Below are 520,568 nucleotides of genomic sequence, written 5' to 3'. Positions count from 1 at the left end.
TTAATACCACCCTTAGTATTCCACACTCTGCGCAGTATCTTACATTTACAGTAAGTACAGCAAACAGCAATTAAGAAAATTATTGACATTTTAAACATAACTATAAGCCTCTGTAGCAATACAAAAAGGCTGAACGTGTGTATTTATTATAGTACTGGACAGCCAAGCAACATTGAATCCAATTATCAAATAATGCGATGGAACTTTGCTCGGCTGTTAAACACTTTACACAATCCAATTCTTTATAAAAATGCGGATTTTATAGATATAACGTGATACAACAACATACAAACAACAGCCTCCGTGGTCTAGTAGTTAGAGCGTTAGGGTCACGATCTGAAGGTCCGAGTTCGATTCTCGATGGGGACATGGTCGAAATCACTTTGTGAGACTGTCCTTTGTTTGGTAAGGACTTTTCAGGCTTGAATCACCTGATTATCTGAAATAGTAAGAAAAAAAAAAGAATAGTATGTTTCCGTGCTTCGAAGGGCACGTGAAACTGTCACCTCCACCAACCCGCAGTCGAACTGCGTGATGGAGTATGCTCCATCCAGTAGGTTGATTGAAGGGGAGGCCTGTGCCCAGCAGTAGGACGTATATAGGCTGTTTATGATAACGTGATAGATCGTGAACCGTATCGCTGTCTATAATGATTGCGATTGATCGTCTCGTGTAAAACGATCGTTGGTGGCAGCTCTAACGTTGTTGACACGGTTATAATCCACTTACTAAATCACAGGAATTCCAACCGTCACATGCAAGAGAGAGAATCGGCATTTGGTTCCGGCTGGGCAAAGTGCTGTTATGTATTCAGACAATCCAGTTGGAAATAATAAGTGACGGAATCGAAGAAATAAATGAGATCTTAGAAAGAGACAAGAGTACCAAACAAATTTAACCGCAGAGGGTACAAATCTCTGTGTAATAAGTAAAGACCAAAGACCAATTCTTAAAAGAGCTATTTCTCAAAACGCCCAAGTTTCATTATACAACAGGTTAAAAAAGTTGGCAAAATGATTAGATGAAGACAACATTTTCTTGCTTTTGGCTCATACATAAAAAGCATATAATACACGTCCCACTAATGGACACAAGCTTCACCAAACAACCGGAGGGGGCTATCGGCTCTATAAACTGATTTTTACAACTATTAGCATGATTTGGTACAAATATACCGTTGTAGTTAAGGGTAAGATAGGCTGCGTTAGGCGTTTTGATATATGAAGGTATAAGACTACGGTTTATGGGTCATGACATGCCCTATTATGGGAAGGGTTCTCATTATAATGGCTTTTCTGACATTTTATACATATAGAAATAGTCGACGAGACGCATTAAGTATATATTTTTAGGCCTATGCAAAAATGGTTCCTACATCTACCCTACCCTAGTACCTTAGTAAAAACTGATTGTGACAAAAATTGCTTGATACTTTTACTTTTCTTGATACTCTTACTTTTTAATGCGTACAGCGAATGTCTGTGTTCAAAACATAATCTTAGAATTTCGAAACAGGCGCTTCTAAAAACCAGACCTGTCATACTTTCAGGTTAAGCGAACCACGTCAAAAACGGGGTAACGCTAAGGAGATAATGAATCAAGAATTTTCATTAGTCAACTGAATAATATGTATTTCTTTAGATAAGCGTGTCTCAACGTCATTTAATTTTATTTAAAAAAAACTCTCTCAGAGTAAAAACGTGATAAAAAGCACTAACGTTACTACAGACAAGTCGTATTTCTTTCGTTTTTGTTTAACAATGCACTCAACAGAACTTTACTTAGTAAATCCTATAGCAGCCAACACAATAATCCGGTTAAATGGAAAAGTTACCGCTTGACAACAAGATCCTGAAGTGAAAAACTGCTTTAACGTCACAGCCAGGGCACCTACTGTAATTTATAGTGTAAAACGAACAACGGTATATAAAGTGGACATTCCCGTTCGTGTACAACCGAATGGGGGACTTTTTGAAATAGCTCGAACATAAACAATAGAAATAGAAGCGGTCTGTAGCCATAGAGGCGTCTCTAGCCATAGAGGCGTGTCTAGCCATAGAAACGTCTTTAGCCACAGAGGCGTCTCTAGCCATAGAGGCGTGTCTAGCCATAGAAACGTCTTTAGCCACAGAGGCGTCTCTAGCCATAGAAGCGTCTCAATCCATAAAGGCGGCCAATTAAGTCGCGACAAGAAATACTTCAAGACCCCGATACTGACCCCGCCGGCGTGGTCGTCGATCTCCCTTATCCAGCGCTTATCGCTATGCGCCCGCTATTAATATAATCTCCTCCCTGATCCGAGGTTCGGGCTGAATTGTGCACCCTCAATATTTGTATCCAACAAAACTTATTTACCTCCATTTCTAAACGAATTACGTGAGGGTAGGAATCATCACAAGAAAGTCATCAATATCTTGTCAATCCTCTAACTCCCTAATTAGAACAAGGAAGGTATTACGTGCTCAATCATTCTTTATTTATTGTGTAAGCCGGTCGTACCTATTTACAGACATCCGTCAAACATTTCGCCGCCAAAGACAAACCGATGAAAATACAATCTCCTACTTACCGGCATAATTGAGGAAGTCAATATATAACGTATTGACCATAACCGAAACATATTTTTTTGATAATAGCCGTTATTATAATAGGATTATTTTTGATGTACTTAACCAATATATATGTACATGTTACGGATATATACCTGTAGTATTATACCTTATTTCTTATCATCATCCTCGTCCCGCCCTTATCCCACTTTAAGGCCAGGCGCGCACTACAAGGTTTTCTCCGCGCGGCAGAAAAAAGCAGCGGCATAATGTCGCACTGTAATTCAGTACCAAACAGTTTTAAATTGTATTGCGCGCACTTGACGGCAGAGCCGCCTCAGCAGCGCAGTATTACAGTGCGACATTATGCCGCTGCTCTTTTCTGCCGCGCGGTGAAAAACTAGTAATGCGCGCCTGGCCTAAGGCTTGTTTCTAATCAGAAAGATAATTAATATCAGAATCACAGGATCTTTATTAACAAGAAAACCCGCCGGTAAAAGCTAATAAAATGTACATACGGGTGTTAGGGACATCGTAACGAAAAAAAAAATGGAACGCCTATTTGATTGTACTAAAAACGATGGTGGGTGTTTTTCTTGTCGCAAATGTTTAATTAAGATTTTGAATTTTTACTGTGCCGCAATGTAAGTCGAACAACGCGGCACACAGACGTTAAACCTACGCACGGCTACGTTACGCGTGCGTGCGTGATGTTGTATCTAGGTAGGAGTTTTCATTCTCTTGTATTTAGATGCTTAGTGGTGCAACGTTTAAAAATGTTGAGTTTGTTGAAGTAGAACACCTACTGCCACGATTTTTCACGCACGGTACCTACCTACCAGTTATTAAAACGTTCCTAACTTATTAACAATAAAAACCCTACTCTTGCCTTACCTTAATTGTTATTCCTTCGGATGAAGTACCTAGGTAGGTACCCTAGAACATGTCACGTCACGTAGGTATGCAACAACGCGTTTCCTCCGCGGTAGGTAGGTATCACACGCACTCACAAACACAACACCTTGCTCTTTAATAAACATCAACAATCTTCCATACTTTTGTGCAGTAAATGGTCTATGATCTATCATCATAGTCGACACTACTCATTTACAGAATAAAACAAACACAAAACACTCACAAACACGAAAAAAATATCCTCGAAAAACATCACGCGATTCGGGTCAAGCTTAGTATTCGACTGAGCGGAAGCGCGCGGCGGCGTTAGCGCAAAGCATCAAAGGCGCGCCGACGACGCGCCGGCCGCGGCCGAGTCGAGCCGACAACTAGACAGAGAGAGAGAAGTATGTTTATGGTGCAAGTGACAGAGAAAGAAATAGTATCTGTTCGTATGCCTACTTTATTGGCGAGCGTTGCCCTTGACCCGTGCGCCGGCTATTCACCTGCGCATAGCTGAAGTTGTAGATACGTTATTATTATTATTGATGACATTGATAAAATTTAATAATTAGTAATTTTTATTTGTTTATTTTAAATGTGCGTTCTATGCAGCTTAAAACACAATATGGGACTGAAAAAAAATCTAATTTTTTTATGAATTTTGCGACAGGAAACTTCACTTGATACCTATCAACTCAAAGAAATACCTAGTATCTGTTCGTAATGCCTACTTTATTGGCGCGCGTTGCCCTTGATCCGTGAGGCTATTCACGTCCGAGTATCCATCAAGACAGATCAAACAAGCCCTAACTCGGAGGTCTTGCGTCCCAGGATCCTTTAATTATGTCTTAGAACCTTCTTGGCCTATGTGGTCCAGTGGTTGAGCGATGGGATGCGGAGGGTCCGGGTTCGTATTCCGGTGGGGAGATATCACAAAAATCTGTTTAAAAGGCCTTTGGTTGGGGCGTTACAGGCTGATCACCTGATTGTCCGAAAGTAAAATGATCCGTGCTTCGGAAGGTACGTTAAGTCGTTGCTCCCGTCTACTAGGTACTTATGTAAGCACGTAGCCGTTACATGAATATTGTACACAGAACAGGATAGGTTTAATTAGTTCTTTACTGATGATTTAACAATGAGATTTAAAACACGAATAACTTAGTATGTACTTAGTACCTCGGTACCAACATGTAACAAGAAAAATAAGATCACTCCTCTCGGACAATTTTTTTCTTTGAACATGCCGACATTGCCTACGCGGCGGAGTTGCCGAACTATCGATAGGTAGATTATCAATTGTTAAACTTGAAAATTGTCTAAACTATCGAAAGTAGTGATAGTACATTTAGATCGATACTAGCGATAGTACCGATAGGTCTTGCTTTGTAACAATAATGGGGATTGATCTAAAAGATCTATCGATAGGTACCTACTATTGGTTTTTTTTTAACTAGGTATCGATAGAATATCGATAGGCAACACTCTGGCGCGGCGGAGTGTCCGCCCAATTCTAGACGCGATCTCGCTCGATTTTTGTGTAGCGAGGTTTTGCGTAGGTACTTACATACTAAGTTGGTGGGTGGTTGACATAGTAGGTAACTAATTACCTAATCTGTGGTGGTTGTGTTAGTTGGTTGTTAGTTATTCTAATGACAACAAAGAATACAATTATTTACTGTTTCAACTGTTTTAGGTAGATAATGGCCCCGATTCCTATGAGTAAATGAATGAATAACCCGGTCGAATCAAAAAGGTATCTCGCTGGTATGCAAACCGTTTGACGTGTGCTGTCAACTTAATTCTGTCGGTTGTTTTAGATTTCTGCTTAAAATTGACGTGTATTCCATAAATTTTATGCCTGTTGATTATCCGTCCATTTAAGAATAAGAATAAAATAAATTTATAATTTACGATAGACAGAGAAAGAAATAGGATCGGTTCGTAGTGCCTACTTTGTACTACTTTGTAGGCCGCGCCGCGCCGCCGCCGCGCCGCCGCCGGCGTGCGGCGCGGGGCGTGTGGAGCGGGGCGCGCGGCGCGCGGTGCGTGTGGCCGTTGACCCGTTCGAGCAGCTGTTGTCTCCATTACATCGAAAATTTTCGATAATTTGTCATTATTGTTTTTTTTATTGAAATTTGGGTTCTATGCAGCTAAAAGCATAATATGGAATTGAAAATAATTAAAAACAAAAATCAAAATTTCATGAATTTTGCGACGGAAAATTCCACTAGATATTAACTCAGAATCATGGTCTGAATCATCCCTCTCAGTATTCGTTACGATGTCACTAACACCCAGTATTTGAAATGTGCAAATTAAGCGCTGTCATTTGATATCAAACATGGGATTTTTTTGTCGTCCTCAGTTTCTGTTCTTTAGAGGGCGCCACATTGATTTTTACGCAACGTCACATAGTCTATAACCACCGGACGATTAAGACGCTTCCAGTGACATCTCATATTTTAAACTCTTGACAGGTGGTTTAGAATTTAGGTGGTAATAAACAGGCATACACGAATACATACAAACATAAGATAAATATATACAAACATAGCGGTCAAACACATAACCCTCCTTTCTGCTTCGTCACAGTCGGATAAAAATACCTTCGATCTACCTACTGTACTAATCTGCTTCTTGTTATAAAAATGGTTTATTTTTAATTTAGAATTATCAAAGAATACTGATTGAAAGTCAAAATTTTATTTCAGTTCTATCCGTGAGATTTAAAGACAGAAACATTTGTTATGTAGGTAGGTACTTATATTATGCAACGATGATACCAATGTGATAGATGAATGATTAATAATAATATTTATCATTAGCAGTTAGCACCATTTCAAGACGCGTTAACATCTGAGCTCAACAACACGGTTTTTTAAACAGTTCTCAAGTTACTATACTAAAATATAATTATATACATCATTATATTCAGTAAGTACTAAATACATCATTATATTCAGTAAGTACTTACTGATGTAAGTACTCGTTACATGAGTCATGTCAAGGGCCTTTGGCGGCTCAATAGTAACCCTGACACCAGGAGGTGATGGGGTTGATAATCCACCTCAGAACCCGCACGAGAGAAGAAGATTATAATAATTCAGTTAGTGCAGTTTTCACCAAGACAGTTGGCTCGACCATTATAGACGGCGATACGGCTCACTGCCTATCACGTAGATCTTATAGAAAGCTCGGTGAGGTGTGGGTGTCTGGTACCTCTGACTACCCCAATTGGTATATAGTTGTAAGCTTATGTTATGTTATCATTACCGTGAGCTGAAACTTTACAACAGCAACATTAGTACCCTAGTTTACCTAGTACAGGTCTCTCGTTACTTGTAGTTTTATACGAAACTAGCTTTTGCCCGCGACTTCGTCCGCGTGGCGTGTTATAAAAGAAAGATTTTTGTGTGTGTGGGAGAGTATATCAAATTTCAAGCATCTAACTTATGCAGTTTAGATTTTTCATATTTTTCAAAATACACTCATAACTAAACTTTATATTTACTAAGGTATGCATGCATGCTACATAGAAAACATCTATCTTACGCGGTTTCGATTTTTTTCATACAAATGTTTTTTCCCGCTAACTCCCGTTTCCGTAGGAATTTTGCAATATCCTGTTGCAACTAAGCTTTAAGTTAACTAAGGTACCAGCATGCCACATTTCAAGCGTATATCTTAAGTGGTTTAGATTTTTCATACAAAAGGATTTTCCCGCTAATTTCCGTTCCCGTGGGAATTTCGGGAATTCCTTTCTTAGTGCACCTCTACGGTACCTAAGCTACGTCCCTTCCAAATTTCAAGTGCCTACGTTTAGCCCTTTAGGCTGTGCGTTGATGTGTCAGTCAGTCAGTTTCTCCTTTTATATATTTAAAAGATCAGCTACCTATTTCTGTTGTAAGATTAATTTACCTTGTTCAAATTTAAGAAAGATGACAAATAAAAAGTACAATTTTATATTTGATTATAACTTAATATTGGAGTACACTATACTCATCTACAGTGAAAAAGTTACCTGCCTATAAAAAGTCAAGTAAATTATTGATTCATCTAGGTACCTACCACCTAAATGAATCAATTATTTTGAATGAAAGAAAAATGATCGCACGTTTTAACCGCGTCCATAAAAAATATTATAAGAAATGTACAATAAGATAAAAAATACATAACTTACCTGTTAAAGGAAATGAGCGCCTTAAAGTCTGGTAATTTTGAAGATTAATTTATTTGCGTCCTAAAACTTTACGGTCTTTTTATCAAGTAAGAAATTTAACACCACAATTTTATAAGTTCTAAACTTTTACATTATCACACATACATTTACCTATATACAATATTCTGTACAACTTTTTACAAAACGACTTCGAGTATTTGTCAAGCACACACGCAAAACATCACAACTTTAATCGAAAACCAATTCTCGATTTGAGTTTCTACACTCGAAAACTTAGTACGGGACAGGAACGCGAAATCCTACCGCTTGCACCGACGCTCAAGGTGGCACTAAGGCATAACTCCAGTCTGTAAAACAACCCCACAAACGCTTTCGTGTGCCTTTCCTTGCGCAAACCTGCGGGAAAGCCTTTTCCACGTGGCTTGCTACGTTTGTTTGGGCCCCGCGCCATCTAGTGAGTGGTAGTAAAAGTTTTATTATAGTGTAGTGTCATCTATCGACAAAGTTTCGTACTACTTTTAAGCATTGCCATCTCTTGCGTAAGAATGGTACTAAATTGTACGTTGACAAAAAAAGTGTAGAACTGTCAACAAATGGCAGTGTACTTTCTTTTTAAATGGCAACACTTATTTGGCTGTCTGGCAGATGTTGATCATTGCTTAGTCATTGAAATCACAGAAACGAAACATAATGTCACTGTCAAATAGTCAATTTTCTGGAAAATTGACCACGACTATTGACACGCTTGCGTGCTATTTTTACAAGAAACTCTAGATTTAACGGACCTCTTAAGCTGCTTATATAATAAAATTGTTGTGAGAAACTACCTGAGAAAAGAAAAACTGCGAAAATGAGTACTATTTTGGAAAAAATCGCCGCTATAGAGGCCGAGGTTTGTAGTATAGGTTATAACGTAAAATTGTATATTTCACACAGAAATGCTATTAAAATCCTTACAAAAGTGTTTTCTTTCTCACATTTGCATTAGGGTATAACATAAAAACACAATAGCCGTCGTTGTTTGTCACATAAATTCAAGTATTTTAATGATATATTACAGATGGCCCGAACGCAAAAAAATAAAGCTACAGCGCTTCATTTAGGTATATTAAAAGCTCGGTTAGCTAAATTGAGACGAGAACTTATCACTCCTAAAGGTGGCGGCGGCGCTACTGGCGAAGGTAAGACATTAGCAATGGCTAATAAATATATTTATCTTAAGCATTCACTGCTTATAAAATGTTCTCCACATTACTGCTGAAGGATTAATACCGAGATGTTTCCCAGCTGTACAAATACATTATAAATAATAAAGTTCTGTGAGAAATAAGTCTTGAATGATTCCTTAAATTAATGTTATCAGCGGTGATAACTTATTATGAATTTTAAATGAAAATCTGAACATTTAATAGAAATTTAGGCACATTTTGCTATAGCTAGAAGAATAGTTTTAGACTTACCATTATAGACGGTGATACCACCTATCACATTAGTCTAACAGAAAGCTTGGTAAATTGTGAGTACTCAGTACTTGTTCCAATAGATGTATATACCTCTGACTAACCCATTTAGGAATATAGTTGTGTACTGAGCTTCTATTACAAGAATACAGTCCATAACATTAGTGCCATTTTATAGCCAACATAAAATAATATATATATTTTTTTTAAAAAAACTTTTTTGTTTAGTTTATTTGTAATATTTTCTTTTTAAATAAACTGTTTCTAGTCTATTCTATTCTAATTTTATTTTAAATTTCACTCTTCAGGTTTCGACGTTGCCAAAACTGGTGATGCCCGCATTGGGTTTGTGGGTTTCCCATCAGTGGGCAAGTCGACCCTGCTCTCGAACCTGGCTGGGGTGTACTCTGAAGTGGCCGCATATGAGTTCACAACCCTCACAACTGTGCCGGGTTGTATCAAATATAAGGGGGCTAAAATTCAGGTTAGTATGACTAGAGATGTGCCGAATAATGATTTAATTGAAGACCAAATATTATTTGGTCAGGCAGTCATTTCTGTAAAAAACTGGACCTGTCAAATCTTCAGGTTAGGTAAGCAAACCCTGTGAAAATGGGATAATGTCAGGGAGTTAATGATGACCGAATATTATTTGGTTTAAGAAAGTAAGAGGCGCCCACCCCCGCGGCAAGTACGCGCCGAACAGGAATTTTCCCAGTGGAGGGCAGAGAGAATGGTCTTGTATGGAACCAAGACCAAAGGCAACCGATTGTAATGAAAATAAAATGTTTCTCCTGACAGGTGTTGCTACTGTTGAGTGTTCTTAAATTTTGACAGTTCCCCATACTATTTGAGTATACAAACATTGTTTTGGTTAGAATAAAACTTAGAAAAACTTATTCTCAATCAAAACTGTCTTTTTCCAACTGGCTGCCTTTCTTTTCGTAACTCATCCTTCACATTTATTAACATTCTGTCACTAATTAGAGGGTAATTTGTTACTGTCTATGATCTCACATAATATACATGTTGAATTCATAATTTTGAGTATTTATTTGATAAGCATAGCGATGCCCAAAGTTATCTTAATTTCGAAACACTAGTGTCTGGAAATAGATCCGCAGGAAGTAGTGTTTCATTTTTTAAAAGGGACTTAAATTGAAATGTTAGTGAAGGTAGCCCACTAAGGAGTCCACCTACCCCTGTCCTACATGCTACTAAAAACCAAGTCATATTAACTGCATCATAAAGTCCCAACAAATAAGTTTTATCACTTAATGGGTATTAAACCTTCACCTCTGTGCCATGTCTGTCATAAGATCCATGACCTTTACCATATATTGTTGGAATGTGCCCGAAATTTAAACGTGAGAAGAAAGGTTTTTCGCTCTCATGGTGTGATTTCTCTTGGCAATGGCCTATGTGTCAACAATTTAAGTTATGCGGATGATATGGTGCTTCTCAGCCCCTCTATCAGCGCACTGAGAAAGCTGCTGGCGATCTGTGAGGGATATGCAATCTCTCACGGGCTGAAGTACAACGTGGCTAAAACGGAGATGATGGTGTTTTCAGCTGGGAGAGGTCCGGCGAGGGTGCCTGAAGTATTGTTAAATGGTTCAGCGGTTAAGGTTGTGAAGCAATTTAAATACCTTGGTCATATTCTGACCGATAATAGAAAGGACGACTTAGATATCGAGCGTGAGAGGAGGGCACTGTCGATCCGGTGCAACATGCTCGCGCGCAGATTTGGCAGGTGTAGTGGCGCTGTCAAGTTAACGCTTTTCCAAGCGTACTGTCAGTGTTTCTATACCTGTCAACTATGGACCAACTACTTAAAAAAGACCTATAGCAACATGAGGGTACAGTACAATGATGCGTTTCGTATCCTCATGCGTTTGCCACGTTGGTGCAGCGCGTCGAGCATGTTCGCCGATGCGCGTGTGCCGGACTTTTTTGCTGTCGTACGTAAACGTGTGGCGGGATTTTGGACGAGGCTTAGGGCTTCAAACAACATCATTTTGCAGAAAGTGTGCGAAGGGGTCGCCAGTCCTATTTTTAAACACTGGTGGTCTTTGCACCGGGACGCAAATAGGAAATAGGTATTTTATTTTATTTTAATTTATATTGTATGTTCATTTTAATTCAATTTATGTATTATGTAATGTGTGTGAGTCCTATTGACTTTTAATAAAGAATTATTATTATTAATGGAGAAGTCAATTGCTGGTTGGCAGAGCCACTATCAAGGAAGGCTTTTAGTTTATACTATCTGGTTGACCAATCCTTTGCGTAAGGGATAGGTACACGAAAGCACCTATGTGGCTGGCATAATCACCCAGGGTGTTCAAAGCGTCGTTAAAAATAAGAATAAAAAAAATATATATTAACTGCATCGTAAAGTCGACTACATTGCATGTTTGGGCACAATAATAAAAAGTAAAACCAAAATTTAAGGAAATAAGTACCATATTGTATTTTAAACAAGGCTTTCCTTTCCAGTTACTTGACTTGCCTGGTATTATTGAAGGAGCTAAAGACGGCAAGGGTCGAGGTCGTCAAGTGATAGCAGTCGCTCGAACCTGCAGTCTGATATTCATCGTATTGGACGTGCTGAAACCGTTACAACACAAGAAACTTCTGGAACACGAGCTGGAAGGCTTCGGGTTGCGGTTAAACAAACAACCACCTAACATACACTTCAGGAAAAAAGACAAGGGTGGCATCAATTTAAATACTACAGTGAGTTGAGATTTTTACTTACTAATACTACCTATATCTATTGAGTCTAGTCTAATAAATTACATACATAAACTCACGCCCATGTTTCCCGAAGGGGTGAGCAGAGCCACAAATAATCAGAAGACTATTTGCAGCCACTTTTGATACATAGCTCTAAGATGGATAATGATGAACCGTATGGCGATAGGGGATCAGCCCATCGCCCATATAGATTCATCATTTTTGGTAGAACGCTTTCCCTTTGTCGGCTTTTACGATATGCACGAGAGGAGAGGCAGCAGAACACATTCTATGTTTTTTCTTTACTCCCAGTTCAGCAGAGGAGCTAATATTATGTATATAGCTAATATCTAATAAAATACAACACAGTAAAATAGTATCTTTATATTACTATCCTTGAGTTAAAACTTTGCAAAGCTTCTCTAATAAAGTCACCTCTGCCCATTACTCTAACGGTAGGCAATGAAATGAAATGGTTTTGCACGGCAACCCTGCTGCCCGCGGCCTGAATGATTTCGAACAATAGACGCAGTGAAAGCTATCTACTTGGACAGACATATTGATCAACGTTCTCTGATAATTTCTCTTCCCTTAACAGTGTCCGCAATCCGAGTTAGACTTGGAGGCAGTGAAGACGATCCTGTCGGAGTACAAGATCCACAACGCGGACATCACGCTGCGGTACGACGCGACCAGCGACGACCTCATCGACGTCATCGAGGGCAACAGGATATACGTACCGTGCATCTACCTGCTCAATAAGATTGGTTAGTTCCACATAACATAAGCTCACGACTATATCCTAATAGGCCAATTTCCGACTAGTCAAATCAGTTACTTTTTAGTAAACGTCAAAACGCGAAGTTACTATGGAGTTTGTATGAAAAAGCACACTGTGACGTCATAAAAATCGTGATAAAATGTCGGACTTATTATTACGTGTTTCGTAATTAAAATTCATAAGTAAGTTAAATAGAAAAGAAAATGTTTTTCTTCAGTTTCAGATCTGTCTTTATTTAGTAATCAGAATTTCATCTTTGACCTAGGAAACTATCCTCTTGTGTAGTAATTAGAGGTCTGTGTTAGAGGTACATCCATCGCAACTAATCGCAAGATGAACTAAGTACAGTCACCTCCCCAAGCTTTCTGTTAAACTGTTCTGTTTCATTAAATAAATAAATGAACTCTTTATTTTTTTTTTTTTTTATTTATTTATTGTTGAAAACATTTTACATAAGGATACAATTGAATCGCATTGCTAAACCTTGCAGGTTTGTCTCAATGCAATATTCCGGTATTGTTACAGTTTGTACTTCAGAAGTATACCATTAATTAATAACACTATTCAACAAATAAAGTACACATGTCAAACGCCAAACGCATACATGGACGAAAGAACCGGTAGGATAGGTAATTCGCCACAAGTGAGGCGCATCATACCTACGTATGAGCGGGCGATTCCGAGAAACTGGCAAGCAGCAAACAAGTAAACAAGATAGTAAACAGGGTGCTCCAAATTCACACATCAAGTCACATACTTTGTAGGTTTTCAAACATGTACCTTTTTAATATATTGTTGAGGTTTTTTGGTGTGATTTTATGCCTAATTTCAATTGGTATCTGATTTATTAAGTCAGGTACGATGTAATTAGACACTCGTTTACCGTAAAAATTGTTAAATTTGGGCTTATTTAATATATGATTTGTTACCTGCCTAGTTATTTTGAAGTGTGATATTGGATCCTGTATTTCAGTTCTAAAGTATTGTTCCTTTAGCATCTGGAGTTTAAATTTAACATGGACCGGTAGTATTTTACAGAAATAGAAAAGATCATAGTCGTTATTAAATTTATTTTTTATATTATAGGGTATTATCATTTTCAGTAGTCTTACTTGTAGTTTGTATATCCGGTCTAGATAAGATTTAAATGTACGACCGTAGCTGCTAAGCCCGTAAGCCCGTATTACACACATCTACTTAAATTTAAGCGTAAAGCTATGCTTAAGTACACGTGTTCACTACACATTTTTTATACTGCATATTTCTATCTCTATTTTGTGATAAATACTATAAGTAGATGTTCTAAACCTAACTTACATTGTTCCCAGATCAAATCAGCATAGAAGAATTGGACGTGATCTACAAGATTCCCCACTGCGTTCCAATCTCGGCCCATCACAAGTGGAACTTCGATGACTTGTTGGAGAAGATGTGGGAATACCTCAAACTGATCAGGATATACACCAAGCCTAAGGGCCAGCTACCTGATTACAATTCCCCGGTGGTCTTGCATGCGGACAGAACTAGTCTTGAAGACTTCTGCAACAAACTGCATCGGTCTATCGTTAAAGAGTTTAAATAGTAAGTATTTTTTACTTGTTTCACTTATCACGTAGAAGAAGCGAAAGGGTGTGTCAGAAACGTAGAATTCGTCTCTGTCTACCCCAAAGGGAAATAAGCGTGGTCTTACGTATGTATGTATGTCATTTCGCTCCTAGTTTGGAAGTACATACATACATACATTGGCCTTATACGTCTGTTTCAGACGATTTATGACGTCATTGCCTCGAAGAAATGCACTTTCTTTCATGGCTGTGCAAGCCAATCCTAGAGCGGCAAACTCTACCGCACATACATATAGCCTATTTCTCACTGGGGTAAGCAGGACGTACTTTGACCAAAAAATGTCCTTAGATAAGGTTCAGTAAGATATACTCTGAACCGGCGTGCGTGTATGAAACGATTGATGAATGTGGAGGAAGCAAAAGAAGTGTGTCAAGATCGAAGCGAATGGAATTCCATAGTCTCTGCTTACCCCGGTAGATTGTTTATCATCCTGGGCATATACTTTGACCAAAAAATGTCCTTAGATAAGGTTCAGTAAGATATACTCTGAACCGGCGTGCGTGTATGAAACGATTGATGAATGTGGAGGAAGCAAAAGAAGTGTGTCAAGACCGAAGCAAATGGAATTCCATAGTCTCTGCTTACCCCGGTAGATTGTTTATATAATAATAATAATAATAATGTTTATTTCCAAAAAATAATTGTTACAATGAAAATTACAATGGTTGTACTTAAAATACAAGGATGTGATTCGCTGTCCCCTAAACTAGGTAAAAACCTGTATCTTAGGGGTCAGTGAGTCTGGCAAAGCATTGGAGTAATGTACAGACCAGAGTTATGTTAATCCATATGCGCAGTGGAAAAACAGTAAATAATAATAATAAAAAAGAAATAATAAAAGAAAAGGTGTGTGTGTATGTGTATCTGTGTGTGTGTGTAAGTGTGTATGTGTATGTGTGTGTGTGTGTGTGTGTGTGTGTGTGTGTGTTGAGTGTATGTGCAAAAATTTATCATCCTGGGCATATCGTAAAACTCGACGAGTCGTGTTGGACAGACCTTTACGCGTTTTTTGACGTTACGTGGTCCGCATTAATTGTTGTCTAGTAGATACGAGGCCTTACAACGTCACGTCAAGTAATGTACCAATATTTAGCTTCGTACCTTGAAAACTGCGAAAAGTCCCCTAGAAATACAAATATACTGTATTGCACCAAAATGAAAAGAAATAATTACATACTCTTAAATAGGTACAAAAAAACCCATATAAAAAAAAAACAACACAAAATTGCATCCCCTCTTTGAAGGGGTTGAGGGCAAATTTCCACAAAAAATATGCACGATTTTTTTGTTAGTCACAAATAGTTCGCATACCAATTTTTAGCTTTCTACCTTGAAAATTGAGGAATGCTCCATACAAACTCCTACCTCCCATTTTATAGGGAATTGGGGAATTAGAAAGAGACAAAAAGTAGCCCGTGTCACTCTCCATCCCTTCAACTATCTCCACTTAAAAATCACGTCAATTCTTCGCTCCATTTTGCCGTGAAAGACGGACAAACAGGACTGTGTGTACCTATCTTTCCAATCTATAATATTAGCATGGATTACTGAATCATAATAATTTTGTTTTACAGTGCTCTAGTTTGGGGATCTTCTGTGAAACATCAGCCACAGAAAGTGGGCATAGAACACGTTTTGGCTGACGAGGACGTCGTGCAAATCGTTAAAAAGGTCTAGGGTACGACGACGAACAGAAAACTATATTTTTGCATCGAAATATAACATCTCTGAATATAAACAAGGATTATAATGAATAAGCTTATAATACACATTGCAATACAACACATATTTACGATATACTAAATTAAATAAAATAGTAGGCACGTCTAAACCAGCACAACGTCTTCAATGGTATTAAAAAAAATATTGGGTTGATCTTCAAACACCGGAAGTCAATTTCAGTACCGTAAGTTGGCTACAAACTAACGTATTTAAGTTCTAACTGGATAACAGCCTCTGTGGTCCAGTGGTTGAGCCTTGGGCTCACAATCCAGACCCAGGTTCGAATACCGGTGGGGACATATCACAAAAACCAATTTGTGATTCCTAGCTTGGTTAGGACATTACAGGCTGATCACATGATTGTCTGAAAGTAAGATGATCCGTGCTTCGGAAGGCACGTCAAGCCGTTGGTCCCGGTTACTATTTACTGATGTAAGTGAGAAGAAGTGAGAAGTGTAAGTGAGTCTTTGGCGGCTCAATAATAACCCTGACACTAGGGTTGATGAGGTTGGTAATTCACCTCACAATCCACACGATAGAACAACTAGATATTTGCAAAAAGACAACATTCTGCGATATCGCGTTCACGGTACTTCTTGTCTACCGGTATTCGTAGACCCACCCACTCACATGTTTATGGGACAACAATTTATTATAATCCTTGTTATTATGAGAAAAGTGTTAAGAGCATCTGAAAAACAACTTTCAATTATACAAAAACTAAAAAATAAAAACCTATTGTTTATTCAAAAATATATAGGCAATTATTTTTCTCAAATTATTCAGATGCTCGAAAGATTGTTGTTATTGTTGGAATAATACTTTATTGAAATTTGGTAAATATTTCATTTCATTTTTATCCAGTTTTATTTGTCAGTGATTTGCATTTAATAATTAAGTCTAACATGTATGTTTGCCCTTCTCTTGTGAAAATCATAATAATTTCAATAAAAACAACTACTCAAGCTTATTTATTAAGAACTTATGTATTTTATTTTTACATTTGTGATGCGACAGGTTTATAATTTTTTATTAATTTTGAAGCAAGACTTTTCATAGTCATGAACAAACTTAAATTATATTTTTTGGTTGCCAGCTCGATCATGGACTGTGTGAAATATAATAATGTTTAGTAGTATGTTTGGTCTTGCTTTAATTGTTAAAAATAATTCATGGGGTGAAAATATTACCAATATTTTCATCGTACTGTACAGAATACTATAATAAAAACTTTAAAAATATTTTGTTTTGTGTTTATTGCCCTCTTTGTGACGGAAATTGGGACCCAACAGGACCTTACTGAATAAACGATTTAACTTGATGGCTGCATATTGAGGCCTCCTAGAATGACGCGCACACATCGCTATGCCATTCCGTATGGCTTATAATATAATGTGCAAAAGTTACCCTCATGCATGGTGCACAAATTATACTAGGTACTCAGACGTTGATAATTTGTCGCTAAAACACCCTTTGAAGTGTAAATGGAAAACATAGCACGAAGGGATCTCGAAAAAGTGTTGATGGGGTTTCTCCAGATATAATCAAGTAAAATTAAACCTTCATCCGCCTGCAAATGTAGAATGTTTAAATAGGCAATTTTCTGGGTAAGCTCGTTCCAACGTCGATCTCTTCTTCTTGTGGAAGAACGAAGTCAAGAGCAAACCCATCTTAATTAAAAAAAAAATGTTTATTTTTGCATAAGTAGTGGATATATTATCTCAAGTTTACTCGAAGAAACATCAAATGATTGATATGAATCACTCGATTCAATCAGTATACTGTGAGACCAAAAACGCAATATAGCCAGCCCGTAAAACGCGTAAAACTCATTAAAAAAAAATTACAGCTGTTTGCCTGTTTGACATTGACAGCTCAAAATTGCGGTTATGTTGTCGGTTTCTTGTATTGTATTATTTTTGTTTTAAGTTGAAACGTAATGTACAATTAATGATTCTTGTAAAAAATATACATTATTATTATTGTTAAAGACTAAATTGTATCAAACTTAAAAGTACAGGATGACAAACTTTGAAAAGTTAACAAACCCGCAGGTTAGTACGTACACTTACAGGGCTATTATTAGTAGAATAAGCTTCAATTTGATTATGTAAGTATATATTTTTATGGTTTCTATAATAACAGTACCTACCTATTTGTTAATTATTTTGATATAATCTTGTTATAAACAAACTTTCTCCGTACAGCGCCATCTGTTATAATCATTCATAACGACTGGAACAACTAAGTACGAGCTTTCAGAAGCGTTTAAAAGTACCAGTGATCCGTAATAGGTGGCGCTGATAAATACTGGTTCATATAAAGGCTCTTAGCTTCGGTTTTATATTGTTAGATAGCGCTAATTCGAAAATTTAATTTCAGAAAGTTCGCGCGGCCTTGCATCGTGATGTTCGGGCGATTGCTTCAGAGACTTGCCATTTCTTAGGACTTGAAGTCACTAAACCAGCGATGGAAATAATAGCAGAACTTGTTTATAAGAAGATATCAGTGTATGCTACAGATATAGAAGCATTTGCAAAGTTTGTATCAAACGGGAGCAGTATTAAAATTGAAGTTGTTATTATAAAATATGAGACTAGTCGTAAGTTAATCTTTTGCCCTTATTTCAGACATGCGAAACGAACAACTATTAATGCGGAGGATGTAAAATTATTGGCACGAAGAAATCCTTCTTTGGTAAGTAAAATATTTATTAACTAGGTGTAATGACTTCATTCCTCCTATCCTACAAGTCACGTCTAAAAGCCCAGTGGAGAGGCAACCTTACAGCTGACGACTCGGCAGCATTTTGGGCATCTTCCAATCTCAGTGAGAACATAAGTAACAAGTAAAATATGTCCGACGTACCTATACCTACTTACCTCCCCATAAGTATTCTGTATAAATGCCTCCATACCCAAGTGCTTAGCGGTGAGAAAAGTAGGAAACTTGATTAACCTCAGACCTACTTGGTAACTTCATATGAAACCCCACCCCAAACATTTTAATAATAATGCATTCACAAATGCCAAATATCAAAAAGCTATATTTAACAGCAATTTTAATTTAAATTCGATTGTGAATGTTTAAACACCTCGCGCGATGGAAGCTTTCATTATGCAAAATATAGTTTTCCCATTGATGGATATTACAATATGTAAATAGGGAACTTAAAAGCATAATGGTATGTTACCATCAAGATTTTATGTCGTGTAGCAGTTTAACATCTCTATTAATATGTAATAATTTTTCTGTATTGAATTGAAAAAATATATATAATGTGGGTCTGTGTGTCAGCCTCCTTGAAATAGAGGAGCCCTCGAATCGCGGTAACGGACTTCCACCAACGCAATTTTCACTAACACAATTGGCTCGACCATTATAGGTACGGCGATACAACACCTATCACGTTGTTCTAACAGAAAACCTTCGTAAAGCGTGGGTACGGTCACGAGTACTAATATGAAACCACTTTGAAACCATGTCAAATTAACTTTTTTGTGAGAATCAACCGTAAGTCTCATTAAATGACAAATATGATAGTGCGACAGGGTTCTAAAATGGGTACATGATATTGCTCATGACTGTACTAACATCCGTATAAGATGTTGACTCCAACCTCCCTCGCTCCGTTCTCAGTTGAGGCGACCTCAAACTTCTTCTTATTGTGTGAGTTGTGAGGTGGAATACCAAACTCGTCAAACCTGGTGTCAGGGTTATTATTGAGCCGCCACAGGCCCCTGACATGGCTCATATAACGATTACATACATACATTAGTAAGTAGTAACTGGGACCAACGGCTTAACGTGCCTTCCGAAGCACGGATCATCTTACTTTCGGACAAACAGGTAATCAGACTATAATGTCCTAACCAAACTAGGGGCCACAAAGGAATTTTTGTGATATATCCCCACCGGGAACCAAACCTGGGGCTTCCGGATCGTGACCCCAACGCTCAACCACTGGACCAAAGAGGTCGTTGGCGACCTCAATGCCTTCCTCGAACACAGCTCAAAATCGGTATTCTTCAGCGACTCAACCTTAACTCAAGTTTACTCTAGTATGACTTGACGTCATCATTTTCGCATTATTATGTTGGCAGATATGATATGCTTGACTCCAGTGAGTAAATAGTTGACGTACCTAAATCTCAATTTAAAATGCCGGCAGGCGAGTACCTCTACGTCGTATTCTCTCTCAATACAATGACTCATTTCATTTTATAGACATATTCAATTTATCTAGTTCTAAATTTAAAAAATCTATTATTCAAGCCCTGAGCTGATTTGTTTTTTGTTTAATTTATAACATAACCTTTTTCAACTCACTAGACGACATTGTAAACTAGTACGTGGATAATGTGGTTGATTATACATGTACTTATGTGAAAATATCCTATACCTATTGTTAATATATCATGTATAATTGTTTATTATCCCATGAAAATAAATAAATAAAATGCTCAGCTGAGGCTGACCGAGTAGAGTCAACTTAATAGGTGTTAGATCTGATGAGCGAAAACAAAAGTTAGAACGGTCGGGAAGTTTGAAAGTGGTTCTAGAACGGTTATCAGGAAGACAGCCTGCCAGAACGTAAAAGTGGTGGAAACGAGCTATGGCAGTGGTTGACAGTTGACATCGTTACACCCTGATATTCACCGTTATTTCTCTCAATCAACCTCAAAAGGGTTATGACGAGATAATGGCCCCGATTCCTGCAGACACCGCTTAATTTTATTTTAAGTTATATCCGTCATTTTCATAACCGTCGAAAAGGAAAGGGACGGATGATTCACAGCTCTTAATTTTAGGAAGAATGAGTAAATGAATGAATAACCCGGGCGAATCAAAAAGGTATGTCGCTGGTATGCAATCCGTTTGACGTGCTGTCTACTTACCTGTGTCGGGTTATTGACTGATGTAAAATTTTTAGACGGTTGGTTTAGATTTGTGCTTAAAATTGACGTGTGTTCCATAAATTTTATGCTTGTCGATTACCCGTCCCTTTCCTTTTCGGCGGATAAGAAAATGACAGATATAACTTAAAATAAAATTAGATGGTATTTACAGGAATTAGCACCAATACTTACGTAGGTCCATATTTGTTGTAGGTGGTGTGTTGACCATTATAATATATGTATTTTTTAATATAGTTAATTTAAAATGTCTAAAATATCTACTTATTCTTATTTACTACGTTCAAGCCTAAAACATATGAAACTGGTGCTAATTCCTGTACACACCATCTAATATTATTTTAAGTTATACCTCTCATTTTCTTATCCGTTGAAACAGAAAGGGACGCGTAATCGACAGGCATAAAATTTATAAAACACGTAAATTTTAGGCAGAAATGTAAAACTACTCTTTAAAAAATTTACATCAACCTTACATTAACAGTACACGTCAAACGGGTTGCATACCAGCGAGATACATTTTTGATTCGCTCGTGTTATTCATTCAACTCATTCGTTCCAAAATTAACAATTGTCAATCATCCCTCCCATTCCTTTTCGGCGGATAAGAAAATGACGGGTATAATAATGATATTTATAGAAATATCATATTATACCCGTAGAAGTTATACCGTGTTTATATTGATAGCAATATAAACACGGTATAACTTCTCCATCATTGACATGTTGTAACCTACCAGTGATACGTGACAAGGTTTTGATCCTAATCTACCATTTATGACGTCATTTGCATCCACAAGCTCCTAGCTAGATTTACAGCTCATAAGATCATACGACTCAACGTCTCAAGTGAAACAATTTCAATTAATTTTGATTATGGTACACTGCATAGAGCTTGGGTACAACAACATTGTATATTAATGTACTACTGGACGCAATCCTTTGTCCGGCCAAGTAGTGTATGTCAAAACCATGTCTGTGTCCCCGAAGGGGTAGGCAGAGGTGTAGTATAGTGTATATGCTTAGTCCTCGCCAGCTGTGTTTAAGACCCACATGTAACAGCCTATTGCTTTTAACCGAGCACAAATCGTGAAAACCACGTGATATCAGTTATATGATGCAAACATGAATTTAAACTCATAAAGTTGACATACATAAATTCACGCCTATCTCCCACCGGGGTAAGCAGAGACTACAGAGGTTAGTACGATCTACTCTAAACCGGCGTGCGTGTATGAAACGATTGATGAATGTGGAGGAAGCAAGAGAAGTATGTCAGGATCGAAGCAAATGGAAATCCATAGTCTCTGCTTACCCCGGTGGGAAATAGGCTTAAGTTTATGTATGTATGAGTTCCTGTTACCCTTTCTTACAGCTGGCCCATCTAAACACGACAGCACCAACCAACCCAGTAGCACCAAAACGAAGGAAAACAGCAGTGAAACCTCAAGAAACCCCGGCTAAGAACAAAGATGATTCCGATAAAAATAAAGAAACTACAAGAATATCTGATAATAAAGAAGTGGAACAACACAAAAAGAAAGTTCATCAAGAAAATAAAATAGATGACTTTGTTGATAACATGATTTTGGATACTACTATTGATTTAACATTTGATTGAAGAAAACGATTGACTGATTGTAATATTGTCGTAAGTAAAAACAGTTTTTTTTTATGGACAAGATATTGTGATTTTTATTTTATCTGTGGAAAGTGAAGATGAAAGTATAGATGAACAGTGGGGTTAAAAGGCATTAAAGCAATCACCTAAAAAGCAATATTGCTATTGGACATTTGTTGACACTTTCTTTTATATGCGCAAATGTCACATTGCAATATTGCTTTATAGATAGATGAATTGCATTGATGTGGCCTTTTGCTGCAGTGAGAAAATATTGGCTAGGAAGATTAGGCGTTTTATCTAAGTTATATTAGTATTAAAAATTGTCGAAGGACGCTTTAATTGTGTTTTTAAAATAAGAAAAAGCTTAGACCGAAAGAGTATAGTACTTAGGACTTTGGCAACCACATTAAAGGATCATAAAATCCATAATGTTCATTTTAGATGAGGTGTTGCGTAAGGATTCCTATGAAAACCGTTATCGCCACAAGTTTAACGTCTGTGAAAAACTATAGAATTTACGAGGAACTTACATTGATTCATTACATGAACTGACATTTGTATGGTAAAATTTCGACGACGCGCGGCGCAAAGTTTATCCCGTCTCATAGCCGTTCTACCGCAAAGATAAATCGACCTATTCTATTCTGTGTTGACAAATGATAATACTTATATATATTTTATATTGTATATTTTTATCTATCTATTTATCTAACTGGCGTAAAATAGCACCGTTGCAGATAAAAAAGCACAGAATGAGCAGCGTTGCGGGCTGACCGCGGCGACACCAAAAAACTCGTTATAACCAAACACAATTACCGCGGACAGGACCCTATATTGAGTCGCCTTGATGCTTCAATTATTTTTGTTGGAACAGCAACTGTTAGATAGATACCTACATGCAATTTATAAGTAGGTACTTACGTAATCTAACACAGCCGTTTCCTACTCGTGCTTCCCTTTCCGGTGTCAAAAAAGAAACCCTTTCTCACTATGAACGATGGCACTCCATCGTTGATACTCTATTGGTGGACAAAACCAAAGAACCGCGGAGATTGGGTTTAGTCAGTGTGCGAACATTGCAAAGAAAATGCAACCTTCAACTGGTAAGGTTCTCAAGGCCCCAATAGGTACGTCAAAAATGAACTGTCGTCGTACGCAGCCTACCGCGCGCAAAATAAAATAATGTGCCAAAGAAGGAGCGTAGGTAAAAAAATATATTCATGGTTTGCTAGTTGTACTACACCGGCACACTAGTGCCGATCTACAGTATCTACACTAGTCTTATTATTATAGTGTAAATAGTGTGTATCCTTACCCTAAATGACGTACATATCTGACATAGAATGTTCCAGCGACCTCTCTTCCTCAAATTATAAGGTACCGTGGGCCGCCTTTTGCTAGTAATTATGTCATACTTCATCTTTAAATTACACAATTTTAATCAGCTTTTTTTGTAGGTCGGAACCTATTTTAGGCCTTATTAGATCATCTCCACTTTTAAATTACCTACTTGGGTATATACTTGTCAACTTAATTTAACGTGTCACGCCGCTATATACCATACCTAATAGTTTTATACAGCCCTAACATATTTTTTCTGGGAGCTCCACTTTTTCTCGGAAAATCGAACGCGCGTAACACGATTGTAGCGTACCTACAAAAAGCATTGAGTTCGTCGTATCCATAGAATAAAGAATAATTACTACGCGTATAATGATCACTCTCCGTCCCGCACCGTAGCTAGATTTACCTCACCCCCCGGGTTAATGGCTGAAGAGTAAAGGGGTACGCGCTCTCGCTTCCATTTACGCATTAGACGACTCACGACAAGACTGATTTTTTCTATGGATTGTCCTGAGTGCTTCCTATCCAGTGATGTGCCGTATTCGGAAATTTTCCCACTTTGGGAACGTTCCTGGCAGTAAGAAGGCGCAAAACTTATGTAAAAAGAGTTTTATTACCTAACCTTTAGGCAGATAAGACCAGGGTACACGAAAGAACAATTTGTAAAAGAAAATCAGCCAGTATCCTTACTATTGAAGAGTTTATATAACGAGAACATTCCCACTTTGGGAACATTCTCGGGAATGGCACAACACTGGTCCTAACTCCTTACTCATAAAAATATACCAAAAATCTACTCTACATTTTCTTTGTCTGTGGTAGTTAATTACTCTTATAACGACAGTTAGAGCATAATGAGATTTTTGCAATTCAACAGTAGCACATTACAGGGTGCTGTTTGTCAACCCCCTACGCCCTCTGCTGACCCCTGTGGTCAGGGGGAAGTTATTAGGCTGCTTTGGTAATGAATTTCACGTAAGCATGCGGATATGTTCGTTGATGGATAACCTTTTGTGTGTTCAGGAGTGTGCAATGTTGTATTTGATTTGTCTGCGTTGGGTGATTATAATTGGTTTTCATACATACAATAGGTACATACGTAAATTCACGTACTTAATCCCTTCTGACATCGTAGTGTCACAGGGTTTGAATCCCGGCTCGGGATTCAAATTCATTGGAATTCATGTTTTGGATCATAGATTATCACGTGGTTTCCAGGATTTGTGCCTGGTTAATAGGAATATGTAGTCTCGCCCCTTTTACACGGAATTGAAACATATGTGGCAGGGAGTGGGTGTATACATACACCTCTGCCTACCCCTTTGGGGCGTGATGCTATGTTATGTAAAATTTAAACAAAAAACTCGCACACTAAACAAAAGAAAAACAATCGAATCATCCACAAAATATGAAGTCTGATTAAGTAGTTTTTTAGGTTAGGTCAGGTTTTGTTAGGTTAGGTCAGGTTTTTTAGGTTAAAAAACCAAAATGGCTGCGGATTAAGCCGCTGTGAAGTTCAACCATTCGAGTAGATCCATAAGCACCGTCGCTTTGTGTCGAAGGCAGACATCGACTGGCTTGCATATTCATTGATGTCTGCTAGGACACAGAGTAATTAGAGGATCCTAATTGATGGTAAGACTTCACCCGGCGCAAGGAATCAAGCTGCCTTTAGATTAATGTAGTATAAAGTGATGCTGTTACGTTGACGATTCTATTAAGTATAGCACACATGTACACAACATACATAAACAGTCTATACCTATGTCCAATGCTGGGCACAGGCCTCCCCTCAATCAACCGGAGCGGGTATGGAACTCCACTGCGGGTTGGTGGAGGTGTTTTACGGCTGCTAGCCGGGACCAATGGCTTAACGTGCCACCCAAAGCATGGCTTTCACGGATTTTTTAATGTGGTACATATTGCTATTTTATTCTAAGAGCCACTATTCCAAAGCTAATTCTTTGACTTCTTTAAAGACACAACGTTCACTTTCTTTTACTTAGATTTTGTTACCTACTACCTACCTAACAAAATATATAAGATTTAGGTATGTAATATAATTTTTTCAGACTAATGAAGACGTTCACGTAACATCTAGCTCAAATGTTTGGACCGAAATTGTAAAAGTTTAAAGAAATACTTGATTTATATAAAATATCACGATTATTTGATTTGCGAAAGATTCAAATACAGCGCTGTAAGCCTTTCAGTCCAAAAGGTCTACTTCCCAAAACGGCAACTCAAGTACCTAATCGGGGAAAAAGCATTTTACCAGATTGCCAAACTCATAATTCTTTTTATAAAAAATGGGTTGATGACACCCCCGACGTACGAAAATTCATTGTCAATGAGAATAAAAACTACCTATTTCTCCCATCAGGTGTCGCCACTGTTGAGTGTTCTTAAATTTTGACAGTTCCCCATACTATTTGAGAAAACTAACATATTGTTTTGGTTATATTTTTACACTATAACCCTTTGCGCAGCGTTTAACTTCAAAATCCTAGTGTTATATTTAAGTATTCCCTAACGATAAGAGAAGAAAACTTATTTTCAACCAAAACTGTCTTTTTCCAACTAGCTGCTTTTCTTATTCGTAACTCATCTGTCATATTATGAGATACACTCTACGTTGATCCACATTTTATCACGAATTTTCGCTGGACAGTATGGAGAACTGTCAAAATGTAGGAACACTCAAGTACTCAACAGTGCTGCCGCTTATACTTGCGCCTTTAGTTTGGTAGGCTACAGATTATCATCACATCTGTAAACCTAGGTACCTGAAGGCCAATATTCGACAAACATTTCTCAAACACACTACTGGAACGTAACAAAATCGTCTAACTTTCTAGCCGCTCTATACATAGCCATAGAAAACATCCATCAAAGGAATCGCAGTGCGGTGAGAGCCAGATGTAAACCTTACCTACCTTACCGTGGCTAGCGTAGAGATAGGCTTGCAGTGCTCATTAAAATATGTAAATCCCGGCCGAGACATTACGCAGATAGGTGCTTCTGACTTATTGACTGGTCCGGCTTAAACCGCATGCTCTAAATGGCTTAAAACACCAGTCTTTAAAGTAGCAACCTACATTCGAGATTAACATGTATAATTCTTAATTTGCATTTAAAATAGTTTAATGGTTTAATGTTTATGGAAGGTTTAAATTGTAATGTTGTGGTAGTTTAGAATGAACAACATACCATAACTACATAGCATCACGCCTGTATCCCTAAAGGGGTGGGCAGAGCCACAAGCAGTCAATGACAACTTGCAGCCACCATCGGTAGGCAGTGCATTACTTACACGTATCATGACATGCCTCATTTATTTATTGACTGCCAGTACTATTCAGAGGCGGAGGACAGGAGTCCGGCTTTGAAATAGACTACTCTGGGCGCCGTCCACTCGCGTCAGACAGAGTACTGCAGGGCGGAAAGCAAGAGGGAAACCACTGTCATATTTTTCCCTATATAAGTAGCATGGAGAATGCTACGCCGACAAGAGTGTGACTCTTAAGTTAATGATGATGATGATATATTGAATTAAATTAATTTAAATATTTAAAATATTAGCACCGATTCTTGTTCACGACATCTAATTTTATTTTAAGTTATACCTGTCGTTTTCTTATCTACTGAAAAAGAAAGGAACAGGTAATCGACGGGCATAAAATTTATGAAACATACTTTTATATTGGCCTAAAACCCGACAGAATTAAGTTCACAGCTCACGTTAACGAGTTGCATATGAGCGAGATGCCTATTTTATTCGCCCGGGTTATTCGTTCATTTTAAAATTACTTAACAGTTGTCAATTATCCGTCCGTTTCCTTTTCGGCGGATAAAAAAATGGCAGGTATAACTTAAAATAAAATTAGGTTGTGTTTGCAGGAATCGGGGCCAATATTGCATAGTGCCGTCCCGGTCGCGGGCACCTACCGCGCGCAACTATTTAGTATCATTACAAATGTCCCCGTGTCCGTCTACCGCTACCGTTCCTTATTAATAAGGAGTATTCGATGCTAGAATAGCGCGGAGAAAGCCCTACTTTACATTATTAAACATGTAATAGTATAACGTCGCCTTATAGTCGTAAGACCGAATGTCCTTTTAAAATCCAAACTCCATTGTTTAACTATTGTGTCTGGCAATCTCGGCCTCAGGAGGTTATAGTGAAGAATATGTATAAGTTTAAAAACTAAAACCCGACTACGGAAAATAACGGTTTTTAGACCTACACTACTACACTACACTTATACTTTTTAAACTACACACTAACAACTATACTTTATACACTTATACTTTTTTATACCTTTTAAAGTATGTATATTTGATGTATGTCTTCTCTTGAGCGATTGTGCTTCTCTTGTTACTTTTGTAATTGTTTTTAGCGTTATGTTCATATGTGTAATAAACCGTTTTTGTATTGTATTGTATGTCTGTTATCTATTGTATTGTATTGTATGTCTGGTACTTTGTGGTCCCTAGTTTGGTTAGGACATTACAGGCGATGATCCGTGCTTCGGAAGGCACGTTAAGCCGTTGGTCCCGGTTACTACTTACTGATGCAAGTAAGTAGTCGTTACATGAGCCATGTCAGGGGCCTTTGGCAGCTCAATAGTAACCCTGACACCAGGGTTGATGAGGTTGGTACTCCACCTCACAACCCACATGATAGAAGAAAAAGAAGAATCTTTGTTCGTAGGAACGGTCACGAGTACTAATATGTATACACTTTGAAACCATGTCACATTAACTTTTTTGACATATAAAACCGTGAGTCTCGAGTGCGACAGGGTTCTAAGCTCATGGCTGTACGACAGAAATGTCCACGTTTGGTTTCCACAAACGCAAGCCGCCTCCACACAACTGGCTCGTTACAACCCCGAGTTTAGCAAGTGTTGTTTTGTTCTGTCCCCATCATTACGTACATTCACCTTATTACTGCCACGGATCACTCGCTTAATTCCATTTCCGATCTACCGATATTCAAATTGAAACCCTAATGATCCAGGGAAATGTTAATAAAATGTTAATGCAGCGAAAGCGGGGACAAGCCAAGCAATAAGTGACAGATTTGCTTGACAGACATTGCTCGTTTGTGTCCGTATGAATAAGTCACGATTGGTTTTTTGTTGGTCTGTGCAAAGGATTTCTATTTTGTTTTTTCCGCTTGTTTGTAATGGAGAAACTATGGGAAAGGATAAAGCTAAATGGAAGCCATTGTGCAAAAATAATGCAGGATTAAGTACTTAATAAGATAAGATAAATACTTTATTAAGCTCAAAGAATAAAAGTACAGAAAATAAGAAAAAATATAAGAAATGCACAACAGGCTGCCACTACTACTTACTTTAGGTATTTAGCAATGTTTCAGTCAAATGAATAAACTGCTTTCGCCACTAGTAGTTCGAGTGTTGGGCTCACGATCTGGAGGTCCGGATTCAATTCCCGGTATACATTCATGAGCAATATCATGTACCCATTTTAGAACCCTGTCGCACTATCATATTTGACATTTAATGAGACCTACGGTTTAATTTGTTAAAAAAGTTAATGTGACATGGTACTAAAGTGTATACATATTAATGCTCGTGAGCGTACACTGTATACCCGGTATATACGATAACTACACTGTTCCACTGTTAGTACTTATGGGTTATCTAACCTTATCCAGAGTCGTAGTCAACCTATATCACCCACAACTTACCAACACATGTATCAGCTAACAATGAAGGTATAAAGAAGGCTAATTAATGATAGTTGCTAATGAATTCGCGAAGATAAGTATAAGCTTGATCTGAATAAGCGTGCCCACGCAATATCCGCGGCCCGGAGGTACCTACTTGCTTTCTGAATTATTCATTATAATTAGTGCATTTGACGAAGAAGTAAAGATGGAGATGTGTCTTTATAATAACACAGCATCACGCTAGTATCTCCGAAAGGGTAGGCAGAGGTGTATAGTATACAGGATGTTAGGGAACATTGTAACGAATACTCAGGAGGAAGATTCAGACCATGATTCTGAGTTAATATTAAGTGGAATTCCGTCGCAAAATTCATAAAAAAATTATTCCACTTGATATTTACTCAGGATCTTGGTCTGTCTGTCTGGTCGTTACGATGCCACCAACACCTTGTATATTATGTATGTGGTACCTATGTGTAACAGAAGGGAAGCTTTTAATCATGCTGTTATTTCGTTTCATTTTCGTGTGTGTCGATGATTCCATACTTCGGATGGCACGTTAAGCCCGTTGGTCCTGGCTATTAGCCGTAAAAACACCTCCATTAACCCGCATTGTAGCAGCATGGTGGAGTCTGCTCCGTACCCTCTCCGGTTGATTGTGAGGAAGCCTGTGCCCTGCAGTGGGACATAATTCTTCTTCTTTGCGATCGATATTAAATTTTTGCTGACCAGTAATTGGCCACGCTTACGGCATTGTCAATGGCTTCGTGAAGGTCTTTAATAGTGCAGTTGTTAGGGCATTTAGTACAGCATAAAAGTTGAGCCATACTTTTTGGTGATACTCCACACTCGCACTCATCGCAACCATCAACCAGGTATCCCCACCTGCAGAGATTATCCTTACAGCGGCCAAGCTGTGTCCGAGACATAATTATATAGGCTATTTATGTTCATCGTTAATTTAAGAGCCACGCTCTTATCGGTGTAGCATTCTCCATTCTTGTCTATCAAAGGCCAATTCTTTCACTTCCTTATAAGACACGACGTTCATCTTCTCTTTAATCTGTTCCATATAAGCTCTTCTTGGTCTTCCTTTTCCTCTCTTTTCTTGTAGCGTCCCTTCTATGATGTTTTTAATAAATTATTCGTGTCTTATTTAGTGTCCAATCATCTTTCCTCTTCTGTCCTCAATAACTCTCTTTCTCTCTTTTCCCTTACTCTTACTAGCACTTCCTTATTAGTAACCTGTCCAACTTATTCTTTCCACCCTCTTCCAACACCACATTTCAAAAGCCTCGAGACAGAGAGAGCTCTGTCTTTTTGTGTCAGTGTCCATGTTTCACATCCATAGAGGGGTTTATGTTATATTATTTCGTAATCACCGCGCGACCTACTAAACTATACCTAATATAAGAATCACATGAAAATGTTCCATTATTTTAGCCGTTCCATCGTTTTAACTCCTTGTCTCTTTACTCCGTTTTATCCTACTTAACCTAACTAAATATATACTCAAAGTAATGCTACGTTATAAGTTGCAATTAGATACGAACCAGTGTCTCCGCTTATTAAGTAACTTTCTATACCCAGTGGAGTAGGCTTCGTATGTTTAGCATACCGGGGTTTTGCATTTAAGAGCATGGGAAATTTGATATTAACTTAGGTTCCGTTTAATAAGAATTGGGTCGGTTGATAGCAATGGGATTTTTTTTTCAGATTTAGGTACATTACATAAACATAACTTAAATAGCCTATATATTATGTGCCGAGGTTTTTCTTGCAGCTTCTTTTCCCCGGCTATATAGGTTGTGAGGAGCTGCAGTAGTTTTAAGCGGATGAGACGTTCGTTATGTAAAAATTGACGATTCAAAGTGTAACTATGTTACCTATTGTAAAAAGCTATTTTTGAATTTGAATTTGTCCCACTGCCCGAGTATATTCCACCATGCTGCTCCTCTGCAGGATGGTGGAGGTGTTTTTACTGCTTGTCGCTGGGACCAACGGTTCAACCTGTTCGGAAAATTTATAAATATGGTAAATACATAACATACACACATAATGTAGGAGTGGAATTCTCTGTCATATTCTGTTTTTTCAAATGCATATAACCCGGGAGCTTTCAAGGCCAGATTGAAGAGGCATCTTCTGGGCGAGCTAGCTCCATCTTAGGCCTCGTCAATACCTTCGGGCAAGTAAACCCTACAAAGGTAAAAAAAATAAAAAAAATACATAAACAGCCCATAAACGTTCCACTGCTGGGCACGGGCTTGCCCTCAATCAACCGGAGGGGGTATGGGGAGCATACTCCACCATGCTGCGCCACTGCAGGTTGGTGGAGGTGTTTTTACGGCTGATAGCCGGGACCAACGGCTTAACGGGTTTAATGTGGTAAATAAATAATTAAAAAAAGAGGAATGAAATTGTCCCCTTACCGCCGTAATGTTAAGTATAAACGATCAATCGCCCACTGTGCGTCCGCTGCGATTGACAGATGGTTTCATACTTAATTATTAACAAAATAGTGAAAAACTACAATTGGGTGCTGTTCAGTTGTTGTGGAACTTTATGGGAGGTTGCAGCTCGATTACTGGGTGAGCTAGAATGGTTTTGAGGAGGATTTTTTCCTTGCTGTTTTTCAAATTTTGACACATACATAAACTCACGTCCGCAATGCCTAATAGGGGTATGAGTAAATACAGTTTTGCTTTTTTTTCAGTATGACAAATAACAATAAAAAATAAAATCTGTCGACCATTCCCGCTTATTACCCGACTGCGACGAAGCAAAAAGGAGGGGCAATAATTTAAAAAATAGGTACAGGAAGTTTGTTTGGAAGTCACGTAAAATAATCAGACTTGTTTTTTTGACCCAATGGGTTATTTTATAAACCAAGAATGATTTGACATTTACACTTCTTAAAAGTATACTGCGTCTACTCGTACATAAGTTATTCTTCATCTTCTTCTCTCGTCCTCATCATCCCTGGTGTCAGGGTTACTATTGACCCGCCAAAGGCCTCTGACATGGCTCATGTAACGACTACGTATTTACATCAGTAAGTAGTAACCGGGACCAACGGCGCCGTCACGATTCTTCATCTATTGACTAAGAACTCACTAACACAAAATATTTTTAATTTCTATGGATAACATAATAATCGATAATTTACAAAAGCGAAATTGTTTCGATCTTTAAAACGTTACTATAGTAACGTTATAACATAAGCTCACGGCTATATCCCAATTGGGGTAGTCATCCATCATCATCAATACTTCCGTCGCAAGATGAACTAAGTTTCTGTTTACAGAGAGCTTTCTGTTAGACCAATGTGATAGGTAGTAAGCCGTATCGCCGTCTACAATGGTCGAGCCAACTGTGTTATTGAACACTGCACTTAAAATAATAACTTTAACATATAAATAATATAATACGATATTGGCCCCATACCCCCTCCGGTTGATTGAGGGGAGGCCTGTGCCCAGCAGTGGGACGTATATAGGCAGTTTATGTATGTTTTATGTTATTGGCCCCGATTCCTACAGACACCTCCTAATTTTATTTTAAGTTATACCCGTCATTTTCTTATCCGCCGAAAGGAAAAGGGACGGGTAATCGACAAGCATAAAATTTATGGAATACACGTCAATTTTAAGCAGAAATCTAAAACAACCGTCTAAAAATTCTGCGCGCCTGCAGGAATTACCGCCAATGTACCTACATCAATGTTTAAAACCAACTGAGTATCATAATGCGACTTCTCCGCTTAATTTAACGCAAACTGAGTGAAGCTACCCCATCCGTAAACATGATCGGATGCAAATGAATAATAGTTATTTTATTTTTCGATTTTCCGTGGTCCGGCCCGCCTGTCCAAGAATTAATAACTTTCGTACAGGCAAAACCGCAGCAATCTACGCTCTTTTTGACTGTTAACAAATTTTTTTTTCATTCATTTTTTTTCTATTCAGCGCCGATAGTTTTTTGCGGTCGATGACCGTTGTTGCTTTTATTATTTCATTCGTATTTTTAATGGTCTTCGACATTTTCATTTTGTATGTGATGACGCGGTAACCATTTAAGGGGCGTTTTTGCTTTTTGGTGTATTTTAAGGAAAAATATTATTTTCCGAATAAGAAACAAGCAATTTTATTTTTATGTTTTTCATTTAACTAAATCGAATGCCGTGGTAGCCCAGTAGAATGCTTGCCTCTCACTTTGAGGTCGCAGGTTCGAATCCAGCACAAGCCTAAACCAATGATTATCGAATTTGTTTTCGAATTCATGAATAAATGATTATCACGTTCTCAGAGGTGATGGAAAACATCGTGAGGAAACCCACATTCCCGATAAATGCATTTTCGTAGTTATGTGTCCTAACCTGTATTGGGCTGGTTTTCCCTTCGCGGGTTGGAAGACAAGCAGTCGGTTCTGTAAAAAAACCCGACCTGTTAAATCTTCAGGTTAGGTAAGCGGACCCCGTGAAAAACGGAGATGATTGAATAGGGAGTTGATTTAACTACATCGATCTTTACTTCGCTGTCGTACTTTGTCCGGCCAAGTAGTTAATGCTATCCGAGGCAAACATACAATAAGACACGACATATCTGTCTAAAACTTACGTGTATTCCATACATTTTTAGGCTTTCGATTTCCCGTCCTTTTTCTTTTTGACGCATAAGAAAATGACAGGTATAATTTAAAATAAAATTAAGAGGTGTCCGCTGGAATGAACACTACTAGTAAGTACTATTAAGTACAAATAATGCAACTACACCATTAGGCATGTTTATAATAAATTAAAACATTTAATAATTAATGAAAAATAATCGAAAAAATATATTATACTTTTATGAGGAATCAATTATCTACAGAAAAATAAAAAATGTATTGAAATATATTTTAAGGAAGACAGTTTTCGACAATGCAATAGGAACCGCTAAGTGACAAACATTGAAATCCCATCACCATGCATTGACACGCACACTGCACTCAGACAGAGATACTAGAGATATCTATCTTTACTGATACTATTCTGAAGATATTTTTGACTCATTTGCATATTCGATTCCATTCAAAAGCTCATAGTGAATATTTTATGCCATCATCACATGATGATCATTTAAACATCAAAACCCTGGTCATTTAAACATTTAAATGACCAGGGTTGATGAGGTTGGTACTCCACCTCACAACCCATACGATGGAAGACGAAGTTCATAATTTAATTTGAAATTCAGACACTTGACCAATTAGTACTTTTTATTGACTCTTCTATTCTTCTTTTATTGACTTGATAGGTTGAACAGAAGAGGCTTTGACAAATAGAAACAGAAGGAAAACTTGACTAATTAATAAGTACTTTTGCATTGACTGACCAATCAGAACTATAACCAGTTGATCCTTTCGAATTTTATCACTTTCATAATTTCGTTTTCTTACTCATCAAGTAAATATTAACTTCAAAACGGAAAGTTCTATGAGCTTGAAAATATCATGTTTCAATTCACATGATCCACACAGCGGGAATATTGGCGTACATTTTGATGTTCAATTTATTTCTGGCCACCATTCGTGCTTGAGGTGTATTAATACGGCATAACGTTTAATTTTTAATGGATATCCGATAGTTGTTATTGGCTTCTACAGACAATTTGATCTGACAACGTTTCCAACCGAAGTTTTGCTTTCAGACTGGCCAGTGTTGTCATTTGAGTGTATTTTTAAAGTTCGTTTTATTACTATTCATTGGTTTGAAATGTATGACTTTTGAGGGGATTTTATAATTTGTTTGCAGAGATTCGGTATGAGAGAATATTTTGCGATTCTATTCTTGCTCCGGAATATTTTGTCCGGGGAAATATATATATATTTTTTTTTATAAAATCATAACTGTACGATGCGAATCGTACTTTAAGAGTTGCTCGATTAGAAGCTATTTGCAACATTTCTATTTCTTCACCGCATTATTTTTCATCAAAAATGAATACTTAAGTGAAAACCTATCGTTCTACCAATTGTCTAAGTAAGTAGGTAGCAGGTACTTACCTAAGTTGGTTTGAGTTCAATCTGCACTGGGATAAATATTTATGTAAGAAAAGAATAAGACAAAACCCGTATTAAGCTGTGATTACTCGTACTATATAATCTGTAATAGCCCTGTTCTGAGAACGATTGACTTACATAATAGGGTCTCGGGTTTGAAGCCTGTCTCGGCCTCGAAACCACTGAATTTGATTTTATGAGTTTGAATTTATATTTGGATCACAGATAAGTGATATCACATGGTTTTCAGTTCCAGGATTTGTGCCCGATTAATGGCAGTATGCAAACCCCCTATGGGGACTTAAACCTAGCAGGCGAAGAGTGGATAGGCACATGACAATATTATGCACCTCTGCCTACCCCATCGGGATACAGGCGTGATTCTTTGTTATGTTATACTCGTACACTGGTAGCTTCGAACCTTGTCCTATTCAGCGAGATCGAGACACTATAAACTGGTCTACAATTGCTTAACGACGAGGTAATCATCCTCAGTTCCAAACAGATACAATGGACTCCCTGCATTGGACGTGAAATGCACCCAATTTCGATTACCACTTAGGCAATAGTCCTGCTTATACGAGTATTAGCTCTAAGAGCTCAAACCCAAGATATGCATTATGTAGAATTGTACATCCTTACTACGAGAAATGGATTTACTAGTTCACAGAAGATATTGGAGGAATCATTAGTCAAATGTGTTTCACCAGAAAATGTGAGACTGTCCCTGGTTTAATCATGACATTGCAGACTGCAATCACCTGATTGTCCGCAAAATAAGATGATTCGGAGTTCTTCGGACGGCACGCTAAGCAGTCGGTCTTGACTAATATTTACTTAAGCAGTTTGTAGTCGTTACGACAGTAGAATTGATGATCACGCTCATTGATCTTACAATACACACGATAAGTGTCGAACATAACACCTTCTATGCTGGACGTAATCATGGAATTGCTTTCATATTAGACAACGAACGCACATACGCGTCTGGCCTATTTTCCCGGGCATTTAGTAAAAACTGACAAAGGAGTGGTTTTGTTTCTGATTAGTGGAGTCAATGAAGGGTTTCACTTCTAACTTGCCAGGTCAGTTTTCACAGGGCCGCTTACCTAACCTGAAGATTTGACAGGTTCGGTTTATTACAGAAGCGACTGCCCGTCTGACCTTCCAACCCGCGAAGGAATAAGTGAGTTTCATAAACAAAAGGACATCAAAACCAGCTCTCATTTCTTCTATCTGATATATTATAAGATATAATACAAGCCTTCCGCTAATTAACGCTAATTAAAACGCTGCAGGCACATTCCTGTGTTTATTTGCGATAATCAGAGCCAACAAATCCTCAATATCTATGCGGCTGAGGTTTTGTTTTAATCGTATTGATAACATAATGCTAAGGGTGCCCGCTGCATATCTCGGTGGAACTTCCACGCGGGACGTTTACACTGGTCGATTCGATGCTTATACGATTTGATCAGTTTATCGATGTATCATCATCATCATCAGCCCATTAACGTCCCCACTGCTGGGGCACGGGCCTTCCCTGTGGATGGATAGGGAGATCGGGCCGAATTGGTGCGGGGCGGAGAGTTTAAATATGTATATGGCTTATTGTAGATTTTCCGCAGGTGGTATTAATTACTTGGCCGGACAAATGGGGAGCGGTACAACGCAACGTTTAAGACAACAGGCCTGAGGGCGCCCAGTTGGGCTCGAACCTCGGCTCAGGGCGTCGTCTGAGAGGAAAAATATTTGAAAGAATTAATCGACCCTAGTGGGTCCATAGCGATAAGCACTGATTGAGGGAAGTCGTCGACCACAGCGGCGGGGTCGGTATCGGGGTCCTGAAGTGTTTGGTGTCGCGTGCTGATTGGCTGCCTCTATGGCTAGAGTAATCGGGTCGTCGGGATCGTATATTAACATCCTTCGAGACGCGGGGCGGATGCATCGAGGAGCTCGGTGGTGCTTCGGAAGGCACGTTAAGCACGTTAAGCACGTTAATAACCATCAATCCGCACTGGGCCCGCGTGATGGTTTAAGGCCCGATCTCCCTATCCATCCATAGGGAAGGCCCGTGCCCCAGCAGTGGGGACGTTAATGGGCTGATGATGATGATGATGACTTTATTGTGACTTATTTGTCGCCAGACAAATCAACTCTCGAGTGGGTTGTGAGGTGGATGACCAACCCCAGCATGGTTGGTGTGGCCAGAGAAATGGGGACCGCTGACGGCATTTTGCCGACCCATCCGACGTTTAGCCGCATCGAATCGTCTCATATTAAACCATCAGGTAAGTTCTTGATTAGCATACATAATTACCGCACCTTATCGACGCTTAATTGCGCTGTAATGAACCAACGGGACTGTATTGACGCGTTGTTTATTGCATACTTGTCGGTTCACTAGTTGTAGACATTATTTTGCATGTAAATTACACTCTAATTATATTTGCACATGCGAGCTTAAAAAGTGGTTCGCGCAGCTCATTGTTTTGATGTTTAGTTTGTTTTTTAAAAACAGTTAAGAAAACGAAAGTTAAGTACAATAAAAGTTAGTTAATAGGTTCGCCCCCTGTTACAAGGCACTTGAACTTAGCTGGCGAAGAGTGGGTGTACTTACTATACATCTATACATCCCTTAGAGGATACAGAACAGGTATGATACTTAGTAATATAAATTCCATTAGTCACTCAGTTTTCTGAAAGCACTGAAGGCAAAAATATTCCTACCTAAAGATAGGTAGGTACCTACATCAGAGACTTTTTGTATGTAAACAACTTACCTATTCACGCAAATAGGAACTTGCGACTTTTATATTCGAACCTCACTAAACTAACTTAAAAACATAGATACGCCTACACAGAAGCTGACGTTCCGATAAGATGTTAAAAGATAAACTTTAAAGCTACTACCTACCTAGTAAGAGTAGACCCATTCTACCACATCGTATACAATAGGCAATATACTTAAACCGAAAGCACTAATTCTTATACTTTTTCTTATTGTAATTAACAACATCTGCAGTTAATTGAATAAAATAATGAACAAATTAAAATTCACGATAACTCGTGCGCAGTCGAAGCCTTCTTTATGAACTAAGCCGTGCATAGTTACACACTGACTTTGTACGAACGACTATTCATAAATAAATCACTATGGTATCCACGAGCGCGTATAATGAATGTGTCACAGCAGTCATTCAACAAAACATTTTAATTCAATAAAATAATAATCACACAACAAGTCCACAGACAAAATGACAGGCTTACATGGAGGTCAAATCCGAGCGCAGTAACTTTGTCGCGACGTCCAATCAATTAAATATTCAATTTCAATAAAATAATTATCGCATTAATTCGCGTTTAAGCCACTGTTCGCGTGGACGTCAGCGTCGGGAGCGAGCGCAGTAACTTTGTCGCAGCGTCCATTGGTTAATTTATTTAATTTGCTGCGAGTGTATGCGGTGTTCTAATTGCGCGGGCGCCAGTCGCCCACTTATCATAATGTCTCGCAAATCACGACGCCAGGAGAATAAATCTAGTGTCGATAGAAGTTCGAAACCGCAGGGCTGCAGTATCTGCGATAACGATAGGATATCTGATATCGTTTAACGTACGTAGGTATCTATGCCTATTGGTGGTAGACGTTATAAACCTGTTTCCGTATTGCATGTCAGCCTTTACATCTCTTACAGGCGATTGATGCAATACAGAATAGATAGACAATTCTTCTGTTCAAATTTCGAATTCAGAACGAAATAGCAGCATGTGAAGTAAAACCGATCCGCGGAGGTCCGTGTAGCTCTATGAGTAAAACAGACGACTTTTCATCAACCAAAAAGTGATGTCATTATCAAAGGATTATGGGCATAAAAGAAACGAATAATATGGATACACTTGGATTTTTTCGGGAGCGAGCAAAGACGCAACAAAGCAAAGGCGCGTCCATGAAACGTCAGAAGTGTGTGTGTGAGAGAGAAAGAGAGAGAGCAATACATTTTTCGTTTACAAATAGGCTAGTTTCCAAATAGCTAAATCAGTTACTTTTTACTAAACGTCAAAACACGGAAATAATATGGAATGTGTATGAAAAGCAACCTGTGAAGTCATAGAAAAACGTGACAAAACGTCGTACTATTACATTTTTCTTAATTAAAATCATAAATAAGTTAAAAAATAAGATATTGCGCACTTAACAGCTGGTTATTTCAAGTCTAATAAAAGTGTTTTAAATTTTGTTTTCATTCGATTTCACGTAAAACGTAAGACTATTTATAAATAGTCTTCTTGAACAGCAGTAGATTCATTTATTTGAATTAAGATAACAAAAGTATCCAGTATAAAAATTTACAACGTAGATAAATGACTTAACAGTGACTTACTCTTAAAATCAAAGAACTTTCTAGTCAGCCCTAGAAAAGCCAGTTAGGTTCAAAAATGGAGTTGAGTGCACGCGAATTTCCAGTATAAATCCGCACGACACCCGCCCTGCGCAGACGCCGCGTGTATACCTCTTTGCTTTATTAGGTACTAACACGGAATTATCGTAACCTACTCAGATATAATCAAGATTAATTTCTGTTTACTCTGGAAACTATTTTCCTTGTTTACGTTGTTTTTAATACGACAATAATATAGGTAAGTACCTATCTACTTAGGTACTTCCAATGTATAGTTTTACAATCATAATATTATAGACCTTGGTCATTATAAAAAAAAAATTGAAGGTAATGTTTTGTAATAAGGATCTATTTTATGACATCATCACCTTAGTTGGCAAAGATCAGAAAGCGCTGTGACAAGAAATGTGACATTGACAGAAAATATTATGTCACATTTTTTTGTTAGTTTGGTTTTTAGGTACAAAAGGGAGCCACAATCACAGCCCGGAATCTCCATACAAAAGTCTCTTTCTTACGCCGTACGTGTAAGCGAGATAGACAGGTCAGTCAGTCCGCGCGCGTTCCCTTACTCCTTAACAGCTTAAATAGACTAAAGTGTCTACATCCGGGGGTGAGGTAAATCAAGCTCGGTCCAAGCTCGTATTGGTGGGGGGCGGAGAGTGTCCCTTCTGTACGTAGTACCTATTATTTATTCTGTGCCCCAACACAACACTGGGGGGTTAAAATGGCCGAAATCCAAGCAATTCATCTAAGAAAGTAATATTGCAATTTGACATTTGCGTATATAAAAGTAAGTGCGCAATGCAAAGAAATGTCAAATAGCAATATTGCTTTCTTAGATAAATTGCTTCGAAGTGGCCATTTTAACCCCCCAGTTCTTCATGGAACCTATTTGATCCAGCCATATTCTGTCAAACTGACACGATATACAGTGTTCATGTATTTAGCTAAACATCATTTCTATCTACAGCTCAAACACCTACAAAGGTACGTAGGCCTACCCTGAGACTGAAATCTATGCCTACAGAGAGGCTAGACCGAAAATTATTGGGGGGCGGGGGGCACTGACCACCCGGGGAGGGGGAATAGGGGTGTCCAGAGTAGGTCTTAGGGTAGGCGCATTTCTATGAGATTTTTGGTTGATCGATTATTGCCTCTATGCTGGACGGAGAACGAACAATAAAAATCTGTTTTTTCAACTCGCTATGATCTGGGAGTCTTTGAGGCTAGAGTGAATAGGCATTTGCTAAGTAGGCGTGATCCACCCTTACCATCAGGTAAGATTGTGGTCAAACGCGAGCTTATAATATTATTAAAAAAAAAAAAATGGAATGCGTTCTGCTGCTATTCGAATGCTTTACTTTTTTGATTTGTCTTACCTGTTATTGTAAATGTCTGATGACATTCACAACTTGGCCGGACAAATGAGAAGCGCTGAGGGCTCCCGGCAATCACCACCAATCTCGAGGAGGCGAAAAAAATCAACAGATTTCTTAAGTTTCGCCTATCGTTTTTATCCGTAGACATAATGTGAACATGCATTATTTATAACCATCTGTAGTTAATTTTATGTAAGTATTTCATGCGTGTCTCTGTCTTGGGATGTGATGTTATTGTAATGTAACAGCCTCCGTGGTGCAGTGTTTGAGCGTTAGGCTCACGATCCGGATGTCCCGAGTTCGAATCCCGGTGTGAAAATATCACAAAAAATACTTTTTAATCCCTAGTTTGGTTAGGACATTACAGGCTGATTACCTGATTGTCTAAAAGTAAGCTGATCCATGTGATACGTTAAGCCTTTGGTCCCGGTTAATACTTACTGATGTAAATAAGTTGTCGTTACATGAGTCAGGGGCTTTTGGCGGCTCAATAGTAACCCTGACACCAGGGTTGATGAGGTTGGTAATCCACGTCACAACCCACAGGAGAGAAGAAGATGATTGTATCTGTAATCCATGTCTGTGGTGTCCGAAAGTAATAAATGCTTCTTTGTTTCATTAAAATAATAATTTAGGAAAACTAGACAGAGGGTATAGTTATAGGATAAAGTTACATAGAGGTCCATTAACCTTCACCGGCCTGAGTCCGTCTCTGGGAGGGGGCCGTCGCCGGCTGATATGTGACCGGAGAGTCTTGTTCAACAAACGATGACGATGATTTAAGCTCAGCCGTTTTAAGTGTATTACGGAGGTAGAAGTCAGGCTTTTGGCTTAGGCATAGATTTGAGAGCAGCCATTATGGGCCTTCCCGATTTATGTATGCCAGTCTCGCTGTCCATTTGAGCCGGCGCTAGTCAAGCAAGAGGGTTGTTTAGTATCCTTCATTTTGTGCTGGTGCGTATTGACGTATTGCGAACATTTGTATGTCGCGAGTGGTTTATATTTACGCGAGCTTTAAATATCCAGTGGCGAGGTTTCTATTTGGTACCGGTAGACTGTAACAACAAAGCATCACGCCTATATAATGGCCTCCGTGGTCCAGTGGTTGAGCGTTGGGCTCACGATCCGGAAGTCCTGGGTTCGATTCCCGGTGGAGACATATCACAACAATTACTTTGTGGCCCCTAGTTTGGTTAGGACATTACAGGCTGATCACCTGATTGTCCGAAAGTAAGACGATCCGTGCTTCGGAAGGCACGTTAAGCCGCTGGTCCCGGTTACTACTTACTGATGTGAGTACGTAGTCGTTATATGAGTCATGTCAGGGGCCTTTGGCGGCTCAATAGTAACCCTGACACCAGGGTTGATGAGGTTGGTAATTCGACCTCACAACCCACGCGATAGAAGATCACGCCTATATTCCTGAAAGAGTAGGCAGAGGTGTTTAAATACATTTATACAGCTTTTAGCCAGCTATGTTTATGTTGCATGTAACGCGGGGTGACCCTATTGTCATTTATCTATAATCCAAACATGAATGCAGGCTCATAAAGTCGAATTCATCGGTCTAGCTAGAGCCTGAGCCAGCATTCAAACCTTTGACACTACGATGTAAGACACGCGTTATCCGAACAGGGCTATCACGGATTACAAGAAGAATAAGTATAACAACTACTAATATATTAGGTGCTTACTTTATCGTGGAAAATGCTACACCGACAAGAGCGTGGCTCTTAAATTGATTGATGATGACTTTGTCATGATTAGATTAGATTAGATTAGATTCATTTATTTCACATTTAGTTATACAACACATTTTAGACACAATATAAAACGGTAACAACATAAATATGATCGTCGAAAATGATAATAAAAGAGTGTCAACAAAGAAGATAAGTAATAAATTAAATCAAAATGTCAAAAGATAATAAATCAATTACAATGTCATGGCTAATAATAATTATAAATTAATTATGTATAAAATAAAATTACATTCAAGTAATTACAATAAAATACAATGTAAATTTTTAATAAAATCGTCTACAGAATATACCTCCATATCCAACAAAAGGTTTTTTAGACGGTGACCATGATGTAATGCCTTCCATAAAATCAAAATCAAAACAAATATACTTTATTGCACAGAACTAAATTTCAACAATCAGACATAACACATGAATACAGTACAATTTGGGCGGCCTTATTGCTCTAGAGCAATTTATTCCAGGCAACCACCAAAAGGAAACAAACATTTACAAACTTGGATTGCTTGGAGCTTGGATCTTCTTCATTTCCCGGAAATATCGCATAAACCAACAGAAGAATGTGTTCTTTCTATTTCATTGGGCCATTTTCGTCATCTCCAGCTTAGCTAGGATTAAAAGTGGCTACAAATTGACTTCCGATTAATAGGGTAGATTCCAACTAGTCAAATCAGTTACTTTTTACTAAACGTCAAGACACGAAATTACTATGGAATTTGTGTGAAAAAGCAACCTGTTACGCCGTAGAAAAACGTGACAAAATGTCTTACTTATTATTACATTTTTCTTTATTATAAGTCATAAATGAGTTAAATAAAAAAAAGAATACGTTTTTTGACACTTTTAGATCAGTCTTTATTAAGTAATCAGAATTTTATAGTTTATCTTTGACCTTGGAAACTACCTACTTATGCCTATGTTTAGTCCGTTAGAGTCATAGCGTCGCGTCGCCTGGTAGTGAATATCTCGTATTTTTTTGAAAAAATCAAAGTATGTGTAGACCTTTTTTTTTGTCTACAGATAATCCTTTCGCGTAAAACATAACACCTAAACATATCTTATCTGATATTGGATTTTTCTCGAGCTAATCTCGTATTCAAATTTTAATTATATCATTCTGGCGTTTGAATAAAAACGAATTCATTTCGAGCCGTCGGTGAATAATAATGTGTTCGGATGAGCTGACTCTCGAATTATTGCGAACGACAATCACACCGTAGTATTGTTATATATAGGTTCCATGGTATAAGAAAATCAGGTATGCCCAAAAGTGACAGCTAACATTTCAAGGTTAGGCCAGCTGACGTAATCCCGCCCTGGGTTGCTATTTCGTAAAAAAAAAAATTACCTACAATCAATGTTTTTTATATGACGTATACTTTGCAATGTTTTGAACTTTTAGTACAAGATTTACTTACAGTTTAAATGATTTTTATCATGTGACAACTAATAGTAATTATAATGTACAATAAAGAGTTTAGTAAAGCACACTTATTTTTACGTAACATAAACAGCCTATATACGTCCCACTGCTGGGCACAGGCCTCCCCTCAATCAACCGGAGGGGATATGGAGCATACTCCACCACGCTGCTCCAATGCGGGTTCCGAAAAAGTAAGTATTTTTACGTATTTTTTTTTATTTACTTTCTTTGTATTGCTCTATTTATAACATTATTAATGACCGTATTCCTGGAGGTGGAGGCCTGGAGACCTATAGCACAGGGTACCCTAGTTTAGGCTCCAGCCTCTACAAATATTATTAATGTTCATGTTATAAAATGATTGTAAACTAGTATAAGAACAATGTTATTTGTAGAGGAAATAAATATATTACTTACTAAAATATATTACTTACTTACACTTACGTCAGCAATGAGCCAGCAATGGCGGCTTGTCATAGGATTAAGCATAGCTAGTTTTCTTATATCGTGATATAATATAATACTTTTTTTTATAAACAGTTGGCTTGGCCGGGTAATATCTACTGTTCTGAACAGTCTGTTCATCGTATACGTCATAATTGGGTCGCGTACTAGGTTCAAGATGAAATTATGAAATTCTGATTAAAGGCACATATAAAAGTAACGAAAAACATTTTCTTATTTCTATTTAACTTATTTATGAATTTTAACCATACAAAAAGTACATGGTTTTAAGTTTAAGTTTAGATTCAGTCATCCCGTGATCATGGCACTTGCAGCAGTGTCGAAATATCGGGAGTCTCATATCCCTACTTTAAATGCGGTAAGAACCCGTTATTATTATGTGTTTTAATTATTATACAAAACGTAATAAAAAAAAATAAAAAAAAAATCATTTATTTGCAGACAAAAAAGTCCATAGATGGTTAGTACAAAAGAAAATCTTACACACTATGTTAGATATATGATAATAGGAGGTAAGAATAATATTGAAAAAAATAAAATAAAATACTTAAAATAAAATAAAATGTGAGTACACCCCAGTTAGACACCGGGAAAACGAGAAGCCACTCACCGGCAGCTCACCGGCCCGCACAATAAATATGTAGGTCCGTGAAGCGCCTGAAAACGGCCGCGTCCATCCTGTCCGCGATCATCTTCAGTAATAATAAGTCTGACATTTCATTGTTTTTCTATGACGTCATAGTGTGCGTTTTCAAACAAATTCCATAGTAATTTCGTGTTTTGACGTTTTTTAAAAAGTAACTTATTTGACTAGTTGGAAACTAGCCTATTACGTAATACCTACAATGCATGTTTTATACCTAACTGCAATTCTGCACCCCGACGCTATTTACATGCGTGGGTCGTATCTAGGGACGTGCTGTACCCGGCAGTAAATACCTACTTAGGCGCTAAACTTATGTAAAAAACAGCTTTATTATCTAACCTTGGGCTGATACGTACAACATACATACATACATAGATATACTCACGCCCGTAATCCCTAATGGGGTGGGCAGAGCCACAAGTAATCAAAAACAACTTGCAGCCACTGTTGATACGATGTCGTAAGCTGGATATGATGAACCTTATGGTGATAAGGGATCAGCCTATCGCCCATAACATTAGTCTATCATGTTAGAGGACACAATCCCTCTGTCGGTTTTTACGACATGCCCGGGAAGACAAGCAGCTGAACGTTTTCTATGTTTTTTATTTGCTCCCAGAACAGAATAGAAGTATAGATACGTACAAGAAAGAACAATTTGAAAAAAAAAACAGCCAGTGTCTAATGTGTATGTGGGGAAGACCGCCAAACTGTTCTAGAATTTGAGTTTGATTGGATTTATTGTAAACGATATTATGTAGAGCAAGTCATGTGATCGGCTATGATAGATAATTTACTTAGTTATATTTGAAAGGCCAAAAATGTGAGAAAGTCCCATAATCTTTTAATAGACGGTTTTTTGCACATTAAGCCGTTGGTCCCGGTTACTACTTACTGATGTAAGTGAGATTTTGAGCTTTTGGCGGCTCAGTAAAAACCCTGACACCAGGGTTGCTGAGGTTGGTAATCCACCTCACAACCCACACGAAGAAGACGGTTTTTTAGCCCCGACGTTCTTCTACACATTACACATTGACTTTATTACATAAACTCACGACTAGATCTCCAATTGGGGTACAATGGTACATCCATCGCAAAATGAACCATTCATTTCATTCATATCTCATTTATCAACATTTATCTCAGCTCCTTTTTTTTGACTTGACTTATTGTAGATTTGCCGCAAATGGCATTAACTACTTGGTCGGACAAATGGGGAGCGCTGAAGGCTCTCACCCGGTACAACGTTTAAGACAACAGGCCCGAGGGTGCCCAGTCTGAGAGGAAAAATATTTGAAGGAATTAATCGACTCTAGTGGGTGGATAGCGATAAGCGCTGAATGAGGGAAAATCTCAGCTCCAATGACTATATATTACGCTACGGTGTAATAAGCATCTGTGGTTATGGAGATCAACAATTAATTCCTATCTCTGTATCCGGAAAAGCACTTTTCACAAGCTGATATGCATATTGAAATTATGCCGAATGATTGTGTTGCTTAGGTCATTGTGCATAAAACATTAGTCAAACCTTTGCTGGCATTAAAATAAATGTGGCATAAATTATTTTACCCTACAACTAATATACCTATTGGAAAACTATAATGCGGCCAATGTGCTTGTAACTACAATACTATAAGTAGTAACGACCCCCGTGGTCCAGTAGTTCACCGTTGGGCTCACGATCCGGAGGTTCCGGGTTCGCATCCCGATGGGAACTATCACAAAAATCACTTTGTGATCCCTAGTTTGGTTAGGACATTCACACACAGGCTGATCACGCGATTATCCGAAAGTAAGATGTCATGTATTACTTACTAATGTAAATATTTAAACGTACGTAGGGTTAATAATAACCCTGACACCACGGTTGCAGAGGTTGGTCATCCACCTAACAACCCACACTATAGAAGGGGGGAAATATAAGTAATTATTGCAAGATTGCAACTAAAGTTGCATCTGTTTTTCAACGACTTGTATCTGCCAAACCCGATACATGAGATTTTTTCTCCTAAAATATAAGTATCAACTCAACGTGACAATACTTAAAGACTCAACTCAATAAAACTCTCCTTTAGGCCCCGCTATGTAGCCGAGAGAGCATTACGAACGCAATCTCGACAAAGGGTGCCATTTATATAATACTCGTCAATAATAATTTCATTAAAATGTAGATCTAGTTAAAAGCATTTTTTCTGATTAATTTTCAGTCGCGGGTCCGCTCTTCTTTTTTTAATTGAATATCAGGCCACTTTGATGGCGACGAGAGAAAGGGGTTGAAAAAAGTTCGTCCTCATTTGAATAAAATAACAGCACTCACACTTTGCATTTACGGAGATATTTCAAATTATATCTGGACTTTTTTGTTTTAATTTTTTTTGTTCGTCGTATTTATTTTATTTTTCCATCAGCGCTCCCATCTAATTGAGTTAGGCCTCCAAATCGAAAATGTCGATCGAGTTGTAATTCAATTTATTTTTGTTTCTAATGGAGTTGGGGTTTTTTTTTCTGTAATTCTAAATCATTCGTCTGCCGAAGGGGTCGGGGTACTTGCTACTTGGTGAGCGGATCGAACTTTGGTTACTTCGTACATACCTAAGTACATATTTCTATTCACCTGTCCGTTGTACGCTTTGCTGGGTTACGAACGAAGTTCTGGCGAATTGCTTTCTCGATTTTCGAAGTCAAATGGCGGTCTTAACAGAAACCTGAAGTTTAAAAGGGTCCTGTCACTATGACACCATAGTTGCGCCACCAGCGATAAATTGGTTGCGGAATCAGGTGATAGGTAGCCTTTATACAATGATGAACTTTTTTTGTTATGTTGGTATCATTATATGTTTATTGCACCAGCCCGTGCTCCAATAAATAATCTTCTTTCACCCTAAGGTTGCCTGGCAGAAATTGCTGTTTAGCAATAAGGCCGCCTATTGTGCTTATGTTTTATTCGTATGTTTATGTCCTTTATATATGTTGTTGTGCAATAAAGTATTATTGATTGATTGAACTTTCTAGGCTACGTTTCCCAAAAACAATATAAATAAATGCGCTGTACAGATTTGCCTACGTTTGACCTTCTAATTTCATGGATAACAAACATATGCAACTTTTTTTTTTTGGGTATAAATGATGACTCTTGTTATTACACCCAAGCACAACACATCTTCCACCCATTATTATCGTGATCAAAATAAAAAGAAGCAACATATTATGTAGCAACATAATTCTATACGTATCTGATCCAAATATCAAGCGACAATTATTTTAATGCTTCTGCTATTACATTGTATTTTGGAATAATTATGTACCCGAGTAATGAGAAAATAGGTAATTATTACGTTAAACCTGAACAATGCCATCTATATTGTAGCCTGAAAAGACCCTCTTTGCATAGACTTTGTTGGTGGCGCAACCGTAGTGGCCCTTAGTGGATAAAGTTTTATTTAGCGGCGGTATTCGGTCGGGATAACACTAGGCATAAGAGAAGTCATACCTACATTTTACTTTGAATACTTCGAGTGTACGTTTTATATAATTAGTTAGGTATGTAAATCTTTACATTATTGTTTTGTAAAAACGTTATTTCGCCTGTAAGTAGGATAGCCATTCTTCCTCTATTGTGTGGGTTGTGAGGTGGATTACCAATGTCATCAAACCCGGTGTAAGGGTTATTATTGAGCTGCCAAAAGCCCCTGGCTCATGTAACGACTACCCACGACTACGACCTTGACTAGTGTAGCCTTTAGTTTTGGTATACACCCTGTGAAGAGTGAAGTGTATGTTTTTCATAAAAGAGAAATAGGCACGTCATCAATTTAAACATAAACTTTTAGAATGAAGCGCCTGCCAGCCAGGATGATGTGCCTAGAAGAAGTCACATCATTGCAGTAGAGATAGATAATGTCTTATTGTATCCAAAAAGTTGAAGTGGGGTCCCAAATTCTCTTTTGCGTTTGCTACAGCATGAAACAGGAGAACAGGACGAGATGGCTCCATCCATGTCTCAGCGCCTCCTAGGGTGATATTAATAAACTAATCTCAGCTGAGACTGCCCTCAAGATCACGCTCAAGTCCCTGTTTTTATATAAGAACTGTCACATTGACATGATCTTGCTCGCAGTCTCGAAGCTGAGATTAGTTTATTAATACCACCGGTGGGCATTGTATAAATCATCAGAAAAATATGTACGAGCACTAAGGATTATATCTAACCATTAACCTATCCTTGACTTCCGCATTATGTCTTCGGCTATCGTATAACGTGCACTACGACCCACTTATCGCCAAAAAACTAAAAGCTGCGTATTTATAAAAATATATTGTTTAGCTTACCTCACCTTGAAGGTGACAAAGAAAGGTAGCAGATTGTGAAGGATGTGTATATAGCCATTATTGTATTATTAGCGATACACCGCAACAATGCCGAGCCACGGTCGCACTCCAGCCGCACTTGTAGGCGACGACGTCGTTACACTAGTCTTGATACTTGCATAAAACAATATAATATTCATCATCATCATCAATTTAAGAGCTACGCTTTTGTCGGTGCAGCATTTTCCATGCTGCTTTTTTAGGAAAAAGTAGGTCAGTGGTTTCCCTCTTGCCTTCCGCCCCGCAGTACTCTGAAGCAAGTGAGATGGCGCCCAGAGTAGTTTATTAGAAAGCCATACTAGGACTCCTGTCCTCTGTCTTTGAATAGTACTGACAGTTACTGCTGCCCTCTGTCAGGTTCCAGGTTACAGACCCTGTGACTTGCCCCTTCCGCCCTGCATTGCCGTACCGATGCTCCCATCTTCGCCTCTGCAACCGTTGAGGTCTTCACCCGTATCCCTGGGCAAGGGTTCTACGGATAATATAAATTTATTTATTAACAAAAATATATTTTTCCTTTTATTTATCGAATCATAAATTAAGATTTGACAGGTCCGCTTTTTACAAAGCGGTCTGTGTTACCTTCCGTCTCGAAGAGAAAACCGGCCCAATTACAGATTAGGTTAGGTTAGGTACAAAACCACATTTCTCGGGTATATTTCCTGTCCCTCACGACATATTGCTTCACCGCTGAGCACATGATAATCACAATACAATAACAATTAACATACATTACCTACAATCTAAATTCTTGATGTTGAAGATGATTATGGATTATGGAGCTTTTATGCTGGTTTAAAAAACCAATACTTAAAAAACAGAACGCGATCAGCTGTTTATCACACAGACACTTGGCATAGAGATTGCTATTGACATAACAAAAGCTTACAATTATATCCCAATTGGGGTAGTCAGAGGTATATCCATAACAAGATGAACTAAGTACCCACACCTCACCGAGCTTTCTGTGCATCACCGAACGTGATACGTAACGTATTGGAGCATTAATTATAGGCGATTTGTGATGGTTCATTATATCCATTTTAGGACTTCATATCAAAAGTGACTGCTTCCGAATGGAACCCTTTTTTTTCGCATAATGTTGTTTTGTTGTCCTATTTTAATTAGGCATAATAAGGCCGCCAACATGTTTATTTAAATAGGTATGAATTTAAGCTTAAAGTGTTTATGCTTTATCATATTATGTGTAAATAGTTATGCCTAATGCCTTTTATGCGTAACGATTATTAGGAATAGTAAATATATGCCATGCAAATTTATGACATAAAATTTTATGCAACAAAATAGGAAACCCTTCCGAATGCTTGTGCCCATTTTTGTTTATTAGTGTTAAATTATGTGCGAAAGAAGGAAGAATTACCTTACCTTTATTTTTTTCAAGTATCAAACCTTTACCGTCGGCGTGTAACAAGCGAGAGCGTTTAAGAGAGTGAGAAAAGCTTGCCGCCCGGCCTATTCGTTTCACGAGTCGAGGGACGCCTACTTTTGTCTCGTCCCGTCCTGGGGTAAACCCCAGTAACTTCATTATTTGCCCATTACTAGGATACATTTTATGACGTCATGTATTATCCGTTTTCTGTAAAAGAAACATATGAGTAAAAGTAGTGTATATTATGCTAATTATTAAATTACCTTAAAATCTCAATTTATTGTTAAACTATATACGAGAGAGTTTCGAAGTTTGTTTCGTGCAAAGTTAAGTCTTTTTTCTTCTAAGATTTCAAAGAGCTAAGCAGGGTCTTTTGTCTCTTTTTACCCTGTTCTTTAATAGTCCCTCTCCACCGAGCGAGCTTATCTGGAAGACGTCTCCAGTAAAGATGAGTCCAGTGAGTCCACCAACCGACGTCTTCTCAAAGAATTCAAAATTTCGAATAATTTGACCAGTAACACACATCACACTAATGTACAAAAGATAGACAAATAAATTCATTTTTCTTCTTATAAATCTTTTAAATTTTAAGATATACACTTCTGTCCTGGTCCAGAAATCTCAGAAGAATGTCGGGGGTGAAGAAGTGAGTGGCCCTACAGCCACGGGGGGAGAGGGGCGACTTGACACTCATTTAAGTAGCATATAATTCAGTTTGTTTAGTCGAATTGAATCAGGGAAGGGTTAGAAAAAAATAAAAATGTAAATTACATACCAAATAGGTACGACATGTCTTACTGTAACAGAACGGCACCCTATACTATTACATTGTTGGTATTGGAATCTGATCCTTTTCCTGTGTTCCTAGATCTTTTACAATAATAAAACCTAATCCCTAAACATATTTTAAATAACTAAATTATTTCTTACCTTCTTGTAAGTCTCACTTGTTTAATTATAAGCTTTAATCAGTGTCATTAAGTTTAGGTTTGCTTGGCGTTGACCTGACTGTTTTTAAATTATAAATATTTATAATATCTTTCATTCCATTGCCCTATTACTGAGATACTTACTTGACTTTCTCATTTACAATAGTGACATAATTATAATCTATTTGTATTGTTATTAAGTATATATGTAGTATATTAAGTTAGTATTATTCTTTATTTACATGCCCTCAATAACATGCATTCATATCCGACTCAGCTACCTTCATATAAAAGAATTTGAGTTACTGCAAAACACAACATAAGGTCCTACCTTTATACTAGACGATCACAACAATAATATTGGCCATTTTAATCACTTAGTTTGACTATAACCCAGGGTCGAATCCTGGTCAGTTTAGTCGTGGATTGAGTGTGTGGGTTTAATTATTTATTAGTATATATGTAAGGGGGGGGTGTTACATTACGCCTGGCAGCCTTACAACACGAAGTCCTAGGATGGGTATTATAAGTTTCTTCTCTTGTGTGTTGCCACATATATCAGTTTAAAGAAATATTTATTTGTGAAATTTACATTTCACTTCATGAGAACTTATAAACTAACTTAATGTAAACAAAATATAAACGGTGAGCGTGCATGAGTTGTAATAGGCTACTTGACACTCAGTGAAGCAATAAAAACACCTTGATTAATTTAAATAAACTTTTTTCGTAAATAAGTGGTCTCAATATATGACCTCATCAACCTTGATGAGAGGGTTACTATTGACCCGTCAAAGACGCTTGGCATGGCTCATGGAACGATTACACTTTTACTTCCTGAAATAGCAACTGGGACCGACTGCTTCACATGTCCCCGAACCATGGATTATGTTACTTTCGGAAAATCGGGTGATTAGCCTACGATGTCCTAACCGAACTAGGGATCACGAAATGTTTTTTTTAATATATCCATTGACCTCATAAGATATTAATGCATCTCTCTCTCTCTCTCCCTTTATTTAAGAGCTGCGCTCTTGTCGGTGGAGTAATCGCCTTCATTACTCCATAGATAGGGTGTGTAGAACGGTGGTTGCCCCAATCGCCTTCCGTTCCGCAGTACACCGACCAATTTCTCAATCGGTGATGTTCTAGCCCTACCAGAATCCATTTCCTCGGCCTTCGACCAGTACTGATACCGCTGCTGCCCGGCATCAGGGGTGCGCTTTTGAAGTAGCGGCACCTACTCGCTACGTCACAAAATCGTCATAGAACCTAAGTAGAATTTTATAGGTTAGCCCGTCCCAGTGAGCTACCCACTACGTTCTGCTAATCCTATCGCTGTTTGGTCGGGGACTGCTTATTTTTATATTCGCAGCTAACCATCATATATAATAGCCGTTCCACTATCCACCACCTGTAGACCCCGTAGAATACATCATGAGATGTTATTAATGCTAAAGTTGTTTTTTTTACCACACTTATCAAGAGTAGGACCTACTTATTGCGAATTTTCCAACTATTGTTTAAGTGTGGCATAACTTTCACGACTTCCTCGACTATAACTAGGCAGGGCTATAAAGATAACACTCGCACAATGGGACAATTATTATACTGATTTCGTCTAAAGTATGCTGTTTACTGCTTATTATGCTCATAGATTCTTATAAAAATTCTAGTGCATTTCATATCGACACATATACGTAGGTATACATAATACAGGCGGTTTACGTTTTATTATATAGTTAGTTAAAATATAATATGGTCACGCAGCGTCGGTAATTTCAATAACATTCCCTTGCAGACCTAACGTCTAATTAAAAAGGCCACAGTAAAGCAATTCCCTAAGAAAACAAAAATGTCAAATAGCAATATTGCTTTCTTAGATGAATTGCGACAATGTGGCCTTTTTAATCCCCCTGTAGTAACTTCGTTATATGATGAAGCCTTATAGTTACAAAGTGGTCAGACACGAAACTATTTAAAAAAATGTATGGATTTTTTGAAATTTAGGTTTTCTTCAGTCCTAGCATGAAATCAATATGCCAGATAGCGGCTTGAGGTATATTATTGCCAGACAGTAGTCAGAAAAGCGGGAAAAGGGGTGCTATACGTTTTTATCAGAATTAATTAGCTGAATTGTACTCAAAGTTGGTACTAATGAATGTCTCTTTGTAACGTGGAAACAGATTCCGCTTTGATTAATTGATTTCATTACAATTTTGACATTAATTCGGATTCACTTTAATGTTGCTTTAGGCAGGGTTCAATTCATATTAATGAAGCAGTAGAAAAAGGAAAGTTACTATTTTTGATGGCGGCCTCTAAGTAACATAAGCTCACGACTATATCCCAATTGGGGTAATCAGAGGTACCTACATCCATCGCAAGATGAACTAAGTACCCACACCTCATCGAGCTTTCTGTTAGGCCAACGTGATAGGTAGTAATCACACCGCCTCCAAAATAATACCTCCTCCATATTTTTATAGATAATTGATATCATTTTTTTCCATATTTTTATAGATAGGTAATTGATATGAGTTTTCAGGATTTTGTGCCCGGTTAATAGCCATAGGCTCGCCCCTATGGGACTTAAACATAGCTGGCAAGAAGTTGTGCATACAATTCACCACTGCCTACCCCTTTGGGGGTGCAGGTGTGATGTAATGTTGTTATGTACCGCTATACAAACCTTGCCATTGGACTTTTAAAGGTCGCGTAATACAGGCGTAATACCTACTTAACACTTATGATATTTTTACGAAAATGGAGTAACAATATCTGCTTCGGTCGGTTTTCGCTGGGAAGAGTACACAGGCGAATAAGCTTATATGTATTTTGTCAAAGATTTCGTCAACTTGTCGTTCGCGCGCCAAATCATTGAATAATGATAATCCTTAACTTTTTGGCGTTACCATAATCGGGCGAAAAGGCTTTCAAAATTAAATATTGGGAATATGTCCAGCTGACACTCTCAAATCATACTCTTCCTACTGTTAAAAAACTTACTACACACCCATTGGAAGTTTCCCAATTGTCACCATCAACTGAAAGAACTTTTATGCTACCCGCGCGGTGTTTCAAATGGTCTTAATTTAGTAATAGATTTATTTTATTTTTTGTTTTTATATTTTGCGATCAGTAACAAGATAGGCGGATGTTGTCAAAAATTACCTGTGGTCATGCAATGTCTCCGAGAACGACACGTCCGATAGAGCGAAGTGGAAGAGAAATACGAAGAAAACCATCAGATGGGAATAATAAATAAATGCCAACAAGAGGGAGAGAGAGAGAGAGAGAGAGAGGGAGAGAGAGAGAGATATGTATATTTTGCGATCAGTCTTATGAGTTGGGTTTTATGACATGGAGGACGCTACTCCCAGCGGAGTCAGTTCTTCCTTTCAAGTACCTAGTAATTCAGTTGAACTGTCCTGAACGAAGACTAAAAAGAATAATTTAATATTCTAAGCCTTCAAAGATCCGCACTAAACTCCCAACTGTAGACGCACCGAAACCACATACGCCTGTAGATATTTTATCTCAGCAACAATCAAAACGAACGGCGTAACTTTAATTATGCAAACATCACGCCGCTGCCAGATTTCTCATTAGGACCAAGATAATGACAGTACACACTGTCGCAAAATTAGATACCAAGCACGCACCCAAACAGATATACGCGCACATTAACATAAACCGAATTTGCATGTAAATTACATTTTACAGCATCTTAATTAAAACATTTTGGCATTATAAATGATCGAGGGTGGCGGGTGTGCGCCTGACCTTAGAGGGGGGCGTTAATTCGATAGTTTGCGCGGTTGTGGTGATATCGATTTTTGTGCGATTTACGATTTTGTTTGTAAGTAATTATTTGTGTTCCTAATTTGGATATAATTTTCAGGTAAAAAATATAAATAATATAAAAGTACAACAATTACAATTACTCTTTCTCGATTCTTAATAATTATGGTTTTCTTCCTATGGGGTTGTGAGGTGGAGTACCAACCTCATCAACCTTAGTGTCAGGATTACTATTGAGCCGCCAAAGGCCTTTGACATGGCTCATGTAACGACTACTTACTTACATCAGTAAGTAATACTTACATCAGTTCCTAAGTAGGTAATACTTACATCAGTATGTAATACTTACATCAGTAACCAAGACCAACAGCTTAACGTGCCTTCCGGAGCACGGATTATCTTACTTTCGGACAATCAGGTGATTATGTAATGTCCTAACCAAACTAGGGACCAAAAAGTATTTTTTGTGATATGTCCCCACCGGGAATCGAACCCAGGATGTCCGGATCGTGAGCCCAAAGCTCAACTACTGGACCACGGAGGTCGTTCATTTATGGTTTTGAGCGTGTGAAATTAAAATACCTAAATTGATATATAAATGCAGTAATCGTGAAGTCTAAGTGCAGTTTTCACGAACACAGATGGCTCGACCATTATAGACGGCAATAGGACTTACCACCTATCACGTTGGTTTAACAGAAAGCTCGGTGAGTAGGTACTTAGTTTATCTTGCGAAGGATGTACCTATGACTACCCCAATTGTGTGCAGGAAGAAGCGTTCTAGCATAAAGCTCTGTCAGAAAGGTAGGCTGTAGTCTAATGTGAATAAATATAGAGTACACTATATACAGAATACACACTATATAAAGGAAACTTTGAGGGATGATTCAGGCCATGATTCTGAGTTAATATCAAGTGGAATTTTCTGTCGCAAAAGTATGGAACTGAAAATAATTAAAAAATACATACATTTTCATGAATTTTCCGACAGGAAATTCCACTTGATATCAACTCAGAATCATGGTCTGAATCATTCCTTTCAGTATTCGTTACGGTGTCACTAACACCCGTACCTACTTGTATGACTATCTGTATGTACTTGCACAGGGTGTGAGATAACGTAACGAATATTGAGAGGGATAATCAGCTCATTATTCTGAGTTAATATCAAGTGGAATTTTCCACCCCAAAAGTATAAAATTAAAAAAAAAACGAAAAAGTTTTGCGATGGAAAATTCTACTTCATATTTACTCTGAAGCATGGTCTGAACAATCCCCCTTAATATTTGTTACAATGTCACTAACCCCCTGTATGGTATTTTCATACACTAGTATGTGTTACAGTATGTGTGCTAGAGCGCAAAATAGCATAAGTAGGTAGAGCTCAAGAGGTCTGTTACGGCCACATTGAATTAATGATTGCAATGTAACATTTGAATACAAAAGTAAGTGCGCAATGTCAAATAGCAATATTTATTTTTACATGAATTGCTTCAATTCATGTAAACTCTAGATATAATAAACTCGAAGATTTCGGAGAAGAAACCCGAAAAAAAGGACAGTGGAAACAAAAAAAAAACTCATTTTGTTTAACATTCAACTTAATTAGAATTTTTATAGCCCCTAACCCCATCGATGATATTCTTAGGTAACAGCATTTACATGTAATTTCGAGAGAGAAAATCTTTTCTTTGGATCCTCCCTCCCTCAAGGAGGGAAATTAACAGGCCTCTTTAAATAAGTTTGCAATTAGGGGTAACATAAAATCTACATAATTGTGTAAATTGTGCACTGTTTATGTTTTCACAATGGGATTTATCTGGTGACTGCGTCTAATAGCGATGGTAATTCTGAAAAAGTTTCGCAATGTTACCGTTTATACTGTGTTACGCTGTTAGAATGTTTTGTGTAATTACCTATATACTTATTTATTTTCGTCGTATAAATGTATTTTATTATTAGATTAGATGCACAAATTTCAATCATTTCAGCGCTCCCCATTTGTCCCGTCAAAAAGTAAACGCTATCAGTGATAAACTCAAACTGTTGCGCCAAAAATAACTTAATGCGCGTAATTTACACCATCAAAAGTTCAATTAAGTTTTTTTATACATTTCTGCCTACCCCTTCGGGAATGCAAGCGTTATTAATGAAAATAGGTGCATCTTTGATTACAATATCACCTGATGGTGTTACCTACCACCTCATCAGCAGCCGTAACATGGGAACAGCATACCGCGCGCGACACGATAAGATACTTTAGCCAAGAATTCGTTTAGGTATTTATCATATCGCGCGCGGTTTACGTGCAGCATGCTGCGGAGGCAGGATGGAAGGCAAAATGTGGCCTAAAATGGAGAATGGACACCTAGTAAGCAGATACATACTTACTTATTTTCCACATGTCACCAAATCCCCTCCCCAGTTGTCTTTTTTCATTTTTTTACTTTATGTGACTTATTGTACTGCAAATGGAATAACTGCAATGACTACTTGACCAGACAAATTGGGTCTCATCTCACCCGGTACAAAATTTCACACAACAGACCTGAGGATGCCCATACTTGGGCGCGAGTCTCGGACAAGTTATGTCAAACTTTATAAAAAAAGTTCAGTGCTAGAAAACGACTAGAATAAGTCATGAGGCCGTAAAGACCCACTCTGGACGTCTTTCAGCTTTACAGCTCAACATATAAGTGTTATAGCCCGTAGGCATCACTTCTTAGTTCTACAACACATTGTTCCATTTGACCTATTTAGACGAAGTTTGACTGGACTCCATTGAAAAAAGGAAAAATAGTGTTTTGTTTTCAGCCAGTATTGTTTTTAATTAGTTTTTGACCTTCTACGAGTGACATGTACACATACATAAATAAGATTATCTTGTATTTTTTATTGAGGTAGGAAGAGGCCACGGTCAGGATCGTATGACATATGATTGGCTTTCCTACATGATCGTCAAAGTTTGGATAAGTAGGCACATGTTCCCAGGCTATTTTTTTTTTAAAAACCTGAATTTAATCGCGATATGCCTACGCCTTTCTTATTCGACTCTGCCACTTAGGTAAGTGGTAGACACACATTTACATTTACAACATTACACACACACAAAACACACATTCACAAACTCACAATACATTTATGTATCGGATTTAGGTAAATATTATATTTCGTTACTCTACTTTTACACTTCACATTATTCTTGTCTAGCTCATAAGATCTAAGAGATGTACAAATGCAACCCTAAAACACTACAAATGAAAAAGAAATAACGAACAAAGCTCTTTTATTTCACACAATTACTACAATGTATGAGAGATGAGTCGTCCGGATCGTTCGCATTGGGGTACGTATTTACCCGTCAACTCCACAGCGTAAGGAAATGTTAAAAGTGAGACACCCACAAATGCCAGAGGAGAACAATAATGAGAGTAAAAATGTTGCATGTGGCGACTTGTAAAAGTAAGCAGACGTAATAGAGACGACGTCTGTGCAGCCGCGCCGGAGGAAAGTAGTGAAAAACAGGTGCCTAGTGTCAAGTGTAAATCGCCTTGTTAATTTCGCTGGGCCTGCGGCGAATTTCGCTGAGGACGCATTGTGTAGCCGGCTTTATGTCGCGTCTTCCGTTGTCTGTACACGGCTTTAATTGCGCGCGTCATTGGCGCGCTTTTTGAAAAAAGAATGACGTGTAATTAACGCGCGAATATGGAACGTGACAACGCGCGTTCTGAGGGAGCTTTTTTTAATTTTTTTAATTAGGCAACGGTAGGGTTTTGGTTCGTGTTTTGTTTTAGTTTTCTTTTATCTTTGTTTAGATTCGTGGATAGAATTTATGAGATATTTGTGTGAAAGTCACGCTGAGCAAAATATATAGAGTAGGGATAAGTCTATAAAACCGAGTGACAGGTCAAGTGTAAAAACAACAGAAAACAAAACAAAAAAGAAGGTATCACAAACTACTTAACATTCAGGCTGATCTAACTGAACATAATTTAGAGGGTAATTAATTTGAAATATACTTTCGTTTTCCCGTTACGAACCTACGGTAAATAAATAAAACAAAATATTTTTTAGGACAATGACTGGCCGAAAACCGCGATGATACATGATCCTCGTTTGGCTGGCTCGTGTATTTTTTTTATTAAAAAATCACATTAACGGCCTTCATTGGGGCGGGTATAAATAATGCCCTCCTTATTCAAATTTTTGTTTTTGTTCGCCCCCGCGCGTTATAAATGAGCTTATTTGAAAACGCGCGCGAAATGATAGGGTGCGATAAAAACGGTCAATTATAAATGCGATACGTACACAGATGAGCCGCGGCGAGGTGTAAACATACAATCAACACACATGGACATCTATACGTAATGTGGCCATAATCCGAAAATGTTTGAATGATGAATAAATAACCAGGCCGTAATTATCAAACACAACATTCCAAATTCAAGATTCTAATCATAAATCTTTTTTTATAGATACCTACTTAATAAAATGAAATTCCAAGTAATGTACTTCACCGAATATACAACACATAGATACGTATTTATATGTATTGTATGGGATGTATTGTATACAACACAGCGAACAAATATTACGGTTATTGTGTTTGTTTGTTTTAATTACGCTGTTTCCAGATAAAAAATACGTATAATACATTCAGGCATTAATGACAGGGCGAGTTTAAAATTCTAATTTTAAAACGGACAAAAGTTACTGTATTTTTAGCCTTTGAATTTCGAATATTGGGTAAATAGAGTCGTACTGCCTACGGTTTTTAACGACTAGTCTAATAGTTGTCCCGCTCAGAAATCACAGGCGTGAGCTTGTATGTCATGTTTGTTTCTTCATGGTCCGTGAAGAAGTAAAAATAATTAAAATAATAAGATGATTCCGTGCTTCGGAGGGCACGTTAAGCCGTTGGTCCCGACTATTATCCGTAAAAAAACACTTCCACCAACCCGAATTAGAGCAGCGTGGTGGAGTATGCTCCATATCCCCTCCGGTTGATTGAGGGGAGGCCTGTGCCCAGCAGTGGGACGTATATAGGCTGTTTAAGTTAAGTAAGTAAGTCATTCAACATGTACATAACACCCTTAGTGCCTAAAGGGGTCGACAGTGCCACAAGAAAATACACAATGCAGTCTAAGAAGTCGCGTTTTAGCTGCGTAAGTACCAGGAGTGCATGTCCTGAAGTAGTTTAAATCATAATCACAGTGACTGACGAAGGTCGCTGGTTCGACCTTGCAGACGGGATGCAGATCGCATATAGCTCCTTCTCTTTCTTATGTCTATCTAATTGATGGTGTGCTCCCGTTTCCACAACTCTCAGTAACGCCCTTAGAAAAAAAATTGATTCATGTGAAGTGATGTAAGAAATATTTTTTTCAGTTGTATCTTCCGGGATACAGGCATGATGTTATGTTGCGTTGTTTCATCGTAAAATGTACTTAGTGGAGTCAGGCAGAAATCATTATTAACTTTATTAAAGGAATGTTCATAATATAATGTTATAGGTACTTAATATGTATCAAACATGAACTGTTGACAATAATGCCGCAATTGTTAAAAATACACCTTCACTCACTAATATAAGAGCCACGCTCTTGTCGGTGTAGCATTCTCCACGCTACTTTTCTAGGGAAAAATAGGGCAGTGGTTTCCCTTCTGCCTTCCGCCTCGCAGTACTCTGTTTGATGCGAGTGAGATGGCGCCCAGAGTAGTCTATTTCAAAGCCGTACTAGGACTCCTGTCCTCCGCCTCTGAATAGTACTGACAGTTACTGCTGCCCTCGGTCAAGTTCCAGGTCCCTGTGACTTGCCTCTTCCGTCCTGAATTACCGTACCGATGGCTCCCATCTCGCCTCTGCAACCGTTGAGTTATTCACCAGTATCCCTGGCAAGGGTTCTACGTTACACCCCGTAGGTCTGGGTCCCTATTCGAACTCAACCACCATCTCACTTTGGCCTACTGAAGTAAGAGGCGCCCACCCCCGCTGCAAGGACGCGCCGAACAGGAATTGCCCAGTGGCCAGGACAGAGGAGATGACTCTGTCCCTTCTGTCTTGTATGAAAGCAAAATCTCATTAATATCAAATGTGTGTTCTTTTTATACTTTGTATATTTTGCTTTGCATTCAACAAAGATTTGTTTTCGTATTGAAGTTTGTCACATAAGGTGTACCCAATATATCAACATACTATAATTATATGAGGAGCTCGGTGGCGCAGCGGTAAACGCGCTCGGTCTGCGATTGTTGCAGTTAAGCAACTTTCGCAAAGGCCGGTCATAGGATGGGTGACCATAAAAAAAAAGTTTTCATCTCGAGCTCCTCCGTGCTTCGGAAGGCACGTTAAGCCGTTGGTCCCGGCTGCATTAGCAGTCGTTAATAACCGTCAATCCGCATTGGGCCCGCGTGATGGTTTAAGGCCCGATCTCCCTATCCATCCATAGGGAAGGCCCGTGCCCCAGCAGTGGGGACGTTAATGGGCTGATGATGATTATAATTATCGTTTACATTTTATCCATCTTTGGACTTCGTATCAAAGGTGGCTGCAATTTATTGATTCATTACTTGTAAGGCTGCCCAATCTATTAGCGATTACGGGCGTGTGTTTATATAAGTAGGTATGTAATTAAAAACCTATGTACATTACCCTCAGCATAAAAACTACACGTGTTTCTTATTTCGTTATACTTAGGTACCTTGTTGACGCATATTAAAATTACTGTTTCGCTTCTTGGTATTGTAATTTGCATAAATTATGAGTTTAATTATAATTCTATGGAGTATTACAAACTACTGTACATGTAATATTTTGTTGTGTTTACTGTGTTATTAAATAAAGTGACTAATTATGTGTAATTATCGTACGCGTTTTCTTGACATATGTCACGGCCTTGATGTAATTTGTATTGTTTTTTGCGGTTTCAATAGTTTGCACGGAGGTAGGAAAATGTGTTTATTATCTACGTAACGTACACACATATAAAAACAGCCTATATCTATGCGAAGAGAGAATTAAATGCGCTGTACGAACGGGGATAATTATGGCAAATTACTGTTTACACACATTTTTTGATACCGTCATTTAAATAATGTAATAGTAAGATATACATACATATAAACTTACTCGGGTTTAACGATTCTCGTTAATAGATGTATATTTTTTAACAAAGTATGAAATAAATATATAAAAAAGGAAGATGAGAACTTATTAATGAATTCCTTCTCTTTTTGTTGGTTTTCACTAACACAGTTGGCTTGGCTTATTATAGACGGCGATAATTCAAATTCAAATTCAAAAATATCTTTATTCAGTAGGTAACATAGTTACACTTTGAATCGTCAATTTTACATAACGAACGTCTCATCCGCCTAAAACTACTGCAGCTTCTCACAACCTGTATAGCCGGGGAAAAGAAGCTGCAAGAAAAACCTCGGCACAGGGCCCTAGACGTTCTTTAAAAAAATAAAAATAAACATAAAACATAAAATATTGGTATACAATTGAGTAATTTAGCTGCCTAATATCAGTTCTCAGACAGTTAATCCCATGCATTCATATCTTCTAAATAATCACTAACTTTATAATAACCTTTTTTGTAAAGTTTTTGTTTAACTACTGTCTTAAAACAGTTGAAAGGCAAATTCTGAATGTCAATGGGAATCTTATTGTAAAAACGTATACATTGCCCCTTAAAAGATTTAGTAATCTTATGTAATCGACTGACTTGTAAAGCAAGTTTATTTTTGTTCCTGGTATTAACAATGTGCCGATCGCTATTTTTTGCAAATAATCCTATATGTTTTTTTACATATATTAAGTTTTCAAAGATATATTGTGATGCCAAAGTTAAAATATTAATTTCTTTAAATTTATTTCTAAGTGACATCTTGGGTCCCAATTTGTAAATCGCCCGAATGGCTCGCTTTTGCAGAACAAAAATGCTGTTCATATCTGCAGCATGACCCCACAGCAAGATGCCGTACGACATTAGACTGTGGAAGTAGGCAAAATAAACTAATCGCGCGGTTTCTACATCGGTTATTAAACGAATTTTTTTGACCGCGAATGCTGCTGAGCTGAGCCTTTTGGACAACTTATCAATATGAGGACTCCATTGCAACTTAGCGTCCAAAGTAATTCCCAAAAATACAGCAGTATCCGTGAGGTCCAATTCCTTATTTTTTACAATAATAGAATCGAGGGGCCTACTAACATTCGATAACGTAAAATAAACATATTTTGTTTTATTTTCATTAAGTAGCAGGTTGTTTACAGTAAACCAATCCACTACCTCTGAAATGGCGTTGTTTACATCGTCAAAGGAATCTTGTCGTCTCTTTACTTTAAAAAGTAAGGAGGTATCATCTGCAAACAGCACCACCCCATGTTTTACAAGACTAGGTAGGTCGTTTATGTAAACTAGGAATAGAAATGGACCTAGAATTGAGCCCTGCGGGACGCCTATAGTGACGTTAGATCCACACGATCTCGAGCCATGCACATCAACCCTCTGAACGCGGCCACTAAGGTATGACTCCAAAAGAGCGATGGCATTATCAGTTATTCCATAGTGACGAAGTTTCGCGATCAAGATATCATGACAAACGCAATCGAAGGCTTTGGAAAGGTCGCAAAAGACACCAATAGCATCTTTGGACTCCTCCCAAGCCTGAAAAACATGATTTATTAACTCAACACCAGCATCGGTTGTTGAGCGACCCTTTGTGAAACCAAATTGTTTATTAGACATTAAATTGTTTAAATTGAAATGTTGAAGTAATTGCAGTAATAAAATTTTTTCAAATATTTTACTAAGCGTGGGTAGTATAGATATTGGTCTAAAATTAGTAGGGTCAGAAGTACTACCAGCTTTAAACAATGGAATGACTTTACTGTGCTTCATTAAATCTGGAAACACTCCATTGTCTACACATTTATTAAATATACATGATAGATAGGGAGCTATGCAATCAATCACGGAGTTAATGACTTTAACAGAGAGACCATGAAGATCTGCAGTCTTTTTGATTTCTAAAGATTTAAAAGCTCTTAAGACGTCCCTAGGACTCACGTGTGTAAATGTTAGTTTATCTACTTTGGACGTATCTATGTGCTCCCTTACTAGTGATTGAGCGAGTGCAGGAGATGACTTCAAGTCCTTGGTAGTCGAAAATGGAATGTCAGTAAAGAATTTTTCAAAAGCTTCAGCAACTTGCTTATCATTTGTGAGTAGTTTACCGTCAATTTGTAATTGATACTCGAGATCACGTGCTTTGACTTTCCCAGTTTCGCTATTAATAACTTTCCAAGTCATTTTAATAATATCTGAGCTACCTTTAATTTTACTGCTAACAAACATTGCCTTCGCGGTAACGCAAACACGTTTGAAAACTTTTGAATACTGTTTTACATAGTCGTGAAAAGCTACGCTATGATTGTATGTTCTTTCTTCGTAAAGTTCATACAACCTGTTTCTACTCACTCGATACAGCTTACCACCTATCAAGTTGGTCTAACAGAAAGCTCGATTAGGCGTGGGTATTTAGTTAAAAAAAGTAAGATGATTCAATGTTTCTTTAAGGCACGCTAAGCCGTTGGTCCCGGGCTATTAGCCCAAATACCTCCACCAACCCGCAGTGGAGCAGCGTGGTGGAGTATGCTCGGTAACCTCTCCGGTTGATTGAGGGGAGGCCTGTGCCCAGAAGTGGGACGTTTATGTTATGTGATGGATGTACCTTTGACTACCTCGATTAGGATATACAGGATGTTAATGACATCGTAACGAATATTGAGGGGAATGATTCAGACCATGATTCTGAGTTAATATCAAGTAGATATTTCCGTCGCAAAAGTATGGAACTGAAAATAATGTGGAAATAATAGAATGTTAACAGCCTCCATGGTCTAGTGGTAAGAGCGTTAGGCTCACGATCTGGAGGTCCGGGTCCGATTCCCGATGGGAACATTGTCGAAATCACTCTGTGAGACTGTCCTTTGTTTTGTAAGGACTTTTCATCTTGTAAGGACTTTTCAGGCTTCAATCATCTGATTGTCCGAAAAAAAATAAGATGATTCCGTGCTTCAGAGGGCACGTTAAGCCGTTGGTCCTAATAATTAGCCGTAAGAACTCCTCCACCAACCCGCAGTGGAGCAGCGTGGTGGAGTATGCTCTATACCCCCTCCGGTTGATTTAGGGGAGGCCTGTGCCCAGCAGTGGGACGTATATAGGCTGTTTATATATGTATGTAGTGTTATATAGTCGTGAGCGTAATGTTATGTTATGATTTCTTTTCCCAACTGCGTCTGTCCCGGATTGACAACAACCCGGGTGCTCCCATACATAATGTATGAAACTTAAAGAAATGCAATGAAATGATAAAATGATCGTCCTATTGTAGATAAACGGGATATTTCCACTGGTACAATTGAATGATCGCGATCCATTGTGACTATGTTTAGAGATCCGTATATAATGTCGCATAGAGGTGCTCTACGTCCCATTTGAACCACTTATGCGACGTATTATTTGCGCTTTATTGGGTCATACGCGAATGTTGATATGATAAGTGGTTTATTAGTTCAAGATTCGTCTCCTCTTCAGGATGTTCTAGACCGGTACTTATCTATGTACGTGCATCCTTTGCAACGGCGTGTGAACTAAAGTAACGTTTCCTTTCATTTGCCTAGGCGATATCCATAAAATTAATAACGCTATAACGGCCTCCGTGGTCCAGTGATTGAGCGTTGGGCTCACGATCTGGAGGCTCGAATGGTGGGGATATATCACAAAAAACACTTTGTGATCCCTAGTTTGGTTAGTACATTACCGGCTGATCACCTGATTGTCTAAAAAGTTAGATGATCCCTTCGGAAGGCACGTTAAGCCGTTGGTTCCAGTTATTACTTAGTGATGTAAGTAAGTAGTCGATACTTGAGCCAGCGGGAAGCCGCTGGATGCGGGCAGCGCAGGACCGATCGTCGTGGAGATCCTTGGGGGAGGCCTATGCCCAGCAGTGGGCGTCGTACGGCTGATGGTGATGATGATGACTTGAGCCATGTCAGGGACCTCTGACCCTGACACCAGGGTTGATGAGGTTGGTAATTCACGTCACAACGAAGAAGAAGAATAACGTTATAAACTTTACCAAAAAATACAGCGTTCAGCACACAGATTATTTTAAAGTCTTTTTGTTCAGTGGTTCAGCTGCATTTTCGCATGCAATTTATTATTTAGATGTAATCCTCTTGACAATATCCGGAGCTGAAGTTCGCATCAATCTGAGCACCTTCGGATTTTATTTTGTTTTTTTTTTTTCTCCTCTAAGAGTGAGAGTCAGAATAAGTTAGTAAATATAGTTTGCAGCAAACCCTTCAACAAAACAGAAAAAACATAGATTGTCTAACACAACACAACAACGTTTAAATGGTATGAAAAAAATAAAACGAAAACTAAAACTATTTCAGAATAAAACTTAGAGATAGGTGGTTAAGTACATAAAATTACATAAAATTATTAGTGGTGTGGTGGTGTTCATTTTTCTTCGTTTAACCTTCTAATTTAATGGATAACAGCAATATGCATCTTTTATCTTTGTTTTTGGGTATAAAGGATGATCCTTTTTATTACACCCAGACATAATTACGTCTTCCACCCATTATTATTATGCAACGTATTTCTATACATAATGTGATCCAAATATCTCTCTCTCTCTCTCTCGGGCCTTTGCATCCTTATCAGATGATTCAAACAACGTTCCAAATATCAAGCAACAATTATTTTAATATATGCTTCTGCCATTACTTTGTATTTTGGAATAATTATGTACCCGATTAATCAGAAAATAACTAAATTATCATGTTAAATCTGTACAACGCCATCTATACTGTTTTTGGTGAACGTAGCCTGGAAAGTACTTCATTGTTTTAAAATAAAATTAAGAATATTAAAACTATGTAAGTGTCTGGCCACTTATAGGTATGCATTAGATTTGAATAAAAGAGTAATAACTTTATGAAGTTAGCCATTTTAACCCCCCAGATACTTAAATAATAAATATCTTATCTTATCTTATTTAGCCTATACGATCCCACTGCTGGGCAAAGGCCTCCCCTTGATTTCCGCCAAACTGAAGTGGGACTGGGCCGGACACGTTTGTCGGATGCATCCGGAGCGGTGGGCACGAGTCGTTACTCACTGGATACCTCAGGGCGGGCTTAGAAGTCGAGGCAGACCGCGTAAAAGATTGTGTGACGACCTCAATGCTTATCGCAAGGATTGGCCGGAGATCGCGCAAAGTCGAGAGGAGTGGAAATAATAAATATATGTATTTATTATTTAGGTATCTGGGGGGTTAAAATGGCCACATCGAAGCAATTCATCTACGAAAGCAATATTTTTATTTGACATTTGTTCGCATTACGCACTTACTTTTATATGCGATGTCAAATTGCAATATTGCTTTCTTAGATGAATTGCTTCGATGTGGCCATTTTAAGTCCCCTGTTTAACCTAAGACAGTCAATTTGATTTGAGATACAAAGGAAAACAGACATCTATTGTATCTACATTCAGTTCTTAGGCAGAAAACAAACCACTTAATGAATTCAAAGTCATTCAGTAGTTTAAATCCCGAGCCGGGATTCGAGCGGGAAAAGTGAACAAAAGAAATACAAAATCAACTATTGACCCCATGGTCAACAGTTGATTTATACCATTATAAGAAGACCAGGTATGCTCAGACCTATGACAAGCCGCCATTGCTAGCCCTTGATGACGTAAGTGTTACCATTAAATTGGTATCTCCAACATTCCAAGGACGTAAATATTATTATTGAAAATGGAGTGAATTACTGACTAATGTATTTAATTACTATTACTTGTCACATTAATGAAAATCATCAAAACTGTACGTAAATCTTTACTCATCATCATCATCATCAGTCCATTAACGTCCCCACTGCTTGGGCACGGGCCTTCCCTATGGATGGATAGGGAGATCTGGCCGTAAACCATCACGCGGGCCCAGTGCGGATTGATGGTTATTAACGACTGCTAATGCAGCCGGGACCAACGGCTTAACGTGCCTTCCGAAGCACGGAGGAGCTCGAGATGAAAACTTTTTTTTTTGTGGTCACCCATCCTATGACCGGCCTTTGCGAAAGTTGCTTAACTTCAACGATCGCAGACCGAGCGCGTTTACCGCTGCGCCACCGAGCTCCTCAAATCTTTACTAAAAGTTCAAAATTTTCTTGCAAAGTAATTTTAAAACATTGGACGTAACGTCGGATGACGTCAGCTGGGCTAACCTTGAAATGCTAGCTGTCACATTTGAGCATACCTGGGGCCTGTTTAATAAAACTTACAATAGTAAATTACAATGACAATTTGATGTACATTGCGGAGTGTGTGATCACGAATATTTTGCAGTTTCATATTAGCTACGTAATGAGCACCAAATTGACGTTGTAATTTACAATTGTAAGTTTTATTAAACAGGCCCCTGGTCTTCTTATACCATGCTGTTGACAAGCTAATAATCAGGATTAACAAATCATGTTATAGACATTTCCAGCAGTAAACAACAGGCACAAAAACCAACAAGTCGATTATTATGCATAAATCAGATAATTTATGGCGTCGAGTCTTTACTATAAGTTATCGATGGCCACTACAACATTACATGCAAATTGTACGAGAATTAGCTGTGGTGTGTTTATTTTTTTGATTAAGTAGGAGTGGTTCGCTTGAAGGTAAGATCAGTTTGTAATCATTGTGGTTTTTCGATTTCGGCTTTCAAATAAAATATTCTTCATTTATTTATTTATTTATTTGTACACGATAAAACAGACACAAGAAACATACAAAGAAAACAAATAGTACAGGCAAGCTTATCTCTAAACAAAGAGATTTCTTCCAGCTGATCTACGTGACAAGAGAGACTTTCAACGTATAATATTGTATAGATAGACATACATACGCGTACAAATTATTTAGAAATTACTTAATTACTTATACTAATATAAAACAAAATATTAACCTAAACCTACAAACCACATTTAAATTTGTTATATATAATAATAATATTATATAACCCCATTTGCCATGTACTTAATTAAGAGACTTTTTGTAATTATTTATTTTTAGTTTGGTGCAATAAAGTGTATTTGTATTGTATTGTATATATATATATATATATATATTTCATGAATATTTCATTGCACATAAAACAATTTTAATATACCTACAAAAAGTAATAATAAATAGACGGCGTTTTCTTCCAGGCAACCAGTGCTTATTGGTGCTGATTCCACTACATCATCATCATCAATTTAAGAGCCACGCTCTTGTCGGTGCAGCATTATCTATGCTATTCCACTACACACCATCCAATTTTATTTTAATTTATACCTATCCTTTCTTATCCGAAAAGGAAAGGGAATGGACAGGCATAAAAGTTAAGGAACACACGTCAATTTTAGGCAGAAATTTAAAAAAAACCCTCCCAAAATTTTATATTGGCCAATAACCCGGTTGCATATAAGCGAGATGCCTATTTTATTCGCCCGGGTTATTCGTACATTCATAATTAAAAATTTTTAACAAAAAAAAACCGACTTCAAACGCAAAACTAAAAAGCAATAAATAAATTTACTTCGCACAAAGTAATTAGTACGTATTTTCAATTAGTTAATTATTTTATAAATCTGAAGCCGGTGCCAAGGAAATGCTACAACGAAGTACCGATTCATATATTTTTCAATACTGATTGTTTTGTAATTTTTTGTTTGACATTGTTTTGTAATTGCTTTGATATAGGTATTAAACAATATTGTGTGTACATAGTAATTTGATATTGTAGTAGGGTTGTTGTAGCATTTACTTGGCACCGACTTCAGAATTATAAAATAATTAACTAATTGAAAATACGTACTAATTACTTTGTGCGAAGTAAATTTATTTATTGCTTTTTAGTTTTGCGTTTGAAGTCGGTTTTTTTTTGTTAAAAATTTTATTTTATTTTACGATTTTAAGTGATGGTTAGACCGAGCAAGGATGCAGACAGACAGATTTTCTGATTTATATTCATATATAATAATATAATATATTATTAGTAGTGATCACAATTATTATTGATGAACATGTTTACACACACACACTCACACACGCGCTAACGCACACGAGCACACGCGCACGTACACACGCACACACACAGACACACGCACACACACACACACACACGCGCGCGCGCACACACACGCACACACACACACATGTGTATGTGTACATACACACATGTGGTTGTCAGTGGAAGCTGCTATCATACACACTCACGCATGCATATAGATACAGTAGATTTCGCGTGGTTCGCTCGCACACACACACACACACACACACGCGCGCGCACACACACGCACACACACACACATGTGTATGTGTACATACACACATGTGGTTGTCAGTGGAAGCTGCTATCATACACACTCACGCATACATATAGATACAGTAGATTTCGCGTGGTTCGCTCGCTGCTAAAGCAGCTCGCGTGTCCTGTTTATTCGAAACTGTCCCTCTTCGTATGGCGGCCATCTTGTTTTTCCGCCACTTTGTTCTTTTTCACCGGCGACAGAATTTGACCAAGATTTAAATGGGTGTCGTGGAAACAAACAAAATCCAGGTGCAATAGGTTTGCCAGGCCGTAGGATGTCTCCCTGATTGGGAGCAGTTTTCAAAGATGACGTTCCGATCACACGCCTATACATCATTTTTACCCCCAAGACATTTTCTGGAAAAACAAAATTTTGTATGGCGGCCATCTTGTTTTTTCGCCATTTTGTATTTTTTTCACCGGCCATTAAATTCGACCAAGATTTAAATAGGTTTCGTGAAAGAAAAATTGGTTCAGGTGTGATAGTTTCGCCAGGCCGTAGGGTGTTACCCTGATGCGGAGCAGTTTTCGAAAATCGGGAAGTATTTCCATACTTAACATGACGATCCGACCACAACCCCGATATATATTTTATATCCCGAGACATTTTCTGAAAAAACAACATTGTGTATGGCGGCCATCTTGTTTTTCCGCCATTTTGTTTTTTTTACGCGCTATGGAATTTGACCAAGATTTAAATAAGTGCTCTCAAAGAAATATTGGTTCACGTGCGATAGTTTTGCCAGGCCGTAGAGTATCTCTCTGATGCGGAGCAGTTTTTGGTGATCAGAAAGTATTTCCGTACTCTACATGACGTTTTGAGTAAGCGCCCCATACATTATTTTTACCCAAACGGGCTTCTTCCAAAATCGACAAAATTTTGTATGGCGGCCATCTTTTTTTTCCGCCATTTTGTTTTTTTGCACCGGCGATTGGATTTGATCAAGATTTAAATACGTTTCGTGAAAGAAAAATTGCTCCAGGTTGTATAGTTTTGCCAGGCCATAGGGTATCTCGCTGATGCTGACCAGTTTTCGAAGGCCGGGAAGTTTTCCCGAAGCCTAAAGATCGATCCGATCAATATGACTTTACAAACGCACTAGTCGCTCCTACGATTTTTGAAAATTCCCCTCGATTTCTCTGGTCTTCCATCATCAGATCCTGACTTCCTTGACATGGGACCCCCTTGGGTATATCTCCTTTCAAACAAAAAAAGTATTATCAAAATCGGTTCATATACGACGAAATATACGGTCGAATTGAGAACCTCCTCCTTTTTTGAAGTCGGTAAAAATTAACATTTGTCGATCATGCGTTTCTTTCTTGCTTACTATTTACAATAAATTAAAAGAATCGGGGTCATTTTTAAATCAAAGCAAAAGAAGAGTATGATGGATACTGTCTCTGATTGATAGTAAGATAGAGCTCAATTAATAGGTCCAAAAGTTTATGATGTTTTAGTAAAAAGTTAGCCGATTTACGGATGACGTCTTCTATGACCCCTCGTATCACAGAATGTAAGTTGAAACACTATCGTGATCATTCTACAGTCATGAGCAATATCATGTACCCACTTTAGAACCCTGTCGCACTATCATATTTGACATTTAGTGAGACTAACGGATTAATTTGTCAAAAAAGTTAATGTGACATGGTTTCAAAGTATATACATATTAGTACTCGTGACCGTACACGTACTACTATCTCCTCAAAGCTAGTTTAGCTTATCCAGCATTGGAACAGGTACACAAAGGATGCAGCACAAATTCACAACTTTCTTTGCCATTTTAGCTTAAATATTTCCCTGTAAATGTTCTGTAAACGTGTGTGCGATAAAGTGTTCATTCATTCATCGACAGCCACTTAAAATTTCGACTTTAAAAACAAAAAGCCAACCATTTCCCAACCACAAATAAGGCCTCATTTATTTCCGGACACAAATTCCCTTCCTCAAGCCCATTCCGGCAAACTTATATGAATTTTGAGTCCAATATTAATTTTGAGCAACGGTTATCGACATCGCGAACGACACTTAATTTACGGGCGGCCCATTTTTATCAGTTTTTTTACCGGCGAGCGCAGAGGGTGGCGAGTTTTTTTTTCTATTTCCCACCCCGGATGGTCCATGCACCGACGCATGGTAGAGGGGTTAAAACGATCGATCCCACTGGTTCTGATAAGTGGGCCTTTGAATCAGGGTTAATGTTGCAACTGCGAATTCCTAGGTTCGAAGCGAACGACGTAATTTCAGTGGATTCGAATTTCAAAGTGTTTAAAAAAATGAAAAGGGTTTTCGGATATTGTTTTTTAAGTATTGCAGCGTGGTGGAGTAAGCTTTCGTTGATTGAGAAGTGTTTTTCTGTTGATAAGTGTATGCTAAGGTACATTATAAACTGTCTATGTTAGTGAAAAGCTAATACGGAGAAGAAATTTAGGATTTATTGTTATTAATCATTTAAAAACAAGGGTTATAATCACGGAATAGAAGAAAGAGGTCGGAAAGACCCTAACGCGCATTTTATATACCCCATCCCACTCTCTTTTACCTCTTTTACTACCACTCCTGCAAACAGATAACTACGATAGCTCTACTGCTTCTCTACTTCCATAGCCACTTCATCGGCAATGTGTATTTTATGTGATAGACTGCAATTTTATCATTACTTTTCGTAAAACACTGCATACATAAATATGTTTTTCATAAATAGCCGATCATAAGGTTTTTAGCATTCCTGTGATGAGGAGGGGTCTCCTTGCCTGATAGTCGATATTTGTTTTTTTGATCTGCAGGTTATAATGCACAAGAAGACTTTTTTATATACTATCGCGGAGCTCTGTGCGTCGTAAAGTTCTTAGGACGAGTGGAGTTCAAAGTTGAAGCGACTGCCTGTCTGACCTTCTAACCCGCGAAGCGAAAATCAGCTCAATACAGGTTAAGTCACATACCTCCGAAAATTGCATTTCTCGGGAATTTGGGTTTCCTGAGGATGTTTTTAAAATATAAGTGATCATGACAATAAATTGTCAGTCTCTCTGTAGCAAATTACAATAAATGTCTCATTAGGATACTTACCATCGTTCTTGAATCGAGATAAATTTTCAATAAACCCCGGAAGCCTTACGACAACGCAACTATAGTTCTAGTTTGGTGGTTATAACGTTAGGGCCAATCAAAACGCGTACATTTAACACGCAGTAGCACCGCATGCAATCTAAGCGCACACAATCTAACCCAACGGCTTTGTGAGACTTTCATATTCGCTGCATTGACAGCTGAGGAGCTAGGGTTGGGCAGGCTTAAAAATGAAGACTGGCATTAGTGTATTCCACGAGAAAACAAACCGGTTCATAGAATAGCCCACGGAAAAGAAGAAAAACGTTGGAACGGCCAAGAGAGCGCGAAACGCGCGCCCTAAAAGTATGAGCAAATAGTTCACACTTCAACTCTGCACTCCACTCGTCCGCAAACTTTACGACACACGGAGCTCCGTGAAACCATACTAAAAGGTCGTCTTGTGTATTATAACCTACACGGCAATAAGTCAAATATCGATTATCATGCTAGGAGATTTTTTTTCTCCTTATCACAGGAAAGCTAAAACTTTAGTACGATCGGCTATTTATCAAATAAATACTTCTGTATGCAGTATCTTACGAAAAGTAATGATAAAATTGCAGCCTATCACATAAAATATACATTGCCGGTAAAGTAGCTTTGGAATTTGAGAAGTAGTAGAGCTATCGTAATTATCTGTTTGCGGTAGTAAAAGAGAGTGAGGTCACACATATAAGGATAATATTTAATGACGGGATAATGTATGTGCAGATTACTTCCTTCAATAAGAGAATAAGAAACAACGTATAGAAACCCAATCGACACTTGCAAGCTAAAAAACAGAAAGCTCGGCTAAAGAACCAGCCCTACTTGCAACGAACACATGCACAGTAGCAGGCTATCGACTCGCCTTATTAATAAACATACGCTAACAATAAATAATTGTTTATAATGAACTTTATAATATATTAGTGCAGATACTTCATTATCTCGCGTCGCACGCACACCGATGTAACGTTCACGCAAGCTCTGACGACGGCCTAGAGCTTAGTTTTATCGATATCGATAATAAAATTGGATTATTTTGAGAGTGAGAGTGAGAGACTAGAATTCGTATTTTTATACAAATATTCTACATGATTACCAAATTGGCATTTGATATTCCAATTGATTCCTACCAACAGTTGAGGTTACATACCTAACTTTAATCAAGTTGCCAAACGTCTATGACAATCGACAGTAACAGTGTTAAAATTATATGGGACCTCCTGATGTAGCATCATCTCCCCAGCATTGTCTCATTTTTACGGAGTTTACTTACCTAACCTGAATATTCGACAGGTCCGTTTTTTACAGACTGCAGACTGCCTGACATTCCATTGCAAAAAGTAATGCATACTTTGATTTTCTATGAAGACGTCACTTTCTTGTGTAATTAACTATAATCACTGAATCCTAACGATCTAAATCTATAGTAAAATAAGACAAAAAAATAAACCAAGCTTTTTAAATGTATAAACCAAGCGTTACAATGAACAGGCAGAGAGAAGGCAGTTAGGAAAGTGTGACATTTTAAAAGTTTGGCATCTTGAAACGACTTTTCGTCGATATTAAGTCAGTCGACAACACCCCCTCCCTAGTCTGCGCAGAAGCATCGCCGCACGCATTTTCTTTTATCGACGCATTGATTAATGCTGCTTGATTTGAATAATAATTTTCAGATACAAACGTTATTGTATGATAAATTTAGTGCAAATTGTAACGTAAGATGCATTTTGAAATACGGCCGTCTCGTACTATTTTTGTGTTTCGACATAGAGACGGTGTAAGTCTTAATAATTTTGTTTAACGACTATGACTTACAATTTCAACGCTTAAGGGTTACTCGTGCGCAATTAGTTTCTTTGAATAGTTTATAAGGATTCAATGATATGTTCGCTCAAAATAGAATTGTTGCTCTGGTATAAAATAGTTAAAAAGAACTTTAAAAGAGGAGGTTCTCAACTGCTGTACATTTTAGTCATGCCCGCGGCTTCTTTTAAAAAGGAGATATTATTTATTCTTATCGAATTCTTATTTTAAATCGTTTATTAATTAGGTGAGCTTTTGTGCTAGTGACGTTTAGTGATGTTTCGGTTTTAGACATAAAAAAACATGTCTATCAAACATTTTCTAGGCAAGCGGAAAGACGAAGAACAAGTCGGTCATTTAGCGGAACAAAAACAGCCTTTATACCTTACGTCCCCCTCAGTCAGAGCTTATCGCTATCGACCCGCTAGGGTCGATTAATCCTTTCAAATATTCTTCCTCTCAGACGACGCCCTGAGCCGAGGTTCGCGTGCAACTGGGCATCCTCAGGCCTGTTATCTTAAACGTTGTACCGGGTGAGAGCCTTCAGCGCTCCCCATTTGTCCGGCCAAGTAGTTAATGCCATCTGCGGCAAATCTACAATAAGTCACGTCAAAAAAAATACCTTACGTCCCACTATTCATACACTATTCGCTATTTATTTATTTTTTTCCCACTATTGGGTTGGAAACAAACCTTCTCACAACCTGCAACACAATTCTACTGTGGGTTTGTGGACTACCCAATATCCATATTGTAATACACATACATATTAATTGAAATTATTTTATTGCAACATCCACCGAAATAAAAATAAGAATAATGAATTACGACAATTCGCTACCACAACATAGACATAGACTGCATAAAAATTGTAAAATTTTATAAATATCTTCACGAAATAGAGCTCTACATTTGTAATGTACGTGATAATGAACTCTACAAAATTACTTTGTAGCAACATTCCTTCATATAAAAATACAACAGTTCGACGCTAACACATAAACTGCATCAACTTTTGTAAAATTTGCAAATATGTACCTTAGGGAAATAGGAGTCAACAATCATATTAAACAGTCGTGAGCAATATCATGTACCCACTTTAGAACCCTGTCGCACTATCATATTTGACATTTTATGAGACTTAGTTTTAATTTGTCAAAAAAGTAAATGTGACATGGTTTCAAAGTGTACACGTGTTAGTGCTCGTGACCGTAGGTACATAAACTCGACACTAGCAAAAAAATGTTAAAACCTCTGTAAGGCAGAGTAAAGCAACAGTTTGATCCGTTGTAGCAGGCTTGTAAAAGTAAAACATCGGAAGGTGGTGGAGTGAAGTAGCGACGTGAAATATGGGACCACCGGCCTTACGGCACCCGTTTGTTCCTTCGGAATCATATAGAGCTGCTTTAAGTGTGTCTACTGAGTTTGTTAGTTTGTTTTAATAGTCGTTATTAGATTTGTTGTTTAAAAAATGTACTATAACAACTATTTAAATGAAAAGAAGCTAGTATGTGTATAAATACTTTTGAAGATAGTCACGAGATAGATAAGATGGAGAAATAATAATAGAATGATTAGAACAGTCGAGTCTAAGACAGGATAAGATTGAAAATGAGAAACGTATTAAATGCTTAAAGCATCGTTATTGTTTTCATGTCCTGCTGTTGTCAAATATAAATTATGTCATTCACACAACATTGTTTTTCTGATAATTTAGACATGTTTTAAAGAATACGGAACAGTGTTTACAAGATCGTCATCATTCTCAAACTTGACGAAAATATCAACAGGTGGAGATTGCAACAGCTTTGCAGAGATCCGGTTACCTCGCACCTTTTTATTTTTTATTCGGCCAACGTAACCGGGTAGCGATGTCCGTCTGTCGGTCGTAACTATATCAGGCGTCTTTTGTTTGCATGACCTTCACCTTCCGTATGTTTGTTTGTTTGGGTTACGGTTTCGGTCTAGTTCGGAAGAATGTGGGCGTACGTTGAACTTGTTACTTACTTTCTTGTTTTGTGGGAGTTGGGTCTGTTTTGAGCAGTTTAGGGGTTTGTTTCGGTTTTGATTGTGATGTTTTGCAAATTGCAATGGTTTGGAGGATTGTGTGGTTTAGTTATATCTATAATATACGTCATTCCGTGTGGTGCATCAATTTGATTGATGTTGTCTCTCTGGCTAGGAGATTGTTTAACTTTTTAATACGTCTTTATAGTCTGCTATTCATTGTTGCCGTCTCGCCCGTTTGTGGTCAGACAGACCGCTACTTAATTTTGATACGAGGCAAAGTTTTTCACAAACCTATCTCTTCTCTGAAACAAAAATGACTAATTATGTAGGTATTCTGAAGTGCTCCCATAGTCTTAGATATTTTCGCGCTGCTACGATACCATAGATATTGGCTCTTATATTTAACATTTTTTTTAATTATAAGTCGTAACACCGAATCATCATCACTAATTTAAGAGCCACTCTCTTGTCGGTGTAGCATTCTCCATGCTACTTTTTTAGGGAAAAAGAGGGCAGTGGTTTCCACTGTCTTGCCTTCCGCTCCAAAACCAAGACCAAACCAAAACCGAATGTCTTTATAAAATCCAAACCCCATTTTTTAACAATTGCTTACAGAAATTTCGGTCTTAGCAGGTGTGTGATGTGTCAAAGATTATATTGAATTGCTGCATGAGCAATAAGGCCAAGGTTTCCGTATCCAGACGTATAAGGCCAATAATGATGGTGTCTTTATGTATCTGTTGTCCTTATTTCTGTATCTTGTGTTCGATAAAGGATGTTTTATCTTTATCTAAAGATTTACGTAACTGCTAACCTAAGTAACCATAGGTACAGCTACCTGCATTAATGTATGCACTTTAGTACCATGTCATTATTGTCATTTTTGAGAAATTGAACTGTAACTGTCACTAAATGTCAAATATGTTAATGCGACAGGATTCTAAAGTGCCGTGGTAGCCCAGTTGGTAGAACGCTAGCCTCTCACTTTGAGGTCGAATCCAGCACAGGCCTAAACCAATGATTGTCGACTTTGTTTTCGAATTCATGTTTGGATCATAAATTATTAGCACGTGCTCAGCGGTGAAGGAAAACATCGTGAGGAAACCCACATTCCCGAGTAATGCATTTTTCGGAGGTATCTGACCTAACAAGGACTGACCTAAAGGAAAAACGAAATTATGTTAGGCAGATGATGACAGGGTTCTAAACTGGATACATGGTATTCATGACTATACTATTTACTTATACATATTGAAATACAAAAGCTGTATTCTCCAGTGTTACAACGTCACCCTAGCCAGCTATTTAGTCCATTCCGGTGCACCCATCAAAGTCTTACGTTCCGTTCCAACAAACTGTATCCTCATTAGAGCGAAATGCGTAATAAACCGACACATTACTCGTACAGTACAATGTAGTAAATTACTTACTGTCGCCAAATAGCGCATCAGCGAATAGTTTGTGTCGTTCCATGGGTGTCGACCAGCGATGTGACGTCAACAGTGATGCACCCACTTTGGGAACGTTACATAGATACATTAACTCACGCCTATTTCCCACCGGAGTAAGCAGAGACTACGGAATAGTCAAATCAGTTACTTTTTATTAAACGTCAAAACACGAAATTACTATGGAATTTGTTTTTAATTGCTGTTTAGCAATAAGGCCGCCTATTGTGCTTATGTTTTTATTGGTATGTTTACGTCCTTTGTACATGTTGTTGTGCAATAAAGTATTATTGATTGATTGATTGTATGGAAAACACACTGTGACGTCATAGAAAAACGTGACAAAATGTCGGACTTATTATTACGTTTTTCTTGATTAAAATTCATAAACAAGTAAAAAAGAAAATGTTTTTCGTTAGTTTTAGATCTGTCTTTATTTAGTAATCAGAATTTCATAATTTATATTGAACCTAGTACATGACCCAATTCCATTGGCTTCGATCCTGATACACTTCTCTTGCTTCCTCCACATTCATCAATCGTTTCATAAACGCACGCCGGTTCAGAGTAGAACGACCCTGGGATTATTTCCGGCAGTAAAAAGGTGCAATAGTTATGTGAAACCTTTACGCAAATAAGATCAGAGCACAAGAAAGAAAAAAATTAAAAAGAAAAGCAGCGAATGTCCTTACTATTAAAGAGTTTTTACATTCACACTGAACTCGAAAGTCACTTTTCTTTTTCTTTTTTTTTTGACGTGACTTATTGTAGATTTGCCGCAGATGGCATTAACTACTTGGCCGGACAAATGGGGAGCGCTGAAGGCTCTCACCCGGTACAACGTTTAAGACAACAGGCCTGAGGGTGCCCAGTTGGGCGCGAACCTCGGCTCAGGGCGTCGTCTGAGAGGAAAAATATTTGAAAGAATTAATCTACCCTAGTGGGTCGATAGCGATAAGCGCTGAATGAGGGAAATCGTCGACCACGCCGGCGGGGTCGATATCGGGGCCGTGAAGTGTTTGGTGTCGCGAGCTGATTTCCTCTATGGCTAGAGTAATCGGGTCGTCGGGATCGTATATTACGTCCTTCGGACGCCGATACTTTTCAGTATCGTCCCTAAGCGGAATGTACTCGGAAGCCGCAACTACCAGGGGATTTGGGTGGTGCGGAGCAGAATCGAAAAAACGTTTGGAAGCTAAATCGAAAGTCACTAAAATGGTCTCTTTATACTAAACAAAACAACTTTAAACAAAATGTATCGCTTATCCGGTCTATTAGAGTTTTCGTCTAAAACTAAGTTTAACTGTTTGTCTGTAATTAAAACTGTATTATTTCTTATTAATTGAGTTTTATTCTGTAGGTACACTAAGTAATAAATAAATCGCTTATTATAGCATCGATAGCGTCGTCTACAGCGAATCCGGTTCGAAAATAATTTTGACTTGAATTACATAGGACTTTGCAGGCTTGAATCACCTAATTATCCTAAAAAGTAAGATGACTCCGTGCTTCGGACACGATAAGCAGTTGGTCCCGCAGCCGAACCCGCAGTGTAGCAGCGTGGAGGAGTATGCTCCATACCCGCTCCGGTTGTGAGGGGAGAGTGCCCAGAAGTGGGACGTATATAGGCTGTTTATGTATGTTTAAATATATAGAATAAAATATGTCAGTACTATGCTGCTTCTTCGTTGTCAGCTTGTTGCTATATGGTTAGTTTTCACTTATTAAAGAAAAAAACGTCGCCAGCTCCCGCGGCATGGTTACCGCGGCGCAAATTATACAAGTATCGACGGATTCGACTAACAGACGTACGACGTTTATCCACATAGATAGCATTTGTCTCGTCTGTTATTGACCAAAGCCTTCGATATAGTCCTTGGAACGTGTACCGACTGTACTGAAATTCAAAGTTTTGAAAACATGTAAGTTAATTTACATTGTTGTATAGCTAACCTAAGAATATTCAGTAGGTAAATTCCGAAAACGCCAGAAATTTACTAATATTATATTGTATTAAATAACATTTCGAATTTGTGTCGGCACCGGTGGAACGTATGAAGACAGGGCACGAACTTGTGTCCTATTGTGTGGACTAGAAACAATGATCTGCAACTCTAGTAATGAGTGCACGAGTCACGGCTTACAGTAGAGTTCATATAACTTGATAACTCCGCTCTTTTAGTGAATGGACAGTGGAGAGTTACAAGCATCATGTTTAGAGATAATAGATTCGAATTTGGAATTGCAGTTTTGGTTTTGAATGAAACGTTAACCTCATAAGTCCGTTTCCAGACACAATAGTCAAAGAATGGGGATTTGGATTTTAAAGGGATATTCGATCTTATGACATAAAGTCTACTTGGAAAAACGCTTGACTCTCATTGTGAGATCGTAGTTTTATTTTTTTAAGCTTAATAAAATAAAGGTGTTTATATTTTCTAATTGGTGATTCTTTTCGAATCATTTTAATACGTTTACGTTTATCACTCCCTCGCTCACTCGCTTTTTTATCAATATAAGTGTTGGAGACATTTCAAATCTCCTGGTCCTGTGGTTCCCCGATAATACGGTTCACCGACTACCACGTTTGTCTAACAGAAAGCTCGGTGAGGTGTGCGTACTTAGTCCATCTTGCGATGGATGTACCTCTGACTACCTCAATTGCGATATAGTCGTGAGTTTATGTTGATAAATTTTAATACTATTCTTAATTTAGTGGTTTGTTCTCTGTCTAAGCTTCGTTTCTCTCGATATCAACATGAACAAATCAATTTGTAAATCTATTCTGTCCGGTATAGCCCGAAGTGTAGCCGAAAGTTTCTTATACAGATTCATGTTGCGTCTGCTTACAAACGCTTAATTGCTTGGACCAGACGTAGGGGCAAAAACTTGAGATTCCACGCCTCGACACATTGCACTGATGGCTACAGGCTAGTCATAACATAACATAAGATCACGGCTATACCCCAATTGGGCTAGTCAGAAGTACATCCGTCGCAACATGAACTACGTACCCTCACCTCACCGAGCTTTCTGTTAGACCAACGTGACAGGTGGTGAGCCGTATCGCCATCTGTAATGGTTAAGCCAACTGTGTTAGTGTGTTACCTACAGGCTTGTCTTATCAATGTAATTACGAGTGTACCTTTAGAATGTAAAGAGTTTAAAAAGGATAAAAGGAGTTTATATAACTCATATTTGTGTTGCGGATCCATCTAGTTGACCAGCCAGTTCCGCACACATGCAACAGATGGCGCCACCATTCAATAATGCAGGCCTGAAACGCGCTTACGAAGTTTGCACAGCGCAACGCATATAGGTACGCACATACAACTTCAAACATGACACTAGTGGATCGTCGATCCCTAGTCACACTACCAACTTGTGGCTAACGGGGTACTATGCTCTGTACGAGCATTCCGCCCGTGACTTCAGTTATCGTACGCGGCATGTTTTTCTTCCCCTTAGGGGGTGATTTCCGGGATAAAAACTGTCCTTGTGTCTCAAACTATCTCCATACCCAATTTAATCTAAATTGGTTCAGCGGTTTAAGCGTGCAACGGCAACAGACATACAGAGTTACTTTCGCATTTATGATCCTAACGTGGATATGATGGCTTAAAAGAAGTCCTCACAGCTGATCTGACAAAGCGGTAGTACATACCTATAATTGTATTTAAAATAAACCAAGAAGATACTCAACCAAATTCCAATAAGATCAAGACATGTGTATATAAATGACGATATTAAATTTGATTAAAGAAGCATCCAAAAATAACCATGCTTAAGGAATGTTTGAAACAAATCATAGTTACGCACCAGAACTTCGGATGACGAAGCACGCTAAAAGTTTGCCTTCTTAGAACTATAATTTAGTAGTTGTAGAGCTGAATTAAAGTAGATTTTATGCGCCGTGTGAGTCAGAAGTTGTCACCTCATAGCAATCAACATCTAATTCATTCCATATGAAGATCTTTATACCTAGTGCGTCTGACCGACTGTGGACGAGACAGCGAATGTCTTATTTTTAACATAACCTAAGCAATCAGAAATCAAAATCATTTATTCAACGTAATTATCATTGATAAACTTGGTGAAGGTCAATGTAACCTTTCTGAATTTACGTCAATTTGCAAGGTGTTATGGCTGAGGAGAAGAAATGACAAGAAACTACAATAGCAACACGTATTTTAATGGTATTTTATTGTAAAAACGTATACATAACCCCAAAAAAGATGAATTTAATTTACTTAATTTAGAATTTTGAATAGCAATTTTACTTTTATGCCTTGTATTGTAAGTATGCCTATCACAGTCAGGAAATATACATGTTTACGTGCATACATAATGTTCTCATGAATATATTGACTTGAAAATATATCTCAATAGAAGAAGTCAGAGGTACATCCATTGCAAAATGACTATGTATCCACACCTCACAGAGCTTTCTGTTAGACCAACATGATAGGTAGGGCTCACCAGCCGTATCGCCGCGCCCGCTGTCTACAATGGTCGAGCCAACTGTGTTAGTGAAAACTGTACTTATGATAAATTAAAAACACATTCGTGTAAGTCCGGTATTTGGGTTCTAACAGCTAGTGCACCACGGGACCACAGTAACATTACTAAAAACGAAGAATACATCATGCTAATGTCCAAGATAAGTAATACATAGTTTGGATGTTTGATTTAACTTGAACTGGCTATCCCTTTTGGTTCGAAAATCGTTTCCAATCGTTTCCGGTCGCAGTCGTTTCTAAATCGCTATTTGCTGCCAATGGGACAAAAGTCTAAGATGGTGTCAGTTTCACATTTAGGCGCCACCATAAAAGTATTAATTGCGCTGTTTCTATTGTTCTGATTACAGTATACGTATGAGAAATCAGAGGAAAAATACATAATAGTGCTATCAATGTAATTACGAGCAAAAAATAGAATAGACTAGAAATCGTTTATTATAAAACGACGCCACACACAAAGACAAGACAATAACATCACTTAAAAAATTTCACAAAACAATTGGGTACAAAAAGCATAGATCGTAAGCATTAGAATAATCATAAGGTGGTGGTGGACGTCCTGAGATAAAAGTGCCTCTCAGCACACTAAAATACAGCTTTTGATTAGGACATAGAATATAGAATAACACCACGTGTAGAACGGTCACTCTCCGCCCCGCACCAATTCGTATCGGTGCCGAGTTAGATTTACCTCACCCCCGCTGGGTCCTTCTTTAGTATAGCCGTAAGTCGGGGAGTAAGAGAACGCGCACCGACTCTCTCTCATACTTATGTGATAAGGCGGCACACGGTAAACGGGCTGTGGTTTGGATAGACAGTGACATAGGTGGATCGTTTAAGAATATTGAGTATAGTGTTCGAATCCTTACATAAAATAATGTGGCAACACTAGATTTAAGTTTTTAATTTTGACCACAAGATGGCGTTTCTTTCACTCTTCCCCTTCAACTCTTTGCGTACTCATTCAAAATGTAACTATAAAATATAATTAAATACAGTCAACACTTTTATGTTTTAACTTTTATGTGCAATTTTATTTAAATTAACTCCAGCTCCGCACATATAGGACCTATTTGATGTATATTGAATCATTGAACCCTTGAAGTTTATAAGGGTAAATAAAAAAAAACCTTACCTGCGTTGATTTATAGACTGTATGTATTATATAAGTAGGTACAAACAAATTCTATCTCCAACTTTATTTACCTAATAAAGCTACTGTTGTGCTAATTATTGTTTTGAAAGTCAACAAACGATTGTATTATCTGTACAGTTTGCGTGTACTCAAGTAAGCAGACATAACAATTAATTGAAGTAAGTACTAGGCGCGGTGATAATTGTGTAAGGCATAATATCAGCGGGTGATTCATCTGGGTCTTATGACGTCATGCTGGAACCTTGAGGTATAAGAGACATAATCTATGTCTATACACGAGCGGCGAGTCCATATTTCTCATTGAGGTAGGTAGTCGTCAGAATACAAGAAAGTAGGTAATGAGTAGTCATTACTTACCTACTTCTTACGTCTTATTTTGTTACCTATCTTCTGACGACTGCCTATAAAGATCAGGGCTTGACGCTAGCTTACAAAAAAATATTTTTTGTAACTATTTTATACTTTGATCATCATCTACGTCACTAATTTAAGAGCCACGCTCTTGTCGGTGTAGCATTCTTCATGCTACTTTTTAGGGAAAAACAGGGCAGTGGTTTCCCTCTTGCCTTCTGCCCAATTACATATACTTTGACACATGGTTTGATTTACAACCAATCTAATCTAATCTAGCCTACAAGATCCCACTGCTGAGCAAAGGCCTCCCCTTCCTCTTTCCATTTTTCGCGGTCTTGTGCGTACTGTAAGTCGTCACGCCATCTCTTTCAAGGTCTACCACGACGCCTGTACCCGTCATGAGACACTCAAATGGGATTGGACCGGACATGTTTGTCGCATGCACCCTGAGCGGCACGGATCGTCACGCATTGATTTAAATATTATATTCAATGTGAGTAGAGCCACAAGTCCAGTCACATGCCGTTCCCGGCAGTAAAAAGGCACAAAACTTATGTAAAACGAGCTGTATTATCTAAACTAAACTTTAGGCAGATAAGACAGAGTACTAGAAAGAACAATTTGAAAAAGAAAAGCAGCGAGTGTCCTTACTATTAAAGAGTTTTTACAAAGGGAACGGCACACCACTGCACAAGACAACTGGCATGCGTGACGCGACCGATGTCTCGAAGAACCGAATCTTGTGACTGCTTCTTTTTTACCCGACTGCGGCGAAACAAAAAGAAGGGTTATTCATGTGATGTATTGTAGGTTTGCTTTAGATGAGGTTAGCTACTTGGCAGGTACTATTACCTGAGTATTAAGTTATTTTTATTAATAGTGTCTTTGTTTTACAATACTTTATTGAATGTTATTTATAATAGATTTGCTTTGGATAGCATTCACTACTTGGCCGGACAAATGGGGAGAGCCGAGGGCTCCCGCCCGGTTGATTTACCATTCATTTCACGGGTTTGTTTAGATAAACCGAGCATATCTAATATTACTCTGAACAAGTTTGCAGTTCTCGTTTCTTGACCTCGCCGGCGTTAATCAGAAATGAGGAGCTCAGCGTATATTTATCATACAAATTAATTAATTACAAGCCTCGATCTTAGCCATGCTGAGTGCATCCCCAACTTCCAACATCAATATTCAACTGGAGCGTTTATTATCATATCTCATTATACGAGTTAGTGCTTGTACAGGCCTGGGTAGACCCCTTCTTAGGTTATGACCTCCAAGTAAACCATAAATTTCGCTCTTAGCCTTGGCTTCACTTGTGACTTTAAAGTGTGTTAGTAAGGACGAGAATCCAATGTGGGATTGATGTTGTAAAGTCGATTTTCGGTTTCGGAATGCAATTTGGAAATGAGATCTAGAGGGTTGCCCTTAAGGGGGCAGGGTGGTGGGAGCCTTACCACTATTATTTATAAGGGGTGGGTCAGTGGACGGATAGTTGGCTAGTACGGGTTGTACAGCCTCTATAGGTCCGCTGCAACGTTACGTTAAAGCGTGTACATAAATTGTTTTGTTCTATTAATTAGCGCGTCTTGCTTCCGCTCTGATACGGCTGAGGTAAGGGTAAGGTGCAGATGTACCGTTGACTTCGCATTCTGTTCATTTGTATCTATATTTACGATGGTTTTTTTTTAAACAAATTGCTTTGCTCTTGACACCATCCTGCCATATTCATTCATTCTGGATTTCTGAAATAGACACATATTTTGCATGTTTTCCTATAGTGGTAGAGTTGGAAGAGGAAGGCCTAGGCGTACCGTAACCAGAAGCAGGAAGTTTTAAAGAAGCGGTCACGATTCTGAATCGGCGAGCACGCATGAAGTCATTAATGAGGGTGGAAAAAGCGAAAGTGACGCGTCAGGATCGTAGTATGTGGAATTCCGTAGTCTCTTGTTGGGAAAGTGGTGGCTGCAGAAACGACAATCGACAATCGATTTGATCAAAGAAGCCTTACAGTTCTTAAGTATTACAGTTCTTATAAATAAATATGTACAAACATATGACACCCTGTAAGTGCACTGCAAAAGTAGTCATTGTGTGAGAGAGCGTTATCTATACAAACAATAATTATCTTAACAATCTCTCTCTCTCTTGGTCGGTCCCTCATATCTGAGCATCGTGGTCAGCATCTGGGTTGCACCTGGAGCGTATGATCTGCCTCTAAACTTTAAACATTTTTTAAGTTGTAAGGGGGTTTTCTTTATTAAGTGTATTACAAATATTTGTATGCACTTAATAAAGAAAACTTACATATTATTACAACCCTTAATCTAGTCTTGAATGGTCTACGTCCGACAGATAAATCTGGTGACCTTCGAACGTAAGACGAATATAAACCTAATACATTGAATACAAGAGAGTGACCGGTCGTCCTGACGTCAGGACCGCCGGTCAACAAATGTCTGGTGATAAGCACTAGGCGGCGTTAAGTGAGCTGCACTTATTGAGCACCATTAAGATTATCACGTGCTCAGCAGTGAAGGAGAACATCTTAAGGATTTTTTCCTTTGGGGTTTAGTGATGAGATTTATTGTTTTTAGTTTACAAGTTTGTATAAGTATAAAATAAATAAAATAATAATAATTCTCGAGAAATGCATTTCGGAGGTATGTGACCTAACCTGCTGGCTGTTTTTCCCTTCGCGGGTTGGAAGATCAGATAGGCAGTCGCTTCTGTAAAAAAACCAGACCTGTCAAATCTTCAGGTTGGGTAAGCGAACCCTGTGAAAAAACGGAATAATGCTAGGGATATGATTAACCATTTAATTTAATTTAATTTATTTTATTGTATGGTATTTTATTTTATTTTATTGTATTGAAATGTAATTTATAATTTGTAATGCTATGGGACTAGTACCTGAAATAAACGATAAATAAATAAATACAATTATTGAGCACCATTTCAACTTAAAATACCCCGACAAAATACGAGTGACCGCTGATTCTAACGGACACTGTAGATAGGTAAGTAAGTCTACCCCTTCAATCACAAGCCAGCTAAATAGAAAGTTGTCTAAATGTAGAGCAGTAATGGGTGTCCAGTAAAGTAAATTAATATCGTTTTACCAGATTGTTAGCTAACCTTATTAAATGGAGAACCAAAGTTAGGCATCGTCTAGGTAATAAAGGGGTCAGTCTGTCTATAACGACCTCCGTGGTGTAATAATAATAAATAAATAAAATCGTTTATTTCGGACAAAGTCCATATAATGTCAGTATACAAACGACTTATAAACTAGTGTTAGTAAGACATTATTCGGGCGGTCATAAATACAAACTTATAAAGTGTGAAGCTTCATCCACCTTTTTAGAAGGGGGGAGTTCCACATAACGTCTTCAGGATACTGTTGGGGCTGGCTTGAATTCGCGTGAGAAGCGACGCACAATACGCATGATTTCTGCAAAACCATCTGTATGTGCCTCAGCGAACATACCAGAGGCGCTGCAATATCGCGGCAACCTCAACAATATCCTGAAAGCGTTAATGTAATGGTTAGAGCGTTGATCTCTCCATCTTAGGCCCAGATTCGATTCCCAATGAGAACCTATCACAGAATATCTTTGTGATCCCTAGTTTGGTGAAAACATTGCACGCTGATCACCCGAATGTTCGAAAGTAAGATGATCTGAGCTTCGGCGGGCACGTAAAACAGTCGATTTCGGCTATTATTTACTTTAAGTAAGTAGGTAGTAGTAGGTAGTGACGGCCTTTCTGTTAGATCAACGCGAACGTGATAGGTGATGAACTGAATCATCGTCTATATATACGTATATACATAATAATCGAGTGAACTGTGTTAAATAGTGAACATTGCACGTAAGATAAATTAATAATCATTGGTGCAAGTTCAGTACAGGGGAGAGTCCGAAACGCCGCTCGCCGTTTGAAAGGCGAGCTAGTGACACATGACTTTTAAAACTCAAAATGGGTTAGATTTAAGGCGGTTCTCACACTGCCCCGCATGATGCAGCGTAGCGCGATGCGTGTTATTCCGTTGCTTCTAACTGTCTCCGTTTGTATAGAAAACACGCACAGTCTAACACACAGAAAATGCATCCACGCGCGTTCATGCGGATCACGCGCATACAAGCGGAGAAACATGCACCGCGCGTAGGTGCGGGGCGAGACGCAAGGTATGGCAGACCGAATCCCGCAGTGCCGCGCGTGATTTTGGAACGGCTTTGAATTAAATGAGAGCCGCCGTGCGTTAATCTACAAAACGCCCCTACGCGCGTGAGTGCGTGAAAAACCCGCACGATGATGCAGATCTGCTCTCCCGCAGGTATGCGCGTAGGTGCGTCGACACGCAACATGCAGCATGATGCGGGACAGTGTGAGAATCGCCTAAGTTCTTTAGTTGAATTTGTTCGGTTACTTAGTTACGTTGTATGAAAAGGCGAGTAACTTAGTTTTGAGTCGACTTAATACATAATATCATATTCAACTAAGGACTTTGTACCAAAGACTTCAGATTTAACTGGTTACATGTGTCTCTGAATAATAGAGGGGACTTTATGTATATATGTTCAAATTGAAAGAACTCTCACAGGCAGGTCGCAGGTTCGAATTCAACACGATCCTAAAGCAATGCTTGACGAATTTACTTTTAAATTCATGTTTGGATCATAAACGGTGAAGGAAAAAATCGCGAGGAAATCCACTTACGGAAATGCGTTTCGGAGGTATGTGACCCTGTTATTGGGCTGGATTTCCCTTCAAGAGTTCAGGCAGGCAGTCGCTTCTGTAAAATACCGGACCTAACAAATGTTAAGGTTAGGTTATGCGGATAAATAACGCTTGCAATAGGAATCTTTCAAAACATCAACAACCTGCAATGTCCTCATCAAACTAAGGATCACAAAGTGATTTTTGTGATATGTCCGAACGGGGATTCGAATCCGGGATCTCTAGATCGTGTGCTTGACGCTCAACCACTGAACCACAGAGGCCGATCTCTTAAAAGTCATACATCATGTGTGTCTTGAGTCGACATTCACGACAAACCTGAGACGACAAAATACGGTCACACGATTCTTTTTACCTATTTCCTTTATTTTTAATGCAATGTAAGGTTCATCATATCCATCTTTGGAATTCGTATCAACAGTGGCTGCAAGTTGTCTTTGGTTACTTGTGGCTCTGCCCACCCCATTAGGGATTACGGGCGTGAGTTTATGTATGTATGTATGTTTAATGCAAAGACCCACTTTCTAGTAAACACAAGCGTATAATCTTCATATAATTGTGGTTTTGTTAAAAAACTAATTAGTTGCCCGTATAATGGGCTCACATGTTCTCTCGAATATTAATTAACGACTATCTAATTACGCAACTTAGTGTCTCATTAAAACTGTTTTCAATGTCGTGGTTCGTACGATACGATATCGCTTCACAAAGCCCTCTACTGAGAGCCTAGCCAAGTTGCAAATATTTTAATCAAATCAACACAAATATACTTTATTGGACACAAACGAAACATACAACATTAATATAACACAACAACAACATAACATTAACAATATTAACATCAACAACATATCCCGACCGAATAAAGAAGGACAATGCGTACCTGCGCAGTGTCTCTAATTGCGCGAGTATCAAGTGGTGAGACTGGAAAGTATGCAACTTATACATCACTAGTTCGTTGTGCGTGAGTAGGCATCGTGACCTAGTAGTATAGTCTGCACGCCAACCGCACCACTCGCGGCGCGAATTACATCGAGTGCTTCGAAGAGTACACGCAGCGAATGCCATCTACTTAGATAGACGTCGTACGGCTATTGGTCGAAGCCCTCGATATAATTCGCGGCGCGCGTAACACGGTTGCCATGCCGCGAGGGTAGGAATTGTACTATTGTTCATTAGTACTGTTTACACAGCAAACCATCGTACATTTACATGTGAAAAATATAAATTGGTATTTCAGTTATGACAGCATAATAATCTGTCAGTCTCAAAGCTCAATGTCAAAATAAAGCTTTTACGTTTGTATAGCAAAAACCAGTCACAATTTACTAACCTTTCGTGATATAAAATGAAATCAGTTTAAATTAAAACGCCACGTATTTGTAAAGCATAATCGCCTGAAGTCAAAGCCTGGAAACATCGCAGCGTTGCCCCCAAGAGACGGACACCGCGGTTGTGACGTCACTTTATTCACAGGGGCTGTGACGTCACGTTGGTCATAGGTCGCGGTTGTTTCTCACGTCTCACGTGATATCCAATGCTGCCACAACACAAAAACACAGTTTCAAGAAAAATCGATTTGATAGTTGAGAGTTCATAAATTAGAAGGGTTTCTAAACAGTCTTCGAAACGTCAGTTTCTTAAGTTGGTACAGTGGCAGTTTGCCGTGTCTATACATAATATGACTTTGTCGTATTTTTATAATGTTGTGATTTTTAGTACGTAAGCAATGGAAAGTGATGACCAACCTCAGCAGCCATGGTATCAGTAAGACTACGTACTTACTCAGTAAGTAATCACCGGCACCAACGGCTTAACGTGGTTTCCGAAGCACGAATCATCTATCGGACTATCAGGTGATTAGCCTGTAATGTCCTTACCAAACTAGGGATAACAAAGTGATTTTTGTGATATGTCAGGTACTCGAACCCGGGACCTCCGTATCGTGAGACCGACAGTCACCCACTGGGTCATAGAGGCCGTTAAACTAACTACTGGCTGTGGTTCACCTTACGTATCGTGTCCCAAACAACAATGGGCACGCGTCAAAAGTACGTTCACAAGTAAATCTACTTAACTCATTGTTAGAATAAATACATTGTTAAGAATAATTTACATCAAGTTATTGCGCTTAATAGTGTACTTGTTTTAATTTAATGGCTGCTAATAGCTTTGTTTCCACAAAATGTTATTTTAAACTACGTTATTTATTTTTTCTTCATGTTAAATAGCTGAAGAATGTTGTTCGAGATTTATTATTATATGTTGATATAGTGGTTTGTGGTTTTAATGACATTTACATTTTAATTAGTAATTTAAGCAGTTACTAGGTTTTGAAATAAAATGTAGGAGAATGGTAGTCAACTTTTTCCGGGGGTTTATAACCACTGCAGAGATAGAATATATAAAATAACTTATTTTTTATCAATATAGCCATTGTTTTTATTTTTTAACGTGTATGAATTGTTTAATTTTCCGCATACTCGAATTATGGCATTAACTACTTGGCCGAATTTACCCCGTAATCGTCATTCGGCGCTTTTCGCTATGGACCCAGCAAGGTCGATTAATTCTTTCAAATATTATCCTCTCAGACGACGCCCTGAGCCGAGGTTCGCGTCCAACTGGGCACCCTCTGGCCTGTTGTCTTATATGTTGTACTGGGTGAGAGCCCTCAGACCTTCTAGTAAGATCGTAACGATATGGATGGTCATGATTCAGACCATGTTTCTGAGTTGATATCAAGTGGAATTTTCCGTTGCCAAATTCATATTTTATTTTGTGTTATTACTTTCAATTCTATACTTTTACGATGGAAATCTCTACTTTATACTTACTCAGAATAATGAGCTGAATCATTCCCCTCAGTATTTGTTACGATGTCACTTACACCCCGTATAAGTACGTACAGGTAGACATACAAGTACGTATGAGTGTTAGTTACACCGTAACAAATACTGAGGGTTGATTGATTTTTCCAACCTGAAATTCCGCTTGATATCAACTCAGAATCATGATCAGAATCAGCTCTCAAAGTTTTCGTTACTATGTCACTAATACCCTGTATTTATTACTACATAGTTGTACTTACTGTAGTAAATATTAATAAAAACTATAAAAAGACAGGGAAAGTTGTGGATAACATCAGCGCAGGATCGGAAAGGGTGGTTCAAAATATAGCTATGGAATGATGCGGGCTGATTGAGAATGATGATGAAATATTTATAGGTACTAAATCATTACATTACTAAATAGTAGTTTTCTTTGGCCCATTTTTTAATATGAACAACCATCCACGGATCGTGAACCGTATAATCATCATCAGCCACAATGACCTTCTGCTGCCTGCATCCAACAGCTTCCCGCGATCTTCTGGAGGTCATCGGTCCACCTTGTGCGAGCCTACCTACGCTGCTGAACCCTACACTACACTTTTAAATCTATTATAGATAACCGCCCGTCGTCTATTGGCAATAAATTCGTCATGTAAGACCCAACGGGATTTTCATGTATTCACCAATTTCTAGATTAAGTTTGGCTTCATATAATAAACTGGTACCGGATTTCCACCAATGAGTTATTAATTTATCTTAAGTGCAGTTTTCACTAACACAGTTGGATTGACCATTATTACGTACGCGAGATCTAACAAAAACCTCGGTGAGGTGAGGGTGCTTTAGTACCCCAATTGGGCTACAACCATGACCTTATATCATATATAATTTTCCATACTTACTAATATTTTATAGTTTTTTTATAGATTCACGTCGATCATCAAAATTAAGCAATGTCGAGATTGGTCAGTCACTGTATGGCGTTTAGTAGTTAGTTTTCGCTTCCTCGGCGCTTCGGGGTGAATTTAGCGACGCAAAATTCTACTTGATAGTAACTCAGAATCATGATCTGAATCATGCCCCTCAGTATTCGTTACGATGTCACTAACACTCTCCATAGGCTGTTTATGTTATATTGCTATATCACACGGTGCTGCTCGCCAGTTCTGTTACTTGCTGAAGTTGGCTTGACTGACACGCTCCCGCGTGTCTAGATAATATTACCTCCCACTTTGAGGTCGTAGGTTTGAATATCACACACATGCACACACATACATATACACCCACACACACACACACACACACACACTTAATTTGTTTTCTAATTCATGTTTGGATCAAAAATGATTATCACGTGCTCAGCGGTAAAGGAAAACATCGTGAGGAAACCCACATTCCCGACAAATGCATTTTTGGAGATATGTGACCTAACCTGTATTGGGCTGGTTTTTCCTTCGCGGGTTCAACGGTCAGACAGACAGACGCTTTTATAAAAAACCAGACCTGTTATTATTGTCCGGATAGCCTCCGTGGTCCAGTGGATGAGTGTTGGGCTCACGATCGCTGGGCGCAGCATTTACATACCTTGCACAGTAGATCTTACACGCCAAGCAAATTATAGACAGGTCATTTTAGACCCATGTAATAGCAGAGTTTTGGCCTAATCGTAGAAAAACAATCACTATATGGTTTTGTACCGCAATGCGGTCAAAAATGTTAATGTCAGGGAAAGTACAATAATGCGTGAAGCGTGACGAAGTTAACTGATTTTGAACAATTAAAAAAAGGTGATTTGGTGTGGATTTGATATTGGATGCCAAGGGTTGACGACCTCTGGGCTAGTGCAGGCTTATGTTAGTCAGTTTGGTCATCAGGAAATTATAGCATGAATAAAAGCTGATGTAGTATATTCAATAAAACGGCATTTGCATTTTTATCAATCATATTTTGACATGACATAAAACTATAAGTAAAAACATAGATATACCCAGGTCTCCCGCCTAATTCTTGTAGTTAGCTACTATTGGTTGTTACTAAGGTCTGCAGTATCTGGTCGACGTGCCTCTTGCAGGTCTCACCATCATCCGTTCTCACCAGATAGTGCACCGGCCCCAGTACTCCCACAACATCGCTAAATTTCCATCTCTGGGACTGGTCCGTATAGTTTCAGACCTGTACCCTCTGGCCTAAACAGAACACCCTCGTCTGCGGGTCTTGTCGCATGTTGCGTCCGATGTTCGTCACAGGACCTCTTAAGCTCACGTGTAGAGAGGTCCTACGGCATTTGCATTTTTATCAATCATATTTTGACATGACATAAAACCATAAGTAAAACATAGATATACCACAGTTGATATACATTTTTTAATAGCTAAGACATGAATACGGCCAGAGAGAACGCGGAGAGGACACAGAGGTCTATATCCTGCATTAAAAGCACAAGAATGTATGTATACAGAGATAGGTAACCTACTCCTTTTAAGGTAGCATGATTAGTGGCATAGCTCTTGTCTCTTTCGCTATAGGCGATTTACTATATCTCTGTCCTGCTGTCAATTCTGCTAGTATAGATGTCTAGTCCTAAACCGCATGTGATCTAAGTAGGTACTGACATAGATATATAGTTGGTTTATGTTTAATTTTAGTTTAGCTCAGCGAAGGAAAACATCGTGAGGGAACCCACATTCGCCAGGAATCGGTTTCGAGGTATGTGACTGTGTATTGGGCTGGGTTTCCCTTTGCTGTTTGGAAGGTCAGACAGGCAGTAATTAAAAAACTGGACCTGTCAATTCTTCAGGTTAAGTAAGCGACTCTGTGGAAAATAGTTAATGCTAGGAAGATTATGAGTCGGTTACAACGTACTCGAATGACAAGGAGCGGATTCTTTTATTTCTTTACTCCCATTTCATTTACAGTTTATCGCTACTGTGTTGTAGTCGGTACCTAAAGAAATTACGGAGATATATACACCTACCTACATGTAGGGATGTTAAAAACACAATATATTATGTAATATCTTCAGATTCAGGTCAATTATTCCAGGTAATAAAAACTAGCCGACATTTCAGAGCTAAGTTAACATTGGTTTGGAAGGCGGTCGATAGCTAATACCTCCGGTTCGAAGGGGGTTAATTAATAATAACGGCGTATGGGTGATTAATGAAACTATACCCTTCCTAATTTATAGTTGGACTTAGCGCTCGCCCCGCGCCCCGCCGCCGGCCCAAAGCAAACTAAATATCCGATACCTCGATGTCAAGTGGGGAGTGAGCAATCTTGGTGCTGGCTAGCGTTTTACGGGGTCACTATTAAATTAATAAGTAAATATTTTAAAATAAATTTATTTTTTTGACGTGAGTGCTTGGCCCGACATATGGGGCGCGCTGAAGGCTCTCACCCGGTACAAAATTTAAGGACTGAGGGTGCCCACTTGGGCGCTACCTCGGCTCAGGGCTTCGTCTGAGAGGATAATATTTGAAGGAATTAAGCGATCAGCGCTGAATAGGAAAATCGTCAACCATAAACAATTATAGTCACATACATACATACATACATAAACTCACGCCTATTTCCCACCGGGGTAAGCAGAGACTAAAAAACAGAAACTTTCAGCTTCTTACCTTAAGACCCTTTCAAACTGCGTTACTACCCGACCTACCGATACGATCCTAGGATGCGTCTCCAGAACGGACCGGTAGATCGGATCGCAAGGACTTTACATCGGTGACCATCCGTTCTGGGATATTTACATTAAACTATTCATTCATCAAGATCTCTGCTTCCGAAGGTAGATCGCGAACCGATCCACGTGCGATATCTGGAACGTAGCGATCTACCGCATGTAATAGTGTAGGGTAGTATGGAGGAGCAATGGTTTCAGAGATCCCATGGTATGATCGGATCAGTGGATCAAATTGCGCGCTGTTTGAAAGGGCCTTTACCGAGCATGTTGTAGAATCCGTCACAAGTAGTCACTTCTATTATGATGTACATACCATCAAATGGACGAAGGACTAATAACCTGCCGCCATACAGCTCATAATATCGTTCTTAGCACTTTGTTTCAATAGTGGCTGCAAGTTTTCAACCCCAGTTGGGATTACGGGCGTGAGATTGTGTAGGTAAGAATTAGTTTTATTTTTTTCCAACATGAGATGACGAGTGCGAGAGCACGACCCTAGATTATTACAGGGTGTTTTATGACTCATGCGCACATTATAAATTTATGACTGTCGTATTTATACAAGACGAATCACCATTGTTCCTTCATTATAGAGTACGACTTCAATAGGAAAAGTATTTAAATGTAAAACGATTCGTGATCTATCAAGTTTCCGTTGAATAGTGAGCTGTTCATTATTGGTATCGTAATGGTAATTTATTTTATAACTCATACAGGTATACTTACTTCAGAAGGCTTAAGCACAACTCTGCTAAATCAAAACGAAGTAAAACAAATGAAATTGTGACAAACAAATGAACAGAGGTTAGCGTCCAACTCGGACGCCTACAGAACCGAAATTAGAAATAAGTAAACAATTTTCTTTTTATAATTCAATGGCCAAGACGGTTTAGGCGGGTCACATTATTATGAAGACAAGTACGAGCAGTGTATTCGGACTTTGGAAATCTAATTACGTAGCCAGCACCCTTACCTCGATCGCTCCTTCGCGCCACCGCGCCGCCCGCACCGCCCCACCCCGCCGCGTTCCATTCCACAAAACATGTTCACTCTACTCAAATTACAAATTTGATATTTTAACACTTTCAGAGACACGACGAGTCCAGGCGATGTTCCGATTCTAAGTGTCATAAATGAAATGTCAATCACTCATATTCGGAAAGTGTTAAAAAACTATTCGAATATATTTTTTTACTATGTTCTTTGAATGACAGGTCGAATACCATCCAGCATTTATATAACTGTCGTAACAAGTCTCTTTCTTATAATCGAATTAGCGTCAAAAATCAGAAAAAACATGACTTAAATCAATAGCCGAATCTAAGCATTTAAAACATTGAATACAAGCTGAGATTACTGTTAATTAAAAACTAACCGTCTCTTCGTGCTAGTGTGATAATTCTTCGGCAAGTTAATTTGATTTCTCTAAAGTTATATTTTCTAAATTATCTCCGTCTTGCGCGTGAAGAATTTCTAAATGCGCATATAGAATCGGCTTCTTATTGGCAAATGCCGTGTGTTTCTACTCATATCTAACCGATTATATTTTTTCACTTAAAATTATTTTTTCATTTTAAATACTTGTATGAATACTACATCTGTGTGCCCACCGTTATAAACAAGTTTTAACACAAGTTACTGGCAGTTGTAGTGAAAAATTTATTTTTAAATCGTTCAGGTCGAAATCACATTTTCATGGCGTTGGTTCCGTACTTAACACATTTGTGATAGATAATAATAATAAAATTCTCTATTAATCAGACAAAGTAAAACATTATCTGCTGATTTTTCGTGAAAGTTACTTACCCATTTTTTATTTCGGTGTATTGGCTAAGTTTATGTATAACATACATGCCAATTCAGACCTAAAGAACGAAAAAAACAGGTTCCCCCACTCTAACAAAAGTGGTCGCCACCAAAATTGGTGGGGGAAGGGGGCAATAATAAACGATGAGAAGAGAGAGATTACCATATACAGGGTGTTAGTGACATCGTAACGAAAACTTTAAGGGATAATTCAGGCCATGATTCTGAGTTGATATCAAGTGGAGTTTTTCGTCGCAAAAGTATGGAATGGTAAATAATTTAAAAAAAAACACAAAAATTTTCATGAATTTTCAATTCTATACTTTTCCGATCGAAGATTCCACTTAATATTAACTCAGAATCATGGTCTGAATCATCCCCCTCAGTATTCGTTACAGTGTCACTAACACCCATACGTACTTGTATGGCTACTTGTATGTACTGGTACGGGGTGTAAGTGACATCGTAACTAATACTGAGAGGGCTGATTTAGCTCATTATTCTGAGTTAATATCAAGTGGAATCTTCGATCGCAAAAGTATAGAATTGAAAATAATTAAAAAAATACTAAAAAAGACGTGAATTTTGCGACGGAAAATTCCACTTAATTTTAACTCAGAATCATGGTCTGAATCATCCCCCTCAGTATTCGTTACGATGTCACTAACACCCTGTATGTACTTAGTTCCTTTATAGACTATAACATATGAAGCAAAGTAAAAAAATAGGAAGGTACCTATTATTTTCTCTATCATACTTCCAAAAGCTTGATCCAACCAACGAACACAAAACCCAAAAACGTTGACAATTACAAAAACACCTAAACACGCGTGTAATAAGTGATAATCAAGAAAATTGCCCGCAAAATTCCCAAATCTCTTCATCGCGGCGTAAGCGGAACGCGCCCGGCCTGTCCAAGCGCACGAATTATACATGGTGTATTAATACGGTGTTCAACTCTACTATTGCTAGTGAAGTTTTAATTCGATAACCCTCCCCCTACACCCCACCCACGATAATGTATTTATGGACGATACCGCGCACCTAATGAGCGTTCATACACCTCTTTATGTTGCCTTGGTGCTCCGGTCGAAGGTTCAGGCTGTTTCTAATGAAGTTTATGTTCGTGAAGATTTGGGGTTTTTAGGGAAAATGTAGTAGTAGATAGAGTAAGTGTATCACAACAAATAATTTTGTTTTCACCAGTACTGTTATAGGTACGTCAATAGGTACTTATCTTAATAATCTTAACTTTAAGACGGTCAGCTTTCCCGAATCTTAGGTACTGTTTGTAGAGAAATATCAGAAGCGGTGAAGGATTCCGATTCTACCTGGAATCTAGTTTTTTTTTGTGTCTCTAAAACTGACATTCACCTTTTGTACGTGAATTTTCTTTAGCCCTGAACTTGCAGTTTCTATCTAAATAAAAAGCACACCGTAGTCTTTGTTATTTCGAATGGCTTATGCTTAATTAAATCAAACTGGAGGAATCTTTATTCAAATCAATTAATATTTTATACTTGTACCCAAATATATGTTATATGTCATTACAAGTGTAATGAACTAAATAATAATTAATAGTTCAGTACGTATTTTCTTTATTTTTGACGTGACCTATTTGGTAGAACGCTGCTGAAAATTGCTGTTTAGCAATATGACCCCCTATTGTACTACATTTGTACTAATGTAATTGTTATTTTTCTTGTTTGTTTATGCCATAAATAGTTTTTGTATTGTATTATAACAACGACTGAGAAATGATACTTATATTTTCACATTTATGATATTTGTAGGAATTTCGGTAATGCCAGGTCTTCTTCTATCGTGTGGCTTGTGAGGTGGATTACCAACCTCATCAACCCTGGTGTCAGGGTTATTATTGAGCCGCCAATGGCCTCTGACATGGCTTATGTAACGATTACTCGCTTACATCAGTAAGTAGTAACCGGGACCAACGGTTTAACGTACTTTCACGGATTATCTTACTTTAGGTCAATCATGTGATCAGTCTGTAATGTCCTAACCAAACTGGGGATCGCAAAGTGTTTTTTTTATATGGAATTCGAACCCAGGACCTCCGGATCGTGAGTCCAGCGCTCAGCCGCTAGAATAAAACACTAACACGTATAAAGTATCTGTTGGAAGGGGGGACAGGTCTCATACAGTTACGGTCATGGTCCTTTATTATTTTGTTCACTCCTCTATGTTGTGTATCTACCCACTTATTTCTAAAATAACTGATTTTCTTTCTTTCTTTCAATGTAATGACGTCAAAAAGTCATGCAGTGGCTAAATCCAATCGAACCATAACTAAACTTTCGACACCGACAGATTTCGCAGAATTCACCATGCCATTTAACAAACTAGGTAGTATTTTAAAATTTTCCAATTTTTTGCAAATTTGAACAGGTGTGACGACGAAAGAGCCAATCTTTGAAAGAGGTTACTTACTCACTTTTGATATTTTATTTTTTAAACTTTTTATGTGATTTTGTCTTATTTTTTTCGAACAATTTTGTTGTTGTTTAAGCTTTATTCCTAGAATCAGTTTAATGGACTACCCGATTACTCTAGCCATAGAGGTAGCCAATCAGATCGCGACACCGCTTATCGCTATCGACCCACTAGAGTCGATTCATTCTTTCAAATATTTTTTCCTCTCAGACGACGCCCTGAGCCGAGGTTCGCGCCCAACTGGGCACCCTCAGGCCTGTTGTCTTAAACTTTGTACCGGGTGAGAGCCTTCAGCGCTCCCCATTTGGCCGGCCAAGTAGTTAATGCCATCTGCGGCAAATCAACAATAAGTCACGTCAAAAAATACTAAAAAATGCTTAGTGGACTTCTAATAACTTCTAATATCTTTATCATAATAGTTGATCGAATGTTTAAAAAAGTAGACGGCAGTGGTTCGAATATTTTTTTTCTCACTTAAACAATATTTTATTTTATTGATGATGATGAAATTGATGAAAATATTTTGAATGTCGATTGTTCCTTAAAATTTTTACAATAATAATCACGTAGGTACCTACATATTGACGTAGACGCAAACGTAGCTAACTTAGCAAAATATTTTAATGCTCGTTGTTTAAAATCTTATAAGAAATAGGTTTACATCACTTTGAATTTGCAGTTATTTTCTGACGCATTTTAAATTTATTTAAATAGATTTCTATTAAATGAACATTACTGCTAAAATAACGATATTTAAACTTTCTAAGTGGTGACAATAGGACGAAGTGGCGGACAATAGCATTCCATCTGTATTTTAATTATAAGTAATAATGATTAAAGCCATCAGTACGACAACGTTGACCCCCAACGCTCACACCCTTTCTTTACCAGCAGTAGAAATTCTCAAAGACTTTGGATGTGGTATCATTATAGCTTAAGTATTGATTATTAAAAATGATTATACCAAATCTTATGTGTTTGTGTAACATTTCGTCGTTGTCAATTTAAATTTATTTTTGTCAAGATCGAATAGTATTTTGCTCCTAAAACATTCAGTACAAACTCTTACGTACGTAAATATCAATTATCTTTTAATATTTAAACACACTCGAGGAGCTCGATGGAAATTTTTCAATGTCACCCATCCAGTGACAGGTTCCACGCAAATTTGATTAACTTTTCTATCGGTGATAACCTTCAATGTTTATTAATCATTTTACTTAGCAGCTTTCATTTCGCCATTGCTAGAAATCCCTTGTACACCTACATGTAGTGCTAATATTTTGAAAGCCTTGTGTCAATCTTTTACATTATCCGTTTTAGATATTCAACACGTTTATCCTTCGTGTCATTTATTATTCCGACGTAACGGTGGACTTTTTTTACAATCAACTAGATTTTATTCTTCATTAAGTTTTATGTTTAGTCGCAGTCACATAATGTAAGTCAGACGTCTGTCTTTAAGCTTTTAGTAAGTTGAAGAGTATAGAGCGTTTCCGTATTGCATCTCCTTGGATTCTCAGAACGTAATGCCTCCTCCAATACGCGGCTAGACAGTTTCGCACCGCCACCCCCAAGTACGTCTCGAAGCAACTTCCCTATAATTAATTACACTCATTATCATTATTGTTCGGAAGGCAGTTCTGCCCGATAATGAATTGTTCGTTCCATCATTAATTAGTTTATTATAATAAGACGAGAACTTTCTGGAGATTAATCAAGTTTTATCTGATGCCCGATGCTTTTGAATATTTTCGGTTCCGAGGGTCGGATTTCCCTTTTGCAAGCGGAATAAGTTTCAAAGGATTTTATTTGCGAGTTTATTTATTCAATTTATGTGTATTATCACTTCGACGATTACTGTTGTTCTTAGTATTCAACTTTCAATTTGGCCGATGGGCCGATGACTCGTTTCCATCTTCATCATATTCATTTTAGGACATTTTCAGAAGCTGCTTCGGTTATTGGCGTGTCTTTATGTATATATAAAAAATCGGACGTCAACAAGAGTATATCCATACGTATATTAATATTATTTGCACCAAGCAAAGTACACTATATTTGGTCGATGATTGGCTTCGACGAATCTCCTGGAAAAACTACGATACCAAATGACCTTACCATGTTTGAGATTTCGAGAAAACGAACCAATCTGTTGTGAATTGCGTCAGATGATCTTATCTCTGCCTTTTTCCAATACTGCTGCTTATTACTAAACATCACAGGTGTTATTGTAAACTAACAGATTCTAAACATGGCAATTAAGAGATTTGGTGTTGTTTTTTTCATTTTTGAATAGTAATCTAAAAAATGCGCGTGTTATCACGGCTACATTATATTATATCGACTTTAAATAAACTTTTCAAAGTAAAATGTTATTTCATTTTTTCATCTGAAAATTTGAATTCAATTCGTTATTATTACCTGTAATACTCATACACAGATTCACGAATCAGAATTATTTCAAAATCAGCTTAGATACATCGGATATAGGGTTCAGAATAGTGGTTGTTGGGTAAACAGGCGTGATAAACAGAGGTCGAACTTGTAATATTGAATAACACTGATGCGATCCAACAGTACTGTTGAAATATTCTGTCTAAAACTATAAATGTGTCAAGTTTTATGAAATAGTAAAAAATTGTCTTAACAATTCGACACTATGTTATGTTTTCGTACAAAATACCGACTTTTAGGTAACTGCGCTTAGAAATGAGAAAATAAAAAGTAGATGAAGGCAAGGAAGTATTGTAACCACTTGCGCTGTCCCTCATCATCAATTTAAGAGCCACGCTCTTGTCGGTGTAGCATTTTCCATTCCAGTCTATCAAAGGCCAATTCCTTGACTTCCCTATAAGACACGACGTTAACCTTCCCCTAACCCTTCCCTTTCCCTTTTGGCGCTGTCCCTATAGACCTGAAAATAGTCAATGGATAAGCTTTCTCCTGTTCTTCTCACCAGGCCCGTATAAGAAAATCGTAGGATTAATCAATCCTGTAATGCACACAATACAGACGAACTGAACAATTTTTACAATTTTTCATCGTATTTTAAAGACTACTTCTTCCCACCACAACATTACTCAGTCGTGTGGTGGTAGTGCAAACCAGTAGGAATAACCACACACAGTGTTACCATTTCAATAAATTTAAAAATACTTAATCTTAAAATATTGCCTTTTCCAGTTAAAGTCGATAAAATAATAATCGATTATTTGAACAATTTTCTAGGCGAGCTCAAACCCGGCAATTTTGAAAAATGGAATTGTTTTTAATCATTTTAGACTGGCTTCTATTTTTAGATTAGCATTTTCTAATGTATTCTTCATCCAGTCATCTAACATATTGTCTCTTAACATATTGAATTGCAAGTTGTCCGTTGATTAGGTGCTTATAGCTCTGTCTATACCATTGGTACGACGGGCCTAGTGTTCTCTTTTTAGGTTAGAATGCGAACAAACCTAATAATAATTTATTGAGCGAACTAATTTGTTTTGTTAACAAGTATCTGAACACGTGTTAATTTTTAGAACGACCCAGACTATGCTAGTACCCAAACAGTTGTCTAATACCTAGCGTTTGGTTCGTGTTACAAAGGAATCTAGTTGCTATTGCGAAACCCTGTATTTTTGAGTAGTAGAGTTTATACCACTATACGTACGTATAATGAACGAACGAATACGTACGTAATATTAAATTTCCGTTTTGATCATTTGTTTATAATTAAGACAACATAAAACATAATTCGAATATTAATTATGTTACATTCCTTAAATAAAGAATAATTTAGGACCGTTTTTTTTTTCTTTTTTTTTTTCACGTGACTTATTGTAGATTTTCCGCAGATGGCATTAACTACTTAGCCGGACAAGCGGGGAGCGCTGAAGGCTCTCACCCGGTACAAAGTTTAAGACAACAGGCCTGAGGGTGCCCAATTGGGCGCGAACCTCGGCACAGGGCGTCGTCAGAGAGGAAAAATATTTGAAAGAATTAATCGACCCTAGTGGGTCGTTAGCGATAAGCGCTGATTGAGGGAAATCGTCGACCACACCGGCGGGGTCGGTATCGGGGTCCTGAAAATTTAGGACCGTGGCGTAAAAATTGTAACGTATATACATTAATATTTTGATTTAATTTTTCGTCAAGCGACAACAGGGACAACTTCCAAAACTTTTATTTAAACATGATTTTAGTTAAACATAAACATAATAGATTTATCCAAAAAAGTTTGTCAGTGTTAATTGTGATCCTGACTCCTGAACTAAATAAAAGAAATTGACATACCTATTAGTTAGCAAACACTTATTTTTTCCTTGGATAGTAACAATGGAATATGACGGAACGTTATTCTTTTTTATCTGGATGATTTTATCTGGATGATTTTAACTGTTTAATTTTCTTGGTATGTCGATGAAGTCAATTGAGGGATAATGTACTTATGAACATGATGAAATGTCTATTCGGGAAATATGCTGGTACCTAACGTGGCCATCCGCCACTGAATATGACAAGCAACTTACGCCTCTGATTGTGTTATAGAGAGGAGTGTATATCTATCACATGTAGAAAATGAGCACTATATTAGGTAGGGATGTTGAAACCAAGTCAACAATAACACCTTACAAACACGAATCTCTCCTTTATTTATTATTAACGAAATCGGCAACTTTGGCGCGGCTCTGCCGGTCGGATTTAAAGTTGTGACGTCATTCAGTTATTTAGGTGAGACCCTCCTACCTCGGATAACTTGGCTAACTTACACTTGATGGACCGTTTTGCTACAACATTTGCTGCCATTTTGATTCTAAATAAGCGTGGAAATATACAAGACTCACAGAAACCATATGTAGCAATTATGTATGTATATATGTTTATTTATTTATTTATTTCAAAATGTTTTTTGACTTTACAAGTTTGTTGCTATTTATTAGGAAAAAAATACCACGTTATTAAGTGTGGATGTGTGTAAAGGGGGGTTAGTCAAGTTGCAAATGGTGGTGACCATCGACAGTAACAGTGATAAAATTGTATGTGCTTGACATTAGGCGGGAAGCCGCTGGATGCGGGCAGCGCAGGACCAATCGTCGTGGAGATCCTTGGGGGTGGCCTATGCCCAGCAGTGGGCGTCGTACGGCTGATGATGATGACATTAGGCGACATAAACATAAGGTGACATGTCAATCTCATATATATATTTATGACTGTCACTGTCGATTGTCATAATTGTTTGCAACGGCAAAGGCCCCAGTGTTTCTAGTTTTTTAATGTACTTCGACAATCATCCTATTTCCAAATACAAACGATTGATATATACAGAGTGTTAGTGACATCGTACTGAGGGGAATGATTCTGACCATGATTCTGAGTTAATATCAAGTGGAATTTTCCGTCGCAAATTTCATGATGACGTTTTTTTTAAATATTTTCAATTCTATACTTTTGCGATGGAAAATTCTTCAAAATCATGAGCCTAACCATCCCTCAAAGATTTCGTTACGATGTCACTAACACTCTGTATATATCAATCGTTTGTTTCTGGAAATAGGATGATTGCTGAAGTACATAAAAAACTAGAACTGATTTGATAACGTATAGTATTATATTGACAAACGAGGTAACTATCAAATTCTCATTGAAAAGAATATGATGGTAATACCTAAGAAAATTCCGAGCAAAATATTTTATCAGGTGTGTACAAATTAATCCACTATGTTTTAGTGATCATTGTACTACTGTATACATTTTTATCATTGTCACTGTCGCTTTTTGTCGTTTTCTAGTTGGCTGATACTCCAGTTTAGAGAGATGGTTATTCATTTAAAAAGAAGAAATAAATGGCTAACTAGAGGGGATGGGAAAAGATAGATGCTACAATAGACAGGAAGATCAAAAAAATATAGAAAGATTATGTAATCATTCACATAATCTTTCTATGTGACATGAGATAGGAAAGTGGTGAACGTGGAGTTGAGGGCTGAAACCGATTAACGATATTTAATGTATATGCTAGACACTTTCTGAGCACAAAAATGATGTTAAATACCTATCAATATATTTTTATCTGTATATAACATTAGTTTTAAATTCCACTATACTTCTGCGTTGACCCTGGTAGAAGCTAGCTAGACACCCAAAATAAAGAAATAAACAGACTGAAATGTATATTTCCTGTTTCTTATGGCCTCTTATTAAATTCCTTTAAGTAAACAGCTTGCTTTTTTATATTTTTTTCTGTTCTCTTATTTTTTTTGTGTATACAAAGTAGTATTCAGCTGTATTATATAATAATTTTGTAATTTATGCGAACTTTTTTATAATTAGCTGTGTTTGTTTAAGTGGGGAGTTTATGTAATGGGAGAAATTCTATGTTTTCCTCGCTTATTTTAAATACCATCATAAATAAATGTATGCAAAAAAATACTATTGAATTGTATATTTTATGTTGTGGCTTATAAAAAAATGTTTTGTTTTGGTTTCTCATTTCGCGACCGCAGCAGCATCCGCACGTGAATTAAAGTGACTCTAAAATCTTTTTTAGTAACTGGCCCAAACAGCACTCTCATAAAACCGTAAAAATACGGGTGGGACAGGCTGTTCCATTGAAACAGAATAGTTTTTGGGTTCAAATGGAGCACTAAGGTGACGCGGCCGAATCGCCGGCGCGGCCCGATAATGCATTGTCCAGTTACGCGAACACCCCCGAAAATACAGCATGCGAAAAAAGCCATCCTCGCCTCCTCCCGCTAGCATTAATGTCCCCCCACCGCGCACTAAGCTTCTTTTTTTAATACATAACTTTTTTTCAAGATGCATTTTTACATGTTTCGGCCTAAAACTTTACACACCCAGCAGCGAGAGCCGACAGAAACGGTAACGCCTCTCGTCTCTCGGTTTTCTCTCTCCCACGCGCGCAGAACGCGCGCCGGACGATAGTGGCGCGAGCGAAACGGCACGATTCGCGGCCACTGCTGCGTCTTAAACCAAGATTAAGGCTCTATTCCGCTTTTCCGGACGCAGATTCTCGGTTCAAACGCACGCTACGGTAACGTTAACCTTCGTAACCTAATTCTGCCAAAGACACTTTGGGACACTTGAAAGGAAACAATTAAACGCACTTATTAAAAAGTTGTCACGTGTGAAGTAAGGCGACCGCTATACGTCTCACTCTAGCGTCCAGTGCGAAGGCATTCGCGCCACGACAATTGAGTTGAGTTGAATTGAATTGAGTCGGTTTAAACCGTAAAAATGGTCGGGCGGGCATAGCCACGCGAGAGAGAGACGAACGAAAGGCGTGTTGGTGGAGACCGCTGCCTTCTTCTCCTCGACTTACGGCGCGGCGCGACTAGTGAACGCTACAGTTCTGCCGCGGCCGCTCGTGTGCGTGCTACGTGCCGCGTCTCACACCTGCACAAAAAAACGTTTCGCGCGTCTTTTGACAGCTCCAAACTTTTGAGTGCGTTCGGATACTGACTGGGATACTTTTGTGTTGTTCGCCTGAGACGTTGGCCTTGTATTTGGGATTGTTTTTGAATATTTTGTAGTGCAGTAATTATCGGCTAGGACTGGCCGCTGAGACGCTATAAAGTGATGAATCAGCGAGCAGCGGGTAATTAACAGCGTCACTACGAAAACAAATCCAGCGCCTTCCGCCGCCTAGCTGCTGGTTATTGTAAGTGTCACGTTTCTGTTTACTTTAGCTTCAGTCTATTGTGCTTGTTAAGCTGTGAATTAAGCCCTTGTTTAATTAATGAAGTTGCACCTTTTACTTGTTGTTAAAAGGTTTAAGTGGCGATTGTTTCGAATAGCTTTTGAAGCATTTTGCTATTTGACGTTAGTTGTGCAATTAAAATTTTTAAATAATTTAAATATAATTTTATTTTCTCGAAACATTTTAATATTAATAAAGAACTTGTAAGTAGGAATGATTTTCCTTTGAATGTAGTTTCAATTTGATTTATGGTTACATTTCCCCTAACCCCACGTGGTTGTGACCGCGTGATGAAGTTAGCTAAGTAAAACAAAGAGCACGCCGCGCAAAGTTTTGTGCGAAATATTCGAACGAAAAAGTAATGAAATGGAATATATAACATTTTTGACGTGTCAAAGAGGAAAAGCTACTGGGCGGAGCGTACGGCGGACGAACAGCTGATTGGTTCATACATGTGTTGCATTTTCGTAGGTATTCCTTTTATTTTCATCACTTCGAGAAAATATTACCTCGTCAAAAATTTCTTCGTTGAAAAATTTAATCATTGGATTTTAACTCTCAATGCAATATCTATCTACTTATTAAATCGTTTGCCATTTTTGGTTTCTACTTCATATTTCTTTATTTCACAACAAAGTATTTAAACAATAATACATTTTCACTGCTTTGAAAAGTCATGTACCTACTTTGTCTTCATTAATTAAAAAATCATCAATATTTTCTTAATTTTAAGATCACTTAGTAAGTATATTAAAATAATATTAACAATATTGTTGTTCAAATAATAACAAGGTAGGCAGTTTTATCATTAGAATATTATTTCCTACCTACCTAGGTAAAAAGATTGGTTCATAATTGTTAATTAATGTAATATTAAGATATAAGATAATTGTAAAATGGGAAATAATTAAGTAGGTAATTTAACAAAAACATAATATCAAAGTCAGTAATTAATTGTAGGTACTTATTCTTGTTAAAACGTTCTGCAAATAGATTGTAAAAATATCATTCATACTGTAATTTCCTTACAATAATTTAAATATGAATAATAAGAACTCCTTATTAAAGAATATAATTATTTTACGAATTTAATCAATTACAAAACTGTCAGATTGAAATTTTATTCTTATTGTATATCTAGTACCTAGCAGGATATTTTAATTTTCTTAGCTTGAGAAAAGTATCTAATTAGCACCTACAAAAGAATAGACTGTTAAGAACTAAACTATAAAATTATGAGTAAGTAAGTAAATAAAAAGAAAGACGAAAAAGAATTTTACTTGTTCAATTAAGTAAAATAAAAATAATTTAATTATCATTTTGTATCTATGTGTAATTAGACTAAGTTTTTATTAATAATATTTATTTAACGCTCAACCTTACCTCAAAATAATTACTGCACAATGACATTTATTTTGAATTCCAAATTAAATATACTTCTTTTAATAATGTAAAATATACTTTTATTTATAAAAATTAAATTATTAAAACTAAAAAAATGATAGCTTTAAAAACTTACCAGATTATAAAACTGATATTATTATAATAGGTACTATCAGTTGACAGAGTTGCTACAACAATACAAATTATTTTCTGCATCGACGAGGGCACCCTTCGCAATAGGGGAACAAAGATTAGATATCGTGTCACGATCATTCATGTCAGTTGATGAATTCATTCTTGTGGTGACCTTAGGGGCCCTATCTGTCTCACCAGGAAATCGTGGTGGCGCCACCAACATCACACTAAAAATACAATGTAACGTGTGTAGTATAAAGAGTACCTCACCTCATTTGTAATTTGTTTACTGGAGCCTGTTTCAAAAAATTTACAATTGTAAATTACAACGACAATTTGGTGTTCATTACGTAGCTAATATGAAACTGCAAAATACTCGACAATGTACATCAAATTGTCATTGTAATTTACAATTGTAAGTTTTATGAAACAGGCCCCTAGTGGCGCCACCATAGTGTCCTGAAATGGGCGTCTTACTGTATTATACTTAACTAAATAAAAATATTTAGACGTTCCACAATAAATATATTTAAAGCAGTTGACGATTTAAAGTGTAACTATATTACCCTCTGAATAAACATATTTTTGAGTTTAAGAACCTGACAACAAAATAAAAAATAAACCTTAAGATAAAAACATTTCTATCATTAATATCATCAGATAAAGTATACAATACAGATAATAAGGCAAATGACTTTAATAAAAAGCTGGTTTTTCCTAACCAAATATGAAGAATGGTCCTCCAATCGCTTACGTATGTTCTAATTCAACATTACTCTGGACAACAGGAGCCTAATTAAAACTATTAGCACCAACACCCGTTCTATTTCGATACGATCACATCATTTTGTTTGAATTCCAAAAGCTATTGTACTAATTAGTATAAATCACGTGACTCATTTATATCCCAACTTCATTGCTATGAATCAGTCATTTTAATTGTGCCACAGCGTCATTAAGACTGGCTTAGATTAATAGAGCGATTGTACTAAAATGTAATCAAGAGTGGGCACCGGGTATACCAGCCACGACCGTGCATTTTTATTCCACCAAACATCAACCTCACAGAAATGGATACATCTCGCTGTTTTACGACAAACAGAACACCGACTGACATCAACTTTTATAACCGTTCGAACAATTACATCTAATCAGGCTGTTGTCTCACCACTCACTCCTAATCTATCAGCCGAGCGCGAGAAAGAGAAAAATATAACGATTCAGCTACGCCCATCAATGTCTAATTGCTTTTATTATTTTAAGGCATCGTAATCATTATGGCCGCAATAAAAATTGTAATTACTTCTCATTAGTTCAATTAAGAATTTTCTAGACACGGTTTAGATGATAATAATAATGTGTTGATTGCGAAACTCGGTCCACGGATGCATTGTATTGAGATATTGAGAAAGCGCCAGTTTATTATTATTAAGTCGGTAACTAGGGGATTGTCTATGGGTGAAATCTGACGTCGATAATCAATAAATTTTATGAGTGTTAGACACGGCTCATATCAATCAATATTAATGATCATTTTGAAATTTGGAACTAATCGATGTATTTTCATTTTTAATATCCATAAGTTACGAATATACATAGTTAAGCGACTATAAGCCCCAACGTGTTCTAATTACAACATAAGTTTTGACCATGCCGCCCGATTTAGGTAGAAAAGAGGCAAAATTTTGAATGTTTTATTGTTAATGCTTTAAGAGCTGATTAAATAGCACATTTATTTAAAAATCAGTTTTAATACATTAAAATATCATATTACTTATGTACATTTATATTGAAACATTGATAATAAGAATATTTTAATTAAGTAGAAAAGAGTCCGGTAAAAAATATAATATTATTTCGTTTTAATTATATATTGTGCAGATGCAAAAATAAAATACCTACATAATTCATAAAAATGTATTTCGCAACATATTTGTGTACAATAAAATAATCCAACAAAATCGAACACACTTTCCAAACGCAAACATTTTTAAATTTCGTATCATTTTGTCAACGCACCACATTCTAACCTAAAAATCGCGCCGAAACGTCCCGAGTTTCTCCGAGAAAAACTTCGTGAAAGTTCCGTTTCACGCACGTGACTAACACGTGGTCTTAGTGAAAAATCGCGCAGGCCCCGTCCCTGCCCCTCCCCTCGGTATCCTTGCGGGCGGGAAGATGTAGGATTGTAGGAACGTCTGAACGGAACGGTGTGCAGCGGGCTAAGGAAATAATTTTTGATTTGATTTTGGAACGAGATTTGGTGCGTAAATGTATATTTTTTTTTTATTTATTTGATAAACTTTGAGTAGGTATACAGTTTTGACGCATAGCATCGCTAAACCAGGAATGGTTTGTCTCGATGCTAGGTTTCCTGTCATCAATCAATTAACAAAAACATTGTATGACTAAGTACTTACGGGAACTTTTATACGATTACGACATAATAATAGAATAGATTGAAAATAAATGAGTAGCTGTATTTGAAAAAGTATTAACAAATATAATTAATGTCTCATCTTTATACTTAATAACCTAATAAAATATTTATTTAAATTATTAATTTATTAATTTTACAATAAAGAAAAATATTGTACAAAAATAATATTTTTTTAAAGTTATTCTACCTGAATGAGGAACTTTCCAGTACACGTTCCCAAAATAAAATAAAGATGGCGTTGTTCATTTTTGCCTGCGTTTAACTTTCTAATTTCATAGAACAGACAAAAAGCATATTTTTTTCTTTGTTTTTGGGTATAAATGATGACAATTATTACACCCAGGCGCAACACATTTTTCACTCATTATTATTCTGATCAAAATAAGAGAAGCAATATATTTACACTTACAAATCTGATCCAAATATCTAGCAACAGTTAATTTATATAAGTTTACATTTTATTTATTATTATTATGTAACGCTTCAAAATTAGAATGTCTATTAACACACATAGTTTTTTTATATTATATTGATGTAAATCCTGCAGTATTTTTGCCAACTACAAAAATACTTTTCAAAAGTTTGACTACCTAAATAAGTTCAAGCTTTTACTTACCAATCATCGGCCTGTCAAACGCGACGACTTAACTGCAGGCGATTGGTAAACAGTTGAACGCATTTTTTTTGTTGAGGAGGACATGGCCCTTTGTAGACTTTTATGAGTAAGGAAAAGCTTTTGTACATGTTCCAATGTTTGTCCACAGTCGCGTGTGCAGTACGAGGCAAGGCAGCAAGCTGTTTTACCCCTATCTGAAGACGTCTTCCCTACACAGGGACTTCCTATTCGCCAGTGGCTCCGGTAAGTGGTTTAGAGGACAAATGCTGCCCATTTCTCCCAACAGGTGTCGCTACTGTCGAGTGTTTTTAAATTTTGACAGTTCCTCATACTGTTTGAGTAAACAAACATATTGTTTCGATTGTATTTTAATACTATAACCCTTTGTGCAGCGTTTAACTGCAAAATCATAAATTTATATTTATTCCTTAAAGATTGGAAAGAAGAAAACTTATTTTCAATCAAAACTGCATTTTTTCCAACTGGCTGCTTTTTTTTTCGTAACTCATCATTAAGACGGGATACACTCCACGTTGCTCAAAATTTTATAGTAATTACGAATTTTAACTGGACAGTATGGAGAAATGTCAAAATGTAGGAACACTCAACATTAATTTGAGCTTCTAGTTTTTATCCTTATTAATTGACTTATATTATTTATTTTTATTTATTTATTCATTTCGTCTTCAAAATTAGTATTTCCGCCGCAGTCGGGAAAAAGTAATAAATATAATTTTTTTTGACTAAAACTTTCGCAACCTGTAAACCCTGTCATCTTTATTTAATAATCTTCTTCTATCGTGTGGGTTGTGAGGTGGATTACAAGTACCAACCTCAGCAACCCTGGTGTCAGGGTTACTATTGAGCCGCTAAACATGACATGGCTCATGTAGCGACTACTAATTTACTATTTAATAATGAAAATCAGGAACTCAGCGCCCTAAAAGACTACGAGTAAAAATATCAACAAAGTCTAAATGGTGATGAAAGCGTTACATAATGTATATTAATAAGTAATTATTATTAGTTATAGAAACTTATTTATGCAAAATATTTTCCTCTTATTCAATTCTCTTACATACCTACTTAAATCATAATTCGACAAACCTACTTTTATAACAGTCTTAGTCATTCTACTGACGTCAGAGCCATCAAATAAGTAAGATTAACTCAAAAGTGTATACTTTTTGAAGTACTTACGGTAAATGTAATTACGTTCGATGCATAAATTATGAGCTACATGTGTAATAATAACAGCTTAGAATACACACACACATACAATATGATATAAATTATTATCAGTTGATCTCGGTTATGGGTGTACGTAGCATTAACGGACATAAAAACTATTAAAAATGAAAGGAGATCGGTTGCTGTTTGTTTATGAACACTGTTAAGATTTTAAAGTCACTTATATGGAGGTAAAATTAGTCTAAATGTGTTTTTGTTAATCGATATGGGATGTAATTAGGATTAGACAAACTGACAGACATAACATGAGTCCGTAAGCCTTATATTGCTATATCCCCATATAGCATTAATAGTTATAAGAAAAGTTGCCATAAGACAACTTGCTAACATCCAGCCGGCTCTGCATGGAAACCGCGCTGCGCGCGACCCGAATTACGTCGTCGTGAGCTTTGACCAATAGCCATACGACGATTATCTAACGTAGATAGTATTCCAAGCGTTCCAAGGTTGAGACCGTCAATATAATTCGCGACGCGCGCGGCGCGGTTGTCAAGCAGACCCTACAGGAGAAGATAAGAAGAAATTCCTTTTGAGGCTAATCTATACACATACATACATAAACTCGGGGTAAGCAGCCTATGGAAATCTATTTGCTTCGCTTAAAAGGCCACATCGAAGCAAATCATTTACAAAAACAATATTGCTATTTGACATTTGTTTGCATTGCGCACTTACTAATATATGCGCAAATGTCAAATTGCAATATTGGTTTTGTAGATGAATTAATAAGACACGACGAATTTATTAAAAACATGAAGCTACAAGGAAACAGTGGAAGGGGAAGACCAAGAGCTTACATGGAACAGATTAAAGAGTAAGCGATCGTCGTGGCTTATAAGGAAGTGAAGGAATTGGTCTTTGATAGACACGAATGGAGAATGCTATGCCGACAAGAGCGTTGCTCTTAAATTAGTGAGATGAATTGTGTTTGGACGTTTAGTAAAAAGTAACTAATTTGACTAGTTGGAAACTACCCTATGATATTCTAGCACTCATCGTAAGTGTGTGGTACTATCTTAACCCTTTCACGGGCAGAGACCATGGGTAATTGATGGTTTGCAATAGATAGTATGACACCTTGGAATCGGAACGTCATTAGACGTTCTGTCCTTGAAAGTGTTAAGAGGTATCTATCTAATATTAGCCAAAGTCAGCATCACTCTATGTTAGGATATCAATATCAAGGGTGGTTTCAAAATGCTTCATGACGACTTGAGGCTCTGTCCACCCTAATAAGGACAAAAGTCATGAATAGTTAGTGACATCATAACAAATACTGAGGGGGTGATTCAGCGCATGATTCTGAGTTAATATCCATTCGAATTTTCCGTCGCAAAATTCAAGTTTTTTTTTGTGTTTTTAACTAACTACTTCATTTGAAATTATTTTCAATTATACACTGTTTTGATGAAAAATTTCACTTGATATTAACTCAGAATTGAAACATTCCCCTCAGTATTCGTTACGATGTCACTTACACCCCGTTCAAGTACGCACATGTAGCCAAACGGGTACATAACATAACATAACAAATACTTTATTGCAAAAACAGGAAAAAATAAAATACAAAAGAAAAGAGAAATAGAATGAGAACAATAGGTGGCCTTATTGCTAAGTAGCAACGTAAGGTACGTATGGGTGTAACTGACGGTGTCAGTAACACCCTGTATATGCATATTTTATAAACTTTCATTAAATAAATCCTAAAAGAACTACCATATTTAAATTGAGAGAGCTTTTATTTGCTTTCTGTAATAATTTCGGTTTTAATAAGTTTCTTGTCGAAAGCTGTAATCGCCTTTTGATTTATCGTAAGTAGACAGTAGTCGGTATTTTGATTGGTGTTTTGATTATAATTGAAGATTTGCATAATTATTATCCTTGCCCATCTATGTATACAATTATTATGTTTCGTGTAGCATAGTATAGTTCACAAGTTCGAGTCAAGTAGGGATAACACAGGCCTGAGTGTATGTATTCTCTTATGTAGCCTATTCGATCCCACCGTTGGGCAAAAGCCTCGCCTTGAGTTACTCTTCTTCTTCTCATCTCCAGCCAAGACTGACTGAGATCATGACTTAGTTTGTATTTAGTTAAATTCAGTATGTGTGTATGTAAAATTTTGAATTGAAGTTGATGGAGTTTGATCAATCAATTTTATCACTTGGCAGTAGCGAAATATCAAAACTATTTTGTAGATTACAATTCTTGGATAGTTGTGACGTGAACGGCTTCAGATGCGCACACCCATGATGTTATATTATTCATCGAGCGCCCGCGCCGGCTCCGTACGACTCGCAAACAAGCACGATCCGATCTCCGAGAACTGCCCATAAATTCCACCCTAAAACAACCGCTCTGTTTAGTTTGGAAGCTTCCATCCCAGTAATTATACAATAATTCATACTTTAATAAATACTAATAAATCGTTCCCTCACTCCGACGCACCGCATTATCAACCATTATTACACGATGTAATTACAGACAATAAATTACCAAATAATACATCAATCAGATGTGTTATAATTTTGTTATTATATATTTTTATTTTTATCGGGCAGCAGGCAATTTTATTAAAATTATAATGCAGCGAAGCCGGCCAAATTGGGGTGGCTGGAGGCTAAGCTTGGCTTTAATTATATACGTAATGTTTAATGATATATTCTTATAATAAGCTACCTGATGTTCACGGTGGGCATAAATCAAATATTTCATTAAAATTGTAGCCGCTCAGCCCTTCATCTGGCCGATGTTATTAGGTCCCGGCTACGATTACTCGCGAATCGTCTAAATACCTACCTACTTATTGGGAACAGCGTTTTTGTTTTGACGTTGATGAATGGGATCGATCTGGCGCACGCATAATTATAATTTTAGGGTTTTATAGTCCAATCAGTGGATTAACATACTAATGCTATAGAATTATACCTACCTACCTATCTTTCGTGATATATACGATGCAGTTACTTACGTTTTGGTTGAATTCAGACTGAAATTGAATACTTACCTATCTATAGGTACTGCGGGTTGGAAGGTCAGACAGGCAGTCGCTTCTGTCAATAACCCGACCTGTCAAATCTTCAGGTTATGTAAGCCGATCCTGTGGGTAATGCTAGGAAGATGATATAGGTATTTATATTTGTATGTTTATGTTTGAGTCTTATTTGTATTTTATATTTAAATATATTTAAATGTCTCGCATGTGCGATAGTAAATAAAAAAATGTCGCATTTAATGTTTAAATTTAAACAAAGACTTGACAAGTTCCTGCAAAATGGCTGTCAATTTAGTGTTTAAAATGAAATGAAATTATTTATTTATTTAATTTATGGTTGAGCAACAGGCGTTAGCAAGTTATCCGCAACAGGAAGTTGGTAAAGTAATTACTAGAAATTTCTAGAACGCTTTGGCGGGATTAATAAATTTAGCAAACCATGTTTGGTATGGGCATACTGTTGTATTTATGTAATAATTTAATATCACGTGGATTAAGCTACAGCCTACAAGCAGCATATTATGATGTTAAGTCTATTGGTTTGGTTAAAAATGCATTTATCGAATGTTTCTCTGCCTACAATTACTTCAGTTTCGAGAAGTCAATAACACTTCTGTTTTTTTTTGTAATAAATACTTACGTTGTTGAACGAACTTGCTTTAAGACGGCCATTTATTCGCTTATGCAGATTATTTTAATTACTTTCGTTACATATAAAAAGATAATAAATATAGTAACTTATACCCGTCCCACTGCTGCGCACAGGCCTCTCCTGAATCGGAGGGGGTACAGGGGGGTTAAAAAGGTCACATAGTAGCAATTCATCTAAGAAAGCAATTTGACACTTACGCATATAAAAGTAAGTGCGCAATGCACACAAAATGTCAAATAGCAATATTGCTTTTTTTGATGAATTGCTTTTATGTGGCTTTTTTATCCTGTCAGAATATTTCACCATTCTGGTTCATTGAGGGTTTGTGGAGAATTCTTTCTTTAACTAAAGGATTAAACAAAATCATGAGACTTTTCTCAATTTAATTTGCGCTGTGAAAAGTACTTAAATCACAGAAAATTATACTCAAACTTCGCATATTCAACCAATTCTTACATCACCTTGACTATCCATCGGCCAAAGCTGTGCTCCCGGATCCAAAGGGAATCTTTAAAAGGATTAAAGCAGGCAGAAAGCTGGGTGGTAATGCCAGGGATTCTCAAACTTATAGTCCACAAAACCCTGTTTTATCCAAACCGACAAAGGATCCTTTAAAAACCTACTTGTAATTACTGTTATACGTACACCTTAATTAGTGTATTCTATAGATAATATGAGATGGAGGAGTCATAAAAATAAATTGGTAGCTATGTTGTAAACCAGTGTGAAAAAAAATATTCTACCTAATTCAGTACAACACAATACAATACAAAACATCTTTATTGTACGTAAAACAAACACTAAAAGTACACAATTATTTACAGTTGGGTAGTACAACAGGCGGCCTCATACTTAAGTCCTTTTCCTTAAGTACTTTCTTTGCATATGAAAAGATTATAAAACATAATGTAGATTTGTTTGGTTTCTTGTCTTAGTTTAGTTCTATTTTAGGATCAGTTTGGAATAGTTTCATCCACAGATATTTTCAGTCAGTCGGCAATAAGTATTTTTTTTTGTGAATCCCTAAATTGCGTCTGTGTGGGCTCGCGCACCCAGTTTGAGAAATTCTGGACTGAACGCTCCATTGGTTTTTGTATCGTGAGGTCTGCCGAGGTGCTAGATCGCCTTAAGCTATTATGTACCTTAATTTGTATCATTCTGCATTATTACCCACGTAATGTTTTAATTTTTTATCCGCATTTTTAATTATCTGTTTAGGATTAAATACAGATAGGATTTATAATTAGTTTCCTACTATGACTTTCAAATGGTTTTATGTTTTACGCCTTGTGTTTTTTTGGGAGACGAATGGAAAAATATCTTTAAAAGTTCTATGCTTTTATTATCTCAGTCTTATTGTGGAAACGCTCAGTGGATAGGCCCGCTACAAGGTGGACCGACGATCTGGTGAAGGTCGCGGGAAGCCGCTGAATGCGGACAGCGCAGGACCGATCGTCGTGTAGTCCTTGGGGGAGGCCTTTGCCCAGCAGTGGGCGTCGTACGGCTGATGAAGATGATTGTGGAAATGTAGAAAACTCAAAAGCGACCCAACAACCCGGATTCAAGAATAGTATTTAAACGATTATGACACTAGAGTTCCCCGTTTATCGCCTAAGTTATATCACGATATACACAGACGACTTAATAAAATTAAAACTAATATAACTTAGCACTAATTTAACACGCTCTTCTCGGTATAGCATCCTCCATTCTAGTCTATCAAAGGCCAATTCTGTCACTTCCTTATAAGACACGACGTTCGCCTTCTCTTTAATATGTTCTATGTAAGCTCTTCTTGGTCTTCCCCTTAATACAACTATTATAAAATTTTTCATGTCTACTGAGTTACTTAAAATCTTTCAATATTTTCAATGAAGATTTATTGACTTCATGAATCCTAAATCATCTACTTGATAATGCCAGTAATTAACCTATACTTAATTTTAAGTTTGATTGATGCATGATCAGTCGGTCGTAAAACCAAATGAACATTCAAATCCACTTACATTTGGATAATAAAGTTGTCCTTTTTGATTAGATAAACATTGATTGTTGATTTACCAAATGTAGCTAAAGACATCATCTGTGGTGTTTGAGCAAAAAGAGAAACTTATTGGCAAAAAAGTAATTTGATTTGGGTTATTTTTTAATCCGATTCAAAATCTATCTAATAAAAAGTAATTCGAATGAGCCAGCAATCTTTGGTACATGCAAATCTGCAAATGTTCCATAGTGGTTACTTTAATGGGTGAAACATACAGTTCGATCGCTTTTTCTTTGGAATTTTGTTCATGCGTCGACTTCAGATTTACTATTTTTTACATTATTATGGGTCAAATTGATAACTTCCTCTTTTAAGTCGATTAAATGTAATAATCAGCGGATAATACACACACACCCTCGCATACACATGCACAGCCAATAATGCTAAACCAATAATTGGCAAATATGTTTTCGAATTCATGTTCGGATCATAAATTATTATCACGTGCTCAACGATAAAGGAAAAAATCGTGAGAAAACCCACATTCCCGAGAAATGCATTTTCGGAGGTATGTGCCCTAACCTGTATTGGGCTGGTTTTCCCTTCGCAGGTTGGAAGGTCAGACAGGCTGTCAAATCTTCAGGTTAGGTAAGCGGACGTCATGAAAACGGGATAATGCTAGGGAGATGATAATTTTCCCACACACAAATAAATTGGTCGTAAGTATATTACAGCGCCATTTTTTGATTTGCCCACACGGAAGTGGGCCATTGATTTTAATACTGTGATTATGCTATCAATGAATGGACTTATACAATCATTATAAGTAGTCATATCCTTTTAACTACAAAGTAAGAGCAATAATTTGTGGTTAACTGCTTGAATTTGCCATAATGACTGCTTACTGCTATGAAATACTTGTAAATGTCCATACTTGACATATTGAAGCTGGTTTATATATTTACTTAGACTCTGTCTACTTGATTGATGCAAAAAAGTCTAATATTCTGTCTACCTAGAAACACGTCTTCATTTTATATTGTATTCTTAATAAATATATTTACATTGGTAATCATCACTCGTGACGACCTCCGTAATCCAGTGGTTGAGCGTCAGGCTCACGATCCTGAAGTCCTGGGTTCAATTCCCGTCGGGGACATATCACAAAAATTATTTGTGGTCCCTAGTTTGGTTAGGACATTACAGGCTGATCACCTGATTATCCGAAAGTAAGATGATTCGTGCTTCAGAAGGCACTTGAAGCCGTTGGTCCCGGGGGCCTTTGGCGGCTCAATAACCCTGACACCAGAGTTGATGAGGTTGGTACTCCACCTCATTACGCACACGATAGAAGAAGATCAGTCGTTACATGAGCCTTGCCAGGGGCTTTTGTCTGGTCTGAATTGGTGAGGTTGGTAATCCACCTTGTAGCCCACTAGCATAGAATAAGGAATAACAACTACGTATAGAACGGCAACTCTCCGCTCCCCACCAGCGTCTGAGCTAGGTTTACCTCACCCACCCTCGAACATAGTTTAGACTTGAATCGTATGGTGGCAGACGTTACACACTCAGATGCGCGTGGTCGATAATGTGAATGTGTAATGTCTGTGTAAAACGAGGTTGTTTGTGTGAAGTGTCCGGGGTTTGCGACTAGTGAAGAAGAGATATCCCCTGATGATGCACTGTACCACACGGAATCGCACCGGATAGCTCCCGTTTTGACATGCCCAATTATTTACCTAACCTAATCTGAAGTTATGACAGTTCAAGTTTTTTTACAGAAACAACTGTCAATGTAATTTTCCACCCAAGAAGGGAAAACCAGACCAGTTACAGGCTTGACGACGTCGAAATATGTGGGTTTCTTTACAATTTTTTCGTTCACCTTTGAGTAGGTGTTATTAATTATTGATCTAAATATGAGTTCTGAAATAGATTTGAGTTAGTGGTTTAAACCTGAAACTATTGAAAAACTGCATCATGATTTATTTTCACCTTGCGATGGATGTACCTCTGACTGCCCCAATTGAATAGTTATTACGATCGTGAGCTGAAAAATGAAAATGAAAAAATGCTTTATTTACCAAAATAATTAATACATAGCGGTTGAAGTCTCTTTTAAGTTATTAAAATACTTGTGGTAGAGACTTCGCCCCTCCACTGACAATGTTACATTGCTTTTGGTTATATAGCCATAAAAATTATACGTAGTAAGTTACAAAACTTGTTATACTTACAGAGAAAAGTAAAAACGAAAATTTAAAGTTTAAAGCAAGTACATACGTGTGTGTGTGTGTGTGTGTGTGTGTGTGTGTGCGTGTGTTTGTTTGTGTGTTAGCCCTACGACTATCGTGAGCTGAACCTAACGTTGTTTTAAAATTTTCCTAAAGAGGCCGATCCTAGTTTTGAACCCGTGACCTTTTTCCAATCATTACGTAGGTGTTGCTAATCAAAAGTTCTTAGTAGCCATTGACTGTAAACCTACACCTCTTTTTATAATAAAATAATATTATCTTATCTATATTTCAAATAATACGGTTTCCTAAAAACTTTTAATTTTTTTTTCTTAAAAACGACGTCATTAAAGTATTAAAACTATTTAACCTCTGTAATAAATAAAAGATAAATATATGTGAAAGAAAAAGCAAAATAAATAAATAATATTAATAATAATTAATAATATATAGCCTATTATTTATATAAAAAGCTGTATTTATCTAATATTTTTTCCGCGAACCCATATTAAAATTGGCAAACGAATACATATACAAAAATAATTATAGAAATCTAATTGCATTGTATTTATAAATAAATAAAGTAAAACAATGTTTAAATAAAAATATTCAACACGACACTAATCATCGCATGGAAAGACCAATATATTATCGATTAATAAGTATATTAAGCGTCTTCTGTTAATTTGAATCTTAAAAACATATTAATGACACATACAGTTATTATTTTATATTTAGCCTAATTATCATTATACCACAAAGTTGCGCAATGTGATTCCCAAGTAGGTGCGTGAGTTAATTAAGAAAATATTATGCGTCATTAACAATCTGTACCTATTTCTTAGACTATGAAATAAATTATCCAGAGGCGATACATCATTGAGATGTTGACATCCCTAATGATACCTTACTCGTATCTTACTAACTCCCAAGCGAGTGAAGGCACGGTCTAAGTTAAATGAATGATCATTTTATCTAGGCCAAATGTAAACTCACCTCTTCTGTTCATATTAAAACTCTTAGTACCTTATTTATAAATAAAAAAATATATATGACTAGATTTTAATAAAAATATAGGTGCCTCTTGGGTGTAAATTGGTTTATTAAAAGTTACCTCTATTGGACTGGATTATTTGTTGCCTATCCTACCTACATACACACTTTTCTGATAATGATATTTTTGCAGTGGTGATAACAAGTACCTACTATATATATATTTAGTACTATTATATATATTTAGTACCTCAGAAATTTCAAGTATTAAAAATATATTTCGCACTCAAAGTTGCTAAATAATATGAACTACTTTTTAGATGTAAAACTTTTAATTAATTTAAGCTTATCCTATCATGTATTTATTGTTAACTAGCGACCCGCCCCGGCTTCCCTCGGGTGCAATGCTGAGGAAAAAATTGAATTTTTTTACGACATCACATTAATAACCTCAAAAATAACAGCATTTATCCACTATTTAATAGATGTTATTATACATAAACCTTCCTCTTGAACCACTATATCTATTAAAAAAACCGCATCAAAATCCGTTGCGTAGTTTTATAGTATTTTATGCAACAGTTGTATAAGAAGGGTCAAAAAATGCGAGTGGCGTGAGTTGCGATGTGAGCCTTGGCGAACATCGCAATAAGAGACGCCACGAGCATTTTTTGACCTAGTTATACAACGTTGCATACAATACTTTTTCTACGACGACGTAATTTTAAATGAAACCAAAATTTTCCAATTTATTTTCCAACGCGCGGGTAAATGGCGGCAAATGTATACTTTTTTTTTATAGTATATCTATGGCACCAAACAAAGTAAAGGTGCCAGTTTCCAGGTCAAAAAAAAAAAAAACAACAACAATGCTTTTTTGGCGACATTATAGTACAGTTACACTTTGTAAACAATGCTTTTATAGGCCATAGAGCGTACACTTTTTCAAAGAGTTTAATTATGTATGTACTTATATTAGACTTTTTGGTTATTTAAATGCCAGATTAAAGTAGAGGAGTAGAAAAAAGATTTAAGCGTACATAAATAAGTAAAGGGACAGAAAAAGCGACTTTGTTTTATATTATTTAGTGATGATAAGCGCCATGTTTAGTTTGTCGCGTCTGAGAATTTATGTTTTTAATCTTTGCCGTTCTACCTAATTACGTGGTGTTTACATGACGATAAGGCAGGGTTAATTATGTACGAATTAATAGCTCATTTGAGTTCGATAATGACATAAAATGTATTATAAAATATTTTAAAAGGAAGTTGTAGAACCTGTTTTCGATAATATAAGCGAGTTTTACATGCATTGTTTCGAAATAATAAGCTGTGGGCAAAGAAAAGTATTCGTATGACGTATAGTAAAATATTTTTTTATACGAGAAAGTTAGTATTTATTTTATTAAGTTAAAACAATAAGTACTTACATATCACTTTACTCAATATATTTTAAAAATATTATGCGTCATTCTGTAGTTAATACAAAAGTGACTGCAAAATTCTCCTGACCCCTTTTAGGTCTGCCTACCCCATTATACATGGTGGACATGTTATTTGTATTTTAAGATGTACAATCAAGTATCATCATCATCCCCTTAATGTTATCCAGTTTTTCACAGGGTCCGATTTGACAGGTCCGGTTTTTCTGTCGGACCTTCCAACCCGCGAAGGGAAAACTAGCTCAATACAGGTTAGGTCATATTATTATGATTTCGAAAAATGCATTTATTTATTTATTTAATAATAAACACACGTAACATTTCTCGGGAATGTGGGTTTCCTTACAATGTTTTCCTTCACCACTGAGCACGTGATAATAATTTATGATCCAAACATGAATTTGAAAACAAATTGGACAATCATTGGTTTAGACCTGTGTTGGATTCATTCTCAACGTGAGAGGCAAGCGTTCTACCAACTGGCCTGCCACGGCTCATATGCACAATCAAGTGTAATATTTATATATTTAATTCTGTGTTTTTCAAGTATTCATTGCCTTTCAATCTACACTACTGCTCGCTCGTAAAAGCAAAAAAATCGCAGTACCAATCGTAAAATGGTCCCAGACTTATAATTTCAACGGAAAAAAAATAGGCGATTTGGAATTAAAATCGCTAATGACTAAGACCATTAAGTTAATCATTTTAATTAGAACTTGGCATTCCCTGCGTCTGTGTTTTGCTTTTTGTAGGGTTCCGCGGGTTGGTTCAAAGAGTTTTTGGGTTATTTATTATTGTTTAAACATAGCTGGCGAGGAGTGGATGTGTACTATACACTTCTGTCTACCCTTTTAGGGATATAGGCGTGATTCCATTTTATGTTATTGTTGTCCCACTTGGGAGCGAATTGCGCTTGTATTTTTATTCAGGTGGATTACAAGTCATAAATGAAGGACGGAATGTAAGTGGACTTCTTTCTATGGTTTTTGCTTCTCATTTCTAATAAAAAAGTATAGACTAAGTGTCTTTTGTAGTGTCTGTTGTGTCTTTATCAAGATGATGGACTACCTTACGGTTATTCGTATCCACTCTAGGAATTCGATATTAAATCTGACTGGAAGTTGTCTGGTGGTTGTGGTCTGGCTCTGTAGGGATTATGGGGTTGTTACGTGCCTGACTTCCAAAATTAAAATTCTAATAAATAAACACAACAAATAAACAACGAACTATACAATTGTAATCTTGATAATGATAGTACTAATATGAAAGTAATGAATACATCCACAGCGTCTAGGGGGGTTAAAAAGGCCACATCGAAGCAATTGATCTAAAAACGCAATATTGCAATTTGACATTTGCTCATATAAAACTAAGTGCGCAATACAATCAAATGTCAGATTGCAATATTGCTTTCTTAGATGAATTGCTTCGATGTGTCCATTTTAACCTCCCTGAAATTCTCGACTAAATACTATAGTATTTTAACACCATATTATAATATGGCAATACAATCAAATGTCAGATTGCAATGTTGCTTTCTTAGATGAATTGCTTCGATGTGTCCATTTTAACCTATAGTATTTTTTAATACTATAGTATTTTGTCGAGAATTTCAGGGAGGTTATAATATGGTGTTTGTATAAAAGTGTTATCTAGTCTATAAGATTCCACTGGCACTGCAAGGTAAAGGCCTCCCCATTCTTCTATTTTTCGCGGACTTGTGCGCACTCCGGTCAGTAGGGTAAAATCGTGCGGAACCATCTTCATTTGTTTGCACCGCGCTTGACCGCAGTTTTTGTAAAAGGGAGTGAAGTCCCGGGTCACTTCAGTAGCATTTAATGTAAAGGAATAATATTACTGTTTCGTTGTATTTATTTAGTAGTTTGTAAGACAGATGTATTTTTATATTGGAATGATTTTAGTTTTATGCATGGTGGGGATAATAATGAACTTATTTAGTTACTAAGTATCTGGGGGGTTAAAATGGCCACATCGAAGCATTTCATATTGCAATTTGACATTTGCTCATATAAAAGTAAGTGCGCAATGCAATCAAATGTCAAATAGCAATATTACTTTCTTAGATGAATTGCTTCGATGTGGCCATTTTAGCCCGACTGTTATAATTTGTCATCATATTTATTTACCGTTCAGCTGCTTGTCTTTCCGGTTATGTCGTAAAATCCGACAGAGGATTGTGTCCTTTAATGTGATAGACTATTGTTATAGGCAATAGGCTGATCGCTTGTCACCATAAGGTTCATTATCCATTCATCCATCTTAGAACTTTGTATCAACAGTGGCTGCAAGTTCTGATTTATTGTGGCTCTGTCCACCCTATTAAGGTTTACAGGCGTGAGTTTATGAAAACCAAAATCTTGTGTTTGCTTTTATGCTCGAATCAAATTGTCACTCACTCAGCCTTACCTTACCATTGATTATAAAAAACAAAAACAGTCTTATTAGGGAAGTATGTTGACAATGAAATTGATTAGCGACTTCCTACTAGTTAAGATAAACATATAACCTTCCTTTTTGCTTCGTCGCAGTCGGATAAAAAGTTACAATTGACCGTCTCGCGGGTTTCGCCGAATTTAACTCGCTCGTCTCTCAGCTCTTGAAAGGAGCAAAGAAGTCTGAAAATATTATTGGAGTGACCAAGTTGGGTAGAAGCTCGGACACTTAGGTCAATATCATAACCGTTAACGCAAAAATATCCTTCAGTCTTTGGTCGTTTTTGAAAATATCCAGTAAAAACTAGGTTAAAACGTCTTTAGACGGTACGTGATTTCCAATAGGAAATCAATAGACTATTTCTTTTTTCATTTTGTGACTGTTGCATCACGTGGATGAAACTGATAAAGCGAACAATAGTACCTACCTAAATGATGTGTTGGAGGATCCAAATCAAAAGGGCCCTTAACGCGGCAGCCTCTTACGCTGTTTTTAAATATTTGAGTATGGAAATTTGATACCCGGTGGTTCTGATACCCATTACAAGAATTTTAACAAACTCAACTTTTATAACTATGTAATGAAGTGACCCTATATTCGAAATACCTAATTTCATTTTAATAAAATATTCTAGTGAAAATAAATAAAAAACAATAGTTTCTCCTTATGTGTCTTCTTAGTTCCTTGCAGCGTAGGATCCAAACAGACATTTGAATAGCGTCTCATTATCTCTAATTATATACTGATTCTTAACCGGGAGGTGCGCTTCGCTCCCCGTGCTTATTACGATATTTTCCCATTTCGATCATTCATTTCAAACCGTACATTACCGTACTTGTTGATTATAGGGACTTAAACAGCTGATTGGTAATTATAATTAATTTAAGTAATGTTCGGATTTTAAATCAAATCAAATCAAATCAAATATACTTTATTGCACACAACATACAAAACAGATTCACACAGATGAAGATAGATACAGTACAATCTGGCGGCCTTATTGTTAAAAGACTTTGAGGTGTATAATGATTGACATAAATGCTGTAGAAAATGTATGTTGTTGTTATAATGAAACATAACAGCTATATACATCCCACTGCTGGGCACAGGCTTTCCCTCAATAAACCGGAATTGCACTGAGCATACCTACTCGGATATCATCATCATCATCTCTCTAGCTTTATCCCGTATTTCACAGGGTCCCACCTAACCAGAGTCTTACCTAATCTGAAGATTTGACAGGTCCGGGTTTTTACAGAAGCGACTGCTTGTTTGACCTTCCAACCATCGAAGAGAAAACCAGCCCAATACAAATTAGGTCACATACTTCCGAATAATGCATTTGCGGAGTCGGGAATGTGGGTTTCCTCACGATGTTTTCCTCCACCTCCGCGAATAATCATTTATGATCCAACCATGAATTCGAAAAAAAAATCCACAATCACTGGTTTAGGCCTGAGCTGGATTCGAATCTGCGACCTCAAAGTGAAAGGCAAGCGTTCTACCAACTGGGCTACCACGGCTCCTCCTTACCTACCTACCTACTCGGATATAAATAAGTGCACAAAGGCATAAAGAATAATTCTGCCTATAATTTAGAACGATAAATTTCCATCCCGCACCAATTCGAATCGGGCGCCGAACTACATTTACCTCACCCCCTCTGGGGTGCGCGCGGGCACTATCTGTCTCACACATACACGTGGTAATGAGGCGCGTGGTCAAAATGAGCTTTTTTGTATGGAATTTATATTGTGTAGATACTTTTACCATTCGTGATACTTTGGTGCCGTGCATTTCGTGGCTTACTTTGCTAAATGACGTAACTGTAATTTTTTGCTAAAGTGATTTGTGTCTTATTGATAATTGCAAAAGATGCAAATCAGTTTGGCCAAAAATTGCAGATACGTCAGTTCGCAACATCAAACATCAGCGACAATTTTATGTATGAATTACGATTTGCACACTGTTTAAATCTTAATCCGAATACAAGACGACGGTGACGTTTCTATTAAAATATTGTAATGGTTTTTATATAGCTAATTGTTTACGGGCTTTTTAATACTACTTGCAAAATTATACAGGTCAACATTTTATAGCCTCGAGCTTTCGCCACTTGTTTCAGAAGTTATCTGGCAGATATTAGTACTGGTATCAGACACTTATCCGTTAGTATGATCCGTGCTTCGGAAGGCACGTTAAGCCGTTGGTCCCGGTTGCTTCTTACTGATGTAAGTGAGTAATCGTTACATGAGCCACGTCAGGGGCCTTTGGCGGCTCAATTATAACCCTGACACCAGGCTTGCTGAGGTTGGTAATCCACCTCACAACCCACACGATAGAAGATAGTTGATAGTTTACATCAATAAGTAGCAACCGGGACCAACAGCTTAACGTGCCTTCCGAAACACGGATCATGCTAAAATTTAATAACGTTTAAATATTTAAAAAAAGTCAACATCATTTTACAAAAAACCCACATTTGTGTAAAAAGCGATCTAAATAGAGAATCTTTTCAGTGGCACTTACGGGGCAAAAAGGGGGAACCGGGTAAAAAGTGTAATTATGTTGATTATTTAGGTCGTAATGCGCCGACTATCCCGCGCCTCCCCACTAGAGTTGTGCTTTTAATTTTAAAGTACCTACAAAACTAACCATAACTATTTTTTGTTGTTTATTTTATTTCTTCATAGGACATCAAATGCCACAATTTGTCTTTAACTAATCTAACCTGAATTTTATGTAACTATAATAAAGATTATTTTAAAGATAGTGGTTTGGTTTAATTAGTATTGTGAATGGAAGAATAATAATATAATAAAGCAACAAGCTGAGTTTGAAGCTAAAACATGATTCATTTCAAATTTGGAACGGATAAAAGCATACCTTATTACAAAACGTAGACTAAATAGGTAATACACCTGGTGTAAAAATATAGTCTGTGGTATGCAAGAAGTCCCGCGTTCGCGGCCTTAGTGTCGTAGATTCTGCATACAATTATCATGACATTTCGTCAATTAGTTCCATTAAAATCCGTGAACGCGTGGATATGGGAAAAAGACCATAGATTTTAGGATATTTTTGCGTAACCGGTGTTCGAAGATGTACTCTTTGTAATGGTAGTTTTTCCCATTCCAAAAATGACATTATAACATTATCATGACATTATGTTTTTGACATTAAGTAGTTTTAATTCCGGATATTATTTAAACAGTCACCACTCTAGCGCGTCATTAATCGCTACACCCCAACCCCCCTACTTTCGCCCTTTATTATTTCGTTTCAATTATATTTGTGATTATCTTTTTATAGCGGCGCGCATTAAAACTCGAAAAAATAACTGTCGACGTTAAACGTAATTAGAAACGAAAATGACGAGATGTCGCCACTGCCAATGACGTAAACCGACGTAAAAGTTTAATCGTAACATTATTGTTTTACATCTGTCAAAATGCTTTTTGCTTAATTGCATGTATAATTAAGACGCTGGTTTTATGTGTAGGGTTGTTCGTGTGAAGTTTGGGAATCTTATTCGATGTTTTAATGAGTTGAAAGAATTCAATCTCAAAATTTGGGTGCAATTCATTGTTTACCTAAGTGTGTTTTAAGTTTCGAAGCAACCATTTAGTGAAGTCGTAGACTTAATTCTCTGCCGTAAGTAGCTTATTATGTGAATCGATTTGATACAACGTTACGAGATTTTTTTTAATTATTCGTTTTTTATTTTATCTTGATTTTTATAGGAATTTTTGTTTACCAAACACGCCAGCTCCATCTAACCTTAACAAGTACTACAATCTATTACATATTTAAACTAAAAACTAGATGACAGAGCTTTCCAATCCAACGGAGTTCGTGTCGGGGTCTGCTGGAATGCTCTGTAATATGCCTGTGTCCATAAGATTGATTTTCAACATATTCTAAACAATCTTCTTTTTTTTAATCTTTTCGCACTCCATCAGACTACGCTGAACATCATCTATGGCGTCATACAGATCACAATTGGACAACGACTTTTTTCATTAGAAACGCAAACTTTTTGGAAGAATAGTGGCCAGATCGTAATCTGTGGATCATAACTACATAGGATCTTTTAATTTTAACCTTACAAAACCATGGAATTGTATTGTCCTATGCCATATGCCTTTGTCTTTTGATCTTAAGTCATAATGCTCTCGCCAGCTGGAATAAATTAAGTCTTTGAACTTAAGTAGCGCTTTAGAGTAACTTAGCTAAATGTATTCAGTTTATTTACTGAATTATTAAATTGTTTTTTTTTTATTGGGAAGTATCTAAATACTTCCTAATATTTTATTCGTTTTTCGGATTTTTTTAAAATCATCCTTATATTTCGGCCCGTATTTTTTTAGTATGACAGTTTAGCGCTAAAATAGATGAAATTCACACGTATTAGAAGTATAACGAAATCGCAAGGTTTTTAAAATCAAGTGAGTAGCTTAGTTTGTTTACGAACATTGTAATAAGTTCGCATGCTCTTAGCTGAGAACTAAAGCTTATTACAAGGTACGGCTTAAATTTCTATAGCAACGGAAATATAAAAACAGTAATAATTATATTAGTCATAATATAAAGTTGACGCGTGACTATTAACAATAGCCAGTGGATTTGCCAACCCTTTTGATTTGTGCTACTAATGAATATAAACTTGTTTCTAATGTGGACTTTTATGTGTTTTAATAAAGCATAGTTTGCTTTGAAGAGCGCTAATGTGCTGGGCTTAGTGTGCTAGGTTTTGGATGAGCAATTTTTATTATTGTGCTCGTATTATGTTGCGACTTAATGGCAGATGTTGTGACGATTGTTGAGCCACTGATTTCAAAAGATTTATAATTTAATACTTTGAGACTTAACTGTATTGTTTTACGAAGTATTATTCCGATTTCTGTTTCATTGCTTTTGGCATTACACACAATACGTTCGAAGACTAACTATGACAGGAAATGTCTTAAAATTAGCTTTTTTACGAGACTTATTGTAGATTTGCCGCAGATGGCATTAACTAATATAACCATCGCAAAAGTATAGAATGGAAAATAAATTTAAAAAACATAAAATAATACATTAATTTTGCGACGGAAAATTCCACTTGATATTAACTCAGAATCATAATAATAATGGTCTGATAATTCGCGGGAAATTATATTTACTTCCTTGTTTAAAAAAACTCTTTTTTTCGCGTGAAATGTGGTCCCGGTAATACCCAGTAGACACACAGTGGGCCTTGCATTATGTATGGGAACAATCCAAAGCACGCTTTCACTAAATTATTTATTAAACGGTTGTGCTGAAGTATTCGCGGTTACGCGTTGTGTTGTGTGATGTGCGTTGTGCGGTGTGTTGTTGGAGAGTCGTACAGTTTTTGGTAATGTTCAACTCGGTGGTACGTTTGTTTTGATTATGGAATGTTGGTTGCACGTTTTGTTTATAAGCAACTTATAAGTAAGTAAATCGTTTACTGATGAAACTCTTTGGTTTGTGTAGACTAGTAGCAAGTGAAAAGTGTAGCGAAAGTAACGTTACTACACTAAAAGGAAACTATTTTGTTGTAGTCGACATAGGAACTTTACTTCATTCATCATTATAAAGTTAAGAGCAACGCTCTTGTCGGTATAGCATTCTTCATTCTTGTCTATCAAAGGCTAATTCTTTGACTACCTTATAAGACACAACGGTCCCCTTATCTTTCCGTCTATCTGTCCTTCAATGATGTATATTTTATTAAAGAAATCTGAGTCAAATACATCGTTATAAATAAATACTCGTGCTTAAAGTCACCCACACGTCGACTATAGTAATCAAAAGTCCTGTACGGTACGAGCACCTACGCGTAAAATTTATCAATGACGCCAGTGATCGACTCATCAATATAGAAACACGAAACATTTATTTAAAATCATTTTCCCTTACGCGTCATTCCGCGAGTAACGTAAACATGCACGCCGCATGCGTTCTGGAAATTGAAAGTGAACTGGACATCACTCGATGTATCCCGACTATTATTATATACTCTGTTGAAAGTGCAAGCGATCGCATTGTTATCCCATTCGCTATTAATTGACCGATATTTGTAAATACACGCGTAATTTCGCGTTCCATTCATGACGTGGGCGTTTGTATTCGCATTATCTGTGATGGGATATGGTTAATTTACTCTGTGTATCTGTTACGTAAATGTTGACCTTTGCACGTGTTTGGTTTAATGTTATAGAATTTTCGGGATTATTTGTGATGGTGAGACCTTTACCAGTAGTAGAACAAGTAATAAGTATCTAGATTCTTCTCTCCCCTATCGTGTGGGTTGATAAGGTTGGTTCTCCACATCACACCCCTAGTCACCCTAGAGTCAGGGTTACTATTGAGCCGGCAAAGGCCTCTGACATGGTTCATGTAACGGCTACTTACACCATACCTACCTACCCACGTACCTACCCTGCCTACCTACTTACCTAGGTTTATGTGATGGGATTCTTACTTTAACGCGACTTGAACCTAGGCTGAGTTGGCTGTTTTATCGAAAACATAAACAACATAAATATACGTCCCACTGCTGGGCACAGGCCTCCCCTCAATCAACCGGAGGTATTTAAACACTACAAAAAAATCTTCTGCCCTCATTAAACTTGTACCTAAAATACACTGTACAAAAATTAAAAATCTCATGCTGCAGTAAATTATTAAGTTATTCACTGTTCATACAACGAACTTCATAGTAAAGTCATCTGAAGACATCTAGCACCTACTCATGGTCAAATAATAAATATTCCTATATACTTACGTCCTTTTGCTAGGCACAGGGGGTTAAAAAGGCAATATCGAAACAATTCATCTAAAATAGTAATATTGGTATTTGTGCATTGCGCACTTACATTTATATGCACAAATGTCAAATTGCAATATTGCTTTCTTAGATGAATAGGTTCGAAGTAGTCTTTTAACCCCCAAGCCTCTCCTCAACCAATCAGCGGGGGTGTTGAGTATACACCACCACGCTGCTCCAGTGCATGGTGGAGGTGTTTGGGTATTGACCTAGGTCTGCCAACCATTGCCCAATGGCTCAAATTAGCTTCCAAACGTTTTTTCGATTCTGCTCCGCACCACCCAAATCCCCTGGTAGTTGCGGCTTCCGAGTACATTCCGCTTAGGGACGGTACTGAAAAGTATCGGCGTCCCCATTTGTCCGGCCAAGTAGTTAATGCCATCTGCGGCAAATCTACAATAAGTCACGTCAAAAAAAAAAGGTGTTTGGGCTAGCAACCCGGGACCAACGGCTTAACGTGCCTTCCTTTACTTTTTCAGACAATCAGTTAATTTAGCCTGCAATTTCCTGGCCACACCAAAGACTCTTCTAAATTGATTTTAACAATGTTCCACCGGAAATCGATCTTGGACCTCCAGATCATGAGCCGGACACTCTAACCACTAGACCAAGGCCACCCGTGTTGTAAAAATACTAAAATAATATAATGATAAACTGCATAGCGATAGGTTAACCAACTATAAGAGCGACTACAGTACGTCCTAATCTACGAGGTCCTTGCTTCCCTGCGTGTACGCCTCTTCCCGATGCGCGGGCGGCAGGGTTCAGCCTACAGTGTTCAGTTCGGCAACGCCGAGCGGCGCTACCGTGCGACCTATTGATACTTGTGTGAATTCTCAAGTTATTAGAAATAATCTAAGTGTATATTGTTCTCGGTGTTCCCCTTAAACAACCTACTCGTAACCTATATAGGTACTCAGATCATGATATACAGGAAATCTAGACAACCCGTTTTATTTTTTATTTTCTTCCATACCATGCATGTCGCTATCAAAACATTTTAAACCTCCAAAGTTGTTACAAAACCTCTCATTAATGTGTAAATGCGATGTTCCTAAATGTATAATTATAAAATTACGCAAATAAAGAAAATTATGTTAATTATCGTTCATATAAGCGTAACTAAATGGCGATAAGTAGACACTTAATCTCATTACAAGGTGAATGCGCTCGTTCTACTATAATAATCTTTGAATAAAACGTAGCTTTGTGGAGTCGACACTAGCGAGACGAAAGATAGTATCTCAGAATGAAGATATAAAAAAATCTACATAGAAACTATAGAGTTAACCGCACACGGAAATGGCGATGGATTGGTCATGTCCTTAGAAGACCTGTGGAACACCCGTCTCGACGATCTCACCTGGGGCCCTACCGGCTAAGACGAAGCCGATTCAGATTGGAGCAAATCGAACATCGATTTGATTCTGTCGTACCGCGTAACCAGCCAAGATGGCGATCTCCGATTCGTGACGTCACATGAAGTTCGGCAACTGGTATGCGCGTGGAAAACGCAAAAGGGGGCGGCCCAAAGAGACCTGGCGACGCTCGGTTGACCGAGAGTTGAAAACTCATGAGAACAAGCTACAGAGGCTGCAAAAGATCGCGAGGAATGGAAATCTGTTATTCGAGCCCTACATCCCAACAGAGGATTGGAAGAAGAAGAAGATATAGAAACTAGTACAACATACAGACAGACTTACAACCCGCGTTCCCGAATAGACAAGATGACTGGATCAAAGATAACACAGCTAGATAGGCAGAGGTACACCTCTGTTGTATAGCATACATTCTATACCCACTCCTCGCCAGCACTGGTTAAGTCTCATGTAATAGGTGGCGAGCCTATTGCCATTGGAACCGGGCACAAAACTTGGAAACCACAAGGATAAATTATAAAGTACCAAGCGAGAAATAAAGGGTTGTCTATACTTATGAGACTTATAATAATCAATCACATTATTTTTACTGACTAAAACACAATTACAAAGAGTATACGTTTGACTGTATATTGATGACGTCATAAGTCTGCATTTCTATACGAATTCCATTTAAATTTCAGAAACTACAAGTTTGGCCGAGTCTAGTCGGCTAGTCGGCCAAGCTTGTAAAGGAATTAGTCTCGAAATGGTACTTATTCGTTTTAAAAACGTCTTTTGGTTGAGAAGTTCGAGAAAAAAAATATTTATGTAAATGAATATAAATATTTTTGAGTTTGAGTATAAATAGTATGGTTTTACTCCCAGAAAAAAATATATGTATGTATAAATAAATATAGAGAGACAGTAGATATATCAAATATACGTCTGTACGTTTTAATGATTATTTTAAATCGCACAGCGATGCAACAGGTGGCAGCGCGGCATCCCACAAGTATTTCAGTCCACTTCAAAACTATTTCCGTGTTTCGATGTTTTTATACATTGATGTTTTATAGTACTCTCTATATAGATATAATATATGTTATTATGTTCCTAGTAGATTGCGTTTGTAAACCGTGGCGGTACATGTCTGTTGAATTTTTTTATGCAAATAAAAATTAAAAACTAGTTTTATTTATCTATGAATGACGAGCAAAAATACAGATAGCACGACGGTAAAAGCATGCATTTTAACTTCTTTTGTTTAATTATCAATGTCGATTTATTTAACGCGAACTGTCCGAAAAATGTGACAAGCCGTGTGACAAAGTTGTCGAAAACACATCGTAGTTATAACGTATTGTTTTATATAAGGCTGCTGATGCCGCCCTAACCACCGGGTGAGAGCCCTCAGCGCTTCCCATTTGTCCGGCCAAGTAGTTAATGCCATCTGCGGCAAATCTACAATAAGTCACGTTAAAAAAAAGGCCTAAGTATTCGTTCTTTTTGACGTGACTTGTGGGAAGTGGGAACGAACTATTTCAAACTCACACTACGTATACAAGGGACATTCTCCGCCCCGCACCGATACGAGCTTGATTTACCACACCCCCCTATGGGAGCCACTTTAGTCTATATGAGCCAGAAACCTCGCTGTATTGCTCGCACGGCGAAAAACAGCCATGGTAAGAACAAGATTTATTTTATGGAGTGTCTGAACTGTCCGTTTTAAGAAATTAATGTTTGATACTCTTCCACGCTGTTACCATTCATTGTTCTTCATATACTTAGCTCCAACACTATTGTTCAAGTAGCTATAGTTACTTAATATATAACCGAACACCGGAATCAAACCAACTAGAGCAAGAAGAATTACATACAGTAACAATGAATATTAGCACATCGTAAAATTAGTCTTCTACTAAAGTTTTACAGCCTAATCTTATTTGCATGTTAGTAAATCTCACACAGGACGTCAATGTGACTGTAATATCCACGTAAAATATAAGTCCAGTTAAGAATTTCATGACGTGATAAAGAAGACTATAATAAACGTGTTTCTACTGCTAAGACTTAATGGACGAGGACGTACTATTAGAACTTCTAACAAGTTGAATTATAGTTGGGAGACAAATATTGCAGGGTTTATTGGATTTCCTGTTTCATCTATGCTGGTTTGGACACATAGCGCGCATGAATGATAATAGGATTACCAAAACGCGGTATATAAGGTGAAAGTTATTGGTAGGACTGACAGAGAACCTAGAATTACGTAGGTACATTGACCAAATTGGGTATGTCTTTAGTACGAAGTAGATTGATAAATGTGGAGAAAGAAATGGAATTCCATAGCCCTTGATGGTGGGAAATAAATAGTGTATGTGTTTCATATATGTTGAACTGGTAGTGAATATAAAAAATACTGAACGCGTTCAGCTGTTTATATTCCGCGATACGTCATAAAAACCGTTTAAGGAATTGTATACTTTCAATCCTTGTTCTTATGTGTGGATTTAACAGTCTTGCGTCTTTACAAGTACCTATCTAGGATCTTAAAGCATATACCTACCTATTTAACTCAACTTGAAACATATTTTTACAAGGTCTAAACCGGTGATTATTGATTTCTAAAGACTTTATACGGTAATTGTACATTGAAAGTGTTTATTTATTTATTAACAAGGTGTACTATATAAATTTAGTTCAGGAAAAACACAGCATTCTTGAGTTTCGGCTTCGTTCGCCAATACCCACATACATTTTGAAGATACATACATATACAGACATTTAATAGAAGCTTTTACGTATATCTCTGAGCCCATAGTAGGCAGTTCTGGTCAGGGGTAGTGCTAATTGGTGTCAAGCGAATTCCTACGACGGGTGCCTGTCGTGCATCCAAAGTCGTCAACCAAATCTTCCTTCAATTATGCTGTTAGGGCTCCAGGCTAAACTACTATGTGACGTCATTCCCACATTGATTTAAATCCTAGTTACTCGACTTCTCTGGCATGGAGTCGAGAAAAACCTAGACCTTGAATGCATGTTCTCAGATTTAGAGACCGCGCCACTAAAGTAGTCCCGCGGTCCCGGCGCTCGCGTCGCAGTATCTGAACGAGGAATGAAATAGATGAAAAATGACGAGGAATATATTTTCACAGAATGACGGACTTTCCAGTCAACATACATAAACTCACGCCTATTTTAGGTAAGCAGAGACTATGGAATTCCATTTGCTTCAATCCTGACATACTTCTCTTGCTTCCTCCACATTCATCAATCGTTTCGTACACGCACGTCGGTTCAGAGTAGATCCTACTGAACCTAATAAGGACATCTCCATTTTTTTTTACCAGGGCACGTTGCTTAATAAAAATATAAATGGCGCGGTCGAATATAACGATTAATGACACAGGCAAATGTTGCTTGATATTTGGACCAGATTTTTCTAGAATTATGTTCTTACCTATCTTGCTTCTCTTAATTTTGATCAGAATAATAATGGTTGGAAGATGTGTTGTGCCCGGGAGTAATAAAAAGGGTCATCATTTTATACCAAAAAACAAAGATCCATATTTCTGAAATACATGAAATTAGAAGGTTAAACGAACGTGAAACGGGACGTGGCCTGGATAGTCCGTCGTTATTATGACTTTTAATTTAGTTCCATTGAAATCCGCGGGACATTTTTCGTGGTTCTCTATAATGCACTTGAGAGCATGTACGGTCACGAGCATTAATATGTATACACTTTGGTACCATGTCACATTAACTTTTTTGACAAATTGAACTGTAAGTCTCACTAAACGTCTAATATGTTAGTGCGACAGAGTCCTAAAGTGGGTACATTATATTGCTCATGACTGTACTCTCCAAAATGAGAGGTACAATCATGAGCAACATCCTGTACCCACTATAGAACCCTGTCGCAGTAACATATTTGACAATTACTGAGACTTACAGTTCAATTTGTCTAAAAGTAAATGTGACATGGTACCAAAGTGTATTGATGCTCGTGACCGTACGTGGGTGATGGACCTGTGCCTTATTATCCATCTTACGACTTTAATGTAGGTTATATAAGTACCTACCTGGTATATTTGATTAGATTTTGATTTGAAGTATAGCTGAAAGTTGCCTCTAGGTACCTAAATGGATCTATCCACATCGATAGCGTAGAATAAGGAATAATACTACGTATAGAACGGCAACTCTCCGCTCCCCACCAGTGGTTGAGCTAGGTTTACCTCACCCCCCTCAAACATAGTTTAGACTTGAATCGTATGGCGTCAGACGCCACACACACACACACAGATGCGCGTGTATGATAACGTCAATGTGTGGTGTCTGTGTAAAACGAGGTTGTTTGTATGAAGTGTCCGGGGTATGTCGATAGTAAATCGTTTAAGGCTATAACTGCAATCGTTCTGTAGAACACTTAAACTTAGTATTTTTAACTACTTACTTAGTATTTCAACGAAAACCAGAGTTTGAAAGACCTCCCGAGTATGACTGAACATACTTACGTCTTTCAAACTCTTGTTTTCGAAGTAAGTACTTACTTATCAACGACATTTAGGAACCGTAGAAAATATAATATATGAAACAATATAAGTGTGAAAGAGACTTTATAGCACAACGCATAATCCCATTACTTCTCAGTGGCATTGCGTTTAAATCACGCATTAGAGTGCATTTTACAACGGAACCACATTTCCTTGACCATTAAAACGATTGTTCCCTTGTTCCCCTGTGATGTAGAGCAATAACTTTTGTTTCTGCTATTAATAAAACAGTTCAAAGAACCTCTGTCGACGCTTCACTTTATGTTATTAGTTATTACACATTATTATGACAAAGCGGCGCGGATGCTTCTTTTTTCTCGCGAATATTTTGGTTACACCAGTTTTGTTTGTTATGCGAAACTAGTGTAAGGGTTCTGTTTTGTAAACGTCGTTTTGTTTAAAGGTTATTTTTATTCACCTTTACTGCCTTGGTGGGTCAACCTGCCAGACTCTGAACTATATTTCCCTAAAGGAGTAGGCAGAGTTATATAGTATATATTCTATATATACATGCCCTTAATCTTTTACTTCTTTTTAATGAAAGTGACCATTTATTTTATTTTATATACTAGCGTTTATATATTTACTTACCTGTAAAATACATTTTTTTCTTGTTCTAACCTCTATAAAAATGACCACCCGAAGTAATTCAATAAAAAATAATTTTCATACGAAAGTCACTTGACTAAAATCTGTAGGTAAATGTAATTATGCTTTCGCAATAATTAGCGAAAAAATAACAATTCGCCCTAAGGCATCCTCGAGGTGCGTTGGAGAGCCCCCAGGCTCTCGACGCAACAAAAGCACTCATCATGCCCGATCACTTTTTACTTTTCAAACGCCATTGTTCTAAATTATGAAAAAAAAAAAGATTTTTTTGCTCAAGTAGGTAATTGTAAATATACGGAGAGTTAGAAAGATACTCGTAATCTTTTTAGTAAAATAATTATCAAAAGCTAAAATAAGAATTAGAATTAGAACTTGTAATATATACTTGTGAGTGTTGTATGAAGGTTTAGTATGATCTACTCTGAACGGCATGCGTGTATGAAACGATTGATGAATGTGAAGGAAGCAAGAGAAGTGTGTCAGGATCGAAGCAAATGGAATTCCACAGTATCTGCTAACCCCGGTGGGAAATAAGCGTGAGTTTATGTATGTATGTTGTAATCTATACCTACGGTCAAGATCATTAATATGTAAACACTTTGGTACCATGTCACATTAACTTTTTTGACAAATTGAACTGTAAGTCTCTAAAATGTCAAATATGTTAGTGCGACAGAGTCCTAAAGTGGGTGCATTATATTGCTCATGACTGTACATTGATTTGAAAGATGTGTTCTTGTTGCAGTTTCTTGTCATTTCTTCTCCTCACCCATAACGCCTTGCGGAATGACGTAGATTCAAAAATGTTAAATTGACCTCCAACAAGTTTATCTATGCTCAACGTGAATTATTTTATTAGAAAGATGTACATATTTTTAATTGATTTTACAATATTTTTGGATCAGCAACCAAACACATTATGCAAAAAAGTATTCCATATTCATTATTCAAAAATCGTGCGTGTGCGTTCGAAAATCAACCCTTGTTAGAATTAGAAATCAAGCGCTGGCCGAAAAAACAATAATTATAAAGCGCGCGTAATTCTAATTTCGAATTCAAATTAAAGCCGCTTAATGCGCGGGAGCGACCGAAGCGGCCCCGTTAAAAAAAGAGTTGACGAGTGCGCGCCGAGGGTGGTAATTTTTCATTAATTTAAGTTCACCATTCCCTGTTTTGTTTGCTTTTAATCGCATTTCTAATTAATCCCGTCGAGAATAACGTGACAACTGTCGACTATGGCCGCCATTTTTTCCAGCTCAGTATAGCAGATGTCAGCCGATTTCCATTTGTTTCTGAGATTAATGATTCGGTGCGATTGTGAATTTTTCCGGTCGGCTTTTGTTGTTTTAGAAGCAATTTGTCCGCTTACTTTTGTAGAGAGGCATTCGTTAAAGCCTCCGCGAATGATATTGGAACGAAATAGAAAAGAAACAAAAACGTTTAGGCTCAACTCTTTCGCTCCGGCTGCTTCATGTCACAATGCGTAAATAAAACAATTGGAAATGAAAATGATAAAACGGTCCATCCAAAACGTTTTCGTATAAGTTTCTATCTACCACTAGATCACGGAGGCTGTTGGGTGGGGTCACGAATTACACGTCTGCGTTCAATTCCTAATGGGAATATTATCGAAATGTCCTTTGGACAGCTAGGGTATTTCAGGCTTTTAGAAATAAATATGATAATAAAAAATCTTATCGAAAATTTGAGAGTGCAATACGTTCATAACTACTTGCAAATTGCCAAATGTTTCTATACCAGATCTGCTTCATGCGAATACTAATTCGTAGCATGCAAAATGCGTCAGCCGACACTAAGCAAGGGCTATCGAAGCCAGTCGGTAAGTGCGCCCACCCCGGTGCGTACCACCCTCCCCCTTCGGGTGCAAGTTATCGGGTCAAATGCCGAGCAGCCTTAGATTTTGGCCCAACTATTGGGGAGGCAACAAGGACGCTTTATAATTTGCTTATGTCATTGTCTAGTTTCTCAATGCCGTTGTTGCAAAATTTTGCAGGATTTAGAGACAAACAGATACCTTTACCTAGCTTACATCAAACTTTTTCTACCAAAGCTAACCCCAGCTTCAATAGAACAGGATTACTGCACTTTTATACTTCTTCTTCTTCTTAATGCAAATTTTGACCCAGCAATAAAGTAGTCTTTCACTACCATTATAAAACAAATAAATACTCAAGTATTTTATTTTTATTTATATCTATGCTTGTCGATACAAAAGACGTTCATTCACAAATGTCATGAACTAAAGGACGTAAATGATGAGACGTGTGTCCTTTGTACACGCATGGCTTCGCATATTATTTCCTACTATTTCAATTGTCATATAAATAATTCATAGAGGAAGCGAAGCAATGATGTGTGAGATCCGAAATCTTTCTGCAAAAAAATCTGCAACTAAAAGGACTAGACAGTCAAAGTTGTCTTAAACATGTTTCTCGGGCGCGTACATTTCAGAATTCTTCTTGTGTTACTAATTTATTTTTGTTAACACCCGAAAACAATCTTTGTCTTCTAAATCTGTTTAACACTGCTTATCTATTTTCATAATATCTACACCAGTATACCCAAACGTGCATAGCTACCCTGCAGTGGCCTTTATCGTCCGCAATGCACTATAAGTGTCTGCCGCCTGTAAATTTTCGCAAGCGATCTGTGGTCGGTCTTTGTGCTATTAATTTGTAATGTCCCCCCTCTCGGTTGCATGGGGGCGCGGCTCGGACGTTTCTGAGGGTTAACAAGATGTGTTGCTAAAATTGTTGTAGCATCTATCCAAGTTTAATAGAGTTTGAAGTAAGGAATAGTTTGATGGGAAAGAACATGGTTTTACTGTTACTCGCTACTTTGTAGCTGGTTGTTTTGTTATGATGAGTTAACGTTGAAGATTTATATACTTTCTGACGTCAGCGTAGTTTTCTTTTTTATGTTCATAAGCGATTGTTGTGGATATAAAGTAAACTGTGCTCTTTATCTCTATAGAATTCCAACTCTTGAAAATATCTTCGTTTTTTTCGTTTTTATATGTCCTTTCATTAGTAGGTACTAGTTCACGAACTTGCCTTATCAAGTTCTGGGTCAGACCTAAAGGTGTCGTATAGTATTATCCCACCTGACGCCAAGTTTGTCACACAAAATCCATTTCAGAGAGATGATGTTGCTTTTAGTACCTCAGAATTGAACGAACCTCCTTTCTCATCGTATGCAGCCTTTAACACAGGCTTAGTGGAAATCTTCAGATGTATCTGTGCACGTCATCCCGTATAGCCTTAGCCGATCTTCAATGGGGCCCGCGTTTCCGATAGGATTAAGCCAGACTTACTGTTCGGTCAGAAACACGGCGCGACGCAACCCACCCTCCCTGCCTCAACCCTAACACCTAGGGCTGCGCACTGTCCTAATTTATGAAGATAATTAAGATAAAAATGACGCGCAAAATTTAAGAATACCTATCCTTTATAAGGGTAAATTAAATTAACAGTAATTGTATTCAAACGCGAGCCTACATATAAAAAAAAGAAACTATTTAACGTAAGTAACTCGTCGTGAAGTAATACTCCTAAATCAAACCAGATCTGGAGCTTCCGATGGGCGTAAATATATAACTATCACACATACAAGAAAAAAACGGAACTTCAATTCAATGAAATTGTGAAACTCTTATGAGGTTCACTATCATCGACGAATTAAGCTGTCCTGGTACCTACCGGTATTCTTTGTATCGTAAATACGTGTCTATTCAAAAATTGTCTTAATTTATCATGCTCTAACGACTTTAGATTGAGTTTATAGTTTGAGTTTAAACAAAAATGATTTTTGTTTGCTGTTTTCTTATATATAGATATAATTTAAGTTGATCTGTATATTTTTTAAGTTTTAAGCTTGTTCTTAGTTCTAGATTTTATCATTAATTTCCTCAATTCTGTTATTTAAAAACCACTTTTCGGCCAATAGTATAGTAACCAGAGCCGCAATATATTTAAAAAAATATGCTCTGACGACATAATATTATCATCAACATGTCAATCGGAAGACATCCACTGTTGAAAATAAGCGTCCTATAGATCACCAATTTAAACTTTTATAAACCGTCTGTACCCAGCAGCTCCCCGCAACATTCACCAAGTTATCCATCCTTCTATTGGCATCATTTCTAGCATCCTGGGTATGTCGTAAAACCCAACAGACGGATTGTATACTTTTTAATATCATTGACTGATCACCCTTCACCGTGCCGTTCACCATATCCACTTTAGGACTTCGTATTAAAAGTGAATGCAAGTTTTCTTCTGATTACTATGCTCCTATGTCTATAACGTCGTCTAAATACAACATAAACAGCCTATATACGTCCCACTGTTGGCCACAGGCCTCCTCTCAATCAACCGGCGGGGGTATGGAGCACACTCCACCACGCTGCTCCACTGCGGGTGTTTTAAAGTGCCCTCCGAAGCACGGAATCATCTTACTTTTTCGGACAAGCAGGTGATTCAAGCTAGAAATGTCCTTACCAAACAAATGGCAGTCTCACAAAGTGGTTTCGGCAATGTCCCCATCGGGTATCGAACCCGGGCAAGATCGTGAGCCTAACGCTCTAACCACTGAGGCTGTTCGTCTAAATACATTTAAATACTTTTAGCAATAAATCGGCGAAGCTCGCTAGCCCTAGCGCCCGATCTGCCGCCGCATTAGGAGCAATCATATTCGACGGCTGCTGGGTTTTGGCATCGCTTCGTGTTGCTTAGCCTGGCCCGGCTATTTGCGGAACAATGATCGGCGGTGTCTTAGTTCTAGAGGTCGTTAGAGACCAGTTTTGCCTGGACGTCTGATTTGGCTACCATGTATTGACGGCCAGTGTTATTTATGCACTAATAGTACGCCTAGAATTTGGCCGGGTTATACTTGGAAAGGATTTAAATGTGTTAAGAGGTGTGGTTCATTGTTTTGTTATGATTATCATTGAAGAAGACTATATGGGTTACAGATAAATCCAGAATTATAAATACATGAAACAAAAGCAAGAACAATAGAACCTATACAATCGATATTAAGTAGATTATAATACATACACGATATGTTAGTAATTGTATTATTTTAATCTATGTAATTCAGTCTTCTTATTAGATTTTATTATCCTTCAGTTTGATTAATAAGCACTTAAACTTGATAGAGTAATAAAATTGAACAGACTTCTTACCTACTCTATATATTTCAAGACCATATTTTTATAATTCTAAATCTCCACTCGAAAAGTCTTATCTGTTAACAAGCGGTAAAGACACAATAAAGGTACGACCACACTCGACCGATATCCGGGTAACAAAGACGGAGTTTTCCCGAACGGCGCGGATCTTGACCCAGTTTCGCGGGTTGGGGCAGGTCGGCGACACGTACGCCGGGTATTTCTTTTGAAGTTACGTTCTCTCTCCCCGGGGCCTGTCTGTGTGCGTTCGAATGTGTGCGCCCACCTTTATGTTAAGCTGTGAATGAATGAGAACTTGAGTGTAGACTTTTACGGTTACTTTTGCCAATGTTAGGAACGCGCGAACACGCTTTGGATGGCTATAGCGTCATTTTATGAATAGCCTAATAGATATATAATTGTTATAACTTTTGATATTTCCCTAAGCCCAAGTTTTAGTATTAGTTTTTCTTTAATAATAAGTAATTTGAATGTTTGTATTAACTTTTATTAAAAAAATAATATTCAATTGAATTAATTAATACATTATTCGTAGGCTGTTCGTTATCTAAATAAACTTGAGAAACAGTTTTAATGATCATCGATATTTATTATTTACACACGATTTCAAATTTAATAATCGTAATAACGAACATTAAATTTTAAGTGACAGGAAGAGGAGCTAAATCTTAGCATCCGCTTTTCATTTGTTTTTAGCCCTTTTTTTTCTTCCACAATTCCTTCTGTTATTCACTAACACAGACATCCAAATTTCCATCTTTAGGTCTTGCCTGTGTTCTAGCATTCTAGAGAAAAAAAAATAAAAAGGAAAAAAATAAAGAACATTTTTTTTAATTGAGGAAAGCTACCAGCACGGATCCTTAAATAAATACGTACAAACGTAAATTAAGCTAGTATGAGGCCAATTACAAGCTTCCACATATGTGTATAACCAAATTAAATCAAAAGATAGGTATACTTACAAAATTAAAAAAATATATTTTTTTAATTTTTTGTTAAAAAATATATTTTTTTTAATTTTGATAAATTGTTGTTGTTCCAGACGAGTCGGGATGCGAGGCTGATATGTTGGAGGGCGCGGAGGGAGGACGGCACTCGCCGCCTCGGCCGCAGCAGGAGCCTATCAACCTCAAGAATGAGGTGAGTACCTCTTACAATGGCAGATATTTTTTTTTAAAGAACGTCTAGGGCCCTGTGCCGAGGTTTTTCTTGCAGCTTCTTTTCCCCGGCTATACAGGTTGTGAGAAGCTGCAGTAGTTTTAGGCGGATGAGACGTTCGTTATGTAAAAATTGACGATTCAAAGTGTAACTATGTTACCTATTGAATAAAGATATTTTTGAATTTTGAGGTATAAACGTGATATAGAATACAATTTTAAAACAAAAATAGTGTTGCCAGATGAGAATTTATCTTACACTTAGAAATTCGTATTGCGTTCTCAAAGAATAAATTATGATTGCTTTGTTTTTTTTTTTAATCAAATGGGTTTTCTCTTGACACCCATCTTCTTTTTACAGTATTTTCTTCGTAAATACCTAAAGTGATTAGGACAACATTATGTTTCATATTAAATTCGTTTGAAACTTAATTTGGACTTTTCTAAGAAGGAATTATAATTACTATTTGAACAAACACATTCTGCTTTTGTTTTTTGAAGGTAATTTAGATCCAAAAGTTATAGGTACTATTACTTAGATTGCTAGTTTATCAATATTTTATCCACTAACCTGTATGAAAATATACATAAATTCAATTCAAATTCTCCCTGATAATTTGTTAAATAGGGATTACTAGGTAGTAATCTGTTTAAAACTTTTCTCGCCCTCGAACCGTTGACCGGAAATTAACTTATTCACGGCGAAGTGTTGGGTGGCAACTAACTTGCCTACAGGACCTCAAGTTGTCTTCAACTACACAGATCCACTTGGCAGTAGTGCCTTTACAAAACACGTGCTCTATACAAACGTATAAAGCAAAAACGAGACCAGAGCTAAGTGCGAATAAGCGCCCTTAATTCTCAAGTGTTGCCCGTCCGACGCCGGCCGCAAAAAGACGACCGCACCTCAAAAGGACCTCGCAATTTCGTCGAAAGACTAAACATCCACACTCGCCGCTTCGTTAGGCCTTCGAAAATACGCGAGCGATCCACTACCGAGCAATCGGCCGGCGCAACCTACTTGCTTCAGAATCTATAGTATCGATTAGTGAGCGTTTTTTACCCACACGCACTCACACACTGCCGCGCTGGGGGCAGCCTTTTTAACAATCTTTTTTTCGACCACCCCTCACCCCCAAAACCGCCATGTCCATTGCGCGGATGCAAAGACCACCCCGCGCCCCTCCCCTCATATAGCAGCATTGAAAATGGAATTTCCATGAGTGATGGAGTGTCAAACGGAAAGTGCAAAAAGGAGAAAAAGTACATTATGTTAATTATTGAAAGCGTGGTCCGTCGTCCGAGTTTAAATTGAATGTCATGTCGTATTCTGTCCGAGTGTCGTGGAAACGCGCGCTTTTTCTGTCCCACTCAATTCCGTATGTTGAGCATATTCAATTTTTTACTTTTTGACGAAATTAATCAGAGAACGTGTTTGCGAGCGGAACAAGCCCAGTCACTCATTAAAGTGTCGGCACTTCCTCTAAAATGGGTTTGCTGCAATATTTTCCACATTCAAATTAAGCTTTAAATGTGAAGAAAAATATGCCGTAAAAACTTTTATAACTTTATTTAAAATTTGTTTTTCTTTGAAAGTTTGTTTCGGTAACACCAGCTACATCTTGCTGAAGCGAAAGCGAGGCAAATATAGCTGTCTCTTTTACTCAGAACTCGCGCCGAACAAAACTTTATCAAGAATTTAGCTTTTAAAATATTCCACACGCCACTAAATTTCCGTCACATACACGAGTAGTACAAAAGCTGTCAGTTTAATAAAATCCGCCGCTAGACGCTGACACAAAAAGTGCGTGGACAATGCACTTATTCAGCGGAGAGCACAACTATCCGGCTGCATTGCTAATGGAAATCCCGAAAAAATATCGAAAAAAATAGTTTAAAAAAGCAAGCACATTTGAATGAAAATTGTGTGGGGGCGGGCGGCGGCGGTCCGATCGCCTATTATTATTATTATTACTTGCATTATATCTGCATTTTTTCGACGCACACAAGCGCAAGGGGTGTGCGCGCCATTTTTATTTTTTCTTCGTTTTTCTTTTTTCGGGAAATTGGCGGGCGGTGGGGGCACCACCACATGTGAATGCAGCGCTAGTCGGGACGAACTATGGCGATGTCTACAAGTGGACGACCATTTAAATTGGCTCTCATCAAATATTGACTGCATGTAGTTTTTTCATTAAAAACCAGTCGGCTTTTTGTGTTACCATCGTTTGGATACGGTTCCGTTCAATTTGTATCGGGATTTCTTTTCAAAGTACATCATACTACTTTTTATGTGCGTGCAAAAATTAAATATGCTGCAAAATATGATTGCAATCAAAGGTACGAAATATATTTCAGGAACGTGCTGGATTTGTAGCAATCAACACAAACTTAATTTATCATAAATATTTTTTGTGCGTAGTAACTGTTTTGTAAAGCAGAATCTCTATTCTACACGAAAACTTTACGAACCACAATGCATTCTAAATATTTTTTAAATGAACAGTACATTTCCTGTTCCCCTCCCTATTCACCCAGACCACACAATCAAACCCAGCAATGTAACTTCATCTTTATATTTTACGAGATAACAAGCGGTGGTGTGAAAACGAGTAATAAGTGTTATGAACGCACGCGGAAAACGAATTTATTATCATTAAAAAATGCAAAAAAAAATCATAATGAAAGGGGTGGCGAACAGGGTGCATCCATTTTTTACTTTAATTGGCTTGTAAATTTAAAAAGTTGTAGTGAAAATGCTATGTACAGCCGGTTTCCAGAGATTTTGGCGCGATCTCAGAGGTGGTGGTCGTGCCTCGTTGAAACTGATATTGCATTATTCTTTGTTAATAAACTTTAATAAGATCATGTAAGTGGTGAGCCGTATCGCCGTTTATAATGGCCACCTATTACGTTGGTCTAACAGAAAGCTTGCTAAGGTGTTGATACTAACTGTCAGAAGTATGTACGATAAGGTGCAAAAGTCCAGTCAGTTTCTTGCAAAGTAATAATGAAAAATGAAAATGAAAAATGTTTTTATTACCAGAAAACAATACACATATATAGATTGAGAAGGGAATGTTAGGTTGGTTTGGACACGTAGAGCGGATGAAGGATAATAGAATTGCAAAAGCGGTATATAAAGCAAAAGTTGATGGTAGGGCTGGCAGAGGAAGACCGAGAAGGACTTACAATGACCAAATTGGACATGTCCTTCGAAAAGGTTTAATACGATCTATTCTGAACTGGCGTGCGTGTATGAAGCGATTGATGAATGTGGAGGAAGCAAGAGAAGTGTGTCAGGATCGCAAATGCAAATGGAATTCTATAGTCTCTGCTTACCCCGGTGAGAAATAGGCGTGAGTTTATGTTTATGTATGTAAAACAATACAATGAGGCACATATAGTAGGATGGGTACTTATATAAAAAATATATCCAAATGAACAGAGGTTCCCCAACTAGGCGGAGCCTGTATCTTGGGAAACCGTAAAACAAATGGGTACATGTGATATTGGCGCATAGTTTGCCAAAGGAAACTTAAAATTAAGGGTGAGTGTGTTAAGTAGGAATATGAATGTGTGAGTTTGCGAGTTTAGTGTATGCGAGTATAATAGAAGGAGTAATCATAACGATAGTAAGTCAGTAACAAAATAAGTGCATATGTATTTATGTATGTGAGAGTGTATGTGTGGGGTTCAGAGTTAGGTTGAATAAATTAACTGGTTGCACTTAAGACCTCCTGGTTACATATCGTTTCTGTAATAGACCAAAAACACCTACAAAAACATAAATTTAGTAATGGTTCATAATTTCACCACTGTTTACAAATAATTCGCCGGGCTCACTGACTGCACTTTTGCTCTTTGATTGTCCCTCTTGACTAACCTAGTCATGAGCTTATGTTATGCTCAGATAGCTCCCAAAACTATAACCCTTCCATCCTTTCGGCTTAGCCGTAGTCTGGTAAAAACGACTTATTTTTTTGTTATAAGAAACACCTCTCGTAGGGCATGAAGTACCTACTTACTTACCTACCTATACGTACCTACCTACTTATACGTAGTTACAAAATCCTTTCATAACATAACGTCCGCTTCTATTGTGGCAAAAATTGACATCAATATGATAAGCTTTTCCATATTCAAAAGCTCAAACCTCCTACGAAATGTTTGAACATAAATTTCAAAATGAAAATTGCACGGCAACAAACACTGTAAGAAACAAAAGACAATCGGTCGCACTTGAAAATCGAGGTCGAAAGAAGCGAATAAAGGGCAGGATAGAGTGTCGGTCATAGCGTAAGTGTGAGAGGGACGGATGCTCGCCATTAATATCTTCCCAATCATTTCCCGCGACTTCGCATCAAATACTCTATGTGTGTAGGGATTGTTTCGTTTTTAGGAAATGTCCTTATTCTGCACAGGGGCATTAGAAAATTTGAAACTTTTTTGAAAAAGACCCTAGTTTTCCAGTTTTTTAAGTTGCGTGATTTTAAGTTAGGGATCGTAGAAAACTTGACCCCAAGCAAATCTAATTAGTGTCTCTTTCGGTTTTTCCTCAACAAGTGGTTTTAACACACCGTTTGTGATTGTAACGATTCTGATTAAAAAAGTAAACTTTATACGTTGTATGAAAAAGTACTTAAAATTAAAAAAAAGTAAAATGTCCTAAAGAAGTTCACTAAACTCGAAAACTGCGGAATATGCGGAAATTGCCTTCTTTTTTGTAAATAAACTTTCACGCTGAATTTCAAACGAATTTTTCGCTAAAGAATTCATCTTGGAATGTGTGAAATATCTAAACGTAGAGCGATACTTACTTTCAATAGATCTAATACGGTCGCAAAGAGTGTTGAAAATGCAATCCTTTGTTTCTTATCAATAAAGCAATAATAAAGTACTTACAATCAATTTACGAACAAATATCAAAGGGTGAGCTTCCGTGCGCCTGAAGTTAATATCATGGGTATAGTGTCACCGCAATAACATCCAAGAATCGTTTGTCCTTTTGAAAATATCCATTTAGAACATAGGTAAGTAGGTCACGTATGTTCCATTTGGATGTTCAAAACGGCAGAAAAATTCTAGAATATTCTTGCAACATATTATATTGACCTCCAGTGCTCTAAAATTCACGCCAAACTTTCCACGTGTTTAACTCACAAGGACAACTTGATAACGCCACCACGGTTGCGCCACCAACAAAATGTATGCAGTTGTATATAGGGTATCTCACTTGGTGACTTAGTCAGATATGGCCTGTACTGAAACCATGTGTACCTAAGATTTTATTTGGTGAATAATGTTTTGAATGCACAGTCGATTGGCAAATCATATAGAATAAGTCGGTGCAAATGTCGTTAAGTCTAGCTCCGATTCCATATTGAATCTTTCAGTTCAATTTAACAAATTCACGTAATAATTTCACATCATCATCTAAACATAATAATATCAAAATAATTTCTTCAAACTCGACTTGTTAAAACCGACATAAGACCGTTCCTATAATTCAAATCCCAACATGCCTAAATAGCTTATCGTTCTGGGAAAAATGACCGTATTATTACTGAGAAATAAAGCCGAATTTAGCGAGAAGATTACCATTGACGTTTGCAAATACCAAGTGGCGCCTTTCGAGCCCCAAGCGCTGGAGAAAAGTTAGAGGACTCCGTATAGGTAAAAAGTATGAGTCAACTTTATTTTCCCCAAATTTAACCATAGTGGGAATATGTAATGAGGCCTACCTCTAACTAACAAAGATGCCTTAAGTATCTTGATGATTAAAAAAGAAAAAATATTTAAATATATAGATTACAAGTACTATATATACAGGATGTTAGTGACATCAGAACGAATACTGAGGGGATGATTCTGAATTAATATCAATTTGAATTTTCTGCTTTTTTTTTATAAACTTACTTTATACACTATTTTATATACTTACTAAAGGTAGTTTGTTGAGTGCCCGTCTCCCATACATAATTATACATAAATCATGTGTACGCAAAGAACTTCGAGTTTAGCTAATTGCGTATCGGACTTATTGTTTCTAAATAAAGGTAGATTACTATTTAGAATAAACAGAACAGAGCTCCAGAGTAGTCAGACGACATACCCAAATTCTAATATTAAAGCGAGTGGTGTAGAATTATACAAATCATTGGTGCAAAAGCAAAATTAACAAAGAAAAGTACCTAACCACGGTCCCAAAACGGATTCCTTGCCCCACAAATCTAGGGTTGCAGCAAATATAAATCTGTTCGCAGCCGCGGCCAGGGCTGCCCACGAAGGACGGGCGTGATTGATCAAAGTCGTTTGTCAGGCTCGCGTGGCCGTAAACTGGCAACCCTGGCAATTAGCACGTGATTCTGGACGTCTAATGCGCGCGAATTTAGTTTTAATTATGGACGCCGTTGCCATGGCGACGCGTAACAGCTGCTTCTGACGTGACGTGTGTGTGCGTTACAAAAAGTTAGCGATTATCAACGCGTTCACCTGAATTGTGTGTGAAAACTTTTTCTGTTTTTGTACGAATTGAACACAATCTCAACCGATAAGTGAAGATGCCCAAGATCCAAGTTAAAAACGTAGTTTAAAAAAAAAATATATAAGTAAATTTAGGAACAGATTTGCTTAGTATATTTTTTATAAATTGTCAAATCTCAGGTTAGGTAAGCGGACCCTGTGAAAAATCGGGATAATACTAGGGGGGATGATGTTCGGAAAAGTTCTACCTATGCTCCAGCATACGTAGAACATTCACTCCAGTGAATGTTATCACAAAGCTGAATGAAAATGGCTGCAATATGAAAGGATGTAGAATGTTACATGATCGACCTAACGGTCAAGATGTTCCTGAATGGATTATGGCATGAAGGTAGGCATAAAAGTATAGCTCCTACTGCATGTATTCATTCGTCTATCACGATACGAAAGATATTAGAATGCAAAATGCGGCGCTGTATGCACATCGACGCCTCAACCCGTCACAGCACTTCATAATGTGACGAAAGAAAAAACAACAGTAATAAACATTTAAAAAGGGAGATGTCCCGACATTACAGACGAATTAAAATGCGGAATCACGTGCATTACGGCTTGTTCCCATCCTTTTTTTTTCAATACACTTATAAATGCGAACTTGGAAATGCGTAGAGGCGCCGCGCGTTTTATTTTTCTTTTCAATGTTTAATGGATTTCGGCTGTTTGCAAAAGTAACCATTTTTAGCAAAACAATTGTGTAAACAGATTCTTCAAATATCTTTATTGCTGGAAACAAATACGTCTCGATGTACAAATGTACCGTAAACGTTGTTTTGTTGATTCCGCGAATTTGTAACGGTTACTGTATTAAAATTGTCTATAATTGCAGGTAAAATCTACCAATTATTAAAGAAGTGACAAAATGATGGTAATGTCTTGGGAACGTGACACGTGAAAGACAGTTATGTTTTATTATATTAATTGTTTTGTGATTTACCAGCCACACTTTATACAGTCGTCTCTAATACTCATTTTATTTTTACATAGAAAATAATGTTTTTTGGCTCATTTTTTCAATCATTTCCTCTGTTAAGTACCCGTCCGGTTAATTCTGGGGACGCCTGCGCCCAGCTTTGGGACGTATGTATGCTTTTTATGTTTTCTAATAATATTTATAACATTGAAGTCTCCATGTATAGTGTTCTCAAAATGTCGGTACGAAACATAAAAATTAATGGAACCCTTGTTTAATGGCCGATTCTAATTCGATGTTTAATATAGAAATTTTATTTATTTTATTTCGTCAAATAATTTTAGGTAGCTGTTTCCATTGGTTTAATGTTAAAATGACCTTAAAGCACATTTATTACACAGGTTAATTTAGTTTAATAATTAAAACCGAAATGTTTGTTATAAAATCTTGTTACCTCTCATCAGACGAAAACTCGTCATCGGGTTGGTTTCAAGCGGACTTCATTTTTTTTTTCATGGGCTTTCTGATATTATGCAGTGGTCTGCAATATACATTCGAAGGGCACCGCCTCGTTAGATGCTTTTAAAGGGCAAGTCAAGCAGCACTTTCTCAACTTTCTCTCCTCTTCTTTATAACGTTTTCCTTCTTCTACTCCATTCTTCTTACATCTTCTTCAGTAGGTAGGTAAACTTAAACTAAACTTGATACATAAATACGTATTTATATATTATTATAATCATTATTTACTGTCTTCTATGTATTGTTTTAATATAGTTTATCTAAGTATGCTTACATTTTCGATTTTTTATTTTACACTGTCTATCCCGCTACCTAAAGGTTGCCTGGAAGAGATTGCTACCTTAGCAATAAAGCCGCCTGTTGTACCTACTACCTATCTTATTATAATACCTAATGTATTTTTAAAATGATTTAAGTGCAGTAAAGAGTTTCTTCATTGAACATTTCACATAAAAAAGCAATATTGCTTTTTGACATTTGTTTCACTGAGTCACTCACTTTGGTGTGTATAAATGCCAATATTGTTTTTTAATAGCAATATTGTTTTTTTTAGATGAAACATTCTGTTCTTACCAAGTCTAAAAACAACTTGTATTTCTGTACTTTATGTTTACCACTTAAAGTTTATGAACTTGTTGTTTCAATGCAAATCATAAAAATGATTTTCATCAGCAATGATCTCTGTTATCACGTACAACCGTAAGTAGCACATTTAACTCAAGCAAAACAAAATCCAAGCAAATCTATTAAAACATAACTTACTTAGATATTATCTCATTCTTTCAACGGAAAATCTAATATTGAAAGCAGATAAAAAAATTCTTAATACTCTATCGAATTATAATATATAATCGCTATCATGACAGAAGTTCGATTTTTATTTACTGACTTAGTTTTATAAGTGATATATTAAGAGCCGAATTCCTCTGATGACGTCATCATTTTTTTTTTTCAAATAATAAATCAAAAATGGACCTTATCTTTTCTACACATGTCATGTACTAAGATAAGACAATGACAATGTTGTACCCACCACATTCTAAACAATAAATGACTATTCTGTTCTATTACAGAAGTATGTCAGAATCGAGGCAAATGTTTCTGATTACTAAATAAAGCCAGATCAAAAGGTAACAAAAGACGTTTTCTTTTTTCTTTTTAACCTATTTATGAATTTTAATCATCATCCCCACTGCTGGCGCACGGGCCTTCCCTATGGATGGATAGGGAGATCGGGCCTTAAACCATCACGCGGGCCCAGTGCGGATTGATGGTTATTAACGACTGCTAATGCAGCCGGGACCAACGGCTTAACGTGCCTTCCGAAGCACCCATCCTATGACCGGCCTTTGCGAAAGTTGCTTAACTTCAACAATCGCAGACCGAGCGCGTTTACCGCTGCGCCACCGAGCTCCTATGAATTTTAATACTTATAGAAAAATGTAATAATGAGTGCGACATTTTGTCACGTTTTTCTCTGACGTCACATGTTGCTTTTCGTACAAATTCTATAGTAATTTCGTGTTTTGACGTTTAGTATAAAGTAACTAATTTAACTTGTTGGAAACTACCTTTTCATAGTTTATTTAATTATAAATGTTTATTCTACTTTGTAATAGTGATTATAATCGCATATAAAAACATTCCTTAGTATATAATTTGAAAATTCCGACGCGTACGTTGCGGAAGAATTTTAGTCTGCTTTCAGCTGAAGTTCCACACTTAGTTCGCACCTCGAAGGTGATGAAGCGTAAAAAACTTTCCCCCGTCCTTGAAACCCGCACTAGCTCGTAACACGAACACTCCCAGGGGGAACACTAGTCTATTTTCAAGCTTCGCGCGAACGCAAATTCTTTTCACCTCTTTTCTTTTCTTTTTCATTCCTTTACTTTGATTTGTTTCTGTGGTCACTTTTCGTGAACTTTCTCTTTGAAAAGTAATAATACATTCTTTCTTTCTTTTCTTTCTTCTTCTTCTAAAATAAATAAAATGTAGTTCACGCTGTAATTCTACTGGAATTTTAAAGTCTTTATGCTGCTTATTATATTTTTTTGACGTGACTTATTGTAGATTTGCCGCAAATGGCATTGACTACTTGGCCAGGAACTTACTTTCCGAGAAACTGTCGAAGCCGACCATGTATGAGACTGTATTGATTACCTATACTAGTTTACATACCTATTTGAAAGTAGGTATTTTATATACATAATAATTTCGTTTTTCTTACAATAAAATGTTGCCTACAAACAAGCAGAACAAATTATATAATAGAATAGAAATTGTTTATTATAAAAGAACGCCATACATAAAAACAAGACAATGACATTACTTAAAATTTTCACAAAATAATTACAAAATAGCATAAAGGATGTTCGTCGATATGATCATAAAGTGGTGGTGGACATCCTGAAATAAAAGGGTCTCACTCAGCACAAGTCGCGGCGTGAACCACGACGCTGGTACTATGTGGACCCCGATTATTCGATTCAATTGACAATAAGATATTCCAATACAGAAATACTGTCGCTTTAACCTTATAAATATAATTGCGCCTTCGAAATTTTGTATATGTATATTTTGTAACAAGACCTACGGGGTATAACGTAGAACCCTTGCCCAGGGATAAGGGTGAAGACATCAACGGTTGCAGAGGAGGCGACGGGAGCCATCGGTACGGCAAGGCTAAGGCGGAAGAGGCGAGTCAAAGGGTCTATCTAACCTCTAACCTGCAACCTGACAGAGGGGCCGCAGTAACTGGCAGTACTATTCAGAGGCGGAGAACAAGAGGTCCTAGTACGGCTTTGAAATAGACTACTCTGGACGCCATCTCACTTGCGTCAGATAGAGTACTGCGAGGCGGAAGGCAAGAGGAAAACCACTGCCCTATTTTTCCCTAAAAAGTAGCATGGAGAACGATACACCGACAAGAGCGTGGCTCTTCTTCTTTCGTAAGGAAATAAGGTACATCATAATTTTATCGACATAAAACGCACACAAATTTCCGTGTAAATATTCCTTTGTTCCTGCTGCTAATTTGATTATTCTCATCAAAATCTTCCTACATGCTCGTCGGTTAAGAGCACTCTTGAACTGTCTTTTCTTTAAAACATTCCGGCTTTCATCGCGGTATTTTCTATGTGTCTAGAAGTATTTAACACAAGGTATATATAGGTACATAAACGCAATATACTAATATACAATTCTAGCATACGCCAAAAGTATATTATCGTCTACTCGTAGTAGGTAACAAATCTATATCAAAACAATCTTTTCACTGGTTAGCAAACAACTGACAACTCTAAATAGAGCCAACAGACAGGTTCTTTATCATGTGTGTATGAATGAGGGAGACAATAAGAGGTCACCTATCGCAGCACCCAACAAAAGAAACCTATTAACAATATGAGTAATGTGCAACTTAGATCGGTTGGTTATCTGTATGATACTGGCTGGCCGGACTTGCGGTTTGAACGCGGCGTTTTGTCATTTTTAAAGACAACGTCCACAGGTGACTTTCCTACATCAAGTGTACTATTATTTTTTTTTTAAAGAAAATGAAAATTTCCCTATGAATTAAGGAAGTTTACTTTAATCCTACGAAATAGCTTAAGACTAAAAACCTCATACTGGATAATGTTTTTTAGTAAAATACATTGTTTTCATTGGACGTGGACGCTGATGATCTTTTTCGGAAGATACAAAATATTTCGTTACGTATTTTTCATTCCCAATACGCATATTTTTACGCAGTAAGAGTGAAACGGCTTCATACCTAGTTACTAATGAGAATAAATAAACTTATTTTAGTACAATTTCCTGGTATGTTTCCTTTTACGCCGTATTCGATCGACGATAGTTTGCTATATCTACGTATAACGTTATTAACCGCAAAGACCGAAAATTATTTTAGTTAATTAAACAATGTGGTTTGATAAATATGCAAAGAACGTCACATTCCCTTTAATTTGACTTGCTTTCGATATTGTTGGCCCTGAAATGAAAAAAAAATCAGCCGCGGTAAGTATCCTTCGGCATTGGTAGCCACGTGAGACCGCTGCGATTGAACCGCCCGTCTGTGTAACGCTCTCCACCCATCCTCTGAAAATGGAGCGACCGATAAAAAAGGTAACGAATTATAAAAAAGCGGAGGCACACAATCGCGAGCGCGGACGTGTGGGCGGCGGGCGAAATGAAATGAAATAATGAAAAAAATGGGCAAAAAGCAGTACAAACATGCATTGTCCTGCCCGCCTGCCCCCCTTAATGAGAGGGTAGGGGGGCCTACCCGCGCCTATATGTGTAACGTGTATCGCAGCCTGATTATCACCTGATTCCATCTGCCTACGGAGATCCGCTGTTCGAGCATCAAAACGAATTTCGAGTTTGAACGAGCAGTGTCTTGAGCAACATCTTTCCGATCATGCAGTTCCTTACAAATTTGGTACGAGTTGAATTTTTGTTTTCTTATGAGCTGCAATTCTTTGAAAGGGGATTCATAGGTATTCCAGATCCGTTGCGATGGATTTGAATAAAATTTAATCAAACATCGAACGTATACTGTTTCAAATCATAAAAGTTGAAAGACATTGCGCAAAGAAAAAGGAGTGTAAAATTCTTCAGGCCCGCGGCTCTTCTAACTCTACCCACACTTACCCCGCCAAGGACCTGCTAAGTGCAGCTTGAGTTAGTTTAACGGTCGACAACGAGTGCACTTCAATTTCCGAACGCATTAGCCATCAAAAACACCGTCCGAAATTAATTTGTTTATGCGAAACAAAGGTAGGCGCTGGCTGTATGCACCCGCGCCTCGCCCACCTCCCGAAAAAAAGAAAAAAAGTAGGAAAAAGGGGGGAGGGGTTCCCACACCCTCCCGCGGCGCGATCGGCATCAGACTTCTTTTTTTAATCGCGTCGTATTCACCATGCTCGTTTTTGGTAAGCACACACTGCGCGTTGCCTATTTTCCAATTTAGATTGCTTTGTATTACCGGTTGAGCGATGCGCAATAGTTTTTGAGGCTCGTGACACGTCAGAGGCGGAAATTAAATTCTGTGTAAAATAAAAATTCGCGAAAGATATTCGGGAATCGGGCACGGAACCAATTCGGTGAGAGTCTTTGTCTGGTCACTCTTAAAAATGTCGAAGTCTTGCGTGATGTTGGAATAAAATTTGGACGTTACTTCAATAACTTCGGTTTTAATACTCTTTATTCGTAACGTAAAAACACGGTAAAGTAACAACTTAAGTAGTCAACTCTTTTAAGTACCTGCTTTTCTAAGATTATCATATCTGCGTATAGCGTCAAACTGCTGTTTTTTGATATCGTTAGCTAACTTACACAAGGCCCCTGGAGAAATTGTCAACAAAAAGTTTTTTATTGAAGCGACTGTCAACTTCAAACAAAGCAGAAATCAGAAGTTGTTGTCTTATTGTTTCCCAATTTGAATGAAGTATTAATCTTTTTTTAGAGGTTTTTATCTCCAACCCCATCATAGCCAATTACAACAATACACCAGATTATCATAAGACTACACAAAATGGAAGAGGATCACTGCAGATAATCTATAAATAGTTTGTAGAAGGCCACGGCCAGGTTTAATCTTATAAAATGCCTGATCATTCCGTCATTCGGCCTCTACAATGGCAGGAAAGTAAGATTTCAAAACTTACCAAAACCGACTATTCAAACAAACTAAAATATTCAAAAACTTAAAGATAATTACTTTGTTTATTAATAAACATAGCGTAATCAAATGATAATTACCATCTAATCTTGCTAGCCATCATCCTTTCTCCAAACACGGTATTATTATTAGCTGATTAATATACAGCACAGTAGATACCAATAATTCAAGTATCAAAATTCCTGATAATTAGCGGGCAAACGGCTATAAATATTGCCAAGACGATTATTAAACGGCGACGGGTAATCACAAGGAGTTGGGAATGGTTATACTGAGAACTTGAGACCGCAGCGTCTTAGGGTCTGATTATGTTTATATTCTGTTTGGCTTTAAAATAGCCAGTTTGCAACTGAAATTTGGAACTCAATTTTAAACTGGCAATTTTAGAGCCACGAATTATGATTTGGACTATGAATTTAATAGAAAAAGCTGATACTAAATGATGTATGATTTATGATATATCACTAAATACGCTTCAACACGTCTCGATAAATAATGATACCAATTTATTTAGTGATAAGTGATTGGTAAGTTAAGACTTACGCAAGTTTTGAGGGAAACAATTCATACTAGACAAGCAGGTACATAAAGCAACGGAAGCAATTTGTGATACGTAATGTACCACAAGACTTAGCTAAATAACTTTATGCAGACATCATTCACTTAAACAACACTAAAACTTCACCCTTCACCTCACTACATTATTAGACAATCTAAAAAGTAGCTAAGCCGTTTGTAATACTTAGCACAAATCAAGACTTAGCTAAATAATTTAATAGGTACAGATAACATGCACTTAAAAATCACTAAAACTTCACCCTTCACTTCACCAACATAGCAAGATAACCTAACAAGTGACATAGCTGTTCGGCCGCTACCACATTCAATGTGCTTTACATAAACTTAAAGGACATACCATTGCATCACGCCTGTATCCTCAAAGGGGTATGCACTCCTTGCTAGCTATATTTAGGTCCCATGTAAAGGGCACGCATCCTGGAAACCATGTGATGTAATTTATCTATGATCCAAACATGATTTCAAACTCATGAAGTCGAACTTAAAAGACACATAAAATATCAAATTGTATCAAGTCCAAAGTATTCACAATCCAACAGTACGCAATGCCTCAAGCGACGCCGGTTTTCTGCACCCTTCTATATAATTAAAATGCACACTTACTCTGGTAATTAGAGAGCGAGAATCATTTCGAAGATGCTATCGGAACAAAGTAGCATGAAGTTACAAATGACCTATATGGACACACTATAATAATCAAATGAATTATGTTATTAACTGCCGGCTGTATTTTTTTCGACAGTTTCGTATCATTGTTGAATGTAGAAGATGTAAGGAAATAAATTATTATTGTTCGGTGGGAGATGGCTTAGAGTTGTTGGCCGGTTTTTAGCATGAATTTTTAGCCGGTAAATAGTAAGTGAAAGAAAAGTTTCCTATATTTCAGATCGTAAACCCAACGTTTTGCTTTTTTTTGACGTTGCTAATTGTGTTTTTTTCTGCAAATGACATCAACTACTTGGCCGGACAAATAGAAAGCGCTGATAGCTCTCACCCGATTGTCTTCATTGAGTGACCTTGTCCAATTTATAGAAAAATATCGTGAAATGGAGACTTCATTTAGTGTCAAGAAAAGCGTATTTCTTAAAAAAATCTGAAACTTTTCGATTTTCGTTTATTATAATAACTTTAACTTATTAACTTTTTGGTAAAAACTAAGATTTAATTAATTAATTAAGTCGGTAGTTAACTTACACTAACTGAAGAAAAACCCCGTCCGATAGTTTGCGCAACTTGATGCTACTAATGATCTTATTACTGTGATTAATGAGACACATTTATATCAGTAAGTGTACCCTGTCTGAGACGGAGGACACCCGATACAGCCCGCTGTGTGGAAATTGTTTTAGTTCTAAATTATATTAATTAATATTAATATTAGAACACTTAGTTACTGAACTACTCCAGCTGCTAGTCTAGTACCTCCGTGGTCCGGTGGCTCGGTAGTGCTGGGCTCACGATCCGGAGGTCCCAGGTTCGATTCCCGGTGGGGACTAATCGCAAAAATCACTTTGTGATCCGTGCATCGGAAGGCACGTTATGTCGTTAGTCCCGGTTACTACTAGCTGTTTTAGATTTAATAGGACAATAATTCGTGTCAAGTTATATTTTTAAAGCAACTAAGTACACTCACTTGGATGGAAAACGATATGACGAAACTCGAGTTACAATTTCATATAAGCGTATAGCTACATGAGTTGCGGTTAATAAACTTTATAAATAGCCCGCAAGGAACTAGAAAGCAGTTTTTCTGTTTAAAAGAAAATTAAACAAGTTTTCCAATGATAAGCAAGTGGGGACTTAAATTATAAGTCTGGACAAGTGCGCAAAACTACTTAATTACAACTTGGCATACATTTTTCCGCGTTCCTACTATAACCACTATAACGCCGTCAATCTCGAATCAGCTACTTAATTGGCCACGCCATGATTTATTATCGGTTAATTTTATGATAATAAGTCTATGAATAATATGCCTCGGTGCCCTATTCTGTGTATCGTGGCTCAGTGCTCTAGACATGACCAATGTGAAGCTAAATGTGATGGATTGGATTAGATCTGATACTCTGGTACATACAATTAGGGCCAATAGGATTGGCAGTGAGAATAAGATACATAATTAAAACACATAATAACGGGTTCAGACTCCCTCTTATGGGAGTCTCATATCCCTACTTTAAACGCGGTAAGAACCCGTTATTATGTGTTTTAATTATGATAATAACCGCGTAAACTTAAAACAATGAATAAGATACATGTCATTTTAATCAGAATCAGATAAAGTGATGGCAAATAAGGTGAAAAACTAAACGCTCAAAAAGTTACAACGAAACGCCAGTTCACTGGCATCTTTTATTTAATATACCTAAGGTCGCCTGTTGTGCCTTTCTGTATCTTGTGTCCCTTGTGCTCAATAAAGTATTGAACCTATATTCTAGGAAATTGCTAGCAATTTATTAATTTCCCTCACAGCTGTGTGTAACAAAAGGCAAATTCTATGGAAAAATCTAAATATCGACTTACCTAACGTAAAAGCAGAAGATTGATCGAATCAAATTAGTTCTGAACATCCTGACAGTTCTCAAGCAGTGTTCAAATCAAACTCTTTCAGTTGTCAATGAATAATGTCTTTTTCAAAAACGTATCTAAATACTTTCGCGTTCCGATTACGATTTGGCAAGCCTTTTGATACGTCACATAGTTGATGTATTAAAATCATTGAGTTACAGCCTCAAAGAGGCGTCATGATCCTGTTTTCGTTACATTGTCCTCACCAACGGTTCATAACCTCCCTATTTGTCCGGCCAAGTAGTTAATGCTATCTGCGGCAAATCTACAATAAGCCACGTCAAAAAAAAAGGTTCGTAACCACCATCTAAGCAAACCTTATAAGCGCCTTTTTGAAAAATCACATTCGGATGTGATTTTTGGTAACAAATCCTCGCAGTAGATAAACTAGTTTCAATCCAAATAAAAAATGTGGTATCTTTGCCACTTATCTTTTATCTTTGTCACAAATCGAGGTTTTGTTGAAGAAAATCACATGAGAATGATTTTTCCAAAAGACGCTCCCGTGGTTTTCACTATAAGTCGACAATATACGTTCATTTTGCATCTTTAACACATTTTTAACTTTTCGATGATAAGTGAATAACAATTTGAGTCATTATTCTTTAACAACAAAGGCATTATTTGTTCAGTGTGCAGTGAAAACGAGGCTTACCGGAATCTGACCACAGAATAAGAAACCAAATCGGTGCTCCTGCAATCAACTTTGTATCTGCATTATTCCTTCTTAAATCTCCTTGGAAGAGCCTGTGTATTGAAACGTAGGGTACATAATACGCCTTCGGGCTGTATATCGAACGGGAGCGGATTGTAATAAGTCGGCCATAATTTATGTTAGTTGCAATTAAAGTAAGATTGTAGCTGGCCGCCGACTCGCTGGCATAGCCCGGGAGCCGTGTGCAGTTGCCTTTTGAGATTTGATGTCCTTTATCGGGTAGAAATCTTGCTTTGTGTATTTGGTAGGGTGTTGAATGTGATTTAACACTTTTAGGGACATGGACTACGGGTCATTGACCTTAATTTCAAATTGAAATATAATTATATATAAAAGACGTTATGGTTATGTTACTAAAAATGATAAAGATTTGTAAAAGATTGCTTGCTCAAACGCATAACCAGATATTCTTTAGAAATTAAAATTGTAAACTTAAAAACAATTCAATAGCAGAAACAGTTATAATATAATAAAGTTATTCCCTTTCGGTATTATGCCCTTTTCTTTCTTGAAATGCAACTAAAAAATACATTAAGATATACTTTGACATGATAAGATATGTAAACATGTATCATATTTTTTGCCAACTCTACACTTGTTTTAAAAACTCCTGCCATCGACTTCGGATCGACACGTTTTTCTCCGCCCGATTCGCGTCTTTCTCACTTCTTTTCCCGGCGTCCGACTCTCGGTCTACAATCGTGGTTCTATTACGAAGTTTCCTGTCACTAAATGAGATTAAATGTACCACAGTTTCTCAATAACATAAGAACGTTTAATGTGCTCTAATGAAGTCTAGCGGTTAATCCAGGCAAATTTGCGTAAACTCAGGCTGTGCGTTGGAAAGTGTGGTTATTAGAATCTTGTTGGTATAGCAAAGTTGGTAATTGGTATGTAAAAAGATTGTCTGTTTATGATTGAAATCGTTGGAGGACTCGTTTTTCAGTACAGTCAGTTTTGATGGTGCAGTTGGTATTTGTCTTTTATGGGTGATAAGTAGATTTTCTAGTCCTAATATTAGTTTAGCCTGTATTGTCCCACTGCTGGACTAAAGCCTCCTTCATCTTCATCTTTCCACCCTTCACAGGTACGGACGGGTAATAGTTTTGAATCAAAATATATTACTCCCTCCGGTTGATTGAGGGGAGGCCTGTGCCCAGCAGTGGGTCGTATATAGGCAGTTTATGTAAAAATATTTATTGTCTCAAAACATACATTCAAACTATTAGCAAAAGATACAGAAAAACATGTTGGTAATGAACTTCAAAGTCGTACCGAATGTCCTTTTTAAAATCGCAAGAGGTTAATTAGAAGAATCTAAAGTAGATATATGCAAATAATGTTTTTTTTTTTACGTGTCAAATTGGAGTTTAATAATTGAAATTTAATGAAATAAGTATTGTGCGTTGCATACGACTCAATTGCTTCTTGGAAAGAAATAAAATATATCTATCGAGAAAATTTAAATCGAAAAAAATTCTGACTCGAACGGGACTTCAACCCGCATCTCTTTGTCCAGTCAGGATGAGCGTGTTAACCATTACACCACCGGGTCCTCCTCCTTCAGTCCACGTTTTTGTGAATTTCCCTAATCACGAGTAAATGCTAAAAACAAAAATAATTATATCTATGGACTTAACACGTTTTAAATATTTAGTAATCTGCGGTTACATTCCTAGCTACAGACCTTACTTTTGATAACTTTCAAGTAATTGTAGTATTCTCTGTAATATTATAATTCATAATCACCTTCTCCAATAAGACGTAAAATGAATTCAACATTTCACATTTCAATTCCAATTAAATTTTCACATACGTATAATGAAACATTAATCGCACAGTTAATTAAATAAGGCGCAAAAATTCGCGACTGCGCACGCGATTTCGCGATCACTTTGCATATTGATTAGATCGCTGATCGGCGATCCTGGATCGCGGGACGCCAATTTACGTTTTACACTTACCAGTTACGCATTTAAGGCGCACGCACTTAAATATGTTGCGTGCGAGTTTCAATTGTACTTACATTGTATCAGGGAAGCTGATATTGCTCACATTCATACCTCCGCTTGGCCACTAGGTATAAGCCAACAACGCATTCTTACAAATTTGTACCACACAGTGCGCTCATCAATATTTTATTTGTTATTTTAATTTTCAGCACTTGCACGATTAGACCATTTTCGAACATTTCGAACATCACGTTGGTCTAACAGAAAGTTTGGTGAGGTGTGGGTACTTAGTTCATCTTGCGATGGATGTACCGGACTGCTGGAGTTGGAATATAATCATGACTCGTCGGCTTATGTTAAGTATATTATAAAAAAACTAATTGTAGTAGGAATCATCCTGAGGAAACCCACATTCTCGAGAAATGTGTGTTGTTTCTCTTTGCGGATAGGAAGGTCAGACAGGAAGTCGTTTCTGCAAAAAACCGGTCCTGTCAAATCTTCAAGTTAGGTAAGCGGACCCTGTGAAAAATGGGACAATGCTAGGAAGATGATGATGATGAAGTAGGAAACACTAAGGAAAAATATCACCAGCTTGCCGTCGACTAAATTCTACTAGTAGTAAGAGAAGCATTGGACAGAATCCAGTGGAGGTTCATTCGCTCCAGATGCAACCCTGATGGCCTTAAGCCGTTAAGGAGAAGAGCGCGCAGAATGCATCTCGATCGTACTTACGCCTTGGGCAGCATACCGTAAGATCGAGATTTTTGTATGGAGCGCCCGGATGTGACCTAGGAGAGAATACAGAATAGTGCGACTGTCTTCGGCTGTTAATGACAAATCTACCAATACCAAGTTGTCTACTAACCAACCCCAAACGAATTAAAAAGAAACTTTCAGCTTCAACCTAAGTGGTTTCATTTCCCAGTAGGAATTGCTCAATCCACTGAATTTATTGACGTTTTCAGCAGCTGACCGGGTTTCCAAATACAATGCAGCAAGAAAAAAGGCTTTAGTCAGCTTGGCCGCTTCGATGGTTCTTCCGATTTGGTAACGTCATTGCTTAGTACGAAAAACATTACCATTATAAAATAATGTTTATTTTTAATACCTATACATCATCGTCGATAAAAAAGTAATTATTTTTTTAAAAAAAATGTTAACATTTCCATATTTAAGACAAATAATTTACATAATAAAACTTTTTGATGCGTTTTCTCAAGAATCATAACCCAAAAATATTACGGTCGATAAAAAAGAATAAACAAAGGCAAATGGAGGCAAAATTACATATTACAAGACATTCGTACAGTAGTTTCATTACTGTAATAAGAACAAGTAAATACGCAAAATAATAACGAAATGAACATACCCAATCAAGAAGCAAATTCTTGAGTTACTTTTTTTGGCTGCGGATCGCTGGCTGTATAGGATGTTAGTAAGATAGTAAATAATTTATAATAATTTTAAAGAATGATTCATATTTCACAGTGAAGTATGTGTGTAGAAATACACGTAATTTAAACTTTATAAATATCTATAGGTACTTCGTCGAAAAATCTAAGTACTATTAGAAAGAACTGAATCGATCGGTCTAATTTCGACTGATACATCAGTATGTTAATGAACGTCACAACACTAGCGTCTTTATTTAATTTGTACTATGCATTGAATCTATTGTAAAACTATTTATTGAAATATAATCGTAAATACTAAACTTAGATGGTCTGTTTACTGGTATCTTGGTAAAAACATTAAATAATTTTAATATTTTTTAATGAAAAAGCTAAGCTATTTTTATTTAAAATCTAAATCGAACAGAATATTTGATGAGGCCACAATACACATAATTTTAATGCCAAATTCCTGTCATAATTTCTATACAAAATCTATATTTTTGAAAGAAATGAATCGCAATATTGCAACAAGAATTTGACCGAAAGTTTACTGCCAAGACCAAATCGCTCTTCTCACCTTCAACTCACATCAAAATACATCACCCTGTGCACTTACTTATGAATGCAATTTTATTAATTAATTTCGAGATGCATTTATCTTGGTTGCATGAGGCGAACGTTTAATACGGAGTGCCATTACGGCGATTGCCTTTGAGGGTAGATGGGGAGAATGGAGCTGTTGAACGAACTAATTTATTGTTTTGTGGATAAATCTTCTGTTATAATGATCTTGATTGTGTTTGACGCTTTTGTATGATTTTACGTCTTTTCTACTGGCTTGTAATATGACTTTTATAGGCTATAAGACCGTTAGTCAGCATGTATCTACCTAGTCAATTGCTTCTGTTATTGTAATTATAATTGCAGTTTAGAGCCATGGCAGCCTAGTTGGTAGAACGCTTGCCTCTCACTTTGAGTTCGCAGGTTCGAATCCGGCACAGTCTTAAACTAATGATTGTCGAGCTTGTTTTCGAATTCATGTTTGGATCATAAGTGATTATCACGTGTTCAGCGGTGACGGAAAACATCATGAGGAAACTCACATGCTCGAGAAATGCATTTTCGGAGGTATGTGATCTAACCTGTATTGGGCTGGTTTTCCCTTCGCGGGTTGGAAGGTCAGACAGGCAGTCGCTTCTGTAAAAAACCGGACCTGTAAAATCTTCAGGTTAGGTAACCGGACCCTGTGAAAAACGGGATTATGCTAGGAGATGATGATATATCATTGCTTTGCTCCTTATTTTTATCGATGATCAGTAATCGAATATTCGGGCGCTTACTTATTTATCTACCCACATAAATTGATATGAAACTATGGCAGCGGCTTCTTAAAACAATTTATTTTCGAAATAAAATCGCGGGGTCGAATAAAACGTTACGATGGTTTCTTTTATAGCTTTCTTTAAAACAAATAATTAATTTAGGCTCTCGGCTCTCGTCAAATTTTTCAACACAAAAGCGCTATCCATATTAGCGAACCAACGAACTTTAGGCAAATATCCGATCACTGTTCACGACTTATATTCTCCAGCGTTCCTTCTTTTAAGTACAGTTATTTTTCTAACAAAAAATCCTAAAGATTCATAAAAACGGAACTTATCCTAAAAAATCTCCTTTGGTAAGAAAAATTAAAACTATTGGAGGTCGAAGAGAAATAACAATCTGTACTAATTTGGTATTCTTGTTAGAAATTAAACTTGCCTTTAAATAAACGTCTAGTCCGCCAAAAAGTTTTCTAAAATAATGTAAAAGGGTTCGACTCGCTCGGACAATAGACGCAATCAGAAAAATCTTAACAATCTTCATGTTTTAATTAACATCTGTTGAATTTAGGGTTGCTAGGAGGTACTTTTAGGAAAAATCTGTTACGTCCTTACAAACGAGTTTTCATAAGTCACTTTTACAAAATACATAACATAACATAAATAAATAGCCTATATAGGTACGTCCCACTGTTGGGCACAGGCCTCCCCTCAATCAACCGGAGGGGGTATGGAGCATACTCCTCTACGCTGCTCCACTGCGGGTTGGTGGAGGTATTTTTACGGCAAAAATTACAAAATACTTTTTACAATAATACATTTTATTTTAATTTTTTTACTTATCTTTTCTTTTTTTATACAAAATACTTTGACTAAATACTATTATTCGTGTATAGTAACACAAGCGTCTTAGGACTACTTACTGGGAAAACTCCGTCAAATATTTTTAAAAATTTTTAGAAATAAAACATATTTCCGTTTATTGCTGCGCTGCAAATACTCACGTATTTCAAAATGTAATAAAAAAATATGAAAAAAAGAACTTGGATCATAAAATGACGATTGCAAATATAGAAAAAATTGTGGTTCAAGTTTTAACACTGTATTTTTTATTAGACAAATGTCATATAAAAAAATACAATCCCAAAACATTTTTACTAGACAATTTCATCTCTATCAAAAACGTCACTAGATAAATTAATTGCGAAACTAAGAACTGAACCTATTCATTACACCCATACATTACTATTACCTTCGAGAACGCAAAGACATCTGTTCTTGGGCTCCCGTTGAGATGGTTTTCGTAGTGTTTTAGTTTGCGGGCTAGTTTATTTTGAGCCGCACGCATCTCGCGTCCATACCATTCTGAGTATTAACATACTTATTAATTGTAGCCTCTGGGCTTCACTGGTAGCTTTATAATATTTCTCGAATGGTTTACGAGAGTCAGCCCCGCCCCGCCCGCGTTCGCCGCTCTACGCTAATGCGTTGGCCTCATCGTCGACAAATGAGTATGCTGATTAAACTCGTGTACTAACCTTTGTTTGTTTTCTTTTTTTAAATACAATTGGCTTTAAGTACGCAGTTTTTGATATTAATTGTTTTGTTGAATTTAGAATTGTGTTAGTATCTTCGTCATGACGAAGAGACGCGCGTGGGTGCGTGTCTATGCTTGCAAGTTAGTGCTGAATATAGTTAACGGTTAAACGAACTTACCTGTAAGTGAAGTTCTATCGTAATTATACGAGTGCTTCGTTCGAAGAGATTAGTAACCTATAAGATGATAAACTTGAACACAATGTAGTAACGCATAGTGACACCATTCATTGCACACATAGTTGAAAGCATATAGAAAAAAAATAATAACAAAAGTAATTCTTTTTTTTTTTTTTTAAAGGGTAGTCTTATATTGTCTGCCCCACTCGAATAGTCTCCGCGCGCTTCATTAGTTTAGGGCTCTGTCTGCGATATTTGCAGAACAGATTTGGGGTCTAGGGCGGGCGGGGGTTACTAATCTCTTCGAACGAAGCACTCGTATAATTACGATAGAACTTCACTTACAGGTAAGTTCGTTTAACCGTTAATTATACTTCGTGCTTCGTTCTCGAGATTAGTAACCTATAAGATGATAAACTTGAACACAATGTAGATGTTGAGAGCAGGTTCGGGAAATATCGCAGTAAACTATAACGAACTATAGATGAAATGTATAATTTTCTAGTACTTATTATTATAATGTGCCTAGATGATTACAAACTAAATAAAATTACAAATTATTATTTAATATAGCACGAGCCAACTCTGCCTCGTTTGTGGTCATGATGGTTCTATTGTAGAATTTTCCAAACGTGGTGGAGTTTTGACTCCAACTAGCAGTTTTTCGAATCTGGTCAATGCTAACCCCTGCGCTGTATGCCTGGAATGTGGCAGCGTGGCGCGTGCTATGTGCTGAAAAGATTGACACATCCACACCAGAATCTTTCAGTGTAGACTTAATCCAACGAATAATCTTCAATCCAATGAATCCAACGACTGAGTGTTTGTGTGGTGACGGCTTTATCAGGCCGTTTAAAACTGATAAACAGGTAATCTGACTCTCTAATTGAGGCCGTTCTATTTATATGGCTAATTAATGACTTGGCTGGGCAAATCCCATGTTTTTGCAAAAAGAAAGGTAAGGTAAGGACTGGATTATTCGTACAGACTTTCGAAGTTTTGATGAGATCTGAAATTTTGATAACAATCTTAATATCTGGAAACATCTTAATGTTATAAATATTTATTTTCGACAGGGTTATGGGCGGTAACCAGTACCAGTAATGTTACACATTTTTTTTTTTTTTTTTTTTCAAGTTTTTCCATTGATATGGCCTCGTTAGGGTACAAGAGAGCCAGGTAAATCTAGCACTCACCCAGTGTCCCAAGTGAAACTTGAGTACTTGGGAATAGTAGGTCTTAGCCTAAACACACCTTTGAAGAACCTTTGAATACGATAATCCGTCGATATATTGGGTCCTAAATTTAAGGACAAGGCTGCTCTACAGCAATTTAAGAATAAGAATAAGAATAAAATAAATTTATTGCCAGTAACAATTAACGAACCATATTGATTGCCACTATTAAATAAATCAGTAAGGAACTCCATGACTTTAAATATTGATGCATCGTATAAAGGTGTGTTATTTTGTTTACAAAAGTCATACCATTTATTAATATAGGTGTTGTACTGTTTAAAAGATGAATCAGCTAAAGAACTAATCATTATATCTACTGCCGAGGCTGGTACGGACCGTCGCGATAGTGCTGCCCGGATAATATTCCGGCAGCCAGGGTAAGGTTCGCGTGAATGTTCCTCCTGTTTTCACATTTCTTGTTCAGTCTACTGGCGAACAGGTCAATGTCTGGAGAACCAAACTGTGAAACTAACTGGTCAAAAGTAGAGTTTTCTACCTCCCATTCTATGTCTGGATGTGAACGTCGGGATTCAGTGTCAGCTACGATGTTTTCTTTAGATGGGAAATATGAAGTCTTTATAAAGATTTTCCTATGTTCATACCATTGCCAGATCTGTCTAGCAATGTCAGTGAGATGTGGGAATTGAATCCCGCCCATGCGGTTAATGTAGGATAGCGCAGCATCGTTGTCTATGCGAATTAAAACTGGACAATTTTCTAAATGTTTTGCAAAAATTTTAATCGCAAAGTAAGCAGCTAAAGTTCGAGATAGTTGCATGATGTGCATCCCGCGCTCCGACTGTGACCAAGGCCCATTCGCGGTGTCACCCCCGCAGGCCGCGCCCCACCCCGTAGTTGAGGCGTCAGAAAATATTTCAACCGCGTAACAGTCGTCTCGAATACGGTGCGCAGGGCTCTATAGCACGTAGCCACCCTTGAAAATCCGAGAGTAAGTTTTCCGGGATTTTCATATACCTGTCATAGTCATCATGAGGTTGTAAGTTTAAATACTTACACCGTTCTAACTGTTTTGTATATAACATTCCATATTCCACTGCGGGACACGCAGACACAATATACACTTATAGGACTTCTATAAGTTGAGCAAATTTTCTAATTTTACACCGAGTAATGTTTATGATTTTTTGTAACTCTGCTTTGATATGTGTTTTCTTTTCTGGGGGCAAAGTTATTTGCATAGTACGTGAATTCAAGATGAAGCCTAAAATTTTACATGATTTTGAAGGGGGGGGGGATAGGCTGATCCCTTATCACCATAAGGTTCATCATATCCATCTTAGGACTTCGTATCAACAGTGGCTGCAAGTTGTCTTTGATTACTTGTGGCTCTGCCCACCCCATTTGGGATTACGGGCGTGAGTTTATGTATGTATGTATGTTGAAGGGGTCAACTGACTTTTTTCCCTATTGATTATAAAACCAAGAGCGGTAAGTAGATTAATAGTTGAGTTCACGTTGTAAGAGCATCCAAGATATGATCTTCCTAACAATTGAATATCGTCAAGGTATATTGTGGAAATATGTCCAGCTGCTCTAAGTAGACTGATTACAGGCTTCATTAACTTAGTAAAGATGTAGGTAAGGCGCCGTGTCCAACCCAAATGGTAGCACATTAAACTCATAAAGTTTATTATTGTTCCACATAAATCTCAAGTACGAGAATCTTCGTGAATTTTTATTAAGAAATAGGCGTCCTTTAGATCGACAGTGGCCATAAAACAGTCCTGTGACATTAGTTTAATTGATGTACGAATATCTTCTAGCTTAAAGTGACTTGTGTCAATAAACTTATTCAAGTTCTTTAAGTTTAATATAAAGCGCATTTGACCGCAGGTTTTGGGCGCAGGAAAACACTAAGTAGATATAAATTGTCCGTCGCAGTGTTCGCATGCTGAAATGGCGCCGATGCCTAGTAGGCTATTAATAGCCTCTTCAAAGCATTGCATTTCACTGCTAGAGTAGTTTGGGATCGGTTGTACATAATGTTGCACGACTGGTCGGGCAAAGGTAATTTTATAACCTTGAATTGTATTCAAAATATTATGGTCGAAAGTGATAAGTGACCACTGCGAGTAAAACTGTGCTAGTTGTCCAGCGTACAGTACCGCGTACAGTAGCGGCGGCGGCGCGGCGGCGACGACGGCCTGGAGGCGGCGGCGCGCGTGCGGTTCGTCCACGTCGTCGTGGCAGGCTCGCGGTTCTTCTGGGCCCCGGCTCCCGTCGGCCTGCGCTGCTGCGGTGCTGGAGCTTTCCAGTTTAAACCTTTGTTTCCCTGAGGTTTCAGCGTTTGAACAGCAGATTTTTTCCCCACCTTGTTTATCACCTTAAGCTCGGCGCCCGATTTGTTTACTGTCTTAGCCGCTTTCAAGGTATCGGTTAAGTTTTCTCCGAAGAGATATTTATCCACTTTGGAAGTACTTAAGTTTTCTTTTAGATCCTTTTTAAGGGAAAACATTGCAAAGTTTCATCTAGTGATGGATTCTGCATATTGGATGTCGCATAATAGGCGAGCAGTGTCCATTAATTTCTTAATGAGTTCGTGATCCTTATTTTTGGCACTACTTATGTGGTCAGTCATTGCGGCCCCAAGGACAGTAATAGCCGTGGCGAGTTGTTTCTGCCGGGCCTTAATAGCCTTATGCCTCTTGAACATACTATCGGGCAGAGCGGCTTTGATTTCGGCGTTGAGTATAGGCGCGCCGATGAGGCCGCAGTTACCCGGAATAGGATATTTGTCGATCTGTTCCTTCCGAACATTTTTATCTAACCCATTTGTAGCAAGGTGTTCGAAACGGGATGCTAGGTCCTTATGTATATCCGGTCCATATTGTATGGTTGCAGAGGGGTCATCGCCGAGAATCTCTAACAATGCGCTATCTAGGACGTTCTCTGCAGCAGGTGGTGTACTCGTGGTAGTCCGAGCTTCACCCACGGCGGCGGCGACGGCAGTGGCGGTCGCGGTCCTCTCAGGCACCGCGTAGGACGGTCCCGGTTCGACATCAGAGTTAGGTCCGTGTAGAGTGACGATTAACGCCGTACTTGACAAAAATATACACGTATAAAGATACGCGTCGTAACTAGGGGGTGGTATGATTCCCACAGAATCATACGTCAGCAAACTCCGAGATTACGAGATAGTCCCACAGACGTCTCTGTACTCGAAAATTAATGTAAGGTGTATTTCCCATAGAAAAACACGCAAACATATTTTAATTCCTGAGGAATTATTCGTGTGAACAAAAAAGGTGCCTAAATATCTATACCTATATCGTACTCGTGGAGGACTCCCAGAGAGTCAACCGATTGAGCATAGTAGGTATGTGGTTATAAGTATCTAGGTACTTATATAATATATAATTATATATTTGAATCTGAGCACGTTGTGGCGGTGGAAAAACTCCCAAAGAGTTATCCGATTGCCGATTGTGCCGTAACGAAATTTGAATTTAGAACAGGCAGATTGTTGGTCATGTTTTGACCTTGACCTTGTTTTATGCAGTGGCGAGATAAACACCTAAAGTGTCTGACGAAGCCGTGCATAATAAAAATTTAAATATCGAACTTGACGAAAATTATGAAAGTTTGTACTAAGAAATACCTTGTGGGTTCTTCGAAGTAGGTGATGGTTCCCGTGACGACGCTTCCGACGATGATGATTCAATAACTCGAGCACGAGGTCTTCGTGAACGCATTATCATGCGTTCTAATGTTTTTAGACATTTGTTAATGTGATTCACGTCACCAATATCCTCACTGTGTCTTTTGGACATTATTAGCTAGTAAAACTATTGTATTTTAAGAGTTTTTTCTCGAATTATAGGTCAATTATTTGAACCGTGCAGAATGGCGAAGCACACAAAAGCGAATGAAGCGCGCGGAGACTATTCGAGTGGGGCAGACAATATAAGACTACCCTTTAAAAAAAAAAAAAAAGAATTACTTTTGTTATTATTTTTTTTCTATATGCTTTCAACTATGTGTGCAATGAATGGTGTCACTATGCGTTACTACATTGTGTTCAAGTTTATCATCTTATAGGTTACTAATCTCGAGAACGAAGCACGAAGTATAATGGCAAATATTCGGTGTCAAGAAGGAAAAAAGTACAAAGGTTGTCTAGAACTGCGGCATTTTTTCTGATCAATTAACACAAGTACAAATATTATAACTTATTTCTAAAATACTTTTTTGTAGACCTGGTTACGAATTCGTTTCAGCTGCATATTAGGATTGAGAGAATGCAGCGAACTGCCCTTTACCCCGATACTCTTTATAATCCCTGAAATAAAAAGTAATTAAATATGAAAAATAGTTGGTAAGAGTCCCATTATTTACACATATTTTTTGTCTATCACCATGTCATTATACATATATCAATTTTTAAATATATTTTTTTAAGAATATTTTTCATCATAAATTAATGCTTACCTTTCTATTTTCCAGGTAACGTACTTGCAGTAGACGTGAGTCGAACACTACATACACAACCTGAGACGTTATGACAAACACAAACAAACTATTAACGAACATTGCCACTCACACAAATGAGTCTTCAATCAAGGCAAGACGCATTTCGAAGGCAAATTATCAAGTCTGGGGTGAGGGGGGATAATTAAAATCCGTTGATTAATATGTAAATGTAATAAGATTACTCTCCCCTGAATAATTTAACTGAGCCCGTGATGAGTTATATACGTTGGACTCTCATTATGGCGTTGTATCGCCCATGTAATAGGTATGTGTTGCGTAGAGAGGGACATCGATTAGGGGAATGACTCTTATAATGAGTTGTTACGATTGGACGAAGAATGAAAAATGATAATTTGAATGGTCATTTTAATTGGAAATGTCCATGTCGTTTAGTATGATAGATCATACTAAACGACATGAAAAAATACGGAATGTTTCCGTTGTATGTGAGGCTATACGTTTTTTGAAATACGTAAACGAAAAAGGGTACACAACTTGAACATAACGTTATTGATTGTGTCAGAAAGAAGCAAAATTACTGCGTTCGTTAACTTGCTCACTCTAAGGTTTTGAAAGAATCAACATTGAAGCATTTCTGACTTTAAAAGCCTATACATAAATAAACTCACCGGGGTAAGCAGAAACTAGGTATGGAATCCCATTTGCTTCGATTCTGACGCACATCTCTGCTTCCTTCACTTTCATCAATCGTTTCATGAATTTGAAAGAAGCAAGAGATTGCGTCAGGGTCGAAGCAAATGGGATTCCATACCTAGTTTCTGCTTACCCCGATGAGTTTATTTATGTATATGTTTTGATTCTTTCAAAACCTTAGAGTGAGCAAGTTAACGAACGCTGTAATTTTGCTTCTTTCTGACACAATCAATAACGTTATGTTCAAGTTGTGTACCCTTTTTCGTTTACGTATTTCAAAAAACGTATAGCCTCACATACAACGGAAACATTCCGTATTTTTCCGGCATTTTTACTACAGAGAGACTGATACCTCCCCTCTATCAACCGGAGGAGATAGGATACAAAATGTACAGAATAGTTGTACACAATATAAATTGTGCATGCAATTTCAGAGTCATGTCAATCATCTCTTTTCACCTATATTTTCTCATCTATAATAAAAAAAATACAAGTTCTTACTTTACATTCATCGTCCGTCCATATCTACGTCACTCAACGTCTCAGCTCATAGGATTTAGAACAAAGGATCTAACAGTGACTGCATCACCAGAGAACTGCCCTAGCCGTCGCGTTTGATAAATGCTGTCGTGGCTACCCCAGACGCCAGCACCCGAGTGTTGATAAGTCAGCAGTGATTATTCAATCCGATTGTCATTTGAGTTTTGCCGCATATTTTGCATCGGATCCCTGGGAAAAAGTCGCTTGGGATTCCGCTGAAGTATGTCTGTTTGGTGTGTCTTTGAAACGCTACCTGCAAAAGTTCAATTGTATTGCTTAAACTATAACCTGGATTGAGAGGAGTCTTACCCGTAAAAAGATGTTATTTTGTAGTTTAAAGAGATTGCCAATGCAAAACCCTGTAGCTTTAATACTTATTTTTTTTAAGTTATAAACACGCACGCTTAATTACCCTTTTACCTTCTTGGCTTTGGCATATTGCGTCACGTTAGTTTAACATTATGTCACATAATTCCCTTCAAATTTCTCCCGCCAAAACGGCCATGTTGCTTCCGCCATCTTTATTAAGAACGCATGGCCTCCCTGCCTCCTGGCGTTGGTCAACAGCCAGCAAGGCGTTAAAGGCATCAGCTATACCTCCCACCAATTTCATTAGACCTCCCTCCGTCCCCTAACTGGCACAACTAAGCACAAAGGAGGGGGAAATACGAGGACTTTCACGGGTCACCGTACGCTGGTTTTGGGTGTTTGGCTCACTTGTCTAATGGCTTTGATTAAACTGCCAGTTTATTTGACGGTACGATGCGTGCGTGCGACCACGTATGAATTTATGCTTAGACGACGTCCGAGTATAGAAATTACGATCGAAGATTAAATGTCATATTGTTTGGTGATGAAAAGCTTCGTTTAGATGCGCCGGTTTCTCTCATTACCCTTTCAGTTACTGCCTCTTTTAATGTTTCTTTCACCGTTCATTGAGAATTTATAGACTCAAAATTAGAAATTTACATTGAGAGTTTATTTTAATGTGAAAGGACGGTTTCAAAAATACTCAATTTGAAAACAAATATTTATTTTCTAGGATTTCCCCGTAATTTTCTTTTTGTTTAACTTTAGGGTAAAGTCACAGTAGATAATCGTTTACACAATAAAATAAAAGTATAATATATTTACATAAAAACAAACAATAAAGGAGATTTAGCCATGGTAACAGAAGCAGGTACAATTAAGTACAGGTACGTATACCGTACGAGCATATACAACGAACAACAGAATCCAACTAAGCCTTGTTTCGGGCTCTCAATAATTAGGATAGTGAGTCTCCGTTTACCGAATGAGAATAAAGCCTATCCATTGTACGAGTGTGTGCGAAGACGGGGTGTGTATGTGCATCTTGATTCTGTGTATTTATGTGTGGAGTGCAGTGTGCCGTGCGGTGCAACGTGCCCCCACGTCGTCCGCATGCCACTCTCTGATAGTAATGTCGTATATTTCCGTCGTGCGTGCACTACCCATCTTATTATCCCCGACCACAACAGGGCCACCCACCCCTAACAAGTACACCCACGAAAAATTCCAAGAACGCATTTTAATTTTTGTCAGCCGACGTTTTGTAATCAGAAATCCTTTAGAGACTCCAAATTTTTTTTTATTGAAATTGGCGTCTCGTTAATTAAAACCAAATCGAATTAATTACAAAGCGAAATTATTCCGTCCTTTCCTTTGCCCTTTAAAAATTGATTAAGAATTCGACCGTAGGGTAAATAGAACATGCATAATATCTGCGGAGTCGGGTACGAGGAGCGTATGCCATAAACTAATATTCGCTCGGACACTACTTGGAGTTATTGGACAATGTAAATGAACGCTATCTCCTATAATGCCTGCCTTATTCCCCCCGTGGGCAGCGGCGGGCGGCCGGGGGCGACCCACCCCCGTCGATGTCTCATCAGTAAGGATTGAACCCTTTAATGTATTCATCGTAACTTCGGGATGAGTCTTGTATTAGTGTTATAATGAGACGCGGCCCTAAGGAATTATGGCTATACTTGTGGGTCCCGGGGGTCGGGATTACCCCCAACCTAGTTTCAATTTCTATATATGTGCGGCTTCGTTAGGTCAGGTCGATCGTATCACGTCGCCGCCGTTCTAAGAACGGTGGGTCATTACTATTGTTATCTTGCGAATTATGTTACAGTATTAGGCTGGATTACGCTTTCTGATGACTACACGATTTAACGGCTTCAAATTAGACCGAGAGATAAAACCGAGTCTCACCCCAGTGGTAATACTATGGATCCGCCCAAGAAGCACTTTCTATCGAAAACTTTCGTTAATTGAGTTACAGTTTTAAAGCCAAAATGTTGGCTTTTATCTTACCCTGCCCTGTGCCCAAGCCGTTTCATTAAAAATTATTTACCCGCTCCTTGAGTCGCCAACAAATCGATAATGCTGCCAATTAGTCGGTACCAATTTTCCAATAAAACTTCAAACTGTTTTCCATTCCATTATCTCTCACCACCCTTTATTACTGGCAAAGTTAAGCTACGACTCTCTCCACTCCGCTCCGAAATTATTACAATAATAATATTATTATATTAATAATTGTATTGATAAGGAGACTCTCGTAATAAGGGTAAACCGTCCCCTTTCTGCCAGCCATCCTCAATAGGAGAATTTATGTAACTAATGAAATAAGCGAAGTGGCGGGCCGCCCCGCGCCTCGCCGCTCCCGGCCACCCACCCTTCATTATCGGAAAGTTTGAAATATAATTTGAAATTATGCTCAATGTTATATTGAAGATAAGAGAAACACAAATTCCTTTAATTGGACTTGTTAAAGTGACTCAAATTAAGTTAACACCGAGTTGATGGTATTACTTTTGAAGTTGGGAGTTATGACGGACTGGCCGAAGTCCGGGCCGCGCGGCGTGATTAGCGGCCGAGAGAACATTATCGGTTCTTTGGGACGCGTATTTTATTTAACGGCCGACGTTTATGGCAACCTTTCCTTGTTTTATTGAATCGTGGTTACTAACTCCAAGATGTCTCTATCGACGTTGTGCAATATTATGGAAGTGATAGTAGATTTGATGATAGTATGACTATACGCATAAAATTCAAATGTCAGCGCGCTCGTTTAAGTTTGTTATAAGCGAATGTTGATACTCGTTTTGATGGGACTTGATTTGATTGAAAAATATTGTCATGCCTATAGTTAATTGCTGAATTGATCCTAGTTCATGAAGGATATAAAAATAATTGTAGTTCAATGAGAGACTTTCCAGGCTACGTCCTCCAAAAAAGTATATAGATGGCTCTGTTCAGATTTATTCATACATACATCAAATCAAATCAAATGTACTTGCATAATTATTCAAAAAAAAATAATCTATTGGCAGAGGCATATACAAAAATTATTGTTGTTTGATATTTGAAACAGATACGTATAGAATTATGTTGCTACCTATATTGCTTTCTTTGTTTTGATCAGAACAATAATGGGTGGAAGATGTATTTGTGCCCTTTTTATTACACCCAATAAATAGGGTCATCACTTTGAGCCACAAACAAAAATAAAAGATGAATATGTCTGTTATCTATGAAACTAGAAGGTTTAACGAAGGAAAATTTTATAGTACCATCTATATTGCTTTTTGTTTTGTTGAGTAACGTAACCTGGAAAATCCCTCATTTTTTTTCTTCATTTTATTTTTTATAATATCATTTTTTTTACAATCAAACCTTTTTTATCTGTTGTCGAAATCGATTTTTAAAAAAGAAAACACTGCGTAAAACCCTAGTTTATGTGAGTTTAAAGTGATTGTAGATACTTATTCTTACAAGTAGTAAGGGCATATCTAGGTATATAGTGTCATCAAATACTTTATAAGTAACCTTTAGTTGATAAATGAGACTGAGAAAAATGAGTTTTTACACGATTTTTCAACAAAATCTCCCGAAGTTTACAATTTAAACTTGCTAGACACAAAATTAGTGAGCATAAGTAATATTTACCGAAATCATTGCCAGTGTTGCCAGTATTGATTTTAGTCGGTCGGCTAGCCAGCCTCGCAACTTGAGACCATTACAATTAGGCCTGGGTCTCAATCTAATTATATTTCCGATTCAACCGTTCAGGAACGCTTCGCCTCCGCAGATTTGTAAGGTGTTGACTTACATTGTTTGTCAGCATTATAGTGTTATTTGACAATTATTTTAGCGGACACGTGTATTTGCTTTTGCTTTTTAAAAGTGTTTTAGTTATTCTGATTTGCTTTATGGTATGAAAATCATCATTAGTATCTACAAGTAATACTAATAATGAAACCATTGGGTATTATGTAGATCTTTACTTACGACTTTTTAGACGGAATGCTATGCTATTTCAGAATTCTCACATTTTAACAAAGGTCGTTGAGACACTACCTTTGTATTCGTATTCTACTCACAGAAAATACAACAACTTCAAAAACATAACCAAATAAATCATAAAACTCACATCTCTCAGAAACCGAACTAAAACCGTTTACACAAAAGACTCACTCAATTTAAACTTGGTTATGCGGGACGATATCAAGTTGAAACAAATTACAATCGCAATTAGATGCAGATCGGGATCTAATTATTCGGATCCACCGTGCGCTGGCACAGCACTATTCTGATTGTCGACAAGCGATTTCGGAAATTACTAAGGCGGTAAGGCGCCGACACCCGCGCCCCACCCTAGCGGGGAGAAGACGGTCAATCACAGCGCCAGCTACCCTATAAATTTTAATGCGGTTAGTGTTTTGTTTCAAAGTGTATAGGCGCCTTTTTAGTTGGGCACCGGATAATTGAGTAAAATAATACGCGAAGAATGTGGTCTTCTGAATTTTGGGTGAGGTTAATATTTGTTTATATTTTTTTTTTTAAAGTTATCTCTGAATGTTTGTGCGGAATAATTGACTTATAATAACTACCTAAGCAGTTTTATTGCAACATGAGAACTTGGTACATTTAATAAAGGTTAATATAGGAATTCGTATTTACTCTCTTTACTCCTCGTATTCCGTAACCTATGACGTCATAGGAAAAATACTTTAACCTCTCATCTGCCGAGATACCAGACACAATAGATTTTACATTGTGTCTGGTCGAGATCCGCGTTCCGGCAGATGAGAGGTTAAGCATGACAATCAGTCTTCTGTCAATGTCACTTCTTACCCATCTCCTTTGTTTAATACAACTCCAAAGGAGCGCCTCCACTATCCGAGAAACTAATTTACCTACAGCTAGATACGGCCAAAAATCCCCACAGCTGATTAGCATAACAATTTAATTAATCAAGTCACCCCACATTAGAACACACAATAACTTCGGACTGGCGTGCCAAGAAACTCATCATACATACATACACACACAAACACACATACAACCAGACGAATTTTGATTAGTTTAAGTAGAATCAAGTCAAGGTTTTGTGTTTCATTTGTACAAAAAATATTTTTATAATAGATATTTTGAGGAGGTGTTTTTAACGTGCTGGCTTAATGTGCCCTCCGAGGCACCCGCATCCCACAGTCGAGTAGCGTGGTGGAGTATGCTCCATACCCCCTCCGGTTGATTGAGGGGAGGCCTGTGCCCAGCAGTGGGACGTATATGGGCTGTTTATGTTACGTTATGTTAGATAATTTATATTTGATCAGGATTTTCCTGATCCGGGGCAAATAAATACATTAACCGATCAATAAAGTATTATTGATTGATTGATAAGTACATTAACATAACATATTATCAAGTCTGTACTCCCAAAGGTGTAGGCAAGGATGTACGGTATATCCATCCACTCTTCGCCACCTATGTTTGAATCCCATGTAGGAGCTATCAATTATCATATAAGTACATTAGGTATTATATTACGGACGAAACCTGTGGTGGATGTCTAGTCTCTTTGTATTTTTTACCTCATCATCATCAATTTAAGAGCCACGCTCTTGTCGGTGCAGCATTTTCCATGCTAATTTTTTTGGGGAAAAATAGGGCAATGGTTTCCCTCTTGCCTTCCGCCCATTTTTTTTCCTATCTAAAGAAAATAAAATATCTGGTAGTATTGTTATGTTATTCCATCCCTACCCTATTGGGTAGACATAAAAAAAATCCATTTTTAAAGCTATTAGGTAGTTGATTCCAAACGTACGCAGTGTACAAACGTACACAGCAACAGTGTATTGAAGTACTTAGGTAAAGTATACATTATTGAGAGAATAATTTATGTCACAATAATAAGCTGGTTCTGTATCAAAGATAATAAAATTCAAATAATCTAAATAGTATCACGAACTGGACACCTTGTTGTCGACATTATCCCTAGAGACCAAGTATAAAAACTCGATAAATGCATAATAAACCTGTAATAGAAATAATTAGTCTTGCACGAGCTACCGTAAGAACATTAGAATAGAGAAAAAAGAAAATGCTATTAGCAAAAAAAGTTGTTTGCATCTATTAAGTATTACAAATAGCACCTATTTGAAACCTACATTGTAATCAGAAAAAAGCTGATAAATAGAGATACTTAGTTGAATCGGAAAAAAGTAATAAACGCAGTACTTATTGTAGGAACTCTTTGCAAAGTTACTGTTTACCCAACAACCCTAAAAGAAGAGTAAAGATTTTTTCTTTGTTATTGTAAAGTTCTTTGCTCTTCTTTCGTTATAACATTTTAAATTATCTTTTATTTTAGACGTAACTAAACTAAAAGAAGTGTCCCATGATATTTTTAACTAGCCGGAAAGGTAAAGGCTTCTCCTCTGAGCTTCCACTTCTCCTAGTCCTGATGATGATTATAAAAATCAAAGAAATAGGTAACGAACGAGGGTACACAGATTTTTTTCCTTAGAAAATGATGAATCTACTTACTCCACTTCGATTTCAAACGTTGGGAGTCTCGTATCTCTGATTTAACACGGTAAAAATCCAGTATCTTCTTCTTCTATCGTGTGGATTGTGAGGTGGAGTACCAACTTCATCAACCCTGGTGCCAGGGTTACTATTGAGCCGCCAAAGGCCTCTGACATGGCTCATATAACGACTACTTACTTATATCAGTAAGTAGAAACCGGGACCAACGTCTTAACGTGCCTTCCGAAGCACGTATCACCTTACTACACCCGGTATTTTGTTTTAATTCAAAATAAATGTTTTTTTTTTTTAATTTGATTTTCTTCTAATAAATAGCGTCAATAACTCGTCACCCTTACCCGAACCGCAGCGTTCCAACCGCGCCGTGTCCGCGCGGTTCGCACGCCTCCCTAAAGACCTCCCCAGTACATCATCTCATTTGAATTTCTAACTAGGAAACCTCCATGCAATTATTGGATTAATGTAAATTACGCAGACTACGGTTCCACGTTGCACTATCAGGACCGGCTTTAATTACAATCCGGTTAAGTCTAATAATTCTATAGTATTTAGGTATACTGTCTTAGAACGTTTTGGTAAGGAAAAACTTGGTTTTAGATACGTCTCGGTGTGTTGAAGATAGCTGTAGCTAAGAAAATCCTAATATATTAATTTTTGCAACAAATACACATAATATTCAGGCCTTTTCTCTTTCTTACGATGGATTTATAAATTCATCATCATTAATTTGAGATCCACGCTCTTGTCGATGTAGCATTCTCCATTCTTATCTATCCAAGGCTAATTCTTTAACTTCTTTATAATACACGTGAAATAAATAGATTAAGTAAAATAATGTGACAATTTAAGTGACCTAGAACCAAGGAATCGGTTTTTATAAGTCTTTTTACTTACTTTTTTAAATGTTAATGTATAAAAGGATCTACCTACTAACTGACATGTCAGTACATAGCCCAAATCCTGATCGAAAGAGGATGTTTTGCACAATTTTTTTTATCCTAATGTAGGCACGTACAGTCACGAGCAATGTCATGTACCCACTCTATATCCCTGTCGCACTATCGTTTTTGACATTTAATGAGAGTTATCGTTTAATTAGTCAAAAAAGTTAATGTGACATTGTTTCAAGATGTATACATATGTATATAGTAAATGTATATAGTACTCGTGACCATACAATGGTGATGAACTCCTAAGGGATGAAATAAATTCTGCGCGGATGAATTCGCGAGAAACCAGTGTTTGTGAGACCAAATAAGCACTTATTCAATGCAACGCTATGTGTTTTGTTCACCTTCGCAAAACTACCTTTCCAATCATAAGTATATTATGTCTTTACCAGGATCTTTGTATCTTAATAATGTTGATTACAATATTAAATTGCTATTAAAACCTACTTTGGTCACGTTCCGTATGCTGCATAATTACTAACAGATAAAGTACAGTCGATCGCGAAAACAAGAATTCGCAACTTTCCATCGAAATTAATTACTTAGTAATAAATAACCGTGGTTGTAATTTAAGTGTAAGTAATTTATAAACTATTACGTATATATGATCACATCGCTTTAATTAATTACTATTTATGAATAATAAACATTGTGCAATAGGTTAATTGAATGAGAAGAATAATTCTAGTTAACTAAGTAATATAGTTTTTAATAGACTGCCATAGAAAAAGCTTTATTATTGGTTTCTTTTTAAGCTCTATTCAGTTATTTGAAAAAGGAAATATTTTCTTAATAATTCGTTGAAGTAATAACTACTTAATATCACTCATTTCATCGAGCAAAAGAAAACTGTGGGTTTATTACTTCCTCGCACCTTTTAGCACTTAAAACTTCTCTTTGTTTAACCTTCACGTTCCTCGAGTGTATATCAAATATATAATTTATAATTAAAACACATAATACCTAACGGATTCTTACCACGTTTAAAGTAGGGATATGAGACTCCCGATATTTCGACACTGTTGCAAGTGCCATGATCACGGGATGACTGATGAGATTGGAGTGGAGTAGGTAGATACATAATTTTCTACGGGTATGTGTTTTAATTATGATAATAACCGCGTAACATATAGTATATATTTATAATATAATATTTCTGGAGCTGACTGTAAATTACTGTAAGTACTGCCTCTAATAAGGTGATTTTACGATTTAATTAGTAGCAGTTGTCTCACGGATACGGTTTTTACAACCTCTAGTAATAAGGCCGCGCTGTGCCAAGCCGATTTAAAATTTCACAGTATAGGATTAGCGAAAGTTTCACTTTACAGTCAATAAATACGTTATTTATAGAGTAAATAACACTTATCATAGCACTCTTATCTATTTTGTAGATACTTATATCATATACTTACGTTTATGTGACTCTATTTCAGTAGAAACTCAACGTTCAAAAGCTCTCTTTCAATGTAGAATTTATTTCTGTTTTCGTATTAATCATTTATTCTATTTAATCCTTTTTAACTAAAGTTGTAAAATGTCTATCGTGCTAAAGAATGTAGAGTCAAAGTTCCTTACTTAAGTAAGGAACTTTTTTGTTTTAAAACAAAAAAGTGACATATGTCCATACCATCGCAAAACATAACAACTAAGAAACCACGCCAGAATCTTACGCTAAAGAAAAAACTCCACATTGGCGCCAAAACAAAGATAAACCGGAGCTAAACATTCTCCCGGCGCCGTGACCTCGAAAATGCACGTAGGTGAAAGCCCTCGGGAGCTCACGTAGGGGAACAAAAAATCCCCTACCCCCTCATAAGGAGGGAGGCGGCATGAATGAGCGAAGGAGGCACGCGTCCTTGGAACAAAAAAGTCACGTGACCCACTCAACAGGTGGCGCCGCAAACGTGTCCTTGCCGACGAATTAGAAAAAAGAAGCGCTCCGCTCTCTCCCGAATTTTCTTTGGCTTAAGAGTTCTGTTTTTGAACAGATAAATTTGAAACTTGAATTTACGCAATTAAGAGTAAAGTCGACTTTAAACTTGTAGTACCAACAACACCTACAACTACTAAATCGACATGCTATCATATTTATATACGACAAGACGCACTTTGCCGGTTTTATCGCTGTTTTGACAGGCAGTATTGATAGGTTGTACGGAATGTGTTCTGTTGACAGATCAACTTATTTTTTTGAATAAAGAAAAATAAAGATTAACGAACAAATATTTAAAGCGATGTTCTGAGTTCAAAAAATATACTTTTTAATTCGACTAATGTGTGACATGAACATAAGAATAAAAAGAATGCGTTCAAATTATTTAAACTGGCTGTTTATTATTTTTATTTTATAACCAGAGAGATTCTTGTACAGATAGTGTTGACACCTCGGCGTTCGTTCTGTTAACTGCCTGCTACCGTAGGGGTCCATATTAAAAAGGCTAAAACGGAAGTTCTACACGTATACTCATAAATGAACATTTAAATTTATGTTATGTCATTATTTTGCTTTCGTCTTTCGAGTTGGGTGTGATTAGTCATACTAGGTAAGTACACATTACAAGTTGTAAAACGTAATTGATGTTGAGTAAGGTTAGGTTCTAAACGTTAAAGGCATAAAGTAACCTTTAACTAGGTATTTGCTAACTTTTTTTTGACTTTTATGGCTGACGTATATTTCAGTCACTCCTGTCCTGTGATTCGATGCCCGTAATACCTAAAGGGGGTGAGAAGAGCCATAAGGCCTATAAGTTATCAAAGAGAGTCACTGTTGATGCGAAGGCCTAAGATCAAATCAAATATACATTATTGCACAGAACTAAATTTCAACAATCAGACATTTGAATACAGTACACTTTGGGCGACCTTATTGCTCTAGAGCAATTTCTTCCAGGCAACCACTACTAGGAAACAAACATTTACCAAACTTGAATGCGGGATGGTGCAACAAGAAATAAATACCTAAAAGTCTAAGATGGATCTGATGACCCTTATGATGAAAAAGGATCAGCCTGATAGGAAGGACACAATCCCTCTGTCGGATTTTACGACATGCCCGGAAAGCCCAACAAGGCCTAACTACGCCATAATGATACTGATTAAAAATATACTTAGACCATAACCTAGTGACTATCTAGTTTCTACTTCCGTCATAAGTACATCCAATGGCTAGCTAGACTGATTAGCAATTAGATTAGTTCAGTAGAGATTGATTAGTACAGTTCGTAATAATCTAGCTTACTGTACTAGAGGACTATAGGATCCTATCTCCGTTCAAACATCCGTTTTATGCGTTTATTTGAAGATAGATATTCTAATAGAGTGCTTATTTGTTAAAACAGAAGTTACATACTACAACTTACAATGTCCCGAACCCGAAAATCTCACATCCAACAAGTTTACTCCTGAACAAGTAGTATTCTATGAATGGGGGTTTCCCAGGCAGAGTTAACACAAATGTCACGACGCCCCGCGCCGGCCGGAAAACTCTCTTTTCTTGTTGAATTACTCATCTGCATCTCCAAGCCAAAAGCAACCGTAACACTCTACTATGTAACGACTAGATTCCAAAAGCAACGGCGAGAAAATTCAAGGAATTTTCTGCTCTTTACCGACACTGGATTGTGAGTCGTGATACGGGCGTGTAAGGTTAATTTTTGTGTGTAGTCAGCCATGAAATCTTCCAGTCTCCGCGGTAAATTGTTTCCTGCGTGTTGGTATTTTATTATACATTTTTATTTCTCGATAACATTAGCTTAACCGACTTTTCATTGCCTTGTAGGGTTGCTACAAAGTTATTCCGTTTTATTTGTGTTTATATTTTATGTTGTCGGCGTTTATTCCTCGTTTTACTCGTGTTAAAGATTAGTGAAGGATTTATTGAAAGTTTGCTCATGTTAACTGGAGTAGTAATTATTAGTAGTTTATTTAAATGCATGTATTTTATAATAAAATACAATACAAATATACTTCATTGCTCCAAAATAAAACGAGATATTTACAAAAGATTCTTAACTAGGTATATGACCAATGACGGCCTTATTGCTTAAAGCGATTTCTTCGAGGCAACCGTAAAGCGTCGAAAAATTTAAAAACTACAATATTGCGGGTGCTTTAGTTTGAACCCGCAATATTGTAGTGGGTGTATGTTGTGGTATTTTATCTGTTGTTTTCAAAGTTAAGTATAGCTTTTTATTAATTTTTTTTTCGATAAGAAACAGCAGCATAAGACTCTCTGACGAAGCATCATGGAATAAAATAATTGACTTGCCTTAACATATAAACACCCTATATACGTCCCACTGCTGGGCACAGGCCTCCCTTCATTCCACCGGAGGGGTTATGGAGCACATCCACCACGCTGCTCTACTGCGGGACTTACCTTAATGGACTAAATGATAGCCTAAGTACCAAACTTCTTTTTACATGAGATGTCATTTATCCATCTAGTCTACACTTAACATTACATTTTTCGATATTCAGCTACTCTCTATCCATATATCTCACACTCAAACTCTTAATTCGACAAAAATAAAAATCATCAAAAAAAAAAACGAATCACTTACAACCCTAAACCGGTGTAAAGCTGATCACAGTACAAGCGTAACAACCCTAAGAAAAGTTGAGGCGAGGTAGGAATGTCAAAAACGTCGGGCGCGAACAAATATGTGCTTTGCCGGCCCGCTTGCACCGTGGCTTAAACTTTTGTTTGCAGCCGCTTTTGTTACTTTTATGGGATAGAGTCTTTTGTTTTGAGACACGGATTTGAAGAGCCTTTTTATGCCTGTCGATTGTTGTTTGAGGTTTTGTGTTTGTGTGGTCAGTAGAACAGGACTCGTTTTCAAGAAGCATTGTAAAAAGTACTATGCTATGTTTTTCTGAAATAACGTTCAGTGAAACTGAAAACAGCAGATGCAGATTAGTTCGATTTATTTTCTTTTCTTCTCATCGAGAAAAATAATATATTAGCTAGACCTGCGTAGGTCGATCACTACTGGAAAACAAAAAAATAAAAAGAAATAATATATTAAAAGGCACATCTGCGAAAACAGTTTCCATGACAACAAATGGTATCTTTAGCATATTTCATAGTAGTTGTCATAAAGTATTACTTATCTACAAGATTCTAGCCTGATTATTTAATTAAATTTAGTTAATTTGATCATAATTTAAAAAGTAATGTCTAATCAGTGGTTAAAATCAAAGTGCAAGTGGCCTCTCCGCCGGGACCCCTCGACAGAATCCTTTGCATTTCCCTCCTCACTTTTCAGCTCCATTTTTTATTTATTTTTACATTTGGCGCGAACGTTAGACGCCCAGGGTGCCACTTGGTGAGCGTTCTTTATTTGAATGAGAGGAATAGAGGGAAATACTTGTATTTTTTTTCTTTTTTCACACTTTTTCGGAAAGTGTTGTACGGATTTGGGATGTAATGAGGGGATTCGGTTTTGTACTTTTTTTAAGCTTTTGATTTGCTTGTTTTAAGCGATGATGGTATGGTGCAGTTCTGTTTTAGCGCTTTTTTTCGGTGAACAATGTTCATGGGATAAATTGAGTTCGTTTTAGATTGAAGTTACTTGTCTATACTAATACTTGTTTTTTTATCTTTAATAATGACAACTATGATGGAGTAACAATTTGGCCTGCCATTTTTAGAATAAGTAGGTACCTACTTATTAAAAACTAAATTGTGTGGTAGCTGTCCTCAAACAAGTTGTAGCTCTATCCAACCCAAGAGAGAGCGAGTGTAGATTAGATATACTTATCTGTATTATACCTACATATACGTACAAATATGAACAAAATTAAAAGTAAAACAGTTTGCTTTCTTAAAATTATCTTTGATAAAGTTTTATTATTTCAACAGCCGTATCCAAAGTTAACTCGTTCGCAATGAAGCCAGGTACCCTACACCTTAGCAACATCTAGCAGTCACTAAGGTATTTTAATTAAAAGCTCTTGTTGGAACTTTATCATTTCGCTACTGACCGCAAGTTTTACTTATACAATTATATGTAGATAGGCAGATAGTAAATTCGACAACGATCAAAGAAAGGAGTCTCCCAGATAAATGACGTAGCTACAAGGAACTACGGAACATTTGGAGCGCCCTGAACATTTTGCAAAACTACTTACACATATCGTCGAATCCAATCTCCATAATCGCGAATCAAATTCTAGAGATCATGGTATGCCATCGTTGCGAAGAATTAGAAGACAAATCGTCTTCAAAAGTTTCCTAGACGTGGTTCCAAGTTATCTTAATACAACATAAGCGCAAACGTAATCTAAAAAAAATATTTTTAGTCTTGTGTGGCTTAAGATAGACCGTGCCTATCTGGTAAACATTTTAGACCACTCTAGCTTTCTAGGGTAAAGAATATTAACATGAAATACAAACAATAGTCCTGCACTATTTTAAATAGACCAATGGTAACTAAGATAATATAATATATATTTATATTTTTTTTTATGTTAGTATTTTATAATTTTATACAAGATATTGCACTGTCCCGCATCAAATTGTAATTAATGTTTCCTTTCTACAGGTTGCCTGGAAAAAATTGCTGCTTAGCAATAAGGCCGCCAGATTGTAATGTACCTATCATCCATTTGTGTAAATTTGTTTTGTATGTTGTGTGCAACTGTAATAGTAAAGTAATCTGGATGGCCAATACTCATTAACACAAGACAGGCCGACCGTGAAATAATCTGGAATGCACCACAGCCGCATCCAAACTTAACACCTGCAGGACAAAGATCGCCATACGTGAGGGGTACGAATTAGGAGCGGCCTTCTCCACTATAACAACAGGGGGCTGGCCTCCCCCTAAGGGGGAACTATCGATTTTGGATGAGGAACTGGACTAGAGACATGCAAGGCTTAATATCAATTCGAGATAACCTTTGCGTTGGCAGATTTGTTGTGATTGGCCCGCTTTTGATGCGAGTTGACAAAGGACGTGGTCTGGTCACGGACACACAGCCGGTTTTAAAATTGTCTTAGTGCGTGCTCTAAGAAAGCTACGAAAGTGTTCTAAGGAGGAAACTGTACTTACGAAATATGTCTTTTTTATACTATAATCAAAAAATATATCACTGACCGCCTGGAAATGTTACAATAGTATCGACGGATCTTAAAAACTTTTGTCAAAACGCAATAGCTAATTTTCGCAATGTCCAAAGCTTTGCCAAGGTTCTTAAAACTACTAAAAGCCACTACACCGTAACTAAGTACACATAATGTTCTTAATTTATAATAGTAACATCAAATTAAGACAAAATTAAGCCGCATTAAGGTTGAAGCTCGCAAGACTATTCCCATTCGAGTTGAATAACATCCGAAACTACATCGACCTCAAAAACTTATTACCCTCCCTACCCAGCTCATTATCTCTGGCCCATAGTTCCAATCGATACTAAACACACACACACAAACACACACACACAGACGCCGGAACGAAAGTCTACGCGACTCGTAACCGGCGCGTCAACTTAAAACTTAATTATAATTAATTAATTCCAATTGGACGCTATCCTTGTCTCACCAACTACATCTTAGATGTGGCCGTCCCGTTCTGTAGCGAGAGGGTAGACGAGGTATTGTGTTTTCGAAGACCTTTTATCACGGGAACCATTTCACGAACTAGAGCAGTCGTCGCTTCGATTCCTTTCCGATTTTATTAGCACTTGGGTTTTAATTGGCGTTCTATCGATTTTTTTTTCTGAATAAGCTTGATTTTGGACACGCTCATTAGGATAGGGTTCAGTGTGGTTTTGTCAGGTAATTTTAATTTACGCCACGTTCATGCGAGCATAATCGGATTTCTATGCTTTAGAAAAGTTTTTGGTTGAAAAAACTTTATTTACCTACCTGCTTACTGAAGTTTTTATACTGCTGTTAGTACTTATTAAAGTAAAGGAGGTTTCAGTCAACAGTTTTTAGTACCTGTTTGTTAGTTTGTATCGCACTACTGACCGCACTCTCTTTGATTCCATCCTTGTCATGTTTGAGATATTCTATAAAGAGATCTACATCGTCTTAACCGTATATTTTTATAAAAATACAAAAAAAATATCTTACGATTTTATTTTCCACTAACAAAATCAAAGTCTGAGTTCTTCTAATTAAGGCGCGAAATCAAAACAAAATGGCCGTTGCGAACTGAATGGCGGATAATTTAATTGTAATCATCACTACATCGCACTGCGAGTATCAGGCGATGCGACTAGAAGGGGCCGCAGGGGGTTCTAGCCACCCCCAAGAAGGGGTTAACACCCCCCTCATTACCATATTTCATTTACTCAACGAAATTATGCTAATTACTTATATTGCTTTGTGTAAAAAGGAAATTTATAAGGATTAAACTTACACCCCCTCTGAGCGGTAACTAGTGACAAGATCGAAGGATGAATATTTAGATGAATTCGACTGGAGAATTAAAAACTTGATCAAGTATGTTTCGCTAGAAAAAAAGGTGTTCTGCTGTAGCAAAATGGTTGAAAATCTAACTATGAAGTAGATTTTAGTACCTTATAAGTTTATTTTAGTATTGTAGTACAAACACCGTCATTTTATTTTTAGTTTTTACAACCTTAAGTTCTAAGGTTTTAGGTGTTTATTCGGTAAGTATTTCATCATATAACTACAAATGTAGTTTTGAACGTCGTCGAAAAACATTTAGCATTATTTTTGAATAAAAGTCGCCCGCCACAATGAAATCCACACATTTCTCATTCGCCGACCGCGGAACCCTAAACCCGATCGTCGGCTCCCGTAATTCGCGATCGACTTGATTATAATCGGACGTAATTAAAATTCAAATTGGGGAATTTTTAATTTTGTTATTGATGGCCCTCTTGAAATGGGCGTTGTTAAAAATTTCCCCAGAACTCGAAACCAGATTCGATTTTACTTGTTTATTTAGAACCCTTTTCTTTCCAACTCGGATTGAATGTGACTCAATTATCTTTTCGAAATAAACTTGGTTTTGGCACATCTTTCCTCCGTATTTTAATTTCATAAATTGTATTACCATAAAACTTAAACAAAAGCGTCTTCGAATGATTCGTCTTGTCAGACATACGAGTATTTAGCTAAAATCTCTGTACACCTACATACATACATAAACTCACACCCATGGTCCCCGAAGGGATGGGCAGAGCCACAAATAATCAGAAGACTATTTGCAGCCACTTTTGATACATAGTCCTAAGATGGACAACGATGAACCGTATGGTGACAGGGGATCAGCCCATCGCCCATAAAAAATCTCTAAAATCTCTGTGGTTTCGTATATTACGTCTCAATTACAAATAATCGACAGACGTAATTAAATCCGAAATTTCCCTACGAGATAAACATACATTGTTGCTTATGTAACTATTTTAAGTATGTCAATAGAAAGTATAGAAAACTGTACATTGAAGTAGCTATATATTTTTTAAAGTGCTTGCAAGAACTGGGTATAAGGAATACAAGATAAAGGCGTTCGAAGACCTTATCTCCTGCACCCTTTATGCATTACATATTAAACTCAACATATAAACGATATCCATACATAACTCAAAAGCGTTCGAATTGAATTATAGTAATGAAAATACCCCGTTGCTTGGGCAGAGTGCCTCCGGCCGCTAGTTTCGCAACTTATCCCGGCTAAGGCGAGTCCTTATTTAAATGTAAATTAGGTTCATTTCACGAAATTAATGTCGTGGAGGCCCTCCCCTTGGTACGGTGGCCATCCTGCAAGTCCGTTTTGGGACAAGTCCGCCCGAGTCCGCCCGAGTGGTTCCGACGCCGCTCGATTTCAAGCGAATTACATTTTATTATTGTGTCAAGCATAATGTCTTTTTATGAGGCTTTCGATTAAAATTTTTTCGCATGTGTTTATATTGACGATGTCTTTAAAATTTTATGGCGGTATTGATTTACGTGTTAGCGAGCAATTTTCCGGATCTTTTTTTTTCACTCGGATTATTTTGTAAAAGTAATAAAGTATATGATTACAGTGTTTACATATGGATACTTAGCTATAAATATAAAGTGTACTCTTGACCTTAATATACCTTAATAATAGCTAAAAAATCAGTGTTTAACTGATCATGATTGATCAGTTAAACACAGTTAAAAACAATTACTCGGATATTCCGACTTCATTCTAAATACAAATAAATCAAGTGCCTAATCCTTTAAGTAAAGTACTACATACTTACCTACATTTTAATGCTTAAATTAAACCAGCCGAAAACTGGTTGTTTATTTAAAAAAAAAAAAAACAATGGTTTCGCTATTTTTTTAATGTGCACAAAGTTTTACCATCGATCATCATTAGGTGAGTTTAATAATATTTTTTACAACGTAGCGTTTTATCATAAAGTTATAGGAAGGTAATGCAATTTTAAAATAAAATAACCCTCACGGAATTCTCACGGAAAAAAGTTGTATTTTTCGTGTGCTCTAAATCGGTAAGCGTGCATGAAGATTTGAATCAAAGCGGACAAAGCGATATTGGTAAGTATATCAGGATGGTACTAGGTGAAAGGGAAATAGGCATGATTTTATGTATGTATGTTTGTACTTTCCTGAGTTATCCTTAAAACTTTTACCTCAGGGTCGTACTACAGCGAGGGAGTAATGGCTGCTCTATGATTATATGGACAGACGAGTCATTACAGCTATGTAAGTGTTGTTGCGAATTGCTAATGTCGTCCTTAGTTTTATACACACACAAATTAATCGTTATATTGCGACTGTTTCACGCAAACTTTCTGGTGTGAAGCTAACTGAATTATGAAATGCTAAATGCGTGTGTTGTTTTTTTTTTTCATATATATTGCTATGTGTAAAGAAGTAAGTAAAAAGTATATGAAGGTAGAGCGGGCATTTTATGGACAGGAGCGGATCATACCTCTTTCTTTTTCTTAAATTGTACTTATCCATCAGACAGTAATCAATATTGCTATCAGATATTTATTATTATTTTATCGATTTTATTCTATGACATTGTTTTTCTGTATTGTTTTGTAATGAATGACTTTTTGATTTGGAAAGAATATTTTTTATATTCAATCAATCAATCAATCAATAATAAATACTTTATTGCACAACGACATGTGCAAAGGACATAAACATACGAATAAAAACATAAGTACAATAGGCGGCCTTATTGCTAAATAGCAATTTCTTATATTCGTTAATTTATTTTAGTTTAATAATTTAATATCTTCTTGTCATTATTATTTGCATGTTATAATTTTCATAACTAAAAATGTTGACCTAATGCTAAATGCTGACCATCTGCAAACTGTATCTACCATTTTTAAGGCGAATAAATGAATTATGAATCCAACAGATAGACTATCCGACATTTTATTTGTAAGGGATTAAACACACCTGTATACGTCCCACTTAATCAACTAGAGGACAATGACTCTTATGATACGAAAACCCTCTGTAGTCACGGCAAAAGATATCGCTAAAGCTGAAAATAATTCTACCGCATTGTACGCACTGTCAGAATTTCAATTATGATCGCTCAAGTACCCTTTAGGTATACAACTAAGTACTTATATACATTTTGTTCGTGGCGCAACGGCGGTGGCTCAATATCAAATGACGTTAGAAAAACAAATTCAATAGTAAGTAAAGGAACACAAATCGCCAATTCAGCCAAAATACTATATGTATAAAAAATAAAACCCGATTACGGAAAAATGATGCTCTAAAAAGTATGAAATAAGAAAATTATACTGTTCTATTTTCTAAAATTCTTCCGAATAGTGTTTAGGAGATAGCCGTGGTCGTATGCCGTGGTAAGCAAACTCTTAGGACAGATTGGCATTTGTTAAGCTGACAAGGTATTTTACCCATACACATACATAGCGGTCAAACACATAACCTCTTTTTTGCTTTGCCGCAGTCGGGTAAAAATAATCTGAAAACCCTTAAGCCTATTCTTTATGTATTATTTTTATAACTGATAGTAACCCTAAAATAATATCAGTTGTTCAAAAGTGCTAGTTAGAAAAGAAAATCGATATAAAATTCTACCAACAACGAATGCTCATTAATCGAACGATGTGATCACAATCGGAAGGGTTACCACCCTACTACTGTTTATTATTAAGGGTATTTTACTATTTCTACCTTAAGAAGAATACTCGTAGTTTCTTTAAAAGTATTGTTTATTCGGTTTTTGGTGTCCGAATGGCTCATAATCTTCATGAATGGACGTGGTCAGTGACTTGCCGTTTTAAAAGTCTCTTTAACAGTGGCTGTTTTTATATAACTATCCTATAGCCTAGGAAATAGAACATTTTACATAACTTTTGAGGCTTTTTACTGCGAGGAATGTTCCTAGTAAAGTCGAACTCCTCATTTTAAATGGCAAATATAATAATACGTAACTACCGGTTTTGATTAATAAATCTATCACAGAATTATGATACTTCTCATAAGTATTTGTCTTAGATGTATGTCTGCAAAGTTTAACCGACTTCAATAAACGAAAGTTGTGTTTCCTCTCTTCGAATTCCGAATCGCGGAAATCGCTATCTTTATCGCGGTCTGACGAATTATAGGAACCTACAAAGTTATTTTCACTATAGGTTAGTTTTCAGCTTCTCAACATAGCACAATATCCAATCCTATTAATCATAATCCACACATTTTACAAAATCAAATGTCTCGTGAATATGTGTGCAATAAAGTGCTTAATAATTATTATTTCACAACTTCAAAAACATGCATAAAGAAAACTTTCTTCACATCTGCATAGATTATCAACATAATTTGCTCGGCACAACAACAGATCCACACAATCACCCTTACACACACTTACACACAGTAACACACACAACAATAAAACAGGGCAACTACTTAGCATTTTCGAATTAAATACACTAACTAATCACTTGTATAAACGTACGGTGTGGGATCGATAGTATGGCTGTGTGGGTGTTTATAATGAAAGGGTAGGGTGAAATTAAGTGGCTAGTACCCTCGTAGTCAGTGCCACTTCATAAGGTACCAGGATAATTCTGGCCTTATTACTTTTTGATGTCGGTTTGAGGCTGATTCATACGAATATTTGCGTTACGTAGAATGATCTACGATGGAAGGTTGAAAAAGTTCCTATATAATAGGACTAGTGATGTACGTAAAAGAGCTTTATTACCTAACCTAACCTAACCTAACCTTAGGCAGATGTGACCAGAGTACGCGAAAAAACAGTTTGAAAAAGAAAAGCAGCCAGTGTCCTTAGAATATGACATTTCCAGAATCTGTCTTTTGCAGAATAAGTTATTAATAGGATGTGGCGTTTTCAGATTTTGTCATTTATAGAATTTGTCGTTTTAAGACTAGTGTGTCATTTCCAGAATATGGCATTTATCGACTAAACCAGAGTATTAAAGAGTTTTACAACGAGACGGTACGGCTCATTGACATTATAATTTATCACGCTGATCTTCTAGGGTCTTCTAGGGTCATAATGTCGTAGATATCTGCTGAGAGATCATGTCATGCCACGTAATGAAGAGATGTTATCGTCCCCCTAGCGTTATTCCGTTTTCACAAGGTCCGCTTACCTAACCTGAAAATTTGACAGGTCCGGTTTTTTGCAGAAGCTACTGCCTGTCTGTCCTTCCAATCGGCGAATGGAGACAGATGATGTAATGAACTATATAAACTGAGTCAAAGATAAATAATAACATGCTAAAATGCTAAACTCAAAATAGAAGCCAGCTAAAGTTGATTAAAAATTAATCTCATTATTATTTTCGACGTATTTTCTTGCTTTTTTCATTTTCCACGTACCTAGTTAAGTCTCTTTTGTAACGATTTTCTTTTATTTTGGTGCAATTTGAATTTGACTGCTTTACGAATTTGAATTAAGAATTACTTACCTACATGACAAAGAGTTACGTTCGACCACGTTACCTGATGACGTCATATTATATACAAATCTCGTAAAAAATATACCGTTTCGTAAAAAGTATCTCAAATCAAATATACTTTATAACACAGTTATGTCTATTACTCAATTTCAATATCTCAGATGACTAGGTTGTTCGCTTGCAATTAAATGCGTTAATATTTGAAACTAAAATGTGAATAGTGAATTGTGCTTCTGTTCACCCCGATAAGACTTGCGGGCATAACGTGTGTGCGAACATTTGGTACGGAAATGCTGCTCAGCCCACAAGGCTCGTGTCTGAACAGAATTCTTTCTCTAATAACGTACTACAGCGCGCAACGAATTTTAATTTATAACTTCGCTTATACAGAGTGATACGAGTTATTGGCAAATTATTTTTTCTCTGCAGAAAGATAAAAGCTGGAGAAAAAATAAGGACTGTACATAAAAGGAAACCATAGAATACGTTCAGTTGCTTATCATCACAGGTGTGCTGTAAAACCGATTATGAGTTTTATGCCTCTCCAGCATGGTGGGTTAACTGTGGAATATGGACACTATAGGGTTCAGCATGTCCTCAAGACTTCAATAGGTACCAACTGTGCCGCTGTCTTCTAACGACTTGTAGATCTGCCCATCCCTAGATTATGGGTAGGAGGATATTCCCATATCTAGTATTTGCTAGATATTTCCGCATCTAGTATTTACTAGATAATCCTGTACCTAGTAAAAATCCTGACACCCACTCGACTTGCTGATATTGTTTGATTTCTCTAAAGATCTACCAAACAAAGAGTACAACAGCAAGTGGACAGGTTTAGCTACAGAAAATTACGAACCGAAATGGATACATTAAGTAGGTATGCTACGTCGTGACCTGCGCCGTATGAAAGCACCCTGTACTTCACATCACACGAACACCGAGCACCAGTACACTCAACGTGAAAAAACTCAGGCACCGATCGATTAATTAGCGTTATTACACACCCGATCCATCTGTCGTAATTAGCCCCAAACCCTTCCCGGCAAAAAATAATGACGCACCCTAAAACACTTTCTACTTTTTTTTTTTCATTTTTAATCCAATTTACCGAGGATTATGTCGGTAATTATATTTTTCCGATTGCCGTCCGTTGCTGGAATTCGTTCGGGTGATTGCGAACCGAAAAACGGCGCTGATTAGCCTCTTTAGACGGGATTATGCACACATGTATAAGTTCACATTACGTTTTTAGAAGCTGCTACCAGTACCTTTAATATAACAATATTCAAACTGGTAAAATGTGTCCTGGTGTGGTCCTATATGTTCGGACAGACGGCTTGATTGCAAGAAACACGTATGAATGTAATGAGGTTTATTAGATCACAGTTCCGAATACATTCCGCTTAGGGACGGTACTGAAAAGTATCGGCGTGCGAAGGACGTAATATACGATCCCGACGACCCGATTACTCTAGCCATAGAGGCAGCCAATCAGCTCGCGACACCAAACAGTTCAGGACCCCGATACCGACCCCGCCGGCGTGGTCGACGATTTCCCTCATTCAGCGCTTATCGCTATCGACCCACTAGGGTCGATTAATTCTTTCAAATATTTTCCCTCTCAGACGACGCCCTGAGCCGAGGTTCGCGCCCAACTGGGCACCCTCAGGCCTGTTGTCTTAAACGTTGTACCGGGTGAGAGCCTTCAGCGCTCCCCATTTGTCCGGCCAAGTAGTTAATGCCATCTGCGGCAAATCTGCAATCACGTAAAAAAAAAAAAACAAAAAAAAATATTAGATCACATGAGGAACATACCAACAGCACTATAAAAAATAGCTGTTCGTAGCACCGCGCTTATATCCAAAGTAAGAATAAAACGAAATATTTTGAATAGCTGTCTATAGGCGGGAATGGCTGTAGGTGGGAATGGCTGTCCCACCGAAGGTGGAGATTGCATTCCAACACTATGTATGTGTCACCGGTAAGTGTAATTTTTACTAACAGTTATCTTGACCATCATAGTCAGCGATACTCATCATAGGTGAGCACCACCTAAGTATCACATTCATCTGAAAAGCTCGGTGAGGTGTGGGTTCTTTGTTCATCATGCAATGGACTTACCTCTGACTACCCCAATTGGGAATAGTAGTTGTCGAATATACATAATATTGGTGTAGTAATAGAGGGAATTTTATAGGCTGTTTAAGTTTACGCACGGAACATTGTATGATTTCCATCTCTACCTATACCGCACCCCGGACACTTCATACAAACAACCTTGTTTTACACAGACACTACACATTGACATTATCATACACGCGGATCTGTGTGTGTGACGTCTGACGTCATACGATTCATGTCTAAACTATGTTCGAGGGGGGGGTGAGGTAAACCTAGCTTTAACGCTGGTGGCAGAGAGTTGCCCGTTCTATACGTAGTATTATTCCTTATTCTATGCCTATACATAGATGCAGGCAAGCAATATACAATGCACAGGGATTGTACTCTAGTGAGCGCTGGATAAGCAAAGGTCGTAGATTCAATTCCGTGAAGGGTAATTAGTTTTACTCTCAGTTCGGTTTGGTCATAGATTGATCACTTGCATAATGTTAGGCTACAACTATAGGGTTTTCAATGGGATGGTATTCATATAGGATTTTATTATGATACACAGGGTGTTAGTACTGTTAGTGATATCGTATCGAAAACTTTGGATGATTCACACCATGATTCAGAGTTGATATCAAGTGGAATTTCCTTTGCAGAATATGTATAAGTAATTCAGTTCAGGGCCCTATCTCTTTAAGACTAACAAAATGAATGTAATTGTATAAACACTACTTCAACGGCCTCTGTGGTCCAGTGGTTGAGCGTTGGTTTCACAATCAGAAAGCCCCGGGCTCGAATCCCGGTGGGGACATATCACAAAAATCAATTTGTGATCCCTAGTTTGGTTAAGACATTACAGGCTGATCACTTGATTGTCAATAATAACCTTGACACTAGGGTTGATGAGGTTGGTAATCCATCTCATAACCAACACGATAAGAAGAAGAACGCTACTTCATCATCAGCAGTGCACATCAACAGCAGTTGTTGTTGGTTAAGTTGTTGTGTCAACTGCATACATTTTGTTGATGGTTGCCACCACAGTGTTCGAAGAGGATATGGTCCTTATTAAGGATATTTTTGCATTCATTTATAGTTCAAAACGATTGTTACTATATCCACTATCATCCATTTGCATGTTCCACAAATTGTTAGAAGGCTCTGCAACCACTTAGATTCTAAGTAAGTAAATTATAATATCAGGTACTTACATGGAAACTTCATCGTACTACAAAGTACCAACTTAACAATTACACAGAGTATATCACGAATATACCAAATTATAATACTGGCTACTAGATATGAGTTTCGACCAGATTCGAAACTTAAAATCAACTCTAGAATGTAAACGACCGGAACCGGACTCAACCAAGTTTGAATTCGGAACTCGTCATTCATCATTTAGTTTACAATGACTTGACTAATCACTGACCAACTGAGAAGTTTTTTAATAGGTAGTGTTTGCACTATTGCGAGCAAAGTTACTCGTCCATTTATTTCACAGGGAGAGACCTATCGACTCGCAAACATACTTCTCACTTAGCGACAGAACCATTATATGTAGACCCTCGCGTCTACTCGCTACCTACTCGCTATGCCAGCAGTCTGTAAGTGTCCAACCCGACTGAGTTGTATAGTTGTATGGAGTAGGTGCATTTAGTCGGAAGTAAAGGCTATTTCTAGCGGTCGCGTTGCCTCGTTAATAGCAAGTTATTGTCATTAACGCCGCTTGGCAGGGCGATGCCAGCCACCTTCGAATTAATGTCTGTTTGCATTGTAGCACGTGGAAGGTTCGTCAAGGTTCGTTTGTATTAATTATAACCGTAATGATGCAAGTCAAGGCTAATTTTATTATTAGGAATATCAAAGCAATTCAAGAAGCATGAAGTATAAGATAAAAGCCAGAATACAATGCGTTATAGTTAATTGCAAATAATATGATACTTATTTTGTAACTTATTTTGTACCTAAGCTTTAAATATCTGTACAGGCTCTCAGCTGATTTAAAAGTACTAATAGTTGATCGTCTCAGTCTCACTTGAACAATATAGTTTACATTGTATTGACCGGATTCGCATTCAAGAAGAATAAAAACTATAACGTCATCGCAAATGACGTGTCGTGTCCAAAAATGGAGACGCAGAAATAATCGCACGCGGCCCGATCTCGCCCGCATGCTTAGAACCATTAAGCATTCGACTAATGAGAGATCTGACGTGGTCTACTCGCATCATGGCCGCTAATACCGGTAACACTGCACTGCACCGGTAGACTTTACCGGTAAATTATTACCGCAGAAAGTTACACCCTCTTTTATGGCTTTTTGGATTTGACGTTAAGGACACCTTAAAAAAAATTAGATTTATAATATTTTTTTCTTAATGTAAGAATGTAGTCGTTACTTGAGCCTTTGGCGACTCAATAATAACCCTGGTGGTTGCAGAGGTTCGTCATCCACCACACGTAGATAAATATTTTTTGAAAAATAGTATACTCGTATTGACATAGGATATGATATCATAGTATATAATGCCCAAGATCTCTATTTGATTCTATGATCTAACCTAGCCAACCCGATTAAGAGATTCTTAAATTACCTGCACGTGTTTGACTCAACTTCCGTGTTAAGACCAAAATTCCATATTGAAATATAATCGCATTGCACTATGCCCAATCTTTTCGTATCAATTTTAGTCTAGCCACGCCACGAGCTAAATTATTATTGACATTAGTTTACGTAGTGACGTCAATAATTCCTTTAACGAGTCGAGACAAAGTATCAAATCTTAATACCGCATGCTTACCGGTCACTCCGGTAGTAACCGGTATATTCCGGCTACATCTCTATTCGCACATCGAACTGTACCTCTTAAATGTAATTACTTCTGTAATTGTTTCATTGTGGGTTGTGCTAATGATAAATATATACGATAAAATCTTGTTCCAATCACCCTTGAACTATGAGCTATAGCTCGCATTTACAGCTTATTAAAGTCTAATCAAGACTGAGGTCACATGGCTAGACAATAAGTTTATTTGTTTTAAAAGCCTTGTTGATTTTAGCATAAGTAATAGCTTCTTGTTTAACATGTGTGTACCTATTGGGCAATATAAGTAGATGCACATAATATAACCTTACTTTTGTACGGTTCGACTATGTATAAAAAAAATAACTTTTGTTTTACAAAAATGTAATTTTAAGGCTTTTCTTGCTACGTCGTGGCTGATTTCGCAAAGTGACGTATCCGCAATATTTTGCCAAAATAATTTGTGTCTTATTGACACTTAGCGACCCGCCCCGGCTTTGCTCGGGTGCAAAAAATGAAATAATTTACGACACTACATTAAAAACCTTAAAAATAACAGTATTTCTCTACTATTTAATGGATGTTATTATACATATAAACCTTCCTCTTGAATCACTCTATCTATTAAAAAGCGCATCACAATCCGTTGCGTAGTTTAACATTTAAGCGTACATAGGGATGTAGAGACGGAAAAAGCGACTTTGTTTTATACTATGTAGTGATAGCAAAACGTGCCAAGATTCGCCAAATTTTTCAGAAATCATCATCGGCGACCACGTGTATGTCTCACCAACACGATAATACCTTTAGGTTCTAAAAAGCAATTACAGATTATCAATATCGAAAGATTTTTCAATTAGGTGAAATTGTTCTTGAAGTCGCCAAGCCATTCTACCTTCATAGTCATAAAAGTTCTAACATAATAAGGCCCTATCTCACTAGGGTGCCGTGGTTACTCCAGCAGTAGGAATTTATTCGGAATTCACTTACCGGCAACGAATTGGTTGCTCAAATAGGTGACGTAGGTTCCCCTTATACAACTGCGTGCATTTTGTTAGTGCTGCAACCATGATGGCGCCACCACGATGTTCTAATGATACAGGGCCTTTAATCACCACTGACATAATTTTCACCACTCATTTTCCTTCACAAACACCTATTTTAAATAAAAACAGCTAAGTTTCCCTTACTACTTAAAGTCGATGTTTTCCTGTCACACACAAGCGTAGAAATTATGTATTTAGGTACTAAAATGGTGAACCTCCTCACCGCGCGACAGTATTTATGCGATATCGAAACAAAAAACGATTTGAGTACTAATAGGGTAAGTAGATGACAATCTGGGTATACTTTTAACAAATCATAAAAACGTTTCTATAAAGTTTGTATGAAATGAGGAGTTACATCGTCATCAAAGACGGCCTTCGAGGTCCGATGGTTTGAGCGTTGGGCTCACGATCCGGAGGTCCCGGGTTCAAATCCCGGTGGGGACATATCACAAAAATCACTTTGTGATTCCTAGTTTGCTTAGGAAATTACAGGCTGATCACCTGATTGTCCGAAAGTAAGATGATCTGTGATTCCGAAGGCACGTTAAGCTGTTGGTCCCGGTTACTACTGATGTAAGTAAGTAGTCCGTAATGCCATGTCAGCGGCTCTATAGTAACCCTGACACCAGGGTTGATGGGATTGATAATCCACCTCACAACCCACACGATAGAAGAAGTCGTCAAAAACTGGTCAAACTTCAACTTTTTGTTACTTGTGGTCTATTACTGGCAACCTTACCCTAAAATCGTATATCCATGCGATATACATCGCGCCATGAGGAATGTCCCCGGCTAAATAAGCTCACAGTTACACACATAGCCAGACCGGTGTGTGCGTGGACCCTAATTGCTTTTGTCATTAATAGTCGCAGACTTCTTAGTCGGTATTGTACAATTAGCTATAATGATGCATAATTAGACAGCAAGCGGTGTACTAATGTATTACCGTACTTTGTCAGTGTATGTACCTATTTTGAAAATAAACCGTAATTTGACGGGAATAAAAATGGTTGCCGATCAATCTGTTCCTATTGTACTGTCAGTCGGTGAAGGGGTTAATAAGATTCGTTTCTTTTATGATTAATTTCTTTTATGATTCGCTTCTTTTATGATTCTGTTGAATGTTGCAATTAATGACGTACCCAATGTTTTTAGACTTAGCGAAATTTAAGTTACAATAAGATTCTCAATGACATTCAGAATTTACCTTTGAAAAGTTTTAAGATAGTAACTACTATAGAAACTTTGTAAAAAAGTTATTATGAGGTTAGTGATTATTTAGAATATTTTAGAAGATATGATTGCATGGGATTAACTGTCTGGGAGCTAATATTAGTCAGCCAAATGACTAAATTGTAGAATAATATTTATTTTTTAAAGAACTCCTAGGGCCCTGTGTCGAGATTTTGCTTGCGGCTTCTTATCACCGGCTATACAGGTTGTGAGAAGCTGCAGTAGTTTTAGGCGGATAATACGTTCGATATGTAAAATAATAATATTATTATGGTAAACTTCACATATTTATTGTATTGCAATAGAAACCATAATTAAGTGTTGTAATTGATTTTCAATCACAAATATCATTCCATTTTTAAAATAAAATATTTTATTGATCTTTCGTACAAAATGCAACTCTAAGTGACTCCCCAAAAACAATATTACCGAAAAGCCATCACCCTACACATAAACCAGCTCACAAGAATAGCACGGCCAACAAAACACCTTCAACTATTAACCGGCCAGCTATAAAGGGCGCTCCACACCGCACAATGCCGCGCGATAAAATATGCAACGCCACCCGCGATCATAATCGAGCTGTAATTAGACGGTAATGCATGCGCCGGGAGCCGTGTGTCGTACCTTATTCTGCCCTTGGTTGAACCTACCTTTAAAGTATACTTGTATTCCTTACAAAAATACCCTTAAATACCTAACCACCAACTAACTTGATAGGTGGTAATCCGTATCGCCGTCTATAATCGTCGAGACAACTGTATTAGTGAAAACTGTATTTAAGATAAAAACCTAATAGTACATAACTTACTTACCCAACAGGGTCCACATAATATCAGCGTCGTGGTTCACGCCCCGACTTGTGCTGAGTGAGGCCCTTTTATCTCAGGACGTCCACCACCACCTTACGATCATTTCGAGAAACATCCGTCTTGCTTTTTTTTTGTAATTGTTTTAGTGGAAATTTGATATGATGTTGTTGTCTTTTTTTTGTGTGTGGCGTCCTTTTTTAATAAACTTTTTCTATTCTATTCTATTCTATTTACTTACTATTGTTACTAAGTAAGTTACATAATATCTTAAATGCAGTTTTCACTAACACAGTTGTCTCGACGATTATAGACGGCGATATGGCTCACCACTTATCACGTTGGTCTAAAAGCTCGGTGAGATGTGGGTGCTTAGTTCATCTTGCGATAAACCTATTACTACCTCAGTTGGACCTCTAGTCGCTAGTTTATATTATGTGTACTTATAGGTGCCCAGTTGGTAGAACGCTTGCCTCTCACTTCGAGGGCGCATGTTCGAATCCAGCACAGGCCTAAACCAATAAAATATTGCGTCACAAAATGCATATTGGTGAATAAAGGGTAAGTACCTCAGTTTCGAGATCAATTTGTTGCGGCAACCGAATCCCGAATAATTCCCCGCTGGTGGCGCAACCACGGTGTCTTAGTAAGATATGGCCCTTAACCCTTTCACGGGCAGAGACCATGGGTCATTGATGTTTCATAATAGATAGTATGACACCTTGGAGTCGGAACGTCATTAGACGTTCTGTGCTTGAAAGTGTTAATGGTGATCGCAAGCCACCATGAATACGGTTCATCAAAATGAGTCTGTCACGGGCTGTAAGACATGGTAAAGCCTCAAACGGTATTCACTATTTGCCTGGTCAAGTATGGAGCTCTGAGGACTCTAACCGATAACAAATAATAAATACCTAAGCAACACAATGACTATGACACCTTTCAATCTGGTTATAACTTCTAAGAAGTAATTAAATTAATTACTAATAGATAAACCTAACTAGCACCTCTGCATAATAGAAGAATAGTTTTATCTATCAATCTATCTAGTGGAGAAAAAAATCCATGTAGATAAAAATCAGTAGACTAATGTCCTAGTTCGTAATTTTACACATTACGATCGTAATCAAGTTGTAAGTATAATTTATACGATACGGAAGCAGATATCCAGTGTATCGAGGGTTTATTATTATATATTGTTTTCTGGTAATGTTACATTATAATTATTATGATTCATATTTTTTCGTCAATCGATGGTAATCAGTAACCATTTTGACATTTCCATTCGGAATTCTCAAACTCGATTGCGCTGTTAGAGCTTTCAAATAAGATGATATAAACTCACGTATGTAATACTTAATGGGATAGACAGAGCCACAATTAATTAGAAGACAACTCACAGCTACTCTTGGTACGAAGTCCTATGATGGATCAGATATGGTGTTCAGCCTATTGCGCATATAGGTATCATAAGTACCTATTCATTGTGTTAAGTTTACACGGTTATTATCATAATTAAAACACATAATAACGGGTTCTTACCGCGTTTAAATCAGGGATATGAGACTCCCGATATTTCGACACTGTTGCCGTGATCACGGGATGACTGATGAGATTGGAGTGGAGTAGGTATATAGTCGGGAGGAGATGGGGAGACAACAGGCCTGAGTGTGCACAGTTGAGCCCAAACTTCGGCTCAAGGCGTTTGACCTTGTCAATTCTTTGTCACTCTGATAAAAACGCAATGCAATTACTTCACCTTCACTTTGGAAAACTTGTAAGTTTGAGTTTGTATATAACAGAATGGTTTAAATCAAATTTCTTTTGTTTTACAAAATAGGCTCACGTTTGGCCACAATTCCGACTGATGGGACGCTTATCTAGCAAATGCCTTTTCATTCTAGCCTTGAAGACACCCAGATTATGAGTTGTAACAGACGACTGCAGACAGTTCCAGTCCTTTGCTGTTCGCATCAAAAAGATAATTATTATTAGTACTTTTAGCTTAGCCCCGGGATTCGAAGTCTGATCGTTTTGCATGCCAGGTAGATGTAATACCATCTGTTCTAATAATGTCCTATTATATTCATGCGAACGGATAAAGTAGATAATTTATTTATAAATGACCGTAATTATTATTTATGTTTCGATTCAATTCAATGTGTTACTAAGTTTATTATTACATTACCATTGATGAAAGAATGTGGATCGAATAATATATATTTTATGTGATATAATTATTGGTATAATACAACATTAAATGAGCTTTATTGGACTTTGAGAGTGAACAGTTATCGGGTCCAGAGGGGTTAAAAAGGCCATCTAAGTTTATAGAATCTTTATTTCTTACACCACCATATCAATTACGTATTGCTGAATTTCAACATTCTGCATTCTATAATCGGCAAGTTTGACCTTAAATGATCGATCTGAGCTAATCTGTTTTATTTCCTTTATCTTTTGATTTATCCATCTAAAAAAGCAATATTGCTGTTTAATATGCGCAAATGTCAAATTGCAATATTGCTTTCGTAGATGAATTCGATGTGGCCATTTTAACCCCCCTATAGCCATTACCAAAAGTACTATAGATAATTTGTGTGCTACCTATTCCGGTATGGAAATAGCTACATGAACTAGTAGGTAGTAAGGTGTATGACACCTTTAAGTTGATAAACATAATGATTACATAATTTTTAAATAATAGCATAAAGTAATACAGTACCTAGCCATAATGCAGTGAGGTTTGGTTTGTATATGAAGCATACCGATATATGAGTATTTAATAGAGATAATTCTCCAGCCCGGTCTGCATGACAGCCGCGCCGCGCGCGACGCGAATTATATTGAGCGCTTCGACCAATAACCGATACGAATGCTATCTACGTAGATGGACGTCAAACGGCTATTGGTTGAAGACCTCGATCTAATTCGCGCCGCGCGCGGCGCGGTTACCGTGCAGAACCTGCAGGTGTCTTTTACATTACTATGCAGTAGATATAATATAAAGGCACGTTTTCAAATAATTGCAATAACACAGTACCTAATTATAAATGTTTTTAATGCACCGTATCCTACGCATCAACCGTGCTATTTACGCCTGTACCAACGATTCGCAACGATCTATTAAAATTCAAGAGAAATCTAGATTAACTTAATGCAGTTGTTTTTGTGGCAAAATAGCAAAGTTAGCGTCAATTAGCGAGTTAATCGTAAATTAGTAGTTAATTACTATTTATCGCCGATCGTAATAATACGTGATTTTATGTGTTACGTTACAAAACATATTAGAGTTGTGCGAAGTGGAACAGGTAACAGTTACTACGTAGTTATATGTAACAGTCGATATGCAAGTAGTCTACTAATACTAGTGCCCGCTCTAGCAGACACTTTATATAACTCTGTGTCTGATGGAACCAGCACCAAAATAACAAGTAGCCTAAAGGTCTATTGCAACCAGGCCAAAAATTCCAAAATCAGGTGAGGCAGGATCGCCATGAGGTGTTGTATTGTATTAATGAAACAACCGAATAGATCGAACTTTCGTTTAATACTGATCCATGTATAGATATTGGTTATATGCAACATTAGGTTATAGGTATTAAGTACACGTATAGTATTAAGTACACACTACAAAAACAAACAAGAAAGAGAGAGAGAGAGAAAGAGAGAGAGAGAGAGAGAGAAATGACAATAAAAAGCAACCACAGGTGAACATAAAACGTTTTGAATGTCCATGCTGTATCTCAGTAGATACCTACAGCTAGAAATTAAATTAAGTTCCTTGGTCAGCAAGGTTTTTATCAATCTATTGTGTTGACGAAAATATAATGGAATCGGCAGCGTTATTCTATAATCTAAACATACGAAAGGAGAAACTGACTGACTGACATATCAACGCACAGCCTAAACGGCTAAACGTATGTACTTGAAATTTGGAAGGGACGTAGCTTAGGTACCGTAGAGGTGCACTAAGAAAGGAATTCCCGAAATTCCTACGAGAACAGGAATTAGCGAGAAAATCCTTCCACGCGGATGAAGTCGCGGACAAAAGCTAGTACAGTATAAATAACTCATACTTCTAAAATAATTCAGAATAAGGATACAGTGTTACAGAATAATGAAGTATTTTACAGTGTTGTGCGAGATATTTAGCCATCGCAGACGATGACTTTAGAATTTAGCTTCCTCTATGTGATGAATAGATTCGCAAATCAATTGGGTCGTGTACTAGGTTCAAGATAAATTATGAAATTCTGATTACTAAATAAAGACACATCTAAAACTAACGAAAAACATTTTCTTTTTTCTATTAAACTTATTTATGAATTTTAATCAAGAAAAACGTAATAATAAGTCCGACATTTTGTCACGTTTTTCTATGACGTCACAGAGTGCTTTTTCATACAAATTCCATAGTAATTTCGTGTTTTGACGTTTAGTAAAAAGTAACTGATTTGACTAGTTGGAAACTAGCCTATTGTAGGCAAGTGTGTAAAATGTGCACTGGACGTAACGGATTGATCACACTGAACTTCACTAAAAGAAATTTGCAGCAGTAAAAGTTATTTTTTTTAAGTTCAGTGTTTATGAAGCGTCATAAACAGTAAACACAATAAATAGCATATTATTTACAAGCATAATAGCTAATAAATTGGCTCACGAATTTCATATACATAAATCTAAGTAGAAGTTGAAAAAAACTTTGCAACATAAGCGCTATTATCGTTTGTAAAATAATTAATCCGTTCGAAGGTCGGTGTTTTAATAAATTACATATTATTGATCTCGGTCGACGTTGATTATAATTTATAGTTAGTTACGTAAAGGATAATGTATTATGATAATGTAAATGTTAATAATTTGAGCTATGGAAACTGAACTATAGAGTTGTATGTTGAATAGAGTTGCGGGTTGTAATAGGGGAATTTTTCTATCGTGTGGGTTGTGAGCAGGAGTACCAACCTCATCAACCCAGGCAGGGTTACTATCGAGCCGCCGAAAGCCCCTGACATGGCTCGACATAGGGGAATTTATAGAAAAGGTTTGTAGGTAAGGCGCGAGCATTTTTGATATCTAAATACAAATTTTAATAATTTTTAAGTTTGCCTCTACCTTCCCACAGTGTGGTAGATGAATGTCTGTGCCTAGCAGTGGAACGTCTCGTGTAGTACGTGCGTACTTATGAATGTGGGTGATCTGAACTTTGCCATCGTTTTCGGTTCCTTTTCCCCCTCTGCGTACACTTGCGATTTACTTTAAAAAATATATATATACATACATACATAAACTCACGCCCGTAATCCCTAATGGGGCGGGCAGAGCTACAAGTAATCGAAGACAACTTGCAGCCACTGTTGATACGATGTCGTAAGCTGGATATGATAAACCTTATGGTGATAAGGGATCAGCCTATCGCCCATAACATTAGTCCATCATGTTAGAGGACACAATCCCTCTGTCGGTTTTTACAACATGCCCGGGAAGACAAGCAGCTGAACATGGTCTATGTTTTTTATTTGCTCCCAGAACAGCATAGAAGCTAAAAATATATATATTAACTTCTACTTCACACAAATCTTCAGTGGAATACCATGAGTAGACCATGCAAGAAACTACGTATGATTGGTATGATGCGAGGACACTAGTATCCAATGCGTAACGTATTCAAACAAGTATTACTAGGTTCCTATTGTCACATACTTCCTGGTATTTCGCGTGACTCTAGTGTCTCCGTAATAATGAATACCATCTGTAGACTAAGTGCGTAATAAGTAGTTACAGCAATGCTCCAAATAGATGATTTATGGCATGGCCACTTTGATTAATTCAATATTTAGTACAGTATATAATTACTATTTCATATTATTGCTATGCTAGTGAGATAAGTTGATTTTCCATAGAGGAAAATGTTTTTATAACGACTAATAAACTTTCTTAATTTTCTGATTTTTATAGCATTCACAATGAATCCTGACCTAGTCAGAATTTATCGATTTTGATTTTTTGTTTTCCTTGTCTTTTCCAGTCTCTGTATTTTTCGTTTGCAACAGAAAAGCATTACCTTCTTACTAAGCGTGATTAATAAAAAGCAACTACAACATCCTTAACTACCAATATAATTAATAAGCAATATAATAATTCGCACCTCCAACAAAATAAAGCGTAAAGCCTAACCAATAATTACTTCTAAACTGATCCCGCCACGTCCGCACGTATAATGTTTAACACGCATTTTAATTATGCTTATTAACAATTAAAGGCAATCCACGAATGTGGGTCAAGTCGGTTAAAAGGAATAAATCAAGTGAGCATAGTGAGCTCACGTATTAAACTGACCACTTTAATAAGACACTCGCCAGAATAAACGTCAAATCTTGTTACAATATAACTTTTGAGCTACTGACGAACTCTTTCAAAGCGTCAAGTTCTTTTATAATTATTTAAGCCTCTACACACCCCGGAGACTTCATACAAACAACCTCGATTTACACAGATACTACACATTGACATTATCGTACACGCGCATCTATGTGTGTGACGTCTGACGCCATACGATTCAAGTCTGAACTATGTTCGAGGGGGGTGAGGTAAACCTAGCTCAGACGCTGGTGGGGAGCGGAGAGTTGCCGTTCTATACGTAGTATTATTCCTTATTCTATGGCCTCTACCAAAGTATACGTTTTTATATCTAGTCTGCGGTTCTGCTTCTGTTCTTTAAGTACGTAAGAACGAACTTTTATTCCGGGCTAGGTATCAAAAGTGGCTGCTTCTGATAATTTACGATTCCACTTGTCCCATTGGAAAGTCTGTAAGCATGTTGTGACGATAGGATATCTCACACATCACTAATTTAAGAGCCACGCTCTTGTCGGTGTAGCATAATAAGGAATACCAGCAGATATTTTCCTATAAACGTCACACTTTTAAATCAACGCGGCAAGTTCTGGTAACACGTTTTTGACGAACTCTTCAATATTTTGAGACTAAATATACGGTGGAAATCTCCTGAACAGACAGACAGGATAAAAACCAATTTTTAGACACGTTGCATTTTTTATTCTGTAGTGAGTACATAGGTATCGATTTGCGTTTGCGTAATCTAACTTGATGGTAAAACTTCATGCGCCTTAGGCAAGTTGCTACGGTTATGACAATCAACAGTGGCAGTAATAAAAATGTGTGGGTTTGACATGTCACTTTATTTCGATTTTTATAATCGTTTGCAAAACTTGGCTAACGCCACAGGTTTAGGAACACAAAAAATAATTACCCAACACATAAGTATGGTCGCAATGTCCTTAAAAAAATGATAAATAATCTATTTGACGATAGCCTGATAAAACGTATCACTATCATTATCTATCTTGGAACAGGTATCAGGAGCTCTGCCCAACCCAACCCGATAGGGAATATGAGTAGTGTCGCGCTATAAATATTTCTATGAAACTATTTGCAGGCGCTGTCATTGTTTTATTAACGAGCTACTTAATGCCGGTACACGTTGTGAGAAACTGCAGTAGTTTTAGTCGGATGAGACGTTCGAGAAAACGTAAAGAAAATGACGATTCAAAGTGTACCTAACTATGTTCTCTCTCTCTATCTCTCTCTATTTAAGAGCTGTGCTCTTGTCGGTGGAGTAATCGCCATTCCTCTCTTCTTCCCGCCAAAACCTTCACCTCCCGATTCGACACGACCTGCACCTTCTCTTTTATTTGTTTCATAAATGTTATCCTAGGTCTACCCCTCCCTCTCTTCCCTTCAATTTTTCCTTCTGTAACTATGTTATCTGATTAATAAAGATATGGTTGAGTTTGAGTTTGCAAGCAAAACAAATGGTTATGTCAAGTGTCAAGATAGATTTGACAGTAACTGGAGGTCGACACCGTCATTATATTTTATTTTCAGATCATTAATCGTGATTGAAATTGTACTAGATAATTTTGTGAATGATCAAGCTTATCTGGTTGGTACTTTCAAGTTGCGCTTAGAGATTTAACCCTTTTGATGCTATACTGTTTTCCGGCTAAGTAGTTAATAACAATTATGGTTTTATAACGAAAAAAATCGATTTCGATAAAATTTATTGAATCAATCGATAATTTTATCCCATACCGAATATATCTGCTTAACAATAGATAATTGAGAAATAGCACAGTAATTTTAACCGTAAATCTATAATGACCAAAGATACGGACGTACAATTCATATGTGTATTAATAGTTAAATCGTCGACCAACAAACCCATGTGAATGTTTTATAAGGATAGACATCGATACTTGCCCTCAGATTAGTGTGGTAATTATTCATAACGTGGCGAATTTTACCTGCACACAGAGGTACACTATAGCCCATTATACTTGTAGTACCTAGTGTAAGGAAGATAGTTTATCACCATCAGATTGTCTATCATTAAATCGAAAAGTGTTACGTTAGTTTGTTGTGGAGACATCCGATTTAAATAATATATAATAGTCTCAGAAAACAACGCTTCGAACCGAAGTTCGCGCCCTCAAGCATGTGCCTTTAATTTTGTACCAGATCAACCGGGTGAGAGCCCTAAGCGCTCCTCACGTGTCTGGCCAAGTAGTTAATGCCATTAGCGGCAAATCAACAATAAACCACGTCAAAAAAAGGAGACATCTAAACTCGGATGATTATGCATTATCTTCGTTATTAAGTACTTCTTCCTTGGAAGGTCCTGCTTCTGAATACCTTCTGTCTACTTACTAAATTTTAAAATATAACATATTAATTATTCGTATTTCTTTTTCTAATATTTAACAAGGCAGTTATAATGTAAAGCGCAGTCATAAAATTAGCCATGTTAAGCGACGGCGTCACAATACCGTTTATAAAGGTTGATTAAAACCTTAGGCCTTATACTACTCGTATGATGATTATAAAAAGTATTTTTTACTTTTATATATTATTTTAAAACATAACCTAAGCATGAAGTTTTAGAAATAAAAACTTTAAAATAAGTAAAAAGCTAAGCAGTACTAATGACGTAAAGAGAGTTTGAATTTTGATTAGAAATATTGAGGTATAATTTAATATGTTACATAAGTATTCTATTTGTGGTATAAATAATGTAATTTATAATTTAATATAAATGGAATATAAATAACTATTACGTTTTTGTCATTATAAAATTTTCACCCTAAAGTCTTCTTGGAGAAATGCAGATAATATTAAAAACCAAATGCATTATCTTTTACTTGAAACCGACTTCAGCGTTTTTTATACTCGTATTAAACAACACACTACATACACACGCACACATACTGTATTAAATAAAATATTATCTATTTCTTACTTTTTATTGGGCAGAATTTGAAGGCGGTTATTTATAATATATTTTTTAAATAGTATCGTCAATAGTTTTATAAGTACATTATATATTTTAAACTTAATTATGAAGACAAGTTTTCTTTTATTCATCAAATTCTCACATTAATACCACATCTCTTATAGTAATACTTGTGCCAAATATAGCCTCTAAATGAAGTCCAGTAAAGTTCAAGATATTTTGGTCAGACTTAATGCCACTAGGTCATTTCGACTAAATTAATGAATGGGTTCGTCATGTGATCGATGTGATCATACCATACCTTAACATACATACTAACATACCTACTTATCGTATTAGGTAAGTGTACCAACAAAGGCGCTGAATCCCGCAGACATCTCCTAATTTTATTTTAAGTTATACCTGTCATATCCCTATCCGTCAGAAAGGAAAGAGACGGGTTATTAACAGCTGTTAATTTTAAAATGAATGATTTAAACTATTACCTAAACGAATCAAATAGACATCGCGCTGGTATGCAACCCTTGACGTGTGCTGTCATTTACATTAAAAGTTTGAAAGGGTGCCCTGTGAATTACCCAACCCATTTCCTTTACGGCGAATAAGTAACTATAATGGTCGAAACCAGTCGAGACTGCGTTAGTGAAATTTGAACTTTAGTTAAATTTATCATTGGCGAAAGTCTGATACCAGAGATCGAAGCGGAGCTCTACAGTACAGCTCACAGGTCTACAGTGACTGCCAAAAAGTTAGGTATTATTGACCATACTAGTTCTTTTTTCTTTTTCTTTATCCTTCCCCTCATGAGGTGGGGTCAGCTCTCCTTATATTTTTGCGCCAGTCTTTTTGTCAGACTGTCTTGTCGGGTCGGGTACATTTACAGTTTCGAAGATAGCCATGCTGATGCAACATGGAGAGCGCTCCCTGTCCATTTTAGTTTGTGGGAGGCTCAATGCCTTTTATTCTACATGTTCTTTAGTTCTGCGCATCGCATAATCATACCACCGCATACAACTTTGAGTCACCTTCTCGGCATAGAGGCGACTTTGAAACAACTACGGATATATTCCAGTGATTCCAGGGAGGTTAAAAAGGCCATATCGAAGCAATTCATCTAAAAAGCAATTAAATATTGCAATGTGTCATTTTTGTGCATATAAAAGTAAATGCGCAATGCAAAACAATGTCAAATAGCTATATTGATAGATGAATTGGTTTTTAACCCCCCAGGTGGGTTAAAATGGCCACATCGAACCAATTCATCTAAGAAATCTTTATTGTAATTTGACATTTGCGCATATAAAAGTAAGTGCGCAATGCAAATAAATGTCAAATAGCAATATTGCTTACTTAGATGAATTGCTTCGATGTGGCCATTTTAACCCCCCTGGTCTAAATTCCGAAAATATAATAGGTTAATATAGTACTAAACTTTATAGTTATCAACACTAAACTCCAAATGGCGGGCAAGTAACGTAAAAACTCTCTAATTGACGAAATCAACAGTTCAAGTAATCAAGTTAACAATCAATTTCAACTAATCTTAACTAACTATTGAACAGAAAAGTACCATAGCGCGGTCGATAAAAATTACAAAAGAAAACTATAAAATAATTAAAATTTCTAATCGGTCCAATTAGTGCAATTTATGGTTTTGATTATTAAACGTTCTAAAAGCATGAGTACTTCAGTAGGTCGGTTACAACTCTAAAAGTTCGAAAGAACCGTGAGGAAAACTTTTTTAGTTTGTAGGGTTCTGTGGTAAATTATGCTTACAGAAATTCACTATCTAAGTCTCTACCAAGATAGGCAGAGGTATTTAAACTAAAAATAAAGATCACTTAAGTATAATAATAATAAATAATATTTTTTTATTATTTATAAACTAAAAATAAAGATCACTTTTGGACATTTATTTGTCTTTGTCGTTTAAATCTTGCACACATACAATAATTTAAATATTATCTTTAAATTAGTACCTATCGTAATTTTCTCAGTACATAATTTTCAATAAACTCAAAATCTATAAACCATCCAGCCCACTCTAGACATCATCGGAACCCTAATTTAACTCGGAACTAATTTTTAAGTTTGCTGTGTAATTTTAATTTTACTTTATTTTTAAATATATAATCATATCATAAACTGCCTATATACGTCCCACTGCTGGGCACAGGCCTCCCCTCAATCAACCGGAGGGAGTATGGAGCATACTCCACCACGCTGCTCCACTGCGGGTTGGTGGAGGTGTTTTTTACGGCTAATGGCCGGGACCAACGGCTTAACGTGCCCTCCGAAGCACGGAATCATCTTACTTTTTCGGACAATTAGGTGATTCAAGCCTGAAAAGTCCTTACCAAACAAAGGACAGTCTCACAAAGTGATTTCGACAATGTCCCCATCGGGAATCGAACCCGGACCTCCAGATCGTGAGCCTAACGCTCTAACCACTAGACCACGGAGGCTGTTATTTTTAAATACTTACCCTTAATTGTATAAGTTATGTACGCCGTCATTGTAATAATATTAGTCACAATACCGTAACCTTCTAAATGTAAAAATGTTTTAATGTATGTGATGTGGCTATACTTTATAAATAAATAAATAAATGAACCCAACGCAACGTCAATCAATTTACGCTTGACCGATTAATAAATACATTTATACAATGTAACGCAATTATGTTATTATGCGCGTTGTGCGCAAAAAGCATGCGCTGACAAGAAATGTCTTACAATGGGTAATAGCGTGTTGCCGTTTAAACAATAATGCAGTTATTGCGACTACCACGTGACTTTAAGATGAGTTCCCGCAATAACACTTACGCACTTTTTTTTTTCTTTATCTCCATAGCACAGAGTAAAAAGTTTAAGTTCTTCTCATTTTTGCGCGGCGTAGACTTTTACGAGCGTAGAAAGAGAAAAAAATACCTCAAGGATGGCGTACATTAAGACGCGATGTTATATTTTTAACGCCAGAACTTCATTAAGTTAATCTTAATTCTCTCTAGTTGTCACATTAGAAGAAGCAAGAATAGTTTAAAATATGAATTATTCTTATTAGCGTAATTGTACTAAATAATTCTTACTTACTCTTCTAATAAAAACAAAACAAAAACTTTACAAAAAAGGTTATTATAAAGTTAGTGATTATTTAGAAGATATGAATGCATGGGATTAACTGTCTGAGAACTGATATTAGGCAGCTAAATTACTCAATTGTATATCAATATTTTATGTTTATTTTATTTTATTTTTTTTAAAGAACGTCTAGGGCCCTGTGCCGAGGTTTTTCTTGCAGCTTCTTTTCCCCGGCTATACAGGTTGTGAGAAGCTGCAGTAGTTTTAGGCGGATGAGACGTTCGTTATGTAAAAATTGACGATTCAAAGTGTAACTATGTTACCTACTGAATAAAGATATTTTTGAATTTGAATTTGAATATAAATAACTCAACAATAATATCGCAGTTCCGAATGTATGTGTATGTACATAGTTTAAGTTCACATTGTTACTAACAATTTAGGTCGGAATTAAAATAAATAATGCATAATATTGTTGTATCACTACTTTAAGAGCCACGCTCTTGTCGGTGTAGCATGCTCCACTTTTGTCTACCAAAGGCCAATTCCTTCACTTCCTTTAAGACACGACGTTCACTGTTCCATGTAAGCTCTTCTTGGTCTTCCCCTTCCCCTCTTTCCTTGTAGCTTTCCTTCTATGATGTTTTTAACAAATTCGTCGTGTCTTATTAAATGTTCAATCATCTTGCCTCTTCTGTCCTCAATAACTCAACAATGTCAATGTAATGTATTGTTGTACTATCATCATCATCAGCCGTATGACGCCCACTGCTACCTAAAATAAAACTTAGCTGTACCAATTTTAAATAAGCTGGTAGTTGTGTAAAACAAACCTACTGGCTGATTCACCTAAACAAAACGAACCATTACATAAAGAAAAAATAAATAACCCTTGCCGCGAAAATTTGAATTCTGAACGGCGGTGTTCCAAAACAATTCAAAATCTCCGCGACATGCCGCCTTCATAAGTGCCCCTATACACGTTCCCACAAAGCGTCGCACACCCCAACGCTCATATTTGCTGACAAGAAAAGAAAAAAAACGCGGCTTCGCTCTAATTAGGTCGTCGAGTGAGAACAGGCGTTCGTCAGCACAATAATAATTAACACTGGCTGTAATGAAGCGTACCATAAAAACTAATTGGATCCTACGATTGTCGCAGGGTGCAGCACCGTTTGCTACGATTTCGTTTCAATCGATCGACTCGTTTAAGATGCAGGTAATTGCAGTTGATGAATATAAATTTAAATAAATAAATAATAAATAAAAAATAAATAAATAAATTATAATAAATTTAATATAAATTTAAATTTAATTAATTCATCATATTACGTTAGTGTTCTTTTTTTGAAAAAAACAAAAAAAATGTTACTATTGCTTTATTTAAGGTAAACCTATATATTGTTTTAGAATAAACAAGAGCCATAAATCAAATTTATAATTAAACAATTATAATTGAAACTAGTTTCGGTTTCAATTAATTATCAAAAATAAACGTGGTAATATAAACAATGTTCTATAATCAAAGCTATAGCTGATTTGAAATTAGATTCCTTCTGTGTATATTTTTATGATCATTTAATAATGCATTCCAAACTCCAAATTCAAACCATAAAATCAACAAATTATATTTAGCAACCTATCATATTTATTCAAACCAGCCAGCATTCTAATTAAAAACTCTTTCTTTTAAACCTCAAAGCGGCCAGCACAAAAAACGCTAAACATTAAATGCACGAAAAACGTTAAATATCGAGCACGATAAAACGCGAAACTATTGGTTCGATCAATGCTAATGCTGTAAACAGCTAGGCAGTATTTTAAATCGAAAAGCCGTGGGCCGTCGATCAGCTAGTTGGAAGGAAATCAGTCAATAATGCACTAATTTCCCCTCCTTAATGACTCAGTGAGGCCCTAGTCAGACACTATTACGGGCGTAATGAAATAACTGGGTAGTTTGGGGGTAAGGAAACGTTAATGGAGGATGCAAACACGATCTTCAGAGTTTGGGACAAATGTATTGTGTCGTGTTTCGGTGTAGGTACGTCTTTTGTAGTTTGTACGCGAAGAAAGAATAGGTGAACTATAGAATAGAAAAAGTTGTGGAATAGTGAGGACGATAAGGTACGAACTTTACTTTCGAATTTTGAGAAGGAACTGACTCTATACTTACTTATACGTATATGTGTATATTAATATTGAATAACTCTTTACAAAGTTTTGGAAACCTTAATTTTAGTGAATATTACTATTTAAAAAAAATACTTTTTAGTTTAGTTACATACTAAATATATTGTAAACGTACACGTAGTCATCTTAGCAAACTGCATTATCTTTTTCAATAGTCAAAAATATTAGTTTGAAAACTAAAACCCGACTACGGAAAAATCACGGTCTAAAAGGACATAAATACATACATAAACTCACGCCTATTTCCCACCGGGGTAAGCAGAGACTATGGAATTCCATTTGCTTCTATCCTGACACACTTCTCTTGCTTCTTTCACATGCATCAATCGTTTTCATAATTATGATTATTATTTAATAGCCCTCAATGTCCCACTGCAGGGCAAACGCCTCTCTTCCCTTCTTCCACTCCTCCCTGTTCCCAGCTTTTTTTTGAAACGGTTTTCTTAATATGAAGCAAAAAATATTCTCTTCTATTCCCTGAAATGCTTTCGAATAGTGATGTTTACGAGATAGCCGTGGTCGCATACAGTGGTAAGCTAACTCTTAGTACACATTAGCATTCGTTTTCCTCGAGCTCGTCTGTCAGTAGGTAGTAGCGATCATTCAATTTAAAACATTCCAAGTAACTCCAATACAGTACTTACCTTAATATCGTTACCAAACCTACATCAATTTTTTAATAATCCAAATTGGCCATTTCTTTCGAGCAAACTTATAATGGTGAAATAATTGGCCTCCCCACTTATATTTTATCGTCTGTATGGTAGAGGGTGATATGCCGCGATAACATAGCGATAGGTAAATTTTATTAGTATGATCATTTGCTTATGAAATTCTTAGCTTTAGCACGGAGCCTTGTGTGTATATGTGATTCTTACTTATAAAAGTACATACTTTTGTATGAAAGTCGACTAAAGAAATAAATATATATCTACTTAATTACATATGCGTTTTTATGGTATAAATCTATACGTTGTTTATAAGCGTAAGGGCGCTTACAGACCAACGACGATGGTGTCGACGTCTGTAAGCGCACTAATTGGAACTCATATACAAACATTACATAACATAACATAACATAAAGTGACGGCTTTATCCACATTTTGGGTAGTAGAGCGACCTCTGCCTACCCTACTGTAGCTACAGTCAATTACTTCTTTTAATTCATCTTGTGAACGACCTCCGTGGTCCAGTGGTTGAGCGTTGAGCTCACGATCCTCCTCCAGTCCCGGGTTCGATTCCCGGTGGGGACATATCGCAAAAATTACTTTGTGGTCCCTAGTTTGTTTAGGACATTACAGGTTGATCACCTGATTGTCCGAAAGTAAGATGATCCGTGCTTTGGAAGGCACGTTAAGCCGTTGGTCCCGGTTACTACATACTGATGTAAATAAGTAGTCGTTACATGAGCCATGTCAGGGGCCTTTGGTGGCTCAATAGTAACCCTGACACAGGATTGACGAGGTTGCTATTCCACCTTACAACCCACACGATAGTAGAAGAAGAGATCTTGTGATACCTTCAACATACATACACACCTAAACTCTCGCGTATTTCTCACCGGGGTAAGCACAGACTATAGGAAAATGCCTTTAAAAATCGCCCAAATTCTACGTTTTCATGACCACCAATACGAAGCTTAGCTAATGCCCTTAGAACAGCGGTAATGCCCGGTATACGCCTTAATGGACATAAGTAATAAAGGCTGTATCATTAGCAGTAATTGCCCATAGCGCTACCAAGTAAGCAAATTAAACTCTTTCAGTCCACCTCCTTCAGGGGGCCTTAATACCTATTTGTTTACGTATAGTTCTGTTAGCACTGTTATGTTTTATAGGCTTGAAGATGTTTTATTTCTATAATATAAAAATACATTGCTTAGCATAACTTATACAGGGTGTTAGTGACCCTATTCCGAATACGGAGGGGGATGATTAGGACCATGATTCTGAGTTGATATCAAGTGTAACTTCCAGTTGGAAAATTCCCCCTATTCTCAGTAATCTTACCGAGTAGTCTTACCAGTTGAACTACTGGGAATTTCCTTCCCAATAGACTTACTTCATGGACATTTTAGTGCCTTATCTCATCTTTTTTAAGGTACTAAAAATAATTAGAAAAGGCACTAAAAATAAATGTTCATGAAGTAAGTCTATTGGGAAGGAAATTCCCAGTAGTTCAACTGGTAAGACTACTCGGTAAGACTACTGGTAATAGGAGGAATTTTCCGACTGGAAGTTTCACTTGATAGCAACTAAATCATGGTCATGGTCTGAATCATCCCTCAAAGTTTCGGTTACGATGTCACTAACACCCTGTTTACCAGGGTCGTGACTCGCGCCGCGGCTCATGCTTAGTGAGGCCTTTTTATAAAGGACACCACCACCATTGATGACCAGTCCATACACGCAATTACAATTTGCCTTAATGTTTACTGTCTATTTATTTGTACTCTCTTGTGTAAGTTGTTTTTATTCCGTGTTTTAACTGTAAGTTATGTGTTATTCCGTGTTTTGTTATATATTTGTTATTACTGTGGTACGTAGTGAGCCGTGGTAGCCTAGTTGGTAGAACGCTTGCCTCTCACTTTGAAGTCGCAGCTTCGAATCTAATGATTGTCGAATTTGTTTTCGAATTCATGTTTGGATGATAAATTATTATTTCGTGCTCACTGCTAAGCATATTCTTTTTATTTTGACAAAACTTATCGTAGGTTTGCCTCGAATGGCACTAACTACTTGCGACTTGGTCGGACTAATGGGGAGCGGCCTGAGGGTACCCCAGTCGGGCGCGATCGTCGGCTCAGGTCATCTCTGAAAGGATTCATAATTATATTGGAAAGAATCAATCGAGTCTAGTGGGCTGATAGCGGTAAAATTCGAGTCGAAAGGACAGAGAAAAAACTTATCTTTTGAATCCGTCTCAATAGAGAATGTAATTTAAGAGCCACGCTCTTGTCGGTGTAGCATTCTCAATGCTACTTTTTAGGGAAAAGTAGAGCAGTGGTTCCCCTATTGCCTTCTGCCCCGCAGTACTCTGTCTTACACGAGTGGATGGCGCCCAAAGTAGTCAATTTCAAATCCGTACTAGGACTCCTGTCCCCCGCCTCTGAATATTACTGACAGTTACTGCTGCCCTCTGTCAGTTTCTAGGGCACAGTCCCTGTGACAAAATGAAAAAATGATGAAAATGCGTGAGAGAATGTTCTACATTATTATAAATTCTAAATACTCCCATAGTATCATGTCGCGACAATAATTCAATGGGAACAGTGTCATTACGTGTACACAAACAATGAGGTGGCATAAAATAGTCGCAACCAATATTTATACTATCACCTCCACAAACAGTGAACCATAAATTAAGTAGGAAGGTACCAACTATAATCACACTGCGATTTCCTTACGTTTTCCGTTCAACCGGCATTTATCAGAAAATAAGGCCGTACATGATACATTATACGGAGTCATTAAAAGCACATAGAAAAGAAACGCAGGCTACTATTAAAGCCACCAGTCGCAATTAAAATAATGGCCGTCACACCTATGAGACAATTAGGTGGTAGGAATAAATTCTGTGTTTTGGTGGCGGGTCGTATTGCCGCTTAATTAGGGCTAATCAAAAAAACTTAATTCCTCGTAATGGTACGTAATAGCTGCTAGTTTTTAACGCGGTCTCCTGATACGAATGATAATGAAAGCTAATTACGTTTTTTTTTCGGACTACCCTCGGGTCGTTATGTTTGTTTACTGTTTCAGTTTGAGTAACGATTTCTTTAGCTTCGTTCGCTGTGTTTTAGGAGGGTTGTTTGAGGGGTTTGACTCATATAATTATTATAAGTCCCGCTGTCATAGGTATTGTGTATTTTACCAACCGAGATCATGACTATTTCACATTAGGGTAGGCAGAGACCACGGAATCCTACTTACTAAGATCGTAACACACCATTCTCGTTACTCCAACTCTCATCAAAGTCTCATCAAAGAGTATTTTAACATCATCTACCTATCATTATCCCGTTTTTCACAGGGTCCGCTTACCTAACCTGAAGATTTGACAGGTCCGGTTTTTTACAGAAGCGACTGCCTGTCTGACCTTCCAACCCGCGAAGGGAAAACAGCCCAATACAAGTTAGGTCACATACCTCCAAAAATTGCATTCTCGGGATTTCCTTCACCGCTGAGCACGTGACAATCATTATTATTATATGATCCAAACCTGAATTCGAAAACAAACTCGACATTCATTGGTTTAGGCCTGTGCTGGATTCGAACCTGGGACCTCAAAGTGAGAAGCAAGCGTTCTACCAACTTGGTTGAAATCTCGTTCTCGAAATTATATAATATAGTAGGTATGTATAAAGTTAGGTTAGGTTAGGACTCCAATACACCAGTTGTTCTGTTCTAGCCGATCCGATAAGGATAGCGGGTGCGATTTTCGCCTGTCTTTCGATCGAATAAGAAAAAAGTTCAATGACGTCTTTTTGAGATTATTTTTCTTATCTTCCACGTATAGAATAGATGACTAGGTAGACAGATACACAGAAACCGGCAACGCAATCCATAGTTTAGAGCCTTCAAACGGCACTAGTGATGTCACAAATTAGGGTGGGTTCCGCCGGGCGGTGGGGTCCATCCGATGCTGTTTACCATACGTGGGCCTACTATTTTTCCCGCGTTTTTTACCTTTTGCACCATTCCCATAGCCCGACGGGCGAACCGTCCCACTGTTCTTCTTTTTTTAAATCAGTAAATTGCATATTTGAAAAACTACTGCAATTCTGCAGGTTGTTTGGAATACGGAATTGAATATAGACGCAGTTTTTTTGATAGCCCCGTCTGTTTTGATTGCGCGTAAAGAATTTAAGACTATAAGGAACAACGCGCCTTATTTGTGCTTAGATAAGTTATAATTTAATAATTTTATTATCCGTAATTATTGGCCTAATCCGTTTAAAATAACATAAAAACTATTATTTTTACGACTTTAATCATTAATTTAAAAACAGTTTTTTTAGAATTGGTCACAAAACATGCCATATTAAATAATACAAATAATTTTGTTACAATAGATTTTGAATAAAAATAAAATAATTATTCAGTCTTTGTTTTTATGACATAAAAGAGTTCATTAAAAATTATGTTCGGTAATTGCGTGTTCAAGCATTATTCGGATTGTAAAAATGGAATCGAACAATGGGGGTTTGAAATTTAAATTTTGAATGATTGGGTGAACAATTGAGTGAATGAGTCGAGTCGATTGCCCACGCGCTGCGCTCCAGGGGAGGGTCGACCCTACCACTTGTGACCCTCAGACCTGATTCTTGACAGTTAGAAACCAATCACGAATTCTATGATGACGTCATTAGTCCTATTATCCTTATTACGCCGTTTGATCACACTTATCATATTGTTCACTGAATCTTTTTATGTCCCCAGAAATTTTCTGGTAAAATATAATATATTTAATTGTAATAGTATAAACGAGTGATGATAAATGACGATGAAATGGGATATCAAACTTATTTGATAAGTGACTTTCTACAATGTACAAAATTGGTTTAATTTAAAGAGATTTTATATCAATAGTCTGTTTCTCCCGTTTCATTTTTTTTTCAACTTATGTTTAAAAAATAAATCGATTAAAAAAAAGAATAGTTATTTGGTCGTCTTATTAGACATTTGGAATCGTTTCGAATGAATTGCCGTATCCCACTGTTGGACAACAACTCTACATTCACCAACTCACGACATCCGAACGAAATTCGAAAAGTCTACATTTCAATTCAATGTTATTTGCATAAAAATTAAATGTACCATGCTTCATACACAGAATAATTATGCATTAACTTTGAATACATTAAATTTAAATTAAATTACATATTGCAAAGCAAATTTAGACCTTTCCCGCACTAATTACTTTTAAGTAAAAGCTGTATACACTCTGTAAATTCGAGTAGGTAGCTAAAGGGGGCCTATGAGGGCCCGCGACAGATGGTTAGAGAGCTCCCGATGAATTTAACATTAAATTCAATAATAACCTCCCATTTATGCGTAATTTCCTACCAATTGCGTTTCATTTATCGCCCTGTAACCGGATTACTGTGATCAACGCGCACTCGCAAATGTTTGCCTCTAGTTTGCTACTCTCTATATTACACAATATAGAGTTCCATTCATTGGTAATGATTTTTATTGTTTTTAAAGTAACACTAAAGCAATGATTGTCGAGCTTGTTTTCGAATTCATGTTTGGATCATAAATGATTATCACGTGCTAAGCAGTGAAGGAAAGCATCATGAGAAAACTCACATTCCTGAGAAATGCATTATTGGAGGTATGTGACCTAACCAGTAAAAGACCAAACCTATCATATCTTCAGGTTTACCTATTATTTCTTTTCATTATCGATTTATAAACGCCATAAGCATTATAACTTTTTTCGTATCGTGTGGGTAGTAAGGTCGATTATCAAACCATTGTAATAGTTGTTAAGTATTTAGCAATTTATTATAAGTAACAAAAGGTGCATACTCATTTAGTTATAAGAGCGCCCGCCAACAAACTGTTATAAGTTTGGCGAAATTATTTTTTTAAGAAAAATTTTATCTTTTTTGGAATAAATAAATAAAAAAAAGGTTAGGTACACGGACCTCGGAAAATGGGATAACGCTAGAGAGATGATAATTTTAATTCTCTCACCTTTTTTTTTTAACTGACTTATTGTAGATTTGCCGCAGAGGGCATTAACTACTTGGCCGGACAAAATTCTCTCACTGTAACTGTAAACATTAAGGATTTTTAGAAATTAATTCCCTAAAGGGTTAAACAAAGGGATGACGGTTTGTATGAAATCTACGAGGATACGAGGTTTTAATTATTTTTAGTCTATACTTTTGCGATGGAAATTCAACTTAATATTAACTCAGAATAATGAGCTGAATCATTCCCCTCAGTATTCGTTACGATGTCACTTAGACCCCGTACGAATAAGTACAGGTAGCCATACAAGTAGGTATGGGTGTTAGCGACACCGTAACGAATACTAAGGGGAATGAAAATGTTGGTGTTTTTTTTAAATTATTTCCAGTTCCATACTTTTGCGGCGGAAATTTCCAATTGATATCAACTCAGAATCATGGTTAGAATCATCCTTCAAAGTTTTCGTTACGATGTCACTAACACCTTGTATATAAAGAAGCTGTAACTAAAGCTATATATATATATATATAGCTTGTTATGATATATAATGGTCGAGTCAACTGTAACATGTAAGTATTTATACAAATGCAAAGTTAATCAAACCAGTTAGCTACTAACCTGGCGGAAGGCGATTTATCGTCGGGCCCGTACACACAAATATGTATCTGTTCAATTAATTTTTCTCATTCGTTTTACCCATACTGTGTACAGTCGGCGGAGAAAGCCCTACCAACGACCTACCGATCCCTACTAGGAAAGTAGAACCCGATATATCGCCGAATTAGATATATTTTCCATTATTTGTGTTTTTTTTCTTGGGCTTAAGAAAATTACCCCTGTCTTTCAGTGACAGGTCCCGCCAAAGGTCATAAGACGTTAGATAGCTAAGAAAAAACTTAAAAAGTAAACTTTCAAAAGAGCAAGTAAAAGTAGAGGCAGTAGTGTGGATTTTGTTTTTTTCTGTGTAATAATTGTCATTAGGTATGTTACGCATTCAACCCCATTTCTACTACCTACTTAACATAAATTACGATTCTCCTTTTGAAAACTTGTTGTTTATTAGGGCACACTCCTAAATCGTGAGTGAATGGTGCTGCTAAAGCGCGGCGGCCGCGCGGCGTTTATTGCGCCCATTGTACGCGGCCGCGACATCAGAGCGCCGGCGTGCATAATACATCGCAGTTCGCTGTAGCTGTACGTCCGACTTTAATTATATATCTGCTACAATTTCGCCTTTTTTTCGAGTATTTTTCACATTTCCTCCCCCCATGCACCCCTCCCATCGCCCGCTCAACGGCCGCAGGAAAAAATCGCGCGTGTGTGTACACGTATCGACACCCGCGCTTGTTGTGACAATCATTACCCACTCGCGCGATCGCGCCGCACGCCGCCGCCGCTCCCTCCGCGACTTACTCGTACCTTCCGACACAAAAGACAATCAACATTTCAATTTAATGAACGGAAAATGATTGTCATACGAAAAAAAGCAAAAAAATTAACGCAATTAAACTTGTAGAATACGGCGGAGTGCTCGATAAGCCGCGCTCAACTTTTCCTGTAACAGGCTGTTATTTCACGATTTAAAATCGGTTCTCAACCCGTTAATGACGCGAGTACAAGTGCAGATCGGCTCCGTTCGGCCGCGGACCAATCTATTTAATAACCCCCGCCGGTGACACCCCGCCCGTCGGCCATCGCCAATTTTCACCCCCTCGCCCGAGCCCCCTAGCACCCGCCCTGAAAAAAATCCGGAGCGTTTTAAAATTAATGAGTAAAAATCTACACACACATCCGCGCGGACAATGTGTGCGCGCGGTCGGCCAATAATGACCACACATTACCGGCCCAAATATGTCGCGATGCCGCGCGACCGGGGCCGCGCGCGGCGCTCACACGGAATCCGTGATCGCCTAGCCTTTTCCATTAGGTCCAACTATCCGGGAAAAAAATTGAGTTCAAATTGAAAATTCGACGGTTCGGGCGTGCTAATTCTGAGAGCGGCGCCGCGTCGCGGAGCGAACGCAGTTAGATAACATTTGTAGAGAGGGAGGGGTGTCACCCCTACGCAACGCCGTTTTTATTTTGGCCGGCCCTTGCCCCCTTACCCCCTTCGTTCGTCCAACTTCATCTGAATAATTACTGATTTTTTCGTGTACCGCTGATTATTGCGAATGTTACTTGTTGATGAATAATTCTTCTACTGTGTTCATTAGTCGCGCCGTCACCCCGCCACGTTCGACGGACTATATTCAATTATTTTAGTTAGAAGGGAACTTAGTCACTTCGTAAATCATCTCTTGATAGTCCTTAAGTATTAATTTCCTAAAATAATAATTCAAATCTCTTTGATATCATATACTTACATGTTTATAATCAAAGTTTACTAGGTATATATTTCTATTAAATCATCAATATTTTTAAAGCACGTTTTAAAGTTTGAAGGTAATACACTAGCATTACAGCGAAATATTTTAAAATTGCTTCCTAACCCGTCGTTATTGGATTCCATCGGTAAATAAAAAATCAAATAGAAGCTTCCATCTTTCATAACATGATTTTGCTGTACTGAATAAAAGTTTAATGCAACGTTGAGCCCATTTTAGAAACAGTTGACGAGAACGGGTATATGTGAATATATGAGTAGGTAGGGTACCTACTTTATGTTCTGTCAATAGAGTAAGTTACGTGTACATTCACAACTTCAGTAAGCTTATTTGTAAAGTTACCTAATGAATATCAGTACGTAATATTTTTTCCTTCAAAATAAGTAATAAATATAAAAATAGAAAAAGCCTATATACTTCCCACTGCTGGACTACTAGTGTAGGCTTTATTAGGTGTAAACAATACTAAAGTAAAATAAATATGAAAATGTATTTATAAGCTCGCGTCGCCGCGGTAATCGACAGCGACATTCCGCTAATGAAAACTAAACAAAAACTTTTTAATTTTAATATGCTTATTCGACAAGTGACAAGTCGGTGGATGGCGATCGCTTTGGCAAGGATTTCGGGGCCGCCCACCACCCCTGGGGGCGCATTTTTTCCCGCCACCACCGAAGGGGTTGATTTTTTAAACTGATGACGCGCTTTCATTCCGCGCTGTGCAACTTCGCCGCGCGGCTGTATGTGTGCCGCCCGTTGATAAATAAATAAATAAAAAGAAAAAAATATGTGAACGCTTTGTCGATAGTGGCGTGTTCCTCTTTCGCGGCCGTATCTGTTCCCGTTCGAACTTTAAAAAAATAAAGAAATAAAAATTCGCGCGCGTGTGATAACGGTTTGTGTAATAGACGTTTGAAAGGTCGAACAAAGTTGAGCGAAACTTGTGCGAAGTTCGCCCCAAGTTGGTTTCGGGTGTGAACGAACATTCCGCGAGTTTTTACAATTCCGTCGCGATGGAAATGGACTGAAACGGGTTTCGGGAGGAAACACAAATTATCGGAGTTTTAGTGGAGAGAATGACATTATCCTTTGTAAGTACCTTTAATTATTATTACCTACAAGTTTTATTAGTGCAAAAGACAAACGTGATAATTTAACAAAAATTACAATAAAAAAGTTTAGAATTTGTATAATGTTACTTCACAGTTAAGTAGGTACAGTTGACGCTAATGCGTTTATAATAAATACCTAATTCCAATTTTAAATTTTCTGATAACAATTATCATTTATAAGACAAAACATTTAAAGTTAAACAATTAAAAACGTGTTGCCAATTAAAATTAAATAAAATGTAAAACAGTATAATTTAATGATGTCATGTTTAAATAAGGCGCATTTTGGTTTGTAATAAAATGCTGCACCTTTTTTCTTTACGGAAGTGACAGTTTACGTATTTAATTAAGTACTTAACTTATTAAAATAAAACTTAAGTAGCTAACCCACGCTCTCTCAAAGTACGCGACAAAGCTTACAATGTCATTTTATTCAAACTCATGCCGTAATTAAGTAAAGTAATTATAAACCCGGCCTTTTATAGTATTTCCGCGAAGTTAATCATACTGGGAATAAATAAGTAATTAATAAGTAACTTTGCTGACCTTTAAGTAGGTATGTAAAAGTAAAAAGCACTTAATTTTGTTTTTATCAATTTGCACGGTTGTAAGAAAATTATCAATCTAACTTTATTATTTTATCCGCATTTTAGCGCAACGAATAAACATAAATAAAAAAACTTAATTTAAAATTTGGGAATTATTGAAAATTATTCACATTATAAATATTAACTATTATTATATTTATTATTATAGTTACCTAGATATAATAATATAAGACTGAACAAAGAAAAGAGATGCGTAAATAGTTTAATGGGGGTTGCCTGGAAGAAATTGCTCTAGAGCAATAAGGCCGCCCAAATTGTACTGTTTTCATGTGTTATGTCTGATTGTTGAAATTTTAGTTCTGTGCAATAAAGTATATTTGATTTGATTTGATTTAATTCAACAATTTCTAAACATATAAGTCTTAGTGCGGGGCATTTACAGAGTCCCTAAAAGTGAAGAAGTTTAAATTTAATTTAAAAAAGTAAATAAATTCAAACAAAACAGAAGAGTAAAGAAATAACACTATCTGAGAAAGGTATTAGGTAATAACTATTGCCGGTTTCTACCAGTAAACTTAACATTAGACTCTCAGAGTCAAATGAATACAATCGCGTAAATTTAGAGTTAATCGTATGAAAAATAGCCCAAACTATAATTCTACCGATTAAAAACGGCATTAAAATAATACCTGTCACGGGAGAAGAGACATACCCATTATTCTAATACTATTGTTTGATACTGCACCCTAACCCTCGCTAGGGGCTATAATAAGATTTGTAGCTTTTATGTGTTTGTGTGTGTGTTTGTGTTCGATTTTGAGATAAAAAATTGTATGGTATCTAAGTTTATACGTTTAAGATCTACGCGCCACTTGACAACCAAGTCAAATGAGATACTTTTTATGAAACGTCAAAACGGAAGGTTTCTTTCGATTTTGTATTCAAATACTGCCTGTGACATCATCAATAAAAGCGGTGAATCTACGAAGATTGTTACTTAATTCATATATATTGTTTTTTGATCATCTAAGACTGGCTTCTATTTCTAGATTAGGATTTCATAATTTTCTTTAACCCTCTCAAATACCCTAAAACGTACTTTGTATATATAAAATTGTACATTATGTATTATATTATTGGCCGATGGGCTGATTCTCTCATCATCATCTTATCAATCTTAGATTTTGTTTATTTATTTTATTTTAAGGGGATTCTTCTTCTCGTATCGTGTGGGTTGTGAGTTGGATTACCAACCTAATCAACCCTGGTGTCAGAGTTACTATTGAGCCGCCAAAGGCCATGACTCATATAATGACTACGTATTTACATCAGTAAGCAGTAACCGGGACCAACGGCTTAACGTGCCTTCCGAAGCACGGAATCATCTTGTTTTTGAACAATCAGATGATGTCAGCCTGTAATGTCTTGACCAAAACAAGGACAGATATTTTTTGTTAGACATGTTCCTAACAGGAACTGAAGCCAAGGCCTCCGGATCGTGAGCCCAACGCTCAACCACTGGATTACAGAGGCCGAAAGTTGACTGTGTGACTTCAACTTGTAGCACCGTTAACTTGTCGACTTTTGTTTTATATACATATATAGTGTTGTAGATCACATTCTCAACTTCTTTTCCTTCAGCAGGCGGAGTCGGACCGCGAGAGCGGCGACAGCTCGCCGGACGCGACGCGTGCGCACATCGATCCGCGCTCGCCCTCCCCGCGCCGCTCGCCGCACCAACCACACTTGAATGGCTCCAGTGAGTTCGTACACCAACTTTTATTTACTCTCTACTATTAAGAATGAAAAATATATATATTAATATGTTGTACGCCACATTACAATACGTCCTTGAACGAAATCACATAGAAAAAGAAGCAAAATTATAACACAACAGTTCAAAGAAAAACTAGATATATGTATGTGTGGAAGGCGTCTAATATAAAAAGGTCACACGCAGCACTATTGTCTCTCTCTCTTTCTCTCTCTCTCTCGTTGGCATTTATTATTCTCATCTGATGGTGGGATCTGCTTTCTTCTTATTTCTCTTCCACTTTGCACTACTATACTATATTTAGACTACTCGTAACTCCCATTAAAATAGTTTGATCAGAATGTTGGGACAAGAAGATAGTATATATATATATGCATACTATCTTCTTGTCCTATCATTAATATAGGATATCCCGTAAATATTGGATCAAATTTTATTTATTTATTTTAGATATAGCCATAGCATGGCTATCACAGCAGAAGCTGAGCCATTTCCTTTTGCCGGTAACATAACATCAGTTCTTAAAGAAAAAAAGAATGTTACTGGTAATAAATGTATTTTATTATTTGTTCTTAGATAAATAAACCGATTGTTGTCAAATCCTTGCCTAATTTCCATAATAAAAATCAAACGTATGCGAAATCCTAAATCCGAGGTTATATAATCAGGATTGATTAATTTATTATCTGCGGTAGAACAGTGTGATACAACTGGTAGAGCATGATAAACCGTTTAATATAAGAACTAGTAGTCCCTACACAAAGTTTTAAGAGCAATACCTTAAAATTAATTTAAAGCTCATTTGAATCTTACTTTTTTGTAAAAAAAAACTTATTATAATATTAATGATAAAAATGCCTGGTATTAAATGTGTTTAAGTTATAAAATAACTTGTAATATATACCTACATTGATTAAAAAGATGTGTTGTTGTCTTCAGTTTTTTGTCATATCTTCTCCCCAGACATAACACCTTGCGACATGTCGTAGATTCCAAAATATTAAATTGACCATCAACAAGTTTGTCCATGGTAATTACGTTGAATAAATGATTCTGATTCCCGGTACCGTATCGTTTTTGAATAACACCTTAAAATATCTTACATTGTCACGTCAACGGCCTCCGTGGTCCAGTGCTTGAGCGTTGGGCTCACGATCCGGAGGTCCAGAGTTCGAATCCCGGTGGGGACATATCACAAAAATCACTTCGTGATCCCTAGTTTGCTCAGGATATTACAGGCTGATCACCTGATTGTCCGAAAGTAAGATGATCCATGCTTCGGAAGGCACGTTAAGCCGTTGGTGCCAGTTACTACTATTATTATTACTGACTCATGTCAAGGGCCTTTGGCGGCTTAATAGTAACCCTGACACCATAGTTGATGAGGTTGGAAATCCACCTCACAACCCATACGATAGAAGAAGATTGTCACGTAGAAAACGTGGAATCCTAAAATGAAAATCCAATAAAACAGTTCTAGTTTATATTAGTCAGAAAAATAGAAGGAGAGAACCGATAATTGTGAAATGATGTCACCCGTATGAAACGTGTGTAGGAAATCCCTAGACACACCCATCTGAATCGACATTTTTAAATGACTTTGCTGTTCTCTTTGATAGATAAATGAACAGAATAATTTCATTGTTAACAGGAAAATTTTATAATAAACCTTTGCACCTACTAGGTATCCATCTAATATATATCTCATTAGACCAACGCAACAAATGCTTATGATGTGTTAAACAATGACAGTTGAGGATTCTGATTTGGGTCGTATAATATTTTTGACAAAAAATACTAAGTTGCATGAGTATCACATCAGCAGAGAGTGCCTATCAGCGAAACGCTAAGATCTTTTATTAATTGACAGATTGAATATTATAACATGGCATTCACATTTCGTACTGTAAAATAATAAATGATTTGAATAAAAATGTAACGAGCTGCTCTTTAAAAATATTTTGCACGCAGGACAACACAAAACACTATTTTGATAACAGGGAAGATATAAAAGACATAATTTATTTCTAAAACACTTCCAGTGGGTATGCCACAGAGAGTGACCAGTTAACGAAGAGAGGACAGATAGTGTTAGTATAATAAAAAAATATAGCTTATAAAAATTAAAACTATAGAAGCTACATACAAACATTGTCACCCCGTTTTACTCCCTTGGGGTTTAAATTTTGCAAAATGTCGTCTTAGTGAGCAGCGGCATCCTAAACGGAACCCTCATGCTAAATTATTTGCGACTCCTAGCACTTGCAGTTTCTGAGATTTTGTTCTGAGTCAATCAGTCAGTTAGTGATCTTTCGCTTTTATAATGTATAGATACTAACGAACCGATGTTGTCCAACAGTGGCGTCGATGTTCCAAAACCTGCAGAACCTGGCGAACATGCAACAGAACATGCCGCCGATGTCACAGCAGTTGCAGCAGCAGATGTCGCAACAGATGTCGCAACTGGCGGCGAACCTGCAAGGGTTGACGTCCATGTCCAACAACCCGGTCATCAACTCGCCGCTGAACCTTAGCGTTAGTGCCCCAGGTAAAGATTTGTTCGCTATCTACATACCTATTTCCCACACTATCTTAATACATCATCATCATCAATTTAAGAGGCACGCTCTTGTCGGTGCAGCATTTCCATGCTACTTTTTTAGCGAAAAATAGGGGTGGTTTCCCTCTTGCGTTCCGCCCCGCAGTACTCTGTCTGACGCAAGTGGGATGGCGCCCAGAGTAGTCTATTACAAAGCCATACTAGGACTCCTGTCCTCCGCCTCTGAATGGTACTGACAGTTACTGCTGCCCTCTGTCAGGTTCCAGGTTACAGTCCCTGTGACTTGCCCCTTCCGTCCTGCATTGCCGTACCGATGGCTCCCATCTTCGCCACTGCAACCGTTGAGGTCTTCACCCGTATCCCTGGACAAGGGTTCTACGTTATACCCCGTATTTCTCTCGCCTATTTCCCACCGACGAAAGCAGAGACTAGGAATTCCATTTGCTTCAATCCAGACATACTTCTTTTGTTTCATCCATGTATGAAACGATTGATGACGTTTCATACACGCACTCGGATTCAGAGATCTTACTGAACTTTTTCTAAAGACATTTCCAATTTGGCCGATGTACGGACTTCTAGGTCTTCATCTGCCAGCCCTACAACCAATCTAACACTATCTAATACGTACAAAACACATCCTCAACTACATTCCGGACACTTCACACAAAACACCTCGTTTTACACAGACGCTACACATTGACGTTATCGTACACGCGCGTCTATGTATGTGACGTCTGACACCCATTCGATTGATAACTAAAGTAAGTCCAAGGGGGGTGAGGTAAACCTATCTCAGCCGCTGGTGGGGGGCGGAGAGATGCCGTTCTATACGTAGTATTATTACTTATTCTATGTCCTCAACATACATTTTGTGGTGCTGTGGTACATGGGCTTGGTTCTCAAACGGATAGCACCACCTCTCTACCAGGTACCGAACTTGCTCCTTTTCAGTTAATAAAATAAAATTGAATGTTCAGGTAAATTATCAATTTATCATCATCATCCTCGTTTACCACATTCCTGATAGGAATGTTCTAATCACCAATTGTATTGTATCCTAATATCTTATTGATATGAGACAATTATGATTAAAGCTAGATTACCTAGACATCTCACGCATGCGTGTGAAATTCTGGTACAAAATCTAAATCAATTAGTACCTAAGTCATGGGTTGTTTGTGCTCAGAAACAATTTCTGTTGAACTTCTTATAATTGGTAAATTTAATTCATTTGATGTATCCAATCGTAAATCTACAGAGTTCAACGTCTGATTGAGTATGAAACTGTTTCGTCCAAATTAGACCAAGTATTTCGACCGTCTGGAAAGCAATTCCTTTTACTGATGACCGTTTAGTATAAGCGTTTACCTGCTATTGTGAAATGCCAGGGTTAAATTCTTAGTTGACCAAAATATTCAAGAATAGGTGTATTGTTTTAATCCTAGGGTTGGGATTCATCTGAGCCCCAACGCAAGGAGTCTATCAATTTTGCTAGGTACCTACCAATACATAATGGTATTATAAAACACCGAAAGAGTAACAGATATAACTTAACAAATTAACAAAAGTCTATGGTCCCATTACAATACGCCCGTCACGTGAATTAAGATGGTAATTCCACCTGCAGATTTCGTATGCAAATCCATCTATTTCCGCATGCATCCAGGCCACTTCACATCGTCTGCACTTTTCCAGCACGTCACCAAATGGGCTGCGGTAAGAGGTCCACCACTAATTAGACTGAATTAGATAGATTGGGATAATCAGGAAGACACGGTTTGCGCATTAAAAGTCTTAACTTTGGAATCACGTGATCGTAATTAGGTGATTACCGAATCCAATCGATTTAATGAATTCAAGATAGCGGCTCACTCGCCCGCCCATTAAAGCTATGCCGTAATGGACGAAAAAACCTATTTAAATAATGAGTATAATTACATATTTTTTCACCAACGCACGGATATTACGACTGTTGCGGTATCATTAAGAGTTTTATTGTCTTAATAGAGCTAATTATACATTTTTTTCGGCTCTTAATTGATGCGCCGTAGGAAAGAGCATTTATTACAAAATGTGAAATGTCATGGTATAAATGAATACGTTATGTTAATGCCGAGTTTAACGGGTTTGTAAGGCATGCAGATAATGTTCTGGAGTTTTGTTCGGCCCGTTTTGTTCGCGGTAAATTAGTCTTGCTCGGTTGCCGATGAATTTTGTGTAATTTTCTATCGTTGTTTTATTATGTCGGATTTGTTAGATGGACGCCGACTTTTGTAATTATAATATAATTTTATTGTTTAATTACCTAAGTAGAAAGTTGTGTAGTACATACGATTGTGCGTTTGTTTCGTTGATTTGTTAACGCGCAGCGTGACGGATGTGTCAGAGGGGAATAATTGCCGCGTCTAAGCCGCTTCGTTACTAATATATTTTATTTAGTGGATCCAAAATTTTTTAGCGTGCTATAAACTCAATGAGATGTTACAAAAGCCGAGAGATCTCTTCACGCGTCATTTTGCGAATAAAACTGGCAATTAGTAGAACTAAGCCATAAGTACACAAATGCTGAGCGGTCACGACCGATGATGCTGATACGGTCATTTTTCATTCCTAGCGGTCGGTTGTTAACCAATTTGAAGTTGTGATTTTAAGTAACGATGTGTTCTAAGTAAATAGGTTAGATGAGGATAATATATTCCATGATGTGTCTCAAATACTTGTAGGTAATGCAAGTATGTATGTACATACATAGACTACTACCTACCTCTAGGGTGTTCAGAGTAAAAATCAAAAACAACTTGCAATCTCAGTCAATGTTGACGAGCCGTCAGTAAGATGGATATGATGAGCCTTGTGGTAACAAGGGATGAGTCTATCGCTCATAACAATTGTTAAGGGAGCTTAAGCTGGATATTTGATCCAAGCAGGATATTTGTCTACCATACGCAATAATAATCATGTTAGTAAGGACGCAATCCCTCAGATTTTACGACATGACCAGCTACACCAGGTAACTAAAATTGTTACCTGTTGTAGCTCAATTTCATTAAGTATACTAAGCAAGCGAACCCGTGAAAAAACGGAAGTAATGGTACACCCCGGACACTTCATACAAAACGCCTCGTTTTACACAGACACTACAGGTTGACGTTATCGTACAGACGCATCTGTGTGTGTGACGTCTAACGCTCATACAATTGAAAACTAAAGCAGGGCCGAGGGGGAGTGAGGTAAACCTAGCTCTGACGCTGGTGGGGAGCGAAGAGTTGTCGGTCTATACGTAGTATTATTCCTTATTCTATACTAAGGTAAGGCAAAAACAAAAACACACCAGCAGAAAGCTCGGCAGCTTTCTGCTGCTGCTGCTGCTTATCTCTGTATTTTGTGTCCATTGTGCTCAATAAAGTATTTTATCTATCTATCTGCCTTGAGACATGTGACAGTCATCCCTATAAATTTCAATCTTAATCATCACCTATCGTTATCCTGTCTTTCACAGGGTCTTGTTGCCTAAAAGGTCCTGCTTTTTACGCAAGCGACTGCCAATCTGATCTTCCGACTAAAGGGAAAATCAGCTCATTTATACAGGCTAGGTTACTTACCTCCGAAAACACGTTGTAAAGGGTCTTGATGTTTTCTTTCACCTTTAAGTACGTGATATTAATAAGACATTATCAACAGGGTCTGGGCGAGTTATATCGAGGGCTTCGACCAATAAACGCGGCGAATAATATCTACGTAAATAGACGTCGATCGACTTTTGGTCGTAGTCCTCCGATTTTAACATTATAATAACTACTGATATAATAACCAGGCATGGGCTCTCCGACTCCAGTGGGCAACAACAACATGCTGCCGCCAGCGATGCCGTCTCCGATGCCGCAGCTAATCCTGGCGTCAGGCCAGCTGGTGCAGGGCATCCAGGGTGCGCAACTGCTCATACCCACCTCGCAAGGTTAGTACGATACATTTTAAGAACATAAACTACATAAACTCACGCCCGTAATCCCTAATTGGGTGGGCAGAGCCACAAGTAATCAAAGACAACTTGCAGCCACATTTTAAGAAAGAAAGAAAAAATAAACTTGTTATTTTAGGAAACCACATATATACAAGTACAATTACGTTACAATAACATCACATGACAGCAAGCATAGATACAAAGGACAAACCTGAAACTACACAAGACAGTAACAATTAGAAATATTATGTAGTTACTTACATACAAAAGATACGGTACTTTCTTAAAAATAGAGAAATAAAAAATAAAAACAAGTATTATAAATTAAAAGTGTTTTTCCAGGGTAACTGCGTTTCCACTGAAGTGTAGTGGAATGTAGATGTGCAAGAATCTACCAATCACCGCGAGGGATTAAGCGATAAAACATCTTCTCTATCGGCCTCTCGCTCGCTACGCTTCAATGGGAACGCACCTTCCTACATTGGAGTATGTTTTAAAATCACAGTATTTTCTGTATTCATCGCAGGTGTTCGTTTGGTGACAAGGGGGGTTAAAAAAGCCACATTGAAGTAGTTCATTTAAGAAATCAATATCGCATTTTGATATTTGTTAACAAATGTCAAATTGCAATATTGACTTTTAGATGAATTGTTTAAATGTGGCCTTTTGAACCAACCCCCTGAAAAAAAGTCTCATAAAAAAAACACTGACTCGCCCCTTCTGTCCCACAGGCATAGCGACTCAGACCATCCTAACAATACCAGTAAACCACGTCAACTCGAACGACCAGATGGTGAACCTAGCGCTAAACAACGGCCAAGTGGTCTCAACGTCATTAGCCAACCTGCAAGCGATGGCGCAGCCGCACCAGCTGCTTAACTCAACGCCTCAGCAACAATCGAACATTCGACCGAACATGTTAAACCCGTCGCTATCAAACGCATTGCTAAACCCAGGATTACCGAACTTCCTATCGAACGGCGCGACGAACGCTCAGGAGTTGCTGCAAGCGTTACAGCAACCGCAGTCGAACCACAACCTGCTGCAGACGGTGCAACAGAACAACATGTCGCAACCGATGCAGGGCCGGCGGTCGTCGTCGCCGCGACCCGAGAGACATTACAAAGATAGAGAAAACTTTGAAAGGTTCGCGGGCGGCTCGAGAGAACGGAATGAGCGGGAGAATTCTGCTGCTTCTTCGATGAACAATATTAACAGGTCAGTGCGGTTTTTTTTCTTACAGATGGGTAGATCTTCGGACACCGGTGGACATCATTATCGTTAACGCAAAAATATCCTAAAATTTTTGGTCTTTTTTGCTAATATTCGTAACGTAAGTTGGCCACACTCGTAAGTTCTAAATGGATATTTGCAAAAAGACGATATATTTAGATTATGTATTTTTACATTAACGGGAATGTTGTATTGACTTGTATTAACTTCCGCTGTTCGAAGAAGTACCCAGATACAAGTACTTGATAATGATGTTTTTTTTTCTATTTAAATATTGTAATTTTGTTTTCGCCTTAGCTAGTAAGAAAGGAAAGATAGATGGCTAGTGGGGCAATGCCAAAAATGTAGCCGCTATAAAAATATTCACGCAATAGTTTATGCCGTTCAAAAATGACATTTATACGTAAGTATGTAAGTATGTTGATCTATTTTCTAAATGTACAGAATTTGAGATTTTTCTTTTTAAATGAATTGATTAGTATAAAACATTTCAAAAAGTGAATTATTCTTTACCAAACATCTAAGTTGTCCCTCCAATATTTTCACAACACAATTCTAATCCAAGTGGCGGTGCCAAATTACCTCATTCCCGTTTTAATGGATTCTGGCTTTTACTGCTGAAGCAATTAGGTCTAGATGGAGTGCAGATAGTGGTGGGTAAGCGTGGGTGCAATGACAAGTGTTGGTTGTAATTATGTGACAATGAGTGTAATTACTGAATGAATGTGGACTACATCACTACTATGTGTATGTGTGTGTGTGATTGGGTCTGTCAGTGTGAGTGTGTGTTTGGGTGTGTGTGAGTGTGTGGTTAGGTCAGCCGGTCTAAGTGTTGCGGTTTTGTTGTACTTAAAGGCTTTGTAATCATGTTGTAGGTACTTAACGAGGTATAACTTGTTAACAAATGTTGTTAGGGACCTGTGCGTAGGAGTCGGACGTAACTCAATCTGCGACAGGTAGTTTTTTTGTATGCATGCTGTTGACTACGCATGTATTTACAATATTAAAATAATGCTTTAATAAAGTATTCATAGCCCTCATCCGTGTTTAGAGACGCTCACAAATAGAACATACATACATAAAGTCTCGCCTCTTTCCTACCGGGGTGAGTAGAGACAGAGTAAGTAGGTAATTCCATTTGCTTCGAACCTGACATACTTCTCTTGCTTCCTCCATATCCATCAATCGCACGCTGCACTGGTGAAAGACGGAAAAAATAAACTATACATGCATTCGTGATAGGTAATATGATGACATATTAGACTCAGGCGCACACTGCTAACAGGGTAGGCAGTAGCAAGTCTATACGTTATACTGACATAACCTTATATCGTTGTGTCTAGTGTAAACAGAAGAGGTACAAATTATTGGAAAACTAACTTTTTTACAGTTGGTAACCAACCGGTTGGTACCTAAGGTTATCACTAACACAATTGGTTCGACCATTGTAAAGGGTGTTATTGACATCGTAACGAATACTGAGGGGGATGATTCAGACCATGATTCTGAGTTGATATCAAGTGGAATCTTCCGTCGTAAAATTCGTGTATTTCTTTGTGTTTTTTTTCGTTCCATACTTTTGCGACGGAAAATTCCACTTGATATCAACTCAGAATCATGGCCTGAATCATCCCTCAAAGTTTTCGTTACGATGTCGCTTACAACCTGTAGACGGTGATACGGCTCACCACCTATCACGTTGGTCTAACAGAAAGCTCGGTGAGCTGTGGATACTTAGTTCATCTTGCGATGGATGTAGGTACCTCTGACTAACACAACTGGGAAAATAATCGTGAAATTGTGTATGTTATCTTTTATCTAAAGTATATGATCTGTTAGTAGATTTGCCTCGAATAATATTCGCTCCTCTGTGAGTACAATAATATTTATTATACTTTGGCTATGGAAATCTGATTTCGTTTAAAAAAAAAGATTTTATTATCCTTCAATGATAAAATATTCTCTTGGGTTTTCCATCAAGGTGTTATCCTTATTTTTTATTACTTAAGTACTAAGTATTTATGTATTACCTACGTGCTTATCAAGTTCAATTTATAATTGGTGAATAATGTAAGTTGGTTGGTTCTGTATGAATAATATAAATTTAAGACATAATTTTTAACGTCATGTATCGATACGATATGCACATTGGTAATGCATTGTAATAGTATTAAAATTAAAACAGGCATTGATGATTTTTCACGGCATAAAGATAAGCGCGAGGCGCGAGTTATGTCGAGGTCTTTGACCAATAGTCGTGCGACGTCTATCCACGTAGGCATTCGCCGCGGCTATTGGTCGAATCGTTCGATGTAATTCGCGTCGCGCGCGACGAAGTTGCCGGCAGGATTTGTGCTCGATTAATGTCAAAAGGCTCGCTCGCCCTATTTTTTTTTTGTGGATTTAAAAAGAAACATGCGAGGAGTAGGTGTGTATAGTATACACCTCTGCTTTTTGTCTGTATGTTAAGTTTACGTAGTAATGGCCTTTAGTTCTATTATATAGGACATGGAGAATTATGGAATTCTCCCGCCTGACTAACTCCCATAAAAGAAACCCTATCTGTACTTACTGTCAGAATTGCAATAAACAAGTACGATATTAATTAAGCAACTACGTTATGACATTCATCATGCAAAGAGAATATTATCATTTTTAATTCATTCGCAATAAAAAAAACATACTGTCGCATGTCCCTATGTACCTACGAGTATTAATGGGGTATTAAATCATGTTATAGTCATAGGTGATGAAGTTTTTATTAGATAAATGACATATAAAAATAATTATATTCATAAAAACGGTATGTAAAAACACCTTGTGCATAAAAGGTTAAATTGTTTATTAAAAGTCGTGTCAGATGATGGATGACGCGACAAAGTGTGTAAGATTCGCGATGTAGTGTTATATGTTGATTCTGTCTCTTTCTAGCCCGTATGATAATATATAGAGTGAAGATAATTTTGTCTACTTAGTTACGAACTTCAAATAAAGCTGGTAATGTAAGTCGTTTGGAGTTAGCAAAAATTTTGTAATAATTATAAAGACACAAGAAAGAACAATGACAGTTATAGGTAAGCTTTTTTATCAAAAACCATAGTAAAGTTAAAACTACCTATCTTTCAAAACTAGAATCTAAATAAAGAAAATCGTTTACCTTTAAAATAATCGTTGACTTTTAATCTTTGACCGTGACCGTTAATCGTTGACTTTTAAAATTGGATTTCCAAAATGCTCACGGATTGCTATATTTGAAATTAGATTACCTATAGAGAATGTGATTTAAGGAAGGAAAAAGTTTTCGTATCTAACCGCAAAACATAGGTATTTTATCAAAATAGAAAACTTATTTCCTCAGTTTGAAAACCTCTTACATACTAAAAAAAACTTCCTTCAAAAAGGCTGGCTATACTGCCTTGTAAAATCCGCGGCGAAGGAACAAAAACTGGGGCCGTAGCCAAGTTCCAAACAACTAAGTATTACCATAGTCAGTGACAGTCACAAAAATCAAATCAAATATACTTTATTGCACACAACATACAAAACAAGAAAAAAAGTACACAAAAAATATAAGTATGGGATTGACATGTCACCTTAAGTTAATCCCATACATTTTTATCACTGTCACTGTCGATTGTTATAATCGTTTGCTACTCGGCCACACCCTGGACACTTCATACAAAACACCTCGTTTTACACAGACACTATACGTTGACGTTATCGTACACGCGCATCTGTGTATGTGACTTCTGAAGCCCATACGATTGAAGACTAAAGTAAGACCAACGGGGGTGAGGTATACCTAGCTCAGCCGCTGGTGGGGAGCGTAGAGTTGCCGTTCTATACGTAGTATTATTCTTTATTCTGTGACTCGGCTAAGGCCTCAGACTTACATGGTTTACGCACAGGTCCCGGTAAAACAGCACATAGAATGAGACCTAATAACTTGTCACTGCGCAAGGTTAATGTTCAACTTATAAATACGCCGCATTTTTTACACTATTGAATATACAATTATAACCAAAGAGATTATAACTTATGTAGGTTTATATCTATTTCCCTAGCGTTATTCTGTGATCACGGGGTCCACTTATGTAACCTGAAGATTTGACAGGTTCGTTTTTTTACGAAGCGACTACCAGTCTGACCTTCCAACCCACGAAAGAAAAATCAGCCCAATACAGATTAGGTCACATTTCTCAGGAATGTGTGTTTCCTCACGATGTTTTCCTTCCGCCACTGAACACGTGATAAGCATTAAAGATCCAAACATGAATTTGAAAACAAATTCGAAAACCATTGGTTTAGGCCCGTGTTGGGATGTGAACCTGCGACCTCAAATTGAGAGTCAAGCGTTCTTCCAACTGGGCTACCACGATTTCATAGGTATAAGTAGATTCATGGGAATATTAAGCCAATGAATGTACGATCACGAGCATTAATATGCATACACTTTGGTACCATGTCACATTAACGAAGAAGAATGAAGAAATTGCTCTAGAGCAATAAGGCCGCCCAAATTGTACTGTATTCATGTGTTATGTCTGATTGTTGAAATTCTAGTTCTGTGCAATAAAGTATATTTGATTTGATTTGATTTGATTTGATTTGATTTGATTTGATTTGATTTGATTTGATTTGATTTGATTTGATTTGATTTGATTTGATTTGATTTGATTTGATTTGATTTGATTTGATTTGATTTGATTTGATTTGATTTGATTTGATTTGATTTGATTTGATTTGATTTGATTTGATTTGATTTGATTTGATTTGATTTGATTTGATTTGATTTGATTTGATTTGATTTGATTAACTTTTTTGACAAATTGAACCGTAAGTCTCACTAAATGTCAAATATGTTAGTGCGACAAAGTCCTAAAGTGGATACATTATATTGCTCATGACTGTACCTACCTTAGACTACCTATCAATAATTAAATGAAGCAATACATACTTGCATACTTTTCCGTAATAAATACGATAATAATATTATAATCCACTGATTGACTAATAGAAAACAGGTCTTGGGAAAACCTGGGTGATCTTAATAAATCTAAAATTTTCCTTACGGGTAGTACCTTCCTACTTAGGTACTTGAACACAAGTGTTTATACGTATAATTACTAAGATAATAAGGAAAACCCAGGCCATTTGACTATTATCTACCTTAATGAGCTATTTAATGCTAATTGCAGGATGTAATGCTATATTATGCCGCTGTTATAATTGCATAAATAATGTTGCATCCACATAGTGATGTTACACGGCCAATATTGTGTCGGATTTAGATGACCGATGTTACTGAAATTAGTAAATAGAGTTGGATATGGCAAAATAAAATATAAAATATAAATATATAAAAATATGGAGCTCGGTGGCGCAGCGGTTAACGCGCTCGGTCTGCGATTGTTGAAGTTAAGCAACTTTCGCAGAGGCCGGTCATAGGATGGGTGACCACAAAAAAAAAAGTTTTCATCTCGAGCTCTTCCGTGCTTCGGAAGGCACGTTAAGCCGTTGGTCCCCGCTGCATTAGCAGTCGTTAATAACCATCAATCCGCACTGGGCCCGCGTGATGGTTTAAGGCCCGATCTCCCTATCCATCCATAGGGAAGGCCCGTGCCCCAGCAGTGGGGACGTTAATGGGGTGATGATGATGATGGCATAAATGTAAACTCCCGCCTATTTTTACACCGGAGGAAGCAGAGACTATAGAATTACATTTGCTATGATCCTGACATACTTCTCTTGCTGCCTCTACATTCATCAATCGTTTAGATACACGCCGGTTCAGAGTAGATCGTACTGAACCTTTTTTAAGGGCAACCCCAATTTCATCAATAACGTACTTCCTTTGCCCCTAGTCTAATTAGATATGAATGCGAATCGAATCTATAGTATCTATGGGTTATAACATTTTGGAATTTGACTACTTCTGATTGATGAATTATTTTACTTTCCTTACAATTTTTGTTTTGTATTTATCGCCCTGGAAATAAAATGACTATATAAGTAAGTACAAAGAAATCCCGATTTTTTTCTGTGATATTACTCATAAAACAAAATACCATGAACGGAAATATATTTTGCATAGTCAGTCACAACTCACAATCAATTTAAAAGCGAGTCTATTCGAATTGGAAACTTTCGTAATCGAATCGGTTTAGTAACAGCCCTACGCGCACACATGTTACAATTTTCTGGTGACGCGGCCGTAGCGAAGATAATAAAAATATAAATGACATACAACCGTAATGATTATGATATAATTGTTGTAGTTAGAAATTATTAAATTACCTTACTTTTTATTGCGGTAAAATTGTGGGTATGGCGATATTACAGTTGTTGGAAAGCATGTCCCTTTTTGTTCTATTCATCATTTTATTTCTCATTTTGATGACTGGAATTAAAATATAAAGATAATTAGTACATGAACATGATGTTGCTGATTCCCGTGCACACCATCTAAATTTATTTTAAGTTATACCTGTCATTTTTTTATCCGCTGAAAAAGAAAGGGACGGGTAATCGACGGACATAAAATTTATGGAAAACACGTCAATTGTAGGCGGGAAAAAGAACTTACCAATACCCCCCCGACAGAATTAGGTTGACACCACACAGCATATGAGCGAGATGTCTATTTATTAATTCATTTTAAAATTAACAGTTGTCAATCACCGTCCCTTTCCTTTTCGGTAGATAAGAAAATGACAATTATGACATAAAATAAAATTATAATTTGTCTGCTGAAATGGGGGTCCGTGTCTACTCTTGTATTAATGTTATTTCTTAGAGTCAAGGCCAGATAGTAATGTGAGATTTTACTGCAACTGGATTTTTTGATATGACATTTATTTTAATATTCATTTATACTTACTAATAATCCGCCTTTTTGTTCAGTTACACACATACATTTGTCGTACATGAACTTACTTCTATTAACCCTAATAGTTTGGGCAGAGCCACAAGTAAACAACTTGCAGTCATTCTTGATACAAGGGCCGGCACAGGCGGCACGGGTTCCGTGCTAAATATATTAAGCGCTTCCCCAATAGACGCAACGAATGCTATCTACGTGGATAAACGTCAAACGGCTATTGGCCCGCGATGTACGTAGTTCGCGCCGCGCACGGGACCCGTACCGCGGGCTTTGAGATAAATATGATGAACCGTATGGTGATATAAATGGAGGGAAATTCTGTCTTGTATAAAGCCAGTCGACAGAACATGATGCCGATAACTCTATAAACGTTTGACTAATGGACCCAGGCCTGTTTTCAATCAAGCAGAGGTTATATAAATTCTACACCTGTTTTATATATTGCGGGTTCATCATCATCATCAATTTAAGAGCCACGCTCTTGTCGGTGTAGCATTTTCCAAATACTCTCCATGCTACTTTTTTAGGGAAAAATAGGGCAGTGGTTTCCCTCTTGCCTTCCGCCCCGCAGTACTCTGTCTGACGCGAGTGGGATGGCGCCCAGAGTAGTCTATTACAAAGCCATACTAGGACTCCTGTCCTCTGCCTCTGAATAGTACTGACAGTTACTGCTGCCCTCTGTCAGGTTCCAGGTTACTGTCCCTGTGACATGCCCCTTCCGTCCTGCATTGCCGTACCGATGGCTCCCATCTCCGCCTCTGCAGCCGTTGAGGTCTTCACCCGTATCCCTGGGCAAGGGTTCTACGTTATACCCCGTAGGTCTGGGTCCCTATTCGAACTCAGCCACCATCTCACATATTGCGGGTTAATCTCCTCAAAAAGTATTGTAATACGAGTTAAGTACCTACCCCTTGCAAGGCCAAGGACCTCCTAATCGCTAGTAACCGTAGTCATCAGACTAACGCTAATATATTCGAAGCGATATCCCGCATAGGATCTATTTATCACCATTACTTGGAGGATTAGACGCGTCACGGGCCCGAGGTAATTACAGACGCTCGCATACTTAATGTGCGCACCTAATTATATGGTCGCATTAGGTGGATGTCTCCTGGCTGACTTCGGATGTTGTAGAAGCTTCTCGATTCTTCCTAACGCAAGGAATATATGTTACGTTGTCTGGTGTATTTCTTGAATATTGTATACCGAACTCGGTTTTTCATGACGGAGTTTTATTCTTATCTACTCTTGATGAATATACCACCGACGTAGACCAATGATAAGTTTTCAAACTGGTTTTCGAATTCATGTTATATATCATAAATGATTATATATCATTATCTGCACCGATCATATGCCCGAGATATACGTTTTGGAGGTTTGTTTGCTAACCTGACCTAACCTGTATTGGGCTGCTTTCTTTAGCGTTGAAACGTCAGATTGGCTTGACAGTCGCTTCTATAAAGAACTCAGACCTGTCAAATCTTCAATAGCGATAACGCTAGGGAGATAATGTGTTTTATAAAAGAAGCGTTTTAATAGCAGAAGGATTAGCAGTGTAAGTAGATATAAGTATAAATGAATATACTATGTATGTAAATATACTATGTACCTTTTCGATCAAAAGTTTAACAATAGATTGAGAGTTTAACACGAGATATTTCATACATGGCAAAGTATAGATAAAGTAAAAAGTAGTAGTAGTAACTGATAAGTGTAGTAAGTGTAGATAGATATACGAACGTCTTGTATATTTTCCAATTTAATTATGCATTTCAATTAAAGTAAATGTTAAGCTAAAATTATAGAGAGGTAAAATAACAAAAAAATGTAAGTAACTCGTGATAAAACAGTAAAGTTATAATCATTGATTCTTTAATGCATTCCACGCAATTATGTTTGAAAGACATTAATGATCAGACAATCAACGGTTTTCCGATCCTATAGACGGTCTTGTTAGTGGATTTATTTATGTCTTGATTAGAGAACAAGTGGGGCAACACACATACTTACATAAAAACACACCTACATAAACACACCACAGACCTAAAGGCGACTAGACTTCGCTTAAGAGGACTCATTGTTGACACATTGATGTAGAAGTTACTGTAGTATATTCGCATTACACTACAGAACTATGTATAACTACAGTTGCCGCTATATGTAGGAAAAAGAATAGATGGTACTATGGAAGGATAATGAATAGGAATTTGGTTGTTTATGGTATGAATTTAGGAAGGAAGTTTTTTAAAAGTATAAAATGGTTGCCTATTATTGGATTGTCCTCGAATGCAAGAGGCATTTGTTGTTTTGAAAATAAAAGGAGTCGAGATAATTAAACTATATCCCACATATATACTGCTACAACTTTTAAAGAAGTTCTACTTATTTAAACGTTTAAGAAAAAATTGAACTTCAAGATTTCCCTTAAACAAAACGGTTTTAAATTTAGTTTGTTGCTGTGAAAATTATCATACTTAAATACTAAAAAAAAACTGTTTGTTATTTAAATTTGTAGCTGTGAAAATTATCATACTTAAATACCTATTCAAAAAAAGAAAACTTAAGAGTCTGAAATAATAAATATATGTATGTGTACATCTTCAAGCACAAAATAAAGTATAACCATTATTCGGGGAAAAGATACATGCATTTTTTTTTTATTCTTCCGGGGCAGTTCGGTAAGAAGCGGTTGGAAGTTTGTCCGTTCACGAGTTGAGTTCTGCCCTACCTCAACAAGTACTTGTGTGAGTTTGCCTATAAAATATTTATATATGCTGTTGTGTCTATAGTCTGTTTTCCTCTCTAGTCTGTAACAAACACACACATTCAAAGTGCAGATAATGATAATGGCATGCTGTCGTTAATGCGTAATTACTTTTGCATTGCCGTAACACTGAACAAGCTTAGCGTGTGCTTATGGTGTTAAATCGTTTGAATTTCTCGTTTCTTTTTTGTAAAATCTACTCTTGATAATCATTTGATACGCCTTGGGGTGCGTTCAGATAGACGAAGAATTCTGTTTTATTTTCTTTGACTTGTTTCTACAGTACTTTACACGGGAATACGTTTACTGCAAGTAACTTAGTGAAAACCATCGCCCATTTTGTTTTGATGTACTTAGCTGAAGAATATCGATTCACTTTTAGAGAACGTAACATAAGCTCAGGATTATATCGCAATTGGGGTAGGCAGAGGTCCATCGAAAGACGAACTAAGTATCGACACCTCACCGAGCTCTCTGTTAGACCAACGTGATAGGCGAGCCATATCGCCGTCTATAATGGTCGAGTGAAAAAATAACTTTAGCGAAATTTTTACTTGTCATCTCTTTTGACAGCGATTCAAACACCTAAGTAGCTTTGTTAATTGATAGTAACCCTCCTTATATTGACTTTTATTGCCGACTTTACCTAAGATACCGCTTGGTACTAAAGCTCAATTCAATGTCAATTCTACCGGGATTCGAACTCGGGACCTCTGGATCGTGGGCCTTCTCAACCACTGAACCACGAAGGCCGTTGCAACTTGGCTAAGGCTCCTGGAGTCTATTACGTAATGTTTTGGTGGTGGCACAGCTGTGGTGGCAGCAACATGGTGTCCTATTGGCCTTTAAGGATTAATGCAGAAGACTTCCCTAACCTGATTACTTTATTGATGCGATGGGCACGTGTTACGAAGCTAAAGGTATAAATCTAAAGCGCTTTGATGCAGTGATTCCGGTCACCGCTATACGAAGGTCAACGGATTAATTAATGCAATAGTAGCTCAGTAACTAAGGGCGACTGTTCAGTTCTTAGTCCAACTTTTATCAGACATTCGTGCTAGTAAACCCGATTAGGGTGGGCAGACCCACACGCTGTCAGAAGATAGCTTGCAGCTACATGGTGGTACAAGAGCTAAGAAGGATTATCATTGTGGTGGTTATACGTTTCGATGTTATGTGACCTAACTTGTTTTGGGGTGGTTTCTCTGTAAAAAAAAGCGGACTGGACCTGTCAAATCTTCAGGTTAGGTAAGCGGACCCTGTGGAAAATCATATTCCATTTTTAGCAAATATACTACTACGGAGATGTCTGAATGTGAAACAGGTGATCAGCCTGTAACCAAACTAGGGATCACAAAGTGATTTTTGTGATATGTCCCCACCGGGATTCGAACCCGGGACCTCCGGATCGTGAGCCTAACGCTCAACCACTCGACCACGGGGGCCGTGACTTTTACTGGAACGCATTTTATAATTTTGTTTTTCACTCACTGCCTCAGAAAAGTAACAAAATATATTTTATTACTCTTCACCTTAGATATTTTAATACTACTAAATGGTCATTGGAACTGAGTTCTTTAAGTGTGGGTAATGGTAATTATAATTTGTTCTTACATAATTGCAAGCGTTCAAGGCTAGAACCACACTAAACACAGATCAATTATAGTAAGTGTTCTAGTGTGAGTGTACAGTTGGCTCTATAAATTGATATAGTTTCGGGTATAAGTTTTTTTTTTTTTTTAAGAAAAATGTTTTAAGATTTATAAAACTTAATAAGGAGACGGATAAGAAGACGATTACTTAGCTACTATGAAGTAAATTAATAAGCACTGGAAGACCGTCTTCTTACCAAATTAAAAAAAAAAGATTGTATATCAAAAGATTACGTCGCTTTCTCTTATATTTAAACTTATACTTACATAGCCAAGTAAATTATCTATCATACCCGATCATATGACCTGGTCTACAAATAATATATCTTCTTCAATAAATCCAGTCAAATTCATATTTTAGAACAGTATGCCGGTCTTCCCCACATTGACCTTACTTTTTAAATTTACTTAAAAACCTATCAATATAAGTTATAATCCACCATAATACTTTATAATAATATGCGAAAATAATCCTGTCTGTCTGTTACCTATTCACGCTTAAAGGCCGCTGATTGGATTTAGATGAAATTTGGTAAAAATATAGTTTAAGACATAGGGAAAAACATAGGATAGTTTTTAAGGGATATAAAAAAAAATTTAGGAGATATAAAAAATGTGCCGCGCGATAACCTAACTCCCAAAAGGAGAAAAGTTAGACACAAAGTCAAACATTACTTTACCATTAAAGCGATCATCAAATATTGACGATAAATTCTGAAGTCGCCTGTACTGTACTACGCAGACATTAACTTAATGCTACCTCATAATTACTGGTACACATTAATTCTCACACATACATACATATACCATACATAATTTAGTTTAATACCTCATTCCCTTCTGACGATCTAGATAAATATTGTCTGTCGTTTCATATTATAATTAAACTTACATTAAAATGTTCACCTATAAAATAATAGAAGTAGTGTCGGGAATGAGGCAGAGGTTTTGTTTTTTAATATGTTTTCTTTTATGTTATGGCGCCACCCATAGAGTTGTGGGAGATTATTCTCTTTGTTGCAGTTCTAGCTACTACATACAAATGTTACATTCATACACGCTCGCTCTTAATAGGGTAGGATGAATCACCACAGGTCTTAGCCAAGTTGCAAACGCTTATGATAATTGTCAGCTTTTTTGACGTGACGTACTGTAGATTTTCCGCATATGGAATTAAGTAACTTACATGTCAATGTAAGTTAACAACGTTACCAAGGAGCCTTCTTTTTTCAAATAAATTAGACATATTTGATGGATGTTTTAATTTTACAATTTGTTCAGTTTGGTATCTATAACGGTTTGTGGCTTGCTTTATTAATTACGTATCTGTACTAATTATTTTTTAATATTTGTTTAATCGTTTATAATAATTATTACCTATATTTTTTATATATTAATTATTTATCAGCTGATAGAGTTTAATTTTTATTTTATTCATTGGCAAGGTGAATATTTAATTAATTTGTATGTCGTTTCCATATCTCGGGCCTATGGATTCCCGGACTTTTGGAAGGCGTGCGTGGGGCCGAAGCCAACACGTAGAGGCCCCATAAGACAGTTTAATCTAAATGTGGTGTGACACCAACCGGCGATTGGCAGTGCACCCAAATTTTATTATTATGTTTTATTAATAATAAAAAATATTCCAGATACTCGTAGGTATTTTAAGGTTACAATTAATATTGGATACCCAGTAGATAGATGTACCGAAAGCGGGCTTTAATCATATCAAATATCCTTCACTGCACACATACAAAACATACAAACATTTAGCAACAGTACAGTCATGAGCAATATAATGTACCCTACCCACTTTAGGACTCTGTCGCACTAACATATTTGACATTTAGTGAGACTTACAGTTCAATTTGTCAAAAAAGTGAATGTGACATGACATGGTACCAAAGTGTATACATATTAATGCTCCTGACCGTACAAGTATTACAGGTATACAGTATTACAAGTTACAGTATTACAAGTTTGTTTATTTTTGATACAAATAAAGAAACTTTCCAGGTTACGGTCACCAAAAACAGTATAGATGGCATTCTACAGATTTAAAATGATAATTACTTATTTTCTCATTCGGATACATAATTATTCAAAAATACAATGTAATGGCAGAAGCAGATATAAAAATAATTGTTGCTTAATATTTGGATCTTGCTTCTTTTTGATCAGAATAATAATGGGTGGAAGATGTAATTGTGTCTGAGTGTAATAAAAAGGGTCATCACTTATACCCAAAAACAAAGATATGTGCATATGCATAAGTCTGTTATCCATGAAATTAGAAGGCCAAAAAAAGGAAAAGCTTTACAGCGCCATCTATTCTATTGTTTTTGAAGAACGTAGCCTGGTATACAAATAACTAGTGTCATTCATTATGAATTGACGAATCGATCTACCCTTTTAGCACATCTCGTAATATTTCCTGAAATAAAATAAACACGCCCCGTATTTACCTTCAAAAAGCGGTTACACTTGCATAACCACAGGCTGTCAAAATCTTTCTGAAAACAATTTTTCATACGAGTTGGTTTTTAAGTTTATTAAAAAGCAATTATTGACCTCAATAAAAAGGAATTCTCCTTTTAATCATACCTTAAGGCGGTCGTTTCGGTTCTGTATTACGTTCTGTATTACACGACCAACTTAACAAGACCTCTCAGATTTCCCCCCGAAACTTGTCCCCTGGACATTTCTTCTAGATCTTTAAGGTGAACTGGGGAAAAGAAACATCCGAGGCCATCTTACACTGGCCAGTGATACCAATTGCATTTTATGCGCATATTTATTAAAGGTCATGTACTCCTAGTGACAAGAAAATAAGCTTATAATTAAATTTGCCACAAACCATTATTATTTTCAAAATAATTATCTTGAAAAGGCGTAGTTTTACTTTGCTACTTGTAACCGCTGATAAATTGAAGGAACAATTAATGATACTCATGTATGTGTGTGTAAACTTGTGTTTAATGCGTGTTTTATTCTTGTGTTTATGTGTGTGTGTGCATTGGAAACTCGATTCGGTGAACATGTGTGCACTTTTAACTGCACAGTCAATTGTTAATCAATTTGCATTTAAATTAGTCGTCCATTTTATGGGACTGTAAGAAAATATTAATCTACGTGTAAAATAATGTGAAGTCGCAACTTGTCACAACTCTGATGAACTATGACGGTTTAATATTATGCACGCGCGGTTGTAAATCTTCTGTTATTTTTATTTTCTATTAATCTTAAATTAAATTTAAATAGCTAAGTACCTACCTATATAATTATAATAGTAGACACAATGGCCCCGATTTCTGCAGATTCATTCTAATTTTATTTTAAGTTATACCCGTCATTTTCTTATCCGCCGAAAAGGAAAGGGACGGATGATTGACAACTGTTAATTTTAAAATAAATGAATAACCCGGGCGAATAAAATAGGCATCGCTTGTATGCAACCCGTTTGACGTGTGCTGTCAATTCTCTCGGGTTTTTGGCAAATATATATAAATTTGGGAGCGTTTTTAAAATTCCTACTTAAAATTGACGTGTGTTCCAAAAATTTTATGCCTGTCGATTATCCGTCTTTTTCACTGCTGGACAAAGGCCTGCCCTTCGGCTATAGATGTCGTGAGAGACCTCGCAAGAGATGGCATGGCGACTTGGACGCTTGCTGGAGGGACTGGTCGGAGTACGCACAGGACCACCTACAATTAATCACTTCAAAAAAGTTATTTGTATGCAGACATACATAAACTAATGTCCATTTCTATTTCCCACCGGGGTAAGATAGTGACAAAGGGAAATCCGTTTGATTCGATCCTCACACACACTTCTCTATTTCTCTCCTGTTGTATCCTGGTTCTCTTTTAGTTTCTATGGTTTATAAAAATTGGCTAGGTAAACACCAAGTCAACAAACACGACACAAGTGAAATATAAGATCACGCCTTTTAACCGTTGGGGTAGGCAGAAACCACGGAATTTCACTTCCCACTATCCTGACATAATGACACATAGATGATAAAGCTATTTGACAGTTACATTCAAGAGATGTTTAAAAATGGAATTCGTCGCAAATTTTTTCCCCTTTTCCTTTTCATCGCTCGCATGTTGAGCACTAGTCTTAACAGAATGGCGTGTATGCGAGTGTGCACCGGAAGAGGGCTAATTAGCCCGCAATTACAGCTAATGAAGCGCCTACCTCATTTGCGGACCAAGACACTGTCGCGCTACTATTGTTGTTTTGTTTTGACACAATGTTTTAAATACTTAGTAGTAGATGAGTTTATGGTTGAGTAAAATAATACAAAAAAGTACAAAATGCGGAGCTCGATAGATGTTAGAAATAGGAATTTGATTTTTAACCGGCCACTAGTGATATAAATTCTCTGCTCTGCTGATGACGTCATAACATAAACTTATGTTTACTTACTTCCCACTGCTGGACGCAGGCCTCACCTCAATCAACCGGAGGGGGTATAGAGCATATGGCGTGGTGGGGACCACGCTGCTCCACTGCGGGTTGGTGGAGGTGCTTAACGTGCCCTCCGAAGTACGAATCATGTTACTTTTTCGGACAATCAGGTGATTTAAGCCTGCAATGATTTTACTAAACAATGTCCCCAACGGGAATCGAACCCGGACCGTTAGCCGAACGCTCTAACCACTAGACCACGGAAGCAGTTCTTGTGTTATGGTTTAAAACCGCTTATACGCATACGGATGTCATAAATGTTAAATGAGCGACTAATGTACATACACACATACATACATAAACTCACGCCCGTAATCCCTAATGGGGTGGGCAGAGCCACAAGTAATCAAAGACAACTTGCAGCCACTGTTGATACGATGTCGTAAGCTGGATATGATGAACCTTATGGTGATAAGGGATCAGCCTATCGCCCATAACATTAGTCCATCATGTTAGAGGACACAATTCCTCTGTCGGTTTTTACGACATGCCCGGGAACACAAGCAGCTGAACGTTTTCTATGTTTTTTATTTGCTCCCAGAATAGCATAGAAGCACTAATGTTCTCTCCAAAATTATGGATTTATCCATACAGGCGATGGGTTGGCAACTTGTCACTTGTCACTTGTCCAGCCAAGTAGTTAGCGCCATATGTGGCAAATCTACAAGAAAGCACGTCATAAAAACAAAAAGAAAACCAACTTGTTCGTTGACACTACACAGTTCATTACCCGTCCAGAACTCAAAAACGAAACGAGGATATGCTATGTTTATGTATGCTGTTGTATGTGTGTGTATGTTGTCTTCTGGTGCCTGGTGGCTCTAACCACCTCAAATAGGAGCGCGATTTTATACTTGTATCTAATAAGTAGCTATATAATTACAATCCCAGACCCTAGCTGAGACTTTTTTTCTTCATCATCACCAGCCCATTTACGTCCTCACTGCTGGGGCACGGGCCTTCCCTATGGATGGATAGGGAGATCGGGCCTTAAACCATCACGCGGGCCCAGTACGGATTGATGGTTATTAACGACTGCTAATGCAGCCGGGACCAACGGCTGAACGTGCCTTCCGAAACACGGAGGAGATCGAGACAAAAACTTTTTTTTGTGGTCACCCATCCTATGACCGGCCTTTGCGAATGTTGCTTAACTTCAACAATCGCAGACCGAGCGCGTTTCCCGCTGCGCCACCGAGCTCCTCTTTTTTCTTATTTTTCTTTAATATGTTATTCCACCCCACAGGCTCGCAACGTCGAACGGCGAGATAACAATAACGACGTCACACGCGAGCGCGGGCCCGGCGAGCAGCGCAAGCGGCGGCTCGGCGCCTACCGCGTCGCCGCACGCGCCGGTCAAACTGTCGCCGAGCTCCGGCAAGTCGCCCGCGCAGGACGAGAATGATCTACTCGCTGATTCGCCTAGTAAGTAGCTAGTTTTACTGCTTGAGTTTTTCTTAAATGTGTTGAACTAAGGCAGATTATGCCAGATTGGTCACCGTTCCTAGATTGTTATGGGTAGTATTCAATTGCCTATTTGTTATGCTGTCATGTATGAATTCCAGTTCTCATGACAAAAAGTAACAAAGTAATTTTCATACTAAGTATTTCAACCTTTTAACTCTACCACATAATCGCTAAGTACCTACTATTTTATAGTTCTTAAGATAAACCAAACGGATTAAAACTATCCCAAATATATTTCTCGCTAAACACAAACGCGTCAAGCCGCCCTAATTCACTCGATACAAAACGGACACCAACAAACGACATTTTCGAGTTGTCTCTAACTCGATTCTACTTATGCATAAAAGTTGTCCGTTCTAAGCATAGAGGCGTTCCATTAGCCGGGGAAGTCTAACAGTGTCCAGGAGTTATTTCACCTAATGCTATAAAGAGTTGTGGAGACGGTTGGATGCACTGTTTGGAAGTTGCGAGTGCGTTCGGCGAGTCAGTAAGTTGATTAGAGCAAAGCAGGCTTGCGGCCGCGTTCGACGTAGGCGAGCCGCACTTAAGTCGCTAAGTTAATTTTAATTCTAAGTTACAACTTTTGTTTCAGTAATTACGTTCGGTTTTTTATCCCGATTATACGGTCGCTATAGTAACATACTAGCTTTTGCCCGCGATTTCGACCGCGTGGCGTTATAAAAGAGAGGTCTTTGTGTGTGTGGGAGTGCATGTCAAATTTCAAGCATCTAAGTTATGCAATTTAGATTTTTTCATACAAATGTTTTTTCCCGCTAACTCCCGTTCCCATAGGAATTTTGCAATATCCTGTTGCAACTAAGCTTTAAGTTTACTAAGGTACCTGCATGCCAAATTTTAAGCGTCTAACTTAAGCGGTTTAGATTTTTCATACAACAGGATTTTCCCGCTAATTCCTGTTCTCGTGGGAATTTCGGGAATTCCTTTCTTAATGTTTTTTCCCGCTAACTCCCGTTCCCATAGGAATTTTGCAATATCCTGTTGCAACTAAGCTTTAAGTTTACTAAGGTACCTGCATGCCAAATTTTAAGCGTCTAACTTAAGCGGTTTAGATTTTTCATACAAAAGGATTTTCCCGCTAATTCCTGTTCCCGTGGGAATTTCGGGAATTCCTTTCTTAGTGCACCTCCACGGTACCTAAGCTACGTCCCTTCCAAATTTCAAGTGCCTACGTTTAGCCGTTTAGGCTGTGCGTTGATATGTCAGTCAGTCAGTTTCTCCTTTTGAAGTTTATATTTAGAAGATTAGACATCAATGGTCGCGAACAATTACATAGTAATCATGCCATTGTAGCATTCTCCATGCTACGTTTTCAGAGAAAAATAGGGCAGTGCTTTCTGATTACTTACTAAATAAAGACAGGTCTAAAGGTGACAAATCATTTTCTTTTTTCTTAACTTATTTATGAATATTAATCAAGAAAAATGTAATAATAAGTGCGACATTTTGTCACATTTTTCTGTGACGTCACAGGTTGCATACAAATTCATACAAATTCCATGGTGATTTCGTGTTTTGACGTTTCAAAAGTAACTGATTAGATTTGTTGGAAACTACCCTACTATCTTCATGGTTACGTGTTAAATTTGGACAACCCAATTAACACTAGCCTTAGCCTTTAGTCTAGGCCATATATTTAGCTGAGTTATTCAGACTGGCCCATTTCGTACACTTTTAGACTGAATTTTTAGAAGTTACAGTAACATTAGTTACTCTGTGACCTGTTCTAGTGTTCTGTCGAGTTGCCGATCCAGACTTCATTGTTAATGTATAGAACCTTTTAAAGTTCAACTTGTTGTTTTTAAGCTTGATGCATACAGAGCGATACCGGGAGCTTTCCAACATGACTTAACGTCACGACTATATCCCAATTAGGGTAGTCAGAGGTGCATCAATCGCAAAAGATTAACCCGGGCGAATAAAATAGGCATCTCGTTCATATGCTATCCGTTTACATGTGCTATTCTTAACTTAGCAGTCGTTTTCGGCGGATGAGACGTTCGTTATGTAAAAATTGACGATTCAAAGTGTAACTATGTTACATACTGAATAAAGATATTTTTGAATTTGAATTTTAATTTGACTTAGTTCAGTCGGTTTATCGGCCAATATAAAATTTTGGAAGGGTTTTTTAAATTTCAGCCTAAAATTGACGAGTGTTCCATAAAGGTTATGCCTGTCGATTGCCTGTGCCTTTCCTTTTCGGCGGATAAGAAAATGTCAGTTATAACTTAAAGTAACTTTAGATGGTGTGTATCGGAATCAACACCAATGTAATAATAATAATAGTAGGTAATTAGAGAGCATCTAGCGCATTAATGCATCGACCGTGGACTGCAGTAGAAGGTGCGACCTACTCAGTTAATTGTCAGCTAATAAGTTCATCGATTTCATGCTATTTCTGCACATTATAACGTTCTGAGTAGTAATGTTCGCCGTGTAACTGATATGTGTATCTAGTTAACATTTAACACCCTATTATATGTAATAGTGGTAGCCCAGTTAGTAGTACGCTTGACTCTCAATTTGAGGTCGCAGATTCGAATCCGAGCATAGGCCTAAACTATTTTTGAATTAACGCTTGGATCATAAATGATTATCACCACATTCCCAAGAAATGTATTTCGGAGGTACTTATGAGACCGAACCTATATTGGGCTGGTTTTCCCGTCGCGAATTGGAAGGTCAGACAGGCAGTCGCTTCAGTAAAAATCCGGACCTGTCAAATCTTCAGGTTATGTAAGCGGACCCTATGAAAAACGGGATAATGCTAGGGGGATGATGATGATATGTGTCTCTGCTTACCCTGTGCAGAACTTCTGTTGGGTTAAAGGGCTATGGTGTGTGGTTGAAGAAACACGATGTATGAACGAATTGTTTTTTCATAAAATTTAAAGTACAATTTAAACGACGTTCGTACGCAAGATGAATGAATGTGGCGAATTATATTAAATTATGACAGCTACAAAAAAAAGTTGGTTGTCAATTTGTCAGCCAAAAGTTTTCTTGGAAATGTTGGTGTTTCTAACAAACCTCGGAAATAGGCGTGAAGTAACTATGTATCTATAATATTTTAAATAAGTAGAAAAGATCCTGGGCAGTTGTTATGGGCGATAGACTCATCCCTTGTCACCATAAGGTCATAATATCTAGGGCTTCGTAAACTAGCTGCAAGTTGTCTTTAATAACTTATAGCGCTGTCCACCTAATTAGGGATTACTGGCGTGAGTTTATGTGTCCAGAATTCATGTTTATGTCTCTCAGTACGTTGTGATGATGTCAAAAAGTATACAAAATATCTTAGGTAAAGTAACACAGATACCTACTTACTACTAGATACGAGATTATTTCAATCAGACTCGTTCGAATACACTTAAAGGAATGAATGAGGAACTTAACTGGGACATAAAGACACTTTTTTTAAACTCCTATCGTGTGGGTTGTGAGGTGTATTACCAACCCCATCAACCCTGGTGTCAGGGTCACTATTGAGCCGCCTAAGGCCCCCGACATGGCTCATGGAACGACTACTAACTTACTTCAGTAAGTAGTAACCGGGACCAACGGCTTAACATGCCTTCCGGAGCATGAATCATCTTACTTTCGGACAATCATATGGTCAGCCTTTAATGTTCTATAACCAAACTAGGTATCACAAAGTTATTTTCGTGATGTGTCCCCACCGGGATTTGAACCCGGAATCGTGAGCCCAACGCTCAAACCACTGGACCACGGAGGCCATTAAAACTAAAATACCTATACTAACTAGAATATGGGTATAGTCTCAAAACGAATTTCTTATACTTATACTTACTTACTATTTAAACATAGGTACCTACCTATTTAGTCTAAGTACAATTTCATTTAGTAATGTATGCTTAAACGTATGCTGTTTAACTCTGAAACATCACTACGATATTACAATAGGAATAAATAATTAAATACCAGCTACTGAGTCCCTCATTAACAAAATCATGTCACATCACTACACCAATCGAGATTGTAATTAGCAGTCAATGTATGTCGAAACTGAAAGTGATGCGGTCAGATTAAACTGTTGTTTTTGGAATTAAACACTGAACACTATGGCTGTATGGTTGTATTACAGATTGAAACGAAAAGTGATTGTCATACAGCAGTATTTTGAACGCCATTCATTTTTGATCGCTCTTTTATTATTTTACGCTAGTATAAATTGAGGAGCTTGGTGGCGCAGCGGTAAACGCGCTCGGTCTGCGATTGTTGAAGTTAAGCAACTTTCGCAAAGGCCGGTCATAGGATGGGTGACCACAAAAAAAAAGTTTTCATCTCGAGCTCCTCCGTGCTTCGGAAGGCACGTTAAGCCGTTGGTCCCGGCTGCATTAGTCGTTAATAACCACCAATCCGCACTGGGCCCGCGTGGTGGTTTAAGGCCCGATCTCCCTATCCGTCCATAGGGAAGGCCCGTGCCCCAACAGGGACGTTAATGGGCTGGTGATGATGGTGATGACGCCAATATGAAGTGGCGTGAATACACTATAGTGTTGGAGAAATATATTATGCTTACCTGTTCTGATGTCGTTATATTTGTTCTGGGCTACGGTTGGTCGTAGTTAACGTGGCTGAAATTATAATTATTTAATGCACACAACACACACACGTTACATTTGGGCGGCGTTTAAGAAGAATCCGTGGTCCAGTGGTTGAGCGTTGGGCTCACGATCCGGAGGTCCCGGGTTCGAATCCCGGTGGGGACATACCACAAAAATTACTCTGTGATCCCTAGTTTGGTTAGGACATTACAGGCTGATCACCTGATTTTCTGAAAGTAAGATGATCCGTGCTTCGGAAAGCATGTTAAGCTGTTGGTCCCGCTTACTGATATAAGTACGTAGTTACACCAGGGTTGATATGGTTGGTAATCCATCTCACAACCCACACGATAGAAGAAGAAGAACAGGAAGAAGAGAAAGAGAAGAGCTTTAAGTTGCCACAATAATAAAACATTATATTTTCTTGTTAGTGTTGCCAACAACATTTATTTATTAATTTATTATTCACAACATAACAGTTATCCATAGCGCTACAATTATACAAATAGGATTACGAAAGCTGTATACAAAGCGAAAGTTGGTGGTAGAGCAAGACCTTCTTTCCTTCCTTCTGGACGTACATTGACCAAATTGGAGATGAAGATTCAGTACGATCTATTCTGAAACGGCGTGCGTGTAAGAAACGATTGATGAATGTGGAGGAAGCTAGAGAAGTATGTGAGCATCGAAGCAAATGGAATTCCATAGTCTCTGCTTGCCCCAGTGGGAAATAATCGTAGGCATAAGTTTATATATGTAAATATAAATATACAATTAATCTCACATATAACATAGATAATTAGACGTACGATTTACATTAGCTTATAATGTGTTATCACATTATAACAAACAAAAGATTATTAAAACCAATAAGCAGATTATATTTAAAACTTGATTGATATTATAATCTAAAAAAGAATGATATCGGTAAATAATTTTGAACCTAAGAAATTAACTAAATCATTACACCACATAACATGAACACTGCCTGCATTAACGATATGGCCAAACGTTGATTGAAATATCATTAAACGTTGACGTTTCAACGATATGGTCAAAATAAGGTGGTCATTTCATGAAATTTTACCATTTCATGAAATAGTTGAACACATCATGAAATGATCAATTCTAAGGTCTGGCCACGACATATACAAAAATTACATTTTTATCATTTTCACCAAAGCCAAGTCGGTGTCTGGGTATTGATTAGTTAATTATTTCTTGATAACAACAAAACGTACAAACCCGTCCTTCATCCGACCTTGGATCGAACTAGATTACACAATCGGCAAGCAGACACTATTCTGAAGACAAACACAAACGTTAAACACGTTAAATTAGCCGCCCGGACTAAATACCCGCCCGTTAAAACAATAGCGACGCTAGATCAACCGCTGCACTTACTCTCTACGATTTGTAAACGCAAAAGTTTACGTTTAATTTGCTCTCACTTGTAATTCTCGGTGGTAAATACTTAATTTAGTATACGTGACTTATGGTATGTTTAACTCCCCACTACTTTACAAAGATGCTTATTCTTATCGTGTGGGTTATGAAATGGAATACCAGGTTATTATGATTGAGCCGCCAAAGGCCCCTGACATGGCCCATGTAACGATTACTCACTTACATCAGTAAATAGTAACCGGGACCAACGGCTTAACGTGCCTTCCGAAGCACGGAGGAGCTCGAGATGAAAACTTTTTTTTTGTGCTCACCCATCCAATCACCGGCCTTTGCGAAAGTTGCTTTACTTCAACAATCGCAGACCGAGCGCGTTAACCGCTGCGCCACCGAGCTCCTCAATGTTATGTGTGTGTGTTAAGACTAAGTTCTTTCTACAAAGACACAACTAAACAAACTCGTCAGATTCCAAGTCTGGAACCGTCAAAAGTCGCGTCGAACCCGTGACGCGTATGTAAACGTTACACTCTGTCCCTGAGCCCCCGTTCTATTGATTACTATTTAATTCGCTGTTGGTGGATACAATTACTAAATTACTCTGTTCCTCTCTGCTAGTAGGCAATTTGTCTAAATAGATCGATAAGATATTTTTGGGCCGCGCTAAAGTTTCGCTGGGGAGTGGGTAGCTAAATCAGTTTCAACTGGAATTAAAAATGTATTTCACTAGTGTATTTTGAACGATCGTTGTATCATTCGCTTTTTCATTAAATGGCTAAGCTCTGTTGTTTTGCTGTTTCACGTTCATATTTTATATGGTTTGGTTGATAGTTCTAACTTCGTATGATTTAATTACTGTGAGTATTTAACCTTGAGATATTTTTGTATTATAAGAACACGGAACTCCTCAAGAGTATTCAGTTGTCCACCTCTGACATAGAACGAACGAGTAGGCAGAGGTGTATAGTATTAAACCCACTCCATCCCATTAACAGGGCACAAATCCTGAAAACCAAACACGAATTCAATACAAAACTTACAAACTTATAAATTCAGTGGATTAGAGCGCGACCCGATTATTATAGCCATAGAGGCAGCCAATCAGCTCGCGACACCAAACACTTCAGGACCCCGATACCGACCCCGCCGGCGTGGTCGACGATTTCCCTCATTCAGCGCTTATCGCTATCGACCCACTAGGGTAAGCGATTAATTCTTTTAATAATTTTCCCTCTCAGACGACGCTCTGATCCGAGGTTCGCGCCCAACTGGGCATCCTCAGGCCTGTTGTCTTAAACGTTGTACTGGGTGAGAGCCTCAAGCGCTCCCCGTTTGTCCGGCCAGGTAGTTAATGCTATCTGTGGCAAATCTTCAATAAGTCACCTAAAAAAAGTGGATTAGACCCCGAGCCGCGATTTGAACCCGTGACAGTACGATTTAAGTCATGCATTCTCCGAACAAGACTATCACGGATTTAATTTCATTTATTTTATATTCATTTATTAGTTATTTAGACATCAGATACAAATAATATACAGCTCAAAAGCTGCGTATCATTACCTAATATTGGTATACCTATTGCCTAAGGTTGCCTGGAAGAAATTGCTGCATGAGCATTAGGGCCGCCTGTTGTACTTTTCTGTATATGTTGCCCTTACCTCTGTATTCTGTGTCCGTTGTGCTCAATAAAGTATTTTACCTATCTATCTATCTGGTCCGATTTTGATCTATATTCAAAGTTTAATAATAACAGGTCTAATTATCAAGTCTAAAATTAACAAAATCACAGGAAAAGCCATGGACTGGAAGGTGGGTTCCACGTTATCATAAAAATAGTATTTATGTAAATGTTCTTAACACAGCTTAACTACTCGACGCAATTTTACTCCAATCATAACAAATCTGGGCCAGTGTTTCACCGAAATGTAAATGTGAGCGTACCGCCAACTCGAGCCCCATAAATGCCTCCAAATTGTTCGCTCATCAATTTCTAATCAAGATAACTTATCAATTTATAATCATATTTAATTTCCATCGAATAAGGCTAATGACACCAAATGTACGATTCACAAAGAGCTCAACAAAGTGAGGAAGCGTGCGCCATCAAAGAAACCGACTAGCAACGGCAGCGTCGAACCCAACTAAATTAATTAATTAACTAATTAAAATCCATTACAAATAATTAACGCTGTCGATAAAATTGAGAGCGATCGATAACAAAACAAAGAGTTGTGCCGCCATCTAGAGTTTACGCGCTTATTTAGTCGCCATGTAGTTTTTGTAGAGCCGATAAAAAGAACATACAATACCTACTTTGGCAGCTCAGAACAAGTTATTAAGAAATCAAGTTTTATCGATTGTACTTATTGGAAAACGATCGGGAGAATATTTCTAGCTGTGAGGCAAACACTATCAACCCTGACCTTTCATGATTTTATCGCTATCAGCCCAATAGGCGCTTCTTTTAATTATGTTCCACACAGACGACGCCCTGAGCTGAAGTTCGCTCCCATCTGGGCACCCTCAGGCATGTGGTCTTACATTTTGTATCGAGTGAACGCCCTCAGCGCTCCCCATTCATCCGGTAGTTAATGCTATCTGTGCCAAATCTACATTAAGTTGGGGCGGACCCAACTACTTGACCAGCTAGTTCCGCCCAGGTGCAACAGATGGCGCCACCATTCAATAATGCAATCCTGAAACGCGATATTGAAGTTTACACAGCGAGACGCATATATACAACATCCAACATGACTCAAGTGGATCGCCGATCCCTAGTCACACTACCAACTTGTGACCAGCGGGGTACTATGCTCTGATCGGTACCCCGAAAACATCCTTTAGCGGCAGCACACCTCGCCGCAAAAAAACTGGTGACCCTGACGTAATCCAGAACAAGAATATCCACGACGTATCTCAATTTCTTTATTCCCATACGCCTCTGTTGTTAAACATTACCCAAAAGTCACGTACAACATCAAAAAAACGCTTCAAGTAGTCATGAGCCCATAATGTACCCACTTTAGGACTATGTCGCACTAACATATTTGACATTTAGTGAGACTTACAGTTTAATTTGTCAAAAAACTTAATGTGACATGGTACCAAAGTGTATATGTCGTGGCCAGATCATAGAATTGACCATTTCATGAAATGATCGACCATTTCATGAAATGGTCGTATTTCATGAAATGGCCAACTTCAACTGACCATATCGTTTAAACGTCAGCGTTTAATGATATTTCCATCCACGTTTGGCCATATCATTAATGTAGGGTGTCCATGATAAGTGGTGTAATAAAAACGCGAAATAAGGTAGGAAATAATGTATTACTCTAGTACAAAGTACAAAAATGTTTAAAAGTCAATTAAAAAGTCATTTTCGATTAACGGAGTGTTGATGTAGTTGACATATACGCCGTAACTGCATCTCGCTTTGAAGTCGTCGTCATATTTTTTGACACTATTTCATGCCATTGGTATACTTTTCGTGTGTAAGATAAACATACTGGCGGCGTAGGGGTGGCCCAAGGGCCACCCCCGCCGCACCCTAACCTACCGTTATGCCTTGTAAAAATTATAAAAAAAAGGATTATGATAATTTAAATTATGACAAAAACATTTATGCGTTTTAATAGAATCCCGTTTCAAGTAGTTAATGCCATCTGTGGCAAATCTACAATAAGTCACGTCAAAAAAAGAAACTTTACGGACAGTAGGATCGTCTATATTTTTCTTTTTTAAAATTAATATCTCTTCATTCGCAGTTTTAATTATATCATATTTTGAAATCCAATAATAGTCCATTGATTTACGTAGCGTGGTCACTCGACCTTCATTATTTGCCGTATAACCTAAAAATAAAAATAAAGTTGCTGTCTACTGTTAATACGAGTTTTTCTTTTCACCTTAATGTCAAAACATTGCTTCAATGCACTTTTATCTTGTATTTGCTCATTATTATTCGTATTATTCGCGTTCACACAAGAATAATTATTGTCCGCCGCCATTATGCAAAACATAAACAAAGCGACACTAGCGCCACTACCGGTGGATAATGTTACTATTTTACGATATGATCGCTAACGTTTGGCCATATCATGAAGTAATCATGCATTTAGTTGGTCATATCGTTAAACGTTTTGTTTTCATTGATCTGGCCAAACCACATCATGATGTGGCCAACGAATGTTGTTCTATTTCATGAAATACGACCATTTCATGAAATGGTCGATCATTTCATGAAATGATCAATTCTATGATATGGCCACGATACATACATATTAATGCTCGTGACCGTACTATGCGGTCATATGAACAGTATTAGTTAGTTGTCTCAATCGATATTCAGCTCATTTAGTACTTCAAGGCTAAGTTCACCAAAAACACACAAGCTTAACGTGATAATTACCTATTTTCACATTACTGCGGTACATAATTATTCCAAAATACAATGTAATGGCAGAAGCGTATATAAAAATAATTGTTGCTTGATATTTGGATCACATTACGTATAGATTAAAGTTGCTACCTATATTGCTTCTCTTTATTTTGATCAGAATAATAATGGGTGGAAGATGTAATTGTGCCGGGGTATAATAAAAAGGGTCATCACTTATACCCAAAAAACAAAGAAAAAAGATGCATATTATGTTTGTTATCCGTGAAATAAAAAGGTTAAACGAAGAAAAATATGCGAATCCTGGGTTCGAATCCTGGTGGAGACAAATCACAAAAATCACTTTGTAATCCCTAGTTTGGTTAAGACATTACTGGCTGATCAACTAATTGTCCAAGAGTAAGATGATCCGTGCTTCGGAAGGCAGGTTAAGCTGTTGGTCCCGGTTATTACTTACTGATGTGAGTACGGAGTCGTTACATGAGTCATGTCAGGGGCCTATGGCGGCTCAGTAATAACCCTGACACCAGTGTTGATGGGGTTGGTAATCCACTTCACAATCCACACAATAGAAGAAGAAGAAGTTATCTTCTGTATTATATTCCTGGGGGTCTAAAAATGCCACATCGAAGCCATTAATCTATAATCAATATTGCTTATTTTGATGAAGCAATGTGGCCTTTTAACCTCCAGGTGTGATAAGTTATTGCGGCCTTGTTTTTGGGGTGGCGATTACCTCCAATGTTTACGTGAGTAGAAAAACCGTTTTCAGGTTTTAACGCCCTAAGTCCTTTTAAAGTCCAAACCCCATTGTTTTCTATTGTGTCTGGAAATCTGGGCCCAGGAAGTTAATGTAAGAATGTTTTGCCTTTTAGAATCAAGTCAGCTGAGTGGCTATGGAAAGCCTGGCAGAGAGTACTCGCACTTCTCAGCGAGCATGTTTGAGGAGAGTGATGGATATAAAAGAGGTGAGAGACGTATGCATGGAGACTTATTAAGTACTTATCTTCAGGCCCATTTTGAGAGTTCCGAACCTCAAATGAAAAACATAACATAACATAAACAGCCTATATACGTCCCACTGCTGGGCACAAGCCTCCCCTCTATCAACCGGAGGGGGTATGGAGCATAATCCACCACGCTGCTCCAATGCGGGTTGGTGGAGGTGTTTTTACGGCTAATAGCCGGGACCAACAGCTTTACGTGCCCTCCGAAGCACGGAATCATCTTACTTTTCCAGAGAATCAGGTGATTCAAGCCTGAAAAGTCCTTACCAAACAAAGGACAGTCTCACAAAGTGATTTCGACAATATACCCATCGGGAATCGAACCCGGACCTCCAGATCGTGAGCCTAACGCTCTAACCACTAGACCACGGAGGCTGTTGGCAAATGAAAAACGGAACCCGTATATTATCTATCACTTTGTTTTTCGTCCGTCTGTCCATCTATCTGTCAAGACCTTTTTTCTCAGGAACGCATGGAGGTATCGAGTTGAAAGTAACATCAAATACTTGTATCTGCGGTCCCTTGAAACTGTAAAAAAAAGAAGCTTCTAAATCAATGGAATCAAAAGATATGGCTATTTTTAGCTTCTTTTCTACTGGACACTCTGGCTGATTGCGATCATCTTTGGGGATCTCTAGTTCCTGCCAGACCCCCAATCAATAACCGATAGGGCCGATATGTATTTATTACTGCTTGGAAGAAATTGCTACTTAGCCGCCTATTTAACTCTTTAATTTTTCTTTTTCCTGTTCTTGTACTTCCCGGCCCCGGAGCCCGGTGGATTATGCTCTATACCCCCTCCGGTTGTTAGAGGGAAGACCTATGCCTAGCAGTGGGACGTATATATCAGTCGCAGCATATATATAGCAGTCGTTAATAACCACCAATCCGCAGTGGGCCCGCGTGGTGGTTTAAGGCCCGATCTCCCTATCCATCCATAGGGAAGGCCCGTGCCCCAGCAGTGGGGACGTTAATGGGCTGGTGATGTGTGTGTTTTTACGGCTAATAGCCGGGACCAACGGCTTAATCTAACATGTAGTAGACAAAGTAGCCTGATCGGGTTGATAAATTATAGTGTTCGGAAGCGACGCCATTATGTGGTGCGTGATATATATATATATATATATATATATATATATATATATATATATATATATATATATATATATATATATATCACACACACACACATATATATATATATATATATATTTATGTATTTTTTAAAGTATTTTTTTTATGTGTAAGTATCGACAATAAGAAGTCATTTTCTCGTTATATCGGATTTAACATCTTTCATTATAACGGCAATAAATATTTAAAAAACATCATATAGAGATGTGTCTGTAGAGGAGTATTTAGTGTTTCTCTTTATCTTGGTAATATTCTGTTCCTTGCAGGCGCATTGCAAAATATATTGTGACAGAGTGGCCCTTTTCATCGGAGACAGCATTTCGATTTACCACTCTGTCACAGAATTTTGTGAAAAACAACCAAGCTACGTTAATCACTAATCGAGGAACCGATTAGTATTTCGCTAGTATTTTAAGTATAATAAGGTAACTATATTTTTGGACAATGGAAAGAATAAATAAAATTCTAAAACATATAACATATCAGAGCGAAGGACAGATCATTGTCGATAAAAAAGAAGAACGACCCTAATATCAAGCGTCCCTGTAAATAGTCTTCTGTATTTGTGGGTATTTCCAAAGCGACTTATGTCTTTCTTATAAGTAGGATAAAATAGTGCCTACTAAATAGATCCTTATTTAAAACACCAATATAGAAAATCTATTACTCACCTTCCACACCCCCGCTTAATAATAATTAAAACTAATCAATTCCATAATTAAAATTGCTTTTTAATTACAACGAACCGAATGAAAAGCTCTCGATATTATTACCGAAATGGTCAAACTTTTACTGAACAACCTCTTGAATTCTTGAAGAAACTTCTTCAAAATTACTTAGAACAGTTATAATAATACGCGTTAATTATAATCGATATCGTTTTCGATTCTAAACGTAATCGGTAACACGAATCGAGTTGATTCGGCGCGCGTAATTTCACCCATTACACATCAAGGAACAATTTTACGATTTGCGTGTGAAAAAGTTTACTTCCTACCAGAAAGCTTCTTACTGCTTTGATATAGAGCATTGTTTTAAGTGGAATTTGATTTGGATAGTTTAAAAAGTTAGTATGAATCAGGTAATCACTCGAAAACTTTAATTACAAGTAATGAACCGTTGAATAAAAAATACCCAATAGCGTTGCGATTATAAATGCCGAATTTTCTGTTAAAAAAATGCATTATAACATATTCTGGGGACATAGATTGACAATTTGACAACGAATTTATTTTTAAATCCTTTTTATTATTTTATTCAAATACAAGATTAATATTGACGGTGATACGGCGCGCCACCTATCATTTCGGTCTAACGGAAAGCTCGGTAACACGTGGATACTTAGAACCACAATTGGAATATAGTCGTGAGCTTATAATATGTAAGAATAAGAAATATAAGTAATTACAATAAAACATGCTTATAGATTGAAAATTTATTCCAACGCACCACATTATGGCGTCGCTTCCGAACGCTATAATTTATCAACCCGATCAGGCTACTTTGTCTACTACATGGTCCCGGCTATTAGCAGTAAAAACACCTCTACTAACCCGCAGAGAAGCAGTGTGGTGGAGTATGCTCCATACCCCCTCCGGTTGATTGAGGGGAGGCCTGTGCCCAGCAGTGGGGACGTATATAGGCTGTTTATGTTATATATGATTAAAACGTCGAAAATAAGTTACCTTACAACAACATTATTTAGAGAGAAAAAAATGTCTAGAGAGATAGTGTTATACAAAATTCTATCAAAAAACTTATATTCCCATGCATCTTCTTAACGTGTCGATGGCAAACTAAATAGCATCGGCCCAAAACTTGGCAACTACTAATTACTTGGTATGGCGCTATCTGCAGCGCTCATCAGATCCTCCTGCGTGCAGGTGTTCGGGCACGCAGGTCACGATGTAAGATGTTCCATCGTTTGGGGAACAGTGCCGCAGAGTCCGAGCGAATTCGTCGACTAATGTCAGATTCTAGAAATGTCAGACGAGTCTAGAAACGCCAGATTACTGAATTGTCCGATTCTACAAATGACAGATTCTATAAATGACAGATTCTACAAATGTCAGATTCTACAAATGACAGATTCTACAAATGACAGATTCTACAAATGACAGATTCTACAAATGACAGATTCAATTTAAAATATCACACAAATTCTACATAGCAATATACATACTTTTTTAAACAAAATGAGGATAATTTGAAATAATGTAGGAGGTACGGTAGTAACTATGCTAAAAACAACCCTGTTCGCCATCCGAGAAATCCCACCTGAACAAATAATCTATAAACTTAAGGGAATATCAATTCAGAAATTCTTTTTCAAAGCGTATATCATTTCTATTACGTACACGTAATACCTGAACTACTTTATACCTAAAGTCTAATTAAATTACTAACAACAGCAGTACATAGTCTATCATTTACTTAACTTTCTAATATCTAGAATCTAGATCATTACTGGGCCTTGTTTCCTAACCTAAATTACCTGGCTCTTCATCGCGTGTGGAGTCCAATTAATTTACTTTTAAAGATAAGCCAATTGTGCTAACTGTACCAGAATCCAATAACAATAATGCATCAAGATACAGCACTGTTAATTGTTTAATTCATGTAATAAATTAATTAGTTACAATTAAAGTTCGCGTGTCGATCTGTCCGTTTATTGACCCGTCGTTACGTGAAACAGTTTTTTTTTTCTTTTACGAAATAGTCTAATTCGTAATGGCAATTATGTATTTCGTGTATGCTTTCTTTTAGAATTGGAAATTTTACGGGATTGTTAAGGTGGTTGTTTTGAAATTATTACAGTTTTGTTCAAATTGATGTTGGCTAATGGAAAACTTTCTCATTTTGGTACCCGCTTGTTTGTTAGTTAGTCAAGGGTTTTCTATATATATTTTCTAGATTTGATTAATTTCATTTCGGTAAAATTTTTATGATAAATGTTTTATACCAGGACTTTTGAGACAATAAAGTAGTGCTGCGTCTAAAATCTTAGACAAGATACAATAGTCCAAAACAAGGGAACATATACATTAAGACTTATCTAAGTACATGTCTTTTAGTGGCTTTATCATGTAAAGCGAGTTCTTCCAAACAACTATTAAAAAAAAGAATAAAAAGTAGTTTTTATACCTACAACTAACTTAGTCACAAGCAACTCAAATAAGATCGATTTTTTTGGTGTTTTGATCCCGTTGTTGACCCTCCCATTCTAATCTTCGAATAAATATCAAAACACACCCAAAACGGAAATAATTTCTCTTTTAATTACATTCACAAATTCCCCCAAATCGAATGTACCGGGAATCAGACAAACAAACTTATCGGAAACAAATGAAATTAGGAATCGCCTGGGCCGTAAATGGAGAAACGATTGCCAATTACCAACCCTACCTTGTGTTAATTGATGTAGATACAACTACAGAAGCTTTGGGCCATCTCTGAGCCTTGGGCGCAAGCATACTTGGGCCCCAGGCTATGTTACGTACCTATGCTACGCTCGACTTCTTATACGAAGGGCGATCTTACAAAGATAAATATCAATGAATGACTAAACAATGCTCAAGGGTGTTGGTTGACTGATGTGTTGCAGTCATGAATTATTTGTCAAATTCTTACAATGTCGCATTTTATAAAAGACCTTAATCATTTTGCAAATCTATGTCGTTTGATTGTCTCTGGCTAAAAGCAAAATATTATCTTACCTTAGACGCTAAATGTAAGTTAACCTAATATTTGCCAAAGAGATACGAGTATAAATAATCATAATTAGATACTTCTCTAATCCTACTGGCACAAATAGATTGTCATACCATCAAACAGTTCCAAAACTTTGGCTGCACATTGTACCGGAGAACTGCGACGCTTCACCGTCTGACAAGATAACGAATGTAATTTGTCATCGGTTAGCGGCATTCGCGAGCCGGTAGCTCCCTAATGACTCCCCTTCCATAATTAGGAACACCCTGAACACCCACCATCTACTAATTACGTAAATTGCCCACTAAACTTGCCTATAATTTCGACTCGGTAAACGGCGGCTTAAGACTATTTAGATGCCGGAATAGTGCGGCTAATGATTCGTAACGTTACTCATGACGTGTACGGTTGTCTGAGGGTTGTAGAGGAGCACGCTCCAGTCGGCATGTTTGGTTAATACGTAACAATTCCTATATGCTTCTTTTCCCCGACTATACAGTTTGTGAGAAGCTGCAGTAGTTTTAGGCGGATGAGTCGTTCGTTATGTAAAAATTGTCGATTCAAAGTGTAACTATGTTACCTACTGAATAAAGATATTTTTGAATTTAAAATATATCACAATACCTTGGTGTGTTACGGGGTGTTAGTGCCATCATTACGAAAACTTTTGAGGGATGATTCAGACCATGGTTCTGAGTTAATATCAAATGGAATTTTCCGTCGCAAAAGTATGGAACTGAAAATAATTTAAAAAACCACTAAACTTTCAATTTTTTACATTTTTCCTCACTTTGTGGTTGTCTGGAAGAAATCGCTTTACGCGATAAAGACGCCATTAGCCATGTACTTAATTAAGAGTCATTTTGTAATTATTTCTTTTTATTTTGGGCAATAAAGTGTATTTGTATTGTATTGTAACTGTCATGAATTTTCCGATAGGAAATTCCACTTGATATCAACTCAGAATAATGGTCTGAATCATCCCCCTCAGTATTCGTTACGGCGTGTCACCGACACCCCGTATAAGTTACGTAGAGGTAGCCACTGTACGTACTTATACGGGGTGTAAGTGACATCGTAACAAATACTGAGGGGGATGATTCAGCTCATTACTTTGTGTTAATATCAAGTGGAATATTCCATTGCAAAAGTGTTGAATTAAAATAAATATCATGAATGATCGACGGACAATTCCACTGGATATTAACTCAGAATCATGGTCTGAAACATCCCCCTCAATATTCATTACGACGCCACTAACACCCTGTATATAAAGAAGGAAAAGCTGTAAACCTTAATATATTGACAATTGAATATTCATTTATTGAATATTGACAAAGATAATGTTTAATTTACACATTAGAAATTAGAATACTTACTTATTAATATAATGCAATGAAACCAAATTGATAATCAGTGAGTAGCGTCCCTTTAGCAAACATTTGTACGAAACGACGTTTAAAAAAGCGTCTAAAAGTAGGTAGGTAAACAGGTAGGTCATTTTTGGCTTTTTTTAAATATTTTCTTTTTTTTTCGTCAAACTAGATCAACCGACTATCAGCCAGTCTTCAAGCAACGTGGTCGACGGGATCAATCTGGAGGACATCAAAGAGTTCGCGAAAGCCTTCAAGCTTCGACGGCTTGGCCTCGGTTTGACCCAAACACAAGTTGGGCAAGCCCTCTCCGTCACCGAAGGACCGGCGTACAGCCAAAGCGCCATTTGCAGGTGAGAATTCAAAAAGTTAATTTGAAAATTGGAATGGAATTTGTAGTTTTCGAAATCGGAACGTTTTGGCGAATGCTCAGAGTTTAAAAAAAATATTGTGACACTTTAGATGTGCCGCAACTGTAAATAAGTAAATATAGTTTTTTACGATAAAGAACCTTTTAATAAAAGAATACAGTGTTTAAGAAATGAACATCTTTAAATATGTATATATAATACTATCAATTTATCTTTGTGCTTTCCGCTAAAACGTCCGAGGGACTATTTGTACCCAATTTTTATAGAACCTTGTTTAACGATAAAGACTGGAGACATTACAAGGAAAAGAGAATGAGATAACATCTAGTAATGGAGAGATAAAGTCGCACGCTTGTAAAAATAACGAACCAACCTCGGGGTTAGAGCGGACAAAAAATGAACGGAGTGAAAACGTTTGTCGAAACGAAACGTTAGTCGAAAGAACGGTCGTCACGCACCCTGAGCCCGGTTATCATTCCAACTTTTTAATATCGTTAATTGAAGTGATTTGTAAAACAGCATGACTCCTTTCATTGCTTACAATTCGGTTAATTAATTACCGTTTGGACGGCTTCCGTTCGCGTCGTGGCTTACACCATTTTTTACTTCGCTAGGCGCGGACGCGTGCTCTCTAATTGTTTTTTTTTTAAAGATGATCAATGACTGACAGATATTTAGATCCAAGCAAAAGATTCGCCGAGAGCGCAGTATTGTCTCCGCTTAATTAAAACTGTAAATAATTTACGTTTACCATTATTCTCGTAATGAAAAAGGCTACCATAAAGAATAAGAAAGGGTGGGAAAAGACGTCATTTAAATATTTTCGGACGGTCTGTCTGCGCTTTAAATAGGGTAGTTTCCAACTAGTCAAATCAGTTACTTTTTACTAAACGTCAAAACAGAAAATTACTATGGAATTTGTATGAAAAACCAACCTGTGACGTCATAGAAAAACGTGACAAAAGGTCGCACTTTATTACATTTTTCTTCATTAAAGTTCATAAAAAAGTTAAATAGAAAAAAGGAAAGTTTTTTGTCGCCTTTAGATCTGTCTTTATTTAGTAATCAGAATTTCGTAATTTATCTTTGACCTAGGAAACTAACCCAATTAATAACTCGTAAGTTGTCTTCATAATTAAATATTAACAATGAATAGCCATTGTTAGAAGCTCTCGCCAGTGCTCGCTAGTTGGGCTGCGATAAAGTCTGAGTCAATCAGGGCGCTTTACGCTCATAATGTTTAATTGAATCAAATCAAATCGGGCGAAACAACGTCCTCGCAACAAATCGAATTTCGATGCAAAACGGAGTGCGAGGCAGAGGAAATTTCAATTCTCCGCCCCAGAACTGAACAGACCTCCTTCGTATAATAAAATCATTAATCGTTACTTCTGTTCCAGTTAATTAATTATCTTGCCCGTAATTACTTTTTTCGTGTAATTAAAAGAGTAGAATTCCCCTGTCTTTGTCCCGTCGTGATTTCATTTTCCATTAATTTTTCTTTCGACTCCCTTCCAATTTGGGTGTCGTGACGTCGCTACATGGTAGTTACCCCTTTGATTATGCTGGACTTAATTAATTTGCATTTTAATTAAAACATATTATTTGAGAAAAGAATGAATTTTACACTCCTTGTTTTGTTAAGGCCTCGTTTTATTTGAATGACGGCGAAATTAATAATTAAAGAGTTTCTTGAGAATATTTTTGTGATTTGAATTCAAATTGCTTAGTTGTTATACTGGAGATAATCAAAGGACTATTTCGTTCATTGTTCTAGAATTGCAAACTCTGTGAATTTTCTTAGAGAACAAAATGTTGTTGAATAGGTATTACGAAAAAGGAGTGATTTGGAAATTTTGTATATTATTTAAACGTAAGGCAAGAAATATATTTGTCAACCAAATGTGATTCGAAACACTTTCTTTTAGGCGGAATATAGCTGAAAGAAATCAAAGCAACAGTTCTTCATTTTAACGCTTATTTTATTTGCTTTTAAGTTTTTCTATACTCGGATATAAATACGCCACACTTACACCTTTTTAATTAAAAAAATATCACGACTGATGCATAAATTCCATACTTTCAATCTTTCAATCAAAATCACTGAATATTTCAATCATTTGATCTGCAATGAAATTTAATTCTTATCATGTCATGATATAAGGTATAAGTTGGTATAACCTGGATAGTCCTTTTATGACGTGACTCGTTATGTTTAAGTCAACAGGCCTGAAAACGGTGTACCACCACCTAAGAGTATTCAGTAGAAGACACAAATCATACAATTATAACTATGATAGGTTTTGCCTGTATAGATATACCAAAACTAGTTACGTAAAAAAGTATATTTTGTTTATAGAATAATAACTTATCTAACTTATGCCTAAACACTGCAGTTGGCTTTACAAGCCTAAATTTACAGCTTACCTTTTTAAAAATACTAAAAGAAAAGAAAGCTATCTCTTACTTCGACCGTCAAATAAACCGTAAACATTTTCAATGGCACAGAGTGAATTATACCAAAAGGACAGTGGTCATTGCCACTCGGAAAGTGATGCGGTGCCTTGATATCTGTAAACAATGAATTAACCATGCCCACGATCTGATGCGCCCGATTACACTTTCATATCGATGTGCGTCAGGACTAGAGTTGTCAGAGGGCAAAGGGCTAGCTAAGCATTGATATATAAGTACCATAGATAAAGCGCGTCATACAAAAATACGACGAAATTTTGACGCTAACTTAGATATACATTCTTACGCAGCGGTATATAGATTCAATAAAATTGACAAAAAATATCTTATGTAGTTACGGTCATCGTCTTAGCATCTCCAGCGCGTGGTGATTCGTAACGCGGTCGAGTTATACAAGTTCACATGTTGCCAGTTCGCCGCCTAACGCGTACTAGGGAATGTTAGAGTATACATCGTTTTACTGCTCTAACTTTTCGTCTCACTTTTTGACAGATAATGTTCAATCTACGGTTCTTGTATATCATTGTAGCTAAGTGATAAATGTTCCTATTTCTACAACCCCTAAGTTAGGTTAGCCCATCCTAAATAAACACATCAATGATGATGCAACTGCGAGGCATCTCAATTCGTATTAGTTATACAAAACTACAAGAGTAGGCTATCGCGCGCAACGCGATATAAAACGCATGCATTGCGTAATAGACGCAGATAATGGTGTCTATGTAGATAGACGTATCGTACGACTGTTGAGACGAAGCCCACGATAATGGCATAGAAAAAAGTATAATCCATAGAACGGTTTCATATCGGACGCCGCCTCACCCCCCTCTGGGTCTTACTTTAGTCTTAAATGGTCGTAAGCCGCTAAGGAGTAAGAAGGACGCGCGAACTGTCTCGCTTACACTTCGGTAAGAATAAGATTATTGTATAAAGTGTCCGGGTTGTGAAATTAGTCTGTGTATTTAGTAAGTACTAATATGTGAGCAGGTAGTGGAGAAAAAAAAGGGAAATGATGACGTTTATGTATGTTATTTATAGCTGGTAGTGACAAGTGACGTCCTTCGAAATGACTACGCAGAACGGGTCTGAAAGCCCCTGTAAAATGTAACGACGTCCCACGCAGGCATATCGGAAAAATAATCACAAATTAAAAAAAAATGCGTTCGACGTAATAATTAAAGATTTTGTCGAAGGTCTATTTGTTGATTCCACGTCATTATAATAAAGCGAGGCACCAAAAAAAAATGACTAAGGAGAACAAATGACAAGAACTTCAACAGCAGCACATATTTTAAACGATGTATTACGTTACAACTTTTGACAACACTAGTAGGTACCCGGGGTAATGTAGTTCAGAGACATGTACTGCTGTATCCCTATGCCCTTCAACCCGACACCCACTTCATTGTAATGGTAAATGGGGATATGGGAGCATTTTGAATTGAACATGTTGATGGGAATTCAATGTTGTTTTTATTTATTTTGACACAACTCAAAACACGATAAGTGGATATAGCTCTGTTCCGAACAAGTCTAATAGTTCAAATGGATATCTTATAGGGAAATATGCCTTAATGTAATCTTTTTACGTTTTAATGTAAAAAGAAATATAGAACGGGGTTTCAGAATATACATTAAATGACTAGTTGAAACGTTTCTAGTTAATACCAATTCAGGCACTCACAAACAATCTTATTTTGGTCTGACATAACCCTTAGACTAGTGTCGTCCTTCATTTAAATTAAGTTCAAGAAAGAGATAGACCTACTTATAGTCCAGTCAAGTTAATTTCCCACTTCTGGGCAATGGCGTCATCTTGGTGCGCGTGCGCCGAAAACCGTGAAAGGTGAAGGGAACTCGAAGCGTACGGTAAAAAAACAATCGAACATCTCAATTTGTAGTATTTGTCCATCATTCATTTGTAATATTATTGTTGCATTCAAAATAAAAATAGCCTTAATTATTTTTGCGGTAAGTAAATTAAAAAAAATAAGCGTGCGGCTTTACTCGTTCATGTTATTATATTTGTTTCATCAAACTGTGCAGTTCCTTGATGACGTTGTGTTCACTGGATACAACTCTAACAAGTTATTTGTTACCGTCCCCAGTGCCCTGGCTTCGCAGATGCTAGCTGCCCAGCTGTCTTCACAGCAACAAAACATGTATGTGTTTTGTTTTATTACCCATTACCTTGTACCTCCCAAATTATGTTCATTGTTACAACAAACCTCCATACATCAATGTGCTCTTAACAAAATATTTCGACAATGAAGATAACCTGGGAGATACAACACTTAAATACATTAAGCACGCTTTGACTTACTTTCAACGGCCCAGACCACATGCAGATTGTCTGTAAATCAAAATGTTTCAACGCTGTTTAATGTAATCTTATCTAGATCGACAATCGCATACCATTTGAATGTATGCCGCTCATAATTATGTGTAATTACCGGTTTTGACGTTCTTTCTTTTCCTTTTCACACGTAGTGCGTATTTGCATACGAGTAATTATAGGCGCCATGAATCACGGCGAACATTTTGATGTAAGACAACCGGCGGTCCGGTCCGGCGGCGGGACCGTCCGGCCGCCCGGCACCGCCGCCGGCGCACCGCACGAACCATGTCGATTGCGCTCCAACACCTATCGTTGCGAGAACACATTGTCTATGAAGTATTCTACTTTCCATCTAATGTAGCATGATGTATTATTTTCATTATTCTTATTTTTATTAATATTCATTTTGCGCAATAAAGCCAGGGCATTGGCATACGCTACCTTTCGTTTCTAATTGAATTCGTTGTTTTATTGTTACCGTGTTCAGTATTAATCAAACTGATTACCCCGGCAGCCTAAATTGCCTATTGTTTTTTGTTTCTCTCTATAATCATTAACGCAATGTCAATGTCCTGTGTTTACGGCTATGTTAATTTGGAAAGGAATATGTTCGCTGCGTTGAGTCCCGCGTTCAAGCTTCGTTAGCGTCGCGTATCGTTTAGGTGTAGTAAGACTCTAACATCAGAATTTATGTTCGATACAGATTTGAGAAATTGGATATAACACCAAAAAGTGCGCAGAAAATCAAACCGGTGCTCGAACGTTGGATGAAGGAAGCTGAAGAGAGGTAAATATGATTGTTTGAGTGGATTTTGTTCGTGGTTTGTGCCCGGCGTGTTCGTGAACATTTGGCCTTGCTTGCAATGACGGGGACGATATTTCTCAAATCTGGACTAACTGCCGCTTCTCAGGGCTATACTTCCGCTGTTCTAACACTACGTATATTATTACGTACTTACCGAAATTAGAAATTAAACGAAAATAGAAAATATTTTAACGTAGTGTATTGAAACGGATCTCCGATCTTTGAGGTACATTTATTTGGTAATATTTGAATAATACATTTTATAAAATAAGAAAATTTGGACAGTACTATCAATTATAAGTATTTGAAATTTATTATTTTTGCGGTAAGTAAGTATATGACTGTTTGAAATTTCGGTAAGATTTTCGCGCTTATTTTAGATAGGTAGGTACGCTGCTTTCGTTTGGTTTTATTTGCTTTCATTAGATTATTTATGCATGAAATGATATTTATGTAACGAGAATGTTCTATCAGGAGTCTTATATAAAACTTATCAATCAAACTAATGCAAGTATGAAATAAATTCGTTATGAGAACCGATATAGAATTCAAACGTTTGATAAAAAAAAAGAAAATTTCTAACACTGAAGTTTCAAACATACTATAAGCTCACGACTATATTTCCAATTGGGCTAGGCAGAAGTACAACCATCACATGATACTACTACTATAGTGTGGGTTCTGACGTGGATTACCAACCTCATCAACCCACACGATAATCACAACCTCAACCTCATAACATGATGATGAGCTTTTTGTTAGTTTCAAATATATACAGTAATATTTATGATTAACGACTGATCTGCCATACCCCATTTTCTATCTATCTACTCAGCCTGTGTCCTGCTGGGTATAGGCTTCCTCTCTTTCAGGCCATCCTTTCCGCTCCTGTACCCCATACCCAATTTTATTCTTAGAGAAATCATAACAATAAAAATCGCATGCATACATTAAATGATTCGCCCAAACACATTGTCATAAGACAGACCTTCTTTTTAACCGACTTCTAAAATGGAAGAGGTTAAACGTTGATTTCAAAGGAATATTTTACTTTCAGTCCATTGAACTGCACTTAGTGCATCAAGAGGACCCAGTAGCTTAGCATGACATTAAATTTCATAAGTAACACCAGGGGCCTGTTTTATAAAACTTACAATTGTAAATTACAACGACAATTTGGTGTTCATTACGTAGCTAATATGAAACTGCAAAATATTCGTGATCACACACTCCGCAATGTACATCAAATTGTCATTGTAATTTACAATTGTAAGTTTTATAAAACAGGCCCCAGGTGTCACTTAAGTCTTTAACCTGAAATAATGACGGCGTAAGCGCTTCTATTGGTGCTGATTCCTGTACACGCAACCTAATTTTATTTTAAGTTATACCTGACATTTTCTTATCCGCCGAAAAGGAAAGAGACGGGCAATCGACAGGCATAAAATTTATGGAACACACGTAAATTTTAGGCAGATTTTTAAAAACCCCTCCCAAAATTTGATATTGGCCAATAACCCGACAGAATTAAGTTGCAACGAAACGCGGGCGGCCATGATTGAGCTTCGTGTGACGTCACATATCACAAAATAAACAAAAAATATCTGTCAGGTTTCAAGTTATACTGTTTGACAGTTTCTTTGTTTATTGAAATGTGACCTCACTGGGCAACGTTACGTGATTAGTCCTTTTTCGCGGGAAATTAGAAAAAATAAGCGTTTGTAATTTTTTAAATACTTATTCGAAAACTGGACCCAATTCGGCTGCGAGATATCTACGTATATTACTTACCTATTTAATACATCACTGGGGAATTCTCCTTTCCTCCACCTGTTGTTGTTCGAATGATAGGTGACTTTAGCCATACAGACAGAGGGTCTTGTAATTTAATTGCTATTGTCATTTATAAAGGACAAACTAAATTACTTACAAGACGTTCTCAGTTCGAGAAATAGCGTGACCGTTTACTTTCGATTATAACGATGAAACCGTTTGTTTTATATCATTGATATAAAAACATATAAACAGCCTATATACGTCCCAGTACTGGGCACATGCCTCCCCTCTATCAACTGGAAGGGGTATGGAGCATACTCCACCACGCTACTCGACTTCGGGTTGGTGGAGGTGTTTTACGGCTAATAGCCGGGACCAACGGCTCAACGTGCTCTCCGAAGCACGGAATCATCTTACGATTTTGACAATGTCCACATAAAGAAACCCGTTACCGCGGATGTCCTGTTTACCTAGGTATATAAAATAAAATAGAATTAGTACGGTCACGAGCATTAATATGTATACACTTTGATACCATGTCACATTAACTTTTTTGACAAATTGAACTGTAAGTCTCACTAAATGTCAAATATGTTAGTGCGACAGAGTCCTAAAGTGGGTACATTATATTGCTCATGACTGTACGTATGTTCCGTTTTTTAATACACTTACAATATACAAAGTAATGAAGATATACGATTGTCTTCACTTCATTTGGTTTAAGTTAAACATTTATCTTATCAATTTAAATGTCTCTTCATTCAAAGTGCATTGCATTCAAATGTATGTGCGTATGGCTGCGTCAATGGAGAACATTGCATAACTTTATCATCCTTCAAAACATGTTACTTTTGTGAATAAATCGTTACTCGTCGTCATCTCCCTACTTCGAATCCCGATGGGGACTTAAAAAAAGTACTTTGTGATCCCTAGTTTGGTTAGAACATTCCAGGCGGATCGCCTGATTGTTCGAAAGTAAGATGACTTGTGCTTCGGAAGGCACGTTAAGCCGTTGGTCCCTGTTACTACTTAGTGATGTAAGTAACTACTTAGTCGTTATATGAGCCATCGGGGCCTTTGGCGCCTGACACCAGGGTTGATGAGGTTTGTAATCCACCTCACAACCCACACGATAGAAAAAGAATCTACCTAGCGTTATCTCGTATTCACGAGGTCCGCTTATCTAAGCTGAGCATTTGACAGGTCCAAATTTTATAGAAGCGACTGCCTGTCTGACCTTCCAAACCACGAAAGGAAAACCAGTCCAATACTAGGCTTGGTCACATACTTCCGAAACGCATTTCAACTAGTTTCACAAGTATTTATATAAAGTTTAACAAACATAAACCATTATTCTGACTATGTTTAGGTATATTTCTTTTTTTCTCCGAGGCGACGTCCAAAGAGAAGCCCTGAACTGAGTAATTAGACTAGTGAAAACCCTACTTTTCCCGTTTACCTGACCTTAAAACAACAATATACCATCTGCAATTGGGTCGTTTCCTAGGTCAAAGATAAATTATGAAATTCTGATTGCTAAATAAAGACATTTTCTATTTAACTTATTTCTGAATTTTAATAAAGAAAAATGCGACATTTTGTCACGTTTTTCTTTGACGTCACAGGTTGCTTTTTCATACAAGTTCCATAGTAATTTCGTGTTTTGTCGTTTAGTAAAAAGTAACTGACTTGACTAGTTGGAAACTACCATATTGGTTATACAATATACATAACAGACTAAGCTAATAATAGCTGTTTCTTTCAATCTCGTGTGATTGAAAGAGAAACAGAACCCCGATGCAGACCCCGCCGGTGTTGTCGCCGATTTCCCTCTTTCAACGGTCATCGCTATCGGCCCATTAGGTGTCATTAATTCTTTCAAATTGAGGAGCTCGGTGGCGCAGCGGTCAACGCGCTCGGTCGGCGATTGTTGAAGTTAAGCAACTTTCGCAAAGGCCGGTCATAGGATGGGTGACCACAAAAAAAAAGTTTTCATCTCGAACTCCTCCGTGCTTCGGAAGGCACGTTAAGCCGTTGGTCCCGGCTGCATTAGCAGTCGTTAATAACCACCAATCCGCACTGGGCCCGCGTGGTGGTTTAAGGTCCAATCTCCCTATCCATCCATAGGGAAGGCCCGTGACCCAGCAGTGGGGACGTTAATGGGCTGGTGATGATGATAGTGATGAATTCTTTCAAATATAATCCTCTCAGACGCCGTCAGCCGAGGTTCGCGCCCAACTGGGCACCCTCAAGACTGTTGTCTTAAATTTTGTACCGGGTGGGAGCCCTCAAGGCTCCTTATTTGTCCGGCCAAGTAGTTAATGCCATTTGCGGCAAATCTACAATACGTCACGTTAAAAAAGTTTACTTTTTAACGAGTATTAAAAGATTTGATTGTGTTTGATGTCATAAAAAAGAATGTGACTAGCAGTAGGGCGTAATATAAACTATTTATGCTTAGCTTTTTTTATATTACCAAAAAAACAACATCTCAATGAAATTGTTACCACGCGGGGACATATCGGACTTTACATTTCGCTTAAACCTTCACTTATTTTCTTTCGAACAAGCGATTTTTACAGAGTTCCTCCGTCAACTTGGCAACGTAAATAAATTCGAATAACATTTACTCGCTATCGAGTGCTCGTCCTTAGCATTTCGAATCATTAAAATGCATTATCTGAATGCAACGGGACGGTCTTAACATTGCAAATGATGCAATTTGCAATCGCTCCCCTCCGTGGTAATTTTTAACGAGGCACCCTGTTAACGATACTCCTTGAATTTATATTCGTACTGCTCTGGTTTCCTTCTACTATTGTCTTGGATATTAAAATCTACGAATGTAACGTGCTGTAACATAATGAAGGAAGAGACCAACCCGATCTTTACTTACCAAACGTTGGGTTGTGGATACTTCAACGACTGAGTGAAATATTGTGTTCAACTTCTGTGCAAGTCACTTTATACCAATCTTCACTTCCCAAGCGTTGAGGTGTGGATGTTACTTCACCGACTGACTGAAATATTGTAATCAGCTTTGAACATACTCGTAACGTAGGCTTGTAGAGCCATGTAACGTTGGGTGCCTTCCAATATTTATTTATACCCAAAAACAAAGATAAAAGATGCATATTATTATGTCAGTTATTCATGAAATTAGAAGGTTGAACGAGAGCAACTCTGTACAGCGCCATCTATATTTTGGAACGTAGCTTAGAAAGTCCCTTATTTGTAAAATAGTTATTTTAATAGTGTTGGAATCATCACTATTATCGATAAAATTAGGTACCTACACTTTTACGTACGTTCCTCTACACAACACAACAGTATTATTCATTTGTTAAAATTGGGTAGTTTTCTAGGTCAGAAATAAATTATGAAATTCTGATTACTAAATAAAAACAGATCTAAAAGTTGTAGAAAACGTTTTATTTTTCGTATTGAACTTATTTATGAATTTTAATAAAGAATAATGTAATAATTAGTGTGACCTTTTGTCACGTTTTTCTGTGACGTCACAGGTTGCTTTTTCCTATAAATTTCACAGTAACTTAATGTTTTGACGTTTAGTAAAAAGTAACTGATTTGACTAGTTGGAAACTACCCTATGTAGGTTTAGTAAAATAAAACTAATACCTGAAATTCTATTGGCTAAAAAATAAATTTCTAGCGCACGTTATATAAATAGGAATAATGAATTTGTAATAATTATTTAGACCTCAGGCTTTAAGTAAAATGGTATAAGAATACGCCAATCCACTATAGCAGACGAGAAAGTAAGCTACCGTTACACAAATAGTAGATAGCTGTAACGGTCATTTAGTTTGAAAGAGTAGGTGTACTTTACCTACTTAAAAATAAAGTTTATTATTTATAAGTACCTTATTTAACGTAGCATGATTAGAGTGGCATATCTCCCGTCTCTTTCGCACTAGGCGATGTACTATATCTCTGCCCTGTTTTTTTTTATTACCTAATAAATTACACGTACAGTGGCCCCGATCCCCGCACACACATCCCAATTTTATTTTAAGTTATACCTGTCGTTTTCTTATCCGCCGAATAGGAAAGGGATGGATGATTGACGACTGTTAATTTTAAAATCAATGAATAACCCGGGCGAATAAAATAGGCATCTCACTCATATCCAATCCGTCTCTCGTGTGCTGTCAACTTAATTCTGTTGGGGTTTTGGCCAATGTAAAACGATAGAAGGTTTTTTTTTTCAAATTTCTGCCAAAAGTTGACCTAGCTTGTTCCCTTTTTATGCCTGTCGATCACCCGTCCCTTTCCTTTTCAGCGGATAAGAAAATGACATAAGAGAATCAGCATCATTGGTTTTCAAACATCGCTAAACCTAAACAGTTCCCAGTTCTAATCATGCTTCGTTGAATGTTGCATAATCCTATCCTTATAGAGAAAACTACGTATTCTCCTTGATTTGATTCCGGATAAAAATTGAGAATTTTTGACCTCGATTCCAACTACCGTATGTATTGCGAGGTTTTGTTGACAAAAATAACATCTGAATGTGATTTTTCAAAATGGCGCTTGCGTGGTTTTTCAGTATAAAGCGACAATATTATTTGTACTCTAGCGCTCGAGCATTTCTAAGACCCATGGTAACCATTTCCATAATGTTGGTAACAATGCTCTTTTTCTTATCCCCGATTGTTCCACTGCTGCGCAAAGGCCACTTTTTAAATGTTCCTTTTCTCCTTAACCTGAGCTTTCTCTCTCTTTAATTAACGTCGTATTTTGTATAATTTTCCAGGTATGCGTCAGGTCAGAACCACCTGACCGACTTCATCGGTATGGAGCCGAGCAAGAAGCGCAAGCGACGCACCTCCTTCACGCCGCAAGCTCTAGAACTACTCAACGCGCACTTTGAGAGGAACACGCATCCATCAGGTAAAATAAAACATTTATATTATACCATGAGTTCATGGATTTGGATCATAATTTCCCACATTCCCGACTAATGCATTTTCGGAAGTATGACCTAACCTGTATTAGGATAGATTTCCCTTCGCGCGTTGACAGGTCAGACAGGCAGTCGCATCTGTAAAAAACCGGACCTGTCAAGTTTTCAGGTTAGGTAAGCGGACCCTGTGAAAATCAGGACAATGCTAAGGAGATGATCGCTATTTTAATATCACGTGATTTCCATGATGTACACGGTTTATCACAATAGGCTCTATTACATGGGACTTAAACATAGCTGGTGAGGACTGGACGGTCCGCCGGAAGTCCGTGTTACTCTATGAGAGTGGATGTGTATATTATACACCTCTACCTACCCCTTCGGGGATACAGGCGTGATGCAATGTTGTGTTCAGTTATACGAGGGACCCGGAAAAACGTACATTGACGGTATGTTCTTAAAAAAGTTTAGTACGGTCTACTCTGAACCAGCGCGTGTGAACGATTGATGGATTACTTTACTCTTTTTATTATACACATTAATACATGATTAATGACAAAAATAAACACAGGTACAAAAGGTGGACTTATCTCTAAAAGACATGCATGGATGCGGGGGAAGGAAGAAATATGTCAGGATCGATAATTTCATAATCTCTGCTTACCCCGTTGGGAAAAAGTCGCTCAGGATACACCAGCCCTCCTGAAGAGCTGGTCAGCTCTAAAGACGATGCCATTATGGCTTGTCGACAGTTACAGTAGCAGGTGATCTCAGCTCAGAAAGATATGACCATATTTCTGTCATAGAACTGTCTAACCCTCGAAACTTTGAGCATCGTTCTTTGTTATATAAATTAATATTTCATTTTTTCATTTCCAGGCACAGAAATCACTGGACTTGCTCACCAGCTGGGCTATGAGCGCGAAGTCATCAGAATATGGTTCTGCAACAAACGACAGGCCCTCAAGAACACAGTCCGAATGATGTCCAAAGGAATGGTTTAATTGCCTAAAAAAAATAATCTAAATCTTGCCATCACAATAGTCCGATATTTCTACTCAAATAGTGATGTCCAATCAATAATATTGATATCGATGGTTTCACTAAAACTGCACACGTAATCGTGATAATAATTTTCAAATTCACAATATAATTTGCACCGTAGAATCTCATTGAAAGTATTGTTTAATTCGATAATAAACTAAACTAAATTCAAAGATCCATCGAGGAAATACGTGGAGAAGTATTAAGTTCTTTGTAATTCGATGTAAAGTTAAAATAAATTTTGACTGAAATTACTGTCTTGTAGTTTAAAGTGGTACAATTGGAATGTTGTAGTTTAAGGTAGGTGTTTAGTACAAAAGTAAGGTAACTGTCTCGGGCGCGAGTCATTCAAAATAAATGTTTCAGTCCAAAAGTTTAGACTCGAAACAGTTCCACATTGTGAAGACTCGAATGTTCACCAAAAGGTGTTGTAGACGAACGTGTCCACTGAATGTTGGTGTGAACTTACAAATAGTACGTTAATTTGGCGAACTGTGGGTATTCCTAGTATAGCCCTTTTTGTAAAAATATTGCATTTTGTAAATAAGTACAACCTTTTAGTCGCGTATTCACTGCTGAACTTATATAGATTTTGTTGCGAGTATTCCAAGTTCTTGCTTCAAATACTATAATGAGTTTCTAAAATACGTTTTTAAGGGAATCTCTCCTAATTAAACATTTAATTTTTTGACAAAGTCAGTATAAATGTATGACTACATTTAAAAAAATGCGGTTTAGAGTATGAGCAGCCTATATCATACTAAATAATAAAAAAGAAAAACCTTAAAAAGGCTTTCAAAATTGTGTACCGCTTGCAGTGAGTACGCATTGTATCCCTCGGCATAATGTATGTAGTTGGTACATTAATTTATTGAAATACTCTTGAGTTGTTTCGTTCTACCTAGCGAATGTTGCACTATAGATCTAGGATAATATTGATATTATGGTAGTTACTCTGTCGTCAATCTTAGTAGCCTACTGAGATTTTTTTAAACTAGTAGGATTTTGTTATTTCATAGATAGGTATAAACGACAATGTATAGAATATAAATTCTACTTGGTAAACTGTAAATATTGTTTCAGCTATTTTTATTTCAGTAAAATGTATTATTAGTTTTATGAATAAATATTATTTTATAGCTTGTGAAACTTTTTATAAGTAGGTATTCAAGTTGGATTTTGTGGCGACATTAACAAATCAGTTCGATTACGAAATACATTGCATTTTCCTTTCGGTAAATTATCTCAATTAATGATAAAATGCAAGTAACAGGGGGTCTGTATTGAAACATTTACGTATCACGCGTGTTTTTTGAGAAGTCATTACTGTTATATTGAAAAAAAAAAACTAAAAAATTGCCTCGCATTTGGAAATGTAGATTTTGAAATATTATACACGTAGATTTCCAAAAAATCTTAAAAATTGTCGTTATTGTATAATTATGTTAGTGTGTGGACTACTCAGAAAACATGCGCTGTTTAAATATGTTTTACCTATCAAGATTAAGTTCCTTTTAGTCAGTGAAGTCGTAAAATATTGTTTACTTACTATGGAAATGATTATTGGAACTTTTCGAGAATTTTAAATACCTAGATAACCATCTCATGTTTGTATAAAATTCCTCTTACAGCTCTCATATTTCTTAGAACTGTGTACATAATTTAGTTAGAAGGTTTTCAATCTAAGGCCTACTGTTAACTGTATTGCCCATAGATTAAGGTGTAATTTAACGTATGTTAATGACCAATGAAAACCAACTTGTGATCATTAATATTTGTACTGTTACCTACTACTTAACAAGAGTCGTTAAAAAATAATATTATAAAATTGAACATATTTTTCGGCTGTTGAAAAATTGTAAATACAATATTAAGGATAATAAAAAAAAACTATTTGGATTAATATTTAGGAACAAATGGAAAAAATATTATCAAAATTTATATTTTCAAAAATTATTACAAGTGCAAAAAATGGTGTATTTAAAAGGGATGTTTGGCCATAATCAAAATTTTTCACGGAAGTGGTTTTTTATCGACTATAGCACAACACTACACAACACAAGCAGTACGGTAAACAGTTAATAAAAAAAAATGTGCAATGCGATGGTGCAAGTAATTGTACTTACGGAATCAGGTTTTTCATACTAACACTAAGCCGTAAGTAGTCGTCTATTTTATTCTATATAGTAGATACTTAACTCCGTGTTGTATTTATATTTAAAAAGTGACAGAAGTATTAAATATATTAAATGTGCTCTACAAAAGAAAAATGAAAAACCTGTTTCCCTACAAACACTAGTGTAATAGAACGAAGTTGATAAGTACAAATGATAATTTATCTACTATAAAGCTGCTAGTCCCGTTAATATTAAAATAATTATATAATATTACATGGCAAAATCGCGTTGCACCCAGGTTTTCATGATTCACATGTATCTATAATATTAAAATAGTCTAATATAAAAGTCTACACATAACATAATGTCAGCTGTAACACATATTCAAACCAAACTGTAACAGTATGTAATAGCGTATTAATTTTTCTTCCTGTAATGGTACCGATTGATCGACTATGGCTGCTGGTTCATGAAGAGATGCAGAATAAAGGCAGATAACTGTTTGAATGCTTGTTTTATTGTTTACTTGCCTGATCGATGGAAAAAGTAAGATAGTATAGTACCGTGCTATGGAGGGCACATTAAGCCGTTGGTCCCGGCTATTAGCCGTAAAAAACATCTCCACCAACCCGCAGTGGTGAAGTATGCTCCATACCCCCTCCGGTTGATTAAGGGGAGGCCTGTGCCGAGCAGTGGGACGTATAACTGTTACGTTATTAACCTAAATGCATGATTATTATACAAATTGTATTTTACCATTTCCACCTAAAAGTATTTTAAAGAAGGTAAATAAGTCAAAAAAATGGCTAAATGGATAAAAATGGAGAATGCTACACTTAACGTGCTCTGTAGTGGTTGAGCGTTTGACTTACGATCCGGAGGTCCTGGATTCGATTGCAAACGGGAACACATTTAATAACCACCCTGACACCTAAATAATAATTGATGAGGTCGGTTCAATGGATGTCACAATTCACACGAAAAGAACTTAAAAAAAAAAACAGTATACGCCTTATTATTAAAAAAATAATTTAATTTAAGTACCTACTTAATTCTCAAAATATATAATAAAGACTCTTTGTTTTACAAAAAATATTGTGACTGGTAAGCAGGGACAAAGAAAAATAAGAAATGGCCATTTCTTTAAAAAGAAATAAAATAAACTTATTTGTTTTTACACTAAATGGCTACATTAAATATGTTTTTATAAAAATCCGCCAGTATGAATTATATAATAAGTAAGGTTTTAGAATATAAGCATATTTTTTGTAACGAGGACCAACTTTTGTGAAGTTTACAAAAATGTATTTGAATTTAGCGCGTTTTACTAGGGATTTGGCGTTTTGTTTTTGCCTCGTCTATTGCAGTGTGAAAACTACGATTATCGTGTTTACTTTTTGAAATCGACATGGAAATTATATTAATTTTAAGAAGTTAATATTTTATTTTAATAACAATTTTTAAAGTGTACTTAAGTTAAAAAAACATTCAATCCACACTTCACATCTAAACGGAAAAATAATAAACGAAACAAAATTAAATATGGCGGCGCTTTTGTGTCAAGTCAATCTGTAGCGATCAGTGCTTGTAAATTACTTTGTAAATCACTAAAATAGTTACTTGTAAGATTTATTTACGTTGTTCTAAATGCAGTCTTGAAAACTATTTTAAGAATACTGAGGCCCTAATTAGTGTGTCGAACTTATGCAATTTGTTTCAAAAATAACTCGAAGCAAACACTGCTCTAACGAACATCTGACCAATAATAAAATACTGAAAGAACTAATGTTTTTGAAGTGTTCGCAGCGATGATTTGCGTAGAATATTACGTCACGGATTCCTGTAGGGATTACCTATAGAGTTAAACATGAGTGCGTTACAAGTGGAATTACCATTGTGACTTGATGTTGGCGGCTCAGTTCCTCAAGGGTCGTCAATTGGATCAGTTCAGGAGGTTAATTGGTGCAGTTTATTCCTCAGTGTAGTGTTCTGGTTTGAGTGATGTTGCTTTGAAGGTAACGTGTGGTTTAGTGAGGTGTTTATCGTGTTGGAGGTTGGGGAAGTCCTAGTGAGTTATCTGATCGGAATCCAGCAGTGAGTAATACTGATGCGATGATCGAGAGTGTCTCAAGACGAACGTTCAGTAGCTCGAGCGGTACGTACAACGTGCGTGCTTCGGAGTTGGCGCGGGAACGGAAACTCAACATCTTCAATGTCACCGTGCAGTTCCTTGATGAGACAGAGCATACCTTCCAGATTGAAGTGAGTCCTAGTCAAAAATATTTTTTAACAGGTTATAATTTTTGAAATACGTAATTATTAGTTGGCGCATTTAATTTATAAAAATATATTTCAAATTTAGGTAATGAACTAGTCAATTATCACATTATGTGTCCCATTTTTTTAAATAATAAAAGCATCTCATAATTTATACTGGCTAAAACTACTAGAATTAACAGTGAAGCCATGTTAGTTGATAATAATGGATTCAATAAGCTTCATGTATTGTGAACTCTTTTTTTAAATAGGTAATAGGGCCGATTCTAGCAGACACCTTGTAATTTTTACACCTGTGTTTTTCTTGTCCACCAAAAACAAAGAGAAAATGATGTGAGCTAGTAAACCTATTCCATAAAATATGCCTCATTGCAGTCTTCAGTTTTCACACAACTTAAGGAAAGTATATCAGGAATATGATAATATTTACTGACTCATATAGCAACAGCACTCAATGATAATACACTAGAAAGGATGATCTAACTGTTTTATCGCTTACTCAAGTTTATGTTTTCCTTTTGGATGTATCGCTGTAATAATTTACTAAACTCTATGGTATTCATAATAAGGCTAGTTCTTATTTACAAAAACAAGGCGCCCATTGAAAAATGCCAAGCGTCTGGCTTCTGTCCAACATCTCTATCCTATTAACCTGTTTATAATCTATTTCAATTTCGATAGTACTACAAAGCAGGAATGAAACTGAATGCTTTTCATGGCTAAAGGTTTAGATTGAGGTAGAACAAATGATTTGGGAAGACATACCATCATGACAATGACATCAATGACAGATTTGTCAGAAGTCAGGCTTACTACCTATTTGGCCTTGAGTAAATTAGATTAGTTTATAGGTGGTCCTGATAACATTGCTAGTGCAAAATTGTAATTATATCAATTATATGTTTTATCACCTTAGATTGAATCAGATTCATTACAGGCCTCAGTTCCAACCAAGTAGTTAAAGCCATTTGCGGCAAAACTAATTGTAGTGACTCATTGAAGTCACATCAAAAAAAGAATACAAGTGTCAGTCTCAACAATTGCAGAAGAAATTGAAAAGCACTACAAAAGATATATGGAACAGTTGACCAACCATCCAAATCCATTAGCAACCAAAACCACCAACACAACCCTGTTGTTGGAAACCAGCAACAGGGTGAAGAGGCTCAAGATAATTTTTTGGGCACTAATAATTATGGAAGATAGTGACTTTGGTGACTTTAGTTGCTCTACTTCTAACAAATGAATAATAATGTATCATATCTCATTAGTCTTGAAACTGATTGCAGATAAAAGAAATAGAAAAAAAAATGAAGTGTCAATCATTATTAGACGAGAGGCACTTTTTGTATGCCCGAACCCGTATAAATAACAATATTAATTTAAATGTATTTCCTCATACAAGTAATGCATTTACATACTTTGTAATAGCCATTGTTTTTACATCTTCATTGTTCTTTTAAAAACATCTTTTAAGATGTATGCCATAAAATTAGACTTTAATATTTTTATCTAGCTTCAAGAATCTTACCAAAATATTTCACTCACTCATTCAGTGAATATACTGTCATACGAATTTTATTCGTAACTTTTAGGTATGTCAATTTTGTGTTAATTAGTCCCTATTTTACTTTCCTACTGGATAGTCTTGCTTTTCATTAGTGTTTGCTGAGTCAGGTTCATTGTACAGGTTTTTGTATGTATGTCTAGTTTCATTTTGACAGTAAAATACACAAGAGAATGAATTAAAGAGATTGCTGAGATTAATAACAACCTAGTACATACGAAAAATAGGTATGTAAGAGTTGGAACAATTAATTTTACTTCTATTTGTTATTATTTATTCTTGCTGTTTACATTCTTTACAGAAAAAAGCCAAAGGTAGTGTGCTGTTGGAGCTTGTCTACCAGCACATTCAGCTAGTGGAGAAAGATTACTTTGGATTACAGTTCACTGAAAATGGCACCGTACCCAGCTCTACCAACACCGAGATAACAGTAAGTTATATTTAAATAATAATTATTGTAATGTGTAATTATATATTAACTTCATTTTCTTTTCCCTGTGATAAATATGTTGCATGTTACATTTTATTAGTACATGTTTGTTAATATTATCAGGTATTTCAGCTGTGTTATATCCTGTTATATTCAAGCATTCATTTCCTTATGCCATCATAAACATGATTTAAAACTACATTTTAATTTATTTAAAAAGAAAGGTTCATTTGCACATACATAAACTGAGACATTGAAACAAAAAAAAAAAACATAAAAACTAAATAAAAAGTTTCATTTAAATAGAGATAATTTGAATTGTGACATTAATCATGACTTTGCATACATGACTTAAGCAAGCTTCTATGAAGCTGATATATTATCTATGTTAAAAGTATGGATATTTGTCACCCAAACGAAAAAGTATGCAAACTAGATCACATTGTTTGGTTAACTAGTTAAATATATTTGTTAACCTTGACTCTAATGTCTCTGGCAAGTCTAACTAAATGACTCATCGGTATGAATTGTCATTAAAATCACAACCGTAGGTATCTAATCGATTGAAGCTATGATTAATTTTAATGTGGCATAATTAATGATCGACAAACGATTGCGAAAATAAATCGTTGTTTGATCCATTTGACCATGTCAGGACTCCAAAATGCCTATTAACATGTTGTAGAATGAATTAAAATTTGGTTTTATTAGGTATACATTCTATCTTATCATTTCTCTTTGAAATAACATAATATGATTTGTGTTCTGTCGAAATCCGATGCTTCAAAGTCTATCGATATCAGGAATCGATATTAAAGATACAAACGATAAAATGATTCACCTGTTAGTTTGAAGTGCCATTCATAAGTTTTATTGTAACATGGAACAGCGTGATTTTGTGAGTCATAGATTATTGTCTTTTTTTTGTGTAGGTATAGCAATAGTATCGTCACGTTACGTCATTCATGTTTGACACAGCTGATCTAGATTAGATGAATCATTTTCAAAGTATCTTCAGAAGTATAGCTACGTCTAGCTCGGCACTGAAACCAATTGGTAAAATACTTTTTACGTAATATAAAATGAGATTCATTTATTGTCATCTTAGACTGGCTTCTATTTCTAGATTAGCATTTTATAATTTATCTTTGACCCAGTCAAGTACCCAATTGGTGCGAGTGTCCGTTCTATAAACGTAGTATTTTTCTTTATTATATGGTATCGGACAGGACTCAGGCACAAAACAATAAGAAAGAGTCATTGGCGAACAAATGTAATACCAAGAGATTGTATAGCTTGTAGGGAATGCAATCCCGACTCGATATCGCAAATTCGAGATCCCGCGGGATTGGAAATATCAATCCCGCATTATTGGGTCTCGTCTAGTTCATAAAAAAATGGAAAGTTAGGATGGCTGAAAATGATGAAAACTGCTTGTTTGTGATAGTGAGAGTAATTAAAACAAAATATATACTTTATACTTTATTGCACTTAACAACTAGTTACATCACAAACATGAAATGGACGTTAAATATTTTGTGAAAGAAAACAAAAACATTTATTCTTCAATGTTATCAACTACATAATTAAATAACTAAACTACCTAGCTACCTACGTAAAAAGACTAGTGCCGCCCAATCCCGTCATCTCGAACGGGATCCCATCATATTATGCTTCGGGATTGATCCTGAAAAATTGGACGAGATATCGCGAGATCGGGATTGCATTCCCAAATGTGTAATTTTAGTCACTCGCGCGTTTGTGTTGACAATTGTATTGATTAGGTACTGTTTTATCTCTTATAAATAAACTCCTTTTCCAGTGTTAATCCGCGATAGCCCTGGTCGGAGAACGCGTGACTTACATCGTATGGTCACAAGTTCGAATCTTGGCTCGTGCTCTAAACCACTGAATTCGACTTTATGAGTTTGAATACATGTTTGGATTACAGATAATTGATATCACGTGGTTTCCAGTTCCAAGATTTGTTTCCAGTTTTTGGCTTGGCTCGCCCCTCTATTACATGGGACTTAAACATAGCTGGCGAGGAGTCAGTGTGTATACTGTACATATTTGCCAACCCCTTCGGGGAAACAGTCGTGATGCAATGCTAATGTGTGTTGATTGGATATGTTCCAGCGTTGGCTAGACGGCAACAAGTCAGTGAAGAAGCAGGCAGGTGGAAACGCGCAGTTTTGGTTGGCGGTGAGGTTCTACCCTCCGGAGCCGTCGCGGCTGGCTGAGGAGTTCACCAGATACCTGCTCTGCCTGCAGCTGAGGAAGCTGCTGCTGGACGAGAGGATGGCGGCGCCCAGGAACACTGCGCTCTTGCTTGCTTCCTTCACTGTGCAAGGTTGGTTCTTGGAATTTTCTTTAGCTTTAACTGTTCTTAAAGCTGCTTCTTTCCTCGATACAGCCACATGTCTCGTTCATGTCGTGTGCGGTTTGCGAACTCTGACGAATCTCATCGATATTAATTGAGGTTGTCACACTGTATTTTGCCTCGACGTTTGTGCTGTACCCTGTACTCGCTTTGGATGCATCTGAGCTCATCCGTTTCAATGGGAATGCACCTAAAGTATAATAATATATTATCTTCAATGTGTCCTACTGTCCTGAGTACGATAATTTAACGAAACGGATTGAAAACAGGGTGTCGGACTGATATTAGACAACCACTTCTATTACATACTAAGTCCTACATAGAATCTGTGATAGCCCTGTTTGGAGAACATATGCCTTACTTCGTAGTGTCTTAGGTTCGAATCCTGCCTCGAGCTCTAAACTACTGAATTTGACTTTAAAATTCATGTTTGCATCATAGAAAATTGATATCACGTAGTTTCCAAGATTTATGTTTAAAGGCAATAGGGTCACTGCTATTTTATGGGGCTTAAACATAGCTAGAGAAGAGTGCGGGTGACTATACATCTCTGCGTATCTTCGGCGATAAAGGCCTGATGTTACGTAAGTTAATACCTATTTTGTTGTCTCGTTAATTCCAGCGGAATTAGGCGACTACAACATAGCAGAACACCCACCGAACTACCTTTCCGAGCTCTGTCTTCTACCCAAGCAGAGCGCAGAAGACGAGAGAAGAATCAGAGAACTACACAAGCTACATAAAGGACAGTCACCCGCCGATGCTGAAGCCAACTTCTTAGAACACGCGAAACGACTGGACTTCTATGGCGTTGAGTCACATCCTGCAAAGGTATGTGGTACTTTGGTAGTACAGACAGTGCATTGAGAATGGTATACAGACTTGTAAGAACCCATGATTATATTGCCAATGTTATAGTACCAATGATTGAGTTTGTACTAAATTCTGGTCTTTTCTTCTATATTGTAATGCTGTGTACACTTTGGATTCGAAACTAGGTCTATAGGGACCGGCAGGGTCTGCTTGACAACTGAGCTCTCTCGACCAATAAAAAAAAGCAGCTATCTACGCAGATTGATGTCGTACGGCTATTGATCAAAACCCTCTATATAATTGGCAACGCGCGCGACTCGGTTGCCATGTCGCGATGGCTTTTGTAAATTATACAGTATTGGTGTACGTGGAAGAAACTGCCACATGATATAGCATCTGTTCCCAGCGTGAACTCCTTTAAAAACAAATTAGACAAATACCTTAACTAGTAAAAAAATACAACTACTGAATAGTTGAAAACAGCCTGCCTGATTAAATAATAATATTAATCCCCACGCCACGGAAAAGATGGCGCGACGAGTTAGACCGCTTCTCGAAACGGTGGCGCGAGCAAGCTGGGGACAGTGAGGAGTGGAAGAAGGGAAGAGAGGTCTTTGCCCTGCAGTGGGACATTGAGGGCTATTAATAATAATAATAATTAATCCCCAGGATTACAACGGCAAGGACATATCGATAGGCGTGACGTCAATCGGCATCGTGGTCTTCCAGAACAACATACGTGTAAACACCTTCTCTTGGAGTAAGATCGTCAAGATCTCCTTCAAGAAGAAGCAGTTCTTCATACAGCTTAAACGAGAACCGGTATGTACTTCAAATCTGAGGGTCTAATGAAAGAAAAGAAAGCAATCCATCCCCCTCCCACATTTGCATCCCTAGTTTGACTAGGACATCACGTTAAGCCGTTGGTCCCGGTAATTACTGATGTAAGTACGTAGTCGTTACATCACCCATGTCAGGGGCCTTTGGTGGCTCAATAATAACCCTGACACCAATGTAGTGGATTACCAATCTCCATTGGTAATCCACATCAAAACCCATACAATAAAAGAAGAAGAATAATTCCATACATTAATACTGCATCTTCCTAATATCTTGTTTCTTCTTCACAGGGTCCGCTTACCTAACGTAAAAATTTGATAGGTCGAGTCTACACTTCAATATTAAAGTTATAAAGAATCAACATTCGTTCACCAATTCAAAACGTAACTTCCCAAATTTCTCCTTTCAGTCAGAATCTTACGACACAGTTCTGGGGTTCAACATGCGGTCAGGGCGCGCCGCTAAAGCACTATGGCGCTGTAGTGTGGAACGACATGGATTCTTCAGACTACGGGCGCCAAGGCGAAGACCGTTCTTAGGAGCGTTGAGTGCGTTGGCTGGTATAGCGTCGCCTAGCGTGCCGCGGACTGAGACACAGGCTCTTGAAGACGCGCGAAGGGAACGACACAGCAGGAGCTTTGTCAGGTGAATAACAGCTTATAAGACATATCACTACTTGTACAGGGTCGTAAATTCATGTATTTATTTATTAGTTTCAATTTTCTTCTTTTGTGATGAAAAATTCCACTTGATATGAACTCAGAATCATGAGCTGAATCATCCCTCTCAGTATTCGTTACATCCCGTACGTACAGGTAGCCGTACTGGTACGGTCACGAGCATTAATATGTATGTATACACTTTGGTACCATATGACATTAACTATTTTGACAAATTGAACTGTAAGTCTCACTAAATGTCAAATATGTTAGTGCGACAGAGTCCTAAAGTGGGTACATTATATTGCTCATGACTGTACATATGGGGCGTTAGTGATACCGTAACGAAAACTTTAAAGGTTGATTCAGACCGTGATTTTGAGTTGATATCCAGTGGAATTTTCAGAAAGAAAAAGAAGATACTTATAAGATACATATTATATAAGCAAGAAGAATTTTATGTAAGTAGAAGAAGCGAAAGTGGTGCGTCAAGATCAGCTTCCAAATAATCAAATCAGTCATTTTATACTAAACGTCAAAACACGACATGGCTATGGAATTTGTATGAATAAGCAATCTGTGACGTGACATAATGTCGTAATTATTATCATTACATTTTTGTTTATTAAAATTCATCAATAAGTTTTTTTTTGTCACCTTTACACTGGTTTTTATTTAGTCATCAAAATTTTATATTTTATCCTTGACCTAGGAAACTACCCAATTCAGTGGTCTTTGATCGCCCCGATTTTGAGTTGAGTTGTTATGTACAGTCGTGAGCAATATAATGTACCCTCTTTAGGACTCTGTCGCACTAACATAATTTGACATTTAGTGAGACGTATAGTTCAATTTGTCAAAAAAAAATAATATGACGTGGTACCAAAGTGTATTAATGCTCGTGACCGTACGTGTGTGGTGCATTGTCCCCAGACGCAGCAGCTCGCGCACGCGCACGCGGTCGCGGGAGCGCGAGGGCGCGCGGCCCGCGTCGCCGGGCGCGGCGCGGCCCGCCAGCCTGCCCGCCGCGCTGGCGCCGCGCGCGCGCCGCGTCACGGGCAGCGCCCAGCCCGTGCCGCGCGCCGCCTGGCTCGGGGACCACGACGCGCGCCCGCCCGACCACGAGTCAGTACTTGCACACGCCCGCCAACACACTGACACCTAGCGAACTAGTATAAAAACAGACGAACCGACGGACGGACAGCAAAGTGATCCTATAAGGGTTCCGTTTTTCCTTTTGAGGTTCAGAACCCAAAATTATTATTTTTTGCAATTTGGTGTCGATTGTAGAGAATGAAAGATAATTTCACTGTATTAAAAAATAGTAATTTTTTTTTGCGAATTGGTTTTGATTATACAAAATAACAAAACTTAATTTTAATTTAGTTTGAGCTTTTCAAAAACAATGCTGTAGTTTTTGAACTGATAAACTAAAAAAGAGTAAATTTTTTTACGAATTGGTGCTGATTATGCAAAATAACAAAACTTAATTTTAATTTAGTTAGAGCTTTTCAAAAATAGTGCTGTTTTGGAACTGACAAACTAAATTATTCCTTCTAAACTAAATCCGCTTCCTCTTGTTCCTTGTAGCTTCCCTTTTGCGACGTTTTTAATAAATTCGTCGTGTCTTATTAAGTCTCCAATCATCTTGCCTCTGCCGTCCTCAATAACTCAATATTTGCCTTTGCTGAGGTTGGTTACCTCACAACGAAAGAGAAAAGGAAGATTGTAACATGAGCTTTTAAACTTTCCAGCGAAGGCGACTTCCTGGAGCGCGCTCTCCGCGTGCCGCTGCCGTACGTGGACGAGTCGTCGTCGTCGGAGGGCGCGGCGGACGAGGCGGTGGTGGTGCGGCTGGCGGCGGGCGGCGACGGCCGCTTCGGGTTCAACGTGCGCGGCGGCGGCGGCGCGCCCGTGCTCGTCAGCCGCGTGGCGCCCGCCACCCGGCCCATGCTGCAGGAGGGCGACCAGGTCAGCACTCTAAAATTCTCTCTCTCTCTCTCTCACACACACACTCTCTCTCTCTCTCTCTCTCTCTCTCTCTCTCTCTCTCTCTCTCTCTCACACACACACACACACTCTCTCTCTCTCTCTCACACACACACACACACTCTCTCTCTCTCTCTACGTTTGCGCTGCGCTGTTGTCGATGGAGTAATCGCCATTCCTCTCTTCCCACCAAAACCTTCACCCCCCGATACGACACGACCTACACCTTCTCTTTTATTTGTTTCATAAATGTTCTCCCAGGTCTACCCCTTCCTCTCTTCCCTTCATTTTTTCCTTCTATAACTAAATAAATGAATCGTGTCGTATCAGCTGGCCAATCATATTTCCTCTCCGGCTCTCTATAGTCTTCAATATGGTTCTCCTTTCTTCAACTCTTTCCAGCACTTTTTTTAAATTAAAAAAAAAAACTAAAATTATACTTACACATTAACATAAGCTTACGAATATATTCTCATTGCATGATAAACTAAGTACCCACACTTCACCGAGCTTTCTGTTAGACCAACGTGATGGGTGGTGAACCGTACCATTGTCTATAATTGTGGAGGGTAGTAGTTTTACAGCTAGTTACATAATTATTATTAGCCTGTGTGATCCCACTGCTGAGCAGAAGCCTCCCCCATGTCTTTCCAAGTATCCCGGTTCTGTGCGAGCTCTATCCAGTCTTTTCGATAACCGTAGAGATCATCGCGCCTTCGTTTCCGGGGTCTATCACGTCTACGGTGTCCGTCCTGTGGTACCCAGTGCGTGATGATCTTTACCCATAGTTCCATAATATGTAACTTAATTTTTGACGTTCAAAAAGCGCTACGTAAGCCAATTTTGAAGACTACATTTTTTTTTAATTTTGGTCAAGCCAAACAGCGTTACTACATAAATTCATATCCTAAATACACAAGAAATCCACTATAAACGACAATTGAAATGTAACAGTAAATGCTTGTCAACAGGTGATATCAATAAACGGGACGGACGTAGAAGAAATGAACCACGACCAAGTGGTGCAGCTGATACGAAACACGCGGGGAGTCCTCACACTAGTTGTCAAACCTAACGGTAAGTCCGCAAATACTCAAACTTTTATTTAACTAAGTGTCTTTAATTACAATAAAGAATAATACTACGTAGAGAAGGGTAACTCTCCGCCCAGCACTAATTCGTACCGGACGCCCACCTCAACCCCTCTGGGTTCTACTTTAGTCTTAAATAGCCGTAAGCTAGTACTACGTACAGAAAGGTAACTCCGCCCCGCACCAATTCGTTTCGGACGCCGACCTCACCCCCTCTGGGTGTCTGGGTGAGAACAGAAAATAAAGGTTTAGTCATATATGGCCGTAACCCGCTAAGGAGTAAAGGAGAACGCGGAGTCTGTCTCCCTCGCACTTACGCGGAAGGCAGTGTATTTGTAAGGAGTTTTTGAGGTGTGGCTGTACGCGAAAAATGTTTAAAAGTTCTTGAAGTTAGTATATAAGCGCAGGTGTAGAATTAAAAGGGATATTTTATTTATCTTCACTCATTTTATTTTCTGTTTTTTTTTTTTAACAAAAAAACAAATGCACCTTTACACTCCGACCCCAATAATCATCATCATCATCATCAGCCGTATGACGCCCACTGCTGGGCATAGGCCTCCCCCAAAGATCTCCACGACGATCGGTCCTGCGCTGCCCGCATCCAGCGGCTTCCCGCGACCTTCACCAGATCGTCGGTCCGCCTTGTAGCGGGCCTACCCACTGATAATCAATAATCATAACCCTTTTTAAATTCATACCATAGACAACCAAATCCCTATTCATTATCCTTTCATAGTATTCTCTCTTTCTTATCAATCTTACGTTCCGTTCTACTCACTTTCCTACATACATAACATATAAACTCACAACTATCGCTATTGGGCTATTCAGAGGTATATCCATGTGTTGTCTTAACTGCAAATGTTGTGTGGGCTTATGTAACAATCTAATTCCTGATGTAACTATTATTTTATTTAATGTTTTATTATATTAGCTGTTGGTGTACTTTTTTTATAAATAAATAAATATTCAATGGTGCTAATTCCTGTAAATACCATCTAATTTTATTTTAGGTTATATCTGTCATTTTCTTATCCGCCGAAAAGGAAAGGGACGGGTAATCGACAAGCATAAAATTTATGGAACACACGTCAATTTTAAGCACAAATCTAAAACAACCGTCTAAAAATTCGCCCGGGTTATTCATTTATTTACTCATTCTTCCTAAAATTAAGAGCTGTCAATCATCCGTCCCTTTCCTTTTCGGCGGATAAGAAAATGACAGGTATAACTTAAAGTAAAATTAAGAGATGTCTGCAGGAATCGGGGCCAATGCTTATAATAAATAATCGGTTATTTCGACAGCGGTATACGAACCAGAGGAAGGAGGCCCAGAAGAGCCAGCTGTGACCTTCGTGCCCTTCGGAGCGGGCAAGTTGGAGGGAGACGCTCTAGAACAATCCATGTTGCTACTTGGAGATGGATTAGCCAGCGGTGCTGCGCTCAAACAGGTGCGTAAAGTTGAGAATAATAAAGTAATTAAGAGATTAAACGAACTTACCTGTAAGTGAAGTTCTATCTCAATTATACGAAGCTCCTTGTTCGAGACGGGACCCACTTCAATTTTAATATCTCGCCCTAAAGTCTGTACAGGTGATGGAGTTGTCCATAAACACGCTTTAACCTTTGATCTGTGTGTGATAAGGATCGTGACTACGAGAGGGCTCGTATGTTTGTGATAAGGATCCTGACCCATAGGACTGGTGCCTTATCATCATCACCAGCCCATTAACGTCCCCACTGCTGGGGCACGGGCCTTCCCTATGGATGGATAGGGAGATCGGGCCTTAAACCACCACGCGGGCCCAGTGCGGATTGGTGGTTATTAACGACTGCTAATGCAGCCGGGACCAATGGCTTAACGTGCCTTCCGAAGCACGGAGGAGCTCGAGATGAAAACTTTATTTTTTTTGTGGTTACCCAAGGACTGGTGCCTATTTTTACGTAATTATCCACTCTTATTCTATCGCAAAAGGTTTAAACATAATGGTACTAGTTGACAGGTAGGTTCAGGAAGCGGGTTAGTCTTCTTCTTATCGTGTGGGTTGTGAGGTGACGTACCAACCTCATCAACCCTGGTGTCAGGGTTACTATTGAGCCGCCAAAGGCCCCTGACATGACTCATGTAACGACTACTTACTTACATCAGTAAGTAGTAACCGGGACCAACGGCTTAACGTGCCTTCCGAAGCACGGATCATCGGAGCGGGTTAGTTTTAGCTTTGGACGTAGACATTCCTTCATAAATACCTTACATACCCAATTGAATCAATTTAACGCCAAAGCGTGTCTCCATTTCGACCGACACATAAACGCTTCACTCTAGAACCACTCAGTACACTTTTACGAAACATAAAAAAGGGTGCCGCTAAGATAAAGAAGAAACATTCGAAAACTCTAGTGACAAAGTTTATTACGAGAGACGTGACATTGTCAATCCGTCACTATTAGCATTTTATATTAGACCTAGTCATCTAGCTTCTAGTCTTTTGTCAGCTGAAAGACGAGTACTAATTTGAGTTTTTTTTTCCATAAACAGTATGAAACCCTGCTAAGGAGACTGCCAGAAGAACCAACCTGCGCTGCGAAGCTTCCTCACAACTTGAATAAGAATAGATATAAAGATATCGCGCCGTGTAAGTTCTTTATATTAATAATTATTAAAAAAAAGAGTATTTTTTTGCATTAATAATAAGATACTGATAAAATGACTGCCGATTTTTAACAACGTCCGATCAAATGCGCGTCCGACTTGCGCATGGAGGGTTTCCAAGCTTTGAACTTGCCGTTGAAAAACGATTTATTTTTTATTGTCACTGAAGAAGAACTACTAAATATCAGCTCCTTATAGTACCTATTTTCCAGACGATTCGACCCGTGTGGTGCTGAAGAACAATCCGACTGGTGATTACATAAACGCTTCGTACATCAACATGGAGATACCTACTTCTGATCTCGTCCTCACTTACATCGCTACTCAAGGTATTACAATCATTCAGCAATAAAATATACTAGGATAAGTGTGTGTTTTTAAGAGTTCTTGGCATAGACAATGACCCTGATTGCAGCAGAGACCTTTTAATTTCACTTCAAGTTATACCTGTCATTTTCTTATCCACCGAAAAGGAAAGGGACGGATGATTGATAACTGTTAATTTCAAAATGAATGATATAACCCGGGTGAATGAAATATGCGTCTCGCTGATATCCATCCTTTGGACGTGTGCTGTCAACTTATTTCTGTCGGGTTATTGACCGTTCTGCCTAAAATTGACTTGTGTTCCATAAATTTAAGCCTGTCGATTACTTGTTCCTATCCTTTTCGGCCGATAAGAAAGTGACAGGTATAACAAAATAAAATTAGGTGTGTGCAGAAAATAACACCAATCCAAACATTAAAAAGGGCCACATCGAAGCAATTTATCTAAAAAAGCAATATTGCAATTTGCATATAAAAGTAAATGCGGAATGCAAATAAATGTCAAATAGCAATATTGCTTTTGTAGATGAATTGTTTCGATGTGGCCTTTTTAACCCCCCAGGACACAGACATAGAACATCGCCTTGCGTGAAAGAGACGAGAGATATGTTACTCTAATCATGTTACATTTTATAGGGTATAATAACGTAACTGTGACTAAGATTTGTGCTCTATATCCTTTCAGGTCCCCTCTCATCAACAGTGGGAGATTTCTGGCAGATGGTCTGGGAATGTGAGAGCAGTCTGATAGTGATGTTGACGGTGTTGGCGGAGCGAGGCCGCGCCAAGTGCCACCAATATTGGCCCAAGGTTGGCGCCAGCCCGCTCAAGGCCACCAACACGCTCACTGTGCACACCAACAGCGAACAGAACCTCGGACATTATATTAGGAGAGAAATGAGTCTGAAGGTTTGTTGAAGAGATTTTGTTTTAATATTACATGTTATTGACTTACCTGTAAAACTAATAATTTTCTAATGAAATAAACTTAAATTGCCATTTATCTGTCCCTGTTCTTGGACTTATATCAAACTGACTTATTCAAATCCCGTCTTGGACTCTAAACCACTGTATTCAAACTAAAATTTATGTTCGAAATTTATGTTAGGGATCACATATCACAAAAAAAACTCTGTGATCCCTAGTTTCATTAGGACATTACAGGCTAATCACCTGATTGTCCGAAAGTACGACGATCTGCTTTAGAAGGCACGTTAAGCCGTTGGTCCCGGTTACTATTTACTGATGTAAGTACGTTGTCGTTACATGAGTCATGTCAGGGGCCTTTCGCGGCTCAATAGTAACCCTGTCCCCTGACACCAGGGTTGACGAGGTTGGTAATCCACCTCACAACCCTAGGAAGAAGACTAGGGTTCACAAAGTGATTTTTGTGATTTGTCTCCACCGGGATTCGAATCCGGAACCCCGTGAGCACAACGCTCGACCTCTAGGCCACGAAGGCTGTATTATTATTATATATTAGGTACTAACTAGATATAAGGAAAACCTTGTATAACCTACTTAGTTTTAAAGTCGGCGAATAAAGGCTATTTTTTATTTTACTAATGGCAATTGGCTCGCCCCCTGTTACGTGAGACTTAAACATAGCTGGCGAAGTGTGGGTGTATTATACACTGGATAGATGCGTGATGCTATGTTGTGTTCCAGGATGGCAGCGGTGGCAGTCGCAACGTGACGCAGCTGCAGTATACATCGTGGCCGGACCACGGCGTGCCCGACGACGCGGCCGCCTTCATCGCCTTCACCCAGCTTTGCTCGCGGCTGAGGAACCACCGCGCCGGTACGAAATGCGGAATGGAATGAGAATTTCGTAATTAAAAATGATTGACGGTCAGAACGAAAGGCCGGTATGTGCAGAGTTTGTACTCTGCTACACCCTGTGCACCGGGCTAGATGCGTCAAGGTCACATCGATATAAACTATAGGCATAATACCTACTTGATACGATCTATTGACAGTTTTAACAGCTTACCACCTGAGTACGATCTAGACTTGTTTTGTTCTAAAGTATCCATGATGCGACAAAAAATTGCGAAAACTTTCTTTGAGACACAAGTGACTTATTAGCCCTAGTTTGAGAACGTCAAATGTTTGTACCTACCTTACTTAACATGCTTTAACCTATTTACTTAATTCTTGATTTTTATAATTGTAAAAGGGTAAATAACTTAGCCACTATTAGGTGGAGACTTGTAATTAGCCTTTAGTTATTGTCTGGTTATTATGTTGAAAATGTATATGGCCGTAAGTCTTCCTCAAAATAAATAAATAAATAAAAATAAATAAATATTGTGAAAATCGACGCTATTGCACTAGCTCGGAAGTGGTTACCATGGTTACTCCCCACCAACTCGCTCTAGATCATGGTTACCACGCGCCACCGATTTGCTATTAGACTACGCGATCTGATAGGCAAACCCGTAACCTTGACGCATTTAGGTCGATAGAGAGGGCAATGTAATAACCGCTTTAAGTGGCCGTTAGCCGCTAGGGAGTAAGGCAGAGCGCCCGCGGAGTTTGTCTCGCTCGCACTTACGCGGTAACGTGACACACGCTAAAAATGACATTTTTTATGCAACGTCCAGGGTGTGCCATAAGGTACATTTTCTCTATCCAACCAAGTGTGTCTGCAAGCTGTTCTATTGGCCATTGAATGATGGCTTTGTTTATCATATCTATTAACAACATTCTAATTTTATTCCAGTAATACCAACGGTAGTAGAAGAACTGAGCGGCGCTGAAGAGGAGCGTCTACTAGACCCGCCGATGATCGTGCACTGTTCAGCGGGCGTCGGCCGCACCGGCGCTCTCATACTAGCCGAGACCGCTCTAGAGTTGATAGCTAGAAGACAACCGCTCTACCCGCTCGACATAGTGCGGGCTATGCGCACGCAGAGACCCATGTGCATACAGAACGCGGTAAGTTATATACAGTACGATAAAACACACCATTATTGCACAAATTATTTCTTTTTTATACACGTGACTTATTGAAAATTTGCCGCAAATTACATTAAGTACTTAGCCGGACAAAGGCACAAAAGAAACATAAACTGTAACAGTATAATCAAAAAGAGTATAATATCATTGTCAGCTCTCTAGCGTTATCCCGTTTTTCACGGGGTCTGCTTACCTGACCTGAACATTTGACAGGTCTGGTTTTTATAGAAGCGACTGCCTGTCTGACTTTCCAACCCGCGAAGGGAAAACCAGCTCAATATAGGTTAGGTCAGATATGTAGGTAATACCTACGTGCTTACGTATATAAGTAAGTAAAATGTTTATTTTTTCATGAGAAATACAGAAAATATGGGTACAATAAAAACTCCACAAAACCAATTCCTCGGTTTGTCTGTGGGAGTGGAGTTCGCTTAATGTTATTATGTTTATGATACTTAAAGTTAACTTACAGCTAAGAGATCTTTATAATAATAATAATATATATAATAATATAATGTGCCAATGTAATATATATGTTAATATAATGTGTAATATATATGTTAATATATTATATTAACATAGGCTCAACATAGACATAGTTGGTCTAACAGAAATTTGGTGAGGTGTGGGTACTTAGTTCTTCTCGCAAGGGATGTACCTCTGACTACCCCAATTCTAATATATTCCTGAGCCTAATGTTAAAGATAGAGCAACACGTAGTAGACATAGCTGTTTCTCGATACAAAGTTATTATAAGAATTAGCATAAAATATTTTTTTAGATTAATGATTATCTAGAAGATATGAATGCATAGGATTAGCTGTCTGGGAACTGATACTAAATTGTATAACAGTATCTTGTTTCTTTTTTTTTAAAAAAAAAGTACGTCTAGGCCCCTTGGCCAAGGTTTTTCTAGCAGCTTCTTTTCCCCGGTTATACAGGTTGTGAGAAGCTGCAGTAGTTTTAGGCGGATGAGACGTTTGTTATGTAAAAAATGACAATTCATAGTGTAACTATGTTACCTACTGAACAAAAATATTTTTGAATTTGAATTTCATTATCCCGAAATTGTGTCTACCTTTGAGTTCCCGATTGGAAACTTTGATATTGATTAGCAATTGCTTTGTATAAGTCTGTAACATAATTAATTGAAATTAAAGATATTATAACGAATCTTCTCTTTTACAGAGTCAATACAAGTTCGTGTGTGAAAGCATCCAAGCGGCGTACTCGCAAGGCTTGACGAAGCCATCATCAGAAAGTGGCTCCAATTGATAACTGAACACATTGAACAATGGGCACAAAATTATACAGAACGTGTGTCAGTTATCGATTCAAATTGAGTTTGTAAAGGCGCGTTACGTAAATATCGTAACATAACATGAATAGCCTTTATACGTCCCACTGCTTGGCACAGGGCTCTCCCCAATTAGCCAGGGGTAAAGTGCATACACCTCCACGCTGCTCCAGTGCGGGTTGGCAGCGGCGTTTGGGCTAGTAACCCGTGACCAACGACTCAACGTGCCCTCCTAAGCAGAAAATCATCTTACTTACTATTTCAATCGGACAATCATCAAGCCTACAAAGTCCTTACCAAACAAAGGACAGTCTCACAAAGTGATTTCGACAATGTCCCCATCGAACCAAGACCTCCAGATCGTAAGTCTAACGCTCTAACCACTAGACCACGGAGACTGCCAACATAATTATAAAGAATCATTTTACTTATTCAGCTTCAGATGTCCTAGCCAAACAAAAGATAGTCTCACAAAGTGACCTTTTAACCCGAAAACCAGCCCAATAAAGATTCGGTCACATACCTCCGAAATACATTACTCCGGAATGTGGGTGCCCTCAAGATGTTTCCTTCCCCGCTGAGCACGTGATCATTTAAATGAATAATTTTTGATCCAAGCATGAATTCGAAACAAATTCGAAATTGGTTTAGACCCGTTGCTGGATTCGAACCTGCGACCTCACAGTGAGAGTCATGCAGCGTGTTGTGTCTAAGCAAGATTGTATTTTATTAAAAAGTATAAGTAGGTACCCGCTATCTTCAATTCTGTCTTCTCATTCTTTACCAATAGGTGTATTTTATACGTCTGACTACTTCTTCAGGGACATGGGCGTGACGCTATGTTGTCTCTACCCATTTACCTTTCGAGTATTACCTTTTATAAACACATTGTTTCGAATATATTGCAATGTTTAAAAAATAAAAAAGTATTAAACTCGAATATAACACGAAACGACATATCAGCGCCTTTAAGCGGAACAACCAAGCTATCTCGCTTCCATTATTTATTATTAGACCTAAGATTTTTTTTTAATTTCTTACTTCTGTGATTATTTGAACGTATATTTAGGTCTTTCGTAGGTAAATCTTGCCTTTTTAACGAATTTAACATTTTCTAATTTAAGAACCTAACATAGTGTTTGTATTAATTTATTTTGTACCTAATGTACCCATTTTAAAATACTTTCCTGTGCCCCTAGCAATCAAAAACCATTCTAAAATTATGAGTGACTTACTTACGCACTCTTTATCGTTAAATTATATTTAAAAAACAATCTGCCTGTCCCAAAAATAAATTTATCATCTTCCTAGGGTTATTCCGTTTTGCACAGGGTCCGCTTACCTAACCTGAACATTTGACATGTCCGAAGCGAATTTTTACAGAAACAACTGAAGGGAAAACCAACCCAATACAGGTTAGGTCACAAACCTCGGAAACGCATTTCTCAGGTAAAATTCTCTCAAATAAAATTATTGAGCTTATCTTTAAATTCTGAATACGAAACTGATCTAAATTACATGACGAACTGATGTTTCTCGATTTCAAAAATAAGCAAAATTACTAAATCGATATTGCATGATAAAAAAGTTGCTATAATAATTATTTTATTTATTTATTACTCTAATCGCACTTTTGAAAATACCTTTATCAGTAATTTTCATAAAATGATCACTCATTACGAATGCTGCCTTTCAAAGTAAGTTGGGACTACCTTGTACCAAAAAAGGGTTAATAATACAGGGTTGCCAGATACGGATTTTGGAAGATCCTCCATTTCTTAGAAAAAAATTGTCTAAAATGATACTATTTCAGAAAATTTTCCCCAAACTATTTTGTGAAGGAAATATAAAAGATAAGACGTTATAATATTACATTACACCACCGCACATTTTCCGTACGCAACAAACATCGCCGCTTAAGCGGGCGAAGTCGTCAAATGCCACATCAATGTCAATGTCCGTCGAATAGACAAGCCAGGAGTTGGATTGATTGAAATAATGAAAAAGAAACTCAAATTTTTTCCTGATTGTTTTCGTATCCTCAACAAGGTATTTTTGGCCAAAATTGCGAGAAAAAAATACAATATGGCAACCCTGTAATTGTGTTTTAATTGTTCTAATAAATGTCTGTCGCATGGATGTAGGATAACATTGACTTAGAATAGAACATATCAATATGTTTCATATTACAAAGTTCAGAGTCATGATAAGTGATATATACAATCAAATTTTATTAGTATTTTATAACAATAAGGTAGTTGTCTTACAGAGGAAAACAAGCGCCTTTTTGAAATATCACACTTGGATGTGATTTTTATTTATCAAAACCTCGCTAGTTTCAATCCAAAACAAATATGGTCTCAATCTTAACCCGAATCGAAATTAATTGTAAGACATCGAGTTTTTGTTGAAAATAAACACATCAGCGGGCTTAGCACCGTAAGCACGCGACTCTTTCTCGCCGCGACAGAGATCATCTGTCTCTTTCTGTGCAATACTGTGAGAGAGTGACGGGTGACGTCTGTCGAGGCGAGAAATAGTCGCACGCTTACGGTGCTAAGCCCGTTGAATTTGAGTTTTCAAAACAGCGTTTATTTGGTTTTCTCTATAAGACGTCGATATAGACTCCCGTAGGCATCTGTCAGATGTTGCGTGTATCTGTCAAAAGATCCGTTTTAAATGATTCTACAAATGCTTAAAATGTATCTTAAAGTTGAAATGAAATATAACCATAATATTGCATTGTAAAGTTAATTTATTATTATCAAATATATCACTTGTATGACTCTGAATGCCCCTTCAGACAACCTGATTTTGCAAGTGCATGTATGTACAGAAACTAACGAAATTCACAATGCGAATTGACCTTGTGTAGCCTAGGAATCATTTGACCAAATTAGGTGCCCTTATTGTGGAAATCAGGTTGCCTGAAGTATGTTTTTATTGTCACGTTGGTTGCAGAACGCGAGCTAAGTTTATGTTTCGCTCCCATAGCCGACGTTCCATTCACGTTTCATTGGCGTTCTGTAGTTGTTTCGTAGAATAAAGAACAATACAACGCATAGAACCATGAAATAGGAGAAAGAGTATGGAAAGGCCCTAACGCGCATTTTGTATGAGAACCGCCGTTGCCGATTCAACCCCGCTCTCTTTTACTACTACTCCTGCATACAGAACTATGATAGTTCTACTGCTTCTCAAATTCCATAGCCACTTTACCGGCAACGTGTATTATTACTTTTCGTAAGATACTGCATACAAAATTATTTTTTTGATAAATAGCCGATCATACTAAGGTTTTTAGCTCCTTGCATGATAGTCGATATTAGATTTTTTACCGTGCGGGTAAAAAATGCATAAGACGATCTTTTGATATGATATTATATCGTTGAGCTCCATGCCTCGTCATGGCCAAGCGGAGTGCAAAGTTGAAGTTTGAACTATTTGCTCATACTTGAATGGCGCGCATTTCGGGCTGACTTTGCTCTTCCAACCTGTCTTTTATTTCGTGCATAGAACGGACGCTCTTCGCCCCGTACCAATTAGTAGCTATCCACATGTCCATTGAGAGTAAAGGAGCGCGCGGACTCGGACAGTTTGTCTCTCTCGCACTTACACTTTATCGGTAAGAACTAGATTTTTGTATGCATTGTCCGGGCTATGTCTGCACAATGCAAACTACGAAAATTCCGTCAGCTATGCGAGCCAAACTAAACTAACCTCGCGGTCTGCAACCAGCAATGAGTATTGTGCCTCTACTATAAGTGATAATGCCATATACAGTACCTATTATAATTATAAATAATATTATAAGAAATAGATAAGAACAAACTTAATCCTTTATTTTGTTTCCAGAGTATCAATTTTGTACTTTTTCCATAGAAACGAAACGAAAATTAAGTATAAAAAGTTTATTTTTGAAAGAAAATATATATATTTCTGTTTTTAATTTATTTTTCTACTAACAAAAAACTAACATTATGGAAGTATGTTTATTATTATTAAAGTAAAATATATTTGTAAGTCTAAGTCAATTTATTGTTTCACTTGTAGCGTTTGGTAATTTTATTATTTTTGTGTTCAATTGGTACAGAGATGTCTGAGAAGTATTATCTTTGTCTATAATTAAATGATAGGGCCCTTTTCAATTAATTTAAAATATAAAAGTATGTACAAGGTGTTAGTGACATCGTAACGAAAACTTTGCAGGATGATTCAGGCCATGATTCTGAGTTGATATCAAGTTGAACTTTCCGTCGCAAAACTCACGCAATCATTATTCACGCGATCATGAGCTGAATCATCCCCCTCAGTATTCGTTACGGTAATTAAAACACATAATAACGGATTCTTACCGCGTTTGAAATAGGGATATGAGACTCCCGATATTTCGACACTGTTGCAAGTGCCATGATCACGATTGATTCATTCATTTCATTCATTCATTCATGATTCGTTACGATGTCACCAACAACCTGTAGATTTCAATGTGTTCCACAATATATCGACTAGGATTTATTTACGAGAAGGGCCAATTAGTTGTACGTGTGAATGACTGATGTAGAATTAAGTGTTTCGATGTTTAGACGAATATATATTGTTCAGTGTACCTTGATACAAAATTACCATTAGAATAATAATCAGAATTTGTAATTTTTGAAGAGATATTGTCATAGAGTCCCCAAATTGAATTCAAGACTATACACAGGAGTTGTACTTTCTGTATGAAGATTGATTTTTTACATTAATTGTTTCAATGTAGTCTTTTTAGAATGTTAAAATTCCAGTTTCTTTTTATTATTAAGTAAATAAAAATCTCTATGAAAAGACCACTTGATGTGCTGATAATCGACTTTTTACAATATTATTGTAAATACCTTTAAATATTTTTATATCAGATTACATTGAACAATTGTATTAGGCATTGTATAAGAAAACTAGGTATGCTCAAAGTGACAGCTAACATTTCAAGGTTAGCTCAGCTTACGTCATCCCATCCTGCGTTGCCATATTGTAAAAAATAAATTATCCACGACCAATATTTTTAGTTTACTTTGCAAGGCAATTTTGACCTTTAAGTAAAAGATTTATTTTCTAATGAGTTTTATATGTGACAAGTAATAATAATTAGTCAGTAATTCACTTAATTATCAATAATAAAATTCACGTCCTTGGAATGTTGGAGATACCAATGTTAATAGTAACACTGTGGTAACACTTACGATTGAACATACCTGGTTTTATTATACCATGGTACTAGGTAATGTAGGAACCGCGTTGAATGAATTAGAATCCCAGTATAATGTTTTCTACTTGTGATGTCTTATGACAGTGCTGTGCATTTGTTTCTGTGACGAAATAAAATTTATTGATAACTTATTCGTTTTATTTGAATGAATCCGTGAATAAAAAATAATGAGGATAAATCTGCCTGTTTCTCCCATCAAGTGTCGCTACTGTTGAGTGTTCTTACACAATTATTGTTTTGATTATATTTTTACACTATAACCCTTTGCGCGGCGTTTAGCTGCAAAATCATAGTGTTATATTTATTCCCTAGTTTTCGGTATGAAGATAACTTAGAAAAACTTATTTTCAATCAAAACTGTCTTTTTCCAACTCATGGCTTTTTTTCGTAACTTATCCTTCAGACACTCTACGTGTTGCTTCGCATTTTTCTAGATTGTCTAGAGTCGTCATTTACAATAATAGTGGGGTCAATAAAGTTTCCTAACTACTTGTAATTAGCAATATAATTAATACTAAATATTCAAAAGACAAGAAAATTATTTGAATTCCAAATCCTAATTAATAACACATGTTATGTTGACCAATACCTACTAACATACCCATCCCACTCCAATTTGTCACTAAATATAATACGAGCGAGAACAACCTGTTCCTGCTGCGTTACTACGACAACTCGAACGATTCTTACATTTCATTATCACTTCTCCTATATGAGTTATTTCCTAACCCCAGTAATGAGAAACTTTCTAAGCTACGTTCCTCAAAAACATTATAGATGGCGCTGTAAAGATATTTAAATAAAATCAAATATACTTTATTGCACAGAACGAAATTTCAACAATCAGACATAACGCATTAATACAGTACAATTTAGGCGGCCTTATTGCCCTAGAGCAATTTCTTCCAGGCAACCACTACCAAGAAACCCCTCCGGACTCGTGGTCACAACTAAAATTAAAAAATAAATACCTAAAAGTAAACTAAGGTATAATAATTACTTTATACGTATTAATAATAATAATATTAAGTCAATAATAATATAATAATAATAACTCAATAGGTAAGTATATATATAATACATTTTCCTTCACAGATTTTCCTTCATTTAACGTTCTAATTTCATGGATAAAAGACACACTTATGCATCTTTTCTGGGTATAAACGATGACCTTTTTTCACCCAGGCACAATTACATCTTCCGCCCATTAGGTATATTCTAATCAAAATAAGGAGACGCAATATGGGTACTTAGCAACATAATCCTATAAGTACTTAATTTGATCCAAACTAGCAACAATTATTTTTAACATGCTTCTGCGCTTACATTGTCATCATCATCAGCCCATTAACGTCCCCACTGCTGGGGCACGGGCCTTCTCTATGGATGGATAGGGAGATACATGCTTACATTGTATTTTTGAATAATTATGTACATACGAGAAAATAGGTAATTATCACGGCAAATCTCAACAGCGCCATCTATATTATTTTTGGGGACCGTGACCTGAAAAGTCCCCTAGTCCGTGAAAGTCCGTTTTCGAAGCAACTAGGTAAGCAATTATCCACGAATGAGGTTTTGGTCAGGTAAGAAATATTGTTATAAGCTCAATAAATGACTGGTAAGAAAACTAGTAAAAAAAATAAAGAGCATCGTCCCGCCCTTTTCTTGAGTAAGTAGTCATATTTTTATAATTTAGGTTAGTTTCGGTCCCGAGATGGTAAAAGGGAACATTTTTAATTGTGCCTTAAATAACTGTAGTTATGTACCTATAGTTTGTTTAGTTGTAATTATTTGTAATTATTAAGAATATTTACCTACTGGAATTAGCTTTAAGTACTCTCTTGTATAAGTTTTTTTTTATTAGATACGTGTTTTGATAAGTTATGTGTTATTCCGTGTTTTAGTTTTTTATTTGTTACTGTGGTTTATCTAAATAATAAACGTCTATTTCTTCCTTTCTTTCTTCTAAGTAATATATTTCATTATTTGTAAAAGTTTTGAAAGTGTAATAAAAAAAAAGAGTAAGTATGTTGAAAACTACCCACATTGACAATAAATTAACTTGTACGGTTAGTTTAATCTTAGCTCGCATAGCTGACGGTACGATTTACACATTAATTAGATAGTTTCTTAGATCAAAGATAAGTTATGAAATTCTAATTACTTACTTAATAAATTCAGAACTAAAGGTGAAAAAAAAACATTTTATTTATTCTATTTAACTTATTTATGAATTTAAATAAAGAAAACTGTAATAATAGGTGCGACATTTTGTCACGTTTTTCTGTGACGTCACAGGTTGCTTTTTCATACAAATTCCATTGTAATTTCGCGTTGTGACGTTTAGTAAAAAGTAAAGTGATTTTACTAGTTGGAAACTACCCTATTCGTGATAGTTTAAGCTGGGTGGCACGTAATAAGCCTTCCCGAAGAGCGCCACCATGCTCGGGCCCTCCCCGTGAATAGCGGCAGACGGAGTGAAACAGTTACATCATGATGGTAAGCTTTCTTTTTTGACGTGACTTATTATAGATTTGCCGCAGATGGCCTTAACTACTTGGCCGGACTAATGGGTAGCGCTGAAGGCTCTCACCCGGTACAACGTTTAAGACAACAGGCCTGAGGGGCGCGAACCTCGGTTCAGGGCGTTGTTGTCTTAGAGAAAAAATACTTATTTGTAAGAAGTAATCGACCCTCGTGGGTCGATAGCGATAAGCGCTGATTGGGGGAAATCGTCGATCACGCCGGCGGGGTCGGTATCGGGGTCCTAAAGTAATTGGTGTCTCGAGCTAATTGGCTGCTTCTGTGGCTAGAGTAATCGGGTCGTCGGGATCGTATATTACGTCCTTCGCATGATGATAAACCGAATCCGATGCAATCCTCTTACAAAACCGTCTTAGTGTGTAATCTCGGTTCATATCGAGGGGTTCTCTCAAGCTTAGCTTGCGAGATAAATTAGGGTGGTATTAATAAACTCAGCTGAGACTGCCCTCAAAATCATGATTCAGCACTGAATTGAGCATGTCAAGTTCCTGTTTTTTATAAGAACTGTCACATTGACATGATGGTCTCAAGATAAGCAGTCTCAAAGCTGAGATTAGTTTAAAACACATAATAACGGGTTCTTACCGCGTTTTAATCAGGGAAATATGCCATGATCACGGGATGGCACTTGCAACAGTGTCGAAATATCGGGAGTCTCATATTTCCCTGATTTAAACGCGGTCAGAACCCGTTATGTGTTTTAATTATGATAATAACCGCGTAAACTTAAAACAATGATATTAGTTAATTAATACCACAAAGGGTGGTAATAAACTAATCTCAGCTTTGAGACTGCTCTCAAGATCATGGCAATGTGACAGTTCTCATATATAAAAACAGAGACTTGAGCATGATCTTGAGGGCAGTCTCAGCTGAGATTCGTTTATTAATAGCACCCTTAGCTCATGGCAAACTCGTAGTATAAAGAGTAATATTATCGACCGACGTCTCACGGTCTGCAACCGATATAATGGACCAGTTAACATGAATGAAGGGCTGACAGTGAGGTAGGTTTAGAATAAATTATGTTAAATACATGTCACTTACCTGAGCTTAGGGAAACTTACAAAGAGGAAATTAAATCGAAAATAAATTCAAAAGTCCGGCCCGAGTCAGAATTTATTAATTTTCTCTTTGTAAGGTAAGGTAGGTAGTTTGTGGAGGGCGTCTAAAATAAAAAACGGATCTCCCTCAGCCATAAAATGAGGATTAATACTACGTATACGGCAACTCCGCTCCTCGCCAGCGTCTGAGCTAGGTTCACCTCCTCGCCGTCGAACATAGTTTAGACTTGAATCGTATGGTGTCAGACGTCACACACACAGATGCGCGTGTACGATTATGTCGATGTGTAGTGTAAGTGTAAACCGAGGTTATTTGTATGATGTGTCCGGGGTGTCCCTCAGCATGATGAATCCTGCCATAACACCAGGGCCGCGGCCCGTGTGTTATGGTAGAACTATCGTGTGCCACGGACATACCAAACAACATAATATACTTACTTGATATATCATAACGTAGATTATAATAACTTATATTACTTGATCTTCTTCTATCGTGTGGGTTGTGAGGTGAATTAGCAACCTCATCAACCCCGGTGTCAGGGTTACTATTGAGTCGCCAAAAGCCCCTGACATGGCTCATGTAACGACTACTTACTTACATCAGTAAGTAGTAATCGGGACCAACGGCTTAACGTGCCTTCCGAAGCACGGACCATCTTACTTTTTGGACAATCAGGTGATCAGCCTGTAATGTCCTAAACAAACTAGGGATTACTAAGTGATTTTTGTGATATGTCCCCACCGGGATTCGAACTCGGGACGTCCGCATCGTGAGCTCAACGCTCAACCACTGGACCACGGAGGCCGTTATATACTTGATATTATACATATATATTATATACCTATCTACTAAACAAAACAGAGTATTTTATAATTAATTATAATTTTTGACGTGACTCAAATAGATTGGCCGTATATGGCATTAACTAGTTGGCCGGACAAATGGGGTGCGTGGAGGGCTCTCACCCGGCTCAAATTTTAGACAACAGGCCTGAGGATGCCCATTTGGGCGCTATCTTGTAGGCGTCGAATGAGAGGATTATATTTGAATGAAATCGACCGTGAGCCGGTAGCGAGAAGGGCTGAATAAGAGAAATCGTCAATCAAAAGTCATCGATCCAAACGGCCGACTCGAAGCCGTATTTTTTTTTTTTAAATCGTTCCTCTTCGATTCACGTGCGAAAGTATACACCCATTTCTCCTTATTCTATGCCCATTTCACGTAACACATCAGAATTGTCATTTGCAACATGAGATAGGTATAGATATATATATATATATATATTTGCACGTGAGTTGGGAACGAACGATTCAATGACCTCCTTTTCTGAAGACAGGTTAAAAATACACGTGAAATTGTCGACCAAAGTTTTATTGAAGCTAATTTAGTAACTAAGACTACCTACGCAAGGAAAATGCCCCGGGTCTAATCTATTTATAGGCAGAACTCATTTCCCTTATTATCCTCAATAATTCATGTATTAAATGTAGGTAGTGTTGGTGAGACTGGGTACTTGTTTCATTCTTTTAGTAACAATAGTCAGTCCCATTTCCCTGCGAAGTGTTAGCTTCTAGCACACCCCGGACACTTCATACAAACAACCTCGTTTTACACAGACACTACACATTGAGATTATCGTACACACGCATCTGTGTGTGTGACGTCTGACACCATACGATTTAAGTCTAAACTATGTTCGAGGGGGGGGAGGTAAACCCAGCTCAGACGCTGGTGGGGAGCGGAGAGTTATTCTATGCTTCTAGTCTAATCTAATCTTAATTTATGTAAATACTTTTGTAACCTTCACTGTTCTGAGAAAAAAGTTATTCTATTCTATTCTATGCATCCAATTCATATTGAATTCTATTTTATTTATTTATCTACATTTCACGACATTACAGTGCAGTGCAGGCGCGCCAATGCGCTGTAAAACTTCACTCAATCAATCAATCAATAATACTTTATTGCACAACGACATAACAAAGGACATAAACATACGAATAAAAACATAAGTACAATAGGCGGCTTTATTGCTAAATAGCAATTTCTGCCAGGCAACCTTAGGGTGAAAGAAGTTAATGCATTGGAAAACTTCATCATAAATAGTCGCTTTTTCAGCCCCAATATCCCTATGTACGCTTAAATCGTTAAAATTACGCAACGGATTTTGATGCGGTTTTTTTTTTAATAGATAGAGTGATTCAAGAAAAAGGTTTATATGTGTAATAACATCCATTAAATAGTGGAAAAATACTGTTATTTTTGAGGTTTTTAATGTGCTGTCGTAAACAATTTATTTATTCCTCAGCATTGCACCCGAGCGAAGCCGGGGCAGGTCGCTAGTTTATAATAAAATAAAGAATCTGTGGACAGTTGTTATCGATTCCACAAAATAAACTTTCGTTAAACGCCAGGCTAATACGTAGGTTGATAAGTTTTTTCTTTTTTTGACGTGACTTATTGTAGATTTGCCGCAGATGGCATTAACTACTTGGCCGGACAAATGGGGAGCGCTGAAGGCTCTCACCCGATACAACGTTTAAGACAACAGGCCTGAGGGTGCCCAGTTGGGCGCGAACCTCGGCTCAGGGCGTCGTCTGAGAGGAAAAATATTTGAAAGAATGAATCGACCCTAGTGGGTCGATAGCGATAAGCGCTGAATGAGGGAAATCGTCGACCACGTAGGTTGATAAGTGTTAATTAACGCGTACTATAGGTTTTATTTAGTGGCGAAAAACCGTCACTCAATCTTTATTACGAAGCGATGGACGTTGGTAGGTAGACACTATAGGCTACTTGACAACTTAGTCAAAGAAGATAAGTACTTTTTTCAACACCAAAGTTTTATTTGGAGTTTGCATGCGAAAACTGTCCTGTGACGTCATCAATAAAAGCGGCAAAGCAAACGTCGTACACATTGGTGCTAATTCCTGTAGATACCATTTAATTTTATTTTAAGTTATATCTGTCATTTTCTTATCCACTGAACAAGAAAGGGACGGGTAATCGACAGACATAAAATTTATGGAGCGCACGTCAATTTTAAGCAGAAATTAAAACAACCTTCTAAAAATTTTACATCGGACAATAACCCGACGGAGTTAAATAGACAGCACACGTCAAACGGTTTGCATACAAGCGTGATACCTTTTTGATTCGTCCGAGTTATTCATTCATTTATTCATTCTTCCTAAAATTAAGAGCTGTCAATCATCCGTTCCTTTTTCGGCGGATAAGAAAATGACAGGTATAACTTAAAGTAAAATTAGGTGTCTGCAGAAATCGGGGTCATTGTTATTTAATTCATAAATAACATTCGAAATAAATAAAAAACATACAAAACGTTCAGCTGCTTGTCTTCCCGGGCATGTCGTAAAAACCGACAGAGGGATTGTGTCCTCTAACATGATGGCCTAATGTTATGGGCGATAGGCTGACCCCTTATAAGGTTCATCATATCCAGCTTACGACATCGTATCAACAGTGGTTGTTTTTGATTACTTGTGGCTCTGCCCACCCCATTAGGGATTACGGGCGTGAGTTTATGTATGTATGTATGTAAATAAAATTCGAAAACAAGTCGAAAAGCATAATGAGATTGATATTTGATCATCTTAAACTGGCTTCTATCTCTAGATTAGCATTTATAATTTATGTTTGACCCGGTGAACAATGTAAACCGTCTCGAACAAAGAGCTTCGTATAATTGAGGTAGAACTTCACTTACAGGTAAGTTCGTTTAATCTCTTAATTCCATGGTGATTGCAAGTCAATACTGTCTTCACCGTAAGGGCTCACGTAGATTCATATTTAGTTGACACGTACTTTTGTTGCTATGCTACTTAGGTTCTACGACGATCTTGTGACGTAGCGAGTAGCAGCGGTATCAGTACCGGTTGGAGGCCGAGGAAATGGATTCTGGTAGGGCTCTAGCTAGAATATCACCGATTGAGAAATTGGTCGGTGTACTGCCGAACGGAAGGCGATTGGGGCAACCACCGTTCTACACGCCCTATCTATGGAGTAATGGCGATTACTCCACCGACAAGAGCGCAGCTCTTAAATAAAGAGAGAGAGAGTTGACACGTTTTGGAATGGTGGAACCGTGGTAGCCCAGTTGGTAGAACGCTTGCCTCTCACTTTGAGGTCGCAGGTTCGAATCCAGCAAATTTAGTTATGAGGATAAACACTAAAAGCTTAAATGTTGGCGGCAGCACTGTTGAGTGTTCCTAAATGTTGACAGTTGGAGAACTGGACGAAGAACACAAAATTTGTCGCCCCCCTTTTAGATATTGATAATAGCCTCGGGTTCAAGTCTAAAAACGTCGGGTTGAGCAACAAAGTTAAAACTAGAATAATTAGGTTATACCTTGCATTACATGGTATGGAATCATGAATCAACTGTTATTGCATTAACAAGATATTTACTCTCACATGTTTATTGCCATCGGTCAGGCCGGACAATACAGTCGACTCGCTCCGGTCTAAGTAATCGCATATACCCGGGTGCCTTACTAATGTGATACAGGTGGCCTTGCCGCTAAGTTTCGCTCTTCCTATTCACCCTAGATCACAAGCTTCTGGTCGTGCCTTGATCAATATCTGGCACCCGCCGGACAGGGAACCTCCACCAGTATGGAGATACTGGCCCCGATTCCTGCAGACACCTCCTACTTGTACTTTAAGTTATACCTGTCATTTTCTTAACCGCCGAAATGGAAAGGGACGGATGATTGACAACAGTTAATTTTAAAATGAATAAATAACCCGGGGGGATAAAATAAGCAACTTAATTCTGACGGGTTATTGGCCAATATACAATTTGGGAAGAGTTTTTTACTCGACTCGAATACCAACTACAAAGAGTTTTATCGCGTCCAAAAGGGTTATTATTAATACAACCTCACAACTATATCCCAATTGGGGTAGTCAGAGGTACATCCAATGCAACATGAACTAAGTAAGTACACCTCACCGAAATCTCTATTAGACCTACCTGATAGGTGATAAGTGGTATCTCCGTATACGATGGCCGAGACCTGAGTTTTTTTTAAATGTTAATAAGTATATAATTATGTATATTCAGCAATTTATTTGAAAGCATTTCCATGCGAATTACAATTTTTGAAACAAAGAAAAAAATATTCGGCAAAACATAAGTTTTCGATCTTTCTGAATTTTCCTTAAATAACATTATATTGTGTAATTTCCTTTCCACTGAATGCTTAGCAATTCCATTAATTATTTTATATAACTTTTGCAATAATGTAATCCCTCCATTAGGGAATTTAAATGAAAACAAGTCCACACAGTGAACATGATATAAGTAGGCCCGTGAAACACAATGAGTCTTAGAAAATAAATCTACTTGGTAACAAGGTCGCATAAAATATAAATTTTATTGTATAATATTATTTTTATTACCTTTTAATATTGTAGCGGAATTTCAAAGACGAGAGATGAGATGTCGAGCTTTTATTGGGTTTAGCCAAATGAATAATTAGGATTTGTAACCCCGATGTTTAATGACGAATGAATTCATGAATTTTTAAACCAGCCACTTATCTTTTTAAAAAGATAACTGAAGTACCTATCTACCTGAGTAAAATAGGGTATCTTACTGCGTCAACAATAAATTATAAAATGCTAATCTAGAAATAGCCAGTCTACCATTATCGAAAATCAATCTCATTTTACATTTCGATTTACGTTCGAATTTTATTTATGAATTAAGTAATAATAAGTAGACGTTTGACCGCTTTTATTGATGACGTCACAGGACAGTATACTATACAAACTCCAAAAACATTAGTTTTGACGTTTCGTAAAAAAGGATCTTTCGAACTACCCATTTACACGCCCATTGACATATTTTGATTACGTCGTCGTCAGGATTCTCACGAGAATCCAGTGAGTTTTCTCAGTAGTACCACAGCAGGATTGCACGTGGCTCCGGCAGTTTTCCCGCGGCAGCCGTCTGGGCGGGCCGCCCAACGCGACACGGCCCGACCCAACCCGGCCACCCGACATATTTACCAAAAAAATAAAAACTTAAAATAATTATTATTAAATGGAAATTTATTATCTGTGCTTAATGCTCATTCAAAAAAATAAGAAAAGAGAAAAATTATAGCGCGCGACCAATATTCGAAATTTAAAATTAGTGAAAAAATAAAGTGTTTAAAAATTGTTGGTAGTGGCTGTGTTGTCTATTTGGTGTTAACTTTATATAGGGAATATAATAGGTACCTAATAGATGAAATACAGTTTTATACGAGTAATAAATCGGTAGACAATAAAAACCATCTAGAAATCTACAATACGTTAATAATTAAGAATTTTGGCATCGACTTACTTTATTTTATTTTCTTAGAAGATTAACAGTTAAACAATAATTATAGATCTAGACGGTCGAATCTTCATGAAATATAATTTTCCTTCCCTATTTCTTAATATGTGTACGTGTAATTAAACTGTTATCAAATGCCTCACTTCATTTAGCTTTGCTTGCACTCTCGTCATCTCCCTAGCGTTATCTCGTTGTCGCAGGGTCCGCTTACCTAACTTGAAGATTTGACAGGTCCGGTTTTTTACAGAAGCGACTGCCTGTCTGACCTTCCAACCCGCGAGGGGAAAACCAGCCTATACAGGTTAGGTCGCAGGTCGCGTTTTGTTTTCGAAACTTGAATTCGAACACAATTTAGAAATTCAAATTCAAAAATATCTTTATTCAGTAGGTAACATAGTTACACTTTGAATCGTCAATTTTTACATAACGAACGTCTCATCCGCCTAAAACTACTGCAGATTCTTACAACCTGTATAGCCGGGGAAAAGAAGCTGCAAGAAAAACCTCGGCACAGGGCCCTAGACGTTCTTTCATCATCATTGCTTTAGGCCCGCGCTGGATTCGAACCTGCGACCTTACAATGAGAGTCCAGCGTTCCACCAACTGTACTATCACGGCTCCTTTGCTTGCACTCTATAGTATCGTACTATACATAAATGTATCGTGGCCAGATCTTAGAATTGATCATTTCATGATTTGGATCGACCATGTCATGAAATGATTCATGAAATTGTCATATTTTATGACATAGAATATCATTCGTTGGCCACATCATGATATAGTTTCGCCAGATCAATGAACACGAAATATTTAACGGTATGAGCAAATAAAAGCATGATTACTTCATGATCATGATGATATGGCCAAACGTTGGCAATCATATCGTAAAATTAATATTATTATACACTGGTAGTGGCGCTGGTGTCGATTATATTTAAATTAAAACTTCATTGATATTTTAATCAATGAATCAATGTAATTGTACAATTTTTATATCGATTAGGTAAATAATTTTGAACCTAAGAAATTAATCGACTATTCGCATTTTTATTACACCACATAGCATGGACACCGCCTACATTAACGTTATGGCCAAATGTTGATTGAAATATCATTAAACGTTGACGTTTCAATGATGTGGTCAACTTAAATTGGCTATTTCATGAAATACGACCATTTCATGAAATGGTCGAACACATCATGAAATGATCAATTCTAAGATCTGGCCACGACAGAATACATCATTTAGTCACGACCGCATCCCTACCGTGGTGGACAGGAGTCAATAAGACAACCCGTAGTCACTCTTGATATTAGTTCCAAGATATATTACGCACTTAGTTATAAAAAGTACTTAGTCGATTTCATAATGTGGCTATCTAACGATTAATGTCTAATATTCAGCACATCTTTTATAGAATAATGGCCCCGATTCCTGCAGACACGTTCTAATTTTATTTTAAGTTATACCCGTCATTTTTTTTTATCCGCCGAAAAAGAAAGGGACGGAGAGTTGACAACTGATAATTACAGAATAAAATAATAACCCTCGCTCATATGCCATCCGTTTCACGTGTGCTGTCAACTTAATTCTGTCAGGTTATTGGCCAATATAAAATTTGGAAGAGTTTTTTAAATTTCTGTCTAAAATTGACGTGTGTTCTATAAATTTTATGGCTGTCGAATACCCGTCCCTTTCTTTTTCGGCGGATAAGAAAATGACAGGTAAGTATAACTTAAAATAAACTTCGATGGTGTGTACGGTAATCAGCACCAATATTATGGTAATATTTACCTATCTACTTAAACCTCTGTTTGTACTCCCGCGCCTATTTCCCATGTTTTTTTGCCTTCCTACTTACCCAAACCTGTAAGTTCAGAAGAATTCTTTAGAAAAGGAATCATATGGGAATTGTAATACCCTCACTCACGTCATTGTGACGGTAGCGAAAGAAACATTCACGAGATTTCATCTCGCATTCTCTTGCTAAAACATGAAAATCTTATAATTTTCCTCGATTTTGTATACTTTAGCAGTGACTGAAAAATCGTAAAGATGGAAGATTTATACTTGTTTAGTGGAATCAAAATTTCACGCCAGACAGTCTGCTGTAGATAGATAAAATTAAAAATGGATTAGATTAGATCATCGCTTACTCTTCATTCATTTTATTCAATGAGGGACCTTCTGGGCTACGTTGCCCAAAAAACTGTAGATGGAGCTGTGCAGTTTTGTCTTCGTCCTTCTAATTTCATGGATAACAGACGTACCTGTGCATTTTTTACCTTTGTTTTTGGGTATAAAATGATGACCTTTGTTATTACACCCAGGCACAACACATCTTCCACCGATTATAATCCTCATCAAAATAAAGTGAAGAAATATAGGTAGCAACATAATAATTATTTTTATACATATACAAATATACATCTGCCATTAGTACATTTCTACCCAAGCAATGAGAAAATAGGTAATTATCATGTTTAATGTAAACAACGCCATCTATATTGTTTTTGGAAAACGCAGCCTTTAAATTCCCTCATTAGAAACGATTCCATTCATTTCTAAGAAAATTAATTTCTACGATTTTAATGGGGAGCTGAGCTAAGCAAACTAATTAAAGTTGAACAAATCCAGCTTAGTACCTGGCAAATAACTCGCGGTTTTAAAGGCTGACGGCAGCAGTAAACTGTGAATGTGGTCACCGGATCAATCCGTATCTCACATACATAGTGAACGAGTGCCCTCTACGCGGGTTCCCAGGTGGCATAGCCGAGCTGCATTGTGCGGCGGATGCGGCAGAGACTTGGTTGAGGGAGCTTTTTTAAACTAGATCCACACACAAAGATATTATTTTTTTAAATCTAAAAAAAATCTAACTCGGACGGGACTTGAACCCGCAGCTCTTGTCAAGCCATTTAAAATAATTTGAATAACTCCATTCCATATATTATTGTGATAGGCCAGATCCCTTTCTGCAGCAAAAACCGAACATTTCAGCATTTTTCAAGGACGTCGTTTCAGCCACGCACCTAGTTCAGTCTAGTGTGCAGTGCGACTGCATCTAGTTTTGATAGAACTTCCTGTCCTGGGGGACATATAGGTTCGCAGAGGGGAACGTCTGCGTATAGCTACTCCCTCTCGTGTTGCTCTATGACTGTATGGCATAACCCATACGTCTCCATTTGAGAACAACAACTATCAAAAATTACGTTTTGATAAGATGCGGCGTTAATTCCGATTATGGCTTGGACTCAGAACAGAAAATGGATCTTCAAACATCGGAAGTCGATGTCAATACCGTGGACGTAATTTATTAGTCTTTTTGCAAATATCCGGTTAGAACTTATGTATGTTAGCGACATACGAAATGAAACGGGGAAAAATAATGCAACAAACATGAAATTAATTATAAATGCATGAAAAAAAAAATCTGTCAGGTTCCAGGTTACAGTCCCTGTGACTTACCCCTTACGATGGCTCCCATAGTTATGAACGACAAGATTGTTTCCGTGTCTATCAGTTGTACCAGCAGTTTATACCTCATCAATTATTCTATTCCTAATTATCATTAACCAAATCACGTTCGCTTAATAACTACTTCTCAAAACATTCCCAACACTGAACCAAACTATTATTTTTCCAGATAGAAGATTAATGATCCACTTTTATAACGCAAAATAAGTATTTATTAAAATATACCTTTTCCATAATTTAAAAGAATTTACTAAGTGTTGACTATTCGGACCAAATAATCCTATTCCAAATGTCCATCGAATTTAAAATTATTAGTGTATTAAATGTTTAAATGTCAATTTATAAATATCACATCTTATTATAAAGTGTTACTAAGTGTCCCTAAGTGTGAAGTGTAGTGAAGTCCTATTGTGAAGTGTTAGAATGTGAATCACGATGATGAAATGGCAGGTTACACTGTGTTGTGTTGTGATGGGCTTCTGGCAGGGAGAGAACTTCAGATCCGACAGCAAAATGGCTCTTTTACCCGGGAAAAATGTGCTGCACATAATCCCGGAATTCCTGGGCCAAACTGCACCGCCAACTCCCGGATTGGCCACCAATGTCCCGGATTATGCCAGTATCGGTTCGCTAGAACAGGACCAGATTATTTCATCCTCAGTCGAGACTACAAACTTCGAAACCATTCCTACTGCTTATGTAAGTAACAAATCTTGCTTCTTATTTATTTACTTAGCCTACATTCGATGAAAATCTGCTACAGTCTTGAATAAACCTGATCTGTACTTATATAATAATCTAAATTACTTACACATATTACATACATTGCATTGCATACGTTACATTGTAACTATTATAATGAAGTTTTATTTAAAGCTTGTCAGACCCATATTAAATCTTACGTCTAAACTCATCTAAAATAAAATTAACTTTTTAAAATCGAATCCGTAATCAATCCAATTACTCGCCTGTTGCGCGAGTGAAGAGACTGAAATTGTATATTTGAACACATTACCGGCAAAAACTCTGCCATTTCACAAATTTTAAACAATGCCATGTGCTAAATCGTCGCTCAATTCATAGTTTACTAGTATTCAATTGACGCAACAGGTAATCTTATCATCACCGTGGTATCACCACGCAGCGTCAGCCATATCGAGTGGCAATCGCCTATTATCGACAGATTGCCCTCAAATTGATAACCGTGCCCATAATCTTAATCATTTAAACAATATATCTGTACGTACTTCGCCGATGTACGCTGTCAGAAAACTGAAATGTTTACGATCTAAGAATACACTGTTGTTCAGAAATTTCCGGTATCATAGATGTAGATATAAGTAGTGCTAGTGAATAATCGTTGAATCAAGGATGTCGATAAAGTGATTTGTTCGTTTTTTGAAGTTAAAAATGCGACCGATATGTGTGCAGTTCGTACTGTCATAGTGTTTGTGTTGTTGGGAGAGATTCGTCTGGGGAAACAAGACGTATACCCTGAGGCTCATTTGCAACAAGAATTTCCCATAATACCGCCGATTCCCGGAAACGGGGATCCGCTATCCGGAACGCGGGATCAGTTTCCCGGAATCGCGCCCCATCCCTATCCGCGCAGGCCGCGGCCTTACTACGTAAGTCAGTTTCACTTGTTGTTTACAAATTTAACGAATTATAAAGAAACAATAATAAGCAAAACGAAATTTATAAAGTATTTGTGTATAATTGAGAAGTTTTTCCGTCTTGATTTATTGAGAAACATTTATCAATGACGCAGTATTACTATCTATCTTCATTCTGATCGGAGATTTGTTGTGAAACTTAGGCTTAAAGATTTTTTAACGACTGTAAGATTTACAAAAAATATTATGCGTGGAAAACTTTAAAAGTTGAATTGAAATGACTAAGAATATAAATATGGTAGATAAAATTATTATTAATTGCATGATTCAACAGGAAGGATTAGACTGATAGTTAGGAAAGCTAAGCTTCACAATTGTTGTGATCACACGTTATTTTGAAGCACACCCCAGAGTGTTATTACTTTTTCTATGCCCCAGACCAGAATAGAATAGAAAATCTATTCCGTGGTCTGGGATGCCCCGGACACTCAATACAAAAAAGATTACAGTATGCCACCTAAAGCGTAAGTTCGAGCGAGACACAGACCACGCGCGCTCTGTCATTCTCTCTCTCTCTCTTACACCCGGTTAAAGACTTTAAAACTAAAGGGAAGGGGGGGGGGGTGTGAGCCTAACGCTCTAACCACTACACCACGGAGGATGAAAGTATATTCCTATTAGTCTAAACCTTAAGCTCAGAAAGCTTGTAGGTACCTACATAAGTTTCATGAACCGAATAGGGTTTTTGTCTGAGTCAAAGATTAATTATAAAATGCTAATCTAGAAATAGAAGCCAGTCTAAGTCGACCAAAAATCAATCTCATTTCACTTGTTGACTTATTTTCGAATTTTATTTATGAATTAGTAACAATGAGCCACAGGACAGTATTTCCATACCAATTCCATACAAACTCGGAAGAAAACTTTCGTTTTGACGTTTCGTAAAAAGTACCTATTTTACTTGACTAGGTTGTCAAGAAACCTGTTACGTAGGTAAATACTACTTATCAATCATAATCTATAATCGCCCTAGCGGTATCCCGTTTTTCACGGGGTCCGCTTACCTAACCTGAAGATTTGACAGGTCCGGTTTTTTACAGAAGCGACTGCCTGTCTGACCGTCCAACCCGCGAAGGGAAAACCAGTCCAATACAGGTTAGATCACATACCTCTAAAACGCACTTCTCAGGTATGTCGGTTACTTAACGATGTTTTTCTTCACCGCTGAGCACGTGATAATCGTTTATGATCCAAACATGAATTCGAAAAATGATTTTGAAAATCATAATGGTTCATTCATTGCATGTTTTGGAGCCGTGGTAGCCCAGTTGGTAAAATGCTTGCCTCTGGTCTAAACCAATGACTGTCGTTTTTTTTTCCAATTCATGTTTGGATCAGAAATGCTCAGCGGTGATGGAAAACATCTTGAGGAAACCCATATTCCCGAGAAATGCATTTTCGGAGGTATGTGACCTAACTTGTATTGTGCTGGTTTTCCCTTCGCGGGTTGGTAGGTCAGACAGGCAGTCGATTCTGTAATAAACCGGACCTGTCAAATCTTCAGGTTAGGTAAGCGGACCCTGGGAAAAACGAGATAATGCCAAAGGGCTGATGATTCATTTATTGCATGTCACAAACATACTTAATTAAGGTGGAACATAGTATAAAGGTACATGTGACGCCCTGCAAGGGCACGACAATATAAAAGAGGCGACACGAGGTGCCTTAATATAATAATGTTATCAGATATTGGCCCCGATTCCTGCAGACACATCCCCAACTTTATTTCAAGTTACCTGTTACCCTTCAAGCGTTGGTTTAGGCTCGTGCTGGATTCGAACTTATTAATTTTGATGTCCATCAAGATTTATAATAAACTGCCTAACATATTAAAAGAAGAAAAAAGTGACAAAACCATTTAAAATAAAAGAACTTCTAATTAATAAATGTTACTACAGCACTAGTGAATACCTCAATGATACTGATGTTTCAATTTGAAAAGCTTCCTTCTCTCTTTTAAACTTCTATTTAGTTGTGCCCGAAAGGGTCTATGATGTGAAAATCATATTATGTAACTTACAAACTTGTACATACACCATCATAGAAGGCGTAATATACGATCCCGACGAACCGATTACTCTAGCCATAGAGGCAGCCAATCAGCTCGCGACACCAAACACTTCAGGACCCCGATACCGACCCCGCCGGCATGGACGACGATTTCCCTCATTCAGCGCTTATCGCTATCGACCCGCTAGGGTCGATTAATTCTTTCAAATATTTTTCCTCTCAGACGACGCCCTGAGCCGAGGTCTTAAACGTTGTACCGGGTGAGAGTCTTCAGCGCTCCCCATTTGTCCGGCCAAGTAGTTAATGCCATCACGTCAAAAAAAGGTACACCATCATAGTATGCAAATAAAGAATATTGAATATTGAACCTGCGACCTTACAGTGAGAGTCAAGCGTTCTTCGATCTAGGTTACCACGGCTGACGAAACCACCACCACCACTATAATTATAATGTTCTACTAATAGAATAGACGTTACACAGTCTTTATTTACCTCGTCACTACAAAAACGATTTATTTCCGTCGCTGTGCGTACTACAAATGTAAACATACCTAATACTAGCTGATCCATTGCGTTGAACCACAAATAGGTCACATTTTTTGGTCCTATTCGTCCAGAGCAGTGGTTCCAAACCTTTTTAATGTCACTACCCCTGTGAACAAGTGTGGAAATTGAGTATAAGTACCCCTAATTTAAAATAATTAAAACCACACAAATTCGAACGAATATATGTTCATTATGTAAGTAAGAAAATGCACGTTTACGTAATATATAAATCTCCGAGTTAACTAAATTGAAATTGCTTTGCATTCGCAGATTTGACAATATTAGGTTCGGTTTCACTCAACGCGCATCTCATGTCATGCTCAACATTCAGACGGTTTCTGGCTTTTGTTTTTAATGTTACAAGAGTTATAATACTATTTCGTGCCATCCCGTGTTACCCCCCTAGAATCTCCGTTTTACCGTGAAGCTTTATTTTATGTAAAAAAGATTAAGATTAATGACTACCTAAATGATGATGTCTGGTATGAATGTGTTCCTAGTTATTAAATAACTTGTAATGTACACTCTCATTGGTTTTTAAAAGATGTGTTGCTGTTGCAGTTTCTTGTCATTTCTTCTCCTCAGCCACAACACTTTGCGAAATGACGTAAATTCAAAAATGTTATATTGACCTTCAACAAGTTTATCCATGACAATTACGTTGAACAAATGATTCTGATTTCTGATTACCCCTGAGGGGGTAATTACTCCCAGGTTAAGAACCACTGGTCTAGAGATTGTTGCTTTTATTTATTTATTTATTTTGTCATGTCACATGGTAAGTGACGGATTGACAAAGGCCCTGTGCGGAAGGCCGGAAGCAGTACCGTGTGTATAGTGAATAAATTCGTTTCTTGGACGAAGTGAGTTTCCTTCCAATCCCGAAACCCACATCTACTTAAATAATTACGCACCGAAGTGACAATCTGTAAGGGCACCGCAAAAGTGACGTTATAAGAAAGAGCGCTACAAATACAGTGATTTAGTCACTAGCTGCTGCGTTCAGGACGAATTTTTACGCTTTTCTTACATACATACATAAGAACACGCCTATTTCCCCTTTGGGGTAGGCAGAGACCACGGAATTCCACTAACTACGATCTTGACACACCACTTTCAACTCTTCCACTCTCATCAAAGACTTCATGCACGCTCGCCGGTTTAGTTACCGGGTGAGAGCCTTCAGCGCTCCCCATTTGTCCGGCCAAGTAGTTAATGCCACCTGCGGTAAATCTATCAATAAGTCACGTCAAAAAAAAAAACGTCGGTTTAGAGTACTCCTGATCTTACCTTTCCTTAAAACTCCCTGGGCAATATGTCGCTTAAATATTATTCTTAGACAAATGCAGAGCATTACGGTAAAAACTGCATGCAACATCATCAACATCGATCCATAAGACACTTCCTTGTCAATATCGGTGAAGATGCGAGATATTTCTATAACAATGCCTTCGGGCAAGTCTGGGGCCAATAGCAAACTCATCAAAGGTAAAAAAAAAACAGAAATATACATATAACATCACTCTTACTTTCGAAATACACACGGCTCTAGTCTACTTACGATACTGACACGCCATAATTTGCTCCGTCATCTATGGTCAAAGTATTCATACACAAATCATTTATACTTACCCACTACAGGGGCCTGTTGAATATCTTAACATTTAGTGTCCTAACGGTCTTTGTGGTCCAGTGGTTGAGCGTTGGGCTCACGATCCGGAGGTCCCGGGTTCGAATCCCGGTGGGGGACTTATCACAAAAATCACTTTGTGATCCCTAGTTTGATTAGGACATTACAGGCTGATCACCTGATTGTCCGAAAGTAAGATGATCCGTGCTTCGGAAGGCACGTTAAGCCGTTGGTCCCGGTTACTACTTATTGATGTAAGTAGTCGTTACATGAGCCATGTCAGGGGCATTTGGCGGCTCAATAGTAACCCTGACATCAGGGTTGATGGGGCTTGTATTCCACCTCACAACCAACACGATAAGAAGACGTAAATTCATTGTCATTGTAAGATTGTTCATTGTCAGTCAAATAAGTTTATTGTCCAAATTGGAGATGTTCTTAGAAAAGGTTCAGTACGGTCTACTCTGAACCGGCGTGAGTGTATGAAACGATGTGGAGGCAAGAGAAGTGTGTCAGGATCGAAGCAAATCGAATAGGCGAGAGTTTATTTACATGTATGTATAAAAACTTCTTGATAACCTCTTGGAAACCCCTCATAAAACCGCTTGAAGACCCCCATGACCCTGTTTGTATTTGTTCCAGGACACTCCAGAGCCACCGGACCTTCACCCGGTGCTGCACGCGGGACTGCCCCGGGGGCTGGCCGTCACCCCCCTCCCTCTCCCTGAGGGGGACCATGAGGTCGTCTTCAATGTCACCTGGTTGCCCACTTCAGGTAAAACATTTATATTTATTCTTTGGTTCTCGAACAATGAGTACAATACACTTTAATATACAAAATATATACTTAATTAGAATGAGGGACATGGCAAGGTTCCCCAAAATAAATATAGATGGCGGTGTACAGGGTTACCTTCGTTTAACCTTCTTTCATGGATGACAGACATATATAAATCTTTTATGTTATGTTATTACAACCAGGCACAACACAGCTTCTGATCAAAATACGAAGAAGTAATATGGTAGCGACATAATTAATGTGGATGTTCGGGGTAGTATTAGGTAGCAACATAATTCTATATTTATAAATACTTACGGTTATTATTATTATTACGTTTTTCTTTCTTATTACGATTATTGATCTTGGTGTTCTTTTTTTGAATTGAATTCCGTGTGGTTCCTGTCCTGTGTTGAATGTAATGTGCAATATAATGTACCCACTTTAGGACTCTGTTGCACTAACATATTTGACATTCAGTGAGACTTACAGTTCAATTTGTCACAAAAGTTAATGTGACATGGTACCAAAGTGTATACATATTAATACCCGTGACCGAAAATTCACGTATTGGGAAAGCGAAGTGCACATCACTGATCATGAGCTTATGTAACATCGCCTAGTTAGAATGAGACGAAAGATATGTCTCTTTCGCGCCAATGGTATACAGCTTCTACCTCTATCAAGGTCTCTGTGATTTTGAATTCATGTCTGGATAATAGATAATTAATATCTCGAGGTTTCCAGGATTTGTGCGGGGATAATAACAATAGACTCGCCTCCAATAGGAGTCGATTTAAGCCCTATGTAATAACATAGGGCTTAAATACAGGATTTAAGGTTTATAAACAGACAAGTTTGGCAAGATGTCCTATACACGTAGAGTGGATGAAGGATAATATGATTACGAAAGCAGTATATAAAGCGAAGGTTGGTGGCAGGGCTGGCAGAAGAAGACCCAGAAGGACGTACATTGACATCAAATTGTCGCCTCTTCTATATTTTATCTAAATATATAAAAGGAGAAACTGACTGACTGACATATCAATGCACAGCCTAAACGGCTAAACGTAGGCACTTGAAATTTGGTAGGGACGTAGCATAGGTACCGTAGAGGTGCACTAAGAAAGGAATTCCCGAAATTCCCACGGGAACGGGAATTAGTTGGAAAATCCTTCCACGCGGACGAAGTCGCGGGCAAAAGCTAGTTTACTTATATATTTTTATGGAATTTAACCTGATTTTTTATTTCATTTATTAGTAAACACGACCAATTGAATTGGGTAGTATAATATCTAGGTCAAAGATGATTTATGAAATTCTGATGAAGTACTAAAAAATACAAAATAAAGACAGATCTGAAACTGACGAAAAGTACAGGACACGTAGTACTAGGTATATAAATTCTGTACCTAAACTTTAACCAAACCACAACACTACGAAAGCTAACACTACAAAAGCTACAACAGGGATTGACCACGAGTATTTAAAAATACCTCCACTTTTATCTTATACAGATTCGGAAGTTGGCAAAGATCCAGTCCTGTAATGACCATTAGTTCCGAAATAACGTGGTTGATATGAACCCGCAATAACAATAAATCTCATATATATTAAACTCACGCCCGTAATCTAGAATGGGGTGTGCAGAACGTCAAAATAAAAAATCATATATTTACAGTGTGATCCCACCCCGGACACTTCATACAAAACCCTCGTTTTACATAGACACTACACATTGACGTTATCGTACACGCGCATCTGTGTGTGTCGTCTGATGCCCATACGATTGAAAACACCAGAGGGGGGAGGGGGTGAAGTAAACCCAGCTCAGCCGCTGGTGGGGAGCGGAGAGTTGCCGTTCTATACGTAGTATTATTCCTTATTCTATAGTATCCCGAAATCCATCCACCCATATCCATCCCTATCCATCCATAGGGAAGGCCCGTGCCCCAGCAGTGGGGACGTTAATGGGCTGGTGATGATGATAGTATAAATAGTATAAATGTATCAGACATGCAATCACAAGATAGCCTGTAATCACTTTTGATATGAATTCTTAAGTTGGATAATGGTACTGTTCACCATATCTATCCATCTCTAATCATTCTGTAACATAAAATAGCATCTCGCCTATATCGCCGGAAGGGGTAGGCAAAGGTGTTAGTATACCCACTCCTCGTCATAGCTAAATGTTTAAAGGTGGTATTAATAAACTAATCTCAGCTGAGACTGCCCTCAAGATCATGTTCAAGTCTCTGTTTTTACATAAGAACGTTGACATGATCTTGAGGGCAGTCTCGAAGCTGAGATAAGTTTATTAATACCACCCTAAGTCACATGTATTCGTAATAAGGGGCGAGCATTAACCGGGCACCAATCCTAGAAACGACGCGCTATGAACTATTTATGATTCAAACTCAAATTCTAATTCACTAGTTTAGAATCCGAGCTGGTATTCAAACCAGGGACATTACGATGAAGTAACGCCTTCTCCGAACAGAACTTTATTCAAAAAATTAAAATATCTTGATTCAGTAGCTAACATAGTTAGGCTTTGAATCGGCATTTTTTAACGAATGTCTCACCCGCCTAAAACAACGGTAGCTTCTTACAACCCGTATAGCCGGGGAAAAGAAGCTGCAAGAAAACCTCGGCACAGGGCCCTAGACGTTCTTTAAAATTACAGGACCTATCCTTAAGTACTTACCTATGTAACTGTACTAATTATGAGCGATGGGAGTCGTAGTTGGTCCAACAGGGTCCAACATGTTAAGAAGCACAGAAAGATAAGCTTATCTTCCAGTAAGGCTAACATGCGCACGGTATTTTTAAGATTGACGATATTATTATAATTTATGTCCTTTTGTCGATTGGTGCTAATATGTGAACCCAGATAGTCATTTCGTTCTGTCAAAATACGAACAAAATCTTTTTTTGACGTGACTTATTGTAGATTTGCCGCAGATGGCATTAACTACTTGGCCGGACAAATGGGGAGCGCTGAGTGCTCTCACCTGGTACAAAATTTAAGATAACACGCCTGAAGGTGGCAGTTGGGCGCGAACCTCGGCTCAGGGCGTCGTCTGACAGTAGAACCCTAGTGGGTCGATAGCGATAACCGCTGAAAGATTGAAATCGTAGACCACGCCGGCGGGGTCAATCAATAATGTTTTAGTTTTAATAAAAATATCAATAGCTGACCTTTCTTATTTTAGAGGTTTCGTTATTTTCGCCATTTGTATTCCTACCGCTTTTGTTATTCTATAAATAGTAGATATTGTGTCGTGACCCTTTAGAAAGAAAAGATATACAGATTTTTTTTTCGTGAAAAAAGCTGGACGCAATGAACAATAACTATGATAATGATGAATTCGTGTTATTCTTCTTCTATCGTGTGGGTTATGAGGTGGAGTACCAACCTCATCAACCCAGGTGTAGGGTTGCTATTGAGCCGCCAAAGGACCCTGACATGGCTCATGTAACGATTCATGCAATTCATGATATTCTTAACAGACAGCATGAGTTACTTAGGTTTTTTTATGACGTGAGTTATTTATGTATCACACATGGCATTAACTACTTGAATGTCACAAATGGCATTAACTACTTGGCTGGGCAAATGGGGAGCGCTGAGGGCTTCTCACCCGGTACATAATTTAAGACAACAGTGAGGCTGCCCAGTTGGGCGATAACCTCTCGGGTATCGTAATCCAGGGAGTCGTCTGATAGGATAGGATTATATTTGAATAGCTACTTAGGCCCACAGTAAGCCCTTTACACACTGCGACTTTTTGCATTGAGTCGGGATCAGTCACGAAACAGCACCAAGGGATAAGCAAAACACACACACGCGTTTCAGAAAGTAGCTAAGTCGTGGCCAGATCTTAGAATTGATCATTTCATGAAACGATCGAGCACATCATGTAATGATCAATTCTAAGATCTGGCCACGACAGCTATACAGGGTGTTATTGACATCGTAACGAAAACTTTGAGGGATGATTCAGATCATGATTCTGAGATGATATCAAGTGGAATTATGCGTCGCAAAAGTATGGAACAGAAAATAATGAATTTTCCGACAGTAAATTCTACTTGATATCAACTCAGAATCATGGTCTGAACCATCCCACTCAGTATTTACGGTGTCACTAACATATACCTACTTGTATGGCTACCTGTTTGTACTTGTATGGGGTGTGAAGTGACATCGATCGTAACGAATACTGAGAGGGATGATTCAGCTGATTATTCTGAGTTAATATGAAATGGAATTTTCCATCGCAAAAGAATAGAATTGAAAATAATTGAAAAAAAAAAACTAATAAAGAATCATGAATTTCGCGACGGAAAATTCCACTTGATATTAACTCAGAATCATGGTCTGAATCATCTCCCTCGGTATTCGTTACGGTGTCACTAACACTCTGTATAAGCACGATGCAGTAGCGATACAGCATCGCGACTGTATTGCATATTCTCATGCACTGGCCGCACAAGGTAAAGACAAGATATTTTTACGGACTGTGCTTAGAGCTAAATGCAGAAAAGGGGGCCACAATTTCTCATCAAATAACCTTCCTATACAAACCGCTTGGTAACCACCAATGTAGTGATAAATAACAAGCCGTGTATAATTTGAATCATGGTGTTTGTCTCGACGGCGATCACGCGATGGTATCCACGGGTAAACTTGGTGTATTTACATAACGATTCAATTAATTAGGTTTGATCACCCTTGTTTGTCTGATGACGTCGCCCTGAGCCAACATCGTTGAACTTGAAGGTATTTTGGGAGGTCAGATCTTTAAATATTTATGCTTAATTGGTATCCATCCACCTACGTACAACTAAACGTCGTCAGGCATTTCCTCCTTATGTTGTGGATATGTCATGGCCACATAGTAGAATTGATCATTTACACACATACCCATTTGTTTTTAATGTTCCTCTTTTTTATTATTATTTTTATTTTTGTTACTTATTATTATTTTCTTATTTTTCTTTATTGTTCTTTTTTTTTTGTACTTCTTTATGGTTACTTTATTACCAATACCAATGTATCACATAGAAGAGCGGGGGAACTAACACAAGTAAAAATATTTGCTTAAAAGGTGTCCCAAACACGAGGATTGTATTGATTTTTGGTAAATAAATAAATTTTTGATTTGATTTTGATTTGATGATGTGTTCGAACATTCATCGATTATAATATCAATCAAGTTTTAAATATAATCGACACCAGCGCCACTACCGGTGGATAATGTTATTAATTTTACGTTACCATTGCCAACGTTAGGCCATATCATGAAGTAATCACGCATTTAGTTGCTCATATCGTTAAACGTTTTGTGTTCATTGATCTGGCCAAACTACATCATGATGTGGCCAACGAATGATAGTCTATTTCCTGAAATATGACCATTTCATGAAATGATCGAGCACATCATGAAATGATCAATTCTAAGACCTGGCCACAACATGTATACCAAGAATCCGCACTAAACGTTTTGCCTCTTCCTTTTTGGTGCGAATGGCAAAGGACTGGAACTGTCTGCCGTCATCTGTTTTTCCAACTCGTTATAATCTGGGAGTCATCAAGGCTAGAGTGAATAGGCATTTGCAAGATAAGCGTGATCCACCCTAGACCACATCATCGGATCACTTACCATCAGGTGAGATTGTGATCAAACGCGAGCCTAATCTAATCTACTTAATCTAATCTAGCCTACAAGATCCCACTGCTGGGCAAAGGCCTCCCCTACCTCTTTCCATTTTTCGCGGTCCTGTGCGTATTCCGGCCAGTCCCTCCGGCAAGCGTCCAAGTCGTCACGCCATCTCTTTCGAGGTCAAAAGTCCAGGCTCAAGGTCTGCCAAAGAGCGATTGAGCGTAGTGTGTTAGGTGTCAAACGAATTGATCGAGTCCGAAACACAACACTGCGTTCAAATACGGGAATCGCTGATGTGGGACGGGAAGCCGCAAAACTCAAATGGAATTGGGCCGGACATGTTTGTCGCATGCACCCTGAGCGGTGGGCACGGATCGTCACGCATTGGGTGCCTCATGGCGGATACAGGCGTCGTGGCAGACCTCGAAAGAGATGGCGTGAGCCTATTCTAATTAAAAAAAAAAATTGAAGAATGTTAAAATTGTCGTCTAATTGGTCACCTTCTTTGTGTGCCTCTCCATTAGTGGAGATTGATGCATCAGCTCATGGAATGTATGTCTCTCCCTGGTAATACGGAATAATAGCTCTAAGCTTGGACCGTCGCCACATGCGTCCACTCCTTGATGTTACCTAAACACGCCAGATTGATCGCCTTCTTGACGTGCCTCTCCATTAGTGGAGGTTGGTGATCAGCTCATGGAATGTAGGTTTCTCCCTGGTAATACGGAATCGCTCTTCGGCCGTCGCCACACGTGGATGCATCTACGCCTTGATGTTGTCCAACCACGTCAGGCTTTCCGACGCGCATACGACCCAAAGATTTTTCTCGACAATAGAAGCTGAAGGAGGCCATATCTGTAATTTCGGAACAGATGCCCTAGATGTCAGACTTTTCTTTTTTTTATCGTGAGCAATATCTGCCTGTTCGGGTGGCAAAATTCTAGGTTGGAAAAATCTGAACGCTGAAACTACAAGAAGAAAATTTTCCCACCGAAGTGACTTGGTGTCCAGCTTACATATTTTGCATAGAATAATGAAATCAATTACTTAGTTCCATCAAAAGTCCCATTTTCGTTGCACGGACTAAATCTTAAATTCGTTTTGTAAATAGGCGTCTACTCTTAATAAATTTGACAGACAAGGTTGAACTTTGTTCATGTATGAAAGTCATTATTAACATAAGTACTTAATTCAGTTTTTGGAGAAAACAAAATATGTATTGTTTCAGGTCAACCAGCGAAAGATTACTCTATAGAAGTGATTAGTGACACCAACACTGAAGACTGTCGGTCACCTATCTGTTACGAGTACGACATTAACGGGGTGAGTACACAAACACGGTTGATTTATGTTACTCATAATAAACACATAAAACATTACATAAGCAGCCTATATACGTCCCACTGCTGAGCACAGGCATCCCCTTAATCGACCGGAGGGGGTATGGAGCATACTCCACGCTGCTCCACTGCGGGTTGGTGGAACTGTTTTACGGCTAATAGCCTGGACCAACATCTTACTTATTTACTATCAGAATCATCTTACTTTTTCGGATAATCAGGTGATTCAAGCCTGCAATGTCCTCGCAAACAAAGGAGAGTCTCACAAAGTGTTTTTGTTAGTGTCCCCATCGGAAATCGAACCCGAACCTCCAGATCGTGAGCCCAACGCTCTAACCACTAGACCACGGAGGCCGCTGGATAATAAAAACAAGTCATAATTTTCACTCGATCTGTGTTGAAGTTTATGGACAATTTTGGCATTAGAACTAATCTGCTGCTTAGGCAATCCTAAGGGCCATATCCCTAGGACATCGTGGTCGCGCTACCAACAAAATACTATATTATGCAGTTGTACAGGCGATAACTCACCTAGTAAGTACTTTGTTGGTTCCGTAACCATCTGCATCTTACCCGGTTGGTGGCGCTACTGTGGTGGAGCCATCGTGGAGTTCTAGTGAGATGGGGCCCTTAGTTTATAGCAAAATAATGAACTATAGGCGTATTTAAAGACGCATACCTATTGGCATATCATTGCCACGCATATGCACCGCACGCCGTGCGCCGCACGCCTAGATGTTTGTTTTGCGTGCGTAGCACATGCTTTATCACGAATATAAAGGTACTCACACACACCTATATGAAGCGTGCAATGATTGCATTTCAACTGTTTTAAGACAGTAGTTAAACAAAAACTTTACAAAAAAGGTTATTATAAAGTTTTTTAGTATTTAGAAGATATGAATGCATGGGATTAACTGTCTGAGAACTGATATTAGGCAGCTACATTACTCAATTGTATACCAATATTTTATGTTTATTTTTATTTTTTTAAAGAACGTCTAGGGCCCTCTGCCGAGGATTTTCTTGCAGCTTCTTTTCCCCGGCTATACAGGTTGTGAAAAGCTGCAGTAGTTTTAGACGGCTGAGACGTTCGATATGTAAAAATTGACGATTCTAAGTGTAACTATGTTACCTACTGAATAAAGATATTTTTGAATTGTATCCGCCTTAGGCACGTGGAATAACCATCTCCAAACCCCATAGCTTTATATTCGTGTCATCTAACGAACATTTCTTCTTTGGGCAGGACTCGCTATGGCACTTAGTGCCGACCCTGCGCAACCCGGTAGCGGAGACATGCGCGATCCGCCCCGGCTGCGCGTACCGTGTGCGGCTCATCGCGCACCCCTGGGACGGACACTCTTCCATCAACCTGAGAGTGCAGCTCGATGGTAAGAAAAAAAAATGTTTGCTAACACTGCATACATACTGTACCTAAAACAAGGACAGAGCCACAAGCAATCAGAAGATAACTCGATTCTTTATTGAAGTCGGTTAAAAATAAGTTTATAGGCAATAAAAACTAAAACCCGACTACGGAAACTCACGATCTTAATAGTATGAAACAAGAAAATTCTCCGAATAGTGATATTTAGGAAAAACTAATTATGCCAATATAGGCCAAGTTTCCTGCAGACACATTTGTATTTTATACACGTCATTTTCTTATCCGTCGAAGAGGACAATAATTGTTAATTTTAAAATGAATGAATAACCCAGGCGAATAAAATAGGCGTGTGCTGTCAAATTAATTATGTCTATATATAGGCAATAAAAACTAAAACCCGACAAAAAATCACGCTCTAAAACGTATGAACCAAGAAAATTCTCCGAATAGTTAAGTGCTGTTTAGGAGATAGCCGTAGTCGAAAACTAAAACCCGCCTTTGGAAAAACGCCCTCCAAAAAGTATGAAATAAGATTTTCTTTTTAAGAAATTCCTACTAACAAGCAAAATAAAATGTAAGTACATCTAATAAGTACATAACCTTGTTTATATTATATACCTATCGAATTGTTTGAATATAGAGACGTTCAGAAGATATCTGAGGTCTGTGATGTGATGTGAGTTATACAGTCATGAGCAATATAATATACCCACTTTAGGACTCTGTCGCACTAACATATTTGACATTTAGTGAGACTTACAGTTCAATTTGACAAAAAAGTTAATGTGACATGGTACCAAAGTGTATACATATTAATGCTCGTGACCGTACTTACTTAGTAAGCGATCTGTTAGGTACGACCACGGCATCTAAACATCACTATACTCCCAATACTTACCCATTCAATACTATATAAAATAAAGAAGGTAACGGCCTCTGTAGTCCAGTGGTTGAGCGTTGGTCTCACGATCCGGATGCCCCGGGGTCGAATCCCGATACAATACAATACAAAAACTCTTTATTGCACTTGAATCACATTAAAAATACATTAGTATTATAATTAAATTGGTAGTACAACAGGCGGCCTTATTGCTAAGGTAGCAATCTCTTCCAGGCAACCTTTAGGAATAGGATATGAATTTAATGAAAAATGTAGCGGGATAGACAGTGCAAAAAAAATAAAAAAAAAATTATAATAATAAAATGTTGAAAAATATAAGTACTTATAACTAGATATGTCCCCAGACCCGATATGTCCCCATATCACAAAAATCACTTTGTGATCCCTATTTTGGTTAGGACATTACATGCTGATCACCTGATTGTCCGACAGTAAGATGATCCGTGCTTCGGAAAGCACATTAAGCTGTTGTTCCCGGTTACTACTTATTGATGTAAGTATGTAGTCGTTACATGAGCCATGTCAGGGGCCTTTGGCTCAATAATAACCCTGACACCAGGGTTGATGGGGTTGGTAATTCACCTCACAACCCACACAACAGAAGAAGAAATAAAGAAGGTTGTCTACTTATTAGATGTATGTTATTTATTTTTCTGTATATATAAGAATTTAGTAGGTAGGTACTTAAGTAGTTTCGCCGTAGACGGGTTAAAACCGTGTTTAAATTCCTTCGCTGGTTATCGATACCTACAGAACTGTAGGTACCTATAGTTTTATTTACGTAAGTCTATTGTATGTTCATGATGGAGTCTAGACAAACGCGAGGTTGCTATTAACTAAGTATATATGCAATCAATTAATGAGTAGGTATGCTAAACAATGCATCGTATGCTACACACCTCTCTTTGAACTTAAGCTAATTGAATGCATTAATCACTATTTTACTGGCAATGTGTATTTTAATTTAACCCATGGCGTAATTTATAATTAAGTAAATAAATAACTTTACCTACCTCGTTACTTACTTATTAGAACAGGGCGTCATATAGTGACAAACAAGTAAGCGCTTTTGTGACATTTTTTTTTCGAAATTTGGATATGTATTTTGTAAAAAAAGCTTCATAATAGACACGAGGTGGTGTCAATTTTGACCCGAGTAGAAAACGAGGCCTTATTAAAGAAAAACAGTATCAGTCTTTGTCAATTGGAAATGTTATTCCAAAATACAATGTGATGGCAGAAGCATATATAAAAATAATTGCTGCTTGATATTTGGATCACATTATGTATAGAATTATGTTCCTACATAAACCTATTGCTTCTCTTTAATTTTGATCAGAATAATAATGGGCGGAAGATGTAATTGTGCCTGGGTCAAAAAAGGTCATCATTTGTATCCAAAAACAAATATGAAAGACGTATTTAAGTAAGTAAATAAATAAGTATACCTACCTCGTTACTTACTTATTAGAACAGGGCACCATGTAGTGAAACATAAGTAAGCGCTTTTTTGAAAAAAACTTTATTTTTACTTTCGAAATTAGAAGTTTAGACTAAGAATATTCTTTACAGCGCCATCTATATTGTTTTTGAGGGACGTAGCCTGTAAAGTCCAGGCTACTTCCAGAAATGATGAGGAAATTCTTAAAACAAATAATCTTCAACAGAATCCAAAGAGTAGGTCTTCTTTTTTGCGAGTCGATGGCGATCGAAACTAAATTTTTGCTGACCAATAATTGGCCACGCTTACGGCATTGTCAGTGGCTTCGTAAAGGTCTTTAATAGTGCAGGTGTTAGGGCACTTAGGACAGCACAAAAGGTAGGTAGGTAGTAAAACTAAAACATCTACTCAAGTTTCCTGCAGACCTTAGTTATACACGTCATTTTCTTATCCGTCGAAAAGGACAACTGCTAATTTTAAAATGTATGAATAACCCAGGCGAATGAAATATGCTTGGCTGTCAAATTGATTCTGTCGGGTTATTGAACAATAAATAAATTTGAGAGGGCTTCTTAAATTCCTGCCTAAAATTGACGTGTGTTCTACAAATTGCCCGTCTTTTCCCTTTTCGGCGGATAAGAAAATGACAGGTATAACTTAAAATTAGATGGTGTCTACATGAATCAGCACCATTAAGCTTCAAATCGTATTAAAGAACGCACTCACTTTTATTACCGCATTACGGGTGAACGCTATATATAGGAGGCATAAAGTAGTGATCGACAATAAACAAATTGTTTCGTGTAGCAGCTTAAGCTGGGTCTACATTATTTACTATTGCAACGTGCCGTATCGTACCGCGTCATCGTATCGTATCGCCAGTGTATAGCAACTGCACATTAGGCCGACTTTCCACTGACGCGGAGATAGGCGGAGAAGAGCGGATATATGCGGATTTGACCAATCACAGCGTTCGAGAGAGCGAAAAACGAAGACGCTCTGTCACTTTCTCCCTCACGGTGATTGGACGATTCCTGCACGTCTCCGCTCCTCTCCGCACAGCTCCGCGTCAATGGAAACGCAGCCTTATACCGCGTCCACACTAGCGATCATGGTACTCGTAGGTGATACGAATACGATCGTATTGGGAAAATGGTACATTTGTTCCGGCCAAGTAGCTAATACCATTTGCGGGAAATCTGTAATAAGTCATATACTTAAAAAAAAAACTCTCAAAATGGCGTGATCAATTGCTTAGTTCGCCGTTTTGGCAAGTCCCGCCATCTTGACATCAAGATGGCGGAACCAAAGCTTGACGTGTATATCTTTTGAATGAGAAAGATACTAGATTCTTTAGTTTAGGTACCAAATAGTACTAGATGAGTACTATATCTAACAGTAAGTATGCAATTTCAACAATAAGCAATTGGTCCCACCATTTTGACGCTAATAAAAAAAGGGATGGGTTAAGGTTTAGTACGATCTACCCTGAACCGGCGTGCGTGTATGAAACAATTGGTGAATGTGGAGGAAGCATGAGAAGTGTGTCAGGATCGAAGCAAATGGAATTTCATAGTGTCTGCTTAGCCCGGTAGGAAATAGGCGTGAGTTTATGTATGCCGTCCAAGTGCGAGACGGACTCGCGCACGAAGGGGTCCGTACCATTCGCTAGGTTAACAACAGTAGGTAGGTACACAAATTTCATATTGTAACCTTTTTAACATCGAGCAAAAAATGGGGAAACCTGGTGTTTTTGGTATGTGAGCCCCCTTAAATATTTATTTCATTTTAATTTTATTATCAAAGAAAAAATACAACTAATTGTTGTATGGGAGCCTCCTTAAATATTTATTTTATTTTGTTTTTAGTATATGATGTGATACCGGCAACTGAGCACCCTCAGGCCTGTTGTCTTAAACGTTGTACCGGGTGAGAGCCTTCAGCGCTCCCCATTTGTCCGGCCAAGTAGTTAATGCCATCTGCGGCAAATCTACAATAAGTCACGGCAAAATAAAAATAAAAAAAGAAAGGCAACAGAAATACATAACAGCCTGGTGACAGACAGACGGACAGACAGCGAAGTCTTAAAATAGGGTCCCGTTTTTAACCTTTAGGTACTGAACCCTAAAAAAGGTACTTTTGTGGACCCATCTTTACATTCGTGTATCGTCGGCTACGATTAATTTATTTGTAGATCGTCGGCAACCATTATGAATCCCGTCTGTCATTGCGCAGGGTACAGAACGATTACCTCTTACTTGTAACTGAGAATGGATATTTGTAAATTATTTGGATTCATCCATCATTTACATCCTGTTTTAATACATTTTAGTGGCTACTTTATACTTTATGAATAAAAATAAAAGAAAATAGGTACAAAAGAGATACTTAACTAGACCTTAAAACATTTGTAGATTTGCCGCAAATGGCATTAAATACTTAGCCGGGAAATGGGGCGCGCTGAGGGCTCTCATCCGGTACAAAATTTAAAACAATAGGCCTGAGGGTGCCCAGTTGGGCGCTCGGCTCGGCTCAGGGCGTCGTCTGACGGGATTATATTATTGAACCGGCGTGCGTGTATGAAACGATTGATGAATGTGGAGGAAGCAAAGGAAGTGTCAGGATCGAAGCAATATTCTCTGCTTACCCCAGTGGGATATAGGCATGATGTAACTGATTTGACTAATTGGCAACTAGCCTATTGTCGTTCTCAATCTAGAACTATACTTTATTACTCATCATCATCATCATCAGCCCATTAACGTCCCCACTGCTGGGGCACGGGCCTTCCCTATGGATGGATAGGGAGATGTCGATACAGCGTTTTAATAGACTAATATATTGATTTGGGGTTATTTACACGTTTTTACAATAAAATACCAGACAGTTTTTTGAATTTGTCAGAAAATAAATATAAAGCTCATGTGAAGCTTACTTTATGTAAAAAAAATTATTATAGGATTAACGATTACCTAAATGATGAAAATCATCATCACCAGCCCATTAACGTCCCCACTACCACGCCTTCCCTATGGATGGATAGGGAGATCGGGCCTTAAACCATCACGCGGGCCCAGTGCGGATTGAGGGTTATTAACGACTGCTAATGCAGCCGGGACCAACGGCTTAACGTGCCTTCCGAAGCATGGAGGAGCTCGAGATGATTTTTTTTTGTTTTTTTGTCGTCACCCATCCTATGACTGGCCTTTGCGAAAGTTGCTTAACTTCAACAATCGCAGACCGAGCGCCTTAACCGCTGCGCCACCGAGCTCCTCTACTCTACTTTATTACTCTAACATATTATTTATTAAGATATTGATTGCAAACCGTTGTGTACCTCTGTGTAATAAAATAAAATAAGTCAAGTCAAAAAAAAACAAACAAAACAGCCGTGGTCTAGTGGTTAGAGCGTTAGGCTCACGATCTGGAGGTTCGGGTTCGCTTCCCGACGGAGACATTGACGAAATCACTTAGTGAGTCTGTCCTCCACGGAGGCTGTTATTTAACTTATCTGCATATAAAAAACAAAGATAGCTTTCAACTTAACTGGTTTTCATCCCGGATTTATCCTTAAACCAACCCGACTGAGGGATATAGGGATACGTTCTATTAAATCTCCCTTTATCAGGGTAACGGTCTTCATATTATTTATGCTCACCACTTATATTCCCAATAGGGTACTTTCCAAGTAAAGTCCTGCCGTCGGGAGAATGCGCATTTGACAGCTGGTGATTCGATATTCCTACCCTATCCTATCTCTGTCGCTCTCGCGTGAATTATAATTATAATTGCGTCTCGCTCGCACAGATTCTCTGTGCAAACGATAGCTTAACGATATTTTTATGTGCCGATTTCAGTAACAGTGTTACTTAATGCCCATCCCTAGTCCTGTAAATCTGTTAAATGTCAAATGCGCATTATCTCGACGGCAGTACTCAGAACTTTAGTCAAATCAGCTACTCTTTAGTAAACGTCAAAACACGAAATTACTATGGAATTTGTATGAAAAAGCAACCTGTGACGTCATAGAAAAACGTGACAAAATGTCGCACTTATTATTACATTTTTCTTTATTAAACTTCATAAATAAATTAAATAGAAAAAAGAAAACATTTTCTTTCTTCTATTTTACTTATTTATGAATTTTAATAAAAAATAAAAGTAATAATAAGTCAGACATTCTATGACGTCACAATGTGTTTTTTCACGCAAATTCCATAGTAAATTCGTGTTTTTACGTTTAGTAAAAAGTAATTGATTTGACTAGTTGGAAACTAGCCTATTCGACTAACACAAGACAGACAAACTTCGAATTGTTTAAGTTCTAATTCTAAATAGAGATTTATGATAACATTATAAAAGCAAGTTTACGAAATACAAGAGATAGTCAAACCAATGTTTATGATAATACGTACCACAATAATATTATTGTTGCTATAAAATTCACATTCACAACGATTGCTGAGATATCAAACAGTAGTCGTTTAGACCACGGAGATCATAGATTAAATAAGTTTCTAGACTCGTCGTGAATGGGGGACTTTTTGGTTACGTTCCCCAAAAAAAATAAAAATGTATGTTGCTGTACACAGTTAGGTTTAAAGATTATTTATTCTCACTTAAGACAATACAAGGTCACTTACATGAGAAAGAAGATAAACTAGGATAAAACTAAAATTAATTTCATCGTTCACATAAATCGTAGTAGACCAAAAATAAATGCCATTTCACTTACTGTCACTTTCTTACTATTAAATTAAATATTAAACGGGTTTAAACTACCTTTCTAAAATACGCCACATTTTAATTCTAATTTATTTGTTATTTATTTTTTAAAGCGTTAAATAAATTACATTTTTTAATGTGCGAAGGTAAGTTATTATATTATATATTACCTTCGTTTAACCTTCTATTTTCATGGATAACATTATTATTTATTATATATGCATCTTTTATGTTTATTTTTGGGTATAAGGGATGACCCTTATTATTACACCCAAGCACAAGACCCATTCCTGATCTTCCACCCATTATTATCCTGATCAAAGTAAAGTGAAGCAATATAGGTAGCTACATTATTCTATACGTATCTGATCCAAATATCAAGCAACAATTATTTATAATATTATGCCTCTGTGATTACAATATACTTACTTATGAATAAGTATGTCCCCGAGTAATGAGAAAATAGGTGATTAACACGTTAAATTTGTACAACGCCTGAAAAATCCCTCATTTATTAGTAAACACGACAAATACAATTGGGTAGTATAATATCTAGGTCAAACATGAATTATGTAATTCTGATTACTAAATAAAGACAGATCAAAAACTGACGAGAAACATTTCCTTGTTTTCTATTTATCTTATTTATGAAGTTCAATAAAGAAAAACGTAATAATAAGTCCGACATTTTGTCACGTTTTTCTATGACGTCACAGTTTGCCTTTTCGTGCAAGCAATGTCGTGATTTGACGTTTAGTAAAAAGTCCTTTTTAGTAAACAATTTGTACCTCGCTACCAATTGTACACATACATAAACTCACAACTATTTGCCACTGGGGTAAGCAGAAATTAAGAAATTCCATTAGCTTCGATTCTGATGTGCCTCTCTTGATTCCTCCAAATTCACCAATCGTTTCATACACACACGCCGGTTATTATACGTAGTACCCAATCCATCCAGCCCGATACGTCAAGGTTACTGGCTAGCGCTTGGAGATCGGGAAAATCCACGCTAGACTCGCTCGAGATTCAAATTCAAAAATATCTTTATTCAGTAGGTAACATAGTTACACTTTGAATCGTGTGAAAATCGTGGTTACACCCACTAATTTGCTGTTAGACTACAAGATTCCGATTGCCCATAAGCTTGACGAATCGGCAAGGATGGTTAGGGTAGTCTAATAACTGCTTATGATGATCCGTACATCGTGCTTTTTCAGTCTTGTGCGTAATCCACATTGCGCGCATGCGCTCTTATTTATGTATACATTTAAAAATGATTTGTCTTCTCCATACAGAATGCGTCGCGGGTATATGCTCGTGCGCGCACGCAACACGGCTGCCAATTCCATCGGTGCGCGCGCACACGCTCTCCGTACAGGGCGAGATCATGGCTAAAGTCAGCTGGTCGCTGCCCCCGCCTCGCTACCCGCTCCGCTTGCCGCGCGGGTTACAGAAACAATACTATTATGTCAGGTAACTATATTGCGAGCCGATTTCGACCGTAGGTTATCAATATCGATGCTCCCACGGGCCCTTAACGTGGCCTTTTTTTTTTGTTTCTTTGACGTGACTTATTGTAGATTTGCCGCAAATAGCATTAACTACTTGGCCGGAGCTAACGTAGCTAGTATCAGAACAGGGGGGTTAAAAGGCCACATCGAATAAACTCATATAATATGTAAAAAAAGCAATATTGCAATTTGACATTTGCGCATGTAAAAGTAAGTGCGCAATGCAAATAAATGTCAAATAGCAACATTGCTTTTTAGATGAATTGTTTTGATGTGGCTAAAATGGCTCCCCAGTTCTTTATTTTAATTAATGGTATTGGTAGACTCATACGTCTGGCCTTCAAACTTGGTGATGGAGGTATAGAGGGAACGACCCAAGAAATCATGGATGGGTTGTAAAAATTAATTCGACCGAAAGTTACTGAGATGTCGACTGACAGAGATGAATGGAAGACGAATACAATGTTGTGCCGACCACAATTGGCTGGGATAAGGGATGGACGGTGATGGATGTTGTCGTTTCAGTTTGTAACACAGAAGTAAATAGCAACAGAGCAACATTTTGTGATGCATACCGGAACTACTTGATAAGTAGAGCTTGGCCGTGGTACGATCACGAGCATCAATATGCTTACATTTTGGTACCATATTTTCCGTCCGATCATGACCTATGCAGGGGTAATTTTCACTCACGCGAGTCCCTCTCAAACCCACCGTCTACAGGTAATTCAAAATCGTTTCGTAGTTGCGGCTTCCGAATAGATCCCGCTTAGGGACGGTACTGTCAAGTATCGGCGTCCGAAGGACGTAATATACAATCCCGACGACCCGATTACTGTAGCCATAGAGGCGGCCAATCAGCTCGCGACACCAAACACTTCAGAACCCCGATACCGACCCCGCCGGCGTGGTCAACGATTTCCCTCATTCAGCGCTTATCGCTATCGACCCACTAGGGTCGATTAATCCTTTCAATATTCTTCCTCACAGACGACGCCCTGAGCCGAGGTTCGCGCCCAACTGGGCACCCTCAGGCCTGTTGTCTTAGACGTTGTACCAGGCGAAAGCCTTCAGCGCTCCCCATTTGTCCGGCCAAGTAGTTAATACCATCTGTGGCAAACCTAAAATAAGTCACGTCAAAAAAAAGGTAGCATATGACATGATTTTTTTTGACAAATTGTACTGTAAGTCTTACTAAATGTCAAATATGTTAGTACCACAGAGTCCTAAAGCGGATACATTATATTGCTTATGACTGTACAAAATCGACCTTTTGGCGGCGAAGGGTGTGATGCCGCCAAAGGATGTTTTGGGGTACTTACCAAATAGAGCATGCACCCATCTAGCCACAAATTAGATTATCACTAGGAGTCGACGAACCAACCGTGTTAAGTTGGAAGTTATTTATGTGCATCGCGCTGTGACAACTTCGTTAGCGCGTTTTGGGACAGATAAGCGCCATCTATCTTGTATAGGCGGAATTAGCTGGTCAACTTCTTCCTTGATGCATCTAAACTCTTGTCCACAGTATTGGCAGACAAATGGTGCCAGACGCGCATCCACTCCCCTGGTTCTCGCACACCGTCTCCCGTCAGGTGGAGGTGGACGGTCCAGTGGACTCCGGAGACGACACTAGATGGATACTCCTACCGATAGTGGAGCGCAGTGGAGCGCGTGGCGGACGTGGCAAGGAGTCGAGACCTATTGTGCTTGACGTCAAACTCCTCGCGAGAGTCAGTCTAGTTGATGAGAGGGGATGTGTAGGGCCAGCGGGGAACGCTACTGCCTATGGTAAGGGTATGAATATATCTAATCTAAACTAGGCTACAAGATCCGCCACTGTTATGCAAAGGCCTCCCGTGCCTCTTTACATTTTTCGCGGTCCTGTGCCCACTTCTATCAATCCCTCCAGCAAGCGTCGTTTCTCAAAAGGAAAATAGGTTAAAACACGAAATCATTACATGCAATAAGTAACGCAATTCGTCCTTTGCAGATCCGGCAGAAGCCAACAAAGTACAAATTGGGACTTACGTGAGTACATTTATTGATTTTTGCCTGCCTTTGTACCCGATACGTCTATTTAAACATTTCAAATTAAATCAAATCAATTCGTAAAGATGTCCTCTTCTCGAGTTTCTAATTACAGCTTTTAGGTAAGTATTTATTTTTAATTGAATTTCGGACGAGAGCTGAAAATTTTAATGAGATTTATAAATAATGTGTTGACGTGTTTATCTACCTACTAGGTGTTTACTGTAAAACCTGCTGTGAACCAAAACCAAACAGTTTTAGTGTTCTGGTGTGAACAGGTATAGAATTTTATGTCTAAAATAATGTTTTTTATTCATTTAGGGCAGTTTAGGGGCCTATCTGACACTACCGCATCCATAGTCACGCCACCAACAAAATGTATGCAATTGTATAAACACTACGTCACTTAGATATCTTATTGGTTGCATGTACTAATTTGGCCTTTGTAATCAGAAGATCAAGCTTAGCTTCACATGTTGGTGTAGTCGATTATCGACTCCACAAACCACGCGAAAGAACAAGAAAGGGTAAAATATAATCTTAAACGGGCAAATTGCAAAAACAAAAAAACGCGTGCCGCTAAATTATTTTGTATATTTTTTCTGGATAAAGTAAGTGGTCCTCTACTTCTAAACCATTCAGTTACGGAAACGGTAACACGCAAAAAAAATGTGTCAAAAGTTATGTTATATTATTTGGACTTAAATTAATTATAACTTCATTAAATTATAACATAATCTAACAACAGAAACTATTTCAGTATAATTAACTTTTGTCCGGAAAAATGTTATCATTTCAGAGGACAGTGAGTTTTAGTAACTCCGTCAACATTGCGTCTACTTTTTTTCTACATTTAAGATAAACTTATTCAGTATTTAGACTAACAAACGCTATTCGAGTAAAAAAACAATGACAATAGTCACAAAAAGAGATATTGACAACAACCAAACGCAAATATTTTGTTATTGCACGTATTGAACTATTGATTTAAGAATGTATAAATCGAACCTAAAATACTAACATAGTAAGGAATCTTAGCTAAGCAGGTCATTTTTTGTTGACTATATTATTTCAGTGGCTATTCATCACTTCAGTGGATTCATAAAAAAAAAACAATTTTAAATATCTTAGTAAGTTTCGATCGTATTTGATACCCATTCACGCACATACTTTAAAATAGATTAAAGTTATATTTGTCATCAAATATATGTATTGAAATAAAAAATCTCACTGAAACGATAAAAAATTCGTTGAAATTCACCCAAATACAAATATATCTGAAATAATATATCTTTCACAGGCGCTATGGGCAGCTTTCGGCGGTGCATGCGTACTGGCGATGGCGGCCATCTTGGCGGTCGGCGCGCGCGCAGTCAAGCGGGTGTTGCACGCTCTCCGCCCCGCTCCTGTCTCCGGTCCGCTCGAGCCACTGAGGCGTAGGCCTGCCTGGTTCCCTTTGCAGCTGCGTACGTGAGTAGTAGATTTATATTTTTTTAAATAGTATAATGTAATTCGATTATTTTTCGGCATTTTAAATATAAAATTCCTATTTAGCTGAAATTAGTCTGGGAGAAAAAGCTTGAGGCACTAAATGCTTATAGACTCACACATACACACACACACACACATACGCGCACACACGTGCTTATCCGTATACAGACGGGAATGGTATACAGGAGGTAGGCCCTAGGTTTAAGACAACTACACCAGTATAATATGTATTATCTTGCCAAGGCAATCATTTTAACTGCCTGTGGGGAAACATTTTTTTTTTAAATGAAATGATATGTTATAATTATTGCGCCCATAAGAGCCTTCATAGAGATAGAAAGCTAATATTATTACGTGAACGCTTACCACTTACCACGTAAAGAAGAACTTAAAAGTCCTTGATTAATTACCTAGTATTCACAATTTGTTACTCAATTCGTTCTATAACTAGATTATATCATTATAATTATAAAAAAATACTAATCAATGCCTTCTTGAAATCTTCATTGTTACAATTTTCTTAATACGAACTACGAAACGCCTACAACGCCTACACAAAAATATTAACCAAAGTTTCGTTAAGCCGTAACAGGCTAAACCACAAAAGAGCATATATACGTAGGCGTTTTCCTCTGAATATACTGTATAGAAAATATTTTAATATGAAATCTTCAAAGACTACTTGGACCCCATTAAAACTAACAAATGATAATTATAAAGCGCATGTAATTAAAACTTTTTATTATTTTATAATTAAATATTAATACCTATTTTTTATACGAGAGTTTGAATGGGTTAGGTGCTTTGTCAAAGTTAAATTCGTATCGAAATTACTCCTATTGATTTTATTTATAAAATGTAATTAAACTTCCTTTAAAACAGTCTCGAACAAAGAGCTTCGTATAATTGAGATATAACTTAACTTACAGCTAATTTCTATTAATCTCAGACAGTAGGTAGGTAATTATGTATAAGTCCACCGTTGGCACCGGTACTGACAGATTTTTTCAGCCAAATCGAGATAAATGACTATTTATTCATTCGATAGAAATATAAAACTAAAACTAAACCAAAAGAACACCTACTTAGGTACATGTATTTCATTAAGTACCTAATAAATCTAAATTAGGTAGAAAAATAAGATACACCAAGGAGAGTATAGTCATGAGTAATATAATATAACCACTTTAGGACTCTGTCGCACAAACATATATTTGACATTTAATAAGACTTACAGTTCAATTTGTCAAAAAAGTTAATGTGACATGGTACCAAAGTGTATACATATTAATGCTCGTGACCGTACACACGGGTGAATAGGCATTTTCGGGGTAAGATCGTTCCACCGTTGATCTCTTCTCCTCGTGTAAGAACAAAGTCAAGAGCAAACCCATCTTAATTAAAAAATAACTTGGCAGAGATGAGAATGTTAAGATGGATATATAGTATGACCAGAATGTTAGAGGTTTACGCGGTTATTATCATAATTAAAAAACATAATACCGGGTTCTTACCGCGTTATTATCAGGGATATGAGACTTCCGATATTTCAACTCTCTTTCAAGTGCCATGATCACGGAACGACTGATGAAATTGGAGTGGAGTAAGTGTATCCATAATTTTCTAAGGGCAAACATATCTGTCTACCCTCTGTCTTGCTCATGGCAACTTGCAACAGTGTTGAAATCTCGGGAGTCTCATATCCCTGAGAATAACGCGGTAAGAACCCGGTATTATTATGTTTTTAATTGTGACCAGAATGGACAAGATTAGGAATTATAAGAGAAACGCGGTTATTATCATAATTAAAGCACATAATAACGGGTTCTTAACGGGGAGTCTCATATCCCCATTTAAACGCGGTAAGAACCCGTTATTATGTGCTAAAATTATAAGAGAAAGTCTGAAAGTAGCGCCAGTTAGTGAGAAATTGAGGAGCAACAGGTTAGCATTCTACGGGCATGTAATGAGGAGGAATGAAAGGCATATGACGAGGAAGTTATGAGTATGAATGTGGATGTAGGAGTAAGGGACGACCCAAGAAAGTGTTGTGTAAAGAGGATATGCGTGTGCGTACTGCGATGACAACTCACAGAAATTAATGGAAGAGGAGAATACATGTTGTGCCACCCCACCTACAGTGGGCTAAAGGCAAAAGGATGATGACGTAGAAAAAAGATATTGAACTCAGTTTTATCATGTTTGTCAACTTGATATCAAGCATAATTTTATTTTGCCTTGTAACGTGGGTCTTATTTTTATTGAAAATGGAAACACGTGACTACAAGATAAAGTGAATAATTTTATACGTGACTAAATTGAAAAAGAGCTTCTCGCTGTACGCGACTGTAGATTACCAAGGATTTTGATTTATTTGGGCTTACGATTAATACTTGTGGGGGAAGAATTTTCTTTATTGCATGTAACAAAATGTTCGATACCTACCTTTGGATGTTTATTATTGTTGGTTATTGTCAATCAATCAATAAATAATACTGCACAACAACATATACAAAGGACATAAACATACGAATAAAAACATAAGCATAATAGGCAGACTTATTGTCGCATTATAGTGAATACCACTTGAGCGTTGTTCTCACGATCCGGAGGCCCCGGGATCGAATCCCTGTGGGGACATATCACGAACAACTGTTCGTCGTCGATCCCTAGTTTGGTTAGAACATTACACGTTGATCACCTGATTGCCCGATAGTAAGATGATCCGTGCTTCGGAAGGCTCGTTAAGACTTTGGGCCGGTTACTACTTAGTGAGGTAAGCATGTAGTCGTTACATGAGCCATGTTATGTGCCTTTGGCGGCTCAATAATAACACCTGGGTTGATGATTTTGGTAATGAGAAGAAGTCAATACCACGTTTACAAGCACCTGTTTGAAAAAACACGTTCTAATATGATTAAACTTGTATTAAAACCGTAAGGCCAAACCCAATTCCAATTGCAAAATGATGCTGGGTCTACTATAAAAAGCTTATTATTTCGAAACATTTTATCAAAAGTAAAATATAAGAATTGAAGTTTGTAAAGGGCAAGGTGTCTTGTTGATGGTTGATTGACAAGCATTTACTTCACATATTCACGAGCTTTCGTAAATATAATGACATGATTAATATTTTATAGTTATGCCTGATATAATTCGTAAATCTTCAATTAGTGGTAACCTTGTGCGGAGACCGCGTGATTTACATTGTAGTGTACGGGTTCGAATCCCGGCAACCAATCAGCTCGCGACACCAAACACTTCAGGACCCCGATACCGACCCCGCCGGCGTGGTCGACGACTTCCCTCAATCAGCGCTTATCGCTATCGACCCACTAGGGTAATTCATTCAAATATTTTTCCTTTCAGACGACGCCCTGAGCCGAGGTTCGCGCCCAACTGGGCACTTTCAGGCCTGTTGTCTTAAACGTTATACTGGATGAGAGCCTTCAGCGCTCCGCATTTGTCCGGCCAAGTAGTTAATGCCATCTGCGGCAAATCTACAAAAAGTCACGTCAAAAAAAAGAAGAATCTCGGCTCGGGCACTTTACCACATAATTCGATGTCTAGGTAATTACTTACACAAAAGTTGTAGAAGAAGACTAACACAGTTCCAACATTATACTGCTCAACTATCATCATCATCAGCCCATTAACGTCCCCACTGCTGGGGCACCGGCCTTCCCTATGGATGGATAGGGAGATAGGGCCTTAAACCATCACGCGGGCCCAGTGCGGATTGATGGCTATTAACGACTGCTAATGCAGCCGGGACCAACGGCTTAACGTGCCTTCCGAAGCACGGAGGAGCTTGAGATGTTTTTTTTTTGTGATCACCCATCCTGTCACCGGCCTCTGCGAAAGTTGCTTTACTTCAACAATCGCAGACCGAGCGCGTTAACCGCTGCGCCACCGAGCTGCTCAACTATATTTTTAATTATTTATAAAACCGCTTTTAACAACTTTCTAGACATACTTATGTAAGTAACTATATTAAATATTCAGCTCTTTATGATCCTGAAGCTATGTGTAGAATGTGTCAGAACCACAAAGTTGAGGTATTTTCTCCTTTATTAATATATTATTTAGGTACGTGGGTTAGAACAAAAACTTTCCAGACGTTCACTCAAAAAAGTTTCGTGTCTATTCTAGACATGTTTTACAGATGGAATTACTTAACTAACTCTCGTGTTATTCTGCCTAACTCAAATACGAAAACTAGTTCAAACACTATACAATGTACATGTTAAAACTTTTCGTTCAAAATAAGAATGTTTAGGTGTAGGCATTTTTTCGGGGATTTTTTCCATGTTGATGGCATAAGTTAGTTAGTCTTGGCAAAAAAGTTTGACTTGTTAAGCGTACCCAGTTTTTGGATTAGGGGTAATTCAGACCAAAAATATATATGTACATATATAAAATATTTCTCTTTTGTTTTGTATTTTGTTTTTTCCTGTTTGTGCAATAAAGTATTTGTTATGTTATGTTATGTTATATCGTTGCTTTTTACCTACTGAAAACGACGTAAGCAATTTTCGAAGTGATTTTCTTGAACCTCGATTCCTTTCAATTAGTTTCAATACGGGTAAGAATTGAGACCACTTTTTGCTTGGACGAAACTTGTGTATTAGGGGTTTTGTTAACAAAAATCAAATCATTTAAAAAATGGGTTATGTGGTTTTCACTGTAAGGTGACTTTATGGGACAACTCTAGCATAAGCGGTTACTTTGAAGTGGGTGTAAAGAGCTTAATAAAACCCTTACTTGTTTATATTATCTGGTTGACCCCTTTACCTAAGGGATAGGTACACGAAAGCACCTATGAAGCTGGCATGATCACTCAGGGTGTTCAAAGCCTCGTTAAAATTGAAAAATATAATAAACTTTTTCTATTCTATTCTATTCTATTCTATTCTAAAAAAAAACCCACACTTAGGTATAAACTGTCATTAAAACCATGTAGCTTATTAGCACTAAGGTTGCCCGAAATATATTGCTATTGAGCACTAAAGCCGCCGATGGTCCTTCTCTTGTCACTTTTGTAATTGATTTTAATTTTAAGTTTATATGTGCAATATTTTTTTAATTCTTTTCTGTATTGTTTTTTGTTTTGTATTAGGATTGTATTATAAAAATCCTTTCTTAAGTTTACCTCCTTAACGCTTAAAAATGATAATAAAATGAAGCCTAATATTCCTAACACGTTTGCAGCACATAAAAGGTGTCTTTCTAGTCCCTCGCTCTGATGTCATATTGTGTACCAGTCATTTCGTATTCAGGTTAAATTTATATGGAAATAATCAAATCCTGAGGTTTTTGTTACGCAGATTTACGTAAGTGTGAGTCAGGTAGCGTGAGGTAGAATAGTTAATAGGAGATTAAAGACGTAAAAGCAGTTAATTCTCTTTGTCTAGAATACTGGTTACCTTGCAGCCACTTTCGAAAGTTAAATAAGAATACTGCCACCCACGCGTGGTTTTGCTCTAAACGAGTTGTTTAGGAATTTATTATACCGTACTTTGTTTAACAAAGACACTGTATAACCTAGTCTACATCATAGTTATTTTATTAACCTTTTTTACTGCTGGTGATCAGGTGCTGACTAGTGGACAGGCCTGCTTCTGTCAGGGTGGTCACATAACACTGTTTCTATGAAAAAGTCATATAAACTCTCTTTATTTTTCACTTTCCTTTCACCATCTTGTAGAATAAATATCTTTGAATTTTGGATTTAACTAAATAGGTTAGTTAACTTTTTTGTTTTCATCAATCTACAATACAATACAAAACTCTTTAAACTGACAAGAAAAAATACAATTATACATAGGACAAAATAAATACATTAGGCGGCTTTACTGTTAAACAACAATTTCTTCGAGGCAACCTTAAAGTGAAAGAAGCTATTTACATTTAAAATAATCTGAAATTCATTTTTCAATGTTGCTAATTTCTGTTAAAGTTATACCTGTCATTTTCTTATCCGCCGAAAAAGAAGGAGACATCAATAGTTACATTTATCAAGTTGAAATCTGTACATAGACAGAAATATAGACAAAAGAAAATAAATGGCATGTATTTAACGCGGCGACAAACTAATGTGATTTAGGGTTTTACAAATAATTAAAATGGGTAGCAAAAATAATAGGTTGGCAGCTACAGTGAAGTAGCATTTTAAGCATAAAGAAGCAGCTTTTTATTAAGTTATGAGGTTTATTTAAATTTAAATTGGCAGCGATTTTTTTGTGTAGCAACTGAATTTATTGTTAGGCGACAACTTGATAGCGGATAAATTGTAAAAAATAGGCTTTTATAAATTATACAATGAGATCGTTTATAAAATTGAATGGGGTGTTAAAAAAATATGCACAAGGTCATATAAAACATATTATGTGCGACATTTTATTAGGTCTAAATAAAGCAAATATTGGCATGCAAAAAATATTATTGGTTTATGATAATACCCCTCCGGCGCCAGGGGTCTACTTCTCAAACAGTCTATTTCTCATTTTGACTACTTTTCGTGGAGACAACTTCGCAAATCGCCTACTTATCAAACAGTCTATTTCGCATTCCGCCTACTCTCAAAGAGACCACTTCGCAAACTACCTACTTGTCAAAGAACGAACAAAGTACTGATAAATAGAAAATTATTCATTACGTTTTGTATTATATTATTTTTATTAACCAAACAAACTTAAAATGAAATTAAACTTAAATTGTAATGTAATAACAAAGAAAAACTTAAAAACACTAATTAAATTTTAATCGCATATAAACAGTTTTTTGTAAATATTCTATAATTGTTATTTCGTTAGTTTCTAATTGGCACACGTGTTTTTCTAATTTTTGATCAAATTGTATATCACAGTTCTTGCGGTTTTTTTTCAAAGGGTGGAACAAACATCTTTGAATTTGAAAATCGAAATGTTTTCCCTCTTTGCGCAGTTTATGAACAAATGAGAAGAAAGTTGGCTTTTTAGGTATCCTGGCATTGAGACGCCTATGCCAACCTTCTAGAACATTTGTTGTACGATGCAATTGGTGTGCACAACTCAGGATCTCCGCAGAAACTTTTCTCAGCCACTGGGATTCAAAGTAAATTTTGAACTCCATAATCGGATTAGTAAGCTCTGGGACATTATTCAAAATAACCCTCCACCCTTCTTTGATTAAATGTGACGGCAATAAAGGCAAGTGTGTGGTCCATCTTACCATTTTTCGTCCACCATGGCCTTGTATTTTTAATTGCTTATACTTTCTCCAAATGGCTTTTTGAAAATGATAGTAGCATCCTGTTACCTTACATTGTGGATAAACAGTCTGCACAGCGTTTATAACCGCACTTTCAAAATCACATTTGAAATCTGTCATCTCAACCTTTAATTTTTCTTTCAGGATCTCAAAAAAGCGTGTATATGTTATTTCACTTTTGTTAGGTAACATCGCATAAATAATTGGTTTCACGTTAACACTTTCAATCGTGGAACCCAAATCAAAATGGATAGTGTATAATTGATAGAACGGTGACGGTACACAACGGAACGTGCCATCACCATAAAATCTGCCAGGTATTCCCTTTATCTGTTTTTTCGCCAAGGGTGTAGAGAAAACTAAAAATTTTTCTATATCACCGTCTTCACAAATTAAAAATTTCTTCGCCAAACCGCTAGGAACGTAAACTTCCTGGATGTTTGAAAATATTAAACGATCGGTATTTAGAATTTTTTTTCTGGCTCTATATAACGTATCTTTTACTGACAAAAATGATGGAACACAGCAATCAAGTTTTAAATGTTCAATGTTACCTTCATAAATTTTTTGGATTGGATCAAAATTAACACAGACATCACTTTTTGTTTTTTCTATAGCCAATAGAATTCTGTTTCTGTTTAGATCGGGAAAACACGTATGAGGGTTCTTGTCGCTTGATCTGAGGACTTTAGTTTTGGATTGGTCTAATGTAATGGTACTACTGCAGCAACTACGATTGGCACAGCGCCACAGTGTACTGCCAGACTTGTTTGTTTTTTCAAAATTGTACCTGTAGCCTTCTTGTAACAAGGAAAGACGACCGACTTGGTTCTTAGTAAATTGCAAATCCATTACGTAAACAGTAAAAATACTATTCCCTTTTATTAAACTAACGCACTGAATACACAATGACATTGATATGACATTATTTCATCTTATTTGTCATTAAAGGAAAATAAATGAAGGATATATCAAAAATAAAGTGGCCAGTAATTTCCTCTAGCAAGGAGGTAACGAATGTACTTTCTATTGCTATTATGTTATTAACTGTCCGAAGATGACATTAAAGAAAAAAGTAGTCAGTTTGCGAAGTAGTTCAATTGAAAAGTAGGCGGAATGCGAAACAGACTGTTTGCTAAGTAGGCAGTTAGCGAAGTAGTCAAACAGAGAAGTGGGTAATGATGCGAAATAGACAGTTTTAGAAGTAGACCACTGGCGCCAGGGGTCTACTTCTCAAACAGTCTATTTCTCATTTTGACTACTATGGCTACGGTTATCTTAAGTTCGATTTTTTTTCCGCCGAATTTCATTAACAGACAGCTTTTCGACTATTTTCGTTTCGGTTTTTTCACTTCGCCGAAATTACATTTGCCTAAATTTCGTTTGACTTAAAAACAATTCGTTATTTTTTGTTACTCAGACGTTTCATTTGTAGGAAAAACTATTTTCCGAAGTTACGGTTGGCCGAAATACATTTTGTCCAAAATATCATGATGCCGAACATTCATTACACTACTGTTAATAAACCTTCAAAATCAGAGACCTTAAAAGGTCTTAACCGCCGCCTCTCGGCCCTTCGGGTCTCGATGGTCACAAGTAACCTAACTCACTCGGCTATATGGCAGGGGGCTCGCTTTGCTCGCCCCCCTGCAAATACAGCCTTCGTAATCTATATCTACAGTATCGGGGTGCCGCGAATTTCCGTGCTCGCTTCGCTCGCATCTGTTACCGCAGTCGTTTCGAAGCAGCTTTCGAGCCTCGATCACACAAGCGAGCTCCATAGAAAAAAATAAAAATATATTTTCAAAATTACATAACATAGTATTCGGTAAATTGTCGTTTTGGTGCAGTAAAAATATGTCAAATAGATAATATAGGGAATGAAAAAACTTCAAAAGAGACTTCGGCCAATAGTAAAAATAGTTTTCAAAAATTGTTGAAACGTTGTTCGGTATAATGACACTTATGTGAAAATATTACGAGTAAACAATAACAAGCAATCGTTTCATCCCGTGACAACCGCCCGCCGCTTGCCATTGGTTAGTAAAACCCTACACCACCCCCCGCGCCGCGGCCCGCACTCTGCTAAGCGTGCGCGCTTGGCGCCGTTTTCATTAAATTTTGATTCACAAACAAAAATATTAGAATCCAAATACTTAATTACAGTACCCGTTTTATTTTTTTAGGTGCTTGCAAATCGCAGCCCGAAAGTGTATTTTTATATGGAAGCCTATATTTGCCAATAAAATATTTTTAGTTCTCCTGTGTTAATATTAGTCGCCAAGACATTATTTATAATACCTCACCTATAATTTCATGGGCCCTGTTAAATATTTTTGCTACCTTAAAGTAGCAGCCATTAAAGAGTTTTAATAAATCCTTGCATTTCGAAGCTCATCTAATATAATTGTCGCAATAATATTTAATCGCTGCCAAGTAATTATTTCTAACAAAACAGTTAGTCGCTCTTTAAGTTTTTAGTCGCCTCGAAAATAATAAGCCAAAATAAATTATGTTTCTAAACGAACTTACACGCTTACTAAATCAAAACCGCGCTTTGACAGAGGCTTACACAAACCAAAATAAATAATAAGTATGTAGCCATTTAATGTCCAACTTTCGTAACGTGATGATTGACGTAGGCAATGGTTAGAAAGAGCTTAATGGTGTATGTGACCTATTGAGGCTATACAGAACAATGTGGTCAAAGGGCGCAGTGTGGCCTTGGGCCGCCTTGACCATAATCTTGCAATGAAATAGCCATTAGCAGCTTGTGTCGCCTATTTACGACACGCTATTCTTTGGCCAAAATGGCGCGGAATTAACTCGTCTTCTTTCTGTTGAAAACCAATGACGGGGTTATGTTTATTCGTCCCGTACAAAATTAACTATTGATTCAAAAATACCGTATGAACAAGCATCCAATTTTCAAGATTTGATTAAATTGAGAACGCTTGTAAGTAATCCAATGACTCGTCGATTTTGTTCTTTGTTGTCGTGTACAGCGACGGCCCTCGGGCGGTGCAAACGGTGCGACCGCACCGGGCGCCGAAATAGGGGGGGCGTCAAAAAACTGGGTGCACCCTGGCCGGCGGCCACATATCTAGAGGTTAGGGGGGGGGGTCTAGGAGTTAGGGGGGGTCCTAGAGGTTATGGGGGTCTAGGGGTTGGGGGGGGGGGTTCTAGGGGTTAGGGGGGGTTAGGGGGGGTGCTGGGTTTTGTATTTTGAGGGGCTGAGGGGCGCAGGGGGGTAAAGTATTTCGAATTCCAGGGCCCACTAAAACTAGGTACAAACACACTTTGCACACTTGATGTCAAGGTTCGTGAAAAGCCAATATTAGCGCGAACAGCAAACAAATACAAATATTTGTTAGTTTTGTTCGAAAATACATAGTCCGATACCCCGCGGAGTTCCGTGTGCTCTATGTATCAAAGTCAGAAGCAACCGCTGTGGTCTAGTTATTACATGATTTGACTTACAACCTGGTAGTCCGGGTTCGATTCTGATTAAAGTTGCATTATCTGATTACTACTGTTGTAGTTTGGCGATAGTATTAAAGTGTACGTGGATGTCATTTTGTTTATAAATAAATAAAAACAGATGCTGTACCTACTATTATTTTACGTACCACTTGCAACTTACCGTTTGATCACTATTGACGGATAATACGTCAGATATCCCATGGCATAAGAAAACCAGGTATGCTCGATTCTATGACAATCCGCCATTGTTAACCCTTTGATGACGTAAGTGTTACCATTGTGTTATCATTAAATTGGCATTTCCAACATTCCAAGGACGTAAATTTTAGTATTGAAAATTAAGTGAATTACTGACTAATAATGTATTTAATTACTATTACTTGTCCAATACCTAAATAACATTAAAAATGTAAGTAAATATTTTACTAAGAGTTCAAAATTTCCATGCAAAGTAAATATAAAAAATTGGTCGTGGGTAATTTATGTTTTAGAAAATGGCAACGCAGTATGGTATGACGTCAGCTGGGCTAACTTTGAAATGTTAGGTGTAATTTTTGAGTATACCGGGTCTTCTTATACCATGAGATATCCTATCAATCTTGTTCCTGCCATCTTGCTTCTTGTATATTCTGTGATCTTATGTAACCGTGTATCGGGGCGGATGCGATCGCCCATTGTTTAACCGACCGATGCTATCTCAAGTTTTTGACGCACAGAGAAGTCCCTTATAGACACCGTTGCGATAAAACTTAGGTACACTTCGAAGTGCACTTACATTTAATAGAAATAAATAATACTAATATTTTATTCATTACACAAAAAATCACTTAAAACTACACTTCTACAAAAAACAAAATACACACTTACACGGAACAAAAAATAATAATGTTGAAACCTCATTTTATTGGGAAATGATTAGAAAAGGCGTCAGTAAAATCTAGCTTTCGTATAAAGATCCTCAGGGCTTTGGAGAACACATTTTCTGTTGACGTGACTTATTGTAGATTTGCCGCAAATGGCATTAACTACTTGGCCGGACAAATGGTGAGAGCTGAGAACTCTCACCCGATACAAAATTTAAGACAACAGGCCTGACGGTGCCCTTTTGGGCGCGAACCTCGGCTCAGGGCGTCGATAGAGAGAAAAATATTTGAAAAAAATAATCGACCCTAGCGGAGAACACATATAGGGTAGTCATACTTGGATATTAATAATACAAGTAAGAATTATTGTAGTTATCAGCGGCTCTCTTTTTAATATATTTAATATATTGCGGTATCGCTGTTACCATTTCGTTTTGTTTGCACAGTAATTAATTTTAATGTTAAATGAATGAGTGAGTGAATGAATAACCCGGGCGAATCAAATAGGCATCTCTCAAATTTGCGACGTTTGACGTGTGTTCCATAAACTTTATATCTGTCGATTCCGTCATTTTCGGTGGATAAGAAAATGACAGGTGTAACTAAAATAAAATTAGATGATGTGTACTGGAATCACCACCGATGTTTTTTTTTATTATTATAAAGAAGACAACGTAACATAAGCTCACGACTATATTCCAATTGGGGTAGTCAGAGGTAAATCCATCGCAAGATGAACGAAGTACCCTCACCTCACCGAGTTTTCTTGGTGAGCCGTATCGTAAGTTTATACCCGGCGTCTATACCGACGTTATCGCCAATATTTATATGTCAACCTCATTTGAATTCACTTTCTCGTGGATTTTTCTCATACAGTTAGTCATGCTTGTTATTTGTGCTTTTATCTCTCAAAAAATTGGTAATTTCTGTACATTCCCAAGCTTTGAACTGAGGAAATTGCCTATAAATAACAAGACGCCAACACAATTTTCTTCAAGTTTGCATTTAGAAGTAATTTCCTGTAGGTACCTACTTATTCCTATTTCTATTTACTTTGTCGTTTTTATTACACTTGTAAATGTATCTCTATTTATCGATCCCCGGGGTGGGAGAGAAGGAAGAGGAGTTCTTCCTACTCCAGGAGGTTTATGTCAGGGGGGGTCACCATTACGCAGACCACCTATCTCCGTAGAGAATTAGATAAAATTGCAGAGGCCACCCACGACCCAATCTGTCGCCCGAAAGGGGGGGGGGGTCATGACGCCACCAGGAACCGCCCATGTCCTACTAAAAAAAAATGTTTACAAAACAGAATAACTAAATAACTCTTTAGTTACAAAAAATAACTTTGATCAAACGTCACAAAACAGTTATGTTAATTGGTAATATAAAGTTGTGTACCCAGGAACCCTTATTTTGTAAACAATAACCCTTATAACCCCCTCCGGTTGAATGAAGGTAGTTCTGTGGACGCGTATAGGCTATTTATATTACGCAACCATAATATAACATAATATTCTTTATGTAGGAGCAAGTTTTTTTTATTATTATTATTATAATATTAATATAGAAATTGCTTCAATCGTGGGTTAGGAGCGAATAAAAATAGAAGCGTTTTGTTTCCTTATTTATTTATTTAACAGTACACAGAACAGGATATTAAACAATAAGACTAGCACAAGACAGACAAACGGTTCAGCTTATTTCTATTAGAAATCTCTTACAGCAGACCGGGAAAGAGATAAAGTTAAAAACTAATAAAAAATAAACAAATAAAAACTAAATAGATTATAACACATACAAATTATTAATAATACTTACATACACGCATGCTTACGTAAGTATATAACTATAAACGTATATATACATATAATTTTAAATACTTACAATCACTACGTAGTATAAAACAAAGTCGCTTTTTCTGTCCCTATATCCCTAAATACGCTTAAATCTTTAAAACTACACGATGGATTGTGATGCGTTTTTTTTAATAGAGTAATTCAAAAGAAAGGTTTATATGTATGTATATTATATGTAATAACATCCATTAAATAGTGGAGAAATATTGTTATTTATGAGGTTTTTAATGTGATGTCGGAAAAAATACATTTTTTCCTCAGCATTGCACCCGAGCTAAGCCGGGGCAGGTCGCTAGTACCATATATATTACTACCATAGTTTTGCTAATATTTCCGACCATGTCGTAAAATCCGACAAAGGGATTGTGTGCTGTGTAACACGACGGATTACGCGGCTGAGGAGCTTATCGGTTCACCATTAAGTATCCATGTTGGAACCATGCGTCGTAACGAAAATGGATGCTACTTATCTCCTGATTACTTGTGGCGTCCACCCTATTAGGGATTACGGGCGTCGTGTTTATTTATCGAAATATTAGTCGACAAAGAAATCCACTCAAGTTACGTTGATGGGGGTTTGGGAAAGTAACTGTCTACCAAAATGATGGTAGCAACATAATTCTATACATAATGTGATCCAAATAACAAGAAACATTGTATTTTGAAATAATGATGTGCCCGTAAAATGAGAAATAGGTAATTATCTCGTTAAAGCTGTACAAAGCCATGTATGTATATCGTTTTTGGTGAACGTAGCCAGGAAATAATTATGACGCACACAACACTGACTTAAATAGTAATAGTTTAATAATAGATTATAACGCCAATAATAGATTAAAGGTATAGGTATAGGTATCATTTTGAACGGGAAAAGAAATGAAAAAAGAAAAACCAATATGACAAGTAATAATTTGTGTGGACTGAGCTATTTTCCCAAAAGCCTGTGCATCAAAGTTCGAGTCTATTTTTAGTCCACCTTTAGAGACCCCTACACTAGCGTCTTTCGAGGGTCGTCGTGTCAGCGTCAGCGCGATTTCGACGCCGCCGCGACACGACGTAGCGCTGGCCACTGCCGAACGCCGAGCGTACGCGGCAATGGCGTCGCGTCGCCACGGCCCTAGCCGGCTGCCGAACGCCAAGCGTACGCGGCGCTGGCGTCGCGCCGCCGCGGCGTCGACGTCGCGTAGACGTCGCGCTGACGCTGGCACGACAACCACGCTCGAAAGACACTAGTGTGAGGGGTATCTTACTTAGGTATATTCTACGCGCGGCATAGACATAATGATCGTCTCTCTCCGCTCGATTTTCGCAATAAGAATGGAGTCCCGTCATCACTTGCCACTCGGCTCCGATGACGTAGAACTTTGTAATACCTTACGTAAGACGTTAGCATTTCATTACGGTTAAGAGTTTTGCGCCTGCGGATATATGAACGGCTAAATTTGATTTTAGCGAACGGTTTTAAAACTTGTGATTGAAAAGCATTAAGTAGAATCTTGCACAAATATACCTAAGAACACTGGTGAACTAAAAAATATATTCAAACTTCGTTGCCATGCATTTGGGAAAATAACTCACATATCATAACATAAACAGCCTATATAGGTAGGTAGGTACGTCCCACTACTGGGCTCAGGCGTCCCCACAATGAACCTGCGAATGTATGGAGAAGGTGTTTTTACAGCTACTAGCCGGGACCATAAGCTTAACGTGCTCTCCGAACGTAGGAATCAGCTTACTTTTTCGTACGATCAAGTGTCTCAAAGCCTGCAATGTCCTTAACAAACACAGGACAGACTTACAAAGTGATTTCGACAATGTCCCCATCGGGAATCGAACCCGGACCTCCAGATCACGAGCCTAACACTCTAACCACTACACTACGGAGGCTGTTACAAACACACACTTTTTTGTAACGTTAGTGTAGAATCTACACTGCCGCGTTTTTAAAATGTTTTTTAATCTACACTGTAGATTAAAAAAACATTTTAAAAACGCGGCATATGGACGGTGAACTTAGACCCTGTCTTGCAATCGAATGTCGCTTAGTTTTATAATGACCAACTGTTTGGCGCAATTTCACTAAGTTACTGTGTTAGGTCCCTGTTGGCGAAATAAAACAGCATTTCCATTTCTTTATTACTTTTTTCCACTCAAAAATGAAATAGAATGAAAGACACAAAACCATATGCGTTCAAGCTTATTAAAATTAAAACAAATACCTATACTTTATTGCACACAATACAATAGTACTTATTGCTTGCAGCAATTTCTTCTAGGCGCCCAGTATCGCCCAGTGAATAACATGTGTAATTAAACAAAGTAAATGAATAGAATAAGGAATACTACTTATAGAACGGCAACTCAGCGTTTTCCACCAGCGGCTGAGCTAGGTTCACCTCACCCCCAAACATAGTTTAGTCTTCAATCGTATGGCGTCAGACGTCACAGATGCGCGTGAAAGATAATGTCATTAAATTAGTTGTCTATTTTACGAAAAGTAATGATAAAATTACAGCCTATCACATAAATAATAATAATAATAAAAATAAGTTTATTTCTCACTAACAATTACAGTAAAAACTTAACTTAGTACTACTCACAGTGTACATGTTTCTATTGTGAGAGAGACTGGTGTCCATACTAGACGGAATGCCTGTGTTACGGATCACCAGGCTCTCTTCCTCCCTATTTTCATAGTACATGGCAAGGCATTGTTATAGAAATAAGACTCTTTAAAATTATATCTATAGGTGTGTGTGTGTGTGTTTTAGCCCTACGACGCGAAGTGTCTTGGGATCGGGAGCTGCCATGACAGCAGCTTCCACTAACAACTACACTTGTAAATATACATTGTCTGTAAAGTGGCTATGGAATTTGAGAAGCAGTAGAGCTATCGTAATTATCTATTAGCAGGAGTAGTAGTAAAAGAGAATGGGGTTGACCCGGCGACAGCGGTTCTCATACAAAATGCGCGTAAGGACCTTTTCAACCTCTTTCTTCTGCTCCGTGGTTAGTATAATGAAGTAATATCTAATCAGTTCCTGCATCTCGAAAGTTCAACGTCCTTAAAGGATGATATATGCATCAGACACGCAATAACCAACACGTATTAGCTCGTAAAGAGCAATAAGTCAATACATACGAACATATAGGTACCTAAGTAATTGGAATTGAAAGCGTGAGCTATCGAATAATTTTGCGATTGCTTAAGATGTAATTGCTAGCGGACGTATCTTGAAGAATGTCGTCATCATCTTACTATCATATAGGTACTTAGCTAAAGCTGTTGACTTAGTATACTACATACAGTCATGAGCAATATAATGTACCCACTTTAGGACTCTGTCGTAGTAACATATTTAACATTTAGTGAGACTTACAGTGCAATTTATCAAAAAACATCATGTGACATGGTCCCAAAGTATAGGTATGCATATTGATGCTCGTGACCGTACATAAACTCACGCCTATTTCGCACCTATTATTTTATTATTATTATTTATTCAACGGTCTCCGTGATCCAGTGGTTGAGCGTTAAGCTCACGATCCGTAGGTCCCGGGTTCGAATCCCGGTGGGGAAATATCACAAAAAATACTTTGTGATCCCTAGTTTCGTTAGGACATTACAGGCTGATCACCTGATTGTCCGATAGTAAGATGATCCGTGTTTCGGAAGGCACGTTAAGCCGTTGGTCCCGGTTACTACTTACTGATGTAAGTAAGTAGTCGTAACATGAGTTATGCCAGGGGCCTTTGGCGACTCAATAGTAACCCTGACAGCAGGGTTGATGGGGTTGGTAATCCACCTCACAACCCACACGAAAGTAGAAGGAGATTATTTATTCGCCTATTTTCGCCTATTTCTGGTAAGTATACTATTTATGTAGTAAATATAATATAGTAAAGATACCTCATGTGGTATTCATTTTATAGAACCTATGTTATCATCATCTTCCTGCCTTTTTGGCACAACATGTATGCATTCCTCTTCCATTCATTTCTATCAGTCGTCATCACAGTACTCACACCTTTAACACACATATCCTTCTTTTCACAATCCATCCACACTTTCTTGAGTCGTCCCTTAAAAATCAGAAATCAGAATCATTTATACAACTTAATTATCATGAATAAACATGTTGAATGTCAATGTAACATTTTTGAATTTACGTCATTTCGCAAGCTGTTACGGCTGAGGAGAAGAAATGACAAGAAACTGCAACAGCAACACATCTTTTAAATCAATATGGGTATACATTACAAGTTATTTAATAACCAGACATTTTACCCATCCATCAATCTACATTCATACTCATAACTTTCCTGGTTATAGGCCTTTTATCCCTTCTCATTACATACCCATAAAATGCTAATTTGTTGCTACTCAATTTCTCACTGACCGGCGCCTCTCTTGTAGAACCTATATCCACACTGAAAAGTTGAAGGTCTATACTAAATATATTGAAGGAAGAAGTTTTGTAATTTCCGGTTATATTACCCTTTCTACGCACAAGCTAACAAAATCTCTTTATAAATCGTTTAGATATAGATAAAAAATCGAAAACGTCTGTTTCAGTCAGTTTTCTTAAGCACGGTGAGTATTATATTATAAAGCAAAAATATTTTATATTAAATATCATCCGAAAATGTTTTTTCGGAGGTGTGTGAACTATTCTGTATTGAGTCGAATGTCCCTGCGCGGGTTGGAAGCCCGGACAGACAGTCGCTTCTGTAAAAAACCGGACCTGTCTTCAGGTTAGGTAAGCGGACCCCGTGAAAAACGGGATATTGCTTCTTAGCAATATCCCGTCATCATCATCATCTTCTTAGATGATGATGATGATCATCCGAAAGAGATGATGTTATTGCAAAACCTCGATTGAAATGAATTATCCGTTTATTTACAAGAGGTGCAAATACTCAAATTACCCTGCCCACTCGATGTGGATTTTGAAGTGATCACTTTTTTTTTTGTAAAAGTTCTTTATTCACATATTATAATCAGTACATGTCGCGACATTGTCAGCGAAATAACAATCTTAGAAACATAACATTTCATCGGCAGCTATTGCCTTTTAGAAACGATACAAGAAGAAAAAGAAAATTATATTAGTATATACTAGCAAATGTTTATAAAACAAACCTTAAGTATAACTATGCTAACTTTGGAAAGTTACATTTACAATACATCAATAAATTTGAGAATTTTATACCAAGGAATAGGTAACAAGCAGCATTTGGGTTAATCTTTTTAATTACAAGATGTACGACAATGTAGGTAAGGCAAAAACAACATCATCCAATGCGAACAACATCCAATACGCAACGATCACTGAGTACCTTAGTAATCACTTCACTTTAAATACTGTTCAAATGAATAGTTTTATCAAACACAACTCGTACATACATACATAAACTCACGCCCGTTATCCCTAATGGGGTGGGCAGAGCCACAAGTAATCAAAGACAACTTGCAGCCACTGTTGATACGATGTCGTAAGCAACACAACTCGTAATTGCGTTAAATACAGATAAATCTAATTTTAAAATAAAAACAAAGTGCGTAAAGCCCACGCTAAACCTAGTTAAAATCAATCAATACGTAGATACATAACTCAAGGGTATGTATCGATTAGGGAGTAAAGGAAATGTTTCTCCACTTGTAGGTAAACTATCTTGTAGTCTATCTGCCAGATAAGTGTCTGATAGTACTACTAATATGTGTCAGATAAGTAACAGCACTAACAGCAGATAGACACACATTAGCAATGTGGTACTTTCCAGGTTACGTTCACCAAAATCAGTATAGATGGCGTTGCACAGCTTTGACGAGATAATTACCATTAATTCTCATTTCTCGGGCACATAATTATTCCAAAATACAATGTAATTGAAGACGCATATATAAAATTGGAGGATATTTTTAAGCTTCTGGACTGGAAAGGATTTGGCATCAACATCAACGGCGAGTACCTGACGCACCTTCGATTTGCCGATGATATAGTCCTAATGGCTGAGACCCTGGAAGACCTGAACACCATGCTCGAGCATCTCAGTAACGCATCCCAACGAGTGGGTCTTAGCATGAACATGGCAAAGACAAAAATTATGTCCAACCACCATGTCGCACCCACTCCAGTTCAGGTTGGGAACGTTACACTCGAAGTTGTAGACCAGTACATTTACCTAGGACAAATAATCCAGTTAGGTAAGTCCAACTTCGAGAAAGAGATCTCTCGTCGGATCCAACTCGGATGGGCAGCGTTCGGGAAGCTGCGGAATATCTTCTCGTCAAAAATACCTCAGTGTCTCAAGACGAAAGTCTTTGACCAGTGCGTGTTGCCAGTGATAACCTACGGCAGTGAGACGTGGCCGCTTACTATGGGTCTCGTAAGGAGGCTCGGTGTCGCTCAGCGGGCAATGGAGAGAGCTATGCTCGGTATTTCCCTGCTCGATCGAATCAGAAATGAGGAGATCCGCAGGAGAACTAAGGTCACCGACATAGCTCGAAGAATTGCAAAACTGAAGTGGCAGTGGGCAGGACACATAGCGAGGAGAACCGATGGCCGATGGGGCGGAAAGGTTCTGGAGTGGCGACCACGTGTCGGACGACGCTCAGTGGGTAGGCCCGCTACAAGGTGGACCGACGATCTGGTGAAGGTCGCGGGAAGCCGCTGGATGCGGGCAGCGCAGGACCGATCGTCGTGGAGATCCTTGGGGGAGGCCTATGCCCAGCAGTGGGCGTCATACGGCTGATGATGATGATGATGATGATGATATAAAATTAATTGTGCTTTATATTTTGCTCATATTATGTATAGAATTATGTTGCTAGCTATATTTCTTCTCTTTATTTTGATCAGAATAATAATGAGTGGACGATGTATTTGTGCCTGGGTGTAATAAAAAGGGTCATCATTTATACTCAAAAACAAAGATGAACGATGTATATATCTGTTATCGATGAAATTAGAAAAACGTAAGAAAATGTGTACAGTCATGAGCAAGATAATGCACCCACTTTAGGACTCTGTCGCACTAACATATTTGACATTTAGTGAGACTTGCTTAATGAAAAAAAAAAGTTAATGTGACATGGTACCAAAGTGTATGCATATTAATGCTCGTAACCGTACAACGCCAGGAACATAGCCTTTAAAGTCCCTCAATTCTTGACATAAGTAGGTACTTCTCTTGCTTCTTGGCTGTAGGTACCAATTTATTTACTCGTCTACTAAGTTCTTCGCACTCGAAGCCGCGGGCATCTCTCGGCTCTACTACTTATATTATTATGTTTTTCCTCTGACATTTGACCCTAGGCATCATCCAAATTGGTCAACCAACTTGACATTTCGTTTGGCAACCATGTTATAACATTATAACTCATGAGTAAATCATGTACTTGTGTTGATTTAGAGATTGCGGAAGCGTAGGCGCGATATCATAGAGATGTTTAATCTTGACAAATAGATAAATAAATATTTTTAGTGTGACAACACTTGGCCTTTGTTTTGTAATCCTTTGAACTGATCGGTGAGATTGTCAGCGATAAAACGATGACTATGATTTATTGATTGACAAGATATATGTGGCCCCTTCGATCCTTGCCGCATAAATCTTATAGACTATACCAGATATCGATGTGATCGATGTTAGTGTTATCGATGTAAGTTGAAACTAGTAGGCGTTGAAATTAGGAGTCGTTGAAATTAAACACCGATTGGAGTTGAATCAGAGCTCCTACCCGTGTGGTGATTCTAATAAGAATGAGAGTCTAGTCCCCGCGCGCGTGTATATATAGGAAAACGCCCACTAAGCGGGGCGGGGCAAGGGCGCGGCGGGGGTGTGTAGCGGTGAAGCCGCGCTCAGTCCCTATCTTTCTCTTTATTTTTAAAAATAAAACTTACAAACTATTTACAATTTCTAGGCAATCATTATACAATCATAATATAATCATAATACAATCATAATTTGCTTCTTGTTGCTTCTACGGCGAACATATTCTCCCGCCGCAGCTGCGCAGCTCGATGACCACGTCGCGCAGCTGGACCATCTACGGTTCGCCGTCCTCGGGTGGCGATGTTGGCAGGATGACCAGCTTCTTCGTTGGCCGCCGCAGGATCCCCTTCGTTGTCCTCACGTCGACCGCCCTCGTCTCGCCGTCTGGTCCGGGGTAGGCAGCCACGACGACACCTCGCGGCCACGAGTTGCGAGGCAGCGTGCCGTCAGCGATCAATACTAAATCGCCCACGGAGATGGAACCCTTGCTGGCTCGGGGCTCCCGCCGGTGTTGGAGTTCAGGTAGGTACTCCCGTACCCATCGCGCCCAGAACATGTCGGCTAGGCGTTGGCTCTTCCTCCAGTCTTTGCGGCCGGCGTCGTCGCCCTCCGTGAAGGCGCCTGGCATCGGCACCCGTGATGGACCTCCCAGGATGAAGTGGTTCGGAGTGAGGGCCTCTGGGTCCTCCGGTGATGTCGACACGTGTGTGAGGGGTCGACTGTTGATGGTGTGCTCGGCCTCCACCAGTAGCGTTGTCAGGACTTCTTCTTTTGGCGCGCGCTCGTGCAGCACCACGGCTAGTGCTGATTTGACGCTGCGGACCAGTCTCTCCCACGCGCCTCCCATGAATGGCGCGCTAGGAGGGATGAACTTCCAGGTGATGAAGCGAGCGGAGGCTTCTTCTTGTATGGCCTCCTCGACGGCGTGCTTCATCTCGACGTCCGCACCGCGCAGGTTGGTACCCTGGTCTGACCAGAGCTCGGTGGGGCACCCGCGGCGGCCTATGAAGCGCCGCAGTGCCATTACTGCAGAGTCGGTGCTGAGGCTCCCGGCGAGTTCCAGGTGCACTGCCCTGGTGGTTAGGCAGGTGAAGAGGACTCCGTACCTCTTCTGACGTGCGCGACCCACGGTGACTGTCATGGGCCCAAAGTAGTCAAGCCCCGTGTAGGTGAAGGGCCGCTGGTGATGGGCTAGACGGCTCCTTGGATGATTGCCTGTCGATGGTTGGGCTGGCGTGGCCCGACGGATGCGGCAGACCTGGCATTTCTTCAGTTCGTTGCGCACGGCGTGGCGGAGGCGCAACACCCAGTAGTGCTGTCGCACCTCATTTGCCGTTGTTTCAAACCCTCCGTGGTGTAATTGCGTGTGCACCCACTTGATGTACAGCCGCGTCCATCGGTGGTCTCCATCCAGGATGACGGGCTCCCGTTGTTCTGTTGTGATGTCGGCGGCGGCGGCGATCCTCGAGCGTAGATGTATTAGTCCCTCTTCGTCAATCATAATCGACAGTTGCTTGAGTCGACTGTCGGCCGGCAGGGGCTTCTTTCTTCTTATAGCTTCTAGCTCCGCGCTGAAGGCCTCTTCCTGCACGGCGCGTATCCATAGTTGCCGTGCGCGATGCAAGTATCGTGCCGCGAGAGGCACGATCTTTCTCTGCTGTCTCGGCGCATGTTTGTGTCCTGTGCCTCGTCCCGTTTCTCTGTGCGCCTGTACCTTCTTCCACGTCGGGTCTTCCTCCGCACGTTTCTTGGTGCGTTTTCTAGCGGCGGCACACCTTTCTCTTCCCTTTAGTTTTTCTATGAATTGTAGGACACGCGCCGTGACACGTAGTAGTTTTGCCCACGATGAAAAACGTGTTATGTCGGGTAGCGCCTTCCCTGTTCTTTCTGCGGCGGTCGTCGCGTGCACTCTCTCCTCGTTTGTGTGTTCAATAGTCTCTGAGATGTCCTCCGCCGGCCAGGTGTCTTCTGGTCGATACAGGAAAGGCGGGCCGCGGAACCAACGATGCTCGGAGGCGAAGTCTTTCGGCGTTCCTCGTGTAGCGTCGTCGGCCGGGTTGTCTCTCGTTGATACCCAACGCCATTCGTTTGTCTTAGTCTCCTCTGCTATCTCGGCGACTCGATGAGCTACGAAGGGCTTGTAGGCTCGTGGTCCCGTTCGCAACCATGATAGGACGGTCCTAGAGTCGCTCCAGAAGTAACGACGTGCAGGCTTGATGTCGTGTTCCTCTTGCGCTGTGCGGGCTAGGCGGCAGCCCATTACGGCCGCTTGGAGCTCCAGTCGTGGTATCGATGTCATCTTGCTGATAGGCGCCACTCTCCCTTTGCCGGCGATGAGCGAGATGTGTATTTTCCCGTCCTCGTCGACGATTCGCCAGTATACCGCAGCGGCGTAGGCAGAGCTGCTTGCGTCCACGAAGGTGTGTAGCTCCACGAACCGGGCGCATGTGAGCGAGGCATAGCACCGAGGTACGGCTAGTTGTGAGAGGCGCCGCGCATGCTCCGTCCATTTTTTCCATGCTTCTGCTTCGGGGGTAGGCAGCGCGTCGTCCCATCCTATTCCGGTGCGCCAGGTGTCCTGAATGATGCGCTTCGCTTGTATGGTCACGGGCGTGGCGATTCCCAGCGGGTCGTAGAGTGACATCGTCGTTCGTAACGCTTCCCTCTTCGTTGGCACGCGCTCGCCGTGTAGTATGTCGGTGGGTATCCGGGCTTCATTCATATTGAAGGACAGCGTGTCGCGCTCTGGGTACCATATCATTCCCAGTATCTTTTCGGGAGCAAGCTTGACGATGTCTTCTTTCGCCTCGGGCGCCAATGATGATAGTACGAGTCTGGAGCTCGATGCCCATTTCTGTAGATAGTAGTTGGCGCGGCTATGTATATAGGCCACTTGACTGGAGACTTGTATTGCTTCCTCTTCCGTATCGAAGCTTGCCAAGTAGTCGTCGACGTAGTGATTGTTGATGATTGCCGCCGCCGCCGCCGGATATTCTTCTCTATATTGTTCGGCGTTCCTATTCTTCACGAAGATTGCCGTGCAGGGGGATGAAGTAGCGCCGAATATTACACTCTTCATGCGATACTCGACAGGGGGTCCCTCTCTTCTATTTCCGCGCCAGAGGAAACGCTGCATGTCTCGATCTTCCGTCCTTATTGAGATCCGCATAAACATGTCCTTTATGTCAGCCGTCACCGCCACTCTTCTTTGCCGGAACTTCATCAGCACTCCTGGTAGGGATCGAAGTAGGTCCGGCCCGGACAGTAACATGTCGTTCAGGCTGACTCCTCGCACCTTTGCGGCCGCATCGTGGACGATCCTCAATTTCTCTGGTTTCTGCGGGTTCATAACTGCAAAATGTGGTAAGTACCAAATCTTCGTTTTTCCCTTCGGCGGCGTGGGCGCGACTTCTGCATAGCCGTTCTCTATCAGCGTGTTCATCTGCTTCTCGTACCGCCTTTTCATTTCTTCATCGCGATCTAACTTCCTCTCTATGGCTTGAAGTCTTCTCAGGGCGGCTTCGTAGCTATTAGGAGGGTCGTAGTCGTCGCTCCTCCAGAGTAAGCCCGTTTCGTATCCTTCGTTTGTGCGGCGAGTGGTCCTCTCTAGTGTTTCAAGCGCTCTTCTTTCTTCCTCTGTGTGGAAATGTTTCGGTTCCACTCCTAGGACTTCCAATGCGAAGTGGTCTCGAAGCAGTTTTTCTATTGCTTGATCATCTTCTACGATCCTCGCGTGATGTACTCGATGAGCGGGGCCTCCCGCCGGTGTGTGCCGCACTCCGTGCAACACCCATCCTAGGTCCGTGCGCGCGGCGACCAGTTGGCTGTCTTGCTCGCGTCTGACTTCATGTGCCAGGAGTAGCTGCCAGTTGTCTTGTCCTATTAATACGGTTGGCGTTCCCCGGTGATAAGTCAGCTGGTCTTGTAGGTCTTCTAGGTGGCTCTGTCCCGTCACGGCGTACGCCGGCACGCTCTGCGGCGATAACTGCAGGTTCTTCATCGTGCGCGCTGAGATGCTGTAGCTGTGCGTGTCCTCTGGCGCGCTGATGTCGAAGGTAACTCTTCTCGAAGCGCCGGCGTCCACTCGTGCCCCGGCTACTCCTTCTATGTAAAATGGCTCCGGAGGTCCCGATACGCCGATGTGTTCCGCCACCGCCGCCTCTATTAATGTGCACGTTGATCCATCGTCGAGAAGTGCGTACGTGCAGTGAGTCCCCTTAGGTCCACTTACACGAACCGGCAGAATCTTCAATAGTGCTGTAGTATTCTTCCTTTCTCTTGTCGACGCTATAGTGGCTATTACTGGGTCTTCTTCTATGTGAGTTCCCGCGTGGATGGACGCTCGTTGTTCCGGCTCGGAGTGCAGTAGGCGGTGGTGCGAGTACTTGCACCCGCCGACGTCGCACCTCCTCGTGGGACATGTGTGGCCGAACTTCCTCCGTTTCAGGCAGCGGAAACACAACCTATGTTTCTTCGCGGTTTCCCAGCGCTCGTTGACCTCTGTCTTCTTGAAATCTGCACATTCGGTGACGTGGTGTGTTTCCTTTTCGCAGACTGGACATTGTTTCCTATTGTCACCGGCCGTGACGTTTATCTTCTTTTCTTCTATGTGGTGAGTCCTCATTGTCCGCCTCAGTGGAGCGGACGCGTTCTCCCGCCGGTCGACGACTGGTGTGGCTTCCACGGGCGCGAAGCTGCCGCACCGCTCCGCTGTTCTCTCCATGAAACTTGCTAGCTTCATCAAGTCTGGTTCCTCTTCATCTTGTTCGGCCGCAAAATCGTAGTACCTATATCGCAGTGCTGACGGCATCTTCTCCACTACGTGTCGAACTACTTCCGGGTTATGCAGGTAATGTGTCTTCTTCAATGCCCTGATGGTTGCTGTAATGTTTGATATCCTCGTGGCGAAGGTGCAAATGTCCCTCGGTGATTCGGTCAGACGTGGTAGGGCCCGCAGCTTCTCCAGTTCGGCCATGACGAGGGCGTCCGGCCGCCCGAAGCGCGTAGACAGCAATCGCATCACGTCGGCAGTCGTGGTTGCACCGATGAATAAACATTGGGCGGCATCTCTTGCTGCTCCCCGAAGGCTCCGACGTAGTCTTGATAAGTTTTCTTGCTCCGTCAAATATACTGCAGTCTCTTCATAGGCGGTCTTGAAAACTAGCCATTCACTCGACGCTCCGCTGAAGATGGGCAGCTCAGGCACGGAGCGCGGGGCGATGGCGGCTGGTACTGCTCGTGCGGCCGATGCTATCGCTGTCGCTAGTTGACTGTAATCGAAAGTTGTTGGCTTCTCTTCTATACTCCTGTGTTTCGGCTTCTCATGATCCTTTACGGTGGCAGCGGGGAAAACGGCGGCAGCGGGGGGGACGGCGGCGGCGGCGGACGGCTGCGGGGGGGACGGGTCTTCCTCGGCGGCGGGAAGCTGGTCCACCCACGTCTTGGTGCGCTCTTGCATTTCGCTCACGCTGACTATATCCGTATCGTCGTCGTCTGATTCCGCTTCTAATGTGGCGATCTTCGCCGCCGCTAGCTCCACTTCCTTCTTCAACAATTCTTCTTTAGCCTTCAGCAGCGCCAGGCGACGTCCCTTCGACGCTGAGGAACGCGGCGCTGTCGGTGCACGCTTCACCGACTTGGGCCGTAGTGTCGTGTCGTGCGTGCTTTCCCCCGTAGATTCCTCCGTCGTCGTTGCAGTCGTCGTAGTAGTGGCGGTTCCCGTCGTCGTCGTTGCGGTAGTGCCCGAGCTGTCCTCTGTGCTGGTAGCCGTGGCTGTACGGCTTGTGCTGGGTTTCCTGGTCAGCGGGGGGGCGGTGACTGGCGTCGACGCGGCTGTGGTCGGCGCAGTCCTAACGGCGGCCGTGACTGACGTTGACGCGGCGGTGGTCGACGTAGTCGTGACGACGGGGGCGACGGCGGCGGCGGCGGCGGGTGCCGACTCGGCGGCGGTCGGCGTTGGGCGAGTTTCTACGGACTTCATGCTCCTAGTCTTCATATCCGCTGTTTCTTCAATCCGGCTCGAAGGAGAATTTATGTGGCCCCTTCGATCCTTGCCACATAAATCTTATAGACTATACCAGATATCGATGTGATCGATGTTAGTGTTATCGATGTAAGTTGAAACTAGTAGGCGTTGAAATTAGGAGTCGTTGAAATTAAACACCGATTGGAGTTGAATCAGAGCTCCTACCCGTGTGGTGATTCTAATAAGAATGAGAGTCTAGTCCCCGCGCGCGTGTATATATAGGAAAACGCCCACTAAGCGGGGCGGGGCAAGGGCGCGGCGGGGGTGTGTAGCGGTGAAGCCGCGCTCAGTCCCTATCTTTCTCTTTATTTTTAAAAATAAAACTTACAAACTATTTACAATTTCTAGGCAATCATTATACAATCATAATATAATCATAATACAATCATAATTTGCTTCTTGTTGCTTCTACGGCGAACAATATACATTAAAAACAAAACGCTTGTGCCCAATGTTCGATACGGTACTGAGTGATAAAAAAGTGTTTATTTCTTGTTTTAAACAACATAAAGTTATGACTGACTGGAACTGTAACCTGGAACATGACAGAGGGCAGCAATAACTGTCAGTACTTTTCAGAGGCGGAGGACAGAATCCTAGTATGGCTTTATAATAGACTACTCTGGGCGCCATCCCACTCGCGTCAGACAGAGTACTGCGGGGCGGAAGGCAAGAGGGAAACCACTGCCCTATTTTTTCCTAAAAAAGTAGCATGGAAGATGCTGCACCGCCAAGAGCGTGGCTCTTAAATTGATGATGATGATGAAAGTTATGAGGCAACCCCAGAAAACAAGGATAATGCTTGAGTTGAGGATGTTTCGCTCTTACCCTAGTTGTTTACACCAAATAGTTGACATGCAAAGCAAAAATAAATAAAGAATAAAAAAAAAGAAAAACGGTATCAATTAAAATTAATGATAACTTGTCTAAAAGCCAATAACAAAACTACCAACCAATGTCTAAAACAAAGTAAGTTAAATTATTACTTTGATCTTCATCATCACTAATTTAACAGCCACACTCCTGTCGGTGTAGCATTCCCCGTGCTACTTTTTAAGGGAAAATATGGCAGTGGTTTCCCGCTTGCCTTCCGCTCCGCTTCCGCTTTGATCTTAGGATGGCTAATAACAACTTGTGTATTTGATGATAAACGTGACAAACACTCAAATACATATATAATATAGGGACAAAGACTCAAGCAAAAAATTACAAAAAATAAATATAGGTCATTTCTAAAAGTTTCTAGAACAGGAAAAGCATAAACGCCTATTTATCAGATGTTAGATTGCAAGTTTAAGCACGCTTCTCTCGTACGCAACCCGAGACCGGGCCGATAAGAAGATAATAGACATGAAACAGAAATATTAGTACATCTACCAAGCCATCTCACGATCCTAGTTTCCCAACTACTAAAGTAGGCACTCGTAATTTCATGTGTTTTCCTTGGCAACTTATGTAGGTAATATACGATGAACAAAAATGTCAAGGATCAAGAAAGGCAATGCCTTCTGTACTCTGTCTCTTAATAAAATTATAAAAATAGTTAGGGTGGCTTTTCTTTTCGAAGGGAAAGCTCACTTCGTTCAAGGAAATTATTTTCTTATAGAAACTTATAGATTTTTATAAAAAAGTGGGGACACATCACGTAAATCTCCGCCTTATTTGGTTAGGTCAAGGTCAGGAAGTAAGATGATACGTGCTTAAAAAGGCACGTTAAGCTGTTGATCCTACATACTACTTGCTAATTTAAGTTCGTAGTCGTTACGTGAGCTAGGGGCCTTTGGCGGCTCAATAATAACGCTAACACCGGGGTTGATGATATTGGTATAATAATATACCTCATAAACAACACGATAGAAGAAGAAGTGAATCCCGAGAAAGTGTTAATACGAGTACTTTGTAATCGTCTAAAGTGATGAAATGTTACAATAAAAATATAACTGTATTTTTACACAAATACACACCATAGTGCAAAAACACAAATAAAAGCTTTTGATTCTTTACAAAAATCACATCACTTCCCTAGCCTTATCCTGTTTTTTACAAGGACCGCTTATCTAACCTAAAGATTTGTCAGGTTCGCCTTTTTACAGAAGTGACTGCCTGTCTGACCTTCCAACCCGCGAAGGGAAAACATCTCCTTACAGGTTAGATCACATAACTCCTAAACGCATTTCTCGTGAATGGGAGTTTCCTCACGATGCTTTCCTTCACTGCAGAGCACATGTTAATCAATTATGATCCATACATGAATTGGTAAACAAATTCGAAATCAATAGTTAAGGCCTTTGCTGGGATTCGAACATGCGACCTCACAGTGAGACTCAAGCGTTCTTCCAACTGGGCCACAGCTTTGCATAAATCACAGGAGGAAAACAAAATAATTACGATTTTGAGAAACGTTGTGTGAACCGAAGCAAGTAATCTTCAAACTGTGCCAAGGACGTGTTGACGTGGACTGTCATGAAAAGCTTCAAACGCATATAAGTAAGTGATTTGAAGTGACCTCTTCTACATTGAACAATATCCAAGAGTTCTTGTTGCTTTAAAATCAACCTGAAGTGTTTTTGTAAATTGAAATTCAAAAATACCTTTTAGCAGTAGGTAACACTTTGAGTCGGCATGTTTTACAAATCGAACGTCTCATCCACCTAAAACTACTGCAGCTTTTCACAACCTGTTTAGCCGGGGAAAAGAAGCTGCAAGAAAAACCTCCGCACAGGGCCCTAGACGTTCTTTAAAAAAAAAAACATAAAATATTGTTAGATACATTGCAATTCGGGTGCCTAATATCTGTTCTCAGGCAGTTAATCCCGTGCATTCATATTAATCACTAAAATTATAACCTGTTTTACAAAGTTTCTGTTTAATTACTGTCTTAACAAAGGTAAATTCTGAATTTCAATGGGAATCTTATTATAAAAACGTATATACCCTCAAAAGATGTTAATGTTCTTTCTGACTTCATCTTCTCAGGCAACGCCTTGAATTTGGCAACTCCAGGTATAATTTATTTTTTTGTTGACAAAGAACAAATATAAAACAATTGCAGTCCTAAAAGAGGCTTATTATGTATCTTCAGTAGTTGAATTTTGAAAAAACCAGCTACTCTAAACGGCAAATAAATTAATATAATTATCTGTGCGCTTACTCTCTATTAAGCGCACATAATTTTAATAATTAATTTTATAAACATAAAAATCAATGTACTTTAACTGTCGTGAGAAGTTGGTTTATATTTTATTTAAACAGGCAATTGTTGTTAAGAAACAATACTATCTCAGAAGCAAACGAAATGAAGTTATCTAAAGACAAAACAATTGGTTCACGCTTGTTGGATTGACATACTTAGATATATTATAGTTCTTTACGGTCTAAAGAAAGTTGAATCATAAGAGAACGCGATTACACTCAAAAAAATATTTAGCAACAATTTCGTTACTGTTAACAAAACAGAGTGATTTTTGAAGGTATATCAGTCAAGAGTGTTCTTAGCTATGTTTGGTGGAAATCGGTTCAGGTCTTCAAGGTCAGGTCGTTTTCGTTTGTTAAGTGTGATAGGAATGTTACACGCTCAGTTTGTTTGCAAACATATTATTATCTGTGATAAGTTACTTTTTGCTTTTTATAGGGTTTAGCATTTTTACCTTTTGTCATAATAATTGAGTACTTTTTTTTGGTCGGGGGTATTTTAAATTTTTGATTAAATAGTTTTTCTTTAGTGAATAAGTGATTATATTGAGCTCAGACTCTGCTTTTATCCGGCCAAGCGTTGAATCACATCGGCGATAAATTATTACGCTAAGTCTTATACCTTGCGTCCATTTAAATTGCCTCATGAGTGCATGATGTTTTTTTTCTCACCGGCTCGCCGGATGAGCCAACTACGATAATCGTTAGTACCTAACACCACACTGCTTAAATGCAATTGCATATTGCATCGTGTGAAATATTTCTTATTTTTTACCAATTTCAGCCTAGATGCTCGCATAACGACCTTGTCATACACATAACTAGGTTCTGAACATATAATATTGATGTTTTTTCATTGTTTCTTTTTTACTCATGTTGCCTGCTTCATATAGAAGGCATTACGTTCTTCAGACTTTAGGTATTTCAGATCTTTTAGATTGAATCAGGCAATAGTTTGATAAGTATTTCTTTTTGAAATGTGTATCTCTGAGTGCTTCGCGTTTCATAACATTTTACCAAATTACTTTTCGAAACACCTTAGTATTTCTTATATACGTAAGCAGTAGAGATCACGGCCGCAATTCTTATCGGGGTAGACAGTACTTTTACCACTAGACAAATTACAACATATTGACATTATAGATTTATTTTTCTACTTGCTTTCCGGGTGGAAACTGGTCTTCTCCATCCCCTTAAGGGTTGTTAATCGCTATTAAAACTATCCCATATTTTTCCAAGGTCACAAAGTATCTCCATAGTAAATCTAAACTGGCTCAGTGATTAAAGCGTGAAACGCTAACATATAGATAGTACATAATAACGGGTTCTTACCGCGTTTAAATGGGGATATGAGACTCCCGATATTTCGACACTGTTGCAAGTGCCATGATCACAGGATGACTGATGAGATTGGAGTAGAGTAGGTAGATAGTCTCTATTGCTTTTACTTTTATAAATAATCTTTTATAATATACTTTTATATGTCGATAAGTAAGTACCTATTAGTAATGTGGTTTATGTTATTTCGCTCAAACAGAACACAGCAATGACCCAAATTTCGGATGCTCAAAGTACTCTAATAGAACCTTTTAAGCTAGAATAACAAATTGTCAAAGACTTGCCAGTCAAGTGGAAGGCCAATTCAATTCAAGTATGACCAAGAGTAATGAAATATTTTTGTAGACCTCGTAACAAGGCCAAATCGTGGTAAGAATTATTATAAAAATCTTTGTGAAAAATTGCAATATCTGTGCAGAAATTCCAAAGTTAATTAGTCAATGCCTTCTAATTCGATTAGTCGTATAAACAGACGTGTAAACGTGGATTGCAACACGTTTGAAACCAAACTCTTGTCAGTGAATGGCATCTAATAATACGGAACGTGATAATACATTGGGTAAATAAATACCTACACATCGCATATACACTGGATTTTTTTCCACATAAAAAGGAAAACCTATTTCGACAGACAGGGTAAACTGAAAAAAAGTGAACTAAGTAAGTACTACTTAATACTTAGGCGTGGATTTGTTCGCTCGTGTCGTAAAAAGTGAAAGGTCACATATTTTGCGACTACTATTATCATTATCAATACACAATTACGAAGAGAAGAAGGCACGTCAAGCCGTTGGTCCCGGTTACTACTTACTGATGTAAGTAGTCGTTACATGAGCCATGCCAGGGGCCTTTGGCGGCTCAATAATAACCCTGACACCAGGGTTGATGAGGTTGGTAATTCACCTCACAACCCACACGATAGAAGAAGAATAAATAAATAATAGATAAATATATTTTTAGCGGAATCTTCGTCATGTGCTTACCAATAGAGTGATGGGTATGTTGCAATATGAAGAATATTTATGACTAATAGATGTCTCTAGTACTTAAGAACCTACTTATGTAAAGTCATATTCGTTATTCTAGAAATCGTATGAAAGCAATTTGCAACCTTTGGTATTTGTGTCTGGATAAATAGGATGTAGTGTACATGTTACCATCCCATCCTCTACTTGTAATGTTTGTTTGTTTATCCTATATTGCCTCAATGCTGGGCAAAGGCCTCCCATTCATCCTTCCATCCTTGACGGTTTTCAGCGAACTGTCACCAATCGATCCGGTAGGTATCAAATTCGCCGCGAGATCTTTTTCGGGGTCTACCTCGTTTCCGATATCCATGCTGAGGTATCCACTGAGTTACAATCATGGCCCATTGCTCCTGGGTCAAATGATTAACATGACCCGCCTAAATCCATTTCATCGGGCCTAGCACCGTAAACACGCGACTCTTTCTCGCCGCGATCGAGATCGTCTGTCTCTTTTCGTGCAGTACTGTGAGAGAGTGACGGGTGACGTATGTCGAGGCGAGAAAGAGTCGCGCGCTTACGGTGCTAAGCCCGCAGACGACCGAGTTTGTACATATAATGAGGGACTATCTTTTTTTTTTATATAATTATCTACTTTTTTTTATTCAAACGAAAAGTGGATTTAAAGTACTTTTCTGATTCTGACAGAGATGGCTTGCGATTAGTAGCCCTAAACCGTTTTTTCGCCTGTTCGTTTGTCTGGTAAAGGATCTCAAAAATCAAATCTTTTGAACCATATTTGATACCAGTCTACAAAAAAAAAACATCAAAACCGGACCTGTCAAGTTAGAAGTGAAACCCCGTATTGAGTCCACTACTGTAGATTTTACCGATCTAGCTTTTATAGATGCCTCTCTAACCTTCAACTCAAATTAAAAAACAATCGTATAGTATGTATTCCTTCTATATTTAATCCTTGTAAATATTAGCAACAAGTATTTAAGTAAGTGCCTAAACTTAATACAAAACCGCTGCGTGGGCAGTTACCATGGTAACGCGGGCTGATCCCTTTACCAACTATTGATTAGCGTCTAAATAATTATGTTGGCTTGTTTTCGTAACCTTTACATTTTTTTTGACACTATATTGAGTCGATCGAGGTTGGAAGACTTGTAAAAAAACTGCGTATTAGGGTCTTCAGCCAAGTTGCAAAAAATATTACTAAATTAAATTAAATCCCTTTCTTCCTATCATTTTATTGCCATATTTCCTTATCACTTCCACGTTTCCCTAACTTAACTACTTACTTGTATTTGGCTAAATGCTATCTTAACCTAACTAATGTCCTAACCAAACTAGGGATCACACCCAAATCTCAACGGCACGGGTTCCGCGAATTATATCGAGGGCTTTGACCAATAGACGCAGCGAATGCCATTCTACATGGATAAATGTCGTATTTTCGAACTATTGGCATTCCTATTCCGAAAACTTTATACAAAACACCTCGTTTTATCGTACACGCGCAACTGTGTGTGACGTCTGACGATTAAAGACTAAAGTAACAGCCTCTGGTGGGGAGCCGAGAGTTGCCGATTCTATACGTAGTATTGGTCGAACCCTCGATATAATTCGCGCCGCGCGGAGTACGGAACCCGTGCCGCGGGCGCTGTCCTTCAGAGGTCATTTACATTTTTATTTTCTATAACGTCACATTTTCAATACCGTGCTCCTAATTTCTTAAGCTTTCATTGTTTGTCCATTTTAAATAACAAGTTATAGCTTATAGATAAATTAAGGCTAATTTTTTTTTTCATTATTGTTCTGGGTGAGGTAAACCAATCTTGCTCTAAGCTCAGGTAGTGGTGCGGGACGGAGTGTGTGCCTTCTATACAAAGTATTGTTCTTTATACTATGGATTTCGTAGCCTATCACCATATTTAGGACTTGTTCAGCATTATCCCGTTTTTCACAGGGTCCGCTTACCTAACCTGAAGACTTAACAGGTCCAGCTTTTACAGAATCGACTGCCTGTCTGACCTTCCAACCCGCGAAGGGAAAACCGCTCAATTTAGGTTAGGTCACATACCAACGAAAATGAATTTCTCGGGAATGTGGGTTTCCTTCCTTCACAGCTGAGCACGTGATAATCATTTATGATCCAAACATGAATTCGCAAACAAATCATTGGTTTAGCATGTGCTGGATTCGAACTTGCGAATTCAAGTTCACGGGTATGTTGTCAAAGTAGGAATGTTCTCGTTGTAAAAAGTATCTAATAGTAGATACACTGCCTGCATTTCTTTTTCAAATTCCCACTGGCGTGGTCGACGACTTCCCTCATTCAGCGCTTATCGCTATAGACCCACTAGGGTCGATTAATTCTTTCAAATATTTTTCCTCTCAAACGACGCCCTGAGCCGAGGTTCGCGCCCAACTGGGCACCCTCAGGCCTGTTGTCTTAAACGTTGTACCGGACGTTGTCCGGCCAAGTAGTTAATGCCATCTGCGGCAAATCTACAATAAGTCATGCCAACAAAAAAACTTTTTCAAATTGTTCTTTTTTTTACTCTGAACTTATTTTTTATTTTAATTGTTTTTTCTTTTACTCTTTTTACATAACTTAGCGCCATTTTACTGTCAGGAACGTCTAATCGTTGTACGTATCATATCTGTCCAGTTATCTGTTGATCTCATCAGCTGTACAGATTTGGTCACCGGTACGAAGTGAAAGTGAAGGAGGAGCGAATATCAATCACTGCAGACAATGTAGGGTCAAAAGACTATAGTGCCCGGTACAGTCATGAGCAATATCATGTACCCACGTTAGAACTTTGTCGCACGATCATATTTGACATTTAATGAGACTTACGGTTTAATTTGTCATAAAAGTTAATGTGACATGGTTCAAAGTGTATACATATTAATACTCGTGACCGTACACTGGCACCCGGAAATTCATATACAACTATTTTTAACAGACTTCCGAAAAAAGGAGGTTATCAATTTCACCCGTATGCGTGTAATATTGCTGGAATTACATAAGTTTGTACAAGTTACTCTAAAAAAGCGAAAGTGCTGTGTCAGGATCGTAGTATATGGAATTCCGTGGTCTCTGTCTACCCCTAAGGGAAATAGGCGTGATCTTATGTACGTGAATGTACTCTATGTGGGCTTCTAAACGAGTGTGCGTAATTTCGTAGGTGCATGTATGTTGAATACGAGTACAATGTTAGTATCTAAATTCTGAAGTACTAGGTTCAAGATCACATATTATAAAACCAAGTCGCTTTTCCTGTCCCTATATCCCTATGTACGCTTAAATCTTTAAAACTACGCAACGGATTTTGATGCGGTTTTTTTTTAAATAGATAGAGTGATTCAAAAGGAAGCTTCTTACATTACGTTCAACAAAATACATATTATTTCTTTATGTTTTTACCTGGCCTCCCCTCAATCAACCGGAGGGGGTATGGAGCATACTCCACCACGCTGCTCCACTGCGGGTTGGTGGAGGTGTTTTTACGGCTAATAGCCAGGACCAACGACTTAACGTGCCCTCCGAAGCACCAACCAAAGTGCCAGCAGTGGGACGTATATAGCCAGTTTATGTTATGTTTATGTATGGTTTTACCTGGAGCCCTCAACGTTGTCCATTTGTTCGACCAAGTGGACGCGTTGATGATAACTTTATAATGAGTCATGCTTAAAAAATAACTAATGAAACAATTATTCTTCAATTTGATCTTCGAATTTCAATAATTAATTTCACAGTTATTTTTTACCGTGACTCATTATAAAATTGTCTGGAACCCGAAAGTAAAAAAGTTAATTTTTGAATATTAAAGCGTAGGTAAGTAAATACAAAAATGCTTTTTTATCTCGTAATGTTGAAAAGGTCACGGCGTTATTTGAAAGCGTTTAAAACTCATGTTGAACTTTGAGAAAATATCAATTTAAGATAAAAAAGGAAATCATTGGTTATACACTTTATCGTGGCTGACTTTGCAAACTGACGTATCTGCAATATTCTGCTAAAATAGTTTGTGTCCTATTGACAATAGTAAAAGGTGCAAAGCAGATTCGCCATAATTTTCAGATACTTACGTCAGCTAGCGACGTTGTGCCTTTACCTTTATTGGCTTTACGATATTGTCCTGATATTTTGAATGTTCTTATCAATATTACAGGGTGTCAGTGACACTGTATCGAATACTGAGAGGAATAATTTAATATTAAGTGGAATTTCCATCGCGATGTCACTTACATATAAGGCGATTCTCACACTACCCCACATGATGCAGCGTAGTGCGTGGATGCGTGTTCTTCCGTTGCTTGTAAGTATCTCCGTTTGTATAGAAAACACGCTCGGTCTAACACACAGGAAATGCATCCACCCGCGTTCATGCGGATCACGCGCATACAAGCGGAGAAACATGCACCCCCGCGCGTAGGTACGGGGCGAGACGCAATGTATGGCTTACCGAATCCCGCAGTGCCGCGCGTGATTTTGGAACGGCTTTGAATGAAATGAGAGCCGCCGTGCGTTAATCTACAAAACGCCCCTACGCGCGTGAGTGCGTAAAAAACCCGCACGATGATGCAGATCTGCACTCCCGCAGCCACGCGCGTAGGTGCGTCGACACGCAACATGCAGCATGATGCGGGGCAGTGTGAGAATCGCCTTACGAATAAGTACGTACGGATAGCCGTATGGGTACATATGGGTGATAGTGATGCCGTAAGGAAAACTTTGGGGGATGATTCAGACAATGATTCTGAGTTGATTCAAGTGGAAGTTCCTGTCGGAAAATTAATGAAAATGTAGGTGGTTTTTTTTTAGTTATTTCAATTCCACTTGATATAAACTCAGAATCATGGTCTGGATCATCCCTCAAAGTTTTCGTTAAGATATCACTAACACCCTATGTTTATGTAGGTAACTGTACGAACACCAGTTATACTGATCGTTATCTACGATTACCTCTCGCATAGGTAACCATTTAGTTCGCAATCAGTACAATCATGGGAAGAAATTCAATGGGCAATTCATAAATTCAGACAAGAAATAATCATATTAAATTATATACATTTTCGCAACCTAATTTCACTAACGAAATAATTTATTCATTAAATAATTCACAAGTAATTTTAATAAATTACAAAGCTCTTATTCAAATTGATTAATTGTTTAAAAATTCACGTTGTAATTATTGTGTTGAAAGTTAAGAATTTGTTAATATGTTTTGTAGATGTATTTGAATAATAATTAATTCATAAATCCAATATTGTGAACTTATATGTAAAATACTTTTTAATTTAATATCGCGTTGTTTCCATCTCTTTTTTATTTTTTTATTTATTACAATTTATCTTTTTTTTTGACATGACTTACTATAGATTTGTAATGTATTCAGCCATACGTATGTACATATAGAGTCTCGTTTATAATTGTATTTTTTTAAATTCTTTTGCGTATGATTAGGTAGGTACTATTTTGGATATAAACCTTTGTTTATATATAAGAAAACTGCAATAATAAGTGCGACATTTTGTCACGTTTTCTTATGACGTCACAGGTTCCTTTTTCCTACAAATTCCATATTAATTTCGTGTTATGACGTTCAGTAAAAAGTAATTGATTTGACTAGTTGGAAACTACCCTAAATAACTCAAAAATAAATGATTAAATAAACTTAACATTTCTTCTCTCGTCTGTACCTAATTTGTAAATATGGACTCTATATTGTTTTAGTATATTATACAATATGTTAACTTATTATCTTGTTATTTTATCTAGACGTTCAATTAAAGCATCGCTTTAAGCTTTAACTATGACCCTATTATCTAAAAGAGATGTACATAAACGAATGTTCGTTGGTCTAACAAAAAGGTCCCACAATCCAGAGACGTCCTCCAAAAGACAGCTAATACGCATTCCCAGGGCTTGCTGACAATTCTCATATATTCGACGGATATCCGGAATAATCCGGATTACAAGCCAGACGGGCCCAAAAATAATATTTTCAACACATGCTGCTTTGTAAGATAAAAATTACCTTTGTTTGAAAAAAAATACTGATTTCGCCACCCTTTAGTGTTTGGTTCTTTTTACGCGATAGTCTATTTTAAACTGATGAAGAATGGAATTCTCTCCCTGCGTCATTGTTCCCCGATACATATAATTTGGGGATTTTCAAGGCAAGAGGCACTATTTGAGTTTGCGTGATCCATCTTAGACCACATCGCTGCTTAAGACTAGGCCGAATCGTGGTCAAACTGGGCATCCTCAGGCCTGTTGTCTTAAATTTTTGTAATGGGTGAGAGCCCTCCATTTGCCTCGCCATTTGTCCGGCCAAGTAGTTAATGCTATCTGCGGCAAATCTACATTAAGTCACGTCAAAAGAAAAACGTTTCGTAAAAAGTTATGTCGTTTCACTAAGTAGTCAAGTGCCTAATGACCCCCGTACGGCCCTTCCAGTCGGAATTATTCCAGTGGGTTCACATCTTTAACGTAACTGTACATATCCTAGAGACGGTACAGTATCGGTGCTCGAAAGACGTAATATACGATTCTAACAACCCGATTACTCTAGCCATAGAGACGGCCAATCAGCTCGCGACAACAAACACGTCAGGACCCCGCCGGCGCAGTGACGACTTCCCTCATTCAGTGCCTATGACTACCCACTAGGGTTGATTAATTCTTTCAAGTATAATCAACTAGACACGATCAGGCCTGTTGTCTTAAATTTTGTAACGGGGGAAAGCCATCAGCGCTCCTCATTTGTTCGGCCAGGTAATTAAGTACACACAAACAGTAAGTTAAGTAAGTTTAAAAAAGTATTGTAGAGGGGTGATAGATAACCATTTATTTCAGCCAATAAAGCCATAGTTACAATAAAATAACATTCTTATTCAGCCTATACGATCCCACTACTGGGCAAACGCCTCCCCTTGATTTTTCCACTCCTCTCGACTTTGCGCGATCTCCGGGCAATCCTTCCGATAAACATTTGTCTTTACTTTATGTAAAAAAGCTTATTATAAGATTAATGATTACCTAAATGATAAAAATACCTGGTATTAATTGTTTCTCTACATTGATTTAAAAGATGTGTTGCAGTTTCTTTTCATTTCTTCTTCTCAGACATAACACCTTGCGAAATGACATAGTTTCAAATATGTTAAATTGACCTTCAACAAGATTATCTATGATAATTACGTTGAATAAATGATTCTGATTCTGATTCTGAATAATGCCATCTATAAGCATGCCGCACGTATTATTTTATATAGTTGTGTTACAGTATACCAATCAGTTATTCTGTTATAAATTTGTACGGACAGACAGATGCTGTGTCGGCCAGTGTTGTTTTAGAAAGTAACGGTTGGATGCGAATTGCATCGTAATGGTAGATACAGTGAATGGTTCCTGCCATCGTCAATCGGTCAAATTATAGCTAGATGCGCAGAGCAGAAAATTGGACGTCGGTTCTGACGTGAACTATGAGTCGTCCTAATCTGCTATTTGTTCGCGGGTATTTTCACTTTCGATCATTGATATATTAATGTTTTTGATGTCTATTCCGGTTATTTTGATACTTCTTTAATGCCAGTTTTCTAAACGACCTCCGTGGACCGTTGCGCTCAAAACGGAGATGCCGCGTTTGAATCCCGGTGGGGATATATACTACCGTAGATTGAACATCAGCGCTTAAAAAATGGGACGCAAAGTTACTGTTGATATACCGACGTTGACAGCGACATTGCGTTACGAAGCACCACGCGCTAATATACGAAATAAAACGATGCGTACTTTCTTAATTTAACACGATTTTATTGAATGTGTACACCGCTGTGTACGAATCTACGGCAGTGGTAAATCAATGGGGATATGCCACAAAATATACTAAATAAATTAAGTAAAATTACTAAGAACAGCCTTTGCCTTAGAACTTACTATTGCCGTCATAAATAGGTTAACATTATTCGCCTTAAGTCCCATTATTAGCAGTTACATAACATAAATGTCCCACTACTGGGCACAGGCCTCCCCTCAGTCAACCGGAGGCGGTATGGAGCATACTCCACCACGCTGCTCCACTGGAGGTGTTTGGACTAGGAGCCCGGCACCAACGGCTCATCGTGCCTTCCGAAGCAGGGAAACATCTTACTTTTTCGGACAATCAGGTGATTCAAGCCTGATAATATAATGCTCGTTGCGTTCGTCGTATTAGGGAAGACCGATCTATGTATAGACAGGACTATTTAAAAGGTTGTGAGCGACTAAATCCTTTGTAGCAGTAGAGACAGACATCAATGTTCATCCCACCCGCACTATCAGATAACATACGGATCAAAAAGATTGTTCGGATTACTTTTGAGTAGATATTTTCCTCGACTCGTAGTTAATGGCACCTGAGACAAACCAACAATAAATCACATTAGAAAACAAACTCAACAAACAAGTTTTACACAAAATCCCGCGCCCTGGAAATATACAGGGCGTTGGTGATATCACAACAACTTTGAGGGATGATTCAAACCATGATTTTCTTCTTTTTCGAACAGGAACGTTTTCCCGCCTTTTTAAAAGGCGGTGACGTGGATTTTGTTCGGTTGCGGTAATCTGTTATGAAGAGTTGGAGAGTTAACATTGTTTATGAAAATATAACATTATTCAAGAGAATTGCTGAATTGTTTGATTACGACGAGCACCTCCCCACCTGAGAGCAGTAGTATTATCACAAAAGTATGGAACTGAAAGTCATATCAGGGGCCCTTGGCGGCTCAATAATAACCCTGACACCAGGGTTGATGAGGTTGGTATTTCACCTCACAATCCACACAACAAAAGAAGAAGTATAATATTGATACCCCTGTTTCCTGTCTAGTATTTTGATTACATACTTACTTTAGTATCGATCGCCATCGACTCGCAAAGAAGAAGACTGAAAATACTATGTTTTTATGAATTTTTCATCAGGAAACACTTGATATCAACTCAGGATCATGGTCTGAATCTATTCTATTTTCTTGTTTATGGCTGCATCGTTCAGAAACGATGATTCTGCCAACGTCAAGGTTCAAGAGAAAATACTTAACATTAAAATATAATTTTGATCGGTTAAATTAAAATAATCGATGGATAGTCCAATGGTAAAGATTGAACCTAGAAAATAACAACACAATTTGTTAGTTTATGATTACAAAACACTTTTTTTTTCGAAGAAATAATTAATTTATTTGAAAAGGAGACTTCATAATGTTCTGACCTAGAATTCGATTGTGGGTCAAAAGTCATTATGTTGTTTCAAACGGTTTGAGACGGCTAATTATATAATCTAATATACTAATATTTAATTTTAATATTTGCAATAAAATGTTTGCGTTTTATGTTGATTGAAAAAGCTATAAAATTTAAATAGTGTCTTACGACAATAGGTTTATGAATCATGAATATTCATGAAGGATTTCTTTGAAATTATTAATGGTTATTGTAATTATTTTTTTATGATCAATTAAAGAATAATTCATAAACCTTAATTTCAAGAAGATACACAGTTTGCGTTTACTGCATAATATGAATAGAAGCATAACGGCCTCCGTGGTCCAGTGGTTGAGCATTGGGCTCACGATCCGAAGGTCCCGGGTTCGAATTCCGGTGGTGACATATCACAAAAATTACTTTGTGATTCCTAGTTTGGTTAGGACATTACAGGGTGTCCAAAATCTGATTGTCCAAAAAAGTAAGATGATCCGTGCTTCGGAAGGTACGTCCCGGTTACTTCTTACTGAAGTAAGTATGTAGTCGTTACATGAGCCATGTCAGAGGGGCCTTTGGCGGCTCAATAATAACCCTGACCCTGGTAATTCACCTAACAACACAACCCACATGACAATAATACTTTTATATGCGCAAATGTCAAATTGCCATATACCTTTCTTAGATGAATTGCTTCAATGTGGCCTTTTCAGCCCCCAAGATCACGCCTATTTAAGCCTTACTTGATTACGTACTGCAAATGTCTTCACACTATACTTAATAAGTAATAGAGTTAGGTACCTAATAGAGTCTTCTTCAAACAACCAATCAGCAGTAATGAGAAACCTAGGCAAACATCTTAGTCCTAGGTCTCAATTATAAGTCGTAAATCTAGACAGAGTTGCAAAACCTAGGTGGTTGCAGTGATGTGATGAGATTATAAATGAACTCTCGTTATAAGGTTTCCTTAGACATCAATGTTCTTAGTTCCGTTGGTGCAACTAAGTGCTAATAGGTTTTTATTTTACATCGATTATGCTATTTTAACAGCCTCCGTGGTCTAGTGGTTAGAGCGTTAGGCTCACGATCTGGAGGTCCGGGTTCGATTCCCGATGGGGACATTGTCGAAATCACTTTGTGAGACTGTCCTTCGTTTGGTAAGGACTTTTCAGGCTTGAATCACCTGATTGTCCAAAAAAGTAAGATGATTCCGTGCTTCGGAGGGCACGTTAAGCCGTTGGTCCCGGCTATTAGCCGTAAAAACACCTCCACCAACCCGCAGTGGAGCAGCGTGGTGGAGTATGCTCCATACCCCCTCCGGTTGATTGAGGGGAGGCCTGCGTCCAGCAGTGGGACGTATATAGGCAGTTTATGTATGCTTGGTTTATTTCATCATCAACCTAGCGTTATCCCGTTGTTACAGGATCCGCTTACCTAACCACAAGTTTTGGTAGGTCAGGTTTTTAACAGAAGCGACTTTTTTTAAATTTTTCCTCACCTTATGGTTGTCTGGAAGAAATCGCTTTAAGCGATAAGGCCGCCATTTGCCATTTACTTAGTTAAGAGTCTTTTTGTAATTATTTCTTTTTATTTTGGTGCAATAAAGTGTATTTGTATTGTATTGACTGCCTGTCTGACCTTCCAACCCGCGAAGGGAAAACCAACCCAATACAGGTTAACTACCGCCGAAACGCATTTCTCGGGAATGTAGGTTTCCTCACGATCTTTTCCTTCACCGATTAGCGCGTGATAATCAGTCATGATCCAAACATGAATTCGAACACAATTTAGAAATCATTGGTTTAGGCCCGTGATGGATACGAACCGACGACCTTACAATGAGAGTCAAGCAGTTCTTCGAACTAGGCTGCCAATGCTCTGGGTTTCGGGTTTTTAGTTAATTTATTCTTGTTTTACTTTTACATTGGAGTAAGTCTAGTATCAACTAACCTTACACTCATGATATTTATACATAACGATATTGCTAACCCATTACTGTAGAGCCACAAAATAATAATTTCACAAAAATTACAATCAATATATTTAAAAGTCACTTTAATTTTTATTAATATTTACTTTATAATTACTTGTGAAATGAATTAATAATATTGATAAACAATCAGTGATATTAACTATAATCAACAATTTACAAATTATTAATAAAATACAATGATAAAGTAAAATAATAAAAGGAAACATAAATAATAAAACGAAACATAAAATAGTAAATTAATGTTACTATTTTTAATAGTATTGTAGTCTTCTAGTTAAGAACTTCTTTCTTAGTAATTTCTTTCTTCTGTTCCATTGTGATGTTTTGTGACTTGTGAAATTATAATTTAGCAAAGAATATGACAAGGAAAAAAAGGTAGTGAATTCTCTTTGAGTAGGTATGTCATTGCTTAGATAAAAATAATATTACTTTAAATAATTTAACGAATAAAACTCTATAATTGTACAGTTCTGTTTTCCTTAATAAAAAAAAATATAAATCAAGTTATTTTACATAACTATGTAATATCTTGTCAAAACCTCATTTCACACCCTATTTCTTATAGCTAACAAAGATATTTATGCAACGTTGTCCAGCTCAGACATTCCTGCATAACAGAGCGTTATAAATACATAAATGTATATATTAATATTTTATGTGAAATATCTACTTTACATATTATCTCAGCTCTCAAGGACAGATCCCGGCTAATCTTATAAGTTAGCTCTATTCTTTCACAATGACGTGACCACGTAAAAATTGGTAAATAGTGTAAAATATTTATTTTTTATTCAAAATTCATTAGCTTCTTGCTTCAGTAGGCCTGAGTGAGATGGCTGAGTTCGGATAGGGAGTCAGACCTTCGGGGTTTAACGTAGAACACTTGCCCAGGGATACGGGTGAAGACCTCAACGGTTGCACCATCGGAACCATCGGTAAGGTAATGCAGGACGGAAGGGGCAAGTCACAGGGGCTGTAATCTGGAACCTGACAGAGAGCAGCAGTAATTCTCAGTACTATTCAGAGTTGCAGAACAGAAGACCTAGTACGGCTTTGAAATAGACTACTCTGGGCACCATTCCACTCGCGTTAGACGGACAAATGGGTCCTATTTTTCCCTAAAATGTAGCATGGAGAATGTTACACCGACAAGAGCGTGGCTCTTAAATTAGTGATGATTCAAAATTAGGTATTCCTTTTGTAAATTAACTTTATGAATGAATTTCTAAAATTTAAATATAATGTAATATCATAATTTAGAAAATTAATCAATAATGTCAATATTAATCAATAAACATGACAAAATGTCGTACTTCTTATTACGTTATTGTTTATTAAAATTCATGAATGAGTTAATTAGAAAAAAGAAAACGTTTAAGTCAACTTTAGATCTGTCTTTAGTTAGTAATTAGAATTTCATAATTTATCTTTGACCTAGGAAACTACCCAATTATTGACTTGTTAATTAGTTCCATTTATTAAATCTTGATACTAAATATACAATTAATCAATTTATAATTTCGTATTTTGAAATTTTGACATGTATTACATTGTATTTAGATTTAATTTGTTTAATGTGTTACTAGTTTATTGACAGATGTTAATGCCAAATTAATAAGGTAATTAAAGCACATAATAACGGGTTCTAACCGCGTTTAAATGGGGATATGAGACTCCCGCGGGAGATTTTCGTTTAACATAACATAAACAGCCTATATACGTCCCACTGCTGGGCACAGGCCTCCCCTCAATCAACCGAAGGGGGTATGGAGCATACTCCACCACGCTGCTCCACTGCGGGTTGGTGGAGGTGTTTTTACGGCTAATAGCCAGAACCAACGGCTTTACGTGCCCTCCGAAGCACGGAATCATCTTACTTTTTCGGACAATCAGGTGATTCAAGCCTTAAAAGTCCTTACCAAACAAAGGACAGTCTCACAAAGTGATTTCGACAATGTCCCCATCGGGAATCGAACCCCGACCTCCAGATCGTGAGCCTAACGCTCTGACCACTAGACCACGGCGGCTGTTCGAGACATGACGTCACGACTGATGGTTGGTTCCGAAAAAAAACGTTTGGCACATAGTATTAGATTTTCGTGTAAACCTAGTTTATCTTTTAGTCTGCATTTAGTAATAGGCCGGTAAATTTTCAACGTCTGCTATGCGGCTTTCTTACAAAACATCTATTAGAGGACTAATTTGTCAAAGCTTCTGTAATTGTGGGTGTCACAAACAGGATGTTGAACGGAGAGGGAGAGAGGAAACAGGGAGGAGTAACGATACGAGTGGCTTATGACTCGTGACGAGATAATGATATGTCATAGATCACGACATACTCAGGGCTACCAACATAAATTTATTTATATATTTATTAAGGTACATACAACATTACAGTATGGCCCAATGCGTTGTATGACGAGAAAACAATATACAAACTGAAATAACAAAAATAAACATTGAATGAAAAAAAAAACAAAAAGAAAAATAAGACAAATAATAAGATTAAATTGTTCAGATAAGATAAGATTCTTTATTTGCCATAAATGCAGTGTGACAGATGTTACAAAAAATATAGTTTACCGTGCATTTAAATTAAATAAAACATGCAAAATTTATAAAATATAAAAGTGTCAATTCATACAAAGGTCTTATAATGAATTTAATTATTGTACAGATTTAAATAAATGTAATTAAATCAATTCACATTAACCAAATTCAAATTAATAAAAGTCAATAAAAAACATAGAAAACGAATAAAATAAAAATAGAAGTATAACAAAACTATTTTTATTCAACAACCCACTGGGATTCGAACACGGGACGTAAGGATCGTGAACCCAACGTTCAACCACTTGACTGGGCTACAGAGGCCGTTTGATTAGGCTCATCTACCTTATATCAATATATGAGATTCTATCTACCATGATCTTCTGTTTTCAGGTTAAGTAAGCGGGCCCTGTGAAACAAGGGATAATTAATTATTATGAGCTTCTATCTCAGCATTTGTTAGTCAGAACTTATGAATAAAACGTAAGTTTGCCAATTAATTACCTTTTACCTAGAAAAGCATCTCTTTATTCCGTATTTTGTCTTAGAAATCATTAATCAGAATCATTTATTAAACGTAATTGTCACGGATAAACTTATTGAAGGTCAATGTAACAGTTTTGAATTTAAGTCATTTCGCAAGATGTTATGGTTGAGGAGAAGAAATGACAAGAAACTGCAACAGCAACACATCTTTTAAATCAATGAAAGAAAGAAAGAAAAAATATTTATTCGTCATACTTATTGTTTTCACATTTATATATTATGTTATATGTTCAAACAAAATAATACAAAATAAAACCGGTAACACATTAAACAAAAAATACGACAAAGTCTAAGCACATTTTGAATTATCTAATTAAGTACATATTTTAAATGAACGCGTTGAAAAGTAAAATATATTTTGAATAAAAAAACTAAATAATATAAAAGGTATTCGTGTAATGAGGGTATACATTACAAGTTATAATAACTAGAGGAACACATTTAAATAATTTTATAGTAAGTACATAAAAGATTATTTTATATTTGTACTCTTCGCAACAAAATGTAAGCGCGAACAGGACGTTTGACATGACCCCGGCGGCGCGGTGACCCGATCACCTTTCCAGTCAAGCGGCCAATAAGATCACGTCAAACACATTAAACCTCAACCTACCCCACGGGTCAAATGGAAATTTTACACCCTCGTCGTTCTAATTTGTACAGATTTAATTACACATACGTACTTACATAAAATCACGCCTGTTTCCCGTTGGGGTGCCTACCCCACGGAATTCCGCTTACGTCATCATCCGGATTAAAGTACTTACATATCACACATATTTCTCGATGGGGTACGCAGATACGACGGAATCAGGTCGTGTACTACGTTCAAGGTAAATTATGAAGAAGATGAAATTCTGATTACTAAATAAATACACATTTAATACTAATGAAAAAAAAAATTCTATTGAGCTTATTTATGAATAATGTCAAAAAATCGTTTAACAGAGATACTGAATGATGTATCTACTTGTGTCTGTGTAGCTGTGATTATGTAAATAAAAAAACTCATACTTAAGTATGATAAAAAATTGGTAAAAGAAAAAAAATCAAGAAATACGGAATAATAGCCTGGAAAGTTCCTCATTCCGTAGAAAATTACCGTTTTGATACATTGTTTTAAGTTTACGCGGTTATTATCATAATTAAAGCACATACTAACGGGTTCTTACCGCGTTTAAATGGGGATATGAGACTCCCGATATTTCGACACTGTTGCAAGTGCCATGATCACGGGATGACTGATGAGATTGGAGTGGAAAAAAGCTTGAAACGGCCTAATGTGGTGAAAAAACGTGAGGACACAGTGAGTGCGGTTTGTCGTAGTGAGTTTCGTGCGAGTTCAGATGGTTCCGAACATTCCGGTATCAAAAACATAAACAAGCGGCAGAGAAAGAGGGTAGACAGATATGTCTGCCCGTAGAAAATTATGGATCTACCTACTCCACTCCAATCTCATCAGTCATCCCGTGATCATGGCACTTGCAACAGTGTCGAAATATCGGGAGTCTCATATCCCCATTTAAACGCGGTAAGAACCCGTTATTATGTGCTTTAATTACCGTTTTGATGTTGCATAAAAAGTAAGAATCTCATTATGAGCCAATACTTTACAACGTGGACTCGGTCATTCAAAATTTCAAAAATGTTTTTTACGCTGAGTTATTTGAAAGTGAAACATTTAGCGAATATTGCCCCAGGGTATTTTTCTGATCAGCAAATAAACCGGGCCACCGCTCCCTTAGCACTCTAATTCGATTTCCAAAAAAAGTATAAAACTTACAACGGTTTAAGTTATACCTAAAGAAAGTGCATTTTGTGGCGATTAAAACGATTGAAAATTTATTGAAATTTATCGTTTTTATTAAGTGTTTATTAAGCAATTACAATAAAGACTCATTTGCCGGACTGGTTAATCATTGGTAAACGGAAAAACAAAAATAAAGCAAAAAATGAAACGCAAGGCTTAAAAAAGTTTTTGATTAGTATTCGGTATTCCCTCCCCTTGCTCGGATAACTGCCAGAATTCTCGTATTCATGGACCTCACGAGCCTGACGATAAAATCTTGAGGAATTGCATTCCACTCTTCTTCAACAGCGATTCGCAGCTCCTGAAGGTTTGCTGGAACAGGTGATCGGGCCCGAACTCGACGTTTTAGCTCATCCCATAAGTGTTCTATCGGATTAAGGTCCGGACTTCGAGCTGGCCAGTCCATCGTACGAATGCCGACGTCACGCAGGTACTGGGTCACCACTTGTGCAACATGAGGTGGTGCATTGTCATGATATGCAACTGCATATCCTGCCCGATAAATCCAGCGTTAGTTATCACATGATCGGCAAGGATTTCAGTAATGTATCGATGAGAAGTCAATCCTCGTGTACCGCCCGTCGGTTCGACGAAAACTAACGCGGTACGTGCGGTTAATGAGATGCTGCCCCAGACCATTACAGATCCCCCTCCATAAGCAACTGTTTCTTCAATACAACACTGAGAGCAACGTTCTCCTGGGCGACGATATACTCTCTGGCGTCGGTCACTTCCATGTAGGCTGACCCTGGTCTCATCAGTGAAGAGTACATTGCCCCACTGCTCTAATGTCCCATCTCTATGCTCTCGAGCGAATTGAAGTCGTGCTCGACGGTGGGCTACCGTCAATTTTGGGCCTGTTGCTGCTCTTTTTGGAGTTAGTTTTCGTTCAGCAAGTCTCCTTCTGACAGTATCTGAACTTATGACCACTTGGCGTTCGTCACGCAGGCTTCGTTGGACTTGAACAGCATTAAGGCGGCGATTTCGCAAAACAGTAAGTTGGATATAACGATCATCTGCTGCTGATGTAGCTCTAGGTCGGCCAGTACCTGGTCGGCGGTCGAATGCTCCAGTCTCTAGGTATCGTCTGTAAACCCGTTGTACCGAAGAGCTGCTGATTCGAAGTCTCCGAGCGACTTCACGTTGCGAAACGCCTGCTTGAAGTAATGCAACAGCTTGAACGGCTTCCTGAGGTGTCGTATTCATCATTGAATGAAGAAAGTAGCAAAAATACACGCGTTAGGAGCAAGTGATGAAAGATAACTAAAGAAATTATGAAAAATATCCGACTACCCTCATTGAAGAAAAAGAAACGGAAATCGAAAACTCTAGGCAAATAAATCGTTAGTATTGTGTTTGTTGTTTAATTTCAATGTGAATTGATGGTAGTTTAGAATAAATTTTAAGTCATTATAATTAACATAAAATGCACTTTCTTTAGGTATAACTTAAACCGTTGTAAGTTTTATACTTTTTTTGGAAATCGAATTAGAGTGCTACGGGAGCGGGTGGCCCGGTTTATTTGCTGACCAGTGTACATATTGAATGACAACGTCCCACTTACTATGTAGGCGTGAGAAAAATATGAGTTACATGAGGGGAATATTTTAACCTTTATTTATTGGGATTTTGGGTCATCAAATTAACGTGGCTGAAGTACAGAGATTTATTGATTATTTATTCATTTTCATAGTGAAAAACATCATCCTTACATTATGTAAATAAATCCATATATAAATATGTCTGTATATCATGCTGTTATGAGGGTTGCCAATAGATCACGGAGCCGAATGAATGTTTTAATTAAATATGTACTTTTTCTTCTATCGTGTGGGTTGTGAAGTGGATTACCAACCCCATCAACATCGGTGTCAGGATTATTATTGAGCCGCCATAGGCGCCTGTCATGGCTCATGTAACGACTACATACTTACGTCAGTAAGTAGTAACCGGGACCAACGGCTTAACGTGCCTTCCGAAGCACGGATCATCTTACTGTCGGAAAATTAGGTGATCAGCCTGAAATGTCCTTACCAACTAGGGATCACAAAGTAATTTTTGTGGTATGTCCCCACCACGATTCGAACCCGGGACCTCCGGATCGTGAGCCTAACGCTCAACATCTCGACCACGGTGGCCGTTACCAAGCCACCGAAACCGAGACAAGATCTAGAAATCTATTCGCTCATTCGTTTCTACGTGTCTCCTTTCTACTCAAATATTGTAATTAGTGTATTGATGTGTTCAGTCTCATACATAGGTAGAGAGCCATTATCCTTAGTGTTATGTATGTGTGATCTTCGAACTATCCGCGCCGTATGCGTCTATTATGTAGTTGGCTCGTAACGGCACACGTAAGTCGCGCCGCGCATATCATATATGAAATCCGATAGAGAGGCGTATTCGCGTTTACTCATTTATTCTTCTTCTATACACAACCCACACGGGTTGTGAGGTGGATTACCAACCTCATCAACCCTGGTGTCAGGGTTACTGTTGAGCTGCCAAACGCCCCTGACACACTCATGTAGCAACTACGTACTTACATCAGTAAGTAGTAACCGGGACCAACGGCTTAACGTGCCTTCTGAAGCACGATAAACTAAGTCTTACCCACAGCTCACCGAACATTCTGTTAGACCAACGTGATAGGTGATGAGCTGTATCCCTATCTATAATGGTTGAGCCAACTGTGTAAGTGAAAACTGCACTTAAAATAAATTAATAACTCATTGGTGTAGCTTAGGTACCGAGGTTCGAACCGCCACTGCCCGTTTCAGAACATGCCGGTGAACCACATGATACAGTACTTCAATATTTCAATATCTGTTAAATAAGTTGATGGTAGCAGAGGAAGACCTAGAAGGACTTACAATTACCAAATTGGAGATGTCATTAGAAAAGGTTTAGTACGATCTACTCTGACCCGGCGTGTGTGTATGGAGCGATTGATGAATGTGGAGGAACCAAGAGAAGTGTGTCAGGATCGAAGCAAATGAAATTCCATAGTCTCTGCTTACCCCGGTGGGAAATAGGCGTGAGTTTATGTATGTTGTTAAATAAGTTAATGCGCCATAGTTCTTTTTTAAACGTTTGCTTTTATGAGTATTTGGTCGAAGCAAGAATAAACCGAATTTGGTCGAAGAAATAGATAGGTTATACAACGTCTATTACCGGCATCTTATTTGCGATGCATTAGCAAACAAAGCCTTAACTGACGTAACGGAATAAAAACTGAAATTCGAAGCAGATTACAATCGTTTACAATTTATATTTACTTAGTACAATGCAAATCTAATGACTTCATAAAGATAGAGGGGCCATCTGCTAAGTCTGACTGTCAGATTTGTGTTTTTTTCGTTCTAAATAATAATATATAATTTTCGGCTGTTAGAGAAAATGCCCTAATCACAGCCTATCTGAGACAAGTTTGGTAGGACGTAGGTCTATCTACTCAGCCTGTATCTACCCACTACTGGGTATAGGATTCCTTTCTTTTACGCCATCCTTTCCGGTCCTGTGCAAGTCTCATCCATTGCTTTCCGGCGCACCTTACAATGTCATCCGACCACCGGGCTGGTGGTCTGCGTCTATATCGCATACCATCCCTTGGCCACCGTTCAGTAACAGCCTTAGTCTATCTGTTGTCTTCCCGTCATGCCAAGTGTTCTGCCCACGTCCTCTTAAGCCTAGCGATTCCTATACCTACATCTTCGAATTTAATGCGTTGCCGAATTTCGACGTTTGGTATACGATCTACCAGGTGGATGCCTAACATAGCGCGTTCCATAGCTCTTTGTGCCACTGTAATTTTTTAAATGTGCTCTTACGTGAGCGGCCATGTTTCGTAGGTAGGTACATACATACATAAACTCACGCCTATTTCCCACCGGGGTAAGCAGAGACAATAGAATTCCATTTGCTTTGACACACTTCTCTTGCGTCCTCCACGTTCATCAATCGCTTCGCAGGCCGGTTCAGAGTAGATCGTATTGAACCTTTTCTAAGGACATCTCCAATTTGGTCTCCAATTTCGTAGGTGGGTGTTAGGTAGGTAATTTGTAGGTACTTAAATTAAAATTTACCCAACCGAGAACCGAACCCAGGTCCCCTGGATTAGTTGCATAGTTGTCTACTAACAAAATACCATATTTTTACAACTTAACAAAACTTTTAACCTGTAGGACTAACATGCGTAACGTGATAAAATTTTGTTTAGGTCGTTTTATCGATTCTGACGATATAATTATGTCGTTTTGTCGATTCGTGCTAAAATGGGAACCCAAATAAGTCACATCGTTCTGTCATAATGCGAATAAAGTCACGTGTCACGTATGTTAGGAAAAAACAAACTAGCGATTTCGACAAAATTTATTGAATCTATCGATAAATTAGGCCGGTCATAGGATGGATGACCACAAAAAAAAAGTTTTTCATCTCGAGATCCTCCGTGCTTCGGAAGGCACGTTAAGCCGTTGGTCCCGGCTGCATTAGCAATCGTTAATAACCATCAATCCGCACTGAGTCCGCGTGATGGTTTAAGGCCCGATCTCCCTATCCATCCATAGGGAAGGCCCGTGCCCCAGCAGTGGGGACGTTAATGGGCTGATGATGATGATGTTGATCGATAATTGTGTTGGTCCGGCGAGCGAGGTGTTAAGTATTATGTATAAAATATACTTATACTTTACTATAGCGGTCATTATACGTACGGAAAAAAATCAATTAAGGTCATCTCGTTATGAATATTCTGTTACTTAACAAAGTCACGTTGTCCAATCAAGACTGAAGAAGTTTTAATGAAAAATCTACAAGTTTCTTATGTTTAATTACATTAATAATTATCCGCCTTTACAAATTGTATTTCGTTAAGTTAAACTTATTCAAAAACCAAATGTTTAAGTTGCTCGTAATTACAAATGTTTTGTCTTTTATTAAATTGACGAGTTTGTAATACAACTTAAGAAATTAATTTATATAATAAATAATCAAGAGCAAATATTCATTCAAGGAGTTGTTCTAAGAATAATTTACCTAGATCGTTGAATTGAAAAGATCTAAACTAAAAATGGTTGAGACGCAAAAAGTCCTCTTGATGCAAAATTTCCCATTCGCGAAATGTCCATTCGTAAAATGTTCAATTAATTATTAATTCACAATTATAAATAATCAAATTTAATTTTGATTACGAAATACCACCTACAGACACCTGCAACGTATGATGCCCTAGCCTTTGTATCAATGGTAATTTATGCGAATGAGACTTTATGCGAATTTAAATGTTTTGCGAATGGGATATTCTGCGTAAAAACGCAGCAGGGTCTGCACGGCAACCGCGCCGCGCGTGCGCGATTAATATCAAGTGTCGAAACCCTTCGTTTCGTGGAAAGCACGGAACACGTTTCCACGATAGATAGACGTGTCTCGGCGATTGGTCGATGCCCGCAATATAAACAATTCGCGCGGCGCGCGGTGCGGTGCTAATGCCGGCAGCTTTGTAACATCCCGATCATGACGTAAAAATCGGGTTAGGAATTATGTCTTTGGAGTTTTTAAATTTATTGGTTGTGTCACCGAGAGGCATGCACCCTCCTATCCTACGCATGCACGCATGAATGAGTTAAAATCTCTTTGTTAAAACCTTTTTGTTCAAAACGAGAGCTAAAAGCATCATACATTTACAAGCTACAGCAGCATTACATTTTAAATCATTTATATTTTTCTTTTCTGACGTTCGTTTACCCTTTTCAGTATGTAGCTATCCTATTAAATTGTATGTTTCAAATTATTTCACTTTACTTGTTTCAAAGTAGAGGGTTTGCTATATCTAGTCTAGACATAAAATAAATATAAGTATCTATTTTTGTATATTTATACAATGTATCTTTTTAATATATGAAACTTATTAGGTTTCGAAAGTACGTAGCGTTCTCTTCATAAATTGTAGCGCAGGTATTTTCAATAAAAGGAAACCATGTGATCTTGAACAATTTATTGCGAATTGTACATGGTGTTAGTGACACTTTAACGAAAACTGTGAGGGATGGTTTAGACTAACAGAATTCTACAGTAGATATATTTGGTGACAGTCTGGCCGCTTTAAAGCGTATTTTATTAAGTTAATTCTTACCTTCTTTTTAAATTTACTTAGTTCTGTAATGTGAATATAATTTCGAAAATGGGGTGAACTCCTATAATTGCCGTGCACTTCGAAATTGTACACGCAAAAAAAAAACTTATTGTCATGTAAGAAATGTACTGTGTTGGAGTTCCATGAATAAATAAATAAATAGACCATACATTGTTTTAAGTTTACGCGGTTATTATCATAATTAAAACACATAATAACGGGTTCTTACCGCGTTTAAAAAAAATATATCGAAATAAAAAATATATTAATTTTAAACGCGGTAAGAACCCGTTATTATGTGTTTTAATTATGGTTTAGACCATGTTTCTGAGTTGATATCAAGTAGAATTTACCGTCGCCAAAAAAAATCACTTATATTTTCCGACAGCAAATTCCACTTGATATTAACTCAGAATTATAAGCTGAATCATTTCCTTTAGTATTCGTTACGGTTACCTTGGATATGTCTTTTTTCAGAGCGATGCAAATTAAACGAACAGTCCATATACAAAAAATCAAACTATGATGACAAAATGTAGGGTTATATGTTTGACCGTATATATATTTAGCTGTATATATATTTAGCTTTAGTTAAGCTCATTTTAGCTCGGATCCTTAAAATATAAAATATGCTTGTTCATTCTTGAAACATGATGTTTTACTAAAACTTTTAATGAGTTTAGTTTTGGTTTAGGAAACTTGCTCTGAGTTTGATCTAGCTCTAAGTTAAACATTGTTTTAATAATCTTAACAGAGTTTCAGGTAGGTACCATGGTTTTGTCTACTTTGAACAAAGATTATTTTTTTAAATGATATTAATTTTTATTTCTTAATACACAGAATTTTATCAAAAATAATTCGCACAATAATTTACACGACACTGTGCTATCTATTGCATTTACGCTTAAATTAATTTAAATAAGACAATCAATCCATTATCATTTATTTGCTTAAAACATGGTATTTTAATATGGTAGCATTACATGTCACATTAACTTTTTAGACAAGATTAAACCGTAAGTCTTATTAAATGTCAAATATGATAGTGTGACAGGGTTTTAAACTGTGTATATTAATCATGACTGTAGATAAGTATATCATGTTTTGCCTATAGTATATTGCATAATATTGGTAGTGCGACTAGTAATTTGGACGTGTTTTACGACTAACAGCCGGGCCCAATGGCTTAGTGTTGGGGCACACGATCTGGAGGTCCAGGTTCGATTCCCGATAGAGACAACACTTTGTGAGTCCCTTCTTTGTCTGGTTAGGACATTGCAGGTCAAATCACCTGGTGCCTCTCCAATAAACATTACAATTGTAAAATACAGTTACATTAAGCTGTTCATTGCGTCACCACTATGAAGCTACATTTTTTTCTGTTCAAGCTACACACGCACTCCGCAATCTATGTAATTTAATTTTATTTATTCGTACACAATACACAATAGAACAGACGAAAGAAAATAGACAGTACAAATAAACTTAAGTATCTCTAAGAAGGTGACAAAGAGACATGCAGTCTATAATATTACCTATAGGTATAGACATACATAATATAATGTAAGGTTGTAATATAATGTTATAATGTAATGTAATGTTTATTGAACAGATCCCTGATTGTTCGAAAAATAAATATGACTCCAACTTCATATTATATTTGTTCTCGTAGTAGTCACATAACCGGTGTAAAAAGCCTGTTACATCTGCATTTACCAAAAACCACACGTTTCTATAGCAAATAAATAACGCTACCTATAAGGAGCGAAACCAGTTTAGTGGCAGAAAAATTGTAGGCAAACATTGTTGCGTGACAAGGTGAGTGCGTATGGTATGATCAGCAAAAACATCAGTGATGGCTACGACTGGCATAAATACACCAGCCGGGTCTGCGTGATAACCCCGCCGCGCCCGGCGCGAATTATATTGAGCGCTTCGACCAATAAACGACACGAATGCTATCTATGTAGAGGGCAACGGCTATTGGTCGAAGGCCTCGATAAAATTCGCGCCGCGCGCGTCGCGGTTACCGTGCAGAGCCTACTGAACTGGAAACCGACTGCGATCCAAGAAGGGACTTTCCAAGCTACGTTCCCAAATAATTATATAGATGGCGCTGTACAGATTTAGAACCTATGTATCACGATAGGTACCAGTTTCTCAAAATATTTGAAAATATAATGCATATTTATTCAAAAATATAAGTATAAGCAGAGGCATATATTTAAGTGAAAGTTGCTTGATCATTATCACCAGCCCATTAACGTCCCCACTGCTGGGGCACGGGCCTTCCCTATGGATGGATAGGGAGATCGGGCCTTAAACCATCACGCGGGCCCAGTGCGGATTGATGGTTATTAACGACTGCTAATGCAGCCGGAACCAACGACTTAACGTGCCTTCCAAAGCACGGAAGAGCTCGAGATGAAAAAAAGTTGCTTGATATTTGGATCAAATAAATAAAGATTAATGTGGTTACTTTATTGCTTCTCTTTATTTAGATTAGAATAATAATTAGTGGAATATTAGTTATGCCTGGATGTAATAGGGTCATAATATCCAAAAACAAAGATAAAAGATACATAATGTTTGTTATGCGTGAAATTAGAAAGTTAAACGAAGGCAACTTTTTACAGCGCCATCTATTCTATTCTGGAAATATATATCTAGTCTGGAAAGTCCTTCATTGCAACAGAGCCGCGATAAATCATATATCGTGATTGAAATACAAAAAAAAGTTTATTTAGGTAAAACCTACGACACACGTATACATTTACAACATTAAAATTTAGTTACACACATTAATATTTAGTTGGTAAACATAAAGGTTAAGGTTAGGTTAGTTGGTTATATTTGCCCAAAAACACTTTCGTGACACGATATTAAACCTAATTTAATAAAATAAGGAATAATACTACGTATAGCACGGCAACTCCCCACCAGCTTCTGTGCTAGCATTACCTCACCCCCCCTCGAACATAGTTTAGACTTGACTCGTATAGTGTCAGACGTTACACACACAAATGTGCATGTACGATAATGTTAATATGTAGTGTCTGTGTAAAACGAGGTTGTTTGTATGAAGTGTTCGTTGTGTGTTTAGGCCTAATAATAAAATTTATCTATTAGTCTTCATTTTCTAATAAGACTATATATGTATTTATGTAACACAAACCACATAATCTTACATATTCCCAATTAGGTTTATCACGTGTGTATATTTTTTTGGATGTCTTAAAATTTCAGCTCTCCTTCATTTGCTGACTGTACATACGGCGCATGCGTAAACGCATTATGATTTATTATGACATCAGTGATGAGAAGATTGGCTCGTAGCCTCTGAGAGCACGGGGCAGAGGGTAAATACAATAAACGCTCGGAGCACTATGTCAGACGTCAAATATTATGTGATTCATGATACCTACGTCAAAGATTTATCCTGATGTTGCTTAAAAGGTCACGACATACCTACTCTGTATACATTTGGGGTTTTGACATAATCTAACCATCTACACACTAGCCGCACACATTCGGTCTTGTTATATAGGAAAGACTAAAGATATTTAATGGTGTTGATTCCTGTACACGATAATAATATGTATACACTTTGCAACCATGTCACATTAACTTTTTTGACGAATGAAACCGTAAGTCTCATTAAATGTCAAATATGATAGTGCGACAGGGTTCTAAAGTGGGTACATGATATTTCTCATGAATGTACACACCATCTAATTGTACTTTAAATGATACCTGTCAATTTCTTATCCCCGTTCTTATGCTACGTTCCCCAAAAAAGATATAGACGTCGGTGTACCACTTTAACCCTCTAATTTCATGGATAACAGACCTGATTACTCTAACCACAGAGGCAGCCAATCAGCTCGCAACAACAAACACTTTAGGACCCCGATACCGATAAATATTAGGAGCGGTAAGGGCTCTCACCCAGTACAAAATTTCAAACAACACGTCTGAGGGTTTCCTTTTGAGCGCAAACCACCGGGTGAGAGCCTTCAGCGCTCCCCATTTGTCCGGCCAAGTAGTTAATGTCATCTGCGGCAAATCTACAAAACGTCAGGTCAAAAGGAAAGACGCAAACTTTGGTTTAGGGCTCCGTCTGAGAGGGCTTAGAAAAAGCTGATTATAAATAAGTTTTCTTTTTAGCATAGAAACCTTACTTTCGGACAATTAGGTGATCAGCCTGTAATGTCCTAACCAAACTAAGGATCACAAAGTGATTTTTGTGATATCTCCCCACCGAGATTCGCACCCGGGGCCTCCTGATCCTACTACATACTGAGCCATGAGATGTAAGTATGTAGTCGTTACATGAGCCATTTCAGGGGCCTTGTGTAAGTTTAACGGCTAATGAATAAGTAGGTAAGTACTTAGTACAAAAGACCGAGTACTTACCTACAGAATATCCAAAGTTATTTCAGTACCTATTTCCTCATAATGTCCTTTTTCATCTTTCGTCGCCATTTCGTTATCTGGATGACCTCGCTAACAATACGGTCCGTACTCCGATTTGATTAAATCTGCTCCAGAATCCATTTCGGGTATTTTCCTTAAACAATTCGCGAACGTAAAGAGTTAAATCGTGAGATATGACAATGGCATAATCTGAATTGTACAATTTTATCTGTAAGCTCAGGGGGCAAGGTCCTCTCCTACGCATGTCTCCAGGTCAATAGTTTCTATCGTAATCCACTCACGTTATCACACTGCGGCCTCCATGGTCCAGTGGTTTGAGCGTTGGGGTCACGATCCGGAGGTCCCGGGTACAAAACCTGTTGGGGACATATGACGAAAATCACTTTATGATCCCTACAGGTAGTTTGGTTAAGCTGATCACCTGATTGTCTGAAAGTAAGATGATCCGTGCTTCAGAAGACACGTTAAGCCGTTGGTCCCGGTAGTCGTTACATGAGCCATGTCAGGGGCCTTTGGCGGCTCAATAGTAACCCTGACACTAACGTAACACTTCCAGAGAGGGAGAGTTGTGGCTCATGACTATACACATTGTTCCGCAGGGAATGTGTTTAGTTGTACCATCGGACCAAAAGGACGGATGACAGACGGAGAAAATACCCTGTGGTACAAAGCGGTTGTACCACGAATCATACAGAATCACTGCTCAGGGAGTTTAACCAAGTTGCAAACTATTCCCAACAAAAAAAAAAACATTGTAAACAATGCCAAGACGAGATCAAATCGATCACAATGTCAAAAAGTTATCAGATCTCATGTAGAGCCAAGCTTCTAACTCTACACGATCAAGCTATACAGGGTGTTAGTGACATCGTAACAATTCTCAGGGGAATGATACAGACCATGATTCTAAGTTGATTATTATTATTATTATTAATAGCCTGTATGATCCCACTGCTGAGCAAAGGCCTCCCCCATATCTTTCCAAGTATCCCGGTTCTGTGCGAGCTCTAACCAGTCTTTTCGATAACCGTCGAGATCATCGCGCCATCATTTCCGGGGTCTACCACGTCTACGGTGTCCGTCCTGTGGTACCCAGTGCGTGATGATCTTTGCCCATCGTTCCGGATGCATGCGGCACACGTGTCCAGCCCAGTCCCACTTTAGCCTGGCGGTCTTCCTGCCAACGTCAGCTATACCGGTTTTTGAGCGCAGCACAGTAAGTTGATATCGAGTGGAATTTTCCGTGGCAAATTCATGATTTTTTAAAATTATTTTCACTTCTATTAAACTTTTGCGATGAAAAATTCCACTTGATATTAACTCAGAATAATCAGCTGAATCATCCCTCTTAGTATGCATTATGATGTCACTTACACCCCATACAAGTACATACGGTAGCCACACAAGTAGGTATGATTGATTCTGTGTTGATATCAAGTGGAATTTTCTGTCGGGAAATTCATGAAAATTTTAATGTTTTATTTAATTATTTTCCGTTCCATACTTTTGCGATAGAAAATTCCACTTGATATCAACTAAGAATCATGGCCTGAATCATCCCTCAAAGTTTACGTTACGATGTCACTTACACCCTGTATACAAACCCAATGTTTACAAACTCTACACGTTAGGCAAAATATGTTGCTGGTCCGTTTCGTTTCTAAAAGTATTGTAATAACAGAATGGCAATGAATAGTCAATAAAGTTGCCCATGGTGACGTCATAAAGTAGATTTTTTCACCTTACGCTCATGTGATGGTAGCGAAACGGCCAAGCCACATATTTTGTCTCCCTCCCGTGCCCTCAGATGACAATCGACAATGAGCATAAAAATATATAGGACTAGCTGTTACCCGCATCTTCGTCCGCGTGAATCCCTACAATTAAAACTATGGAAGTATTATCCAAACTTTCCACCACCTCCTTATACCCGGTTGAATTACACAAAATCCTGTCTTAACGAGCACCTACGTTCTAAAAGCACTTGTAGTTTCTGGGATTTCGTGATGAGTGAGTCAGTCAGTGAGTGAGTGACCTTTTGCTTTTATGTTATAAATGATTTGTCACCTCACCTGCACGCGTGTAATAAGTTCGACTTTTCTTTGAATCATGATTGAAAGATGTAACATCGCTCTAAGGGCTTTGTTTCAAATCTGCTACTGGATTCTCTGTACTGAACAAACATTTAAGTTCATATTTTATTCCGACAAGCGCTCAAAACCACGCATTTATTTCGAAGACTACAGGATTTCGAAATATCCAGCGGATGTGTAACAAGAATATCTGATCCATACAAGTTATACGAGTACTTTCAAAAATATTATTGGTACATAATTTGAAATATCTAATTATTGTCCGTGGTTCACTGGTTGAGGGTTGGACTCACGCTCTGGAGGCTCCGGGTTCGAATCGCGGTGGGCACATATCACAAAAATCACTTTGTGGTCCCTAGTTTGCTTAGGACAATAAAGACTGATCACCTAATTATCCGAAAGTAAGATGATCCGTGCTTCGGAAGGCACGTTAAGCCGTTGGTCCCGGTTACTACTTACTGATGTAAGTATGTAGTCGTTACATGAGCCACGTCTGGGGCCTTTGGCGGCTCAATAATAACCCTGACACCAGGGTTGATGAGGTTGGTAATCCACCTCACAACCCACACGACAAGAAGAAGATTGTACAGTGGTAAGTAATGGTATACCTTAACCTTCACCGATACGCACTGATCTACAGACTAATCATTACAAACAACTTTCGGCTTACCACCTATCACATTGGCCTGACAGAAAGCTCGGTGAAGCGTGGGTACTCAGTTCATCTTGCGATGGGTGTACCTCTGGCTACCCCAATTGGGAATATAGTCGTGAACTTATAATATAATGATAACTAAACAACATCAACACAGATTACAAAATAGGTATGCACTGGTCTTCAATCCTGTCATTTCCTACATTATTATTTTTCCATTCCTATTCAAAATTATGCAGCCTCTATGGTCTAGTGGTTAGAGCGTTAGGCTCACGATCTGGAGGTCCGGGTTCGATTCCCGATGGGGACATTGTCGAAATCACTTTGTGAGACTGTCCTTTGTTTGGTAAGGACTTTTCAAGCTTGAATCACCTGATTGTCCGAAAAAGTTAGATGTTTCCATGCTTCGGAGGGCACGTTAAACCGTTGGTCCCGGCTATTAGCCGTAAAAACACCTCCACCAATCCGCAGTGGAGCAGCTTGGTGGAGTATGCTCCATACCCCCTTCGGTTGACTGAGGGCAGGCCTATGCCCAGCAGTGGGACGTATATAGGCAATTTATGTTTATGTATTCAAAATTAACATTATGAATTGGTACTTATTGCGTAAGTAATACATTTTGTCATGCCCTTACCGATAACAATTTGTTTACAACTGAGTTAGGGTAGTCTGTTATTGGCTAAGCGTGTACCTTATATTAGTAAACACTACTGATGTATATTATTAAGCTGTTGATTACCAGAATCAGAATCGTTTATTCAATGTCTTCTTCTTATCGTGTGCGTTGTGAGGGGGAATACCAGCCTCATCAACCCTGGTGTCAGGGTTATGATTGAGCCGCCAAAGGCCCCTTACATGGCTCATGTATTCAATGTAATTATCATGGATAAACTTGTCGAAGGTCAATACCTGAATAAGAAATAAAAAAATAAAAATATAAGTACTTAAAACAGTTACACTGAAACCTATATTTATTTAGCAAATTTGGTTTTTGTTTACAAAACAGATTGACTACTGAACTTATTAAATGACAATGGGCACTTTTGTATGAAACTTGGTCCAAGAACCTCCACTGATGAGACTTATATGTAATGAAAGCTTATACTTTCCCTATGATTCTGGCAAAGTTCTATCAGATTCTGTCCCGGGGTTCTTTTTTTACGGCCATGTTTGTCCTGGCTAAAAATGTGATAAAATACAGTGGGAGCTAAAATCGACTCAAGATTTGTTGCTAGATAACTAAGTCTACATAAATAATTATGTATCATATTGTATATCATTTTAAAGAGGATCTTTTCCAAAATCCGAAACATAAAAAAAAAACAAAAAAAAATCTTTATGTAAGCGAATTATAGTCAATTTATATCTGCAGCGACATTGTTTCTCGGTAGCTAAGTTCAAGTTTCATGCCTTTTACCCCTTCCAAAAGTATCTTACCGATTTTTTTTATATTGCTTCCGGAATTTGATCTGAGTGATAATAACAAGAAAAATAAATAGACACCTCTCCGATAGAGACCGCCTAAGCTATTGCCTATTGCAAGAAATCGTCATCATTAATTAGCAAGTCATTACGGTATTGCATATAAGTTTATCAGCAACTTGGAACTTGGTCCAAGAACCTCCACTGGTGAGACTTGCATGTAATGATAGCTTATACTTGTCCTATGATTCTGGCAAAGTTCTATCAAACTCTGTCCTAGGGTTTTTTTACGGCCATGTTTGTCCTGAGTGTACAGTAGTGGACTGCAAAATCACCTCAGGATTTGTTGTCGAAAAACTATTTAACTAAGTCTATATACATAATTATATATCATAATGTATATCAATTTTAAAGGGGAAGGTTATCAGAATCAGAAACACAAAAAAAATGCATTAAGTATGTAAACGACTTTTAGCCAACTCACGTCCGTAGCACCATTTTTCTCAGCAGCTACGTACGAGTTTCGCGCCTTCCAACCTTTCCAAAGGAGCCCAATCATTTTTTCCTTCTTCTGATATTGCATTCTTAACCTGACAAGTGACAACAAAGAAAAAAAAATAAGAAGAAATAAAATAGATACCATTCCGATAGAGGCCGCGTAAGCTATGGACCTATTGCAAGATAACGTACTCAAAGGCTAGTCATTATAATCCAACACACTAACATGATTAGAATGCGGGAGGACGCAAATGTAGTATGTTTTCTTTCACCACAATCTTGTTTTATTAATCCAGGCTTATATCTTGTCTTATAAACAATGCCGAATGGTACAACAAACGTATCATAAACGTAAGGTTGCCTGGTAGTAATTGCTACCTTGGCAATAAAGCCGCCTTTTGCACCAGTTATTGCCTGAACTTGTTTAATAAATGTGTTTCTTTTGTATACAATAGAGTCATTGTATTGCATCTTGATTAGAATGACTTATTTCTTGTTTCTCTCGTACTAAGCTGTATACTGTTAGTGTTAAAGAGACACATATTTCGTCTCTTTCGCATAAGGCGATGTACTACATTTCCGTCCCGCCGCATTCTAATCATGTTACGTCTGTTGGATTATAATGACTAGCCTTTGAGTACGTTATCTTGCAATAGGTCCATAGCTTACGCGGCCTCTATCGGAATGGTATCTATTTTATTTCTTCTTATTTTTTTTTTTTTTTTTTCTTTGTTGTCACTTGTCAGGTTAAGAATGCAATATCAGAAGAAGTAAAAAATGATTGGGCTTCTTTGGAAAGGTTGGAAGGCGCGAAACTCGTACGTAGCTGCTGAGAAAAATGGTGCTACGGACGTGAGTTGGCTAAAAGTCGTTGACATACTTAATGCATTTTTTTTTATTTATGTTTCTGATTCTGATAACCTTCCCCTTTAAAATTGATATACATTATGATATATAATTATGTATATAGACTTAGTTAAATAGTTTTTCGACAACAAATCCTGAGGTGATTTTGCAGTCCACTACTGTACACTCAGGACAAACATGGCCGTAAAAAAACCCTAGGACAGAGTTTGATAGAACTTTGCCAGAATCATAGGACAAGTATAAGCTATCATTACATGCAAGTCTCACCAGTGGAGGTTCTTGGACCAAGTTCCAAGTTGCTGATAAGCTTATATGCAATACCGTAATGACTTGCTAATGATGACGATTTCTTGCAATTGGCAATAGCTTAGCCGGTCTCTATCGGAGAGGTGTTTATTTATTTTTCTTGTTATTATCACTCAGATCAAATTCCGGAAGCAATATAAAAAAAATCGGTAAGATACTTTTGGAAGGGGTAAAAGGCATGAAACTTGAACTTAGCTACCGAGAAACAATGGCGCTAAAGATATAAATTGACTATAACTCGCTTACAAAAAGATTTTTTTTTGTTTTTTTTTATGTTTCGGATTTTGGAAAAGATCCTCTTTAAAATGATATACAATATGATACATAATTATTTATGTAGACTTAGTTATCCAGCAACAAATCTTGAGTCGATTTTAGCTCCCACTGTATTTTATCACATTTTTAGCCAGGACAAACATGGCCGTAAAAAAAGAACCCCGGGACAGAATCTGATAGAACTTTGCCAGATTCATAGAGAAAGCATAAGCTTTCATTACATATAAGTCTCATCAGTGGAGGTTCTTGGACCAGATTCGCCCATTCTCCTTTATTAAGTAATGTAACTGTTTAGTTAAAGATACTAAACTTTGATTTATTATTATGGTGATTATGTTGCTTAGTAGGATGTAAACTGTTAACAAAGTTACTGATGCTGTGACTCCTTTGGTACTAAATAGGTAACATAACAGTTAACTAACTAATTAACAAATAATAAAACTTTGACAAAATATTCAAAAAAATATTCGGGCGTCGTCTGAGAGTACAAATATTTGAAAGAATTAATCGACCCTAGTGGGTCGATAGCGATAAGCGCTGAGTGAGGGAAATCGAGATCCACGCCGCGGCGGGATCGGTATCGGGGTCCTAAAGAGTTTGGTGTCGCGAGCTGATTGGATGCGTCTATGGCTAGAGTAATCGGGTCGTCAGGATCGTATATTACGTCCTTCGGACGCCGATACAAACAATAACCAAAGATTTACTAAATATGTTTTCCAGTGTAAGTAGCACTTAGAAAACCTTGTACATTTTTCTTCAAAACTGAAGAATCATGAGGTGTTTGATGTACCTTATGGTAACAATTAATTTACTAACCCATTGCTTACTGATAGTTCTGGAAAGGACACAATAATTAAAAAATATAAGATGAAAAAAAAAACTCAAGTGAAATAAAAATTGCTTCAAACAAATCATACACACCACCACCAACCCACGCCTAGTTGAAGACTGAAGCATATTGATATGTTCACAGTGTGAAGCTTGTGGTGATTGGAAACAGCAATGATATTATTTATATTTACTGGAGACGCTGGCTAGTCACTTATATTTATTTATTTAATAATAAAAACTTATAAGTCAAAAACACATACCCAGGACATTAACTTATAACTTAGACAAATATGAATATAAATTTAATAACAACATTTGCAGTAGGTACTACACTTATATAACATATTTCATTGTCCTTATACTAACCTATTATCACATAATATTTTAATAACGTAACCTTGCGAAGCTAAACAGATATATTTCCTTGGTAACCTCATAAATTCATTTTGTAACCGTGTCAAGTATCATTACGTTGTTTTGTTCTCATCTTACGCATACCTTACCTGCAAGAAGTTTTATTTCTGAGTTTTAAATCTTTTAGCCATTAAGTATATAATTCTCTATCGATAACCGCTAAGACAAAGCTATACTTACATAAAGTTTTAGGTGTCTATTCGTTATCAAAATTACGTTGTTTTTGTCTTTCAAAGTTACTGCCTATCCAACGAAACGCAACTCTATGCCAAAGATGTTCCTCGCACAAGGTTCCACTTGACATTTAGATGAAATTGAAAGTGCATAACCACTTTCAGTCACCTCCCACCCGGTGACCAAGGTTTCTTTTATTCCACTTGCTAATTGATTGCATCTAGATTTGGAATGTGACTTAAATTGATAAGGGTTATTTAGGTTAACTAAAAGTCTAGGGTTTTACCCCCGTAAGTGTTTTTAGTAAAGTAAAAATCTCGACAGTTATTCGTATAAGTACAGTCAGAAGCAAATAGTTAGTGACAGTCAAGGTATATATTATAGTTAGCAGCATCCAGAATGTCCAATAATTAGGGACGTTCAAGATGGCCGTATAGATAGTAACACTCGAACGACCAAAAACATCGGCACAACCTGCGTGTTCAAAAAGTTGGCAACAACCTAATCGTCCACATATTTGTGAACATCTTTACTGCTTACCATTGGCGCAGTGAGTGTTGTCATATTTACTATTTGACATTGTAAGCGTCTCGTGAATCTGTCTGTCTGGTTGTTGTCAACTTTTTGAAAACGCAGGTTTTCCCTAATTATTGGACATTCTTTCACTTTTTTTTTGACGTGACTTATTGTAGATTTGCCGCAGATGGCATTAACTACTTAACCGGACAATGGGGAGCGCTGAAGGCTCTCACCCGGTACAACGTTTAAGATAACAGGCCTGAGGATGCCCAGTTGGGCGCGAACCTCGGCTCAGTGCGTCGTCTGAGAGGAAGAATATTTGAAAGAATTAATCGACCCTACTAGGGTCGATAGCGATAAGCGCTGATTGAGGGAAATCGTTACCACGCCGGCGGGGTCGGGGAATATTCTCAACCGATAACACTTGAATGTCTGAAGCGTTTCATCAATACATTTGTCTGTTGCGTATCCGTATGCCATTATTTCTAGTTAGATAATTACCCCGTTTGAAGCTTACCTAATTTTATGAATAATGTTTATCTGACGAGTTGAAAGTTGAGTTTTTGTTTCTAAAATTCCAAATGTGGTTGTGAAATTTTTACGCTTTTGACGTCAGCAGGATGTAAGCAACTTTTAAGTTAAAGTTATACCCCTAATTAGACTAAGTAGGTTTTATATAAGTAATTTAAATTACATAAATACATTGGTTTTTACTATTATTATCTGTATTGGTAGACTAGAAGCCAATCTACAGAGCAAACATTTTACTCAGTCGAAGCCAGTAGCTTCTAACTCAAGACAAGTTAAACATAACCAGCATTTGCGACATGGTTATTAGGTACCTATTCTTAAATTTAAATAACTTAAACAAAATTTTAATGGTATATGTCTCATCCCCTATTACATGGAACTTAGTGGAGGAGGGGGTAATATTATACACGTCTGTCTACCACTTTTGGGATATTAGTACGATGCTCTGTTTATGTTATGTTGAACAAAATGTAATGTTAATAATTGAAGCACATAATAACGGGTTCTTACATACATACATACATAAACTCACGCCCGTAATCCCTAATGGGGTGGGCAGAGCCACAAGTAATCAAAGACAACTTGCAGCCACTGTTGATACGAAGTCCAAAAATGGATATGATGAACCTTATGGTGATAAGGGGTCAGCCTATCGCCCATAACATTAGTCCATCATGTTAGAGGACACAATCCCTCTGTCGGTTTTTACGACATGCCCGGGAAGAGAAGCAGCTGAACGTGTTCTATGTTTTTTATATGCTCCCAGAACAGCATAGAAGCTCTTACCGCGTTTAAATGGGGACGCGTAAAACCGCGTAAACTTAAAACAATGTAAAATGTAATGTTGTTTAGAATGATTACCAAGTTTTCTTTATCAATGCTGATTGGTTATTTTGGTTTACGCTGTTATAATTTATTCAAAAACTGAAGGTTAAACATAGTATAAATGAAACCCACGTCAATAGCAACTGCCAAAACTGTCAAATAAGTTTTAAATTAGGTAGAAAATGATCATCATTAATTTAAGAGCCACGCTCGCGTCAGTGAAGCATTCTCCATTCTGTCTATCAACGGCCAATTCTTTCACTTCCTTATAAGACACGACGTTCGCATTCTCTTTAACCCTTTCACGGGCAGAGACCATGGGTCATTGATGGTTCATACATAATACATAGTTATGACACCTTGGAATCCGAACGTCATTAGACGTTCTGTCCTTGAAAGTGTTAATCTGTTCCATGTATGCTCTTCTTTGGCTTCCCTTCTATGATGTTTTTAATCAATTCGCCGTGTCCAATAATCTTGCCTCTGGCCGGTCATAGGATGGGTGACCACAAAAAAAAAGTTTTCATCTCGAGCTCCTCCGTGCTTCGGAAGGCACGTTAAGCCGTTGGTCCCGGCTGCATTAGCAGTCGTTAATAACATAAATCCGCACTTGGGCCCGCGTGATGGTTTAAGGCCCGATCTCCCTATCCATCCATAGGGAAGGCCCGTGCCCCAGCAGTGGGGACGTTAATGGGCTGATGATGATGAATCTTGCCTCTTCTGTCCTCAAACACTCTCAATATTGGCCTCTTTTCCCTTACTCTTACTAGCACTTCCTGATTATGAAGTAATCCTTTCAGTCCAACTTATTCTTTCCATCCTCCTCCAACACCACGTTTCAAGCCTCGAGTCTCTCTCGGCCTAATAATAAGATAATTATACTCGTTTAAATTTCAGAGATGGGGCCAAAGTTAAATCGAATCCTTCTTGATTATTCAACACCTTGCTCGAAAGCTTTCATCTCTCCTTATAGTTCAGTCAAGCTACTTAAAAATAATTGAATCGAATATTTTATAGAACTTTTCTTCCCTCCTTGACTGAGATCAAACAAAAAACAAAGTAGATAAGCGCCTTTTTGAAAAATCACATCCTGAAGTCGATTTTGATTAAAAAATCCAATAGACAAGTTAGTTTCAATCCCATTAAAACTTGTGGTGTCAATTTTTAGCCGAATTGAAATTCATCACCATCCTCCGGCCTTATCCCACTCGAAGTGTGTTTTTTTTTTGACGTGACTTATTGTAGATTCGCCGTAAATTGCATTAACTACTTGGCCGGAACTCGAAGTGGGGTCGCCACAACATGTATAGTATTCCTCTACCATTAATTTCTTGCGTCATCTCAGTACTCACACCTTTCACACACATATCCTTCTTTACACAGTCTACCCCACACCTTACCCCTTCCTTTTCCTTTTCCTTTTTTTTTCTTTTTTTTCTTTCTTGACGGATTGAAATTTATGAAGGACTTTCCAGGCTACGTTCCCCAAAAAAAAATATAGATGGCGTTGTTCAGATTTAAAGAAAGAAAGAAAGAAAGAAGCATTTATTATTTAGGACACTACAGACGCGGATTTAACGTGGTAATCATCTATTATGACATTACTCGGGTACTTACATAATTATTCAAAAATATAATCGAATGGCAGAGGCATGTATAAAAATAATGTTGCATGATATTTGGATCATATAGAATTATGTTGGTACCTATATTGCTTCTCTTGATTTTGATCAGAATAACTTATCGCTATCGACCCACTAGGGTCGATTAATTCTTTCAAATATTTTTCCTCTCAGACGACGCCCTGAGCCGAGGTTCGCGCCCAACTGGGCACCCTCAGGCCTGTTGTCTTAAACGTTGTACCGGGTGAGAGCCTTCAGCGCTCCCCATCGGCGGCAAATATACAATAAGTCACGTCAAAAAAAAACAGAATAATAATGGGTGGAAGATGTGCCTGGATGTAGTAACAAGGGTTATCATTTATACCGATAAAAGATGCATATGTCTGTTATCCATAAACGAAAGCAAATTACAGCACCGTCTTTAATATTTTTTTGTCTGGAAAGTCTAACTTTGTATTATTGCTCTATTATTGTATGATAACAAATTATCAGTTCATTGCGTAAAAAAATTATTTATAATTTTGGAAATTATATTTGTGGCCAGTCTTATTGTATTTTATTAATAAGTCAAGTTAAAAAATATATATTTTATACATACATAAACTCTTATACATAAAAACGTTAAGCCGTTGGTCCCGGCTGCATTAGCAGTCGTTAATAACCATCAATCCGCACTGGGCCCGCGTGATGGTAAACCATCACGCGATCGGGCCTTAAAAGGCCCGATCACCCTATCCATCCATAGGGTAGGCCCGTGCCCCAGCAGTGGGGACGTTAATGGGCTGATGATGATGACATACATAAACTCAGACCTATTTATTGAGACTACCGGATTTCATTTTACTTCGAACCTGAATCCAGACATACTTCTTTTGCTTCCCCACTTTCGTTACTTAAAACAAACATTAAAATATGATTTTATAAGCAGATCGATATCATACAACCATTTTTTTTTTCATCACCATCAATTTAAGAGCCACGCTCTAGTCGGTGTAGCATTTTCAATTCCAGTCTATCAAAGGCCAATTCCTTGACTTCCCTGTAAGACACGACGTTTAACCTTTTCTTTAATCTGTTCCATGTAAGCTCTTCTTGGTCTTTCCCTTCCTCTCTTTCTTTCTAGCTTTCCTTCTATGATGTTCTATGGTGTTTCCTTCTATGTTTTGTTGATGTTTCCGTTTTTTTTATGAACCCCAAATTGATATTTCTAGAACCGTTGTTCGTCCGTTGGTTCTTTTTATAATTGAATACATTAATTCACAACACAGTTACACAAACAGTACACACACAACAACACAGTAATACAGTTGGCACAATTAATAGGCTAGCTAGGTGAATATGATATTGACGATAATATTACCGTCATCTTCTGACAGCTTTCATCACGCCTCTGCTACAGTAAACGTGTACAGGATGATGAGAACAGAACAGCAACTAGTAACCAAGAGTAAGTACAGCAGTAGAATAAAAAGTACGTAAGTACGTATAGAACGGTAATTCTCGACCCCGCACCAATTCGTATCAAGCGCCGAGTTAGATTTCCTCACCCCCTCTGTGACTTATTTTACTTAACCAAGGAGTAACAGGAAGCGGACTAAAAGGATAGGGGGGAATATGTGTCTCGTGTATGCGGATTACATGTGGACTTGAACCTGCGACCCCACAATGAGAATCAAACACCTAACTAAGCTATCCCGGTCCCTTAAGCATATACAGATAATACATATGACATATTTTACATTCAACCTGTATAGCGATATATATCGCCATAATGAGTCGTGAGTGAGATTAATGTGATGAAGTTGTAAGGAAGTTGAATGACTTAAAACTACTTGTTGCAAAGTCGATTATTTATATTGACATCGATTTGATCTCTTAGCCTATTTATTTTATTATGAAAAGAAAAAAGCGTATTTTCTTAACAATACGCAGTGGGCGGGTCGATATGAGTACAATTTTTGTAGAAGTGCCGTTCAAATGTGCTTAAGAAGACTTATCGAAGTAGTAAGTAAACTTTATACTTGTATTTTTATTTTAGAATAAAAATCATTTACTTTAACAATAAATTTTATTTATGTAAACAAAAGCGGAAAGTGCTTCCTAGCCCCAAATTCTGTTTGAATTACCAAATTCAATGTCCAAACATTGATAAATGCTTAATGTTATTAAGGTGAAATAATTGTGTCAAAGATATAATAAGTACTTAAAATATGTTTTTCAGACGAAACGAGGCGTTCTTTGTTAAAATAATGTACTTATCGATTTTCACATCAATAAGCGAAGCCTGTATTTAAAACAACATAAGTGATAATAGTATCGATGTCCATTTAGACATATCGGAAAAATCATGACAAATGAACATCTGAAACAATAGGCAAATTAAATGCGACAAGTATGATATGTCAATCCGACGTGAAAGTGTCCACTGGCCATACAAGATCCACATTGTTTTCACCGAAGAATTGGACGGGTGTCATTAAAATCATAATTCTCGTGTGGCCCGAAGGCCGAATCTTAGGAAGAGTCTGGGAGAGAGGCGGCGACGACCCACCAGTATAAAAGCTAGCAGCGAGTGTTCTGTACATCATACCACCTCGAGACCTCCACAAGACAACATGAAAGCGTTCTTGGTAGGTACCGAGTGCAGTGAAAGTGTTGTGACCCGCGTGCACCTCGCTCCCGTGACCGGTCGGCGCGAGGACTTCCTTGTGGGACTGTGATTTGTGCGATTGCTTGATTTTAACTCGTGATGTTCGATCCCAGTGAATTTTAAATTTTATTATATTTTCGAATTAAATTAAATTACAGTTCTAATGTGAATTTAAAAATCATTAAATTAAAATCAAGCAGTTGTAAGTTCGGTTGTTGTTGCAAGTGTTATAAAATGGTTTTCCACGGCAGGTACTAGCGGCCGTCGCGGCGCTCGGCTCGGCCAGACCCGAGGCGGGATATAGTTACAACGCGCCCGGCGCCGGTGGCGGCCACGGCGGGCTCGGCGGTGGCTCCGGCGGCGGCTTCGGTGGCGGCCACAGCGGCGGCTTCTCTTCCGGTGGCATCAGCTCCAGCAGCTTCGGAGGCGGACACGGCGGCGGCTCCGGATTCGGAGGCGGCATCGGCGGTGGCGCTTCATTCGACTCTGGCTTCGGAGGCGGCTCCGGCTTTGGCGGAGGCGCCGGTTTCGGTGGAGGCGCTGGCTTCGGCGGCGGCGCCGGATTCGGTGGCGGTGCCATCGTCCAGAAACACATCTACGTCCACGTCCCGCCCCCAGAACCCGAAGAACAGCGCCCCCAGATCGTGAGCGGCGGTGGAGTGCCCCAGAAGCACTACAAAATCATCTTCATTAAGGCCCCCGCTCCTCCCGCGCCCGTCGCCCCCATCATCCCCGCGCAGGCCCAGAACGAGGAGAAGACCCTCGTCTACGTGTTGGTCAAGAAGCCCGACGAGCAGCCCGACATCACCATCCCCACCGCCGCCCCCACCCAGCCCTCAAAGCCCGAGGTTTACTTCATCAAGTACAAGACCCAGAAGGAGTCTGGCGGCGCTATTGGCGGTGGCTCTGGACTTGGCATCGGTGGTGGTGCTGGACTCGGCATCGGTGGTGGATCTGGACTCGGCGGTGGTCTCGGCGGTGGTCACGGTATCTCTGGTGGTAGCATCGGTGGTGGACACGGCATCTCCGGAGGCAGCATCGGCGGTGGTCACGGAGGATCATCCGGTGGTGGCGTCAGCTCCTCGTACGGCCCCCCTGGTCAGTCCGGACCTTACTAAACCGCGCTCCCCGCGCCCCCCTTGTGATACCAGCTTTGCCGGCGACAAAACCTAGTTATAAGTAGACAAAAAATTACGGTGCCTAAATGTATTTATGTAAATAGTAATTTTAATGTACTATAATTTTAGTTGTATTATGAAAATACTTTTTTTTGCATAAAAAACGATAAACCAACGAAAAGCCCTCTTTATTTTTTAACCTTCAGAGTTCATTTTAATATTGCTCTTGTATAAATAATTGAATCGACCGCTCTGAGTCGACTACAATCACAAGTTTACAATCATAACGTACCAATCATTTACATAGCAAAACATAAGAGAAATACTTAATAAAATAGAATACAACGTAGAAAATGAATGTAATTTGAATGGTTCATAAACTGTGGATGAGCAGGTGTATGGATTTGGTAGAAAGTGATGTTTTCTCCGTGTGTGTGTGACGCAACGCGGGACAGTGAGTGTGACCCATTGCATAATGCAGTCAGAAAGAAGCGCATTGCAACATCTTTATAGAAAATAAAGTAAGAGTTTCGCTAAATATTTTATTACGTAACACACACCCACAGTTCAACAATTCACTTGCGTAAAACCTGACATTTATGAGATACATTTAAGTTATTATCACATTTTCACTTTTTTGCATTTTCGTTTAAATGATTTTTTTCTGTTATTTTTGCGTTTAACACCTTGTGGTTTGTCACATTGATTTCCCTTTTTTTTATTACTTACCAAAATTTACAATTTAAAAAAAATCTTACAAAAGAGATCTTTATCATTGAGTTCGATAAATTACTCTTAAATGTGACCTAATGAAAGCTTAAGTTATGCGGCTGACGGGTCAAAATCCCACAAACAATAGAGAAAAAAAGATTCACATGCTGCGCGACAGTTGCGCAACTGTGATGACAGAACGTGTTAACATGTTTTGTATCTTCACGCTATATCTCTTGCCGGGTAGATAGGAAAACTGTCATACATGTAGACGTAATTTGTGGTGAATAAACTTCTTTTTATTTATTTCGCATTATTTTTGCCATGATTAAGTCATTAAGTCTATTTATTTATTAGACCTTTTTAGAACTTTTATAAGTACCTATTTTAATATTCTGCGTAGGTAAATACTTACTAATAAAATTACCTATTTTTTTTCACAAATTATATTCTATGATATAGGTTATATAATCTACATCCTGACCACCAAGCCAGAGGTTCCGGGTTCAATTCTTGGTCGGATTAATTTACGAAACGAACTTTTATTTCTTAATTATGGATATTTCTCCACTAAACCGCGAAGGAAAAGTGTGGTGGTGGTTGAGTGTGAAGTATTATAGGTTTGCCTGGAGATCGCATTAACTACTTGGCCGGACAAATGGGGAACGCCAAGGACTGGTGCTGAGTATAACATTTAATTTATTTGCCTCTTTATTTTAATATTACACAATTTACCAAGACCATCGACTAGTTTCATTACTACAATTAGGATTCGTATCCACGTCTCTGAGGTTAACAGCAGTGCACAAAAGCAATTCGGTATCCGCTTCTCATGTGTGTCTGAATATTTATGACAGACGGTGAAACTTTCGGCCAGCGAACATGTTTGGGCATATCATTATGACCGTTGTTCGATTCATATGACTATATGCCCCCTCTTCTACTTATGAAATATGACAATTCAAACATAACATAACATAACAAATACTTTATTGCACAAACAGGAAAAAACAAAATACAAAACAAAAGAGAAATAGAATTAGTACAATAGGCGGCCTCAAAAATTCAAATTTCAAATTTCACAATCAAAGAATATTCAAGATTTTTAAGATTCGATATTCAAAAGTTTTAGATTATATTATTATTTATTTTTTACTTAAATATATTTTAAATGTAGTTCTTATACTGCTATGAATTTGGTTTCTTATTGAAAAAATCTGACCTTAAATGTCATTAGATATCTACTTAATAAAAAATTAATTTAAAACTCTCTACTGAATTTAATTAAGTAAGTAAGTAGCACGATAATTAAAATAAAACAAAGATTATAAGAAGAACGTTTTATTTTTCAAATTTGTTTTTTTTCGGACCTGGGAATTTCATCTTAAAATGTATTGTAAAATAATAGTTTTTCACAACATTCTCGTTGTACATTACAAGAACAAAACATTATGAATTCCTAGCAGTTCAACAAAGACAATGAAAATAAAATACAGAATCGCTTATCTTGTAGTCTTTTACTTTTTTCTTGTCCGACATAATTCTCATGAGCAACATTTATGTAATAATATGGATGAAGATTAAATTATGTCGGTCAAGTGCGGGCGTTGCGCCGGCGCACTAGCCAGCTGTTTGACTGCTGGTAAGTAGTGTGGCGGCGACGATAAACTAGTTAGAACTCTATTACAGAGCGAGTTGTCTAGACTGTCCAATATAGTTGTCTTTTTACAACGAAAGCTTGAAAGCATATCAAGCATCTTAATCAAGTTGCAAATCGTTATGATAATAGACAGTGTCAGTGGTACTGTTTTAAGACTGTAGTTAAACAAAAACGAATGAGAACTGATATTAGGCAGCTAAATTACTCAATTGTATACCAATATTTTATTTTTATTTTTTTAAAGAACGTCTAGGGCCCTGTGCCGAGGTTTTTCTTGCAGCTTCTTTTCCCCGGCTATACAGGTTGTGAGAAGCTGCAGTAGTTTTAGGCGGATGAGACGGTCGTTATGTAAAAAATTGACGATTCAAAGTGTAACTATGTTACCTACTGAATAAAGATATTTTTGAATTTGAATTTGAATAGAAAATATACGTGTAAGATTAATATGTCAACCTATTATGTCACCTTATGTCCATTGTTTGTAACTTGGCTAAGCCACCCCAGCAGGGCTAAAATGCGCAGCGTGATATTATTACGGATCGACTGAAAAAAAAATTTCGAAATCGATTTTTTTTCCCCTAACAGGCGTGCCACGTGATTTTGTTCGTATTTTAACAGAACGACATGGCTTATTTGGATTCACATATTAGCGCCAATCGACAAAACGACATAATTGTATTGTCATAATCGATAAAATGACCGTGACAATTTTTTTATCGCGTTGGGCATGCTAGCCCTACTGGTGCCATTTGGTGCTAGTGGGGGTGGTCTCTGTTCGTATACGTGCCTCCTATCCTGTATCCTACTCTATCCCTGTATCATATATCCTGTGTGTGAGTTATCTTGTAGTTGTACGCACTGTCAGGACTATCAGTTTTGTCACTATGACAGAACTGATAAGGTCGACTTTTGTTTCATAATTTCGAAACAAAAGAAGAGTCGACGACTTATAGCAACATAAAATTAATAAAAAATATTTATTTAAGTATATATTTTTTTTAATTGCCTACCGCTATAACGCTAACAGTACTCACATACATATAACGTATCGCGCGCAGACGGACAAATAGTATTGCACTTAATATTTAGACGAAAAAACTAACCTTAATTGCTAAATATTTTGGCTCATCATTAATTACGGTCACTGACTAAAGCTCTGAACAGTAAGAGTGGAATTACACTGCTACTGTTACGCCTTAGTCCGCGATATAATTAGAGCCGCACGCGGTGTGGATCCCGTGCCGCGGAGGCTGGTGTAACGAGATTTATTGCCAATAATGATAAAATAAGTTTCAGTTAGGGGAGCTGTGGTAGCTTAGTTGGAAAAAAACGTGACATTCAATGTGAGGCCGCAGGTTAGAATCCCAGCACAGTCCTAAATCAATTCAGATTCATATATTTAATAAATAAATAATTAAAATAATAATTAATAATTTTATATACTTTTTTGTTTTTTTTTTAATTTACGTAAGTATATTTATTTATATTCATATTTTTTACCAGACACATCTTTTTAGAATGACAGAACACTCCTGGGGCCGCTTTTGTAGGCATGCTTAGAGCCATCAAAGGCCCCAAACAAACTGGTCCACCTTAAAACCTTCACCTTGGACCTCCAAACCCCATACACTTTCACTGTCGCCTCGCTAATGTTTCCGGCGATTAAGCCGAACGGTCTATAAAGTGACGTAATTTGAACTAGAACCTTAGAATAGGGAACACCGTAAGCGTCAGAGTGGCCGGTCAGTCGTCGTATTTAAAGTTGAAATGGTGCTCAATCATTGCTTCCCTATTTATTTATTTATTTACATATCCAAACACATTATCATTACAGGTCAGGCCCAATTCGATAACGCTTAATACAAGAGAATTACAATCATAGAAAATCATATAAACACACAACATGCATCAATCAAATAACAATAATTCTTTTACAACATAAGTCAACAGATAACAAAAATAATAATCAATTACATCATCAATAATTAATTATTGCCGTATAGTGCGTATCACTCGATTTTTGCTTCTAACGTAACTCGATTACTCTAGCCATAGAAGCAGCCAATTAGCGCGCGACACCAAACACTTCAGGACCCCGATACCGACCCCGCCGGCGTGGTCGACGATTTCCCTCAATCAGCACTTATCGCTATCGACCCACTAGGGTCGATTAATTCTTTCAAATATTTTTCCTCTCAGACGACGCCGCGAGCCGAGGTTCGCGCCCAACTGGGCACCCTCAGGTCTGTTGTCTTAAACGTTGTACCGGGTGAGAGCCTTCAGCGCTCCCCATTTGTCCGGCCAAGTAGTTAATGCCACCTGCGGCAAATCTACAATAAGTCACTTCAAAAAAAGAAGCTTCTAACGTATTTTAATAATTAAATAACCTTTAAATCCTCCGATATAAATCCATCCGGCCACCCTGACGCTTACGGAACACCTTGTATGGTTGAATTATTGAGGTACTTAGATTAAAAAAAATGGATTCGGTAAAACTTCTTCAGGCTAGCAAACAAAGAATGTACATTTAAAAAAGCACTTTATGATTATATAACTGAATACACGCCATATGCACGTATTTTTTGTTAAATTCAGCAACCACTTTAGGACGCCGACACCAAACCGTGGCGTGGTAGATGTTTTCCCTCATTCAACGCTTATCGCTATCGACTCATCATCATGAGTGATGCCCATCATTTCTCCATCTTTGAATGTAGGCTTCCTCTCCTCTTTTCACAACCGAATATCTACTAGAGTAGATTATTTTTCCAAATATAATCATCTCAGACACCCTGAGCCGAGATTCACGCCCGACTAAGCACCCTCAGGCTTGTTGTCTTCAATTTTGTACAATAAATACTAACATAAACAGCCTAATATACGTCCCACTGCTGGGCACAGGCCTCCCCTCAATCAACCGGATGGAGTATGGAGCATACTCTACCACGCTGCTCCAATGCGGGTTGGTGGAGGTGTTTTTACGGCTAATAGCCGGGACCAACGGCTTAACGTGCCCTCCGAAGCACGGAATCATCTTACTTTTTCGAACAATCAGGTGATTCAAGCCTGAAAAGTCCTTACCAAACAAAGGACAGTCTCACAAAGTGATTTCGACAATGTCCCTATCGGGAATCGAACCCGGACCTCCAGATCGTGAGCCTAACGCTCTAACCACTAGACCACGGAGGCTGTTGTGTGTTGTTGTGTGTTACCACGTCTATTTCCCTAGGGGGATGAGCTATGACCACGGAATTCCACTTACTACGATCCTGTCACGCCACTTCCGTTTCTTTCACTCTCATCAAAGACAGCATCGCAAAAGAATAGAATTGAAAAAACTTAAATATATCACGAATTTTGCGACGGAAAATTCCACTTGATATCAACTCAGAATCATAGCCTGAACCATCCCTCAAAGTTTTCGTTACGATGTCACTAACACCCTGTATAGTAATAAATATTATTATAGATATTTCTCTTCATAATATCTAAGTAAACTATTCACAAAAGCACAATCTTCGTCATAACATAATTAAAACTTAACTAAAGTTAGGTATATCTATATTTAAAACTTAGTTCAGGACTAAAGTTTGACATATCCACTTACCTACTAACTCTGTTCTGACTCGAAAATTTTGCTTAGTCTAGACTAGACTAATTCGCAGACTCTGTGACCTACAAGTTACCTACAAATGTGTCCTGCATAAAATATTCAAGCTCTTTATTGCTTCGTATTCGAATTTCGTAGCAAGGCAAATAGCAAATATATAAAGTAATGCAGTACGGTTCTGTCATTTCAAAGAAAAGTTTGCAAAATAATGAAACTTTAAGCTTATAATGAGTTATCCCTATATCTTAATGCCACTCATCGCCAGCCGTTTAAGGCCCTTTAATAGGGGACGAGCCTATTGCCATTAACCGGGTAAAAATTCTGTAAACCCCTTGAAAATTCCAATTCAAACTCATAAAGTTGAATTCAGTGGTTTACATTCCGAGACGAGATTCTTCTTCTACTATCGTGTGGGTTGTGAGGTGGATTACCAACCACAGCAACCCCGGTGTCAAGGTTATTATTGAGCCGCCAAAAGCTCCTGACATGGCGCATGTAAAGATTACTCACTTACATCAATAAGTTGTAACTGGGACCAACGGCTTGACGGGCCTTCCGAAGCACGGATCATCTTACTTTCGGACAATCAGGTGATCGGCTTGTAATGTCCTAACAAAACTAGGGATCACAAAGTGATTTTTGTGATATGTCCTCACCGGGATTCGAACCCGGGACCTCTAGATCGTGAGCGCTGTCAACCACTGGACCACAGAGGCCAGGATTGGAACCCATGACACTACGAAGTAAGTTAGGAGTTCTCTGAACAGGGCTTTCACGCTAACTCTAACTGTGCGCTATTAACCTGTATACAGGGTGTTAGTGACATCGTAACGAATACTCAGAGGGATGATTCAGACCATGATTCTGAGTTAATATCAAGTGGAATTTTCCGTCGCAAAATTCATGTTATTTTTTTAGTTTTTTTTAATTATTTTCAATTCTATACTTTTGCGATAGAAAATTCCACTTGATATTAACTCAGAATAATCAGCTGAATCATCCCTCTCAGTATTCGTTACGATGTCACTCACACCCCATACAAGTACATACAGTAGCCATACAAGTAGGTATGGGTGTTAGTGACACTGTAACGAATACTGAAGGGGATGATTCAGACCATGATTCTGAGTCGATATCAAGTGGAATTTCCTGTCGGAGAAGTCATGAAAATTTTAGAGCTTATTTAAATTATTTTCCGTTCCATACTTTTGCGACGGAAAATTCCACTTGATATCAACTCAGAATTATGGCCTGAATCATTCCTCAAAGTTTTCGTTACGATGTCACTAACACCCTGTATGTATTATACCTGTGATAGTGTCCAGACTGTACTATTGCATTTGATCACATAATATATTTTACTACTAGATTGTACACTCCATTTACGACACAAGTGGTTGAACACAATAAAGAAAGAGATTCCTATCGCCTTACCTTCACAATTGAAAACGAAACAATTTTGAAATTTTAAACTTGGAATCAACTCGTTCTTCTGCAACAGATTATATCTGAACAATAAAGTTTGTACAGGCCGCATTCACAATGAGTGGCGCGTAGGCGATTTGCAAAGACTTGGGGCTTTTTATTTAAAAAAGTTTTTTAAATTCATCTAAAAAAGCAAATTAGTGTTTGAGATTTGTTGAAAGATTCCGCGCGTTTTTGTTGAAACAATCAACAACAGTTTGATTTTTTCCGCATGCGCAACCCGCTCTCGTATCCGCTAGCTACCCATGTGTAGAGTAGACAAATTGAACGGAGCAGTGTTGCCTAATAGATAGGCCCCTATACGTATAGATACAAAAAAGGCTATTATAAGGTTAGTGATTTTTAGAAGATATGAGTGCATGTGATTAACTGTCTGGGAACTGATATAGGCAGCAAAATTACTAATTTGTATAACACTATTTTATGTTTTGTTTAAAGAACATCTAGGGCCCAGTGCCAAGGTTTATCTTGAAAGAAGCTGCAGTTTTTTTCCCCGGCTCTACAGGTTGTGAGAATCTGCAATTTTATGCGGATGAGACATTCGTTATGTAAATTTTTTTTCTTATTCAAAGTGTGACTGACTATGTTACCTACTGAATAAATATATATTTGAATTTGAATATCGATTGTTAAAAAAGCAATAGTACTTACCGATAAGCTGTCGATAGTATAGATAGTAGCTCATTTAGATTAATATTATTGTTAGATAGCAATAGGTATAGGTACTGCAATATAATAGTATATAATTATAATATAATATAAAGATGATATTGATAATTTTCAGTCGACAATCGATAATCTCTCGATAGTTGTGCAACAGTAGAACAGAGTAGTACTGCAAGCAAACTTTATCGAAAATTGTTACAATGACTGACGAGATCTCAAAATGTATCTGAGAATTCGTAGATGTTAATCTTGGACGAGATGGAGCAAGTCCGGATGCGAATCATTACCAATGACTGTTACGTACAGACAGATATTATGTGTTATATATTTTATTATTATTATCTACCACGTAACTATTACACGGTAGCAATTCTTCAATGAAGGCAAGTAGCAATAAAGTTAATGTATCAGTTTCGTAGTTGAACTTGGGAGAAAGTAGTATAATATGGAATATAAAATATGAAATGATCTCGTAATTAGGATAAATTCTGCCTATACATCAGATGTCGCTACTGTTGAGCATTCTTAAATTTTGACAGTTATTGTTACACTATAGCTGTTGGCGTCAGATCTGGCAGCCCCCGTTGCCTAGGTATTGTTGATTACATGGCGCATAGCAACGGGGGTGTAAAGTAAGATTTTTCACATTATTATATTTTGTGATTTTTACTCTTTATTAAACGTTAATACTGAGTTTTTCATCTTTGATTTCGTTCGCTAATAATAGCCCTTTGAGCACAGTTTAGCTGCAAAATCATTAGTGTTATATTTATTCCCTAAAGATCGGAAAACAGAATAAAACCGCCTATTCTAATACCGCTTTTTTTTCGTAACTCATCATTCAGACGGCTACACTCCACGTTGCTCCACATTTTATAGCAATTTATCAGGGATTTTAGCTGGCCGGTATAAAGTGTTCAAATTGTTTACCTGATTGTCCAAAAACAAGATGATCCGTGCTTCGGAAGGCACGTTAAGCCGTTGGCCCCGGTTACTACTTACTAATGTAAGTAAGTAGTCGTTACATGAGCCATATCAGGGGCCTTTGGCGGCTCAATAATCACCCTGGCACCAGGGTTGATGAGGTTGGTAATTCACGTCACAACCTACACGATAGGTGAAGACCTGCATAGGTCTTCTAAAAATAGCATTTTTTTTAATTTATGTATACTTCTCATCAAAAATAAGGTGAATCATGAAAACAAAAGATAACAGCCTAAAGTTTCTTATGAAAACAGAGGCTAAGTAAGTATTTATTATGAAAACAATTACGATAGAAATATAAAACAAGAAGATATACGCATAACAAAATAAGAATTGTGTAACTGTTCGGCAGCGGGTGCGCGGAAATAAAAGAAAAACTAAGGAATATCACTTTTACTAAAAATACATACAAGGAAAAAGGAAATATATAAAAGAAAAGCAAAAATAAATAAACTTAAAAACTCAACGACCGATCTGGGAGACAGCGAAAATTGGAAGATAAAACAAAGGAAAAAAGACAAAAGACAATCTCACCGTAAAAGAAGAATAAAACATAAATTCTTAAAAACTAAGGAGATTGTATATAATTATCAAAAGTTTAAAATCTATATAAAAATGTCCGTGCGTCGTTAACACTCCCACCCCAGTGCTGCCTCAGCACTCATAACCATTAGGACAGGTACGACGCGCACCTCGGATCAAAACGCTATGTCCCATGTCGTGGTCAAAACGTCGCGTGACTTTAATGCTTACAGCGTTTCGGATTAAGAACTCACTCTCCCAATGAATCAGTGCGATATTTGTTGCCATACAGATCACGGTTGCTTCGTCCAGCAGACTAGGTAGTCTCCATACAGTGCAAGTGGAACAACGTCCACTGCGGGCGGCCGGAGCGACAGCGTCGATTCACAGAGTGCGAGTAATTAGCTCCGAATAATGATAAAAGTCCAACTTACATTTAACAGATTCAGCGATTGCTACTGTCAGGACCCTTGACGGCGCGTTGATCCATTAGGCATGTCCTTGAACATTAAACTGCGATCTTAATGTCACCAGTAACTGCGATTTTGTTTTCCCTGTAGAGCAGCATGTTACCATATAGTGATGACAATGAGTCGGGGCCAGCGAGTAAGTCATTGTTAAAACACATACCGTTTACTCGGGCTGGGGCATCGACGACCAGTCGTGTCTCCTTGTTAGTTTTTCCAACGTGACTATGAGGTGAGAACCATGTATGAGGTGTACGCTGCGAGCCCCTTAGATTGAACTTACGTGCTACACCTTTACTCACCAGCTGCGAGGTGCCTTTCCGCTTACGACCCGCACGCTTGACGTCAACGTTCTGCCGAGGCTTACCTGATTGGACCATAGAGTTGGAGGTAAACGGTAATTTTACCTCGCCGAGGTCGTTCTGTGGCATTCGCTTGTCGCGCGGCATGTCGGTGTAGATGACGAGCGAGTGCTCACACTGCTCGCAGGGACGCGGTTCGGACACACGGCCGTGCAGGCACCAACCTAGGGGGGTGAGTGTAGCGGACGGCTCGATTGATTTACCTAACTTAATCTCTAAAGGTAACAGTAAATGATAATTATCCTGCCCTATCAACATTTCGGGCTTCGTATCAGAAGTACATAAATAGTCTTTGACATCAAGTAAATGTTGATAACTGTTACAATTCACAACAGACAAGTTTTGTGTAGGCAAATTCAACTCATGTATAGAACGCGCTTTAATACTATGCACCTTATTGTCCATACCCGATAGATTTACATCCACCACTGTTGTCTCACACACCATCTGAGTGTCGGCCCAGGCGCCGCTGACCCGCATTGTCTCGCGGCGGCCGCGCAGCCCGGCGCGCTCCGCCAGCGCGCTGCTCAGCAGCGACACAGTCGACCCGTCGTCTAGTAGCGCGGTAGTATCGATCACACCGTTAGGTCCGTGTACACGTATAGGCACAACTTTTAATAGCACTTTACACTCACTCGCGTCAATGTTCGTCACAGTCTGTGTAGGTGGCTCTGGTTCCGGCGGCGATTGCACGATGTCATTCGCAGACTCGTCCCGGCGATTGTTCACGGGGTAGTGCAGCAAACGATGATGTGCTTGTCCACAGCTGTCCTGGTCACATGCCGGAGCTGGGCAGGTCTCCCGACTATGACGAGAATTGAGACACTTGTAGCATATGCCGTTGCGCTTCACATATTGCCATCTCACTTTACGCAATGATCTTGCAAACTTCTTACACGCGGTTAGTTTGTGTGTAGCTGTGTGGCAAAAGTGGCACTTTGTGTCGTGCTCCGTGTGTAACACGTGGGCGACGTGTGGTCGATGTGATGACGCGGCGCTCGTGAAATGAATGGAGGCTGTAGTGGAGATCTTTAAAGCTTCATTACTCAGAAACTCCGATAAAATAATAAGGCGAGGTTTCGTGCCTTCTTGTATCAATGGAAAGTTGTAGTCAGACCATTTTGCGATGAGCACTGCAGGCAATTTAGACAGTATGAGAGAGACTGTGTTCATACCTAGCAGATATTCTTGTCGGTCGAGTGCTCGTACTGCTTCCATGAAGTTCTGTACCTTTATAGAAAAAGGTATAATATCACGTTGATATTCTTGTGCCATAGGTTGTAACTTCTTTATATCCCGTAGAAGTCTAGATACGATGCCATCGGGATTACCATATCGTAGCTGTAGTGTAGCCATTATCGTGGCTGGTGACGTCGCGCTAATAAGAAGTGCAGCGACAGTCTCCTTAGCAGCTCCCCGTAGACATTTCCGTAATCTCCATAGGTTCTCCTTCTCAGAGAAATTACATAGGAGCGTCGACTCGTCGTACGCTTGTTTAAATTGTAGCCACTCCATCGGGTCGCCGGCGAACTCAGGTAAGTCCTTAGGCGTACTAATGCGGCTCAATAATGTAGCGTTATGTCCATTGTTGGTAGAGGCAGTTGCTAGGTCCTTGAGTGCGCTGGCAAGCATGTGTATCGTACCATCTGCTGATAGTGCGGCGGGCGGCGGCGCGGCCGCGGGCGGCGGCGGGGCCGCGGGCTGCGGTGGCGGGCGCGCGGGCACTGTAGACTGTGCGGCGAGAGCCGCTGATGCTGGTGCCGGCGCTGACGGTAGCATCGACACACCCTCAGTTGTACCATAATCGTGGGTGGGCCGAGCCTTTTTCAGCTCCTCGTGACTGGTCTCTAGCCATTCGGCAACGTTAGACGTAACGCTTACCTCATCCTCCTCGTGTGGACTGTATCCTTCTTGTAGCTCCACTAGATCGGCTTGTAACTTTAAATCGATAAGTTCCATACGGATTTTCGCTTTTTCAGCTTGTGCCTGCAGTTCTAGTCGTTTCTTACATGCGTGAAAAGAACTTACAGACGATTTCTTGGACTTCACGCTGCCGCATATTGTGCGCGGCGGTGAAGCCGCAGCTTTTCCTTGGGTAAAAGTGGTATTATGTTCTTTTACCGTCGTCTCCGCTACTGTGGCCGACTCCTCCTCACATTTCTTACTTCTGGTCGTACTCCTTGTATCCATCTTAGCGGGTGGAGTGCGAAACATGAAGAAAAATCCGTCTCGAAGACCAACTTGTAACTGTTCGGCAGCGGGTGCGCGGAAATAAAAGAAAAACTAAGGAATATCACTTTTACTAAAAATACATACAAGGAAAAAGGAAATATATAAAAGAAAAGCAAAAATAAATAAACTTAAAAATCAACGACCGATCTGGGAGACAGCGAAAATTGGAAGATAAAACAAAGGAAAAAAGACAAAAGACAATCTCACCGTAAAAGAAGAATAAAACATAAATTCTTAAAAACTAAGGAGATTGTATATAATTATCAAAAGTTTAAAATCTATATAAAAATGTCCGTGCGTCGTTAACAAATTGTATTCAAATTCAAATTCAAAAATATCTTTATTCAGTAGGTAACATAGTTACACTTTGAATCGTCAATTTTTACATAACGAACGTCTCATCCGCCTAAAACTACTGCAGCTTCTCACAACCTGTATAGCCGGGGAAAAGAAGCTGCAAGAAAAACCTCGGCACAGGGCCCTAGACGTTCTTTTTTAAAAAAATAAAAATAAACATAAAATATTGATATACAATTAAGTAATTTAGCTGCCTAATATCAGTTCTCAGACAGTTAATCCCATGCATTCACATCCTCCAAATAATCACTAACTTTATAATAACCTTTTTTGTAAAGTTTTTGTTTAACTACTTTCTTAAAGCAGTTGAAAGGCAAATTCTGAATGTCAATGGGAATCTTATTGTAAAAACGTATACATTGCCCCTTAAAAGATTTAGTAATCTTATGTAATCGACTGACTTGTAAAGCAAGTTTATTTTTATTCCGGGTATTAACAATGTGCCGATCGCTATTTTTTGCAAATAATCCTATATGTTTTTTTACATATATTAAGTTTTCAAAGATATATTGTGATGCCATAGTTAAAATATTAATTTCTTTAAATTTATTTCTAAGTGACATCTTGGGTCCCAATTTGTAAATCGCCCGAATGGCCCGCTTTTGCAGAACAAAAATGCTGTTCACATCTGCAGCATGACCCCACAGCAAGATGCCGTACGACATTAGACTGTGGAAGTAGGCAAAATAAACTAATCGCGCGGTTTCTACATCGGTTATTAAACGAATTTTTTTGACCGCGAATGCTGCTGAGCTGAGCCTTTTGGATAACTTATCAATATGAGGACTCCATTGCAACTTAGCGTCCAAAGTAATTCCCAAAAATACAGCAGTATCCGTGAGGTCCAATTCCTTATTTTTTACAATAATAGAATCGAGTCGATCACGCTAAGATCGATGAAGATTAAATCAAACTTCCTCTGGCAAACTGAACCGCGGGAAACAGCTAGTAAATAACAATATAAACAAATCATTATCTTAATGACGCGATGATTTCAATAATGGGAACAGTGATAGCGTTTCCGTACTTAGTTAAAGGTGCTTTCACAACGATGCGCGCTACTTAGAAAAAGTTTTTCGCTCTGTTTAGAATAGCATTTAAATATTTAACACGTTTTATGCCACAATATTTTACGTTTCTCTAAATGCATGGTTAGATAAGTGGCAAAAAAATGCAGCGAAGGTTGATGGTAGGGCTGGCAGAGGATGACCTAGAAGGACGTACATTGGCCGAATTGGAGATCCTTAGAAAAGGTACAGTACGATCTACTCTGAACTGGCGTGCGTGTATAAAACGACTGATGAATATTGAGGAAGTAAGGGAAGTGTGTCAGGATCGAAGCAAATGAAATTCCAAAAGTCTCTGCTTACCCCAGTGGGAAATAGGCGTGAGTTTATGTAAATATGTGTATGTATAACGTCGTAAAGCATTTAAAATGTTAATACATTTGAAAATTACATAATTAACAGAGTTATTGTGGGTCCAGCAATATTGTGAGTCTTGTGACCGTATTGAAATACAGTTAAAAACAATTTAGGTATGTGTTTTGTGGAAATGTTTACGTCTTGTTGGATACATCCCGCGAATTTCGAGAAAACAATGAGAAATTTTAATTTAGCAACGACGAAACATTTACGTCATTCAATTTCATTTTCATACAAAAGACATCAACGAGTATACTTATTTCATAAATATTCATAAATATTATGATGGGTGATTCATTATTTATAAACATCCCGAAATGTGTTTTTGTTTTGATGTTTTTTTCTATTCTTCTACTCAGACGACGCCCTGAGCCAGCGTTGGCAGATTTTTTTTTTGCCAAGTCGGGATTTTGGAACTTTTTGAGTGAAAAAAGCGGGATTCATTCATCGAAAGCGGGACCTAATAAAAAAAATATATAACAAAAAAATGAATTTTATATCTATCTTTTAATTTGGGTTCAAATTACGTTTACGTGACAATAGATAGCAAAAATATCCATAGAAAATGTATGTTAATAAAAATATGCAATTTTTAATCAGATTTACCCTATCGTTAAATAATTGAGTCTTATTCGTCTTCTGAATAAAAAAAACGGAAATCAAAAATTCCATTCCATACTTGTCTATGCCATCCGCCCGCACTTTCTCAGTACGTTGCACGCACGGTCGAGTTATTCCCGAAAAGCGGGACTGAGCCTGAGCGGGACATTACATTTTGATTTAAAAATCGGGACGTCCCGCCAAAATCGGGACGTCTGGCAACGCTGCCTGAACCGAGGTTCGCGCCCAACTGGGCACCCTCTTGCCTGTTCTTACATTTTGCACCGGATGAGCCTTCAGCGCTCCCCATTTATCCTGCCAAGTAGTAAATGCCATCTGCGGCAAATCTACAATAAGTCAGGTCAAAAAAAGATGTTTTTTCGGTGCGCCAGTGTGGGCTGACCATTAGAGAGGCAAACGACATTCGCTCTGGCAAGGAGAATGTCTAGACAGGTCTCATGTGATGCAATAATGTACCGTCCGTTTATAATATTCGCTTATAACTTAGAAATTACTAAACTAATTATTCTGATTGACTTAAATTTAAACACATGTTTAGTAGCTTGTTAGAATTAAGTAACAAATAAGCCTTTACCCACATTATTACTAAGGAAATACTATACGTAAATATAATCTAATCTAATCTAATCTAGCCTACAAGATCCCACTGCTGGGCAAAGGCCTCCCCTTCCTCTTTCCATTTTTCGCGGTCCTGTGCGTATTCCGGCCAGTCCCTCCGGCAAGCGTCCAAGTCGTCACGCCATCTCTTTCGAGGTCTGCCACGACGCCTGTATCCGTCATGAGGCACCCAATGCGCGACGATCCGTGCCCACCGCTCAGGGTGCATGCGACAAACATGTCCGGACCAATTCCATTTGAGTTTTGCGGCTTCCCGTCCCACATCAGCGATTCCCGTTTTTGAACTAAATATAATACCAGGTTGAAAATACGGGGTGTTAGTGACATCGTAACGAATACTGAGAGTCATGATTCAGGCCATGATTTTAAGTTAATATCAAGTGGACCCGGGGTTCAAACCCGAAACCTTCGGATCGTGAGCACAACGCTCAACCACTGGTCCATGGAGGCCGTAGACGCCATGGAGTATATTTAATGAGAAAAAAAAAATAAATGGAGCGGACAGGTGAGCAAATCGGGCTCTCTTGTTTGCTAGCCAAGGTGCTGTAAAACCTATAACCCATTAGAATAGTACTTAAAGTTCATCGTATAAACAGTGGCTGCAAATTATCTTTGATTACTTGTGACTGTGTTCAATCCACCCCAGTAGGCGTTAGGGGCGTGAGTTATAGCACATAGAGAAGGAATGTTATTCAAAAGTGCAATGTTTTTTTTCTTTCGTTTTATTTCTGACAGGTCTAGACAAGAACTAGATCGGTAAGAGGCAATCAGAATCTAGTAACTTCCGGGCGATCTAATCTAAATCGATCTGAAGCCATCAAACTAGTTAAATAATGTTACCCGCGATTTCGTTTGCGTGACATAACATAAAAATCACGGATTTGAAGAAAGAGGATGGAAAGACCTTTTTTTTGACGTGACTTATTGTAAATTTGCCGCAGATGGCATTAACTACTTGGCCGGACAAATGGGGAGCGCTGAAGGCTCTCACCCGGTACAACGTTTAAGACAACAGGCCTGAGAGTGCCCAGTTGGGCGCGACCCTCGGCTGAGGGCGTCGTCTGAGAGGAAAAATATTTGAAAGAATTAATCGACCCTAGTGGGTCGATAGCGATAAGCGCTGAATGAGGGAAATCGTCGACCACGCCGGCGGGGTCGGTATCGGGGTCCTGAAGTGTTTGGTGTCCTAACACGCATTTTGTATGACAACCGCTGTCGCCGACTCAACCCCACTCTCTTTTACTACAACTCCTGCAAACAGATAACTATGGTAGCTCTACAGTTTCTCAAATTCCATAGCTACTTCACCAGCTATGTATATTTTATCATTACTTTTCATAAGATACTGCATACAAAAGTATTTTATTGATAAATAGGCGATCATACTACGGTTTTTAGCTTTCCTGTGATAAGAAGAGATCTCCTTGCATGATAGTCGACATTTGACTAATTCCCTTGCAGGTTATAATGCACAAAACGAACTTTTAATACTTACCTAATACTATTGCGTGGGTCGTGTATGGATGAGTAGAGTGCAAAGTTGAAGTATGAACTATTTGCTCATACTTGTATGGCTCACGTTTCATGCTCACTTGGCCCTTCCAAACTTTTTCCTTCTACATCAATTAATCCTTAGCCTTATTGTCCTATAAATAGTTCGATGAGTCGACTTATTATTTAGACATTATTAATACTTAATTAGGAGGGGAGGAGCTCGGTGGCGCAGCGGTTAACGGGCAACTTTAAAAGCAACTTTCGCAAAGGCCGATCATAGGATGGGTGACCACAAAAAAAAAGTTTTCATCTCGAGCTCCTCCGTGCTTCGGAAGGCACGTTAAGCCGTTGGTCCCGGCTGCATTAGCAGTCGTTAATAACCATCAATTGGGCCGCACTGGGCCCGCGTGATGGTTTAAGGCCCGATCTCCCTATCCATCCATAGGGAAGGCCCGTGCCCCAGCAGTGGGGACGTTAATGGGCTGATGATGATGATGATGAATACTTAATTATCCTCTTATTTTTGATTATTCCATATCATGAACGGATGGAAAATAAAAACAAACTTAACTAGTCTATTCGATCCCACTGCTAGGCATAGGCGACTTGATTTTTCTACTCCTCATGACTTTACGCGATCTTCAGCAAATCCGCCAAGCCTCGAAATCGTCACACCATCTTTCTATCTGCCTCGGCTTCTGTACCAGCTTTGAAGTAAATAAATAGAAAGCTTTAAAAAAAATACGGTCGAATTGAAAACCTCCTCATTTTTTGAAGTCGGTAAAAATTTAAAGATTCTAACGTGATTCTAACCCATCACCTATTCAAATAGAAGTGTATTATGTTTACGAACAAAACAGGAAATATTGTACGTAAGTTTACGCGTGTAAAAGCATGAAACAAATAATGTTGATATGACATTCATTGTTTCATCAACAACGATCAACATAAATGTTTTGATGTTGCTCAAAATTACAGTCGTTAGCAAAGCGGGGTTTATCGTATGCGATGACTCGTACAGACTGCAGAAAAGTCAAATTAAAAAATAAAATAATATTTCACGTGAAGGTCCTGGAGGTTTAAAAACCCACACATTGCAGTAATTAATCTTGAAAATCTATATGATTCGTCATCATCACCACTAATTTAAGAGCCACGCTCTTGTCGGTGTAGCATACTACTTTTTAGGGAAAAATAGGGCAGTGGTTATTCTAAAAAAAATAATAATAATAACACGAAAAAAATTACATAACTAAAAAAACTTTTTATGCGGCCTATGGCGGCTCGCTAAGGAACCTTGATGCCAGGGTTAATGAGGTCCACCCTGTGTGCACTGGACTAGAGGAGGAGGGCACATAAGGGGGAGACCCAGGGAGCCACGGGCGGCAGACTCGGGGGAGTCTGTCGTTCCAACTTTCAACTGGCTCGAGTAGGCGTTGCGTGCGTGTTCCGCGCACGCCACTCATGACGAGGCGAGGCCTAACAGGCCAATCACTGCCGGGTCGCGAAAGTATGCTTCGGCGATTCCCGGGTCCTGGCACCACAGTGGAAAAGTAGGAACACCGTTGGGTTTTAGTGGGTATACCGGGTGGCAACACCCGGGGAGTCCCACATAACCACGTCGCCCCCCCCGGGTGGCGTGGTATGCGTAAATCATTTCCCAACGCTAAAAAAAAGGGTTAATGAGGTCGGTTATTGATATCACAACCTACAGGAAAGAAGAAGAGACTTTTATATGCGCAAACGTCAAATTGCAGTATTGCTTTTTAGATGAATTCGTTCAATGTAGATAGACCTGCTCTTTATATTTTTTTCAATCCACTTATCTTATTTACAGGTCTCACAATATATTTAAACCAAGATGTTTTTTACCTTTAAGGCCTAGTCAATTCCATTTTTTCGACTTATTCCAAGGTTAGCATCAGATAGCATTAACTAGTTGAGCAGTAAAATGGGGAGCACTAAGAGCTCACTCGGTACAAAAATTGAAGACGACAGGCCTAATGGTGCCCTGTTGGCCGTGAACCTTGGCTCGAGGCTCCCAAATAATATATGTGTTTATATAATGTAAGTGAGAATGCTATGGAAAGATAATGAACGGGGATTTGATTGTTTATGGTAGGTATAAAATGAGGATGGTTAATTAATGGAACGTAAGGCAGTTTTTACAAGGAAGAAAGGCGAGTCTTTGGTGCAATGTCGGTCGGGTGAGGGGATTTTGTTAAAATATTAGGAGTAAAGATATTTAAAATATCCCGTGTAATTTCTATACCCCACATATATTATCGTAAGTTAACGAAATGTGTCGTAAAGTCGTAATACACTCATTCCAAACTCAGACGTTTTCATTTGTTTCATTATCGTTTACATCAGTTTTAGATTTCCGCACCAAAGTTGTAGATCTCGTATCGGACTTTTTGTGCTGGCCCTATCATGAGATATAATCTATTATTTGCGGTTGCAAGATAAATGTAGCTCATTTTATGAGTTCTTCATAATAATTTATGTCCAGGTAAGCGTCTGCGGTGATCTTTATACTAAAACATTAATTTACCTAACAGTTTAGTAAGAAAATAAATATATATATTGATGACATCCAAGTAGATTGACGCCGAAGTTAGTTTCCGACTGTTCTTGTGTGACTGGCTTGCTTTTCAAAAAGGGACCGGTTCTCTGATACCAGATCTAGTCAGTTATTAATGAATTTGTCTTTAGTGCAATTATCACCAACCCGCAGTGGAGCAGCGTGGAGTATGCTTCATACATCCTCCGGTTAATTGAGGGGAGGCCTGTGCCAAGCAGTGGGACGTTTGTAGGCTGTTTATGTATTATGTATGTGTGTAATTATAACTAACACAGTTGGCTCGCGACTCGAACTTAATACTCGTACCCGTAGGCAGCGATACAGCTCACCACCTGTCACATTGGTCTAACAGAAATCTCGGTGAAGCGTCTCAGTTCATCTTACGATTAAAGGAAGATGAGACGCCATTACACCTGCAGCTGTGAGGCTCTCATAAACAGTAGAAGCCGTCCCCTGGGGGGCCACATAATGGATCCCCAGGAGGTCATGAAGCTTGCTCCCAAAAAGACGCTAGATTTAATCTAACGGATCGGTCTAGAGGAGTTTTAAATATATCGTATATGTAGGGACTTGGCTACAATAGATCGGGCTGCATTATTTCGAGTCCTCTTGATTCGCAAATAATAAATAATAATCCTACGATGGATGTACCTCTGACTACAACGATTAGGTACTGCCGTGAAGTTATGTTCGAGTTTTTGACTCAGATTACTTTCTCACAATCCTTGCCAATGGAAATAATTGGTCCTATAATTTTCGGAAGTTGTTTGGAGGTATTTTCCGCAACTCCGTTACTTCTTCGTAATAAGATCACGGTCATTTCCCTTTGGGATAGACACGTGGAATTCCAACTAAGTACTATGATCGTTCCTGAAACTCAATTTTCACCTTCACATTCAATTTTGGTTGCTCGTCAATTAGATAAGTAACACTTTAATTCGTAAAATCATTTCCAACCGATTTCTTAAAATTATGTCAGATTTACTTATTTCTTACTTTATTGCATAGATAGTAAGTAGTCTCAGATTGTAGTCATTAGTCACCCTACAGAATTATTACTGATATACTAATAACAAATATCTCCCGGTTTCCGACAAATACAATCAGTGATGCTAATGATGGCCAGTTGCCCAGCTGGTAGGGACGCTTGTCTCTCAGTTTGAAGTCGCAGATTCGAATCTCAGCATAAACCTAAATCAATAATTTTTGAATTTGATTTTCGAATTCATGTTTGGATCATAAATTATTATCACGTGCTCAGCAGTGAGGGTACAATCGTGAGGAAACCCACATTCCCGAGAAATGCATTTTGGATGTATGTATATTATACAGTCTAATCCTCCTCTAACTACTATAGGGCTGGTTTTCTCTTCGCGGGTTGGAAGATCACCTGTCAAATCTTCAGGTTAGGTAAGCGGACCCCGTGACAAACGGGAGAACGCTAGGGGGAGTAACGCCATCATTGTTGCGAACCCTGATTGCTGCGACAGAATGTGATTTATCTTTTTTTTTGACGTGACTTATTGTAGATTTGCTGCAAATGGCATTAAGTCCTTGGCCAGACCTATCTATCACACATTTTCGCTGGTAAGTATCCCTCGCCTGACCTTTCTTTAAGGCACGAAACACGACATCGAAATTGCCAGTAAAATCCAATAGAACATTAGTTATCTCTACTTGCCTCTCTACTATATACCAAAGCAAGTCAAAACTAAGGCACAAATCTCGACAATGACTCAGCAACGGTAAATTTCGTGTCTAAAGAGAGTGAGAGTGTACGTCATACTGCTTTCGCCGCGAGCACAACACAACACAACATACAGCATAACACGTCGCGCCGGTAAGATAATACACAACACAACATAACAGCACACCGCGTGCTTTATTGCAAACTAGCGACCACTCGCGGATTCGCTCGCGTGTACGTATTATATTACAATCCCCCGATCGCTGTCAGTTAGATAATTCCAGCCAACATCCCTGATCGTCCATTCTTAATGTGAGTGAATAGACACTTTCTAGTTAAGCATATCCCACCCTCGACCACACCACTTACCATCAGGCGAGATTGTGGTCAAATGCTTGCCCATCATTAATAAAAAAAGTTTGTGAAATAGATAATTGTTTAAATCGGATGACTCTTCTTCTTAACGTGTGAGTTATGAGATGGATTACCAACCTCATCAACCCTGATGTCAGGGTTAATAATTGAGTCGCTAAAGGCCCCTGACAAGGCTTATGTAACGACTACATACTAAATCTGATGAATATTATATCTTCACACAAACTTCGCGTTTTAAGCGTAACGCAATTCATTCTCCTTCTGTAGTTTGCATTGTGTGTAAAATGGACGACCTAACTCATGATCCTTGCTGTCCGGGTTATTACTGAGCCGAATAAGGTCCCTAAACCAGGCTCAAGAAATACATACCTATGCGTACATAAGCATCCTAAGTCCATCCTTGGAGAGTATCTAAATCCCCCGGTTTCGATCCATAAATGCGCAATGTGCCAATTTTCACCCAAATAGGTTCAGCGATTTTGACGTGAAGACAGGACAGACAGACAAAAAAATACTTTCGCATTTATACTTAGTAGTATGAGTAGGCTTCCACGGAGATTATGTCGTCGTAAAATACTTGAAGAGCCGTCTTTATTAGTCTAGACGGTAGTACAGTAGTTCTTATTAGATTTCCTGTTGAAAAATATTACGTGCGATAAAATACATATTATGGCCTGTGATTGGCTGCTAGCTGGATATTAATAATATATGTAATCTATATGTAATCATATAGAATTTTTAATATAAAGTAGAATGTTGATTGTTGTTGACTGGTTGAATGTTTATTTTTTAAAGAACGTCTAGGGCCCTGTGCCGAGGTTTTTCTTGCAGCTTTTCCCCGGCTATACGGGTTGTGACAAGCTGTATATAGTAAAAACTAACTTATAGATCATTAATTAACGAATATAGTACACGCACGCATATTGATTTCAATCCCTATTTAAGCTTGTCACAACAACAAAGATAAAAGTAAAAGTTATTGATGAACGTAGGTACGTAATATACGAGTAAGGGTATGTTAATTTCTGACGGATAATGCGTCGCATATTATCAAACGCGTAACGCGAAAGCAGATACTTAAATGTATAAAAAAACAATCAATCGTTCACACTCAGCCGATAATACGTTAGTGCGACGGATGATACGCTCAAAGCATTTTCCGTTTGATATGAACGGTCACGAATACTAATATGTTATTGACAAATTAAACCCTAAGTCTGATTATATGTCAAATATGATAGTGCGACAGGGAACAAGAAAGACCCTAAAGGCGGTTATCACACGACGCGGTCTCGGTTGACAGTGTACTATATACCAAAGCAGGTCGGCAATGTAGTATTTATTGACTCGACCAATGAACTTATGACCAATGCTTCTTTACACACGCCCGACCGACCACCGCGCAAACGCGTCGTGTGAACGCGCCTAAGTCTGCTTTGTACGGAATGCATTCATTATGTTTGTTTTGAATACTCGGTCGAGAGTGTGACAAACGGATAAAGACGTCAATTGGGATGTATGTGGTTAGTACAATGGTTTAGAATGGATCAGCTCCCAATACTAATCGTAACTGTACATACATACATAAACAGCCTATATACGTCCCACTGCTGGGCACAGGCCTCCCCTCAATCAACCGGAGGGGGTATGGAGCATACTCCACCACGCTGCTCCACTGCGGGTTGGTGGAGGTGTTTTTACGGCTAATAGCCGAGACCAACGGCTTAACGTGCCCTCCGAAGCACGGAATCGTCTTACTTTTTCGGGCAATTAGGTGATTCAAGCCCGAAAAGTCCTTACCAAACAAAGAACAGTCTCACAAAGTTATTTCGACAATGTCCCCATCGGGAATCGAACCCGGACCTCCAGATCGTGAGCCTAACGCTCTAACCACTAGACCACGGAGACATACATACATAAAAATACATAAATACGTAAAAATTAGCGTAGCCGCTGGATGCGGGCAGCGCAGGACCGATCGTCGTGGAGATCCTTGGGGGAGGCCTATGCCCAACAGTGGGCGTCGTACGGCTGATGATGATGATGATGATGACGTAAAAATTCGCTCGACGCAGTAGGAAAATGAAGCGAACGCGCCGTTGAGACACGCGACGTCAAGCCTCTCGCCGTAAAGAGTCTCGCCGTAGCGGGAATCGCCGATCTGGGAGTCACTGCCAATGCCATAATTTGCTGTTGATACATAACATAAACAGCCTCTACTTAATGATCTATTTGTTATACCTACTTATCTTATGTTTAATATTTTAAATGACAATGGTGCTGATTCTTACAGATGCGATCTAATTTTATTTTAAGTTATACCTGTAATGACAGGTATAACTTAAAGTCTTATCCGTTGAAAAGAGTTGAAAAGCATATCTACAATAAGTCACGTCAAAAAAAAAGAGTTGGCCGCTTCTTTTTTGACGTGACTTATTGTACATACATACATACATAAACTCACGCCTATTTCCCACCGGGGTAAGCAGAGACTATAGAATTTCATTTGCTTCGATCCTGACACACTTCTCTTGCTTCCTCCACATTCATCAATCGCTTTATACACGCACGCCGGTTCAGAGTAGATCGCATTGAACCTTTTCTAAGGATATCTCCAATTTGGACTTTGATTTTTTGGATTTGTACTTATTGTAGATTTGCCGAAATTTTACATCATCAGTCATAGAATAGTAACTAACAGATCATTGTAAAACCGATATTTTAATACAAAGCCGAGCAAAATACTTTCGTCATTCAAATTTCTTTTCATGACTTTTAAAATTAATGGCTTGTCGATGTTCGCTTCGGGCAATGTATTCAGGTTTGGATGATATAACAAGTACGCTTTCTGACAGTAATGATCAGTGGCAAGAAATGGTTTGCAGTCGTCACGTCACCATTTTGTTGGAGTGTTACGTAATGAATACCGTTTTTACCACGAGGACACATGGGGCCTCTGCCCAGGGCCCCCATCCATCAGGGCCTCGAAGGACCCAAAATTTCTCATTCAAATTTTATTCAAAAAACTCGGGCACATTACAAAGTTTTCGAAAGCATAAGTTAGTACGGACTTAAGGCTCATTGTGAAAACATTCCTAAGTTTATTTATAATGTAAATTCGTATTTTTTACAGTTGAACCAAAGACCAGCAACATACTAATATCTTTTTTCTACTCGTCTACTTTAATCTGGCATTTAAATAACCAAAAAGTCTAATATAAGTACATACATAATTAAACTCTTTGAAAAAGTGTACGCTCTATGGCCTATAAAAGCATTGTTTACAAAGTGTAACTGTACTATAATGTCGCCAAAAAAGCATTGTTGTTGATTTTTTTTTTTGACCTGGAAACTGGCACCTTTACTTTGTTTGGTGCCATAGATATACTATAAAAAAAAGTATACATTTGCCGCCATTTTCCCGCGCGTTGGAAAATAAATTGGAAAATTTTTGTGTTTCGTTTAAAATTACGTCGTCGTACGTACGTATAATGATAAATTATAAAAATTAACAGCCATTGTTGAAGATTGTTAGTATAATTCGCTTTGTTTACTTTCAAAAAGGCCTCAAATTCTTGTTTAAAACGGCCCTGTAGATATCAAGTACTATTAATTAGACCACATTGGTTACATTGGTATCAGATGACATGTTAAGTTGAGTTTGTAAGTAACGACGCTTTGTTACAAAAGTCATTTTGCTGTTTTTCACCAGTTTCCCACATGTATCTGTCTAGACCCAACCCTTTTTTTTGGTATTAATTGTTCTAGTTCTATTTGTAAGAACCTTTAATTATTTCTGAATTTCAGATTGGAATTCCAAATTGTGTAACTTCTTCTTCTTTCGTGTGGGTTTTGATGGTGTCAGGGTTACTATTCAGCCGCCAAAGGCCCCTCACATGGCTCATGTAACGACTACTAACTTACATCAGTAAGTAGTAACCGGGACCAACGGCTTAACGTGCCTTCCGAAGTACGGATCTTACTTTCGGACAATCAGGTGACCAGCCTGTATTGTCGTAGCCAAACTAGGGATCACAAAGTGATTTTTGTGATATGTCCCCACCGGGCTTTGTACCCGGGACCTCCGAATTGTGAGCCGAACGCTCAAACCACTGGACCACGGAGGCCGTTATTTGTTTAACTGTTGGTTCTCTTAAAAAAATCCCGACGAATTGAACATCCTTTTTTGAAGTCGGTTAAAAGTATTAAGTAAAATACGAAGCTCACAGACCCGAAGACGTAGATAATCTCGATCAGTGTGGGGAAGTTCAACAGCAACCTCTTCTTGTGTGGGTTGTGGGTTCAATGAACGACCTCATCAATTCTGATGCCACGTTAAGTTCTGATGCCAGAGGACATGCGTTTTTTGGTCGATTTTAGATAGAATCAGAGTTAACCTATATAAGTACGTCCCGCTGCGCTTACGATGCTCGAACTCATTTTACTTTCTCGGACAATTAAGTGAAAACTCGGAATTAGTAAAGAAAAAATCAAAACATAGAAAAGATCATTTTCTGAAATAACCCAACTGGCTATCGAAACCTTTGAATTCTTAGCTATTGTGGCTCCCATACACTACAGAGGTAGCAATGTAATTTATTGCCTTACTTTAACACTTCAGTGGTTCTCAACCTATCGCGACATAATCACGCTAATAACTATCCGAGTGACCTTTGAGCTGTTATATAACAAGTCGAAGGAAAGTGTCGTTAACCCGAGCTTTACCGGAACATTGCGAAACGGTATTTATTCGCAAGAATAAGATATGGCAAGTGCCATATACCGGTTCGAAGCTTTACCGATATTACGTCAGTTTACGGCTAAGGAAATCATAATTTTGGAACGCGCGGTCAGATTTTGGTAAGGAAGGCATTTTGTTATAACTACACGGTGCGCGGTTTATTAAGCTCAATGTGTGAGTATGTTTTAACCTTTAAAACATGAACTGTCCATAAACGTTTCATTACTGGACTTAGGCTACACCCCACTTCATAGAAACAACCACACATTGACGTTTTCGTACACCCGCGTCTGTATGTGTGACGTCTGACGCAATACGATTCAAGTCTAAACCATGTTCAGGGGGGGGTTAACCTAGCTCAGACGCTGGTGGGGAGCGGAGAGTTGCCGTTCTATACGTAGTATTATTCTTTATTCTATGCTTAGGCCTCCTTAACGGGAGGAGGAGGTATGGCATACTCTTCACCACATACCCAGCTCCATTGTTAGTTGGTGGAGATGTTTGGACTAGTAGTAAAACAATTCGCCGGAATTCCCAAGTCTCCCCGCCTCAATCTGACCTTTCAAGAAAAGTAATTATATATTTTCGATATAAACAAACAAGAATCAAAATGTGTATCTATATATGTATTAATTGAATAATAATGAATTGATATTCGTTAGTCTCGTTAGAACTACAGAACGGTTGAACCGATTTGGCTAATTTTTGTCTTGAAATATTCGTAGAGGTCAAGGAAAGGTTTAATTGGTGAGAAAATATTTACAAGGGTGATACGAAGTGCACTGGGTCAATTAGAGATTTTTTTTTGACGTGACTTATTGTAGATTTGCCGCAGATGGCATTAACTACTTGGCCGGACAAATGGGGCTCTCCCCGATACAACTTTTAAGACAACAGGCCTTAGGGTGCCCAGTTGGGCGCGAACCTCGGCTCAGGGCGTCGTCTGAGAGGAAAAATATTTAAAAGAATTAATCGACACTAGCGGGTCGATAGCGATAAGCGCTGAATGAGGGAAATCGTCGACCACGCCGACGAGTCAATTAGAGATTATATTTCCTGATACATAGATAAAAGCCAGTGTTGTGACGTTTATGAGCATAGTGATGTATCAGTTATATCTAACAGTAAACATACTCATTTCGTATTTCGGGCAGTTAAATCATAGAGCATGAAAAATGAGGAAACAAAAAGAAGTAAAAAAACGTTACTTGATAAATCGCTCTAATTAAAAATTGATACATAATTTCTAAATATATATATCATAATCTTAATAAATCTTGCTTCATTATTTCCTGTGGTTGTTCAGTCTTTCTTTAGTAAATGAGTACCTATAGAGAAAGGTCAACTAACGTCGCGAACATAGTAAGAAAAATATATGAATAATGTTATTTCTAATCATTATTCTGGAATAAACAGAATGTACACAGCCTCCGTGGTCTAGTGGTTAGAGCGTTAGGCTCACGATCTGGAGGTCCGAGTTCGATTCCCGATGGGGACATTGTCGAAATAACTTTGTGAAACTGTCCTTTGTTGGGTAAGGAATTTTCAGGCTTGAATCACCTGATTGTCCGAAAAAGTAAGATTATCCCGTGCTTTGGAAGGCACGTTAAGCCGTTGGTCCCGGCTATTAGCTGTAAAAACACCTCCACCAACCCGCATTGGAGCAGGGTGGTGGAGTATGCTCCATACCCCCTCCGGTTGATTGAGGGGAGGCCTGTGATCAACAGTGGGACGTATATAGGCTATTTATCTATGTATGTAATAAGTAGGTAGGGTACATTTGAAAACAGGTAGTCTCACTGTGGTCCTATGGTGCACCGGCGTGCTTCTCAATCGGAGAGCCCCGGTTCCAACCCCGGTACCTTGCACCAATGAGCTATTAATTTATCGTAAGTGCAGTTTTCACTAACACAGCTGGCCCGGGTGAAAGCCTTCAGCGCTCCCCATTTGTCCGGCCAAGTAGTTAATGCCACCTGCGGCAAATTTACAATAAGTCACATTGTATAAAAAAAAGAAAACAACTAACACAGCTGGCTCGACCATTATATATTGCGATACGGCTCTCCACCTATCACGTTGGTCTAACAGAAAGCTCGATGAAGCGCAGGTACTTAGTTCACATCTTGCGACGGATGTGCCTCTGACTAGTCCAATTGGGGTATAGTCGTGAACTTGTGATGATGTTTTACAATAACATCATCACCAGCCCATTGATGTCCCCACTGCTGAAGCACGGGCCTTCCCTATGGATGGATAGGAGGGTCGGGCCTTAAACCACCACGCGGGCTCAGTGCGTATTGGTGGTTATTAACGACTGCTAATGCAGCCGGGACCAACAGCTTAACGTGCCTTCCGAAGCACGGATGAGCTCGAGATGAAAACTTTTTTTGTGGTCACCCATCCTATGACCGGCCTTTGCGAAAGTTGCTTAACTTCAACAATCGCAGACCGAGCGCGTTTACCGCTGCGCCACCGAGCTCCTTTTACAATAACATAAATGTGGGTAATACATTATCGTCGCCATATTGTAAAAATTACGTAATAGCCATTTTGAAAAATGGCGTTCAGATGTGATTTTTATTATCAACACCACAAAATAGACAACAGAAATCATAGTGGGTACTTAGTTCATCTTGCGATGGATGTCTGACTACCCCAATTTGGATATAGTCGTGAGCTTATGAAAACAGGAAAACATTTTCAACGTGAGCAGACGTCATGCACATTACATTCTTATTTAGAAAATTACCAGCAATATCCGAAGTCATTATGCAAACAAAAGATGCCCCATAAGAACTTTCTCCGTTAAACGTTCAAATATTTGTAATGGCTGCGCGTAACCTTTTACTTAGTGATGTCATGACTTCCAAGTTTCCAACTCGCGTTGTCATGAAACAATCATCAGTAAAGACAAACAATCAGTAAAGAGAAAATTTCAATCGAAAAAAAATTGTGACTCGGACGGGACTTGAACCACAGCTCTCGTCAAGCCGGGACGAGCGTGTTAACCGTGTGCACGGGTAAGAGTTAAAAAAAAACAATCATCAATTTTTAGATTCAAATACAATGGATAAGTTTCAAATGTCTGTTTTTCATCTAAGTACACCATTTTATATATTAAACGACTCTAAAAAACATTAAGTAACTGGTTGCTAAGATTTTTTTTTCCAGAAATTATTACGAACACCGAAAATGAAAATTGCAATAAATATTTAATAATTTCACACACAAGCTAATACTTCAAACTGAAAAGATACCTAATTAAAAAAGTTTATTTTTTTAATTTGTGAATGACAAGAACCTTTGGCGTAGTTGTAGGTTTTATGAGATTTTTAATCATTCGTTAAGATGGCAACTTAGCATGCTCAGTGGTCACGCGGAAAAAGTAGAATGTTCTCATTTTGAATTCAAATAATTATACCTACATGCACTTACGAACAAAACACAACTTAGATAACGATATAAACTTGATCTAGGTACCGAAAGATCTATAGAATCGAATCCGTGTGTATAATTTTCGACAGTGTACATCACTACTCCTACTTTATGTTCTCAAGCGCAGCCTTGCAAGCAGGCAAGGTCGATGACCTTAGGTATGCACACAATGCGCGCAGAGAAACTGCACAATCATCTTCCGGAAAAGTTGCATACACTCATACGCACGGATTGTATGGTACATTTCTGAACCTGGCCTATTCTGTAACTTTTGACAGCTTTGGTGGACAACTGAAATTTTATTGTATGACTTTATGAGTTTGAATTTTTTTAATTCATTTTTGGGTTATACACAATTCATAATAATATCACGTGGCTTTCAGGATTTGTGCCCGGTTAATGGCAATGGATGAGTCCATTGTCCCTCTATTACATGAGACTTTAAGCATAGCTAGCAAGGAGTGGCTGTATATACTAAACACCTCTGCCTACCCCTTCGGGGGTACAGGCGTGATGCTATATTATATTGTTTTAAAAAAGAACTGTGTGTATTAATTATAATTCCCACTCAGGATTTCCTTATGGTATATCCTTAGGCAGAAAGTTATTTAATTTCTCTAAACCGAATAAACGTGCCACTGCATGCGCACGAGTCTCTCATAAGCCAGAGGACCGTTGTATAACTTAATGGAATCTTCTTGCCTTCAGCGTGAGAACTGTAATAATTACCTGCCTACTCGTTGGCTCAAAAAGCTACATGAAAACTGTTAGGAATTTGAGAACGCAAATTGGCGTGTCACTCATATGTACTCGTAACACGCACTTTCTTTTAAACCTAGACGTAAAATATACTACACAAAAAAGAATCATATTTCATTTCGAATTAGCAATGACTTCAATACACGGCGAGAGATAGAACGGAACGGTTAAAGACAATTTAATAATTACAATAAACAAATATATTTCGAACAAACCAAGACGTACATACACAGTTTAACAAAATTAATTAAAAAAAACTTTTTTATTTATTATATTATAATATAGCAAAAACATATAAATGTACTTACGTACATAGATGCCGTCGCAGTTCACCGAAAAAACGCAAAGGTAGGGCACTCTTAATATTCTTCTTCTTCTTATCGTGTGGGTTGTCAGATGGAATACCAACCTCATCAACCCTGGTGTAGGGTTATTACTGAGCCGCCAAAGGTCCCTGACATGGCTCATGTAACGACTACATACTTGCATCAGTGAGTAGTAAACGGGACCAACGGCTTAACGTGCCTTCCGAAGCACGGATCATCGTCCTTTCGAACAATCAGGTGATCAGCCTGTAATGTCCTAACCAAACTAGGGATCTCAAAGTCATTTTTGTGATATGTCCCCACTGGGATTCGAACCCGGGGCTCAACCACCGGACCATTGAGGCCGTTACTCTTAATATTAAAATCCTATGATAAAAAGAGAGAGAGAGAGAGAGAGAAAAGAAAGAAGAAAGAGAGAGAGTGTGCGGTAGAGTTTGCCGCTCTAGGATTGGCTTGCACAGCCATGAAAGAAAGTGCATTTCTTCAAGGCAATGACGTCATAAATCGTCTGAAACAGACGTATAAGGCCAATGATGATGATGATAAAAATTATGAACTTTTTAGAGTGGCTATAATCTCTTTGTCTACCATTAGCGTCAAAATGGCGCGTAAAATTCCATATTTTTAGGTATACTACTGAATTACGACTACTTGATGACTTTAACAAAAAAATCTAGTACCTTCATAGTGTATTCGTTATATTTCTTTTTCCTCTTCCTTTTCTTCTTTTTTAACCCTGATCGGTAAGTTTATAACGTACCTACATCCTGTACATAATACAACTATTTACTGAACTTCTAATATTTTGTTTTAAGTTTACGCGGTTATTATCATAATTAAAACACTTACATTCTTACCGCGTTTAAAGTAAGGATATGAGACTCCCGATATTTCGACACACACACACTGCAACAGCAACAGACAACAACAGCAACAGTGTCGAAATATCGGGAGTCTCGTATCTCTACTTTAAACGCGGTAAGAACCCGTCATTATGTGTTTTAATTACTAATATTTTGTTATTTGACCTACCACCGTACTTCTATTAATACATTTTTTAACATGTTTTTATTTGCCAACCCGTTAATACATGCAAATTATGTATCTTTACAACCAATGCTATTTTTGTCTATTTATATAATACGTATACTGAGCAATCATAATTACACCGGTAATGAAATGAATACATGTGTTACATCAATGTATTTCTCATGAATATTTAATTTAATTTACTACTTTGTTGTTTAAGAAAAATAAATTAGCTGCCCAATCATTGAAATTAACTGTTTTGTAATTTTTATCTTTATTAGAACTTGTTGCAACTATTTGTATTGGGAGATGTGTGGGGGAAATATTACCTATTATACAAACTTGCGTTAATATTACGCGTCAAGTTAAAATTCATAAGAAAATGCGTATAATCTTTAATATGTTTCGAACCGAGATAAATTCGTATTAAATTACTCGTATGGCTAACTACACTGACGTGACGGCGCGAATTGAGATACTTTATTATCGTGTGTCAAAATTTGAATTCAGAACTGAGTACTTTATTGTTGTTCTGTTCACGTGGGAATCATTAATAAAACCATTACAAATTATTAGTTCTGAATTCAAATTAATGTGTCACAATTTGAATTCAGAACTAAATACATTATTGTTGTTTTGTTCACGTAGGAGTCTTTAATAAATCAATAGTAAAGTACTTAGTTCCGAATTTAAATTTTGTTACACGTTAATTAAGAAAAATGAAGCGCTGTAACCTTTTCTGCGACACATATAGAAATTCGGTCATTCGTTACTCAGCCTACATCCACAATACTACAAAGACGCGTGCCGTATAATAGTTTTAAATTATCACCGTACAAAACCAACAATCGCGAACAATGGCTGACAGTAGGAATCACTATTGTGACTCAATTTGTCTAGACCGCTCATGACAACAATACCTGTTCCTTAAACTATTGTGTCGTGAACGTGTGGGTACAGTAAAGTAAGATACACACTGGAGTCTAGATTACTGCATTACTGGTATCTAGGTTAGAAAGATATATTTTTTCACTTAATTGTTTTTGTCGTTTTACTCATGCTCGGGGCTGGGACCAAGTAGTTAATGCTGTCTACGGCAAATCTACAAAAAAAAGTATAAAGTCATCAATATAAGTCGTCAACCATCGTACTCATTTGTTAATTAATACATAATTAAAACAAAAAATAGTCAAAACTTAATTTTTGATCCTTTTAGACTGGCTTTTTTCTCGATTAGCATTTTATAATTTATCTTTGACCCAGTACAAATACCCTATCAGACATGTTTTTTTTTCATCATCGTTAATTTCAGAGCCACGCCCTTGTCGGTGTAGTATTCTGCATTCTTGTCTATCAAGGACTAATTCTTTGACTTCCTTATGAAACACGACGTTTGCCTTCTCTTTAATCTGTTCCATGTAAGCTCTTCTTGGTCTTCCCTTTCCTCTCTTTCCTTCTATCTTCTCCTCAATGATGATTGTAATAAATTCGTCGTGTCTTATTTAATGTCCAATCATCTTTCCTCTTCTGTCTTCAAAAAAATCTCAATATTTCTCTCCTTTCCCTTACGAACACTTCTTCATTAGTATTCCTTTCTCTCATTCTCCTCCAACACCACATTTCAAAAGCTTCGAGTCTCTCCCAATATTGCTTAATGTTCTTTTACTTGCTAAAGTTATGATAATTATAAAATACTACACAAAATACTCAACATTATAAACATACTCTTGTATGCCTGTGTAGTGACATGCGTGCAAGTCAAGTGACAAGATCAACAAGTATGAGAATGCTATTGTCTCGGATTTCCTTGTTTCAAGCCCCAACACCAGAGTCTAGAACAACGGAACTCATTCCAACCAAACTAAGCTAAGAATCAATATAATCTATTGATATTTGGATCACCTTTCGCATAGGCCTTTCGCATTTTGAATACCTTTTTGTTAGAATTAGCTGTACCTTCTGTTAGATAGAAGAGAATCGATCAGCTTAGCTTAATCTCGACTGATACATCACCTCAAAACACTAGCATACGTACACTGACAGATCTAATCTTAGCGTCCATTGAAGCTATTGTAAACTGTTATATTTATTTAAATATAATCACTAATTGTACTGAACTTATCGTTTTGGTTAATATTACTAATACTTTTCTATGACGTATACAGGATAACGCTCGTAAAATCCTTCCACATTGAACTCGCTGACAGATTTTTGTTTTTAAGGAATGAGGTACCTTCCAGGTTACCGTCCTCAAAAACAATATAGATGGTGTTGTGGAGATTTTCCTTCGTTTAACCTTCAAATTTCATAGACATGTATCTTTGTTTTTGGATATAAATTATGACCCTTTTTATTAGATCCAGGCAATTACATCTTCCACTCATTATTATTCTGATCAAAATAAAGAGAATCTATCGAAGAGAAGAAGGAGAGAATCAATATAAGTAGCAATATAATTCTGTACATAATGTGAACCAAATATCAAGCAACAATGATTTTTATATAAATATGAAACAAGAAACATTTATTGAGAAGCTGTGTATGCTTTTGCCATTACATTGTATTTGGGAATAATTATGTATCTGAGTAATGAAAACTGAGAAAATATATGTACAACGCCTTCTATATTGTTTTTGATAACCGTAGCCTGGAAAGTCTCTTATTAAAATCACTATTACATTATTATTTTCTTAATTTAAAATTGTGTGACAGTAATACATTCACGTGCTGAATTCTTTGAAGTAATTATTTTGTTAATTTCAATTGTGATCACACAAAAGCCATTAATCAAGAATTGAATTGAATTGTTAATTCCCGAATAAACTTTTCTTTTTCTTGATACGAATGCGATAATTGAATCGAGGAAATTGTACACATGGCCACCTTAACAAGATCAACATGGCATGATCTCTGTCTATTGTTCCGGATATCCTATAAAACCGGTTCCGTATTACAACGCGCGAGAGACGTCATCTTTCGTGAGGTATACAAATACTTTTATCGATGTGAAACGTCGGTGTGGATATCCAAATTTCACTTTTTTTAAGAAATTTTAAAATTGGAATTTGTGTAGGTGTTGCCGATGTAAATGCAGTATTGTATGACGTAAATATTCGGATTGATTTTTTCTGTTATTCAGATAACAAAGAAGGTAAATTTTATTTTAAATGGAGTAAAGGGTCAGTGCCCAGGGGAGGTTGTAATAATAGACTTAGTAAGCAAGTAATTAAATTCTTTTTAATCTAAAAGCTATGCTGTGTATGCTACTGTTTATTATTTGACTTGATAAGACACGTTAGAAAAGAACACATTGGCACCGATTCCTGCAGAGACATCCTAATTTTACTTTAAGTTATACCTGTCATTTTCTTATCCGCCGAAAAGGAAAGGGCCGGATGATTGACAACTGTTAATTTAAAATGAATGAATAACCCGGGCGAATAAAATAGTTTATATTTAATAATAACATAATTTGTCGATAAACACATTGGTATTTATGTACATAGACATAATATAGCAAGAAAAAGATGTGCCCCACCTATGGTTCATGCACGTATGAGTTTTTAATTTACTGCCTCATATGTGGTTCATACACAGTGAACGTGTTGAGTCCCTTTACACATAGCGATATAGCATCACTAAACACACGCGTTTCTAAAAGTGACGCAAAATGTAATACGGCATCCCAAAAAAAAAACAAAGAAAGAAAGAAAGCCTAATTAGGTACCTTAGGACACCACATCGACCGGTTACAGCACAACAGATACATTGCATTGCATTCTGCACTCCGAACTTGGGTGTGGGTTTCCTCACAATGTTTTCGTACACTGCTGAACACATGATAATAATTTACAACCCAAACAGGATATCGAAAAGAAATTCAAAAATCATTGATTTCTGAATCGAAACAGATTTTGTGATTGTTAACATCTGGGGGTTAAAAAAACCACATTGAAGTCTCTATGAAAGAAGAAGAATCTATGAAAGCAATATTCCTATTTGTCTTTTGTTGACATTGCTCACTAACTTTATTATTATGCGCAAATGTCAAATTGCAATGTGGCTTTTTGGATGAATTGCTTCAAGCCTGTTCCCCGCCGGGGTAAGCAGAGACTATGGAATTCCATTTGCTTCAATCCGAACACACTTCTCTTGCAATAACTCCACTGCACTTTTCAGAATCAGAATCAGAATCAGAATCCTCCAATATGTTCTGTTGCTTCTCTTGTTTCAATGCGGACTTTTTAACCTTCCTTCATTATGCGCACTGCTAAGGAGTGGAATTCCCTGCCGTCTTCTGTATTTCCGAATGCATATACTTAACCCGGGCGCTTTCAAGGCCAGAGTGAACAGGCATCTTCTGGGCGAGCTCCATCTTAGGCCTCGTCAATGCCTTCGGGCAAGTCTGGGGCCAAAAGCAAACCCATCGAAGGTAGAAAAAAACCCTCATGCTGTAGCGATGCTGTCGTGATGCTGCAGAAAGTAGCAGTGTATAAAGACACCAATTCACACCAATACTCAGGGCTACAGTAGCTTGTGAAAATATTTGTCCAAGAAACACACACCGTGAATCACAGTATAGAAGTTTATGTTGACCAAAGAACAACGCAGTAATGATACAAGACAAACATACATAGCGCGAACAGATGCTATGTGTAACTAAGATTGATTGTTAATATTACAGCTTTTTGAAAAACATACAATGCTTTAGGACCGTTGGCAATTAAATTATCACAGACATTTAATTATAAATACAATTATTAAATTAATTTAAATTTTATTATAAGTATAGTTTTAAATGGCGACTTAAATGATTTGACGTCAAGATGGCTGTATATATTTTGAATGAGAAAGTCACTAATGCTAGAGTTGGGAGAGTAAGGCCTTGCGGAATATACTGCGATCAAATCCAGGATGTTTTAAAAAGGGCCAGTTCAAGAGTACTCTAAACCTATGCATGAAGATTTTGATGAGAATGGAAGAAACGAAAGCGGGGTGTCAAGATCGTAGTAGGTGTTTTACACCAATACGCAACACAACGGAAACGGAATTCAGTGTCTCTGCCTATCACAACGGGAAATTGGCGTGATTTTATATATGTGCTATATTTTTTTAGTTATAGTATCAAATAGTACTAATCAGTAGAATATGCAACATTAAGTAGTTGATCCCTCCATTTTGACGTCAAGTCAATTAGACAGTAATATAGCATACCTATATAACAGCCTCCGTGGTCTAGTGGTTGGAGCGTTAGGCTCACGATCTGGAGGTCCGGGTTCGATTCCCGATGGGGACATTGTCGAAATCACTTTGTGAGACTGTCCTTTGTTTGGTAAGGACTTTTCAGGCTTGAATCACCTGATTGTCCGAAAAAGTAAGATGATTCCGTGCTTCGGAGGGCACGTTAAGCCGTTGGTCCCGGCTATTAGCCGTAAAAACACCTCCACCAACCCGCATTGGAGCAGCGTGGTGGAGTATGCTCCTTACCCCCTCCGGTTGATTGAGGGGAGGCCTGTGCCCAGCAGTGGGACGTAAATAGGCTGTTTATGTATAGCATACCTATATCCATCCATACCCATATAATTTAATTTTCAAAACTCCTAAAGCAATATATATATGTATTTCAACAAGGCGTGTTATAAACACGCATTTTCGAATTTATAATTCGACAATGGAAAGGTAAAATTTCGTAATTACGTTCAAAGTACTTTTTCTTTGTTTAATCATATAACTTTTTACCCATTTATCCAATTTACCAATTCATATTGTTTTTAATTTTATATATCTAGCAATAGTTACATATCACAACATTGAACTCCATTGAATTGGGATATTTAGGTGTTTATATTTGCTTTTCCAGTGATGTAGTATATTCAAATTATGTAGGTAAGGTGAGATGTATTAAATTATCAACAACACAAAGATAGACGAACATTGAACCGGCCATCAAACCGGAATAGAACAAGCCAGAACACCCATCTGCAGAAGTAAGGAAATTACTAAACATATCATATACTTGCGATAATGTCTATAATCCAAGATGACGTCCTGACTTTCTATCTTGCATGAACGTTTAGAAGTTAAATCGCAAACTTAAACGCACACCTGTAATTCAATTAACAGGTTTTGGGTATAATTCTACGTTCGCCGGCTGTGGTCATCAGATGTGGTATTATGCAAACGCTTACTCATAAAGAAAGTGTATGTCTGTCCTTATGTCACGTATGCCATGTTTACAGTAGACACTACCGTAGGGAAAAACGACAATTATGTAAACGTGATGTCTATTATGTTTACTTACGCAGTCGTGTGAGATTGAGACCGCTTGTGTGGTCGTGATTTCATTTTGTCATTTCTTGAGTAATGATATTAACATCATAAAACAGCCTATATACGTCCCACTGTTGGGCACTGGCCTCCCCTTAAACAACAGGTGTTTCAAGCCTACAATGTCCTTACCAAACAAAGGGCAGACTCACAAATTGATTTCGACAAAGTCATTCAGAAATCGAACCCGGACCTCCATGCAGATCGATATAAATGATATGATATAATGTACATGATATTATACCCAAAGTAATACCTGATGCTTAACTACTTTGTAAAGTTGTCAACAGGGCTCTAACATGTTGTTACTACCTTATTCTACTTCCTCCTTTATTAGCATTTAAATAAGTATTCGGGCAGTACATTATATTTATTAACCTCACTATGGTTTGAATATGGAATTTCATTTCCTCTGACCTTGACACACTTCTCTTGCTTCTTCCACATTCATCAATCGTTTCATATACGCCGGTTCAGAGTAGATCGTACTAAACCTTTACTAAGGACATTACGAATTTGGTCCGTCCTCTGTACGTCCTTCTACATCAAAAATAGCAAAGAATAAACAACAATAATATGTACAGAAGTGCCATTCTCCGCCCCGCACCCCTTGCACGAGCTTGGAGTGAGCTTGATTTACCTCACCCCCCGAATAGGGCCACTTTCGGCTATTTAAGCCGTTAAAGAGCAAGAGAGCGCGCGCGGATCTGTCTCGCAGCACGCATGAAGCAAAGGAGACACGGTCAGAATGAAATTTTTGTATAGAGTGTCCCGACTATGATAACAGTTTAGGTATTTGAAAAGTTTTCTTTCTGAGACTGCGTTCAATTCAATAGAGATTACATTATCCCTGATCGTGCTAACTGACGTATCTGCATTTTTTGCCAAAATGATATAGTATACGTATATGTCTCATTTTAGCAAAATTCGCAAAAAAACCGTCAATTATCGATATCAGTAAAGACAAGTGTGAGCTGTCTGCCTCACCCATATTATTATTGGTGATTTTCCCACGACCCGTGGGCAACCTGGCGCAATTCAGATCAAGAACGAACCTATCTGCAATAAAAAACACCTCCACATTAAACTCTTTAAAACATCTACTTTAGTACTCATGAAGGTGTATAATATCGTACTTAATAGTATTTACCTTGTAGAAAGCTTGTATTGCACAATATTCCAATTCCTTTCTGACTCAATGAAAACAAGAGAATGTCTGTCTGTAGTACCATAGAATAAGGAATTATACTTCGCCGCTTCATTCGAAGATATAAAGTTAACCATGTAGTCCTTTTAACCTACTAGGCACACATCGCACGTATTTTAGAGATATCGATTTACTTAATCGATACCATAATGTTTTTTCCAGTACCTACATCCCTAACAGTATGGCCAACAAACGTCATTCTTTTTTCGTGCGAGGCTGCGCACGCACGTATTATAACCTTATCGTCGTTCTAATACCTTAGTGTCGTTATTTTTCAAATATCATGCCGAAAAGAAAACATTGTGATGATGGTGACAAAATTGAGCGTTACAAACGCAAAATCAGAAAACTGGAAGAGAAATCTCGCCAGAAAGAAACGCGAAAACGTGTCATAACTTATTCATCGTCGGATTCCGAGAAAAATTCAGGTGAGTTATAATTTTATTTTTACTGGTTTTTTGTATAGTTATACAATGCACCTGGAGGTTGACCGTGGGTCATCACAAAGGTAGCTAATCTTGTCTGGAGGTTAACCGAGGGTTATCACGATGACATTCCCATTTTGTTTGGCCGTTTGTTTTACGGGTTACGGTATCGTTACGTAATACACCTAGAGGTTGACCGTGGGTCATCACGATGGTAGTTCATCTAGCCTAAGAGGGTAACCGAGGGTTATCACGTAGGCATTTTATAATTACCTACAATTAACATTAGTAATTATTTTTTCTCATACCGTCAAACTAAAACGCTAAGAGGTCGACCGTGGGTCTTCACAATAGCAAGATGATTGATTTATGTTTACACTGCGTCGGGTAGTCAAATATGATGTTTCAATAAAACTGAGAAGTAAACCGTGGGTTGACTTACAGTTAAGCAGTTAAAAACATTAATTAGTGTCATATAAGTACGCCATTTGTAATATTACGTGACATGGTATTATAAAAGACTACCCTTCATTACATTATGTCTTATATCGGTTTTAGATGATGAACAACCGATTAAGGACGTCGAGGCGGCGGAGTCCGCGGAGGATTTACTCCCGGACGACCCCGCGCCTGCAGAAGACAGCGCCAATGCCGACTCTGTTGAGATTCCCCAACTTGATCCGGAGATACTCGCGGCGCTAGGTGAATCTACGCAAGATACGCCCAACTTTGGCCCTAAAATACACGATAGCTTGGCACAACTGTGGTTGCCAATATTACGTAAAGGTCTTGATAAAGAGGTAAAAGAAAAATTGCTGAAACAATTTTTAATACCTGAAAACTGCCCTCTACTGAAGGCACCAAAATTAAATCCCGAAATATCGGCAGTAGTACCGGAAGCTAGTAAGGCTCGCGACAAGAGAGTTGAGACCGTTCAACAGCAGCTAGGCCTGGGTATTACGGCCCTCAATAAAGGACTGGAACTCCTTTTAGATGATGGACAAAATAGGCTCGAAGCCATTAAATATCTAAGTGACAGTTGCCGACTCCTGTGTGAGGTGCACTTTACGGAGACCGAGGCTAGGAAGAAGTTTGTAACCCCTGGATTGAACAAGACGTTCTTAAATATAGTACAAGATGTAGAAAGGGATGAGATGCTTTTCAGTAAGAAGCTTCCTGAAAAGATCAAAGCATCTAAAGCAATTGAGAAACAGGGGCTGCAAATTAAGAAGCCCCCTCCATCTAACTCAAAGCCGAATAATCCTCCAACCTCACAGCCGTCAACAAGCCGTTCTCGTCAGTCGGGAAACTGGTCGAGCCCCCGTTACTCCTCGAACAGAGGGGGGAGGGGGGGAGCGAAACGGACATCAGCAGCAGGTCGTGGCAGGGGCACGCCAACGGCGACCCATTCGAAGCAGACCAACCAGAGCAAGCAGCGAGCCACAACGCAACAGCAATAGAGGTACACGCAGGCAGAATCCATCACTTTTATGATCGTTGGTTAAAAATCACTGACAATCAAGTAGTTCTTGAATGGATATTAAACGGTTATTCTATCCCCTTCGCCGGTGAAGTCTTACAAACCTCTTCCCCGGTTTGTTCAGTGGCACCCACTGAAGAAGCTGATATGTTTATAGCTATAAAGAAACTTATAAACCTAGGTGCCATTTCAGAATGCAATAGGTCCAAAGGCGATTTTATATCTAGTTTCTTCTTGGCACCTAAGCCGAACGGGGATAAAAGGTTTATTTTGAACTTAAAGTCGTTGAACAGATTTATAGTCAAGACTCATTTCAAAATGGAAGACCATAGAACAGCAGCTAAACTCATACCAAGAAATGGCTTCCTAGCTACGGTAGACTTAAAAGAAGCGTATTTTTTAGTCCCGATTGCCAAAGATAACCGAAAATTTTTACGATTTGAATTTGACCAACCGTATGAGTTTAACGCTTTGCCCTATGGTCTATGCGATGCTCCAAGAGTTTTTACAAAAGTAATGAAGGTAGTTACAAACTATCTTAGGAATAAAGGTTATAAATCTGTTGTGTACCTAGACGACATATTATGTATAGGTGATACGTATAGCGAATGTTGTCGTAACGTAAAGGAGACCTGTAAGTTGCTAGAATGCCTAGGATTTGTTATTAATCACAACAAAAGTGTATTGAATCCCCAACAAACTTGCCGGTTTTTAGGATTTATGTACAATTCAGTGGATTTGTCGTTAAGTTTACCATCCGACAAACGATCCAGCATTTTGCAACTTATCAAAAAATTCACCTCTTTGCCCAAATGTACTATAAGGGATTTTTCACAATTGATTGGAGTTCTCACAGCAGCATGTCCAGGTATAAAGTATGGTTGGCTTTATACAAAGGCGTTGGAGCGTGTGAAGTTCTTAGCCCTACAAAAGAACAACAATTACGAATCAAAGATTAAATTACCTGCTTCAATTTTGACAGATCTTTATTGGTGGGAACAAAATATAACCTGCGGTAAAAACTCCATGAGATTGAAAGAGACTTTTGACCTTGAGATATATACAGACGCCTCTAGAACAGGCTGGGGCGCTTTCTGTAACGGCAATCGCGTAAATGGGGGGTGGAAAGACGACGAGACCTCTTTCCACATAAATTACCTCGAATTACTTGCTATTTTCATGGGATTAAAATGCTTCGCCGGAAACATTTCAAATAGCTCTATCTTGCTTCGGGTGGATAACACAACAGCTATTAGCTATATCAACCGCATGGGTGGAGTCCAGTTTCCACATTTAAATAACCTGACTAAAGATATGTGGCAGTGGTGTGAGAGACGAAACATTGTGCTTTTTGCATCGTATATAAATACTCGCGACAACATTGAAGCAGACGAGGAGTCTCGAAAAATAAACATTGACACAGAGTGGGAACTATCCGATTGGGCTTTCCAAACCATAGTTCAAACTCTGGGTCAACCAAAAATTGACTTGTTCGCCTCTCGCACCAACGCCAAATGCGAACGGTACATTTCGTGGAAACCAGACCCTGACGCTATAACTATTGATGCTTTTGCGATTAACTGGCAGTCTGAATTTTTCTATGCATTCCCACCTTTTTCTCTAATTCTGAAATGCCTTAGAAAAATCCTTGATAATAAGGCTACCGGTATTTTAGTCTTTCCCTATTGGCCAGGACAAGCATGGTTCCCCTTGCTTAAATCTATGCTTACTTCAGAAATAATATATTTCAAACCTAACAGGGACCTTTTACATTCCCGTTTCAGAACGCGTCATCCTCTACACCGCAGTCTTACCCTGGGGGCCGCGACGCTCTCAGGCTTGCCCTTACAAGACGGAAAACCCCGGAGGTAGCATTAGATCTGATGCTAGCTTCAGTATCGGAAAATACAATGAAGCAATACTCCGTTACTTATAAGTTATGGTGGCAATTCTGTCATAAAAATAGCATCAACTTATTTGAACCTGATATTGCATCTGTTATTACTTTTCTAGTAGATCAATATAATAAAGGATCATCATACGGTTCAATTAATAGCCACCGGTCTGCCCTATCGTTACTCGTAGGGAATAACGTAGGCTCAGACGAACAAGTAAAACGGTTATTGAAAGGAGTTTACAAACTGAAAACACCTCGTCCCAAATACAACAGTACTTGGGATCCGCAAGTCGTACTGAATCACATTTCTCAGTGGTATCCTAATTTAGAAATTTGCCTCGAACTGTTGACTAAAAAGCTTGTGGTGTTACTGGCTCTTTGTACAGGGCATAGATTACAAACATTGTCGTTAATAAAAATTAACAATATTTGTACTTCTTCTTCGGGACTAAAAATTTTAATTACTGATATAGTCAAAACGTCAGCAGCAGGTCGAGACCAACCGCTTTTGGTTTTGCCATATTTTGTGACCAACCCTGCTATTTGTCCGGCTAAGACCCTCGAGGATTATCTCTCGGCTACAGCAAATTTGCGTCCTGAAGGTACAGATAACCTTCTAGTGTCATACAAAAGACCACATAAGAAGGCCACATCTCAGACCATCGGCCGCTGGATCAAACAGACGCTGGCGGTGAGCGGCATCGATGTTGCCGTGTTTGGCGCGCACAGTACGCGACATGCCTCCACCTCCGCTGCCGCCACCGCGGGCGTCTGCGTCGACACCATTCGTAAGGCGGCTGGCTGGACCAGCACATCGCTAACCTTTGCCAGATTTTATAATAGGCCTGTTAGCGATGATGGTGTCTTTGCTCGAGCGGTGGCTGGTGAGACTTCATCGTGATTATAACTTAGTATATATACTCATTATACCTATTCGTAATTATTGAATTATAATACCACAATTTTATGATGCCTCTCTATGGTTATTTAAGGCTTAATTTATTTAGAATTAAGTTTATTTTTGTTGATTAGATTTAACTAAAAGATAGTACTAATCGAATAAACGTTTCCTAAGGTGATAAATGTTTTTCTTTATATAGAAAAATCTCTAAACATCTACATGGTTAACTTTATATCTTCGAATGAAGCGGCGAAGTATAATATATGATCAAACGAACGAAGCGAAGTTCAATCAATATTATACGAGTCGCTTCATTCGAAGATATAAACACCCTCCCACCTCAACCCCATACACTTACAAAACGTTATTATTCGGAGTCTTACTCTAAACGAATGACGTTTGTTGGCCATACTGTTAGGGATGTAGGTACTGGAAAAAACATTATGGTATCGATTAAGTAAATCGATATCTCTAAAATACGTGCGATGTGTGCCTAGTAGGTTAAAAGGACTACATGGTTAACTTTATATCTTCGAATGAAGCGACTCGTATAATATTGATTGAACTTCGCTTCGTTCGTTTGATCATATATAATACCACGTATAGAACGGCAACTTTCCACTCCCCGCCAGCGGCTGACCTAGGTTTACCTCACCCCCTCGATCTTACTTTAGTCTTCAATCGTATGGCGTAAGACATCACACACACAGATGCGCGTATACGATAACGTCAATGTGTAGTGTATGTGTAAAGCAAAGTTTTTTGTATGAAGTGTCCGGGGTGTGGTACTTAAAATTCAGTAAACGTCTAATCGTGAACGTGCAGTAGAATTTTATCCGAAAGATCTTCAGTATTTTAGCAGCTTTTCTTAACACTATTATTTGAATAACTACGTTATGTCTCATTTTATTAAAGTTTATTTTGTATCTTATTTATCAAAAAAGTGAACAAATGAGACGCTTCAAAGAAAAATAATAAATACATAGTAGGGTCAATGCCCTACTCAAATGTGATGTATTGAATTGTTAACACATCACATTTGACGTTTTCTTATAATCATCATTTATACCCGTTTTCCATATTGGCTCCCGTTTATTATAGGCTGACGCTGTCAAAATATTTACTTTGTATTTTTTCTTAAAATTGTTGTTTTTGGTTCGTACCCCGGATTGGTACCCCGCCAGGGTGGTCGACATTTTCCTTATTCAGAGCTTCTTCTTCTTATCGTGTGGGTTGTAAGGTGGAAAACCGACCTCATCAACCCTGGTGTCAGGGTTATTACTGAGCCGCCAAAGGCCACTGACATGGCTTATGTAACGACTACATACTTACATCAGCAAGTAGTAACCGGAACCAACGGCTTAACGTGCCTTCCGAAGCACGGATCATCTTACTTTCGGACAATCTGGTGATCAGCCAGTAATGTCCTAACCAAACTAGGGACCACAAAGTAATTTTTGTGATATGTCCCCACTGGGAATCGAACCCAGGACCTCCGGATCGTGAGCCCAACGCTCAACCACTAGACCACGGAGGTCGTTTTCAGCGCTTATTACTTACTATCGGCCCACTAGGGTCGATTAATTCTTAGAAATATAATCCTCTCAGACGACGGAGGGTTATACACCATCATCATCATCAGCCCATTAACGTCCCCACTGCTGGGGCACGGGCCTTCCCTATGGATGGATAGGGAGATCGGGCCTTAAACCATCACGCGGGCCCAGTGCGGATTGATGGTTATTAACGACTGCCAATGCAGCCGGGACCAACGGCTTAACGTGCCTTCCGAAGCACGGAGGAGCTCGAGATAAAAACTTTTTTTTTGTCTCGATTATATGTACCTATTTTCTCATTACTCGGGTACTTACATAATCATTCCAAAATATAATGTAATGACAGAAGCATATAATTAGAATAATTGTTGCTTGATATTTGGATCAATTTATGTATAGAATTACGTTGCTACCTATATTGCTTCTCTTTATTTTGATCAGAATATTTATGGTTGGAAGATGTATTGTGCCTAAGTATAATAAAAAGGGTCATCATTTATACCCAAAAACAAAGATAAAAGAAGCATAATATGGCTACTTTCGTTTAGAAGGTTAATCGACGGCAATTTTTTACAGTGCCGTCTATATTTTTGGGAAACGTAGCCTGGTGTATTCCTTATTGGCATAAGGTAACAAAATACCACATCATTCGCTTTATCAATCCATTATAAATTAAAATGAAAATAATTTCAGCTAAGCGCTCTTTTGAGGCAAGCCCAAAATATTTCATTATTCTCTCACCAATGAAGTCTACAATAACAAAGTTACATACACTCCAATTCCATTCATCTAGTTGCGAGTTTTTGTTGAGCGAATCTACCGGCCTTAACCTTAATTCGCATTGGAGCGTCTTATACAATTTGGATGAGCTTGCGTGTCTTGTGCTTTTAAGTTTTTTATTCAATATCGTGCGTGACGCCAGTGATATTCGTTTTCGCTAAAACCATTTGCAAAAATCGTTAAAATCATGGCTATTGAAAAACAGCTTTCTATATTATTAATAAATAAATTATAAGTATATTTCATTAATTAGGTATATAATAGACATTTCCTTTGACGCTGTTGCCCTTTCAATCTTATTCCTTTGTAGGTAATTCTATGACAAAATTTCACTTGCCGAAGGACAATTTTACAATGATTTTATGTTTTAGGTAGGTTCATTAATTTCTAATTTAATGAATTTCTAATAAATGTGAATTTTATAATTTTCAACATAGCCCACGTAATAATTGTAATCACTATCACTAATTTAAGACCCACGCTTTTGTAGCAATCTCCATGCTACTTTTTTAGCGAAAAATAGGGCAGTGGTTTCCCTCATGCCTTCCGCCCCGTAGTACTCTGTCTGATGAGAGTGGGATGGCGCCCGGACTAGTCTATATCAAAGGCGTATTAGGACTCCTGTCCTCCGTCTGAATAGTACTGACAGTTACTGCTGCCCTCTGTCGGGCATTAGCCCGCCATGCGACTGTTGCACGACAATCATTAGATTGTAATACACTCTCAAAATAAACCTGTTCTTGCCTACTCTTGATCGGGTGATAGTTTACTACTTAGATTTATGTTCATTTAACTGCCACTAAAACACATTATTACCATTGTTGCCTCCTAGGATTCCTACTATATTGTCTACTAGTGTTGTCTGTCGATAGACTATCGATAGTTTGAAAAAAAAAACAATATTGGCCCCGATTCCTGCAGACACCTACTAATTTTATTTTAAGTCATACCTGTCACTTTCTTATCCGCCGTAAGGGAAAGGGTTGAGCGTTAGGCTCACGATCCGGAGGCCCCGGGTTCAAATCCCGGTGGAGACATATCACTAAAATTAATTTGTGGTCCCTAGTTTGGTTAGGACATTACAGATTGTCCAAAAGTAAGATGATCCGTTCTTCGGATGACACGTTAAGCGGATGGTCCCGGTTACTACTTACTGATGTAAGTAAGTCGTTACATACCAGTGACCTTAGGCGGCTCAATAGTAACCCTGACACCAGGGTTGATGAAGTTGGTACTCCACCTCACAACCCAGACGATAGAAGTAGAAGATTACTGTTGCACGATAGTATTGACCTAAATGATCGTATCTATAGACTAGACTAGTCTATCTATACTATACTAGACTATCGATAGTATAGATGATTTTCAAAATCGACAGTTCGGCAACACTATTGTTTACTAGTATTGCACATAGTACCCGTCTCTGCATACTAAGTGCAGGTACAAACAACTCGCCACATCGTTTCCGCATTTCTCTAAGGCACATCCTAGTAGCGCCCTAATAGTAACTTGTGTGTTATATCTCCTAAGAACAATTACGGCGATGACAGCGACTCCCCGAACGGCGATTCCCGCTACAGCGAGTCTCTTACCAGTTAAGACTTGTGAATAGCTTTTTTGACATGATCTTTTTTTGGATTTACGTACGATTGCCTGCCGGGCAAAGGAGCAAGCGCGAAATCCAGCTTTGAAACGAAAATCAGGTGTAGAATAAAACACACAACAAACAACCTCTGTGGTCTAGTTCCGCGTGTGTCCAATTCCGTGGTCCGCGTTCGATTCCCAATGGCGTCGAAATCACTTTGTGAGACTGTCCTTTGTTTAGTAAGGACATTGCAGGCTTGAATCACCTGATTGTCGAACTGCTGATGTTAAAAATTGCAGTCCATATATTTATGAAAACATTAAGTGTGTACGTAAAAATGTTACTCTACTTCCGAGAAACTGTGAAAGGCATACTTACAATACAAGGAATAAAAATAAAATCGCTTTTTAAAATTCTAGATTAAGTAAATTAAATTTATCTTTTTTGGGGTTATAATATACGTTTTTACAATAAAATACCAGATAATATTTTGAATTTGCCAGAAAATTAAATTTAAAGCACATGTGAACTTTACTTTATGTAAAAAAGCTTATTATGAGATTAATTATAAATAAATATATATTTTAAATAAATAAATAATAATAATTATTATTACCTAAATGATAAAAATACCTGGTATTAAAATGTGTTCCTCTAGTTATTAAATAACTTGTAATCTATTATTGATTACTTGACTAATCTAACATTGATTTGAAGGATGTGTTGCTGTTGCAGTTTCTTGTCCTCAGCCATAACACCTTGCGAAATGACGTAAATTCAAAAATGTTATATTGACCTTTTACGAGTTTATCCATGATAATTTCGTTGGATAAATGATTCTGATTCTGTCCGAAAAAGTAAAATTATTCGAACTTCGGTGGTCACGTTAATCCATTGGTCCCGGCTATTAGGCGTAAATCACCTCCAGCCACCCACAGTGGAGCAGCGTGATAGAGTATACCCATACCCACTCCGGTTGATTGAGGGTAAGCCTGTGCCCAGCAGTGGGGCGTATACATATAAGCTGTTTATGTATATAGGATAAGGGACAGCAAAGATGGTAAACTCAATGACGCTTATTGGAAATGCAAATGTGTTAAGTGAACTAAGGGCGATGATTAATGTCAACTCAATCGAACCTTCTTTCTCTAAGCGGGCGTGCGTGTATGAAACGATTGATGAATATGGAGTAAGCAAGAAAAGTGTGTCAGGATCAAAGCAATTCCATTCCGATTCCATAGTCTCTGCTTACTCTGGTGGGAAATAGGAGTTTACCTATGGAATAGAAACTTTTGCCTAATAAAAATGCATTTCGCTTTCGTTAAAATTCAATTAGCGTCAAATGGCGGGACAAATTGCTTAATGTAGATACCCATTCAGTACTATTTGGTTCCTAAACTTAAAAATGTAGTACCTTTCTCATTCAAATCAGCTGAATATAAACGTCTATCACATGATTCACCAATCTCAAATATTTTCATTTTATTCTTTAGCGTTAACGAAATGGCTACTCCGGACATTGGATGACGCATTTGAATGATCTACAATAAGTAGGCTGTTCTCAAAGCTGCATTTAAAATACATGAATTGAGCAAGGGGCGTCTCATCAGCACGCAGTTTTGCAACTTTCGAGTGATTTGTAAGAGGTGGGGCAACTATTTGTGCGTTAGACACATTATCAGAAAGATTCGCCTGACTATTGTGTAAACAAGGCAGTGTGATTATTACCTAACGCATTATTTCGTGATAGAATTTCTAAGAATAACATTTCGATATCTGCTCCATTCAATTTGTGTTTGTAATTTGTAATTATTATGTCCAAAATGTAGTTATATTCGATTGCTTCATCCGTAGTGCTTCAGCTGTTTTATTGTTTTCAGCGAATTAATCATTTGCAATTATTTCGGCGATTATAACGACCTCCGTGGTCCAGTGGTTGAGCGTTGGGCTCACGATCCGGAGGTCCCGGGTTCTAATCCTGGTGGGGACATGCCACAAAAAAAAATACTTTGTGATCCCTAGTTTGGTTAGAACATTACAGGCTGATCACCTATTGTCCGAAAGTAAGATGATCCGTGTGTCGGAAAACACGTTAAGCCGATGGTCCCGGTTACTACTTACTGATGTATGTAGTCGTTATATGGGCCATGTTAGGGGCCTTTGGCGGCTCAATAATAACCCTGACACCAGGGTTGATGAGTTCAGTAATACACCTCACAACCCACATGATAGAAGAAGAGTTAGGTATTTCGGCGCGGCTTCACGTGATTTGTAATCATTGCGGTTTATGCAATGCGGTGACTCATCTGTCTTATTTACTTCCTGGATTTAACTCTAAATGGTTTTAATTACCATACTTTTTACGGCAAACAGACGTTATCATATTATTATGTAACGAGTATTTACATCAATAAGTAGTGAGCGGGTCATGTCAGACGCCTTTGGCGGCTCGATAATAACCCTGACACCAGGGTTGATGAGGTTGGTAATCCACCTAACAACCCACACGATAGAAGAAACGAGATCATATTATTAGTATTACTAACTCTTTCTCAAGACCAAGGAGAGCTTACATGGAACAGATTAAAGAGCAGATGAACGTCGTGTTTTATTAGGAAGTTAAAGAATTGGCCTTTGATAGTCAAGATTGGAGAATGCTATATCAACAAGAGCGTGGCTCTTAAATTAATGATGGCTAACTGTTTGAGAATCGAATCTATTCCGATTTCGGTTTTATTCAGGGCGAGGATATATCTATTATCATTTAACTTCAACCCACTCAGGACCTTAAAAATAAATCCTCCAAAAATGTAAATCGCCCATTTAAAAGAAGGCGTTACGATTCTTACGATTATTTCGTTATGTCTTTCTAGCCGAAAACGGATGTGACATCAAAATTCGGTTCACATCTGTACATTGCATTACAATTTCGCACGTAGGAAGAAACTCGTTGATTTCAATTTCGAAACGAAGTCGAGCAGCGCCTGCGCAGGTCAGCAGCCGAAAATGGGCATTGAGGTGCGCGGCTGTGATTCACGCGCAATGGCCGTTCACAGACGCATTGCACCTGCTTCTTGTGCTGGTATAAGTGATGCGATTTCGCCGGAATCACAATTAATTTGGGGATTAAAAATAATTATTTATTAGAAAGAAGTAATTAAGTACTCAAATGTAAAGTCATAGGTTCCAAAATTCCAGCGCATTGTAAATGTCTCATTCCGTCCCCTAATATTTACCTATTTAATTAATTTAGCAGCTTACTTTTCACACGACAGATCATAAACACAATATTACTCACAACACAAGCAAACGGTTCAGCTTATTTCTAGTAGATATCGCATTTTATTATTTTTTTATACCTATGGGTAGCTTACTCTTTTACGCACACATTTATAATATAAAAGATACGTATACCTACAAATAAAGGCCAATGAAAAGCTTCCTCTGTTGATAAGATCATTGCTAAGCCCCCCGATGTTTTTTTGTCGCTTCATTTTCAAAACCTAAGCTTGTCCCCGACGGTTCATACAAAAATCTCGTTCCTACTGTGTGCCTCCAAGTGTGCAAGCGAGACAAATATTCCGCGCGCGCTCCGTTACTTCATACCAAGCTAGTCTTTATTTTATTTATTCTTTACTAGTTTTTACCCGCGGCTTCCTACGCGTTAAATTTGTGGTGACACGGTTCCCCTTACCTAATGTACTAATTTTTAGCTCCCCATTTTGCGCTAAGTCCCATACAAAATTTCACCCTCTCCTTGAAGAGGTTGAGGGCAGATTAAAAAAAAAATTATGCACAATTTTTTCGTTACTCACAAATAGTCCGTACCATACCACTTTTTGGCTTTCTACCTTGAAAATTGCGGAATTCTCCACACAAACTTCCAACCCCCATTTTAAGAAAGAGGGGGGTTAGAAAGAGACAGAAAGCAGCCTGTGTCACTCTCCATCTCTTCAACTATCACCACATAAAAAATCGCGTCTATTCGTCGCTTCGTTTTGCCGTGAAATACGACAAACAAACAGACACACACATACACTCTCGCATTTATAATATTAGTATGGATTGAATGACTTAAGTAATCGCTATTTTCTCCCCCTTGGCCCACAAACCAAAACATTCTTAATTCTCAGTACCGAAACAGGTTAAAGAGCAAGTGAGTGGAGATTCCGATCTAGATGGCAGTGACCAGGGGAGGGGGTTCCTATTACTATGTATACTAGTGGTCGGTTTAAAAGGCCAACAGTCACGCCCTTAATACCTAACGCAGTAGGCACTGCAAATCAAGAAACAACTAGCGATTTAGTGGTATTATTTTCTGAAAGTCAATATTTTGTCAACTGAATTATTAAATACTATAACGGCCTCTGTAGTCCAGTGGTTGACCGTTGGTCTCACGATCCGGAGGCCCGGGTTCGAAACCCGGATTACCAACCCCATCAACCCTGGTGTCAGGGTTACTATTGAGCCGCCAAAGGCAACTGACATGGCTCATATAACGACTACTAACTTACCAAGTAGTAACCGGGACCAACGGCTTAACGTGCCTTCCGAAGCACGGATCATCTTTCTTTCGGATAATCAGGTGATCAGCCTGTAATGTCCTTTAACCGAACTGGGGATCACAAAGTGATTATCGTGATGTTTCCCCACCGGGATTTGAACCCGGGACCTCCGAATCGTGAGCCCAACGCTCAAACCTAAGCTAAGTGCAATTAAACTATGTATATAGAGGGTTTTTTTTTCTTTTATGTATTACCTAAAAAAAATATCTATTATTTATTCTAACTGTAACTCGAGAACGCTAAATGAACCCGTAACCCCAAGAATGTCCGACGAGTATATCACATTACGTAACGCTTACGTCACACGCTGCGCAAGCGGCGACCCCAAGTGACCCTAGTGATGTGGCGACAGGTCAATTATATCGATAGGTTGCCGTAATCGCGTTACAGCACTAGTTTTTGTTTAGAACCTAGTTATTATGGTAATTTATTTAATTTCTAATGTTTATAACTCGCGAATGTCGGTAAGTGGTATTCCGTAGCGTCTGTCTACCCCTGTGGGACATACGCGTGATTTTTTTATGTGTAACATGAAAAATATACGTTCTATTATTAAATACCAGTGGACTCTGTCCATATCATCTATAGCATAGAATAATACAAGTATAGAATGGACACTCCGCCCCGCACTATATCGTACCGAGCTAGATTTACCTCACCCCCTCTGGGTTTCACTTTACTGAGACCGCGCGAAGGAGCGCGGACTCGATTAAACTAGATTTTTCTATACAGTGTCCGGACTACACCTTCAGGTATAGAGATTATGATCATTACATAAACAGCCTATACAGGGTGTTAGTGACATCGTAACGAAAGAAAACTTTGAGGGGTGGTTCAGGCCATGATTCTGAGTTGATATCAAGTACAAATTTCCGTCGCAAAAGTATAGAATTGAAAATAATTTAAAAAAACTAAAAAAAAATCATGAATTTTGCGACGGAAAATTCCACTTGATTTTAACTCAGAATCATGGTCTGAATCAACCCCCTCAGTATTCGTTACGATGTCACTAACACCCAGTATATACATCCCACTGCTGGACACAGGCCTCTTCCCAATCAACAAGAGGGGGTATTGAGCATACTCCACTACGCTGCTTCACTGCGGGTTAGCGGAGGTATCTGCCAAACTTCCGATTAAATTCCCAATATTGTGCTAGTCAGAGGTACATCCATCGCAGGATGAACTAAGTATCCACACCTCACCGAGCTTTCTGTTAGACCGACGTGATAGGGTGAGCCATATCGCCGTCTATAATGTTCCAGACAAGTGTGTTATATTACTCTTTGTTAAGCTTTTATTATGTAAGTATGTATGAATTTAATTTGTATGTACATGAACAGCCTATATACGTCCCACTGCTGGGCACAGGCGTCCCCTCAATCAACCGGAGGGGATATGGAGCATACTGCACCACGCTGCTCCACTGCCGGTTGGTGAAGGTGTTTTTACGGCTAATAGCCGGGACCAACAGCTTAACTTGCCCTCCGAAGCACGGAATCATCTTACTTTTTCAGACAATCAGGTGATTCAAGCCTGAAAACAAACAAAGGACAGTTTCACAAAGTGATTTCGACCATGTCCCCATCGGGAATCGAACCCGGACCTCCAGATCGTGAGCCTGACTCTCTAACCACTAGAGGACGGAGGCTGTTTGTATGTACTCATTATAAATGAAATTAAGTTGTATCGACTAATCCCATCACCATCATCATCATCAACCAGCCCATTAACGTCCCCACTGCTGGGGCACGGGCCTTCTCTATGGATGGATAGGGAGATCGGGCCTTAAACCACCACGCGGGCCCAATGCGGATTGGTGGTTATTAACGACTGCTGATGCAGCCGGGACCAACGGCTTAACGTGCCTTCCGAAGCACGGAGAAGCTCGAGATGAAAACTTTTTTTTGTGGTCACCCATCCTATGACCGGCCTTTGCGAAGGTTGCTTAACTTCAACAATCGCAGACCGAGCGCGTTTACCGCTGCGCCACCGAGCTCCTCTTATCCTCTTATCCCATCACCATTTATGTAGAATGCACGTTGCGTAGGACAAGAATCTATGTGTAAAATGGTGTAACTTGCGGGCTTGAACGAAACATCTCTTGAGGTTTTCTTCTACATCATCCCCCTAGCGGTATCCCGTTTTTCACAGGGTCCGCTTACCTAACCTGAATATTTGATAGCTCCGGTTTTTACAGAAGCGACTGCCTGTCTGACCTTCCAACCCGCGAAAGGAAAACCACCCCAATAAGGTTAGGTCACATACCTCCGAAAATGCATTTCTCGGGAATGTGAGTTTCCTCACGACGTTTTCCTTCACCGTTGAGCACGTGATAATCATTTATGATCTAAACATGATTTCGAAAACAAATTCGACAATCATTAGTTTAGGCCTGTGTTAGATTCGATCCTGTGACCTCAAAGTGAGAGGCGAGCGTTCTATCAACTGGGCTACCACGGCTCTTGCTCTCGAGTTTTCCTTCTACTAATAACAGTTAACAGTAGGTACAATTACTTTTTAATAAACGTCAAAACACGAAATTACTATTTAAGTATGAAAATGTAACCTGTGACGTCTAGAAAAATGTGACACGCACTTATTTTTACGTTTTTCTTTATAAAAAATCAAAAATGTTTTAAATAGAAAACAGAAAACGTTTTTATTTCGTACTCAGAATTTCATAATTAGAAACTACCCAATTGAGTAGTACCCTAGGTCAAATATTAATTATGAAATTCTGATTACTAATTAAAGACAGATATAAACATTTTTTTTCTAATTACCTTATTTAAGAAAAACGTAATAATACATATTTTTTTTTTTATAACGCCACAACGTGCTTAATCATGCATTTTTTTAACTGTAAAAAGTAACTGTTTTGACTAAGTAATTGGTAACTAGCCTATTATATTTTTTAATTATAAAAAAAATAACAATCTATAGAGGTTGCTTTCGACCCAGATATATAATGCCTCTCCCGTTCTATAAATAATTTCGCTTTATCGATTCCCGGGCCTGGCCGGATATAATAACCGACAATGCTCGGTTAGCATAAGGTATTGATTTACATGAGTGTTAAAATAAGATGTATATAGTTCATGCTGTGAGAGGACGTACTCTGTCTGATTACCCCAATGAGGGACTTTGGAGGCTGCATTCCCAAAAAAATACAGTGAAACTTGGTTAAGTGGGACCTGGATAAGTGAGAAACCTCCATAACTGGAACTCATGCTGAGGTCCCAACACTTTGGCACTGAATTACCTCTGTTAGTGGGACGAGGTAAGCCTCTATATCTGGGATTCGTTCTTTCGATTTATCATCATAGTTACCTCTATAACTGAGACAGCGAGTAAACTTTATATGCATAAACCTCTGTAACTGAGATAACATTGTTTGTTTACTCATTCTTCCCACAAATTCCACACGTAATTCCAAGTACGTAAGTACAAATTTTGAGCTTCAATTACCTTCATTTTTAGTTTCGCTTTACTATCATACAGATGTTTATTTGAAAAATACATAACACGTTATTTTATTTAATGATCGCACCTGTATAACTGAAATAACCTGTATTCTCACCTCTATTAATGGAACCCTCTGTAAATGAGACAGATATTTATTTATACCTGTATATCTGAGACACTGGGTAAGTGGAATACCTCTATAAGTGAAACGACATTGCAGGTCCCTTGATGTCTCACTTAACCAGGTTTCACTGTATATAGATGCCCTTGTTAAATACAGGTACTTACATAAAGAATTTTGTTGCTACCCATAATGCTTCTCTTTATTTTTATCAGAATGATAATGGGTGGAAGATGTGCTTGGGTGTAACAAGGGTCATCAGTCATGCTCAAAAACAAAGATGAAAGATGCACGTATGTTATCCATGAAATTACAAGGTTAAACGAACGCAAATCTGCACAGCGCCATCTGTATGTTTTTTGGGGAACGTCTCCTGGTAAGGTCCTTATTGGTACTGTAATAGTGAAGCTATGTATTGGTAAGACATATACAAAGGGTTAATGCATGTAAGCTGCGAGGGGTCCGAGCCACCGTGTCAAGGGGCGGTTAGCGCGGGGATTCGCGTTGCTAGCCCCTCGTGGCCCGGTGCAAATAGCGACGGGTCACAGTCACCAAGGTGACGTCGCGTCGCGTCGGCGTGAGTTTCCGCGTTGCGTCGACGCGGCGTGGAGTCGTGGACACGTAGATAAATCCATGGTATAAGAAAACCAGAGGCCTGTTTCATAAAACTTACAATTGCAAATTACAATGAGAATTTGATGTACATTGCGGAGTGTGTGATCACGAATATTTTGCAGTTTCATATTAGCTACGTAATGAACACCAAACCGTCGTTGTAATTTACAATTGTAAGTTTTATGAAACAGGTCCCAGGTATGCTCAAAAATGACAGCTAACATTTCATTACCCCAGCTGACGTCATCCCACCCTGTATTGCCATTTCGTAATAAACAAATTACCCACGACCAATGCTTTTATATTTACTTTGCAAGGAAATTTTGAACTTTTAGTAAAAGATTTACTTACTGTTTTAATATTTTTTTATATGTCACGAGTAATAGAAAGTAATTAAAAACATTAGTCAGTAATTCACTTAATTGTCAATAATGAAATTTGCGTCCTTGGAATGTTGGAAATACCAATTTAATGGTAACTCTTACATCATCAATGGGCTAGCAATGGCGGCTTGTCATAGGATTGAGCATACCTGGTTTTCTTATATCATGGATAAATCTTATATTTTATACGAAACTAGCATGCCTTAACAAACCCAAGATGGTTTTTATGGTGTTCATTTACGTAATATTTTGTAATTTAAAAAAAGAAAAAAAATAGGTTGTGTCGCTTCGGGCAACTACCAACATTTAATAATTTATTTTACACATAATAACAGAAAATTATATTTATTTATACTTCTGACAGAAATTAATTTTGACAGGCTAATACGAGCTCTATCTTTTTCTTGCCCTTATTGTGAGTGAAGGACGACACTAGTTCAAGAGGTGCTAAAATTAGGTCAATGTGTTCGCTCGAATAAGCACAAGTTGTTCCTAAATTACAATATAGATGGCGCTGTATTTTTTCATGGATAACAGACTTAGGCTGCCTGTCCATTGAAGCGGAGCGAGCTTGCGGAGCGGGGAAACGGATAAATATTAACCAATAGGATTAACCAATCTCTGTCCACTGCAGCTGAGCGGAGTTTTTGTGCAATCCTATTGGTTAATATTTATCCGTTTCCCCGCTCCGCAAGCTCGCTCCGCTTCAATGGACAGGCAGCCTTACACATCTTTTATCTTTGTTTTTGAGTATAGATGATGACGCTTTTTATAATAATAATAATAATAATAAAGAAGTTTATTCAACCACAAATATTTTTACAAAATCGCTTAAACCTAATTACATGTAACACATTATCCGTTGTGGCCGAAAAGGAGGAGCCTCAGCATTGCTGCTGCTTTTCAGTCACCCCCTGTATAACCAACTGAGTCGCTACACTGGACGCCGCGAGAACATTTTACCAAAACAACGACACAATTAAAATTAAAATTTAGACAGAAACATAAACTTACACCTAGGCACAATTACATATTCCACCCATTATTATTGTGATCAAAATAAAGACGCAATATAGGTAGCAACATAATGCTATACATAATGTGATCTAAATATCAAGCAAAAAATATTTTTATATATGCTTCTGTCATTATTATTGTATTTTTGGATAGTTATGTTAGTAGTAGTGTAGTAGTGATAGACTAATGTTATAGGCGATAGGCTGATCCCTTATCACCATAAGGTTCATCATATCCATCTTTGGACTTCGTATCAACAGTGGCTGCAAGTTGTCTTTGATTACTTGTGGCTCTGCCCACCCCATTAGGGATTACGGGCGTGAGTTTATGTATGTATGTGTGTTAGTACCCGAGTAATGAGAAAATAGGTAATTATCACGGTAAAGAAGTACAACGCTTCTAATTGTTTTTGGTGAACGTAGCCTGAAGTCCTTCATTGAATTAGACCAACCGTACAATGAATTTTCTTCTACCTGAACGTATTTAATTTCCATATAATTTACCTCATTCTTGCTTCAGCAGCTAAGAGCCGTGGTAACCTATTTGGAAGAACGCTTGACTCTTTGAGAGATCGCAGATTCAATTACAGCACAGGCCACTCAATGATTTTCGTTATTATTTCGATTTCGGAGTTCCCGGGTTCGAATCCTGGTAGGCACAAAAGACTTTGTTTCGTTAGGACATTGCAGGCGGATCGTCTAATTGTCCGAAATTAAATGATCCCGGCTAATTTACTTACGAACCATGTTAGGAATCATCATCTTCAACCATACGACGCCCACTGCTGGGCATAGGCCTCCCCCAAGTATCTCCACGACGATCGGTCCTGCGCTGCCCGCATCCAGCGGCTTCCCGCGACCTTCACCAGATCGTCGGTCCACCTTGTAGCGGGCCTACCCACTGAGTGTCGTCCGACACGTGGTCGCCACTCCAGAACCCTTCCGGATATAAATCACTAGCGGCTTAATAATAACCCTGACAATAGCAACCAGAGTTGGTCAGGTTGATCATTGACCTCAGAACCCAGATGAGAGAAGAACATACACACACATACATACATAAACTCACGCCTATTTCCCACCGGGGTAAGCAGAGACTAGTAATAATAGAATTCCATTTGCTTCGATCCTGAGACACTTCTCTTGCTTCCTCCACATTCATCAATCGCTTCATACACGCACGCCCGTTCAGAGTAGATCGTATTAAACTTTTTCTAAGGACATCTCCAATTTGGTCAATGTAAGTCCTTCTCGGTCTTCCTAGCAGCTGGCAAGCCCTACCATCAACTTTCGCTTTATATACCGCTTTTGCAATTCTATTATCCTTCATCCGCTCTAAGTGTCCAAACAGTGGCGTCTACGTATCCAAACTAGGCTGGGGCCCTTGGGCACCCAAGAATTTGGGGCCCTTTTTGAAATTAAAGAAAGCGAATTGGACAGTAAAAAAAGAAAAACACTTACATTTTTTTACTAAGTACCTATGAACCCATTTATAGGTAATCAAATACAGCATAGGTTTGTTGTGTTTTTGGTTTTTGGAAAAGTCGCAGTCATCGATAATATAATGGCGTAGTATTATGATATGCCTTGTAAATGTAACCTTCTGATAAGATTCCTGATTTGTGAAAAAAGTGTAATGTTCCCGACAAAAATGTTTTGAGAATAAATGTGTGAGAGAAATTGTGGATCCTTCGGGGACCCCCGAGAATGGGGGCCCAGGGCACGGGCCCCGTGTGCCCTTATGGTGATGACGGTATTGTGTCCAAACCAACTTAACAAGAAAAATATAATATATGAATATATAAAATTTGGTTTGTCCACAGGAACAACGATCCACCAGTGCGAGGACAGATGGAACAGAGCCCACTGTACGTTCAAAAACGTTTTGAGGTCAGTTCATAAATATTTACCTACTCATCTATAAAGGCTAGACGACAAAAACATTTTTTTTAGGTTATGGCAATGGGTCGCTAACATATACTTTTAGATTTTAACTCGAGTCTTCCTCAACTGAGGTGAGCAGTACTGTAAGTTGATATTTACGTCCTCGAATTAAGGATTTCATTCCATTGACTTTACTCACTGGAATTGAGCGTATCATACTGTCAAATGCCATACTGGAGTAAACTCGCGCTAAGGCTGAGGCGCCGTTTTCTTAAATCAGCCCAAAAAATTCCAAGAATTCGAGGAAGAAAGAGAGAGAAAGAGTCTAATAAACATATTACCTCTGCAATACGGATTTTAATATTTATATCTGCTTGTGCCGGTGTGTTCGGAATTCAAACTGAAAGAAAAACATTTTTAAAAATAATTTAAAACGGTGAGAAATGTCAAACGTGGAACTTAGTGATGTGACATAAGCAATTAACATTATTGATGTTCGTAGTCGATCGATTTTGTTTCACCTAACAGTATTTATTTACGTGTGGTATTAGGGGCTATGATGGACTGAGTATTGTAAACTTTCAGACTGAGGAAGACGAAGAAGAGGGTGACGAATGGGAAGTGAAGCGGTCTCGTGTGCACCTGGGGAGCCTGATCGGTAGCGGCGCGTTCGGCAGGGTGCACGCTGCCACCCTCGACCTGCCGGGTGGAGAGACCATCACTGTCGCTGCTAAGATGCTGACTGGTAAGATCCTGGAAATAGACTGAGGAACCTTCCGAATACATCCCGCTTAGGGACGGTACTGAAAAGTATCGGCGTCCGAAGGACGTAATATACGATTCCGGCGACCCGATTACTCTAGCCATAGAGGCAGCCAATCAGCTCGCGACACCAAACACTTCAGGACCGATACCGACCCCGCCGGCGTGGTCGACGATTTCCCTCAAGCAGCGCTTATCGCTATCGACCCACTAGGGTCGATTATTTCTTTCAAATATTTTTCCTCTCAGACGACACCCTGAGCCGAGGTTCGCGCCCAACTGGGCACCCTCAGGCCTGTTGTCTTAAACGTTGTACCGGGAGAGAGATTTCTTCGCTCCCCATTTGTCTGGCCAAGTAGTTAATGCCATCTGCGGCAAATCTACAATAAGTCACAAAAAAAGACTGAGGAAGAAAAAGGGGATGAATGGGAAGTGAAGCGGTCGCGAGTGCAATTGGGGAACTTGTGACTTTACGAGCGTGACTTTATCGGTAGCGTGGCGTTCTACTGCATATACGCTGCTTCACCCCGTGCGGGCGAGCGAGACAGATACCCCGCGCTCTGTTACTACTTTACAGCTTACGACTTTAACAGACGGGGGTGAGGTAAATCAAGTTCGCTCCAAACTCGTATCGGCGCGGGGCGGAGGGTGTCCTTCTAATCGTGGTGTTATTGTTGATTTTATGTCGCCAATACCGCAGCCCGGCGGAGAGAGCATCACTATGACTGCCATGATGCTTTTGATGAACAGATTTGGGCGCCCGGTCTCTTTATAATATACTTTATGTTACGTAACGAAAACTTTGAGAGTAGATTCCAACCATGATTCTAAGATATCAAGTGGAATTTTCCGTCGCTAAAGTATGGAACTGAAAATAATTTAAAAAACACTAACATTTTCATGAATTTATCGACAAGAAATCGAATCATGGTCTGAGTCATCCCATTCAGTATTCGTTACGATGTCACTAAAACCGTGTATTTCAATATTCTTTTTTATCTTTAACATGCACGAATACCTAATTAGATTTTTGTATTAAAAGGGTGAAAGAAAACATATATTGTTTTCTGATTTCAATTCATAATGTGTAGGTTACCTAAATTTTCCTTCTAATCCTTTAAACATAGGGCAGTAATTCAAAGTAACGACGAGTAATCCTAACCGCATTATTGCTCACATACCTAACTCAACCTCATCACATATACACTTTTGCGGTTAGCCGTTTCACCCGTCTGTCCATCTTACTTTAACAATTATCTCTTAATAACATTCCAGCTTAGTTAGTTTTATGTTATAACGTGATGTACTGAAATATTCTAATGTAATTTATACAATGTGTTAGTGACATCGTAACGAAAACTTTGAGGGATGATTCAGACTATTCTGAGTCGACAACGATCAAAAATATGGAACTGAAATTAATTTAAAACAAACGCAAAAATTTTCAGGAATAATCCGACAGGAAATTCCACTTGATATCAACTCAGAATCGTGGTCCGAATCATCCCCCTCAGTATTCGTTACGATGTCACTAACACTCTGTATAATATGTACCTATTCATGGAAATATATTGACAGGTCAAATTCTTACTGCAGAATGAGACTATTGTAAAACGTTATCTTATTGAAATATAATCACAATTTTTACTGTATAGATCGTTCTGTTTAATAATACGAATGTAAAATAAATAAATAGCTTAAGGAACATTTATTAATCTATAAACTAAAACATCTTTCGATCCCACAGACAACGTAACTGAAGAAGAGATGCAGGATTTCCTGCGAGAGATAAACATGTTGAAGCATGTTGGGTACCACAAACACGTGATACGCCTCATTGGTTGTTGTACAAAGCGACCTCCACTCATAGCCTTGTTGGAACATGCACCAAGGGGGGACTTGCTGAGTCTTCTACGAGCCGCCCGTGGGCGACGAAGAGGGGATGAGGGATCCAACGTCACTCGGCGAGTCGGGAGTGATACCACCGGTCGACCGTCTGAGGGTGACTGTAAGTGTCCATGTTAAATGCTCTGTAAAGAAAGTGCCTGGCTTGAGCACACAACGGGGGTCTTGCTGAGTCTCCCACGAGCTGCCTGGGGGTGATGAAGAGGGGACGCGGGATCAAACGTCGCACCTGGCTAGTCGGTAACGACATTGCCGGGTCACCGTCTGACAGAGTGTCGATGTTATAATCTTTATGAATCTAGCAAGATTATAAAAGGACAGGACAGCAAGGGCAGTAGGAAAGGATATTCGAAAAACTCGGCATACTCCCGTTACCGTGTATGTATATTAGGGATGTCTGTGTTTTTGTTGCTTCAAACCCCAGATATTGGAGAACCCGAGGGGAAGGGATAGAAAGGCAGACAAGGAAAAAGAATATGGACTTACTGTATCAGCCTCCCGCCTATAAATACATCTATAGGAGGAACATATTTAACTTATGCATTGTATTGTATAATAAACTTCCTGATAATTTTAAGTTAATGACAAGCGCTTCTTTAAAAATACACTTGACAAAATGGTTACTGCAACATCGCTTCTATAGTGTAAATGAATTTTTAAATTTCAAATTCGGACTTTAACATTTTTAATTTTATTTAATTTTAATTGTATTATCATTGTTATTATTGTTATTAATTTTTGTTTTTGTTTTTTTTTTTGTATATTGGCGACGATTTGATTTTTGCATGCTTACGTGTAAGCTGAAAGCACTGGACATAAAATTGTAACAACATCTTATTGTACTGTTTTCTGGCAAATAAACTATTCTATTCTATTCTATTCTATTCTATAAATACTCTTATGAGAGCTGTCGGAGCCGACAGAAAGAGTACGAAGAATTCAGCCCTTTCCAACATGATGGCCAAGCTATACTGACGATGCCCTAATAATCTTTCACCATCATACTTTCCATCATACGTAGGACTCCAATACCAAATGTATCAACTTGTCTTCTGACCTTGTAGCTTGGAATATGACAGACGTAACTTTCGTCTGTCCGAATATAGAATCTTATAAAATATATTATACTCCCAAGCCTGTGTATTTGAACATTCGGTAAAAGGATCAGTGTAAACTAATTTGGGACGTCTAGACTAGACAAATCGTTGACCCCTTGACACACCACGTACGACTTTAATTAATTGCCTTATCTCTCGTAACGCAATCAACATAAATATAACAAGAACCTGTCATTTAGTTAAAATAAATAGTTTATCCAAACCCAATTTCAGATTTGTACACCGAATGATAAATCAGAACTAAATCCCCTTCGAAATTTGTAAAAGCAAATTTCGTGCGAAGTGATTGCTAATACTTTTCACACGGCGCTTTCACTTTTATAGTATAATCAAACATTACTCGTTTTTCATGATCATTGATCACTCTTCGTATTCGTCGCATTTTTTAAGTATTTGTATTGTACGTATGAGAGATGGATAGGATCCCGCATATTGACATATAATAATATTACTAGTAGTAGGTAACGCGTGTTTCGTGTCAATGAATACCCATTAAGTCAATAACCGCGTGCGACGGCCGTTATGAGTCAATAAAAGAGCCTACAAGTTTTCTTAGAGCAATGACGTTGGCATGACACTTTGCTATACTTTCTTGTTTCTCAATTCCAGCGGAGTACACAAACTTGAGTGATTCGGATCCTCCTCTGACGGACGAGAAGCCATCTGGTGGAGGGCCACAGACCAAGGACCACTATGTGGCGGAACCAGCCCTGCACTTAGATAGCAGTGTAATGAGGGACTACGCACTCCAAGTCGCGCTCGGCATGAGACATTTGGAAGAGAGAGGAATTACTCATAGGTAAGTGCTCACACTACTTTAAGTTCCTAAATTGTATAACATAATTGATATCATGTGGATTTCAGGAACTGTGTAATGGCAATAGGCTCGCCCTCTATTAGGCCTCAAACTGGATGACAGCGGCAGCGGCGCGGGGGCGGCAGCGGTACGGGGAGCGGCGCGTTTAAATACTAAGATTTATATTGAAGTGTTCTCGATGGCAGCGCCGCGGGGAGCGGGGTATGAGCGGTTCGAAATCGTACGAAACAACTACAAAGAACTACAATCGAAAATGCGTTGTCGTCGTTTCGACATCGCGTTCATTTGAGACACATCCCTATACCGCCGCAACACCGCGCGATCTGGCCGCTGGCATCGAGAACGGAACAGCGGCCGCCTCGCCGCTCCCCGCGCCGCTATCGCCGCCGCGCCGCTGCCGCTATCATCCAGTTTGAGCCCTTACACTGGACTTAACATGTTTAATGTTGGCGAGGATGTTGTTCACTTAATTTGCAATAAATAAAAATTGAACCTAGGCCACAGAGTAAGGAATAATACTACGCATAAAACGACAACTCTCCGCTCCACATCAGCACATCAGGTTTACATTTTGGTGGGATTTACTGCGAAAATTAAAATGTTTATACTATGATAACATGTACAATGTAATTACTTATTAGAAATATGATGTTCCATTCATCTTTTTTCGCTTTGAACTTCTATTTTTGCAAGTTTTTACCACGCAATTCCCCGTGTTGCCAGTTCGGCGCCTAATCGCGCACTGAAGTAAAGTACTGTCAACGTCAGCATATTAACAGTAACTTTGTGTCCCACTTTTTGAGAGGTGATGTTCAATCTAAGCTACGGTAGTAGTAAATGTATGCGGAACCTGCGAATCGGCGAACATACCCGACGCGCTGCAGAATCGCGGCTTCTTCGATAATGTTTAATTTATTAACAGCGTCCGTGGTCTAGTTAGAGCGTTAGGCTCACGATCTGGAGGTCCGGGTTCGATTCCCGATGGGGACATTGTCGAAATTACTTTGTGAGACTGTCCTTTGTTTGGTAAGGACTTTTCAGGCTTGAATCACCTGATTGTCCGAAAAAGTAAGATGATTCCGTGCTTCGGAGGGCACGTTAAGACGTTGGTCCCGGCTATTAGCCGTAAAAACACCTCCACCAACCCGCATTGGAGCAGCGTGGTGGAGTATGCTCCATACCCCCTCCGGTTGATTGAGGGGAGGCCTGTGCCCAGCAGTGGGACGTATATAGGCTGTTTATGTTATGTATGTATGTTTACAGGTTATACCCCCGTTGCCTAGATTTGACAGGTCCGGTTTATATATGGCGCATAGCAACAGGGCAATAAGTAAGGTTTATTTTATTTAAGTTTGTGTTTTTAGTTACGTGTGTGAGCCGTAGTACCCCAGTTGCTAGAACGCTTGCCTCTCAATTTGAAGCAGGTTCGAATCCAGCACAGCCCTAAACCAATGATTGTCGAATTTGTTTTCGATTTCATGTTTGGATCATAAATAATTATCACGTGCTCAGCGGTGAAGGGAAACATCGTGAGGAAACTCACATTCCCGAGAAATGCATTTTCGGTGGTAGGTGACCTAACCTGTATTGGGCTGGTTTTCCCTTCGCGGGTTGGAAGGTCAGACAGGCAGTCGCTTCTGTGAAAAACCGGGACTGTCAAATCTTCAGGTATATATTTAACTTTTAAAAACGGATAATGCGAAACAATTTATTATCCGTAATCGTATCCGCTATAATAATCATTCTTAAATCCGTATCCGAAATTCGTTCACCACCCGTAAAGTTTTCATTACGTTGTCACTACCACTCTGTATACTATACACCTCTGCCTACCCTTTTAAGAATACAGGCGTGATGCAATGTTATGTTTATAATATGTTTACTTTTTCAAAATAACCACAAAAATGTGTTACCCACGTGTTTTGTCTTACATAAAAAACGTTGGTAACATCAAGCGGAACAAATCGACAATTGAGGGAGGTACGATAGAAGATTTCCCGGGGAAATGGAGCTTTTCCCGGAAAACCAGCCCGCATTCAGCTCAGGATATTTTTATATCAAATTCTTTTTGGGGAAACTGCGTACTGTTGGCAAAATAAGTCTTTTGACGCATCTTTTATAAGAGTTGACAAATAATTTCCTTGACGGCGGCGAAGCAAAATGGAGGTATATAATATGTTTGACCGCTATCTACGTATATAAATGTTAAAACATCACTATGCGGGAGAATTTCAAAGGAACGTATATACTATTTTTTCTTGATACATACTTCTTAGAGCGTCATTTTTCAGTAGTCGGGTTTTAGTTCATAAAATATATTTTTTATTACAATAGCATTAAAACCACTGACCTCATGTCAAGTTAATATTTGCGCTCTAATTTTGGATGACAATTAGTAAGGGTTTCACTTCATATTTACAGACTACTTACAGCCCTTTTAACATTGAATTTTGAGACCCTCTGACAGACAAACGGACAGACGCAAAAACTGTTTAGGGGTAATAATCAGAAGCCGTCTCTGTACAGAACCAGAAAAGTACTTTAACATCATCTTACATAGAATTAAGCTGTAGGAAAATGAAAATGCTATGGAAGGATAATTAAGGGTAATTTGATTGTTTATAGTATGAAAGGAGGATGGTTAATTAATGGGACGTAAGGCAGTTTTAAAAAGTAAGAAAGGTGAGTCTTTGGTGCGGTGTCGGTCGGGTGAGGGGATTTTGTTAAAATATATAGAGTGAAGATATATAAAATATCCCGTGTTATTTCTATATCTTACAATTTAAATAATCTAACTTTTTATATGATCAAAATATTTATGTGCCCCATTCAAGATGTTTCTGATTTTAAATAATATAAAAAAGCGGCCAAGTGCGAGTCTGACTCGCCCATTAAGAGCTCGCCAAGTTGTCCAAAATAAAATGAAATAAAATTAAGGGTTCCGTAGCACCAAGTAACATAATATAAAAGTTCTTGTAGTTCGTAAATTGCTGTTTACGATTTATGACGTAATATTAGAAAAAGAAAATAATAAATAAATCTCGTTCAAACCAATTTTCGGCGGAAGTTTGCATGGTAATTGTATATCATATATTTTTTTAGTTTTATAATTCTCTTATTTTAGACGTTACATAAGGGAGGACACACATTTTACATTTTACCACTTTTAAAAATCGCTCGCGCAAACTATTCAGTTTAGAAAAAATATATATTAGAAACCACAATATCATTTTTAAAGACCTATCCATAGATACTTCACACATATCAATGAGTTTGATGGGTTCAATGGGTTTGATGATTTTTTTTTTAGTTTCAGTTCTAAGTATGAGCAAACCCCAAAATTTATTGTATATTTTTCTATTTTTGTGTGTAAATATAAATGCAATCTTGGCATTTCGAATCTATCTTTTATTCCAAATTTAAATGTTAATGCTTTTGCTGACCGTAACTCTCATGTCAAGAACTTTTCCTGAGATCTGTTTGACATTACCTGACATTACCCTAATTACGTTATTCATTTCTTTATTATCTTTCATTATCCTTTATCTTATTATTCTTCTGTACCTGCCGAATAATATATTAATATATTCTTTTTAAATTATATAGTTTTTATTTGTTTGGTAAGGACTTTTTACCAATAAATCACCTGATTGTCTGAAAAAATAAGATGATTCCATGCTTCGAAGGGCACGTTAAGCCGTCCTGGCTATTAGTCGTAAAAACACAGTGGAGCAGCGTGGTGGAGTATGCTCCTTACGCCCACCGGTTGCTTGAGGGGAGGCCTGTGCCCAGCAGTGGGACGTATATGGGTCGTTCTTCTTTTTTATCGACAATGATCTGTCCTTCGCTCTGCTATGTTATATGTTTTAGAATTTTATTTAATCTTTCCATTGTCCAAAAATATAGTTATTTTATTATACTTAAAATACTAGCGAAATACTAATCGGTTCCTCGATTAGTGATTAACGTAGCTTGGTTGTTTTTTCACAAAATTCTGTGACAGAGTGGTAAATCGAAATGCTGTCTCCGATGAAAAGGGCCACTCTGTCACAATATATTTTGCAATGCGCCTGCAAGGAACAGTATATTACCAAGATAAAGAGAAACACTAAATACTCCTCTACAGACACATCTCTATATGATGTTTTTTAAATATTTATTGCCGTTATAATGAAAGATGTTAAATCCGATATAACGAGAAAATGACTTCTTATTGTCGATAAAAAAGAAGAATGACCCATATAGGCTGTTTATGTTTACGAGTATACATATAATATAATTTTGTAATATACTCCACTGTATTGTAGTATGTTTTATCCACCTACCTAATCAATATATTATGTTTTATGCACTGATAAAATATTAAAAATAAAACATTATTATATCGACGGTAAAAAGCAATCCTCTGATAACCACAACCTGGCCAGATTATTTGATTTTTTAAATTCGGTATTTGAAAAAAAATCCGCGCCGAATGGTCCTATTCCCACGACTCTACGGTACTATAGAATTTTTTGTACAGCGTTGGAATTTTGCTTATGTTTTCTTAATGTTTTATCCACTGATAAAATATGGTATACTAATATACTAAATTCAAATATATATTATGCCGGAGGTATTGTGACCTCTTCTAGGCACATCAACCTGTCTGGCAGACGCGTTATTGCTATTGCTATGTTATAAGTTAATCTTTAAATGACGTCTGAAGACAGGAAGGTGTATAGACGGCGCCGTGCACCATGTTTATTGTTTATATTTTTAATAACCATTCCCATCCGCTATATTACGCGAAGATTAAAGATTACCTGAGAACTTATTATTTCTACACTAACATAGTACCTACTTACATAAAGTAATATAATCTAAAGCTATTTACGTATATATTACCGCTATAATATAATTCAATGGTGTCTTAATATTTATGAAGGTAACTATAATAAAAAGCCACAACTTTTACTTACAAGCGAAATAAGTTGATAATTACTTAAAGCGCCTTTCAAAAATGTTATAGCATAGCAACAGGTATTCGTAATTAACGTGACATTTTCAACAGGATATTTTTTTACGCAGTGAACCTTAATAATATTTTTTATAAATTTACATTTGGAAACATAATTTCAAAAGAATTTAATTAAAATGAACAATTGAGTTAGGCACGCAGTATAAATTAGAAACATCTTTTGAAATAGCATCTAAAAACGTGTTTAGTTATTAATTTGTGTATTAATAATAATTTATAAAACCTTGGGAAAAAAGTAACTGTTCTATTTAAGCGTTCATTTAAAAACAAGAAATGAATGTAGTCTTATTGTGGCCACCGCGTAGTGCATTGCCCGACACGACAGAATATACAGGGTGTTAGTGACATCGTAACGAAAACTTTGAGGGGTTGTTCAGGCCATGATTCTGAGTTGATATCAAGTAGAAATTTCCGTCGATAAGTATGGATTGGAAAATAATTAAAAAGAAAAGAAAAAGTTTTATGAATTTTTTGACACGAAATTCCACTTGATATCAACTCAGAATCATGGTCTGAACCATCCCCCTCAGTATTCGTTACGGTGTCACTAACACCCATACCTACTTAAATGGCTACCGTATGTACTTGTACGGGGTGTAAGTGTAATCGTAACGAATACTGAGAGGGATGATTCATCTGATTATTCTGAGTTAATATCAAGTGGAATTTTCCATCGCAAAAGTATAGAATTGAAAATAATTTAAAAAAACTAAAAAAAAAAACATGAATTTTGCGACGGAAAATTCCACTTGATTTTAACTCAGAATTATGGTCTGAAACTAACCCCCTCAGTATTCGTTACGATGTCACTAACACCCAGTATATAGAATTTTATAATATATTACATATTTATGAGCCGCCAAAGGCCCCTGACATGGCATGGTTATATTATAAATATTAAGTAACTGATAATATGACAAACTACCCGGTTTATATTATAGAGAATCCTAAAGGAATAATAATTGGGTAGTTTCCTAGGTCAAAGATAAATTATGAAATTCTGATTACTAAGTAAAGACAGATCTCAAGGTGACAAAAAACGTTTTCTTCTTTCTATTTATCTTATTTATGAATTTTAATAAAGAAACATGTAATAATAAGTGCGACATTTTGTCACGTTTTTCTATGATGTCTTCGTGTTTGACGTTTAGTAAACTATCGGCGTCCGAAGGACGTAATATACGATCCCGACGACCCGATTACTCTAGCCATAGAGGCAGCCAATCAGCTCGCGACACCAAACACTTCAGGACCCCGATACCGACCCCGCCGGCATGGTCGACGATTTCCCTCATTCAGCGCTTATCGCTATCGACCCACTAGGGTCGATTAATTCTTTCAAATATTTTTCCTCTCAGACGACGCCCTGACCCGAGGTTCGCGCCCAACTGGGCACCCTCAGGCCTGTTGTCTTAAACGTTGTACCGGGTGAGAGCCTTCAGCGCTCCCCATTTGTCCGGCCAAGTAGTTAATGCCATCTGCGGCAAATCTACAATGAGTACGTCAAAAAAAAAGACGTTTAGTAAAAGTAACTGATTTGACTAATTGGAAACTACCTTTATGTTAACCAAGCAATAGATAGGTGCTTCGTTCTACGAATTTGGCACAAAAACAACAAAGAAAGTAGATCGCACGCTCTCTAACTACTCAAAAGCAATAATAAACATTAATTAAAAAGGTACAACAACGCCATCTTTGAAACGACCGTTTTCAGCAAAGTTTATCCCAGGCTTGAGGTGGAATATCGTTGCCTAACTTAGTAACCGTTACTTAGCAACGCCGGAATTCGCGCGCGCACACGTGTACGGTAGGCGCTACTAAACAAGCGATTTCACCTACATAAGACACATAATTAATAATTAATTATCCTTAATCAGCATTTTCCAAAGAAGATTAAGTGCGATTACTTAAATTACTTCATTGAAGTTAAAAATTTAGATCAACCAGAACACGTAGGATGTTTGGAATATAAATAGATAAGAATAAAAATAACTCTGAACCGGAAGAATTTGCTTTACAAATACAATGGTGATAATTCCTGTAAACACCATCTAATTTTATTTTAAGTTATATCTGTCATTTTCTTATCCGCTGAAAAGGAAAGGGACGGGTAATCGACAAGCATAAAATTTATGGAACACACGTGAATTTTAAGCAGAAATCTAAAACAATCGTCTAAAAATTTTACATTGGTCAGTACCGTCAGAATTATGTTGACAGCACACGTCAAATGGTGCAAACCGTTTATAGGTTTATTCATTCTTCGTAGAATTAAGAGCTGTCAATCATTCATCCCTTTCCTTTTCGGCGGATAAGAAAATGACAGGTATAACTTAAAGTAAAATTAGGAGGTGTCCGCAGGAATCGGGGCCAATGTTTGGTAATTATTATCAGGAAACATAGTACGATCTACTCTAAACCGGCGTACGTATATGACACGATTGATCATTGTGAAAAAAGCTAGAGAACTATATCACGAATTCAGGATAGAATCACAGACATTACAGGCTGATCACCTGATTGTTCAAAAAGTAAGATGATCCGTGCTTCGGAAGATACGTTAAACCGTGGGTCCCGGTTACTATTTACTGAAGTGAGTAAGTGGTTGTTACACGAGCCATAAGTAAGTAGTCGTTACATGAGCCATGTCAGGGGCCTTTGGCGGCTCAATATAATCCTGGCACCAGGTTTGATGAGGTTGGTAATTCACTTCACAACCCACACGATAGAAGATGAAGAAGGATAGAATCAAACAGATTTCCATAGTCTCTGTGGTCTCTGCTTCCCGGTGAGAAATATTATAGATTTATGTACGGTCACGAGCATTAATATGTTTACACTTTGGTACCATGTCACATTAACTTTTTTGACAAATTGAACTGTAAGTCTCACTAAATGTCAAATATGTTAGTGCGACAGAGTCCTAAAGTGGGTACATTATATTGCTCATGACTGTAGGTATGTCTAAGTACGTAACAATATAAAGGCCGGTCAAGTGCGAGTTCGACTTGCGCATAGAGGCTTTGATTTTGTCGTTGAAAACCTATTGTCTCCTGAAATCGAAATAGGTCGCGATTATAAACTTTTGAAATCTAGGGGCACGGCAGTGCCCCCGCCAAGACGAGCAAAATGAAGCTCAAGGGCAGAGCACTACCTCCGTTTTCTCGAAACGTTTCGTCGATTTTTTGAAAATCTGAATTATGAGATTTTGATTATATCAGACAAATCAAATTCTCAGGATATATTTTCAGCAGTAGACTTATTAAACAAAACATATAAAGTTTCAAATGCATAGCTAATATACTTTAGTTTTATTGATATGTAAAAAACCCAGATTTTGACACTCACGCACTAACGATCATATCAATCAATATTGGCCTGCTGCCCGCTTGCGTTATTTATTTAGGATATTCGGGACACTGTCCATTTAGCCTATTTTTGCAGTACTTACTAATTTTATTACTGAGTGGGATGCGAACAAATTTGTGAAATAGTTTTATTTGAAGTAGAGGTAGGGCCAGGTGCCATCATCGTGTGAATTTCGCTACCATCACATGAGCATAAGGGGAAAATGCTATTTCACTTCCCGTCACCTGAGCGTAAGGCAACAAAGGACATTGGCGAGAAAATATTTTAAAAAAAAGTTAGCGTCTAGAAATGCGACATTTACTAATCTTCGTGAAATAATTTTGGCCAATTTTTCAATATATCGTAATAAATAGTAAAACCCGGGTATGAAACTTATATTTAATTAGAACCACGATTGATTAAAATATTTTCACTTTATCTATTCACAAAATGTTTCCTTACATCCTTTTTGAGTTACCATTTATAAAATTAAAACTACTGATTTATTAGAGTAAAACTACTCTTCACCCCTAGTGTTTTAGGCATTTGAAGAATAGATAAAAAATTATGAACTTTAAAATTGTAATATAAAAATTATATTCAATTTTTATGAATAGAAATCAACATTTATGGTTTTATTATTATAAAATCTCTCATAAATACGTATTTTTCGATGTTTTCTTATGTCGTGCACACGGCAATTGTTTTGGCAACATTATTTCGACAATGACAGCCAGTGACAATGACAGTGTATTTGAATACTGGATGGGACTTACAAAAGAAAAATTCAATATCTTATTGCAAGAGATACCCCGAATCATGAGAATAAGAAGAGGCAGCTTAGGTCTTGCAGCCCTGCTATTAAAAAGGAGGAGTGGTGACTCAGACGACAGAATAGCCAGTTTGGTTCATGTTCTACGGCGCGCATTGGAGAACTTAATGGACAGCGTAAGGGAGATTCTTGTCCAAGACTTTGTGGCAAGGAACTTGGGCATCGAACAATTGAGCAGGGAAGAGCTCTTGCAAGGCGATGCAACATTAATAAGAGGCAAAATCAAATCACGCCACGTGTCTAGACGTCAATATTATATATATGTAATAATTGAGAATAATATACCTGGACGAACGGGTATTTTGGCATACTGTTGCAGTTGCCTAGTGGGCCGGCGCACAGTCGGATGTTGCGCACATGTTATAACTGTAGTGTGGTTTTTGGGATGGGCGAGACATCAAAGGCGTATTATCTTCATCATCTCTTATGTTATCATAAGAGATGATGAAGATTATTTGTAATAATAAAGTATAGTTGAAAATAAAGTGATTTTATTTCATAACCTGAGGTACAAAAGAGTCCTTCATTGCACCTACGTTACTTGTTTATAAAATTATATATTTAGGTTTAAGTTGGTTACCCAACTAGTATTCATCATCACGATTTCAGTAAGGGAGAAGTCCACAACATATGCCTCCCATAATTGTAGGGTTTTCTTTTTGTCACTATGCTAAGCAGATGAATTGGTAATTGGTAGGTAGTAGGTAGATGCTGTCAAGCATGTCCCGTTAACCACCATCGGAAAAGATGCTGTGCCCTATTTGAAGCAGAGTTTACACGGCACCTACAGTTGCTTACCTACTAAGTAGGGAGTTATCTACCAATCACTTTTCTTACCCACCCAAGCCCCACATACATATCTTCTTTCTCTTTCACATACCTAAGTAGGTATTATTACTGAAAATAAAGATGATGGCGTGTTAACATAACCTCAAAACAAAACTAATAATAATTTCTGTCCTAGGGTTTCCCGTTCGTTTATTTTAAGACTAATATGTTTAAGAACACATATAGACTCATTTTAGATATTTTTGATGAATAGACGCTGTAATTTGGACTTAAATAAAAACTTGTATGGGCGCTCGCCATTGTTCTTTAGTGACTGTCCATTGCCATTCTGTTATAGGTATAGTTCTTGTAGCAATGAAAAGGGCAAGCATTTTGCCTAACGTGTAGAGTTTGTGAACTTAGGGTTTGTATGGTTAGCCCGTGTGCAGTTGGAAACTTGGCTCTACATGAGATCTGATAACTTTTTGACATTGCGATCGATATGATCTCGTCTCGGCAACATTTTACATGAAAATGTTTTGTTTGGTTAGATTATTCTGTATAAATACGTATAGTAAGGTAAAGCTATCTTCCATCCACTGGTAAAATTACATCCATACATACATAAACTCACGCATTATTTCCCACTGACGCGACGTAAGCAAACACTTTGGAAGTCAATTTGCTTCGCTGAGATACCTACAATTATTAATTACCTTTACATAGAATTTGAATTTCGAATTTTGTTTTAATTTCAGAGACCTCGCAGCCCGAAACATCTTAGTAGACGGCGCAGGAGTTTTAAAAGTGGCAGACTTCGGTCTGTCTCGCTCAGGGGTGTACGTTCACACGCGGTCGCGGCCGGTGCCCCTCCGGTGGCTCGCCCCTGAGGCCATCATACAGTCTCAGTATTCCAACGCCACTGATGTCTGGGCGTTCGCAGTGCTACTCTGGGAGATCGCTACTTTAGGTTCGTATATATTTTAATCTTTATTAAGAGGTTTTTAATCATAATTGACTACCTATATCAGCCCCGTCGTAAAACATTGTTTGAGGTTTACGCGGTTAATATCGTAATCAAAACACATAATACCTTAATACTTACCGCGTTATTATCAGAGATATGAGACTCTCGATATTTCAACACTGTTGCAAGTGCTATGATCATGGGATGAGTTTCGTCCCGTGATCATTGGCACTTGCCTGATAATATGGTAGTGAGAACCAGGTATTATGTGTTGTAATTATAAAAAAATGTATCAAATATCTGTCTAAACCATCACCCGAAGCACCGATAGACGAAACCCCTGAGACTGTGACAAGCTCCATAAAAATGTTGACTCCGTAAAAATATTAAAACACTTACTTTCAAGTACCATGTCCATCAATCTCACACCTAACCAAAATACCTCCTCAATTCCAGGCGGGTTTCCCTACGCAGAGCTGAGCAACCACGAAGTCCCCCCATTCCTGGCGCAAGGGGGTCGCTTGCCCAAGCCAGCGCGTGCCTCGGCGCGCCTCTACGAGCTCATGGTGGAGTGCTGGAACCCAGACCCCCTCGCGCGGCCCACCTTCGCGCAATTGGTGGACCGGCTAACAATCCAGAAGCAACTATACGTGGACCTAGACAGCGTTTTGGACGAGCAGTTTCTTGAGCTACAAGAACTATACGACCGGTGACAATTTTGTCCGGCAAAATAGTTGCGGTAAATCTACAAGAAGTCACATCGAAAAAAAATAGAAAAAAAAAACAGTGACTACAAGACTGAATGTTTTATTGTTATTGTCATTGTACCCCAGCGATGCACGGTAAACGTTTAACAATTACCTTGTGTGTTATTTTCCCTTTGTTAGTTGGATAACAAAGCGGCTTTTAATGTAGGACTCTCCAGACTACAAAAAACATAAACATAAACAGCCTATATACGTCCCACTGCTGGGAACAGGCCTCCAGACCACGCTGCCTAAAAAAAATATACATAGTGTTAGAGACATCGCAACGAAAACTTTGAGAGATGGAGCCCATGATCCTGAGTTAATATCAAGTGAAATTTTACGTCGCATAAGTATAAACTGAAAATAATTTAAAAAAAACAATCAATTTTACGAATTTTCCGAAAGGAAATTCCACTTGATATCAACTCAGAATGGTGGTCTGACGCATACGTACTTGTATTACTTACCCACCTTTACGTACTTGTACGGGGTGTAAGTGACAATGTAACGAAAACTGAGATAATACTCAGGTAACAGTGGAAATTCAATTCCATCGCAAAAGTAAATAATTCAAAATTAAAAAATCATTAAATTTGCGATGGAAAATTCCACTTGATATTAACTCAGAATCATGGTCTAAATCATCCCCCTCAGTATTTGTTACGATGTCACTAACACCCTGTATAGGAACGTTACAGTAACAAATATAAAACAAAACACGTAATAAAAACAACATACACAAGAATGTACAAATAAATAGACAGTAAACATAATAAAAGGTGGAAGATGTGTTGTGCCTGGGTGTAGTAACAAGGGTCAATCATTTATACCCAAAAGCAAAGATCTTTTATCGTTTGGGTTGTGAGATGGATTACCTCATCAACCCTAGTGTCAGGGTTACTATAGAGCCGTCAAAGGCCCCTAACATGACTCATGTAACGACTACGTACATACATCAGTAAGTAGTAATCAGAACCAACGGCTTAACGTGCCTTCCGAAGCACGGATCATCTTACTTTCAGACAATCTGGTGACCAGCCTGTGATGTACTAACCAAACTAGGGATCACAATGTGATTTTTGTGATATGTCCCAACCGGGATTCGAACACAGGATCGCCGGATCGTGAGCCCAACGCTCAACCACTGGACCACGGAGGCCATGAAACAAAAATAACAGAAAACAAAGATAAAAGATACATATATCTGTTATTAAGGTTCATCATATCCATCTTAGGACTTCGTATCAACAGTGGCTGCAAGTTGTCTTTGATTACTTGTGGCTCTGCCCACCCCATTTGGGATTACGGGCGTGAGTTTATGTATGTATGTATATATCTGTTATCCAGGAAATTAGAAGGTTAAACGAAGGCAATTTTATACAGCGCCATCTATAAGAAAGTCCTTCATTTCATTAGTCACGTTGCGTTACTACAAGCGCCGTTGTCGCGTGTCGCGCGCGCGATAGTCGCGTTGTTTGATAAATCCATATTATTATATAGTACGTCTGATTTGAAGACGTCCAAAGTAGGTATTTAATATGATTGGGTAGTGTCATATGTTGTCGCCCACGGCAAATGGCAACACTGGGGACGTATCAAATCATTATTTTAAAAAGAAGAAAACGGAAAACAGTGGTGCCATCTGCCGTAAGTGACAGGTATCTCGTTTAGGCGCGAATACGAGGTTTTATTAGTGGCAGTTATGGCCGGCAGCGGCCTATTTGCTCTTCGACCGCCCAGGAGTCAACTACATCTTGCACTAGGTTTTGGGTAAAAATAAACTGAAATATTAATGTAAGTGTTGATTTTGTTATAATGTTATTTAAAACTGGTATTGTAATAAATATATTTGTAAACTGTGTAATAATATGTTGTTTCTTTTATATCAGAAGTGGGATAGAGACACAACTTGCCATGCCGCCGTTCAAAACCAACAGAAAGCGAGGTCATAAGCGGAGGAAGCGTACCCGATCGAGTTCGTCAAGCTCGTCCAGCTCCTCGAGCAGCTCCAGCGACTCATCCAGTAGCAGTAACAGCGGCAGCCTGGAGCGAAGGAAGAGGAGAAGCAGAAGCAAGCGCAGGTCGTCATCAAAGAAACGGCCTCGCCGTCGGTCACCAACCGTGAGTCAAAGTGCTGTACTATCTTCAGTAATACCTGAATTTGATCCTCTTGTTGATGATATACGAATGTGGACTAATGTAGTTGAAGCCAATGCCCGTGCCTTTCACTGGTCTGACTCCACAACCAAGTTTCAAGCTTTGCAAAAACTTCGTAACACGGCTAAAACGTGGTACGATTCGTTACAAAAGAACGAAACTAGATGGACCAGTTGGAAGTGGAAGGATTGGCGAGGGGTATTGCTAGATACTTTCGAAACAAAACGTAACATATTTTTCATGCTTAAGGAATTAATGGACTCGAAGCCTATAGACGGTCAGTCATTGTATGAGTTTTATTTTAACTTGAAAAGTCAAATTGATAGAATGAGATTGTCGTTTTCAGATCAAGATGTTATTTCTATAATTGTAGGGTTGATTGGTGATAAAAACATCTGTACCGCCGCTGAAGCCGGCAGTTTTCGATATTGTGATGAATTGGCTTCATTTTTACATTCAAAATCTTTTTCAAATGGTGATAGTAAATCGCATTCAAATAAAAACAATTTACCGCTATTACCATTGTCAAAACGTCCCGTACAAACTTATTCGGTTCAAACACAAAATCAATCACGAATTGATAGGAAATTGGAGTTGCCCGGACCGTCTAGTGTATCTTCAGTGCCAGCCACGTCGTCCGCTTACGGTGCGTGTTTTATTTGTGGTGATACGGGCCATAAAAGGTATTTTTGTCCAAAGAAAAATACTTTGTCTTGTACATTTTGTAAAAAAGTCGGTCATTCGGAAAATTATTGTAGATTAAAGTCGACCACAAAAACGGAGAAAGATGCGGAAATTAAATTAATAAATTCGGTGAACGTCAAAGAAAAATTTTATAAGGACGTAAATATAAATCAACACACGTGTAGTGCATTCATTGACATGGGCAGTGATTGTTCGTTAATTACTCGTGATTTAGTGCAAAGTTTACAACTTGGTTCGTTTCCTTTAGAAAGTTCAGTGCAATTGACAGGATTTACGCAGAATTCGAGTACTAAGGTAACAGAGGGAGTGAAAGTGAATCTTAAAGTTGATAATGTCGTGCTTCCTATTATATTTTACGTGATTGATCAACTTTCGGGGTGTAATATTTTAATTGGTAGAAATTTTACCGAGAGTCAAGAATTAATGTATACGCGTATAGGCAATACATTGACGTTTCAAGCCGTGGTGGGAGTCATGCAAATTGACTCGTCTATGTTAAATCAGAGTTCTAGTGAACATGTTAAAATTTTGAATGACATATTTTCTAATTATCCTAATTGCATCGCTGTTGATTTAGATACCTTAGGAGTAACCTCGTGTGTGGAATTAGATATAGAATTGACAACTAGTAAACCAGTTTGCCAACGACCGTACCGTATGTCCGAGTCCGAAAGAAAACTTACTCGTGAGATAATTGAGGAATTACTAAATTGTGGTATTATTCGCGAAAGCAACTCGCCCTATGCGAGCCCCGTCTTGTTAGTGGACAAATCTAATGGACAGAAACGTCTCTGTATTGACTACCGCGCGTTGAATAAAATTACTGTGAAGGAAAAGTACCCCATGCCGATTGTTGAAGATCTGATAGACAGGTTACGCGGTTGTAAGTGCTTTACTTCATTAGATTTAAAGAGTGGATACTACCAGATTAAAATTAATGAAAATTCTATTTCCAAAACGGGTTTTATCACACAAGATGGGCATTATGAATTCGTTCGCATGCCTTTTGGTCTATGCAATGCCCCCGCGGTTTTTCAGCGGTTAATGAACACTGTGTTGGGTAAACTTCGATTCGAACGAGTGATTTGTTATATGGATGATTTATTAATAGCTACGGAAACTTTTGAAGAAAATACCAAATGCTTAGAATCTGTACTATTAATTTTACAGGAACATGGATTAACGTTAAATTTAGACAAATGTAACTTTTTTCAAAAATCTGTAAATTTTTTGGGGTATGAAGTTTCTGCGGAGGGTGTACGCCCAGGCAAGAAAAAGCTCGATGCAATTGAACATTACCCAATGCCGGAAAACGTTCATCAAGTTCGTCAGTTTTTAGGTCTTGTTAACTACTTCCGAAAATTTATTTCAAATTGTGCCGTTACTTGCAAACCGTTAACGAAGTTGTTAAAAAAAGATGAGATATGGGAATGGGGCTCTCAACAAATTCAAGCTGTATTAGATTTGAAAGCTGCGCTACTAGATGCGACCCTTACTATTTTTGACCCGAATTTGCCAGTGGTTTTGTATACTGATGCCAGTAGGGATGGGTTAGGGTGCATACTGATGCAGAAGACAGAATGTGGTGAAAAACCCATTCATTTCTATAGCCGCCAAACCTCTGATCAAGAAAAACGATACCACTCGTTTGAGTTAGAGTTTTTGGCCATTACTGTGGGACTACAAAAATTTAGGCATTATCTGTTGGGTACATCTTTTACTATTGTTACGGATTGCAACGCAGTCAGATATTCTCTTAATAAGCAGGAAGTGAACGCGCGAATAGGTAGATGGGTTTTGCAAACGCAAGAATTCACATTTGACATACTGCATAAGCCAGGCGTTCAAATGCAGCACGTGGACGCACTGAGCCGTAACCCTATAGTTGTAAATTGTCCGGTAAACGATCAGGTGATGAGTATTACAGAGACTGACTGGTTACTGTCCGTTCAACTCCAAGACCCCGATATTTGTGTTATTAGAAAATTATTAGAGTCAGGTGAGGCCGATTCAAACAAACAAATATTCAATTGTTATGAATTATTAGGCAACAAAGTATATCGCAGGACAGAGTACGGTAGGCGTTGGTTAGTGCCCAAACAGTGTATTTGGCAAGTAATCAGGGCTAACCACGATGAGGTAGGGCATTTCGCAGTAGACAAAACGTTAGAAAGGATTAAGGATAGGTATTGGTTTCCTCATATGAAAAAAGTTATCTCTAAATATCGTCGCTGGAAATTTCAATTGCTGTAAGGGACATTTGGCCAAATTTTTTTTATTGCATTATTCGATAGAGCTTGTTTTTCTCCATCGATTGATACATTTGAAATACCAATAGCTCTCATATTTTTTATTTTATTAACGATTGAATTTTCTGATATTTTTGAATAAAACGGCGTAAAGGACCCAAGATTTTGAAAGTATGACGTATATTACAATTTTTTTTTACTTAAGTGATGTAAGGGTCTTGATTTATAAAAAAGTTATTTAAATTATGACAATGTCTTTTACGACACTAAAGCTAACATGAAATTATAACAAATAATATTGATATAGGGACGTAAGTAACTGTGGTTATTTATTTTGACATTTATGTCTACACGTATTAACACGACGTAACTAGCAATGAGTCCGCTGTCTTAAAAATCTTGTAGTTTTATATTTACCATACAACCTAAACTGGTATACTAATTATTATTCTTTCATTTAGAAATAAACAAAGATAGAACTTCGCTTAAGACCTTATTACACTACTCAACTCTTTCGCCGTACAATTTATGCCTACGCCCACGTGTACGTGCACCGAATCCCCTCCACACCCTTTTTTGACGTGACTTATGTTGATTTGCCGCAGATGGCATTAACTACTTGGCCGGAAAAATGGCGAGCGCTGAAGGCTCTCACCCGGTACAACGTTTAAGAGAACAGGTCTGAGGGTGCCCAGTTGGGCGCGAACCTCGGCTCAGGGCTGAGGTCAGGTCTGAGAGGAAAAATATTTGAAGAAATTAATCGACTCTAGTGGGTCGATAGCGATTAAGCGCTGCTTGAGGGAAGTCGTCGACCACGCCGGTGGGGTCGGTATCGGGGTCCTGAAGTGTTTGGAGTCGCGAGCTGATTGGCTGCAACTATGACTAGAGTAATCGTGTCGTCGGGATCGTATATTACGTCCTTCGGACGCCGATACTTTTCAGTACCGTCCCTAAGCTGGATGTATTCAGAAGCCGCAACTACCAAAGGATTTGGGTGGTGCGGAGCAGAATCGAAAAAAGTTTTGAAGCTAATTTGAGCCATTCGGCAATGGTTGGCAGACCTAGGTCAATGTGCAGATTTTCATTTCGAAGGAACCACGGAGCTCCCGTGGCTTTCCGCATGAAACGATTTTGTATTACCTGTAGGCAGTGGATTTGAAAGGGTCTCGCGTGAGCAAAAACTACCCCTGCATAGGTCATGATCGGAAGGATGCAATTTACTACGCTTGTTAAGGAGACAATGAAGACGGCCCATTACACACGCGGCGCGATCGCGCACACGTTTGATATGGGCCTTGAAAGGAAGACGTTTATCTAAGACTACGCCGAGATGTTTGACTTGCTCCTCCCAAGGGATCGGCTTGCCAAACATCTTGATGACTTTAAGTTAACGGCGTGACCGTGGCGTGTTATAATAGCCCTTTGAAAAGTACACCGCTGCACTTTTTTCCGGTTTTACCTCGATTCTCCATTTGCGAAACCACTTGCCCAAGGCCGCGCGTTGGAGAATTCCGGTCATCATAACTCGACCACGGCACGAAGAATAGATGGCTGTATCATCCGCAAATAAAGCTAGTTCGGTCTTAGGGGATTTGGGAATGTCACTAGTATACCATGAAAATAGTAAAGGAGAGGACGGAGCCTTGTGGCCCTCCCTACCCGTACCCGCTCGCGGGTTCGCGACCCACGGTAATGGCTCGGCTCCTCAGTTGCGTTCACAGTGGTTGTGTTCAAGCGCCATCAGAGTAGGACACGTTTTGTTTAGAATTCAAATCGAAGGGGCGATACTTTTTAATGATGCCGAAAGCTAAAAAGAAAAATGTGTCTGTGAAGTGCGATTCTGTCAATTCTGTTGTATGTTGTTCTCAATCTGATAACCTAAGACTATAGGTAATTTACTTGCATTTCAACAAAACTAGATACAATAAGTTTAAAATGACACAAATGTTTAATAAGTATGTGTTTTTTAATTTGCCTATTATTAAAAATCGGCAAACATATTCAAGCACATGGTGTTTAGATGTCTCAAAGTAAAATTCAACTATAATTTCAATAAATATAAGTGATTTTAACCAATTGTTGTGAATTTTTACAGACCTTTACTTCAATATTTTACCAAAATATTTAAAAAACTGACCTTTACAACCCAAAAATACACAAAATATTAAAAAATCTGACTTTTACAACTCAAAAATGCAAAAAAAAATGTTTACCTAATAGTTGTAAGGGAAGTTTTTTAAATAACTCAAGGGCGTAAGGGTTAGTAACTTTCTTATTTTGCTAGTTATTAAAGTAATTCTATTTTTAAGTGGTAGACAAGAAAATTCTAAGAATTATGGTATTTAACGTCTTTCAATACGTTTAGAATGACAAAAGTTATGAGACTTTAAGTATCAAGAAATGTTTTTTGTTTCTCCTGAAAACCTGTCATTTGTCCCTTACGTCAATTGAAATTTCCAGCGACGATATGTTAAAAATTGCATTAACTGTATTTATTTCAAGAACGCACAAGGCAAGAAACCTGGGAAACTGTTCCCAATTCCCAAGTATGCACGACCCTTTCACACATTGCATATCGATCACTTGGGGCCGTTCGTAAAAACCACGCGTCAAAACACACAGTTGCTTGTGACTGTAGACTCGTTTACAAAATTTGTATTTATTGCAGCAGTTCGTAATACTAAAAGTCAAGTTGTAGTAAATGAGTTGGAAAAGCTTTTCAAAATATTCGGTAACCCCAAGAGATTGATATGCGATGCTGGATCGGCATTCACATCGTCACTTTTTGTTAATTTTTGTAAAGAAAAAGGTATTAGATTACATGTTATCGCGACTAGTATGCCGCGCTCGAACGGTCAAGTCGAGCGGTTTAACCGCACAATTCTAGATTCGTTGCGAAGTATGGGGGCTAATACAGATTATGATAAATGGGATTCTCATATTACCAGCATACAACAGGGTATTAATTCTACCGTCAATAAAACTACTTCAGCTGTCCCCAGCGAAGTATTTTTCGGGTACAGACTGAATATGAATTCCGATGCTGTCGCGACCGATCTTGATGAATCATTAGTTGATGTCACGGCATTACGAAAAGCCGTTGATGATAGTATCAAGAAATCGGCAGCAAAGCAGAAGGAAAGCTTTGACGCTAGGCGGAAAGAAGCTCCTGTTTATAAAGTAGGGGATCTGGTGGTCATAAAAATACCCAGTCAATCGAACGACGGCCACAGCACTAAATTATTGCCTGTTTTCAAGGGACCATTTCAGGTTACACATACCTTGGGGAATGACAGATACAGGGTTGCTGATATGAGAGGTGCAGATAGATCCTCAAGGCGCTATGAAGGCACAACATGTGTGGAGAACATGAGACCCTGGATTCACTTGGGGGATTTGGATATTGACTGATTGACTGGGTGAAGTCGGATCGCGGATGTTGTCAGGTAAGAGTACCTACCTACTTTACACATAATACTAACTTTCATAACTTTTGTTTTAACTGTCGTATTGTAAGGAGGTCTGGCGCATTTGCTACAGACTGTGATTGTAGTGCTACTTATTTTATTTGTTGTTATTGGTATTAAGTCCACCTTTACTAATAAGTACCGAACATATTATTAGTGTTGTGGGACAAATAAAAAAAAAAAAAAACGGTTGTATGTGGATCCAAGTTTACTTACAAGGAATTAAAAGTAGCTTGGAGCTACGTATGACTTATTATGCTTATGCTTCAAATGTTCTTGACCATTACTATAATGGGAGAAAATAGTGTGGTCAAGTCGATTTGAATTACATTTTGCATAAGGACAAGATCGTTTATAAAGGAACAAAAGCGACCTTGAACTTATACAATATTATAAAGGGTGTAATAGTGCCCTTATACCAAATACTAAACTATTATTGTCTTTCGCAGATGCACCAGACTCTGACGCATCCGGGGACGAATGCGTGCGCAGGAGGGCCGGATGTTGTCGCCCACGGCAAATGGCAACACTGGGGACGTATCAAATCATTATTTTAAAAAGAAGAAAACGGAAAACAGTGGTGCCATCTGCCGTAAGTGACAGGTATCTCGTTTAGGCGCGAATACGAGGTTTTATTAGTGGCAGTTATGGCCGGCAGCGGCCTATTTGCTCTTCGACCGCCCAGGAGTCAACTACATCTTGCACTAGGTTTTGGGTAAAAATAAACTGAAATATTAATGTAAGTGTTGATTTTGTTATAATGTTATTTAAAACTGGTATTGTAATAAATATATTTGTAAACTGTGTAATAATATGTTGTTTCTTTTATACATAAGGTCAAAGATAAATTATGAAATTCTGATTATTAAATAAAGACTGATCTAAAGGTGACATTTTTGTCACGTTTTCTTTTTTCTATTTAACTTATTTATGAATTTTAATAAAGAAAAATGTAATACTTAGTGCGACATTTTGTTACGTTTGTCTATGACGTCACTGGTTGCTTTTTTATACAAATTTCACGGTTTGACTAGTTGGAAAGTAGGTACCTTATTCTCATCACTTTTTATACTAAAAACAACGATGCATTCAATCAGTGTTATTTTCAATGATTAATAACTCATTATAACGCGATAGAGTCGATTTCGAAAAACGATTTTGGATATCGTCTGTACTTTATGAGCATTTGTCTTTTCTGAAAAATATTTTTCTACGAATTCATTGAATTTACCTTTTTAATATTCATACAAAAGACATCAACGGGAGCGTTCTTTAATTTCATTAACAAAAACAAATAAATAAATAAAAAAACATTACTGATGTACCTCTATTTTCTATCTATTTACATTTAATTCATGCCTTAGGTACATCGCTATTGAGGTAGGTAGAGCCACAGATCCCCATAAGAGAATTTGCTTTACAAATACAAATAATACAGATATACCAGGAAACTTAGTACGGCCTACTCTAAACCGGCGTGTGTGTATGAAACGATTGATGAATGTGGAGGAAGCAAGAGAAGTGTGTCAGGATTGAAGCAAATGGAATTCCATAGTTTCTGCTTACCCCGGTGGGAAATAGGCGTGAGTTTATTTATGTATGTAATATCAGGCAACATAGCCCACATGTGGTTAGTTACAGTACAGTGTGATTAAACAGACTAAATAAAACGTTAAGTCTTTTTTAACCCAAAACGATTAAGAGTACCTACTTAGTTAAATACCTACTTTAAATCAAATGTTACCTACTTCAAAAAGAAGGAGGTTATAAATTTAAACCGTATTTATACTTATTTTAGAATAGATATATAGATATAAGATAGATAGGTTTTGGATATATTTTTGAAACACAATGTTCCAGGTTTACGCGGTTATTATCATAATTAAAACACATAATACCGGGTTTTTACCGCGTTATTATCAGGAATATGATCACGGGATCACCCGTCCGTGATCATGGCACTTGCAACAGTGTTGAAATATCGGGAGCCTCATATCCCTGATAATAACGCGGTAAGAACCCGGTATTATGTGTTTTAAATAAAATGTTCCATGCAAAGTGCCTAAAATAGCATACGCCATTTTGGTTTAAAAGACAGAACAAATTGTGGGAAAGAGTCATTGTTATTATTTTTATTATGAAAATCGGTAACGAGTGAACAAGAGGGAAGATGACGCCATTTCTTTTGTGCAAAGAAAGTTTTTACCTGCGTGGGCGCATCAAAAACTGCGCTACAAATGTGAACAACTTGTACAAAGCGGAATGTTTTTTTTTATTGAAT

General features: G+C 38.0%; 7 protein-coding genes across 15 annotated transcripts; all 7 read left to right on the top strand.

Moving 5' to 3' along the window:
- The first annotated feature begins 8,319 nt into the window (after positions 1-8,319).
- Positions 8,320-17,195, top strand: LOC126371750 (GTP-binding protein 128up). The gene is made up of 7 exons (XM_050017105.1): positions 8,320-8,518; positions 8,687-8,807; positions 9,395-9,570; positions 11,586-11,825; positions 12,424-12,592; positions 13,935-14,187; positions 15,807-17,195. The coding sequence occupies exons 1-7, from the start codon at positions 8,477-8,479 to the stop codon at positions 15,907-15,909; spliced, it is 1,104 nt and encodes a 367-aa protein (XP_049873062.1). The 5' UTR covers positions 8,320-8,476; the 3' UTR covers positions 15,910-17,195.
- A 634-nt stretch (positions 17,196-17,829) lies between these two features.
- Positions 17,830-22,543, top strand: LOC126371772 (centromere protein S-like). Its single transcript, XM_050017131.1, has 4 exons — positions 17,830-18,008; positions 18,337-18,494; positions 18,585-18,651; positions 22,246-22,543. Exons 1-4 carry the CDS (start codon positions 17,976-17,978, stop codon positions 22,489-22,491), a joined length of 504 nt encoding a protein of 167 aa, XP_049873088.1. The 5' UTR covers positions 17,830-17,975; the 3' UTR covers positions 22,492-22,543.
- Positions 22,544-108,861: 86,318 nt separating this feature from the next.
- Positions 108,862-294,156, top strand: LOC126371710 (POU domain, class 6, transcription factor 2). Of its 6 annotated transcripts, none has more exons than XM_050017033.1 (14): positions 108,862-109,171; positions 113,933-114,027; positions 147,420-147,517; positions 235,054-235,168; positions 237,543-237,731; positions 241,561-241,701; positions 242,439-242,925; positions 259,962-260,140; positions 271,447-271,539; positions 277,969-278,149; positions 282,751-282,804; positions 283,684-283,767; positions 290,339-290,475; positions 291,368-294,156. In XM_050017033.1, exons 3-14 carry the CDS (start codon positions 147,443-147,445, stop codon positions 291,490-291,492), a joined length of 1,860 nt encoding a protein of 619 aa, XP_049872990.1. In that variant the 5' UTR covers positions 108,862-109,171; positions 113,933-114,027; positions 147,420-147,442; the 3' UTR covers positions 291,493-294,156. The 6 variants fall into 6 exon arrangements, with proteins under 6 accessions (XP_049872990.1, XP_049872989.1, XP_049872993.1 ...); XM_050017032.1 differs by having other exon boundaries at positions 235,051-235,168; XM_050017036.1 differs by lacking the exon at positions 271,447-271,539 and having other exon boundaries at positions 235,051-235,168.
- A 1,047-nt stretch (positions 294,157-295,203) lies between these two features.
- LOC126371990 (tyrosine-protein phosphatase non-receptor type 4) lies at positions 295,204-318,314 on the top strand. The gene is made up of 16 exons (XM_050017487.1): positions 295,204-295,911; positions 297,795-297,923; positions 300,063-300,276; positions 300,929-301,137; positions 301,789-301,941; positions 302,369-302,604; positions 303,552-303,743; positions 304,373-304,589; positions 305,579-305,684; positions 307,007-307,152; positions 308,241-308,337; positions 308,567-308,683; positions 309,367-309,590; positions 310,350-310,482; positions 311,407-311,621; positions 312,831-318,314. Exons 1-16 carry the CDS (start codon positions 295,762-295,764, stop codon positions 312,915-312,917), a joined length of 2,625 nt encoding a protein of 874 aa, XP_049873444.1. The 5' UTR covers positions 295,204-295,761; the 3' UTR covers positions 312,918-318,314.
- A 2,091-nt stretch (positions 318,315-320,405) lies between these two features.
- Positions 320,406-509,820, top strand: LOC126371701 (fibroblast growth factor receptor 3-like). 3 transcript variants are annotated; one of them, XM_050017010.1, is made up of 15 exons: positions 327,778-328,044; positions 331,796-332,325; positions 338,131-338,263; positions 345,167-345,261; positions 346,528-346,672; positions 355,034-355,211; positions 356,778-357,040; positions 357,243-357,280; positions 358,581-358,750; positions 493,363-493,429; positions 494,009-494,168; positions 495,933-496,193; positions 497,818-498,007; positions 508,752-508,963; positions 509,417-509,820. In XM_050017010.1, the coding sequence occupies exons 2-15, from the start codon at positions 332,062-332,064 to the stop codon at positions 509,671-509,673; spliced, it is 2,433 nt and encodes an 810-aa protein (XP_049872967.1). In that variant the 5' UTR covers positions 327,778-328,044; positions 331,796-332,061; the 3' UTR covers positions 509,674-509,820. The 3 variants fall into 3 exon arrangements, with proteins under 3 accessions (XP_049872969.1, XP_049872967.1, XP_049872968.1); XM_050017012.1 differs by lacking the exons at positions 327,778-328,044; positions 331,796-332,325 and adding an exon at positions 320,406-320,689; XM_050017011.1 differs by lacking the exons at positions 327,778-328,044; positions 331,796-332,325 and adding an exon at positions 332,869-333,254.
- On the top strand, positions 431,896-433,226 carry LOC126371760 (uncharacterized). Its single transcript, XM_050017116.1, has 2 exons — positions 431,896-431,926; positions 432,198-433,226. Exons 1-2 carry the CDS (start codon positions 431,912-431,914, stop codon positions 433,062-433,064), a joined length of 882 nt encoding a protein of 293 aa, XP_049873073.1. The 5' UTR covers positions 431,896-431,911; the 3' UTR covers positions 433,065-433,226.
- Positions 472,798-476,489, top strand: LOC126371751 (uncharacterized). 2 transcript variants are annotated; one of them, XM_050017107.1, is made up of 3 exons: positions 472,833-473,175; positions 473,731-474,634; positions 476,437-476,489. In XM_050017107.1, the coding sequence occupies exons 1-2, from the start codon at positions 473,031-473,033 to the stop codon at positions 474,630-474,632; spliced, it is 1,047 nt and encodes a 348-aa protein (XP_049873064.1). In that variant the 5' UTR covers positions 472,833-473,030; the 3' UTR covers positions 474,633-474,634; positions 476,437-476,489. The 2 variants fall into 2 exon arrangements, with proteins under 2 accessions (XP_049873063.1, XP_049873064.1); XM_050017106.1 differs by lacking the exon at positions 476,437-476,489 and having other exon boundaries at positions 472,798-473,175; positions 473,731-475,441.
- Positions 509,821-520,568: the final 10,748 nt, after the last annotated feature.

Source organism: Pectinophora gossypiella, chromosome 13 (assembly GCF_024362695.1).
Source record: "Pectinophora gossypiella chromosome 13, ilPecGoss1.1, whole genome shotgun sequence".
Classification (NCBI taxonomy): Eukaryota; Metazoa; Arthropoda; class Insecta; order Lepidoptera; family Gelechiidae; genus Pectinophora; species Pectinophora gossypiella.
The sequence above is the reverse complement of the archived record's forward strand: the minus strand, read 5'-3'. Positions and strand labels throughout refer to the sequence as shown.

Coding starts and splice junctions, on each gene's coding strand:
- LOC126371772 (XM_050017131.1), top strand. CDS start 17,976: ATGACAAACTTTGAAAAGTTAACAAACCCGCAG. Junction 18,495..18,584: donor GATATAGAAGCATTTGCAAA/GTTTGTATCAAA, acceptor CCCTTATTTCAG/ACATGCGAAACGAACAACTA. Junction 18,652..22,245: donor CACGAAGAAATCCTTCTTTG/GTAAGTAAAATA, acceptor CCTTTCTTACAG/CTGGCCCATCTAAACACGAC.
- LOC126371751 (XM_050017107.1), top strand. CDS start 473,031: ATGCCGAAAAGAAAACATTGTGATGATGGTGACAAAATTGAGCGTTAC. Junction 473,176..473,730: donor GGATTCCGAGAAAAATTCAG/GTGAGTTATAAT, acceptor TATCGGTTTTAG/ATGATGAACAACCGATTAAG.
- LOC126371750 (XM_050017105.1), top strand. CDS start 8,477: ATGAGTACTATTTTGGAAAAAATCGCCGCTATAGAGGCCGAG. Junction 8,808..9,394: donor CGGCGGCGCTACTGGCGAAG/GTAAGACATTAG, acceptor TTCACTCTTCAG/GTTTCGACGTTGCCAAAACT. Junction 12,593..13,934: donor CTACCTGCTCAATAAGATTG/GTTAGTTCCACA, acceptor CATTGTTCCCAG/ATCAAATCAGCATAGAAGAA.
- LOC126371710 (XM_050017032.1), top strand. CDS start 147,443: ATGTTGGAGGGCGCGGAGGGAGGACGGCACTCGCCGCCTCGGCCGCAG. Junction 242,926..259,961: donor TCGATGAACAATATTAACAG/GTCAGTGCGGTT, acceptor TCCACCCCACAG/GCTCGCAACGTCGAACGGCG. Junction 282,805..283,683: donor TCTTCACAGCAACAAAACAT/GTATGTGTTTTG, acceptor TGTTCGATACAG/ATTTGAGAAATTGGATATAA.
- LOC126371701 (XM_050017010.1), top strand. CDS start 332,062: ATGATGAAATGGCAGGTTACACTGTGTTGTGTTGTGATGGGCTTCTGG. Junction 493,430..494,008: donor ACGTTCAAAAACGTTTTGAG/GTCAGTTCATAA, acceptor GTAAACTTTCAG/ACTGAGGAAGACGAAGAAGA. Junction 496,194..497,817: donor TCGACCGTCTGAGGGTGACT/GTAAGTGTCCAT, acceptor TCTCAATTCCAG/CGGAGTACACAAACTTGAGT.
- LOC126371990 (XM_050017487.1), top strand. CDS start 295,762: ATGATCGAGAGTGTCTCAAGACGAACGTTCAGTAGCTCGAGCGGTACG. Junction 295,912..297,794: donor AGCATACCTTCCAGATTGAA/GTGAGTCCTAGT, acceptor CATTCTTTACAG/AAAAAAGCCAAAGGTAGTGT. Junction 309,591..310,349: donor GGAGAGAAATGAGTCTGAAG/GTTTGTTGAAGA, acceptor GTTGTGTTCCAG/GATGGCAGCGGTGGCAGTCG.